At 42.0% G+C, this 456,519-nt stretch overlaps 1 protein-coding gene and 1 non-coding gene across 3 annotated transcripts; one reads left to right on the forward strand and one right to left on the reverse strand.

The window, feature by feature from the left end:
* The first annotated feature begins 55,985 nt into the window (after positions 1-55,985).
* On the forward strand, positions 55,986-436,629 carry DYNC1I1 (dynein cytoplasmic 1 intermediate chain 1). Of its 2 annotated transcripts, XM_052638333.1 has the most exons (17): positions 55,986-56,095; positions 105,502-105,618; positions 114,669-114,783; positions 117,512-117,602; positions 133,821-133,880; positions 158,139-158,254; positions 283,674-283,763; positions 291,315-291,477; positions 293,678-293,777; positions 303,122-303,247; positions 348,093-348,239; positions 352,650-352,763; positions 355,226-355,359; positions 359,817-359,961; positions 412,914-413,054; positions 417,171-417,296; positions 435,955-436,629. In XM_052638333.1, exons 2-17 carry the CDS (start codon positions 105,511-105,513, stop codon positions 436,063-436,065), a joined length of 1,887 nt encoding a protein of 628 aa, XP_052494293.1. In that variant the 5' UTR covers positions 55,986-56,095; positions 105,502-105,510; the 3' UTR covers positions 436,066-436,629. The 2 variants fall into 2 exon arrangements, with proteins under 2 accessions (XP_052494293.1, XP_052494294.1); XM_052638334.1 differs by lacking the exon at positions 133,821-133,880.
* On the reverse strand, positions 290,823-290,894 carry TRNAS-GGA (transfer RNA serine (anticodon GGA)). The gene has a single exon. It is a non-coding gene; the product is annotated as a tRNA-Ser (tRNA).
* Positions 436,630-456,519: the final 19,890 nt, after the last annotated feature.

Raw genomic sequence — 456,519 nt, forward strand, 5'->3', positions numbered from 1 at the left:
ATAATATGAATAAACCTATCAAGAGGTTAAATGAAGTATAGTACATCCATATGGTAGAACACTATAAAGATGCTTTTAAAAATTCTGGAATTTTTATTTTGACATGTTATATTTCTAAGATATGTTGTCTTGCCAATCAATTTTATGCTATCACTTCTATAAAAATGGAAGAATATATATTCATACATATGTAAATCTCTGGAAGGATATGCAAGAAACTACAGACTCATTACATATTTGAGAAACAGGCGTGGGAATTTAGCAGATGGGGGATAAGATTAGAAGGGAGAATTCTTTTTCCTGAATATCCCTTTATTCTTTTTATTTTGGAGTCATATAAATATATTACTTATTCAAAACTTTATAACTTCATTTTAAAGAAAATAATAACATCCTAACTAATTCAGAGGCCTGGTGTGCTGCGGTTCATGGGGTTGCCAAGAGTCGGACACAACTGAGTGTCTGAACTGAACTGAACTGACCTAATTCATCAAAACAAGGACATGTGTAGATTCTGGCACTAACCATTGACGATTTTCATTGACCTGTCAGACTTCCTCCACTTTCTAGAATTTCCAGTCTGTTGCAGTTCTGAAAGATGGGGGTTGTAGTGCCCCCAAAGAAACCTTCCTTGATTAAGGTCGCCCCTACAGGGCCAGAGAATCATGTTACTTTGTTCTCCCTTTAAAGGCCAAACAGTTTACAACAAGTGACCAAGGATTTCCCTTTGCTCTTGCTAGAAATGAAAGTTTTGATGATTACTGATGTAAACACTGCAAACAAAGCCACTTTATAGACAGCAGATGGAAATGCCAGTGATCTGAAGAAAGGAATATCCCTGGATTCTGACCTCTCCATGTCACTCATACCAAAAGTCCCTAACCTCTTCAAGCCCTAGTTTCCTCACTTGTGAAACACAGATAATATTACCCTCCTTACAAATGTGCTTCTTTTTACAGCTCATAGCTACTATCGGTCAGGGATGGCTAACTTCTGAAAAATTCTCAGGTCCCCCAAACTCACTTCAGTAGGAACTGAGCTTGACAAAAACCATAGCAAATAAAGAAAGGCTTTCTAGAGAAAAGAGTCAGAATGGCCAGAATACCTCATTCAGGCCATCTAAGACACAGTTTGGGTGGTGTTCTGTTATCACTATTGTGTCCCATTTTCTGCATTTAGGATGGAGTTTTTATCATAATTAGAGTGTTCTTTCTCTGTCAGAGAATAATCCGGGTATTCCTTGAGGGCGATTGATGTTAGGATTTACTATAAATTGCTATAATATTTTATGTATAGTAAATATAACTATTTGTTACAAATTACTATAATGCCTATACTTGGGAGAAGCCAAGCCTAGATCTGACCAACAGTGCATATCACTTAGTTATCCCGGACTTGACCACTAGATTGCCTTCCCCCAGAAAGAGAGTGAGTGGTTTTTAATTTTTCTGTACATAGGAGCATTTCTTAAGATGTATACATGGAAAGAAAGATGAGTATGGATGCTGTGTACGCATTGCAGTACTCATTCATTTCCTTGCGTATTATACAACTTTAGTTTTCCTCAAGAAGGTCATAACACTAATCTCTGAACCTTAACCCTAAACCTCAATCCACATAGTGGGAGCAACAGCCATCAGGTTGATGCTATCTTTGGCTCAAAACGAAAAATTTAACTCAGACCTGGACCATCCAAGCCCTATATCTTTACACCTCAAATATGAACATATAATCCAGTTCAGCTTAATGATAAGATGGTGTTGTCCAGAAATTTTTTCTCAACTTGGAGCTGTGAGGTTATAAGTATAGAAGTGCCGGGGGTCACCACAGGAAAGAAGCCCATCTCAGATAGAGAGAAGTCAGCAAACACCCTCTTCCAACAACACAGGAGACGGCTCTACACATGCTCATCACCAGATGGGCAACACCGAAATCGGATTGATTATATTCTTTGCAACCAAAGATGGAGAAGCTCTCTCTATACAGTCAGCAAAAACAGACCAGGAGCTGATTGTGGCTCAAATCATGACCTCCTTATTGAAAATTCAGACTGAAATTGAAGAAAATAGGGAAAACCACTAGACCATTCAGGTATGACCTAAACCAAATTGCTTGCTATTATACAGTGGAAGTGACACATAGATTCAAAGGATTAGATCTGATAGACAGAGTGCCTGAAGAACTATGCACAGAGGTTTGTGACGTTGTACAGGAGGTGATGATCAAAACCATCCCCAAGGAAAAGAAATGCAAAAAGGCAAAATGGCTGTCTGAGAAGGCTTTACAAATAGCTGAGAAAAGAAGAGAAATGAAAAGCAAAGGAGAAAAGGAAAGATACCTCCATCTGAATGCAGAGTTCCAAAGAATAGCAAGGAGAGATAAGAAAGCCTTCCTCAGTGATCAATGCAAACAAATAGAGAAAAACAATAGAATGGGAAAGACTAGAGATCTCTTCAAGATAATTAGAATACCAAAGGAATATTTCATGCAAAGATGGGCTCAATAAAGGACAGAAATGGTATGGACCTAACAGAAGCAGAAGATATTAAGAAGAGGTGGCAAGAATATACAGAAGAACTAAACAAAAAAAAATCTTCATGACCCAGATAACCACGATGGTATGATCACTCACCTAGAGCCAGACATCCTGGAAAGTGAAGTCAAGTGGGCCTTAGAAAGCATCACTACAAACAAAGCTAGTGGAGGTGATGGAATTCCAACTGAGGTATTTCAAATCCTGAAAGATGATGCTGTGAAAGTGCTGCACTCAATACGTCAGCAAATTTGAAAAACTCAGCAGTGGCCACAGGACTGAAAAAGTTTTCATTCCAATCCCAAAGAAAGGCAATGCCAGAGAATGTTCAAACTACTGCACAATTGCACTCATCTCACATGCTAGCAAAGTAATGCTCAAAATTCTCCAAGTGCGGCTTCAGCAATACATGAACTGAGAAATTCCAGATGTTCAAGCTGGATTTATAAAAGGCTGAGGAACCAGATATCAAATTACCAACACCCACTGAATTTGGAAAAAGCAAGAGAGTTCCAGAAAATATCTATTTCTGCTTTATTGACTATGCCAAAACTAACTTTTGACTCTGTGGATCACAACAAACTGTGGGAAATTCTTAAAGAGGTAGGAATACCACCTTACTTGTCTCCTGAGAAATCTGTATGCGATTAAAAAGCAACAGTTAAAACCAGACAGAACTTAAGGACTGTTTCAAAATTGGGAATGGAGTATGGCAAGGCTGTATATTGTCACCCTGCTTATTTAACTGTTATGCAGAGTATATCATGTGAAATGCCAGGCTGGATGAAGCAGAGGCTGGAATCAAGATTTGCAGGAAAAATATCAATAATTTCAGATATGCAGATGACACCACCCTGATGGCAGAAAGTGAAGAGGAACTAAAGAGCCTCTTGATGATGGTGAAAGAGGAGAGTGAAAAAGCTGGCTTAGAACTCAACATTCAGAAAATTAAGATCATGGCATCTGGTCCCATCACTTCATGGTAAGTAGATGGGGAAACGATGGAAATAGTGACAGACTTAATTTTCCTGGGCTCCAAAATCACTGCAGATGGTGACTGTAGTCATGAAATTAAAAGACACTTGCTCTTTGGAAGAAAAGCTATGACCAACCTAGACAGCATATTTAAAAGCAGAGACATTACTTTACTCACAAAGGTTGATCTAATCAAAGCTATGGTTTTTTTTACAGTAGTTATGTATGGATGTGAGAGTTGGACTGTGAAGAAAGCTGTGCACCGAAGAACTGATCCTTTTGAACTGTGGTGTTGGAGAAACTCTTGAGAGTTGTTTGGACTGCAAGGAGATCAAGCCAGTCAATCCTAAAGGAGATCAGTCTGAATATTCATTGGAAGGACTGACGCTGAAGCTGAAGCTCCAATACTTTGGCCACCTGATGCAAAGAACTGACTCATTGGAAAAGACCCTGATGCTGGGAAAGATTCAAGCCAGGAGGAGAAGGGGACGACACAGGATGAGCTGGTCCACCACCGACTCAATGGACATGAGTTTGAGCAAGCTCTGGGAGTTGGTGATGGACAGGAAATGCTGGCATGCTGCTGTCCATGGGGTCACAAAGAGTCGGACATGACTGACTGAACTGAATTGAGGGCAGAGAGTGAGAGATCTTGAAATTCAAGAACATCCATGTCCAGTTATGTGAATACAAATTTCTTCCTCTTGCTTCAGTTTCTACGAGTTGGGATTTCTAAACCTCACATTTTTCTAAAAGTGAAAAAAACTCAACTAAACACACAGGGTTTTCATCGATGAAAAATTGCTTAATTTCACTTGAAACAGAAGAAATACAACTGCACAAATATATCAGTTTTTACCTATCAGACCTGCAAATGTCCAATAACTGGATAATTCACTGTAATTGTCCAATTTATGGAGCAAGACTGTTAGTGGGAGTGCTAAAATGATACCATCAAGTGGAAGGTAATTTGGAAATGTTCACTGAAATTACAAATACATTTACCTTTTAACTCAACAATTTCACTTCTAGGATTTATTCTACAACTATTTTATACATTTACAGTGAAGAAGCTTTCATCCATTACTGCACTGTTCGTAACAGGAAAACATCAATATAAATGTCTATCAATAGGGTCTGGATAAATGAAAAATATGGTAAAATTATACAGGGGAATATATAAAGTTGTAAAAGAGTTTCCTTCTTGCTAATATGAACATATCTTCAACATACATTAAGAGAAGATTTTTAAGTGCTAATATTTGTATAATACATATATAAACAGAGAAGAAAGGAAATATATTTTCTTATTGGCTTGCATGTATATGGTTGTCTCAAGAAAAATAAAACTGTAGTTATCCATGAGGAAGGGGCAATGGAACATGGAATTTAAGGGATAAGATGGGGAAAGAGATTTTTTACATTGTGTACATTTTATTCCACTGTATTTAAATTTTTTTGGAACTACATAAACTCTTCACAAATATTTTCAGTGCATACTTTTTAGAAAGAAAGACACAATAACAACATAGCCGAGATCCAGAATTCTAAATTATATGTGAGATGCCAGTGCAAAATGTCAGTTGCATAAATATATATAAAGAGCAGTTTTCTTCCATCTTCTAGAATTTCAGCCTTAAAGAGATCCGTGCTACACAGTGGAAAAGAGATTGCCCATGGTGATGGTGGCACCTACAGGACACATCCAGAATTTTCCATTTCGGTTTTTCTTTTTTTGTTTATTCGGAGTCAATGGACGGGCCTGGATTGAGGTGGTGATTGATTTTTCCATTGGAGCTCCTGAACAAAAGCATGTAGCTAATCACTGGACATTCACTGTCAGATGCACCTGGATACTAATACTGTCCCTATCATTCACTGCGTAGCTCTAGGCAAAGAGCTATATCTTTCATATCTTTTTATATCTTTGAAAAGCATTGTTTCTTCACTTGTAAAATGTGGACGACTTGGACCTTGTCATGCTGTTGCTTACTAATATTTTAAGTGAATTTGTGCCACTTAAAGAGTGCTGCCCCCCAAAATGGTCTGTGATTGCTCAATGCTTCTGACAACCCCAGGCCTCTGAACTCGCAACCACAGGAGGTTAGATGCTAAATAAATGCAGCCCACAGGAGAAGAGATGAGGGTGCAGTTCTGGAGCCTCCCTGGCCAGCAAAGGAAGGGAGCCTGGAGAGAGGGAGGCAGAGAAAAGGGGAAGAGTGAGAGAGAGAAAGCAAGTGAGGGCGTTTGGACCCTTTGTATCCAGGCATCCTGGGACCTCTGAGTTTACCCCCAACTTTTCAGTTGTAAAGACAGTGAATTCCTTTCTCTAAAGCCAGATGGAGGGGCTTATGTTTTCGTTTTGCTTGTAACTGAAAGATCCCTAATCATTTCTAAGGCTGTCTATTGAAAGCTAATCAACCTCACTCCATTATAAATTTATGCATTTAAAATGAGATAGCGTTTCCATCTATTGCAATGACAAAATATAAAAGTTAAGTCGATCACATATTGTGTTGGTCAAACTGAGAGGAAGTATATTATTGTACTAGTGAGAATGTGAGTTTAATCTTCCCTAAAGCGGATAAAAGGCATATTTGTTAAACTGCAAATACATATATCCTTTGACCCAGTAATTATGCTATTGTGTAACTTGTCCCACAGATATATAGCCTCCCGCACAAAATGAGGCAGGGACAAGGTTATTCAGTGGAGCATTGTTTGGAAATGCAAACAATAGGAATCAAACTAAATGTTCCTCCAGGGAGAATCCGTTTCATCCACCCAGTGGAGGATGCGAAATCTCTTAAAAGGAATCAATTTCTTCAGGAACCGCTTATGAAAAGCACTCCATAATATATAGCTGTGTAAAAGAAAAAGAAAGCAAAGAAACAGGCAAATGAATGCGAATAACTGGCATTAAAAATGGATGGGGAGAAGAATGTGTTTCTATTTGGTTCCGTATATATTAAAATCTCTAGAAGAATAGACACAAAAAAGAATGCTACCATAAATGCTACATAGATGGATAAGGAGTTTATTTTCAAAGATTTTTTTTGTGCATTTAAATTTTTGAAACCTATAAAAGTACAAGCTATTAAAAAATGAGGTAAATAAAATTTTAGGAGAAAAGAACCCTAACTTATATGTTGGAGATAGAGAACTCTAAACCCATGAGCGGGGGTCCTTAGACTGCATTGTGCGTAGACTGGACTCCATCTTCTAGAATATCTGATTCTTTCCAGCCTTAAGAGATCAAGTTGCAGGGCTGGAAAGAAACATCCTGTGGTTAACAGTGCCACCTAGAGGACAAGCAGAATATTTCAGTTTGTTTTCTTTGTGCTTTTCTGGGATGAGGAGGGTGGGGAGGGAGGGAACGTCAGAATAAGCTGACCAGGGCACAGGGGAGCAGGGTGATTTTTCCCATTAGAGTTGCTAGTTATTGTGAGCCTAATTTTTCATATAAGCATATTGAAAGCTTAGACCTTAGGACTGGTTACAGATAGTGGCTCTCTCACTCACTGTTTGTTCCTCCCAGCGGCAGGGTTACAGGTAAAGGCACTTAATATCTCAGATCCACAGCATCTATTCTGTAAAACAAGAAATATGCTATACATATGTGTGTGTGTATATATATATATATATATATATATATACACACACATAGGGATTGGTGTTCCTCAGTTTACTCCTCAAAAACTAAATTTTTATAGTATCTGGAAATTGGGGCGGGGGAGCTTCCCTGGTGGTTCAGACAGTAAAATATTCACCTGCGATGCAGGAGACCCGGGTTCAATCCCTGGGTCGGGAAGATCCCCTGGAGAAGGGAATGGCAACCCACTCCAGTATTCTTGCCTGGAGAATCCCATGGACAGAGAAATTTGGTCAGCTACAGTCCATAGGGTTGCACAGAGTCGGACATGACCGAGTGACTAACACACATACATCCATGTATATATCACAGGCGAATGGCTCACAGTGTTTTTTACATTTATTTTATTGAAGTATAGTTGATTTGCAATATTGGGTTCGTTTTTTCTATACAGCAAAAGTGACTCGGTTATGCGCATCTTTTTTCCACACTCTTTTCTGTTCTGGTGTATTACAGGAATATACTTCCCTGTGCTATACAGGACCTTGTCGTTTATCTCCACTACCCTTAATAGTTTGTGTCTGTTAATCCCAAACCCTCAATCCATTGCCCCCATCCCCTTGCCGCCTTGGCAACATGAATCTGTCCTCTATATCCGTGAGTCTGTCTCTGTTTTGTAGAAACATTTACTTGTGTCATATTTTAGATCCCACCTACAAGTGATATCATATGCTGTTTGGCTTTCTCTGGCTTACTTCACTTAGTATGATAATCTCGAGGTCCATCCATGTTGCTGACTTACTTCATTCTTTTGTGTGCCTGAGTAGTATTCCGTGGTGTATCTATACCACATCCTCTTTATACAACATCTGTTGATGACATTTAGCTTGTTTCCTTGTCTCGGCTATTGTACATAGTGCTGCTATGAATGCAGAGGGGACATGTGTCTTTTTGGACTATAGTTTTTTTCTGGATATATGCTCAGGAGCCTCCCAATGTCTTAAGAGATATATTTTGCTAGAGAAACTTCAAATCTGGCAAACAGCAGCCTGTGATTATTTAATCTTTCAGTTGAGTTCAGTTCAGTCTCTCAGTCGTGTCTGACTCTTTGCAACCCCATGAATCAGCACGCCAGGCCTCCCTGTCCATCACCAACTCCCAGAGTTCACTCAAACTCATGTCCATCGAGTCGGTGATGCCATCCAGCCATCTCATCCTCTGTCATCCCCTTCTCCTCCTGCCCCCAATCCCTCCCAGCATCAGGGTCTTTTCCAATGAGTCAACTCATCACATCAGCTGGCCAAAGTATTGGAGTTTCAGCTTTAGCATCAGTCCTTCCAAAGAAATCCCAGGGCTGATCTCCTTCAGAATGGACTGGTTGGATCTCCTTGCAGTCCAAGGGACTCTCAAGAGTCTTCTCCAACACCACAGTTCAAAAGCATCAATTCTTTGGTGCTCAGCTTTCTTCACGGTCCAACTCTCACATCCATACATGACCACTGGAAAAACCATAGCCTTGACTAGACAGACCTTTATTGGAAAAGTAATGTCTCTGCTTTTTAATATGCTATCTAGGTTGTTCATAACTTTCCTTCCAAGGAGTAAGCGTCTTTTAATTTCATGGCTGCAATCACCATCTGCAGTGATTTTGGAGCCCCAGAAAATAAAGTCTGACACTGTTTCCACTGTTTCCCCATCTATTTCCCATGAAGTGATGGGACCAGGCAGTCCTAAATACATGAAATCCATTCTAAGAGGAAGAGAGCTGCTCATGAGAAGGGTCCTCCTTCTCCTCCCAATCTCCAGCTCACAGGGGCTAGGGAAATACAAGACAAAGGTGATGACTCCAGAGAGCAGAGCAGAGCAGAGCAGCCAGGTTGGCTAAGGCGCTCACTACTTCCAGGTCAGGGAAACCTTGCCCTCCTGTCCTGTGAGTGCCGGACCAGAGACCACTTCGGCCGTTTCCCTTACCGAATGGACATTCTGTTTCAATTCCCCTGTTCTTTCATGTGTGCCTTTCTGTTTTTTAGGAACCACAGATTGCTGGGCCAGGCGGAGCCCCATCAAGCCCTGACCAAGAAGACTGCACGTCACCTAGAAATCTTGACCTTGGAGCAGGAGCCACACGGGTCTCTGTGCTGTCTCCCTCTGGGAAGGGGGTGAGTGCAATTTTACAGCATGTAATTATGGCTTCATTAGAGCTACAGCATGGATATTTTTTAAGGTGTGTGTGTGTGAATAAAAAGTATGTGGATGTTGAGCTGTCAAGGGGTGGATGACAACACAGATATGCAGTGTTCCCCAGCCAGTGCCCAAGCATCCGTCTCCATATAACACTCTGACCTTTTACTGAACAGCCAGCATCCCCACTTCCCACCCAATCCATGTAGCTTGTGGGGGATTCGGGCTCTGTCACATGACTCAGTCCTGTCCAATCAGAGCACTGAATCAGAGCCTGTTAGAGAAGAGGCCCGGGACAGAAGGGAAGTGGAACAGAAAAGGAGGGGAAAGCAAGGGAGTCAGTGAGCAAGACAGAGAGGAAAAGAGAGAGAGAGAAATCACAGGCCTTGGGGACGTTGCCTTTGGATTAAGGCTCATCGGAAAAGCTACATCTACCTCCAGTATGGTTAGTCCAGAAAAAACAAACATCTTCTTGCTGAGGCCATGGGAGCTGGGCTTTCTATCACTTGCAATCAGAAAAAAATCAAACTCATTTAAATGGCTCTCAAACCAAAAGAAGCTCCAACTCACTTATAATAAAAACACAAAAAATAAAACTGAGGAACCTTTTTTTTTTCTCACTCTCAGATTGATTAGAAAAAATCCCAAACACATTGCGTTGGCCAAGCTGTGGGAAATAGACAATTTCATACATGGCTGGCGGGTGCATAAGCTGGTATGAGCCCTGTGGAGGGCAATTTGGAAATGTCAATAAACTTTGCAGATGCATGTATTCTCAATACTTTCATATATATTCACACACATGCAAAATGAAGTTATGCAAAGCTACTTATTTTAGCATTATTTTTATTGGATTTTTATTAAAATCCACATACATACTCATCACTAGAGACCTGAGTGGATAAATGTAGCTGCTTCCATGTTGTGAGAATATTTTGAGGATTAAAAAAAGAGAGAGAGAGGAAATTTTATGTGTTGATATAAAAGATTTCTAAGATATAGTGTTAATGTGTTAATGGAACGATCAAGATGGAGAAAAAAATTACAGTGTGCTATGCAAAATTTTAAAAAAGGTAGTTTAAAAATACATTTTCTTATATATGAATAAAACTTATTCTAGAAGTACAAAATATGCTGATAACTAGTAACTTTTGGTATGGATTTGATGAAACAGAAGTTTTTTTCCCCACTGTATTCTTTTGCACTTTTTTGTTTGCTTTTGAGCCATTATAAATATATTCCATCAGTTCAGTTCAGTTGCTCAGTCGGGTCCGACTCTGGGACCCCATGGACTTACCTGTTCAAAAATCAAACAAATTAAAAACAGAAAGAGTCCTAACTAGAGGACATACAGGAGCTACATACAAAACAACAGAAACATATTCTGGATGCTGGCACCGGGCTCCATAGATTAGATGCCGCTTCTTGTATCCTTCTAGAACGCTCGGAGTCCATGGTCCCCGCGGGATAGCCCTGCGGCAAAACTGGGAAGATATATTCTATGATGAGGGCGACACCTACAGGGCAAGCTGCGAACTTTTCTTCTGATTTTCGTTCTCACTGACAAATTTAGCAGGAAGTGCAGCGAGAATGAATTTCCCACTAGAGTTGCTAGATACAAAACTTTTGCTAATAATGATAGAGATATTACAAACAAAACTATTTTAATATAAGGTACACAGGGAAGCAGGATGAAAAAGAGGGATGACGGAAGGCTCCTCTGATTACAAAAAGCTGTATGGCTTCACGTTTCTGAGCAGTAGAATTCACACTTATGAAATGAGAATAATAATACTTACGTTACAGGGTTATTGCCCCCTAATGTTTTAAGCGAGATTCATAGCCAGGAAAACCTTAAGCCCAACAAAGAGTAGCTTGCCAGTGTTCAAGGTCCAAGGTCATTCCAGGCCCTCAAACCTACTCTTTCAGGAAATGAGATGCCAAACAAATGCAACCCATAGAAGGGGCACATCACCTAAGGTCACCACCTCAAACGGGGCCAGGGAAGATAAAGAGAAGAGAGACTTCCAGGGTGACGGCATTAAATGACTAATGAACTCACCTCACTAGGGCCAGGGATCTCAGCACGTGTTCCAAGTCAGGGCCCGCTGTGGGCAGTTCCCCACTCTCCTCTTTTTCCAAGGGAAGGTTTTACTTTGATTGTCATTATCTCTTCCTATAAGTGTATAATGAGAGTTATAGTTTTCATTTAATCATAATTTGCTGGACTGCGAGAAGCCACTTTAGGACTCGACCAGGAATAATACTCAAAACCTAGAGTTTCTGGGATGGCAAAGTAACTAGTTTGCTTATGAGCTTGGGGTTGTTCACCTCACCTCCTTCTAAGATGAGGATGTGCCGGGGGCCAGCGTGAGGAATCCTGCCCGTGACAAGGTCACGCGGAAGGAAGTCTGACAAAATGCAAGGACGTGTTCGGCTTCAGGGGTTCCCCCTGGAATTTCCTGAGCATCCACCCCCCAAGACCAGAGTCTGCCTGCTTTACTGTGTCCTGCTTTCCACCTACTCTTCTGTCATTAACAGGGGGCTGTCCCCCCACCACCTTTTTCTGGAAAAAATTAGAGCTTTTAGATAATAAATCTCCTGGGCACAATACGAGTGTTTCAACCTAAAAACCCCTCTGATGGCTTTCTAGCCTGCCTGCAGGACTCGTACAGCTGCGCATGTGATTGTTTGCGGCCCCGCAACGGCGGGAGACACAGGAAGCTTAAAACATCCTAGAAATGTAGAGGCTTCCGAGGAGTCAAAATCATTAGAATAGGACTGATTAAAGGTTTCATTTGTTGAGCCAATACTTGCTGCCAAATTTTCATATCTTTTATTTGTTGGTATAGTTGGTATATAGAAAAAACAAGTAGCAACATTAGATCTTTGAGTTAAGTACCTTCTTTGTTATAACCCACTGTGCCGTTGTTCTATAGAGATGTAACTTTAGTGCTTTAAGGAGATACAGATTAAAGAAAAACACTTCAGGGGAAACAAAATTAACATTCATTAAGGAAGAGAGCCAAAAAGTGTTAGCAAGCCTCTTGGCTAGAAGATGATGTAAATCACCTGAGACCTTTTGTATACAAAAAGATGCACAGAAAAAGAGTCTGGGCTGCTAACACTACATAATTTTGTATTACCCATTGATCTCTATGTATAATCAAAAGTATAAAAGGCCTTGAAGTACAATAGAGGAGGGGCCAATCATTGGAAGGGCTGGTTTCCCCCGTGTCTCCTCTTTAACTTCAGGCTGAATTCCCATCTGGGGTGTGGAGGCTCGCCATGTCTACTTACTTATCCCAGCTTCTAAGATCCGTAAGAGAGAGAGCCCAAGGTGGGGCACTCTCCGATATTCAAACGGGCGCCGGCCTAACGTAGACGGTGCAAGCTCCTTGTCTGGAACTTTATTGGCTTTCCATGTAAACCAAGTTATTCAGCCTCTTTTCTCCACTTAATTTTCCTACTACACTATTTCTTCATAATCTAATCTTATATTAATAAATAAATAAGTTTTTCCCTCGCCAACGCCGTCCCCGCTTCAAATCCCCTGGATCCACCGGGGCTGGACCCTGGCAAGGATGAGCACAGCTTTTATTGTGAGTAGCAGAGTTGCATGATTTCAATATGGGCGTCTTGGAAGATACACGCGTGGATAGAAGCGAGTATGGTCCTGTGACTCGGGCCTGGGCAAAGAAGCAGGACCTCTCTCTGTCTACAGTGATGGTTCAAGGACAGGCGTATAATAAAACTGGAATCAATGAGCATCAGACCTAGTCTTTTTGCTGAACTTGAAGCTTGAGGATGAAAACCTGGTGCTGCCTGGGGCCACTACGAGGAGACAGTCTCAGAAAAGAGCCAAGCAGATGGAAAATTCAGAGGGCCAGAGGCAGAGAGACTGAGAGAGAAAAGACGGGGGGCACAGAGGGAGAGGGAGGTCAGCCTTGATGATATCTTTTGAGTCCTTGCATCAAGACGTGTCTCTAGATATACCAACTCACTTTTCCTTTATGTGAATCTTATTTCTTCTCTGTTGCTTAAACCAGATTAAGTTGAGTTGAATACCACTTGAAACTGAGTGAGTTCTTAATGAACTTCTGTGAAAATGTTACATCCCTTCATTTTAAAAAGAAATGCAACAACTACACAGAGATACGCTTTTCACCTACCATATCGTCAAAAACACAAGCTTTTGATAGCACACGTTTGGACAAGCTATGGGATTAAAGTTATTCACATACAGGACCATATGTATACACATATATGTGTATATACTTGCGTGCATGCTAAATTGCTTCAGTCTTGTCTGACTCTTTGCCACTCTATGGACTGTAGCCTGGCAGTCTCCTCTGTCCCTGGGATTCTCCAGCCAGGAAAACTGGAGTGGGTTGCCACGCTCTCCTCCAGGGGATCTTCCCGACCCAGGATCCAACCTGGGTCACAAAGCAGATGGATCCTTTACTGCTGAACCACCAGAGAAGTCCAGATAGATAGATAGATAGATAGATAGATAGATAGATAGATAGAGATAGATAGATAGATATGTATGTATGTATATATGTATATATATATATCCTCTGGAGAACCCTAACTAATACATCATCCCTCTTAAAATGCTTCCTTCATCAAATTCTCTTCAGTTAAATCCCTTGAATATGCTACTTGTCTCCTGTGATAGACTTCACTGATACAGTAAGTGGTATAAAAAATGGCTCAAGGAAATCCTCCAGATGGGACTTCTGAGATTCCATTGCCAATACCTTTGATAAGCTCACAGATATCCTCTCCAAGGGGGAAGCAGGATAATAGTATCCCTGATATGGAGCAATATCATGGTCACCCAAGACAGCACTGTTGTGGGATGCAGTATAAGTGAATGGCGAGACAAGATCAAGCGACTAAAGTGCGTAATTGCTCTGGCAACAGTGGTGATTATAATCAGTGGCCTGGATGCTCCTGACAGCTTGGAGAGCTTACAAAAAAGGGAAAAATTTTTAAGCCTAGAGACTTGAAGCTTTAAGTTGTGGAACAGGAAGAGAATCAGAAAACGTCAATGGTGGCCTTAAAAAAATTATTTTCTAGAGGACACACACAACCAAAATTTAGGTCCAAAGACTAACTACAGGTGTAAGAGAGAAATAGTACTAGTCAAGTGTCCAATCTCTCTAGGTTATCATATGCCAGTTAAGGCACTAGTTAATGAGTGTGGGTGGGATTCTGAGACTTAAATAGGAATATGTGGAAAACTAGACATGAGACCGAGATTTTTGAACACTGAAATCTCCCCGAATCTTACTTGCCTGATTAAGCAGCCCAGCTCTTTCTGAAGGAATCTTGACTTTCCTTTCATAAGTTTCCGTTGTTGATTTAACTCAGGACAACCACCTCACAAGGGGAATCAGTTCTTCCCCCGCCCAGTCTTACCATCTCTTACTTACTTCTAGATCCATAGTGAGAGTTAAATGCCAGCACAGCCCAAAGAGAGAAGTGCAAAGCATTCTGCAGGAGGTATTGTAATAAATGTTAAATGTAGCTATAAGGCTTACCTGGTGGCTCAGTTGGTAAAGAATCCGCCCACAATGCAGGAGACTGCCTGCAATGCAGAAGACTTGGATTCAGTCCCTGGGTCAGGAATATCCCCTGGAGGAGGGCTTGGCAACCCACTCCAGTAGTCTTGCCTGGAGAATCCCATGGACAGAGATTAAAGTGAGGAGTGCCTGGAGGGCAACAGTCCATAGGGCCTCACAGAGTCGGACACAAACGAAGCAACTTAGCATGCACGCATGAATAAGAACTAGGCAGACGGGAGCAGGACTGAGAAGGAGACTGTTGCATACCTTTTTACACTTTCTGACCTTGGCTTCATGTAAAATATTCTCTTTCAAGAAAACAAGGAAAAATGCATGTTAGAGTTACAGAACTCTCAACACATGGGTAGGTTTACCAGCATGAACCATCAGTCACATAAATTGGCTTCTGTCTTCCAGAATTTCTCATCTATTGCAGCCCTGGGAAATAAGAGTTGACAAATAAGAAAGAGGTATTCTGTGGTTGGGCTTGTCTGGTAGCTCAGCTTGTAAAGAACCTGCCTGCAATGCAGGAGACCCCAGTTCGATTCCTGGGTGAGGAAGATGCCCTGGAGAAGGGATAGGCTACCCACTCCAGTATGCATGGGCTTCCCTTGTGGCTCAGACAATAAAGAACCCACCTGCAACGTGGGAGACCTGGGTTTGATCCCTCGGTTGGGAAAATTCCACTAGAGCAGGGCTTGGCAACCCACTCCAGTGTTCTTATCTGGAGAATCACATGGACAAGAGGAGCCTGTTGGGTTACAGTCCGTGGGGTCACCAAGAGTCAGACACGACATGACAAAACACAGCACATGCTATGGTTATGGTGGCACCCACAGGACAAACTGAGAATTTTGGTTTGTTGATTTCAGTTTTCCCTGAAAGGCATACATTGGAGAGAAGGAATTTTGAATCACCAGTGGAACAGCGAAACAGAAAATTTTAATAATAACCAATGGAATTATTCCAAAGACATACTTACACAGGTCACACCAGATGGGAAGTCAGAGTGATGAGATAAATATAGGTTGCAGAGCCTCATACACTTGGCTTCATATTTTCTCTGTGTTGCCTTCGGTACACGAACTGCAGCCTCTCTGAGCATGAGCTTCTTCACATATTTAGTTTCTTCACAAGCACAAACCTGCCCCCTTCTGCAGAGTTAAGTGTAATATTAGAAAGAGTGCATGTAATATGCTGACTGTAGGGCCCAGCACAGAGTTTTCAGTGGCCAGTGTATTCTTGCATTCTATTGATATATATCCTTCAGTATCATTGCACTCACAAGGCTGGTCTCCCTTTAAGGCTCACCATGTTTCAACCCACCCCCACCTTGATGCATATTCACCTTGTCTCAGCTTTCCATAAGCAAGCACATCACACCAAGCACAATTTAGCTTGCTTGAGCTTCTTAATATCAAACCCACATAGCCCCATCTCCTCACTGCTCCTGTACTCTTGATGTGGGGTCATTTTTTAAACTCTTGCTGTGTCTTTTTCATTTTTCAAGAAAAACACTACAAATTCAGAATCTGAGCCCCCAGGGAAGCCCATTTTATCTAGAAACTAGGACAGAATGGGCATAAAACACATTTATAAATTGTTGCTCAGATAAGCATAGATGAAATGAAGAGTAGATAGTTTTTAAGGCAAGACCCTCTCAGGAAATAATTACAATTATGGGGGAAACTAAAAGTGGGGCTTCCCATCAGATGACTCGGTTAGGTAAAGAATCCGCCTGCAATGCAGGAGCTGCGGGTTTGATCCCTGGGTTGGGAAGATCCCTTGGTAGAAAATGTCAACCCACCCCAGCATTCTTGCCTGAAAAATCCCATGCGCAGAGGAGCCTGGCAGGCTACAGTCCATGGTCGAACAACAACAATGAAAGTACAGGTGGGGTGTGATGATATCCCAGTTGAGATAAGCATGATTAGGACATAGTTATACCACTGGAAGAGATGGATATTACTGCAAACCAGAGTAGATTTAGGGAAATAGAAGGAAAGAAGCATATAAGAAATCTACTAGGAAAAAAGCAAGACAAAAGACAAGAATAGAAAGACACCCTCTCCCCCACACCTGCTGCACACTTTAGTATAGACATGGAAAGCATTATATCTACCTTATGTACAGGCAACCCCTGAGACAGAATAATAGACACAGAAGGACAAGTAGCTGTGATGCATTACCAAACCCAAGAGTCCCTACCATTCCAACAAGGAAGAGAAAGAATGAGCTATCACAGTCAAAGAGACCAGGGAAAAGCTCAGACCCAGGATAAAGAGCAAACCTAGAGCTCCAAACAAGATGCTTTGCATTGTTTTATCTTCCCAGATTAGACAGTTTTTTTCTGTATAATCTATTAATATGTCGCTGAACTAAAAATGCTAGGATTACTAGGTACAGGATGACAAATATCAACACTTTCAGGAAAAATGGCAAAGTATACATAAAGGCAAAGATAAGATTTAAAATCTTTGGAAGAGAGGCTTCTCTAGTGATCTAGGCTTCTCTGGTGTTCCAAGAATCTGCCTTGCAACGCAGGGGACACCAGTTTGATCCCTGGTCTGAGAAGATCCCATATGCTGCAGGGCAACAAAGCCCCTGGGTCACAACTACTGAGCTTGTGGTCTGGAGCCCAGGAGCTGCAACTTCTGAAGCCTGAGGGCCCCAGAGCCGTGCTCTGCAGTAAGAGGAGCCGCTGCAGGGGGAAGCCTGCACAGCCCAGCTAGAGAGTAGCCCCCTCTCACCACAGCTAGAGAAGAGCCCACGCGGCAATGAAGACCCAGCACAGGCAACAAACAAACAAATGCATAAAATGTTTGGAAGAAGCTGCTCAATAGGAGTTTGGTGAAATGAAACCTAAAATCAGCTAGTTGCCTTATTGGAATTTATGACTTACCCCTTAATACCAAACTCTGAATGAATCATTGGAACAGACGTAATTAAGAAATTACAAGATACTGGAGAAGATAGCATCAGTTTAGCTGTACATATAATTCTATTGGAGAGGCAAAATTGATACCATTGTCATTATTCACATTGAGCTGGGAAATGTTACATTTTTTTTCCTTTGGATCAAGTGTATTCTTGTAAGTTTCATAGAATTTATTCAGTGCTTTTAATGTGTGAAGTTTTTCTAAAAATTTGCCCATTTAATCTATGTTTTCAAATTCATTGACATAAAATTCTTGTCGAAGTGGCAGTAGTCACGGCATCTCAGTGGTTTCTTTTTGATAATGTTTTGAAAAACTTATAGACTCGTGAGAAGTTGCAAAAATAGTACAAAAAGGCCCTGTATACCCATCACCCAACTTCCCCCAGTAGTAACTTTGTACCATGTGAAAACTAAGAAATTAATATTGGCACAGTAATACTGACTAAATGTGGACCTATCTGGATTGCTTCACCCTTTACATGCACTGGTTTTTTTTTTCTGGGTGTGTGTAGTTCTATGAAATTTTATCACTTGTATAGACTCATGTGGCTGCTCTAACAATCAAGATATGGAATCATTCCATCATACAAAGGTCCCCCACTGTGCTACACTTTCATAATTACACCTCTTCCCTGCCTTCTGACAGTCACTCATCTATTCTCTGTCTCTATAATTTTATTTCAAAGTTGTATAAATGGAACTGCATTGTATGTGAAGTGAAGTAGCTCTGTCGTGTCCAACTCTTTGCAACCCCATGGACTATAGCTTACCAGGCTTCTCCATCCATGGGATTTTCCAGGCAAGAATACTGGAGTGGGTTGCCATGTCCTTCTCCAGGGGATCTTCCCGACCCAGGAATCAAACCCGGGTTTCCTGCATTGCAGGCAGATGCTTTACCCTCTGAGCCACCAGGGAAACCCTTGTATGTAGCCCTTACATACTGGTTTCTCTTTACTCGGCATGGTTGATGATATTGAACATCTCTTCATATGCTTCCTGCCTTCCCTGGTGGCTCAAAGGGTAAAGCGTCTGCCTGCAATGCAGGAAACCCGGGTTTGATTCCTGGGTCGGGAAGATCCCCTGGAGAAGGACATGGCAACCCACTCCAGTATTCTTGCTTGGAAAATCCCATGGATGGAGAAGCCTGGTAAGCTATAGTCCATGGGGTTGCAAAGAGTCGGACACGACTGAGCGACTTCACTTCCCTTCTTCATATGCTTATGTGCACCCATATACCATTTTTGGTTAAGTGTTTCAGACTGGATTTGGTGTTCTATTCTTTTGCTTTGCTAACTGCATTGTTTGTGTTTTTTTCTGGTAAACTCGGAGTTCTTTATATCTTTTGGATACAAGTCCTTTGTCAGATATGTGATATGCAAATATGCTTTCTCAGTCTGTGGCTTATCTTTCTAACCTCTTACCAGAGTTTTTCACAGAGCAAAAGTTTTTAATTTTGGTGAAGTCCACTTTATCAATTTTTCTTTTATGGATTATGCTTTTGGTGTTGTATTTAAGAACTCTTTACTTAGCCTTCAGTCACAAAGATATTTTCTAAAAGTGAAAAAGTGACAGTGAAGTCGCTCAATCGTGTCCGACTCTTTGCGACCCCATGGACTGTAGTCTATCAGGCTTCTCCATCCATGGCGTTTTCCAGGGAAGAGTGTTGAAGTGGATTGCCATTTCCTTCTCCAGGGGATCTTCCTGACCCAGGAATCGAACCCTGGTCTCCTGCATTGTAGGCAGACACTTTACCGTCTGAGCTACCAGGGAAGCCTGGTGGCTTTATTTTCTAAATGTTTTCCTTAAAAGCATTACAGTTTTACTTTTCACATGTAGGCTTATGTTTTATTTTGAGTTAATTTTTGCATGAGGCATCAGGTTTTCTTTCTATGAGGGGTAAATCGTTCCAGCATCATGTGTTAAAAACTCTGTTTTTCCTTCATCACATTGGTTTTTCACCTTCATCAGAAACCTGTTGGCCCTACTCATGAATGTCTATTTCTGTGTTCTCTATTTTGGCCCGCTAATCTATGCAGCTGCACTTCACTGGACTGGCCATGGGAGATAACCCACATCCAAGGTCAGAGAAACCCCAGTAAGACATTTGGCACTGGAGCGGCTGTGAGGAGATACCCCACATACAAGGGCAAAGGAGAAGCCCCAGCAAGATGGTAGGAGGGGTGAATTTGCGTTTAGAATCAAATCCCATTCCAGCCAGAGACGCTTAGAGGGCTCAAACAAACCGTGTGCACACCAGGACCCAGGGACCCCACAGAGACTGAGACAGAACTGTGTCTGAGCGTTTGCTGTGGAAGTACGGGTCAGTGGTGGTCTGTGCAGGGACAGGGGCCCTGGGTGCAGCAGACTTGGGTGTGGCATAAGCCCTCTTGGAGGAGGTCGCCGTTAACCGCACCATAGAGCTTCCAGAACTTACACAGGACTGAGAAATAGACTCTCGGAGGGCACAACAGAAACCTGAGCACCAGGACCCAGAAAAGGAGCAGTGGCCCCACAGGAGACTGCCCCGGACTTGCCTGTGGGTGTCCGGGAGTCTCCAGCGGGGGCGTGGGTCAGTGGTGGCCTGCTGCGGGGCTGGGGGCGCTGAGCTGCGGGGCTGGGAGCGCTGAGCTGCAGGGCTGGGGGCGCCGAGTGCAGCGGTACATGCAATGGATCTTTTGAGGGAGGTCACCTCTACCTTCATTGCCTCCATCACAGTTCGAGTGAGTGAGTGAGTGAAGTCGCTCCGTCGTGTCCAACTCTTTGTGACCCCGTGGACTGTAGCCCACCAGGCTCCTCCATCCATGGGATTCTCCAGGCAAGAATACTGGAGTGGGTTGCCATTTCCTTCTCCAGGGGATCTTCCCGACCCAGGGATAGAACCTAGGCCTCCCGCATTGAGACAGACGCTTTAACCTCTGAGCCACCAGGGAAGCCACCATAGTTTGGCCCCAGATAGATAGAAGGAAAGGAACATGGCTGTACCCAGCAACAGAAAATTGGATTAAAGGTTTACAGAACATGGCCCTGCCCATCAGAACAAGACCTAGTTTCCCCCTCAGTCAGTCTCTCCCACCAGGAAGCTTCCATAAGCCTCTTATCCTTCTCCATCAGCAGAAAGACTGAAAACCACAATCACAGAAAACTAACCAATCTGACCACATGGAACACAGCCTTGTCTAACTCAATGAAACTATGAGCCATGCCGTGTAGGGCCACCCAGATGGGCAGGTCATGGTGGAGAGTTCTGGCAGAATGTGGTCCACTGGAGAAGGGAATGGCAAAGCACTTCAGTATTCCTGCCTTGAGAACCCCATGAACAGTATGAAAAGGCAAAAAGATAGGACACAGAAAGATGAACTCCCCAGGTGGGTAATATGCTACTGGAGATCAGTGGAAAAATAACTCCAGAAAGAATGAAGAGACGGAGCCAAAGTAAAAACAACACCCAGTTGTGGATGTGACTAGTGATGGAAGCAATGTCTGATTGCTGTAAAGAGCAATATCGCATAGGAACCTGGGATGTCAGGTCCATGAATCAAGGCAAATTGGAAGTAGTCAAACAGGAGATGGCAAGGGTGAAAGTCAATATTTTAGGAGTCAGTGAATTAAAATGGACTGGAAAGGGTGAATTTAACTCTGATAACTATTATATCTACTACTGGGGGAAAGAATTCCTTAGAAGAAATGGAGTAGCCATCATGGTCAACAAAAGAATCTGAAATGCAGTACTTGCATGCAATCTCAAAATGACAGAATGACAGAATGATCTCTGTTCACTTCCAAGATGAAACATTCAATATGGCAGTAATCCAAGTCTGTGCCCCAACCAGTAATGCTGAAGAAACTGAAGTTAAAGAGTTCTATGAAGACCTACAAGATGTTCAAGGACTAACACCCAAAAAAAGATGTCCTTTTCATTATAGGGAACTGGAATGCAAAAGTAGGAAGTCAAGAAATACCTGGAGTAATAGGCACATTTTGCCTTGGAGTACAGAATGAAGCAGGCCAAAGGCTAATAGCGTTTTGCTAAGAGAACACACTGGGCATAGCAAACACACTCTTCCAACAACACAAGAGAAGACTCTACACATGGACATCACCAGATGGTTAACACCAAAATCAGATTGATTATATTCCTTGCAGCCAAAGATGGAGAAGCTCTATACCGTCAGCAAAAACAAGACCAGGAGCTGACTGTGGCTTGGATCATGAACTCCTTATTGCCAAATTCAGACTCAAATTGAAGAAAGTAGGGAAAACCACTAGACCATTCAAGTATGACCTAAGTCAAATTCCTAACGATTATACAGTGGAAGTGAGAAATAGATTTAAGGGACTAGATTTGATAGACAGAGTGCCTGATGAACAATGGGTGGAGGTTTGTGACATTGTACAGGAGACAAGGAGCAAGACCATCCCCAAGAAAAAGAAATGCTGCTGCTAAGTCCCTTCAGTCATGTCCGACTCTGTGCGACCCCATACAGGCTGTGCAGCCCAACAGGCTCCCCCGTCCCTGGGATTCTCCAGGCAAGAACACTGGAGTGGGTTGCCATTTCCTTCTCCAATGCATGAAAGTGAAAAGTGAAAGTGAATTCGCTCAGTCATGTCCGACTCTTCACAACCCCATGGACTGCAGCCTACCAGGCTCCTCCGTCCATGGGACTTTCCAGGCAAGAGTACTGGAGTGGGGTACCATCGAAAGAAATAGGAAAAGGCAAAATGGCAGTCTGAGGAGGCCTTACAAATAGCTGTGAAAAGAAGAGAAGTGAAAAGCAAAGGAGAAAAGGAAAGATATCCCTATTTGAATGCAGAGTTAAGAAAGAATAGCAAGGAGAGATAAGAAAGCCTTCCACAGTGATCAGTGCAAAGAAATAGAGGAAAACAATAGAACAGGAAAGTCTAGAGATCTCTTCAAGAAAATTAGAGATACCAAGGGAATATTTCATTCAAAAATGGGCTCAATAAAGGACAGAAACAGTATGGACCTAACAGAAGTAGAAGATATTAAGAAGAGGTGGCAAGAATACACAGAAGAACTGTACAAAAAAGATCTTCACAACCAAGATAATCACAATGGTATGATCACTCACCTAGAGCCAGACATCCTGGAATGTGAAGTCAAGTGAGCCTTAGGAAGCATCACTATGAACAAAGCTAGTGGAGGTGATGGAATTCCAGTGGAGCTATTTCAAATCCTAAAAGATGATTCTGTGAAAGTGCTGCACTCAATATACTAGCAAATTTGGAAAACTCAGCAGTGGCCACAGAACTGGAAAAGGTAAGTTTTCATTCCAATGCCAAAGAAAGGCAATGCCAAGAGTGCTCAAACTACCGCACAATTGCACTCATCTCACACGCTAGTAAAGTAATCCTCAAAATTCTCCAAGCCAGGCTTCAACAGTATGTGAACCATGAACTTCCAGACGTTCAAGCTTGTTTTAGAAAAGGCAGAGGAAACAATGATCAAATTGCCAACATCCGTTGCATCATCAGAAAAGCAAGAGACTTCCAGAAAAACATCCATTTCTGCTTTATTAACTATGCCAAAGCCTTTGACTGTGTGGATCACAATAAACTGTGGAAAATTCTGAAAGAGATGGGAATACCAGACCACCTGACCTGCCTCTTGCGAAATCTGTATGCAGGTCAGGAAGCAACAGTTAGGACTGGACATGGAACAACAGACTGGTTCCAAATTGGGAAAGGAGTACGTCAAGGCTGTATATTGTCTCCCTACTTATTCAACTTATATACAGAGTACATCATGAGAAACGCTGGGCTGGATGAAGCACAAGCTGGAATCAAGATTGCCAGGAGAAATATCAATAACCTCAGATATGCAGATGACACCATCCTTATGGCAGAAAGCGAAGAAGAACTAAAAAGCCTCTTGATGAAAGTGAAACAGGAGAGTGAAAAAGGTGGCTCAAAGCTCAACATTCAGAAAACTAAGATCATGGCATCCAGTCGGTCCCATCCCTTCATGGCAAATAGATGGGGAAACAGTGGAAACAGTGGCTGACTTTATTTTTCTGGGCTCCAAAATCACTGCAGTCATGAAATTAAAAGACGCTTACTCTTAGGGAAAAAAATTATGACCAATCTAGAGAGCATATTAAAAAGCAGAAACATTACTTTGCCAACAAAGGTCTGTCTCATCAAGGCTATGGTTTTTCCAGTAGACATGTATGGATGTTAAAGCTGGACTATAAACAAAGCTGAGCACAGAAGAATTGATGCTTTTGAACTGTGGTGTTGGAGAAGACTCATGAGAGTCCCTTAGACTGCAAGGAGATCCAACCAGTCCTTTCTAAAGGAAGTCAGTCCTACATATTCATTAGAATCTCCAATACTTGGCCACCTGATGCAAAGAGCTGACTCATTTGAAAAGACTCTGATGCTGGGCAAGATTGAAGGCGGGAGGAGAAGGGGACGACAGAGGATGAGATGGTTGGATGGCATCACTGACTCAATGGACATGAGTTTGAGTAAACTCAGGGAGTTGGTGATGGACAGGGAGGCCTGGCATGCTGCAGTCCATGGGGTCGCAAAGAGTTGGACACAGCTGCACAACTGAACTGAACTGAATCTAAGTGTTTATACTTCTATAAACCTGTCTTTATTACTGCAGTCATACAGTAAATCTTAAATCAAAGTATTCTTATTTCTCTAAATTTATTCTTCTTTTTCAAAAAAAGCTAACTCCAATTTATTTGCCTTTCCATGTGAATTTTATATTAACATGAATTAAAAATGGGAACCCAGTCCAGTATTCCTGCCTGAAGGATTCCTTGCCTGAAGTCTCCCAGAGGAGCCTGGTGGGCTACAGTCCATGGGGTCCCAAACAGTAGGACATGACTGAAGTGACTTACCACACACACATATCCACAAAAAGACTGTAACAATTTTTATATGAATTGCACCAAATCTGCAGATAAATTTAGGGATATAACTGATATCTTCACTACATTGAGCAAAGTGTTTCTCTTCATTTTACTGGCGGTTCTTTTATTTTATCAACATTTTGTACTTTGCCGCATATCAGAAGACTGTGCTCAGTTGTGTCCGACTCTTTGTGACCTCATGGACTGTAGCCCGCCAGACTCCTCTGTCTATGGGATTCTCCAGGTAAGAATACTGGAGTGGGTTGCCGTTTCCTACTCCAGGGGATCTTCTTGACCCAAGGATTGAACTGGGGTCTCCTGCACTGGCAGGCCGATTCTTCACCATGGTGCCACCTGGGAAGCCCTGCTTTGTAGCATAAGTCTTATAAGTCTTTTTGTGAGACTTGTGCCTGGTGTTTCATTTTTCTGTGAGATTGTATAGGTTTTGCATTTTTGATTTTGGTTTCCAATTTATTAATTCCCAACATATAGAAATATGATTGAGTTTTGGGTGTTGACCTTATATCCATCAGTTCAGTTCAGTTCAGTCGCTCGGTCGTGTCCGACTCTTTGAGACCCCATGAATCGCAGCACGCCAGGCCTCCCTGTCCATCACCAACTCCCGGAGTCCACCCAGACTCACGTCCATCGAGTCAGTTATGCCATCCAGCCACCTAGAGCCTACTAAACTCATTTCTATGTTGTGCTGTGCTAAGTCACTTCCGTCATGTCTGACTCTTCGTGACCCTATGGACTGTTGCCCACCAGGCTCCTCTGTCCGTGAAATTTTCCAGTCAAGAATACTAGAGTGGGTTGTCATTCCCTCCTCCAGGGGATTTTGCCAAGCCAAGGATGGAACCTGCGTCTCTTACGCCTTGTGCATTGGCAGGTGGGTTCCTTACCACTAGTACCACCTATAGAGTGTTTTTGGTTTTGTTTTTAATGTAGACTGGGATTCTAGAGAGTATGACCTGTGTGACAAATTCAACCCATTGTCAGGTTTGGAAATAAACTTTCATAAAAACATGCCAAGTTGTTTATGTATTGCTTATGACTGCTTTCAGGCTACAATAGCCAAGTTAAAAAGTTATGACAGAGCCCATATTGCCTATTTTCAACTTAAAACTTTTAACCTAACTACATATCATTATATTAATATTTAAAATGAGCTTCCTATTAATAGCATGTAGTTTAGTTATAGTTTTTATCCAATCTCTTACTGTGTTATCTAAGTATATATATATGACATTATCATTTTTCTTTCAATTGTCTAATATTAATAATTTTAAAGACTCATAGGAAGATTGATATTTTGTTTTATTTACCCATTTCATTGTTCTTTATTACTGATGTTCTCGGTTTTTTGTATTACTATTTTCTTCCTGTTGTAGCAATTTCTTTTCTTATTTTTTAATTGAAAGATAATTGCTTTACAGAATTTTCTTGTTTTCTGTCAAACATCAACATGAATCAGCTGTAGGTGTACATATGTCCGCTCCCTCTTGAACCTCCCTCCCGTCTCCCTCCCCTTCCCATCCCTCTAGGTTGATACAGAGCCCCTGTTTGAGTTTCCTGAGACATACAGCACATTCCCATTAGCTATCTATTTTACATATGGTAATTCTTTTAATAGAAATACTTGATTCCTTTCATCTGTATTTTAGAATCACAAACCTGGCATCTTCTAGTATTGCATTTAAATTTTTCCAGATAATCAAAATTTATACCCTTTTTAAAAAATTTAATTTGAGGCTAATTACTTTGCAATATTGTGGTGGTTTTGCCACACATTGACATGGATCAGCTATGGGTGTACATGTGTCTCCCCATCCTGAACCCCCTCCCACCTCCCTCCCCACCCCATCCTCTGGGCTGTCCCAGAGCACCGGCTTTGAGTGCCCTGCTTCAGGCATCGAACTTGCTCTGGTCATCTATTTTACATATGGTAATATACATGTTTCAATAGTAGTTCTTTTAGACTAGGTCTGCTGACAACAAATTCTTTTTTTTTTTTAATCCAAGAATGTCTCTATTTCACCTTTTATCTTGATAGGTATTTTTGCTAGATATAAAATTATGGGCTGATAGTTATTATCTTTTAGCAAAAGAATCAGGAAGAAACAAACAATTTGAACAGACTGATCACTAGTAGTGAAATTGAATTAGTCATAAAAATACTCCCAGTGTTGAGGAGGAGAGAGAACAACTTGAACTCTCATCATTGTTGGTGAGAATGCAAAATGCCATAACCACTCTGGAAAACATTTTGGTGGTGTCTTACAGAGTTTAATACCCTTATCACATAACCCAACAGTCCTGCCCCTACATTCACACAGAAATTAAGCATTGAATGTTTATAGTGTTTATTTATAATCACCCAAAGAGGAGGCCACCTAAATATCCTTCCACTGTGATTGCATAGCCAAATCATGTTATATCTCTGCAACAGGATCCTGTCTAGCAATGAAAATGAACAGACTCCTGACAAAATGATGTGAGCATTAAGCTAAATGAAAGACGCTAACTCAAAAATGACTATACTCCATGATTCCATTTGCATGACATTCAGGAAAAGATGAAACTCTGGAGGCAGAAAGATCAGTGGTTGCAGAGGCTGGAGGTGAGAAAGTAAGCTTGACCTGAAAGTGACAGGAGGGAATTGGAGGGGTTAATGAAACGGTTCTACGACTCGATTAAGGTGATGATTACAAGAGTGTAGGCCTTCATCACAATTCTTAGAACTACATACTAAAAATAGTGAATTTCACTTCACAGAAGTTAAGCCTTCATAAACTTACCTTTTTAAAAAAGTACACACAAAGAATTCTCTAGAGGCATTCCTCCATTCCCCCAACCTAGCAGCAAGTCTGAGACAGGCCAACTATTTCATGTTTTCCATCTGTGGAGTGACTTTGATTTTTCATTCACCCTTCCAACGAGAGTTTACCTCCTTGGGGTCCCAGCTTCATGCAGTGGGATCCTGTCTGAATTTTCATCTTCAGAAGTCCTGAAGGTTTGCTTCCTGCTCTGATGTCCTGTGAGGCCACTGGATAGAAAGCTGGAGGTCACCTTAGTTCTGAGATGCCCTGTAAGCAGGCTGTAGCCTCTGAATTCCTCACCTTCTCAGTTACCCTCTCTACTCCTTTGTGTCCTCTGAAATTTTCTGATACTTTCCTGCCTTCGTTTAAAGATTTTCAGCTTTCAACTTCAGGAAATTAACTCTCCTGAACTAAATATTTATTTTTACATAACTTATCTAGAATTTTTGGAGCTTTTTCCTAAGAAGTAATTTTTAAAAACTATTCTGCCGTTCAATCCCTGGGTTGGGAGGATCCCCTGGAGAAGGGAACAGCTACCCGCTCCAGTATTCTGGCCTGGAGAATGCTGTGGACTGCATAGGCCACACAGTCGCAAAGAGTTGGACACAACTGATTGACTTTCACTTTTTGATTTTGATTGAAATGCTAGTGGTAAAAAAAAAAAAAAAAAAACCCACCTGCCAATGCAGGAGATGTGAGAGACCCAGGTCCAGTCCTTAGGTAGGGAAGATCCCCTGGAGGAGGGCATGGCAACCTGCTCCAGTATTCCTGCCTGGAGAATCCCATGGACAGAGGAGCCTGCCGGGCCACAGTCCGTAAGATCACACAGAGACAGACACAACAGAAACAGCGTAGTGCACAGGCAGGGTGTATTTAGTCTGTGTAGTATAATATCAAACAGCTGGAGGCCGAAAACCAGGAGACAGGCATGCTAAACTTGGCTCTGCTTGTCACCAGCTAAGTGACCCCGGACAGTTTGCTCTTTTTGTGTCCCTTTTATTCCATTTAGAAACAAAGGAAATAAACTAAATGCTAAGTGCTCTGCACGTAAAAAGTATGTACTATAGAAAAACCGCTGGCCTGAAAATCTGGAGTCCTGAATTTTAGATTCGGCTCTGCCACCTTCTGCTTTTGGACATGTCACTTTTCTTCCTGAGTCTTTTCTTAATTTATGAAATGAAAGTTCCACAACATTGCAAACCAGCTATACTTTGATACACTGTGGAAAAAATCACAATATATAGTGTTGATTCGCTAAGTCACGTGAGACTTTTGGGACCCCATAACTGCGGCACATCAGGCTTCCCTGTCCTTCCCAGAATTTGCTCAAACTCAGTGCATTGAGTTGATGATGGCATCTAACCATCTCATCCTCTGTTGCCCCTCTCCTCCTGCCCTCAATCTCTCCCAGCATCAGGGTCTTTTCCAACGGGTTGGCTCTTCGCGTCAGATGGCCAAAGTGTTGGAGCTTCAGCATCAGTTTTTCCAATGAATATTCAGGATTGATTTCCTTTAGGGTTGACTGGTTTGGTCTCCTTGTAGTCCAAGGGACTCTCAAGAGTCTTCTCCAGCACCACAATTTGAAAGCATCAATTTTCGGCACTCAGCCTTCTTTATGGTCTAGCTTTCACAATGTACGATCTACATATACACAATTTTTATTTGCCAAGCATACCTCCATAAAGAATAAAATAAAATTTTAAATAAACTTAAAAAAATAAATTAAAAAAAACAATGAAAGGGATAATATTTACCTTACAGAATTATTATGAAAACAAAATTAGATATTATTTATAAAAATGATTGGCATATAAAAGTTGAGTAATAAGTCTTGGGAGGATCCAAGTATATGAAATTAAATGATCTCTAGATTCTTTTTGTGTTCTAAAAGTTTATGATATCAACCAAAGTCAGTTCTTTACATTAAAACAAAATTTTAAAGGTTTAGCTGCAGTTCTAATCTGAACTCGCTAGAGGGCTCTGTTGCCAAACAAATCAGCGTATATTTTGCTGTCGGTTGTGGAAGTTCAGAAACAAGTTCCTTTGTACTTCTGAGGCAACATCACTTGATTTCCTAATTATATCCATCTTTTCTTATTCAGGTTACTGAAGAAGAATCTTCTAATGCTCACCAGCAATTTTGTACTGGGAGTAGGTAAGATGCTGTCTCTAACCATAATACGATTGTTTAAAACGTGGATTTAATTCTCCCTCACTCCATTTCAAAAACCCTTAGCCCCAGATATCACCCTATTCTATTCTCTTCCAAGCTAAGCTTACTGGTCAAAATAAACAATCAAAGAAAAAATAGAGGGGTGGTGGAAGAAGGAAGAAAAGAAAGAAAAACAAAATTCTAAGGCAATGTTTTTCTTAAGCACTCTTCCCCGAAGAAGTTGTGCCCACAACACACACATGTGTTTAACGGAAACAAGCATTTCACAAAGCAGCAATTATCTTTAGAGAAGGAGATGCACTTTTATATTCTCTATTCTGTTCCCCCCTGTGCTTCTTAGTGGTGCCTTGCATGCATGCTCACTGGTTCAGTCGTTCTGACTCTGCGCCCCGCCCCCCACCAGGCTCCTCTGTCCGTGGCATTTTCCAGGCAAGAATACTGGAGTGAGCTGCCATTTCCTCAGGGGATCCGCCCGGCTGAGGCATCGAACCCGCGTCTCCTGTGTCTTCTCCACTGGCAGGCAAATTCTCTACACTGAGCCACCTGGGAAGCCTGAATGGTGCTTTGACACACTAGTTAATTTCTTGGACCACAAAGGAATGCCACCAGTAGTTTTAAAAAATCTCAAGAGTATGCAGAAACTAAAAAGAACTGGTTTGGGATGCTGTGCAATATGTACGAACTGACCTCAAAAGACTATGAAGTGACAAGTGAAAGTCACTCGGCACTACACTTGGCAAACAGTATGTGGTTCCATTTCTACAAAGAATGAGTATGCATGTATACTGATTTATTTAAAGAGGTTGGGTAGGGTGCTGTGCTGGACTGTGCCTTTTTTTTTCCAATCCAGGTTAGAGTTGTCTGTAAGGAACCTGGATAAGATTTGGAAAGCAAAAGTAAAACGGCAGCCAATCCTCGGAAGGTCACTGTGGTCAGATGTGGTGATGAACTGTGTGGGTCAAAGCTCCCTGTCCATCCGGTCTTTCTGCTCTCTGGCCCTGATGTCTAATACCAGCTCTGAGCTGTTCAGAAGGTGCTTGACCGTGGATCCACAGGGAGGAAGTTTTATGCAGAGAGAATAGCTTCCCATAGCCTCCTCCTAAGCACACTCTACTGGTTGGGGATGCCTGACTTCACTTTCTCTAAAGTTCCAGGGCTTGGCTTCCCCATCTCTGCTCCAGGCACCCTTCCAGACTTTCACTTCCTCACTTGCCACATTTTTGTTAGATTTAATTCCTGCAATGGGCTTCCCTGGTGGCGCAGTGGTAAAGAATCTGCCTGCCAGAGCAGGAGACGTAGGAGACACGGGTTTGATCCCTGGGTCAGGAAGATCCTGTGGAGGAGGAAATGGCAACCCACTCCAGGATTCTGGCCTGGAAAATTCCATGGACAGAGGAGGCTGGCGGGCTACAGTCCATGGGGTCACAATGAGTCAGACTCGACTGAGCACAGACACAGACCCACCTTGTTGACTTAGGATAAAGCCAGATCCATTCTTTGTCATAAAAGGTTGCTGACCTCTTTGTCCCCACTAAAAAATCTGAACAAAATGCCCACTAACTTACTTCAACCAAACTTTAGTTAGACTTCTCTCCTTCCCTGGAGCCCTGTAAGTTGGCGCCTCTCCCTGAGGTTAAGCCAGCATTGGAATGCGGATTGTTTGTGCTAAGTTGCTTCAGTTGTGTCTGACTTTTTGTGACTCCATGGACTGTAGCCCAGCAAGCTTCTCTGTCCGTGGGATTCTGCAGGCATGAATACTAGGGTGGCTTTCCATGCCCTTCTCGAGGGGATCTTCTCGACCCAGGGATCGAACCCGCATCTCCTAAGTCTTCCTGCATTGGCAGGCGGGCTCTTTACCACTAGCGCCACCTGGGAAGCCTGGAACATGGGATAATTCCTCCTTAATGACATCACCCGCGTAACTGGTCATCCCACCTGCTCATCTACTCCCCCAGCTCCTGTTCCTTCTGGCCTTGTTTACGCCTCCCGACACAATAGGCCGTCTTTCTCCCTGACCACTGAGATGCTCTTAGATCTTAGAGTCAGGAGCTCTTGTTCTCCCTATTGCAACATCTCTTTCTCGCTGTTGGAATAGTCTTTGAATTGTCTGCTTCCTGAAGTCCAATTTTTGTTTTTTTGATTTGACAGAAGTGTAAAGTGAGAGAGAGAGACATTGCTCTGAATAAGTCAGGAGTGCGGGAAGGAGGCACCGGCTGGGAGTTGCTGGGTTGGGGAAATCTTGGAGCCAGGACATGGGAGTCCTGAGGCCACATGCTACAAGGGGGAAGGCCCTGCTTGGGCTCCCGGTCACTGCTCAGGCGACTCTGCTGTGTGGCTCTGCAGTATAACCTCAAGAATCTTGTACTTAGTGTGACTGGAATCATTTGGAAGGTCATAAAGGCACTGCTTTGCAGCAAGCTGGGTATTTGGCTGAAGGATCTGATCCAGTGGACAGTGACTATTAACAATACCAATAGCTACTAGCTATCGAACACTTAGAGTGTGCCAGGAGCTGAACAGTGAACTTTACATACCTTATTTCAAATCCATACAACTCTGAAAATTGAGCCTCATTCTCCATATTTTGCACCTGAAAGAACCATGCGTCTGAGGCTGTTAAATGCCTTTGCTGGATGACAGCTGGTGAGTGGGGACTGACTTTCCTGGATTCCTTATATAAAAATGCCTTTGTTTGCAGTATTCCCACCGGCACTTATGCAAGCTTCTTTAACACTTTTGGGTGGGAAATCTACCATCACCCACCTTAAATCATGCCCCTGGTTAGTGCTCTTGTGCTCAGCAAAAATAAATAATTTGACAGATTCTCAGTTTCTCCTGCAGGTGTCACCCTTGACACCAGATAGGTGTTTGAGTTCTTAGACTTTCCCTCTCAGTATTGGAATTGATCAGAAATTTTTGAAGAAGACGAGAAACTGATCATATAATGTATGCAGCCTAGATTTCAGGATCATGACTCTCACCCGTAGATTTAGAGTTCCCCAGCTCCAATGGATTGGTTGTTCTCTCTTTTATATTTTCATTTTAAAGGTATTGCTTGTATTTGTGAATAGATAATAGGTTTGTAAGTTCTTAAACTGAAAAGTATAAAAATGTACAGTGAAAAATCTATCTCCCACCACTGTCACCCATCTGCCAAGTTTTTATGCCCCGGATAGAAAAACACCTATTATTAGCTTCTCGTTTATCTTCCTCACGTAATTTTACACATATGCAAACAAATACAAGTATATATTACTTTACCATATTGTTTTACACAAATATAAGCTGTTCTGTAACTTCTCCAGATTAATATATTGAATAAATCTTGTTCACTTTTAAACAACTATAGGATATTCCATTTAATGGCTGTATTATAATTTATTTAATAAATCCCCTATATTTTAGGCTGATTCAATCTTTTGTCATCTAATAATAATAGTATTAATAACAATAGCATTATTGTTGCTGTCATTATATTAATAGCAAACACTCAGGTCTGGCACTGTTTCCAACAGTTTACTTCTCTTAACCCATTTAAGCCAAACCACAGCATCTACAAATTGTGTTTTGATTATCATGTTATAGATGAAGAAACAGAAGGAAGGAAAGGTCGGATGATTGGCCTGAGATTTCCTAGGCAGCAAGTGATGGGTCCAGGATAGCACAGAAAAGGACAAAGGGGGGTCACCATACTTGGAGGGTTGGAGTCGTTGAGTCTACAGACGAGGGCAAGGCTGCAAAGCGGAAGCAAGGAAGAGCCAGCCACCACCACACGAGAGAGGTGGTGTTCCTGTATTCTGGAGGTTCTCAGCGCTCAGGACCAGCACACAGTCTGCACACAAGTGTGCACAGTTGTGCCAAAGCAGAGGAGGAAAATAAGAACCTTTCTCTTCGGATTCAAAGTGGCATCCTGGGGTTCGAAAAAGAAGAGCAAGAAACAAAAATGCCTCAGAAGCCTCAGGAAAATCTGTCTGACCTTATAACACATCAAAAACAGATACGGATGCTGGTGGAAAACGCCTGCCAGACCGCAGCAGCCGCTCTCACTAAGGACACCCGGCTCACATCGTTACCCCTGCCTTCTAGGCCATGCTGGGGCCTAAATGGTGTCGCTGTGCGACTCGGGTTTCTGCTCAGCTGTGTCCCACTATCCACTTTAAGGACTCTGGTGTCTATTGTGATGACTATCACAGTCTGTTCAGGCCACTGTAAGAAAAATACCGTAGACTGGCGGTTTCAACAATAAAGATTTATCTTTCACAGCTCTGGAGGCCGGAAAGTCAATGACAAGGGGCGGACAGTGTGGTGCTGGCGTGAGCTGGCCTCCTGGTTCACACACGCTTTCTTCTCGCCACCTACTCTTGTGATGGAAGAAGTGAGAGAGTTTCCGGAGGGGCCTTTTAAAGGACACTAATCCCACTCAGGAAGACCCGCACCCTCATGACCTAATCATTGCCTAAGGCTCCACCTGCTGATACCATCATGTTGGGGATTAGGATTTCAATGTGTGCATTTTGGAGGGACACAAGCATTCAGACCATAACCATGACCCTCCAAGCACCTTGAACCCTTGCCTTCTTGATGTCCCTTATGCCACCTAAGTGGGATTGCTGCTTGCACATATAGTGAGAAGTGAAAGCGTCAGCCACTCAGTCGTGTGCAGGCCCGTGGACTGTAGCCCACCAGGCTCCTCTGTCTATGGGATTCTCCAGGCAAGAATACTGGAGTGGGCTGCCATGCCCTCCTCCAGGAGATCTTCCCGACCCAGGGATTGAACCCAGGTCTCCTGTACTGCAGGACAGACTCTACCATCTGAGCCACCAGGGAAGCCCCTATAGTACCTTTGTATACAGTAGAATCACAGCTGGGTATATTGTAAACTGGGGGCCCAGAAAAAGAAAGCTGTTCCTCTTCTGCCCCTTTGGTCTTCATTTTTATGGGGTGAGCAGGAGAGCAACTTTGATACTGGCCACTTTATGTGTGCAGCCTGGCAGCTCCTTGACTTGAGGCTGCCCATTGTGCCTCACCAGTTCCTGCCCAGGAACTTTCTACTGATGCTGTGCTGCACACAGGTGGTGGGAAACTGCTGGCCCTTCACGCATGGATAACTCATAATTCACTATTATGAGATGAGAGTCGGTGGATAAAGGGTTCTTTCTTTCCCTAGGCATATAGTCCTGAGTTGCATTTTAGGTAGCAGACTGTATTCATTTTCTATTGCTGTTGAAACAAATTGCCACAAACTTAATGACTTAGAAAATCAAACTGATATTTGATTGAGAGTTACTCAATCGTGGCCAACTCTTTGCAACGCCACGGTCTGTAGCCCACCGGGCTCCTCTGTCCATGGGGCTCTCCAGGCAAGAATACTGGGGTGAATAGCCGATTCCTTCTCCAGGGGATCTTCCCGATCCAGTGAACCAACCTCGGTCTCCTGAACTGTAGGCAGATTCTTGACCATTCTGAGCCATCAGGGAAACCGTCTAGTGACTTCAGTTCAGTTCAGTTCAGTTCAGTCACTCAGTCGTGTCCGACTTTTTGCGACCCCATGAATCGCAGCACGCCAGGCCTCCCTGTCCATCACCAACTCCCAGAGTTCACTCAAACTCACATCCATCGAGTTGGTGACGCCATCCAGCCATCTCATCCTCTGTCGTCCCCTTCTCCTCCTGCCCCCAATCCCTCCCAGCATCAGAGTCTTTTCCAGTGAGTCAACTCTTCACATGAGGTGGCCAAAGTATTGGAGCTTCAGCTTCAACATCAGTCCTTCCAATGAATACTCAGGACTGATTTCCTTTAGGATGGACTGGTTGGATCTCCTTGCAGTCCAAGGGACTCTCAAGAGTCTTCTCCAACACCACAGTTCAAAAGCATCAATTCTTTGGTGCTCAGCTTTCTTCACAATCAACTCTCTTAAAATGACACAAATTTTGGTCTTGGTCTGTAAGTCACAAGCCTGATTTGGCTTCATGGGTTTCTCCATTCTGGATGCCACAAGACCAAAATCAAGGTATCTGCTGGTATAGGCTCTTTTCTGGCTGCTCTGAATGCATCTTTTTTTCTAGTTTTTCCTGCTTTATGACCATTAACTCTCATTCTAGCCCCCTGAATCGTACTCTCCAATAAAGTATTGGCATATAAGCCTTTTTCTCAGGCTCTGGTTTTTTTTTTTTTCTTTCTGGTAAACCAGGCTGACACAGATGCTATTCAGTGTTAGCCTCTTTTTGTTGCTAGCATAATCTCAGTAGCCATTCTGTATACCAGTGCTCCTAGTCACATAGGGGGTAGGTAGAGGTGGTGAAGCTGTGTAGGACCTTCAGACATTAGTTTAGTTTGTTTTGTCTTTGGCAGTTCTTTGGGGTCCAAAGAATGCTGGGAATTATTAAAGGTAACCCTGCAACCTAGGCGAAAAGGTATATGAATTTACAACAGGGCAACACAATAGGAAATATATTTTAGAAAAATCACCCTGAGATAGATGATTTAAGAGATCATATTTTTAAATTCTTAAAGATAGCAAAATCACGTCTTGTAGTCTTTTAGGTAGAGTTAATCATTGTAGTATGCATGGACTCTGGAGAAATGAGGATTTGGTAGGTATTGTCAACCCAACAGGGATTCCCAGGTGGTGCTAGTGGTAAAGAACCCGCCTGCCAATGCAGGAGATGTAAGAGACACAGGTTCAACCCCTGGGTCAGGAAGATCCCCTGGAGCAGAGAATGGTAACCCACTCTAGTATTCTTGCCTGGAAAATCCCATGGACAGAGGAGCCTGGTGGGCTATGGTCCATAGAGTCGCAGAGTCAGACATAGCTGAAGCGACTTAGCGCACATGCGTGCACAAAAGCTTAACCAACTAATTGTACTTTAAATTCAGAGAATCAGACTGACTGGCTGGCATCTGTGGTTTTATTGGAGTTTATTGTCAGATCCTCATGAATTCAGAGACTAATGAGAAGAGAAATATCGTGTCTGGTAGAACTTTCCAGTCTTAAGAGAGTGAGTCAATGTATTTCTAAGGCTCAACAACCTTTCTACAGGAAGAAGGGGATAGAAACTATTTGAAACTTCTGATGTTCTCAGAAGGACTTTGGAGGAGGCTGATTTTGTAGCCTTTTGAAGGAGGCAAGTTGGAACTGACCTCAATAAGCATTGATGCTATTGTAACTTTGTGATGTATAAGGAACACAATTCTTTCCCAATAGGGGATGAGCTCAGAGCCAGGGAACATTTGAGTTCAGAATATTGAGAGCCTCTGGATCCTTCAGTAACAGATGGGAAGAGGCCTGAGAGCAGCCATTCTGAGCATTTGTGTTATATATTGAATTTTCTCAACCCTAATAATATTTCATATTGATGCCAACTTAAAAGGCTTGAAGTGGTATTATAACAGCAATAACCTGAAGTGGAGAAATCCAAAGAATGAGCTAGGTTGATCCAGCCAGACAATTATGTTTGCTACCTTACTCATAAATTAAAATTCTTGGGTGTGAAGAAGTAGATGGCAGTTAACATTTAAGGTTTGTATGAATTGCAACACCTTTTATAGTATGGATGCATATCAAACCACTGCTAATGTCCTTGCCAATGCTAAATTGGGCATGAATGTGGATAGCAACGCTGGCAACTGAACTTTTGCTCTTATGACTGGTCAAGGTTGAGAAACAGAAATGGAGATGCTCTATTCCTCTGCGACAAGCCAGCCTTTGGGGGCTTCCCCTGCGGCTCAGTGGTAAAAAATACACCTATGATGCAGGAGACATGGGTCTGATCCCTGGGCTGGGAAGATCCCCTGGAGAAGGAGGTGGCACTCTACTCTAATATTCTCGCCTGGAGAATCCCATGGACAGAGGAGCCTTGTGGGCTACAGTCCATGGGGTCACAAGGAGTCAGACACGACTGAATTGACTTGGCATGCATGCCACCGTGAGGCTCAAATCTCTGATTCTCTCGCTATTGCCATTTGGGATGCTAAAACCTTGTGTCCTGAAGACTGTGCTATCTGTCATCAGCCACGAATTAAGTAACCTAAGACTTTGGCAGTCATCCCACATGACAGTGGAGGTCTGACCAAGAGGCCAGCAAAGAAATTCAAGGTGACAGAAAGTAGTGGAGTCTTTACATGGGAAAAGAATAAATCTTCTCTAAAGGCCAGAACCCAACTCTGGGAATGGCAGAAATGAACACTAATGAGGATTTCTAGAAGGTGCTGGAGTGCTTCATGAGTGGACTGTGGGTAGCCCTGATGCTTTCTCAGCAGTATCCCCTCAGGGTGCTTAGGAGATGCCTGGTGATTATACCTCTGGACTGTGGATAAACCGAAGAGAAAAGGAATACAACACTGTTACGTAGCTCACAGATTTGACAGGAAGTTAGGAACTTTGGCTCAGATAACAAGCAGGACTCAAGCCAGACTGGAAAGCAGACAGCGCATCCCAGGTTGGGCCCCAGGGTCCTGTGCAGTGCCTGAGCCCTCGCTGACTCCACTAGCATACATCACCTCCAATGTTCTATGTCTTCCTCTGCGTTCAAAATCCCGGGTAAGGAAGGAAACCTCTGATATTCTGTAATTTTCATAATGGGATGAAGTCTTTATCTCTTAAAATACTCATGTGTGGTGAGTTCTTTTTGTTTTAAACAATATGAATGGGGTTTAAGTGCTGGGCAAAGATCACTGGCAAATACCTATTCCCACCACCCCGGTGACTGCCCAATATCTCACATGCATTCTTCTTGTAACTGCACTTCACTGGAAAAGTTAGTGAAAGACTGGTGCTATTTCTCACTTACTGTTCAAAAAAAAATATAACATGTTTGCGCATCTATCAGAGCCTGGAAATTTTTTGGAGGGAAAGATTTTTATTAATGATTTAGTTTCTTTATCATCAGTCTACATTTTAGAAATTGTGAATATTTGACTATTATGGGACTATTTAGGTATCTATTTCTAGTGTAGATTTTAAGTGATATTTTCTAGAAATTTATCCATAGCATCTACATTCTCATATTTATGTGCATAAAATTGTTGATAATATCTTAATATCTTCATGAGATTCACCTTTTTCAGTACTGATATTCTTTATTTATGCATTCTGTCTTCTAGATTAGTATTGTTAGGTATTTATCAATATTCGACAAACTTTCTTTTGGTGATTTTTCAGTATCAGAGGTTTGTTGTTTACTTCATTATTTTCTACCTTATTTTATTATTATTTCCTCGTGCTTCCTTGGGTTTATTTTACAAGTTTTTATCTTAATTTCTTGAGACTTCTGGTGTTAGCTATGACACGTCAAGAGCCTGGAAGGCATTACTCTTATCCTTAATCAAGAAACAAGATGTAGAAGGCATGGGCCATACTAACACCCAACTTATCCTAATGGGCAATTATACTACCCACCAACCAACAGTAGCAAAAGATGCAATATTTTCAAGCGCAGGTGGAATTTACAAAGGTGGACCGTGTGCGGGACTTCCTTGGTGTCTGCAGTGGCTGAGACTCCACACTCTCAGTGCAGGGGGCCCTGGTTCAATCCCTGGTCAGGGAACCAGATCCCGTATGCTACAACTAAGACCCAGCTCAGTTCAGTCACTCAGTCGTGTCCGACTCTTTGCTACCCCATGGACTGCAGCACGCCAGGCCTCCCTGTCCATCACCAACTCCCAGAGTTTACTCAAACTCATGTCCATCGAGTGGGTGACGCCATCCAACCATCTCATCCTCTGTCATCCCTTTCTCCTCCCACCTTCAATCTTTCCCTGCACTGGGGTCTTTTGAGTCAGTACTTCGCATCAGGTGGCCAAAGTATTGGAGTTTCAGCTTTAGCATCTGTCCTTCCAGTGAATATTCAGGACTGATTTCCTTTAGGATGGACTGGTTGGATCTCTTTTCAGTCCAAGGGACTCTCAAGAGTCTCCTCCAACACCACAGTTCAAAAGCATCAATTCTTTGGTGCTCAGCTTTCTTTATAGTCCAACTCTCACATCCACACATGACTACTGGAAAAACCATAGCTTTGACTAGATGGACCTTTGTTGGCAAAGTAATATCTCTGCTCTTTAATATGCTGTGTCAGTTGGTCATAATTTTTCTTCCAAGGAGCAAGCATCTTTTAATTTCATGATAACTAAGACCCAGTGCCAAATAAATAAACATTTAAAAAAAAAAGCAGACAATATACTGGGTCACAAAACAAATCTCAATACATTTTTAAAGGACTGAAATATTTTAGACCATCTTCCAATGTATGGATTATGCCTTCATCATCCAAAAATAGTCTCAGAGTCCAAAAATCCAGAGTAACTCTTCATCCAGAAAGAGACAAACTCATAAGTATATTTCTTTGTTCATAAAAGCAATGCTATCAAGAAGCTAGTTTCCTTTAAATATTTTTAAAGTTGCATCAACTTTCCTTTAAACTCTGTTAATGCAAGAGAACAAAATAAATAATTTCACTCCTGTCCATAACTATAATAAATTAAAAGGAAATTCCAGGAGGCTTAGAGGATGCCTGTTGCTATAGGACTGTATAACAAATAGTTGGTCACCTAGGAAAAGTGCCAAGACCTCAAGTAGGCAAACCTGACTGCTAGCAGAGAGCCCTGGTATGATAGTAAACTAATCAGAATCCGTGTTATTAATATGAAGTAAAGGCTAAAGTGCAGTCTGTTACTTAGAAGCTTCTTACCCCTGAGGGAGATGATAGGGAAGATACCTGCCTCAGGACTCCTGACACCAACATCCAGGACTGAGTTAATAAACTCTCAGTGAGGCCACAGAGGAGCCCGTCACCTCTATGAGAAGTTAGAAGAGGAATGGTCAGGAGGAGCAACATGAAAGTGAAGTGGGGGCTGTGAACCATCAACCTTGGCTAAGGAGAGTAGAACTATCCCCCAGCAAGATGAGGCGGCCCCGCCTCTTCCACAGATCTGCATTTGGGACTGGTAAAATTTAAACTTGTTGGGCCTCATCAGTGTGATACAGAAAAGCACAAAGAAACAGGTGGTGCCTGCTGGAGATGGATGGGAAGTTCAGATTCTGAAACCGAGGATAAAGGACAACTCCCTGTAGGAAGTAAAAAGAAAGCTGCGGCTGCTGCTGCTAAGTCGCTTCAGTCGTGTCCGACTCTGTTGGACCCCATAGACGGCAGCCCACCAGGCTCCCCCATCCCTGGGATTCTCCAGGCAAGAACACTGGCGTGGGTTGCCATTTCCTTCTCCAGTGCATGAAAGCGAAAAGGGAAAGTGAAGTCACTCAGTCGTGTCCGACTCTTCGGGACCCCATGGACTGCCGCCTACCAGGCTCCTCCGCCCATGAGATTTTCCAGGCAAGAGTACTGGAGTGGATTGCCATTGCCTTCTCTGAAAAAGAAAGCTAGTCCAGACCTTATCTGACCTGGGATAAGCTGGGTATGCAACCCCTCCCTCACCTGTTTCTAGACCTTGTTGTTGTTGCTTAGTTGCTAAGTCAAGTCTGACTCTTTTGCGACCCCATGGACTGTAGCCCATCAGGCTCTGCTCTCCATGGCATTTCCTGGGCAAAAATACTGGAGTGGGTTGCCATTTCCTTCTCCAGGGGATCATCCCAGACCAGGGATCAAACACTCATCTCCTGCTGGATTCTTTACCACTGAGCCACATGGGAAGCCTCTAAATCTTGAATAAGGCCTAACCCAGAGAAACAGAGGGAAATTTTTTGAAAAGCAAAATCATGAACAAGAGTTATGCTAAGAAGAGGTTAGCGTGGCAGAATGAGTGGATTGAGTTTTGACATGCACTCCACCAGCAGTTCTTCACTCAGCCTCACCTCATCCAGAGTGGATCTGAAAGGAACCCAAATGATTGGCATTCTGCTTTGCTAAAGGAACCAGACTCTGGAAAAGGGTGTCAAAAGGGTAAGAATTACTACTTACTGATTGAGAGAGTACTGCTTATTGATTGGGAGAGTACAGAAGGAGTCATATTTTCTCTAAGGATCACTTGGGCTTGGGGATATGGGGAGCCCTGTCACCCTAGATTGTTGTTGTCCAGTTGCTTGGTCATGTCTGATTCTTTGCAACCCCATGGAGAGTAGCCCGCCAGGCTCCTCTCCGTTCATGAGATTCTCCAGGCAAGACCTAGAGTGGGCTGCTGTTTCCTTCCCCAGAGGATCTTTCCGACCCAGGGATTGAACCCACATCTCCAGCACTGTCAAGTGGATTCTTTACTGCTGAGCCATGAGGAAACTCCCTGTCAGCCTAGATAAGAGGTCACAAATACACAAAGTGACTGTGAAGACAAGTAGAGGAGAGTCAAGGAGCCAGTTCCAAATCCCCGTACTCATCTGGATTCACGTGGTGTTGAAAGATACAGCCCTAATCTGAAATGCAGAGTATTTCTTTACAAACTATGTGTGTGTTTGACAACCAAACAGCAAAGCTGTTTAATAACTGACTTCTACTTCCACTATTAAGGAAACTGTATTGGAGTAATTGCCAGATATCTGACAGCAGATACAAAATACACATACCCTTGAAAGTATATAAGATTGTCTGTTTATATACCTCCTGTATACGATATACAACCCTGGGAAAGACCAAAGGCAAAAGAAGAAGGGGGCAGTGGAGGATGAGATGGTTGGATGGCATCACTGACTCAGTGGACCTGCTGCTACTGCTGCTGCTGCTAAGTCACTTCAGCCGTGTCTGACTCTGTGCGACCCCACAGACGGCAGCCCACCAGGCTCCCCCGTCCCTGGGATTCTCTAGGCAAGAATACTGGAGCGGGTTGCCATTTCCTTCTCCAATGCATGAAAGTGAAAAGGGAAAGTGAAGTCACTCAGTCGTGCCCGACTCTAGCGACCCCATGGACCGCAGCCCACCAGGCTCCTCCGTCCATGGGATTTTCCAGGCAAGAGCACTGGAGTGGGGTGCCATGGACATGAGTTTAAGCCAATTCCGGGAGAGAGTGGAGGACAGAGGGGCCTGGTTTGCTGCAGTCTGTGGGGTCATGGAGAGTCAGACAGGACCTAGTGACAGAACAGCAACAGCAACACACCTCCTGTAGGCCTACATCTTACCCTGGGTATCATTATTTTTTCCAAAATAGTTATTTGATTCTATGTTTGCATATTTTAAAATATCCCATAGTAGAAATGTACCAAAGTCTAGAATTAGAAGTTAAGACGGTGTGACAGAGACAGCAGATTGTCCCCCTAACTCCAGTCTCCCTTCTGTATACAACAGACTTGGGGCTGGGCTCCAGGGACTTTAGAGACTACATTTCCCAGCTGCTCTTTTAGCTCAACGAGGTCACATGACTCAATTCTTGCCAGTGAAGTGTGTGTAGAGGTGACTTGTGTTGTTTCAACATCTGAGCCACAGGACAGTGGATTTGTAGGTCCCTTTCTCGCTTCCTGCAAGGTATACGCCGCTCACCCATGACTCAGCTTCCACTCGCTGATGAAGACCTGCTCTGATCAAAGCAACAGGAAGCAGAGAACCCGAGTCTCTGAGTGAGCACCTTGAGAGCTACCTACGGCTCTCAGCCTGGAGTGCTCTCTGCATATAGTGTGCTCTCTGGATTTAGTGTGAGATGAATACACCTCCATTGTCTTTATTGATTTATTTTTTTCTTTATTTTTCTTTACAATACTGTATTGGTTTTGGCATACATTGACATTAATCCACCACGGGTGTACATGAGCTGCCAAACATGAACCCCCTCGCACCTCCCACCCCACATCATCCCTCCGGATCATCCTCCATTGTCTTTAAATCACAGTACTTTGGAACCATTTGGTTTTACTGCCTCAGCCTGTGATCAAGCTTATAACACAGATTTTAATCAAATGTCGAGTACCTTGGCAGGTGAGAATTTCACTTCCCTCTGCTTTTGTATTTTGTAAATTAGTAACCTAAATGATCAACTATATAGTTTTTCTCAATTTAACAAAGACATGGCAGTTTGTTTTTAAAACAAAAAACTGAGTAGAGGTGATTAGCCCCTCTGTGAACCTTGAGAATAGTTCTTATCAAATCATAGAACCATCAAATTTTACAACTTGGGGGAGGGATAAATTAGGAACTTGGATTGATAGATACACACTAGTATATTTAAAGTAGATAAACAATAAGGTCCTATCGCATAGTAGACGGAATTCTCTTCTCTCTATATGTACAAATAGTTATAGATATATTCAATTATATATAATACTGAATCACTTTGCTATACACCAGAAACTAATACAACATTGTATATCAACTATACTTAAATTTTCTAAAAGATTATATAGCCTGGCCCTGGAAGTGAGAAAAGAAATATAGTGTCGTCAGTGAGGAAATGACCTGACCAAGATTTCAAAAATTTGCTCAACTATGTGTATTAGAGTGTCATTATCTTTCCATCTGCCCTTACCAGGGCATGTATGTGTCGGGGATACACAAACACTCTTGGAAAGGAAAGGCCCTCATATTTAAGAATCTTAAAGGGAAAGATCAAAAGTTTTCATAAAAACAAAGTCAAAGCTTATCACACCAGTGAAAACTGAGAAAAATAAGCGTAGAGTGAAGTGAAAAGTAGCCCTGTCCTAAGAATTCATATTTAATGGTTAATTTCCACTGCTTTTAGAGACTCTGAGCACCTTCTCCACTGCCTTTGCAAAGGCTAATCATTCATAACCAGCACTTTGCAATCTGCAGATATAAAATCGATATGCTTTTCTTCCTTCCCACTCACTGCTACAAAAGAGTCCATAAAAATCGTTTGCAAGGCTGACCATGTTTAGGATTCAGAGGAGGTTCCATGATTTTGTACACCATCATTGGCAGGAATAACAAACTTCACCATTGGTGCCTGATTAAAGCCTTCAGGGAGCCAGTGTGCAGCAAGGGGTGGAGTCAGGGGCGGGCAGGGTGACTGCACAAGGTGTTTAGATGTGGTCGTGGGAGGTCAGAGGCCCAGCTAGCCACAGCCCCTGACAGGCCGCCTCCGGGACAGGAGCAGGTGGCAGGGAGGAGATGCCTGGGAATCAGTGCAGGGGGGCCTCTGAGGGTGTGATTGTATTACTCTCCTCTGCTCATTTCACCCAGCCCCTCATATTTACTGTCTTGGATTTAACGGGCTAATTTATACCACCAGCTCCCTGAGTCCTGATTTCTATAGAGACAATTATAAGGATGTACGCGAATATGTATGTGTAATTCTAGGGTAGCTCGTAGAAACTCCCCTTCTGACATGGGATATTTTTCTTTTTCTTTTTTTCTCTCTTTTGTGTCTCTTGATATCGTTATGTTTTCTAATTGCCATTTTGTGTAGCTTTCTTCTTTTAACAGTAACAGCTGAACAGCTGCTTCGTCTTACCATCCCCCAACATCAGACATAGAGAAGTAAAAACAAGACAAAAACTGCATATCCACATAGAAATGAAAATCTCTAAGAACACAATTCTAGATAATAAAGAGTTCACAAGATTTAACAATAGAGCTCACTATAAGTGTGACATTTGCCTAATGCTTCATACATGTTAACTCACGTAATTCTCAGGGCTGAGATTAGGTACTATTCAGGAATAACAAACTTCACCATTGGTGCCTGATTAAAGCCTTCAGGGAGCCAGTGTGCAGCAAGGGGTGGAGTCAGGGGCAGGGAGGGTGACTGCACAAGGTGTTTAGATGTGGTCGTGGGAGGTCAGAGGCCCAGCTAGCCACAGCCCCTAACAGGTACTATTAATATCCTCATTTGACCGATGAAGAAACTGAGGCACAGAGAACTTTGGTAGCTTGTCCAAGGTCAAGGGAATATTTATCTGATTAGACACCCTGGCCCAAATCCTAATTTTAAGGAGTCTGTGTACAAAATCCAGGCATAGCAGTGCTAATTAAAGCCCCAAGTAAGATGCATGCAGACTGTATTGCCAGTGAAGCACTGGGTTCTAACATCAAACATCCTGATTTAGGGTCCTGGTTTTACTCTTTACCTGCTGTGAGAATTTGAGCAAGTTACTTAACCACTCTGAGCCTCAGTTTCCCCAAGTGTCATCCATGGGGATAATGATGATGAAATCTAACACATGGCGAAGAGCCTAGCACACAGTAGGAAGCTGTATCTCTGGTGCCCAGCACATAGTAAGTGCTTGGAAAATATTTGTTGAATGTCAGCTATCAGAATAGTGCTTGTTGACAAGAGGAGCAAATTGTGATTTATTAAAGCCAAGCCTGACTGCCTATTTAGTCTTTCAAAAACTGCCTCATTTGTCCAACATTTGAGGTATACGAATGGATCGTATCAATAAAGCAGAAAACCCACTGATACTGCTTTGATGATGATGTTTCAACCAATAAAAATGGTCTACCTTGCTTCCTTCTCCTGCCACAAATGGCATGCTCATTTATAGGATAGCCAAATGTTTAAAGAATAGTTGGCAACTTATGAATAATGATTACGGTACTGATTTCTTCAATTTTTTTTCCTCCTTAAATAATGTTCATCCATAAATGATGCCTGATAGAATATTTGTAGAACAAATATCTGTATCTGTTTTGAGGAAAATGGCTCAAAATGTAGATTCTGACCTTAGACATTGTGGTATGAGATGTTTATGTGGATTTCACATAGGAAAAAAAAAAAGGAAACCTAAAGAGCTGCGAAATTCAAAGGGCCACTAAAGATAGAAAGTGAAAATGTTAGTCACTCAGTCACATTCGACTCTTGGCAACCTCATGGACTGTAACCCACCAGGCTCCTCTGTCCATAGACTTCTCCAGGCAAAAATACTGGAGTGGCTTGCCATTTCCTTCTCCAGGGGATCTTCCCAACACAGGGATCGAACCCGGGTCTCCTGCACTGCAGGCAGATGCTTTACCATCTGCACTACTAGATAAGCCCAAAGGATATGGGAACATTTTTTAATGAACAAGCCAATTAGCATCGATCCAATACAAAAGTATTTGAAATTATAAGTGACAGTGTACTTTACCTTACACAAGGGCTAGTCTCAGAGTTTATTGACTCCCTGTCTCTATTTTTTCTTTTGTTTTCTTTACTTATGATTCTTTGAAACCTCTGCCAAATTTCCAACTTTTTGGCAAATCTTTCTGTCTCTCTTTTGCCCACTCCACCGTAGAGATGAAACATGAAATATATTCTTACTTGTTAGCTTTGTTGAACATAACTTGGATGCTTATTAATTTATTGACCTGAAATGTTTCAAAATGTTTTTCTTAAAATGCACATATTTATTTGTAATTGCAATTCTTTGACTGTAAAGAAAAACAGAAAGATTTTCAGACTCTTATAATGGCTAATCACCCCGCTTAACATGCTCTTATATGACATTATTCTTATTTGACAAGTTAGAATGTTATGAAACTATTTGAACAGTTCAGCAATTTATCTCCATCAACCTGAGCCTTTAGTGAGGCGGAAAGTTTGACTTAAAAATGATGATGTAATATTAAGAAAGTCAAGGTACCAAAAGACATACTATAGTTTTAGGCAGCTTATGATATTTTATCTTCTATCATTTTTAGTCCATATGGTAAGAATACCTTAATAAGAAAAAATATTTTGAAAAGAGACTATTAAATATAATTTCACTTTCAAAAGATTATAAGTTGAAGTTGAATTTTTATAATATTCTGAAAAAAATTTATTCACTACTGCTGTTGTTAAATACCTTCATGCAAAGTAAGAAAAGTAAAGCCGAAAAAATGACCCCAAGATCTAATGCCAAATGGACATACAGCTAACTTTTAAAAATATTTATGAATCATCCTTTATCAGCTTCAGGCTATTCAAAATTTGAACACACATGCACGTGTATTTGAATAATAGAGAGTTCACTTTAAAATATCAGTTTGGAAATCTTCCAAAACAGAAATGCTTCAAGTGAACCTTAAGATCTTGTTCTTATAGGAGAATGTAAAGGTTTTCAAATGTGTTAACTGTTTTCACATTAAAAACTTATTAAATGGGAGATGATGTCTTTCTTTTGCTGTCTTATATGCTAATTAAAGTTATATTTTTCTGTTAGGCTAGAAATCATCTGGCCAATAATGTGAATTATACTAGCCTCTGTTTTCAAACTGATCCTCTAAAACACAGAGGGCAAGGAAAGATCAAAGAAATAAGCCCCTCCAGACTGGCAGTGGTGGTTTTAATAAGTAAGGGAACTTAGATAGGGAGCTTGTCTTGGCGACTGCAAGACTGAGTAGACCTCCGCATCCATCAGGCAGAATCATTAAAGTCGGTACAGAGCCCTTAACTGGGTTCAGTCCCGTATTCAGTCCCAGTGGCCTCACCAATAGATTGCTCTCTCAAGGCTGTGGGAGCACTGAACAGAAGGTACATTCCAAGGAGAAGGGAGGAGGGAGGAACCTGCCATTGCCAGATTGCCTGGCTCCAGCTCTTGCATCAACAGGCAGTCATGCCCTCTCGATGACCTCCTCCAACACACCCTCTGCAAAGAATTTAATCTGAATACTTAAATGTAGGAGAGTAAGGACGGGAAGGTCACAAGGGCACCGCTGGTCACAGGACTCTGTCTTGTCATCCCTACCATATGGGACATCTCCCCGGAGGACAGACAAAGGCAGTGTATACTTTTAGTTCCAGGGAGGATGGTAGCATATCATTATAAAGTCCCTTGGGAAGGATTCCTTTATGACTCATTGCTTCTCAGTGGAGGCAGAGCATCACAAATAACCACCTGAGTGACAAGTGCTAGAAGTGTGTGCAGGAAGAGCAACACACGACAGTAAGTATTTATACAGGAAGTAAGAGCGCTCAGTCATTTTCATTCATCCTTGCTCCATCCTTAGCCTGACTCCATTTCTAGCAAAATGGCGTAGCACTTCTGTGTGCTGCTGCTGCTGCTGCTGCTAAGTCGCTTCAGTCGTGTCCGACTCTGTGCCACCCCAGAGACGGCAGCCCACCAGGCTCCCCCGACCCTGGGATTCTCCAGACAAGAACGCTGGAGTGGGTTGCCATTTCCTGCTCCAATGCATGAAAGTGAAAAGTGAAAGTGAAGTCGCTCAGTTGTGTCCGACTCTTTGCGACCCATGGACTGCAGCCCACCAGGCTCCTCCATCCATGGGATTTTCCAGGCAAGAGCACTGGAGTGGGGTGCCATTGCCTTCTCCGATCCACAGCTTATTGTTTCTAACGACTAAATTGTATATCGTAACCACTGCCTCAAGTGGTAAAGAATCCATCTGCCAATGCAGGAGATGTGGGTTTGATCCCTGGGTTGGGAAGATCGCCTGGGGAAGGAAATGGCAACCCACTGCAGTACTCTTGCCCGGGAAATCCCATGGACAGAGGAGCCAGGCGGGCTACAGTCCACGGGGTTGCAGGGAGTTGGACATGACTGAGGGCACACGCACACCTTGCAAATACCGCCAAGTGATAAGACTTGCAGTATCTCTAGGGAATTTCAAAAGGAAGAAGGTTATAACATAAGCCTTTATTGCTTTTAAGTGACTTAGTGCTGTTGCTAGCCTATCCTTGATATCTAACAGGCTTGGTGGAACACATGAAGCATATTCATCATAGAGCATTTAGAAAGTAAGCATCAACTCCAAGGAAAAAAATGCCTTAATCCTGTCACCCAGAATAGCCATTGTTAACCTTTTTGTGTAAACGTTCCATCTTTTTTCTATGCTTACCCACATAATAATAACAATGCTAATATTAATTTAGTGTTTACTTTGTGGTGATTACTAAATTCTTTATAATCATTATCTCATTCAATTCTTATTAAAATTTTAAGAGATGGGCACTCTTATGCCCATTTTACAGGTGGAGATGTTGAGGCTTAAAGAGTTTAAGCCATTTGCACAGAATCACACAGGTAGTGAGTGAATCATTTGCACTAGTTTTAACCCAGGTATGCCTGACTCCAGAGCCTGTGTTCTCGACTTCAATGTACTCTTTCTGAGTTATACATGCCTTTGATACTATAAAATTTCACTTTATAAGTTGTGCTTTATAATTCTTCTTAAAGTATAATGCTGTAATGAAGTAAGCATATGAAGGAAGAGTGAGAAATGTAATATACAAAATTTATATTTTGAAACACATAAAATATTTAGATTGCACTTCTCAAATAGTCAAATGACATTCGGAGTTGGCACATGAGAAATAACAAATAATGAAGCATCATAAAAAATGCTCAGATTTGCTGGTTAAAGGCACATATAGAGTATCGATGTATATTGATACATTGTAATTATTATGCATGTGTAATTATTTATTTTTTAAAAAATACAGATGACTCTTTTAGAGTGTTGGGAGATCTATTAGGATCAATCTTTGCAAGGAGCAATTACAAGAATTATGAAGACATGTTTCTAGGAAATAATCTAGCGAAGTAACTTACAAAAAAAGTGGTTTAATTTCTTTTGGTGAGGTAGGTTTATTTGATTCCTAGAAATAGAAATTTGAAATAACATGTAACGAGGCAGAACACAAGGATATAGATACTGATCACAGCTGGAAAAAAATGAAGATTTATATTTGGACACTGATGGAATGTGAGTTTAAAGTGAAAGAAATAATTTGTTTTATAACCACTGTATTTTTCCCTATACATTTAAATACTTAAAATGATTCTTTTGAGATCCAAAGACTTCTATTTTTGCTGTATAGATAGTTTCATGTTTGCATTTTATTATTGATCATGAAAAACATATTGTATGCATGTTGGCTTAGCATCATCCTCAAAAGAAAAGCTGATGGAAGGAAATGAAAGGAGAAAGGGTGGGGAATGGCCGGGGGGCAAAGACACGTGATGGCAAAGGTGAAGGCGGGAAATAAGGGTGATTATAACACAATTATATCACAAATATAGGCAATCATATAGTATAGAGTATAACCGGTGCTGTACTTGGAAGTTATTCACAAAGCATTTAGAGAAATCTGAAGCTATACAGCAGACACCTTTGAATTCATTTGTCCAAAATTGAAGGCAAATTTATGTTTGTATTTATTTGTTGCAGTCTTTGTACTTACTATATAAAAACATAGGCGATGTCCCTTAATGAAAAGTGTCCAGAAGAATAAAAAGTAGACGTTGGAATCCTTGACTTCCCCAGAAGTCACTCTTTAATTTCTAAGAAGCCTTCAAACACTAATAATGCACCTGTTTGGGGACATCTATTGTTATTTTCATTTGGCACAAACAGACCAACATCAATCATAGAAAAATACGATTTTCTATAGAAAATACTTAAAACATAGCCTACCTAAAAATACCTAACACATTTCCTACCGGCTATATATCCCATACAAAACTGTGTATAACATTGGGCAGTGCTTTAAATTAGTCTCCTCACAGATTTTTATTCTGAGCATGATGTAGAGCCCACGTCGTCCAAAACATTTTCAAGCATGTTTTTAGAGGGGGGTACTTTTCATTTTTAATAGCTGATTCTGGTGGCTCACCTTTCTTTTCTGTGCTTTTAGAGCCTTTGGACCACTGAGGTGAATATTCAGTTTATTTCTTGCAATGAAAATATAATTAACTGAGGAATAATTTCCAGAGGAGATTTTCTGGCAGACAAGAGGGCATATGGAGTAAAAAAGTTCTGCTGGAACCTGTGTCAAGAGGGGCCCTGCCTGCATTCAGCGCTAATGGATGACAGGTGCACAAACGCAAGTCTTGAAGGCTAGTCATGACCCCAGAGTCCGAGGGGTCCCTCAAGTCTGGTAATGTCAAGATTGAATATTGAAGTTAGAGAGCACAAAGCTCTACCTTTGGTATTTTTCATGAAGGCTGGATTAATTGTAGCAAACTATAACTAAGATTTACTGAACGTTTTTCCTGGTGAAGGAAATGGCAACCCACTCCAGTATTCTTGCATGGAAAATCCCATGAACAGAGAAGCCTGGCAGGCTATAGTCCATGGGTCACAAGAGCTGGACATGACTCAGCAGCTAAACAACAAAAATCACATGTTTAAGGACTGTATCAATTGCTTCACATGGATTAACTCATTGAAATATCATAGAAAGACAAGTAATATTATTGCCCCTTTTAGGCTTCTAGGAAACTTGGTTCTTAGAGGAGTCTAGTATTAATAACATGTGCAAATAGACAAAAACAGTAAATGGTAGACTTAAGTTCCACACCCAGTCTAATTCCAGAACAGGGGAGCTTAGCCACACTCCTATCTCTCTGGAGGCCCTAAAGCACCTCCGAGCAGCTATAGCAAATTAGCACTTTGCCCAGTATGGTGTGTGTGTGCCCATGTGTGTGCGTGTGTGTGTGTATTAGTCACTCAGTCGTGTCTGACTCTTTGCAAACCCATGGAGCCCACCATCCCCCTCTGTCAATGGAATTCTCCAGGCAAGAATAGTAGAGTGGGTTGCCATTCCCTTCTCCAGGAGATCTTCCCAACCCAGGTATCAAACCCAGGTCTCCTGCATTGCAGGCAGATTCTTTACCATTGTGATGGTCATTTAACCTGTTCTTAAGGACCTTCTTTCAAATTTTGAAGCAATAGCTAGATTAAGAAGTGAAACGGGTTAGTTTATGATTTGCAGGGAGTATGTAGGAAACACTCTGTACTTCCAGCACATTTTTTGGTAAACCTAGAGTGCTCTAAAAAAGTAAGATCTAGTAATACACTTAAGGTTTCTGCCTCTTTCTCTGCTGGTTTCCTAACCTCATTCTCAAGCGCATATCATCATATGTGAAAATGTGCACCTAACGAAACAAAGACACCCAGAACCTCTTTGACAAGACCTTCTACTTCGCAAGAATTCTCAACTGGAATGCATTTTCTCCTTCTCAGTCTCTCATGACAAGTGTCTTTAAACGTCCTGCTTTTCTTAGTGTGCCTGGTATTACAACCAATAGTGTCTTTTCTTTAGATTTTGAGTCTCTGGAATATAGAGACCATTTATTTCTTATTCATTTCTGATACCACACCCAATATCTGTATTATGCCTGAATACATGATAATAAAAATAATTACAACTGCTCTTTATTGAGGGTTTAATTTGTGCCAAGAATGTATTTCAAGTTATTCATGATGAATACCATCGACAAATTTAGGCCTTCTTAATGCTGGCCTGGGCTTCCTTGGTGGCTGAACGGTAAAGAACCCGCCTGCCAGTGCAGGAAACGTGGGTTTGATCCCTGAGTCAGGAAGATCTCCTGGAGAAGGAGATGGCAACCCAACTCTATCTCATGGATAGAGGAGGCTGGCGGGCTACCCTGCATGGGGTTGCAAAAAAAGTTAAACACGACTTTGTGACTAAACAACAATCCTGGCCTGGATTCTCACAATGAACTGCGGACTGGCTTCTTTAGCCTTTGTATGTTCCAGTGCCCTACACTTAGATGCCCTCAGATGATTCTTCCCAAGTGTCATTTCCTGCTCAGATATCTGTATCGGTGGCACTCCATTGTCTGCCCTTCAGCATCTCTTAAGGCCCAAAGCTGCTCCCCTAAGAATCTCTTATGCTCCAAAAAGCTGGCTCACTCAACGTTTGTTAAGTACACGTAAGTGCTTCCTCTTCTTTGGAGCTTTGTTTATGCCTGAAAATGTTCTCTGTTCTTCATTTATACTGTGAAACACTTTACCTATCATTTCAAACATTATCCATATTCATAATCCTAATTTCCTCCTACCATCTCCCTCACTCATACCAGTTGGGCTCTTATTTGAGTTCTAACACATTGTACTACTTTGGCCATTTCCTTATTATTTGACTTTAATTATCAATTTACATTGGGCTTCCCAGGTGGCATAATGGTAAAGAATCTGCCTGCCGATGCAGGAGACCCAAGGGATGCTGGGTTTGATCCCTGGGTTGGGAAGATCCTCTGGAGGAGGAAATGGCAACCCACTCCAGTATTCTTGCCTGGAAAATCCCATGAACAGAACAGCCTGTCAAGCTACAGTCCATGGGGTCGCAAAGAGTCAGACATGACTGAGCACCTAACACTTGACTGTTTTTTTCCACTTTCAACTGGATTTTAACCCTACTTGTGAATAGGGATTGCATTGTCCTCAATTTTGGACCATCTGAAACTTCTAACACAATGCTTTGCAATAGTGGACAGCTCAACAATCCTCATACTGGAAAGACAGTAACCCCAAGTGGGAATGTATAAGCTGTGATGTCAGGTGAACAAGGATTCCAATGTCAGGTCAATCACTCAGTAGCTGTGGAATCTGGGCAAGGTAGTTAACTTCTGAGACTCAAATTTGTTTTCAACAGGCATGGCATTGTATCTGGTACATAGTGTTATCGAAAAATTTTAAAGGAAAATATATGTTGAGTTTGACATTCATTCAATATCTAATACATGGCAGCAGCAAGTATTTGTTTCATAGAATTTTTCTCCTGGAATACCTTCAATTTTTTCTTACTAAAGATATTCTAACTCTCTCTTTTAGACATATTTGTGCTTGCAATAATTTTCAAAGAAGGCAAAAATTGGATTAAGGAAAGCTGTTTTATATATAGGTCTGATATTGTATTTACAATAAGATCTATATATATTTTGCAAATACTGTAGTACTTGTCAATTAAGTAAATTCATGAATATTTATTGGGCATCTGTTATTCATCAAACACTATTGTAGTGTTTGGGGATACTGCTGTGAATAAGATACAGTCCTAGCTCTCCAATCTCATTCTAATGTGTACAAAGACCCCACAGATATCTAAGAAACATGATGAAAAGCTTACGTTTAAAAATGGGGCCAAACCTGCATTGATTAGAATCCCAAACTCCATTTCTGAGTCTTAAAACTCATCTGTTATGGCAGCTTTGGGGGAGTCCGGCAGATGGAGGCCTGGCAGGCTGCGATTCATGGGGTCACAGAGTCGGACACAACTGAGCGACTGAACTGAACTGAAGAATGGTTACTCAGATACTTATTCATTTTTTTTCCTTTTTCCTGTGTTCTTTTTTTTTTTTTTTAATGAAGTATAGTTGATATATATTTGTTACTGAACCAAACTTGGGTTTGCTTGCCTGCTCACAACAGAGCCAACCGGTTGACACCTGGCTGTGATGGGGAAAGTGCAGCATTTATTCCAAGGCTCCATACAAGGAGTTGGGACAGCCAGTGCTCAAAAAGCCTGAAATCCACAATGGGGTCCAGCAGAGTATTCTTAAAGGCAAAGTGAGGGAGGCAAGCCCCAGGGTTGTGCACAATTCTCTGATTGGTTAATGGTGAGGTAACAGGGCGTGTCAGGGGTTATCCTTAGGTTTAGGGGTTGTCCTTAGGCTTCAGTAGGTTTGGGGAGCTTCATGCTCTCCATTTTTTGAATAGTTAACTAGTTAACATCTTTCACCTGGGGGTCTTTAGCCACTGTAAAAACAACTCAGGAAATGTGCATCTCAGAGGAGCTAAAGCAGAGAATATGAGTGAAGGGTCTGTCCCTGTTAAGGCCCCATTTGGTTCTGCTTGTTTACACATTATACGTTACAGGTGTACTATACAGTGATTTCACAATGTTTAAAGGCATTTGCTATATTCTCCGTGTTGTTTAGCTTATTTTATACATAATGGGTTCGATCCCTGGGTCGGGAAGATTCCCCGGGAGAAGGAAATGGCAACCCACTCCAGTATTCTTGCCTGGAGAATCCCACGGACGGAGAAGCCTAGTAGGTTACAGTCCACGGGGTCGCGAAGAGTCGGACACGGCTGAGCGACTTCACCTCACCTTCACCTCTTAACCTCCTACCCCTCCCACTGGTAACCACTGACTTATTCTCTGTATCTGTGATTCTGCTTCTTTTTTGTTATATTCAGTAGTTCCTTGTATTTTTTAAGATTCCAGATACAAGTGATTTGTCTTTATCTGACTTATTTCACTTAGCATATGCAGGGTATTTTGTTACCCAGAGTTTTGAAAGCTAGGACATTATGAAACAATGTTGCCAAGCCAAGCTGAATATGTGTTTCCTCTTCTGGGCAAAACTAAGACTAAATCTGTAAGTCTTAGGGTGTAGCAGATGGATCTGAGCTTTCTCTATTCCTATTTAAATAACCTAAAGTAGTTCTCAGGGAGTGAAAGTTGCTCCATGTTGGCTGGTGGACAGGAGCTCCCAAAACACCGACGCTCTTCGTTTGCAGCCTCGTAGGTGAGCCCTAGCGGTGGCCTAGGAGTCCCAGGTCCTTGGCCGCTCTGAGCCTCCGGCCGGAGCCAGCAGCTCCCCGCGGGCGCGGGTGCGAGGGCCCTCCGGAGGGAGGAGCGCGGAGGGCGTGGGCCGGGGCGGGGCGAGCCCCCGCCTGGGTGCGCGCGGGGAGCTGTCAGTGTCATGCTCGCGAGCGGGAGGAAGTGCCGGGTCCCCGAGGAGCGCGAGCCGAGAGCCGGCGCAGCGTGAGACAGCACATCCTGCGCGCGCCCGCCCGCCGCCCTCGGGAAACGCTCTGGCGCCGCCGCCGCCGCGCTCGCGAGCCCAGTGCCGCCGCCGCCCGCGTGCAGGTAAACGGGAGCGGGGCGGGGGGTGGTCGCGCTGCCCGGACCGCCGCCCCCGGGGGGCCTCGGCTTTCGCAGCCGCCCGGCAGCAGTGCGGCGCTGCAGCCGCAGCCGGACCTTGGCCTCGGCCCCCTCCCCGGGCTCCTGCGTGCTCCGCGGCGCCCGAAAGCGGCCAGAGCCTACCCCCACCCGTCCCCAAGCCCCGCGGCAGCCCCTGCTGCCGCTCTCCCGGCCGAGCCAGGAGGCGAGCGCGGAGCAGAAAGAGTGAGTCGTGGTGTCATCACCTTGTCGCCCACCTTATGCCCTGGGAGGGGCGTCCCGGGGCGCCCCGCCTCGGTTTTTCTCCCGGGGAGCTGACGGCTAGCAGCAGTGAAGCCTGCACCCCCCCGGGCATAAGCTGACGCACCAGCTGACGGGGAGGGGGAGGCCGCAGAGGGCGGGCGGGCGGGATGCTGTTTTGAGTACATTTTCAGCTGTCTGCAAAGCTCTTAGATGCTGTTGCTACCCGCCAAGTGGAAGGAAGCGAATGCACTTCCAGCAAGGCATTAATGAAACACTCGCGCAAGAAGGGGCCCGTTTCTCTCACGGCTGCACACACACAAAAAAGTGTGGCTGGGGGATATGTTTTCGTAAACACCTTTGCGGCCGCGTGGCTCTCCTTCCCCTGCTCCCACTCCCGCAGCGCTCTGGCCTTAACAATCCGTGCGTCGTCATCGCAAGGGCAGTGATCCTGGCGGCACTGATGGGAACTGAGAGTGCGGGAGTCTCATGACTTATAACAAGGGTGAACAGAAACCCGGGATCAGGACAGGAAATTACTTAGGAAATTAAAGAACTCAACCAAATACAGGAGATGGAATATATTCGTTATCCTGGACTCTCCCACATCTAGGTAAGGGGCAGAAGAAGTAGCCAGCCATTTTCTTGCCTGGAATGCCTTTCAAGTGGGCTGTAGACTTGCTGTAGTTAAGCGTTGTGTAAAATTGCTTCCAAATATTCCAGATGAGCAGCAAATATTACTAACATAAAGGCGTGGTAGCTGCAGAAGACAGCATATGGTTAATATTAACACAGATAAGGGTGATTGCTTATGTACACATTTTCATCATGGAAATTATAGAGAAGTACGTTGACAGTATTAGTAAATTTGAGCATTCAGTGCAAGTTGCAACCTGAGGGTACCAGTGGGAATGTGACTCGTAATTTCTCTGATTATTTAGAATGCCAAATTTTCACCAGAAGTTTTCTCATGGAAGAAAATGGACCCAAACTCTGCTCTTCTGACTATGCTTCTTAGTAAAATAAAATCATACACTCCTGTCACCGAGTGGTCATTTGTTCTCTTCATAGGGACCAACTTCCCAATGTTTCTTGAGGTTTGAGGATCCAGTGCTCCCAAGCCATTTCTTTTAAAAACCTTCCAGCACCATCACTGGTATTTTTAAATAACGTCCAGGCTTTCTTCAGCCGGGTCAGCTGTGGAGCAACTTCTTGGCTCAGGACATCTTCTCTATCTCTTCCTTGTCTGGGGTATCAGGCACTGATGCACCTGCTTGCTCCCCTTGGACCTCAAGGTTGCTGAGCTTCTGCTCCTCAGTTCCCTGGAGGCAGAGGGATGGCTCAGCCTCTCCCTACACCCCTCAGCCTCTCCCTACACCCAGCCTTTCCTCCTCTCCTGCTGGAAATTTGTCCTGAGGCTTTTCTGTGTTATTAAGAATAGTCTCCACTTGGGATATGGGCAGAGAAGATAAATGTAACCCACAGGAAAATGGAGCAGAGTTCTTACAGTAGTGGTCCCTGGCCCCTTGTTTGTAATGAACCGAGATGGTAAGAGGAAGTCACCAGGCGTTTCTGTCATCACGTTTTAGGTCTAAGAGTTGGCTCTATGAACTTTTTTCCCCACCCCTCCTACTTCTTCAAACACTCCTTCCAGAGTCTGCATTTAATAAATGAGCCTTTCTCTTGTGCTGAGTCAAGCAGTTCTTGGAGATAAAGCCTGGGTACTGCTCTGTTCACATTCAGAAAAACCACGTAGAACAGTCTGGTAAAATCCATGCCAAGTTTTTAAACCCAGCCATATCTCTTAGCACAGACAAGTGTGCGCAGGCTTCATCAACAATTACCTAAAAAAAAAAAAAAGAAAAAAGACTTTACTGGCAGTCCAGTGGTTAAGACTCCGTGCTTCCAATGCAGGGGGCCTTGGTTGGATCACTGGTTGCGAACAAGGATCCCACATGCTATGGGGCACAGCAAAAAAAAAACAACAACAAAACAACAAACCCAAGGGCCATTCACTCTCCCAGGTTGAGTGTATCACTTTGTTTCTTTCTGTTACTTATAGCATCAAATGTAAAGGTCACACACATGCATTGCAAACTTAAGTATATTCTTTCATCATCATAAGCATGTTTTTATTCATTCTTTCTTGTGCTTTGCCCCATCAAAGAAAACAAAAGTTGTTGATAATATTTTTATTTATAATAAAATAAAATAATACTGAGCATGTTAGCAGTGCTTAATACATTTCCTAAATGTGTTGCACTAAATGTGTATCACTAAATATATTTAGTGTATTTAGTAAATGTATTGAGTTAAATGTATTTCACTCCCAATATATTTATGAAAATGTATTGAGTACTTGACCAGGTATTGGATTTTAAACTACTCATGTATTAACATATTTAATCCTCACAAAAATCTGCTGAAGTAGATATTATTTGTAATTGTTTGACAAACAAGGAAACTAAGACACAAGGATGTCAAGTAACTTACTGAAAATTGCTCAGCTGAGAAATTGTAGAGCCAGGATTTGAACCTAGGCAGTCTGACTCTAGTCTTATAGAGGACAGTTTATACTGGTTAATTTTTATTATTGAAATCCAGCTCTTCTGTTATCTCATTTTAATCCCTATATTAATCTTATGAAGTAGAAATTATCTGTGTTTTACAGATGATAAAACTGAGTTAAGTAAGTTGATACACAGCAGAGGTAGGATTTAAATCACTTCTGTTTGACTCTAAAACCAGGACTTATCCATTTTAGCTAGCATTCTCTCTGAGAAATAAAAAAGTTGAGCTTGTCTGTTCTTTTGGGTTTGTTGCCCATTTTCCCTGTGAGCCATTGCTATTTCTTTTACGCCTTAAGTGTAGCCGTGTTTCTTTGCCAAGCGATTGGTATGCTTTTTTGCCAGGCAGATGATACGGCAAAACCAACGTGGGACCATAGCTCTTTTCACATCAGATATCGCCTTTGTTCTGTCTCCTTAATGAAATCAGCTAATTCCCCATAATACTTTATGGGTCTCAAATACCATATAAATAGTTGTTACCTTGATCAGAGATCCCTTTTCCTAGCAATGTTTGCGTCTTCTACATACCCTATAAAATGTGAGAGAATAGTTCTTTTGGGAACTTTGTTGGGACAGAGAACTTCTGGAGCTCACTTCTTTTGAGAATTAAGTAAGTCCTACTGTCATTTCTTTGAAATTTATAAACCATTGCCTGGGTCCACGTTAAGAAAAAGGAGTCCTCTTGCCTGGGAACTCTTCATTGGTACCCCAGACTTATTTCCTTTGCTTTTTCTCTGCAGGAACTCTGGCACCAGGCTGTCAGTGTGAAGTTTGCATTGTAACATAGACATCGCTGCCCGGGTGCCACGTGTTTATAAAGCATCTCCGAGTCTTTGTTTAGAGGAGGCTTCTGAAGCAGTCACCATGGAGGGCAGGCATATGAGAGTTTCCAGGTGGTCATTGAACCCAATATAATTGATGCAAAATTTTATGCATTTGTGCTAAAGGCAGTGTTCAGGAAAAGCGGGTATTTGTGACTAACAAGAGATTAAGAATTGCTGGTTCTGGTGCACTGTTTAGGAAGGGGGAGGAGTGGAGGCCGTTCTGCTGAAGTGTGTTGCAAACAAGGCAAAACTATCCTGTTGGAGCCAGCCAAGAAGGAATGTTCTTGGCCCTCAGGACATTGTTGGCATTTCACTACAGAGGCATGCCAGAGTGCCTGGTGCAGGGCGACACCCACTGATGCACGCTGCAACCACGAGAGGTCTCCAGGGTCTCTCGCACTGCTTGCCACTCACTCAGCACTTACCCTGCACGCTCACAGTTCATCGACTCTTCCCAACATTCCTGTAAGGCTGGCATTTCTATCTTCACTTGGCAAACAAGGAATTGGGTGACTAGAAACATTAAGCCACTCGATCAAGGCCACAGCAGGCCAGTTAGTAGAAAGACTGGATTTCAAATGTAGGTTATATTCCAAAGCCAGTTCATCCTCCTCCCAACATAGTTCATTGTTTCTCTATGTGGGATGCTAAGAAAGTACTGTTTACTGTAGCTTTTTACTGTGGCAGGACAGAGTTCCTCAAGAACACTCTCATATGCTGATAGGAAAAGCCTGAATGTGTTATTAGAGGGGAACAAGAGAATTGGACATTTCTCGACATGGCAGAGGATAAGCGCATTTCCTTGAGGTGTGCTCATACCCCACACGTTTGGTTCTCAATATGGTGTCTTGCTGAGCACCAAATGATTAACAGTCTCTGGCAAAGACAGCTCAGAGATTGGATTAGTTGATTTTTCCCAGGTAGCTGCAAGACTTTGCATCTGTGCTCCATCACTCAAGGTCTGTCTGACTCTTTGCAACGCTGTGGACTATGGCCCACCAGGCTCCTCTATCCATAGGGTTCTCCAGGCAAGAATACTGGACTGGGTGGCCTGTTTCTACTCCGGGGACTCTTTCAGAACCCACAGATGGAACCCGTGTCTCCTGAGTGTCTCCTGCATTGGCAGGTGGATTTGTTCCGGCTGAGCCACCTGGGAAGCCCAGCTGAAGACTTTATTTATTGCAAAAATGAACTTACTTCAAAGTTGAGTTTGAAGCAGTGCAGTGTTCTGGGGCTTGCATGATCTAGCTGCACCGTTGTGATCTGGAACCCTAACTGGGTACTTAATCCTGGGAAGACCTCTGCTCACCAGATGACCTACATGCCCTTGAATTTTCAGTTCCTATCAACCCTGCAGTCCTTCCCCATCGTTTCATTTTGGGGTACAGATCAGCTAATGCTGTTAGTGTGGTAAACATGTGAAAGCAGAAATTTATGTTAGGGTCAAGGGCATTCTTTTTATTTATTTGTTTATTTTTACCTTATCTGGCTGCACCAAGTCTCGGTTGTGGCACGAGAGAGTTCAACATTGAGAGAGTTGAACTGTAGCCCCTGGATCACCAGGGAGGTCCCCCAGTGGCATTCTTTATGATAAAAATGAGCTGCAGACACTGTAGAGGATGACTGCCTTTGATCAACAGGTTGTCTGGGGAACAGACACCACCAGTGTGCCTCGTTATGCTTCAGCCTTTTTTCTCTCCTATAACGTCTATAAAGGTTTTTAAAAATTTTACTGCTCCCCCACCTCCACACACTTTAGGTTGACATCTAACATTTTTATTATGTAAAGAATCACTGTGAATGTCATTTCCAGAATATTGTAAACCTTGACCTTTACAAATAAAATGATGACATCATTCTTTGAATCCCAAGTAAAATCCAAATGCTATTCCAACCTCTTTTAAAAAGTACCCGAAGAAGCTCTTCTACAGAAGCATGCTTTTATACCTTGTGGTCAAGCATCACAGTGAGCTTTGGGTTTCCTTTTTGCCTCATGATAATGGAGGTGGGAGACGAGACCTTGAATGACTCTTCAGCCGCAGAGGTGTTCTCTGGCTGGTCAGTGTTTGGAAAGCCTGCAGACAGAAGGTCGAGATCTGGAAATAACAATGTTATTAGCTCTCTCCTTTCCTGCACACTCTGTAGAAAGCCTCGTGGGTGCCAGGGCACATGATGCCAGTTTGGAGAGCACATATTTATTTAGCACAGGTGCTGTGTGTTACAGGTCACTGCGGGGCCAGTGCTGGGAGTCAGGTCCATGGGCTCTGTCCGTGTGGCTCAAACTCAAAGTGGCAGGGCTGGAAGGAACTGCAGAGCTGCTGTTCCCATCTCTTGCCCTTAGGCTGGTGACTGTGTGAATGGTTGTCTTTCCTTTATTGAGTGATTTATAGGAAGAGATCTGCCTTTTCCCCTGTGTTTATATTTTATTTTTTATATATTTTTTGATGTGGGCCATTTTTAGAGTCTTTATTGAATTTGTTACCATATTGCTTCTGTGTTATGCTTTGGTTTTTTTGGCCATGAAGCAGGTGGGATTTTAGCTCCACGACCATGAATGGAACCTGCACCCCCTCCACTGGAAGGTGACATCTTGACCCTGGACCACTAGGGACGTCCCTCCAGTGTGCTTTTGTAGATCAGTGGTTCTCAGCCAAGAATGACTGTCCTTCCCTGGGGACATTTGGGCAATTTGGTTTTCACCTTTGGTGAGAGAGGGTGGCTGCTGGCATCTGTAGTAGGGAGAGGTCAGGTTGGCTCCTGGCCAGCTTACAATGCACAGGACAGCCAAGCCTGAGAAGCCCTAGTTTAGATGCTCTGGTTTTCTGCTGAAATCTTCCCTGCCCTAAGCTAAGTTCATTTCTTTAGCCTTCTACCAGGGAAGAATATAACATCTAAGAGGCAGCATAAGGGAAGGAAAATAAGAAGCATGATATTCCATTGACTGCCTCTGAGAGCCTCAGTTTCTTCATCTGTGAAATGGGAATATCAATACCTGGCTTGCAAAATTATTGTAAGGCATGCAGATAATGAAAGAACTCGGTGCAATATGTGGCCCATTCTCAATGTATGGAGGATGCTTTTTGTTATTCAACAGCCATGATATCACTCTCTCGCCTTCTCTTTTCAGGGACTTGTGTGATCTTGTTCTGCTTTGAACCAAAGGTATGCTTTTTAAAAATGAAACATGCTATGTATCTGCCTCCTTCCATTTCTAGACTCTAGGCTCCCTGAGGCATCCTTTGTATCTTTCAGCAGAGGGTTTTTACACACAGTGGCTCTCAACAAGCTTATTGACCTGAAATATTAGCCAGAATAAATCCCACTTAATTTTCCTTTTATTATAAGATCTTATTCTTTCCCCTTGGATTATTTGTAATGTGTTTAGTAAAACATTCACTTCCTAAAATGTAGTTTCTATTGCACAGCTGGGCCCAGTATGAACATGGCCTCAAATTCTGGAAGCTTTACCTTCGTGAACCAGTATCACATTGAACATTTCTGCAGAGGGAACGGCAGCCTTGAGGGAGACAGCCTATCATTTTCTAAGTGACGGGTAGGGTGGTTTGAGCCTTGTGTTTTCCTTTGTGAGTCCTTTGGTCTGATCCTTTTGATCTGACTTTGATCTGACACTCTCCTCTGAGCAGAGCAGCCCTTTGGCTCCTTTCTGGTGAGAAAGGAGAAATCTTTATCCATTTGTCAGATTTCTATTTTATGTTAATATGTAGAGTGAAGCCAAGAGTAACACATGCATTTTAAATAGTGCTAATGAATAAATGATGGCACACTATGCTATATCCTTGGCCGCCATCAGTTTCTCTCATTGGGTATGGATTTTTCCACTCCAGCTTGAAATAGTACCTGTTTCTTTGTTTGACAAGCTGAAGATTTTAGTAATTGAAATGGAATGAAGTCCTCTCCTTTTGAAAGTAGTTTAGATCCTGTAAGGCACATATGGAAGCCTTTAAAAGTTGACCAAGTGTTTGAATGCTACAGTGGGCCCACGTGGAGGGGATGATCATAGTAGTCTGTTTTGGATTCAGCTTGTGGGATTTTTGGAGTTGGTGTTAGTAGGCAGTGGGTTTGAGTGGCTGAAAGGGTAGAAGGCCCTGTGGGGAATGTGTGTTTTGACAGTGTCCCCTTTTAAAAATGAAATGACTCTCCTGTTTCACCATCCACCCCATTAGTATCAGAAGAGCAACGCATTGTGGGAACTGATGAGTATTTTGTGGGAGAAAGAATAACAGAAAACTTCTCTGCTTGTTTCCTTAAAAAGTGTGACTTTGTTCACTTTCAGAAGGTGTAGGTTACCGAAAGAGGATCCTCTCTCTTTGAATGTTTTCAGACTCAGAGGAGAGTGAGAATCTATTTACTTTAGTTAAAATGCCAAACCAAATCTCCCAATGCAAATATGGACCACCCAGAGACATTGTAAAGGCCAGGTTTGGGGTTTTGAATACAGATTTCCCTGCTTTGTCTTTTAGGCTTTTTAATATTTTTCAAATACTGTCGAAAAGTAATTGGCACATCAAGCAAGGATGAAATCCCATATCTTTTGCCATGAACTTTAAAGGGGGGAATTGTACTCATTTCCCTTGAGAGCTCCTTGTTTCTTAAAATGAAGGAATATGAATTATTAAAATTTGAAGGCCACCAAGTTGAAGATTTTAAAGTAGATAGAAAAGTTGGGTTATAACACAGGTATAGGAGAGGAGGTCCTGTGAATAGTCAGCAGAAGCAGAGGCGCTACCGCAGGCCAAGGGGGGCTCATAATTTGAGCAGGTTTGGAGATATTAACCTTGAGGATCCGTTATTGATCTCAGCCACCTTGCCTGATGGTTGAGGGTGACAGGGACAGTGATAATTTCAAGTTTACAGGGTTTTGTTAAAGCTTTATATGATTTTCCCAGTGAAGTGGTTGCCGCAGTCAGTGATGATTGTGGAAGGTTCACCTCAAGTGGGAATACACTTCCCATCAGTCACCTGCAGTCTTGCTGCCAGACTCTTCCGTCCCAATGTCCTTACAATAGACAGCAGCCTGCTTCTGAGTCAGAAATCTTGATGGGCAGACGGTGGGGAACCCAGCATCCTGGGTTCCTGAGAGCCCTGACTGGTCATTGAATCGACAGCTGTTGTTTGCCCATCATGATTTCTCTGACTCAGAAACAGGCTGTTTTCTGTTGTCTTTGTCAGGATGGCAAAGTTTGCCAACAAGCAAGCTGCACAACAGGCCAGTATATCTGCGACGAGGCACTGAGGTAAGAAATATGACTTTATTTGGAAAGAACACTGACCAAGACGATGGCAGACTAATGTCTCAAAATAACCATCTCATCCAGGTCTGGATGCCAGGTTCTTTTATAGAACAGAGATGGAGGTGGGCGGGTGGTGAGAAAGCAACGTGAAAAGGCCGTTAATCTTGCAAAATCTCCTGGAATGGCAAGCCAGGGGAGGCAATGGATTAATTTCTTCCTTCCTATAGTCACCTATATGTGGACAGAGTCCTGTACAAAGGCTCCTTGGTTTAACATTTGGGCAGAGGGGCAGGATTCCCCCAGGCAGGTCATTATGTATGGACGCAGTATCCTTTTAGTGAACAAAAGCAATGGGAAGCAAAGGTTTAAGAAACAGATCCAACATGGAGTAAAGCTGTTCCCTGTAAGGAAGGCATCAACCTTGCAGCAGAAGTCTTCAGCCCATCCAAAAAACATACATACGGTAAGAATATATTGGTAACCCCCACTAAGTGGCAGTTGGATGAAGTCCAGCTGCAGGTATTCAGAGGGCTCAAAGGGTGAAGGTTTGAGGCCTCTGGGAACAAACATCGTTTTCCAGGTTTGGGGAGCTGGCAGGTCAGACATTGGTGGTGAACTGTTTTTGCGATTTTATAGAAGGCCTCTTACTGTCGGGGGAGTGTGTAATTTCCTTGGTTCTGTCTCGTCGCAACAAAAATATGAAGTGACGGACAGACCAGCGTTACAGCCCTCGGATGGGCCAGTGTTACAGCTCAGTTTCGTTTAGAAAATAAAGGAAAATACATCCTTGAGGTGTGAGGGAATGCCGACCCAAAAGATGTGAAGAGAAGAGAGGCCCTGGCCCAATTTTGGCTCCTCTTTTTATATGTTTTTTTTTTTTTTTCCTCCTCCTGGGCCTGCCCTATGTAAACTGGGCTAGCCAGGAGTGCTGTTTGTTTACCTAAAGTCCTCACTCTGGTCCTCGGACCTCCCTTTGTTCTATTTTCGCAAGCTTTTCCCTTCTTTGTCTTTTAGCCACTGCCATTTTGGACTCCTTTTTTCTATTCTAACTACCTAACACTATCAATGTTTATTTCCTGATTTGAGTCATTTTAATCACACCGCAGTGGATGAAGGAACGCAAAACCTGACAAATGGAGCTTGCTGGGGAGCCGGGAAGAACCAAGCACTGTCCTGGGTTCCCCAGTAGCCCTGACTGCTCATTGAATTGACAACCATTGTTTGAAGATCATGATTTCTCTGACTCAGAAGCAGGCTGTGGTCCAGTGGAACTTCCTTGGGGGTCCAGTGGTTAAAACTTTGCCTTCCCCATGGGGGTCCAGTGGTTAAAACTTCGCCTTCCAATGTAGGAGGAGGGGGTTTGATTCCTGGTCGCTAAGACCCCACATGCCTCATGGCCAAAAAGAGCAAAACATTAAAAAGAAGCGATATGGTAACAAATTCAATAAAGACTTTAAAAATGGTCCACATCAAAAAAAAAAAAAAAAAAAAAACACCTAAGAAGCAGGCAGTTGCCTGTTAATAGGGACATCAGGATGGCAAAAGTCTGGCAACAAGGGATCATGTTTTGCAGGAACAGAGTGGACTTCATCCACGTGACCCACAGCCTTTGTAGATTCTGTTGTTGCTGCCTTTTCATGGAAGTCAGCTAACGCAATCCCCTGACAACTCAGGTTCAGTCTTTTTAGTGTGAGCCTCAGTTTTTATGACAGCAGTTTCAACAGGTAAGGGAGTAGCAGCAAGAAGGTTTTTTTACCTGCTGTCTGTTTTTGCTGGGGTCCTGTTAGACTTAAAGGGCTTCCCTGGTGGCTCAAATGGTAAAGAGTCTGCCTGCAATGCAGAAGACCCAGGTTCGATCCCCGGGTAAGGAAGATCCCCTGGAGAAGGGAATGGCAATCCACTCCAGTATTCTTGTCTGGTGGCTCAGTCGGTAAAGCATCTTCCCTGGTGGCTCAGACGGTAAAGCGTCTGCTTGCAATGCAGGAGACCTGGGTTCGATTCCTGGGTCGGGAAGATCCCCTGGAGAAGGAAATGGCAATCCACTCTAGCACTCTTGCCTGGAAAATCCCAAGGACAGAGGAGCCTGATAGGCTACACCCCCATGGGGGTTGCAAAGAGTCGGACACGACTGAACAACTTCACTTATTCTTGTCTGGAGAATTTCATGGACAGAGGAGCCTGGCAGGTTACAGTCCATGGGGTCACAAAGAGTTGGACGTAATTGAGTCACTAAGACTGGTAGACAAAACAAAACAAAACAAAAAACCCTTAGCTTCCTTAACATTCCAATTATGCATGATCCCAAAGGCATACCAGCTTCCGGTATAAATCCCAACAATTTGTCCTTCTGGTAACTAGCATGCTCTTGGTCAGGGCGTGGAGCTCTGCTTGTTGGACTGATGTAGCTTATGGGAGACTTACCCTCTTAAAAATTCATATTGGGTAATGACAGCATAGCCAGCTTGGAAATTTCCTTTTTTGTTTAGTGTGACCCATCAACAGACAAATTTAGATCAGGATTAGTCAAAGGGGCACTTTGTGAATTAGGACACAGTGTCACAAAGGTCATGGGCTCACCGTCTTTGGTCAAGGGTAGTAACATAGCAGACTGTTTTGTTTGGGATGCAGACTTAGGTGCTGAAAGCAGAATCGTCTCATAGGAGGTTAGTATGTTTGCAGAGAAATGTGGAGTTACTTCAGAATTGAGAAGATTTTGGACAGTGTGTGGAGTTTGTAAGTAAATGTCATTTCCTAGGGCTTCCCAGGTGCCGCTAGCGGTAAAGAACCTGCCTGCCAGTGCAGGAGATGTAAGAGACATGGGTTCAATCCCTGGGTTGGGAAGTTTCCCTGGAGAAGGGCATGGCAGCCCACTCCAGAATTCTTGCCTGGAGAATCCCATGGACAGAGGAGCCTGGTGGGCTACAGTCCATGGGGTTGCAAACAGCTGGACATGACTAAGCGGCTTTCACTTCACTTCTGTACTTCTCATGTTCTTGCTTGAGCGTCCCCAGGGCTTGGCTATCTGTTTCATGTACAAATAAGGTGAAAGATTTTGAAGTTGGGTGGCCCTGGGGCAGGCGGTTCTTGCAGCACTTGGTTTAGTCTCATAAAGGCCTGCTCATGTTTATCTTCCCCAGGAGCTGGTTCAGTGATTGAGCTTTTAGTGAGTTCATAGAGTAGGAAAGCCAATAGAGGAAAAATTAGGAACGCATACTCTGCAATAACCAGCCAGGCCTATGGATGCACAAGGTTGTTGTTTCGATGTGGCTTAGGGAATTTGGGGATCAGCTTGGTGTTTTGGAGCTCACTGGATTCCTTCAGTGCTTAGATTATGACTTAAGTAATGAGTAGTGTCTGGAGATAATTATAATTTTTCCTTGGAGACTTTATGTCTTTGTTTAGCTAACTGTCATAGCAAATAAGTGGGATTCTTTATAGATGCCTCTTTGGTACCTGAAAATAGCAGAAGTTTGGCTATATTCTTAGTGTAGCAGGGTCAGTTTCCTGGGGAAATGGAGGGTACCTAAGTTTTGGTGGAGTATTTGGGAAAAATAAGAAGGGGTCTCACTGAACCCTCCAAGTTTGCCTGTCCCAGGTATATTGTTGTTTGTTCCAAGCGAATACAGTTGTTGATGTCCCAGCGTGCTGAAGACTGGACAGAGGTCCACAATTGTGAGCCATTTCGAGTCTGAGGACACTTGTGACAAAGGGTTTGGGGGTATGGAACAGCTGGGAAGTAGGGAATCTTGTTAATCTCAAGTCAAATTGCCATCCCCACCCATGGGGTTTCAGGACTGTTAAGACCAGGTGTTACGGGGGCTGGTACGGGGAATGGTTAGCCCCTGAGAGAACTGGTCTATTACTGGTATAAGACCCTGCATCATCTCAGGTTTTAATGGCTGTTGAGGCAGTTTAGGAAGAGATTTGGTTTCCTCTATGAAAATTTTATAGGTGCTGTACCTTTTATTTGTCCAGGGTCAATGTTAGAGGTAGCCCACAGATTTTCAGGCACCTTGATTAAGTTAGAGGTCTTTTGCTGGAATCCTTTCTCTTCTATATCAAGGACAGACTGTAAAGAACATCAAGGATCAGGTTCAGCTTGGTCTTAAAATTCTAAGGTGAGGTGTCCGCTAGAAGCAAAATATATTAGCCCTTTTAATTCAGGAAGGAGATCACTACCTGATAGTTAGACTGGAGCTGTGTTAGTTGCTCAGTCGTGTCTGACTCTTCGCGACCCCATGGACTATAGCCTCTGACTGTGGGACTCTCCAGGCAAAAATACTGGAGTTGGTTGCCGTCCCCTTCTCCAGGAAGTCTTCCTGACCCAGGGATCGAATCCGGGTCTCCCACATTGCAGACAGATTCTTCACCATTTCAGCCACCAGGGAAGCCTGGTAGATTGACTGGAGCTGTATCATGTAGCAAGCAAGGGAACTTTCTCAGGGAAAGGTCCCAGAGTCATTTGTCCTGCTTGTGGAAGAATGTTAATAGACACCCACCATGGGAACTTTTTTTTCACTCCAAGGCATGTGTTGTCCTATGACAGTGGGGTTTAAAGTAGAGACTGTAGCTCTGGTATCTATCACAAGTTGGCAAGGTTTCCCATTACTTTTGACATTTTTAAACTGCTTATTTAATTTTGGCTGTGCTGGGTCTTTGTTGTGGCACGCAGTCTTTTTCTAGTTGCAGCGCGTGGGCTTAGTTGCCCCAAGGCATGTGGGATCTCATTTCCCCAACCAGGGATCAAACCTGCATCCCCTGCATTGGAAGGTGGCTTCTTAACCACTGGACCACCAGGGAAGTCCCTCCATTAATTTTAATTTTAGTTTCCCCTTGGCTATTTAAAGCAATTACTGGTGGCAGCTTATCAGAGAATTCCTTGTGCTCCTGTCAACTCTTGGAGGGGCCCAAAAGAGGGCCCCCTTTAGGGGAAAGATAGGAGAGAATTTAAGTTGCTGTTGAAGAATTTTGATAGAATTTTTGAGAGCAATCTTTTTTCCAGTGCCCTGGTTGATTACAGTTGAGATGTGGACCCCTAGACCAGCCTTTTGATGACAGACTCTTGAGGAGGGTGCTCTGTGGGAGGCCCAGGTATTATTTTTGGTCACTCGTCTTGGACCTGTTGTAGTGTAAAGGCGAATAGTTGGGCAGACTTTTGTGCGCTGTCTTATTCCAAAGTCCTTTCAAAGTGCTCAGCATTGGTCATGAGTTCAGTCAAACCAGTGGCCTCCCATCCTGTTTTCTGCCTTTTTCAGTTTAGATCAGTCGCTCAGTCATATCCGACTTTTTGCGACCCTGTAGACTGCAGCACACCAGGCTTCCCTGTCCATCACCAACTCCCAGAACTTGCTCAGACTCATGTCTGTTGAGTCGGTGATGCCATCCAACCATCTCATCCTCTGTCATCCTCTCTTCCTCCTGCCTTCAGTCTTTCCCAGCCACAAGGTCTTTTCAATGAGTCAGTTCTTTGCATGAGGTGGCCAAAGTGTTGGAGTTTCAGATTTAGCATCAGTCCTTACAATGAATATTTAGGGCTGATTTCCTTTAGGATAGACTGGTTGGATCTTCTTGCTGTCCAAGCTCTTCTCCAACACCACAGTTCAGAAGCATCAATTCTTCAGCGCTCAGCTTTCTTTATAGTCCAACTCTCACATCCATACATGACTACTGGAAAACCCGTAGCTTTGACAAGACAGACCTTTGTCAGCAGAGTAATGTCTCTGCTTTTTAATATGTTGTCTAAGCAACAGCTAGAACCAGACATGGAATAATGGACTGCTTCCAAACTGGGGAAGGAGTACATCAGGGATGTATATTGTCACCCTGCTTATTTAACTTACATCCAGAGTACATCATGTGAAATGCCAGGCTGGATGAAGCACAAGCTGAAATCAAGATTGCCGGGAGAAATACCAATAACCTCAGATATGCAGATGACACCACTCTTATGGCAGAAAGTGAAGAGGAACTAAAGAGCCTCTTGATGAAAGTGAAAGAGGAGAGTGAAAAAGTTGGCTTAAAGCTCAACATTCAGGAAACGAAGATCATGGCATCCGGTCCCATCACTCCGTGGGAAATAGATGGGGAAACAATGGAAACAGTGAGAGACTTTCTTTCCTTGGGCTCCAAAATCACTGCAGGTAGTGACTACAGCCATGAAATTAAAAGATGCTTACTCTTTGGAAGGAAAGTTATGACCAACCTCAGTTCAGTTCAATTCATGGGGTCGCAAAGAGTCGGACACGACTGAGCGACTGAACTGAACTGAGGTTGGTCATAGCTTTCCTTCCAAGGAGTAAGCGTCTTTTAATTTCATGGCTGTAGTCACTACCTGCAGTGATTTTGGAGCCCAAGGAAAGAAAGTCTCTCACTGTTTCCATTGTTTCCCCATCTATTTCCCACGGAGTGATGGGACCGGATGCCATGATCTTCGTTTCCTGAATGTTGAACTTTAAGCCAACTTTTTCACTCTCCTCTTTCACTTTCATCAAGAGGCTCTTAGGCTCTTTAGTTCCTCTTCACTTTCTGCCATAAGAGTGGTGTCATCTGCATATCTGAGGTTATTGGTATTTCTCCCGGCAATCTTGATTTCAGCTTGTGCTTCATCCAGCCTGGCATTTCACATGATGTACTCTGGATGTAAGTTAAATAAGCAGGGTGACAATATACATCCCTGATGTACTCCTTCCCCAGTTTGGAAGCAGTCCATTATTCCATGTCTGGTTCTAGCTGTTGCTTCTTGATCTGCATACAGATTTCTCAGGAGGCAGATAAGGTGGTCTGGTATTCCCATCTCTTGAAGAATTGTCCACAGTTCGTTGTGATTTACCTTTTTTTCAATCCACTAATCTCAGGACATAATCCATTTACAAGTTGGGCAGTGAGAGCAGGTTTATTTATTGTGTGGAACCCAGGATACCTTAGGAAGAGAACTTCCAGACAAGTTTTAAAGTCAGGCGCAGTCAGCTACAGATTCATTTTTCTCTTGTTTGCATGTTTGACCAATCATCGTGGGCAAGGAAAACTCTAGGTATGGCTTTTAAGAGATCAGCTGCATTTTGCAAGCTTTTTCTGCTCCATAAGGGGACCATGTTAAAGAGGGAGGATCTGAAATATTGTCAGTAGGGTTCCACCATTCTGCTTCTTGCATCCTTTTTAGGCATCACCAGGTCCTACCAGCAGTTGCACGAGCTCATGAACATCTATCTGGCAGCCCTGGTCGTAGGTTCAAATGAGGACTTCAAATTCTTCAGAAAACTTTTGGTTCTCTTCCAGTTTTAGGAAATTCTTTACCTATGGTCTTTTAGTTTGGTCTTTGATCAAGGAGTGAAAAATAACCTGAGGAGGATCTCCAGCAGCTTTGGTGGGGTGATTTATTTTAAAAGGTAACTTCCCAGAGTGGAAAGTCGGGTCAGGTAGAGACTTGGAGAGCGTGAGTACTCAGGCAAGCAAGTTAGAGGGGAGCAGCGGGAGTTATGTCAGTCTTACTGTCTTGATTTAGGTACTTCTTGCATCTTTAATTTTTTATTAGCCTTTTGTAATGAATTTTTTAATGATGTTATTTTGGAATCTTGAAGCTTTTTGGAAGCTTTTGCATACTGATTGAAGTAGGTTTCCCATTCTGTTTGTTAATGTGGGAGCACTTGCTTTCAAATGTACTTCTTAAATGAACTGCTGCTGCTGCTGCTGCTGCTGCTGCTAAGTTGCTTCAGTCGTGTCCGACTCTGTGCGACCCCAGAGACGGCAGCCCACCAGGCTCCCCCGTCCCTGGGCTTCTCCCGGCAAGAACACTGGAGTGGGTTGCCATTTCCTTCTCCAACACAGTCTTGTCTAATTGGAATATTTCTTCTCGTGGCCATTGTGATTTTAGGTTGGTTTTGGTAAGATTTTGCAGGTTTTGGACGTGTATACGTTTCCCAGGACTAGATTCTTAGACATAATGAGCAGGTGTTGCCTAAAGATGGCCCACTCAGCTCTTTGGAACCTAAACATCCCATTTTTGTTTTAAGCTAGGCCTTAAATTTCTTGGAGCCAGATTAATACTTAAGAAGGATGTCCTGGCGGGCCAGAGATTGTGTGGTGTTTTATAAGGTACCTTGATGGATGAAAATTTGCTGGAGTTTGGTGGGTGACTTAGTGTCAGCCTAACCATCCTGCCACCAACGTATCTAGTATGGGAGTCTTAGAGATAGGTAGGAAGCCCTGCCTGACAGCTTTTATGATCTCAATCCAGGCTCACTAGTTTTGCAGCTTTTGGTTTCTGAGATTCCGTTAGGCGCAGCCTTGAACTACAAGCAAACATGTGCACGATAACACAGCAGCAGGACCAAAGACGTGTCTTGTGGACTGGCAATTCTTGGTGTGAAATTGGGGAGTGAACCAGCTGACCCCAACAGATGGGGACCGCAGACCAGGCTTCCAGTCAAACGAGGGACTGCAGAATGAATCACCAGCGGCTCCCGAAACGGAACTAGGGATTTTAGTCAGATAGGGAACTGTGGATTGAACCAAGGATAGGGACTTGTGTTCCGGATGGAACTGTCTCCCAGCCCAAGGTGAACCATGAAACCCTGGACTGGAAAGTCTGCTAGGTTGGGAGTTCTGCCCTAAGACAGCAGAGCTGAGAATTGAGAGGAACTTACCCCCAGAGATGATGAGAAACACAAGAGAGCTCGAAGGATTTGTGGCTCCCGTGCCTTGCTTCTCATCATCCCCACAGCTGTGAGAAGTCTCCTCTGCTTCTCCCTGCTGCCACCGAGATTGCTGAAAGACAGAATTCAGCTGAGTAAATTTTAAAAGATCGTATGGGCTTTATTCAACCATCCACGAATCTGGCTGCCCCCATTTACCTATCTAGGGCTTCCCAGGTATTTCTAGATTGACTAGTTTAAGTTTCTTCCCTGTGAGGGTTTGAAGCTGTAATTAAGTTGTTGTTCAGTTGCTGAGTCGAGTCAGATTCTTTTGCGACCCCATGGAGTGAAGCCTGCCAGGCTCCTCTGTCCATGAGATTTCCCAGGCAAGAATAGGGGAGTGGGTGGCCATTTCCTTCTCCTGGGGGAGCTTCCTGACCCAGGGGTTGAACCGGCATCTCCTGCGTTAGCAAGTGGATTCGTTCCCTCTGAGCCACGTGGGAAGCCCCAGCCCTTTGTGGTAGTGCTATTATTAAGCCAGTAATAAAGTTTGGTATCAAGTTTCGGTTTGGTGATGACATGGGCTTAGAACAATGACTCCATGTGGGGCCTGTTGTCTCTGTCTCTCCTTAACACCGGGTGGCTCAGACAGTAAAGAATCCACCACAAGACCCGAGTTTGACCCCTGGGTTGGGAAGACCCCCTGGAGGAGGAAATGGCAGCCCATTGTAGCCTGAGAATTGCAGAGACAGAAGAGCTTGGCAGGTTGCAGCCCTTGGGTTGCAAAGAGTCAGACACAACTGACTAACATTGTCAGGACCACTGTTACCTTCCTGAACAATGGGAAGGTTTGATCTGGGCAGCACACACAAGTGTTTTGTAAACTCTCTGGGGAAAATTCGGAATGAAAGTTGCTTTACCTAGGACACATGTTCTGGCAGTCATATGGTTAACAGTCATATTTAGTGTTTTCTTAGTCTTTACATGTGTTCCAAGAAAAATGTATTCATGACACTTGTTAAAGAAATGGTAAGGCAAGCTTTATTCAGGGGGGACTATGCATCATGGTAATATCAGGACCACTGCAATGGGGTTTTGCAAAGGGGAGAAAGATCATGCCCAGCTTTGAATACAACAAGGAAAAGTCGGAATTTATAGCCATGTAACAGTCAATCCTAAAGGAAATCAACCCTGAATATTAATTGGAAGGACTGATGCTGAAGCTGGAGCTCCAATACTTTGGCTTCCTTATGCGAAGAGCTGACTCAATGGAAAAGACCCTGATGCTGGGAAAGATTGAGGGCAAGAAGAGAATGGGGCAGCAGAGGATGAAATGGTTGGATGGCATCACTGACTCCATAGATAGGAATTTGAGCAAACTCCAGGAGATAGTGAAGGAAAGGGGAGCCTGGAACACTGTAGTTCATGGGATCGCAAAGAGTTAGTGACTGAACGACAGGAACAAGCAGAATAGGGGTCAGTGTATGGAAAATTACTAAAAGGAAACATCAGGATAATGGTAGGGATTCAAGCTAATCCTTAATAGGATTCTTGATAAAGGCAGGCCGAGGTGATCAGCTATCACTTGGGAGATGTGGGGCATAAGGAACCCAATCAGATATCAGTCAGGTATTGGTGAACAGCAACCCACTCCAGTACTCTTGCCTGGAAAATCCCATGGATGGAGGGGCCTGGTAGGCTGCAGTCCATGGGGTCACTAAGAGTTGGACACGACTGAGTGACTTCACTTTCATTTTTCACTTTCATGCATTGGAGAAGGAAATGGCAACCCACTCCAGTGTTCTTGCCTGGAGAACCCCAGGGACGGGGATCCTGGTGGGCTGCCATCTATGGGGTTGCACAGAGTCAGACATGACTGAAGCGACTTAGCAGCAGCAGCAGCATTAGTGATCAGAGCTGGAAGGTGGGACACTCTGGCCAAACTGACTTATCAGGACTGTTTCTAAAATTGGAGAACATGCCCATGGACAGGGCCTAGTTGAAAAACACTCAGAGGAACCCAACTAGGGTTTGGTCAAGGAGATCATCTTTGTGATACCCTTCTCAGAGGGCACTCCACTGCAGGCTTGGGTGGGGTGGTGAAGGATGGGTGCTGGAAGTTGCCAACAGCAAATTGAGAAAGGGGGAAAAGTAACCAGAATGTTGGATCACTGGAGTAGTGTTTAGGCTGAGGGAATGTATTGATCCGGTTAGGTTGCATCACCATTCAGTAGGAAATAACTCACAAACCTCAGCAGAGTAGCATGAGGAAAGATTTTTCTTACTCTCGTTACATGTCTAGTGGGGGTCAGTAAGGGGCTCTGTTGACCACATTCACTCAGAGACTGATACTGAGAGAGGTTTCATCTTGACGAATGTGCCCAGTCCCTAACGTGTCATTAGCAAAGTGGATTCATTGGCTCTGCTTGATGACAAATGGGCTGTTACACATAGTCCTGGAGGAGGGGAACAGGAGTGTTTATAATTAATCCAGATGACTGGAAGGGAGGGGCCTGCCTGAGTTCTGCCTACTCATGCTGCTAATCACGTTCCTAGGAAGCTCACTGAGACACAACCACACGTGTAGTGGTTTCAACATCCTACTTTAGGAACACGCGAAAGAATGCCCATTTAGACTATAAAGTGCATTTGAATGGTTTTAGCATCATCAGTAATAACAGGGTCCTGGAAATAGTGGGCTTTGAAATCCAGTTACTGATAATAAATAAAATATGTGTAGGGGTAGAGATGGTCTTCCTTCAGTAGTTTTTCAGTTGTGGTCAGGAATATCCTTTAGTCCTGATGGAGTGCCAACCATGACCCAGACTTGGTGCTTTGTGGGCACATGAAGATGAACAGGGTATAGACCCAAGGGACTGAGGTCTAATTAGAGGAAAGTAGCAAAGAGTCGGACACGACTGAAGCGCCTCAGTAGCAGCAGCAGCAGCAAAGTTTAATATCCATAACAAAGAGTTTTATGTTATCACGTGTGTGTGTGGTGTGCTCAGTCATGTCCAACTCTGCGACCCTTTGGACTGTAGCCCACCAGGTTCCTCTGCCCTTGGGATTCTCCGGGCAGAAATACTGGAATTGGTTGCTATTTCCTTCTCCAGGGATCTTCCCAACCTAGGGATCAAACCCAAGTCTCTTGCATATTATCACATGTATTACATGGTTATTGTATGAGGTAAAGGTGATAAATACCTAATAGAAGTATAGCAAAGTATAATGGGAGCTCAAACAAGGGAAGCTGTTAATAATTAAGTGAATAATCACTTCTTTTAATCAGGCAAAAGCAGTAGTAGTACTGTGTTACCTTCATTCTTCCTGTCTTGTTCTTGGGCTCAATTTGACCTCAAACTAATTGTAACAATGATCAATAGATAGTATAAGAGCATTACCTCTGGGGCCAGGATTCAGGTCTCAGTGTTACCACTTACTAGCTCCCTGACCTGGACAAGTTACTTTGTCTCCCTGTTCCTATTTTCATCACCTCTGCAGCAGAACTGATGATTATAGTACCCACTTCCTAGTGTTGCAGTGAGATTTGAACGAATACATCCTACTTAATTTTACAGGGTTTAAATGTTTCCCCTTGGATCGTTTTGGTGTCTTTAGTACAAACGCTGACTTCCTGAAGTGTGCCACTTGTTAAGTGTCTCGGCCCAACATGGATGCTTAATAATTCCTAGGATCCTGGAAGTCTTGCTCACCTTGAGCATTTCTTTCTGTGTCCAGTAGATCAGGGTGAGTACATTGTAAGGGCCAGACTGTCAGTTAGCATTTTCCTGGCCTGTGAGGCAGCCTTAGTCTAGAGATCTCTGGAATATCAAGGTGGCCTCTGTTCTGATCTTGGTTCAGGTCTGCTGAGGACACATTTCCAAGCCCTCACTGTGATTACCTGCACCTCTCCAAAATCATCTTAAATTCAACTCAAATGTGATACAAATCCACTGTGGCAAAGTCCTGGAGGTATTCTGCTTCTTTGAGTTGAAAAGTTAAAAGGTCTGTGTGTTTGGGAAGATCCCTGGAGAAGGGAATGACAACCCACTCCGATATCCTTGGCTGGAAAATTCCACGGACAGGGGAGCCTGGCAGGCTACAGTCTGTGGAGTTGCAAAGAATCAGACACGACTGAGCTTGATGAGCTAGAGGCTGGGTGTGATGGATGGGAGGCATGTGGCTCCTCTTGGCCAGTGCACATCCTGCCTCTCCTCTTCCCTTGCTGCTCCTTGAATACAAAGTGGATGAATTTGAGATGCTGCTGCAGAAAGCTTGTGGGCTGTGAGCAGGTGAAGGGGTGGGCATGGAGACCCTGTCTTCGGTAAATAGGTCTGAGGACACTTATCTATTGTAGCCTAAACTTCTAGGGAAAAAGGGGAGTTCATATCAATATAATGGAGAGAAACTTAAAAAAATGTATGTATTTATTTGGCTGTGTTGGGTCTTAGTTTTAGCCCATGGGCTTAGTTGCCCTGGGGCATGTGGGATCTTAGTTCCCTGGCCAGAGATCCACCCTGCGTCCCCTGCATGGCAAGGCAGATTCTTAGCCACTGGACCACCAGGTAAGCCCCCTGGAGAGAACCTTTGACTGATTCAAGCTCTCCAGAAAACTGGACTGGCTGCCAGTGAGTTCCTAGTGCCCAGGAGAATTTAAGCGTACCACCTCCAGGGCAGATTTTCTGTGAAGGGATTATTACATAATGAAACTCAGACCAGAGATTCCTCTACTGAGCTCTCCATTTTTTTTTTTTTTTTCTCCAAATTTACGAAGCTCTGATTTTGTACCTTTGATGGAGCCTGGCATCACTCTCCTCTCTGGCCAGGTGCTGCCATTCCCTTGGGGCATGTGTAAATAAGAAAACAGGTGCCAGACTGGAAAAATAAATATGACAATCTCTGTCTACTTCCTGTCCCACATAACTGTTCAAATTGTAACATTCGTCCATTCCTTGCTTCATTCCACAGACATTCCTTAAGCTCCTGCCAGACACTGGGAATGCTGTAGCAGTGTCAGGCCAGGTTGAAAGAAATTTAACAGCTTGTGACAACCGTTAAAAACAAACAAGCGATGCTCGCATCCGACTGCATTCCAAACTGCCCACACCATCATGCATCTGAGGGCTCAGTGTCTCATTTGTCCATTTGTTTGCTCTTTCAGTAATCTTCTTAATGTACCTTGAAGATGTTCAAAGTCTGAGCCATCCTGCCAACCGCAGAGGCTAGACTAATATGTCATTCCAAAGGCATATGCCAGAAAACCCCAACTACCTTATTCCCTTGGCAGCCTGAAGAATGGGAAACGACAAGATTTCCTGGGGACTAGTTTCCCCCTCCCCCCCCCCCCCCCCCATCGTATGCTGATCTTATGCAAAGCATGTATTACAAATGCTAAGGTACCTATTTCAGGAAATTTATTCCTCACTTTTTCATTGCATACAGCAGAGGTGTGATTATAAGGGAAGCGTTAATTCTCGTTTGCATTACTTAGCACATTTTTGTAGGGTGGATTGGTTTAACACGGAAATGTTTGATTTTTTTTTTCAAGACCCTCATGTCTTTTAAAAATGAATAGTTTCTTCAGAAGTGAGGAAGGACCAAAGGGCAGAAACAGTTGACCTGGGTCATGAACACTTGAGCGTTTTGTACCAAACACACACCTTTCCAGATGATGTCCCATCATACCGTGGCCACTCCCTTTTTTTTGAATTGGAGGAAAATTGCTTTACCATGCTGTGTTGGTTTCTGCCATGCAGCAACACGAATCAATCATGACTGTACATACATATGCATAGTTATGAAGTGTGTGTGTCTATATATCCCTTCCCCCTTGAGCCTCCCTCCCCAATCCCACCCCCTAGGTTGTCACAGAGCCTCAAGCTGAGCTCCCTGTGTGACACAGCAGCTTCCCACCAAGCTTTCTGTTTTACACATGGTAGTGTATGTGTGTGTCAGTGCTCCTCTCTCAGTTCGTCTCACCCTCTCCTTCCCCTGCTGTGCCCACAAGTTCGTTCTCCGTGTCTGCATCTCCATTCCTTCCCTGCAAATAGGTTCCTCAGTACTATTTTTCTAGACTCCATGTGTATGCGTTAATACACGATATCTTTCTCTTTCTGACTGACTTCACTCTGGATAACAGGCTCCAGGTTCATCCCCCTCATTACAACTGACTCAAAATTGTTCCTTTTTATGGCTGAGAAGTATTGCATCGCATATATGTACCATAACTTTATGCTTTCATCTGTCAATAGCTCCCTAGGTTGCTTCCTAGAAATCTGTTGATATCTCGGGTGAACACGTGTCTTTTCTCAGTTATGGTTTTCTCAGGTATGCGCCCAGTAGTGGGATTGCTGGGTTCTATGGTAGTCTTATTCCTGGCTTTTTAAGGAATCTCCACACTGTTCTCCATAGTAGCTGTATCAGTTGCCTCTTGTCATTCCACTAGCGCTCACTCTCCTTCCACGGGAAACACTTCCCCAGTTCCCAGGCAACCCACGCCTCCGTATCCTGCTCTCATGGCCCCTCCTTCAGGAAGCCCGTTGAGCGTGGGTTCCGCAACTCTGCTTTGTGCCTTGAACATTTATCACACACTTGCCCCACTCCTCCCTTGCCACGGAGCTAGCGTTTTTAGACCCTACCATGTTACAAGTGTTTTGAGACAGACTCTGTGTTTTTTTTTTTTCAGGTAATTTATTCATCCAACAAATATTTATGGATAGGTTTGTCTTATAATTCATTGTATAAATCATGACCCTGTGTTATGCCCAAGTCGCGAAATCTCCCAATGACCACCAGGGAGCCGATATCTGATGCAAAAGCAAGAGTTTTTGTTACCAAGCTTGAGCTGGGGCTCCCACCGATACCGACGCAGCAGCTATAGGGAGGAGCCCTGAGCTCTGGGTTACATTGCTTATATAGGGTATTATCGTGGGGGGGGGGGGGGGGGGGGGGGCGGGGATTCAAAAAAACGGGAGTCTCCGGGTCTGATTGGTCACCTTCTGGTGAAGGGTTAGGTCTTAAGTTCTGAATGGTTCTCCTTTCCCGGGCTTGACTCGAATTTCCCGGGCTGGCCAAGGGTTCTGATTGGTTCACAGGTGGTGGGGTGAGGTCGGGGGATTTCCAAAGGCTCTTTTCCCAGAACCTTACAAAATGGAGTAGCTTTGATTCTTCATTCCCCCCTTCTCTAGGATCCAGGACAGACCCAATCATGGGTCTGAGGTCAGCTCTATATTGTCTCCTGCTAAGGGGACCGTTGGTAGGGCCGCATATTGGGATCTGAGTACCATGAGCTGCACTGTGTTGATGCAGTTTTTAATGAAGGCCACTAGTTAGTTTAGTAAGCATGGCCTGAGGGTGAGTAGCAGTAACAAGATAATCAGGGGCCCCACCAAGGAGGATATGAGAGTTGTGAACCAGGGGGATGAGTTGAACCAGGATTCAAACCAATTTTGAGACATTTCTCTCTCTTTTTTTTTTTTTGACTCAGCCCTTCTCTTATCTTGGCCAGGGACTCCTTGACTACCCCTGAGTGATTCACATAAAAACAACGTTCTTCCCCTAACGCAGCACATAGGCCCTCTGAGAGACTTCATACTCAAGATACTTTTTGGGAATTGGGGCGGAGGTCTCTTTCTTCTGTAACTTCTTCCTGCTGTGCATGGGCGTAGGCCTGCCTAATAGAGCAGAAGTCTCTCCCTACCTGATCTAAGTTGGGGTTTTCCACATCTGAAACCAGCTTCTACCCTTGTAGTTGCAGCAATTTAGTTGGCCCCTCTCAGAGATGAAATAGACAAGGGCCAAACAGGAGACCTAACAGGATGGTCATCTCTGGTCCCCAGAAACAGAAGGCAACATTTAGGGTGAGGGTTGCAGGCTTTGTGACCCCTTCTGATGGGTTGGTGGTGAGGCAACAGAGCTGTGCTCCAGGAATCTGGTGTTCATTCTGAAGTTACCATCTTCCACGCGGGTGGGGGCTCAAAGACATTGTTATGCATATTTTTTTGAGTAGGAACCAGGACTCTGTCTGGAGGCTGTACCAACCTTTGATTGTTTCTGTTTTTGTATCCCCTCCCTTCCCTGATTAGCAATTGTTTGAATCCATGCTTTGGAATTCAGGGAAGGCCAAGGAGGCTGAACAAAGTCTATATCCTACAGATAAGAAATGGAGAACACAGAGCAGATCTGCACTCCAGAGCCCTACAGAGTCCTGCTCAGTTTTAATTTTAGGGAACTAGGCAACTGTGACTGTGATAACTTCCTGTCAAAATGGGGCATAGGACTGCCCCAGCTTGGAGTATAGACACTGAACTGGAAGTATTTCTGAGTTCCAAGTTTTAGATCTGAGTCTTGTATGATTAAAATCTTAATCTCATTTCTTTTTAGAAGAATAGGTCTGAAACCCAGTCTGGACCTGGCACTTCAGGGAAACTTGTAGCCATGTAGCCAGTTGCCTAGTTTTATAAAAAGTAAGGTTACTAGCTTCCAGCAGACATTGTTTTGAAGAGAAAATGGTGGCATCCAAGCCTGACACGACTCAGAAAACTCAAGTGTTTAGCAATACAAGGTCTAATCTGAAAGTACACCCATAGTATCACCTAGTTATTTCACAGGATATCTGAACCATAGCTACTCTATTTTGACTTTTAATTGTAAACTATTTTTTAATAGCCAAAGCAGATTTTACCGTTAATGACAGTGTTTTTCTAGATATGAGAAGATGCAAGAATTGGGACTCATAAAATCTTTTCCTGAAAAGATCTAAGTATCTGAAGGCCTGTTCTGCCAGTTTTTTCCCAGAGTACAGAGTGCCTCATTACTGATTTTCACCCTGAACTCCTTTTTCAGGGGCGTTGAAAGTCAGCAGTTGCAGCGGCCATGATTTAATCTTTGTAGATGCAGATGGTGAGCGTCAGTCTTCAGTTGGCAGAGCCCCTTTTTGCTCATAAACTTGACCATGATTATGAGGGGGGCACTTCATGACCATTTTATCCCATGGTGCTGAGAGTGACCATTCTCAGGTAAACAGGCCACTCAATGTGCTGTTACTGGACTAGGCCATGAAACAGTATCTAACATTCTCTGGACCACCTGTCTTACTAGCTTTTTGGTCCAGGAGAATATTCCCTCTTGTTGCTTCTTGCCATATCTAGAGTTACACTGTGACCATCATTGATCTCATACGGGACTATATATTATTCTATTAGAGGCCTCACACACAAACAGTGTAAGAAACAGCAATTTTGTAAAACAGGTGAAATACAAATAACATAGCCAGCAGTATTAGTAAAGTCCCAAGCAAGACTTATGTTAAGAACTTCCATTAGATGTAGGCCAGTTTATCTTCAGGTCATCTGACTTAGTCTGCCCTGTAGAATCTTTATCTTCCAGGGAAATTATATATTGGCACCATCTATAAGGAACATAGCCCAGTTTTCTAGTGTCACTAGACTGATTATCTTTAGTATGATTTAATTTTTTAAGTAAATTTTCTCAGGGCCAACCAGTTAGAGTCTGGTAGTAGAGAAATTTACCAAGGTAACCCAGAACTAGACACAGGTAATTGGCCACAAACCCAACAATTGGATTGATTTTGAAACTAGCATAGGATCAGGCCTATGACAGAAAAGCATTTGACTTATATGCAAAGGTCTAAGAAGTCGAGAAAACATAAATGATCATACGAATCAGGTCCCGCATCTCCGGGAAGCTGTCTGCCTCTGATGTCGTCGTCTTCTCATCCTGGTGTAGTGTAGTTTCTCCTGATAAAAAAAGTCCTTCCATCCATGTTGGAGACAGTGCCTTAAATTATGTCTTTTTCCAGTCCTGGTTGCAGGTCATGAGGCATCTGATCTTCATCCAAAGATAGATTACTGAGATAAGCTTCAGAAACAAACTTAGGGTGTTCTTCAAGAATTCAATTAAATTTTACATTAATATTACATAACAGCAAAGAACTATCTAAGAGATGAGTCTTACTAGATGCAGACCTCCATTAACAAACTGGTATTTAACATTTCGAAATATCTTTTTTTTCCTTAAAGTTACCCTTATTTTTATTAAATATAATCAAATTAAGGCTAGTTTGTTTGCAAAATAGGTCTGTTCTCACTGATTTTAGTCTGATTTCTATAACCATAATTGATTATAGGCTTTTTATTTTGCTGAAACATTTATAGAGTCTCAGATTGAACTTTTTTTTTTTTTTTTTTTAGGGCACATGCTTTTATTATAGTAAATGATGTATTCCTCTCAATAGGAATAGAAAAAGGGCTGGGAAACTCACACCAAAGGCTTATCACAGATTTTGCATAACAAATCTAGGTGAATTTTTCCCTTTTTAAGGTCTCAAAAATTTCTTGAGATTTTGTATCCATTAGAAAACCTTTCTAACTCATTTGATAAACTTACTGGAAACCTAAGAACTTTTAATTTTTGGAGGAGTCAGATAGAAAATATAATTGTTTTGTTTATAATGTTTAATTTTACCAAAGTATTGTCATAATTAGTTTGAGAGGAAGATTTCCGCTACTCCCTGAATACATAAGATTCAACCCCATAATTTTTCAGATAGAAACCATAAAAGTTATAAGCATATTCACTGGTTCATTTAGTCCTTTTGCTAACTTTTGTGAAGTCATCAGGTTTTCCATTAAAATACCAGGACATATCAGAATGTTAAAAACTCCATATAATTTTTAGGATATCTGTATTAGTAACTTTACCCTACATTATAATATGAGCAGATTTATTACTCATTTGATAATCTTTTTTTAATGTAATTTAACCAACCAAATAAACACAGTTTAATATCTCTCTTTGGGATGCTTCAGGGGCCCTCTGAAGCACCCCAAAGTTAGCTAGAAGCCAAAAGTGCTTCATAGAATGATTTAGGAAGTTTTGTCAACAAATATCAGAAAGGTTTCGAGCACTCAGTCAGATGGGACTATAGGTCACTGTGAAACAATAGCTATTCACTCAGCCAAAGTAACAATATGGGATTTCAGAAGCAAATACAGAACAGACCATTTAAGAGGCAAATGAACTTAAATCTATTGTCAAATGCAGTTCAACATCTGAAGAAGGTGTGTCCTTTTAAAGAGAAAAGCCAAATTCAAGTTTTTGCGCCAGCTTATTTTTAGTCATTAACAGTCCCAAATTTCTTTAGCTTCTTTGTAAGAGGAAACTAATGTTCAGTAATAAATGTTTCAAAATTTTACTCTGTTTGGAAATGAGCTAGCTAGTCAGTGAACTTCCATCACTTAGTTTAGCACAACCCAATTCAAGTTACCCCAATTTGGACAGACTATTTCAGACAGACATTCCTAAAGCATAATTATTCTTAATAGAGTTTATCTAAATGCTCATATCTCATTTACATTTTTAAGAAGGTTTTTTTACTTGAGGTAATTTTCTTGTTGACAAACTTGTAACAGATATAATATTTAACTCATATTAAACCTAGGTACAATGAAAATATTTTACTTAACGTTAAGTACTCTAAGACATGTCTATATTAAATAGGTCAACAAACATTAATATCAGGTATTTAACACTGAATATTTCCCAGTTCACATAAACCTGGAATTTATTGTTTAATTTAGAATTACTTGGTTTGTAAGCGCTTACCTTTTTTAAGCCAAATAAATAGAGATCATATACAAAAATATTACCAAGACATATTTAGACAGACACAGCATAAGATCTAGCTTTAAGTCTTTTTTTTTTTCTCAGTGTCAGGAGTTAGAGATGGTTTAGATAAGTGTTCCTGAGAGCCTGGTCTCAAGGCACAGGGAAAGAAAATCAAGTTTTAACAAAATGACGGCAGGTCTAAACCACATGGTTGCCAGACAAAGCAAAATTTCCTTTTCCAGGGGATCTTCTTGACCCAGGGATCGAACCCAGGTCTCCCATATTGCAGGCAGATGCTTTAACCTCGGCTCCACCAGAGAAGCCATTAAATACAAAAATACAGTCTCTCAGAAAACCTCCTATAGAGACACAGAACTTCAGATCCAAGTACTAACATCAAAGATTTCAAGGAAGGAAAGGAAGCCAGGTTGAAAAAGAAGGGAGAGGAGGCAGGAGAGGGGGGGCAAAAGGGGTGGCCTTACAGACGTCTCCTGCCACCTACAGATACCCAGGCATTACGGGACTTTTCCCTGGGCCTCCAGAGAAGGGAGGACTGGAACTCAGCCCTACCAGAAATCAGAACCAGAATTCAAGTTCTCTGCCAAGAGGAGGTGATCAGTCTCTAATCCTCAGCTCAGGCTGAGGGCCCTTCGACCAGATTTCTGCGTCCAGGACCGGGGGACTAGAAAAACAGGGAAGGATAGGAAGGGTTAAGGAGAGGAGACAGAGAGGGAAGGGGAGAGAGATCAATAAAGTCTCTTGTTCCTTACCGGTCGGGGCACTCTGGCCAGTTATCTGTGTCAGGAGGAGACCAGGGACAAAAGGGTCCCAGTTGCGGCCGCTGGGTCTGGTCCATTGGCAGGCAAGCTGGCCCCTGAGTACCCCGAGTGGTCAGGATGTCAGTCTCGGCGAAGAAGAGTCCCCGCCAGAGTAGCCATTTGTTGCAGGAAGAGGGACCCCTTCCAGGGCCCGAAACTGGGCTCTTGTCTAACACTCGGAAATGAATTGTCCGAGGAGACACATGTGCTGACAAAGGGAACTTGGTCAGGGTGTCCAATCCGTGGTCAGAAGATGATATCTCGGACTCGGTGTAAAGTTCCCAAGTCAGAGGTGCCTTCTGAGGGCCAGCCTACATGGAAGGTCGGCCATTCTGCGCTGCAAAAAGTGATTAATTTATTCCTTTTAACTTTTACACTGAGGTCATGAGCGCGCATCTTGACCTCCTTAAAATTATCAGTAACCAAGGATAGAGGTGTGGGGCTAGAATGGTGTTGCCCCATTGTTCCTGGATCAGTCAGATGTTGGTAAATTAACACAGACAATACGAACAGCCACACAAACAGAGAGACAGGAGAAATACACCTCCAGGAATCTGGAGGTAAAACCGAACGACGACGGCCTCCGGCCGTTCAGCGGGAGCGACCCGCTATCGTCTACAGAGAACGGGGGCATTCCGTCCCCCCACGCCGGGGTCGGGGACGTCTCCCAACGACCCCCACCGGTGACTCTCCGGCGCGTCCACCTGAGTCATATACCGGTCTCAGATACCAGGCCCTACCAGGAGTGAAAAGAAAGACAGAAAAAAGCTTACCGGCTGCAGCTGACTCTCCAGATCGGTCTTCCCGTGGAGCCGGTGGGAGATCCCGGAAGAGCGCCCAAATGTTATGCCCAAGTCGCGAAATCTCCCAGTGACCACCAGGGAGCCAATATCCCATGCAAAAGCAAGAGAGTTTTTATTACCAAGCTCGAGCTGGGGCTCCCACCTATACCGACGCAGCAGCTATAGGGAGGAGCCCTGAGCTCTGGGTTACATTGCTTATATAGGGTATTATCGTGGCGGTGGGGGGGGGGGGGGGTGGGATTCAAAAAAACGGGAGTCTCCGGGTCTGATTGGTCACCTTCTGGTGAAGGGTTAGGTGTTGAGTTCTGATTGGTTCTCCTTTCCCGGGCTTGACTCGAATTTCCCGGGCTGGCCAAGGGTTCTGATTGGTTCACAGGTGGTGGGGTGAGGTCAGGGGATTTCCAAAGGCTCTTTTCCCAGAACCTTACAAAATAGAGTAGCTTTGATTCTTCACCTGCCCCTTTTCTCTGAAAAGAAATAAAATTGAAAATAGGAAGAGTCAGAGGATGGCTAACGTATTTGAGTGCTTCATAAATTTATTCCAGACCCAGCTGTCACCGCAACAGCCAACGTCTCTCTCTCCAGGACTTTGGTTTGGACTAAGGAGGGACAGATCGTAAACAAGCATTCAAAAAGAGTGTTCCTGCTTATAGAAATCAAATATATTTATTATAGAAAAAGGTAAATTCATAACTGGTTTTCTTCCTTCTCGTATTAGTGTGATGGCAGTTAAGGAAAGTCAACTAACTGGTGGTTGGTGTCGTCACTCAGTCGTGTCCGACTCTCTGTGACCCCATGGACTGTAGGTAGCCTACCAGCCTCCTCCGTCCATGGGATTTCCCAGGCAAGAGCACTGGAGTGGGTTGCCATTTCCTTAAGCAAGTCTAAAATCTAAACTTCCTGGATAGGAGTCCTGCCTCTTCCAGTTGGCATACTAAACGAAGATTAAATGAGTTAACACGTGGAAAAGACTTACAGCACTGCCTGGCACATAGTGAGAGCTCGGTTAGGAGTATGTTACTTTCATTATTACTCGACAAGGGCACTGTATTAATAAATCCACTGAGAATCTGGAAATAAGACTGTTTTCACTGTTAACCTCTTATCAATACATTGAGAGATGGACAAATTGTCTCGAAAGCTAAGGGTAGTTTTCCAGGGCAAAAGGCTCTGTTTTAACTTTTCGCAGTAGATCAGTACAGCTAAAATATCAGTTGTGTGCTTTGTTAGCCATGAAGGTTTAGAGAAACGAGAGCTACGTGGTGGGTATTAGTATTACCTGTCCAAACACTCCCAGCAGGGAGAGTGTCAGCCTCACAGCTTAGCCCAGTGTTCCCCTCTGGGATTCCCACCCCCCCCCCCCCCCCCCCCGCCAGTTTTATTGAGAAATAATTGACATACATCACTGTTTAAGTTAAAAGTATACAGCATGATGTTTTGATTTACATATATTGTAAAATGATTGCAGTAGGTTTAGTTAACACCCATCATCTCATGGGTACAACAAAAAGAAAAAAAAAATAAATTTCTCCTTGTGAGGAGAGCTTTTAGGAGCTACTCACTTAGCAACTTTCCTGTATAGCAGTGTTAACCATACTGTGAGCAAACGCTGGGAGATAGTGGAGACCAGAGGAGCCTTGAGGGCTGCAGTCCATGGGGTCGCAGAGAGTCCGGCACAACTTAGAGACAGAATAACAAGTGTTGACCGAAGTTGTCATATTGTACGTTACACCCCCAACACTCACTTCCCTCATAACTGGGAGTCTTTTGGCCACTTTCCTCTTAATCGTTTGTGTAAGCCCCACAGCACCCAGAGCAGCACTTTGTACTTTATAGGACTTCAGTGAGTCCCAATAAGTTGTATTAACATAAAGATACATTTAGCGTTTTGTGGAGCCAACTACTTGGGCTTCCTGGCTCTTAACAAACTAGAAATTTCGGTTGAGCCGTGTGCTCCTCCGTCCTCTACAAATGTATGGGATCCTGCTCAGGTACCCAAGGGATCTCCCATCCCCTTTGATCTGGTAAATCACCCCCCTTCCTGCCCTCTGCCCTTGACTGACTTCCTGCAGAGGGTCACTGTGCAGCAGGGACTGGAGCCTGGAGAAACGTGCTCTGATCTGCCGAAGGAATTTGGGGTCAGATGACTGCGTGTGCACACGTGTGTGGGTGCACGCTCGTGTGCTGGGAACATGTGCAGGCAGCGCTGGTGGGCATTGCTCTGATCTGCACTCAGCTGTCATGTTGCAGCTGTGGGGACAGAGATGTAGTCAGGTCCAGCCAGAAACCAGCTAGGCAGACAGGTGAAAGTAAAGTCTGAATCTTAGTTTTGAAGGTTGAGATATTAGGTTGTTCGTATATAGCCAAAATTCTCTAGCAACTTAGTGGTGAGTTCACACAACCCAGTGCAAGTGTAAGTTACATATTAGTCTGCAAACATCAATGCCAACTTACTGACTTGCAGGGAGAAATCTAACTTCTTCTTATGGGCTCACTGTGCCCTTGCTTAGTTAGTATTCTGCAGTCTCCGGAGAACTTGGGTCCTCGGGCCCTTGGTCTCAAGAGGTCCGAACTGGGTGTGATTAGAACAGTGCTAGGCTGTGGGTATTAAAATTTTGTCCTGAAGGCTAAGTCCAGAGGTAACGTGGACATTGAAAAATCAAGTAGACGGTATAATTATGCAATACATTCAAAAGGACCAGGAAGGGAGGTAGAATCTAGGTGTGGCAATGATATGGCCATTAAGGGTACTTTTGAGAGGGAGGGTCAGGAGCAGACCTAGGAGAATTCCAAAGCCAGTGGAGCCTTGACCCTTCTTACGGAGAATGAGGGTGGGAGGAGAAGAAGCTCACTTAGGCAATTTTTGGAGCTGAATTTGTTCATTCATCTGTGCTCTGCTTAGTCACTCAGTCATGTCTGACTCTGGGGATTCTCCAGGCAAGATTACTGGAGTGGGTTGCCACGCCCTCCTCCAGGGGATCTTCCTGACCCAGGGATCAAACCCAGGTCTCCCGCATTGCAGGTGGATTCTTTGCCAACTGAACCACCAGGGAAGCCCCATTCATCTAATAGGTATTTATTGAATTTCTACAGCATCTGCTCTGTACCATTCACCATTCTAAGTATTGGTGGCACGTGAGTGAACAACACTGACAAGATCTTTGTCTTCATTGGTGCTAGGAGAAGGAGAAAACAATGAAATCTATTTAAATGTGTTATGGAATATGTTAAGTGGTAATATACATAATAAAAAAATAAAGCAGTGGGAAAGACTTGGGAATGCATGTGCTGCCGGGGTGGGGGTTGAGGGGCAAGTGGTTTGCTCTTTTAAATAGAGTGATGAGTTAAGAGCTCATGAGATGAACTTTGAACTCCGTTTTCAAGAAGCAGATGTTTCAGAATTTTAGAGGAAAACAGTGTATCAGGCAGAAGGAATAGTAGATGTAGAGTCCTCGAGGCAGGAGTGTAGGTGATGTGTTTGGAGAACAGCAGGGAAGCGTGCCTGAAGGTGAGATCAGAAAAGTGATGGGGCTGGATTGTGTCCGGTCACAGAAGCCAGGCAGGACTTGGGCCTCTCTAACTATGAGATGGAAGTTGGTGAAGAGCTCTATGCAGAGAAGTGACATGATTTGACTTGTGTTTTAATGAATTACTGTTGCAGCTGAGAACAGGCCCTGGGTAGACCCAGGGAGACTGTGAAGGAGGCTTTGGCAATAATATGATGGGAGATGATGGCAGGGGAGGTGGGGAAAAGCAGACAGGTTCTGGAAATGCTTGGAAGGTAGAGTCCAAATAATTTGCTAGTGAATCGGATGTAGGCTTTGACAGAAAGACAAAGCAGGGATGACTGCAAGAGTTTGGGTCTGATCTAACTGGAGGGCTGGAGTTGCCTCTACCTGGAGTGCAGCAGTTAAAGCTGGATGTACATGGAGGCAGAGCAGGGGGAGCAGTTGTCATAACCGGGGCTGCAGGGGAGCCACCTGGCGCGTCGTGGTGACCCTCCTAACAGGGGCACAGTACGTCAGCTGGTCAGGGCATCTGTCTCCTGGGACACGCCAGAGAAAACCTGAAAACTTCATACCGCATTTCCTGTCATTCGAGACTTCATTCTCCTTTCATCCTAGCAGGTTTCTGGTGGTTTACCGCTGATCTGGGCAGTGGTTTTCCTTTACCTTTGGTCAGTCCTGGCTTTGATGTTTTAGCACCGTGTGTCATGAACAGAGGAGCCTGGTGGGCTACAGCCCACAGGGTCTCGAAGAGTCGGACACTGAAATAGCTTAAGTATGCACACACCGTGTGTCATAGTTTTGACTTGGGAGATGCCCTGTCATGTAAGATAAGGTCTAGTTTAACTTCAGAAAGTGGTCATGCTCCATTCCCTTCATTTTCAAATTCTTGGAGACTACCTACCATTATCATCTCCCACACCCCTGAATGTTGTCACCCAAATCCAGGAAGTCACTTTTATGTCTCCACTCCGCTCCACCCAGAAACCGCTTTACTCTTACAAGGCGGTGATTGGGTGGCAGAGGTCTAACTGCAGTGATGTCCATTCAGGCAATGGCCAGGAATGGGGGCAGCCTACTAGGCAGTAAAGGAGATGGATGTGTTCATGGAAGTTCCTCCTTACTTTGAATATTTCGTTACTTCTTAGCAAGATCCTGAAAACACCCATATAATTCTTCCTCCACTTTAATTTTTTTCTGCCAAGATTGATTTTCTTCAGAAGCTCGTATATATAAGCCTGTCTCCTATTTTCACTCAAAGAGACAGATGGTTGAAACTGACTCTAGCTTACATTAAAAAAAAAAAAAGACATCTTGAATTTGAAAAATGCACATGGGTATCAGAAGGGGGTTAAGCCTTTAAGAACTGGTTGAGAAATCTGTTGTGAATCCTGCCTCATACCACTGAGTGATCCATTCACGTATAGCGTGCTGTGTGCGGGCAAAGCTGGGGGACTCTGCAGCCAAGCTTTTCAGATGGGTATTTGCTTTCTGAAAGGAATATAAAGGTTGTGCTGATGAGACAGATGGCAAACCTCCAGACCCTGGGCTCAGTCAGCATTTGCTCTGACATGGTCCCGCATTTCCGACAGTATCGATTTTCTGCACTCTTGAGGGCATACGAGGGTAACCGGAAAAGCCAGTTAATCTTTGTAAGTACATCCATCTTGATGCGTTTGTGCCCTGAAACATCCATGGGTTTATTCTGTTATCTTTCTCACTTTCTTTCTCTGGTGGAACTTAAATGTTGCTGAGCTTGCTTTGGCCATTCCGTGGTAATGCGTCCTCACCAGAGCCCTGCAAATGACTGCAGGTTACGTGTGCACCCATATATTAATCTCTTGGCCCTCAGGGTAGTCGGGGCCTGGGTCAGTCTCCTGTGGTAGCCAACAGCTTTCTCTGATCCCTCAGCACACTGTGCAAGTGTGACGTGTGTGTCATGCCGTGCGAAATGTTGGCTGAGAAAAGACAGAGGTAGAAACAAGTTTATGAATGAAAGTGTATTAATTCTACAATCGATGTAGCCCAGTATATTTGGATCTCACTTACCTGCAATCGACAATAGACAACGCTGTGTCTGTGTAACAATGAACGTGCTTGTGTCCAAAACCAAGTTCTGTGAAACCATAGTTGTCCTTCCCGTGTGCCGTGTGCCTCTTAGTTTTCATCTGTTAGTCACAGACATTGCTCCCTGTGACTACTAACGAACTTGATTTTGTTACATACTGGTGGTTTGCAACCCACGTTTAAAAAGCCTGTGTGTGAAACAGATAGCCAGTGGAAGTTTGCTGTATGACGCAGGGAGCTCAGACCTGGTGCCCTGTGACAACCTCGAGGGGTGGGATGGGGTGGCGGGTGGGAGGGAGGTTCAATAGGGAGGGGATATATTTATATATACATATAGCCATATATAACTATGGCTGATTCATGTTGATGTATGGCAGAAACCAACACAACACTGTAAAGAATGATCCTCCAGTTAAAAATAAATAAATTAAAATGTTCAGTAAAAAACGCTGTATGTATTACATGCAAAGGATAAACCACCTGGTCTTGAACTTGGTTGAATCCTTTGGTATTTCCTTACTGCCTACAGAGTTTAGATCTCGCTAAAGTATGGAATGGCACCCCACTCCAGTACTCTTGCCTGGAAAATCCCATGGATGGAGGACCCTGGTAGGCTACAGTCCATGGGGTCGCTAAGAGTCGGACACAACTGAGCGACTTCACTTTCACTTTTCACTTTCATGCATTGGAGAAGGAAATGGCAACCCACTCTAGTGTTCTTGCCTGGAGAATCCCAGGGACGGGGGAGCCTAGTGGGCTGCCGTCTACAGGGTAGCACAGAGTCAGACACGACTGAAGTGACTTTGCAGTAGCAGCAGTGGGCATAGGCAGTAATTAAGAGCGACTAGAACCTGGCTTTGAACCTTAGCCTTTCACAGGTCAAGTTGTTTGCTTTGATGTGAGGATAGAGTGTTACCTAGCAGAGTCCTTCTCAGTGTGAATTTCTCCATCATGATAACTTCAACCCAGATCAATGGTCCTTAAAATTACGTAGGCTTAATTACAAATTTGTAAGTGTTTTGTAGTTAATTTGGAAGGATATTGAATGAAGTGGTTTTAAGATAATACAGACGTATCCTAGTAACTTATATGTTTAGAAGATTAAAAACCAATTGACTTTGTGAGCATTCATATTGAGAAAAACCTATTTTTGACTTTATTGTTTAAGGATTAAAATTTTCCTTCCCTTATTTTTGTTAGTATGTCTTGATTTTACTTCCTTTAGTATGATGGTTTGAACTTGCTCTCATTTGTGAGTTGCAAGACTCTCTGGGTAGTTTGAATTTGCCTGCGTTCTCTATCAGAATAGAGTAGCCTTGTTAGGCAGCCCCGTTGGGCAGGGCTGTCTTAATTTAACGATGCTGCACAGAACATCTGGCCCCTTCATAGGAATGGGTAGTCAAGGACTCCGAGTCAAAGCTAAACTTAGTCATGTCTGAAGATTTGCTTGCTATCAGTTATTTTAAAGATCAGCCCCACAGGTTACCTGAGAGTCATTTATTTTTAGACACATTCATTTATCATCTTAGCAACTCAGAGTAAACAGCTTTGGGTACAATGGATGACTGTGTTTTAAAGCACTGATATTTTTACATCACTTCTAATGAGAAAGCCCAGCTATTGGCATGATGATTTATCCTCAAGGCCTTTTGGGCTTCTAGATTGCTGAAATTTTGGCTGAGATAAGCAATGGAGACTGTCAGTTATAAAGTGAATGGATTTTGCTAAATAATCCTTTTAGAGTCAAAAAACTGAGATTGAGATAAACAATGTAAACCAGGTGGGAAAGCATGATATCAGTGGGTATACATGATTTAGGAAAAGATAGTTGAGAGGATGAGGCAATGCTTGGATTGTTTGATGCACATGTGTCCTAATGGATGAAAAAAATCAATTCCTTCCCCCCACCCACAACCCCTGCTGCCCATGAGGAATAAAGATTTATTGCAGAAAAAGGAAGAACTTTTCTGAGTTGTATCATTGAAAAGCTTAGTGCAGCGGTCCACAAACTTTGGTACCAGGGACCAGTTTCATGGAAGACGATTTTTGCACGGCCTGGGAAGGGGTGGTTTGAGGATGCTTCACGTGAATTACACTTATTGTGCACTTTATTCCTACTATCATGACATCAGCTCCATCTCAGATCATCAGGCGTTAAATCCCAGAGGTTGAGGACCCCTGGCTTAGTGCACTCACCCACCCAAGGTACTGATGATTAGAAAACTCACGATAGTGAAATTGTGGAAAATTTCACGCTTCTATCTAATGATTATTTAGCAGTTCAAGGGACTTGTACTGAACATTCATTGCTGGGCACTAGAAGCACAGAGCAGAGTGGGCTGCAGTCCATGGGGTCTCGAAGAGTTGGACACGACTGAGCGACTTCACTTTCACTTCTCACTTTCATGCATTGGAGAAGGAAATGGCAACCCACTCCAGTGTTCTTGCCTGGAGAATCCCAGGGACGGGGGAGCCTGGTGGGCTGCTGTCTATGGGGTCGCACGGAGTCGGACACGACTGAAGCGACTTAGCAGCAGGAGAAGCACAGAGATAAATCAGATGTGGCCTCTCCTTCAGAGCAGCTGTCGATGCAACAGGAGAGCATCGTGTGAGGTGCACGTAGGTGGACCGCGTGGTCCGTGTTGCCGCCAGCCATGCGCATGCGCAGGGTGCCCGCAGGCCGCCAGAGGGATGCTTGTCCAGTGCTTGAGGCCATAGGAGGCCTTTCCGAAGGGGTGTGTGTGACAATTTCAGGGGCACAGCAGAGGGACTCAGCCATGGGTACACATGTATCCATTCTTCCCCAATCATTTACATAGTCTTATATAAAACACAGACTTTGCACTTGAGGCTTCTTTGTTTGGCTTCTTTGCTGATACCTGGTGTAGGCAGATGATCCACCTTTCCCATCTATTTGGGCCTGAGGTTAACTGTTTCAGCAGGAGTCTTTGTATAAGGCCTCACTCCATTCTTCATTCTAGTGTTCCTTCTAGTGGTCTTCTCCAGATGGCTTCCATCTCCTTTCTTCCAGTTCTACTTTCCAGCCCCTTTTCTGCCCTGAGTCTTTGAGACGCAGTACAAAAATACTGCTTTCCAGTTGTCCAAACTGGTCCATCTTTAGTTTTCTCTTCTTTCAAGGATGGTCCTTGAAATGCTCATTTCCTAAGGACTCTTGATATCGTCTGAGTGTTTCCCGAGAGAAGAGGCCCTAAAAACTGAATGAACGATTCCCTTAATTGAAGAGCCATTCCTTTCCCAAAGAGATGAAGCACGCTGAGTCTTCCTATGGGTAGAATGTACCACAGGCATCAGAAGTAACTTGAAAATTTCTGGAACTTTTTGGCCGAGATGACAATGGGTTTTGAGTCTTTTAAATTGAAGAGCTCTCATCTCTATTCTGTTAACTACATGAAAGGGCAGATCCCCTTTGGATTGATTTTTCTCTCTAGCATAATGGGCCTGTATGCTGAGTACTGGAGAACCTCTCCTGTTTAATGGGCTGCAATTGCCCATGCTCGAGTTACAGAGCAATTTGGGTAGCTCAGAATCTTCAAGTGGTGAAAGGAGGACTAGAGACAATATGCAGATATAATGATCTTAAGTATAGTTCATAAACCCAACAAGAGAGGTTCTAAAGGCATACTGCAGAAATATTACCTGATTTCCTAGTCAAGAACCAACACGATATGAATAAAATGAAGAGCCTTGAAAAATCAACAGAGATTTTTAACTGTTTGTGTGTACTAAGATATTTCCTCTCCAAACCTATAGTTCTCTATTGACATAAGTTCTCTATGTATTAATAGGTGAGACTCTTGCAGTGCCTGGGACTACCCAGTATTGGCTTGGAGACCTGGCTGGGAATTTCCGAGGCAAAGCCTTTCCGTGTCAGCTCGCTCATGCAGGTTATGTTTGCTGCCACCAGGCGGTGATAGAGAGTGATTGCAAGATTGGGCTGGGAGTAGACAGATCAGGATCTGCTGTGAGTGCCTTTGGTTTAAGAGCTTTCTTGTGACTGAGAGTGAAATCCTGAATAAGTAAACTGTGACAGGGAAGCATTACTTAATAAAAGTTTTCAAGAACAAAGGCATCTGGCGATTCCAGTTCTGACTTGTCCTCTTAATGGTGGTGCATTTAGATACATGCAGCTCAGTTTCCCTGTTTATGGGTAAAATATTGGATTATATAACTGTTAAAGTTCTTATGTTAAAAATAAGCAAGTGTAATTTGAATTGTTAAAACAGCAAAATTAAAAGAATAAAACCTTTTCACATAACAGAGAAGTCTATATTTTATTAATAACCATTTGCGGCTCAGATGGTAGAGAGTCTGCTTGAGTGCGGGAGACCTGTGTGATCCCTGGGTCAGGAAGATCCTCTGGGGAAGGAAATGGCAACCCACTCCAGTATACTTGCCTGGAAGAGCCGCGGATGGAGGAGCCTGGTGGGCTACCGTCCATGGGGCTGCAAAGAGCGGGACATGTTTAGGTTATTGCTATGAATTCGGCAGAATTTTAAGTAGATGGCTTTCTAGAATCAACTGCGTCTTATCAGAAGGAGGTTAAGGCAGACCGTGCTTTGAGGATCTCTGGGAATCCCAAGATGCATTCTGGTGTCCAGAAGGTCAACACCATTTTCATACTAACGCTGAAGTGTTACTTGTCTTTTTTAGTGTATTGACATTTGCAATGATGGTGTGAAATTAATGGTAGGTCAGACTTCAGGTAAGTTAGCATGAGCTGAGACAGGGCAGCAAATTCCTGGCAGTGCTGGCACAGCTCACTGCCACACACTTGCCGCTAAAAAGACAAGCAACTTCACTTAAGAATGTCCTTCATGAAGCAGAGAACGATGCTAGTTACATTAAATCTTCAACCTCGAGCACACATCTTTTCTGTGTGGCAGATGGGGACGTGAAAGGCACTCTGTTGCTTACCAAAGTTCCCTGGTTGTCTGGAAAAAAGGATTTGTGCAGTGTTTGAGTTTTGAGCTAAATGAGCTGCTTTTTTTTTTTTTTTTTTGCAAGAAACACTATTTTTACTTAAAACTACGATTCATAGACAAGCTATGGTTGTTTAGGCTTGGTTATGTGGCAGAACTTTTCTCAAAAATCAATGACATGAGCTTGTCACTTCAAGAACACGATTGACAATATTTGTTGCTCATGATAAAAATTTGAGCTTCAAGCAAAATTAGAGTTTTGGGAAACTTGTATCTGTCACTGTGAGCTGGACAGCTTTACCATCCACCTGTAAAGACCCTTCTGAAGACTTTGGTAGTGATGGTACCAAATGTGATTTTTGGATGCTGTATAATGAAATGTATCAGTATTTGAGAGAAGTCTGCATAATTTCTAAATAACCAGTGCATGATGTTATAAAATAATACATGGATAAAATAAATTTAGAGTTTAAAACAGAACAATGGATTTTAATGTAACAGAGTATAAAAAGTTCACTGATGGGTGTGGCTCATATTCAGATTGCAAATGAACTTTGGGAAGCTGCCATTTGTTGATTTTTGGTGCAATATCAAAGAATATCCAAAATTACTTCAAGAGGCTATTTAGGTACTCCTGTGTACTTTCCAGAATACACAGTTATGTGAGATCAGATTTTCTTCACAACCAAAATAGTGAATCACAACAGATTGAATGCACACAGAGTTGTAAGAATCCAGTTGACTTTTTTTAAGCTAGATATTAAAAAGAGAAGTGAGAATATAAAAGAAATACCCTCTTACAGTATTTTTTTGTCTTGGAAAGTATAGCTGTTTTTCCCTAAAAGTTTTACATTACGTAATAAAGCTTGGTGTTATTACAGAATTAATTATTAGATATTTAAAGTTTTGTCAGTTTTGATTTTTAACGTGGTTGATGTTAATAGGTGTAACCCACATAACAAAAGCTCTTTGAAGTCACTGATGATTTTTATAAGTCTCAAGGGATACTGAGACCAAACGCTTGAGAACTCATCTATAAGTAGACCAGATCTGGGCAACCCTCCCTCTATGAGATGGATCTTATTAAAATGTTTGTTTTCCTAGTATACTGATGGCTGTACAGTTTAGCATATAACCCTCCCACCTCTTTCACCAGCAGACTTCCTCCAAGATTTCTCTCACCCTGTTTTGTTGACAGTGGGGTATAGCTGTAAAAAGGGTTGTGGTTCCATTCAGCCCTTGGCCTCCCATCCAAGAGGAAGGAGATAGCTGCATTTCATAAGAAGTCAGGCCGGTGAATCGAGGTTGTAAAAGATCAGTTTCTTATGCGTACCAAGTGGCAGATGGAAAGTTCAATAGCTGATAGTGAAGAGCTGACAAGAGCAATTGTTTTCAGGCAGGAAAAGAGAATTTATTTCCAGGTAGTTTTTTTCAGTGAGTCTGGCAGCAGCTGGGCAATGATTTAAACCTCCTAGGATTCTGACTTTAAGCTTAAAAATACATTTGCATATGCCAGCATTAGAAATGGAATCTCAAACTGCTGCCAACTTAGACAACCAAAAGGAAATAGAGATCTAAACGGTTCAAAAGCTAAGCCTCGGGAGGTTCTGTTGCTTGGCAGCTGTGTAAACAGAGCTAGATCCTGTGCTTCTCTCTGAGATGCTCGGTTCTGAACAGGACCACACCATCTCGCGACCACATGGGCAGGAGTGGAAATGAAGGGGACGGGTCTCATTGTTGGGTTCAAGAAAAGTCGAACATTTTCCTTTCTGTATGCATGCGCGTGGAGTAAGAAAAGTGGCGGCGATGCGGGGGGAAATGACGTTGGTTTTCCCCTAACTGGGTGTCTATGTTTTTTTCTCTTGTCTTCTTCCGTTCTTCCTCTCTCCGTTCTTTCTTCCTTGAAACATAGGACTGGGAGACAGTTTTACGCCGAAGCAGCAGGAGTGACCCTCCCTGTCATCAACTTCTTAACCAGAGAAGGACATTTCTCCATGCACCCCTCTGTCCTTTGGGGGAAGTGGGTGAGACAGGACAGGGTGCCCACCTGGGACAGCTTGACATATAATCCCTATCTATGTTGGACAGAAAAAGCGAGAGGAATTTTACTAGTTAGATTAAGTGACCACAGTTAGTTGTGTAAAAAAATATTTTTCCTTCGAGTCACAGCTCTTTAACCACGTCTTCCGTTTTATAGTCCGTTTAGGTTGAGAAGCATACTATACGTTTAATGCATTTCTCACTGTAACGTTTTAATACTTATTTTTATTGAGGTGTAATTGGCATACATTATGTTAGTCTCAGGTGTACGACGTAGTGATTTGCTCTTTGTAGATACTGTGAAATGTGTATGGTTTCACAGTATGAAATTTTGTGATATTCGCCACAGTAAATCTAATTTAACATCTGTCACCATACCTAATTAACAGCAGTTTTTCCCTTGGGTTGAGAACTTTTAGGATCTCCTCTCTTAACAGCTTTAAAAGTGTTGTTAACCATAGTCACGGTGCTGCTCGTTACACCCCCGTGACTTATTTGTTTTCTCACTGGAAGTTTGTACCTTCACTCACTTCACTCACCCCTCACCCCCAGCTCTGGGAACCATCAGTCTGTTCTCTGTTTCTGTAAGCTTGATTTGGGCTCTCTCTCTCTCTTTTTTTTTGGTTAAAGTTTTAATTTTTTGTTTTGGCCACGCAGCATGGCTTATGGGCTCTTTAGTTCCCCATCCAGGGATTGAACCATGGCCCTCCAGCAGTGCGGATACTGAGTCCTAACCACTGCACCACCAGGGAATTCCTCCCGCTCCCAAGGTCTTTAGATTTAGATCATTTGCAGTGAACTTTGATGTTTTTAGTTATTGAATTAATGTAGAATTCATGATGGGGTAAAGAGTTTGCAGGGTAAAAAATAGTAATACTATTAATAATCGTAGAAAAAGAGGAGGAGTAGGAGGAAGAAGAGAAACAACTTTTCTTGCATGTTTAATATTTTGCCAGGCATAGTTTTAAGCTCTTATATTGATTCAGTTGTTTGAAAGGTAAGGATGGCAGTTTACTGAGCTGAAAGATGGGCGGAAACCCAAGTTGTGAGAACAGAGGTATCTGGGAGGCTGGATGGAGATGTCATAGTGAACCAAGGGGATAAAGGCTGAACCAGGAGACAAGAGAGAAATTGGAAGGAGGGAGTTGAAGTTTGAAAAAGTTACGGACCTTGGGAATTGGGGTATGGAATCCAGAGTGAAAACAGAGTAGCTGATCTGAACTTTGAGGTGTCTGTTGTCAGGTAGGAATAATTTGGCAGATGAGAAAAGAAATGCCAGAGACGAAGTGGAGTTACATCCAGTGATAGTAAAACTGGAGAACCTCCAGCAGACCAAGCGCTAAGACGCAGAGGTAGGAAGATGAATCGAGCAAATGCAAATGAGAGAATGTGGGCGAAAGGAATGGCACTGATGGAAAGCAGATGCAGAACATGGGCTCTGCTAGGAGGGGAGCTGGGTCGCATCCTAAACAGCCAACCCCGCGTGGGTAGAGCTGGGGAGGGGCTGCCGTGAGTGTTCCCAAGCCAGGATGGAGTTGTGCTGTGGTTGGCTGGTGGGTAGGAGCACAGGGGGATGATGAGACAAGAAGGAGACATACACCTTGGGGTGGGTTTGATTTTTCTGCTTGACTCCTTGCCCTTTGTAAGTGAAAGAAACTGGCTTTTCTATGTGTGTGAAGTAAGTGAGCAATGATTAGCAGCAGGTAGCTCTGACTCATTTTCTTAAACTGAAAGCGTCAAAATTGCCTTTGCAGTGTGACCTGCATTAGCCTCAGGAAGCTCTGGTGTCCCCTGTGCCTTGCTCCTCAGTTTGCTTTGTTTAATGTGCAGGGAGTTTTTAGTGGATGAGCCTGCAAGCCCCCCGGGGCAAGCCTGTGACGTTCAGTGCTGACACTGCGTTTCGTGCCACTATTTAAGCCGTTTCACTCTGTGTAAAGGTCCATTCATTACTGTGTACTTTCCAAAGCCTCAATGAGGTGTTCTCTTGAGATTTCGTATTCTTCCAACGGTCAGTGCTTAAGTGTCTAGTTTGGAATAGATCCAAAAATCGGTAAGTGGAAGGTATTCTGTCTCTGTCTTTTAACACTGTGCTTCTCCTGCCTTTAAAAGGTGAAGTGTTATTGGAAACATCGCTATGTGGTATAATAGTATGCCACATACTATACTGTAACAGTATACTATGTAGTATGTAGTATAATTCTTTCAAAATTCCCTTGGTGTTTTTGTCGTTATACTTTTTAAACATTGGCTTTGTGGCTGGTAACAGCAACTTAAATGACCACCATTATCAGACAGATTTATCAGTGTTAAGAAGACCTTAACACTTCTTACATAGAGAATACAGTTTACATCCCACTATTGAATCAAGTCCTTCTCAGGAAAATCGCAACAAATGCAGGATGCTCCTATTACATGGTTTGCGCCTTAAGGACCGTGATCTGTCCCTGAAGTCGTGCTGATACTTTTGACAGATTGGGAAAGGCAGAGAAAAGGGAATGTGGAGAGAGGGAAACAGGGTGTTTCTGAGACATTGCCACTGGCTGTTTTCAGCATAGGATGACACAGCTATTGCTTTAACAGTAGTTTTTCTGATAAGACATTTCATTTTTGACAGCAGAAAAGTAACAAAATCGTAAATCGCATTGGCCCCCTTTGGGGAAGAATATCTCTAAGTTCTCAGGTGGCTTGTGGCAGCAGGTTCTCATTTTCTCTTGCCAGGATTTTTGGTGTTGAAAATTATTGGCAAACAGTATTTTAGTGGTAACTGTTACTTTATCAGTTCTATGGCTTTTCTTGGGGGGAAAAAAAAAATCAGCTCTAACTGCTTGAGTCCATGTTCTTCCATGTCAGCTATCAGTTTGGAACCAGAAAGACCTTCTTCCTTAAGGCAGAATGTTTCCTGCCTCCTGGAGTCAAGCACTGCTTCGTGTCCTCAGGTTATATACCTGTCCTTCACTACCTCGTGGAGTTTGCTCAAACTCATGTCCACTGAGTCAGCGATGCCATCCAACCATCTCATCCTCTGCTGCCCTCTTCTTCTCCTGCCCTAAATCTTTCCCAGCATCCGGGTCTTTTCCAATGTGTGGGTTTTTCACATCAGATGGCCCAACTATTGGAGCTTCAGCATCAGTCCTTCTAATGAATAGTTAGGGTTGATTTCCTTTAGGATTGACTGATTTGATATCCTTGCTGTCCAAGGGACTCTCAAGAGTCTTCTCCAATACCACAATTTGAAAGCGTCAGTTCTTTGACCCTCAGCCTTCTTTATGGTCCAGCTCTCACATCCATACATGACTACTGGAGAAACCATAGCTTTGACTATACAGATCTTTGTTGGCAAAGTGATGTCCCTGCTTTTTAATATGCTGTCAAAGTTTGTCATAGATATTCTTTCAAGGAGCAAGCATCTTTTAATTTCAAGGGATAAGAATAGGCATAAGCAAATTTATATCCTGTTTTCATTTGTCACTTTTCTTTTTCATACACCTGTTGATTTCCCAACCCTTATTACACCTGTTTTTCTGTTTTTTTTCAGGTCTTTGCCGCTTGCCTCCACAGGTCTGTGCTTACTGACTAAAGTTTGTATCTCTTGACTTGAGTTCATCTGCTCCTCTCATGCACAGCCTGCTGGTTCTGCCCTCTGCAGGTCTTTGCAGATCTCTGTCTCCCCTTCCTGTGTTAGTCCTTGACCTCATTCCATGTCAAGTTCAAATTCCACTACTCAAAGCTCACCTCATCTCCTCCACCAGATCTGTGTCTTGTTCTGCATCCATTGGCGATCAGCAGAGTGAGGTTCAGAGTATGGACATGCTTAAACCGAGGTCCTTCTGTGTATGGACTTTAACTTGAACTCAGCAAACTCCAGGAGATAGTGAGGGACAGGGAGGCCTGGCCTACTGCAGTCCATGGGGCCTCAAAGAGTCAGACACGACTTAGCAACTGGACAATAACAACAAATGTATGGACTATACAGGGTTAGGTCTTGCTGAATCTCCTTTATCTGAATTGTGAAAAAGGCACTCGTAATAATATTGGTCTCCTTGGGTGGTTGTGAGTAAATGTGATAATACATGTAAAGTGTCTGGCCCTCAGTGATCGGTGCGCCAAGCTCTCAGGGAGCATTTCCAGCCACACTGCACGCTCACAGAGTTGAGATGTGCAGTCCCTGAAGGAAAGAATCTGGCTCTGCAGAGAATGCCTAGCACAGGTTAACTATTCAACGAGCATGTGTTGGAAATGGAGAGCATGGTTGTGAATAGCTGCTGCTGCTGCTGCTAAGTTGCTTCAGTTGTGTCGGTCGTGAATAGCAGAGATTGATTATCATGATGATGGTTGTTATTATTTCTGCAAATCTTTGCCATCATACTATAAGCAAAAATGTGTGTGGTAGGACAGGAGGAGCACAGTACACTCCCCAGGGTGTATTTCATCTGAACGTGCCTAAGGGTGACTGCAGATTCTTGATTACCTTCTAAAGACAGTGACAGGAAGTTCCAGGATTTTTCATTGTTTGTGCATTATATGTACATATAATACACACACACACATACATATAAAAATATATATATAAAGTTTATTTATTTAGTTTTGACTGTGTTGGACACTCTTGGCTGGGCTTCTCTTAAGTTGCTAGGAACGTGGGCTGCTCTCTAGCTGTTGTGGGCAGGCTTCTCGTTGGAGTGGCTTCTCTTGTTGCGGGGCACAGGCCCTTGGGCACGCAGGCTTCATTAGTCGCAGTGTGTGGGTTCTGTAGCTGCAGCTCTCCAGCGCTAGAGCACAGGCTCAGGAGCTGTGACACGACCAAGGTGCACCTGGGCCTGTGGGGTCTTCCCGGATCAGGGACTGACCCCGTGCCTCCTGCATTGGCAGGCAGATTCTTTACTGCTGAGCCACCAGGGAAGCCCCACTTTGTATCCTTTAGGGTGTTTTTTTTTCCATCCCTCGCTTTGTCATCTTCTTAGAGATACACTATGTGTGTATATATAGTGTGTGTATACATAGGTATATATGTGTCTGTATATATATACGTAGATACATACACACACACACCTATATTCATCATAGTTGCATACAAGTGGAATGCAAATGGATACTTGTGACATTTATCATTAGTGTTTTAAGAAATGTATTTTAGGAATTTGGGTCAGAGAAGGGTTCTTCATTTCTCAGTGCTTCCATTTTCTTAGTTTCCAATTGGGAGCAGAAAAGAGACAAATATAAATGATGGATAATTGGTGACAGTCTTCTCCAAATTCATTTTACTTGAAATGTCTGGCACCATCACCACTAGGATCATCCTCACCGTTAACATGAAAACTCTTGTTCAGATCAGTTTTCCCAAGAACTTGTCATAGTGTTATCTGCTAATTAATGTGCTCACAAACATTTTTTGCTGTGAAAAGGAAAAGTGCCAGAATAAGCAGAATTGTATTCAGTATGCAAATGAAAGTTTTATAGAAATAGGGTTGTATTGGAGATGAAATTAATTGTGACAGTTCAGGAGGAGTTTTACGGGAAAAGATAAACATGTTAGGTCCTCAGGGCTGTCTTCCCTGATGCATATAATATTAGGCAAAATGAAATCTCCATGTGCCCAAGCTTTGTGGAGGAATGTTTATTGAGTGCATAGAAATTTGAGCAAGGCATGTCTCTAAGAGTTTATGACAGCCCATTTTCTTTTCTCAGTGTGAGGATGAATTGGTCCATTATCATCTAAATTGGAAGTCATGATGATGGTTCTTCTTTGATTCTCTTGTTGTTTACTTGTTAAGAAACTTGTACAGGAAAATGTGTTATTCTGAATTAAGTTGCAATTATAGAATAGCCTATAATGTTGTATTTTTTCATATGTTTATGTGCACATGAAAAGGAAAGATTTTATATAGGGGGAGATCAGATCTAACTTATTTGATTTTTTAACAGAGGGTAAGGTATACAATCTGTTACTACCGAGAAGTTCTGTTTTCAAGTTTGATTGCCTTTTGAATGATTTCTGCAGTGATAATACAGAAAAGTTATTTGTGTATATTCACTTTTTTTCTTCTTTTGCTCCAAGGAAACCAACATGTCTGACAAAAGTGACTTAAAAGCTGAGCTAGAGCGCAAAAAACAGCGCTTAGCACAGATAAGAGAAGAGAAGAAACGGAAGGAAGAGGAGAGAAAAAAGAAAGAGGTAAGTCCTGGGTGCTGTGCTGTCATCAGGGAAAAGGAAAACCACTCAATTCCGAGGGGCTGGTCGAATGGATAAAGAGGACCCTGTGAAAGAATGCATTTGCAATACCTGCATAAAATGTGTAATATTTACATACTTAGAACAGTAAGCTCATTGCCATCTATTGTGCACTGCTCAGGCACCACATAAACAGTCAATAGCATTTGGTCCAGAGATCCCCAAACCCCAGGTTTACCCCAGACTTGAACAGAACCCTGAAAGTGATCCGCGATAGCTCTACTGTTAGAAGTTGCTTCTCCTCTCCAGGTCTCAGTTCCCTGTGCTTAACAGGGAAATAGCGTCCAGTAATGTCCAGTCATGAGGATTAAACAAATTGATCTTATAAAGCACTTGGCAATATCTGGGATATATTGTTGTTCAGTCGTGTCCGACTCTTTGCGACCCCAGGGACTGCAGCATGCCAGGCCTCCCTGTCCCTCAACATCTCCTGAAGTTTGCCCAAGTTCATGTCCACTGCATCGGTGATGCCATCCAGCCGTCTCAGCCTCTGACGTCTTCTTAGTAACTCTGTCCCAGTAACCTGGGTTGTAGTTACTATTTAATGAAAGTAGTGTTGAGCAAAGCCTTTAAAAAAAAAAAACTACCCAACCTGAACATTTTAGGAGGAAAATAGAAAATGATGCCAGTGGATTACCATTATTTCCTCAGTGTGTGTATTTTTCGGGGTAAATAAGTATGCTGGAGTTGGTAAAGGGAAAGCTGCATTTTTCTCCTTTGGTGAGGGAGTAGGTAGTCTAGGAGATACTGCTGTATGATACGTTACATCCAGAAGAGATCTCAGTGACCTTCCATTCAGGCCCCTCCTTATGCCAACAAAGCAACAGAAACCCAGAGGTCAAGTACAGCTTTTCTGCCTGTCAAACCTGGAATACAGAACTCTTTTTTTTTTTTAATTAAACCTTTAGACCATTTAATAAGCATGTTATAATAGAAAAGCCATCCTTTCTTTTTCTTAATTTCTTTCACTATTATTTCTAAAGAAATTGTGATGTATGTTCTTTTCCTCTTGTAAAATATTTTAAAAACTCCTTTATTGAAGTATAGTTGATTTATAATGTTTGCCAATCTCTGCTGTACAGCAAAGTGGCTCAGGTATACACAAACATACATTCTTTTTCATATTCTTTTTCATTGTGATTTATCACAGGATTTGCAATATAGTTCCCTGTGCTAATCATTAGGACCTTGTGGTCTATCCATTCTAAACGTAATCGTTTGCATCTACCAATCCCAAACTCCCAGTCCATTCCTCTCCCCGCCACTTGGCAGCTAAAAGTCGGATTTCTATGTCTGTGAATTTGTTTCTGTTTTGTAGACAGGTTCATTTGTGCAATATTTTAGATTTTACATGTAAGTGATATCATATGACATTTGTCTTTCTCCTTCTGACTGACTTCACTGCATGTGATCGTCTCGAGGCCCACACGTGTTGCTGCAAATGCCGTTATTTCACTCTTTTTAATGAGGGAGTAGTAGTCCATTGTATATATGGGTCACGTCATCTTTCTTCATTCATCTGTTGGTGGATGTTTAGGTTCTTCGCATGTCTTGGCTATTTGAGTAGCACCGCTCTGAACATAGGGGTGCATGCATCTTTTTGAATTATAGTTTTGCCCAGATATTTTCCCAGGAGTGGATTGCTGGGTCATGTGCTGAATTCTATTTGTAGTTTTCTGAGGAACCTCCATATTGTTTTCCATGGTGGCTACACCTGCTCACATTTCCACTGACAGTGTAGGAATGGAATCTGGGACTTTTAGTTCCCAGTTAAATGCCTTTCTGCTATATCATCTGACTTTCCTATTATCTCAATCCAACAAATAGTTTATTTTTAATTCTCTGATTTGTTGTGGTGGTGTAGAAATAGCCCACATCTTGTACAAAAACCAGATGCCACATATATTTTTGGTAGTTTTCTAAGAAGGAAGCTTTGTATAGTGTGGTATTGCTATGTGTATAGAAATCAGACCTGCTTCCCTATTTTTAAGGGAAAAAATAATGTATTTTGAAGACTTAGAAGCTAAGTGCTGTTTCACACTATAAGGCTGGGAGACCAAGGCAAAAAGATCTCTAACAATTATTTTCCAGCAAAGTAAAACATAATTGTGTCACCCTCTGACCTCCTGGCATCTTGCTTCTCTTGGTACCATTATGCTTTGATTGATGCCATAGTTTATTTGTCCTTGACAGTGAGCATAATGTTTTGCCTTTGGAGATCTCTGCTGTTATATATGCAGTCTTGAGTGAGGCAGAGGTGAGAATTGACAAGGAATGGCTATTCATTTCCATGTGAAGCCAAAAAAAGCATTAAGTTATTATGCTCCCTTTCCTTCAAATGTCAACACTTATTGTAGTTTTAAAGCACCTGTTATCCTTTACTAATAATCGGTTTCCTTTTAAACTGACATCCTAATATCCCACTTGAATTCCATAGAATTACCACAAAATGCCAAGTGATATGGGGAATCTGGCTCCAAATTATTCTGTCTGCTTCATCCTTGTCATTTCACACATCTGGGGGGAGGAAATTACAGGCAAACAAGACTGATGGAAACAGGCCACCCTTTCTGTTCCTATACCACATAACTTTGCCTGCTGGGGATTTAGCTTTTATTCAACCGACAGAGCCTTGGCGGGTTGGGGACAGCACATTGTTGGGGGTGGGGGTGATGGTGTGCAGAGCACCTGGGCTTGGGGCCTTCCTGGGCCTCCACCTCCTTTTGGGATTAAAGTTTTACACAGTCTTAGGCTCCTTGTTGCTAAACTGACAGGCTGGTTGAAACCTGACTGTGCTCCATGGTAGCTGCATATGTTTGTCACTCGGTCATGGCCAACTCTTGGCGACCCCACGGATTGTAGCCTGCCAGCCTCCTCTGTCCATTGGATTTTTCGGGCAAGAATTCTGGAGTGGGTTGCCATTTCCTCCTCCAGGGGATCTTCTCGACCCAGGAATTGAGCCTGCATCTCCTGTGTCTCCTGCATTGGCAAGTGGGTTCTTTACCTGCTGAGCCATCAGGGAGGTCCTATGGCAATGGAGTCCCAGTCTCCCCTCCCCATAGTTTCTGGTTTGAAGTATCTAAATAGGGTCAGATTTGGGGATCATTGAACTGTATCATCCTGAAGGTCTATCCTGGCTTTCAGCCCTGACCCTTCAAGTCCATCTCCCCTGCAAAAGATCTTTCCTTGGGTCAGATTGTGATGACTTGGTTTGTTCTGAGAGTCCAGTGTTATATTAACAAGACGCAGGCAGTAGAACTCTGGGCTAACACAGAGGCTTTCAAGCTTCACATGGCTGGGAAACCTGGTTCTGCCCTTTGCAGGATGGCCTTGAACGGGTCTGGCACCCCTCTGCACTTGGATTCCCCTCTGTAAAATGGAGAGGAGAGTGGGTCCTTCCTCGGAGTTCTGTGAGGATCCAAGGAGGTGGTGCAGGACTGTGAAGACACAGAGGATCTGCTTGGTAAGAAATGGCTGAAACTCTGCTCCTGAAATGGCCCTCACGCGGGGCCATTCATCAGCATCAATGCTGGGGACTCCATTTTTCAAAAATGCCCCATTGTCAGCAGAGTCTTCTAATCCAAGGCCCCTAGTTTCCTGGGATGACAGCATTCTGTAGTTGAAAGAAACCTGGAAGTCATCTCTTCTGATCTTTCTTTTTCACATGCTCTTGGGCCCTAGGGGCTGAGCCTCAGAAGTGATCTGACTTTATCTCCAGTCTCCCTATTCCAGCCAGTTGTCCAGATCAGAAACCTGGGGCCATGCTTTCAGCACCCCTTCTCCAGCTTCCACTGATCGGGGGTCCCAGACAGGCACAATGGCTCTCCCTGTTCCGTGTCATTTCCTTTCTCCCTAAATCCACATTCCAGCCAGCAAGGCTCGGCTTCTTACATCTCCCCCCCATGGGCCAGGCTCTCTCTTGACAGGAGTTCATGAATACTCTCTCCCCTTGGCTTCCGCTGCTCTGTTGACCACATGCCTTCCAGTTCTCAGCCTGGACGTCTCTTCCTCTCGAAAGCCTTCTCTAACCCTTCTTTAGCCTTTCTCTAACCCATGACCGAGTTAGTCATATGCCCTATCCCTGACCTTACCAAATTATTTAGCACCATTTACCTATTTTTTCCTCCTCACTGAGCACAAGCTTTGGGGGACAGGGTTCTATTTTTCATCATGGAGTCAATGTCCAGCACAGATCCTGCCACATAGTAGGTCTTCAATAGAGGGGCACTTCCCTGGTGGCTCAGACAGTAAAAGAATCTGCCTGCAATACAGGAGACCCAGGTTCGATTCCTGGGGAAGATCCCCTGGAGAAGGGAATGGCTACCCCTCCCAGTATTCTTGCCTGGAGAATTCCATGGAGAGAGGAGCCTGGCGGGCTATAGTCCATGGAGTTGCAAAGAGTTGGACACAACTGAGTGACTACCATTTTCACTTTTCATAGAACTAAGGAGTAAGTGAATGAATGAATAGCTGACCTAGGTAGAGCGGGTCTGAGATGCTGGTCACAGACATTCTTTCCAAGCATCTGCATTTTTTTTTCTGTGAATTTCCTTGGAAGCTTCAGATCCTGAGTCTGTGGGATGCTCCAGTTAAGGGTCGTTATCATTGACTCCTGAGTTTAAGATTTTCTAGTTTTTGTCTTGTTTGTAGAGAGAAATAGCCTTAAGCGTATGTTGGAGAAGGAAATGGCAATCCACTCCACTATTCTTGCCCGGAGAGTTCTGTGGACAGAGGAGCCTGGCAGGCTACAGTCCACGGGGTTGTGAAGAGTTGGACAGGACTGAAATGACTTAGCATGCATTAAGCTTATGTTTGTTTTCTTTCAGCTTTACTTAGGCTTATATTTTGAATAAAACATGTTTAGAATAAAAAGGAAACAAAGTGCTCTTTAATTGCTAATCTGAGTGTCAGTGTATTTGCCATGACTGAAAACTAGTGTGAACTGGGACCACCCAGGTTGATTGTCTCCGCAGACCCAGGAAACTGTGTTCATGTATAAAATTACCACTCTCTGTGCCTTTGGATGTCAACTGCTTTCTTGGTTGTGCTATTATGGATGCAATCTGATTTTTAAATAATTACAGTGGCCACCATTTAAGATGCAGAGCCAATTTCATGAAAAATTGGCTTTAAAGCAATGAGGTGTGCTTAATGAGGCCACCCTGATGTTTTGTCCTGTTCTTGGCCTTCTGCTGACTTGCCTCAAGGTCAGAGGAGATGGTTGGATGGCATCACTGACTCAAGGCACATAACTTGGGCAAACGCCAGGAGATAGTGAGGGACAGGAAAGCCTGGCATGCTGCAGTCCATGGGGTTGCAAAGAGTCGGACAAGACTCAGCGACTGAACAACGAACAACAACAGGATGGACAGGGGTTTTCTGACCTGTCCTTGTGTGTTAACAGCTCTGCAGCTGTCTTTGTAAAAATGACGAATCATTCAGCTGACAAATTTTCTTTCTTTGGGTCCCCTCTCTGGGTCTCAACTCACAAACAGAAATACCATTTGCTGGGAGAGACATGGAGCATATTTTAAATTACTAGTATGCAAAAACTCCTTATTGAGTCATTAAAATGTGTGAGGACTCTGTAGTATTTACATGGGAAATATCAGAGGTTTCATGATTAGGGCACTTGGTATAACTGTCTTGGATGAAGAAGCACATTGTTTACTTTAAGATGTTAATTGATAGCAGTTAGGAACTGGCTTTATTTCCAATAAGGCCCAGTTACCTAACCTTGCAATTTTGCTAGTCAACGTTGAGTGTCAGCGGCTTTCCTAAGTTTCTGTTGTGTCTAGATGGACGATTTATCCTTACTAATACGTGTTATCTGTCATTGCATTGTCTGTTTCGTTAAGAAATAAAAAAGGCAGAAGGCAGAGAATGAGTTGTGGAGGCGCCTTGTGTTGTGGGGGAGACACTTGGAGGTGGAGTTCTGCGTGCTGCTTTTGTACACTGTCTGGCAATGTGTGTTGACACGAGGTTTACTCTCTGGTATGTTTCTTGTTCTTGTTTAGTCGCTAAGTCATGTCCAACTCTTTTGCAACCCGAGGGACTATAGCCCACCAGGTTCCTCTGTCCATAGGCTTTCCCAGGCAGGAATACTGGTGTGGGTTGCCATTCCTTCTCCAGGGGATCTTCCCAACTCAGGGATCAAACCCATGTTTCCTGCTGGGCAGTCAGATTCTTTACCACTGAGCCTCCAGGAAAGCCCACTCTAATATGTTTCTTGAATGCTTAATGATGCATAGAATGAAAGAAAAAAACAAATTCTGTGCCTTTCTGCCTAGGGTATACATGACAGAAAGTTACAGATAATATGCCTTCAGTTGATTCAAAAGGAAAAGATTGGATGGCTCTTCGGTTTCACTCTGTATGAGCTTCATTAGAACCCATGTTCATTATCACTGGCACCCTGTTGTCCTTAAATAAATTTTTGCTGCAAGGATGAAGAAAGGCTCAATTTTTTTGTTGCTATTGCTAGAATATAGAAATGGCTTTGTTATGAGCGCTGGGTCACTGGGAGCTTAGATGATGCCTTCTCATGGTAGTGTGGTAAAGGAGCTTTCTGAATGGGGTGTAGCTGGTGGAAACTCTCCTGAATGGTGTATAATTCTTAGATTTGATATCTATAACATAACAGTTCCCAAAGGCAATCGTTTCATTCATTCAGCATTTTTAAACTGAGCGTCAACTGTGTGGCAAGCCTGGATCTAGATGTGAGGATATAGTTGTGAACGAAATAAACACATATCTATTCTCAGTGAAGTTGACAGTCCAGTCGGTTACGGCTTACCTCTTCACTGTAAAACCATGCTATGCCACTTTGGCTTCCTGAGATGAATTTTGCTTATCTTGTTTTCTTTTTTTTTTTTTAATGTATATTTCAGTAGTGACAGTGGTGATTCCCTTTTCTTTTATTGCCCCACTTTCCCTTCAGTCCTTCTTTTAAGTTTATGATAGGTGAACATTGACATAGATCATCACTCTGCAAGGTCCTTTTAAAAAATCTTAGTTCTGTCTTTGCCTCTGGGCTCCACAGGTGGTGCTAGTGGTAAAGAACCAGCCTGCCATTTCAGGAGACGTGAGATGTGGGTTTGATCCCTGAGTTGGGGAGATCCCCTGGAGGAGGGCATGGCAACCCTCTCCAGTATTCTTGCCGGGAGAATCCCATGGACAGAAGAGCCTGGTGGGCTATAAAGACCATAGCGTCGCAAAGACTTAGACACAGCTGAAGTGACTTAGCATGCACACATCTTTGGCTCTGTTGTCTGCATAAACTTTGGAACTTGCTAGTTAAAAGGTTAAAATTGGGAAAGAAAGTGAGCTTTCATATCTTCCGAGATTAAACTGCCATTTCAGAAATCTCATGGATTACATGAGAGAACCTGAATCTTCTACATCCTCATTAGCCCTTATTGATCCCCATCATGGCAGTTTTCCCTCTGATGACAGAGAGCCAACTCATTGGAGAAGACCCTGATGCTGGGAAAGATTGAGGGCAGGAGGAGAAGGGGGTAACAGAGGATGAGATGGATGGCATCACCAACTCAATGGACATGAGTTTGAACAAATTCTGGAAAATATGAAGGACAGGGAATCCTGGTGTGCTGCAGTTCATGGGTTTGCAAAGAGTCAGACATGACTTAGTGACTGAACAACAAAGACATCAAATACCTGAGTGTATTTTAAACCCGAGGTGAATAAAACAGAAGCACTGAGCCCCGCACTGTGTGCAAAGATGCATTTTGCTTACAGTCGGTGTGTAGGTTACCATCTGGGTGCAAGTCAAAGTTGCATGAACTCTTTCTGTTGTAGATGCCACGATGGAAATTATGCTTTACTGTTTTGAAATGTGCTTTGTACTCCTGAAAGAGGTAATGTGTCTGTGAGGGAGCCCAACTTGCCCCCGGAGAGGAAGGTGTGTCTGATAAGTGGATAATCGGCTTTTGGCAAACTCTGAGACAGTCTCACTCCTGGAAACTCACAAAGCCTTGTTGTGAAGTAGCTGTACATCAAATAGGATGTTATCGTGTTTCAGATGTGGGGCAAATGCCTTGTCTTAAGTAGTAATTGTGTTCTGAAAAAGAAAAGAAACCTGAGTATTTAATTCCCCCCCAGAATTCCACCGCCAACCTTCTTTAACCTGTATTTTGGCTTGCTGCTATTTTGACTTGTTGCTTTTCCTTTAACTTTCCCACCAAGCATTCTGTTTTCCTCATTTCAAAAAGACAAACTGGGCATCAGAAGCTCATACAAGGAGTGTCTTCCCCAAGAAAGCACTTGGGGAAAGAGTGTGTCTCTCCTGAATGACTTTTTGTTTTATATTTTTCCACGTGCATAATTTTCTCCTTTGAGTTAATATGTATAACAGAAAAGCCCATGAAAATCAGAATTATGTAACAATACTTAGATAAGTATTGTTCACATGCCTTAATAAGAATTTTAGCCTGGTTTATTGAAACCATGGTAAACTTAGAGTACTGATACAATCACGTATTTTACAGTTACAGATTTTCATAACTAATCTTACAGCCAGACACTAATAATTCCTTGTTTGCATAATCCCAAATGTGAGGCATGAATATTACAAATGCATACTCATCAAGAACTGATAATACGTCTTCCCAGAAGGGACACGGGTATCTAAATAACTAGACAGATTTGTTTTTTTTTTGTTTAAATCCACATCCAAGTTAGAAATATTTTGTCTTGATGGTTTCTTCTGAGACCAAGTGAGAAAAACTCTCCTAACATGTGATAGAGGCAGGAAAACGCCTTCAACCAGAAGAGAAAGTACTGGGTACTTATAGTAGTTATTAAATGGAGCAGTTACAATGTTACAATGTTTTTTCATCCTTTATACACATGTTTATATCTATTTAGGGCTTTTGCCTGGTCTCTGCTGCCATGCATTTACCATTTTCAGTTTCATTCAGAGGCATACATTTAGCTCGGTTATTCACCTTCTCACTGGCATCTACTTTTTGTAGGCTGACATGCAGCAGAAGAAAGAACCAGTTCCAGATGACTCTGACCTGGATCGCAAACGCCGAGAGACGGAGGCCCTGCTGCAGAGCATCGGGATCTCGCCAGAGCCCCCTCTAGGTACTTTAGAGTGCCTTGTGTTTTAATATAGCCTCAGATTTGACTCATGTAGGATAGACCATGTCCAGCGTTTACTATTCTGTTCCATCTCCTGTTTTTATGTTTTAAGAAATGCTTTGGCTTCTGGTTCAGGTGTATTTATTTTTGGAATTGAGGGGGCTGGAAGGAGGTAGGAGGACAGATTGTAGAGTGGTTAGCAATTGGCTGCTTACTGGCTGATGCTGCAGTCGACCTAATCCACTGCATTACTGTTAGAGTCTCTTATCCTTGTTAAATGAGTTACCACTGGTAAATACCAGAAATCGCAAGACGAAGGAAAAAAAACTTCATTGCTGAATCCCAGCCTCTCTCTGCCAACCTAAATACTGTGAATCTGGTTATGAATTTCATAACCACCCCAGGCACAGAGTTATTCTATGATGAAAATAGAATGCTCGGTGGGAAACTTAAAGGAAAACTTGAAATGGTGGCAGATTAGCAGCTAATTAACATGTTTAAATTTCTTTGACTCTGTTGTATATCTTGGTTTCATTGCTAATCAGCATCTCTACTGCAGCACCCTTCCTCCAACTCATTCATACCTAGTTACTTATCCATGATCTCATTTTATTCAGGGTTTGGATGTTGAACTATTTCTTTTATTTTTGTTGAAGGTGACTTGTACATAATATGTTTATTCTGTCACTATATATCACTCATGTGATAAGTTATTTTATTTTTCTTTATCTATTTGCTTTCCATACATTTCAGAGTAATTCCAGGGTGTCTGTAAAACTACGTTATATCCAATATAGTAAAAAAAAGCTTTAGAAATAATACATATAAATAAAGATAGTATCAGATCCCCTTTTATAAATCATTCATCTTTTAATTCCATCATTGGCTTTTATATTAACATAAATTTTCATTTATTTCCATAATTACTTAAATTAACAATAAAAATTATCCCATGAACAATAAAATGGCAAGTGTGTATATCAATACAAGTAAGTAAAAGGGCAAAATATAATAATCATATAAATTATTAAGTGTTTCTGGATATAATTCAGTACATACACACAAAACGAAAACACCATGAGAAAACATTTTATACTCAACCTCAGTGTGTATTAATAGTAAGTAAAATCATATGTCTAACAATGATATAATAAACCCCAATAAGACGTTGATTATTTTGTTAGTTTCTTTGTGGTATGGGAGATGTAACCCACAGGATATTTGAGTGATGGGTCTTCTGTGAGGAGCTGACAAACCTTTTTATTCCTTAGTTGACAAGTAATACATGTTAGACCCTTGGCAATTATATTTTTGCCTCAAAATAGGCTTTGAAGTTCTGCCGCAGTGTGAACACTGGTTAAACACAACCGTAGAAGATTTGTTTTCCCCTAACCTGCATAAAGCCAGCAATTAAACCTTAAGAGCAAAACAGTTTAAACATCCCTAAACCATGACCAAATTCTGAACTATCCCGTCATCCCTGCCAAAGGGCTCTGGCAAAAGTGGACCCCGTTTTCAACTTTTATCCGTCTCTCCGACTTACCCTCTGACTTATTGCAGAGAGTAATCAGTGAATTAATTGTAGAACCATGTGAAATTCCTAGTTTCTTGACAGATCTGCCATTGTGTTATAGGATTTGGGCAACATAGTTAAACCCTTTACCTTATTAAATAAATAAAAGGAAATTGCACATGATTGAAACCAAATGGGAATCTACACTATGTACTGAAGTTTCTTGCTGCCCATATGGCGTCTCTGGCATGAGTGATACTGAGATCCCGTTCTCATCTGGCCTGGAGCCACCTTGGCTATTTGGTGCAGCTTCTATCTGAAGGACATTTGGCTTGTATCTGAAAGATAGAGGGGAAAAAATCCACTTGCATTTCCTCTGATTTATTTTCTTTTATTACCCTTGTTTTTGAGAGTTCCAGCCTGCACTGACCTTGCTCTGTGAAGCTGTTTCTCCTGTCTTCAGAATGGCGGTTTGCTTACGTGTACACGGCAGTGCTTTCTAGAGCTGCCAGATGCAAAGAACACAATTCCCAAACACAGTAAACAGTGCAAGGGGATGAAACTATTAATTAAGTGTAAAAATAAAGCGGCCTGGCATCGTGCTTTGTTTTGAAAGAGATTTTTAAATTACCGGGTTCAACATTTGCCCTTTTCTCTATCTGTCGTTCAGTCTCTCATAGCAAATGCAGTTTATACTCCACAGACAATAGGCTTGCCTCCAAGTGCAGACATGCAGCAGGCTTTTCTGACTCCCTGTGACCCTCTAAAAGTCCTCAGAATCACTTATTTCATAATCATTTAAAGTTTTATAGACACCTCGTTTTATTTTGAATAGGTCACATCTATACTAACAAAATAAAGTGGAGGATTAGAATTATCTGGATAGTTCATGCTAGAGAGGGATTTGCCTTGAATTATCCAGGTAACTGTTTTGATTCTCCATTTTACTTTGTTAAGGTGGACATGGCCTTAGAATCCCTAAGTTAATTCTGTCTAAATTCATTTCAAATTTTGATTTCCGAAGTATGAAAAATTCACTGGACTCTTTTCCTTTTCTTTTCTTTCCTTTTTTTTTTTTTCCTTATCCCATCTCAATCTTTCCTGGCCATACAATCACTTTAATTTGAGCCCGTTTGTTTTGATTTATCTGACACTGCTCTTCCCCAGTGCAGCCGCTGCATTTTTTAACATGGGATACCTGTTATTTTCATTATTTAGTCCCAACCCCTATGTCTCCCTCCTCGAAATCAGTGAGCACTCCCAGTGAAGCTGGAAGCCAAGACTCAGGCGACCTGGGACCGTTAACAAGGTAAGAATTGTCCCTTCACCAAGGCCATGGTGGGATGTCAATATTACCTCCCTCCCTCCCCACCCCCCCAAAAAAAGCAAGAAACCAAAAGTCTGGAAACCCACACCATTCCGTTGCACATTGTTAACTGTGCGTTCCTCTTTACATATCAGTCATTTTTTTATGTTTACATTTATGGTGGCTTGCTATTTTTGGTGACGTAGGATTGACTTTGAACCCTCGAAGTGTAAAGTATCACTCTTGCGTGAATTAGGCTAATTTAACACCACGTGTCTTATTTGACAAACTCAAGCATATCCATTGGCTTCAGTTTAAAAGAAAGTAGGGAAGGACCAAAGACAAATGGAATATATATCTAGCTTCTCATTATTCTACCTTGGTTTTGGTTTCCATGAGAATCTTTGTGAGTGTAACACTGAGATATTCTAACCCTAAATTTACTTTTTCAAAAGTCTTGTTTATTTAGGAGAGTTGAGAAATTTGAGAGCTCGGCCCCCAAAGTGTTTTTATTATCATTATTAATTATTATAATCATCAGGATTAACTGCTTCATTTTTGTCAGTTGCCAAACTTTTATTACACTAGGTATATTCCAAGATTATGTAACTAACTTCTCAAGGCTGATATACACATTCTCTAATTTGACCACTGAGGGAACATCCAAAATGTAGCAATGTGATGAGAGAAAGGAGAAGGCTTATTAATATGCATGGGGTCATGGAAACTTTCTCAGTCCAGATGTCTTCAGCAGTATTCCCACATGTGGGTGCCCATAGGCAGGCGATAGAGATGAGTGGGGAGTGGGGCCTTTGGAAGCTTGTTAGCTAGCAGTCCCTTTATAAAGCTCAGATGGTCTCTTCACAGCTCTTGGGCTGGTTGAGCTCAAATGGGAACATGGACCCAATTTTTCCACACCTTTCAATTTTTCATGAGAAGCTAAGAATGCAAATATTTATGCAATGGTCTCATGGACATTAAATGTTAATGACTTTGTTAAAAGGAGTTGTGGGCTCGATTTGGCTCATGAGTTGGTGATGTCTCACCTCTCTCTGACTTTTGAAATAATCATAAAACATTTTAATAAAGTTTCAATAAAAGAAGCAATCATCCACAGGCCCAGCATTCTAGATCAGCCTTTGTCTTGTCAGGGTACCTTTCAGTCCTTATCTACCTGTTTGTATGTCTTGTTACTGTATTGCTCCTGGAGGAAGTGAAGTGAAAGTCGCTCAGTCATGTCCGACTCTTTGCGACCCTATGGACTTACATAGTCCACGGAATTCTCCAGGCCAGAATACTGGAGTGGGTAGCCTTTCCCTTCTCCAGGGGATCTTCCCAACCCAGGGACTGAACCCAGGTCTCCCACATTGCAGGTAGATTCTTGACCAGCTGAGCCACAAGGGAATTCCTGAAGGAGAGGTATATGATTTTGCATTTTTCTCTGTTCACTTAACACCTTATCATGAGCATTATCTTCTGATGGTCCGTTGTTTTCAGAAAAACCTCAGCAATTTTGGTAGAGAAAAACAGAAATGAGAATAGGGTTAGCCTGTGTTGTAGGATTTTTAGCTTTCTAAAGTCAATACATAAGACTAAAATGATTTCCCCAATACCTGTCTGTTCATGTGTTTCAGACTTGAGTGTTTTGTTTTCATAGGGTCTTTTGAAACAGGTTGGACACTGCTTTCAATTTGAGAAAAGTGAACATAGAGGCTTTTGTGGGCACCAGGCTGGATTGCGTTAGCAAATCGCCTTTGTGATTTGGAGTAGCACACGTCTTCCCGCATTTTTTGCTTTGAACACTTCAAAAGGTCTTTGAGGGTGGGGGAGGAAAAATAATAATAACACAGCATGTAAGATCTAACATTTATACAAGAGCTGGCACAATATAATCACATTCCTCAGGGGGGTCCATTGACCTATCATTAAGTTAATATATTTGCCTGTTTCTGCACAGCGATGGTATTGTGTCAGTGATGTGTAGTGTCGAGGGGTTCCATTGGCAGTTTTAAATACTATTACCAACTTCATAGTTGATTAGCCCTTTTGAAAACTTCTAGAGAAAGTTGACTGATGCTGTTAGCGCTCTGGGGACAGCAGCAGTTATTCTGTTAGAGGGAATGTCATTTCTTTCCCCTTCTTACATGATTTTTTTAACTTAACCACTTTGGAAGAGGTGCTATCTACTCCCACCTCACACAAACTCCAACTAGCTTCAGTTCTTTATAGAAACATTCTGGCAAGAGCAGGCAGCTGAAGTCAATGAGTATATCCCTTGCTAAGTGCAGGTTTCATAGGGATGCAAAGAAACTGGCTTTGAGGAAATGATTTTTCAGAAGAACTGAGCACAGAGTTGGCTTGAGAAGGCATTAGGAATAGCTTGGTAAACTGTGCCCTTGTTTTGAACTTAGGCACATTCCATGCAAATTTATGTTTTTGTTTCCATCAAGTATATATGCGAGTAAAATTTCAGAAGAATGTTATATTTCAGTTTTAAAAATTCTACTTGGAATGTCTTTTTCTGTAGAAGAAACATCTTTAAATGCAGTTACTGTTAACTCTAACACTTCATAAAACACGAGACTGAGAAAAGCACTTGGTAATTCCTAAGAATATAACTCTATAGCCATAAATTTGCATATTTGTGTAGAATTTGAACTTTTGGAAAAATGGAAAATCTTGCAGAAGATAACTTAGGAATCAAAGCAACACATCTGGTCCTGCCTAAAGGTGCACATAAATTCTTTCATTTGCCGGACTTTCAAACCAAAACTACAATTTTTTGCAGAGCCAGAATTAGCAAACATTTCTTATATAACCCCTGTAAGTGGTTAATTTGGAAATTGGCATACTTAATATGCCCTATTATAAAGAAAAGGTTAAATGGTGCTTTAAACATATAAAGTATAACAAAAATTTCTTTTATTGATTTTTAGGAGCAGTTAAGTAAATTTTCTAAACTGAGTGAATAGAGAGTAGATATATTTAACATTTTTTCAATTATACTAGTGTGATTTAATTTTTAAACTTATAGTATCATAATTTGTGTTCCAATTTCTGCTTCTGTAGTTACAGCCTGCTTCTCATTACAATTTACATTTGTGGTACTTTTCTCTTTCTCATAATTAGTTTTGGTAGAGTCAGTTAATCATTGCTTGTTTAAACATACTAAACAAAGAACAAGCTCTTGGGTTTCAAAAAATTAACCTATTAATAAAAAATTTGAAAGACTAGTTTTACATATAAATGTAGATGAAAAAAATCCTAAATACGTTATTCGTAGCTGGAATCCAATACAATATTAAAAGGATACAATGTTATGCTTAATTATGTTGGATTCAAAAATTCAAGGATATTTTAGTATAGAAAAATGTTACCTTTATTCAGCATATAAAAAGGTCAAAAAGGGAAAAGTAAATATTGCCATGTATACTGAAATGGTACTTGCAAAATGTAGACATCTAGTCTCATATTTTAAAACTTAGTAAACTAGGAATATAAATGTTTTTCTCAATATGATAAAGAATATTAATTTCAAAGCAAGAGCTTACATCTTTGATACATGAGAGTGAAGCATTAGCATTTTATAGCTCTTAAAGAATGATTTATGTTTGGTTGAAGACATGTTTTTCTTCCTCAGGAAGTGATAGGTTCCTTGCGAGAATGGAGTAAGGCATATTTGTGGTTGTGTCCGTATAATAGGTGTTAAACATTTATTGAAAGAATCAAGTATCATCCTACTTTTTACAGGGCATGGAGGCACAGAGAGAAGAAGAAATTTTCTCAGGTTCACACAGGGCATAGCTGCAATGCTAGGTTTGAACCTGGGCAGGTCGATACAAGTTTCCACAATCTATACCTCAGCCCTACATCATCGCTAACAGCAATTGCTATGTGCTACACAACCTACTCCATAAGGTAATCATGATTAAACAAATTAGTATCTGTAAAGCACCACGAAAGGAGTGTGACATGAATTAAGAATATGTGAGTTCCAGCTGTTAGGTTGATGGAGAAGTAATTCTGGTTTCAGACAATGAATTTTAAATCATTAGAACTAGGCGCAAGCACATTTTTATTAATCAAAATAGGAACCATTACAATCAATACCTTTTTGCCAATGAGAAATGTTTGTTTATTCCTGTAGCATAAAAACCCATGCTTCAGGATTCATGGAACTCTTGGAAAGCATTTTCTGCCTCCTGCTTGTTGTAGAAGCATTTTCTTTTCCTTTTTGTTTCAGATTTTATTTTATTTTACTTTACAATACTGTATTGGTTTTGCCATACATCAACATGAATCCGCCATGGGTGTACACGTGTTCCCAATCCTGAACCCCACCCCCCTCCTCTCTCCCCATACCATCTCTCTGGGTCATCCCAGTGCACCAGCCCCAAGCATCCTGTATCCTGCATTGAACCTAGACTGGCAATTTGTTTCTTATATGATATTATACATATTTCAATGCCATTCTCCCAAATCATCCCACCCTCTCCTTCTCCCACAGAGTCCAAAAGACTGTTCTATACATCTGTGTCTCTTTTGCTGTCTCGCATACAGGATTATCATTACCATCTTTCTAAATTCCATATATATGTGTTAGTATACTGTATTGGTGTTTTTCTTTCTGGCTTACTTCACTCTGTATAATCGGCTCCAGTTTCATCCACCTCATTAGAACTGATTCAAATGTATTCTTTTTAATGGCTGAGTACTACTCCATTGTGTATATGTACCACAGCTTTCTTATCCATTCATCTGTTGATGGACATCTAGGTTGCTTCCATGTCCTGGCTATTATAAACAGTGCTGTGATGAACATTGGGGTACACGTGTCTCTTTCAATTCTGGTTTCCTCGGTGTGTATGCCCAGCAGTGGGATTGTTGTGGAAGCATTTTGCCTGCAAATGGTTTTTGAGATGCTTGAAGCAGTGGTTGTTGGTTGGCGAGAGGTCAGGTGAATATGATGGATGAGGCAAAGCTTCGTAGCCCCATTCATTCAACTTTTGAAACTGGTTGTGCGATATGTGGTCAGGCATTGTCATGGAGAAAAATTGGGCCCTTTTTGTTGACCAGTACCAGCTGCAGGCATTGCAGTTTTCGGTGCATCTCATTGATTTGCTGAGCATACTTCTCAGATATAACGGTTTTGCTGGGATTTGTAGTGGTGGGCAGCAGACCACCAAACCGTGACCGTGACCTTGTTTTGGTCCAAGTTTGGTTTTCAAAAGTGCTTTGGAGCTTCTTCTTGGTCCAACCACTGAGCTGGACATCTGCAATTATAAAATCCACTTTTCATCACACATCACAGTCTGATTGAGAAATGGTTCATTGTTGTATAGAATAAGAGAACACAGCACTTCAACATGATGATTTTTTGATTCTCGGTCAGCTCATGAGGCACCCACTTATCCAGCTTTTTCACTTTTCCAATTTGCTTCAAATGCCTAATGACCATATAATGGTCGATGTGGAGTTCTTTGGCAGCTTCTTATGTAGTTTAAGAGGATCACCTTTGGTGATGGCTCTCAGTCGGTCATTGTCAACTCCCAGTGGCCATCCACTACGCTCTTCATCTTCAAGGCTGTCTTCTCCTTTGCCAGACTTCTTGAACCACCACTGCACTGTACGTTCATTAGTAGTTCCCAGGCTGAACGTGTTGCTGTTGCGAGTTGTGTCTGCCGCTTTATGACCCATTTTGAACTCAAATAAAAACATCGCTCAAATTTGCTTTTTGTCTAACACGATTTCTGTAAGTCTAAAATAAATGTAAAATACACAGTAGGTAATAAGTCATTAGCAAAAAAAATAAGGCAAGAAATGCTCATTGAAATGATATATAACATAACCATATTTATTAAAAGATGTATTCCAGTATCAAATGGCAAAGTTCAACAATGCAAAACCACAATTACTTTTGCACCAATCTAATATCACTGTTTGATTTACCTTAATCCTTAATTCCTAACCTTCAGATATTTGACCAGAAATGAATCTATTGAAGTGATAATAATTCAGCCCACATTTATTCTGATGTACATGGATGGCTTATAAGGGACTTTGCTTTAGGGATGTTCTCATGTTTGGCTGAGACTCCTTAGGCTTCCCAGTGACAAAGCTAAATTAGAGAACGCGTTGGCTTGTAGAAACTAGGAAAGTATTGACATCATAAAGTTTACTGCACACCAGGGCATAGGCTACACACTGTCCAAACCTTGATTTAAAAGGAATACTTTCAAATGATTTCAAAGATAAAATATGTCTCAATATGATAACATATTGTGCAACCTCTTACTACATAACCTCCTTAACAAGATAGAAGATGACTGATGTTTGAATTTTGTGACAAGTGGCTTGGGTGGATGGATACAGTAATTCGATTGATTTCTGTCTTCCTTTTGGACCATTTATGGCTTTAATACCATCACTAAGTTCTATCTTCCAATCAGTCAAGGACACTCAAGCACCCCCCATTTATTTTTAATAACCTCTTATTATTATAAAAATAATATCAGTTCATTTTATACAATTAGAAAAGATAAAGGAGCAAAAATAGAACAAATTATGTTCCTACGAAGAATATGCATTAGCATTCTTAATACCTTCGTGTATATTCTTTCACACAAGATGTATGTCATCATATATATCATAAATGATGTCATACTGTACAAACTGAAGAACTTGCTTTTCCATTTCAGTACATTTTCAACTTCTCTGCTATATATACCATCTTCAGATTCCCCCAGTTGCTCCAACATACTCCCATTATATTAAAATTGCCTTCCTTCCCAGCTGTCAATACCTATCAGCTAAAACCCTTATGTCCTTGATTTTCTGTAGAGAGGTGAAGCCTCTCCCAAGGGGACCTTAGATGCAGCAGAAACAGAAGTGTCTTCCGAAACCGTTAACAGGAGAACAGAAGTATGGAGTGAGTGGATTAGGGCTCTTTAGGGCTTCTAGCTTCATGTGCATACCAGACCAGAACTGAAACAATACAGTATTGTAAAATAAAGTAAAAAAAAAAAAAAAACTGAAACAGATGTCTGCAGATACTCTGCTGTTCAATTTGAACGGTAGGCTTCCATATAGTTCATATTGTTTTATATTGAAAAAATACTTTGGGTAAAATTCAGATATTTAATAAACCCTACCTTTCCCTGATCCATGTATTGCCTAGTGAACTCACAAATAAGGCAATTAGAAGAATTTATTCATGGTCAACTTGTACTGGCTGCACCCAGTCACCACTTTTTTCTCGTGATTTGAGGAGAGGAAAGTGTGTTCAGGGGCTCCGTGAGCTTAATGCCCAACACAAAATCCTCAGGACTTTCAATTTCATCCACACTTGGACTCCATTGGATTCTCTGGCACTCTATGAACCTCAACGGATTTTTACCTCTTTTTGGTGAAACCATCCCCATCTTTTAAGGTGCTCTGATAACTCAGAGGCTAAAGGCAAGATGTTAAGGAGGTTTTGGTAAAGGTGAAAAAGTACAATTCAATAATGCAAAACCTAGGGGGGAATTTAGTAAGACTATTAAGATTTTGTATGTACAAAATTCATTAAATTATCTTTATGTAAAGAGGAGTTGGCAGGATGCTTGCTACCAGCTAATTGGACTTCAGGGAGACTGAAAATCTCTGATTCGAGGCTATTTAAAAGTCAGTCTTTGCAAATTAAAATAAATTGTGTACTATAGGATTTTTTTTCTTTATGTAGCACATGGACTGACTAGTTAAAAATTGTTGCTATCTTGTCAGGCAGAGAGTTCTGTATATAACCATATGGTTATAGTAACAGGGTAAGCATCTATTTTTAGCAGAGTTGCTGAGCTTTCTTCCAGAGAGAGAACCTACTTGATAGCAGGTCCTTTATGGAAGATTTGGGGAAAACACATCCTTTTTTTCTGATGGGAAGTCTTGCATTTCTCTTTGAATCCAGCGCAGATGGACTTCCTGTGTGACTCAGAGTGGCCTGTGTCAGAGCTCCTTGTTAGGGCTTCGCTGTTGGCCAATGGAGGGAAGATTCTCACACAGTAAATTAAGAACAAGGCTTGGTATAAGTGTGTGGTGCACTGTTCCAGTTTTATTTCTGACATCAGGAAATCTTTATCATCATCACTGCCAGTCCAAAGTAAGGAAATCGTTGAGGCTGGAAAGCAAAACATTAACTCATTATTTAAATGTCATTCTTAATTAATTGACATCATATTAATGATTCTGACAGGCTGAGTGATATGATGGATATTGAAATGTCTTTGTTATTCAATGTATTCCTTTTGGAAATGGCACTTAGAGAAACAATTTGGGGATGACATTGACTGGAGATTTTCTGTTGGGCACTGTGCTCACATTGGTCCAAACTTTTCTTTATCAGTTTAGTGACTAGTGATTTGTTTGACATAGAAGACATGTGAAGCAAGAGTCCAGAAAAACTCTGGGACTCAGAGTACCCTGCCCTTGAACAATCTTTCTACCCTAGAGAGAAAAGAAGAAGGTAAAAAGTTGGGCTCCAATGTGGTTGCTTCAGGGACTAATAAAAGTTGATGAGCTCAGAATGAATAAAAGAAAAAACATTTTCTCCTTGCAATGAGAACTCTTAGATTTACTTTCTTAGCAACTTTCCCATATATTATACAACAGTGTCAGCTTTAGTTATCATGTTGTATATTACAGTCCTAGTACTTACTTATCTTGCAACCTGAAGTTTGCACCTTTTGACCACCTTCATCCAATTTCCCCATCCCTACCCTTTGCCTCTAGTAACAACAAGTCTGATCTCTTTTTCTATGAATTTGCTTGTTTTGGATTCTACATGTCATTGAGATTACATAGTTTTGTTTTTTTTCTAATTTATTTCACTTACCATAATGTCTTCAAGGTCCATTCATGTTGTCGCAAACAGTAGGATTTCCTCATTTTTTATGGTTGAATAATATTTAATTATATGTATGTGTGTGCACACCACAACTTTTCTATCCATTCATACATTGAGGTCAGCCTTTTCAAGATAAGCTTTCCTTCTTCAGTAAGGAAGTGAGTCTGAAAATTCTTCTGGAACCCTGTGATGGCATCATGCCACACAGACTGAGTTCTTCAGAAGTGGCTTGCAGACCTGAAGGAAATCAGGCAGACATGCCCTGATGTATGCTCTCATTTTTTTTACATAAAGAAAGTAAAAACTGTTTCTTAGGGAACCAACTTGCCCTCATACTTAATACCCATCCGCAGAAAATGCAAGTAAAGACCATTCATTTGTTCATTTGTTCATCACATTCATTCAATAAACAGTTAAGAATATATTGCACAACACAATAAATGCTAGACCTGCGAGGAATATAATGAAGGAATTCTTCTCTCTTCTAAAGATCCCACTTCCAGTAAATGACATATTTAATTTGAAGCCATCTGAGGATATGTTTCTATGTAATTATGGCTCTCAAATATTTGTACTCATAGAGGTGAGCAATGATGTAAAGCATTATTCCCAGATGCAGTTAATTTGTATATTCTTGTGGGACAAGTGCTTTTGATTCATTACCTAGAGTCTTGATATTAGGTACTTGGTAAATTTATTTATTGAGGTAGGGGTGTGTGGGTGTGTGTATATGTGTGTGCGTGTGCATACACACTTATGCACCTGCACAGTTTGCAGAAACCTGAATGGGATGGGTGCGGGGTGAGTGAAGAGATGAGGACCAAGTAAAAGCTGGGTAGTTCAAGGTTGCTGGGCTAGTTGCCAGAAGTGGCCTTTGCTCAAGGGGAGCTGTTGGCAGTGGTTAGAGCACTCAGATACAAAGCGAGGATTTCCTAGCAGAAACAAGGCAGAAACCAGTTACTGGGCTCAGGGCAGAAAGGCAGATGGGACTAACAGTGTGTTTGTCTTGATGCTGAGGCCCCTGGGCTTGGTAACAGTGCTGCTTATATCCTTCAGACCATCTGTACTTGGTTTTAAAGCTTGATGCCGGGCTACTATCGAGGTCAAGTGGATTGCAGGTAGGCAAAGAGAACTGTGAGATAAGGAGCGCAGTCCCATAGAGAGACAAGCTATTTGTGAAAGAGGTGATTGAGGACAAATATATTTAGAGAATAAGGCATTTGAGTTGGGTCTCACATAGTGGCTATGCTTTGGACAAGTAGAGATGGGAGAAAGGGCATTCAGATAATATCGAGGGAGATGTGGGAGAGAGGAGACGTGTGGGGTGTAGAATGTGTGTGAAGGAGACAGTATGAAAATACATCAGAGTCTGGGAGGCAGGTATGGCCTTGGAGGTATTTGAGATTCCTAGTCCTATATTTGAAGCCAGGAAAATATTGAATTTACCTGGCAACTTACTAAATATACAGATACCTAAGGCATAGATCTGAGTTGAGGTCTGGACCACTGCATTTTTGTAACACTTTCAAGATTTGAGGATGTGTTTGGGGGAGCCACTGATCAGATAAAAAGGACAGAAAATGTGAACGAGGATTGTGGTGCTGGAGAAGGAAAGAAGAGCCTGACGAGACAAGGAAAGGTTAAATGCTTTTGGTGTTACAGATGGATATGTCCAAAAAGCATGTGAAAAGGAGGAACTTTGAGTTCAAGGGTGATGAGGACTTCAGGGTTATCTTTTGCAGAAGATATGTGGGCATCTTGGAGATCATCGGTAGCTATAGAGGTGAGGGGAGAAGAAATTACTCTGGTTGGGGAATGCCTGTCTTTATGGGGATGGAAAGAATAAGGATCCTTCCAGAGGTATAACAAGAAGTGAAAAAGATGTGGTTTTTAGGGTCAGGAACACTAAAAGAAATAACATGCTTATGAAGGAGCCAATAGTCACCAGAATCATAGAGATCAAGTATGGGAAACAAGAATAAGCCATGGGATTTGATGGGTTAGTGGTCAGCATCTTCATCATCATCATTTTTGTTATTTACCACTTGTGCTGTTTTATTTCCATAGGGTGAGTTCCTGGGAGTGAAACGAGTTCCAGAGTAATTCTGTGTTTGTGATTCTTGCTCCATGCTACATGTTGCTTTCCCAAAGAACTGTACTAGTTTGAAATGCCACCAGCAGTAGAGGAGAGTGCCTCAGCCACATTGAATGTTAGCATTGCAAATGATGGTTCTTTTAAAAAAATTTTTTTGTTAGATTTTCTTTTTTAAATTAAATTTATTTATTTCTAAATGAAACAAAGATGAGTATTTTTAATGGTAAAAGGTACAATTCACTAAGAAGATAGACATCATAAACCATTAGGCACCTAACAATAAAGAAACAAAGATACAGGAAGCAAAATCAGAAGAAATATAAGGGAAAAGAAAAAAGTATATAATCACAGTGAGACATAGTAACATTTTTCTGAGAATATCAAGTGCAGAAAAATAAGAATAGGAGCATTTTAAATGATGTTATTAAAAATTTATATATGATAGATTTCTATTTATATTACTCTTATAGCCTATACAAATATATTTAAACTTTGTATTTCATATGCTGTTATTAGATGTCCATAGGACATTTAGAAAAAGTGGCCAAAAGATAAACATGACTAAATTTCAAAAAATATAATTCTTCTTTTTGTGATTCGGTTATACATATACACATATATTATCTTTGAAATTATTTTCCCATATAGGTTATTACACGATATTGGCTCTAGTTCCCTGTGCTAGACAGTAAATCCTTGTTGCTTGCTGCGTATCTATTTTTTTAAAATTAGAAATCTAGCATTCTGTTCATACTGAGTCAAACAAGTGGAATCAAAATGGCAAATGATAGTTCTTAATGACTGCCTTCCAGGTATTTATCAGACATCTCTCTCTTAAAACCAAAACAAACAAACAAAAAAAGAAGGTAAGAGCAAAGATGCTCTTTAAGGGAAAAATATTAAGACTGTCTACTCTGGAGTCTAAGCAAATGGGAAGAAGACTGAAAACTACCAACATGCTCCGAACAGGAAGGAATTAACCACTCATCAGGGAGTGTGGTTACACAACACAGACATCATATCTCTTACCCCTAAGTTATGCTTTCCGTGGAGGGCCAGGGATTGCTTTGCTTTGTTTGAATTTTTACTTCCTTCTATCTAATAAACTGAGCGAATAAGATTGGGCCAATGAAGAGAGACTTTTGTAGCCAGCTGAATAGTAAAAGGGTGTGATATAAACTTCTGTTTGTCTCTTAATGGGTTCACTGCTAGTTTGAATATTCTTTTTCTTTGTCATATTCTTTTCCTTTATAAGAAATTTTGAAAAACAGATTGTTCCGCAGATTATTAACTGTTATCTGGTAGGCCTTTTTAGATGAGATACCAGAGGCTACACTGTTCAACATGTTTAGTATCCAATAAGTGAGTGATTATTTACCGTGGTGTGGGAAGATTTTATATCTAGACGTTTGAAACAAGTTGGGAAATGTGACCTTAGAGTCTGTCCAGAACTGCCAATCCAACCATAGGGCCATGGAGCCACGATGGTGCCACATTAGGTTAGAAATCACTAGGTTATTCAATATCTGTGCAAGTAGCAGCTTCCTCATGAAAAAAATCCTCCTGTGGATCCTCAGAGAGTTAGCCTAAGAAATCAACCTACAGTTGATCAGAGCAGACAAATACAGCTCTTAAAAATGAGCAAACAAAACCAAGATGGTTTCCCAGCCAGGAACAATAGACAAAATCTAATTGACAGAATTAAAGATTACATTCAGCAAAACGGGTTCTATTGGTCATCCCAAGAAATTAGGGAAAGTGGAGGCTCTGGCAGCAGTGAGTGGTGGTCTAGTCCTGTTATAAAATGTGGACATGATGGGCATAGGCCAGGGAGAAGCTTTAATAGTTAAAAATTCATCTTCACTTGTTCTAATTCTAAAGACACTGCTAAAGTCTGACTTCCCAGGAAGTCAGTCTTCAAGGGAGAAGACTTCTTCAGGCTTGTATAATTAATTGGTCAGCCTGGCATTTGCTGTTCCTGTGACAGATTGGTGACTTGGCATCTAAAATATAACTTATCAGGTCTAGTAGTCTTACTTTAAGGGCGCAGCGTGTTCAGGTGAGTTGTAGGTAAATAATAGAACAGCTGTGACCACCTGGGAGCTGCCACATTCTTCCCTTGCCTGAGAAGAGTGAAAAAGGCCTCGAAATTGTCCCATCAGAAACCTGAGCGCAGAGGAGCTGATCCCAGCCCTTATGAGGAAATGCTTCTCACAGTCAGCCAGAGCCAGAGGCTACTCCTCTGTCTGTAATCAAGGAAGTATCCATAAAGATAAAAGGTTTGGACTCCAGAGATACATGAGCAGCAAGGGTGAATCACTGTAATGGATTCGGTCACTTCCATCATTTGAAAGGAAGTGATGGAACCAGTGTCCAGAGCCAGGAAGAGCTGCTTTCCTTGGGCAGAGAACGAGTGCACAGCAGCAGTTTTCACCCCGGCTGCACATGAGAGAGTTTCAAAAAAATCTGGATGCCTGGGTCCCACCCCAAACATTCTGATTTCATTGGTTTAAAAGTGGCCTGGGCCTTAGGCCAGCATGTGTGAATCACTTGTTTAGATGCTGATGTATTTGAGGATCAGTGATGCTTTCTGCCTGCCAACTAGTGGAAGCAATAGTCTAGCCTAGCTATTCTCTAAAGGTGGTTCTAGGATCAGCTGTGAGCGTTCCCTGGGAACTTGTTAATACTTTTAATACAGATTCTCAGCCCCACCCCAGAACTACTCAAATCAGAATTTCTGGGCTTGAGGATCAAGCACCTGTATTTTAACAGTCCCTCCCAGTCATTCTGATCCATGTCAGAGTTTGAAAACCACTGATCTAAGTCCAGACCTTACTACTTGAAGTGTGGTCCACAGCCCAGCAGCATCTACCCTGCTAGGAGCTATTAGAAATGCAGAATCTCAAGCCACCCCAGACCTACTAAATCAGGATGGGCATTTTAAACAATATTTCTAGGTGTCTGTGCATTAGAGTTTGAGAAACACTGGGCCTCCTTGGTGGCTCAGACAGTAAACTTTGAGAAGCATTGGTCTCAGAAACAGGGACCAATTAGTGTTCTCACCAGACTTTAGTTGTCATCTTTCAGTGCATTTAGGTCAGAGGACAAGAGCATAACCGGAACTTACCAGAGGAGCTTAGAAACTGTGTTCTGATACCTCTGCAGGAGGTGCTTAGGTGGGTTCCATTATATAGGTGGGGCGTTGTGTCAAAGAAACATTGGTAGTAGGTACAGTAGCTATTTCACTTTCACAGTAAATGTGGCCTAGTAAAAACAGCTTCTGTTGATCAAATACTTACTTTGTGCTGTATAGGTGTAATTGCATGCAATCCCTGTAGAAAACCAGAGAGAAACAATCCATCCATCTGTTCAACTATTGTTTTATTATACAAGCATGCACTGTGGGACAAATTGAGAAAGGAGCACTGACATATATATATACACTACCATATGTGAAATAGGCAGCTAAAGCGAAGCTGCTATATAACAGGAGCCCAGCCTGGCTCTCTGTGATGACCTGGAGGGGTAGCATGGGGGTGCAGGGCAGGAGAGAGCCTCCAGAGGGAGGGGATATAGAGAGAGAGTTATAACTGATTTGCATTGTTGTATGGCAGCTGTATTTGCATTGTTGTATGCCAATACAATGTTATAAAGCAATTATCCTGCAATTAAAAAATCAGGGAAAATAAACATGCATGCCAGGCATGGGCCTGGGCATATTCTTATAATTTAGGGATGTAGCTCTTCCTGCTATTTTGAGACTTAATTCCAGAGTTACACAGCAAACAGTCATAAATACACTGATGTATAATAAAGCCATAGGTAAAGATACCTTATGAAAAAAGTAAAGCAGGATAAGAGAACAAGATGAAGAGTGACGAGGAAGTGCTGCTTGCGGGAGGTGGTGAGAGAAGGAAAGCCTCTCTGGTCAGGGGACATTTGAACTGAGACAGAAATGAAGCAAAAGCATGAGCCACGTGGCTCTTTGGAGAAAAAACATCAAGGAGGACACAGTGGGGGAGAGGCCCTCCCTTCAAGGTGGATTGGGAAGAGAGCTGCAGGCCAGGTCATGAATTGTCGCATAAGCCATGGTAAATCCTTATGGACAAGGAAACTTGAGTGGGCTTCTTTAACTTCAAAACGCCCCCGGATGACCTGGGGCCTTATTAAACTGTAGTCCAGAGTCAATGAGTCTGGGTGAGATCTGAGGCTTGGCATTTCCAGCAAGTTCCCTGAGATGCTGATGCTCCTGGTCCATGAACTACTCTCAGAGTAAGCACGAGGGTGCAGGGGTTGAGAACTGAAGCAGCATGCCCAGTGTCACAGAGCTGGTTAATCACAAAGGCAAGATTTGAATCTCAGGTGCCTGACCCCAAAGTCCCTACTGTCCATTGGCTGCCTCCCAGGAACTTAAGCCTCACTCACTTGTTAACTATATACCACGCGGGAAATTTAAAGGGCGTACCCAAGAAAGGGCCTTGTGTGCACTCTGTTCATGGAAGAGCTCCTTTTATGTGGTGGAGAACTAACAAGGGAAGTTGATAACTGTTGGTAACCTTGGTAACCATTGATACTTTGTGCTAGCTCTTGTGAAGTACTTAGAAGACGTTAAGACATCCCTGGCATCTTTCGAGACGAATGATATTGCCATTGGTGACCATCTTGATGTAATACATAAGAAACACCAAAATACCCATGAGCCTCGAAATCTAATGCACTGTAATAGCAGTCACTGACCCAAGGAAGCCAGTTATTCTCCAGGCTCTGCACTCATGCCCTGCCTGGCCCAGCCTCCCGAGATGCTTCTACTCTGGCCCATTTGAACCCTTGCAGTTGGTCACCATCACTGCCTGGGGAATGCTTGCTGCTCCCTGGCTCTGGGGTACATACGAAGCAGTTTACATGCTCCAGTCAATCATGCTTCAGTATAGAACGAAACAACAATGAAAAGGGGGTGTGTGGGGGTGGATGAATATTTAGCTCTGGGTTTCCTTCCATGGAAACAACTGTAGCTTCCAGTATCAAGCAGTTGTTCCAGAGGAAGGGCGGCTTCTCGCTTTCTCGTGTCCCTTGATATTCACGGGGTCTCCCTGGCTCCTGGGGGTTGTGGGGGTGACAGAGTGGGGAGATGCCCTGTGTATGTATTGTATATGCTGTTGCCTTGATGAATGACATGGTTTGGTTTGGTTTGTTTCCCTCCCCTTTTGTTAATTCTCTGTGTTCTTTTTCCTTTGTGCTGCGCGATTAGGACCCTGCAGTGGGACACAGACCCCTCAGTGCTCCAGCTGCAGTCAGACTCAGAACTTGGGTATATGTCTGCTCTTTCGTTACTCCTTTTATTATTCCTTTGCTACGGTTGTGTTGAAAGGCCGGAGCCATCGTTGCTCTTGCTTTTTTCCCCTTTGTTGAATTTCCAGTTTGATAAAGTTTATTTCCTTCTGTCAGTTTGCCTTCTACAGTTATGCTTGGAAGAAAGTCTCTCTTTGTGGAAAACACCACAAAAAGATGGCTTTTGATCCCCCTCTTTTAATTCCTAGTATTGCAAAACAGCACTCCCCTGAATGAAAATTATAAGCATATCGCCATGCCTCTGCTTCAAGGTGGGGCGCACAAGTTCTGTAATGACAGATATGTTTAACTTGATCCTCGCCGTCTTCCCCTTGACTAACAAGTTACCTTAAGTTAATCTTTGTCTACAACCAGTATGAAAATGTTGTGTCTTGTTTGTTGCCTTTTCACTTGTTTGGGAACTCACAATTAGCATTTAATTTGAATCCAGTTTGAGGGTATAAAGATTCCTGTTAAAGAAAAAAATATGGTCTGTTGAATGCTTCAATATTAAGAAATCTCAAAATTATTTGATGATCGATACTGTCTTCTGCATGCTAAAGATCATTTTTTTTTTTCAGGTGGAAATGTATGTTAAAAGGTAGCTTCAGAATTGAGAATTCTTCCACAAGGAATAAAATGCACAGGCAATTCCTAGAAACGTGGTTTACTTCTATTCCAGGGTTAGAGTTAGCTATATTCATACATGAGATATTTCCAGTGGGGTGCTTGTCCTAGCTGTGCTCAAGCTTAGGAGCGCCGACTATGTGCTTCTTTTCAACTTGCTTTGGTGAATTCAGATCATCTTGAAATCAGCCATGGTAGGGGTGTTTGCACCACAGAAACTGACAAATGTTTCAAACCAGGGCTTATTCCCTTTCCCTCAAGCAAGTTATTGAACTTTTTTACCAACATGCCACTGGGTACCTCCATATGTGAGTAACAGATTTTATTCCAATATTTTGTAAAGCTATTACCTTTTATTTCTAAATATAACCTGATGAATCCTGATGTGGGCATTTATTTATTATTTATTTGAATTTCTGAGATTTCTGGGCTTGTATCTGTGGGTTTCTGTCAATTTTAGTACCTACTGTAGACATGTTAAGTTGAAGGGCTATCTTTATATTAGGTTAAATGCCATCTGCTGTGTCCCTTTATGTATGCAAAAGTTTTCTGCAGACTCTTAACACTGCTAAGCCAAAGAAATATCCTAACATTTTGGGTAACTGATAACACTTTTTTTAACAGTACTAAATTATTGCCTGTTGAGTTATATAGTTCACTGTATGTTTTATTTCCACTTGTATTATTTAAATAACAAAAAATATGGCTTAAATCAAGCAGAAAAAAGCAATGAATATATAGTATATTACTGTTCAGGGGACTTTCAGAGAGTAGTTCTTCAATATTTCATTGTGGTTTTTATAGAAAGGAAGCTAGAACTGGCAGAGACTTTGCCGTATGCACTTAACAGATTTTTTAGACAGATTGTGACATTGGTAAATTATATGTGCTGGTGTGGAACAGTTAGGAATTTTCCTATTTTTATCTGTTTTCCAGGCAAAAACTCAGTTAACTATACAGATGAAAAATAACCCTAGGGAGATGGCATGTCTGTGACTTCCACCTTGCCAGCCATATTTTATTTCAGAGTGGACACAGTGGGTCAGAGAAAAATGGGAAATGAGATTTTTTTGTGTGTGGTTTGTCTTAGAGTTTGGAAGGAATGTTCAAAGAATATTTGAGAGAGGAGGTTGTTTCAGTCATGTTACAATTTCAAATATTGATTTAATGAAATTTTCTGTCTCGTAAATAGTCCTTATGTGCAGGCAGTCTTCCTGCCACACATATTTTTATGAAGTGTTGTTTGTTGTTGTTTAGTTGCTAAGTTGTGTCAACCTCTTTTGTGACCCCATGGATTGTGTAGCCTGCACAGGCTCCTCTGTCCCTGGGATTTCTCAGACAAAAATACTGGAGTGGGGTGCAATTTCCTTCTCCAGGGATTCTTCCCGGCCCAGGGATTGAACCCACATCTCTCGCATCTCCTGCACGGGCAGGCGGATTCTTTACCACGGAACCACCAGGGAAGGGAAGCCCTTTCTGAAGTCTGTCTCAGGCAACAAGAGTTTTGTTGAGACAGGTTTAGTTCCTCTGCTTGGTCTTGCACATAGAGTTGACCATAACACATAACTGGCTCTGTCAGCTGATTTTTTTTTAATAGCTTTATTGAAGTATAATTAACATTGAAGAAATGACACGCATTTGTAGTATTTAAAATGACAGGTTTTAATGTATACACATTCGTGAAGTCGTCACTACAGTCAAGGTAATAAGCAGAGTCATCGTCCCTGAAGGTTTTCTCCCACCCCTTTTTCGTCTTCCCACCTGCTTCTCCCCGTCCCCCTAGACACCTGACCTGCTTCCCAGTCCCTTAGTTCACATCTCCGAGAATATCATTGCAAATGAAATCAGGCAGTAGGTGCTCTTTTGACTGACTTCTTTTACACAAAATTATCATCTGGAGACTCATTCATGCAGGCGTGTCTCAGTAATTCATTCCTTGCTTTTGCTGGCTGGTTTGTTGTGTGGATACATCGCAGTTCATTGATTCGGTCACTTCTGATGTGCATTTGGGTTGTTTCCATTACAAATGAAAATGCTGTGAACGTTTATGTACAGATATTTTTAGCCAATATACTTCCATTTCTTTTGCGTCAGTATCACCAAGTAGAATGGCTGAAGCATACAATGAATGTACATTTAAACTGCCAAACTGTTTTCAAAATAGTTTTGCCATAATACATTCTCACAAGTAGTGTAGGAGAGCCTCAGTTCCTCCACATTCTTCACAACACTTGGTTTTGACTTTTTGAAAAATTACTTTTTTAACCGTTATTAAAGAAATATGATGGTATCTCATTGTGGTTTTAGTTTGAATTTCCCCAATGACTAATGGTGCTAGGTTATCTCTTTGTGTGCATATTTGCTATTTGAATATCTTCTCTGATGAAATGTCTGCTTAAATTTTTTTGGACTTATTGTTTATGAATTGAGTTGTTGGTTTTCACATTACAGAGGTTTTATGTGTTTGGGATACAATCCTTTACCTGAAACATAATGTGTAAATATTTTCTCCCAGTTTGTCACTTGCCTTTTTCATTCTCTTAATAGTGTCTTTAAGAATGGAAACCTTTTTGATTTGACAAATTCCAGCTTTCAGCTTTGTTCTTTTATGAATCATGCTTTTTAGTGACATCAATTTGTAGTAATTGCTTAGATCGTTGGTAGAATGTAATTCACTTGTGAGATGATTTGAATTTGCAAGTTTATTTTGGGAAGTTTAAAATACAAATTTAATAACAAGCAGTAATGGAGCTATTGAGGTTATCTGTATATATATTTTTTTTTGAGTGAGCTTTGACAGTTTGTGATCTTTGAAGTAATATGCCCATTGTGTCTCTGTTGGCAAACGTGTTGGCCTAAAATTGTGTATACATTCCTTCATCATCCTTTAATTATTTGCAGACTTTGTAATTACCTCTCTCTTTCCTGATAATTGGCAACTTTTGTCTTGTGTTTTTCCTTCTGATAAGTATGGCTAGATGTTCATCAATTTTATTGATCTTCTCAAATAACCTGCATTTGGTTTCATTGATATTCCTTGTTTTTCTATCTTCCATTTGATTGATTTCTACTCTGATATTAATTATTGCTTCTCATTTGCTTAATTTGTATTTAATGTGCTTTGTTTAGTTCTTTAAGTGGAAGCAGAAGTCAGTGACTTGAGAATAATCGAGGTGTGTAGTGCTGTTTCTAATGTAGGGGTTAATGCTATTAAATGTCCCTTAAGCATTAACTTCGTGTCATCTTGCAGATTCTTACATAGTTGTCATTTTCATTTGGTTAAAAAGACTTTCGAATCTCTCTTTTTATTTCATCTTTAACTGATGAGTTGTTTCGAAGTGTGTTATTTAGATTCCACATATTTGGAGATTTTTCAGAGATGTTTCTGTTACTGATTTATAACTTATTTCTACTGCGGTTAGAGAACATACTTTGTGTATTATTTGTATATCATTTTAAACTTGTTGAGACTTATGACTCACTGTATAGTCTGTCTTAGTAAACAACCTGTGTGCCTTGAAAAGGGTGTGTATTCTGTTCTTATTGGGTAGAATATTCCAAATTTGTCAATTAGATCAAGTTGGATGATTATGATGTTCCAGTCTTTCATATCTTTTATGTCTATGGCTTCTAACAATTATTAGGAAAAGAGTGTTGATGTTTCCAACTACAATTTTGAGTTTTTCTGTTTCTCCTTGCAATACTATCAGTTTTTGTTTCATGTGTTTTGAAATTTTGTTATTAGGTACATAAGTGTTTGGGATTCTTATATCTTTTGATTAGTTGATGCATTTATCATTATGAAATGAACTTCTGTATCGCTAGTAATACATTTTGCTCTGAAAACTCCTTTGTCTGGCGTTAATAGGGCCACACTAGAGAGGAGCCTGGTGGGCTGCAGTCCATGGGGTCGCTGAGAGTCAGACACGACTGAGCGACTTCACTTTCCCTTCTCACTTTCATGCATTGGAGAAGGAAATGGCAGCCCACTCCAGTGTTCTTGGCTGGAGAATCCCAGGGACGGGGGAGCCTGATGGGCTGCCATCTATGGGGTCGCACAGAGTCGGACACGACTGAAGTGACTTAGCAGCAGCAGCAGCTTCCTTCTGACATGTGTTAACATGGTCTATCTTTTCTCATCCTTTTGCTTTTTTAACCTGTTTGTGCTTTACATTGAAAGTGCATCTTATATGCATCATATAATGGATCTTGCATTTTTAATCTGTTGTAATAATATCTGCCTTTTAGTTCAAGTATTTATATCATTGACATTTAATGTGATTATTGATATGGTTAGATTTAAATCACTGTGATATTAATATCTGTTCTCTATCCTCTATATTCTTCTTTCCTGATATTCTTTTGAGCTTTCTTTTGTATTGTTGCAATTTTTATGATTCTATTTTACTACTTCTTGATGTTAACCATATTTCTTCATGTTATTATTCTAGTGGTTGCTTTAGTGTTTATTTATTTATTTTTTTAATTTTTTTTTTAAATTTTTTTAAATTTTAAAATCTTTAATTCTTACATGCGTTCCCAAACATGAACCCCCCTCCCACCTCCCTCCCCATAACATCTCTCTGGGTCATCACCGTGCACCAGCCCCAAGCATGCTGTATCCTGCGTCAGACATAGACTGGCGATTCGATTCTTACATGATAGTATACATGTTAAAATGCAATTCTCCCAAATCATCCCACCCTCTCCCTCTCCCTCTGAGTCCAAAAGTCCATTATACACATCTGTGTCTTTTTTGCTGACTTGCATACAGGGTCGTCATTGCCATCTTTCTAAATTCCATATATATGTGTTAGTATACTGTATTGGTGTTTTTCTTTCTGGCTTACTTCACTCTGTATAATCGGCTCCAGTTTCATCCATCTCATCAGAACTGATTCAAATGAATTCTTTTTAATGGCTGAATAATACTCCATTGTGTATATGTACCACAGCTTGCTTATCCATTCATCTGTTGATGGACATCTAGGTTGTTTCCATGTCCTGGCTATTATAAACAGTGCTGCGATGAACATTGGGGTACACGTGTCTCTTTCAATTCTGGTTTCCTCGGTGTGTATGCCCAGCAGTGGGATTGCTGGGTCATAAGGTAGTTCTATTTGCAGTTTTTTAAGGAATCTCCACACTGTTCTCCATAGTGGCTGTACTAGTTTGCATTCCCACCAACAGTGTAGGAGGGTTCCCTTTTCTCCACACCCTCTCCAGCATTTATTGCTTGCAGATTTTTGGATCGCAACCATTCTGACTGGTGTGAAGTGGTACCTCATTGTGGTTTTGATTTGCATTTCTCTAATAATGAGTGATGTTGAGCATCTTTTCATGTGTTTGTTAGCCATCTGTATGTCTTCTTTGGAGAAATGTCTATTTAGTTCTTTGGCCCATTTTTTGATTGGGTCGTTTATTTTTCTGGAATTAAGCTGCATAAATTGCTTGTATATTTTTGAGATTAGTTGTTTGTCAGTTGTTTCATTTGCTATTATTTTCTCCCATTCAGAAGGCTGTCTTTTCACCTTGCTTATATTTTCCTTTGTTGTGCAGAAGCTTTTAATTTTAATTAGATCCCATTTGTTTATTTTTGCTTTTATTTCCAGAATTCTGGGAGGTGGATCATAGAGGATCCTGCTGTGATTTATGTCGGAGAGTGTTTTGCCTATGTTCTCCTCTAGGAGTTTTATAGTTTCTGGTCTTACATTTAGATCTTTAATCCATTTTGAGTTTATTTTTGTGTGCGGTGTTAGAAAGTGATCTAGTTTCATTCTTTTACAAGTGGTTGACCAGTTTTCCCAGCACCACTTGTTAAAGAGATTGTCTTTACTCCATTGTATATTCTTGCCTCCTTTGTCAAAGATAAGGTGTCCATATGTGTGTGGATTTATCTCTGGGCTTTCTATTTTGTTCCATTGATCTATATGTCTGTCTTTGTGCCAGTACCATACTGTCTTGATGACTGTGGCTTTGTAGTATAGCCCGAAGTCAGGCAAGTTGATTCCTCCAGTTCCATTCTTATTTCTCAAGATTGCTTTGGCAATTTGAGGTTTTTTGTATTTCCATACAAATCTTGAAATTATTTGTTCTAGTTCTGTGAAAAATATGGCTGGTAGCTTGATAGGGATTGCATTGGATTTGTAAATTGCTTTGGGTAGTCTACTCATTTTCACTATATTGATTCTTCCAATCCATGAACATGGTATATTTCTCCATCTATTAGTGTCCTCTTTGATTTCTTTCATCAGTGTTTTATAGTTTTCTATATATAGGTCTTTAGTTTCTTTAGGTAGATATTTTCCTAAGTATTTTATTCTTTTCATTGCAATGGTGAATGGAATTGTTTCCTTAATTTCTTTTTCTACTTTCTCATTATTAGTGTATAGGAATGCAAGGGATTTCTGTGTGTTGATTTTATATCCTGCAACTTTACTGGATTCATTGATTAGCTCTAGTAATGTTCTGGTGGAGTCTTTAGGGTTTTCTGTGTAGAGGATCATGTCATCTGCAAACAGTGAAAGTTTTACTTCTTCTTTTCCAATTTGGATTCCTTTTATTTCTTTTTCTGCTCTGATTGCTGTGGCCAAAACTTCCAGGACTATGTTGAATAGTAGCGGTGAAAGTGGGCACCCTTGTCTTGTTCCTGACTTTAGGGGAAATGCTTTCAACTTTTCACCATTGAGGATAATGTTTGCTGTGGGTTTGTCATATATAGCTTTTATTATGTTGAGGTATGTTCTTAAAAATTAGGGCAGAAATAAATGCAAAAGAAACAAAAGAGACCATAGCAAAAATCAACAAAGCCAAAAGCTGGTTCTTTGAAAGGATAAATAAAACTGACAAACCATTAGCCAGACTCATCAAGAAGCAAAGAGAGAAAAATCAAATCAATAAAATTAGAAATGAAAATGGAGTGATCACAACAGACAACACAGAAATACAAAGGATCATAAGAGACAACTATCAGCAGTTGTATGCCAATAAAATGGACAACGTGGAAGAAATGGACAAATTCTTAGAAAAGTACAATTTTCCAAAACTGAACCAGGAAGAAATAGAAAATCTTAACAGACCCATCACAAGCATGGAAATTGAAACTGTAATCAGAAATCTTCCAGCAAACAAAAGCCCAGGTCCAGACGGCTTCACAGCTGAATTCTACCAAAAATTTTGAGAAGAGCTAACACCTATCCTACTCAAACTCTTCCAGAAAATTGCAGAGGAAGGGAAACTTCCAAACTCATTCTATGAGGCCACCATCACCCTAATACCAAAACCTGACAAAGATGTCACAAAAAAAGAAAACTACAGGCCAATATCACTGATGAACATAGATGCAAAAATCCTCAACAAAATTCTAGCAATCAGAATCCAACAACACATTAAAAAGATCATACACCATGACCAAGTGGGCTTTATCCCAGGGATGCAAGGATTCTTCAATATCCGCAAATCAATCAATGTAATTCACCACATTAACAAATTGAAAAATAAAAACCATATGATTATCTCAATAGATGCTTTAGTGTTTATAATGTACATCTTTGGCTTATCTTATTGTGGTTTTGATATGCCATCATCTTCTTTTGTATTGTTGCAATTTTTATGATTCTATTTTACTACTTCTTGATGTTAACCATATTTCTTCATGTTATTATTTTAGTGGTAGCTTTAGTGTTTATAATGTACATCTTTGGCTTATCTTATTGTGGTTTTGATATGCCATCATCTGTTAGTTCTGGGTCAATTTCAATTGATTGACTTATCTCTACCGTATAGTTATGTTTTCCTTCTTGTTTGTATGTATGCCGATTTTTGATTAATATCAGACATTGTGACTATTGGCTGGATATTGGATATATTGGAATTCCTATAAATCTTGAGGTTTGTTCTGAGATACGGTCAGTTCCCTTGAAAACACTGTGATTCTTTCAAATCTTTTTATGGTTTGTTAGTTGGGACTGGAGCAGTGCTCAGTCTAGGACTAATTAATTTTGGTACTTAGGCAAGATTCTTACATGCATTCTATATAGCCTTGACGGTTTCCTGCCTGGGTGGCTGGAAAACGGAACATTTGTGTTCCTGTGTGCATGCCCAAAACTATTACCTCTAATTCCTCCAGGTAGTTTTTCCCTTGGCCTCAGGTAATTTCCTCATTAGTATCCTATGATCATAGGATACTAAGCTGAAACCTCGAGAGATCTTCCCTGCTGCACCACACATGGCCTTAAAGCTCTCGGTGCAGTAAACTTAGGGAGTATAGGACTTGTCTTATGTTTCTCTGCTCTTATGCGTCCCTTTCCTTCATTGCTTAACCTCTAGTATCTTGCAGACTGTTGTTTCATTCAAATTTCTGTCCTTTTTGGGAGTTGTTTCAGATGGAGGATAAATCTGTTTATCTTGACCAGAAGCACCAACGTTGTGGCACCTTTGTATGATGTTATATTAACTATGTGATCAGCAAAACAGGTCCCAGAATAGAGGAATAAGGGAGAAAAAAATAGCTTCAAGAAAATTGTGAATAAAGAAAAATTCTTTATTTTTTACCAAGTAACTGCTTATGAAAGTACCCCCAGTACTTAAATTTCTTAAACAATTATAATAATTATATAATATATTTATAAATATAATAAAGTATAATTATATAATATAATGAATATTATATTTTAATAATATAATTATATAAACATTATAATTTAATGTTTTAATGATATAAATTATTGTGATATAATATATAAAATATAATGAATACTATAAGTATAATAATTAAGTGAATTGAAGATGGTCAAAGTGAAAAATGAAATAATAGGATAAAAAGAGTAAGTTAAAAGATCATAGGATCTAAAAGTCTATGCTGACTGGCAGGTGAGTAAATGGATTGAAATTTGGACAACTTTGAGGAAGGATTGTATTTTAAATTTCTTTTTGTTGTCTTATGAAGGGACCTTAGGTCAGATTCCACCATGAGATTGCTGGTCTTTAGGGAGATGTGTTGAGTCAACATAAGGGGTGCAGTGGTGGGAGGGAGGCAGAGATTCTCAGTGAGGAGTAGAATCTGTGAGTAACAAGGGTGTTTTGTTGCCCTTTGCTCCAAATTGTTAGGCTTATGTATATACTTTGCCAACAAAGGTCCGTCTAGTCAAGGCTATGGTTTTTCCAGTGGTCATGTATGGATGCGAGAGTTGGACTGTGAAGAAAGCTGAGCGCCGAAGAATTGATGCTTTTGAACTGTGGTGTTGGAGAAGACTCTTGAGAGTCCCTTGGACTGCAAGGAGATCCAACCAGTCCATTCTGAAGGAGATCAGCGCTGGGATTTCTTTGGAGGGAATGGTGCTGAAGCTGAAACTCCAGTACTTTGGCCACCTCATGGGAAGAATTGACTCATTGGAAAAGACTGATGCTGGAAGGGATTGAGGGCAGGAGGAGAAGGGGATGACAGAGGATGAGATGGCTGGATGGCATCACTGACTCAATGGACGTGAGTCTGAGTGAACTCTGGGAGTTGGTGATGGACAGGGAGGCCTGGCGTGCTGCGATTCATGGGGTCGCAGAGTCGGACACGACTGAGTGACTGAACTATAACTATATAGAGGAATATTTAGTGGCTTCTGATTTTATTGAAGCCTCACAATTATATTTCCTTTATGTCTTAGTGTATTAAACCCTTAGTAGGATTTTTGAGATATTTGGAATCAAAGTGACAATGAGGAAAAACTGAGGCTGTGAAGGATCTGGTTGCTCCTTACCTCAAAGAGGAACTTAGAGAGCCCTTCAGTCCTTGGGAGACTTTGTTAGAAGGTGGTGACCTCTTCTCTCAACCTTCTCTTTTGCCTCTGTTTTCTGCTGAAAAAGAGAGTGAATATTACTCCTGAATCCACCAGGCACCATCTCAAACTTCTGTGGTGAAACAGAGTGATCCCTCTGTTAAGAACAGAATTTAAACCAGCTCTGTAAAGTCACCAAAAAAAACACATATCCTTCAAGATGGTGGGAGGTGTTTGAGAAGATCTCACCTGCCAGTTCTAGAGATCTTTTCATGTTTTAAAGTCATTTTTCATTTGCCTAGCAGAATAGTAATAACCTCATTAGCTTTTGATGAAGTACGCCTCTTTAGGCTTATTTTGTCAGCAATTATTTTGCATTATGTTAAAATCTCTGCTTTGAATTAATTTTTAAGGTTGCCCATGTGACAGTGCCTGGAATTTTCTTGAGAATGATACGAGTTGTATTCTTGGTCCAGCTGACAGTCTCTGCCTTTTCAGTAATACCTAATCATACTCTCTAGAGAAACTGGAATATGGAGCAGCAGCTTGGGAGAGGGGTGTGTGTGTCAAAAGGTAATAGTAAAATGCATTTCAGAATCTTTAAATATGCAGTGAATTCTGACCCATGAAAAACTTTGATAAATTGGTTTTTGACAGATCCAGTCAAAATTTTGGCACAAGAGAGGACAAAAGTACTTTGTTTGCGAAGTCCCCAAACATTGCTTGAGAAGTTGTTACCTGCTGGTCTTTGTTCTCTGTCCTCAAGAACCTCGAGTAAGCAATTATAGGATATTTTCTGTTCTGTGTTCACAAATGGATTTTCATAAAATAATATTCCTCTTTTATTCCATTTCAGAAAAATTAATATGGCCATTTGGGAAGGATGTATGCTTACCCTTTGGTACTCAGTGACTTGAAGATTTCTATAATTTTAATAGCTTTACATTACAACTTCTACAGAAGGTTGTTCATAAATATTAAGTCAATTAAAGGCCAAAATTTTTATGTCATTGTTGTCATTTATATGCAGTATTGGAGAGAACACATTTTCATACCTTCTGATCTTGTAATTCTAAACTTTCAATTTCCTTTATAAAGTGGCTACTTGATAGCACAGCTCCCACCAATATTGCCAAGCTCTGTATAACCATGACTACTGACTTTTTCCCATCCTGGGAATTTACAAGGTTTACTTGTGTGATGAAGTTGAAGGCAGACTGTTTAACTGTGCCTGTTGACTGAACCAGACTTGACATTTGCTTCTGTTGAGGAGAAATAATTTAGCTGCCAAGCCAATATCTCTGCACAGTAAGAAGCAAATATCATGGAAATGAAATAAATACTTCCTGGAATGATTTTTTGAATGTGAACATAGATAATGGCAACCGATCCTTCTTGAGGTAATCAGCAAAAGTCAACCATCAAGCTGCTTCTCAGCCCTGGGAGAAAAACACCCACTCTGAACACAGAGGGTGCATTGCGTGTGAGGGGGCCATGATGCTGGGGTCATTTCAGAAGGTGTGGTACCCCATCTCCACCTTCCCTCTGTGTGAAGTCCCATTCACGACTCTAGGAGCCAGTCCTGGAGACGTCACACACCTTATGACACCAGCATTCAGTGTTAGGAAAACAAGTTGACCTTCTGTCCTTTTAACAACTTCTTTCATATTTCATGCGCTTCTGTGCGCTTAGCTCTCTCGGCCCTTTTCTTGTCTGGATGCAGCATTTTCTCATGCGCCTCTAGGTGGGTGGTTGCCAGGACCACATTTTCTCCTTTTTCTTTTTTTCCATAGCTTTGGTCTTAAGCTTCATATAGCTGGAAAACTCCTCACTCGTAAACTCACCCACTGAGGTACTCATTTTTATCCCAAAGCAGATCTTTCTCTGGCTTCCCCAGTGTCTTCCAGTTACACTACTTACTTTCTTCCCATAAGGCATGAAGTCTTGACATAATCTCCAGTGTATTCCTTTTCTTTCACCCTCCGTACCGAGTGAACTGCCTTAATTCTTTTCCAGCATCACCCATTTACAGCCTTTCCTTCCTGTTCCCAGTGGCAGCAGCTCTCAGCGCTTTCTCATCCCCCTGGACCTTGTTTCCACATTGTCTACACTGCGGTTGCAGCTCCAGGAGTCCGGCCTCTGGCTGCCCCCCTTTCAATTAATGCTTCTTCTGGGTTCTCTAGTTCCTGAAGCCACCCATTGTCTGTTGGAAGGCCCTTTTTCAATCCCTCCTTTGCTTTACACTTAGCTTAATAGGGCTCCCCACCCCCCACCCCACATAGCCTGGTTGCTCATTTGTCAAAGAGGGAGATTCAGACTCGATTCTTCACATAGGTAGCGTGTGTGCTCAGCCCTATCTGACTCTTTGTGACCCTCTGGACTGTAGCCCGCCAGCCTCCTCTGTCTAGGGGGTTTCCCAGGCAAGAATACTGGAGTGGGTTGCCATTTCCTCCTCCAGGGCATCTTCCCGACCCAGGGGTTGAACCTGTGTCTCCTGTGGCTCCTGCATTGGCAGGCAGATTCCTGACCACTGCCCCACTTGGGAAGCCCTCTCCACAGAGTTGCTTCATTTGAAGTGTCGCCTTGAAGCTGTCACTTTTTTAGTAACTTTCAATGCTTCCTCATTGTCTACCATGTAAAGTTCAAGTTCTTTACCCTGAGATTTAAAGCCCTCAAATTATCTGGCCTTAGTGCTACTCTCTAAATTTATCTTCTGCTGCTACTCAACTAAGTCTTCTGTTCTGAAAACCTGGTCTCCCAGGCGTCAAATGTGAATTCAGTCTTTAGATCTTGTTCTAGGGATCTGCTCCCTAGAACACCACCTCATTCCCTTCTACCTGACAGTCTTACCGCTCCTTCAAGACGTACAGCAGGCCTTCAGTTCTCAGTGAAACTTGTTTCATTTACCCAAATGCATAGTAATCTGCCTGTTGCACTTTTCTGTCCCACTTATAATGTCAATCGCTCATGTTCCTTATTCTGTTACCTTTCATTCTTATTTGCTTTTTGTGGTGTTTGTTTAGTTTCCTTGTCCTCTGTATTGCAAGGAGAGGGCCTGGTTCTGTGCCTCAGAAATGGTGCGTGCTTGCTGATAATGATGTTGGCTTAAAGAGTTCCTGTGCCAGTTGTCAAGGACAGTGTAGGTGCCCACATACCATTTTTGGACAAAGCAGGAAGTGGCACCATTATCGCTTTTACTATCTTAAGGGCCTCTTCTTTGAGAAGCCTCAGGGAATTTTCTAAGCAGCACCAGGAGACTAAGTCACTGGCTGCACTGTTAGTGTCTGCTGGGGATGAAACTCTCACATGCAAACAAGCACGGATGAAAACCCAGCAGGGTTGAGTCTGGAACCAGTGTAGATGTTCTTTTATTCCCTGGCCTTGAGCTGCCTTGGCATCTGGCCAAATAGCTCCTTATCTCTGGGAACATCCACTTGATTTATTTGTCTGCTTGACTTCCAGGTTTCTTCCCTGCTCCACAGACTGCCCATCAGTACAATGACCCCTTTTATTTTCTGGCTGCTGAGTGCCGCACACTGGCTTCCGATCCAGGCTCCAGACTCTGCCACTTTATCTGCTGCCCACGCTCCTGCCACCAGCTTTAACCAGTATATCCTCAACTTTCTAATTTCCAGTCCCTGCACACTCTGAGACTGCTACTCGCAGGCCCGCTATAGAGAGTCTTTTGTGATTCACAGTTTGTAAAGTTTGAACTGTTGCTTAGATGCTTGGTATATTCTTACTGTGGCTTTTCTGTACCTTCACATAACCTTTTGTACTGTGACATTAAAAAAAAGTCTACTAACGTGAGTCTTGTCTACTCCCAGTATTGGTGATGGGTCAGAAACTGAATCATCAACTCTGATGTAAGTGCATCTTTGAGGATTAGCTGATAGCATCTGCAAAATTCCCACAGTAGGCTTCTTGCTTAATACTTGTAGCAGTGTGGAGCCAGATCTCTGATATTATCGTTTCCCTTTTGAGTCCAGTAGATAGTATGGTAATATCAGTGCAGTTTCCTTCACTTACCCTGAGTATGAAATGCAGGACATCAGGTTTGCTGCATCTGATTTACTTGGTCTGAAATAAGAGCATCAGAAAGAGTCGTATTGTATCTAACTGATTCAGGAGGAACTCGGTGATGCTAATGATAGGGATGGATGATGTGCTCAGTGTTCTGAAGGCGTTCATGATCCCTGGGAAGCTCTCAGGTGATGAAGTCCCTCCTCTTGAATCTTGTCCTCATATAGTCAGAGTTGGCCAGTGCTTGGGGCCCCTGGGCATCGACAAGGAGCAATATTCATGGCAAAGCCTTCCTCTGCTCCCCTGTACAATCTTGCCAGCGAGCTTTAAGAAAAATTAAGCCTGAGTCAACTGGATATCCACATGCAGAAGCATGAAGTTGAGCCCATACTTCACATATATGCAAAATTGATTCAAAACAGACCAGAGACCTAAATGTGAGAGCTAAAACTATACAACTCTTAGGAGAAAGTAGAGTTGTAAACCTTTGTGACCTTGGATTGGGCAGTGGTTTCTTAGCACTAGCAGCTAATGAGAAAAATAAATGAATTGAACGTCATTAAAATTTAAAACTTTTTTCTTCGAAAGGCATCATTAGGAAAGTGAAAAGGCAACCCACAGAATGGGATTAAATATTTACAACTAATATATCTGGCAAGGGCTTCCCAGGTGGTACAGTGGTAAAGAATCCATCTGCCAGTGCAGCAGGTGCAGAAGACATGGGTTCCATCCCTGGGTCAGGAAGATCCCCTGGAGGAGGAAATGGCAACCCACTCCAGTATTCTTGCCTTTAGAATCCCATGGACAGAGGAGCCTGACAGGCTACAGTCCATGGGGTCACAAAAGATTGGTCACACATCAGTCACTCAGCTGTGTCTGGCTCTGCGACCCCATGGACTGCAGCATGCCAGGCTTCCCTGGCCATCACCAACTCCCAGAGTTCACTAAAACCCACGTCCATTGAGTCAGTGATGCCATCCAACCATCTCATCCTCTGTCATCCCCTTCTCCCACCCTCAATTTTTCCCAGCATCTGGGTCTTTTCCAGTGAGTCAGTTCTTCACATCAGATGGCCAAAGTATTAGAGTTTCAGCTTCATCATCAGTCCTTCCAATGAATATTCAGGACTGATTTCCTTTAGGATGGACTAGTTGGATCTCCTTGCTGTCCAAGGTATTCTCAAGAGTCTTCTCCAACACCACAGTTCAAAAGCATCAGTTCTTTGGTGCTCAGCTTTCTTTATAGTCCAACTCGCACATCCATACATGGCTACTGGAAAAACCATAGCTTTGATTAGACGGACCTTTGTTGGCAAAGTAATGTCTCTGCTTTTTAATATGCTGTCTAGGTTAGTCATAACTTTTCTTCCAAGGAGCAAGCATCTTTTAATTTCATGGCTGCAGTCACCATCTGCAGTGATTTTGGAGTCCATAAAAATAAAGTCTGTTTCTGTTTCTACTCTTTCCCCATCTATTTTCCATGAATTGATGGGACCAGATGCCATGATCTTCGTTTCCTGAATGTTGAGTTTTAAGCCAACTTTTTCACTTTCCTCTTTCACTTTCATCAAGAGGCTCTTTAGTTCCTCTTCACTTTCTGCCATAAGGGTGGTATCATCTGCATATCTGAGGTTATTGATATTTCTCCCAGCAATCTTGATTCCAGCTTTTGCTTCCTCCATCCCAATGTTTCTCGTGATGTACTCTGCATATAAGTTAAATAAGCAGGGTGACAATATACAGCCTTGACGTACTCCTTTCCCAATTTGGAACCTGTCTGTTGTTCCATGTAGTTCTGACTGTTGCTTCCTGACCTGCATATAGGTTTCTCAAGAGGCAGGTCAGGTGGTCTGATATTCCCATCTCTTTCAGAATTTTCCACAGTTTGTTGTGATCCACACAGTCCAAGGCTTTGGCAGAGTCAGTAAAGCAGAAGTAGAAGTTACTCTGGAACTCTCTTGCTTTTTCTATGATCCAGCGAATGTTGACAATTTGACTGCTGGTTCCTCTGTCTTTTCTAAATCCAGCTTGAACATCTGGAAGTTCATGGTTCACATACTGTTGAAGCCTGGCTTGGAGAATTTTGAGCATTACTTTATTAGCATGTGAGATGAGTGCAGTTGTGCAATAGTCTGAGCAATATCCAGAATATATAAAAATCTTTTGCAACTCCACAATAAAAAGACAACCCAGTTTTAAAATGGGATAAGAATTTAAATAGGCATTTCTTGGAAGAAGACATATAGATGGTCAATAAGCACATGAAATGATGCTGAACATCATTATCCATCAGGGAAATTAAAATCAAAATTCCAGTGAGATACTATTTTACACAAACTAGGATGACTATAATGAAAAAGGCAGATAATAATAAAGTTGACAGGGGAATAGAGAAATTGGAATCTTTGTATACTGGTAATGAGAATGTAAAATGTATAACCACTTTGGAAAACAGTTTGGCAGTTCATCAACAATTTAGACACAGAATTACTATAAGTGAAAGTGTTAGTCATTCAGTCATGTTCGACTCTTTGGAATTATCATATAATGCAGCAATTCCATATATACCATATACATATACATACAATTCCATATACATACCAATTCAAAGAGAATTCATTTTCAAGGGAACTGAAACCATAAACTTACACAAACTCTTGTACATAAATGTTCATAGCAGCATAGTTAATAATAGAAATGGAAGCAACCCAGATGTCCACCAACTGATGAGTGGATTAAAATGAATGTGGTGTATCCATACAATGGGATATTGCTTATAAATAAAAAGGGATGACATTCTGATACATGAGATAGCGTTGTTATTGTTTCATTGCTCTTTCGTGCCTGACTGTCCGCGACCTCATGGACTGCAGCACACCAGGCTTCCCAGCCCTTCACTATCTCCCTGAGTTTGCTCAAACTCATGTCCATTGAATCAATGATGCCATCTAACCATATCCTCTGTCACCCTCTTCTCCTCCTCCCCTCAGTCTTTCCCAGCATCAGAGTCTTTTCCAGTGAGTCAGCTCTCTGCTTCAGGTGGCCACAGTATTGGAGCTTCATCATCAGTCCTTCCGATGAATATTCAGGGTTCATTTCCTTCAGGAATGACTGGTTGAATCTACATTAACCTACGTAAAAGAAGCGAGACACAGAAGGCTACATACTGTGATATTCCATTTATATGAAAGTAAACAGAAGTAGATCAGTGGTTTCCAGGGGCTGGAGGAGGGGAGATTCCTATATTTCAGTGAATACAAGATTTCTTTGGGAGGTAAGGAAAAGTCTATGCAAGTACACGTGAGGTTATATAAGTTTCTGAATATGCTAAAACCACTCAATTGTATACTTTAAAGGGGATATTTATAGTATGCAAATTTTATTTCAGTAAAAAAATTAAGATAGCCTTGATCTTAATTCTCTGATCAAAGAGCTGTGCTTTTTGATCCATGCCCCCACCACCCACATCTGTGTCATGTCAAAATAATTTTCCTATTTCATTCTTAGAGGCACCTCAACAGTAGTTTCTTGGAAATCTAATTTTTTTTTTTTTTTTTTTTTAGCACTCTACACTTTTAGCACAACACAACTGCTTCCATATTTTCAGGTCACAGATGCAGTGACTTCAGAAGCTGAAGTTCTCTTGTTCATGGCTTTGAACGGAATATAGGCCTTTTTAAAAACAGAGACAAAACCAAGATATCCCACTTTGGTAGATAACTCTGTGCTTTGCAAGTATTTCTTCTTTGGACTATTAAAAGTGACATTTAAAGTACTAACTGCATTTTTAAATATCAATAAGGTTTCTCTTAAAATCTCCTTCATGTTTGAAATGAGAGAAGAGCCACAGAGTTTATAGCTATGTGTATGTTTTTCATCCTTTTATTTGGAGTAAGTCTGCATAACTCCAACTTTCTTCTACTTTAGTAGACATCGTAGACCCTGATGAAGTCACACTTTGGGCTTCATCGTGCTTGGATAATGAAACTTTGCAAGTAGCTAGGAAAGTCATGCTATCCTTATGGTGGGTGGATAGGCAAAGACAAGGCAAGTGAACCAGAAAGGGAAATGGGAACAGTGGTTTAGGCAGGGGAGTCATTTTCCTCTTGTGATGCATACTGTCTAAGATAAGCAAGCATGCATGTTCGGGCATGTCCAACTCTTTGTGACCCTATGGACTGTAGGCCATTGGGCTCCACTGTCCATGGAATTTCCCAGGCAAGAATACTGGAGTGGGTTGCCATTTCCTCTTCCAGGGGATCTTCCTGACCCAGGGATCAAACCCACATCTCCTGCATTGTAGGCAGATTCTTTACCATTGAGCCACCTGAGGGCAAACGGACAAAGCTGGGTAGATTAAACTCTGCTAGTGGCGGACTGGAAATTTCAGCACCCTGAGCCTTGGCAGATAATCTTCTCAAACTTCAAACAGTTTCCATTTTTGTGCTTTATCAAGACCCGATTTTTTATTTTCTGAAGGAACATTTCAAGTTTGGTGCAGTATGGCTTTCCTCAGCCAGCTTGCTCAGCCAAGTCAACAGGACCGGGTAGAGAGGAAGTTTCCAGGGTTTGCAGTGGGGAGTTCAGCCCTCACCCAGGGAGATGTGGGCCCCATGTCACTTTAGGACCGGGCCAAGTCAGCGAGTAAGGGATCTGTGGTTGCGTTGCCCAGCGTCTCTGGGATCCCCTGCCTGATGTTTTAGTTTTAGATCTGGTGTAGACCCTTATGTTGATCTAGAGGGAGAGCAGTGAGTGGTCATGAAGAAAGGTCTCTCAGTTCCCTGCCCAGGAATTAAACCTGGGTAACCTGGGTAGAGGGGTTCCTTGGTGGCTCAGATGGTAAAGACTCTGCCTGGAATGTGGGAGACCTGGCTTCAATCCCTGAGTTGGGAAGGCACGGCCCTCCAGGATTCTTGCCTGGAGAATCCCCATGGACAGAGGAGCCTGGTCGACTGTAGTCCATAGGATTGGAAAAACGTGAACACAACTGAGCGTCTAAGCATGGCTGAACACAGCACAACGTGGATAGAAACCAAGAATCCTAGCCACTAAACCACCAGGAGCTAGAAGCTAGAGGCAAAGTGGCCCTGGCTCTTGCCCCTGTTTGAAAGCAAGAATGTTTCACGGGGGCAAAAACTAAAAGCAGGTACAACGTTTGTTACTAGAGACACAGCACAGTGTATGGGAGAGCTCACAGGAAAACAGTTTGTCTAACTCAGAAGCAGGGCAGAGACACACACTCAAGGCAAAGGGTGTGGGCATCTTCTCTAATGAGGAGGAGCGCAGTGAGACGCTAGGCAGACCACACGCCCAGGGGAGTAGCGGCATCCTGGGTAAGGAGCAGCACAGAGGCGACATAAATCACTCATACAGGACAGCCCTTCTGGGCCTTTATTTCCCTTTGGCCAATTATCTTGTTTCTTTCTTCACGCCTGACTGGTCCATGGATCCTCCCCAAGATGCATACACAACTTTTTGCTAAGATGGATCCCACTGCAGAGGCCTGAGGGTGCATGTCCACACTTCTTATGGGGTGGGGCCCTCTCCCTTTCTGACCCCCAAGAGGCCTTTCTTCCTGTGTGCAGACAGGGAAGTCTTCCTTGACCTCAGGAATGGGCCTCTTATCTCTTTGCTTTAGCAGAGCTCAGCTTTTACCACTAGCTTTGACCTTGGAGTGTCTGCATGAGGACAAAGTTTGCATTCTACTTCACTTGACAGATACCAGGGGTCTGGCCAGAGGCCCACTGGCTCCTGCCTCAGCATCGGGCCCTTCCTGCTTCGTGTGCTGCAGGCTCCTGTGTCTGACCCTCACCCTCTTACCCCCTCACTCATCGTTGCTCACCTTTGCCTGTCTCAGAGCACTTGACAAGCTTGGTCCGGAGATCCCATCCCTGTTCTGTCCTTTAAGATGGAGAGGCCCAAGGGAATCTGGAAACAATGAAGCTTCTGTGTCTACACTCTAACATTTCTGAATCAGTGCTGCTCAGGCTTTACTCAGAATCGTGATCACTGGCAGGGGTGGTGGGGTGACTGAAACACAGGCTGCTGGACCCTATAATTTAATAATAATGCCATGTCCACCACAGCATAGCTAATTGAATTCTAAGTTTTGCTTTTACATCATGCCTTCCTTCTCCTTTTTCTAGTCTCTTCTTCCTTCTTTCTTTCTCAAACATTTATTCCATGCCAGCTCTGTACCTGACATGGACCTAAGCTCCTGGGCAGTGAGATAAATTAGCCGGGGATAAATAAGAAAGTCTGCAGTCAAGTCAGACATGAAAAGAAGGTGCTGACAGGCAGCAGGGCTCTGGTGGAAGTGTGGGGGGCAAGGGCATTAGCTTTGCAGGAAGGGTGGAGGGACAGCACAAAGGTCTCCCAGAGCCCACATGCAACTTAGAGCCTAATTAGAAGGAAAGAAATTATAGTAGCATTAATTATACAATGTGGTTCCCCACCCCTCCTTTGCTGAGTAGTTTAATTTGCACCCAGGAATAAAAGAATTAGGGGCTGGTAAGACTTTGAACAACAGTAAGACATACAATGCACTGTATATGTAATTTTAAGGAAAATACTATATATTTCATCTTGTAGACATAGTTATATGATAATTTTGTCAGAGGATGGAATTGTAGAAGTATTTTAGGGAAGTTGAACGTCTCTATCACAGCGTTGCATGCACAGGTAGCTTTTGCATCAGTTGAGACATACGGACCCTAAGGCTGGCCCAGGAGAGACCCAGAGGTGGGGACACAGTTGAAGAACACGCCTAAGGGGAAGGTCTCTGCCACGGAAGGGTGCCACCTTCTGGCCAGATGTTCAGGAATGGCTAGAGCTGGGAACAGTTGTGTCATCCTCAGACCAATTCAAGCTGTTTTGAAAACAGAATTTTCATGGTAATGATACTTTTAGTTAGGAGAAAACCAAGTGGACTCTCTCAAGTAGCTAAGACCTACCCAAGTACCAATGAAAAGAAATGAAAGAGTGTGAGGCTTACGTTTTACTGTCAGAGACAATCTTCAAATCTTCTATTTTAGAAAATCAACTTAGAGCATTCATAAATCTGCATTCTCTGTTTTTTGAAATAGAAAGCATATTATAATCAGTCAGAAAAATAAAAGTAAAGCCACCTACTATGTAGGTGCAGGCACTGAATTAAGTACTTTACAAATATTAGCTTCATTTAATCTTCACAGTTATTCAATGATATGTACCCATTTTATAGATGAGAAACATGAGCCTTAGAGGGGTTTGTCACTTGTCCAGAGCTTTTATACTCCATTTGGCTGGTAAGTGACAAAGCAAGGATTTGAACCCAGTTTCTATCTGAACACGTGACTTAACAATTATGATATGCTGTGGATAATCCATGGCGGATTATCAAATTGCAGATCAGCTTCTTGGACAGAGCCTATGGCTGGTCACCCGACAAAGCAGGCCTACAGCTTTTGCTTGAATCTTATTAGCGAGATGCGCTGGAATTCCTGGCTGCAGGTATAAGTATCTCCTCTTGAATTTTGTGGGGACCTTTGAGCCTCACAGATGCCCGTGGAAGTCTAAACCCTAGGGTGACCTCTCCATGCCCGGTGGGACCCTGATTCAAAGGGATGGGGTTACACTGCCAGCCCATGTTTCCTTTCCATCTCTTTGCCTGAGATGAAGATGGACTTCTTGGGGGCCTCAGAAAGATGCTCTAGACTCCTAAACAGCAGGAGGGGCTTTGCCTCAAGCAGTCCTGGGGTGTCTAGTCTTGTTTTCTTCTTCAGATGCTTCAAGAAAGACCCATTTCAGGAAGAAAAGCACACTTCTCTGACCCAAGGAGGATTTAAAATAATACCTGAATTTCTTACTCTGAAACCTTGAGCCTTTTACCTTGCTTGGTAATTTTGCTTCTAGTATATTCTGTGTGTTCTGTGTGAGAAGGTTGCCAGGGAGTGCTGGGTCCCCAGCCTCACCCTCCTGCACACTATGTGGTCCAGACATCCGAGTGAGTGAGGCCACATGGCCGAGGCCTGTGTGGAGCTTAGTGGGGCTGCAAAGACGACCAGTAGGGCTTTTTCTCTAAACTAGCCTTTATTTGTATCTACTCTCTGCTCATCTTAGGTTTCACCTCAATTATTTTAGTGATTCATAAAAAAGAAGAAATTTGCGTTTCCTAGAGTGCTTGGGAAATTGTACGTGGAAATTCCTAGCTATGGTATGCATTTCCGTTCAGTTTATTATTACTATCTACTGAAAAAATACAGTGAATCTGTACCATTGCTAGTAGTAATTCAAAAATTAACACGAATAAGGTGTGCTTCTATTGATTCTAGAAAGCTAGGAAATATGGATTTTTGGCTAAATGGATATGTAGCCTTTCTTTCTCTATCAGAGAAACACACATATACTCTATTTCCTGGAAATGTTAAAGCAATATAGTAAAACATGTTCAATACTGATACTAAATCTATATATTAAAATAATATTTCAGAAACTATGTTAAAATATGAATGTGTGTAAATTTGTACGTATGTCTGTGTATATAATACATATCTGGCCTCTGCATTGTATGTAGTGGCACATATACATTGTCTGTAATAATCCTAGTACTAAGTGATGGTGATGTCTCCATTTTACAGATGAGGAAACTGAGGCATAGAGAGATTGGGTAACTTACGCAAGCTCACACACATAGCTGTCACGTGGTGGGATAGTCTGTGTGCTTAACTACGAGACTCTACTGCCCCCACGAGTAGATGTTTCCTGGGTGACGCAGGAGGCACTCTGGATTTGAGGGGTAACTCAGAACGGACCATTAAGAACCTCAGCTGGGAGTTTGACTTGGTGGCAAAAGCACTGGACCAGGGCTCAGACCAACATCATTTTAGCCCCGGTTCTGCCATTTATGAGTCGTATATGTCTGGGCATGTCTCCTCCTGACTCCGACTTTCCTCATCTATAAAACGGAGATGGTGGTAATATGCCCAGTCGCTTTGTAGAAGGGTCGTGAAGACAGCTGACATAGTGGATGTGAAAGACATCTGAAGACACTTGACGTGCTCCATACACATTCAGAAAGGATTTGCCACAGGCTCACAGCGCACTTGGCAATTCTAAACTAAAGCTGGACCATTCTTAGCCCAGTGCCCTTTTCACTCATCTGTGCCGTGTCAGCGTGCCTTTGAACAAATTCACGCACTGCTTTGTATTAGCTCCTTTTCTGGAGAGACAGGAGATGGTATGCTCCCCCTTGGAATATCATCCTCTCATTACTATCGTAGAGAATGTTTTCTCCACTCAGCAGTCCTCTCTTTTTCCTTCAGATTTGAGAAGTGTTAGTTTTCTTTTGTCCCTCTTGCCTAAGCAACTAGAACACTGTATTACAAATGAAAATTTCCTTTAACCGAGAAAAATCAGATTTGCTCAGAGTGGAAGGACAGCCTCGTTTGAAGTGGAGGAGATCCAGTTTTGCAGATAGAAAAGCTGAGGGTCAGTCTGAGGGGGCACTTAACACTACCCAGCAACACAGGGACAAAGTGGCCAAAACCAAGTGTCCGGACTTCCAGGCCAGGCCCAGTTCTACTTCATGACGCTGCTCCTTGCACTGAGAAGCTGTGGATGTTTGGGGTTTATTTATTTTATTTTATTTATTTTTTTATATAAATTTTTATTTTTACTTTATTTTACTTTATAATACTGTATTGGTTTTGCCATACATTGACATGAATCCACCACAGGTGTACATGGGGTTTATTTGTTTTAGATGTTTGTTTTATTCCTGATAGATCTTCTGCAAGGAATGCCTTCCGTCTCTAAGTGTTTGTACTTTGTTACTTCCAGACGGAGACTGCATAAGCTGGGCGTGTCGAAGATCACCCAAGTGGATTTCCTGCCCAGGGAGGTAGTGTCCTACTCCAAGGAGACCCAGACTCCTCTGGCCACACATCAGTCTGAAGGTGAGTGATGTCTTTTGTTTACTTTCCAGGTGATCTCTGGGGAAATGGCCAGGGAGCCCCATCATTCCTGTTGATCTTGTATCTTACTGTAAGACATCTTCACAGGACACAAATATAATGACACACCAAAAGCTGAAGTCTGGTTTTGGAAACAGTGGAGAGGAAACCCGGTGGTACTCCTCCAGGGGGATCGTGAACTTTCAAATGGGTCACTTAGGAAGATCACACTTTCTTAACACTATGTGAGTCTAGGGAACATCTCCAAGGAAAAATGTAATAGAAACTTCTCTGAATTTTATTGGTAAGAGTGTGCGTACGTTAGACTCATCATTTACAGGTATCAGCAAACTATAAACCCCACCAGCTCATCGAGGTAAAGCGTTGGGGAATCCAGCCACACCCAGTCCCGCTTTCTTGCTGTGTGGTAGAGTTGAGCCATTATGACCCACGTGGCCTAAAGTCTTGACTGTAATCTGGCACTTTTCTGAAAAACTTGGCTGACCCCTGACTTGCTTTGCCAATTCAGATGGCAACACACTAAGAGTTTCTTAACGCAGTTTAAAGACTTTCCATGCGAGCTCCGTGGAGGGGGGTGGGAATTGAACTCCCTGCCTCCTTTGTGCATTCCTGAAAATATCAGGTGGAAAATGTACATGCAAATCCCAGTACGTCATAAAAATACACTGATAAGAGAAGTCGAAGGTAATCAATGAAAATGCATCTTAGAAGTGAGTAATGACACCAAAGCGAAACTGCTCCAGAGCAGAAGCAGGAGATGTATACAGGTAAAACAGGATAAGTGACGGTTGCATTGACAGAGGGTCGCGCTGCTGCCACAGCTGAGCACATTCTCTCTTGTTATTTTACTGTCTGGTGCAGTAGAGACGATGTTAGCATTCTGAGTTCACTGTTGTTGTGTAGTCGATACAAAAGCCATGAAATTGAAAAATGATTTGCGTTGCCGGCTTTGTTTACAGCATGTATCCATCTGTGAACTTTGGTTTGTGCAAGTTACCGAGCTTTTTCAGTTTCGGTTCTCAACCCATAACGTGAATAGACAAGTGAAATCAGGTTCCTTGAAGGAGGGTGCTGCCTACACTACACGCCTTCTGAAAACCTGTCTTGGATAATGCCAGCTGGTGTGGTGAGGATTCTTTGGCTGAAGGGCCTCCATTTTTCAGGTGTGATGATGAAACGCATTTTAGAAGCTAACAAGTAGCACCCTCTGGTGGTGAAATGTTAAACCAACTATTTCAACGAACCTAAGAACTGTACATTAACGTGGCGGAAAATATGAAGTTGGGAAAGATTTTGGGAGTTCACCCAGTCTATCCCTGGGCCTCCAGGCAAATCAGCAAGATCATTAAAAACAACCTCGCCACCCAACCAAAACATTTGTTTGAGTTCATTTGCTGCCAGAGGTATTAGCAGAACTGTAGCCTGAGGTATGTTTATTTAGCTCAAAATTTGATCCATAACATAAAGTTCTACAATTGACATTGGAGAAGGAGTGAATTGTTTTTTGGAAATGTGTAGACTTTAGATATTGGAAATGGTACAGAAATATTTACAAGGGAAGATACATTAAGGATGAAAAGGCATCGACTCTAAACTTTTAAACTGGAACACATCAGAAGGAGGAGGCTGGGCTTTCCATTTTACGACTGCAGAGAGGGCTTGGGACCCTTCATTATGCTGTGGTCCAAGCAGCAGGAAAGAAAGAATGTATTCCTCTGCTCTTGGCAGAAGTTCTTTCTGTTTTGTTAACAAGGCTCATAGAGCTTTTTTATGGTGATGGGCATTTTGACGGTTCAAATTCCACAATGTAGATTTAAGCTCAAAGTGAGCTACTGTCCCTGTAGACAGTGAAGCAATCTCCGGCAGGTTTAGACGGGCAGAACTTGGGATTTGAGTTCAGCAGTGGTCCGCTCACCTCAGAGGATTCTCTGGCTACCTGAGTGGTCCAGCCCCTGGCTGACAGGGGAGCCCCACGACCCCCTCTCACCTGCAGTGTGAAGGGAGTGGACCAGAAGCAGAGTAGGAGGCTCTTCCACGTGGCTGGTTTGCGTTGACTTCCAGTGTGGGAGCTTGGGCCCTGGCACCAGTTTTCATGGCAACTGCAGCCGTTCAGAGTCAGGAAACAATGAACTGCTGAGTTTTATGACCCAGTGAGGCTCTTGGATGGATAAAATACTTAAAGCTGTGGTGCCCATGAGATCCATTTTAGCTCATTACTGCCGTGATGTATGAAGGAATGCTGATTATTTTTTAAGTCATTATGCGACTGGAAAATTTAACTATTTAAACCAGTGATCTCAGAGCGTTGATCTATTCTGCATCTAATGGAGTTCTTATGCATTCCGTTTTTGACGTGTTCTCATTTTACTCTTTAAAATGGAAGGGAAGGTACTGTGGACTTGCCCAGGCTTAAGCCTCTTTTCGCCACTATGTACTATAATGAATAGTCTCTTAATTTGTGATCGTAATGACCTGTTATGAGAAACAGTCCAGAGAATGATTTAAAGCAGAAAGATTTAGGAATGTTGTCTGCATGAACACTGGTTTTTCAATACAAGTTTAGATCTTCCCTCCCTGGTTAGGTCATTAGTTGCCGAGGAAGAAAGCTGAGAATAGGAAATGGTGATTTGGGGAGCAGGATATCTCTGTCCCCAAAACATTTTAGACACATGCTTTTTATTCCCGGGTAATAAGAAAGGGGGGAAAATGGTTCCCTTCCAAACTACAGCTGCTTTGTGTTATTAATATTAACCTCTCCCTTGATTGTCCGGGAGGTGTTGACGTTAGTTAGGGTGCCAGCCTTCTGTGTCTTTACTACAGCGGGAAAAGTGACTGGCCCACCCTAGGCACCCGACAGATGCTTTGAATGACAAGGATGAGGCCAGACATCTCAGAAATGCCAAGTTCTGTGGTGACCCCCAGGAGAAGGAGAACTTCTTAACTTGCGGGGAAAATGTAAGCCAATCTGGAGGGAGGAGGTGGAAACTTACATAAGCTGTTGATTGTTTGAAGAGTTCTTTGATCTTCCTTTTCTCTTTATCATATCTTATAAATGGGAACTCAGTGGCCCTGCATTGGCCACCTCCTCTCCCTTAATTTCCTTCTCATGCTTCCTTTCATATATCCAAGAGAGACCAAACCACTTGCATTTTCCAAGGTATCGTGTAGCCTCAGGCCTCCACACGGCCTGTGCATTCCATGCCTTGAATGCCATGGAATTCCTGTTTGCTTTCCTTTTGGACCACAAACAAGGGCCAGCTCTGTAGTAATTCTACTTCTGGTTGACATCTCTTCTTATACCTTGAGCATAGTCTGTCTTCCCCTTATCAAGCCATTCTTTAATTTATTTAAAAATATACTTTATTATTACTTAAATATCTTCCTTTTAGGTTTGATCTTCTTGAAGGCAAGGTGAATGTTCTCTTTTTTAAAAAAATTTTCATTGGAGTATAGTTGATTTGCAGTGTTGTGTTAGCTTGAGGTGTACCGCAGAGTAAATCAGTTATACATATACATATATCCACATATCCACTCTTTTTTAGATTCTTTTCTCATGTAGAATACAAAGTATTGAGTAGAGTTTCCTGTGGTATACAGTAGGTCCTCACTGGTTGTCTAGTTTGTATACGTTAGTAGTAGAAGTGGTCAATCCCAAACTTTGAGTTTATTCCTCAGCTCCCTTAACTTCGGTAACCATCAGTTTATTTTTGACATCTGTTACTTTATGTCTGTTTTGTAGATAACTTCATTTGTACCCATATATTTTTTTTTAAGATTCCACATATAAGCAGTATCATATGACATTTGTCTGTCTTTATCTGCCTGACTTTATTTAGTACGATCATCTCTAGGTCTGTCCACGTCGCTGCACATGGCACTGTTTTGTTCTTTTTATGGCTGAGTAATATTCTATTATATATATATACACCACATCTTCTTTATCCATTGCTGATGGACACTGAGAAGGCGTGTGTTCTTTACCTCCATGCCCAGGACAGCGCTTGGCACAAAGGGGCTCAACAGATATCAGTGGAAGAAACAAAGGATGAGATAATTCTAGAGGAATAAGAAAGAAGGGAAAATGCTCATTGTATTTTGGGGAGATTGGAGTATGATGCATGCGTTAAGGCTGCACTGGTTTTCGGGGGTTTCTCAGGAAAAGTCAAGAGAGTACAATTGTGCGAGGAGGGGAGTTCAGTGTTTCTATTTCCACCAGGCTTCTATTTCATTCTCCAGGCTGGTGCAGGTATTACTGCTGTAAGCATGACATAGTTGTCAGACCTGAAGAAGAAAACCACCGAGGCAGCCCGTCTTGGCCCAGGATAGAGCAGAGCAGTCGTCAAGTTTTTACTGTGCAGAGATGCTGTTTAAAGTACTTTGGATTTGGAACGGGTGTGTAGGAAGGTGGCTGAGGAAGGCTCTTGTTTCATCTTCGTACTTTGAAAAAATATATTTTCTTGGCTGTTTGAGGGTAATTTCTAGCTTGGCTTCCCATCCTCTCTGGCATATACTCAACAAAGATGCTTCAAGTATAGAGATATTTTCCCAGATTAAACTAGTCCAGCACTGTGCAATAAGAACATAATGAATCATTATGCATTTTAATAATGCTTTGTTTAATCTAGTATGTTAAAAAGTTATTCTAACATATAATCAACATAAAAATTATCAATGAGATATTATACATTCTTTTTTATATTAAATCTTCAGAATCTGGTTTGTATTTTATATAGCATATCCCGATTCAAACACTAACTTTTCCTTGGAAGTACTTGAACTGTAATAAAGCTTTCATAAAATTTACAGTTGAAAAAGTAGATTCCTATGCCACTGTTGTTCCAAACACATTTGGAAGCTGTTTAATAATGGGATCAAATGTTTAACTTTAAAGTTAAGTTATAAAATGCCGTTTTTCAGTTGCTTTAACCATACCTCACTGCTCAGTAGCCGCAGGGGGCTAGTGGCTCCTGAACTGGACAGCTCAGGCCTACCATGGTTCATCATGGTGCAGGTCGGGCTCTGAGACCTGCAGCCAGCCTGATCTCCGCTTCACTGTGGCCAGGCAGAGGGGCTGGGGTGAGGAGACCTCCCTGACTTGTGGAGAACTCCTCCAGGTTCATGATGACTCTGTAGATGCTCCTCCTTTTGGTGAGTTCAGCCGTATCCAAGAAAATGTTAGATGACTGGACAGGATTGAAGTTGTACCGGCGGCAGGCTAAGTCCTCAAGTAAGCCTCATCCTGTCATATTAGAGGCAGTTGTAGGAATCCGTCTCGGCTCTCCCTTCATGGTCCGTAGTTTGTTATTCAGTCGCTAAGTCATGTCCAACTCTTTGTGACCCCATGGACTGCAGCACACCAGGCTTCCCTGTCCTTCACCATCTCTCGGAGTTTGCTCAACATCAGGTCCAGTGAGTCGGTGATGCCATCTGACATTTTCATTTTCTGCTGCCCCCTTCTCCTTTTGTCTTCAATCTTTCCCAACTTCAGGGTCTTTTCCAATGAGTCAGCTCTTCGCATCAGGTGGCCCAAGTATTGGAACTTCAGCTTTAGCATCAGTCCTTCGAATGACTATTCAGGACTGATTTCCTTTAGGATGGACTGGTTGGATCTCCTTGCAGTCCAAGGGATTCTCAAAAGTCTTCTCCAGCACCACAGTTCAAAAGCATCAGTGCTTTAGTGCTCAGCCTTCTTTATGGTCCAGTCTCACATCTGTACATGACTACTGGATAAATCATAGCTTTGACTGTCTGGACCTTTGTCGGCAAAGTGATGTCTCTGCTTTTCAATACACTGACTAGGTATGTCATTATTTTCTTCCAAGGAGCAAGCATCTTTTAAATTTCATGGCTGCAGTCACCATCCACAGTGATTTTGAAGCCCAAGAAAATAAAATCTGCCATTGTTTCTATTTTTTCTCCATCTGTTTGCCATGAAGTGATAGAACCAGATACCATGATCTTAGTATTTTTTGAATGTTGAGTTTTAAGCCAGCCTTTTCACCCTCCTCTTTCACTTTCATCAAGAGACTCTTTAGTTCCCCTTGGCTTTGTGCCATAAGGGTAGTGTCCTGCATATCTGAAGTTATTGGTATTTCTCCTGTCAGTCTTTATTCCAGCTTGAGCTTCACGCAGCCCGGCATTTAGCATGATGTACTCTGCATACAACTTAAACAAGCAGGGTGGCAATATACAGCTATGTCCTACTCCTTTCCCAGTTTGGAACCAGTCTGTTGTTCCATGTCTGGTTCTAACTATTGCTTCTTGACCTGCATACAGTTTTCTCAGGAGGCAGGTAACTTGGTCTGGTATTCCCATCCCTTTAAGAATTTTCCACAGTTTGTTGTGATCCATGCAGTCAGTAATTTGGATGCTAGGATATTCAGTTCTTGTACCCTGTCTTCACGTTGCCCAAAGGACTACTGAAGACCACGTATGACCTCCTTGTTAGTTATCTACACGTCTGCTGCCCCCTGTCCTTCTTCATGAAGTAATGAGAGACCGGAACTAAGATTTGTGTTCTTCCCACTGTATAGCACAGGTAACTCTGCTCAGTGTTATGTGGCAGCCTGGATGGGAGGGGAGTTTGGGGGAGAATGGATATATGTGTATGTATGGCTGAGTCCCCTTGCTGTTCACCCAACACAACTATCAGAACATTGTTAACTGACTATACTTCAATACAAAATTAAAAATAAATGAATTTTTAAAAAATTGAATTACACACTGCAGAGTGTAGAATTCTAAGTCTTCCTACGTGTTGGTGGTCCCGAGAGCATAACTCTTTGATACGAAGTTGACAAGTAAAGACGTCTTCCAAAGAATCGAAGTGGAAATACTTCTTTGGAACCCAAAGTTTGAAATCGGACAGTTCTTATTTCCTAACTGAAGCCAGTCCTGAAACACCTGGAGGTGACCTGGGAGAAGATGGGGTATGGTGTGATAACCTTGGCTTCCAACTGGATCCCAGATTCCTGGACCTCAACACGCCTTCTCTGAACTTGCTGTTTAAAGAAGCACCATGTGTCTCATGACAAGCCACGGTGGCATCTGGATGCAAATTAAAACTTGCTAGTGAAGGTGGCACACGCTCATCTTATTTTTAGCTTCTGTTTTTTAGATAAGAACCGACACTCTTCCAGGGAGATGGTGACATCTGCCACATTTTGCTTCCTTAAAATATGCCTGCTCTTCCTCTTTTGACACTTGGTTGAAGTGTTAGTCCTCTCTCAGAACAAGCTGTAGAGGCTCCAGGCCCAATGCTAACAAGATTAGCAGTGGAAAGATTCTCTCCTGGGATATTATTTTTCTTTAGCACTGTTAATCTCATATCTGCTTGGGAAAACTCTTGAAAGACAAAAGAAAAGAAAGGAGCGGGGAGGGAATGCTATCTAAGGAACACAGACATCACAGACAATACTTTTTAGGTATTATTTATATCAAATAGACACATTTTTCTAGTTAAAATTGTTTTTGCTATCTCTCAACCACCTTTCCATCTATTGGTCAGGAGAGCACTCATGATTTAGTTTATTTGGTTTATATTAGACACTAAAATAGACATTGGATTGGCTTAGCTGCCAGTCAGTCTTTATATTCCAAAGGAGAAACCTCATGCTAAAAGGTAATTTATTTTTAAAAAGCACCCAGTGAGAGACCCAGAGATGGTACAGTCAAATAACAGTCAAACGAGCTCATTTATTCAGAATATTCCTCCCATTGAAAAACAGAAGGGCACCAAATAACAACTAAAAATGAAATCAGAAATGTAATGAAAAGACTAAATGCAGAGCAAGACTTGGTGCCGGCGGGCACTGTCTTATTTCCTATACCTCTGATGGAAGATGAGATGGTTGGATGACTCAATGGACATGAATTTGAGCAAACTCCAGTAGATGGTCAAGGACAGGGAAAGAAGTGCTACAGTGCATGGGGTCACAGAGAATGGGACGTGTCTTAGTGACTGAACAACAACAACTGTAATCTACAGCTCTGCAGAGAGGGGAGTCAATGAGAAAAATAGCCCTAGGGCATCCTGGGAACTTTAGGCTCAATATATGATCGTATTTTGGCCACAGTACTGTACTAAAAAACAAACAGTTATTTTTAAAAAGTGACTTATGTATTGGCTGCACTAGGTCTTCGTGGCTTTCTCTAGTTGCGGAGAGTGGGCTGCTTCTTGTGGTGGCTTCTCTTGTTGTGGAGAACAGGCTCTAGGTACCCGGGCTTCAGCGGTTGTAGCACGCAGGCTTTAGCTGCCCAACGCATGTGAAATCTTCCCGGACCAGGGATCAAACCCGTGTCCCCTGCATTGGCAGGTGGATTCTTAACCACTGACCCACCAGGGAAGTCTCAAATTGTTTGTGAATTTTATTTAAGCATGGGTGAATGAGTTAACCAACATATCACAGTCTCTAGACTATCAAGAGTTAATGTGCTTTGAAGATACATGGCATTCAGAAGTAAAAGATTTTGCATAAAATAAAAGCATTGTCCTTTTGAAGTTGTGATGGCTCCATCCCTTTAGTTTTTCATAAAACTGGAGGTATCTTCAGATCAGGAAGATAAGAAGCTTAACTAAAGCTAAGGACCTAGAAGCTCAAATTAACATGAAAGCAGCTGTGAGATTTTTTTTTTTCCCCTGACTCCAAGGCTTACACGTTCAGGTAGATTTTCTAAGCACATTTAACTAATATCTAAATTATAGACCTAATATCAAGTTAACATGTAATCATAGATCACTAATTGCTTCCCCCAAGTCCATTTACAAATCCTATTTTGTTGATCTCCAAGGCATCCCTTCTCAGAGGTTCTCATGAACCTGGTTACAGACACATCAGTTCTGTGTATCACTGATGCCTGCACAGTGCCTAATATTTGGTGTGGGAATGAATGGATGACCTCACCTAGCTAATAGAGTAACCCCAACTGTTTGTCTTTTGAGCTGGATGATGGAAGAAATAAAAGAGAGGTAGGTCTAAGGGTATGAGATGGGAGAAGTTGCCCCAGAATTTATAGTTTCAAATGCAAAAGAACTGTGGTTAATTTAAGCAGAAGAATTATACAAAAAAGATCTTCATGACCCAGATAACCACGATGGTGTGATCATTGACCTAGAGCCAGACATTCTGGAATGTGAAGTCAAGTGGGCCTTAGGAAACATCACTCTGAACAAAGCTAGTGGAGGCGATGGAATTTCAGATGAGCTATTTCAAATCCTAAAAGATGATGCTGCGCAAGTGCTACACTAAGTATGCCAGCAAATTTGGAAAACTCAGCAGTGGCCACAGGACTGGAAAAGGTCAGTTTTCATGCCAATCCCAAAGAAAGGCAATGCCAAGGGATGTTCAAACTACTGCACAATTGCACTCATTTCACATGCTAGTAAAGTAATGCTCAAAATTCTCCAAGCCAGGCTTCAGCAATATGTGAACCGTGAACTTCCAGATGTTCAAGCTGGTCTTAGAAAAGGTAGAGAAAACAGAGATCAAATTGCCAGTAATCCATTGGATCAGTGAAAAAGCAAGAGAATTCCAGAATAACTTCTACTTTTGCTTTACTGACTATGTCAAAGCCTTTGACCGTGTGGATCACAACAAACTGTGGAAAATTCTGAAAGAGTTGGGAATATCAGACCACCTTACCTGCCTCCTGAGAAATGTGTATGCAGGTCAAGAAGCAACAGTTAGAACCGGACATGGAATAACAGACTGGTCCCAAATCAGGAAAGGAATATGTCAAAGCTGTATATTGTCACCCTGCTTATTTAACTTATATGCAGAGTACATCATGTGGAATTCTGGGGTGGAAGAAGCACAAGCTAGAATCAAGATTGCCAGGAGAAATATCAATAACCTCATATATACAGATGACACCACCCTTATGGCAGAAGGTGAAGAGGAACTAAAAAGCCTCTTGATGAAAGTGAAAGAGGAGAGTGAAAAAGTTGGCTTAAAGCTCAACATTCAGGAAACTAAGATCATGGCATCTGGTCCCATCTCTTCATGGCAAATAGATGGGGAAACAATGGAAACAGTGATAGACTTTATTTTGTTGGGCTCCAAAATCAGTGCAGATGGTGACTGCAGCCATAAAATTAAAAGATGCTTGCTCCTTGGAAGAAAAGCTATGGCCAACCTAGACAGCATATTACTTTGCCAACAAAGGTCCATCTAGTCAAAGCTATAGTTTTTCCAATAGTCATGTGTGGATGTGAGAGTTGGACTATAAAGAAAGCTGAGTGCCGACGAATTGATGCTTTTGAACTGTGATGTTGGAGAAGACTCTTGAGAATCCCTTGGACTGCAATGAGATCCAACTAGTCCACCCTAGTGATCAGTCCTGAATATTCATTGGAACAACTGATGTTGAAGCTGAAACTCCCAATACTTTGGCCATCTGATGTGAAGAACTGACTCACTGGAAAAAGACCCTGATGCTGAGAAAGATTGAAGATGGGTGGAGAAGGGGCAACAGAGGATGAGATGGTTGGATGGCATCACCGACTCAATAGACATGAGTTTGAGTGAACTCTGGGAGTTAGTGATGGACAGGGAAGCCTGGCATGCTGCTGTCCATGGGGTCGCAGAGAGTCAGACACAACTGAGTGAATGAACGGAACTGAATTTAAGCAGTAAAAAGTTTGAGTAGAAGGATAATATGTAAGTCACAGAATCAACATGATGATTGAAAAGACAGACTCAGAAGGCTTCTCAGGCTGAGAAGCTAATTGTCAAGAAGATAACCAAAATTTAAAGTATAAAATATTTTCAATAAGTCTACCACCAGTGAACCTTGGAGAAGCATGCCAGGTAAGGGGAAAAATCCAGAATAAGCAGTTAGTCTAGTGAAAGCAAGTTGATTCCCCACTACACCACAGAAAAATGTGATCAACCTGGCTGGTTCTTCTTATGAGTTATGGTTCAATATTGGGAATTCTGATTGGTCTCTGGTTGGGCAGTAGCCGAGGCATCTTGAGTTAGGGCAACTGTGCCCTTGTATAGCCTTGATGTACATACTTATAGCTCTAGATACTTTATGAGTCCACTGAGCAAGTACTCATGCAGTGGACACAGAATAACCGGTGTTTAGAGATAGAATATATCAACTATTCCACCTTAGAAGCCTCCTTCTCAGTGCATAACTTTAAAAAATTTTTTACTGAAGTATAGTTGACCTGCAATGATGTATTAGTATCAAGTGTACAGCAAAGTGAGAGAGTTATATATATATACATATATCCACTGTTTTTTAGATTTCTTTTCCCATATAGGCCATTACAGAGTACGGAGCAGTGTTCCCTTTGCTCTATGGTAGATCCTTATTGGTTACACCGTGCATTTTGTATATACACATGCAACTTTTTTACAAAAATATATTGATTTATTTGGCTGTGTTGGGTTTTAGTTGCAGCATGTGAGATTTTTGTTGCAGCCCACGGGCTTCCCTAATTATGGCACACAGGCTTCTCTTTAGTTGTGTGTGTGTTTAGATGCCCTGTGGCGTGTGGGATCTTAGTTCCCAGACCGGGGATCGAACCTGCATCCCCTGCATTGGAAGGTGGACTCCTAAGCACTAGACCACAGGAAAATCCCCCCAGTGGGTAACTTTTGATTGTACATAAATATTCTGTCACTCTGGGTCTATGTTGAAAGGTCCCGCCGTATACCTCTTTCCTTAACCTTTTGCATTTGTATCCTCTAATTGTGACCTCTCAGTTATTGCTCATGGATTAGTTTTGGATAGAGCCCTTTCTCAAACAATCTATTCTTCCAACTAAAGTGGGCAACGAGATACGTGGATCAAAATTCTTTTCCAAGTGGGATTGTAGAGGTTTTTCCTCTGCACTAAACTTCAAGCCTACACCTAAATGGAGGTGTACTGTCAGCTGTCCACTTCTGGCTTTTGCCAGCCTACCACCGAGAAATTTCCAGAGTCCAGACTCAAAGGTTTTCAGACAGCTAGTCACAGGCCATTTCTCACTAGGCTGGGAGAGGAGTGAGAGTGCCGCAGGAGTAATGGCATGACAGGGTGGACAGCTGGCTCACGGAGACTGCTTCTACAACTCAGTATAGAGCGCCTGCTGATGAGCTGACAGTGGGAACCTGACTTTATGGCCAGATGGGTTCGACAACACTCCAGTTCATAATGCCTTGTCTATTTTCCACAGTCACCCGGTGTCTCTACGTGGGTCTACTTGTTGGGAACACTAATGCCTATCTCTCAAAAGGATAGTATTAACAACATAATGCAGAGCCTCTACTATAGCTCTAAGATCTAGGCATCTGTTTTGTGATTCCCTTTCAGAGCTCTTCTTTGTCTGCTTTTCCACAGACAGGTTGGGCATCATTGGAAATTTTGTTCCACAAAATTTCTAGGTATATAGCCATTAAAAGTAGACGCCTTTGGGGGCACCTGGTAAATGGGTTGAATAAAGTGCATGCAAAAATTTTGGATACGTTGCCTGCAAAGGCCAAAATGGCCTACCAAGCGTGACAACTGTTCGTATTACAGAAGGAAGATATTTGCCATAAGCACTGGCGCTTTTGACCACTAGCCTCGTAGAAGCTTTCCTGAAGTAGCCGGTCTCTATATTTTCAAATCCTTTGCTCCCACCCTTTAGCCTGCTTTGCACGAGTGCTCAGTTGCTTCACTTGTGTCTGACTTTTTCCGACCCTCTGGATTGTAGCCCACCCGGTTCCTCTGTCCATGGGATTCTCCAGGCAAGAATACTGGAGTGGGTAGCCATGCCCTCCTCCAGGGGATCTGCCCGACCCAGGGATCCAACCTTTGCCTCCTGCAACTCCTGCATTGCAGGTGGATTCTTTACCGCTGAGCCACCAGGGAAGCTCATCCTCTAGCCTACTTGTGTCTTATCAAAGCATTGAAAGTACCAATCCAGCTTACTCTCCAGGTCCTGCGAGCATGATGCCTTGTGTTCAGTGAGATTATCAAGGTCTGTAGATGAAGCCAGCTTTCTGGCTTAGGAAGATGAAGATGTAATAAAATAGAAGATGACGATGCAAAGAGAAAGGGGGCTTCTCTGGCTGTCAAGAAAAGGCTTGGTATAGAGTGTGGCTTGAGGGGGGTGCTTCCAGACCTCTATGTTCTCCACTATATTCAGGTTTCCATTATTTCCTCATCAGTACTGCCACTTTGATCTAAGTGACTTGGTAAGGCCGGAAGTTCAATGGGCTTTCTCCAGGCACCCACAGAATTTTACATTTGTATTGGATTTTGGCAGACATTTATGTAGAAAATTATCAAAACCAGAGAGATTCCCCAGGTCTATGCCTTGAGCTAAAATATAGAGATCTAAGCCTGTCATCTCGTCTTTAAGCCCTCCAGTCTCATTAGAAGCAGCCACCTCACCCTAGCATCCTTAAATTCTTCATGCTGTTCACACTCTTCAATTTCAATGACAGTTTGATCCCTTAAATCCTTCTTTTCAATGGACACTTCATTAAAGGTCCCCACAGAAGAAAAATTATCTAGTTATTTGTTATAGCTGACAGATTCCCATTCCTGAACTCTGAAGTTTCATATATTTTTAGGCCCTATTAGGACGAATAACCAGTACCGGTTTCCTGAGTGATTGTCTTCTGATACAAATTTCTGACCAGTCTGGGTCCATGGTTGTCACCAATAGAAAGTAACTGGTTAACTGAAACAGAAAAGGGGTTTGTTGGAGAGATGTGAGGTACTTGATAGAATGGGTTTTAACAGTTAGAAAATTAGATCAGAAACAGGAACAGGGAAGCCCTAACCCCTAGTGTGACTATATTTGAAAATACTGCTTTTAGGAGGTAATTAAGGGGGCTTCCCTGATAGCTCAGCTGGTAAAGAATCTGCCTGCAATGCAGGAGACCTGGGTTCGATCCCTGGGTTAGGAAGATCCTCTGGAGAAGGGAAAGGCTACCCACTCCAGTATTCTGGCCTGGGTTGCAAAGAGTCAGACGCAACTGAGTGACTTTCACTTAAGGCTATATGGAGCTTCCCTCGTGGCTCAGACGGTGAAGAATGTATAGTGCAGCAGACCCAGGTTTGATCCCTGGGTCAAGAAGGTTCCCTGGAGAAGGACATAGCTACTCGCTCCAGTGGTCTTGCCTGGAGAATCCCATGAACAGAGGAGCCTGGTGGGGCTACAGTCTATGGGGTCATAAAGAGCTGGACACGACTGGATGACTGACACTAACAAGGCTAAATGAGGCCATCAGGGTAAGAATCCGAATTTTATAGGATTGGGGCCTTATAATTGGAGGAAAGGAAGGAGGGAGATCCATTTCTTTCTTTCTCTCCATGTGTATGCACCAAGGAAGGCCCTGTGAGGACACGGGAATGAGGCTTCTGCAAGCCAAGAAAAGGGCTCTCATGAGAAACTCAACTGTCTAGTGACTTGATCTTGGACTTCCCAGTCTCTAGAACTGTGAGGAAATACATTTCTGTAGTTTAAGCCCCTGTGGCATCTTGCCGTGGCAGCCCAGCCGACCGTGACAGTGGCTAACAAGCAAGCTGACGCCACTGAACTTGGTCAGCTCGATAAGGCGACATGGGCCTCCTGGGCTTCCTGTCCTTGAGCACTCGCTGTTACGCTCAGGGTTTTAAACCCTATTAATTCCTGCCTTGAAAACCTCTACTTCTTCCTGCACCTTGATGGTGCTCCCTTGAGATTTATTTACTTATTAAATTTATTTATTTTATTGCACTGGGTCTTCGTTGCTGCGCAAGGCTTTCTCTAGTTGTGGCGAGCGGGGGCTCCTCTCTGGCTGCAGTGCACGGGCCTCTCATTGCCGTGGCTTCTCCTGTTGTGGAGCACAGACTCTAGGGTCTGCGGGCTCAGCAACTGTGGTTCACAGGCTTAGCTGTCCTGCAGCATGTGGAATTTTCCCGGATCAGTAATTGAATCCATGTCCCCTGCATGGACAGGCAGATTCTTACCCACTGGAAGGCCAATGCTCTGCCTTCTATTCAACCGCTGGCCTGGAAGTCCATCTCCAGCCCAAGCCATGTAGCCCCTTTATCCACCGCAGCAGACCCCGTGGCAGACTGCTCTATACTGAGTGCCCACGCCTCAGATGGTCTGATGGAGGCTTGGGAGCACTCACTGGTCCTCCCCTGCACTTTTGCCAGCCACTCTCAGCGAGGCCAGTTGTTGCTTTGTGGTGAAGAAGACCTGTTGTGTATTGGTCTCCTGCTGCTGTTGCTAAGTCACTTCAGTCGTGTCCGACTCTGTGTGACCCCATAGACGGCAGCCCACCAGGCTCCCCCATCCCTGGGATTCTCCAGGCAAGAACACTGGAGTGGGTTGCCATTGCCTTCTCCAATGCATGAAAGGGAAAAGTGAAAGTGAAGTTGCTCAGTCATGTCTGATCTTTAGCGACCCCATGGACTGCAGCCCACCAGGCTCCTCTGTCCATGGGATTTTCCAGGCAAGAGTACTGGAGTGGGTGCCATTGCCTTCTCCAATGCATGAAAGTGAAAGTGAAAGTGAAGTCGCTCAGTCATGTCTGATCTTTAGCCACCCCATGGACTGCAGCCCACCAGGCTCCTCTGTCCATGGGATTTTCCAGGCAAGAGTACTGGAGTGGGTGCCATTGCCTTCTCCAATGCATGAAAGTGAAAGTGAAAGTGAAGTCGCTCAGTCATGTCTGATCTTTAGCCACCCCATGGACTGCAGCCCACCAGGCTCCCCCATCCATGGGATTCTCCAGGCAAGAGTACTGGAGTGGGTGCCACTGCCTTCTCCCATTGGTCTCTTAGGTTCCCAAATAAACAGTGTGGTTCAAAGGTTCCTGTGCTCACCTGTCTTCTTGGTTTAATACTCCATTCCTCCTAATTCTTTTCCTCCAAAGTAGAAATCCAGATATATCTGAAGACGTTTCCCTTCTTCTCCCTAAATGTTCCTTTTCCTTGCCATTTACCTAAACTCCCACATTTAACTTCCCTCATAGATTGGGGGAAAGGAGGAGTGATCTATACTTTTTTTTTTTTTAATTCCAAATGGTAAGGAAAAGAAATTTGGAATGCTTTTTTCTCCCTCGGTTAATCCTGACTCTCATCTAACTGTGGGGTTCCAAAATCCAGTTTTTTTGAGGAGGGAGCTGAATGTTACCTTTTATTTTCATTCTTCTGCACCAGATTCTAAACTTTCTACTAGCAAATGAGTGCCGTAGGTAGACTGATTGAAGATTATAATGTTCAGAAGGAAAAATGAAAAAGCACAGTAATACTTAGAAAATATAACTCTCACTGCTTATCAAAATGAAGAGGACATTGTTTCTGCTCATCACTCTTTTTGCAAGGCACATATGTGATTTTTAGAAATTTAATTAATTTCTTTTCCCCACACCATGAGGCAAGTGGGATCTTAGCTCTCCAACTAGGGATTGAACCCGTGCCCTCTTCGGTGGAAGCGTGGAGTCTTAACCACTGGACTGCCAGGGAAGTCCTTGTTGATCACTTCTGATCAATGATAGAGTCAAGAAATACCGGGATTAAAGAACATTGTGGTGCTTAAGGAACCTTCGGTGCTTAACAAGCCTTTCATTCCCTGGAGAAATACAACTGATACGTTGACTAAGTTAAGAAGTATATAAGGTTCCCTTTCCAGCATGGCAACATGTGGTGCTCTGTGGCTCTGCTTCACAGTAAAATTAGTGAAAAAAATCATTAACCACCCCCCGCCAAAAAAAAAACAAGCTATTTAAAGCCTCTGGAAATGGTACCATGGGCATATAGCAAATGGACAGCAATAACAACAAAAGCACTTACTTTTTAAAAACTTATGAAAATGTGGTAAGAACAGGAAAGAGTGTGCAGTGTTTGAACCACAGCTCACTCTCTTCCTCCCTCTTCTCAGTTCATCTTGAAGCAAACCAGAGCTCAAGTGGGTGCAGAAGAGAACACAGAGCTGTCTCTTCTCCAGCTCCCAGTTGGAGGGCTACTGTATTTTCCCACCTGTTACAGAGCCTAAGTTTCAAGCAAGTGCAGGGGAGAGGTGGATATTCTCTTCTTTAACACCATCCTGACTTGAAAGGTAAGGGGACAGCATGGTAAAAATCCTGGGACCCTACGTCACCCTCCCTCCAGCTCATGCGTGAAGCAGAGGTTCCATTCAGAGAGAGGTGAGCCGCACAGAGCAGAGGCCATGGGAGGACCCCACTCTGCCAAGCACCTAGCCCCAAAAGTGCGGGTGTCGCTCAGAAGTATGCCCCTGTCCCCTCCCTCAGCTTCAGAGTCTCCACCCAGAGATTTTGCCCAGGGGAATAAGCAGGCCATAAAACAGCTCAGAATCTCTTCCCAAAGAAGCTGACTTCATTTGCCACAGACTGGGGGGTATTCAAAGCTAAGGACTTTCTCAAAACAGTAGAGGTTGTGAGTGAGTGAGTGCTCAGTTGCTTCAGTTGTGTCCGACTCTTTGTGACCCCCATGGACCTCTGTTCTTGAGATCCTCCGGGCAAGAATACTGGAGTGGATTGCCATGCCCTCTCCAGCGGATCTTCCCAGCCCAAGGATCGAACCTTTATCTAGGTGCATCTCCTGCCTTGCAGGTGGAATCTTTACCGCGGAGCCACTAGACGTTGTGCTGTGAAACAAATCAGAGGCAACTGGTAGATGGATGTGAGGTGTAAGCTAAGTCATGGCTGGCTAGTTACTAGACAGAACTAGGGAAGCAGAAGAAGAGCCTTCTTCTAAGCAGGGCCTTCTTGGGATCAGACAAACCTCAAAATCTGAACTCAAAGACTATTTCTTTAAAGGAGGCTGAGTTTCCTTGGATCAGTCTGTGGAGAGTTTGTGCCCCAGGGCATTGTTGACAACAGTGGCGCAATCAGCCAGCTATTAATGGAAGTTAATAGCTGGGTGTGTCAAGGACAGTGACAGTTAAAGTGACTGCAGAAGACTTGCTCTCCAGAGATGACTGTCCACATGCCCAAGGCTGCACCATCTGAGGACCAGTATCAGAGCCTTTATAACGTGAGGCGAGAGGAGAGAACGGACTTCACCAAAATAGCCCAGTCGCTAAACAAATAAGCAAATGACAATAACCAACATCTAGGGAAGGGAATGGCACCCCACTCCAGTACTCTTGCCTGGAAAATCCCATGGACGGAGGAGCCTGGTGGGCTGCAGTCCATGGGGTCGCACAGAGTCGGACACGACTGAGTGACTTCACTTTCACTTTTCACTTTCATGCATTGGAGAAGGAAATGGCAACCCACTCCAGCGTTCTTGCCTGGAGAATCCTAGGGATGGGGGAGCCTGGTGGGCTGGCGTCTATGGGGTCGCACAGAGTCAGACATAATTGACGCGACTTAGCAGCAGCAGCAGCAGGGAAGGGAAAGGCGATCAACCAGCTCCCAGAGTTGCTACCATGTATTATCTAAAATGGCCAGTTTCCAACAACAAGAAAATTTGAGGCTACAAAGAAGCTGGAGAGTCTGATAGGGAGAAAAGCAGGCGAAAGAAACTGCCTTGTGAGAGCAGATTAAAAACATCAGTATTTCATTAAGTGGAGAATATCAATTAAGAAGCAGAAATTTTTAAATAAGAAAAAAAGCCTAGAGGAGAGGAATTGGGGGGAGAAGGGAGACTTTTAAGGAAAGAGACATGTATATATATAATTATGACTGATTCATGTTTATGTATGGCATAGACCATCATAACATTATAAAGCAATTATCTGCCCATCTCCCCACCCCAACTCCCCCAAAAAATGGCAAATGTAAATTCTGGATTGGAAAGTACAAAAACTGAAAAGAAAGATTCATTAGAGGGCCCAACAGCAAAAATGAAAAATTAGGAGATCCTCAGAGGAATGTGAGATACCATTAGATGACTCAGCGTACATGCAGTGAGAGTGATAGGAGGAGAGGTGAGAGAGCAAGGAGTAGGAAAAATACTCCAAGAAGTAATTGTTGACCATGTGTAGATCTGTATAACAACAGCATTGAGAAGGGAAAGGAATAGAGCGATATAGGTATTCTATATTCCACTGAAATTGTCAGTGCAAATCTGAAGCAGGCTCTGATAAGATATATACGTTAAGCCCTCGCTGAGGGTTGGACACGACTGAGCGACTTCACTTTCACTTTTCACTTTCATGCATTGGAGAAGGAGATGGCAACCCACTCCAGTGTTCTTGCCTGGAGAATCCCAGGGACGGGGGAGCCTGGTGGGCTGCCGTCTCTGGGGTCACACAGAGTCGGACACGACTGAAGCGACTTAGCAGCAGCAGCAGCAGCAGCAGAGCAACCACTAAGGAAATCACTGAAAAAAAAAATCTAGTGAGAAAGTTATTTAAAATTAAGTTTTTCTCTTTTAAAATGTCCACTTAATGTAAAAGAAAGCTATAAAAGTATGATTTTTGTTGTTGTGTAGTCGCTAAGTCATGTCCGACTCTTTTGCAGCCCCATGGACTGCAATCCACCAGGCTCCTCTGTCCATGGAGTTCTCCAGGCAAGAATACTGGAGTGCGTTGCCATGCCCTCCTCCGGGGGATCTTCCTGACCCAGGGATTGAACCCACATCTCCTGCCTTGGCAGGCAGATCCTTTTACCACTGAGCCACCAGGGAAGCCCATAAAAGGATAATAGATGAGCAAAAAAAGACAGAAGACATACAGAAAACGAAACTAAAATGTCAGCTATAAATCCCACCATAGTATATGAGTGAGTGGTCAGGTGGGGATGGGTGTGGGCACTTTGATGAAACCGCACCTGCCAGATACGAACCCACGGGGGTCCTGAACAGAGGCAGATACTGGACAACCACATGTGATAGCAGAGTATCAGGCAAGCAAATTATAATCAGTATCAGTAGCAGTTCAGGCAAGCAAACTATAATCAAAGGAGAGAATGTAATGGCTTTCAAAGAGATGTCCCAGAGGGGACTGTAACACCAGGAGAATAACGTAGTTTGCAATAGAAAAAGGTCTGGGGAAAGTAGTGGGGGAAAAGATGGAGAAAAATCCTACCTAAGGTGGCAGAAAATATAGCATATGAAAGTAACATAGTGTCAAGAACCTCTGAAGGGAAGTAATCAGTTCTTTTAAAATGACAGTATGAGGTTATCCAAAATAGAAATGTATTTTATCTTGAGAGTCAACTGAAATCTGTTGGTAGTGACTAACTGGATAGCTGTATTGAGAAGGATTCTAAGGCTCCATTCTACCTCATCTCAAGTAAGGATGTCTTTCCTGAGCCTGAGATGAGAAGCAAGCATGCCTTTTGTTAGCAAAGTGAAACTGAAAGTCGCTCAGTCGTGTCTGACTCTTTGCGACCCCATGGACTAGGCCATGGAATTCTCCAGGCCAGAATACTGTAGTGGGTAGCCTTTCCCTTCTCTAGGAGATTTTTCGAACCCAGGGATCAAACCCAGGTCTCCTGCAATGCAGGCAGATTCTTTACCAGGTGAGCCACAGGGAAGTGAGGTTTAAATGATCCTGCTTAAAGCTCAACATTCAGAAAACGAAGATCATGGCATCTGGTCCATCACTTCATGGGAAATAGATGGGGAAACAGTGGAAACAGTGTCAGACTTTATTTTGGGGGGCTCCAAAATCACTGCAGATGGTGACTGCAGCCATGAAATTAAAAGACGCTTACTCCTTGGAAGAAAAGTTATGACCAACCTAGATAGCATATTCAAAAGCAGAGACATTACTTTACCAACAAAGGTCCGTCTAGTCAAGGCTATGGTTTTTCCAGCAGTCATGTATGGATGTGAGAGTTGGACTGTGAAGAAGGCTGAGCACCAAAGAATTGATGCTTTTGAACTGTGGTGTTGGAGAAGACTCTTGAGAGTCCCTTGGACTGCAAGGAGATCCAACCAATCCATTCTGAAGGAGATCAGCCCTGGGTTTTCTTTGGAGGGAATGATGCTAAAGCTGAAACTCCAGTACTTTGGCCACCTCATGCAAAGAGTTGACTCATTGGAAAAGACTCTGATTCTGGGAGGGATTGGGGGCAGGAGGAGAAGGGAACGACAGAGAATGAGATGGCTGGATGGCATCACTGACTTGATGGACGTGAGTCTGAGTGAACTCCAGGAGTTGGTGATGGACAGGCAGGCCTGGCGTGCTGAGATTCATGGGGTCACAAAGAGTCGGACACAACTGAGCAACTGAACTGAAACAAACTGAAGGAGTGTCAGGACTGGGGCAATGAGAATCTCAAAGTTGTTATTTATATTTTATTATATAAAGACTCCAGAAGAACTCTCTTGAGTACTTTGTTATTTAATGAAATTCTCCAATTTCCATTGTTTTCCTTTGCTAATTTTCTGTAGTGTATAGTAACTAACATTAAAACTCTTAAATGAAAAGGAGACATATTTAGGAGAAAGTGAGGAAGTGAAAAACAAAACAATTTCCAGGAAGAGGAACCGCAAAAGTAGAATAAGTGACTAAAAAAGCAGAAAGAGAAGCATGGTCAGCTTTTGTGGCATAAAAGAAGCAAGAAAGGTTAAACAAATAACTGGCCAAGGGCATGGAAGTGGCGGCAAGAGAGCTCCACGTGGTCCCCATACATTTTAGACACATTGAGGGATTTAGATCTGGGTCATTCCATTGAAGGCATTAGAAATGCAGCTGTATGACCTGGGCTTCATGGGGGAGGAGGTCGTGTATGAGAGAAATGCCTGCCTGTCCCTTCTTCTGGTTTCCAGGAAGAAAAAGCTTCCCTCAAAACTCCTGATTCTTGTTCCTTTCTTTTCTTCTCGTAATAGAGATAAAATTGTGGGCAGGTTGGCAGACAATGATTGGCCAACGTTTCTTGATTGGATGGAACTAATTTACCAGTGGTCCTTAGTGGTACTTAACACTTCTTCTTAAGTAAGAACTATTCCAGGGTCTAGAATCTGGGGGAAATGTGCAGCAAGTTACCACTTCCACAGGAAGTTGAAATGGAATGGATTGCTATTTCCTTCTCCAGGGGATCTTCCCAACCCAGGGGTGGAACCCAGGTCTTCTGCACTGCAGGCAGATTCTTTACTGACTGGGCTACCAGGGAAGCCCTTCCCAGTAGGTTACAATTGCTGATGTATCCTGTATCAGTACTAATGGTGACAGTTTGGCCTTTGCTAATTTTGTCTTGGATCTTATTTCTCAATGAATTCATAACTTGGGGCAGAAAAGAGTGGTGCTATTAATGTTAATCTGATCGTTCAAGACCTCAGCATCTTGGTGCATAACCTGGAAATCTAATCCAAGCCTCCCCACATGATACGTGAATTCCATCAACTGAGTGCATTTCCTGCCCACAGCTGATGTTTCCTTCAGTATGAAGCTCAGTTAGTGTAATACTCCTGGCCGCTTACACCCTTTCACTCACTCCACCATGCGCCCGAGCCTCTGCCGCAGAGGAGATACAGTGACTTGTTTCAAGCGAAGTCAGCATGCTTGTAGTGTACAAGTTACCTATCCCTTCGCTGTGCCTTCAGTCATATCCAGGTCACACCTAGCTGGGGAGGCCTGTCAGGTCTGGTCTTGCCTCTGAGTGGGTGGGTAATTCTGCCTAATTCAGGAAATCAGTAAGCTTTTCCACTCAGTCTTTATCATTGATGAAAGTATTACTTTGGCCTAGCTTCATTGTTATCTTTGCCTTATTTCCCATTTGGGTGCAATTTATTTCATCTTTTAAGAAGCTCAACAAGTATTAGGAAAATCGTGGCAAGATATCAGTTCTATAGAGATCAAAGTACTGAAAATATTAATAATATTAAGAACTCTAGGTCATTAGACAGAAAAAGAGTAACTGGTGTTAAGAGGACAGGTTTACGTTCTGACTGTGAGAAGAGGGCTCATTACAGAAGTGGGTGTCAAGGTCAGAGGGAATCAGTAATAAAATCAACTTAATGTTGGGCCCCAAACTCCTTTTATTCCTTCCTGTTTTTTTTTAAAGTTACTTTTAATTCGAAGATAATTGGTTTACAATATCATGTTGATTTCTGCTGTACAACCACGTGAGTCAGTCATAAGTATGCATATATCCCCTCCCTCCTGAGCCTGTCTCCCACACCTTCTAGGTTATCCCAGAGCACCAAGCTGGGTTCCCTGTGGTATATGTATAGCAGCTTCCCACTAGCTTTTTACACATGGTAGTGTATATACGTCAATGCCACTCTCTCAATTCATCCTCCTCTCTCCTTCCTCTGCTGCGTGCGCAGGTCTGTTCGCCACATCTGCATCGCTAGTCCTGCCCTGAAAATAGGTTCATCAATACCATTTTTCTAGATTCCATATATATAATATACGTTAATATATATTTGCTTTTCTCTTTCTGACTTACTTCACTGTATAACAGGCTCTAGGTTCATCTACCTTAGTTAAACTGACTCAAATTTGTTCCTTTTTGTGGCTGAATAGTATTCCATTGTATATATGTACCACAACTTTTTTTATCTGTTCATGTATTGATGGACATCTAAGTTGCTTCCATGTCCTAGCTATTGTAAATAGTGCTATTGTGAACATTGAAGGTACATGTGTCTTTTCGAATTATGATTTTCTCAGGGTATATGTCCAGTAGTGAGATTGCTGGGTATTATGGTAGTTTTAGTCCTAGTTTTTAAAGCAATCTCTATACTGTTCTCCATTGTGGCTGTATCAATTTACATTCATATCAATAGTGCAAGAAGGTTCCCTTTCCTCTACACTCTCTCCAGCATTTATTGGTTGTGTATTTTTTTGATGATGGCCATTCTGACTGTTGTGAAATGATACCTCATTGTAGTTTTGATTTGCATTCTCCTGTGAAAGTGAAGTTGTTCAGTCATGTTCGACTCTTTGCAACCCTATGGACTGTAGCCCACAAGGATCCTCCTTCCATGGGATTTTCCAGGCAAGAATACTGGAGTGGTTTCCATTTCCTTCTCCAGGGGATCTTCCTGACCCAAGGATCCAGCTCGCGTCTCCCACATTGCAGGCAGACTCTTTACCATCTGAGCCACCAGGGAGCTCTGGTGTGGACCAGTGTGGTAGGACTAAGTGTGCAAATTAGAAAGTGGCTTGTGAGGACAGGGATCCAGGGAGGTTGTTGTATCTGATGACTTGTTAAAAAAAAAAAAACAAACCAGACAACAACACACAAGCCTAATGACTACAATCACAGAGTCCTGATGTGGAATAGGATTTCCTGTAAAATCGTCAGGTTTGATAAGGGTTCAGATGATCGTGTTGCAGGAAAACATGTATCCGATAGAGAAGCTATCCTTTTCATAAAACAGGGTCATTTGGGGACTATGAGAGAATAGTCAGTCTCAAATAGTCAGTCTCATTTAACAGCCCCAAACTTGCAATGTGAAATTTGTTTCCTTGTGGTCAGTAGAGCAATTGGCTTTTCTCATTGTGAGTTTGATGTATTGAAGGCTCAGGATGTTGCTGATACTCTTTTCTTTCTTTCTGGTACTGGGAAGAAGGATTGAGCTGAAACCTCAAAGAAAGTGATGATAACTTTTACTCTTCTCTGGTTGTTCTCTAGGGTCATTTGGCAGGCCCTGGCAGCCCACTCATATTTCCCAATGAAATAAGCATCTGGAAGCAGGGAGATGGTCACGGCTGCATGGTATGCTCGATAATATTAGTTCAAGACAAGAGGCAAAGTATGATGAAATGGGTGTGACTATAGTGAAGTGTGTATGAGTGTGCGCTTCATTAACTGTTCACAGAGGGTCGGATCTGTTTTGTGCATCCCTGGTCTCATAACTCCCATTGGTTCCACACACACTCTGGCTGAGGGCCCCCTGCTTTGCATATGTTTTCCTCTCTTCATGGATACCATTTAAAATCTCCTTCCAATTCCTATTTTCTCCCTGGTAGTCTTTACCAACAGAATCATCACCCTTCTCTTGAACCACCATTTTGATTTGTTCAGACATCACAAAAGTCCTGTCTCCTTTCAGCCCTTTCTTTAAGAGGATGTTACAAAGATGAAATGAGAAAATGATGGCGCGATGGCTTTCCTTAAACTATTATTTCAATGACAGAGATTGATATTGCGGCTGGAGGTCTCAGGAAATATATCTGGGATACCAGTTTCCCCCTCCCAAAATGGGCCAGGACAGTGTTCTGGCCACAAACTGAGGGTTTCTTAATAACGACAAGTTTGAGGATGTGCCCATTTTCCCAAGAAAAAGAGGACACAGAGAGATTCCCTGTTTCTTAAACCACCTGAATAGAGAGTATGAGCAGCTGTTTCTTCTTGCCTCAGCCCAGGGCATAGCGGTAACCTCAGCAGTCACTTCGCAGGACTTAGTATTGTCCCAGGCATCTTCAGGTCCTCCAGACAAGCACTGATTTTGGCTACTGCGGGAATCCTTGGGTGGGCTGGTACTTATGCATCTTCTAGTCCCCATTACTGGAAGTGTCAGCCTAGGTAAATTCATGTCCATCTGGGTCCATTTTATCTTATTTTGCTTTAATGTAACCCAGATCTTGAGATCCAAATGCGATGTTGAGTATGAGTTTAGTGAGGTGTACGGTGAGACTTGCAAAGGAGGGCAAAAAAAATGTTCCTTGTCACTCTTCCAGAGATTGAGGAAATGGGACTTTCCCCCTCCCTCTCTATTTGGGTCATCTTTGGCTTGGCATATTTGGGTAAGAAAATGAAAGGTTTGCCTACATAGCTGAAACCTCTCGTCACATTATATCATCTGAAGCCTATTTGTACGTTGGGATCATTTTATTTGGTTTTGGTTAGACATTAAAGTGTTCTGTGGGCTCCTCTTTTATCAAGGCCTTCTGGCATTTGGAAAATTGAGTGATTTCATCCCCATCCGGGTTTCCTAGTGAAATCTTGTATTTTTACTCAAATTACTTGATCAATTAGTTATGTCAGTTGCCCAAAATGTGCCTTTTTATTAATAGCCCCTTTTATCAGCTCTTTGGAATTAGACATTGCAACCATGGTCTGCGGCTGGCAACATCTTGCAATAATTTATAAATATTACTTTAAAAAATAGCATCACAATTGCTCAATCGTGAACTTTCTGGATGTGTCCCTGAGTGAGAAATTGCGTTTGTATTATTATTAGTTCTGACAAACTGGATTAGGTCTTGGCTATTGTTAAGTAGTTCTATCTGCCCTCAAATCTACCGAGAGACACAGCCTTTCTAATGAGTTTAATTAAAAGTGCATGCAGCTTATAAAGTTGCCTGTAGCCAAGAAGGATGCCATTCTTCTTGACTGAATGGCATGTGCTCATGTGCCATTTCCGCTTATGTGTAATGACGTTTTATTTGGGATATTTGAAACTGCTTCATAGTAGCTCCAAGGTAGTTTCTGTAGAATGACATGGTGATGAAATACTAAAATTAAAAAAAAACCCTTTTGACTTAAGTGAGTCATGTTTGCACTAAACAATGTATGCATAAGTGTGTTAAATGTGTTTGTTGAAGCTGTGAGAGACATGGGTTGTGTTTCAACACTAGCAGTATGTTGGCAGTGAAAGATTTTTAAGAAATTCAAATCTGGCAACACTTTGAGAGATCTGCTATATGTATTATTCTTTGAAGTATAAAGAAGAATAGGTCATTATGGAATTTCCTCTTAAAGTCCAGTTCATTTGGCCAAGTGGTTCCAGTGATTCTCCTCTAACAAACAAGAACTGTTTATAAAGAAGGTTCTCAGCATCAATTTTAGACATAATATTAGAAGATTTTCAGTGATAGAACGTAATGTCTTTTTTTGTATATTTAATGTCTTCTTTTTAATATAAAGACATGTGCATTTTCTTAATATTTTTAAAGAATGAATTGTTAATAAAACTTTGAAGGAGGAATCAGTGAAGCCATCTGATTGAATAGACTCAAATTCTGCTTCTGGAAATTGATTTTTGATGGTGATGACAAGAGAACAGCAGGGAAGTAGCGCTCTTCTTGACCCATTTCCCCCCCATATTTAGTCTTTTAAAGTGGTAAAATACTACTAAGGAATGCAGTCTTTCATATCATCTCTATTACATCTATGACAATATTTTCATGATTCTATGGAACCCAGCAGGGGCAGCAGCTAGAGTTGCAGAGAGGAAGTGGTTCCATGACCATGAGAATCTCCGACTGTGATCTCTTGAGAAGCCAATTAAATTACAGTAGACATGGTAAAGAGAGGTTAGAAGGATAACAGACATAAAACCAGCTCGTAGGCTGTACACACACAGCACCATCTTCAGTTACTTCTCTGAGCCTCAGTTTCTTCCAGTAAAGAAAGAGTTTGTGCGGCCAGTCAAGCAGCACTGTTGGTCAGTTCACTAAAGTCAAGATAAGACAACCCTGAAAATGCCTTGAAGAAATGTACTTGCTTCCCAAAGGAAAGAGGCTACCTGGTCTGAGGCAGAGGGGCTCACAGGAAGAAGCTTAAAGCCAGGGATCCTCACAGGGATGTAGTAAATATCAAATGCAATTCATATAAAAATAAAATTCCATGCAAAATGCTTGCTACAGTAATTGCTATCAGTATTCATAAACCATAACTTAAGAATTATCGTTTGCACACATTCTGATTAAATGTCTTCATATCTCCGTGAAATGTTTTGCATTGATTCAGTATCACCAAATATCCCTTCCTTTCTAGACCCCCTTAATTTTCTCCAGAGCTAGAATGGCATATTATTTTAGAATTCTTATTTTTAGAATTCTTAGCTTTTCAAAACTAGAATCATTTTAGGTAGCCATGTCGCTTTCAAAAATGTCACTGAGTAATAGAAAGAAAGAAAGTAAAAAATATTTATTCTTTGCACTTCATTTTTTGTCCTGTAATTTTTATGAAAATACCATCTCCGAAGGAAGATGAACTAGCAGAAGTCATATGAATCCTGCTTTTAGGATTGTGTGTGTGTGTGTGTGTGTGTGTGCACACTTTCAGTCGCTCAGTCGTGTCTGACTCTTTGGGACCCCATGGACTGTAACCTGCGTGACTTTCTGTCCGTGGGATTCTCCAGGCAAGAATACTGGAGTGGGTTGCCATTTCCTTACCCAGGGGTTGAGGCGACATTAATTAATAATAGTGGCTATCATTAATTGAGCTCATGCTAAGTATGACATGCTATCCACATATTTTGTCTACGGTCCTCATTCCTCTGACAGACAGATTGCGTTATTCTACATTTTATAAGGAAACAAAGATTCAGAGAGCTTAACTCGAGGACAGATAACCAAGCCGAGATCCACACTCTGTACTTCCTGACTTTAAGCTTCTTCCTGTGAGCCCCTCTGCCTCAGCCCAGGTAGCCTCTTTCCTTTGGGAAGCAAGCGCATTTCTTTAAGACATTTTCAGGGTTGTCTTATCTTGACTTTAGTGAATTGACTAACAGTGCTGCTTGACTGACTGCACAAACTCTTGCCAAGGAGGTGAAGTTAAAAAAAAAAAAAAAAGGATGAGGAAACTCCAGACAGTTGAGGCACAACAGGGAAAAAAATTTACCTCAGTCTCATGGAACAACATATGGAAGAGAGCAGCAATAATCACAAAGAAACAAGTGGGAAACATGCCCGTCATGAGTGATGGTATTCTATTTCCATGGCAACTAGACATGGAAGATAGAGTCAGGCCCATTTCCTATTTACTCAGTCTGTCTGTGTTGAATATATATGACAGGGCAGCTTTCAACAAAACATAATTCAAAAAGACAGCCCTGATGATGCCACTCCCCTGATTAAAAACTTTCCATGACTTCTCGCTCCATGCAGAATGCCTTGTGAGCAAAGGGCCCCTCCAGAGTCTGACCCTCACCTATGTAGGCGGTCTCCACCCTCCACAATTCGGTCTCTATGTCCTGGTCCAGTGGTTGCTGACCCTGGTTGCATGTTACAGTCATGTGAGGAACTTTAAAAATATACACATGTTTGGGTTTTACCGCCAGGAATTCAGATTTAATTGGTCTTGGGTGGGGTCTTAAAATCTCTCTAGGTAATTAGAATTCTAGGTTGGGATTAAGGATCACTGCTGTAACCAAAGGAGATTCTGAGAACTATTGTAGTGTCCTAACTTTTTACCGAGGTTTTTCCCTTCTGAAATATCTTCTCTCTCCTCTTCCCTTCCACCTCCTTCTCTGACCAACTACATCTTTTAAATTCTCCCTTGAAGAATTTAATGCCTTGAAGCTTCTGACTCCCTTCTGCCCCCTTTAGTGGAATGACATCTCTCGTTTAAACTAGTTACAAAATGTCCTTGTGCCCCTATTATAGCATCTATATGCATGCTTAGTTGCTCAGTTGTGTCTGAATCCTTGCAACCCATTGGACTATAGCCCATCAGGGTCCTCTGTCCATGGGATTCTCCAGGCAAGAATACTGGACTGGGTAGCTATTCCTTTCTCCAACAGCATCTACATCCCCTATCAAAGTCTCACCCTTCTTCATGAGTAGAAACTAGGTTTTACTGATTTCTTTGGAAGTTTTAGTAAAAAAATTGAACACATGTATTTCAAATGTTATAAAAATTTTTACACAGATCCTTGGAGAGAAGAGTTAATATCATTCTCCCATTTCTAATGATGTCTGTAATTGAGTCCAAGATAGACATAAGGTATACCCCCCTGGTATGGTATTTAGAATGATGTGTGAGCCTGATGCATGCTTCTTGGGAAAGGTTCTTTGTTTTTAGTCTGAGTACTGAGGCATCCACCTATGGTCCATTGACTTGTTAAGAGCCAGTGTCCTAGAGAGTAAATCTTCCTGACACAGTGTTCAGTGATGACAGTTCCCTGTTGAGCAACATTTCATTTCTCTTTTTGCCATGCCCTAAAGCAGCAGTCCCCAACCTTTTTGACACCAGCAACCGGTTTTGTGGAAGACAGAGTTTCCACAGACCAGGATGGGGGGTAGTTTGGGGATGATTCAAGCATATTACGTTTATTGTGCACTTTATTTACATCAGCTATGCCTCAGATCATCAGGTGTGAGTTAGGTCCTGGAGACTGGGGACCCCTGCTCGAAATCTCTAGAATGTCCAACTCTGTTTAGGTTGAATGACTTCATGAAAATATCATTAGTCTAAAGACTAATAAAGCACAGCACCTATCATTTGGATGAGTAATTATTTTTTAAATAAAAAATAAAATCACATTAAAGGTGCTTTTGTTACTGGTCAGAGAATGTGTGAACTTTGAATTTGACTAGATGATGAAAGGATAGTGGTCCTTCCATTGTCCAGCAGCTACTCACAGGAGAAAAGTGCTCACAGTCATGTGTGAGTGGATATGTTTTTTTGTGTGTGTATTTTGCATGAATGTTCTGCCAAAATATAATTTTTCTTGGACAAAAATTGCCAAAGGCCTGGTTGTCTGCAAAAGGGATAAAATTCATTTCAGTGGGCCACCTCTGAGGTTCTTATGTTTCATATTTGCTGCTGAAATATTTAGGACTAAAACAACAACAATCAAAACATGACTTAGTAGCTGTTAGAAGTAATTTTTCTATCCCTGGGCACAAAACAGCTAGAAAAGCATCTGTCTTCTCAATTGAACTGATTCGTAATTCTAGAATGTAAGAGGAAAAAACTGGAAGGACCTCCACTTAAATCTGTAATTTTGGTAATTCTGAGGTAATATGATGTAAGGAATTTTGATCGGTGTTCAGTTCAGCATGGGAGATCTCCTTTCAAGGAATGAGAAATGCTTGGGAGAAGGAGCTGGAAGCAACTGCAATTGGAGATTGACCTGAATAAATAGAAACAGAATGCGAGAGACAGTCACTAGTCAATGTAGTAGGAATTAATAGGCTAAAGATACGGGTTAGCAATATATGTATATTCACATATATGTTTCTACATATACTTCAAAATAATGATCAGATATAAACAGTTACCTTAGCCATGTGAAATACTGATGCACCTTTCTAAGGCTAGCATTAAAGATTAGAATTTCTGGACTTCCCTGGTGGCACAGTGGATAAGAATCTGCCTGCCAGTGCAGGGGACTCAGGTTCAATCCCTGATCCAGGAAGATTCCGCATGCCACTGGGCAACTAAGTCCATGCGCCATAACTGCTGAGCCTTCAGTCTAGAGCTAGTGAGCCGCGACCACTGAGCCTGCGTGCTTCCTGTGAGCTCTAGGGCCCATGCGTTGCAAGTGCTGAGGCTGTGCTCTAGAGCCTCTGCACAGCAACTTCTGAAGCCCCTGCACCCTCGAGCCTGTGCTCCACAACAAGAGAAGCCATTGCGAAGAGAAGCCTGCGCACTGCAGTGAAGAGCAGCTCCTGCCGACTGCAGCTAGAGGAAAGTCCACACGAAGCAATGAAGGCCCAGGGCAGCCAAAAATAAATAAATAGAATTATTAAAAAAGTAAGGTAACCTTAAAAAAAAATAGACTTTCCATGACCCAGAATTAGCAGGTGATGATCACTGATTCACATTTTAGAAAGGTCTCTTTGCTTTATTAAAAAAAAAAAAAAAAAAACCTACCCCAGTCTTCCATTCAAAATGCCTCTTTGACATGTTTAAATTGCCATTCAGTTAATTTCAGTGGTTCTCAAACTTTATCCTGCATCAGAATTACCTACAGAATATATTAATACTCAGTCCCTCCCCGCTTCAGAATTTCTGATTCAGAGATTTGAGGGGTGTTCCTCAAATCTTGCATCTCTAACAAGTTCTCTGGTGAAGTTGATGCTGCTAGGTTGGGAACTTCTTGTTTATTAAAATTCCACCTGAACACAGCTTTAAGAAACAGATCCATAATGTAATAGAAGGTGCCCCTGCAAAGGATTTTTTTAGTGGGTGTTAGGGGCTAAATTGTATCACCCCCCAAATTCAGATGTTGAAGTCACCTAACCCCTAGAACCTCCGACTGTGGCTGTATTTATTGGAGATAGGGTCTCTAAAAAGGCAGTTAAGTTAAATGAGGTCATGGGGGTGACCCTAATTCAATATGACTTAGTGTCCATATAAGGATAAATTTGGTCACAGACACACACAGAAGGGGGAACATGTGAAGATACTAAGAGAAGATAGCCATCTGCATAGCAAGAAGAAAGACCATAAAAAAACTAATCCTGCTGACACCATAATCCTAGACTTCCAGCCTCCAGAACTGTGAGGAGGTACATTTCTGTTGTTTAAGCCACCCAGTCTGATATGGCATCTCTAGCAAGCTAACCCAGATGGTACATTTTGAAAAGGAATAGCTATCTATAAAGCTTACTTTACTGTTTAGTATTTGGTCTAAGGGAAAAAATCAAAGCCTGTAGTAAAGCAAGCAGAGAGAAATGTAGTTGTGAAAGTTCTTAAGTTTGTTTCACCTTTTCTTGCTGCTGCTGCTGCTAAGTCGCTTCAGTCGTGTCCGACTCTGTGCGACCCCATAGACAGCCGCCCACCAGGCTCCCCCATCCCTGGGATTCTCTAGGCAAGAACACTGGAGTGGGTTGCCATTTCCTTCTCCAATGCATGAAAGTGAAAAGGGAAAGTGAAGTCGCTCAGTCATGTCCGACTCTTTGCGACCCCATGGACTGCAGCCTACCAGGCTCCTCCGTCCATGGGATTTTCCAGGCAAGAGTGCTGGAGTGGGGTGCCATTGCCTTCTCCCAACTTTTCTTAGTTTCTTGATAATTCTTTATATATTTTGGCACAGTGGGTTATGGAAAGAGAGGGTTGAAAAGTAACTTCCTGGTTTTGGCTACTAAATACTAGCATGTTTTAGAATTCTCTCCTGGAAAGCTAATTTCCAAAGTAACTTACCTGTTTAAAAAATGAGTGTAATTTCCTTCCAATATTATTAGTTTCTGCTATATAAGGAAGTGGATCAACTAAGTCATCACAGAGCACCGAGATGAGCTCCTTGTGTTATTACATAGAGCAGCTTCCCACTAGCTATGTGTTTTACACATGGGAATGTATATATGTCAGTCTTGCTCTCCCAGTTTGTCGCTTCCCCTCCCGTGACCACATGTCTACTCTCTATGTCTGTATTTCCATTCTTGCCTTGCAAACAGGCTCATCTGTACCATTTCTCTAGATTCCATAATACCTGATATTTTTTTTCCTCTTTTTGACCAAAGTCCCGCACCTTTATTCATCCTTATGGGCTATAATATTAAAAAGTCAGATGAAAACTTTACCTATTACATGAAGATAATAGGAGAACCTATCTATAAGGAGAACTATATATAAGCGAGTGTGTTAATTAGCACCTGGAGAACGGACTTGCAACATAAGAAAGTGCTGTTCATTTCTCAGTCCTTTCCCCTGGTTTTATAATCAGAGGAAGGGTTGGGGAAGTGCATGATGTCCATTTAGGAGAAATGTCAGTGACACTGTATGAAAGCATCCTTTGGGTGTCAGACCATCGGATTTGTAAATGTCTAGTCCTTTAAGACTTTAGAATTGACAAATAGGAAATATGACTCCCAATGACTCACAGAAAGTTCAGTGTAATAAGAAATGTTGTCTGGGCTTTAGAGTCTCATGAATTGGCTTAGCTAAGAACGTGAGCCTACTCCTGTTTCTGTCCAGCGTCCATCATATCACTGGCGCTCCTTGAATGTCAGCTTCCGAGCATATAACGTTAGGTGTCAAAGACTGCTGATGGGGCAAACCCTAGAGAACCAGGAATTACCAAAGAACAGCACAGCCAGACGCAGAGAGTTTGTTTCTTTGACCTGCCAGAGTTAGTAGTGTCAACGGAGAATATAGTTCGCATAGACAGATGTCAAACAAAGCCAAGTGGCAGGAGCAGGAAACACAAATAAGAAATGGAACAGCAGCGTGCTGACTGGCTTGGGACTCAGAGAATTGGGTTTGGAATCTCTTGAAGCCGTCTGCCCTGGGGAAGGCTGAAATTAAGATTTTTGAAATGAAATGAAAATTTATTTGGTGCCTCTGTGGGTAACCATTTGCCAAACAAAATAGAATGTCTGATGAAGCCTGGGGTTTTGTCTCCTCTCCTGCACATGAAGAAATTTGTTCACTATTTAACATATCGGTGTGATACTAAACATTATCGCATGATATTGTAATTGCCTGCCTGTAATTGCCTCCCTCATCCATCCAGACCCAGCATCCTTGGAGATCCCAGATTTTTAACACTGCAAGCATAGGGTGTGCAAGGGTGTGTCTTCTTCTAAATCTGGTTAGTGACCATTTCTTTAGAGATTCTTCCAGGTAATAATAAGGTTCCCCAGGTAGAGCTAGTAGTAAAGAACCTGCCTGCCAATGTAGGAGATATAAGAGACGCGGGTTCGATTCCTGGGTGGGGAAGATCCCCTGGAGAGGGGCATGGCAACCCATTCCAGTATTCATGCGTGGAGAATTCCATGGACAGAGGAGCCTGGTGGGGCTATGGTCCATAGGGTTGCAAAGAGTCTGACATGACTGAAGAAACTTAGCATGTAGCAATGTAAGAGTCCTGACTTATTCTAGTTATGATCTAAGGGATTCATAATGAGATCAAGGCTGGCTGGCCCTGGAGATGGACTCAAAGTTGAGAGTCAGCTGGAGGGGGAGGCCAGAGACCATCTTTTCCACTCTCTAGTACGTGGGGCAGTGATTGGCGAGGGTCGCCAGCAGAAGGCATTAAGCCTCCCCAGTCTGTGAGGTCTTGGACACTGTGCTAATTATAGCAGAAGCTGGGCAGCCACAGAGAAACTAGGGCTGGCAAGAGTTCGCTATCCAGAGAGGGCTACTTTCTCCATAGTTATAGGCACAGCATATAACGGGATTTAGATGGGACTAGAACAGGAAGACCATTGGCCAAGAATTGCTCAGTGAAGTTGAACTGAAAGGCAGATCGTCATGGAGGAATGTTCCGAATTTGAGAACACCTTGTGGCAAAATATGAGGCAAACAGGTAAACTATACAGGGTTATTAGCATCAATAACTGAATGATATCATCAAATGTCTATTACATACTTCTTGTATGTCCACTCGTATACTCAGTATGAGTATTAATTAAAACATTAAGTTCAATGTTTCATTTAATCCTTACAGCAACCTTATGAGTTAAATACCATTATTATTTCCACTTTCAAATGAGAGAGCTGACAAAGAGAAAACAAGACAGTTGCCTGAAGTTACACAGCAGCTAAACACTTGAAACTGGGTTCCCACACAGCTCAGTCTGAATCAGAATCTCATACTTTCCCCACTAAATCATGTGGCCTGTAAACAAACACAGGAAAGGCCAGTGAGAAGTAAGAAAGCAAGCTGCTTATTATTTCATGGTGTTGCTACACGCGGTGGGAGCTACCAGCAGCCATAAGTTATTTATACCCACCCTCTAGGAGCCTAGAATGACAGTCCATGAGCTTTCTCATCAATTCTGTTTGTTCCATTTAGCCTCTTAACAAAAGCTAAAAAGTAAAAATTTCTTTGTTTGTATAAAACTGAAGGGATTATCTTTAAATTTTGAAAACTAGGCCCATGTCAAATGTTTGCAAATATTGCTGTGTGTACTGACTCTATTGGTATAACATACTGGGAATAATGAAATTACTCAGGAGTTGGATTTTTAAATATGCATTTGATGCCAATTGCTTCTAACTTGTAAGAACAAAGTGGAAAGTTTGTAACTTTTCCATGTTACCGATGGAGGTGAATACACCAGGACGTCATCAGTTAAAAAGGGAAGAATATGCCAGAATCCTTGAAATTTTAGGAAAGAAAGGGAAACCTTTAATTGGGTGAGGAAGAGGGGAATTTGAGTTATAACGTCTTCAGTGGGCCATTTATGAGCACACAGTCATTAACATCGACCCCCAGGTTCCTAAGCAGAAACAGGAAAGGCAACAAACCAGAGAAAGTTCTGAGCCCCCTTTGAACTTTCTAGAAATGCACTTTATAAATCCTAGGAAAACGAATTTGTGTTATAATTTGTCTAGAGTAACTGAGTTCAGACTCTTCTGAAGTTAGGTAGCGCCTGTTTGATATACTCTGTAGAAAACCTCATTCCACTCTCCCCCTGCAACCTGTATGGACCGTTCTGTGTTTACTTGCTCCTTGTTCATGATCTCTATATCCTTTCCCTATGATCTGGATTAAAAGTATTAAGACATACACTTAAAGGGAAAGGAGACCCAAATGGCAGAAAGGAAGACTCTAACCCTTTGTCATGAAATGAAATGAGTACTCATTATCCTTGGGTGTGAGTTAAGTAAGATTTTAATTAGCCGTGGACAGTTGTGACTTACCTGGCAGGCAGATCTGCTTTCTATGTGGAGGAACATATTTGTGTGTGTGTGTGTGTGTGTGTGTGTTTTTCTAAACACGTTCCAAGCCCTTACAGTTAAATTGATATTTTTTTCCCTCCTGTAATAATGATATGCTTTCAGTTGTGTGTCATTTTCTCTACCCTTGTAGAGAGATAACATGCAATTAGGCAGTGATGTCAGCCTGTAACATTTTGGTGTAAAATTTTGGCCACACCGAAATACCAGGCTCCTTAACAAAGCTGGCAGACATATCTTTTGGCAGCAGCTGCTCACCATGTGATTTAAAAGTTCCTGTCACTATAATTGATGTGTTTTTATTCTTTCCATTTCCTAAAGCCTGATCAGAATTAAAATTGCTGTTGGAATTTCCTGTCAAAGCAACCCATTTGTTCACTGAGCTCTGTTCTTTGATTGGACATCACCTTCAGCAACCGTCAGGTGGAGAATTGCCCTCTGCACCCAGGCTTGATGGCCGTGCACACATCTGCAGATGTACGCAGATTGTCTACCATGTGGTAAACTTGTCTTAATAAAACTCCACGTGCAAAATGTGGTTCGAATGTCAAACTAGGCCACCTGCTAGGGGCTCTGGGTTTTGTGTTAATACAGAGGAGCCTGGTGGGCTGCAGTCCATGGGGTTGCTAAGAGTCGAATGTGACTGAGCGACTTCACTTTCACTTTTCACTTTCATGCACTGGAGAAGGAAATGGCAACCCACTCCAGTGTTCTTGCCTGGAGAATCCCAGGGATGGGGGAGCCTGGTGGGCTGCCGTCTATGGGGTCGCACAGAGTCGGACACAGCTGAAGCGACTTAGCAGCAGCAGCAGCAGGATGTCACACAGAGTTTTCTACTGATGGTCTCACTGTTGAATCTGGATTCCTGTTCCAAGATTCTGTGGTGTTTCTGGTCTATACCTGGAATAGATAACATGATGGAAGTTTTGAGTTTTCCTGAGCCCTTTCCTCTGCCTTGGCTGAGCCTCCTAAGCTATTTACATTGAACATCCTGGGGTGATTGGATGTGGATGATGAGTGGTTCAATACTGTACCCTAGGAGGCACTTGTTCACAGATCTGTGGACCAAAACAGCTACAAAAATTCAGGATGTGGGTAAAACAGTAGGCAGTGGAAGGATCTGCATTGTGCTTTGTTCTTGTTTTGTTTTATACCCAAACAAAAACTCCAAAACTTTCTCCTTTTGCAAAGGAGAGAATCCTTGACTTGCTTCAGTCTGAGATTACACAGAATGAATTATTTACTTCAATTTATGAGTGTATCTTTTTTTTTTTAATGACTACTTTCAGACTAAGGCTGTTAAAGGGAAAAACTTGCATGAAATTGAAGAAGATGCCTTGAACAATTAAATAATTAAATTCAATTTAATTAATTAGATTCAATGCCTTGAACAATAAGGACTGTTTTTCTTATCCTGTTGATTAGGTTCTAAGATTCCTCCCTGGGAATGGGACTGTCTTTACAAAAATTATTCCTTATTGAAAACAATCTGGCTACAAATACACACTTCTTTTTTTGTCCGCAAGTAAAGGTAGGCTTTTAAATTCATGAATCTCCAAGCACTTTTAAAATATTTTACTTTCCAAGAATGTCAGCTCCACAGGTTGTTCATTGCTTATTCATATCACTTAGGACCGTGCCTTACAAATTATAGATACTCAGTTAATATTCATTACTTAAATGAATGAACTCCTTTGGACTTCTAAAGTATCAAAAGTGATGAAGAAGGGACCGTGTTGTTCCTGGAGGCACAGAGTTCACAAGCATAGTGACCATTTTCTGAAATAGAGCTACCAACCCTGCTGGTACATTAGAATCACAAAGAAAGCTTTGAAAATGAAAACTTGATGCCTGGATCCCTCCTTGGGCTATTAAATCAGAATCTTCTGTTGGTTACTCTTTGGCTAAAATGATGTGATTGTCTGATGTCAGCCTCTCTACATACCAGGCACCACCCTTGAGACTGTGTGTGTATTGTTTTGTTTTGTTTTGTTTTTGCCATACCCAGGGGGCATGTAGAACTCCCCTGACCAGGGATTGAACCCATGCCTTTGGCAGTGGAAGTGCAGAGTCTCAACCACTGGACCACCAGGGAGGTCCCCACCCTTGAGATTGAATCCTAGACTTATTCTACTCAAGACTACTGGATCTGATATGTTGGTCTCATCAAGCTAGAAATCATTCAGGATGTTTTTCATTTGTAAATCTGAAACTCTCAAACAAGACTTGAAAAATGAAGGTGGGAACAGCAGTTGGTGGAGAGAGCAAAACTTTTCCCTTAGGCTTATTGTGGGATGAAACAACAAATCAATTGAAAAATCACAGGGAAATTAGTCAAAGTGATAAAATGACATTAACAACATGAAGGATTAAAAGTCATAGGATCATCTCAATAGATACAAACAAAAGCACTTGACAAAATTAAATATCCGTCTATAATAAAAACTCTCAATAAAGTAGGTATAGAGGCAATGTACCTCAACATAATAAAATCCATATATGACAAACCTACATTATGTGATGTAGGTTTATCATCAAGCCAACATTGTACTCAGTGTGAAAAGCTGAAAGGTCTTCCTGTAAGATCAGAAACAAGGCAGGGATGTACATGCTTGTCATTTTTATTCAGCATGATATTGGAAGTCCTAGTCAGAGCAATTAGGCAAGGAAAAGGAATTAAAGGCATCTAATTGGAAAGGTAGTGAAATTGTCACTATGTTTTAGATGATGAGATATATATATATATAAACCCTAAAGACACCATTAAAAAAGACTTCATTAGTTAGAAATAACAAATTAATTCAGTAAAGTAGCAAGACACAAAATCTGTATAGAAAAACCTATTACATTTCTATGCACTAATAACAAACTATCAGAAAGAAGAAAATAATCCCATTTATCATTGCATTAAGAGATATAAAATACCTAGGGATAACTTTATCTAAGGATATGAAAAACCTGTATATTGAAAACTATAAGACATTATTGAAAGAAATTGAAGATGGACCTTGAGGGCATTATGCTAAGTGGAATAAGTCAGATGGAAAAAGACAAAACCATATGACCTCTCTTAAATATGGAATGTTTGTTGTTGTGTTTTTTTTTTTAAAAAGCAAGAAAACCAAGCTCACAGATACAGAGACTAGATTGATGATTGTCAAAGGTGGAGGTCAGGGGTTTGAATAAATAGGTGAAGGGGGGTCAAAGGTAAGAAGAGAAAAAGTATAGTTTCTCTTTTTTCCACAGAATTTATCTCCATCATAAAATGGCTTGATAGTATGCTATTTGGCTAGTGTACAATTTGTATTAAATGTCAACAAGAAAATCTTGTCACTCAGTTTTTCATTTTATGGCCTCATTAAATATTAATCACTTTTAAAACCTAACATCTAATAATCTGAACAAAAAAAAAATCACTCAACATTTAAAATGGCTAGCAAAAGAAGAACAAATGAAATCACTGGCTAAAAGTTAGATGGTAATATTACTGGGATGTGTTCTTGGTATCTGCTCCTGTTTACTATCATATGTAAGGCATCTCTCTCTTGATAATTCACTTCTGCAAGACTAGAAAACAAGTTTATTTTGGCATGCTTTTTTCCTGCTTTTGGAAAATTATATCTTAAGAAATACAAAGGTTATTCTTTAAATGCAGTGTAATACATTTCGATGTCTGCTATCTAGAAATATGGAATAAAAATCATGTACACACAAAAGGAAATCAGGGTAAGGATACGCTGACACGTGGAGTGTGTACGGAACCACTGCTTCCACCTGAGGTCTTCAGGGTGTTAAAATATTCAGGACAAAGGGAAGAAAGATTACATCACTAGTTTTTTTTTTTTTCCTTAGAGCAAATTTTCAGTACTCTATTTTTTCTACGACTGTCCCTGAGATATTTCCAATTCCTCATTATTATCTGACCTCTGTATCTCTCTCACTGTCTTATCCCTGCAAGTCCCTGATTTAGAGCAGTTGGCAGAAGTAGCAAGTAGAGGATATACTCATCACCGTGGTAAGAGCTCATCTGCATTATATACACAGGGTCTGTCTGTCTCACAGAGTACATGACCTAGAATGCACACTGCATTTCTATTGCCTTCTCTGGACGCAACCTTGGGAAGTCCATCTACAGAGGGTGTCTGAGGCTGCATGGATTGGGAGGGTCATTCTACTTCATTTCCGGTAGTACTCCATAGCCTGGGCTCAGCACACCCCTGGAAAGGAATCCTAGTTTGTGTTTTCTTCAAATTTCCCTTCCCCTTTAATTCTTGTTTCCTTCTGATGACATTCTGCTCTTCCTTGCCACAAACCCTTGCAGAACAGTCCATACAAGAATTCTGCCTCCTTCTTGGCTAGGGTAGAAGGCTCTTTGGAAACCACAAAGCCGCATCTCCAGGGAAGAGTAGCTTTATTAATATAATAATCACCATCATCGTGGACCAGTTACAGTACACACATTGCTTTAGAAAGCAAAATAAGGACAACCTGGGGTTTGCTGGAGGCGCTGCCCTTGAGGTTAGACATGTACAGTTAAATTTGAAGTCAAGTTGAGGTCACTGCTAAGGAGATTTGGAGTTGGAGGTCTGTGTGGAAAATGGTTGCCTCGGGGAAGCTATTCACTTACCAATAAAACTCATTTTGAATGATATCAGAGCAGGAAAATTTAAGGGTTTTAATCCAAAAACAGACTTGGACTTTTCTTGAAGTCTTGGTTTTATTTGGAAAGGAGGTTCTATGGTATTTAATCTTTGCCATCCATCCTCTATTTCTTAAAGAAATCCTAGTAAAAATTGAATGAGAAGTTTTATTGGGAAGATACACACCATATATCTTCCATAGGAATTTCGTTGTAAACATCTAGGTAATGAGCTATACGTTGTTAAAAGAATGTCAGTTTTTACTTTACTCCGAGTCCCCTGGTGGCTCAGATGGTAAAGAATCTGCCCGAAATGTGGGAGACCTGGGTTCAATCCCTGGGTCAGGAAGTGGAGAAGGGAATGGCTACCCACTCCAGTATTCTTGCCTGGAGAATCCCATGGACAGACGACCCTGATGGGCTACAGTCTATGGGATACAACTGAGTGACTAACACACTTATCTGGGTTCCTTCAGACAGAGTGTATTGTATTCCCCGTTTTAAATTGGTATTTAATTTTTAATGTTAAGTCTTTAATTTCCTCTTTGGCTGTTTCTTGGAGGTAGAGGAACCGGGGGGGAAATGTGACAGACAAACCTGGCACCCTCTCTTTTTAAGCGACCACATCAGCTTGGATGCAAATGACTGGTATCAGAAGAGCCAGGCTGTGTGTTGGAGCCTTCAGGAAAGGCAGACTGCTGACACGGCAGCAGCTCCATTTCTAGCTGATTTTAGGCCCAGATAACTATCCCTTTCAGCTGAAGCGATGCTCGGCAGTAATTGACCAATACCCAGTTGGGTTGGAGCAGAGTTCTTTTGGAACCTGTTCAGACCAGCTCTGGCTGCCTGTGGGGTGCTGGGCCAAGAGCAGACTAGGTTTCTGGAGCCTGAGCTATTACACAGGCTGTAGCCAGAGGGATGGGAGTTCTCTCAGTGTTTAATAGGGTGTATTGTTGCATCTGTTGGCCGTTTAATTGATCTTTTAAAAGAAGAATTAATAACAAATGAATGAGAGTTATACCATACAGTCTACAGGCTGGAGCAGGATGAATACTAAACATCACTTCTAAAAACCTGTAAGTTCATCAGGTCGTTTCATTTTGAGAATAGTTTGTAATCTTTTCCAGGCAGCCCCCACCCCTCATCAAGCAGTTGCCCTTGAAATATTTTCATTAAGTTGCCATTATATGGACCTCATGTGTGCGTACATCACTTCAGTCGAGTCCGACTCTTTGCAACCCTATGGACTGTAGCCCGCCAGGCTCCTCTGTCCATGGGATTCTCCAGGCAAGAATACTGGAGTGGGTTGCCATCTCCTCCTCCAGGGCATCTTCCCGAGGCGGGGATGGAAGCCCAGCCTCTCACGGCTCCTGCATTGGCAGGTGGGTTCTTCACCACTAGCGCCACCTGTTGGACCGAACCCACGTCTCCTGAACTGCAGCCGATTCTTGACCATTGAGCCTTGCGGAATCCCCATGAAACTCAAAGTGTTGGTCGCTCCACTCTTTGCGATCCCATAGACAATAGCCCACCAGGCTTCTCTGTCCATGGAATTCTCCAGGCATGAATACTGGAGTAGGTAGCCATGCCCTTCTCCAGGGATCTTCCTGACCCAGGAAAGCTGGCTTTAACTGACAGAAAATGCCCTTTTGAAGACATTCCATTCTCTGCAACAGAGTTGCTTACTACTAGTGCTTATTGATGGAAGTTATGGAATCTAGAGGAGGGAATGAATGAAGCCTTGCATGGTTAGATGAGGGCTACCATCTGCTCCAAGGCTGGTTTAACACCTGCATGCTTTGGGGTAAAAGACCAGTCATTTCTTCACTCTAAAGTTATATGAGAAATTACTGCTATACATATTTGGCCTCAGCGAACAATGGGAACTGATTTCTCTGGTGGGCCTTTAGAACAGTAAGCAGTGAGATCCCAGATTGATGCTCCATGTCTTGTGGACCAGTGTATAAAATGCCCAGCTTCTCCAAGTCCCCACAAGCTGCCAGATGGTTTGTTTAGAATAAGCAGTGCAATCTTTGGTTTCTCTAGCTGCTGTCTACAAATATTGGTATTTGAGAATGGCCCTAAAGTGACCGAAGAAAGTTGGTGAAATTCAGGTGGCTACCTTTTACCCTTCCCCCCCAAAATAGTTGTGTTGAGATTATGAGGCCGGGGAATAATGGCAGGCCGGCTTCTTGTTCTCTCACCGAGTATTTTTCTGCCATTGAGAAGAACTTACATAGTTAGCATGTAGAAAAATACATGGAATATTAAACTAAAATATGTCTGTCTAGGGATCCATTTAGTTCCCCCCAAATAGCTCCTTTCTTTGTGAAGTTTGGTATGTTTACATATATTTTAAATGCCCCATTTGCTACACTGGTTTTAGCTTCTTGTTAGCATCACTTCTTGTTAGCCTGATGTTCTACAGCACAAGGCAGCTGGAGAAATGAAACATGTGTTGAAGAATTTATGCAGTGTCCTTAGTTGCTTTCATTAAGAGAACCAAGACTAATAAGTGCATATTATAAGTTTGGTGTGTTAAGCAGTATGTTATGGCCATGCTTGACAGGCATCTTGTTTACATTCATATTATATATTGGGGAAACCATTGTGTTTCAAGAAACATGGCATTTTTAAAGTAATATTTATGCCATGGCTCCATGCAGGAAAAACTTAGTCCTCGAAAAACATGATATGTTTTAAATCCACTTGTCTCCTCCTCCTGAGGAAATAGTCCACGGGCTTTCTCTCCCCAAAGTAGGTAGTTTAACATGCTCTTTATTCAGGCTGTTAGGAAGTCCTGCCAAGGAAAAGCTCATCTGCATGGCCTCAGTTTATTCAAACAATGGACCATCTCATTTCAGTCTTGTTGAGTTCACATACGGAAATTTTACTCCTCCGTTCCTCTATGCAGAACAGTATGAAAACTGTCTTTCTAGTTGGTTCAGTGTTTTTGTTTATTAAAAAGCACTGACTGTCTCCGGCCTGACTGAGGGACCTTCATTCATGTCACGAGCATCATGAAGTTGTTAACAAACATGAGGTACCCCAGGGGCTCAGCCCCTCTTGTAGGGCACAAAATTAAAGTAGTCCACAGCCATATCTTGCTAGCAAGTCTTCTTTGCTCTCTTTGCCCCCACTGGGAGGAAACTCGAAGGGTGGAACAATCTAATTAATAGTTAGTGTTTTGGTAGTAAGTCTGTTGAAGATGAGAAAGGAAAATATATCTACATTTTCCCATTTTCACACTTCCTGAGCTTTGTTCAGGCTCTGTCTTTCCAAAGTGCTTAGCCCTGTTGTACCTTGTACTTCAAACCTGCATGGGAAACTTCATTTCAAAAATGAGGGGCCTTGCAGATTCGGAAGCATTCCAGTCTACCCCCAGCAGAGAGTGCCAAGGCTAGTTCTGCCAGGTTCTCCCTGGAAGGTCTAGCTCATGCCAGGGTCTGGAACCCAGATGGAGTGGAGATGAAGAAAAGATAGCGAACTATGATAAAAGCTGGGACCATATACAAGGAGGCCGCTATAGGAGAGACTTAAAAGTTTAAAGTGGGACGGAGGAGCCTGGTGGGCTGCCATCTATGGGGTTGCACAGAGTTGGACACGACTGAAGTGACTTAGCAGCAGCAGCCCATGGAAGACTGGCTCTCTTGTGGATGTTCTGTTGGAATAAGAATTGATACAATATCATTTTATTCCTACCACAATTCACAGTTTCTCAAGTGTTTCCCTTTTCCAGACCTTGCTAAGTGTTTTGTATCCTTTATTTGGTTTTATCTTTGCAACAACCCTGTGAGGTAAGGCTGAACACTCCTCTTTGACAAATAAGGCTTAGTGAGGTTACCCAGCTTGTCCAAGGGCACAATCTCAATAATAACAGAGGCAGAATTTGAATCCCTCTTTGTTTGACTCCAAAGAATGGGACTATGCATCCTTGGCAAAGGGCAGTTGGTTGAATGCCCGAATGCAAGGCAATAGTGGGTGCTCCTGTGGGCGAGTTTGGCTTAGGGCAGAAAGCAATGGGGGCTTCCCTGGTAGCTCGGCGGGTAAAGAAACCGCCTGCAAGGCGGGAGACCTGGATTCTATCCCTGGGTTGTGAAGATCCCCTGGAGGAGGGCATGGCAGTCCACTCCAGTATTCTTGCCTGGAGAATCCCATGGACAGAGGAGCCTGGCAGGCTGTAGTCTATGGGGTTGCAAAGAGTTGGACACGACTGAGGAAGTAAGCAATCACTGCACACAGGAAGCAATGGTCAGGTTGCCCAGAGACAAAGGCAGTTGGAGAGTGGTAGCAGCAGCATTCTGAGGATGTGTTCATAGATCGGCAGCGTTTGTGGCTAGAATAAACGATTTTGAATCCAGTTTTGCCTTGCTGTTTGGAGACATAGATACTATTTGGCTCACAAGTGAGTTTATTTGGCTCCTTATTTTAAGGTACATATATAGGACTTAGGCTGTGAGTGTCTATAATAGTATAGTGTCATCAACATCACAGAATCCACATTGCATTCCTTTCAAAGTCCTGCTAACAGGGACCTGAACAAAGGAGCCAGATGTCAGGTTCTGGATCCCCCAGTCCTCTTTCCTTGGAAGATGAAGGCAGCAGGGCTTAATGGCAATTGCTGGATGGACTGCTGGATAGAGGAGGAAGTTATGTTTCAAGAATATACAACAATGAGTAATAAGTGTTTTGCCCAGGAGAGGGGGTATTTTACAAAAAGTAATGACAAATATCCAGCATTGAGAAATTGTTGTTCAGTGGCCAGTTCAGTTCAGTCGCTCAGTCGTGTCCGACTCTTTCAGACCCCATGAATCGCAGCACGCCAGGCCTCCCTGTCCCTCACCATCTCCCGGAGTTTACCCAAACTCATGTCCATTGAGTTGGTGATGCCATCCAGCCATCTCATCCTCTGTCGTCCCCTTCTCCTCCTGCCCCCAATCCCTCCCAGCATCAGTCTTTTCCAATGAGTCAACTCTTCGCATCAGCTGGCCAAAGTATTGGAGCTTCAGCGTCAGCATCTGTCTTTCCAATGAACACCCAGGACTGATCTCCTTTAGAATGGACTAGTTGGATCTCCTTGCAGTCCAAGGAACTCTCGAGTCTTCTCCAGCACCACAGTTCAAAAGCATCAATTCTTCTGCGCTCAGCTATCTTCACAGTCCAACTCTCACATCCATACATGACCACTGCAAAAACCATAGCCTTGACTAGACAGACCTTTGTTGGCAAAGTAATGTCTCTGCTTTTTAATATGCTATCTAGGTTGTTCATAACTTTCCTTCCAAGGAGTAAGCGTCTTTTAATTTCATGGCTGCAGTCACCATCTGCAGTGATTTTAGAGCCCAAGTTCAGTGGTTCAGTGGCCAAGACATGTCCAATTCTCTGTGACCCCATGAACTGCAGCATGCCAGGCTTCCCTGTCCTTCACTACCTCCCTGAGTTTGCTGAAACTCATGTACATTGAGTCAGTGATGCCATTGAACAGAGGATGAGACATCTGTTGTCCCCCGCTCCTCTTGCCCTCAATCTTTCCCAGCATCAGGGTCTTTTCCAATGAGTCAGTTCTTTGCATCAGGTGACCAAAGTTATCAGAGCTTCAGCTTCAGCATCAGTCCTTTCAATGAATATTCAGGACTGATTTCCTTTAGGATTAACTGGTGTAACCTCCTTGCAGTCAGTCCAAGGGACTCTCAAGAGTCTTCTCCATCACATTTAGAAAGCATTAATTCTTCAGTGTTCATCCTTCTTTATGGTCCAACTGTCACATTCAGACATGACTACTGGAAAAAACATAGCTTTGACTAAACAGACCTTTGTCGGTAAGGTGATGTCTCTTTTTTAATAGACTATCTAGGTTTGTTGAAGCTTTTCTTCTAAGAAGCTTTCATGGCTGCAGCCACCATCCACAGTGATTTTGGAGCCCAAGGAAACAAAGACTGTCACTGTTTCCATTTTCCTCTCATCTGTTTGCCATGAAGTGTTGGGACTGGATGCCATGATCTTAGTTTTTTGAATGTTGAGTTTTAAACCAGCTTTTTCACTCTGCTTTTTCACCTTCATCCAGAGGCTCTTTAGTTCCTCTTTGCTTGATTAGATTATAATAAAAATGGTAGGAGACTGAAAGATGAAGAGATGCATAATCAGTCAATGACAGGCACAGACACATTATTTTTGGATTTAAAAGTTGATTAAATCTAACTAGATTTAGATTCAGGAATATGTATTTTGTATACAGAAGAATGCAATGTGATCTTGAATTTTTGGAAAATCACTTTCTTGAGATCCTGAATCCCTGAAAAGACTTTTAAAATCATATATTATAAAAAGTATTTCAGTCCAAAAAAGGAGCTATCTGCCTAAACCTGTTGAAGCTTTCCATTTTAATCCCTTGGCATGATATTTCCACATTTATTTCCCCAGCACTTTTTGTCACATTAGTGTCCAGTTCAATAACTTTCTGAACATTGAAATTTCCTATTGTGTTTGACAAGCTAAAATTTCTTATCATTGAAATCAACACTTTTTGTGAGCTAGTTTCAACCTACGTTTCAAGGCTCATTTCTACAGTTTCCCTATAAAAGTAAATAAAACAAATAGGTCAGTTTATTGTTTTGACCTTTGTTTAAAATGCTGTTTTCACTTATAACACCTCCTCTGTTTTCTTTACGTAGCAGATTGACAACTGGGAGTGTAACATTGATGGCCTAAGCTTATAAACCATAGCAGGCAGCAAACAAGGTGTAAGTTGGCTCGGAAAGTAGCTGAAACTACAAATAGCAGTCATCTCGAGAGGGGCTGAAGTAAAGGGGTCCGTGTGTTGCATGTGGAGAAACGCTAGGACAGATCTTGGTCCACTGGGTCAGAGATTGGGATGGAATAAATCAGCACCTTGGATAGCTCCCGGGACCACAAATCTGAGTGCTGATAGGATGCTAAAATTTGAGTTGTAGACCTACTCAGCTGCAGGCCCTTTTTCTTACAGAAGCCACTCTCTTTTTCTCCCAAGCTTACCAACTATAGATTTGGAGATTCTTTCTAGTATTGGCTCATCTTCTGGTCTGACTTGTGCCTTACTCATTCACATGGGCTTCTGATCATTTAAGAGTTACCTTCCTCTTCATTGCCTGAGTCATTCTCTGGGGACTTTTTCTTGGGAGCAGATCCTGATAAGCCCCCTTGTGTCTAAGCATTTTCCTTTTTATGGACGACATTTCGTTATCCTGCCAGCATTGTTCATCAGTTAAAATTTTGCCCATCTTTGGAGGTTAAGCGCAATCTCACCTTTGCTTTGACTTCTCCACTGACCAAAAAACCCCATGGAGAGAGAAGCCTGGGGGGCTACAGTGCGCGGGGTCACAAAGAGTCGGATGTGACTTAGCAACTAAATTGCAACAACTCCGCTGACCAGTGCAATATGAAAGGAACTCTTCTTCATCTGACCAGATCATTTCGTAGTTTGCAATACTCATTTCAATATTAATATATTATCTTTTATAAACTTTTAATTTTCCTATGTTAATCTGCTTATAGCTTCCTCTCCTTCCTTGAGCTATAGTTTCTACATTTGTAAGTGGGAAAATTACATATAATAACCAGGAAAATTAAGTGAGAAGTAGACACTTGATCACTTGATACAGAGTAAGAAGCTCAATTCTTTTGATGCCTTTTCCTTTTTTTTTTTCTTCTCACACAGATGTAGCTATTCTGTTTTTACTCAAAAGTTCCTGATGGTTTTAAAAGTACTTCCTTTATAGATTTTCCACCATGTGCTGACAATGGGTCTTTGATCATGGTGAAGGATTTATCTTCTGGTGATACGTCTTTCTTGTTGTTAGGTTGCTTAGTTGTGTCCAAGTCTTTTGCAACCTCATGGTCTGTAGTCCACCAAGCTCCTCTGTTGATGGGATTTCCCAGGCAACAATACTAGAGTGGCTTGCCATTTCTTCCTTCAGATGATATTCCCAACCCAGGGATTGAACCCGGGTCTCCTACGTTGGCAGGTGGATTCTTTACCACTGAACCACCACTTCTACTTTTTCCTAAAATGGGCTTTTTTCTTCAGTATAAAACTGAGAGTTAGCGTTGCTATGCTGCTGCTGCTGCTGCTGCTGCTGCTAAGTCACTTCAGTCGTGTCCAACTCTGTGCGACCCCATAGACAGCAGCCCACCAGGCTCCGCCATCCCTAGGATTCTCCAGGCAAGAACACTGGAGTGGGTTGCCATTTGCTTCTCCAATGCATTAAAGTGAAAGTGAAAGTGAAGTCTCTCAGTCGTGTCTGACTCCTGGCGACCCCGTGAACTGCAGCCCACCAGGCTCCTTCGTCCATGAGATTTTCCAGGCAAGAGTACTGGAGTGGGTTGCCATTGCCTTCTCCATGTTCTTACATGTTGCTATAGTCAACAGACCTTTAAGCTTTGTGCTTATGTTTTTGGGGAGCAGGGTAACATTGATCTTTTTTGGAAATCAGGGTAAAATCAATTTGTTCAATTTGTTCTTGCTTCCTTTATTTCTAGAGAGTCACCTTATCAGGCCCCTAATAGAGCACAGTCCACTAGATATCCAAGAAAATAGGATGCCTGCAGCAAACCCAGAGCCCTTAACATACGCAGGGGGCAGTGTTTCCATGCCTTGCAAGGGGCTGATTCTCAGAGGCTACTAAGAGGGGGCGGGTGGGAGGAAGTCTCAGTGGAATAAGCCTGAATATTTATGAAAGAAAACCAAAGCATTTTAGCTGGGCTTCCATTCCTTTAAACAATACCAGTCACAGAAATGTGGTTTCATAGTCATTTAAAATACAGTTTACAGAGGAATTAAGCTAAATCACTTAAGCTCTCTGAGCAGCTGGGCTCCCCAGCTTCCTTGCTGAAATCTGCTTGCTGAGCATCTCCTTTGAAATCTGCAGCTCCATCAGAGACAGGGCTGTTGATCTCTGAGCTACTTGCTTTATCTTGTCCAGTCTTCTCAGGTAATGCAAGAACCGTGGAAAATATTTGGATAGAAGCACATATTCTTGCCCCGTGTCTTAGTGTTTTAAGGGACGCTATTCGCACGAGGTTGAGTGAGGATCTGATAATGAGTTAAGGTCGTGCACTTCATATCGTGAGTGCTTACGTAAGCCCTCAGGTGACTCCCAGAATGGCTCCATGCATTTTGAGAAGACATGTCAGGGCTTTCTGCCTTCCACGAGAGTAAGCAGGCACTCAGAACCTTCCACCGTTTGCCTGCCTGACTCCCCCTTCATCCCCGTGTGTGAGCCCTTGGCTCCAGCTAGCCTGTTCTCTTCACTCAAGTCGACATGAATTCCTTTTCCTGTGCCTGAGGTCTTGCTATTCCCTGTTCCTCAAATGCTTTTCCATCTGTTTTATAGTTTTTCCCAATGCTGCTCCTTCTGTCGCTCAAAGCCCAAGACCTATCTCCTCACATGGATTTCCTGGCCTCCTCGAGTCCAGGTTCACGTCCCTATTCTCCGGCTTTCACTATGACTGTGTCAGTTTGGTCCTTGTTCTGTGAATTCTTAACTAGAGTGTAGTCTACTTGAGGAAAAATGTGTCTTACTTGACTTTTTGCCCTAGGAAGTGTTTTATATATTCAGCATTCAGCAAATATGGTTTAACAGGATTATCAGATGGAGAATTAGAAAATCGCAGGGGAATTGATTCAGTTTTTTAAAAAACAAGATATGCTTAGCATGAAGAGTAAAACAAGGAATGAAAACAGTCTTGAAAAATAGGCAAGTGAAAACGTTCAACTAAATGTGATATGGAGTTATTTGACCATTTGCCACATTAAATGTGATATGGAGATTTTTGTAGTGGTTGCATATACTTTACTTTCTATAATTTATATGTTAATTAATACAAAATAGTGTTAGGTCAATTCAGTTAAATAGTCTATGAGGGTTTTGTTTAAGAAAGAAAATCACTAAACGTTCTCCAGCCTTGTTAAAGCAGTCACCTGCAGGATGAGGATGTTTATGAAACTCTTCTGAAGCTTTAGTATGAATGTATGTGCTTCTGTGTATAGTTTCATAAAACAATAAAAGTGTTTGTTTATTGGACTCTTGTGGAGAACTCTAGTTCGGCAAGTAAGTAATTTTTCTACATTTCAGCCTAAAAGCAAGCATTTAGCACCCAAATAATGATCTATAAGTAGATTTGGCATCTACTACGTGAAAGTGTGAAGTTGCTCAGTCATGTCTGACTCTTTGCGACCCCAGGGACTGTAGCCCACCAGGCTCCTCTACTCATGTGGTTTTCTAGGCAAGAATACTGGAGTGGGGTTGCCATTCCCTTCTCCTGGGGGATCTTCCCGACCCAGGGATCAAGCCTGGGTCTCCTACAGTGCAGGTGGATTCTTTACCATCTGAGCCACTAGGAAAGCCCAGCATCTACTATATTATAACCTTAAATATCTAATATTTTAAAACATTAGCAGGCACTGCCAATGAGATAATTGAAAGAGTTTGGGGGGAAATAGTGTAGGCTTTTGTGTCTGAAACCAATTGAAAAAAAAACACAAAACTGACCTGTGGTGTTCCTACAGAAGGAAGTAATATGGCAAATGGTCAAATAACTCCTCAACTCCGATGTTTCTAGCAATTTTCCAGCTGATCCGAAGGATTTAGGCCAGTGACTTGGCCTCTTTCAGGAAGTGAAAGATTTGCTCTAGCACCCAAATACAAGAAGAGATACTTGAGGGTTCTTCAGCAGCCCCAGAATCTAGGATTCCTGGGTGTGAATCTGCTGTCTGTCTTTTAAAGAATCTGCTTTCTGCAGGGGACACCCAGTGAGCAGTGCTGGAAAACTAGCATTCTGCATTAGCCGGAGAATGTACCTTGTTAAATGTGACCTTGACCTTTGAAGGAAGGCAGAAGCCTAGTTTTAAGACAAGACTGCATTACAAGGCAGGGAGTAGGGGTTGAAGGAAGGTCGATGGGACTGCAAGGGCAAAATGAAACAGCAGGGCTCAGCTCTTCAGTGTCTGTACTGGGGCTATTCCTGGAAGAGAAAGAAAGGGGATGATGCAAAGAAGGATCAAATGCCCGAGAGACTTGAGATAAAAACAGTTCTCAGTGAAAGGGGAAGAATGGCAGGACACAGGTTCGTGAGGAGGGGGGGGACAAAACCACACAGTGAGCCCACCCAAAAACTGCAGGCCCGTGGGGTGGGGCACTTGAGTTCTAAATATATTCACTTGAATTTTCTAGCAGGATGAGGACGTTTTCCAGCCAGGTCGTTGGCTGTAAGAACCTCACTGTTGCAGATTACATGGAAGACAAAGACCTGTTCAGATTCGGTTGGTTACTGATTTAATTGTTGTTGTTGTTGTTACTGTTTAGTCACTAATTGTGTCCGACTCTCTGTGAGCCCATGGACTGTGGTCTGCACAGGCTCCTCTGCCCGTGGGATTCTCCAGGCAAGAATCCTGGAGTGGGTTGCCCTGCCCTCCTCCAGGGGACCTTCCCAACCCAGGGACTGAAGCCGCATATCCTGTGTTGGCAGGTGGATTCTTTGCCGCCGAGCCACTGGAGAAGCCCGTTCACGTATGCGTAACGTTTATTGAGCTGCTTCTGTGTGCCTCCCTGTGCAGGAGCTGGGGGCCTCGGGGTGGATAACACTGACACACTCACATTTTCTGTTCTCCTGGAATGGGCAGGAATTTGGACGCTGAACCATTCTGGATGCTGAACAAAAGAGGAAGGAGAAAGACCAGGAACTGGGAGAAGCAGAGGTGCAGCTTTGTATAAATATAAATAAGTCACAGTACTCTCTCATCTAACCTTGACCCCCAACCCCGGCCCATGCTTCTAGTTGCCTTGAAATCAAACGTCAGCTCCTTACCTGGTCCTTCAAGGCCTGCAGTATCTCAGAGGCCTTGAATCATCTCTCCCTTGCTCACCACCACCCATCTTCACTGGCGTCTGCTCTGTTCCTCTGGACGCGCCAAGCTTTTGACCTGATTCAGCGCACCCGACATGCCCTTTCTCCAGCTCGTGTTCATCCTTAGTCAGGTCTTGTCAGGACAGGTGATCTCGCCCAAGTGTTGGGTAGAGCTGGGGCTCAGCCACCAGCTAGATTTATGGGAACAGATTCAGAAGACAAAGCGGGAAACCAAGACTGGATAGGCCCACCGTTGTCAAAAATCGGGTCGGGGCCGGGGTCTTGAAGCTGGGGAAATCTCACAGGTTAGAAGTTTGAACTTGTCAGTGACCAAGGCAAAGAGAACTGAAGCCAGAAGTGAAACAGGAAAGAACACTCTGAAGAGAATTTGCGTGAGCACCAGAATGGGTGAGAAATGGCTACCCACTCCAGTACTCTTGCCTGGAGAATCCCGTGGACCGAGGGGCCTGGAGGGCTACAGTCCATGGGGTCACAAAGAGTCGGACACAGCTCAGCACGCAGCATGGCCTGGAGGCCTGGTTAGAACCAGTTTGCTGGGGTTAGCTTTGACTTTCCCTCAAGATGCCATGTGGCGTGGATGTTGCTGGCCTAGGGATCTCTCTTGGAGAACCAGTGGTCTAAAGAGAGAGAGAGAAGGTACCCCTAAGAGAAATTAGAAAATGTATGTGTATAGCTAACGTGTCTGGGCCTCTGAAACCAGTAACAGTCATCTGTAAGGAAGCCTTAGAGGTTTTAAAGGGTAGCCCGCATCTCTAGGACAAATTCCATGAACTGGTAATCCAAGCTATTTTTAAGGCTTCTCATGTAGCACTTAGCATTTGAAAATCCTGATGTGGAGTGAGGAGAAGAAAGGCAGTTTTAGATTGGAAGCGTGACTGGTTTTGCTCTGTACCCCATAGCGTGGACACATTTGCCTATGGGTGATGCTGATTCTGTCCTGTTCAGGCTGTGCCACTCATGGGGCTCAGGTTGGGAAGTGGATCTTCCCTCTTCTTGGGAAGAGGTCATGGGGCTTCCCTAGTGGCTCAGGGGTAAAGATCCACCTGCTAATTCAGGAGATGTGGGTTCGACCCCTGATTCAGGAAGATCCCCTGGAAAAGGAAAGGGCAACCCACTTTAGTATGTTTGCCTGGAGAATGCCATGGATGGAGGAGCCTGGTGAGCCCATGGGTAACAAAGAGTCAGACACGACTTAGCAACTGAACAGCAACCAAGAGGGTGTCGTAATGAGACTAGTCTTGTTTTGGTCTTGTGAATGTTCTTCCACCAGAGGGGTCTCCCTCGAGGCAGGTCTCCACCCGATGGAACTGTGCTTACCAGGTACGCATCTTTCCCCGCACCCTCTCCCCGCCCTCCGCTGGGCCGGTGTGGGGCGAGGGGGTCAGCTAGCTTTGGAGGCTGGAGCAGGAGAGACGGCCTTTGTCTGTGTCCTGACTTGCATTAGCACCAGCCCTGATCAGAGGCTAACATCCCACAGATGTTGCCCTTCCTCTGCCTTTGGATCGGCTTCCAAAAAGTGGGAGGATCATCCTGAGGGCAGGAGATGTGTGGAGCACGGACTCAGTTGGACTTCCTGTGGGTTAATGTTGTGGCCGTGGCTTGGTTTCACGCATCCTTGGAAATAGCTACTCCCCCGTGTTCACGAAATGGGAACCAACTTTTGCCAAGTGGAAGAGAGGCCATTTCCTTTGACTCAAGCTGTATTCCCATTAACAAAGACAGTCTATTAATATGTTTATATGGACCTTTTCATTTGGTTTTGTTCCCCTGGGGCGAGCTAGCGTCTCTGTCGTGATTTGCATCTCTGTTTAGAAGTCGGAGCCCACTCATCCTGAGTGGGAAAAGCGGATGTTGGTATGGTTGTATATTCAGGTTCCTAGACCGATATTGCTTGTGAGTTCTTTTTAAGTTGAACCTTGACTTTTATTTTGTAAACTGACCTTTGCCTCCAAGATAGGCAGTTATGATGTGAAAACTTGAAAGGGAGGGAATTCAGTTACTGAGAAATCTTCATAAAGGATGCCGAGGGTCTTCCCAGGTGGCGCAGTGGTAAAGAATCCTGCCCATGCAGGAGGTTCAGGAGACATGGGTTTGATCCCTGGGTGGGGAAGATCCCCAGAGGAGAGCCTGGCGACCCACTGCAATATTCTTGTCTGGGAAACCCCATAGATAGAGGAGCCTGGTGGGCTATAGTTCATGGGGTCTCAGAAGAGTCAGACATGACTGAGACAATGTAACAAATGGATGCCAGGCATGGCCAAGGTGCAGAATTAAGGAAACACTGTCCTAGCCAGTCTTCGGGGTAATGAGTTTGCCTTTCACTCTCTTCACTAGTAAAGGGATGGTTTATTAGTTCAGTGTGCTTCCTGAAATTTCTCACATCAGAGCAACAATATCTGTGTGGTACGCTTGGGTAGAGGGAGATGGTACTCCCATTTTCATCCCAGACTGCAGAGGTCAGTAGCCCCCAACACACCAGTGAGTCACACATTAGCCTACAAGCTCTGATCTTGGGTGAAACCGTACATTGTATCCACGTGCCAGCCTTTCAGCTCTGACTATGTCAGGGCCCAAACTATAGATATCAGCCAAGGCAGCCCTGCATTGATAGGTAGTAAGGCTGATAGAAGCAGCTGACCTGTCACTCCTGGAAAAAAAAAACAAACAAATCAAAGCACATTTCATCTTGTGGGTGCCATGCACCATTTTTCATTTCTTTAACCCACCAGGAAGCACTGAGCCAGCTCTAGCAACTGGATAAGACGGGGCTGCAGTTTTTGCTCATGGTGTTATTATATCCTTTCATGAGAACTTACCTGGTTATTTATTTTATTCTACTGCTTTTTAGTTCTTTTTATAAGCCACTTGAAATCCTTCTTGTGGGTTGTGGAGGAAAGAGGGAGCAAATAATAGGGAAGAAAAACACTCAAAACACACGTCTTGCCCATATTGGGTCATTTGTATCATTTTTGTATGCAGACAGAATATTTTCACCCATGAATAAAATTGGCAACCAAATATGGTGTTAGTCATAATATAAAATCGTGTTCATTTTTAAATGTGATGATCAGTCTGCAAGATGAGAATAGTTACCCTTTTGAAAACAGCATATGGTCAAATTAGTTAATGTTGGACAAGCATTTCTAAATGAAGATACCTTACAATTTATGAGCGGCCCTGTTGGTGTGCAATGTGAGAATGAAGTTGGCCTGTGAGGATTTGGCATTTGCAGTAATTCCTCTTTTCCTTAAATTCCTTGTGAGATCTATTGCCTGTTCTCTCCTCTGGTGCTGGCGGTGTTTCCCTGAGGCACATGGTTTTGTAGCCAACAGCAGTCTTGCTCAAGCATCCAGAAGTCTGGTGATCATGCCTTTGAAGGGAAGCCCAGCAAAGAAAATCACCCATGCACTTCTTTTAAAGTAAACGCACTTGTTTTCTTTTTCATCAAAATGAGATTTTTGATTCAAGGGAACATCTTATAGCATTTCGTTTTCTACTTCTTCACTTTCCAAGATACACTGACCCCGAAATAAGTGATCTCACTTATATCCTAAATGAGACAAGTGAGTGGATTGTGTTCTGTCATTTCCTTCCAAGTTAGTTAGATAGTTAAGCTCCTAATTCAGAAAGCATGAGATTCTGGTGCAGTCACAAAGAGCACACACACATAATCATAATAGAGAACAGAATAGCAGCTGTCATTGATTGAACACTCACACCAGAAGCCTAACACAGGTATCTCTATTACAAAGATGCTGACGGTTGTTTACAGATCAGGCATCAGAGAATCAGAAAGGTTTAACTCCCATGCACGGTCACAGAGCTATAAAGAGTTGCAGGGCTGGAATTTGAACCTAGGTATATCTCCAAAGCTTCCCAGGTGGCTCAGTGGTAAAGAACCCACCTGCCAATTCAGGAGATGCGAGAGATGCAGGTTTAATCCCTGGATTGAGAAGATCCCCTGGAGAAGGATATGGTTACCCACTCCGCTATTCTTGGCTGGGAAATCCCATGGACAAAAGAGCCTGGTGGGCTACAGTCCACGGGGTCGCAAAATAGTTGGACGTGACGGAGAGACTAAATACAACAAACGTATCTCCAGAGCTTTTATTTTTCTATTTAATTTGTATTTTAACAACCCTGATTATTAATGAGTAACAGAATAGCAGTTAATAATAACTGTTAATAATAACTTAATAACAGTATTATTTCTATACACTTATGAAAAAGCTACTTTTGTAACTATTTATTGATCACTAGGGGCTTCCCTGATAGCTCAATTGATAAAGAATCTCGCTGCAATGCAGGCGACCCCGGTTCAATTCCTGGGCCGGGAAGATCTGCTGGAGAAGGGATAGGCTACCCACTCCAGTATTCTTGGGGTTCCCTTATGGCTCAGCTGGTAATTGCTCAGCTCCTGCAATGCAGGAGACCTGGGTTCAATCCCTGGGTTGGGAAGATCCCTGGAGAAGGGAAAGGCTACCCACTCCAGAGAATTCCATGGACTGTATACTAAGAGGAGCCACATTCCAGAGGAGCTGGATTATACCGAATGATCCTTTTATTCCCTGGTGACTGAAATTCTATGAACCGATCTGCTTGAGAAACTTTCAAAATATTCAGTGTGTATTCTTGGGTGCCTGCTGTCTACCAGGCTCTGGCAGCTCGTGGTCTAGTAAGATCGGAACATTCATAGAATAGAATTCCTTTTTGTCAATGAAATCAGAAGTGTTTACTTCTAAAGGCAGTAAAATTAGACAAGATAAATCCCATGAACAGAGTCAGAATGTTTTTACTTGTCTGCTCTCCAATTAGGTTAGAATATGTTATTGCTCCAAGTTGCCGTGATGTGTCAGTAAAAAGGACACCCCCTGCTCCAGCTCACAGGCAGAGAAACAAACCACGCTTGGTAGCCTGTTCATTAGTGTGTGTTCAGGAACAGAAGCAAGCTCACCAAAATGAAGGGAGAGTGACTTGCCTTAGAGTAAGTAGCCAGTCATCCCCACTCTAGGAATCTGTGGGCTTGGAACCTTTGAGAACTAATCTGTCTCAGGGATTATACGCTCAGTACTACAGCGTTGTCTCGGAACTGCCTAACGAAGAACACTTAAAAGTCATACTCGTCCCCATATTTTAAATATTTATTTAAAAAGAAGCAAGCCACAGATGGAAATGCTTCTAACTAAAAATTATCTTCCTCAAGTATAAAAACATTTCTCAAAATCGAATATTTCCCATATAAAGTCAGTTAGCTGTGGGCTTTGGGACTTTATTTCTATTGCCAATAAAAGCTTCTGATTGCCCAAAGCTTTTCTTTGCCTTAAATTTGAAACTGGAGTATGTAAGCAGAGCTTAAATACGAGGAGGAAAAAAAAGCTGGCTTAAATTATGTGAATTTCAGAAATATCACTCTGTGTTTATTTGTACAGTTTCCTCTAAAGGGGGAACTTTGTTTAATATTTGAATCTGTTTATTTGTAGAAACGATAGAATAATCAGTAGACATTTGTGTTCTATTTGAAATATGTTATCTGTTTTTCTTTTCTAAGAGTCTACTTTTCCTGTGTCTTACGGTAGAGTATTTAATACTTGAACGTTTAGAAACAGCTACGATTTCACAATTACCTTCAACATGCAAGTATCAATCGTTTTCCAAGACTTGTCTCTCTTCTGTGAACCTTTTCCTCTTCTCCTAAACCCAGTTTTTACGGCTTTGCCCCGTTTTAGATCCTGCACGCTACAGAAAATAACCAGCAGAGGGCGCCGCTGGCTTACTTTTTAAAGAAAACTGCAGGCTGGCTGTTTTCAGTACTCTTAAAAACATACATGGAAATTATTTTTCTTCGGTCAGAGCAATCAGAATTGCTCTAAGACTGTCTTAGAGTTGTCAAACTTGTTTTTTCGTGTCTTCTGCTGTCTCATCTCCCCCAAAGCATTAGTAAAACTGGGCAATTTGTTTCTCTCACTCATCTATGGAGCCCTTTGCTGACCCACACGGCAAGGATGAGCGCAGGGCGACCGGTGTGATTATCTAATTTTTCCATCAGCTCCAGGTGCTTATGTGAACGTTCTATTCATAGAGAGCCAAAAGAAGGGGAAAATAAAAACCTGTTTACACTTTCACTTTCCAACTAGCCTTGCCAATTATCCCCTGACCTGGTACAATGACAAGGAAATAATCCGTGCACCTTGGCCATCGTGGGGTGTGGACTGGGGGAGGCGAGGGCGGTCAGAGGCTTGGTGGGGAGAAGTCCGTGGGAGGGGAGCAGGATCTTAGAGACTCCGAGTTAGTGTTTCTTCTGCGGGCGCCCCTTCTGCACTCTGTCCACGCTCCGAAGTGATCTGGGACAGGACCTTTCCACCACCTCCATCCTTTGAGATGAACTGACAGCCCCTCAGTATTTTATAAACTGCTGTGCAAACACAGTTTCAAGTCAAAAGTTCTAGCCAACTCTCGCCTTAGTCCTCTTCCAAAGAAAACGCTCTACCTAAGCTTTTCCGACCGAGAAATCATAGAACCTCCCACACTGATGTGGGGACCTTCTGTAGAACCTCCTCTGGCCCCAGCCACTCGGGAACTTGAACAAGTTGAGGCGTCGTGGTGAAACAGGAATTCTCACACTGCCCTGGTAAACCCCTCTGCTGTGTCCACCTTCACGGTGCGCATCGGCGAGTGTCCAAACACCCTGATAAAGTTCTCGGTGAACCCGAACTCTCCTTAATGTGGTTTTCCTTCGCCATGTGGGCGCTGGGACGCACTGTCCTTCATAGCTGGTAGGTGCCACTTTTGGCTGGCCCCGTGTCGGCCAGCCTTCCACAGGATGAAAAATGTCTTCCATTAGCTAATGGCTGTGTTCTCCGAGAAGCATCCTGGCCCGGGGCTGTGGGAGAGCATCAATCGAGTCTCTTAGATGAGGCCTCGGAGGACCAAGGGAAATTTGTATAATCCTGAACTGTAAACATGGGACCAGTGGTTGAGGTTTTGGATTTGCACAACATTTAAAAATGTCTATTTGCGTATCTAAAGTAAACCTTTATTTTAAAGAGAAGCTGAGGCCCAAGAGCCTCTCTGGGTGGCCTTCAGAAGGTCAATTGACCTTTCTGCCTCCATTTCCCTTTCTTCAAATCAAGAAGAAAAAAAAAAACACAAAAAAACCCCCTTACTTTTCTCTTCTGCAGGAGAATCAATCTAAATTAATTCCCAGGGAGCGGTCATTAGACTAATTTAGTTTTCACCAGCTAGATTTTCTTTGTGCCTCTGCATACCTAATAGATCATGGTACATATCCTCTGCCTTCAGTCTACGAGTCCCCAGTGCTAGCTCCCTGGTGTTCCTTTTTGCCTGTGGGCTTGTAGTTTTCCTTTCCGTTATTTCCTTTCTTGGCATCCTCTTCTCTCACCCACTGACCAGGAAGACAGGCTGGGGCATTCTCCCCCTTCCTGGTGGAGACGAAACAGCTTCAGGTTCGTGAGGGAAGTGATGAAGGTGCGGATGCAGAAAGGCAGGAGCAGATGTGTGGGTCTGTCTTGTAGCAGTTGCCTTTTTTTTTTTTTTTTTTTTTTGTCGTGGTTTGTTGCTGTTGGCACCTTTAAAAGTAGTCAGGCTGAAAAAATTCTTTAGGAAAAAGAAGGAACTGACTTCCTAGAGGTGAAGCGAAGGTTTCTGAGGCCTTGGGGGACGTTTATGTAGCAGTTTTCTCTACGCTCCTGCACATTGCTTATTTGAAATTCTTTATTGTCAGGACAAAGTTTTTGTTTGCCATCTCACCATTCTCATTTTTTTTTTCCTTTAAGCAAATATCATAGATATTTTCATCTGGGGGACAAGCCAAGAATTCCTTGAGTTCAGGCCTTTTCCATCTCAACAGGCAATGTACCAGAATTTAAATCTTGTGAGATCTTCTTAAAGAGACTGCTCTGAGAAACTTTTTACTCTAACCTTCAAAGACCAAAATGGTGGGACCCTGAGAAAGCTGTTACTCCTGCGTGGTGCAGGCAACCCAGAAATATTCATGAAATGAAAATTTAATTATACCAGGTTGATTTTTTTTCTCAGTCATAAAACTTAGAATTTCATGATATATTCTTATATGTTTATATAAGGCCATACATTCTTATTTAGTTAGCAATTAATCCTACCAAAATATCTAAATGATATTTTCTACAAGTTACACCATCCCAAAGAAGTAAAATAAAATCCAGACTAGGAATTTGATTACTGACCCAGTGTCATTGACCTGGAGTTTTTCCCCCAAAGAAAGGGAAAGAGCTAGTTCTGGGTTGTCTAGTTAGAAATAGGTAGCCCATGGTAATTTCGGCTCTAAATGTGATGTGATTTCCTTTCTGTTTTTATAAATATAAGGCATTTTTATAAAACTGTTCTTATAAATATAAAAATTAATTTCCACAAATATAGGGTTAATTAGGCTTTATATTCATATGTCTGGTTTCATATTGGTAAACATTTGACAGCTTCTTTGCATAGCCAACACTTCATAGGAAAACATGTAAAACAAAGTAAAGGAAAAAATTATGACAGCTACTAGAAAAGCTGCAATGGCCCATTGTCTTCATTCTGAGGAATAACTGGGCTCCAGGCAAGAGTCTGATAGTCCACCACCTAGGGAACAAACTCTACCTAATGACCTCTTCGTGTGAGCCTTTGGTAGCAAGGTTAAGAATCTGGGTTTGACATTTAAGACAGTGCAAAATCAATATGAAAACTGGCATGTTCTTCTCTTATATAATTTGGGGAAAAGCACTAAGTGAGAACGGGGAAGATGTAGTTATGTTTTTAACAAGAAATACTTAGGAGCAACCTTTAGGAATGGAAAGAGCTCTCAGTGGTCAAAGCTTCCTGGAAAAATTTGAGCAACAACTGAAAAAAAATAATAATAAATCAATGGATTGGATTGGATTCATAACTCCAAGTTGAGTATTAGATTATAACTCAAAGTATAAGATAGGTATTCACAAATCCATAATGATATAAATAAATGATGGAATAACTAATTAGCATAGACAAGTCTCTCATACAAAAGGACCCCAAATAATTTATGTAGATCCTACATTTTCAGGGAAGTAGATTGTAGCTCCTCACTCATTGTGGGTTACCTTGAACTTCCTTCCAAGGAGTAAACTGTGGAAGGTGCATGGTGGGGTGGGTGGAATATCCCAACACCGACAGTGATGATCATATGGATAGCATGTACCCTAATTGTGGTAACATGGGATGGTCACTATAGACCATGTTTCTGCAGGCTTCCTCACCCAAACACAGTAATCCCGAGGTGGTATTGTTGTTCCGTCCCTCGGTCGTGTCCGACTCTGCAGCTCCATGAACTGCAGCGTGCCAGGCTTCCCTGTCCTTCACCATCTCCTGGGGTTTGCTCAAACTCATGTCCATAAAGTAGTGAATCCTGGCGTAAAGTCCCGAGGTAATCATGAGAAAAACTCCAGACAGCTTCCGCATCCTCCCAAATACCAGATCAGTATTTCCCAAAACTTTCAAGGTTATTAAAAAGAAGGAAAGTCTGTGAAACTATCATGGTCTGACGGATCCTAAGGAGACCAATGTACATTACTGATGACTAAATGTAACACAGTCTCCTGGATAGCGTCCTGGGGCAGAAAAGGTTGTTCTTGGTAAAAAAAACTAAGGAAATCTGAGTAAAGGATAGATGCAGGATAACAGTAATGTATCAAGATTAGTTGATTAGTTGTGATAACTGACACACCGATATAAGAAGTTAAGCGTAGGAGAGACTACATGAGGAGTATATAAGAAGGCTAAACTATCTCTGTAACTTTTCTGTAAAACCAAAACTATTCTAAAATGTAAAGTTTTTTTAATAATCCTTATTTTGACATTTTAGCCCTACATCACAATGTAATTATTTTCCTAACTCTTGGTTGATTTTTTTTAAATTAATCAATTTTAATTGGAGGCTAATTACTTTACAATATTACAGTACAATATTGGCCACATATTGCCTTGAATCAGCCACGGGTGCACACGTGTCCCCCGATCCTGAACACCCCCTCCCACCTCCTTCCCCACGCCATCCCTCTGGGTTGTCCCAGAACACCAGCTTTGAGTGCCCTGCTTCATGCATCGAACTTGCACTGGTGATCTGTTTCACACATGGTAGTATCCATGTTTCAATGCTATTCTCTCGAATCATCCCACCCCTGCCTTCTCCCACAGAGTCCAAAAGTCTGTTCTTTATATCTGTGTCTCTTTTGCTGACTTGCATATAGGCTTGTCGTTACTGTCTTTCTAAATTCCATACATATGCATTAATGTACTGTATTGGTGTTTCTCTTTCTGACTTCCTTCACTCTGTGTAATAGGTTCCAGCTTCATCCACCTCATTAGAACGAACTCAAATGTGCTCTTTTTTATAGCTGAGTAATATTCCATTGCGTATATGTACCAGAAGTTCCTTATCCATTCATCCTCCAGGAGACATCTAGGTTGTTTCCATGTCCTGGCTCTTATAAACAGTGCTGCGATGAACATTGGGGTACACGTGTCTCTTTCCATTCTGGTTTCCTCAGTGTGTCTGCCCAGCAGTGGGATTGCTGGGTCATATGGCAGTTCTATTTCCAGTTTTTTAAGGAATCTCCAAACTGTTCTCCATAGTGGCTGTACTGGTTTGCATTCCCACCAACAGTGTAAGAGGGTTCCCTTTTCTCCACACCCTCTCCAGCATTTATTGTTTGTAGCTTGGTTGATTTTTAAGAGATGACTTTAAATTGGGTAAAAGAAAACACATTCTCCAAGCTTTACTACTTTATGTATTTATAATTGTTAAAGGTGCCGTTTGTGGAGCTGTGAACATCATAATTGCCTTTGCTTATAAATAGACCCAATATTCTACTTCTGAAAAGCTTTTATTAAGGACCCCACATAGGAGGAAGTCTGCTCCCCATAGTTAGGACCACCATAAACACCAAAGGGGGAGGGAATTCTGAGTAACTTAGTGGTAAGGAGCCACTTTTGCCTTCAGTCAAGAGTTAGATAATTTTCAGTGGATGGCTTAGAAATAATAATAATCAAACAGTCTCTCTCATTCTCTGTGCACCATCTCGGCTATTCTGATAGCTACCTTCAAAAACTCAAGTTTATTATAGTCTTTATCAAAACTGCACTGTATTTTCTTATATTAAGAAGTACAGTGTTTTTAAAGGAGAGTAAAGTGTGTTCTTTTCTGAGATGAAGCAATGAATTTTTCATCTGTGCATTGCAACTGTTCATAAGATATAGGATTTATCATGGATATTGATAAACCTGTCAAACAATCTGGAGGCTTTATTACGTCAAAATTATAAGTAGCATGTGATTGTAACTGCAGAGCATTCAGATATATTACAGATCTCTGAACAGGCCATGTGTCTGCAGGACAAAGAGGGTTTTCTGGGAGAGCTCTTTGCTGTGGTCCAGGGGCCCCCTTTCACATCCATTATTTTCTTTGTATTTGGAAGCTCCTGCCTTTAACTTTTTTTTAAATTTAGTGTTCAGCAGCAGTCCGGGACAAGTGTTTCTGCCTACAGGAAGAAACACATGGTCTGGGTTTCATCCTCAAAAATCTTGGGCTTCCTGGTTGTCCTCTTGTCTTCAGGCACCTTAGTCATCTTCCAAAATGAGATCTCAGTAACAGAATGAACAGCAGGTTCAGAAGTGTGTTGAGTGACCAGCGCGCACGCAGGCGGCCACAGAGCTGACGATGGACGCGTCGCCTTCGGTCACTAAAGCCAGCCTGTTGCAGCATGGTTATGAGCACTGTGATCTCACGGTTCCCTTCCCTTTAACCCGGCCAACCCGTGCTGCCTTGTTCTTTGAAGGAATAGTTTAGTCGTTTTGAAAGAGCCAGGCTCGTGAGCAAGTGCTGTGCAATTACTGCGTATTGTATGTAGCCTTGAGATGAAATAATGTCCCAGTAGATTTTACTTCATGTTTTAAACACACACAGTCATTTAAATTCTTAACTAGAACACACTTGAATTTTCTCCTGTTTAATCATTAAAAAGGCAAAACTTAATTTCATCAAGTGCAATCAAAGAATTTTTCGCAGTAGCAATTAAAAAATATGAAACAGGAATTTCAGTGGCACAAAATTGAACAGCTGCTATGTCATATTTTTAATCTTCATTCAAATCAAACGGCAGATCAAATTTTTCTTCAGGATTTTTTTCTTTTCTTTTTTTCCCATATCAGACGGTCGAAGGGTAGTTTCAGGGATTCCAAAGCCCCCTTAAACATGCTCCAAAAAAACCCCCAAAAACAACAGCAACAAAAACATGCTCCAGTCTATTTGGAAATGTATTTCAAATGTTTCTCCAAAGTGAGTAATCTTTATTGCTATAAGAGACAGAGGCAAAGCTCTTTGGAGAAGAACCGATCAGTTAGCTTGCTTTGGCATACGAGAGAACTTCCAAGTCTACTGAGCTGTTTAACTAAGGAAACCAAAACCTATCTTGCCTGGCCTGTCGTTTGTACTGGACTCCATGTGTGGCCTTTACAACACGAGAAAGAGCCGCACATGAAGTTCAGGCCCTTCTCACCGCTTCCCATTTCCGTGCTGGGGGAGAGGGGCTATTTTTGGGATATGCAGACTTCCCTACACTTTTATGTGTAAGACTGCGAGCTGGGACATATGTAGCCGATAGATATATAATTAACCAGATGGTTTGTTTTTCACTCCATGCACGAACATGTTCCCTTCAGTTTTCCTCCTTGATTTCTAGGTGTGGAAAAGCAACACCCAGCTAAGCCAGGACTCCAGGTTTTAAAAATGTTTAAGTACCTAGCAAAAGTGGAGCTGTTTAATTATTTTATCATTTTAAAAGCCTTCTTCGTTTCCCTGTATATATATATATATTTGCCCCCCCCCCCCCCCCAACTGCTGCTGCTGCTGCTGCTAAGTCACTTCAGTCGTGTCGGACTCTGTGCTACCCCATAGACGGCAGCTCCTCTGTCCCTGGGATTCTCCAGGCAAGAACACTGGAGTGGGTTGCCATTTCCTCTCCAATCCTAAAAGTGAAAAGTGAAAGTGAAGTCGCTCAGCCGCGTCCGACTCTTTGCGACCCCATGGACTGCAGCCCACCAGGCTCCTCTGTCCACGGGATTTTCCAGGCAAGAGTGCTGGAGTGGGGTGCCAATGCCTTCTCCCTAGACGATAAGAATTGAGTTATCGTGTTGTGAGGTTGTTATGTCTGAAGAGTCGTATTTGAGTTTCTTATTTCTTCTCATCACACCTCTCTCCTGGCTATCATAGCAGACTTCTCTTAAAGTTTGTCAGCCTCTTGGCTTCAGAGTTTTAATTTCTTCAGGGGCCTTTGATTGTCACACCTTTTTTCTTGATTGAAGGGAGGGGGTTTAGGAGGCAATTGTTCAGTTGCTTAGCTGTTCCTACACTAAGCAGGACTATACATAATGTGACTTAAGGGGAGATCTGTGTTTGGGTCAAGACCTCACCTCACCAGTTTTTAAAAACTAGTTAACTGAATAATAAGGGAATTGCTTTATTTGAGACTTGGGTAGAATTTATTTGACTAAAATTAAATAGGATAAGAACTCTAAGTTATTCAGTATGAAAATCAGATGACTCCTAGGACACTGCTTATCAAGGAATCTGAAAAATTTGCTGATAATAATTTTATTTTTTAAAAAATGAGATCCCCCACATTGACATTGTAAATAGTCAGTGTACCCAGAGGAAGTAAAATGTTGGAAGAAAGCCAGTGACAAAGTACTTGTGTTTTGTTTATTTTGCCATCTATGCCTCATAACGTTTCTTGTGATGCTTAATGAGACAGTGTAAACCTTGCTTTGTAAACAGAAAAGGACTATCCACTTGTAAAGTGTTATTATTATTACTAAATTATAGGTTGTGTTATATGGAAGAAGACTGTGCCTGAAGAATCATTTTTGTGGGATAACAACATTTTATAGCTTATTTGCAAAAAGTTCTCTACACAGTTGAAACAATGGCATGCCATTATGGGGAAGCCGTTTAAACTCTCTCATATCTGTTCACCATTTTTGAAATTGCCTTGAACAAAATGCACACATTTGGAAATTGCATAACTTCCCTGTAGAAATGCATCTGAGTGAAGGGGGAGATTATAATGAAGTATTACTAATATATTTTAAAAATGCAGGCAGTGCATGACAGTTCTGTATAGGAATTTAATGTTGGCATGAGAGCTACTGGGAATTGGCACCGGAATAGCATGGAAAAAATTTTATATGTTCCTCCTCTTAACAGTCTTCACATTGGGCACCACTTCACAGCTATGTTTCCCAAGGGAAAATAAGAGAAACTCATTGGTTTGCATTTTAAGGCTACTATTGAGAAAAAATCCCCCCCTGGCACGCAGTGTTATCAATGGGGTCTCAAAGAGTCGGACATGACTGAGTAGCTGAGGTGACTGACTGACTGACATACAGACATTGAATGGGTGATTTCCATTGAATGGGTGATTTCCATTGAATGGGTGATTTCCAGAGCGTCTCCCCCAGTTCCTTGGCATTGCTGTGCTTATGTAGGGAGATCACGGTCGGAAGTCAGTCTTCTGTGTTTTGGGTCTTTTGATTGTCCTTATATTGCTTTCAGTGGAGAAGGCAATGGCACCCCACTCCAGTACTGTTGCCTGGAAAATCCCATGGACAGAGGAGCCTGGTGGGCTGCAGTCCATGGGGTCGCCAAGAGTCGGACACGACTGAGCAACTTCCCTTTCACTTTTCATTTGCATGCATTGGAGAAGGAAATGGGAGCCCACTCCAGTGTTCTTGCCTGGAGAATCCCAGGGACGGGGGAGCCTGGTGGGCTGCCGTCTATGGGGTTGCACAGAGTCGGACATGACTGAAGTGACTTAGCATATTGCTTTCGGAGTCCTGATCCACAGTTTAATCTCCAGATCCATGTTCCTTCTGATACAGGAGCCGCTTAGGCATGTTGCGCTACTGAACACGGCAAGTCCAGATTGAGGCGCACTGTATGTATAAAATTGGAGGAGGCAATGGCACCCCACTCCAGTACTCTTGCCTGGAAAAATCCCATGGGCGGAGGAGCCTGGTGGGCTGCAGTCTGTGGGATCGCGAAGAGTCAGACACGACTGAGCAACTTCCCTTTCCCTTTTCACTTTTATGCATTGGAGAAGGAAATGGCAACCCACTCCAGTGTTCTTGCCTGGAGAATCCCAGGGACGGGGAAGCCTGGTGGGCTGCCGTCTATGGGGTCCCACAGAGTCGGACACACCTGAAGCAGCTTAGCAGCAGCAGCAGCAGCAGTATGTATAAAATATACACTGGGTTTTGAAGACTTGGAGTGAGAAAAGTGGAAACTACCCCAATAATTTTTAAATTGATTTTATATTGAAATTATAATATGTATTTGGTTAAATATAATATATTATTAAGATTGATCTCATCTTTTGTTTTTTAATTTTTTATTTGTTTTCTTAAATTGGAGCATAATGGCCTTACCATGTTATGTGAGTTTCTGCTGTATAGCAACAAACCTTTTGTTCTTAATTAATTTTTTTTAATTTAAAAAAATTTTTATCAGGAAAACTTAAAATTACATCTGTGGCTCACGGTATATTTCTGTTGGATAGTGCTAGATCAGGGAGTAACATCATTTTTCTGCTTTTGATGAGAATGGAGAAAGAAGAAACATATTAGGTCAGATATTAGAAAAAATGGTGTTCATTATACTTCAGCTCATTTTGATGGAAGACTTAATTTTAATTTTAACAAGGTATTTAACCCAATGACTCAAAAATATTATCGTTGCAACTTGTAGCCAGTGTTAGGAAGTTACTGATGAAATACTTTAGTGTAGTAAGTGTTTGAAATGGGGTCTTTTTTTAAATTAAAATATGTTTTTAATTGGAGGGTCATTGCTTTACGATACTCTGTTGGTTTCTGCCTTACACCACCAGGGATCAGCTGTAGGTATACGTATGTCCCTGCCCTCCTGAGCCTCCCTCCCACCTCCCACCGCATCGCACCCCTCTAGGTTGCCACAGAGCCCTGGGTTGAGCCCCCTGCATTGCATAGCAAATCCCGACTGGCTGTCTGTCTTACATATGGTGGCACATGTTTTCACACTACTCTCGATTCATCCCACCCTCTCTCCTTCCCACACTGTAGCTGATTCTAACGCAGCCCTAGCCAAACCCGTGTGACCACTGCAGAAGCTTATCCATCACCAAGGAACAGCCCTTCGATCTCACAGCTAGAGTGCCATCAGCTTAGACTTTGACAGCTGAAAATCTCCAACCTCATGCCTGGTGGCTTAAGGTTTCTCTTGCTATTCACACAAAATGTCTTTGCTTGTCAAAGACGGATCGCTTTAGTGCCCCATCCCCTCTTTCTGAACACGTTCATTACCATTAAGATATTCCGGGTGGCTGCTATGGTTCATGTAAGTGGGGACAAGAACTTGCCAATATGTTATCAATGTCTTGAGCATCAAAACACATGTTTGGATTTTCACCGGAGTGAAAATTGGTATCTAATCACCCCCTTTCCACCTCCCTTTTGATGAAAATCATCAGAATGTGAGGTGAAAGGAATCTAATGGTTTGTCTGAATATTTTTCCCAGCCCTGTTGGAAATGACTGAGGCATTGGTTCTTGAGCGTTTCCTCTGAGAAAGCAATTCCAAAGGTTGGTGTCAACTTACAGCTTAGTAATGGACTAATACACATTATCCTGTATGCAACTCTAAATTATAGCCTGCCAGCTGTGACTCTGGAAGCTCAGGATAGATTCCTTCCCAAGATTCTAAACTGAAATGGCTTTGAATGTTGTGGGCATGAGTCTGTCTAACCCTTCTAAAGGCAACATGAATGTTGTAAGATTTCTATTGATTTTTAACATTCAGGTCTCAGGAAAATAGAAAATAGCCAAAATTTGACAGGCACTTTACAAAATGATCTGATCTTTTGTAGATGCTGAGCAAGAGCTGTGTTCCAAGAAACATTTGTGCTTAAACTTGGAACAAACTTCCCTGTTTCTTCTTGTGCTCGTTGTATTATTAAATTGAATTGAATTCAAATTCAAATTATTGGATTTGAAGTCTGCATTGGATATTCTTTTATCTTCTTTAGCTTGTTTAATTATTTAAATATGTACGACTTTGCACTCACAAAAAGATAGTACAAATTTCCAATTAAGTTATTTAATGTTTAACTCGATGGATAAATTGAAAAAATCTAAATTTAAACAGGAAGCCATATTGCACATATTTAATGTCAAAGGTAATTCCCAAGGGTATGGTTGAAGAGACTCTGGCATTACTGCAGGATTTAAAGTTGTCACAATATTGCTGAAAGGCAGCTTGCTAATACTTATCATTATGAGCTTTAAAACAATGTACAAACTGAGCAATTTTATTTCTAGGAATTACTCCTGTGGGAAGTAATCAAGACTGAGAGAAAAGGTTTAACTAAATTACAAGAATTCTTATGGCAGCATTATTTAAAATCTGGGGAAAGGGCATATGGATGTTCTTGGTACTACCTTTATTTTTGTAACTTACATGCTCATTTGAAATAATTTTTCAATGAAAAGATTTTTTAAAAGTCAGCTTTCATATAAGAGGTCACAGAGGGTAGTTATCTTTATTTACTGTCTTCTGAAGACCAGAACTGATGTCAACTGCTTTTTTTTTTTTTTTTTTTTTTGGTCAACTGCTTTTTAAATTTCCTGATTGCAAAGTTAAAAACCTAGAAATATTTATTACTTGGGAGCTATATACATTAAGATGCCTCTATACAGTGAAACATTCTTCAGCTGTTAAAAATGACAGCTTATGATAAAGCGAAGAAAAAAATAAAACAGGTTACAAAAACATATGTGAATGTGATTTGATACTGATAAAATCATATCTATTTTATGCGCATGAAGAGGGAAAGCTAAAAGGATTATAGCAAAATGTTAAGGGTAGTTAGCTCTGGATGTTAGAATGGTGAGGGTGTTGTAAGAATCTATTTATTCCTTCTGTTTGAGCAGATGCAACAACTTTGCATCATGAACAGTTTTCTTTTTAAATATTTATTATTTGTTTGTTTGGTGACGTCTTAATTTCAGCTTGGAACTAAGTTGGTCTTAGTTCCAGCGTGCAGGGTCTTTGTTGTGGCGTGAGGGTATCTCTCGAGTTGTGCGTGTGCTAAGCTGTCCATCAGGGATCGAACCCATGTCCCCTGCATTGCACGGGGAATTCTTAACCACCAGACCACCAGGGAAGTCCCTGGTCATGGACAGCTTTCTGAAACTCTTTCTGAGGGAATTCAAGTTTTCCTCCTCTATATATATATGGTTAAAAGAATAAAAGGTACCTAAAATTGTAATAAGGATGAAACACGGGTGAGGAATATAAGAAATTACATTGTGATTCAAACCAACGTGTCTGTCTAGTAGTTGTTTCAATAGCCACCTAATAGACCTTGGTCTTTTATGATCATAAAGATCCACCCACCCCCTCCTGACACTCTTTCAGTATAGATTCTGCTGCTGCTGCTGCTGCTAAGTCACCTCAGTTGTGTCCGACTCTGTGCGACCCCGTAGACGGCAGCCCACCAGGCTCCCCCGTCCCTGGGATTCTCCAGGCAACTACTTGACATCATTACCTTGTCAAACTACTTTTCATTGACTGCTCAGTGCAGAGCCAGAAATGGACTATGCTGTTCAAACTACTCCTTTGATTTGTTATGGTGCTTTGTAATTGTAATCTGTCCTCTTCTTTGCTCAAAACATAAGACAATACTATGAAATTTGTGTAAAACTATTTCCATAAATTCACCTCATGAGCAAAGACAGTTGTGGTTTGGTAGTTCTGTGTAAAGGTTATTATTATATGTGAATCTTCCTAGGCTAAGAAGCAAAAATGAATTCATTTTTTGAATGACATCGTAGAAGTCTTAAAACATCTAATGCAAATTAACTCTGCAGCCATTTATATTAGTACACACACACACACATATATGCCTAGCAGTTCATCCGATAGATATTTGCTCTGTCTTCAAGAAGCTGACAGTCCAGTATAGCAGGTTAAATGGCCACACAGTTCTAGGCAGGACATGATAACAGTCTCATGAAAAGGAAATCTAAGTACTAAAGAAGTATCATAGCAGGAGAGAGAAATGTTAGGAACAGGGTCATGGCAGAGGTAGGATTTATGTTGGGCTGGAAGGACATTATTGGGTAACTGGTAAAATTGAAAATGAAGGCTAGAGTCATTTAAAATCGTATATCAATGTTCAGTGTATTGAATTTGATAACTGTTATGTGGCATGTGCAAGTATATCCCTTCAATTAGGAAATAGACAAGTAGCAGAGGAGAGACAGCACAAAGGTTTAAGTAAATGACATAAAACATTAACAGAAGATGAAATCTGAAAGTGCATATAGATGTTCTTTGTACTGTTTTTATTTTTGTAATATATCCGCTCATTTGCAGTCATTTCCCAATAAAAAGTTTTCAAAAGCCAGCTTTCAGATAAGAGGCAGCAGAGGATAGCCGTCCTTATTTACTGCCTTCTGAAGCCCATCGCTGATGCCAGCTGCCTTTTTATTTCCCCAAGTGTGGTTCATTCTCGTTATTTGTTGACTTCACCAAACCACCGCATAATTTCACCCAACCCAGGATGGAGGGCAGCGGCGTCTGTTTTATGGAACCGAGTCCTGAAATAGCAGGCGGGCTGTGTCTGGGGAGGGGTGGGAGCCACCCACCCAGCCACATTTGGCTCCTTTGAGCAGTTTGCTATCAGACCCTTCCTTGTGGAAAAAACAACCAGGACAAAGAAAGTGGAGAGTCTGGCTTAGAAAACAAAGCCTGCTGCCTCCCATTTGAACGCTGCCTTGCCTCCTCCCTTGGGATAGCACATGTTTCTTTAACGACATCCCGCACAAGACTTCAGCTCCGGCTCTGTCATCAAGGCTAAATTGGCGCTTCGGCAAAAGCATGCCGAGTCCTCATCTCTGGTCTCCAGATTACCTCCTCCAGGTAATTTCTCCGTGTGGCTCAGACCCAAGCTCTTCATGTATTTCACAGCTTCAAGCCACTTCTATTCAAGAACACATATTCCAGGGAGCTACAGATATTAAGAATCCCTCAGCAAGGGATAAAGTGCTTCCCTGGTGGCTCAGACGGTAAAGAATTCGCCTGCAGTGCAGGAGACCTGGGTTCTATCCCTGGTTTGGGAAGATCCCCTGGAGGAGAGCATGGCAACCCACTCCAGTATTCTTGCCTGGAGAATTCCCTGGACAGAGGAGCCTGATGAGCTACAGCCCATAGGGTTGCAAAGAATCGAACACGGCTGAGCAACTAACACTTTCACATTGGGGATGAGGACAGTGGGAGTGCAAATGTTCCCAGAAAAGCAGTCAGCCCCGTTGCAGCTTGAGGATGGACAGGAGCGGCGGCCAGACAGAGGTGTGTCCAGCCCCTGTCTTCTCCTGCTCCAGGAAGCAGAAACACTGAAGTTGATGCTCTTATTCAAGCTGGGAAAGATGAAAAGAGAGGGAGTGAAGGAACGGAGTCATCCACCAGTCTCTCCTGGTCCCTGCAGCTCCAGGGTGGTCACTTGGTCACTGGGGAAGCTGTGGTCCTGACTGATGGGTTTGCAGCTGTCTTGCACAGCCCGCAAGGAGAGAGCAGGTGTGTGACATCTGAGGCTGGTGCCCATGCAAGGACCTTCATGGAGCAGACAGACCTCAAGGGTGACACCCACTGGGTTCCAGCAGTGGCTCTGCTGCTTCCAGGCTGTATGGCCCTGGGCAGTTAGGGAGCCTCACTAAGCCCCAGTTTTGGCATCTGTGAAATGGAGATACTGATAGTCCCCAGCTCCTAGACTTGGTGTGAGAATTCTATGCATATCAAGTATGAGGCATGGTGGTTATTGCCATTGTTGCTGGGCTTGTCATGAGTGTTAGTGTTTACAGCCTGGCTCTGTCCTTTCTCTGTCCCTTCCTTTCCCAGACTTCCTGGCGTTGCATTGTTTAGTCACTCATCTCCGAATCTTTGCAACTCCATGGACTGCAGCACGCCAGGCTTCCCTATCCTTCACTATCTCCTGGAGTTTGCTCAAACTCATGTCCACTGACCAGTGATGCCATCCAACCACCTCATCCTCTGTTGTCCCCTTCTCCTGCTGCCCTCAATCTTTCCCAGCATTAGGATCTTTTCAAATGAGTCAGCTCTTCTCATCAGTGGCCAAAGTATTGGAGTTTCAGCTTCAGCATCCGTCCTTCCAATGAATATTCAGGGTTGATTTCTTTCAGGATTGACTGGTTTGATCTCTTTGCAGTCCAAGGGACTCTCAAGGGTCTTCTCCAGCATCACAGTTGAAAAGCATCAATTCTTTCGCACTCAGCCTTCATGGTTCAGCTCTCACATCCATACAGGACCACTGGATAAACCTTAGCTTTGACTATACACAGCTTTTTTGGAAAACTGATGTTCCCTAAACACTATCTAGGTTTGTCATAGCTTTTCTTTCAAGGAACAAACATCTTTTAATTTCATGGCTGCAGTCACCATCCACAGTGATTTTGGAGCCCGGGAAAATAAGGTCTGTCACTGTTTCCATTTTTTCCCATCTGTTTGCCATAAAGTGATGGGACTGGATGCCACAATCTTAGTTTTCCAAATGTTGAATTTTAATCCAGCTTGTCCACTCTTCTCTCCTGTTTCATAGTTGACTTGCTTGTCTTTAGAGAGATTGCTCCTTTGAAGATGAGAATCTTGCAATTGGATATGAGTAAAGTGCTCCTTGAAAAACTGTGAATTACTCAGTGAATACATAAAGATGAGCACTCTGGGTGGGTGATTGTCATTTTTTCACACGATGTATATCCTTCTCTTTCACCATTGTCCCAGGCCCTGAGCTCCGGTGATACCCAAGCCAAGAATGTCCTTGCCCTTTGCTTGGTGCAGAATGAACTCATAAGTCAAGGCTTGGCCCAGTGTCACCTTCTCTGGATGCCCTTCCCCTTCACCTTGAGAGCAGAGGACGTCACTCCCGTAGTGCCCTTCTCCCAACTCTTCAATAGCCTGGTCATACACAATAATACGTTATTTTTCTCTTTCTTTCTTTTTGGCGGTACTGGATCTATGGTTTTGTCTGTTTGTCCTTTCTTTCTTTCTTTTTGGCTCTGCTGGGTCTTCGCACAGGCTCTGTCTACTTGCGCCGAGTGGGGCTACTCTTTCAGTGTGATCCCCGGGCTTCCCGTTGTGGTGGCGTCTCTTGTTGTGGAGCACAGACTCTGGGTGTGCGGCCTCAGCTGGTGTGGTGCATAGGCTTGTTAGTTGCAGCTCACGGACTCTGGAGCACAGACCCAGTAGTTATGGTGCCTGGGCTTAGCTATTCCGCAGCATGTGGGATCTTCCCCGGTCAGGGGTTGAGCCTGTGTCCCCGTCATTGGCAGGCAGATTTGTATCCATTGTGCCACCAGGGAAGTCTGACACAAGAATATGGTTTTGGTTTTTAACTTTGTCTCCCCTACTTGACCCTGCATTTCTGGGGGATAAAGATTATTTATCCTAATTGCAATATATGCTTCTTAGTGCCTGTTGAGTTGGGATTGTTTGTTGTTGTTGTTATAAATTTTTTGAAAGCAGAATACCATAGAGAATAATACTCATATTAGGGGTTTAAAAGTTTGATAGTTTTACAAGGTGAGCATACCCAGGCAGCCAACCTCTAGGTGAAATATTAGGACAACTGTGTGTACTAAGTCCCTTCAGTTGTGTCCAATTCTTTGCCACCCTATGGACTGTAGCCCACCAGGCTCCTCTGTCCACGGGATTCTCCAGGCAAGAATACTGGAGTGGGTTGCCATTTCCTTCTGCAGGGGATCTTCCCAACCCAGGGATCGAACCCTCATCTCCTAGGTCTCCTGCACTGGCAAGTGGGTTCCTTACCACTGTCACCGTCTGTCCAGAGGCAATTAGGAGAAACCTGGAAGTTCACCTTCAGCCTCTACTCCCCAGAGGGTAACTAGTAATCCAGTCCCACTTTCCAACGGCATAAATTAGTGTTGCCTGTTAATGAACTTTCTGAAAATGTAATCATATGGTACAGTCATGGCTGGTGTCTTTTGTTTCACGTTATGTTTGAGATCTGTTCACACTGTCTTGTTTGGTTATAGTTCACTTACTTTCACAGCTATGTAGTATTCTGTGTAAAAGTACCATTTCTGCATTCTATAGCTGAAGTTTCACTGGAAAGTAACTATCTTGTGAACTAAATCAAATACTAGTACCTACCTCTTTAGAAACATTTCCCAGTGGAAGGGGTGGCAGAACAGAAGATTGAATCCAGGAATGCCAGAAAGGCAGCCCTGATTTCTCACCCTGTAAAAAGAGCAGTGACAAAGGGTTCCCGATTTCCTGAGCTGGCAAGGTCTTTTAGAATCAGGACACCTCGGTTTCCCAGTCTGTGAGTTCTTTTTATGTTCTAGCTGATTGCAAAACTGGTGAAAGTCACATAGAGCACTTTGGGGGCAGAATGGCATTCGTAGAATTCTGTTTTGGTATTAAATATTGACATACAAGTATATGGTTAAATGTGTTCTACTAATGATGGCGGGGCCTTAAGTGTAATTACTTGTCAATTTAACTTGCTGTTGGTGTCTTTATTCACAACATGCTGAAAAGGTATTTGAAGGATTTCATTAGCAGTCTTACAAGTCGTTTGTCAATAAATGATGAAAAGTTTTGGCTGTTTATATTTCGACGTTATCGTTTTAATGGGCAACTGTCTATATGCCATCCACCACAGAAATGCCGTTTCCTTTTTATTTTTTAAGGAAGTGCCTAAGGTGGAGGGAGGTCTGGTTGCTATGGATATCTGAAATTTAATGTTTACATTTAGGAGGTAAGCTGAAACTTTCACTATTTGGTCTCCACCTGAGTGGCATTCACATATAGAAATTACAAGATTGTTATTGGCTATCTCGAGCTCGAGGATGTGGCCGAGTACTGGCAGTTAATTAAAATGTGGCTAGCTTTCAATATCAGAATTATGCAGCCTGTTTTTGTAGGATGTCCCTGAAGTCTTCACTCCCCTGCAATGTGTTTTTGATGTAAAAAAAATATTTGAAAAGGAAACATAACACAGGGCAGCTTGTCCTCATTTACTGCGGAGGCTGGTTGCTCCCTGAGCTCTCCTCAGTGGGACTCTGCCCCAGTGGTCTCTGTCCTTCAGTTCTGCTGGCTCTGGGCTGCCAAGCTTTATAGTTTTTTTAACTTTTGATTTTGTATGGGGGTGTAACCAGTCAATCCTAAAGAAAACCGACCCTGAATATTCATTGGAAGGATTGATGCCGAAGCGCCAATACTGCGGCCACCTGATGCAAAGAGCTGACTCCTTAGAAAAGACCCTGATGCTGGGAAAGACCAAGGTCAGGAGGAGAAGGGGGTGACAGAGGATGAAATGGTTGGATGGCATCATGATTCAGTGGACAGGAATTTGAGCAGACTGCAGGAGATTGTGAAGGACAGGCATGCTGCAGTCCATGGGGTCACAAAGAGTTGGACACGACAGTGACTGGACAGCAGCGTAACTGACTAGCAATGCCGTGGTAGTCTCAGGCCAATACTAAGGGGCTCAGCCATGCATGCACATGTATCCATTCCCCCCCAGACTCCCCTCCCGTCCAGGCTGCCACATAACATTGAGCAGAATTCCATGTGCCGTACAGTAGGTCCTTGTTGGTTAATCCATTTTAAATAAAGCTGTATGCACATGTCCATCCCAAACTCCCTAACTATCCCTTCCCTCCATCCCTCCCCACTGGGCTGCCATACTTTAAATGTACCCTAGAGAGCTGATAAGCGAGCAAAACCTTGGCAGGAAGATGACTTCATGGGATGTTTATAGGGAAGATCTTAGAAAAACTTGTCCGATCAGAGTATTGATACTTTAAGTGGTGGGTGAAGTATTTTCTATTCTTTTAATTACTTTTCTTTTTTTTTCACATTCTGTAAAAATTAATTTTTAAATGTGATAAGTAAAATTACCTATTTTGCTATACTTGCATTTTCTTAATTATCAATAAAGTTGGGCTGGCTTATGTTTAAAGACATTTGAAGTTATACTGTGAATTGCTAATCCATATGGTTTTTCTACTTTTACATTGTTTCTTTAACCTTTTCTTACTAATCAAAGTTCTTGGTTTGAAACTGTTCTTAGTTTCATTTGTTGAAAGTATATTCTCATCTCTTTTTTATGTTCACTTTTTTATTTTTTGCATTTGGTAAAGCCAAATCTACTAGTCTATATCTTCCTAGAGTTTAGTTTTTGCATCATATCTAAAACATTTTTAATGAGCTATTTTTAATGGGTTAAAATATGTACCTGTGTTTGCTTTCACTGTTTTCATAGCTGTATTTTTACAAATCTAAATCTTTTACACTTCTGAGATTTATTTTCAAAAGAGAAGTGAAATTAGAGGTTTGATATTGCCATTCCTTTTAAAATTCTTTTAAATTTTTTAATTATAGAAGTATTCATGTATACATTCTCAAAGTAGAATCAGAATCTAACAATGCAGAGAGAGGAAAAAAAAAATCCCCTTGACTGATTATCTGTTCTGGTTTCCTTTCAGTAGATAATGCTTTAATCAGTTAGTATATATAGTGCTAGATCAGGAGTGAGCAAACTATAGCTCACGGGCCCATCCAGCTGCCTGCCTGTTTTTGTAAATAAAGTTTTATTGAAACACAGTCAGCCACATTTGTTTACATATTATCACTCATTGCTTTCACACTATAATAGCCAAGTCATGCATTTGTAGCAGAGACCATGTGACCCACGAAGCCCAATTGCCCCATACAGAGTTTACTGACCCCTATGCTAGATATTTTTTCTTAATAATTTTATGTAATTAGAGTAATATGAATTTTATATGCAGTGTTTATATATACATATTTTGTTTATTTTTACAGAGATGATGTCACATAGTACATTTGTTCTATTCCTCACATTTTTTCGTTTAACAGTTTACTGTCGTGATTGGTCCTCCATATCAAGGCATGATGCTTTGACTCATAGTGTTTATTTACCTGTTGCATATTGCCATGGTGGGATGGAGTTAAACTGATTTTATCATCCTTTATTGGTGAACATGTAGCTTGCTTTCAGTTTTTAATGTTAAAAATAATGCAGCAATAAAACCTGGCAAAAAAAATCGTTATTTTTTTCAACCTGTATTAGAAAACCATATAGCATGGTGGCATATTTTTACAGCAGAGAAGTTGCATGATAATCATGGCTAATATAAAAGAAAGGGAGGGGTGTGAATTAACTTGATCAGGGACTTAAAACATGAGAGGAGGTAGTACTTAGGACTGATGTTTTATGCTTCCCATTGCTTGGCAGTGCCTACTCTGGGATAAGGCCTAAGTAGAATTGAAAGTCTTTTTACTGAAAGACATAATAAGGAAGGGATAGTCAGGAAATTTGGGAAGGTCATCTCTTACTGTGTTTATACGACACTCCTGTATTCAAAGTGGATAACCAACAAGACCTATGCGCATGGACCTGTAGCTCCACTCAACGTTATGTGGCAGCCTGGATAGGAGGGGAGTTTGGGGAGAATGGAGACATGTATGTGTAACAGCTGAGTCCCTTCACTGTTCACCTGTAACTACCACAACATTACTAACTGTCTATACCCCAATGCAAAATAAAAAGCTTGAAGTTTTTATTAAACTTAATTAAACTTATTAAAAAAAGAAGGTATTGGAAGTATCCTTAAGTGAGGTGTTTGTAAGTTTGCCCTCACTTGAACTGTAGCCTGAGAAAATGTCAAGATTACAGTGCATGTCTTAGAAATAGAAAACCATTAAGGATAAAATGAGCCCTTTCAGTTTTTAGATGAGGACACTGAGCCTCTCAAAGGGTAAATGATATATTCAAGATTGTAGTAATAGGTTTCGATCATGACTTAGCCTGTCCACTGACTCCACCTCCAGTGGCCTAGAATTGAAATATCTGATTTTCGTAACTCAGGAGGAATAAGACTTATAGTAGCACATCATTGGTAAGTTTTATACTTGGTCAGGATATTTGTATTTGTAGGATTTTCATATACAGGACTTAAGAATAATAGTTCATATGAGAGTAGTTCTGTTTCTGATAAAATGTTAGTTGTCATCCCTTCAGCCATCACAACAAAAAAAGAATCCAAACTGATCCGTGGCCTAAGCTGTTTGGATGTTCTTGTTCCTGACAAGGTCAGGCCATTTGTTCAGGTACATTAAAGTCTCATTGGAAAAGAAATAGACGTCTTTAGCTGAAGTCATTTTAGGCACATTGATGTGACTCAAAGGATTAATCCAGTACAGAAACATAACATTTTCTGGACTTGTAAGGAAATCTTTGCCTCTAGTAAAGCAAAAATAAACTGGTGCTCATGTGAATCAACATTTTTGACAGCTTAGAAATGACACCAGCATTTGATAAAACCTGCATTTGCACAAAGAAGCATCTTTTAAGCATATTACAGTTTGTGTGCACAGTAGACACACCATTTGAATCCTTACTCTTACAGGGGTGACATGAAACTGCACTAAAGGTAGTGAAATATTGGTTTTTTTGTTTGTTTTCGTTTTATTTTTCCTTCTAGTTTTATTGAGATATAATTGACATAGAGCACTGTATAAGTTTAAGGTGTATAACATAATGATACAACTCACATGCATCATGAAATGTTGACCACAGTTAAGTTTGTGAATATCCGTCATCTCGTACAGATGTAAAGTAAGACAAAAACTAAAAAAAAAAAAGTATATTTAAAAAAATGTCTACGTGTTCAGTTATATATATAACTGAATCACTTGTCTGGTGGAAATCAACACAACATTGTGAATCAACTATACTTCAATACGATAAATTTAAAATGTTTTTAATAAAGAAAACGTACTGAATTATGAGGGGGACATCATCACAAATGCCAGTTTTCTGTAGTCATCAATTTTTCACCCCTTTGTTCTAACAGTTTATTATTTTAAAATATTTTTTTCCTCGCAATGAAAAGCATTAGGATTTCCTCTCTTAACACCTTTACTGCCTTACTGTACAACATACAGCAGTGTTCATTATATTTATCATGTTGCTCCTTACTCCCCTGGTACTTATTTATCTTACAACTGGAAGTTTGTATGTTTCAGCTGCCTTCATCCAATTCCCTGCCCCTCCCCTTTGGTAAACCACAAATTTGATCCCTTCTTCTAGGAGCTTGTTTGTTTGTTTTGAAGTTTAGCTGACCTGCAATACTGTGTTAGTTCCCGTTAACACAACATAGTGTTTCAGTGTTTCTACGCTTTCCGGAATGGTCACCACAATAAGTCTAGTTACCATCTGTCACCATACAAAAGTGGTACATGCTGTTGACTATATTTTGCACACTGTGCATTTCATACCCATGAAGCATTTACTTGATAACTGGAAATTTGTACCTTGCAATCTCCTTCATCTGTTTATCTCATCTTCCCACCCCGTCTCCCCTCTGGCGACCACCTGTTTGCTCTCTGTATCTGTGACTGTTTCTGTTTTGTTATGTTTGTTCATTTGCTTTGTTTTTTAGATTTCACATATAAGTGAAGTCATGCAGCGTGTGTCTTCAATTTTTTTCTCTTAGCAAACATATGTTTTTTTTTTAAACCTCACATAATAAAATTGGGCAAATATTTAATGTTGATGAGACTCTCACCTTTAAGTTTCTCTGGCTGTGGCCTCTCATGGCCTTTTCTCCAGCACTATTCTTAGCTAGATTTATTTTGAGCCTGGTAGTAGTAAAAGAAGTAATGTGAAATGCTCAGCACTTAGAACCACGTATTTCTTCATTCACAAGTTGTCTGAGGGTCACCATTGGTGCCAGTGAAAGGTTTGCCTTGAAAACTAACACAATCTATTTTCTTTACAGTAGAACACAAGAGATTTTCACCACTGATAATTGTCTTCTTTAAATTGCCAGTAGTAATTGCCTGCTTGTCTTGGAATAGAGAAAAAGGGAAATGACTCGAGCAAACTTTGCTATTTGGTGTCTGGGTTTAGAAACCAGGTGGAGACAGAGAAAACAGACCGAAAACAACCAACTGCGGTCAGCCTCGGCAGCGGGAAGACATGAGACAGTGTTGGACATCTTGTCAGATTCATAGATGGCCACTAAGTATTTCTAGAGTTCCTGTAAAGTACATTATTAGGTATTAAGGGGCACATATTAAATTACAGACAAGAGCGTTGTTTCCTAAATTATAGGCCTTACTAGGAAAAGCAAGGCAAACAAACCATAATCAACATCCAAGAAGGAATTTCTTCCTAGCAGGGTGAGGAGCAAGACTCGTAAGGCTTCTATTACTTAAAACTGTGGCTGAACATATACAATAATGAAACAGTTAATCCACAAATAAAATCGTTTGATAAATAGTTCTCTTTCTTATGCACACAATTATGTTGTTGTTTTGGCTACATGTAGGCAGAGAATGAAGGCAACCATTCATAGAATAAACCAAAGTTATAGAATAAAATACTGAAACCATAGAATGAAGAACCCCCCAGAACTGGAAGGGACTTTAAGGTCACCAAGGCAAATGCCAATATCATCAAAAATATTATCCACTTGGTGGATTTTACTTGTAAATTTTTAAAATCCCAGCCTGACTTCCCCTTGCCTCTGCTTGAATTCTAAAGCCACCACCACACACTGTCCCTTGAGAATACACACCCTTTTTAATGTTAGCATAAGAAAAATATAAGAAGGTAAGTATAAACGAAACTACAATTAAAAAAAAAAAACCACATAGCATCTCAAAGTTAAAAAACAGTGAAGCTTTTTGTCTGTTTGCTTTATAAAAAAAAATCTTAGCTGAAGTATACCAAAGATAATATATTCCTCCTCCCTGTTAAAGGAGCTAATCAAATGTGACCACATATACTCCAAATTTGCCACCATGCGTTTCTCCAGTTACTAATAGGTAAGCAAAACGTTAAAGTCAATAATGGTGTCTGTGCAACAAAAATAGTTATTATAAGGAACTATAGTTAAGGATAAACTAATGAAATAAATGTGTCTGTTGCATAAAATAAGGAACCTAACAGAATTCAAGCATACACATAGCTGATATACTGAGAAAGAAAAGGAAATGGTTTGGACACTATCATGCCAAAATGGTAGCTAAGTTGTTAGCAAAATTGTTTCCCTGGACTTAGCATCAATAGTAGTCACAAATAGCTACAAGCTAAACAGTTCTTCTTAAAAAGAAGATCCTGGAATGTTCATAGACTCTGGGAAGTTGGCATGAAGATCGTGCCCAGGTTTAGAGAGACAACCACAGAAGGATGGGTTTTCATCTGTAGCTGGTTTTTGGGTTAAATGAGGTGTGTTTAAAAAACACCCAAAGCAAAGGCAAAAACAAATAGAAAAAAATAATCTGGAGGGCAAAGATATGCAAGCAACAGAAGAAAACTACCAAAAAAGAGTGCTATTATTAAAAGATTCTGAGCAATAAGAGATGCTCTTACACTCAAAATAAGAGTGTGATGTGAGAAAAGCACAGAGAATAAGAAATTTAGTTTCATAAGTGAAAAATCTGACATAGCCCGAATATGAAACACTCGAGAAGAATGAGAATGCTGATTAAAAGTGAATGCTATTTTTTAAAAGGTATGTGTATGGGATGGGGGGATGCAAAGATTGAGGAATTGGGCTTTATTAGGTTAAAAGATTCTAAAAAGGCACAACAACCAAATTCAGCGTGTGAACTTTACTGAATCCTGGTTCCAAAAGAAGGCAGCTATGAAAGATATTTGAGGGACAGCTAAAGACATGTACATATAGATAGGGTGTGAGATGATTTGGGATAGTATTATTAATTTTCTTGGTGTGGTAATGGTATTATGGTTAATAGGAAAATGTGCTAGTTTTATGAGATGCCTATGGAAGTAATTAGGAATGAGGTATCATCATATCTGAAACATTCTAAATGGCTCAACAAAATATTAGAACAAAAATACACAAAATTTTTATCACATTTTACTTTTTCTTTATGTTGGCAATCCATTTGTCCTTAGAACAAATGGAAAATATGGGAAAACCAGAAAAGAGCATTTGCTTGTAACCGTAATTACCAATCATCCCAGGACTGCTAACATGTTGGTGTGGCATGTGTGTGTGATATGTTTAGTGTGTATTATACACTAATATGCTTCCCTAGTGGCTTAGTCAGTAAAGAATCCACCTGCAGTGCAGGAGACCCGGGTTCAGTCCCTGGGTTGGGAAGATTCCCTGGAGAAGGGAATGGCTACCCACTCCAGTATTCTTGCCTGGAGAATTCCATAGACAGAGGAGCCTGGAGGACTACAGTCCATAGGGTCGCAAAGAACATGAGTTAGTGACTAAACCACTGCCGTCACCACTGATACATTTATAATACATATATGCCGTGACACATCCTTTTCTTTTAGTAATGTAAATGTACTGTCTTTTCACATTAAAAACATTGACCATAGAACATCATTTTGGTGGATGGATATAACATTGCATTACATGCATGAACTGTGGTTTATCGTTTCCATCTGCTCTAGCGAAAGGAGTTTTACTTGTCAGCACCCAGGTACCCCTCTTCTTCCTGGGGCTTTCTTTACGTGTGCTTAACTTGGACCACTTCTGAAGTCCCTCTTGGTGAGATATTAACAGTCTGTTATGTTTTCTTATCACGTGTGCTGTCAATGACATTTTCCTCTCATTTATGTTAACCTAGAAGGGCAGACAACATTTTTATCTTGATGGGTAAATGTTACACATAACAAATTGGCTGCGTGTCTTTGCTTACTGCTACTTAATTTAGCAGGCTAATCTGATAAGCTACCTATTTCTCAAATTCTAACAACATTCATGGTGGTGGGGAACTTGATAAAGTTTCTGAGTCTCCAAAGACAGAAACTGATGGCTTGTGGCTACGTTGCATTTTAGCTAATGCAATAAAGGATTGCTTTTCATAGTGAAAAGATAAAGACTGGGGGGAAAGGGGGTGGTTAGCGTATTAGGGAAAATGCAGAATAATCATATATGACAATGTATGGCTTTGGAACGTAGAATAGTTTTATTGTGGTATGCTCATTTTAAATAAGGTCACTTGGCATCAAATAGACTCAGCTTCAAATAATGACTCTGCTACTTTTTAACCTTGGTCAAGTTACAGTTCTCGCTGCCCAGTTTTCTCATCTGTAATAGGGATCGTGAGGTATGTATGGAAATCTCATAGATCTGTTTTAAAGATTTAATGAGTCTGTATTAAAAGGTCTTTGTAAACTATAAAGTGCTGGTGGGTGATGGGGGAGATGTGGGTTGTGTCAGTAGCAGTAATAGCAAGAAGTAGTAGCCTCGGTAATAATAGTTGGAGGAGAAATATTAGTAATGGGTAATCTTACTGAGATAGTTATATTTTAACACAAGTTCCTTGTGGATAAAAGTCAGATCTTAATCAGATGCATGTATGATAGTGTCCTTCCACTGTAAATAACTTGTACATGTTTGGAAGCAGAGCAGGGACAAGGTATTGCTCACAAAATTTTATAATGAAAATTAATGTTTACTCTATATTTTATGATCTCTGGAAAGGATTTATTTTATTATAGAATACATAGCAGTTTAGTAATAAAGTCTTCTAAATAAAGTATTTCTATTAAATTTAAAACATTTTTGCTCCCTACTCAAGATTCCTCATGTTGCAAAAACTGTTTCTTTAAATTCATATTTGTTTTCCTTGAGTCTTAATTATAAAGGAGAAAATGTACTCCTTTAGAAGTAAGTGTTCTGAAAGAGCCATGTGTTAAGATTAGCTATCTCACATAGTAAATTCACTTCAGAATACACTTATTTTTTCTTCATTTTAACAGGTACTTTGGGGAAATACCATATTTCCAAAGCATTAAGTTAGCACCATTCTTTTTCTTAACATTATGCATTGAGTATTCTGTAGCCCAAGAGACACATAATACATGAGAAGTGAACACATTTGTTTACAGTGAAGGATGTATAGATGTGAGAGTTGGACCATAAAGGTGGCTGAGTGCCAAACAATTGATGTTTTGAACTGTGGTGCTGAAGAAGACTCTTGAGAGTCCCTTGGACTGCAAGGAACTCAAACGAGTCCATCCTAAAGGAAATCAACCCTGAATATTCATTGGCAGAATTGATGCTGAAGCTGAAGCTCCAATACTTTGACCAGCTGATGCAAAGAGCTGACTCACTGAGAAAGAATCTGGTGCTGGGAAAGATTGAAGGCAAAAGGAAACTGGGGAGGCAGAGGACAAGATGATTAGATGGTATCACCAACTCAGTGGAAATGAGTTTGAGCAAACTTCAGGAGATAGCGAAGGACAGGGAAGCCTGACGTGCTGCAGTCCATGTGGTCCCAAAAATTCAGGCACGACTTACCAGCTGAGCAGCAACAGTGGGGTAGATGTTTGCTGTGTTATTTTTAGTGAAGAGTTAGTGGGGTGCATGTTTAAAAAAGCACCAGCACATCAAAATATAGAAATATCTAAGGCACAGAAATATATTCTTCTACCACTAGAATTATTTCATTTTAAATTAGAGTGTTAGGAAAAGCACATAAGCATGACAATATGAAATGCTGAAATATACATGTAGATAGATAATAACTAACCTTGTAAAATTCCACCTCTTTCACAAAATCAGCCCTGTATAAAAAGATGTGGTTCTTATCACTTGTGATCTTCTATAAGTTCAATATATTCCTCTCTCTATATATATATAGGTGTATATATATCTTGTATATATTGAATATATACCTCATTCACAGATTATAGGGACACTATTTGAAAGTAAATTGTCACAGAGCAGAAAGAGTCTTGGTCCATGCCGCTTATAGTTCATTCATTGATTAACTTATTCAATAAATATTTAATCAGTATTAATGTTTACCCTGAGCCAGACCCTATTTTAGGTGCCAAGGACACTCTAGTGAATATGGCAGGCACAGTCCTTGCCCTCAAGGAGCTTACATCTTGGTTGGAGGGAAGGGGAGAATTTCAACAACTAGATTAAAACAAGTAGATACAGAATACATCAGATGATGGTGAGTGTTATAGAGAAGAAAGAGCAGAATAAAGGAAATAGAGATAGAGAAAGCCACATGGAAGGAGGCTGCTTTTTTGTATATGATTGATTGCAAAAACACATCATTGCTCTGCTGAAGTTAGAACAGAAACAAGGAGGTGGGAAGAAAGACAGCCCCGGATTGCTGGAGGGAGTGATGCAAAGCAGAGGTGATGCAAAGGCCAGGTGAAGGCAGCAATTTTAGAATTTTTGAAGGACAGCCCAAGTTAACTAACTTCTCAGTGTTGTGGTTTCCTCTGTGATCAAAGTGGAAATAACCATACAGTGAAGGGTGGTTCATGAGGATGAAATGAAATTAGTGTGTGCTCTAAGTCCAGCACAGAATGAGTGCTCTGTCAATTTTCCATGCCTTCTTTTGTAAATGTCTGTTCACACTGATGGATGTGCTTGTCTGCATCATTATAGTCTGTCTTCCTTGACACTCACGTGTCTTTAAGTGTCTTTAAAACACTAAGGCCAAAATCGTTGCCAAATTTGTACTACAGAAAACACCAAGGCAACTCTGTTATACAGTAAAGATATCTCTGAACCACTTCATGAAGACAGGCTTCACTTGTCTTTCTCAAACCCTAACTCCCTTAGCCCACCCCAGAGCCTCTGCTGAGATCTTCTCCTGTACGTGGCACGGTTTGAGGGAAACTATGATCAAGATAGTTGGATACTCTAGATAGATAGATATGCTCAAGATGGTTGGATGGCATCACTGACTCGATGGACATGAGTTTGAGCAAGCTCTGGGAGTTGGTGATGGGCAGGGAGGCCTGGAATGCTGCAGTCCATGGGGTTGCAAAGAGTCGGACGTGACTGAGCGACTGAACTGAACTGATGCTCAAGATAACTCCAGACCAGCTCCTATCATCCATCCCTAGGAAACTCATGCCTCCATAAAGGGGGTGGACCACATTCTCCATCCCATACTCCTTTAATTCTTGATCTTACTCTCCAGTTTCTTCTTTTCCAATTTAGGCAGGCACAGAAACTAAGGCAGCTGAAATGTTCTATATAAAAGAGGAGAAGAAATTTAGGGCCAGAATGGAGGTTTACACCTGAGAGGCAGAGAAGAGAGAAAAGAACACAGAAAAATAATTCTCCAAGCATTATGACAGAGTGGCTGAGAAGCTTTTAGAATAGAAGAGATCAGAAAGCAACTCTAAGTGGCTTACATTGCTGCATTATAAATTCTTTTCATCTCCTCAAGCCTTCAATAAAATCTTCTCCAAGACAGGTCCCTTTATATGGCCTCTTTGGGGCTGCTGTTCTTTAGTTGCTAAGTCATGTGCTACTTTTTTTCGACCCCATGGACTATAGCCCACCAGACTCCTCTATCCATGGAATTCTCCAGCAAGAATACTAGAGTGGGTTGCCATGCCCTTCTCCAAGGAATCTTCCCAACCCAGGGATTGAACCTGCATCTCCTGCATTGGCAGGCACTGACCCACCAGGGGAGCCCTTCTTTTGGGTTAAAGAAAAGGATGAGTTCCATTTGAGGTTCAACATCAGGGCAGAAATAAATGAAAAGCCCTGATATAGGGGGAGTAAGGATTCTGCAGAGGCAGGCAGCTGGGACCAGAGATGACCATCCCTTCATACTGCAGAAATTCTCAAAAGTCTCTCAAGGGCATTGAGAGTTTCAAGCCAATGTGTGTGCTAAGCGTCTTCAGTCGTGTCGAACTCTTTGCGGCCGTATGGACTGTAGCCCGCCAGGCTCCTCTGTCCATAGCTATTCTCCAGGCAAGAACACTGGAGTGGGTTGCCATGCCCTTCTCCAGGGGATCTTCCCAACCCAGGGATCAAACCCACATCTCTTCTGTCTCCTGCGTTGGCAGGCGGGGTCTTCACCACTGGCACCACCCGGGAAGCCCATCAAACCACTAGCATCCTGATCTTTAGGAACAGGGCAATCTATTGACAAGCACATCTGCCTGACGCTTGCATCGGGCAGCATTCTAACAGACTGATCTCTCGGGATGCTAACCTGAAAGTCAGGCTGAAACCAAAGATCTGAAAGGGCCTTTGGGCCGGCCAGATGATGGATTCAACAGAGGAGAGGTGTCATGCTTGTCAGTGTCCTTAGATGGGCCGGTGCTTCTGTCATTCCGCATATTCTCAAGCTACATTGCTGAGGTCCCAAGGCCACACTCAGAAGTGGCTCGGGGGGCTGGCTTTATTAACTTCAGAAGTTCACTGGCTTGGTCTTAAGTCAACACCTTTGATTTCTTAGAAATGAAAAGGGATGAGTTTGGGGCAGCTGCCTTGGTCGATATGTGTCCAGGGCTGTACATCAGACAGGTGTCATATTAAAGCTGACATTTATTGAGTATCTGGTGTGAGGAAGGCTTGTGCCGGGGTTTAACCTGGATTAACTCATCTAGTTCTCATAAGAGCTCTTTGAGGTAAGTACTGTTCTTGGTTTTCCTGAATGAGGAGGCATAATTTGATCCACATATAGGTTTTAGGGGGGCTTCCCTGGTTGGTGGCTCAGATGGCAAAGAATCTGCCTGCAGTGCAGGAGACCTGGGTTCAATCCCTGGGTCGGGAAGATCCCCTGGAGGAGGGCATGGCAACCCACTCCAGTACTCTTGCCTGGAGAATCCCATGGACGGAGGAGCCTGGTGGGCTACAGTCCATGGGGTCACAGACAGTCCGACACAACTGAGTGACTAATATTGACACTGACTGACAGGTTTTGGGAAACCGGCACACCTCGAATAAAGAAGAGAGCTAAGGGAGAATTTTGTGAGGAGATTGGGAATTGAAGAAGCAGCCAATTCGGGAACTGTTTTTTCTGTTTTTAATCGAAGTATAGTTGATTTGTAGTAATATATTAGATTCAGATATAGAGCGTAGTGATTCAGTATTTTTGCAGGGTATACTTCATTATAGGTTATTATAAGATAATGGCTATAATTCCCTGTGTTGTTGTTGCTCAGACTAAGTCGTGTCCAGCTGTTTGTAACCTCTGGCAAGGCTTCTCTGTCCTCCACTACCTCCCAGAGTTTGCTCAAACTCATGTCCATTGAGTCGGTGGTGCTACCTAACCATCTCATCCTCTGCCGATCCCTTCTCCTCCCGCCTTCTATCTTTTCCAGCATCAGGGTCTTTTCCAATGAGTTGGCTCTTCACATCAGATGACTGAAGTATTGGAGCTTCAGCATCAGCCCTCGCAATGAATATTCAGGGTTGATTTCCTTTAGGATTGACTGGTTTGATCTCCTTGCAGTCCAAGGGACTCTCAAGAGTCTTCTTCAGCACCACAATTGGAAAGCACCAATTCTTTGGCACTCAGCTTCTTCTGTGGTCCGACTCCCACATCTGTACATGACTGCTGGAAAAACCATAGCTTTGACTGTACAGACCTTTGTCATCAAAGTGATGTCTTTGCTTTTTAATATGCTGCCTAGGTTGGTCATAGCTTTCCTTCCAAGGAGTAAGTGTCTTCTAATTTCATGGCTTCAGTCACGTGCTGTACGGTAAATCCTTGTTACTTATCTGTTTTATATATAGTAGTTTATATCTGTGAATCCCATACTCCTATTTGTACCTCCTGCCTCCCCTTTGGTAACCACAGTTTGTTTTCTATATCTGTGAATCTGTTTCTGTTTTGTGTATATGTTCATTTGTGTTATTTTTTAGATTCCACATATAAGTGATAAAATAGTTTTTGTCTTTCTCTGTCTGACTTATTTCACCCAGCATAATGTTCTCTAGGTCCATCCATGTTGCTGTAAATGGTCGTATTTCATTCTTTTTCATGGCTGAGTAATAGTCCAGTTTAGCTATCTACCTATCTATCTATATATATATATATATACACACACACAGGTAATATATATATACACATATATAGCTATATATAAACACACACATATAGATACCACATCTTTTTAAAATTTTGAATTCATTTTTTTTAATTTTTAAAAGTAGGTCATTGGTTATGTATAATATTTTAAATATAGCAGTATATACATGCCAATCCAAAACTCCCAGTCTATCTCTCCTCTCACCCTTTCCCCATGGTAAGCATAAGATCCATCTCTTAAGTTTGTAAGTCTGTTTCTGTTTTGTAATTACGTTCAGTTGCATCATTTTCTAAAATTCCACATATAATGTTATATGATATTCGTCTTTCTCTACCTGACTTATTACTTCACTTAGCATGATGCTCTCCAGCGCCATTCATGTTGCTCCAAATGGCATTACTTTGCTCTGTTTTCTGATTGAGTCATGTTCCCTTGCATGTATGTCCTGCATCTTCTTTGTCCATTCATCTGTCAGTGGACATTTAGATTGCTTCTGTGTCTTGGCTATCGTAAGCAGCACGGCAGTGAACATTGTGGTGCGTGTCTCCTCTTGAACCAAGTTTTGGAGCTTGGGTCCGCCCATGGGTGGAACCACTGAATCATATAGTAGCTTTAGTTTTAGTTTCTTAAGGAACCTCCATGCTCTTCTCCATACTGGTTGAACCAATTTCATTGGGAAGGTTCCAATAGTTAGTGTGGGAGGGTTCCCTTTTCTCCACACCCATTCCAGCATTTATTCTTTGTAGTCAGAAAGATGGGCATTCCGACTGGTGTGAGATGCTATCACATTGTAGTTTTTATTTGCATTTCGGTAATAATCAGCATTGTTGAACATCTTTTCATGTGCCTCTTGGCCATCTGTATGTCTTCTTTGGATAAATGTCTCTTTAGGTCTTCTGCCCTTTTTTAGGGGGTGGGGGTTGTTTGTTTTTTTGATATTGAACCACATGAGTTGTTTTTAAATTTTGGAGATGAATCCCCTGTTGGTCACATCATTTGCACATATTTTCTCCCATTGTTTAATAGCAGATAGCTGTTAACTTTATACAGATGCTAATGTCTGCATCAGGCTGATAGGATGATGATGTAATTTCATTTACATCTGTCAAATGTTTTTTTTTGGATCACAAAGTTTCCCAATTTGTGTTCTTCTCAGGTCCTAGGTCTTCCTCTGTCTTTGCAAGCCCACTCTGCATGGGAAGGTTTGTAGCCCATTGCAGGCAAGAATGGGGCACGATGATGAAAGGCGGGAGCAACTTGGACTTTCGGGAGAAATAAACAAGGTTTAAATTTGTGCAAAGATCAGCTTGAGGTGAACCAAAAGGAGAATAGGGTCAGGGTAAAAGAATTTTGTGTTTGTATGTGTGCTTAAGGCATGAAATGTGGCTCTGGAGTTCCATGGCAGGGTCTGGTCTTCTAGTGAGCATGTAACTCTTCTTTGGAATTTATACATCCACTCGTGCAAGTGCACTAGTCCTTAGAACAACTAACGACCCATTACTGCCCTGGACAGGCCTGGACTGTGCCTGGGCTGCCCTGGATGTTGGCTCTCAGTGGTCATTAACTGAAGCCTGGCTCACAAGAGTGGCTGGTTTTTAATGAGGAATTGCTTTCCTGCAAGAAACATTCTTAAGTTTTGTTGGAAAAGGGAAAAGTAAATCCCAGGGGATTGTTAGAACTGGCAGTGGAGGCCTGTTCACTAGCCTGACTGGATTTCCTTTAAACACCAAGGTGAAAGTCAGTCAGCATGGAGCTCTCACCAGTGAGGATTTAGTAAGTTTTTGTTCTTGTTCTAAGCCAGTGCCAGGAACTATAATTAGCAGGTAAGTGTAAGAGACAGAGATGTATTTTTTTCCTGTTGATTTAAATACCCTTCTCTTTACAAAACCCACATCCATCCTTACCAAAGTGGACCTGCATAGTGGAAGTCCAAATGGACAGAAGTCTTCTGGAAATTCATATACAGTGGGTTTGTTAGTTTGCTTTTGGCCTGGGAATAAATAAACGGCCTTGGACTGGTTTGCCATTAATCTCTCATCTTTCTTTTTTTCTTTTCCTAGTTATCTTAACTACAGAATACTTTACTGGCATGTTAGAAATCCTTGATTTTTAGATATATTCATTTTTAATTCTTTCCTTTTTTTCTCTCCCTTGGCAAATCTTTATCACACTCTTAGACAACTTGCGGTTTCTTTCATAGAGAGGTGTCCCCTTAAAGGAAATGGGGTAAATGGTTTAGTGGAAAATGGAAGGAACCTATGAGGCTTTTATATATCTAAAAGGACGCTTATTAAAAGAGCATGAGGGGCATATAATGATAAACACTAGTTATCCTTCCAATATGAAGATGTTGCTCCTTAACCTTTTTCAGGTGTTTTGAAGGTTTTGCTTTGGTTCGTTTGGAGTTTTTTTAATTTTAATTTTTCAAATTATGAAAATATGATAACACACTTAGAGGAGACTTGGAAAACACAGAACAAACTTACATATAGTTCCACTATATATTACAGTTATTTTTTAAGTAGATAAATTAAGATTTTTCATTGAAGTTTCAATATCAAAATCTCAAAAATTAGTAGAATAAATATACAGAGAATTAGAAGGATGTAGTAGACCTGAAAATCACTGTGAACCAGTTCAGCATAATTAATATTTATACAATTTTCACACAACAGTAGGATACAAATTATATTCAAGTTCCCATAGACTGTTTGGATTTTTTGATGTTTGGTTTTGTTTGTCTCCCTACTTGTTGTTTCCATTAACATGAATGGATTTGCATTAACTCATCCATATCTGACTCTTTTGACCAAAAAAAAATATAATTTCATCTGGGGAAAATCAATGAAAAAGCTTATTGATGTACCTGTTGAATATGTGCCATTGAATCTTATATAAATAAGTAGCTTGTGTTGCAGAAGATATTAAGAAGAGGTGGCAAGAATACACAGAACTATGCAAAAAAGGTCTTCACGACCCAGATCATCACAATGGTGTGATCACTCAACTAGAGCCAGACATCCTGGAATGCAAAGTCAAGTGGGCCTTAGGAAGCATCACTACGAACAAAGCTAGTGGAGGTGATGAAATTCCAGTTGAGCTGTTTCAAATCCTAAAAGATGATGTGTGAAAGTGCTGCACTCAATATGCTAGCAAATTTGGAAAACTCAGCAGTGGCCACAGGACTGGAAAAGGTCAGGTTTCATTCCAATCCCAAAGAAAGGCAATGCCAAAGAATGCTCAAACTGCACAATTATATTCATCTCACATGCTAGCAAAGTAATGCTCAAAATTCTCCAAGCCAGGCTTCAACAGTACATGGACCATGAACTTCCAGATGTTCAAGCTGGATTTAGAAAAGGCAGAGGAACCAGAGATCAAATTGCCAACATCCGTTGGATCATTGAAAAAGCAAGAGAGTTTCAGAAAACATCTACTTCTGCTTTATTGACTATGTCAAAGCCTTTCCCTGTGTGTATCACAACAAACTTGGAAAATTCTTCAAGAGGTGGGAATACCAGACCACTTGACCTTTCTCCTGAGAAATCTATGTGCAGGTCAGGAAGCAACAGTTAGAACTGGACATGGAACAACAGACTAGTTCCAAATAGGAAAAGGAGTATGTCAAGACTGTATATTGTCACCCTGCTTATTTAACTTCTCTGCAGAGTACATCATGAGAAATCCTGGACTGGATGAAGCACAAACTGGAATCAGGACCAGTGAATATCAATGACCTCAGATGTGCAGATGACACCACCCTTATGGCAGAAAGCGAAGAAGAACTAAAGAGCCTCTTGATGAAAGTGAAAGAAGAGAGTGAAGAAGTTGGCTTAAAATTCAACATTCAGAAAACTAAGATCATGGCATCTGGTCCCATAACTTCATGGGAAATAGATGGGGAAACAGTGGAAACAGTGTCAGACTTTATTTTGGGGGGCTCCAAAATCACTGCAGATGGTGATTGCAGCCATGAAATTAAAAGATGCTTACTCCTTGGAAGAAAAGTTATGACCAATCTACATAGCATATTAAAAAGCAGAGACATAGTAATGTTAGTATTGCCAGCAAAGGTCTGTCTAGTCAAGGCTATGGTTTTGCCAGCAGTCATGTATGGATGTGAGAGTTGGACTATAAAGAAAGCTGAATGCCAAAGAATTGATGCTTTTGAACTGTGGTGTTGGAAAAGACTCTTGGGAGTCCCTTGGACAGCAAGGAGATCCAACCAGTCCATCCTAAAGGAAATCAGTCCTGAGTTCATTGACAGGACTGATGCTGAAGCTGAAACTCCAATACTTTGGCCACCTGATGCAAAGAACTGACTCATTTGAAAAGACCCTGATGCTGGGAAAGATTGAAGGTAGGAGGAAAGGGGATGACAGAGAATGAGATGGTTGGATGGCATCACCGACTGGATGGACATGAGTTTGAGTAAACTCTGGGAGTTGGTGATGGACAGGGAGGCCTGCTGTGCTGCAGTTCATGGAGTTGCAAAGAATTGGACACGACTGAGTGACTGAACTGAACTGAACTGAGCGTATGTTGCCAGTAAGAAATGATGAGCCACAAGTTTTCTTTGTCATTGTCCAGTTCTCACTGCAGAGTTTGGCAAAACTGAGTTCAGAATCAGAATCAACAAGTCAGATTCAGAACAAGAGACAAGTGAAGGATAAAGGAGCAAGACTGTGGTCAGTTGGGAAGGTTACAAATGCAACCATGCTCATTAAACAGAAGCGAAAATCAGGACCAAGTTCAGCCTAGAAACATCGACAAAAGCAAATTAGTAAAATGCCCAACAGGAAAGATCATAACAATTAAGCCAATATAGGATAATTATGATATAATAAAGATTCAAATCACCTCTACTTCAGGGTATGTGAAGAATTCTTTACCTGTTGCAAAGCATCACTGTTTTTTCTAGTCTTTCTCTCCCTCAGACTTGTCTCATAACTCTTCAAAATAAAATGGTCCGTGGAACTAAGAATGAACGGGGTTGAATAAAATAGTTCAGTGATTTTTGGTGACAATGATTATACCTTTTAAAGTTTTCATAACTAGCACTTTACTGTTATCATTATTTTCCGCTCAGTAGACAGCACCAGTTCCAGAAGTTTCGTGATATAATTGAAATTGATGTTTGTGTTTGTTTTTTTTTTTTGCTAAGCAGCATATTTGATATTTCTTCAATGAGGTTCCAGCTGTCCTCCCAGCACTCACTCCCAAAATCTGTGGTGAAGAAAACATGACTTCACTCCATCTCATCCCTACAGCAGCCTTGGCTTTCCTCTTCACAAAATTGTTAAGACTTTAAAGGTCATGGGCAGTATTTACAAAGGCTAAGATGTAGCATGGGAGAGGCAGTGATGCTTGTGTTCTCATAGTTATGATAAAACATGGAGTATTCTAACTGAGGATCAGATCTTCCCAGGTGGTACAGTAGTAAAGAACCCGCCTGTCAATGCAGGAGACTCGAGTTCAATCCCTGGGTTGTGAAGATCCCTTGGAGAAGGAAATGTCAACCCACTCCAGTATTCTTGCCTGGAGAATTCCCTAGACAGAGGAGCCTAATGGGCTTCAGTCCGCGGGGTCACAAAGAGTCGGACATGAGTGAGCAGCTGAACACACACAACTGAGGATCAATATGGGATCCTCTGAATTTTGCTTTTGCAAGTTTGCTTGGAACCTAAGGATTGTTTTTCTTTTTTCTCCTTTTCCTCACTACCAACACTTGTCTGTTACAGATTCAAACAATGCATTCAAGAAAACCTTTTTATTAGAGGTTAATTTTAACATACCCTTTCTTATGGAGAAGGAAATGGCAACCCACTCCAGTACCCTTGCCTGGAAAATCCGATGGACGGAGAAGCCTGGTAGGCTACAGTCCACGGGGTCACAAAGAGTCGGACACAACTGAGTGACCTCACTTCACTTTCTTATGGCACAGTCCTAAGCTCACGCTTTACTTGCTTTCCAAATGGCTCCAGCTCCCACAATGAGAAGGGAGCTATTGCCGTGCCAGGGCAGCACGGCCATCTCTTTTCGAGTGGGAGGACAGCACGCTGGCACAGCAGGCTTCCTCTGTGTTGTGGATTCCTGCTGCAAAGAGCTACCCCTCGGAGGGCTTCCTCATGTAGGTGCTTCCACATTTCTCACCTTGGAGACTGCCCAGCGTGGAGGTCGGGAAGGACCCGCCCTGACACTTCTCGTCTAAGTTTGTTTCTCTGTGGTTCTCCACAGCCTCCTGGACCGTGTTCCTTTCAGTCTCCCTCAGAATCATTTATGTTTCATTATTTGCAGATGAGAAAAAAAATTAAAAAAGCAAATTGACAAACACGGAAGGATCTCATTATTTCATAAGGCTTTGGTCGCCTATTTGATTCTGCAAAGTGTGCTCTGCGCTCCAGCTGAATGAGTCTCTGATCCTAGGGTGTAAGAATCTTTCTTACTGTTTCCTCCCTCCGTTTCTTATTTCCTTGCATTCCCCATTTCCCTCTTTCCTTGTCTCCTTTCCATCTCCCCCAATCTAGTGGCTTTAAGGCCAATTTGCCCCCAGATCGCCCACTTCTGTTCTTTTCCTCGTGATGGAATCTCTTCCTCCTTCTGACTCTCAGGTTTGTTCCCAATCGCTGTTAATGCGTTTATCACTTCTGACATAAGGTGGTAGATTTTTTTAGCTTATATTTTCCTCCCCTTTGCAACTCCCTTCCTTCACTAATGGCGGAGAGTGACAACTAGTGATTAGAGGAGTCTTGAAAATGCCACCAGGAACTCAGCAACCGAGGTGCCTCATCAAGACAAAGACGTGCGTTCAAGCCTGGATCCCCAGATGTCCCCTCCTCCACCCCTTTTATCCCCAGTTTACTGGCAAAACCTGAGTAACCTCTTTCTACTGCCTGACCTGAAGGTTCTAGCTGAAAACCTTCTGAAGCCCAGGGGTGTCCACACCCTGCTCAGGGCTTTTATACTCTCCTCCCCCAAGCAGCCTGTTGGGAAGCAAATACTCCGTTATTTCTCTACCAGGCACAAAACCTTTTTGTGTAAATGGGGCTATAAAATTTGTGCGTGCTCAGTCACTCAGTTGTGTCTGACTCCTTGCGACTCCATGGGCTGCAGCCCGCCAGGGATTCTCCAGGCAAGAATGCTGGAGTGGATTGCCATGCCCTCCTCCAGGGGATCTTCCCAACCCAGGGATCCAGCCCTCCTCTCCTGTGTCTCTTGCATTGGCAGGCAGATTCTTTACCACTCACACCATCTGGGAAGCCCTCTAAAATTTGTAGGTGCTACATAATAAACTTTAAAGAAAAAAACAAACATTTTGGTATATTTCCACTTTGCAAGCCTGTTTCCTCTTTCCTTGCCTTCCTTCTGGGTCCTTCTTTCAGTCATCATGCTGCCCTTCCTGTCTTCTTTTCTTCTTTTTTGGGCCTTGCTGAGGTGTGTAGCTGAGTTCAGAGCACAAGCTTAGGGAATGATTGATCACATCAGACCTTCAGGGTCTGCTTGTCCAGCAGAGCTCAGCTTAAAGCCAGGCCACAAAACTGCTGTGGTCTCCATGGGACAGAATTGTATTGATCACAACAGCCACTGGCATTTGTTAAATACTATTTATGAATTATGGTGGTTGGCCCATGCCTTAACAAGTTCATGCGTTCATTCTGCAGATATTTGCATTTACCTTGTACCCAGCTTTTCTAGCTTTGAGGACAGTACAGATAACAAAACAGACAAATGTACCCTCATACAGATCTCACAGATCTCAAAATGTTAGAACACATCTTCATAATCTCTTGCGCAATAGCAGTTTTTACAAGTGACTTCCCAGGTGGCGCAGTGGTTAAGAATCCTGCCAACCCAAGAGACACAGGAGATGCAGGTTCGATCCCTGGGTTGGGAAGATCCCCTGGAGAAGGAAATGGCAACCCACTTCATTATCCTTGCCTGGAAAATCCCATGGACAGAGGAGCCTGGCAGGCTACAGTCTGTGAAGTCACAAAGAGTCGAACAGGACTTTGTAACTGAACAACAACATTATCTCCTGTAGGCTTCCTGGGCAGCTTAGTGATAAAGAATCCATCTGCCAGTGCAGGAGACGCACGTTCGATCCCTGGGTCGGGAAGATCCCCTGGAGAAGAAAATAGCAACCGCCTCTGGTATTCTTACCTGGCAAATCCTATGGAGAAAGGAGCCTGGTGGGCTGCAGTCCATGGAGTTGCAAAAGAGTGGGACATGACTGGCTGACTGAGCATGCACATGCACTAACGTCTCCTAGAAATAAAATCCCCAAAGTTTTAATGAACTAAAGTGAAATACTTTGTTCTCTTTCTATGTTAGTGGAACAGCTTCTTGCAGGATGTGTTTTACTTTCTCTTTCTCTCCTTCCCCCTTTCCCTTGCTCCTACTAAAAAAAAAGGGGGGGGGGGGCAAAAAAAAGAAAGAAAAGAGAAGCATGTTTGGGTTTTCCCCACCTGGTTATGGTTAGTTCTTTATTTTAAAATCGCTTTCAAAACAGATCAGACATTACACTGTTAAAAACAATTTTCACTGTCGGCATTGAATATCATACTGCGCTTGTAGTAATAACTGATAGATATCTAGAATAATCTTCAAGAGGACTGAGACTCTAAAGAACTGTCAATCACAGAGTTTAACTTTAAACACAGATGATTTGAATTCGTATTAGCAGCATGAGGAAGCCAAGAAGATGGAGTAGTGCTGGTTGGAGAAAAGATGATAGGATTACCTCTGCAGTTTGCCTTTCTTGCTGGTTGTTTGAGCCACTAAATCAAGGCAAAGTTTATGAAAAGCCTGTGGCTGGGGTCTCCTACTCTTTATTCCTGCTGAGATTTTCCTATTATAAATCTGCTGTCAGAAATAAGTGCTTTACTTGTGACTTAATTCTACGCAGGCTCAAACACCTAGGTTCAACACTTAGGCCAGGCAGCCTTCACTGTCTCGAGAGCAGCAGAGATCTCATTAATTTGAGCTGCTGCAAAGAAAAGGGGTTCACATGCTCTGTGGTCACCATTCCCTTCTCTGGCAATCGCGCTGTGGATGCTGAAAGAAAACATGAGCTCCAAGGCGCCCATCGGCCCAGGACCTTGAGGGCTAGCATGGAGCTGCCGTTTAGGGAGTGTCAGGGTGTGTGGATCCCAGAGTATTATCCTCCTAGAGGGAAGCAGTTCCTCTCTTTTAAGATTTTTCGTGCCACCTCTTTTTAAAAAATCTGTCATTTAAAAACATGTCTGTTCCTATCATCCTTAGCTAATAGGCTGTCCAGTCTGGGAGCCATGTGAGGCTATTCAAATTGTAAGTAATTAAAATCAAATACAACTTTAAATCTGGTTCCTGCATGTGTATGAACCTCACTTGAGTGCCTGATTGCCACGTGGGGCTCAGGGCTACTGCCTTGAACAGCACAAGAAAGACATTCCCACGGTCACAGAAATCTCTGTGGCTGGAGCTGGTGCAGAGATTGTAAACTATCTCTTGGTCTTTGATCACTCAGCACATTTATGCTGATCAGACTTAAAAGGTATAGGCAGTATGAGCTGGATACTAAAATTTCAACATGTTTTCATCTTAGATATTCTGATTTTGTATCTTCCTGTTAAAGATTCACAGAAATTACTTTCTTGGCTGTCTTAAGTGTCTTTGGATATCTATATATTAGCACCTTGTAACATATGCTTCCCAGAGGATCTAGTTTACAAGCTGTTGGTTATCAGCAGGAAAGAAATTGAGAGGATGAATTTAGACATTTTTGTATGGATTCAGCTTCAGTGTGACATCCAGTCATTCATACTGATTATGTTTTATGAAAAGATTGGTCTGACACAGAATGGAAAATTTTAAAACTGGCCCTTTACTGCACGGAGTTAAGGACCAAAGACGTAAGAAAAGTTTCACCTTTGGAAACACAGTCCACCTAAGAATTCCAGACAGGACCAGCTAAAATTAAGGGGACAAAAGCTCAATTCAGAGTAAAAAAAAAAAATCTGTATATTAAATGTATAATTATTTGGCATGACTGTGAACATGATCTACGGCAGTCTCCTCATTCACTCTGTAGTGTGTAGTAAGGATGTTAGTGCTCAGCGCTCTTCTCGATAAATTTTGGCTCCACTTTTCATATAACCTTGTCTATCTCAGGGAGCTTTGGCCAGAGTGAGGGGAATGAGTACCCGTTATTGAGAGTACTGTGGTGCTTGTTTATTACACTTGACCAGCTTGGGAAGATTTGTGCTTTAGCTGATAACAGTCACTACTCTTTGAAAAGTATTACAGTATTTGATTGAAAACTGAGATACGTGACTGTATCTCAGCACAGTGGAGTCATTTCTATATGATGAGAGCTGATACCTTATAACAGGAGAATTCTTAGCCTTGTCCCAGTTCCACCCCTGGGCGCCTGGTCATGTTTCAGTGCACTCAGATCAAGTACCAGAGTCCACATGGTACAAGCATGTTGAGTTGCTCAGTAAATAATATATAGTATTAAGTGCTTATTTGCTAGCTTCCCTGACTAAACTCTGAGCTTTCCGAGGAAAAGAGCTGTATTCAGCCACCTTGATCTTCCTTGACTTGCATAGTAGATGCTCAATAAGAGTAGGCATTTAATTGGCTACTGGAACTACAAGATTCTACTAAAACACGCATATTTAGTGACCAAGTCGGTCCTCTGGTTCATTCAGAAAGTGAAAGTGTTAGTCGCTCAGTTGGGTCTGACTCTTTGTGACCTCATGGATTGTAGCCCACCAGCTCCTCTGTCCATGGAATTCTCCAGGCAAAAATACTGGAGTGGGTTGCAAACCCTCCTCCAGGGGATCTTCCCAACCCAGGGATCAAAGCCAGGTGTCCTGCGTTGCAGGCAGATTCTTTACCATGTGAGCCTCAGACGATACCAAATTACTAGCCTTTCCTTTGCTTCATCTAGTTGTTCTGTAGTCCTAAATGTGTTGAGTTTAAGCTCCATCTAGGTCGCTGACTTGTTACATAATCAGAAAACCTTTATTGTGGGTTATTACTATTCCTTCCTGGGGGAGGGCATCGCAGTCCACTCCGGTATTCCTGCCTGGAGAATCCCATGGACAAAGGGGCCTGGTGGGCTATGGTCCACTGGGTCACAAAGAGTTGGACATGACTGAAGTAATAGTGGAAAAAAAAAAAGAAAATGTTACTCACTCAGTCGTGTCTGACTCTTTGTGACCCCATAGACTGTAGTCCGCCAGGCCCCTCTGTCCATAGGATTCTCTAGGCAAGAATACTGGAGTGGGTTGCCATGCCCTTCTCCAGGGGATCTTCCCCACCCAGAGATCAAACCCAAGTCTCCGGCATCTGCTGCATTGCACGCGGATTCTCTACTGTCTGAGCCACCAGGAAGCCTTTCCTTAACTTTAAAATGATAATATAGGTTTGCATTAGAGGCAATATAATGAACAAATTATTGTAAATACTATGAGAAAAGGTTGAAACATTTATTACATGAAATGTTTGCCTCCAGAAGTTTAGCCAGCATTCATGAGTCCTTTTTGTAAAACTTTCGCATGTCAGAGGAAGTTGGGAGTTGCTGCTTAGATTTTCAGAATTGGTGGCAACTTCCTAAAGCCTTGCTCCTGGAATATGAATCTCAGGGCAGTCTGTTTGCCCTACCCCCACTCTTTTATTTCTCTGTTGTACGGAAGTGCCCCTAAAGTCAGTACTCCTTCCCAAATGAATAAATTGCTAAGCTGTTTATTGCCTGCTGCTGCTTTACTCACTGATTCGGGATTTTAGAGTTTTTTCATCAGAAGCTCCCACCTTTGGGAGCTCAGGTCTCATCTGAGAGTTCTTGAGTAGGGACCCTGTCAACCCAAGGAAGGAGGAAGCTGAAACCCTGCAAACCTGCAGGTCTTCTCTCTGCCCACTAGCTTGCATGAGCTACAGGTGTCAGAATGGGGAAATGACTTGCAACCTGAAGCTTTCATCTGGGTGCCACAGTCAAGAGCTGGAGGCTCATTTGAGAAACAAAAGGTTTTTGCTGATCATGGAATTTACAGGAAAGGACACTCATGGGAGTAGGCTCTGAAAGAAGTGAAGCTCTCCTCAAGAGCGTTCAGCTCATCCTTCTGGCCTTGGTCTTTAAGCCACGTTCACACCCACATCAAATATCGCTACACATGAGAGCTTCTACCGGGAGAAAGAAGTATAGGCTGAGTGTTAACCCACTTCATCACAATTGCGGACAGATATCTTCAAAGAGAGAGTGGATCTGGATACCATAAACCAGAGTTTTTTGGCCTGGACACCACTGGCATTTTGGATGGATTTAGTCTTGGCTGTGGGAGGCTGTCCTATGCATTGTGGAATGTTTAGGCCAGGGCCTCTGTTTAGTGGGTTCCAGCAGCAACTGCCCTCAGATGCGACAGCAGCCAAAAACATCTCCAGACATTGTCAGATGTCCCCAGGGGCAGGGGGTGGGGGGCAAAGACACCCTGGATTCAGAACCGCTGCCATATAGAGAGTCTCATAGGATTCCGTATGTGCCATTTCTTAGTAACTTTCTTCTACAAGTCTCTGGGAAAATGATTAAGGAATGTATACATTATGTCATAACCAGAAAGTTTGCATAAGCCCTCACTTGTACGAGACACAGTTGAGTTCTAACCAAAGCAAGCAAACTCTTTTCTCTAGACATAAGTTTTCTAAGCTGATCAAATAACAAGTCTTCCCTTGTAGAGAATCTGAAGATAAATCATATTCTAAATACATGGGTAGAGATTAATATTGACTCTGTCCTAAAATGTACCCTCAAGAACTTGGCTGTTAATATAGAAATCTGTATTGGGGATCTACAGTGTGCCAGGTGTTTGACCAAGCACTGGCAATCAGAGGCAAATAAAACATGATTACCCTCCTTTAGGAGTTTAGAGCATAGTTGAGGCAGATATACACTCATCAGTTACCAATAATACATGGCTAAGTTGCTCTACACGGAGAAGCAGCAGCTACATCAGAGAATTATTCTAGAGGAGGTGAAGTTGCAGCTGTGCTTTGAAGGATGGATAGGAGTTAACTGGAAGAAGTAGTGAGCACGGACACCCTCAGAGAAGGAGCAATGCCTGCGAAGATTCAGAGGGATGAAGCCACACAATGGGGAGAACTGTGAGAGGCTCTGAATGCCTAAGCTAGGGAATCCTATGGGACAGGGATACAGGAGGAAGTGAGAGAATCCAAACCACATCCTGCAGGACTTTGGGTGCTGAACTTGAAGCCGTGGCTGAAGATGTACGAGCAGAATTTCAGCAGGGATGGGATAGTTAGGAGGCAGCGGGAGTAATTTGGGAGCAAATTAAGTGGGACTGAAATCAAGGCATGGCAGTGAGGTAAGGAGGAGGAGGAGCTAGGGGATCATTCAGAGATTAAGAAGGCCATATCTACCAACTGATTGAAGGTAGGAGCTTGACATAGAAGCCACATTTCTGATGGAGCCCATGCTTCTAGCTGAGGTGACTCAGTGGCTTGTTCTCAATCCTGAAGATAAGAGAATCCAAGAAGATGGTAAGTTTGAAGGAGAGAACCATGAGACTGCATGATGAGGTGGAGCACTCCTCGAGTTCTGAAATGAAATTCAACCTGGTTTACATCCCAGCTGTTATTTACCAACTGCATGAACTTGCTCCCACTCACTTAACTTCTCTAGCCTTGGCTTCCTCCCGTTGTTAAAGGAGGGCTAATAATAATACTTACTTGGTAGGTTATTATAAGGTTGAAATGAGATGACTGTTAGGGAGAACCGTGCCTAGCCCTGAAAAATGTCCATTAACATGAGCGACAATGTGCAGAGTGTCCCTTGGGAGTTCTGCAGCCTAGCATCCCAGGGTCCAGGCAGCCTGACAGCTTGTCACCATTCCTATATGCTGTCCCGTGGGGCTGGAGCATGTAGGTGCAGTGGTTAGAATACAGCCTGCTCGAGAGGGGTGGTGAGATATAAGGACGGTAAACTACTCAAGGGTTAAATCACGAGAGATGGTATACACCAGACTAGGAGATTTGGCATTTCTCTGTGTGAGGAATGAGGAAGTACTGGGGTTTTTAGGCAAGGAGATGTGTGTCAGGATTCACATTCCATAATCACTTCAACAGCCAGCGGCTTGGAAGGTCTGAAGTAAGGCCATAGGGAGAGGGTGGTGGAAATGTTCCCATCAGCCTTCCTTATTCCTGTCTCCCTCCTAAGGGCTTAGAAAACTCAGTTTGCCAGCTTGATTGACTTGCTTCAATGTAAAGGGGAATGAAACAGTGATAGTAACTTGAGGAGCTACAAGCATGTCAGCTTGGAGCAAAACTATCCTTTTTCTTAGTTTTTCCTATGGCTACAGATAACGTGGGGCCAGAAGGTTTTACTTTGCCTTAAAAGGCCAGCACTCGACACCACAAAGCTAGGAAGGAAGTGCCTTTGCAAATTGATAGGAGCAGCCAAGCCTGTGGGACCACAGTCGGCCCCGCTCCAGATCCTAAACCCTATTCAACACCGTCTAGACCTGTCTGAATGATTTGGTCTAATTAGCCTGTCCTCTAAAGAATCTTCGAATTTTAATGGTGTGCTTGCAGACTGCCCTCTGCCAAGCGTGGACTCTAGGAGTGAGGGTTTGATGGCCCACGTTGGCTTGGCCGGAAGCCACGGGGTGCTTTGATGACTTTGTGGAATTTAATGATTTCATTCCGAAAGAAAAATTGGGATTAGAGGAGGGGAGTAAATCCATGAGGTGGCCACCTTGACAGGTGAAGCTCGCTGAGAGCATGTCACCTATTCTACTGCCAAAACACCTTGCTCCTTCAAGTCTGGTTGGAGCTGGGCTTTTCTCTGTCTCTGGGACAGTCTTGCTGCCACAACGTGAGGTGCGGGGAGAGCACTGGAGTGAGAGCTGTCAGGTCTGAGTTCTAATCGGAGCTCTGCGGCTAGCTGGCTGTGTGAACCTGGGGAGGCTTCAGCTCCATGGACGGCCGTAGTGCACCCGTTAGATGAGCCTAACCTAGATCATTGGGGAGGGAGGAGAAAGAAGGGGAAAAGGAAGAGGAGGAAAGAAGAAATTTCTGCTTACCTGGTTTTTTATCTCGTTTTCTGAGCATCCTGCCATGTGGTTTACCCATATCATCCTCAAATCTCACAATATTCCCACAGCTGTCTTTATGGGTCTTTTCAGCTGTATGCGTTTGAGTCTGAGTTTATGTGAAAGCTCTAGGAGTAAAATGGAATGGCAGAAGATGGAGGCAAAAATAGGAGGTGATGTTTTAAAACCTTGAGGCCACCTCAGCAGTGTCCAAGGACAGGAGTAGGGATTGTCATGTGCTGTGGAAAAATGGATTTCACTGGAATACCATGCTGAAATCATGGCAGTTATGATTTTGGTTCTTTCTCCTTGGTTGGTCCACCTGATGACTGGATTAAAGCTAGGGTTGAAGCTGACGCATGTGCATTGCATGGCTCCCATCTAATACTTATTTTAAATTGAATTCTTTCCCTGTTCTGTCTGCTCCATCAAAACTCACAGCCTTAGCTTAGCTTCCAAGCTGTCTATCACAAAGTGTCCCGCCTGGCCATCATTCTTGTCACGCACTCCCTTGTCACATGGTTCTTCTTCCCTTACCCTTGAATGTGCATTCATCCTCTCCTGACTTTACACCTTCCTTCATCCTGTACCTGGACTGACTTAACACCCAAGAGAGGAGTCCCTTTTATGGGCCAAACACTGGACAGAGAGCTGGGAGTACAAAGAGAATGTAATTTAATGCCCCCACGGTATTTGTTCTCTTTTGTCAGTTGCCCGTCCTATCTGACTCTTTGCAACCCCGTGGACTTGCGCCCTTAAAGAGGGAAGTGTAAGTTGCAGTGGGAGCCCAGAACACCTAAGCAAAATAATACAGACGCTGACACTCTCTTCCCTCTCACCTGTCCATACTCTCCCATGTCGTCATATTCTCACCTGTCCTTCAAAGCCGAGCCTGCAGTAAGCACTGACTCAGTCTAAATGCTTAATGATCCATAGCTTATAGGCACACTCTACTGTCAACAGGACTTAGAACTTTGATAGCTTGAACCCGTATTTTCTGATCTATTGTCTGAACTTATTGTTTAGTCACTCAGACTCTTTGGCGACCTCATGGACTGTAGCCCACCAGGTTCCTCTGTCCATGGGCTTTTCCAGGCAAGAATACTAGAGTGGGCTGCCATTTCTTTCTCCAGGGGATCTTCCCAATCCAGGGATTGAAGCCACGTCTCCTGAATTCGCAAGTGCATTCTTTTTCTGCTGAGTCACCTGGGAAGCCCCGTTGTTTGAACTTCTCACCTGCAAATTCTGCCACAACCCAACAATAGTTGTCTCTGTGGATCTTCTCTGCAGAGAAGAAACAAAGGTTTGTTTCTGTGATGAGGATGTCTCCCTTTTCTTTTCTGGAAGAGCTCCCTTCCAGATGGAATGTCCCTTTTCTGTTACATAACCTTCTTCCTACTTTGCACATTTTTGTGGCTGAGTAGGCCACTGGGCATCAAAAAGCTGTAATTATTACTACAAATTATCCTGCCTTACTAACTAACACTTAATGGCATTTTATCAGTGACAAAGCATCTCTGTCTCCGTTATATTGTTGTTTCAGACAACAACTTTGTTATGTAAGTAGCACAGAAATTAGGATCCCTGCTTTATGGACGAGAAAATAAATCTTCAAGGACCTAACCTATCTTTCTCATTTTTCAGGGTTCAGTTATGTCCAACTCTTTGCAACCCCATGGGCAGTAGCCTGCCAGGCTCTTCTGTCTATGGGATTTTCCAGGCAAGATTCTGGAGTGGGTTGCCATTTCCTCCTCCAAGGAAGCTTCCCGACCCAGGGATTGAACTTGTGTCTCTTTCATCTTCTGCACTGGGAAGCGGGTTTACCACAAGTGCCATATTATGTAACAAATGGTTGTGAATAAGACCATGTTTTCCCTATGCTATCTCTGGGGGGGAAAAGTAGGTAATTTATATGCTGCAAATTTTCTGATGGGAAAACTGTTCTCTTGAGTCATGTCACTGGCTAAGTACCCAAGGATCCTTAAAAAGTCTCTTTTGACATGAATTAAAGCAACAAGGATTCACAATGCTTCTTCTCAGCAGAGCTGTGTGACTCAAATAGCAAATGTGTATGACCCTGCTTAGCTAGGTATTTATCCTGGTGTTTAAGGTTTTTCCATTCCTTCCTCTACTGAACTGCGTGCCACTGCCATCTTTCCATTGTTTTGTACTCGTCCATGCCCTCTCCTCTTCTTGGAATGATACTCTGCATTCCCATCTCTGTGTCCCTCTAAAGATCTCTCCACTCCTCAAGACCCACCTGAAAGTAAACTCCTTGAAAAAACCTGCCTCCCTTCCCTCTGTCCCTATTCATCCTCTCCCTTAAGAAGTTAACGTTACCCCTTGGGGATTCCCTGGAACAGATATCCAAGCATTCTGCCTTCCAATATAGATATTTACATACAGTTGCTATTTCTCTACCCAGATGCCAAGCTCTTGAGGTGAAGCATCTCTGTTGATTCATTTCTGTGGCCTCATACAATGGAGCTGATGCATTGCACATGGTAGTTTCTCAAGAACATGTGCCCAAGGAGTAGAAGCTTGCTATTTAAAGGAGACAATTAGGTTGGGTAAAGATACCCAGCTGAAACTGAAATAGCTGAGACCAGGCAAAAGAGAAAGAAAAAAAAAACAAAAAACCAGGACTGCATACTCTAACCACTGGACTCCAGTTCCCTTTGGGATGGGACAATAATGGTTATCACTTTTGTTATCACAGTTCGATTCTCACACTCACACGGAGCCTTTGAAGTGAAATCTCTCCTAGTACCACTGAGGTGGTTCTGTTTGAAGGGATATTCAGTAGAAAATTATGAAGTCTCTGGTGAAATGCTGCTCAGTTCAGTCTCTAGAGATTCAGATTCTTTTGACCAACTTGATGTTTCAACAGCTTGAAAAATGAAGGAATGAACCGTGTCTGTCTAGACTGACCAGAAAGTAAAAACAAGGGGGCACTTTGAAATCTGTGAATCTGACCACAACTGAGAGTTGTACTTAGTCCAAGTAACTGGAAAAATCAGTTTCTTGGATTAGACAAATGCTTCCCTTAAGACTCTCAAACTGCTTGCTTTCTTCTTTCATAATTAATAGAAAATTATTGCATTGACAGACAAGGGACTTCATATTTGAGCCAATGGGAAAACTTGACGTTGAAACCAGGGGAAATGATTTAGCCCCAAATAGAGCTGTTAATGCCAGGATAAAAGCAAACAAATGTGCTAATGATCTTCCCTGAGAATTGGACCGTGATGAATTTTGATGTATTTCCAGATGGAAAATAGATCAGTTCTCTCTGGGCTGGGGGTGGACACCAGAAAGAGAAAATGCTGAAATGGAAGTTCAGCAGAAAGCACTCATTTTCATTTTCTGGAGAATCAAAGTGCTAAAGAGATAGAAAAATCCCATTTGAAGGAACCAGACCTGTGGGCTTGTGAGCATCCATGACAAGGTGGAGGAGGTGAGCCTCTGATTCTGCAGCAGAGACTGCCATCATTCTGGGGGTTAAGGAATTGCATGTGTGCTGGTTGCAAGATGCAAGGCCTCCTTGCTGTCCTGTGGTGCGTTCAGTCATCTCATCATCCAACAAGTATTCACTGCCCACCTGCCACATACCCTGCTATTTTCTAGGTGATTTGGGTAGAGCAGGGAAGAGACAGTCTCTGATGCTGTAGAATTTCCATTCTAAGTGGCAGGAGGCAGACCATACATACATACATACATGCATACATGCATTAAATCAGATGCTTATCAGTGCTATGAAGTATATGTTGGAGAAGGGGAGGGCTCCCCACTCCGTTATTCTTGCCTGGAGAATCCCATGGACAGAGGAGCCTGGAGGGCTACAGTCCACGCAGTCACAAAGGAGTCGGACTTGACTGAGTGGTTAACACCGACAGCAATGAACTATATGTATGGCTGGGACACTTTGCGGTGTATCTGAAACTGTCACGACATTGTTAATAGGCTATACTCCAATATAAAATAATAAAAAGTTTTTTAAAAAATCAAAGTAAGGGGAAAGCAAGCATCGTGTGCCAGTACGGAATGGGCTGAGGCATGTCGCCATGTTGTATAGGTTGCATCGGGAAGACCTCGCAGACAAGCTGACATTTGAACAGGGACTCAAAAAAGTCATGAGAAAGACACATGACTGTTTGGATAATGGGTATTCCAGGCAGAGGGGACAGCAGATGGAAAAGCCATGAGACGTGAGAGTTCTTGGCAAGATCAAGAAAAGCTAAGTAGCTAGCTCAACTGAAGCAGGGTTGGCAAAGGGCAGAGGAACCCACGCGGTACGAGATGGAGCAAGGCGCATCCTGTATTCCTGGCCTCGTGCTGGAGGAGACGAGTTGGTTCAAGTAGACCTCCTGGAAGTAGGTGGGAATGCTTCTGAAACTACAGGCAGATTGTGAAGCAGCCACTCACTGGGCTGAAACTATACTGAAGCAGGGCTTGGCACAGGAAACTGGGTCCTGTGTAAGTGAATATGGGGGGCAACTTCGTTTTCAGCTGTGCTCCAACACAGCTTTGCCCCTTCCACGACCTGTGTCTCCACTGACTATGCTTGTTCTTGCCTCCAAACCCGTTGAGACATCTCCATTCTTCCTGCTTAGCTCAGGGAGCTGGAGACAGTGTGGACACAGATGAAACAGAGTGGAATTTGGTGCCTCGGAAACTTGGGTTCAGAAACCTGCCTTATAATTTACTAGCTGTCTGACTTGGAGAAAATTATTTAACCTCTTTAGTATCTTAGTTTCCTCAGCAATAGTAATAAAAATGTTCTTTAAGTATCTTAAGCCTTGAAAGAATCATCATTAACCAAGGAGAGCAACTCTGTAATGAGTGGATGAGAAAACCGAGGCACAAGGGGTTCAGTAAGTGGCCCATGGTTACTACTAGATGATGGAATCAGAATTTGAACTTGAGTGGCATGGCAACAGGACTTGTGCACTTAACCCCATACTGCTGCTGCTGCTAAGTCGCTTTAGTCGCGTCCGACTCTGTGCGACCCCATAGACTGCAGCCCACCAGGCTCCCCCGTCCCTGGGATTCTCCAAGCAAGAACACTGGAGTGGGTTGCCATTTGCTTCTCCAATGCATGCAAGTGAAAAGTGAAAGTGAAGTCACTCAGTCGTGTCTGACTCTTAGCAACCTCATGGACTGCAGCCTACCAGGCTCCTCCATCCATGGGATTCTCCAGGCAAGAGTACTGGAGTGGGGTGCCATTGCCTTCTCCCAACCCCATACTACCTTGCAGCTAATGTCCTTGCTAAAAGAGATCATGTACAGAAAATGCAGAATAACTGCAAAGAGTACAGAGTACTTAGTCAGTATCAGGAGTTATTAGCTCCTGATCATTCATACTTTTCTGGTTGCCAGTGACAGAGAAACCACCCCCAAATTACTGAAGCCAAACGAACATTTGTTTGCTATTAACAAATATAAGTCTAGACTCTAGATTCCCCTGGGGCATGCTGACTTCAGTTACTACTCAATTTAGGTTTCAAACCGTTAGTTACCACTCTCGGCCATGCTCTTTCTTTCTTGATTCTTTTTCAAGTTCCGTATAGGGAGCCAGAACAGCTTCGGTTCCATGTTGGGTATGACACCCAATCCAGTGAAGGAGAAGCACCCACTTCCCTGGTGGTTAGAGCAACCACGTGTCCTGTTTTGGCGAGAACAGTCGCATAGTCCAGTGTAAGAGAGGAGCCCACTGCCCTGCGGCAGGGGTGCCCACCCATCCTCGACTGTCCAGACTCCCCTCATCCTTATCTGCCATATCTCCCTTCACCATATCACGCTTAAATGTTCGCTGCACCTCCATTTCTTCTTGAGAAGTATCCCAATTTGGACAGTAGATTTTACAGTCACTCTACTGATAGTCGAGAGGGAAATACAGAGCTTTCATGTCATTGGTCACTGCTTCAGATACAAAGTTTCCCCTTGAATCTTAAGAAGGATTTGCTTAGCTGAGAGTGGGGAGGGATGGGTCCGCCAAGGAAGAATAGAAAGGCTGTTGGTCAAAGACTTGATGTGGTGGATTCTGGGTGGTCAAAGTCAAAAATATCTGTCACAGGTCCCTTTTCTTCCTTTACAAAGTTTGGTATGATTTAGTAGCAAGTTGAGAGAGTTTAGGGGTTTGCAAAACATGAGTTTGAATTTTGGCTCCATTCTTCCTCTAGTGCTGATCTTATTGATCACCTTCCTTTCAAAACCTTGTGTGTAGCAGGGGCCCCCAGCCTCTGGCATCTAATGCCTAATGATCAATTATTATTACTGCTGTGTAGTAGCAGTATAATAGAAATAGACTGCATAATAAAAGTAATGCTCTTGAATCATCCTGAAACCATCCCCCATCTCAGTTTGTGGAAAAATTGCCTTCCATGAAACCAGTCCCAGATGCCAAAAAGGTTAAAAACCGCTGAGCTAGAGGGAACTAATTATGTCTGCCTTAGCGAGTTGTTGGGCGGATTAAACAGGCTAATGAAATAAAACCCTTACCACGAAGCTTAACATATATGATTCAATAAATGGAGAGCTATTGTTTTTCTGTGATGCCTAGCACACACCTGAGCACACATTAGGTAGTGAGCATTTACCTGGTGACCAGGACACAAAACACAATAAAGGACCGGGACCCTCAGAGTGAGTGTAGGGAGTCTCTGGGTAAGTTCAGAGAAGAGATGCTGGCAATGATGACAAGACCTAGCGATCAAGGAAAGGAACCTTAAAATCGGAAATTGAATGAAGAGTTTTGTGATCCAGCTAAAACATTGGAGAAGCCACTGAGAAAATATGCTTTTCAGAACCCTGGGGGAAATGACATTCTTAACTTTTAAAACAATCAAGAACATTTTCCTAACACCCATATTGGGACAAATAAATGTGAATAGTTAATGTATCCCAGTCCCAAGAAGTTCAGAATTTTGGATGGGGAAGAAAGCTCAGAAACGCACAGGGATGTACTCTACCTAAAACAGTACATAAAATTTGTTATTGTTGTTCAGTTGCTAAGTCTCTTTATGACCCCATGAACTGTAGCATACCAGGCTCCTCTGTCCTTCACTGTCTTCCAGAGTTTGTTAAAATTCATGTCTATTGAGTTGGTGATGCCATCCAACCATCTCATCCTCTGTCGTCCCCTTCTCCTTCTGCCCTCAATCTTTCCCAGCATCGGGGTCTTTTCCAGTGAGTTGGCTCCTCTCATCAGGTGGCCAAAGTATTAGAGCTTCAGCTTTAGCATCAGTCCTTCCAGTGAATATTCAGAGTTGACTTCCTGAATAAAATAGAGAATGATAAATGTCCTACTTTAAAACACGATAGTTCTTTGACTGGTTAAAGAAAATTGTTAAGACAGTCTCAACTCAAGTGCTGTGAAGGGTTAAATGAGGAAGACATCCCTTCTAACAAGGGTCAACAGGAAGGATTTGGGGAGCTGGGGTCATTTGAATCAGATCTTGAAGTATAGCTGGATTTTACATGCAGGGAAGATACAAAGGTATTCAAAGCCTTGAACATTCCAGACAAAACTCTGCCCTTGTGTTTTTGCTTCTTCTACCTAGAATGCCTTCCCCAGCTACCACGGAGCTTGTTCCTTGAGTCTTCTTGTCAAATGCCACCTCTCAGTAAGGACCTCCCTAGCTACCTGTGTGCAAAATTGTGATACTCACCACTTGGCCTGCATTGCTGTCCTCTTTAGTGCTCGCAACTCTGTAACCTACTTTAGGCTTTCCTTGTTTATCTTGTTTTCTGTCCCTGCCTCTGGAATGCACGCTTAATGAAGGCAGGATGTCCCACCTGTTCTGCTCACTGCTGTACGTCTGGCGCCTGAGATAGTGCCTGACACATGTTAGGTGCTCGTATTTCGTAAGAAGGAAGGAAGGGAGGGAGAGAGTCTGGCTGAGGGAGCCACGGGAACTGAAGGACAGATGGACGGTGGTGGTTTGTACAGTGTTGCAGGGTCAGTGACAGAAGTGTGTGCGTGGATGGGGGTGAGAGGGGCTGAGCGTGGTGGAGGTAGGTCAGCAGGAAACAGGTGGTTTTAGAGCCAGAAGTCTTCAAGTCTTCTTACCTAGAAGACTTGGAGACGAGGCCGAGGAATCCAGCTTGTATTCTGCATGGCACGGGGACTCTCAAAAGCTGGTGGCAAGGGCAGGCATTGAGAGCAGCTAGAGTTAAGAATGCCAGCGAGGAGACCCTGACGGTAAGCCACATAGTGGCCTTTCCCAGAGAGAAGGAGGTGGACAAGTAGAGAGGACTGAGGGAGCGGTGCGAGTGAAGGGGATACGAAGAGGCAGAATTCGCCATTTGATCCTATTAACAAAAAGACTGCAGAAACAGACTCACGGACACAGAGAGCAGACTTGTGGTTGCCAAGGGGGTGCGGAGGGGTCAGGGAGGGCTGGACTGTGAATTTGGGGTTAGTGGGTACAAGCGATCACATATAGAATGGATGGACAGCAACGTGCTCCTGCACAGGGAACTATATTCCATGTCCTGGGGTAAACTGGAATGGAAAAGAATATGGAAAAGAAGGCACGTATATGTGCAACTGAGTCACTTCACCTGGTATACAGCAGAAATTAACTCAGCATTGGAAATCAAGTATACTTCAATTAAAAACAAAAAACACCTCCCCCCCAAAAAAGCACGAAAACAAGATGAATGCTAGAGAACATGACGACTTCTGCATGCAGGCGTGGACGTGACAACTGCTTTGACAGCAAATGTCACCATTTTTTCCTTACAGTTCCTTTACAAGCAAAATAATGTTTCTAAATGGCATCTACATGTTTTACTCTGTCTTCACTAGTTAACGCAGTAACCATTTTAATACCTGGAGGCCTTGGGGTCTACTTTTTCTGGGACGTATCTGTGGTTGCTGCTGAAAGTTAGATATGATGACATTTCTGTCCTTGCAGCCTCAGTTTTCTTTTCCACAAGCCATGCTCCTGTTAAGAGGAAGCACAGGTTTGCACGTTAGAAGAAGTGATAGAGGAAACCAAGGGAAGGGCATGGGATTGTCTAGAATCAAAAGTGGGCTGCAAAAGGGCTGTGAGTCTGGAAAAGAAAGCTAGGAGTCCCTTCTCCCCTTCCAAGAAGCTGAGAATTGCATTTTCCAGTGTTTTGAATTATTGCCCAGAATGTGTGTGTGTGTGCGCGTGTGTGTGTGTGTGCGCGTGCGCGCCCGTGCACGCACCCCTATACAAATAAAACTGCCGAGAATAGACATAGAGCCTGTGCCCTGGGCGAGTCAAGGAGGCTGTGTTCACACAGAGTACAATGGCAGTGCTTTTTCTGGAGTTGTGCAATGAATGCTTCAGCTACCAAGACTCCAGAACAGAGGACTGTTTTGAGGGGTGGCTTGGCTCTTTCAAAATCTCTCTCCCTCCCAAGTCCTGCAAGAACTGCAGGTTGCCATTAGCGATTAATTCACTGGGGTGACCATTCTCTCGTCTGTTAGTATGAATTAGCTCATCCAGTTGATCATGGCTGAAGACTCCATGACTTCCTGTGGAAGCTTAGGAGATGAGGGCCTGAAAAGTATAAAAGAATCAAGAGAGGAAAGATGGGGGTGGTTTCTGGCAACAAATTGCATGTACAGATGAATCAAGGACTCTTCTGTTCTGAATAGTGCTGGAGAATTCAGTTGAAGTTAGCTAGTCATGAGCCTTCAACACTGAGCTCGTCTAGGAAATAGAAAGCCATTGATGGTTTTTAAAGAGGAAAATGTATGGAAATAGAGATCAATCAAGTTTTCCCAGCCCCAAACATCAAATGCTGAGGTTATCCCTGGGCTCCAGCCTGGACAGCTCTAGAAGGGAAGTCTCCTCCTGGTCTCTGACCTTGTATGCAAGCTGACTAATCCATGTCCACTCAATTCAGCCCATATTTGCTGCACCCATTTCATGTATTAGCACAGTTATAGGTTTCAGAAACAGCTGCTAAAAAGTACTCTTCTCTGGCTTCCTCTCTCGCTTTAAATATTTTCCTTCATTTCCTCCCATTTGCAAGGCCTTGTGTGACATTCCATCAGGAAGTAAACTTTCCAAGTACTGTCATGTTAGAGGCTTAGGAGAGAACTGATGTGGCCTAGAGTGTTAACAGGAGTGCTCTGTATGATGAGAAATGTATGTTTTCTTTGCTCTGGCCAGATTTTTCTAGACCAGAAAGCGAAGGTTTTTTAAATATTAGCATGTAGTATATTTAACAAAGTGCTTACTGAAAATCCCACAAAATATGTCTTTGCTGCATATTTTGAAAGCACCGAGGCGCTCACCTTGGTTTGTGTAAGCATTCAGCGGTGCATTTATACTTTATCTTGGCTGCCGTGATACGTATCAGGAGGTGGCTCTCTTTGGACTCCCGGTGAAGTTGGCAAACCATCCACAAAGCCGGTCCAAGGATAGGGTGACTTGAGTGAGTTCTGTACGAGAGCCCTCACTGTCTGCTGTGCAAACACATCTGTGCATTCACAGTTCAGCTCATCACGCCTGTTGGCGGTCAACCGTCCCCAGCCAAGTTCTCATCATCTGCTGCTTGGATTAGGGCTATAGCTTACCTTCTGACTGTCTCCCTCATCCCAGGCTCTCCCACTCCCTTCCAGCTCCATACTACCTCTGTATTCTTAAATAAAATGAGGCCTTGTCTCTTGCATTTTTAAATGCCTCCAGATTCTCTGCAGGGTCGGGTGGCAGCAACAATTTTCATCAAGGGTCAGGCCACCCCTTAGGTGTATCAGAATATGCATAAAGAGCTGGCCAAGAAGGAGAGGAGTGAGGTTTCAAAAGCCATATTTGGCATTTCCAGTGTCTTGGATTCCTTTTGAAAATTTAAACAATACTTTTGGGTTAAATGAGATGTATATTTATCCACATGGAGAAGGAAATGGCAACCCACTCCATTTTTCTCACCTGGGAACTCCCATGGACAGAGGAGCCTGGTGGGCTACAGTCCATGGGGTCAGAGGATTTGGACACGACTCAGCGCTGAAACAATAACAGATGTTTATTCAAAAGGGGGATACTGATCTCCAGAAAGAAGTCCAAACCTGTTCTGTCATTTAAGGAGCTACATGATGTTGTTTGTACTAGCTTTCCTGAACCATCACCCATCTTGCTTTTGCTAGTGTTTGTACTTGACATCGATGGTACTATCAAGAGTAGGTCTTTGAGGGACTTTTCTTCTGGTTGTGGAGATACATGCAGAACTCTGGTTTCTTGGCTGTGTTATCATGGAGATCCCAGGGAGAGCAATGGACGGTGTCCATAGGTCTGCATGGGACGAGGTGTTAAAGCTCTGGAGTTGCAGCATGAAGAATTAGTAGTAATCACCTCCTGGACACTGGAGGGAAGTCTGAGACTGGTAGAAAGGAAAAATGTGTAGTGCTTTTGAGGCATGTACCTACTGGGGTTTTGGGTGATTGTGCGTTGCTCAGAGTACAGGTTGAGTTGGAAGAAATAAGAAGTTGTGGGGTTTTATGCTGCAGTGTATAGGGAACTAGAGAATATTTTTGGTGGGGGAAAGGATACATAGATGTATTTAAAAAAAAAATAAAAATGAAACTACTAGAAACACAGAGTAAGACTTGTCGTTTTAGAGAGACCAGTCAAAATACTACTATAATACTGCAGGTGAGAGATGGTAATGGCCTGGATCGAGGCAGTGCAGAAAAGACAGAGGCAGATTTAGGACAGATTTTTGAGGAAGGATTGAACAAATGTAGAGACCCCTTGTTACAACCTCTGCTGGAAGAGTTCAAGTGAGTACTGTGATTTCTAATTGTGAACCCATATGTGAAAGGTGTGCAGTTGCTCGGGGGAATGGAGAATGTAGTCAAAGGAGCTCTCAGCAGAAGGTGGGGGTTCTGCTTGGAATATGTGGAGTGTGAACACGTTGGGGGACACTCCCGTTGAAATGTACAACACAGAATCTGGAGTCTAGAGGGGATACCTTGGCAGCAGATACCCATTCATGAGTGATGATGGAAGTGAAATGTGAAAATGTTAGCTGCTCAGTCCTGTCTGACTCTTTCTGACTCCGTGGACTGTAGCCCACCAGCCTCCTCTGTCCATGGGATTCTCCAGGCAAGAATACTGGAGTAGGTAGCCATTCCCTTCTGCAGGAATCTTCCCGACCCAGGGATTAAACCTGGGTCTCCTGCATTGCAGGCGGATTCTTTACCATCTGAGCCACCAGTAAAGACAAATGTAAATATTATCCAGAGTGACATCTGACATGAGAAACGATTAGGCCAAAGACAGAACTGCAAAGAATATCTTCATTAAGGTAAATTATTGTTAATAAATAAATTTTAATTTGAGAGATTAACTCTGGTTTTCTATAGAACATGTAAAATACGTTATAAAAAGAATCCCTATCTGAAATGGCTATACATAGAATTGTATAAAAGTGGCTAGGGCATTTGATATTAAGTTAAGGGCAATACATCTAAAGCACAAAAAAACAGGGACTTCCCTGGGGGTCCAGTGGTTAACCTCCATGCTTCCACTGCAGGGGGGTATGGGTTCAATCCCTGGTCAGGGAACTAAGATCCTGCATGCCCTGTGGTGTGGCCAAGAAAAAGAAGTAAAACACACAAAAAATAAACAAACGAAGAAAGACCCGTTTTTTTTTATCTCTCAAAGCCTTTTCACCAACAGTAACATGGTAGTACGTTTGATTTAGAATTGATTCTATGTTCTTGCCATCATCCCTTTTATCTTTTGGAAGCTAGTGTTCTATTCATTTCTACGCCACGAATTATTGAATCAATTCCAACATTCACAATTTTTCACATTAGAATTGATGCTGTGTTACAGTTTAATTAGCAGAGATCAGTTTTCTTAGCAGTACATGACTTTGGCCTGTTCGATTCGAAGTCCTACGGTAATTGCTTTGTATGTCCCCCTTTCGGCAGCAGCAGAGTGCCCTTTGGAGTCAAGAAGGATGGAGTGAAATGGCCCACTATGCTCCCTCCTGTCTGTCTCCCCCTGACCAGACTTAGCCGTCTTCCATGAAGCCGCAGACCCTTTGTGAAAAGCCAGGAACAGGGCATCAAGGACTCAGGAGAGGCACTCAGAACCTCTTATCCTGGGGTTTTGCAGGTCCTGAGAGAGCTGAGGAAAGCAAGAACCCACTGACCTCATAAAACACAAGCCCTCTTCACAGAGGGCTGCCCGTGTCACTCCGGGTTCTGGTTGCAAGCAGCAGGCACTGAATCCAGGGGGATTTATTGGAAGAAAATCTGGTGCTGACATCACTTCTAGTAAGATTTATTGGAAGGAAAGCTGGTGCTCACAGAATCAACAGGAGGCAAAGGAACAGGCTTGGGAAAGGGGCAAGACCAAGGGAACCCAGACCGTGGATTTCTGGAGCAGTCTGGCCAGGATGTCAGACCCGGCTGGCTGCATGTTGCCCCTCATTATCCTCGGTGTCCTCTTGGCTTTGCTTCTTGGCCCCAAAGACAAAGGCCCAGTTAGGAGCATTCGGTCTGACTGCCCAGATCCTGCCTGTATGCTGGTCACCAGGAAATGGAGAGCAGGAAATGTCTCTCTGGGGCTGCAGGATGAGAAAGTAGGGTCGCAGCAAGTCACCAATGCAGCAGTGCTACCAGGAAAGCGCCCCCCCACAACCCCCAGACAGAAAAGGGTCTTGGTGTTGTATTACCAACAATAACAAACGGCTCCCTACACTTCTGTCCCAAAGTCTCAGATTTGTGAGGTCATCAGAAAGTTAAAGTGTTAGTCACTCAGTTGTGTCCAACTCTTTGCGACTCCCCTGTCCATGGGATTCTCCAGGCAAGAGTACTGGAGTGGGTAGCCATTCCCTTCTGTAGGACTCTTCCTGACCCAGGGATTGAACCCAGGTCTCCTGCATTGCAGGCGGGTTCTTTACCATCTGAGCCACCAGGGAAGGCCATCAGAGCAGCTCAACAGTCAGACAGCTGTTGCATATTCAGGTTGGTGACACTGGCTTCCTTCTTCACCACCAAGTGGAGGAAACTTACCTTTCCGGAGCTCATATACAGGGTCAGGCCCTGGACTAAGTGTGTTATGTGCAGTTTCGGTGAACGTGCAAATTACTTGTGTTTAGACCTCAAGAATATCTTAAGGAAGGAGGACAGTAGGTACCAAGCTTTTTTCCAACTACAGAGAAAGAAAGCAACAACTAACTGCAGAGGGTAGAATTTAGGTGCTGAATAAAATAATGTCTAAAAGATGCCATTGTTTGAAATTAGCCTCTTAGACTGACAGGTAATTAACTTCTGCCAGTAGTTTAATTTCTCGCCTGTACCTGGCACAGGAGACCGTACATGTGTGGTAATTTCCCGCCCCCCCCCCCCCCCCCCCAATCACAGAGGAAATGTAGCCGGGTATGAACTCGTGGCACGACTCGTATATCAGTAGTCCATAGCAGTTCTACATAGATCCTTTTCTTTAAAGTTATTTAACTGTTTTGAAAATGGTTTCAACAGAAGTAATTCCAAGCGCACCAGAAAGGAAACCAGAATCTTAAAGAAAAATATACTCTCTTTGCTGAGCAAGGCAAACATATCAGTATGCAGAGAGACAAGCCCATCTCTTATGTTTTATTTCCTTAATAAATCCACCAAAATCCACTTACTTTCTGTCTTTAAAAAGCTGATAGACAAAGAGTTCTGTGGCCATTAAAAATTAATGCCTACAACTGGTTTGTAACCACTTTAAAACAGTACTGGTTTTTAAAATATTTTTATTTCTCTTTTATTTACCGTATCTCATTTTGGGACTTTACACATATTATAAACACAGTAAATATTTGTCGGGGATTTTTAAAAACTCATTGAAAACATTCTCTGGGGAAGTGTTTTCTATTTAAAGACTTAGATAACCTGCTATTTTCCCACCTACCCCACAAATAAACTAACACACGTCTATTACAAACCTATCCCTCTTTATAGCCAGGCCCTTACAGAATAATATATTTCCAAAAAGCTCTAAGTGGCCACTTTCTGTCATGATGTTTCTTTTTAATTCTTTCAGGAGTCAGTGTTTAAAAATCCTTGTGTCTGCAAAAGATAGGAGCTTGATGTTGTTTAAAGCTGTCTAGCGCAAAGTCATTTGATGAAACTGACTTCATTTTAAGAACTAAAAAAGTGAATGTAAAGACTAGGTGGCTCTCCAAAATTAAGTCAAAAGACTTGCTTTTGCTTTGCTTTTTAAAACCTCTTTAAATAATGTGAAAAAAAAATCCACCCATAAAACAGCATTGCTTTCAAAAAGAAATAATAATAATAATTTTCTTCTTAATGAAAAAACAAATTCGGTGATTCTAATAAACGCACAATTGTTTTTCTATATTCAGTGGAACTAAGACTAAAGTAATTTAGAATTTGAGCTGTTCTCCCCTTTGGGTCTATGGAGGGAGGTGGAAGAACCTATTGGTTATTGGTTTTACTTCCCTGAAATCTTTACTTCTCAGTCCTGGACACCTTTAAGTTTTTGCTCAGTGGCCTTTCTTGAGCACGTTGTTTAAAAATTCGCCTCCTCCTCCCCTGATCAGCACGCCCAGTGCCCCTTCCCAGCGTTCTCTGTCTCTGTCCTAGTTTCCTGACTCAGTGTATGTTTTGTTTATTTATTTGCTGTCAGCTTCTTTCTGCTCATTCATGGAAGCACCGTGGCGTGAGCACAGATTTTGGCGGGGGGGGGGGGGGGGTCCCTGTCCTGTGCCTGGTACATGACACACTGTGAGTGCTCCCTAAATGTTTGCTGACATACAAGCTTAGGCAACGCTTGTTTGTAGATTTCTCTGTATGGATATTTGCAGCTCTCTTGGTGGTTTAAAAAGCAATTTCACATTAATAATTTTATCTGTGTATTCTTGATAAATTTGTGTTTTAAGAAAAGGTTATTATCCCAATTCAGCAAATGACGGAAAGGGCCTCAGAGAGTTCCTATGAATTATGCTAAGTGAGGGGCTAGCAAGTGGTAGACTCCAGCCTCAGACTCAGACTGATTACGTGCCTTGAAATGCCCCTACCATCCAGGTTGTGAATCTGTCTGAAGGAATACAGCAAGGCCTGTAGTAAGTATTGCTGGATCAGGTCTCAGGAGAGTGGATTCCACAGAGTAAGTAAGAATACAGTGTGGATGGATAACATGGGTTGGGAAGATACCCTGGAGGAGGAAATGGCAACCCACTCCAGTATTCTTGCCTGGAGAATCCCATGGACAGAGGAGCCTGGCAGGCTACAGTCCATAGGGTCCCAAAGAGTTGGACACAGCTAAGCAAGTTCCACCCTCATAGTCTTGATATACATGCCCTGTGTGCTGTGTGTGGTGACCTCTGGAAACTGAAAGAGCTCTCCACCTCAAGAGCCTCCACACACCCCTGCTTGCACTGCAGCTGAGCAGCACACCTGCACTTCAGGCATCTCTCCATGACATTTCTGTTTCATGACAGCTGTGGGTAGGGAGGCACTGCCCTTAATGTTTAAAGATCAGAGACCCCGTTACACACAGAACCAGGTAGAACATGAAGCCTGACATGGTTGGAAGATTTGGGGGGGAAATTACTCTGTCTCCTCATCTATTAAATTAGGTTGGTGGTACCAAGTTCCGACATATAAATTACATGATGCAAGTAAAGCATTCATCACTGCTTTAGGTGTGATTATTGTGCAAATAAATGCGGGAAAAGTGGAAACAGTGTCCGATTTCATATTTTTGGGCTCCAAAATCAATGCAGACGGTGACAGCAGCCACGGAATTAAAAATGCTTGCTCCTTGAAAGAAAAGCTATGATAAACCTAGACAGAGTATTAAAAAGCAGAGACATCACTTTGCTGGCAAAGGTCCATACAGTCAAAGCTATGGTTTTTCCCGTAGTCATGTATGGATGTGAGACTTGGACCATGAAGAAGGCCAAGTGCTGAAGAATTGATGCTTTTGAAATGTGGTGTCGGAGAAGACTCTTGAGAGTCCCTTGGACTGCAAGGAGATCAAATCAGTCCATCCTAAAGGAAATCAATCCTGAATATTCATTGGAAGAACTGATGCTGAAGCTAAAGCTCCAATACTTCAGCCACCTGATGCAGAAAGCTGACTCATTGGAAAAGACCCTGATACTGGAGGGCAAGAGGAGAAGGGGACAACAGAGGATGAGATGGTTGGATAGCCTCACTGACTCAGTGGACATGAGTTTGAACAAACTCAGGGGGATGGTGAAGGACAGGGAAGCCTACTGTGCTGCAGTCCATGGGGTCACAAAGAGTCAGACAGGACTTATCGACTGAACAACCACAATTGTGTGTCTCATTATCTCTTCTACTAGATTATAAAACCATAGAAGTTAAGGCATGTCACTGGCTGTATTAGTTTGCTAGGGCTGCCATAACAATGTCCCATAAACTGAGCAGTTTAAACAGTAAAAATGGAAAGTCTCACAGTTGTAGAAGCTAGAATTTCAAGATCAAGGTGTTGGCCAGTTGGTTCTGATGGCTGTGAGGGAGAATCTGTTCTGTGTCTCTGTGGTTTGCTGGCCGACTTTGGCACGTCTCGGCTTGCAGAGGCAGCCCTCTAGTCTTCGCCTTCATCCTCAATGACGTTCTCCCTGTGTGTCAATCTGTGTTTGAATCTCCCCTCGTTTATGAAGACACTGGTCGTGCTGGGTCCAGTGCCCTCACTGCTCTGGCACAACCTCATCTTAACTAATATACCTGCACGGACACTAATTCCAAATAAGATCAACATTCTGAAGTTCTGGAGGTTTGGAAGTCAACATATAAATTTGGGGAGGGGGACACAATTCCACCCATAACGTGGGATTTGGCACCTTCATATCTGTCGTATTTTACTTGTATTTAGTAAGTTCCAGGGAGTGGCTCTGGGACCCACTGGACTTGATAAAAGTCTCTAGAAGGTTCAGAGGTAGAGCTGCTTCCCAGCTTATTGGTCTTTTGAAAACTGCCTCTCCATCCAAGGTTTACCAGAAGAGAAACTTCCTTCCTCCTAGCACCTCCTTGGGCTTTGTGTTTGATCTTTGGCTCAAGAAAATATAACATGTCAAGTTGAATATTTTGCTCAGGACTTTCCAAGCTGGTTTTTAACAGACAGGTAGCCATAATATCTTTACATATAAAGATTTAGGTGTGTTATTTATAGTTTAACATGTCTAAATATCTGGGTAACTCAGTGTACTTATCAAAATTTTAAGTGAATGTCTTTGTCTCACAGGTATGTGTTAGTAATAATGTATTAATAATAAATGTGTTAATGTGTTAATAATAAATGACAGTTTTCCTCAAAGGCATCTTACTTTCTTTCTGATATGTGTATAGTGTGATTATAAAGTAATGAGGTTGGTTCCACAGTCTACACACATGCATATAGATTGCTGTATTCTATTGAAAATTTTCATGAGATATTTCCAGTATCTAAATTGTAATACTGTACTTCACACATCCATATTTTTAAAATGGATATTCCCTCCACAAATCACTTGCTTAATACAGCAGAACTTTTGGAGTTGATTTTCAGGCTACATTTGTTTGGGCATTTAAACGTGCATTATATAATACATTCTCTAAATGGTTGGAGCTGAAAGTTTGAGTTGTTATAAATATCAGGATTTGTTGTCATGGAAATGGGACTCTCTACAGAGCTCTGAATGTATAGAAAGTCTGCAAATATTTGTTGAGTGACTGAATGTATGAATGAGTGAGGGGGTGTGGAGGAAGTGAAGGCATTTCTTTTAAATTCCACTTGAACCAATGGAATCAGTAACCTGTGGTGAATATGATACTGAAGAGTGAAGGTAATATATTTAAAAAATACAGAAGCAAGTTTTAATTGTTTATATTGTCTTATTCCTGTAAGTTGGACTTTGTCATGATGCTTTGTCTTGTCCCCCCACCCTCTACCCTGTGACTGATGGTTTCAAGCACTCTGCAATGGAAGGGATCTCCAAGAAAGGCAGTTTTAGGGGGAAGAGACACAAGGGATGCACATTTGCATAGGGCAGGAAGGGCACTGGAACATCTGGTGGTGGTGGCTGACTGGTACCATTTGTTAGCACTCATTAAATTCACATTAATGCACGAGTTGCTCTGAATGTGTAAATGCCATTTCAGGTCAGTTGTTTTCTCCCAGGTCAATGGCAATGACTTTGGGAGGCCCTATCCTGGTTGTTTCCTTGCCAATGGCATTTGACCTGGGGTCAGACCTGTATTTAACCCTTTCGTGTAGGTCAAAACCAAATCAACAGGGTGAGGATGAAACTGGAAATGAGTGGTCTGTACAGCAGGTGTCCCCTGCAGAGAATGTGCCGCAGGTGGAAACAGTTTAAGATCTGTTCCTGGCCCATCTCCGAAGACGCTTCAGAGGTCAAAGACGCAATTCCAAGACATCCCGTGTGGCGGGGGATCTGGGGATAGATGGAGCAGGTGCTGACTTGGAGCGGTTTCTCAGCAGCACGGTGGGAGGACTTTCAAAGAGACCCCTTCTGGAGATAATGTATCCATATATTCATGAGCACATATCTCGGGCATCCATCGTGGACTGATTTACTTAGAAGTTGCCCCGAATGATTAGAACTTTACCCTCTGCCCCTACCTCCCACCAGCAACCGGAGATTTTGATTGGAAGGCAAGAATATAATGCATTTTTCTCTTTCTTTGTTCTAGAGGATGAGGACGATGAGGAAATGGTGGAACCTAAAGGGGGCCAGGATTCAGAACAGGAAAATGAAGACAAAAAGCAGGAGGTGAAGGAAGGTACAGTGTGGGAGAGAAATCGAGTCATTGTTTTATTGTTTTTGTTTTTGTAACCAACGTAAGGGGGTATAGAGGTAAGTAAAAAATTTAATATATGCCTCCAGAATGGAAGGTTTTCTGGGATTGTTCAGTACATTACATGTAGCAATATAAACTGAGTTCCTTTAGTTTTTGACTGACAGAAACAAATAAAATACAGGTCATCCACAATTCCAGCAACAAGTCCAGTTCCTTTAAAATTCCTGTAAAAGTATTACTAAATAGCAGTAAAACAAGATACTTGTTATCAATTGACATGTTACCTAGTTGACTCCATCCTATGTTCCCAATGATAACAGGAAGGGAAAGAAGCAGATATAATTATTTTGTCAGCAAATTCTGAGGTTTATGCTTGTGCGCTATAGAGAAACATTAACCATGATCATCACTATGGTGCATGTGAGCTAAGTCGCTTCAGTTGTGTCTGACTCTGTGCGACCCTGTGGACTGTAGCCCGCCAGGCTCCTCTGTCCATGGGATTCTCCAGGCAAGAATACTGGAGTGGGCTGCCATGCCCTCCTCCAGGGTATTTCCTGACCCAGGGATGGAACCAGCATCTCTTCCATCTCCTGCGTTGGCGGGCAGACTCTTTACCACTAGCGCCACCTGGGAAGCCCAATCATCACTACTGACTGTGCTATGAATGTCTTCTCCATGCTCTGCCCAGATCAGGAGCAGCCTCTATTTGCTCCAGGATAACAACGACTAATATTTAGTAAGGGCTTACTAGGTGTTTGACTGTGTCCTTAACACTCCAAAGGTATTATGCACCCTTTGCAACACCCTTTTGAAGCAATATAAACTGGGTTCCCTATTGTCTCTATCTTATAGAGAGAAATAGGAAAAGAGAGGTTTAAAAGCAGAATTAAAGATTTTAAAATTAAAAAAAAAAAAAAAAAAGCATACCCTGTATACATAATGTATAGGTACCAAGCCTCTGCTTAGAGCTGACGCCAAAGCCTATACACCTCCCCATGGTGCCCTCCTCCCGTAATAGTCCTGGGTTTCAAAACACAAGAAAGCGGGAATGTAAAAAGAATAGAAAGGCGTAGGCCAGAAATACTATAGCTGATGTCCTTAAAAATCTAATTTTGTGTGCTTTTGGAGATTTCCAGCCTAAGGAGGAAAAGAGAATTTGAGATTGTCATTCTTACTGAGAAGTGAAGTATCTGTGAGGGTGGACTCTTGCATATTTCCTGTTAAGTGTCCCAGGCTTAGAGCAACAAAAGTCTAATTAGAAGCTCAGTTTATTTTATTTTTACATTTATTTATTTTTAATTGATGATTGCTTTACTGTATTGGTTTGCTTTCTGTCATACATCAATTTTTAAATTTTCCATTTGCCTGTGACTCTGGCACACATGGTCATCCCCAGGGACTTTGTAAGAGTGGGTATGTACTGGCCATGTGGACTCACCTCACCCTGCCCAGGCATGAGTGAGGTGTCTCTTTACTGCCAAATTCTAGGGTGTGGCTGTAGATAGGTAGTAGATTCAGCATCTTTAAGAGTGGCATTCACAGAAGGCCCAAGTTACTTTTTCTGAGAGATTGTAAAAGGATCTGACTGAAGCAATTTCACATTTAAACTCCTGCTAAGAATGTGGGGAGGCTTCCCTGGTGGCTCAGATGGTAAAGAATCTGCCTGCAATGTGGGAGGCCTGGATTTGGTCCTTGAGCTGGGAAGATCCCCTGGAGAAGAGAATACCCACTCTAGTTCCTTGCTTGGAGAATCCCATGGACAAGAAGCTACAGTCCATGGGTCTCAAAGAGCTGGACATGATTGAGTGACCAACACTTTCACTTTCAAGAACATGTGTATATATTTAAGCTGGTGAATAGAATATCATTAACACAGGTGTAGCAAGAGACAAAATAAGTCCGAGTTTACTAAAATACTATTTTTTTTACCAAAATATCCTTAAGATGTACTGAGTGATAAGGAGCCAGGGTATATTTTGTGTGTCTTGGCACAGATTCCCTCCTGCCCCCCAACCCCAATCTCCAAATTGTCTTCTCTGGCAAAGCACTGCAACCTCCTTCTTAAGTTCTGAGCAAAAACGCCCTCCAGTTTTAACTGTTACTCATGCTTCATGGAATTGATTAAAGTCCTGTTCAAAGTCCAAAAGAAGTTTGAAAGTACATTTCCTGTTACTGCCATGCGTGCGTCTTAGTCTCTATTAATGGCTTTTCTGCACATTAGCACATGATGGGTTAAAAGCATGTTTATGCTGGCATCAAACTCTTGCTGGCTTTTTTTCTTTTTTTTTTTTAAAGCAAGATAGTATTTTGCAAACTTTTAAAAGAGTCTCTAGCAGATACGATCATGGCGCCATTCACACAGCTGCGTGGTAGGCAGGGCTGTGTCAGCACTTCCATAGGAACCCTGAATTTCAGGGATTTATTACTTAGCCATAAACATTTGCTCTGGGCTGAAACTTGACATACACGGTTTTAAACCAGGGAACATATTTTTGAGAAATCTGGCCTTTTTTAGAATTTAAAAAAGAGTGCTGAGGGGAAGATGGGGAAAAAAAAAATCTGTGCTCACTAGCTTTTGACATTTTTGCCCATGTGACATCAAAATGCATTAAACAGTAAAGAAATGTAGGTTCAATTTATTAATCTTCCCACTTTTTTTTTTTTTTCACACACAAAAGAGTTGGGAAAAGCAGCAAGTACCTTTTAGCTTTTAATCAAATTTTAGGAAATTTCTGTATGTGAGTGTCCTAGTATTTTCATGTTTAGAAATTTAAAACAACAGAATCAGAAACTTAGCTCTTGTAATTGCACATTAACTCATAAACCTCACATTAACGTCAGAGAAGGGCATCATTCTTTATTCAGTTTGGTTTTTCTTACTCTTATTTTTGAACTGATTTCACTGTAAAATTCTCCAAGAACCACTGTGCCTACTTAATCTGATTTAATATTTCAGTTATGTGGGTTTACTTACTTATTTTTTAACCTTTTGGATATATTTTTTGAAAACTATTTAAAAGATGTAATTTCTACATTGAAGTTTAAAGCTACCTCATTGAAAAAAGCATTTCTGAAATGGAGATTTTGAAAATTACTTTTGACCTAAAATGAGGTTGTATAATATTCAATATAAATTGTGGATTTCACTATGGATTTTACATTTTTACAGGGAACAAAAAACCCAGGAACTCTAGACATCAAAAGATATAGTGTATAGTAAAGAGAGTAAATAAAAAAGAAACTGAAAAAATGCACATTCAGGTCACTAAGAAAACTCAAGAAAGCATAGCAGATAGGATAGGATCACTATGAGAAACACATAAAAAAAGTATTGTCTTATACAAAACCAAGACAAATTAGTATTTTAGTAATAAAAAGAATAAAAAATAGACCCTAAAAAAAATTCATACTAAAGTTTAATTTTTCAGGCTATGAATTCATAGAAATTGGGCAGTTTTCTAAACTTTGAATTTTATGACTCTAGGGCTTTGTTTTCATACTTCTTATTCAAGCTGAATGTAACTGTTCGGGTAAAGTTCGGTAAGTTTGAAATCGGTCCTGTTATTTGGATTATATGAAAGTAATAACCACGTCTTCTGCTTTTCCTGAAGAATCTTTATTTCTTACGAAAGATCACTCTAAATGCATAAAATATTGCCAGCTCTTGGCAGAAATAGTCCATGTTGCAAAAACAAACAACAAAACCTGCTATAATAGCACTTTCTGCTTAACTTGTAAGAAAAAATCAAACATTGCTGTTGTCCTTGTTTTTCTCTGGCATGCCTGTGGCTATTAATTCCCATCTTTTCATGCAGTGAAGATGTTGAAAACAATTCTTTAGGTTCCAGGGATAGGGGAAAACTGAAGAAACGGAAACTTCAGGGAGAATTTGAGGTCTATCCTAGAGTCAGACTGTTATGGTTCAAGTTGTTTATGCTTATATTTTAAATTTTGTGGACTCCATTAATACACTGATTTTCTTCTCGTGAAATACAGCGTCTGGAGAGGTTTTATCTCCTGAATACTGATATTGGTTATGGTTCCTGGATAGTCCATTCTGTTTTCATTACCTTGTAATAAAACATCAGTTTAAAGATTCTTAAATATGAGAGGTTTGGGGTCTTATCAAGCATAACTATGGCTCTATTTAACTCCTAAGTTGAATATTGTTTATGACTTTTAAAAAGTACTCATCTGTTATTTTGTGCTAACAAATCATGTCATTTGATCTCTGTTAGACATCAAAGCTTAATATAAAATATGTTCTTTGTTTTGGTTCTGTAGCAATTTAGTTTCAACCCAAATATTGTATTGTCAAACATAATATGTGGAGAGGCTCCTGCTTCACTTACCTGAACTTGGCTTCTGCAAATACACTTTGATCAGCCGTTTAGGTTTCTTTTAGAGAAGAAGGTGTAGGTCTTTAAAGCTGAGATCAAAATGACAATAAACTACAGGGGAAAAAATTACAGAAAATTACACAGGAACTATTTTTTATTCAAAGTAATGGACCTGCAAGGAAAGATACAGGTGGAATAAAAGTAACTCAAAAAGATAGGCAGAATAGAATAGATATTTTTAAAATATAAAAATAGGAATAAAAGGGAAAAAATTCCTATTTCTCTGAGTAATTTCAAGTGTGTTTCAAGTCATTCATCAGCAGTGACTAAAGTCAAATGAAGCTTTTTAAAATAAAACATTCTTCTTGACCTTGTAGTATTCTAGTTTAGTGATGCTTATTTATGTAGCAGTAGTGACCAGAGATTGAAGGCAAAAGGAGAAGAGGGCAGCAGAGTATGAGATGGTTGGATGGCATCACCGACTCAATGGACATGAACTTGGGCAGACTCTGGGAGATAGTGAGGGGCAGGGAGGCTTGGTGTGCTAGTGTCCATGGCGTTGCAAAGAGTTGGACATGACTGAGCGACTGAACAACAACAACTGATTATTGAATGCTCAACTATTTGCTGAGCTTCCCCAGTGGCTCAGTGGTAAAGAATTCACCAGCAGTGCAGGAGATGCAGGAGACGCAGGTTCGACCCCTGGGTCAGGAAGATCCCCTGGAGGAGGGCATGGCAACCCACTCCAGTATTCTTGCCTGGAGAATCCCTTGAACAGAAGAGCCTGGCGGGCTACAGTCCATAGGGTCGCAAAGAGTTGGACACGACTGAAGCAGCTTCGAATGCATACAACTATTTGCTAGTGTGTTTATTTTTAACTCTTAAAGCAGACTTGAAGTTTGGGTATCATTGCCTCATTTTATAGATAACACTGCTGCTTAGAGAGCTTTTATTGATTGAAGAATCCAAGTTAGCAAATGGCATAGTAGCTCTCGGATTCCAGGTCGATTTTATAGAGTTCTGGTTATTTATGGTTTACACACAGCCTACCTCCCTATTTCTCAAACCAGTGTCTGTGTAGCGTTTCTCAGCAGATGTTGATGGAGGTTCTTATAGAGTCCCAGTGTACACAGGCGTATTTGGGACTCTGGAGATTTCAGCAACAAAGAAATCCCTCTGCCTCTTAGAATCGCTGGGGTGAACTGTATTTGGAGATTACCTTCTGCTTAGGGGATGAATCATGTTTTTGTTATAACATCACCTGGAGAGCATTTTATAAGGTGTGAGCCAACTACGTCATGATCATTCAAGTTTCTTGTTCAAGTACAGACTTTGGGAGTCTGTCTAGACCCTCTTTCATTTTGATTTGGGGCAAAGGAGGGCCGGCCAGAATGGGGGAGACATTCTGAACATTACAGGTTTGAGACCTACTTCCATGGCTCTGCAAGAAGACTTCCCTGCACCTTCTTTTATTTCTCTTATCCAGTGGGTCACCAGCTCTAATAAACTGTACAAGAATCTGCTCTCTTTCAGTCCTTACTTTCACTGGTTAAGTTTAAACCCCCATTGTTTCTTTTCTGAACTATTACCATATATTCCCAATTGGTCTCCCCATTTTTTCTCAGGGAATAACTTATGTTGGAGTGTACTAAATTAACAGTGTTGTATTACTTTCAGGTGTACAGCAGAGTGATTCCTTTATACATATACATGTATCTATTCTTGTTCAGACTTTTTGCCCATTTAGGTTGTTCCATAATATTGAGCATAGCGCCCTGTGCTATACAGTAGGTCCTTGTTCAAGGCAGTGGCTTCAAGATACCATTAATCAAGTCAAATAACTCTTCCATAAAACCTTATGCTGCAGGTGACTGCACCTAAATGATTCCTCTGATCATGTAGCCAGGTGGACATTGGTCCTAGTTATGGGGATGGTTGTGGAAGTGTTTGGGAAAGGCTGTGGGTGAGTGATTCCACCGAGGGACCTTTAATGCACTGCCCTCCTCCTGAAGTTTAAATTTCAGGAGCTTCTGATCCTACTAGAAGAATAATCAATCAAACACTTATTGAAGTCTCTCTGCACGGAAGTTGAAATGGAGTTCCTGAAGAGCCACAATGGTTCAGCTGACAGTTTCTGCCCTTAGGGATTTCTCATTCTGGAGGAGTTCCTAACGCTTCGTTTATAGGTTTATGTAAACTTTGCTACTGAAGGAACAGTTTCTCTAACCTAATCCTGACTCCGAGGTGAGCTGACTTTCAGACACTGTGACATATTGCTAGTTATTTAGTCTCTCTTGGCCTCATTTTGTATCTTCAGATTTAGTTTTATATGATTAATCATGCTGGAAAGTAAGGCATAAAAACAATTGTGAGGTATCTTATAGCATTTATTTGTTTCATGTGTTTGTTTAAAAGCAGAAGATATCTTGGGTAAAGGTGGGTTTGCAAGGACATGCTTTAGTTTTTGAGGGGAATTTATATAACAGTCTATCAACCTTATCAAGCAATTATGTCAAATAAAGTGAATTTATCAGTAGAAAGAGGCAAGGTGCTATCTGAATCGTATTATGAAAGTGAAGTTACTCAGTTGTGTCCAACTCTTTGTGACCCCATGGACTGTAGCCTACCAGGCTCCTCCCTCCATGGGATTCTCCAGGCAAGAGTACTGGAGCGGGTTGCCATTTTCCCTCTCCAGGGGATCTTCCCGACCCAGGGATCGAACCTGGGTCTCCAGCATTCCAGGCAGACGCTTTAACCTCTGAGCTACCAGGGAAGTGTATTATAGATAGTTCTTAATTATTTGGTAAGTGCAGCTTAACCATAGCTTTACAACCTAATATACATGGTTTTACAGATTTCTCTACTATATACTATTTGAGCTGTTTTTCAAGTTCAGTTCAAAAGAAAGTAACATTCAGAACTGATTATTAAAACACACAATCATCTTCATTTGTAATATTTGTTCAACTCTTATGACATCTTTTTGTAAAGCTGGCAATGAAGACATCTGCAAAAAACCTTTGGTGTGAATTTAAGAGTAATTTAGAATTAATGTTAACAATGGCTTATTTTACTGTGTCCTATTTCTCTTTTGATAAACAATGTCTTTCAAGAGTTGGACTCCTCTTGAAATGTTTTAATTATCCTTTTTGTTTTTTTTTTCTTGCTCAACAATCTCTTTCACATAAAAAAGCTCCCCCAAGGGAGCTGACAGAGGAAGAAAAACAGCAGATCCTTCACTCAGAGGAGTTCCTCATCTTTTTTGATCGGACAATACGGGTAATTGAGAGAGCCCTGGCAGAAGACTCCGATATCTTCTTTGACTACAGTGGTCGAGAATTGGAGGAAAAAGACGGGTTAGTTTCTTGTGTGCAGTTAAAAAAAAATACTGTGATAAGTTATCTGTTGCTTCTGAACTCATTTATGTTTTGAGTAGGCAAGTTGCAAGCCTGACAAATCAGAAGAGACTGAAATTCCAGAGCTGATCTTGCTGAACAGCGCTGGCTAAGGGCTTTGGTTATGATTTCTGGCTTAGAGTTTCCCTGTAATTATCATGTGCTTCGGTGAAATGCTTTTGAACTTGATATCTGGGGGACAGTCCAGGTGATCGGGACTGGTAGAGTCATGTACATTGTCCTCTGGGAAAACATCCTTATAAGCAGTAAGAGGAGATTTACGTTATATCCAGGAGGTCTAGTTTTGATGTCTAAGCAAGCAGGAAGCTGAGGAAAATAAACATGAGATCCAGGAGAACCTTAACTGATGTGCAAGGCAACAAACAGAGACTGGCAACTTTTTCCTCGCTTGATACCGTAAGCTTATGTATATATGCCTTTTAGGAAACACATGTGCAAGCATATATTTACAGATTTAAGAAAACCTGTCTATAAAACTATGGCCCCAAGCAACTTGCCCTGTGACTTCCGCAAGTGTATCATCCACCATCTTCACGTAGATAATAGGAGACACTGTATGAGCTTCGTAAAGAGACAGAACTGGTGTTTAGCCACCAATTTCTCTTGGCCAGGAACAATATGAAAAGATGAGATCACCTGTCGTTTTCATCAGACCTGACATTTTACTACTTCTAAAATTCAAATACATTGTCAAAGGCCAACCTGTCGTCACTGAAGATGCTCAGGGCCATGTAAACAGGTTCGGAAGGGAGTTCTGAAAATGTTCGTAACTGTTGATAGTATTGATAGACTATATCAAAGAGACAGTAGTTTGAATATACATGTTATATTTGTTTAATTTTAAAAAGCCATTACTCTCTGGCTCACTTAATATTCTGCATCCTGTTTCCCTCTGGGTGCCTGGCACAGTATTATCTTGGGTGTATGTACCTCTTGGGGCTTCCCAGGTGGCGCTAGTGGTGAAGAACCCGCCTGCCGATGCAGGAGATGCAAAAGACGTGGGTTTGATCCCTGGGTTGGGAAGATCCCCTGGAGGAGGAAACGGCAACCTACTCCAGTATTCTTGCCTGGGGAATCCCGTCGACAGAGGAGCCTGGCGGGCCACAGCAGTGGGGTTGCAGAGAGTCAGACACGACTGAGTGACTGACACTATCCTTACTTGTCTGAGTTTGCAGTGGTGGAGCTGAGGGAGAGTTAGCTAGGGGAGAAAAAGTCATAATAAGTTAGCTCTGTGGAACCCAAATACCTAGCCAGAGATCAAGTCACCCAATCGGACAAGTGGTGCAGGGTGCAAGGCCATAGAACAGAAGAAAGAACAGAAAATAAGGTGAGTGGGGAGGAATTCCTGAACTGAGGCCCGAGGAGTCTAGATAGCTTTTTATGTGGATCCAGTAACTGCTGACACAGACCCAACTTAAGTATGACCCAACTTAAACACGCAGTCTTGTGGAGCAAAGGTATGATCACTGCAGAGTTCTTCAGAGGATGGTCTGTGGCCAGTTGAATATCAGCCAAAAAAAAAAATCAACACTGGCCAAAATGTAATCCTCCCCCACCAGGATGCTATTTTGGTCTATGTTAAGTATCTACAAGGTTTGGTGAATCCCTCACCCTGCCCACCCCCCAGCAGGCCTGTCTCGCTGTGCAACTTTTCACTTGCTATTGCACAAGGAGGCAGCCCGCTACAGTAAACCAGAAATTGTAGGTAAAGTGAAACATGCGTACACTTCTGGTCTAAGGCCAGATAAGTTGACACTGATATCAAAGAACCTCCCAGTGTGCTTGTGCTTTCTTGAAAGCTGGGAGATTTCTTATAAACGCTGCTCCAAGGCAGAAAGTTTTAGGGGGAAGAGAATGCTTTAGAACTGGTCAGGATGGGAACCTGAAACAAATTTGACATTTCACACCAGGCTTGGAACAACAGGTGGAAACCTTATCTGGGCCAGGTAAGAGAGAACTTTGCATGAAGGAGACCGCCTTTAGTGGTCATTTGTGATCAGCGTTTGCTCTCTAAATTGATGCTTTGGCTTCAGAGTATTGTGTGTCATGCTCTTGCCATTTTGTTCTTTCAATATGAGCAGTAGAGATGGAATCCCATTTTGAGGTATCTTATTTGTCTTTGATCTTTAAACCCTCCTAGGGACGTCCAGGCTGGAGCCAACCTTTCTTTCAATCGTCAGTTCTACGATGAGCATTGGTCCAAGCATCGAGTCGTCACTTGTATGGACTGGTCTCTCCAGGTAAGAATTGTTGTTGGGTCGGGACAAACTGGACTTGTGTTCTCATGGCATTTGTATTACAAAAAATAAGAGAGAATTGCCTCGCTACTTTGGATGTGTTCACTGACCCACAGTTTTCTTGTATGCTTATGGTTTCCTTTCTCATTTTGCTGAAGTTTCAGTTTAAATTTGCACTCTGCTATTCATATCCATTGAGTACTTACTCTATGCCAGGTACCAGCCCAGGAGCCAGGCCATTCTTTCCATGAAACCACTCACTAAGGTCGCCAGTGCTTTGTCAAATCCTGTGGGTATGTTTAAGCCTTCATCTACCCTGACCTCTCTTTGTCACCCAGCTTTGTTGACTCTCAAACCTCTAAAAATATTCTCCTTCCACTGATTTCTACAACTCGACTCTCTTCTAGTTCTTGAACTCCTCTAAGACTTATTTTTTCTTCTTCTACCCCTGTGATCCTCCTGATCATGCTCTCATTCTCTCTTCTGGACATGCTGTCTGTGGGAAGGGATCTCTTCCACTGCTGTTGATTCAGTCATCACATGGGCAGCCTTTTTCTATCCCCGCCCAAAATCCCTCCTGAATTCCACTTTACACCCCAGAGAGACGGATCCATTCAGGTGTCCCATAGAATGGCAGATTCATCACTAACTCATTATTTCCACACATCTAAAGTCCTTTTTTGCCTATTCTAAACCCTGACTATTTACTGGAAGGATTGATGCTGAAGCTAAAGCTCTAATGCTTTGGCCACTTGATACAAAGAGCTGACTCATTGGAAAAGACCCTGGTGCTGGGAAAGATTGAGGGCAGGAGGATAAGGGGGTGACAGAGGCTGAGATGGTTGGATGGCATCACCAGCTCAACGGACATCAGTTTAGGAGGTAGTGTAGGACAGGGAGGCCTGGCATGCTGAAGTTCATGGGGTCACAAAGCATCAGACATAACTTAGCAACTGAGCAAAAACAACAATTCTGTGTTCAAGCCATCACAACATACTCAGAGGCCTAAAAAAACCTTTCATCACTAACATTAAAAACTTCCTGTCCTTTATCTCCCAGACTTACTCGGTCACGAGGACTGTCCATTTCTCTACTCCTATATTCCTTATCTTACACCTGTCGTATTGCTCATCTTCTCATGGTCTTTCTACACCCAAACTTGTCCACCTATCGTTTTCTATCTAGACACCTAGCCAAATAATCTTTCTAAAATACGGATCTGATCACTTTACTCCCTGGATTAAAACTCCCTGTTGCCTGTAAGAGAAAAAAAAAAAAAAAAGGCAAACTAAACTCCCTAGTGTAGCATTCCTAATGAAAGCACTCAACTCCCTAGTGTAACGTTCCTAGGGAAAGCAGGCAGATTTACCAAAAGCCAGTTTGCTGAATGGCCAACTCACTTACTGTGTCATTTACCCAGCAGTGAGAAGTTACATAATGCACATCGAGGCACACAGCTGAACTGCGGCGAGGGCAGAATATGAACTCCGGTGATCTAACTCACGAGCCTGTGCTCTGGGTGGTCATGCCGTGTTCCCTCCTGTAATGATAATGATATAACAGCAATGAGGGAGCTAGGGACGATGGATACTGGGCACTTATACACAGCACATCTTCTTCCTTTTAATCTGTGCTTTTATTGGGAACAGTAATCATGGCTAGCTTCTTTCTCTTTTTTCCCATTGTGGCTTCACTGGGTCTTCACTGTGGTGCCTGGGCTTGTCTAGTTACAATGCTCAGGCTTCTTGTTGCAGAGCATGGGCGCAGGCTCAGTAGTTGAGGCACACAGGCGTCTTGAGTTACAACACGTGGGCTTAGTTGCTCCCAGGCACAAGGGATCTTAGTGCTCCAACCAGGGATTGAACCCACATCCCCTGTATCGGAAGGCAGATTCTCAGCCACTGAATCACCAGGAAAGTCCCCATGGCTAGCTTTTAATTTGTGCTTCTTATATGCTAGGCACTGCGCCAGCTACTCCGAAGGCATTATTTTATTTCACCCTCGTAACATCAAGCTTCCTGGGTGGCGCTGGAGGTAAAGAACCTGCCTGTCAATGCAGGAGACTTAAGAGATGCAGATTTGATCCCTGGGTCAGGAAGATTCCCTGGAGGAGGGCACGGCAACCCACTCCAGTATTCTTGCCTGAGGATTCCCAGGGACAGATAAGCCTGGCGGGCTGAGAAGTCAGACAAGAGGTTCTAAGTGCTGAATGATGTAGGGCTGATAGCAGGTGCTTTTAGGGTTCAGTGAGATCGGAGTCTGTGCCTCTGTTGGACAGGGCGTCTTAGAAGACTAGGATTAGAGAAAGGGAGGGGGGAAGAGAGTGTTCCCGGCAGAGCAGTGAAGCGGATGATGTGAAGAGCCCCATGTGATCGTGCTGGGGAACAGAACACTGAAGAGGAATGTAATCCCCCGCAACCAGACTGTCAACAGCCACAAAGTGGGCGAGTGTTCTCTCCTCTTGAATCTCCCCTTACATCCGAACAAGAGAGCACGCGGGGCACAGTTGTGCAGAGGCTGATGCAGGCAGGGGTGTACCCAGCCACTTCCTGCCAGCCGGCGCATGGGTGGTCTGTAAGCATGCTTGGTTGTGTGTGTAGAAATCAGATCCAAGGTGGAGGAAACACTTAGTGCGGCTCATTCACTTGTTCACAGTCTGGAGATTACACAGGAACCTTATCTGACACATTGCTCAAGGGCAGCTTTTACTGAGTCCCTGGGTCTGCTGATAACGCTCCTGGAGGAGGTGGTGGGACCCTCGCAGGTAGGGCTGGTCCCCACCTGGCCTCGGCATGGGGTAGACATCTACCTGTTGCCCACAGGGAGATGCATCTCCACACAGGATCTTGTGTATTGTTCGTGTTGCTGAAAGTGAAACTGGAAAGGGCAGAAGTTCTGCCATAGAGACTCTATATTTGTTTTCCCCCATTTTTGTGTAATCTGTCATCTGCAGTGTGGGGAAGGGGTTTGCAGTTCTGAAGACTGCATTTTATATGAAGCATAAGAAAAAGGAATGAGAATCCTTAGTTCCAGGGTAGCATTGACATATATACACTCCGATGTATGCAATAGGTAGCTAGCAGGAAGCTGCTGTATAAGACAGGGAGCTCAGCTCCAGGATCTGCGAGGATAAAGGGGTGGGTTGGGGTTGGAAGGGAGGCTCTAGAAGGAAGGGCTAAATGTATACATATGACTGATTCATGTTCTTGTATGGCAGAAACCAACACAACATTGTAAAGCAATTATCCTCCAATTAAAAATAAATTTTAAAAAAGGATAATAAAGAAATTTGATGAACACAACACCGAAGAACCCCTAGTTCCTACATCCTAACAATTTAGTGGAGTTCAAAGGACCAAGTTTACATACTTATGGGATGAAGAGACTTTCTGAGTAAATCTATGTGGAATCCCGTGATGTTCAGAAAGAGGAAAAGGACAGAGGCATAGTTTTCGAGTCCAGTAGAGACGTGTGTACTTACGAGTGCAACAGAATGGCAAGGGTGGGGGAGGAAGAAACCATAAGATTCCTCATAGCTTCGCTTTGAGCTCCTGGATCAAAGGTCTCCTTGGTCTTCTTCCTAAACAAGAACACTTTGCCTTGGCAATATCTGCAAAATAGCCCCCAGTCATTATCTCCTGAAGGACATTGGGGCACTTGGCGAGTTATGTCAACTTTGCTGTTCATCAAATATTGTTTAACAGAGGGAGTCAATAATACTGTCCGCATTCAACATGACAGATTTGGCAGTTGTATACAAAACCAGATTTATGATCTTTCTCCCACCCTGTGTATTCTTCTCACGTGTGATTTGCATCCTCTCACCTTGGAGTCATTCAGGATACAAACACAAGTCATCTTTTTTATTGAAGTATAGTTGATTTGCAATGTTGTGTTACTTTCTGATGTACAGCAAAGTTATACATATATGTGTGTGTTCTTTATTCTGTTATTTTTCGTTGTGGTTTATCACAGGATATTGAACACAGATCCCTGTGCTATACAGTAGGACTTCATTGTTTATCCATTTTATACATAATAGCTTACATCTGCTAGCACCAACTTCCATCTATTCCTCCCCCACTTCCCCTTCAACCATGCCCCCCTTCAAGTAATCTTTGATAGCTCATTTAATTGCCAAACCCAGTCAAATTTATGGTAGCAAAAAGACCCCCACTGTCACCAATTCAAATCTACTTACATGTGGAATCGATCCCTACTGTATGTCATGCCATCTTCTTCTTGCTTGTATCAGGAAATAGCTTCCTATCTGGTCTTCCTGCCTCAGTTCTCTACACTGTTGAATCATTAAGTACTTTTTCCAGGTTACTATTTGTAATGATTACCTGTTTGCTCTCAGTGTCACCTTGAGCAAGTCACCTGACTTCTCTTGGCTTAAGTTTTCTCATTCCCCAAATAGTCATCAAACCTCACTCCCATGCTTATTGTGAGTATTAAATGAATTAATGTACTTTAAAAGCTTAGACTTTAATAAAGTGTCTAGTATAGTAAAAGTGCTCAATAAAGGTGGCATAGTAGTGAAAGTAGTGGTCTAATTAGAAATATTAGCAATTGCAGAGGATGACTCCCAGCATAAAGTCTAAAATCATTAGCCTGTATTCAGTGACTTCTGTGAGAATGTCTTGAAGCATCTCCAGCCCTTTAATCTTTTTCATCTCTTCGCCTAACTTGCCTCCCAGCCAGATGCTATAACCTCACTGTTTTCTGAATGTGTTCTCTATTGCATTAGTTCAGAAAAATTTACCCCTGGCTACCTTCAGCAAAGAGGGAAGTTTATTCTAGTCACTCGAGTATTCAGGGAATCCACGGAAAAGACAAAGAACTGGGACTCAGGAGTATAAATCTGGGCAGCTTGAGAGGCTTCACCAATAGAATGCTGTCATTACTTGACTCATTTGCAACCCAGGGAGTCTGTGTCTCATTTCAAAATTTACAGTGACCAAGGTAGAGAATATGATTGCCCGAGCTGGGATGAATGAATTATCCCTGGGGAGTTTGACATGTGTATATTGAGGTAGTTTCCAAGGATTGGGAGAATTATTGTGAACCAGGCCGATGCCCAAGAGAAATCTCCGGCATCAGTATTTGTACCCTTGTCTATACTCTTATATCTCTGCTCTCCTAATCACTTTCCCTTGTGACAGGGCCCAGTCAATCTCATTTCTTCTCAGAAGTCCTTTTCAATATCTCTCCCTGGCATACCACATTCCAGCTGAAGTGGCTCTTTTATCCTCTGGGCTTTGATAGAACTCCTTTCCTATCTCCATCGTAGCATGTCCTGCTTTTCTATTTGTGTTGCAGTTTTCCATACACATGGCTCACCTCCTCCTACTAAATGGTGAGTGCCTATAAAGCAAAGCATGTTACTGTTGATATTCTCGTCCTGCGTTTTGTTTAATGTTTTCTTATCGTGGTAAAAGTCACATAATATAAAACATACTATTTTACCCATATTTAACTTACAGTTCAGTGGTGCTAAACACATTCACATTGTTGTACAGCTCTCACCATCATCCACCTCCTGAATTTTTCACCTTCCTAAACTGAAATTCTGTCTCCATTAAACACTAAGTCCCTATTCCCCCTCCCCACGCCCCACCCCCTGAAATCTACCAGTGTGCTTTCTGTCTTGTCCCACATTTTACTTATTGAACTGAGTGCCTTACATAGGTTTCCCTGGTGAAAGAATCTGCCTGCAATGCAGGAGACCCGGGTTCAGTCCCTGGATCGGGAAGATCCCCTGGAGGAGGAAATGGCAACCCACTCCAGTGTCCTTGCCTGGAGAGTCCCATGGACAGAGGAGCCTGGTGGGTTACAGTCCACGAGGTTGCAAAGAGTTGGACACGACTGAGTGACTAATATGCTTTAGTGCCTTACACACGCTTGGGGGCCACTTGAGGCATGCCACGGTGTAAGAGACGTGGTCTTGAAACAAACAGGCTTCAAGCAGGATCTCACTTTGTCATTTAATAGCAACTTAACTTGGAACAAATTCCTCACCCGGTTTCTTACCTGGGGTGCTTTCTCTGTAGAAATGGGAAAACCCGTTGCTTACTTTAGACAACTGCAAGAATCAAGTGAGTGAACATGTCAGCCAGCCCCTTGTTGGATGCATAATGACACTTAAAGCATGTTGGTTCCTTCCTTGCTAGTAAACGTCAGGTTTTATTTTTTTATAAGAACAAACAGCTTGAGAGCAGATCGGGCAATTTCCGAGTAAAATTCCCCTAGGTTAATTATTAGATAATTCAGCCCTGTGAATAATCACAAACTTCCCAGGAGTTGATATTCTCGTTAAAATAATAATTTTAATATTTCAATAATCATGCAGAGAATGACTACTTTTTTTGTTGGAAAATAAGAAAATATTGATTAGTCATGTTCAAACAGACATACTAGAGGAGACTTTGAAATCATAAACACTTTCATGACTTGAGAGTTAATCAGTATCTTTAGGCCTTTTGATCCCAGTTATAGAAATTACACCAATAGCATTTCACTGGTGTTTGAAAAAAACTCTCCCTGTTTTATAAAGGGGTTTTAAGCCCAATAATTTAAGATTTTTTTTTAAAGTGGGAGCCAGCGATGAGACCCAGATGTGAAGCTGTGGGATATTATTCCAGACACATCTGGCTGCTCATTGGCCACTGTGGTAGTGGTGTTGATGTTTATAGAGTTGCCTTTTCCCATGTGACCTAGTTAAACTTCAGATGGACAGTCTGGAGACTTCTGTGTTTATCTGGATGTTAGTTTCTTTGAGTGGGCTTTGAATCAAAGGCCTTTCTTAATAGGCCTTTGATTCATCCGCTGAGGAGTGTTTTCTAATAAAGAATGATTACTTCCCCTGGCGGCCACATACATGCGTCTCATTGCAGGCTTATACTTCCTCTGCACCAACTGGTAAGTTGTAACTCTCTGCAGCTTTCTTAAGCTGGGGGGAGTTCAAAGAATGAATAAAACACATAGAAGACTCAGGCTTAATTATTTTTGATAGGAAAAAAAGAAGCTGATGTTCAAATTTTTACTGAGAAACTTATGTTAAATATATACAGTATAGTGAATAAGAAGGAAAAAACTAAACTACCCGTGAGCAAAAGTGGTATGATCTGCTATAATCCTGATAGTCCTGATAGTATATTTAATGGGGCTGCCGTATGGAAATCCCGGGTAGGAATGACGTTTTCATACAATGTACTCTAACTCATAAATACTTGCCATGAGATTCAACCTGTTTATTTCTAACGTTCAACGCAGAGTTCATGTATGGTGAGTAGGTATTTCTACTTGCTGTAGAGTCCTCTTAGTGATTTTACTACTTGAGTTTCTTTCACTTGAGCTTCTAATTGTTGGCATTATTTAACAACAAAGGATTAAAGATAGGATCTTGCTGCTGAGCGCAGAGTCACTAACATAAAAAAGAGTATTTGTAATTCAGTAGATTTTGGCACAAGTTTATCGTGCTAGGACTTACTAGGCCTGGATTCAGAGGTCAATAAAACCAAGTCCCTACACTTAAAAAGCTTACAATCTAGTCATGGACATAGACCGGGAAAAGCCATAATACAATTTGACACGTGCCTTAATAGGGGGACATACGTAATGCTAAGGGGGCTGATGAGAGGCAATGAGGGGTGGTGAATGATTGGGTAGGATTAGGTCTGGAGGACTTGACGCCTACATGGAGTCTTAACAAATAAGTTAATAATGTAACCAACACAGGAGAGGCTTTTCAGTGAGAGTGAGTGTCAACTCATAGTACAGAGGCTGTACCTATGAACCTCAGAACTAGCCCAGTGAGGCTGGGTCATGGGTCGGGATTGGGAGGAAAGCGGGTAGGTTGTAACAGATTAGGCAAAGAAAGTAGAAGCTAACAGATCGTGTGAGCTCAGTTGCTCAGTCATGTCCAACTCCTTGCAACCCCATGGACTGTAGCCCCCCAGGCTCCTCTGTCCATGGGATTTTTCCAGGCAAGAATACTGGAGTCGGTTGCCATTTCCTCCTCCAAGAACAGATCATGAAAGATCCTAAATGACCTAGATTTTATCTTGAAAGTAATGATGAGCCATTAAGCTTTTCTAAGCAGAGAAATGACTTAGCCAGATACATGTTTTGTAAAGTCATATTGACAAAGGATGGAGATTGGAGTAGGTGAGCGCGGGGCCTGGCAAGCCTAGAAGCAGAAAGTCATTTAAAATGCTGTTGTCTTCATCCAGACAAGAAATTCATTTAGGAGGCTCTGACCTTAAGGATAGAAAGAAGCATACATTTGAAAGGTCTTGAGGAAGTTCTGAAGCAGCATGTAGAGAAGAAAGAGGGAGGGGTAAAAATGAACATGGAGTGTCTGGCCCAGACAGTCAGTACAAAGTCCTAATGAGAGGAATGTTGAAACAGCTTTTTGTAGAAGGCAACAAGCTCACTTTCCTGTGCATTGCATCTGATGTGTCTATGTACAGCCTTGAGAAATCTCCAGTAGCTGTAAAATACGCATCTTAGAAATCAAGCCCAGAGATAAATATTTGAACATTGTCAGTATATGAACGCTAATTAAAGCTATTGGATGAGATCACCAGGGAAGAATGTGTAAACAGACACCAACAAGAGGACAGAAAACAGCCCCAGCCCCCCATAGGTAGTAGAAGGAACTGTAGAGGCTAAAAACAGTGGTTCAGAAGAGTGGGAGAGAAAGGTGTGATGGAAGCCAGCATAGGAGAGAGGAGGAAGCCGCCCAAACGTCAGATACCGCAGAGGTTCAGCAGTGTGTGTACTTCGATGGTTACTATGACAAGCACATGTGGAATGTTGCGGGTAGAAACCAGATTCAGTGGGCTGAGACACGAAGTTGGGACTAAGTATGTGCTGTGCTGTGCTTATAATTGCTCAGTCGTGTCCAACTCTTTATGATCCCATCAACTGTAGATCAGGCTCCTCTGTCCATGGGATTCTCCAGGTCAAGAATACTGGAGTGGGTTGCCATGCCCTCCTCCAGGGGATCTTCCTAACCCAGGGATCGAACCCACGTCTCCCGCATTGCAGGCAGATTCTTTACCATCTGAGCCCCCAGGGAAGCCCTAGTATACTGGAGTGGGTAACCTATCCCTTCTCCAGGGGATCTTCCTGACCTTGGAATCAAACCAGTGTCTCCTGCATTGCAGGCAGATTTTTTTTTATCAGCTGAGCTACCAGGGAAGCTCTGGTATTAAGTCTGCCACAGCTTAAAAAGCAAGTACCATTTCAAGTGTGTAATATAGCATGCGTCTGTTGCAATAAGAATCTTTCCCTTGTGTTGTCATCTTGGCATAACCCATCCTGTGACTTCTTCCATTTAGTACCCTGAGCTGATGGTCGCTTCCTACAACAACAACGAAGATGCTCCCCATGAACCAGATGGAGTAGCCTTGGTTTGGAACATGAAGTTTAAGAAAACCACACCAGAGTACGTCTTCCACTGTCAGGTAGGAGTCAGCACTGCAAAAATAACTGACATCTCCCGTGAGGCCAAATATAGCTCGTGCGGCCTTGCATCTGTTTCATGTGGAGAGGCAGCACAGAGCTTAAAAACGGAATTGTTGACAATTTTGGAAAATTCCCCCACAGTAACCTAATGTTTTGGGAAAGTGGCCACCCTCTCCAAACAGTTAGGAAGCCTGGTTGGAGACTGTGTGTCATTTTCTTTCTATTTAAAACAGCGCCATGAGGACGAGTTTATAAAGGCCTCGCACTTAGGAAGAAATCCGGGTGTACCACTTCCTCTGCTTAGCAGGAACATATGTCCGCCCACCCACGTGGACATCCGCAGAGCAATAGCATTTCAAGTTCCCTCCTCGCTCTGAAACGCAGTTCAATGCGATTTCGCCAGTTTTAAGTTGACAGGCACCATCTTACTTCACAGATAATAACACTTTGGTAGCCAATTTAGGGGAAGGTTTATCACCCTCTTTTTTTGAATTGTTGAGAAATAGAGATACTGTTTCTGGATTGCAACTAGTTTGGGATGTTTTACTGCTTGTGTCTGCTGACACATTGGTCCACTCCTCCATCTGACACAACACAGGCTGGAAGTCTGTAACAACTGCCCTGTTGCCACGGCTCTGCTGAAATAATAGGCCTTGGTAGTGGCCAGTATACCAACCCCTGTATTAATGCCCCTCTCCTATGATTATGCACAGGAAAATGCAAACAAACATTCTAGCTCAAAGTTTCAGCTCCTCAGATATAATTCAGAGGTCCTGAGTGACGGATTACTCGGAAAACAAATACATCAGTTGAAGAGACTGGGTAAACTTGTTGATATTTGAAAGCTTAGTGCCATTTTATATCTAAGAGCTGAGTATCGTTTTGAACTAAAATATGTTTAGACTTTAGAACATTATCAGATATAATTTGAGGAACAAGGACTGCTGGAACAAAGGTCCTAGCTTCAACCTGATTGAGTAACCTCTAACTCTGACCATGTTTTTCTAATTTGCTATCATAAAAACAACAAGAAGTCCTGGTCTGCATAGTAAATAACCTTTATTTTTTGAACCTTTGAAATGAGAACAGTTTTTTCTTTCTTTCTTTCTTTTTAAGATTATCAAATTTGTCAGTCTGATATGCTCTTTCTGTAAACATAGAAGCACAGAATCCTAATTTTATTCAGTTTAAAGAGTTTTGCTGAATTACCGAGCAAATACTAAAAGGATTATGGGATAAACAGAAGCACATTAAAAAAAAAAAAAAAAAAACAGCGCCATTTGAAGTATTTTGAATAGTGTATAAATCATATACTGAATTTTTTTAACTTTAAGAAGTGACACACTATGTTGTTTTGGTCAGTGTACAAAATGTTTATCATCATCAAAAAAATGTTTATTATTATATTAACTAGCGGTGGGTTGCCTGTGACAATAACAGTTTGAGAATGTGCTTAACATTCACAACATTGCATGGTAACAGGTCAGTAGGAACTAATAAGTTGAGTGAAGACACAAATTCCAGAAGGTTTGGGAATTAACTAGAATTTACAAATTTTCAAATTGTGTTTTCTGACGCATTGACTGAGAAGAACATCCTTTCTTTTCGTCTCCTGCTATCTTTGGGATCATTTATGAAAAGCTTCACCAGAATGCCTTTAACCTTATTTTTACTTGCTTTTTAAATGCTCCAATGTACGTGTTCTAGAAGATATGCTCTTGATTTTTTTTCAAGTCAGAAGTGCTCTTCATATCCTACCAAAAGATACTAAGATATCTCTGTATCCCCCAAATTCCTACTACTATCTTCACTTCATCTGGTGACCAGAAGCTGGCGGGGGGAATTTCTTGCTTTTGCTCCCTATTTGAGAAATTTCGTACCCAACTCCCTGCCCCTTCTTACCACGCCCCGCCCCGCCCCCCCCCCCCACACTTATTCCCTCTGGCTCACTCATTGCTGGGGTCTGCTTCTGAGGTGGTCAGAAGAGCAAGAGTTTTTCCAGGAGGGGATTCACCCGTGTTGAACGTGACGCAGTGTGCCCTGGAGAGTACCATCTCTGTTGGGATAGTGGCCCATCTTGCCACAGTTGATCTCGATGAAGTTTCAGTCACCACCAAGTAAGTAACAGTGGTTGCGGAAGTGCTGTGATCCTGAGTGTGGCTGAGCTGTTGGGAGACCAACGCAGGGTTAACTTGGACACCCAGGGAGGGTGCGCATGACTTGGGGGGTGGAGGTGAGGTGGAGGGAAGGAGTAACAGGACGGTTTGGTTGCCGTGACGTAGCCATGGTAGTTCAGGGGGAATTTGGAGTGGCCACAGGACTAAAACTAGTGACGTGTAGAAGTGTTAGCCGCTCAGTTGTGTCTGATGCTTTGCAACCCCAGGGACTGTAGCCCCTCGGGCTCTTCTGTCCATAATTCTCCAGGCTAGAATATTGGAGTGGGTAGCCATTCCCTTCTCCATGGGATCTTCCCAACCCAGGGATGAGACATGAGAGAAACCAAACCGTCCACTCACTGACCTCTCACTCTTTGTTACGCCCCTTCAAATCATTAGTAGAGCTTATTTATTGCAGCTGGTCCTCTCTAGATACACTCTCACTGAAATTGGGTAGGTTGAACTTGTTTCCACATTCTCCTGTGATGTTCTAATAGTTTCAAAATTAGTTTGCTTAATAAGAAAGGGGGCTGAGGGTAGGGAGGAGCTGCGAGTGCCTTATGATTGTACTTTTATCAGTTTGGACTAATTGCATTAGCTGGCCATTTCTTGCTGATCTCTGCCGATTCTCCGTGTTTTTGGCAAGTCTATGTAGATGCAAACAAATCCTTTGATTCAGAAAAACATCATCTGGGGCACTAGAAAACAAATGCACAAGATACAGACAGCGGTTCAGTGTTCCTTTGCGAAGACTGACAGGCTTTTATCCTAAATGGTAAAAAGATTGCAGGAGGAAGGCTCCTTTCTCTCTGAAAATAGCAAAGCCAAATACCCTCTACTTTCGTGGGCAGTCTTCTGTCTTTACTAAACTGAATTTTTAGTATGGGCTCTGGTTCTGCGTTTTCTATTTTCATTTCAGTAAGAGCCATCCGTACTTGGAAGACATCAGTGGACTCTGCGTGGAAGTCAGTCACTGGTCCCCGCCACACCGTCTGGCAGCGCTCCTGCCGTCTTCTGTAGTGGCTTCCCCACACTGTCATTAGATCATGCGTCTGACCACCCTGCATTGCTTACCCTGGTGTGGTCTTTCTCTTTTAAAACAGAATGAGTAGAATCAGAAATACATATCTTAGAATTAGCTGCATTGAGGAAAGTGGAAAAGCTATATTGAGAGGCTTGGCTTTGTCAGAGGTTTTTATTTTTACTTTTATTTTTTTTTCCCGATTTGGTTTCTTTGTCCTTGGCATTCTCTTCTTATTATCTGACAATGACCTGAAATTGACATAGACCCAAATCGCTCCTGATTTGGGGGTTGGAGCGGGGGAAGCAGAATGTGAAGTGGGGTTCATACCAACTAACCTCATTTGTGCCCGTGTTTAAAATCCTCAGCTGACTTTTTCTGCGTCTTCTCTTCTCATTAAGGTTCTATAAAGATTACAGATTGAGATTGCAGTGACAGCTTTAGCCATTCAGCATCTGGTTCTGCATGAGGTTCTCCCAGGCTGCAGACCTCCCCAGGAGGAGTGATGGGATTGTGGGCTGCTGGTGGGGGCAGTGGACACAGTGGGCATGCAGCTCTGTTCCTGGCTGACCACACTGCCGAGTGACCACGGGGTAGTTGGTGAGGCATTGTCGTCACGTCATAGAGAGGAGACTTCCTCCAACTCTGGTGGAGCTGTGAGGTTTATTGCAATAAACTTGATTTCTTCTCCCATCAACTTTCGTCCCTTCCCTAGTCCAGACTGTGGCATGTAATCTAAATAACAAAACAGCTATAGACACAAAGATATGCATTAATTTAAAATTTCCCAAGGTATGTTATGACCAGAAAAGTGTTAGAATTTGACTTACAGATTCTTTTTTTAATTAAGGGAGGGTAACTTCCTTATGGCCGCACTGATTTTTTTTTTTTAAGTCATTTTCTAAGCTTTTCAACGTGGAAAGTAGTTGTTGCTCGGTTGTTGTTCTTTAGTCGCTAAGTCGTGTCTGACTCTTTTGTGACCTCATGGACTGTAGCTTTCCAGGCTCCTCTGTCCGTGGGATTGCCCAGGCAAGAATACTGCAGTGGGTTGCCATTCCTCCTTCAGGAGATCTTCCTAACCCAGGGCTGGAACCTGCATCTCCTGCATTAGCAAGCGGATTCTTTACCACTGAGCCACCAGGGAAGGAAGCCCTGTTACTCTGTAGAGGTCAGAAAAGAGAAGGGATGAATGAAGAGAAAACAACTATATCCCAATAAATTTGGAAAAAAAAAAAAAGTTTGACAACTAGGTTATATATTCAATATGAATTCCTGGGCTGACAAAGTGAGGGCACATATTAGGTGCTTAGTGACTGGCGAATGAACTCCATGGATAAGGACGGGCCGACGAATGTAAGACCCAGTTTTCAAAGGCAATGCAGGATGGAGAGACCCCAAAGAGCAAACCAGCATCATTGCTTGTATAGATTGTGAGATGCATTTTGAGGTACATAATTGTGGGTAATTAAGGAATTCAGGTGATACAAAGATAGAATTAAACTTTTACACAAAAGATTCAGGTTATAAGGATCAGACAAGAACAGCAGCAGCACAGCAGTGCTATTTTGTGTCTTTAGGAAAAAGCACACGGTGATAACTCAGTTGGTTAGAATCTGCCTGCAATGCAGGAGACCCCGGTTCAATTGGTGGGTCAGGAAGATCCACTGGGGAAGGGATAGGCTACCCACTCCAGTATTCTTGGGCTTCCCTGGTGGTTCAGCTGGTAAAGAATCTGACTGCAATGCTGGAGATCTGAGTTCGATCCCTAGGTTGGGAAGATCCCCTGGAGAAGGGAAAGGCTACTCACTGCAGTATTCTGGCCTGGAGAATTCCATGGACTGCATGGAGTTGCAAAGAGTCAGATGTGACTGAGTGACTTTCACTTCACTTTCACACGGGAATTTACATGTACTTGCTGAAATGAAATGCAGACCCTTGGAAACTCTTCTTTTATGCCAATTGAGTAAGACTGGTCCGACGAGAGAGGCTTGAGCTAGACACTGACTCATTAACTCAAACAGCAGGGACTTTTCTTTTTCTGTTTCAACCCAGGAAGCTGGCAGCAGAGAAACTGCCTTGCCAGCGTTCATTCTTTATCTGCCTGCTTTCTAGAATCTTCGCTAAAAATTAACATAAGAAGCAAAACTGGTCATTAGGATACATCTAGGGAGATTAGTTATCGGCAGGATTATAACAAATAGATAGTATCAGGGGCAATTCTTCATCTGAAAATAGCATTGAAGGGGCTGTATACCTGACAAGTGGCCAAGCGAGCTATTATTACATGCAAGGGATGCTGTAAAAGACAGCCCATCTTTGAACAACTTATTTTTAAATTGTTTCGTCTTGCCATGTCATGTTGCAAGTGATCAAGCTGACATTCAGTGTTATTACAAAGCTACCTAAGATTTATTAATGTTTGCTCTGCCCCATTGATGTGCACACAGGTTGGAGGCAGAGAACTCAGTGTTGAAGATTTTACTCAGTCCCCTAAATGCCCTTCTCTCTTCTTGCCATGTGCTGTGCTAAAACGGTCTGAACTGGGCTTTCTGCAGTTGTGCTTCATCAAGGAATTGCCCAGGAATCATTGGTGCTGTGCAGTGAGCTCCAGGAAACAGCATGAGTGAGGCTTCCAGCCTGTAACTCTGCTTGTCTTCCGCACCCTGCCCCCTGGCCATTCACTGAGGTCCCAAGAGCCTGGTCTAATGGAAATGAGTGTTATCAGGGGTCTGGCTTGAATGCCAATGGACATCTGTTTACCTCTTAGGATTATTGTGAGGATAAAAGAGATAATATGGAGAAGGAAATGGCAACCCACTCCAGTATTCTTGCCTGGAGAATCCCATGGACAAGAGAAGCCTGGCGGGCTACAGTCTACACGATCGCAAAGAGTTGAACATGACCGAGCACTGAACACAGTGTGTCCAGGCTGTCATAACAATGTATCACAGACTGGGTGGCTTAAAAAGCAGAAAACAATTTTCTCACAGTTCTGGAGCGGGTAAGTTCAAGATCAAGGTGCCAGCTGTTGTGGTTTCTGGTGAGGACTCTCCCTGACTTACAGGTGACTGCCTTTTAGGTCTGTCCTCATGTAGAGAGAGAGTGTGAGTGAGCTTTTCTCATATTTTAATACCATGATGAGGGCCTCCCCTTTATGACCTCATTTAAACCTAATTACCTCCCAAAGCACCCGTCTCCAGATAACATCACTCTGAGTTTTAGGACTCCAGCATATGACTTTGAGGAGAACATAATCCCATAGTAATAGGGGAACATGCTTTGAAGAGACAGAAGCATTCTCTTTAAATTTGGTTGTTTCTCTGTTACTGCTTGATAGTCCATCTCATTTAAGGACGCTTAAACTTTGGTGTTCTTATTTTCCTTACTTGAGTATTTTACAAAGAAATCTCACCTTACGTATTCATCCATTCACTCATTCCTTTATTCATACACTTACAGGGTACCCACTATGGCAACAATAGGCTAGAGCTGAGAAGAGGCCATCCCCTCCCGACGAGAAGTCTTCAGTTGGCCCCAGTCCCCACCCATGCCCTAATTCCCATCACCTGGCCATCTCCTCTCATTAGACCCCCATGTGTGCTTTTTATATACAAGAGCCAAGTGAAGAGGAAACCTGAGCAGTTACAAAGTTCTACCTTCCCAGCCATTTAAACTTGTTTCATGACTAAATGATGAGATATTTACTGAGTCCTAGGAGACAGTTGGGGCTTCCCAGGTGGCTCAGTGGGTAAAGAAACTACCTACAATGCAGGAGATGCCAGAGATATGGGTTCGATTCCTGAGTTGGGAAGATCCCCTAGAGGCGGGCATGGCAACCCACTCCAGCATTCTTGCCTGGAGAATCCCATGGACAGAGGAGCCTGGTAGGCTACAGTCCATAGGTTGCAAAGAGATATGACTGAAGCAACTGAGCACAGTACAGGAAACAGTTGGGGCTTCCCTGGAGGTTCAGCGGTAAAGAATCTGCCTGCAATGCAGGAGACCTGAGTTTGATCCCTGGGTCGGGAAGATCCCCTGGAAGAGGGCATGGCAACTCACTCTAGTACTGTTGCCTAAAGAATCCCATGGACAGAGGAGCCTGGCAGGCTGCAGTCCATAGGGCTGCAAAGAGTCGGATACAACTGAACAACTGAGCATGCACGGGACGGGCAGGAGGCAGTATGTAGAAAGCATTCACTGTTAGGCACCAGTGTCAGTTATTTACTATGCAGGACTGAAATTATAAGTATGTAACAATCTGTACAGTACTGTCCAGAGAGCATGGATTAGGGCCCCCTTTGTGTTAGGCATCTCACCTGTAGGTGCTGAATGGGGGAGGTCATGACTGAAGGGTGCAAGAGGGAGGGTGCAGGGGTCCAGTAGCAGGGGAGCACTGGGAGGATGTGGGGAAAAGCATTTTTCTAACAAGTACAAAGTCATCTCAGTGTTTTGGTAACTGGTACTATTGTGTTATGACCAACCCAGATAGCATATTGAAAAGCAGAGACATTACTTTGCCAACAAAGATCCATCTAGTCAAGGCTATGGTTTTTCCAGTGGTCATGTATGGATGTGAGAGTTGGACTGTGAAGAAGGCTGAGTGCCGAAGAATTGATGCTTTTGAACTGTGGTGTTGGAGAAGACTCCTGAGAGTCCTTGGACTGCAAGGAGATCCAACCAGTCCATTCTGAAGGAGATCAGCCCTGGGGTTTCTTTGGAAGGACTGATGCTTGAAACTCCAGTACTTTGGCCACCTCATGCAAAGAGTTGACTCATTGGAAAAGACTCTGCTGCTGGGAGGGATTGGGGGCAGGAGGAGAAGGGGACGACCGAGGATGAGATGGCTGGATGGCATCACTGACTCAATGGACGTGAGTCTGAGTGAACTCCGGGAGTTGGTGATGGACAGGGAGGCCTGGCGTGCTGCGATTCATGGGGTCGCAAAGAGTCGGACACGACTGAGCGACTGAACTGACTGACTGAACTGACCGTTGTGTTGCGACACGTGTCTGCAGTAGGATCCCTGCTGGTCTGCTTCCCCCATATACAGATAGGTACAGATGCCTCGGTTTTCATGGCTCAGTTACTCACACGGATTGTCTCAGGCACAGGCTTCATAAGAGTACCCACTGGTCTCTTCTATAGTTCGTGTGTGTGTGCAGTCGTGTCCAGTTCTTTGCAACCCCATGGCCTGTATCCCTCCAGGCTCCTCTGTCCGTGGGATTCTCCAGGCAAGAATGTTGGAGTAGGTTGCCATTCCCTCCTCCAGGGGATCTTCCCAACCTAGGAATCAAACCTGTGTCTCCTGCATTGGCAAGCAGGTTCTTTACCACTAGTAAAGAAGCCCACCGTAGCTCACGTGGCTGCATTGAATTCCGTAGAGATGCGCTGGCCCTTTGCCATGCTGAGCTCACTCTGTAGACCCTGGAGCGAGAGTAAAGACCATGAGGCTGACCCATGTTCTACTTTCATCTGAGACCAGATTAGCATCTCTGTTAGGAGCTGTGTCTCCTAAAGGCTTGGGCTCCAATCCCCCTAGTTGGGGCATCCGTTCTCTGAAATCTCAGATTGTGCTTTTCCTTTATCCTACAGTATTTTAATATAGGCAGAAGCAGGTTGAAATTCTACCAGGTGGTCTCAAAGGAAAGAGAGGTCTCAGAGAGGCACCCCTCTCCCTCAGAGGTGTGGGGGTGGAGGATCTCACTGCAGGAAAGGAAACAGCAGCCAGAGATGGACTGTGGTGAGGCTCCAGACCATGTTAGTGCCCCACCCCACCCCCCGCAAGGGTGTTCTGGGCTGCAACCACCTCTGAGGCGGGGCCTCTGCATTGCTTTGGCGTCTTTATGTTCTAAACACAGCCTCAGTCTGGACTTCAGCCCATCTGTTTCTAAAGAATAGACATCTTCCCCCTTGATGAGCTTCAGGGAAACCTTCCAGTTTGTGTATGTCTTTAGGTTGCCTCATACTATTGGATGAAAGGGATGTAATACGTACAGGTACAGTCAGATTTCCCAGGAGTCCCATCTTTATTAAAATTTATTTTGGGCAGTGGCTCCTAGAAAAATGGGGGATCTGTCCATTTTTCATATTAAGTTTTGAGCTTGTCTAAAAGCATTATTATCAAAGAATTTGTGGAAGGAGAATGAGCCTCCTTACTTGCAGGGAAATTTTTTAATTATTTACTCGGCTGTGCTGGGTCTTTGTTGCTGTATGGGCTGCTCTCTAGTCGCGGTACGCAGACTTCTCATTGCAATGGCTTCTCTTGTTGCAGACCACAGGCGCTAGAGGGATTTCAGTAGTTGCAGCTCCTGGGCTCTTGAGCTCAGGCTCAGTAGCTGTGGTACACGGGCTTAGTTGCTCCACAGCATTGGGATCCTCCGAGATCAGGGATAGAACCCATGTCTCCTATATTGACAGGCGGATTCTTGACCTTTGAACCACCAGGGAAGCCCCGGGAAAGTTCTTTTAGCCTTTGTTGTGACAAGTGGTCCACGGTTTGCTTTTAGCATGCTCATATCTGATTTTGTTTTTATTTATACTTTTTAAATATATTCACTGGTAGCCAAAGAATTAAACAAGATGTTGCTTTCTTAGGCAAAGATTTAGCTTAGTTGATTTTTTAGTTATGATCACCTCTTAAATGTACTGAGTTCATATGTTACATCTACAAATCATTATTGCCATAATCACTTTATACTTTTGATAGTTGCTGCTCTTTAAAGTTGATATATTTTCTTCTTTTAATTTGTTTAAAAAGTATTTCCAGTATCTATGTACAGAGAGGTGTGTTTCTTAACATAATGTTGAGTAGTTAAAATCAGTTTTATCCTCTGTAAACAACAGAGACCTGTATTTCTTGAAGTTTGTTGTAAATATGATCTTCTGAAAAGAGAAAGAGATGAGCAAAAGTGTACCCAAGTGCCTGCATGCACACACCCAAGACTCTCAAATCCTAGTCAAAAGCTATATTTCAGAAAAGAGAATTACAGTAATGTTGATGGCTTGCCAAAACCTCAAGCAGTGACAGAATCCACAGAGTGTCCTGGAAGGGTTGCCTCTGCAAAGCCATGCCTCTCCAGATGGTTTGGATTAGAGATGTTTAAAAACACATGGCGGCATTAGTTTGGTTTAGAATTCAGAGTTAATTTGGTAGATAAAATAATGCAAATTTGAAACCCTAGCCTGTGTATCAGAAAAATCATCAAATCTTATGATTGCTCTTAGGGGAGGTTGGCATGTGATGTGTTGATTTTTTAAATGATCTAATTGAAATAATAAAATTAAGCAAGAAGGGATTTTAAAAAGGGATCGAAAATACAAGAGTCTAAGTAAAAACTTTCTTCTCTGCAGAATATTTATTCTTTTAAGCTGTCATATCCAATCAATTTGTATGGGATTCGACAGCCAATTGTCATTTCCTGAGATAAACTACGTAGAGTGGTTGTGTTACAGACGCAGCATGGGGAGGGAAAAATGGAAAAAGTAATTCTGGAGCATGATCGAAGAGGGGCCAAAATGTGCTTAGAGCTCAGAAAGCGTGGCCAGAATCCCCTCACCTCGCTAACAATAGCAGATAGGCAGCTTTCCCTTTGGCTTATTCAGCTTTTCTCCCTGAACTTGTTGTTCAGTCACTAAGTCATGTTCGACCCTTCATGATCTCATGGACCGCAGCAGGCCAGGTCCCCCTGTCCTCCACTGTCGCCTGGAGTTTGCTCAAACTCGTGTCCATTGAGTCAGTGATTCTGTCCAACCCCCTCATCCTCTGCCACCCACTTCTCCTGTTGTCTCAGTCTTTCCCAGCATCAGGGTCTTTTCTGATGAGTCGGCTCTGCATCAGTTGGCCAAAACGTTGGAGCTTCAGCCCCTGTCCTTCCAGTGAATATCTTTCTGAAGGAAAGTGCTCTTGGTCTACATTTTAGTGAAGTATTTTGCCATGTGTGTGGTTCATAATCTCAGTGGGGCTCTGTGTGAACGGTGAGGTCTTTGTTCTCTGCCACGAGAAGTAGAACACTTACCCCAGGGCCCCAGAAAGCTCTGTTGCTAAAAGCCCAGCTCCTACTGTCCCCTTCCATATGTCTAAAATCAAAAGTGTTCCACCCTCTGATCCCACAGCGGCACAGCTGGCCAATGATTCTTGGAAGAGAACTTCTATGTGGGAATAGTATTCACTGAATGATGTCTATTATTGTGTACGCTACCTGCAGCACAAATGAAAGCATTCAGCTGTGTTAAAATTGCCACTAGAAGAATGTTCGTCCAAGAGCTCAAAGCCTTTCAGAAAATACAGGACAAAGATGCTACAAAACTGGAGCCTGAAGGTTTGGAACAACAGCTGATGGGCTTCTAAGGGCTTGCCTCTTGAAAGAGGCACAGCGTTTCACTCCCCCAGAAGGGAACACATTTTGAGCATTTTCTCAGTGTAAAAATTAGAATTGCAGCTCTTAAGGTCTGGAAAGAGCTCCACAATCAAAGCAAATGTGCTCCTTTAGCCACAAAGTATACACACGTACAGGAATGTGAGGGAGCGTGGTCAGGTACTGTGAGCAGAGCTTTTGTGGGCTCATGGAGATTTCCATAATTAATTTACTTTTAGCAGCAGAGGCATTGTATTAGCCAAACTTAACTACTGATCCAGAGTTCTACATCCACACCCACTTAATATTTGTAACCAGGGATTGTATTTTCATTTCATCGTCTAATCATTTTTTTAAAAATAAATGGAAAGGCAAACCCCACCTAAGTCCAATTACCATTCTAAGATAGACTAACCATGTTCTGCTGTGTTGTGCGGGGAAAGGATTGTTTTTTGCTTTTCATTTTGTTTTTTGGGTGTTTGTTTCTCATATGAAAGTTGCTCAGTCGTGTCTGACTCTTTGAGACCCCGTGGACTGTAGCCCACCAGGCTCCTCTGTCCATGGGATTCTCCAGACGAGAATACTGGAGTGGGTTGCCAGTTCCTTCTCCAGGGTGTCTTCCTGACCCAGGTATCTAACCCAGGTCTCTTGCATTGCAGATAGATTCTTCATCTGAGCCACCAAGGAAGCTCTTTATTTCTCATATGAATTAATATTTTTTCCATAGGACCTATTCATATATAGAACTGTAGAACCTCAGGGTTTGAAGAAACCTTCATGGTTTTCCAGACCGGCTGCCTTTTCGATGCCTGAATTCTCTTGAATGGTTCCCTTTTCCCCTGCCCAGTCATTGTCTTGCCTTGTCAAACATAGCTCATGCTCCTGTCCAGGGCAAACCACCCCCTCTCTGGCCAGTTCTGCAGCAGAATAATATTCCATCCTAAAGGACTGCTCATCACAGACAGAATCACCTTGGAATGTCAAAGGGAGCAAGCCCCAGAGTAGGGCAGCACCTTTGGGTTGCTTTGGGAGTAGGAAGGTACAATGCTGTCTGCCCTCCCCCACCCCTCTCATGTGTCTTTCCATCTTCATCCTCACCTGCTTCCTTTCACATCATGTCGTCAAAGGCATCAACAACATGTGTCAACCCACTGTCACTGAAACTCTTGAAAAGACTTCCCTTGGAGGAAGGTGCTTAGGGAGGTGCTGCCTGTTCCCCGCCAACCTGCTTGTACCTATGCTCTGCACCCCCGCTCCTGCCAAGCCACACTTTTGAGCGATGCCCTCTGCCTGTTTCCTGGCATTTTCTTTAATGTCCTTGGTCACATTGTGAGGTGAGGACTTGCTAAATTTCAGAACTGGGTTTCACCTGACTTTCCACTTTAAATAATGAAAGTTGCAGAGACAGGCTGAACACAAAACTCCTGCCTTTGGAGCATTACAGTGTGTTCTCCCCTTTGTATGAGGGACCTTTGAGCCAAGTTCTATAAAACATCACCAACTTGGAGAAAGAGGAATCTTCATATATATATGTGTGTGTGTGTGTCAGGTCCTCTGATATAACATCTGCTGATATGGGGCATTGTTAGTCTTGGTGTTAATGTATTTTCATTTCTGTATGTGATAGCCTGAACTAGTAAACAAACATCGGGGGCCTGACTTCTTTGATGAAGAGTTAAGAAGTTTCTGTTGTTTGTGTATGATGGTTTATAAATGGGCATTTATGAAATCCTTGAGGGACTTAGAAACTATTCCCCCACACTATTTATTTATTAGCAAGGATTATTTTCACTGAATAAAGGGAAACCAGTCAGCCTCTATTAGTCTGTAATAATATCACAGCTAGCTAGGTAGGTCTCGTGTTCTAGGAATAATGTCAAAATAAATGGGAAAGGAGTCCCTTGACCTTCGCAGACCCATATTATTTCAAAACCAAGTTAACAGTATTTCCCTCAAAACGCTTATGAATAAGTTGTCCATATCATGGAAACTTCTCCAGAGAGACCCAAGACTATTGAATCCTTCCTATCAGTGGAATGAATTCAACCCATAAATACTTTATATCACTGCTGTCACCTTCAAAACTCCTCTAAAGCAAGGAAGGATATAAATGAACAAATAAATCATATATTGCTATTCTATGTAGTTCCCCCTGAAACCCAAGAAAGTAAAAAGTGAAAGTGAAGTCGCTCAGTCATGTCCGACTTTGGGACCCCATGGACCGCAGCCTACCAGGCTCTTCCATCCATGGGATTTTCCAGGCAAGAGTACTGGAGTGGGTTGCCATTGCCTTCTCTGATAGGTGTGACTAGTTCATATCAATAATGTTTGGGAGCATAATTCTGAGACAGCAGAGACCTTCAAACTACAGTACATTGGGAAGAATGAAAGTGCAGAAATAGGGCAACTCTTTGTATATTTATCTATAGAATAAATTTGCCACACCCCTTGATTGATGGCAGGTCAGCTGTTAAGCATCTTACCAGCATATTTTTTTTAAAAGACCAGTGGATTTTTGCCTAGTTCACTTGCATCAAAGTAGGAAAGATGACACCTTGGAAAATAGGCAGTGTCAGTTAAAACAGTTTGGTATAAAAGCTCAGTAAGACCTGTATTTGAATTTTTTATTCCCAAAGCCTGATTACTTGGAGCCTGAATTGTGTTCCCTCTCTCTCTCTGGCAGTGAGCCTGAGGGGCCATGATCCATCTCACTAGTTGATCTGGTTCAGTGATCACCTGTGTTTCAACAGTGAAGTCAGACCAAGAGGACAGGCAGCTTGCTGGGCTGCTCAGATTCATATCCACTCCAGCCGCTCTATTTATTATTCCACTAGGGAATGCTTTGCCCTTGAAGGCTGATCCGATGAGGGTGGGATGACAGGCAGCAGGTATGCCATGAACAACAAACCCATATTCTTAACATATGTTTAATTTGAGTAACTCTCCTCCTTTAAAATACCTCTTGATTTTAAATCCACATCCTGATTTGCCCACTCTTGTTACCATTTTCTGCTGCATGTTCTGAATTAATCCTTTGAGGTGGTCATTCCCCGGAAAGAAAAAAGGAAAATGAGAACAGAGATGCAAAGTTGGGAATGTGAATGAAAGAGAATGGGAGAAGGCAGAGGGAAGGGGATCATTAAGTAGAATCTGTTTTCATGAGCTAGGCTTTCTTTGAGCTGTAGAAAGCAGGGGATGCAGAGAAAGAAGAGAAATACGAGGAAAGGCACTCGAAAGGTTATCCGTTAATATTCCTACTGAAGAATGGAAATCTTTTTTTTTTTTTTGCAATGGAGCTCAGTTTACAAAGATTATTTTCATTCTCCATTGTACTTCATCTCAAAGAATTGATATAATCTAAGAAGTGGTTAAAATTATTAAAATAGTTTCCATAGCAGAAAATTAAATGATTTTACTAACTGTCAAAGTCAGTGTTTAAACTGAGATAATTTGAATTTTATTTTATATAGTGATCATGTCACTGGGATGTCTAAACATTCTTTGTAAAAGTAATAATCCCTGATTCTGATTTTTCATCAACAGAAAACTGAATAAAGGTTAGAAATATTAGCCAGCAATGGCTGTTATTTGTAAAATCTACAGAGAAGGCTGGTTTCTATTGAGGAATTCTGAGTTAAAATACATTCCTCACCTGGGAATTATTAACCCTTTAAGAAGCCTTTCTGCTTTTTTCTCAGGTCTGTTTTCCGCTCAGAGGAACATGAAACTTACATACTCGATTTAGAATATTTTAAAGTGCAATGACAATGTTCTATGCTATTAAATATATTATAAAGTGTCAGTATGTTACATTGCTTGATGTTACCAAATTCATTTTCCCTATATCTGTGTTTTAATTCATCTATCTACCTACCTATCGAATCCAGGTTTTCCTAGGCCACACCAGACTGGTTATATGAGGTCTTGTTTACAGTATAAACTATATTCCTATAATTCTTATCCCATCTGTGATTTAAGATTTCTTGAGTTCTTCAGAGTCTCCCATTTTTTCCTGGAAGCTTCTAGAGGAGGTTGCAAGCCTGTGTATAAATAAGGTTGCAAGGACTGCCTGTGACACCACAGGCAGCTTGCTGGAACTCCAGTGCTGAGGTCCCACTGCCTTCGCCTACACCCTGACCCCATCAGACCCCTCAGGGATGTCCTCACACTCTCCAAAGTGAGCTTAACAACCACGTGCAGGTTTATGGCTGCAGCTGAGCTCCAGAGCCCCGAAGAGCCCAGTGACTTCTAGAACCAAAGCCAATCAGGTCAGGGCATGTTCCACGAAGAAGGAGATGGACTGATTATCTCCCCAAAGTGTGTATTCTTTGTGTCAAAGAATCCTAAATAAGGTAAGCTTGTACCCCATGGAGTCTCCAGACTTCCTTATGCAGAGTCTTTACGTTTTACCAGTGACACCTTCATGCCAGGTAGCTCTGGTGGACCCGTCCTGTTAGTCTGCTATTCGTGGCATAACTACCCAAATGGTGAACGCTGCTTAGGTTCAAACCTGCCTACCTGCTTGACTTGCTTTCGAGTTTGAAACGCAGTCATCTTTACTTCAGTGCTGGGGCAGTCTGCATTTTTATCCAGAACAATTCAGTAGACACTTAGCACGCCTAGCGCCACATTCAGTGCCAAGGCCACAAGGGTAAGTATGGTCTGTGCCCTGCCTGTGAGGAGCTGATTGCTCTTCTCCTGGGTCACCAGCAAGAAGGTGTGATCTGAGGTCTTCACAATCTATAGAACTGAAATAATTGGTGCCTACTTGACTCCAAACACCACCCCCCACCCCAACCCCCAATGCTGTCACCCGACTTAAGGCTTAGTGTGAAAGGTTGCAAGTGGAGCGGTGCTAGGGATGGTTAGGGTAGTTTGTGGAAAAGGCCTCTGGAAATCTGAGCTGGCTCGCCCGAGGAGGGAGGCGACCTCACATGAAGAATACCTACCTCCTACCTCAGGATCCTGCAAATGGTTTGGGGATGGTTGGTGAACCACAGGTATTCCTAAGGCTGGTTCCTATTAGACGGGCAAAGCTAGAAGCCTCGCTTTTCCTCATCCTTGCTGAGGAATGAAACCAATAAAGTCAGTTACTATTTAGACAAGTGAGTGAGGGCTGTTCTTTTGGGAGAGAATGTTCCTGGGGAGGGATTGACCAATAGAGGCCACTGAAGGGCTTTTGGGGGGCTGGGGAGGACACAGCTAGAGAGGAGTGCAAGTCAGGCACAATCAGTGGCAACTCTGTTAACATCATTAAGCTAAGTCTACCTAAATCAAAATCACAAGGAAAACCTTGCCTTTGCATATATATGTATTTTGCATATAAGCATGTATTTTGCAAGTATATGTATTTTGCATACATATATATGTATATCAATTCCACAAATTAAACATGCAGTTCAAAATCTGGAACAATGACTCTCTACACAGGACTGAATTCTATAGAAGAAAAATTTCTAAGAGAAGTTTGTATTGCCAGATGCTTGGCATCCTGTAGTGAAAACATTTTGAATGTGTTTTAAAATAGTCTTCCAGATGTGTGACAACTTGTAGCTAGCTATATAGCCATTGTGTACATTTTGGAAGAAGGGATATGTGTGTGTGTGCAAAACTGAGGTAGTTTATTCAAATTATGCAGGAAAATGAAACTCTTTTATTGCCTTCTTGGTCTGATTGCCTTGAAAAAAACTAGTTTGATTTTTTTACTTGGAACTTTCTGACCAATTTTCTTCAACTCTGCAGTTGACTTGGCTAATATAGACGCAGACAGAACCTTCCACAGTACCTTGTATATACCATGTGAAAGGCATTATTGCTACCAAGCTGTAACACTTTCTGACTCTTGTTCGGTCATTGAGTTGTGTTCAACTCTTTGTGACCCTATGAACTGCAGCACATCAGGCTTCCCTGTCCTTCACCATCTTCCAGAGCTTGCTTCGGGGATGCCATCCAACCATCTCGTCCTCTGTTGTCCCCTTCTTCTCCTGCCTTCAATCTTTCTCTGCATCAGGGTCTTTTCTAATGAGTCAGCTCTTCGCATCAGGTATCCAAAGTATTGGAGCTACAGCTTCAGCATCAGTCCTTTCAATTAATATTCAGGATTGATTTCCATTAGTACTGACTGGTTTGATCTCCTTGCAATCCAAGGGACTCTCAAGAGTTTTCTCCAACACCACAGTTCAAAAGTATCAATTCTTTGGTACTCAGCCTTCTTTATGATCCAACTCTCACATCCATACATAACTACTGGAAACACCGTAGTTTTGACTACAGGGACCTTTGTTGGCAAAGTAATGTCCTTGCTTTTTAATAGGCTTTCTAGGTTTATCATAGCTCTTCTTCCAAGGAGAAAGTGTCTTTTAATCTCATGGCTGCAGTCACCATCTGCAGTGATTTTGGAAACCAAGTAAATAAAGTCTGTGATTGTTTCCGTTGTTTTCCCATCTATTTGCCATGAGGTGATGGGACTGGATGCCATGATCTTAGTTTTTTAAATGTTGAGTTTAAAGCCAACTTTTTCACTCTCCTCTTTTACCTTCCTCAAGAGGCTCTCTAGTTTCGCTTTGCTTTCTGCTATAAGGGTAGGGTCATCTGCACATCCAAGGTTATTGATATTTCTCCCAGCAGTCTTGATTCCAGCTTGTGCTTTATCCAGCCCAGCATTTTGTATGATGTACACTCCTGCTGCTGCACTGCATATAAGTTAAATGAGCAGTGTGTCAGTATACAGCCTTGATGTACTCCTTTTCCATTTGAAACCAGTCCATTTTTCCATGTCTTGTTGTAACTGTTTCTTCTTAACCTGCATACAAGTTTCACAGGAGGCAGGTCAGGTGGTCTGGTATTCCCATCTCTCTCAGAATTTTCCACAGTTTATTGTGATCCACACAGCCAAAGGCTTTAGCATAGTCAATGAAGCAGAAATAGATGTTTTTCTGGAACTCTCTTGCTTTTTTGATGAACCGGTGGATGTTGGAAATTTGATCCCTGGTTCCTATGCCTTTTCTAAAACCAGCTTGAACATCTGGAAGTTCATGGTTCATGTACTGCTGAAGCCTGGCTTGGAGAATTTTGAGCATTACTTTGCTAGCATGTGAGGTGAGTGCAATTGTGCAGTAGTTTGAACATTCTTTGGCATTGCCCTTCTTTGGGATTGGAATGAAAACTGACCTTTTCCAGTCCTGTGGCCACTGCTGAGTTTTCCATATTTGCTGGTATATTGAGTGTAGCACTTTCACAGCATCATCTTTTAGGATTTGAAATAGCTCATCTGAAATTTAGGATTTGAAATAGCTCACCTCCACTAGCTTTGTTCGTAGTGGTGCTTCCTAAGGCCCACTTGACTTCACATTCCAGGATGTCTGGCTCTAGGTGAGTGATCACACCATCGTGATTATCTGGGTCATGAAGATCTTTTTTGTACAGTTTTTCTGTGTATTCTTTCCACCTCTTCTTAATATCGTCTGCTTCTGTTAGGTCCATACCATTTCTGTCCTTTATTGTGCCCATCTTTGCATGAAATGTTCCCTTGGTATCTCTCATTTTCTTGAAGAGATCTCTAATCTTTTCCATTCTATTGTTTTTCTCTATTTCTTTGCATTGATAGCTGAGGAAGGCTTTCTTATCTCTTCTTTCTATTCTTTGGAACTCTACATTCAGATGGGTATATCTTTCCTTTTCTCCTTTGCCTTTCACTTCTCTTCTTTTCTCAGCTAATTGTAAGGCCTTCTCAGACAACCGTTTTTGCTTTTCATTTTCTTGGGGATAGTTTTGGTCACCACATCCTGTACAGTGTTACAAATCTCCATCCATATTTCTTCAGGCACTCTGTCTATCAGATCTAATGCCTTGAATTTATTTGTCACTTCCACTGTATAATTGCAAGGAATTTGATTTAGGTCCTACCTGAATTGTCTAGTGGTTTTCTCTACTTTCTTCAACTTAAGTCTAAATTTGGCAGGGAGCTCATGATCTGAGTCATAGTCAGCTCCCAGTCTTGCTTTGCTGACTGTATAGAGCTTCTCTATCTTTGGTTGCAAAAAATATAATCAATCTGATTTTGGTATTGACCATCTGGTGATGTCCATGTGTAGAGTTGTCTCTTGTGTTGTTGGAAGAGGATGTTTGCTATGACCAGTGCATTCTCTTGGCAAAACAGCCTTTGCCCTGCCTCATTTTGTTCTCCAAGGCCAAACTTACCTGTTAATCCCGGTATCTCTTGACTTCCTACTTTTGCATTCCCATCCACTATGATGAAAAGGACATCTTTTTTTGGTATTAGTTCTAGATCTTGTAGGTCTTCGTAGAACTGTTCAGCTTCAGCTTCTTCAGCGTTACTGGTTGGGGCATAGACTTGGATTACTGTGATATTGAATGGTTTGCCTTGGAAACTAACAGAGATCATTCTGTCATTTTTGCACCCAAGTACTGCATTTTGGCGGAGAAGGCAATGGCACCCCACTCCAGTACTCTTGCCTGGAAAATCCCACGGATAGAGCCTGGTCGGCTGCAGTCCATGGGGTTGCTAAGAGTCGGACATGACTAAGCGACTTCATTTTCACTTTCATGCATTGGAGAAGGAAGTGGCAACCCACTCCAGTGTTGTTGCCTGGAGAATCCCAGGGACTGGGGCCTGGTGGACTGCCGTCTCTGGGGTCGCACAGAGTCAGACATGACTGAAGTGGCTTAGTAGCAGCAGCAACTACATTTTGGACTCTTTTGTTGACTCTGAGGGTGTTCTCCATTTGCTCTAAGGGATTCTTGCCCACAGTAGTAGATAAAATGGTCATCTGAATTAAATTCGCCTATTCCAGTCCATTTTAGTTCACTGATTCCTAAAATGTCAGTGTTCACTCTTGCCATCTCCTGTTTGACTACTTCCAGTTTACCTTGATTCATGGACGTAACATCCCAGGTTCCTATGCAATATTGTTCTTTACAACATTGGACTTTACTTTTACCATGAGACACGTCCACAACCGGGCATTGTTTCCACTTTGGCTCAGCCACTTTATTCCTTTTGGAACTTTTTCTCCACCCTTCTCCAGTAGCATATTGGGCACCTACTGACCTGGGGAGCTCATCTTTCAGTGTCGTATCTTTTTGCCTTTTCATACTGTTCATTGGAGTTCTCAAGGCAAGAATGCTGAAGTGGTTTGCCTTTCCTTCTCCAGTGGGCCATGTTTTGTCAGAACTCTCCACCTTACCCATCTGTCTTGGGTGGCCCTACACAGCATGGCTCGTCGTTTCATTGAGTTAGACAAGGCTGTGATCCATGTGATCAATTTGGTTAGTTTTCTGTGATTGTGGTTTTCATTTTATCTGCCCTCTCTGATGGATGAGGATAAGAGGCTTGTGGAAGTTTCCTAACAAGAGGGACTGGCTGTAGGGAAAACTGGGCCTTGCTCTGGTGGGCGTGGCCATGATGAGTAAATCTTTAATCCAGTTTTCTCCTGATGGGGGATGCTGTGTTCCCTCCCTCCCCTCCTATGGTTGGGGGTAATGGTGGTAATGGGAACATCCTTCAAAAGGACCTATGCCAGCATGCTGGGCTCCCAGGACTGTTGTAGCCAGTGCCCCTGACCCTGCAGTAGGCCACTGTCAACCCATGCCTCCACCAGTGACTCCTGGACACTCACAGGCAAGTCTGGGTCGGTCTGTTATGGGGTCACTGCTCCTTTCTCCTGGGTCCTGGTGTGCACAAGGTTTTCTTGTGCCCTTTAAGAGTCTGTTCCCCAGTCCTGTGGAAGCTCTGTAATCAAATCCCACTGGCCTTCAAAATCAAATTCCCTGGGGTTTCTCAGTCCCTTTGCTGGATCCCCAGGTTTGAAAGTTGTTGTGGATCCTAGAACTTTTACGAAAGTGCAAGAACTTCTTTGGTGTAATTGCTCTGCAGTCTGTGGGTCATCTGCTCAGCAGCTCTGTAGTGGAGCTGATGGCGGGCCCCCTCCAGAAGGACTTCTGCCGCACTCCATGCCTCCCGGGTCTGCTGCAGCCAGAGCCCCTGTCGCTGTGGCAGACCACCGCTGACCCGTGCCTCCGCAGTAGACGCTGAAGCACTCAGAGGCGAGTCTGGCTCAGTCTCTTGAGGGGTGGCTGCTCCTTTCCCTTGGACCTGGTGCACACAAGATTTCTGACTCCAGAAACAGCTGTTTAGAAATTCAACTTTATTTTGTGCTTGTCTTCTTCATAGTAAATATATGTTTACCTATATACACACACATATATAAAATTTCCTAGTTTCTTTGCATTTTAAAACTTGTGTTTAAGAATATGGAGTTAAAGAAGGAAAAGAAAATACAGTAGAGACTGGTTTCCTTTGAACTAGATTTTCCTGCAGAAATTCCCATTCTTCAGTGAGAGCTATGTGCTGTGTTAAACCTGTCTCAGGAGATCTAGATGTGCAAACACACACGCTTGCTCAGTCGCTCAGTCATGTCTGACTCTCTGCGGCCCCACGGGCTGTGGCTCCTCTGCCCATGGGATTCTCCAGGCAAGATTACTGAAGTGGACCGCCGTTTCCTACTCCAGGGAATCTTCCCCACCCAGGGACCAAACCCACATCTCTTATGTCCCCTGCATTGGCAGGCAGATTCTTTACCACTGTGTCACCTGGGAAGCCCCATGCAAACAGCAAGTGCTAAATATTTAATGACCTACTGAAATTGCAGGAGAAATTGCTCAAGAGAATTTGCATCTTGTGAGTCTTGCACAATTATTTCCTCTGGGCCAGAGAGAGACATTTTGTTTGTACTTAAGACAACCCATAAGTAAATCTGTGGACTTCATCTTTCATATAGTTTGATATCTTTTCCATGTTTAAAAGAAGAGAATGCATGGGTATCAGATTCTGAAGTGCAGTTTCACATGTCAATCTAGTTCTCAATACTTATCTATCAACATACTTATGTACAATATTTTATTTCCAATTATTCTCAATTACTCGGTAATATCAGTTATATATAATCCATGGATAGAACTGGATATTGGGAGATACTGAGTTGTCACCCCTTTATTAATGCTGCAATTAAGTAAAAAATGAGGGTTTCTGTAATTGTTTTGACTAAGAACTAGTAGAAGTTTGTCCAAGTGATATAGATGAACAGGTATAAAATATCAATTACTTCAAAACAACAGAAATACTTCAAAATGAAAATTTGTAATTGTCCATTATGAAGTTCCTATAGATTACCTGCCAAAATCACCATGAAACTTTACCTGCATTGGTGGGAGGAGGGTTAGGTGACACTTGGGGGTAGATTATTATCATATTTTATAATGCCATGGGGACAAATTTGAAAAAGTTTTGACAGATGGTATCTGAATCTTGATGTGATGTTTGGTAACACCTCTAATGTGAGACCAGCTCTTTGATCATGACTTAGATTTGAAGGATTCATTTTGGAGGGAAAGATATGTAACATCCTCAGGGTGTTGTTAATAACAGAGCTTGAGTTTTTCCTAGTAGAATTCCAGTATGCTGTGTGCATCTTTATTCCTGCCTGAAGATCACCACCTCTTCTTTTTGTTGGTTGATCTGTCTGAAATGGTAATTGGGGAAAGGAGTTTAGTATGAAATGGGATGCAAGGGAAGTAAAAAGTCTATATCTTTGTCTCTGTGTGACAGTGAGCAATTCATTTAATTTGGTTGGGAAAAATCTGTCACAGAAGATTGTATTCTGTCTACTAGGTGAAAGAGATTAAGATTGAACCAGAGTGCATTTTTAAAGCCAAAACAGGGTGAAGTGCACTTGAACTTGAATGAGTATGAAGGTTGTGTGTCTAGGAGGGATCAGAAATGTCCAGTGTATCTGTGACTATGACTTTGGCTACTGACAAGCCATGGAAATAAGTTAACCTTATAAATAATGTAAAATGGTCACTTACCATTTTCTCAAAATATTTATAAATTGATCAACTATTTATTGAACACTGTGGTAGGCAAAATAATGCCCATCTACTAATACCAGGAAACTCAGTGTCTTACTTCACATGGCAAAGGAGACTCTGCAGATGTTCTAAATGAAGGATCTTGAGAAGGGGAGATTATCCTGGATTATCTGGATGTGCCCAGTATAATCACAGAGGTCCTTGTAAATGAAAGAGGGAGGCAGGAGAGTCAGACTTAGAAGGAAATGTGATGATGGAAGCAGAATCAAAGTGATGAGACGTGAGCAAGACTCAACCAGCCATTGCTGCTTTGAAGATGCAAGGTGGCCATGAGCCAAAGAATGAGAAGCTGGAAAGATGGCAAAGAAATGGATTCTCCCCTCGAGCCTCTAGAAAGGAATGCACCTCTGCCCTCCCCATCAGTTTTAGTCCTAACCTCCAGAACTCTCAGGTAATGAGTGTGTATTGTTCTAAGATGCTCCGCATAGGGTAATCTGTTACAGCAGCAATGAGACACAAATACAGGGACCTCCTAGGCCTCAGACGTGTCTTAGGCACAAAGCACAGCGTACAGAAGAGAGAAGCTCAAGCCCTGTGAGTGAGGCTCACAGGTCCAACGTGACCATTTTATTTTCCCTGTGAAAAAGTGAAGCTTGGTAGAATTGACATGATTTTCTCAAAAAAATCGTTCTCAATTACCAGTCCATGGATCTTTACATAGCAACACCTGTATCCTATGACTAGAAGAAACCAATCCCATCCTGCTTCTCCCACCCAAGTTGTGTGTCTTTCCCCAAAGGCTCCTGTCCTCTGACCAGCACAACAACCCATCTAACCCCAGTCTGACCTTTTATTTGTGAAGGACCTTCTCTAGACTATCAGCTCTGCTTTTGCCTCCTGAGGAGCTGAGAGGACCGAAGTCATGAAATGGAAAGAAGGTGATCTATTCTCTAGGGCAATGGTTGTTGACCTAAATGGGGAAACTACATCCCAAAGGAGTCGAGTAACACAACTAACACTCACAGACTCAGCCAGAACTTGAGTTTCCTGACCCCCTTTTCAGTCTCAGCCCATTTTCCTTACAGATCAAACTCTAGAGTGCCTTGATCCTGCTGGTTTTTTAGAATCTGAATCTAGTCTATTTCGCTAACCTCCTTCCTGGCCCACGGTGTGGATTTCGGAAGGAGACTAAGGTGGAAAGAAACCCTTTAGAAGTGAGGGGAGCTATGTTAGCTCTCTTGCTATAGGATTTGGCGGGTCTCACTGTTGGCGTCATGTTCAAGTGTGGGACTTGATTTAATAGAGATGGCCAACAACTGTGGATCTAATCAAATGGGGCCAGAAGCACATAACTTCCAGCGTAAGAAGCGTTCTCAAGTTTTGGAGTGGTGCGACAGGGATAAGGCGAGAAGCATTCAAAGGGAGCTGGAAAATCAGGCTTAGAAATCTTGTTTTTCAGGTCTGTTATAGTCACTTTGTGAAGTACTGCAGACAATTCATTATAATTTATCACACTGATACTCTTAGATTGGATGAAGCCCAAATACAACCGAGTTCGATGCAGATTAAATTACTTCTTCCTTAAAAGGAGGGTGGTCTCACCAGGGCAGGATGGAGTTCATTAGCAGCCCGAGAAGCTTTCCTTAACTCTTCATTATCTGGTTTCATATTGTTCCTGCTTCCCCAGGACCATAGGGCACTTCTCCTTTTTCAGCTCTTAGAAGAGTACGCTGGGTACCGTGTGATCTCTGAGCCACCAATTCCTAAGGTAAAATACTCACCGTCACAAGTCCGTAAGCAAAAGTCAGATTACCATGAGAACTGCTCCTATTCATTACATAAAATCATTTGTTTTCCTTTTTAGGGAAAAGGAGAAAAAATATTGTCCTTGTGTGTGAGGTTGTTTTGTTGTTTTTTTTTTTTGTCCTTGTGTATTTTTATTTACACACTCCATTGTGATAATTGACTGATGTACACATTGAGTGTACTATGACGTATGTGTTCGAGAAGTATGGTCACATTTCTTTTAGCTAGCCAGCACTGTCACCCATAGAATTGAGTGAAGGACAAGGTTCAGACAGAATTCTATTGACAGAAGGCCTTGAATGTGCCTCCTGATTCTTTTTCCAGAACTGAGAACTTCAAACTCCATGTAAACGGCCTTTAATTTGTGCATTCTATCTAAGTCTTGTGAAATAGGGTTTTTGCCTGAGGGACAAAAAAGAAATCTCTGAAGTGCTATAAATTTAATCATTTGATCCCAAAGGAATTTTTATTCATACATCTTTGTTTGTCTCTGAGCTTGTTTATTATTTGTGCTTCTTTGAAAAACTAGCTCAGGTTGAACAGTTGGGAATTTGATACCCATTTATCCGTTAGTCTTCCAAGTATACATAAATGTTATGTTAAGAGGATTTATCTCCACTTAGAAATGGACTACCAGGACAGATTTGTCCCCTTCCACACTACTCACTCTCAGTCTTTGGGTCTCTAGTTAAACATCAAAGAATCTTCGGTGGAAAAAGCATTGGTATAGAATGTGGGGGATGGGTGAGACTTGGGATTGGATGACAATCACAGAAATTCAGTTTACCCTTGTCTCTTGCGTTGATCTTTTAGCAAGCACTTAAACTGAGGTTTTTTTCATCCTTTTCAGTACTTCAAAGTAGCAGTTTATCAGTAGAACCAGCAAGCTAGACACAGTCCTAAGAGGTCATCTGGTTCATCTCCGTGCCTTAGGCACAGGCATACCTAAGTAATTCCAGGCAGATAAACAGAGACAAAGAAGCTTCTTGGCTGTAGAACCCCACTTCCCATTTGCTCCCCTGAGATCTATACTCACCATCTAGTTTTAATGTGAGAAAGCACCTCTTCCTGCCAAACTCTTTTACTTTCTTGCTAAATTTAGAATAATCCTACTGATTTCATGCACCATCACCATTGGCAGAAAAAGCACCACAGTAACTCAAAAAACTCATGTCAAAAGCCTGCACGGAGTGGAACACTTTAGGTTTTTATTTTTCTTTTCTTTAATAGTCCCCCTATAATTTCTAGCCTAAGTGGCTTGGTAATGATCTAATGTGGGAGGTCCCATGACTCTTTGGGTGAAGTCCCCAAATACAGGTTTATTTTATCAGCAGGGGGTTGTCAGGTGACACATGGAGACTGCACTTTCTTCCTCATTTTTGGACCTCCTCTGGCACAAAATCTGAACCCTACGAATTCAGAAAGAAATGGCCCACAAAGCACGACATAGATTTATCATGCAATTGTTTTTACACCTTCTTGCCAATACAATCCTTAGAGGAGGAAATGGCAACCCACTCCAGTATTCTCACCTGATACATCCCATGGACGGAGGAGCCTGGTGGGCTGCAGTCCATGGGGTCACAAAGAGGTGGACACGACTGAGCACGCATGTACCTCCCATGTGTGCACACACATTTCTCTCTTTACTCAGCCAGTACGATAGTTCTGAATCTGGTTGGCCTATTTATTGTTTGTTTGTTTGGGGGAAAAAGCCTGCTAAATGAATTCTGTTGAATTTTATAGCTGAAAGCCACTATTGTCTTTTTTATGTAGCCGAGGAAGAATTCATAGACCAAGAAGCTCTTTTTACAAATTTTTTGCATGACTTACACTATCAAGGAGGGAGTAGGGGGCAAGGAGTGGCGGGGGTCGGGGGGGGCCTCCCATTTTCCTGAATGCTGTTTGCCCCCTTTGAAAGGATTTGGTACTTTTCTAATAGAAAATAAATTTAATTTGCGGCTACACTCTTAAGTAAGATGGCTTGATGGTAAAAAGTGGAGCAGCCCCAGCCTTGGATTTAGAGGAGTCGTGTGGCTGAATCCCTTAGCCTCGCTTTCATGTGGTTGGATGAACCATTCTCAGAAACCCTAAGCATTTTTGGAGATGCTAAACTGGAGACATTCACAATTCTTCCCTCCCTTTTTGCAATTAATCCTTCATGTTTTAACAAGCACTGAAGCTAATGCTGCCTGCACTCCTTTCCTGTCAAATTGGAACTCGTTTTCTTCTCTCTCGAATAATCTGTTCTCTCTAGTTCATACTCATATAAATCAAAGGGGTAGATGTCAACACATGCCATATCCAAATATCAATTTCCTTTTTTTAATTAGGCAGGATTTAGACATTTGATTTGAAGAAAGCTCCTGCTTTTTAACTTATAAAACAACCCATATATTCACCTCTTCCTATTTTCTTTTGTCCCTTTTATAAAGCAAAATTGTGCTTTCAGCCTACACCACACCCCTGTTCTAGTTTAGGCAGAACAACCTGGGTTTCATATTTCCCAAAAAGGAGACCCTAAATGGTTAGTAAATGATGGAAAGTCTAGACTGAAGAAGCTTCTTTGACCTGAACACGTTTCATTGAGCATTATTGTCAGAGATGATGGCCTATCCTCACCTTGCTTTATTTACAGGAGAGATTTGGAATAACCAAATTTATAAAAATTGAATGTGAGTGTGGGAGTGTTATAAACCCCTTTCACCAAATGATCTCAAATTATCAAATTTTGTTGTTGTTCAGATGTTTCCTAAGACCAAGAACATCTATGTCTAGGGCTAATTACAAGGAAAAAAAAATCAAACCCGAATTGACGGGCATGCTAGGGAAATACCTGACTGCCAGTACTCCTCAAAAAAGTTAAGATTATAAAAAACAAGGGAGGTCTCACAGACTTAGAAAATGAACTTACAGTTGCTGAGGGGAAAGGACAGATAGGAAGTTTGATATAACACATGGAAGGAACTCTGCTAAATGTTATGTGGCAGCTTAGATGGGTGTGGGATTTGGAGAAGAATGGTGCTGCTGCTGCTGCTGCTGCAAAGTTGCTTCAGTTGTGTCCGACTCTGTGCTCCCCCATCCCTGGGATTCTCCAGGCAACAACACTGGAGTGGGGTGCCATTTCCTTCTCCAATTCGCATGAAAGTGAAAGTGAAGTCGCTCAGTTGTGTCCGACTCTTCGCGACCCCATGGACTGCAGCCCACCAGGCTCCTCCGCCCATGGGATTTTCCAGGCAAGAGTACTGGAGTGGGTACACCTCAATACAAAATAAAAAGTTCAAAAAAACAAAAACAAGGGAAGTCTGAGAAACTGCCCCTTCCTAGACACAGCTATATATGTAATGTGGTGTCCTAAATGGGACTCTGGAACAAGGAAAGGACATTGGGTAAAAATGAAAAACTTGTGGGTAAAGTTTGGCCTTTAGTGAAGTGAAGTGAAGGTCGTTCAGTCGTGTCCAACTCTTTGCGACCCCATGGGTTGTCCCTGGAATTCTCCAGGCCAGAATACTAGAGTGGGTTGCCTTTCCCTTCTCCATGGAATCTTCCCAACCTGGGAATCGAACCCAGGTCTCCTGGCCTTCAGTAATATTGTTCAAATATTGGATCAAAGACCCTGATGCTGGGAAAGACTGAGGGCGGGAGGAGAATGGGATGACAGAGATGAGATGGTTCCATGGCATCATGACTCAAGGGACATGAGTTTGAACAAACTGAGGGAGATGGTGAAGGATGGGAAAGCCTGGCACGCTGCAGTCCGTGGGGTCACAGAGACACGAGTGAGCGACTGAACACAACAAATTGGTTCATTAGTTGTGACAAATGTACTCGTACTAATGTAGCGATAGGAAAGAGGCTAACATTAGGGGAAACAGCATGGAGGTGCATGGGAACTGTACCATCTTCAGAACTTTTCTGCAAATCTAAAACTACTATAAAAACTTTACTAAAAACTAAGAAGAGTAATTGTTGTGCTCATTTCTCTGCAGAACTCTTCACTTGCTGTGAGGATTGACAAAGGAGCGAGAAACACTACCTTTTACAAAGTTCCTGTGGGAAACAAACTGCTTTTAAGAACAAGGAAGGAGAAATTTCCTAGTTGTTCTGTGGTGTAACACATAGGTTGTACCTAGCTTGGCTCCTGGCACTAGGCAGGCTTCCAGTGCCCCTGTGTGGTTCACAGTCTGAAGCAGTTACTTTCTACGAGCAGCTTTGTATTTTAAAGAGCTTGTTACCAAGACTGTCCATCTTACGGTTGGGGAACTTTCAGCTGGAACGTACGCACACACAAATTGTATGGGTGGCGAGGACTCATTTTCACCTTGAATTTTTGGTACATTTCTTGGTCAGAAAAATCCTTTTTTTATTAAAGTACAGTTAATTTACAATGTTTAAGTGCTACTTTACAGCAAAGTGACTTAGTTATACATATATGTTCTTTTTCATTATGGTTTGTCACAAGGTTCTGAATATAGTTCCCTGTGCCATACAAGAGGGCCTTGTTGTTTATCCATCCTACATATAATAGTCTGCATACTATTAATCCCAAACTCCCAGTCCTTGCCTCTCCCAACCCTCTTGGCAACCTCTGTAAGTCTGTTTTCGTTTCATAGATATGTTCCTTTGTGTCGTATTTTAGATTCCGCATATGAGTGATATCATATGGTATTTGTCCTTCTTTACTGACTTACTATGATCGTCTCTAGGTCCAGCCATGTCGCTGCAAATATCATTATTCTTTTAAGTGGCTAAGTGATATTCCGTTGCGGACGGATATAGATAGAGATATAGGTATCTATGTATGTGCATGCCACATTTTCTTTATCCATTCATCTGTCAATGGACATTTAGTTGTTTCCAGTTTTCCTATGGCAACTCTTATTTTTAGGTTTTTTGAGGAACTTCCATACTGTTCTCCATAATGGCTGTACCAGTTTACATTCCTACCAGCAGTGTAAGAGGGTTCCCTTTTCTCCTCACTCTCACCAGCATTTATTATTTGTGGACTTTTAATATGGTATGTATCTTGCAGTTTAAGACTCTTTAAGAGACTCTTCAGTTATAGGTAAGGCTGAAATATACCGCAAAATTTCCACTAATCATTGTTTTTGAACTTCTTCCTTAACACAGGCCACCCTTTTATTTCTCTTTATTTAATTTTTAAATTTTTTTATTAAGTGAAAGATTCTTTAAAATCTATAGTGCTTCACGATTTTTAGAAGTTTCACACAGATGATTATATAGGATCCCATAATAACCCTCTTTTCTCCTACCTGTTATTACCCTCTCTCCATTGGTAACCATCTGTTTGTTCTCTGTACCTGAGAGTCTGCTTCTTTTTTGTTTTATTCACCAGTTTGTTGTATTTTTTAGATTTGACATGTAAGTGAGACAGTATCTGCCTTTCTCTGACTTACTTTCACTTAGCATAATCCTTATCTTTCGTTTCTTTCATTTTACTCAAGATGATCCCAGTTCCTAATGAACTTCACATTTAAAGAATGTATGCATGTTTCATATTTCTTGAGTTCAGAAGAATTTTCCCCGGGTTCCTGCATCTGTGTCTCTGAGTAGGAGGTCTCTCTTGTTCGTTAAAGCACTTGGGGGCACTCTCCCCTTTTCACAAGAGCTAATAACAGTTCACATAATTATGTAGGGGGATGGACACTCATTTAAGAATAACTGGTTGTACTGAAGTGGCATTTTTTATTTGGCTGCACAGTGACATTGTGTGGTCAGTCGCTCAGTCATGTCCAACTCTTTGCGACCCCATGGACTGTAGCCCGCCAGACTCCTCTGTCCATGGGATTCTTCAGGCAAGAATGCTGGAGTGGGTAGCCACTCCTTTCTCCAGGGGATCTTCCCCACCCAGGGATCGAACCCACCTCTCTTGTGTCTCCTGCATTGGCAAATGAAGTCTTTACCACTAGCACCACCTGCCTGGTGTCAAGAGAAAAACAAAGCATTTCTTCCCAAAGCTGTGACAGTAAGTGCAGAACTTGTCATTAGTGACCCAGTTGGTTTCCAGCTGCTAGCTGACTTCCATGAAATGATTAATTGGTCTCAGTCAGTTCTCAGCAGGAAGGAACCACCTCATGGTAAATAGCACCGCCACTGGTGCTAATTAGTTCTGTTGTCACCTGTCAAAACTGGTAGACTAGGAGTTGTTGAGTCAGGTGGTCGATTCCTACGGTGGAACCAGAAGTCCAACTGGAACGGGGTTGGAGGCTCCACGCCAGAGCCATTTTAGCAGTGAGGAAGCCCCAAAGCCTTCTCTGACCTGTTAGGATGCGTGAGGTGTTCTCTGATCATGAGTCCCACAGCATGAAGTCAGAAGGCGGGAGATTGTCATCCCAAAGAGAAAATGTACCTGCATTCACCTGATGCAAGGTTTCACAGTATGTTGACTTCTAAATCAGCCAAGCCACAGTTCAAATCTGGGCTATGCAGCTTACTCTTCATTTGATCTTAAGCTTATGACTTGACTTGCCTGAGTCAGCATTTTCTGATTTGGCAGGGGGGTGGGGGCTGGGGGTGGGTGGTGGGAGGGGGGTAGGGGGAAGGCAAAATTGCCCATCTGATAGTACTGATATAGAGATGTATACAGTATGTTTGGTACTTAGTAGATGCTCAAAAAATTTGGAATACCCCTACAAGTAAATAATCATGAATCATGTAATCCAGCGTGGCAGTGATAATGTTCATTGTTGATGTTGTTTAGTTGCTAAGTTGTGCCTGACTCTCTGTGACCCCATGGACTGTAGCCCACCAGGCTCCTCTTTCATAGGATTTCCCAGGCAGTAATACTGGAGTGGTTGCCATTTCCTTCTTTGGGGATCTTCCAGACCCAGAGATCAAACCCACATCTCTTACGCCTTCTGCATTAGAAGGTATAGTCTTTATTGCTGAGCACCAGGGAAGCCTAATAATGTTCATTAGCGACCCCTCCAATAATAAACAAGAAAACCCTTGGGTTCAGTGTCAGCTTGGAGCATGATGCTGAAAGGAACCTGGGACCTAAACCTTCCCTAGCCCTCTTGTTGATCACTTTCTAGGAGCCTCCTTAGAAGGGGAGTGGAAGCAAGGAGAGATGCAAACACGAGCAAGTCAAATTGAAGGAAATTGAGTAATGGTACTTTGGCAGAAGAACTTTTATTGTATCATATGTGTCTCAGTTGGCCAGGTTATGCAAATAGGCGCATGACCCCATGACTGGAAACATTCCAGGCATGGCCTACATCGATGCAACGGGAGATTCATCCCACAGTGACTAATGGCCCTGCTTGACTAATTCATTGCTTTCAGGGTTTCCAAATTTCTCGGTGATGGAAAGAACAGACCTCCCAGCCTCTTCAGTTTCTGATCCAGTAGATCCAGCCTGGGACCCTGAAACCTGTGCTTTTAATTAACTCTCTAAATATTTATTCAGATAAGTTCAAGAACCGTTGATTTAAAACGGTACTGTTCACTTGACTGCACGTAGGGATTTCCTGAGGAATTTTAAAAAATCTTGATGCCTGGGTCTTACCCCCAGAAATTCTGAATGACTTGGTATCATATGTGACTTGAGCACTGGGGAATTTTAAAAAGGTCCTCAGATGATGCTAAGGTACAGGCAAGTTTGGAGTAACACTAACTTAGAAAATAGCTTGAGGGGTCCATGCACCTGCAAATGATGAATAACAATAATCAGATGTGAAGTCACATCACAGATAAAAAAGTCCTAGCTCAATTCAAAGTGTGAAGTACAGTAACATTTTAAAAAAAAATCCTATTGCAGCAAACTTGCTGGAAGCAGTGTGAAAATCATCCTGTTGCCCTAGAATTTTATTGTGTTCAGAAATTCTTGCCCTGAAGGGACTGCTAAGTATGATTTAGAGCCTGAATTCTCCTAAATCAGCAGGGTTGCAATATAGTGTGCATGAATAATAATGTGGCATGAATCCAGTTGTGGCTTTTACTGTGGAGTTATCTCTGGTGCTAACAGTTCACTGTTTCCTCTTCCTCCTCTTCCTCATTACCCAATGTCAATAAATGGCAGAATTTGGAATTGCCATCAACAACAGGAGCTATAACCAAGCATGAAGATATGTTACACCAGAGACAGTGTCCCAGGAAGGAGGGGAGGGTTGTCAGAATAAGGACCCCAGAGAGTTAAAAATGTAACCAAAGTGCAGTAAAAACTTCTAGGAGATAGTTTCTCAACCTATATTGTCAAGGCAGGACCAAGCATTATTATCAGAACTGTTTAGGAAAGAGTTGTTGAGCCAGAATGAAAACTCGGCTGGACCACTGGTTTTCTCTGGAAATTGGTTCAAATCACAAAGTAGTCATTTCTAACTCTCTATGGGGGCATATTGTTTATCGTCTTTAAACTGCATTACTTAATCTTTTTCGATTATGAGAATTAAAATTAAATTTAAATCTTTTTCAATTCTCTCTGGGAAGAGAGCCAAAGAAAATGCCCTGTTTCTAGGCAGGGCAAGAACTATCATGCTCCTACCATGAACTGAAAATGTGGCTTAGGACGGAACTTAACTTCAGTTAGGATGGTTACTATAAAAATAAAACAAACAGGAAAGCAGAAAATAAGTATCAGTAAGGATGGAGAAATTGGAAGCTTTGTACATTACAGTTAAGAATGTAAAGTGGTACAGCTACTATAGAAAACAGGATGACAGTTCCTCACAAAATTAAAACTTTTTTTCGTCTTAATACTTTTTTATTACAATATCCAAAAAACTGAGTATGCAGTTTAGGAGGCCTCAAGACCCCTTCCTCAACTGTAGGTATGTGCCATCTTAAGACTATGTTGGAACTATAAAGGAGTTCGGATGTAAAGAGAAAAGAAAAGGCCATTTCTTCATAAACATCCTGTGTCTCTTACTACCAATCACATATTCTTTTGTAAACCCTGAAAAATTTTCCTTGTAAAGCAAATATTATATAGATATATAGTGTGTGTGTGAGTGAAGTGTGTGTGAAGTGTGGGTCTCTCCCCTCCCCAAAGATCACTTGTCTTCCTTAATCATCTGCATTACTATCAACAAATGGCTACAGGTACATATGACTTAGAAAATTAAATCCAGCAACCCAATGGAAGAGACCCTGATGCTGGGAAGGATTGAAGGCACAAGAAGAGGGTGCGAGGAGATAAGATGGTTTGATAGCATCACCGACTCAATGGACATGAGTTTGAGCAAACCCTGGGAGATGCTGAAGGACAGGGAAGCCTGATGTGCTGCAGACCATGGGGTCACAAAGAGTTGGACACGACTTAGTGACTGAACATACACATGATCCAGCAATTCCACTTACATGTATATACCCAAAGGAATTGAAAGCAGTGTCTTGAAAAGATATTTGTACACCCATATTTATAGTACCGTTTTCCATGATAGCCAAAAAAGTGGAAGCTACCCAAGGATCTATTGACAGATGAACGGAAAAACAAAGTGTGCTAGTTGCATATAATGGAACATTATTCAGACTTAAAAAAGAAAGAAATTTTGATATATGCCACAGCGTGGATGCACTAATACTTGTAATGTTACATGGGTGTAATAACACCTTTAGGGCATATGCTAAGTTGAAATAAAGTAATCACAAAAAGACAAATACCTGTATGATTCCATTTATATGCGATTCCTAGAATAGATTCATAGAAAGTAGCTCCTGATTGCAAAGGACTGAGAGAAGGGTGGGAATGGGGACCTCATGTTTAATAGACAGGAGTTTGAGTTTGGGAAGATGAAAATATTCTGACGATGGATGATGGTGATGGCTACGTGACAATGTGAATGTATTTAATATCCCTGAATGATATACTTACAGATGGTTAATAAGTTTACATTATGTATATTTCCCCACAATTTTTTAAACTAAATAATTTTCCACTGTGCAAAAAAAAAAAAAAAGGCTTAGAGAATGTTCATGACTAGTAGATACCAGAGCAGGAAGTCAGCTCTGGAGACAGCCCTCCTTTTCCACTTCCAGGACCTCATGGGGAGCAGAAACTGAAGAAGCTCTTCACAGGCAAGAAAAGAGAATGATTATTTGAGGAAAGAGTGGTCAAAATAGTCCAGGCAGTTGTCCTGAAAATAAGAAATACGGTTGTTAAAGCTCACAGGATTGGAACCATGTCAGCACACCACCTTTTTCGTAGTTGTTGGAAGGGTTTTAATTATGGATTCAATTTTATTTTTAATTTTTATTTTCTTTTAAAATTATAGTCAATTTACAGTGTTCTTCCAACCTCAGCTGTACAGCAAAGTGACTCAGTTTTACAAGTATATACAGTATTTTTAAAGTATTCTTTTCTGTTGTGGTTTGTACCAAGATATTGAATATAGTTCCCTGTCGTATACAGTGAGACGTTGTTGTTTATCCACTCTAAATGTCACAGTTTACATCTACCAACCCCAGACTCCCAGCCCATCCCTCCCCCTCTCTCCCCCTTTTCAACCACAAGTCTGTTCTCTGTGAATTTGTTTCTGTTTTGTAGACAGGTTCACTTGTGCCATAGTTTAGATTCTACACATAAGTGATATTTTTAAAAATTTCTAATTAAGTTTTTTAATTAAAAATTTAAAAAATTTAAAAGTGAGATATAATTCATGCAACATAAAATTCACGATTGTACAGTATAAAATTCAATGTTGTATATTCAGAGTTGTGTAAGCATCACTATTGTCTAACTCCAGAATATTTTTATCATCCCCCGCCCCCACAAAATACACCCAGACCCATTAGTAGTCATTCCCCATTCTCCCCTCATCCCTATTTCAAAGCACACACTAAGCTACCTTCTGCCTCTATGGATTTGCCTATTCTGGACATTTCATATGGAAGAATCATACAACATGTGACCTTTTGTGAGTTCCTTCACTTAGCATCTTTTTAAGGTTCGTTCATGTTATACCACATATCAGTACTTCCTTCATGTTTATTGAATAATATTGTGTTGTATAGATTCACCACCTGTTGTTTATATATTCCTCAATTGGTGGGCATTTGTGTTGTTTCCACTTTTTGGCTATTACCGATAATGCTGTGATGAACATTTGTATACAATTTGAGTACTTATGTGTTTTCAGTTATCTTGGATATAAACCTAGGAGTGGAATTGCCGGGTTAGATGTTAACTCTATGTTTATTGGTTTCAGGAACTGCCAAACTGTTTCCCTCATTTTACATTCCTACCAGCATTGTCTTGAGTGTTGCAGTTTCTCCATAGCCTCACCAAGAATTACCATTTTCCTTTGTTTGTTTGTTTTTTTCCCCTAGATTTATTGAGGTATAATTGACATGTAAACATTTAAAAATTTTAGCTATCCTAGTGGGTGTGAAGTGGCATCTCACTGTGGCTTGCACACTCACTTTTGTGTACTCAGCACACAGCCTAGGTCTAGGGACACACAGTACTGAGAGGCACAAAAATTCCAAGGGATTCAAAGAAAAGTCATTGGAATATTGTTGTTGTTCAGTCACTCAGTCGTGCCCAACTCCTTGCAACCCCACGGACTGCAGCATGTCAGGCTTCCTTATCCTTCACTGTCTCCCAGAGTTTACCCAAACTCATGTCCATTGAGTCGGTGATGCCATCTAACCATCTCATCCTCTGTCGCCCCTCTCTCCTCCTGCCCTCAATCTTTTCCAGCATCAGGGTCTTTTCCAATGAATCAGCTCTTCACATCAGGTGACCAGAGTATTGGAGCTTAAGCACCAGTCCTTCCAATGAATATTCAGGTTTGATTTCCGTTAGGATTGATTGGAATGAATGGTTTCTAATCTCCCAGAAATCAGATTTTAGAATCAGCTGCTTTTCTTTTTTTTAAAAAAATACAAACTGAGTCAGGAAGTAGCAAGCAAGCTAATTCAACTTTTGCTCCCAGATACCCCATTACTAATGGGGTGATGACTTTCAGTAGGTGGTTCCTTTGAGAGTTGAGAAGAATGACATGTGTGCTGTAGGACAGCAACTTAGGCATAGGAAAAGAGAGCTCTGAAGAAAGAAAGACCCTTTCCCTTCATCTCAAAATTACATGCCCAACTCATGACTCATGTCTTGGTTTTCCACCTTCACACCTTCTCCGTTGTCAGATGCCCGGTGCTGCATGATTGCCTGGAAGAGGTGTTTTCGGCAGCAATGATCTCCGATTACATTTGTTTCCATTAACAAGAGAAATGTCTTTGAGGGTTTCTTAGGTACTTTCAGAAATATAGACTAGCTCAGGAGTAGCCAGCAACATCTGATCTGTCTGCCTCACAAGCCTCTGACAGCTAAGCGTTTGCTTTTAGGCGAGTGAAATGTCAGTCGCCATTAAACAGCATATGGCAACAATATGGCCATTCCCTCTCCAGGACCAGCTTCTCCCCAGAAGAGATGGTACTTGAAATAAGAGATGCTTTTCAATACAGGGCCCCTGCCCCTCCTGGCCAGGCACGATAGCTGGGGAGTGGGCAGAGTGCTACACACGAAAGGACCCAGGCAACCAGATCACATGTGAAGCCATGGGGCCTGCCGCCCAACCAGTGGTGACCAAAGGCTGTTTGCCCTGGGTATCTGGGTCTGTAGTTAAGAGAAAGTGCCATCCTTAAGCTGGCCTGGATTAACTCTGTGAAATAGAAAACAGCCCCCACAGCCACTTAGGGGTTGGGGCCGACTGGAATTGAATGCACTTGGTGTGCAGTGTGAGGAGGGAGGTATGGTGAATGGAGCCCCTACCCCACTCCTCTCTGGGCAGTTCCCTTGGCGAATGGGGTAAAATAGGCTGCTTTGTCTCTGAACAGAAGACGAGGGTGTGGAACCCTGCTGTAGTGGGTCAGCTCACGTGCAAGTGGCCATGTGGCGATACGAAGAGGGCTGCCTTTGCACCAGGCGGCCTGTGCAAGATTAGAAAATAAACGGGCTCCTCAGGAGCCTGAGTGACCACATCTGTGGAAGATACCAGAAATTGTCCATAGAGATAGCCTGACCCTCATAGTCCTAAAATCTGGTTTGTCTTTGTTTGGGGGAACTATGGCATGTAAATAGTCAAAATGAGATGCTCAACCTGTTGGAAATAGTGGTTCCTCGTGTAATGATGTCTCTATGTTACTTGTATTGGAATACAGTCAGTCAGGCTTACCAGTTTTACATGAAGCTTTTAACGTGCGCATGTGCGTGCTAGGTTGCTTCGGTCGTGTCTGACTCCCTGTGACCCCATGGACTGTAGCCTGCCAGGCTCCTCTGCCCATGGGGATTCTCCAGGCAAGAGTACTGGAGTGGGTTGCCATGCCGTCCGCCAGGGGATCTTCCTGACTTGGGTCGAACTTGCGACTCTTAATGTCTCCTGGACTGGCAAGCAGATTCTTTACCACTAGCTTTACCACTACCACTAACTTTACCACCTAGGAGCTTATATTTCTGGGACCCTGATTTGACCATTAAACTGGCCACATCAGTGAAATCACTAGCCTTGTAAAAATAAGAATTCAACTGTAGTGTTGGGAAAATTTTATTAGATGGTTAGCAATTGTCCCCAAATTAGCATCATCTTTATCATTATTTTTCCACTTACATAAACTCCTTGATTTGAATGTTTAAAGGCTGTATGTTATTTCTTAAAATAATTCCAAGGCTCTAATATTTTAAAGAATAAAATGAAATAAGTAAAAAGTTAAAAACCGCAAAAATATCTATATAGATATGTATTCTTATAGAGCCAAGAACACCAAGGTTAGGGAAGCTTCTTGTTTCCAATGTGTTTGTCAAAATTGTAATAATCATATAGTGCTTTATTATGACACTGAATAAGTGAACGAATACAAATTTTAAATGCCTTGGAAAGTGATGAAATTTTTAAAATAGCATTAATGTTATTAATGTTTTTCATAGACTATGTCTTCAGGAAATGTGCTGTTAAAAATGAGAACAACAAAAAGCCACGTGTTTTAGTAGCGTCAATCACTTTTTCTGGAATGCTTTTTAACTCTTTACCCAGTCGATGTAACTGACAGGATGATCTCATCCTTTGCTCTTTATGCTGACAGTCAATAAATTGCATGACAGTTGGCAACAATGACTAGCTGTAAGAACAGCACAAGGTTGCAGGCGTTTTTCTAAGACATTGTTTGGGGTTTAATGCAGACTTTGCAGATTAGAAGAGGAGCTGTCTCTATCAGGGCTGTAACTGGGGGGCTCTTTTCCCTTTCAACCTAAACATTTGGATGAAAAATAAAAAATTCAGTCAGTCAACCAAATGTTTGCTACCATTATGTCAAACATCAGGCTACTTTGAAACATCGCAAGAAATGACTGAATTCTAAACTTCACATCCAGATAATTGTGATCATATTGCCTTAGAGTTTCCATATGAATGTCAAACGTGGCACACCCTGGAGGTCTCCTTTTAGCATTTATACATAATCTGTAATGGGCCTCCCTGGTGGCTCAGTGGTAAAGAACCCGCCTTTAGGAGAGGTGGGTTTGATCCCTGGGTCATCCTTTGCTTTTTATGCTGACAGTCAATAAATTTAGGAAGATCCTTGGAGAAGGAAATGACAGTCCACTCCAGTGTTCTTGCCTGGGAAATCCAATGGACAGAGAGGAGCCTAGTGGACTACAGTCCATGGGGCGGCGAAAGAGTCAGATACAACTGAGCAACTAAGCAACAACAACATAGTCAGTCTATAGTGCATAGAATATTTTCCATAGTTAACATACTAAGCTTAGAAATTAAGTGAAATTGATAAAGCACATAACTACTCCATCATTTCAAACCTTCCAAATAAAAAATGAAAAGTATGTCTACTCATTTTTCCTCATGGAGGTATTGTAAAGATTCAGTTCAGCTCAGTTCAGTTGCTCAGTTGTGTCAGACACTTGGCAACCCCATGGACTGCAGCACACCAGGCCTCCCTGTCCATCACCAACTCTCAGAGCCTACGCAAACTCGTGTCCATTGAGTCGGTGATGCCATCCAACCATCTCATCCTCTGTTGTCCCCTTCTCCTCCTGCCCTCAATCTTTCCCAGCATCAGAGTCTTTTCCAGTGAGTCAGCTCTTGGTATCAGGTGGCCAAAGTATTGGAGTTTCAACATCAGTCCTTCCAATGAACACCCAGGACTGATCTCCTTTAGAATGGACTGGTTGGATCTCCTTGCAGTCCAAGGGACTCTCAAGAGTCTTCTCCAAAACCATAGTTCAAAAGCATCAATTCTTCTGTGCTCAGCTTTCTTTATAGTCCAACTCTCACATCCATACATGACTACTGGAAAAACCATAGCCTTGACTAGACAGACCTTTGTTGGCAAAGTAATGTCTCTGCTTTACAATTTGCTGTCTAGGTTGGTCATAACTTTCTTTCCAAGGAGTAAGCGTCTTTTAATTTCATGGCTGTGGTCACCATCTGATTTTTAAGCCCCCCAAAATAAAGTCAGCCACTGTTTCCACTGTTTCCCCATCTATTTGCCATGAAGTGATGGGACTGGATGCCATGATCTTAGTTTTCTGAATGTTGAGCTTTAAGCCAACTTTTCACTCTCTTCTTTCACTTTTGTCAAGAGGTTCTTTAGTTCTTCTTCACTTTCTGCCATAAGGGTGGTGTCATCTGCATATCTGAGGTTATTGGTATTTCCCCCGGCAGTCTTGATTCCAGCTTGTGCTTCATCCAGCCCAGCATTTCTCATGATATACTCTGCATATAAGTTAAATAAGCAAGGTGACAGTACACAGCCTTGACATACTCCTTTTCCTATTTGGAACCAGTCTGTTGTTCCATGTCCTGTTCTAACTGTTGCTTCCTGGCCTGCATACAGATTTCTCAAGAGGCAAGTCAGGTGGTCTGGTATTCCCATCTCTTTCAGAATTTTCCACAGTTTATTGTGATCGACACAATCAAACGCTTTGGCATAGTCAATAAAGCAGAAATAGATGTTTTTCTGGAATTCTTTTGCTTTTTCGATGATCCAGCGGATGTTGGCAATTTGATCTCTGGTTCCTCTGCCTTTTCTAAAACCAGCTTGAACATCTGGAAGTTCATGGTTCACATATTGCTGAAGGCTGGCTTGGAAAATTTTGAGCATTACTTTACTAGCATGTGAGATGAGTCCAATTGTGTGGTAGTTTGAGCATTCTTTGGCATTGCCTTTCTTTGGGATTCGAATGAAAACTGATCTTTTCCAGTCCTGTGGCCACTGCTGAGTTTTCCAAATTTGCTGGCATATTGAGTGCAGCACTTTCACAGCATCATCTTTTAGGATTTGAAATAGCTCAACTGGAATTCCATCACCTCCACTAGCTTTGTTCGTAGTGATGCTTTCTAAGGCCCACTTGACTTCACATTGCAGGATGTCTGGCTCTAGGTGAGTGATCACACCATCATGATTTTCTGGGTCGTGAAGATCTTTTTTGTACAGTTCTTCTGTGTATACTTGCCACCTCTTCTTAATATCTTCTGCTTCTGTTAGGTCCATACCATTTCTGTCCTTTACTGAGCCCATCTTGTAAAGATTGGTTTACAGCAAAACAAAGTAGACTCTAATGGCAGAACTCTGATGCTCCAAAGTACTGTTATTCTTTTTTTTTAATGTTAATTTGACTTATTTTAAAAACTGAAGTATAATTGATTTAGTGTTGTGTTAGTGTCTGGTGTACAGCAAGTGATTCAGTTATACATGAATATATGTGTGCATGATCAGTCATGTCCGACTCTTTGTGACCCTGTGGACTGTAGCCCACCAGAGTCTTCTGTCCATGGGATTCTCCAGGCAAGAAAACTGGAGTGGGTTGCCATTTCCTACCCCACCCAGGGGATCTTCCCGACCCAGGGATTGAACCTGCGTCTCTTCTGTTCCCTGAACTGGCAGGCAGATTCTTTACCACTGAGCCACCTGGGAAGCCCACATGTATATTTATGCCTTTCATACTCTTTTCCATTATGATTTATGACAGGATATTGAATATAGTTCCCTGGGCTATAGAGTAGGACATTGTTGTTCATTTTATACACAGTAGTTTGCATCTGCTAATGCCAAACTCCTTATTTATGCCTCCGTCCACCCCTTTCCCCTTTGGTAACCATACGTTTGTTTTCTGTGTCTGTGAGTCTGTTTCTGTTTCATAATAATTTGCCTTTTTATCAAGTGTAAAGAGTATTCTGAATTGGAGATGGCTGGCTTTTGTGACATTGCCAGTTTTCTTGAAATGTGATGTAGTTAGGGCTTAGCACTGTGTGCTGAATGAATGAATGAAGAGGACACACTAATGAATGGAGAAGTACGGCTTAGAATTCTCATCTTGTGGGGTTGCATTCTGGTTGATCACCAACTATGTGTTTCTGTTTTGTAAAAATATCTGTACTGTTTATTTTTCTCTAGCTTAGTTTGTTAACAGCCTGCAAGGTTTGGAGCAGTATTTTCTGGGATTTAAGTGAAACATGGAAGCAATCAAGTGGTTTAATTCTGGATTTTTCAAATTTAATGACATTCCTTTATCTGTATTGATGGGAGCTTTAGTAAATTCAATTGTTGATACCACCTGGATAATTTTAAGTCTTTCAGAAGTTTTAAACAAAATGTCTCCAACATAGCTCAGGCAACATAAGAATTTCATCAATTGAAAACTAAGAATCATTTTGGTGGGATGTGTAAAACAAGAAGCTGACCAGCATTATTTTCTTTTTCTTTAATTCGGTACCATTATTGAGAGTTATTCTTGAACTTTATGAAAACCAGATTGGGGCACCGGCATGTTCTCCATCGACCTGCGTTCAAGAAATTGGAACCGAAAATCACTCAAACTGGGAAAACGTGACATTGAAAAATAGTCTACATTCTTCTACTTCAGAGACTCTGAGACTCTTTCTAAGCCTGCGGCTGATACTAGATCTGATATATTTTTTTAATGGACAGTGATCTTCTCAGTCAGAAAGAGGTCGTCATTTCTTTTTCTGCCATTTCTTCACTTTACTGGCTTATCTGGTACAACCATTGGTCCTCTCTGTCTCTCTCTCTCTTATTTTTTTTGTGTGCAGAAAGCTGTGACTTCTCACTGTTGCCCACAGAAAACAATCCAAACAGTACCTGCCATTCAAGCTTCTCTCTTGCCTGACCCCTCAGCCACGTTTCCCACTCCCCGCATCTTCCACACAGGCTCCTGCTCAGCCAAACCAGACTGGCTGTTCCCCGGCCTTGCTGCCTCCAGTCTTCTCCATTACCCCATCTCTTGGGGGTTGCTGTTGCTTTTCCTCTCTACTTGCTGAACATTCCATATTTACAGCAAGAGTGGTACATTCCCTTTCATGAGGTCTTTCTAACTCTCCCACCCTTTTCACTCCCCTCTTTTTGCCCCCACTCCTAGCTAAAGCAAGCCTTCCTCACCACTCCCTTCAAACCCACACACACGTACGTATGATCTGTTCATGGCCCCTGTTGCCTTCAGGACTGCAGCTTGTGTGTGCAAGTCGTGACCTGCATAAGCATCTCAAACCCAAGGGACAGTGAGGACAAAAATCCACCTTCCTCTCCACTTGCCAAGGCACGTACCTGCCCACATGACCACATAGTGCGGAGAATCACCTTTTTTTTAAAACTCCATACAAAGGCGTGAACTCACATGGAGGCACAGGCAGCAGTAGGTTTCTCACACACATGCTTTTTAATTCCCTTTCCTAGGGCCCAGGTTTGTCAAGGGCAGTGACTCCCTTTGTATTCCCATCATGTTGGTTCAGTGCCTTCCTTACACATGATCATCCATTGAGTTTAGTTGAAAGGATGAAACATATTTATTAAAAACAAGCCCTTGTGTGTGTAAATGCAACCGTGTAAAGCAAAACAGGAATCCTTACGGACTTCTCCGCAAATGTGGCACAGCCAAGTTGTCTGATTTTCAAATGTCTCATGGCTCTGTCTCAGCTAAGTAATTTCCTATAAAATGTAGTGCCCAGTAGTCTTTTGTGGCACTTTAGAAACCACATTCGTGATGCTCTGACAGGCCATGGCAGAGTTGGATGAAAATCCATTTTTGGCTGTTTGTTAAAATAGGCAAAGAATAACATCAAGAATTGTCTGAAGTGGGCAGGATGAAGGTCAGGAGAATACCCATGGGAGTTGAGGGAATTTGGGGAGGAACCAGTTGGATCAGTCTGAGGTCAGTTCACTTCCTAGAAGTCTACATTAAGCCAAAAAAAAAAAAAAAGAACCCCGTCTCAAAGTCCTCAAAGGCTTGCCAACACTGTACAGTGATGAGGACATGCCCCCAAAGTAAAGAACTGCTTTGTGAAGACTTCAGTGGAGAATTAATATTCATTCTGTTGCTGTTGTATTGATAAATGGGAAATTTCCACAAACCAAGCTTTACAGACCACAGAGCGGTGATGTACATGAGATGGGTCTGGCGCCTATTTGATGACATGGCCAGGACTTCAGATTTCAAGCTTCAAGGAGTAAACATTGGTCAGCCTCTCCTGGGAAAGTCTGTGTCCGTTACGTGATGTTCTACTCACTCTGTGCTGAACAGTTGCTTTGTGATTTCCAGGAGGTGCCGAGTTAATGTGACTAGCGGTTTCCTCTTCAGAATAAAATAAGCCTCCTGAGACCATTTCACAGCATATCTTTCTCCACTTTCCCTCCACAGTCCTCCGTGATGTCTGTCTGCTTTGCTCGTTTCCACCCCAACTTGGTGGTTGGGGGGACTTACTCGGGCCAGATCGTCCTGTGGGATAATCGCAGTCATCGGAGGACGCCTGTCCAGCGGACGCCCTTGTCTGCGGCTGCACACACGGTACGTCCAGTTCTCATCACATCCCAATCAGCCATCCAAGCCCTGAAAGAGGGCGTAACTGACAGAGGTACTTTGGTTGTCAGTGACTCCAGCCTGGAAGTATCTGATTTATAGTGATCACATCCTGACTAAAGGAAAGCCAAGTGGGCAGTAGATGGAGGAAGCCCTGGGTCTACAGGCATCTCTTAGTAATCTACAAGTTTGAACACACAGTGGAGAAGGAGGTGGCACCCACTCCAGTATTCCTGCCTGGAGAATCCCACGGATGGAGGAGCCTGGTGGGCTCCAGTCCGTGAGGTCGCCAAGAGTTGGACACGACTGAGCAACTAACTTTCACTTTTTTAACACACAGAAAGGATCTCTTTGGGGGTCCCCAAAGCAACCAGGGAGGATAGCTTAAAACTAAAAAAAGGACCGAGAAAGGAAGAGGCCTCTGTGGAATTGTTTTTCCAAAGAAACTCTTCACATGTATATTATAAGGTGGAAACCCATATTTTCTTTTTTAAAAAAGTTATTTATTTTTAATCGAAGGATAATTGCTTCACAATATCGTGTTGGTTTCTGCCGTACATCAGCATGCATCGGCCATAGGTATATCTGTCCCCTCCCTCTTGAGCCTCCCTCCCTCCTCCCACCCCATCCCACCGCTCTAGGTTGTCACAGAGCCCTGGTTCGAGCTCCCCGAGTCATATAGCAGATTCCCACTATATGTTTCACATGGTAGTGTATATGTTTCCATCCTACTCTCTCCATATTTCCAAACAGACTGTGAAGAGTAAGCATTTTCTCTTTAGAGATGGCATATGGGACTTTGGCCAACAGGCTGTTTCCATTTGTGATTCGGGGAGTGCTGTGGCTTTAAATTCTGGAATGCATGGTGTAAGTCTCAACAGTAACGTCTACAGTGACAATATAATCCATAGGGTTAAAAGTCAACATCTCAAAACCATTACCCATAATTTAGCAGAAGAGGTTCAGTGTAGTGTTCGTAAGACAACTACTCTGCCGTTTCCTTTAAGAGAATGACAGGTGTGTTTAGCAATTGTCAGGAGCAATGAGAAGACAGGCATGTCTCCATCAATCTCTTCTACCCTGACATTCAGGGGAACTGATGTCCTTTCTCCGAAATGCCCAAATTATCCCCAAGGGTACAGGTCTACTATTGTTTCAATTTCCTTAATGTGGTTGCCTCATTTGTTTCATCTGCTGCCCTTAAAACCATCTAGCTTTGAAAAAGGACTGCCAGTTGCTTTAGCCGAGACCACGAAGAGGAAAATTCGCCCTCTCTTGCAAGATCGACAATGGGAAATGACAAATACCGAGTCAGCCTTAATTCTGATTGACTCGGACCTAAGACACACGCAGGTGAAACTAGTTCTTGGGAATCTTAGAAAATTGCTCTTGCCTACCCCACTTGTTCAAACTAATAACAGAAAATTGTGACGCAGGAGGAGACAGGCTTGATGCAGGTGTTTGCTCAAGAAGCATGAAGCCACTTCTTGGCTCTGTGTGCCTATCTGGTGTGTTTGTGAGCATACCTTCTGAAATTTCAAAAGTCATAAATCCAACTATTAGAACATTCAGCACGAAGCTTTTGGGGAGGATCCAAAAGCTCTTCCAAAGTGTTCATCTGTCTTTTTCAAGCAACTTATGATGTGATCATCACAACAAAAATGCTATTATCAAACAGTGACATTATCTCTGTTATCACACAGTTACTTCTGTTAGAAAAGAACCACTCTTTTCTCTTTTGCTGTGTTCTGCTGAATCCACGGCTCAAAGGGCTCAGTTAATTTTGTGACTGTCTTTCAACCTCCACTAATGCCTGGCAGATTGGTACCAGGATCAAAAGTGGTTAAGGAAAAAGAGGCCCACCACAGATTACTAACTAATTTCCTTTCACACCCACCACACATATGCATTTGGGACAGCAGGAAGTCCTAATTAAAGCAAAAGCCTTCTGCCACACAGCAAGTTTATTCCTAAAATAAATAAAAATAATCTGGCCCCTATACTGGAAAAATGAGCTGCACTGTTGCTTTTTTCTTTGCATTGGGTAGAGTGATGTGTGTGTCTGTCTGTCTGTCTGTCTGTGTATAAGTAGGCATGCCCATGTGCCTGCTTCTGTTCTAGTTTTGGTGTTGTTTTTTTTTTTTGCATCTCTCTGTTTTCTTTTAAGCTGAGCTCTATTACTCTTGAAATCACAGGCCAGTAGTACTGATTAAAGCCAGGGAGGGGCTCCCACACACATTCCTTCTCGGGGCATTTGCTCTATACCTCCTTCTGGAAGCTTTCTTTTCCTACTACACCCACCCGTCGGGGTCCTGACCCATTAGGGTTCTGGTGATTTGTGTTGATGCTCCACGGTTAAAAGAAACCCCCGCGGGACTCTTCCTGAAAAACACTAGGCGGATTGGGGGCTTGTAACAATGTTTGGAGCTTGCTTTCTCATCCTCAGTGTTACCGTCTGCCATTTTCAAGCAAATTACCGTCTGCCATTTTCAAGCGAGAACCTGTCTCATCCATTCTTTCATTTGTTTGCACATAGAGCTCAGAATGCCACATGACTCACGCTTGAGTTTCATACACCAGAGACTTGGGAGAAAGCATTGTCCACCAATCAGTCTCTCGATAGTCAGAGACCTGATCAGGAGAATATTTCACTTCACATCTCTGCTGTGCTTTCCACTATCCAGACCCACTGAGGCTGATTTCTTTGAAGGTTTATGTAGGAAGACGGTGTGAAAAACACACAGGGACTTGGTTGTCTCTCTATCCAGCATGGGTAAATGAGGTGATGCAATTTCTGAAGAAGCAAGTGTAAATCTTAGTAGACATTTGTACAGGCATATTTCTTTTATCACATGAGGAGTGACAGCTCAGTGCTCCCATTCTCTATATCCTGTGAGTCAGAGTATAGGTAGACAGTTGTGTTTCGTTCTCAGAACTTCACTGGCAGGAGAACTCACACAAAATATAGCAAAACAGAAGACAGTGACCAGGATGGGGAGGGTATTGAAAACCAGATACTCAGACCAGTTGAAGGAACTGGTGATGATTAGTCTGAGAAAGACAAGACTGGGGTGGGGGGTGGGGGGGGAAGGGGGTTATACAAGAACAATCCGTTAGTATTATGTTGGACTTGATGAATATAATGTCAGAAGGTGCTTCACTAAAGATACCTCCTTGAGATTTCTTTATTCCCATTGGTAGAAGGCAGGATTGCCCAAGAATTAGTGCTGAAATTGGCTAAGAAAGGTGTTTCAGCAGAGTTTGGACCACGTCTTGGGAGAGGCAGATGAATAGCTGCGCTTGATGATTATTACAGTTCCTTCTGACCAGGAGTTTATATGATAATAATAGTTGGGGAATCATCCTTCATATGATATCAACTTTCCAATATTAGAGATTGTTTCATCGTTTTTTTGGCTAGGTCTTATGGACAGTAACTCATCAAGAGAAAGACTGTCAGCTGTTTGCACAGAGAAGCATCAGCTAAGTTGTGGTTTGGCCACTGAAGGCTAAGCTGCCTGAAATCTAACCCAAATTACTGCTAGGTTCTGCTTATGCTAACCTTCCATTTAGTATTTAATGTGCAGCTGCAAATGATTTGAGCCTACCATTTAGGACTCTACCAAGTAGAATAACCTTCTTGAGTTATGACAAAAGGTTAGAGCATCTTGCTTATGATTTCTGGGATGTTTAAGTGACCTTTCTCAAGACCCTGGCCAAATGTAAGCCTCCATCCTACCCTAGCAATATTTTGGGAAAAAAAAAAAAAAAAAAACACACAACGACTATCATTACCCTATCCTAGATGTTGTAGTGAAAAAAGAACCTAATTTTATCTCACTAGGTTCCTTGTACCAATAATTTCCACTACCAGTATCTCTCCTTCAAATCAAAAGAGGCTGATGAGTATTAACCACTTTTTTTTATAAAGAATGTTAACAAATGTTTGGTGCTGTGGCTGTGATGCACTAAACTTGAGATTTAGTAACACTCCTTCCAAAAGTCAGTCATTCTACCCTTCTGAGGACTGTCCGTTTCCATCCCTCATGGTGAGCTTAAAAGCCAGACTCCATGCTGGAGGCTCATGTAAGTCACGCGCATTCACCTGTGTCCCTTTTGTCCCACCAGTCCTCGCTGGCTCCCGCTTGCTTCAGCTCCATTGCACTGCCTCTGACCGAGCAAGGTGAAGCTTTCTGAGTATTTCCACTACTCCGTGGTGCTGCCAGAGCTTTGAAAAATAAATCAGGTTCCAGTCAAAAGTGGCCAGTGACCCGAGGCTTCCATTATTGTAGGACTGTGTCACTTTTTCATCCCTGTTTCAGAGTAGTGTGTTTGACACTCAGATGTAAGCATTCCTCTTAGATCAGCGTCTGATTCTCCATGTTTATGTTTCCGCAGCATCCCGTGTACTGTGTAAACGTTGTTGGGACCCAAAATGCTCATAACCTCATCACCGTCTCCACCGATGGCAAAATGTGTTCCTGGAGCCTGGACATGCTCTCCACTCCACAGGTGGGTTTGTTTTCCCCTACACATAAGAGCATCCTGGTTAAAAGAGATACCTCCCTAATGGAATGGAGTTCCTAAAAGCCAAACCCTCACATCCTATAGGAGCTCAAATCAGTGGGTGCACTTGAAAGAGTGGGGCCTGTTTTCGGCAGCCTTCTCTGGAAGCCAAAACCCATTTCCTTTACCGCACATCATGTAATTACTGTAATACGTTAATCCTTAGGTCAGTTTCAAGTGAAAATGAAATAATCCATTTTAAAGCATAGTAATTATGGAAGTTGGCTGCGGTAGGAATCCTGCTTACCCTACAGCATTGTTAAACAAATGCAGAGCGATCCCTGATGGGTGCTTGCCTTGGAGAAAAAGGTATCCCAGCGAAACAGAAATCCAAGCCCTTGCTCACATCTGTAGCCTAGACAACCGCCTCGTGTGTTTGAAGAATTTGCCCAGCCATCTGTTTTCTCCTCTGGAATGTTTGTTAGGGTGGCTGCTGCCATTCCTTGCTCAACAAGCGAGAAGTTGAAAATGAAGAAGTTCCAAGGTCTCCAAACTGCTCCTGATGACAGTAATGGGAGGCAAATGAAGGAGCAGACGTGGAAGAGACCATGGGGGGAGACAACTCAGTGCAGCTTTCAGAATATACGTGTGCACACACACACAGAAGACAACGCATACACACGCAAACGCGCAAATAGCCACGTCTTTCCACTTTCCTTTGTGGGGAATAAAGTACTTCACTGTCCACCAGCTAAAAACAGAGCACGGTTTCCTGTCGTAGCCATTGACAATGTGAGGAAACATCAAGAAAACTGTATAAGATAACTAGGAGATAATTCTCCATGTTAACATTCCTTTCCCCTTTCCTGAACTAACAATGCTAGAATGTCTCCATCAGAAGTTTAAAAGATACTGGAAATTTCAGGAGACGTAAGGAAATGTGGAAACCAAGAAGAACCTCCCCAAAGTCTCCACGAAACAGAGATGTAGAGAACAGCAAAACAAATGTCCCCTTCATCATTTTAGTGTGGCGGGAGGAGCTCCGAAGTTCCTTACCGTTTAAGTTCCTCTGCTTTTGCTGATCTTTACCATTTATACAAGTTTAGGGAGTTGTGTGTGGGTATTTTACAGCTTTGTCTTAAATTTCTCAGCAATATGTTGTTTTCTTTTAAAAGCCCTGGAGATTACAAACAGATATGAGTAAACCCTCTAATCAGGAATTTTTAATTGCCCATTTTGATGATTAAATGTGTGTGTGTGTGTGTGTGTGTGTGTGTGTGTTTAGGTTACAGCCCCTCGCAGGGGGAGCTGCGGGGTCGTTTTCATTAGTTTTAGGATGCCAGCGGACGCCTGTCTCTGGCCAGAGGTGGAAGCATTTCGGTGGTATGGCTGTGGGTGGCAGGCAGACCAGGGGGCAGAAGACATTTGCCCTGCTCCCTCTCTGTCCCAGGTGGGTGCCCACGAGGCCGTGCCCTCCGTCTGCTAATTTTGGCAATGGCACGGTTTGTGTTACTGCCGTCACAGCATCCGCTCACTCAGGCACTCCCCGCGTCTGGGTCTCGCAGACGGCGAGCTTGTCACATGACCACGTGGTCTGCATGTTCCAGACTGCTAGCATGTGCTTCCGATTTATAGACTCCGTGGCCGCGAGGCCTCGGTTTATTTGTTTGCATAAAAGAGACTAAACTTCCAAATATAATGACATGGTCCCTCAGAATTTTTTTTTTAATTACTTTAGGTGTACCAAGCAGGCTTTTGGGTGTAAATAACCAGAAATATTCAAGAATGTTAGTTACATCTAACTACTCTGCACTGTCCTTAAACTCAATTCAGCAGATTGTCTTTTAAAATACACTGGAATTCCTGATTCTGAAAATCATTTTAGATAAAATAAAGACCCTCATTACTATTTTAAAAACCAACTTGAACATTGTTTTTTGCAGACTTAACCGTCTACACACCCAATGTCTGCCCTTCATGAATTCGAGTCCCTATTGAAATCTGGTTCTTATGACCTGAGTGACAACTCTCGGTTTTAGCCCACGGAGGACACACAAATGTGCTCCGTACATCTGATATTAATACATGTGTATTCTCACGAACAATTGATTTTGAAAATGTTTGTAAATACAAGGGTATTGTGTGTTTTATTAAAGCCTGGGGCTGACAAGTGTAACCATTACAGTATTATCTTTAGTTTCTGCACCATTAGTTTCAAAATTCTCACCTGTCATCTCTGCCTGACTTCAGAAGCAACAGCACACGCTGATGAAATCCAGCCGCTGAAACCAGAGATACACAGAAGCTTGAATGTCAGGGGCAGTAAAGCGTGGTTTCTGGCACAGCCGGGGTCTTTTGTAACGCTGTGTGAAAAGCAAACAGACGATTTAGTCAAATGATTTTTCCGTGCTATCTTTGGCATGGCAAGGAGTTGACAGAGGAAATGTAACCACGCCGTGTTTTGGTAGGAGAGCATGGAGCTGGTGTACAATAAGTCCAAGCCTGTGGCCGTTACTGGAATGGCTTTCCCAACGGGAGACGTCAATAACTTCGTGGTTGGCAGCGAGGAGGGTACAGTCTACACGGCCTGTCGTCATGGAAGGTGAGTTTCTGTTTTCTTACCCATGACGTGTTCTTCATTTCCGACAGTCTGTTATCGATTGCTGGTTTGTAACACCTTGCATTATGAGAAAGGCATTTCTGAAGAAATGCAAATCACAGCCTCAAGTCTTCACTGTTTTATAGCATCCGTCTGCTCTGGTGATTAGCCATTTGTAAGCCTTTGATGGTTCACATTGCCTGGAGGAAAAAAGCCCTAACTTTTTAGCATATCAGAGACGATTCTTGACTGCCCTTTCCGCATGCCCCTCCCCAGCTTCAGCCTTCAGGCTCCAGCCACGCACCCAGCCCCACATTGCTGATCCCACTGCATATCTGTGAGTTTGTACATCCAGTTTCTCCTGCTGCATCTGGTATTTCTCTCTTCTTGGCCTGATCAATCTCCCCTGCCCTTATCCTTCAAGAGCCAGCACAAAGGTCTTTCCACGAGCCTCTCCTGACTTCCTTGGAGGAAGGAAATCATTTCCTCCTTTATGTTTCCATAGAATTTTCATCCCCTTTATTCATGTGTTCATTTAAGGGCTATTTCCTGAGAACCTACCTTTTGTCCCGCACCATCACTTTATAGAGAATGCAGTCAGGAACAAAACAGACCTGGAGTTTATATTCTGGTTGAGGGTGACTGACAGTAAAATAGTAAGTAAATCTGTGGTTTGAGAAGATGAGTACTTGGAGAAAATTAAAGTAGAATCAATGGGATAGGAGTACAAGCTGTCAGATGGATTTGTTTTTTACTTATTTTTATATCACTTCTGCGTTAGCATTCATCACATTTTTAACTATTCAGCCATCTGCCCTTTTTTTTTTTTTTCTGAACTATTTCCATCTCATTATTGATTTCCTGCTTGGTTCTGGGAACATAGTAAGTGAGGAGTTAAAAATCTATATAAGGAAAACAGAATGAAAATAAATGCATAATATAGAGCGCGCCTTAGGGCCCTTCCTCCCAATCAGAGGCCAAAATAGTAAGAGATACACGAGGTAGAATGAAGATTCAGAATGAAGAGAGGCGATACAAACTCTGTCTTGATTGAGAGACTGGCAAATACTACTAGGAAAATCTCAGGAAAGAAGTGGAATCCAGTAATTTGGACTAGATTATAAAATTACACACAATATTTAACGAATGGACTCATATTTTGAAAGTTTCACTGTGTTCACCTTGGTGCGTTTTTTCCCTTTCGCTTGAGAAGTTCTAATTCAATTTGATTTTGCATCTCTTGCACTCATCACAGGCTTTTTAGGTTGCATGAGGAACCAGGAATTGTTTCAAGTCCTTACTCTAGTGTGTTTGTGATTCGTCGAAGGCCCAGGTGTATGACTCTCCCATTCACACAATACAAGCTATGAAGCTCCTGCTTTGCTGCCCACAGAAACCAGCAGTATTTTCCCTCCTCACATGAGTAAAAGATGACTGGGAAGATGTTCCTTATAATTCCATGCCCAGCAGTCTTACTTCATAGAGTTGTTCTGTCAGTCGTGTCTGACGCTTTGTGCCCCCATGGACTGTAACCTGCCGTACTCCTCTGTCTGTGGAATTCTCCAGATAAGAATACTGGAGTGGATAGCCATGTCCTCCTCCAGGGGATCTTCCCGACCCAGAGATAGAACCCAGGTATCCTACATTGCAGGTAGACTGTTTACCTAGTCTGAGCCACCAAGGAAGCCCCCTCCTCCTTCTTTAGTACTGGCTATAACTACGCATCAAAGTTTTCCAAAAGCAGAGAAAGATCTGATCAAGTTGTTCATTCTTGGAAATGTTCGCTGCACAACTACTCTCAGCAAAGGGCATTGTTAGACCTTGCCAGGCATGCAAACATCATTTAAGCCTGTTCCTATCTCCAAGAAACTGATGATGGTGGGAAAGGTAAACACATAAACACCTGCAAGGCAGGTGGAATGTTGTAAATGGAAGGAGAGAAGCACAGAATGCACTGTGGACCAAACAAAGGTTCACAGGTTTATCTACATATTTATTAGAATCGGCAGGACACAGGTTCAGTTCCCTTAACCCAGGCCCTTAGTTATCTGTGAGGGCTCCAGAACATGTTCAGTGATAACTTTTCAGATTTTTTTTTTTTTTTAATTCTATAATGTAAGTAACCATTTTCATGATGAATGTTTTTGCTCTGTGGCTCTTTTCCTTTTCAAGCACAATCAGAAGATGCACTGTTCAAAAGAAGGGGACCTAAGGGGCTTCCCAGGTGGCACTAGTGGTAAAGAACCTGCCTGCTGATGACGTAAGAGATGTGGGGCCAATCCCTGGGTTGGGAAGATCCCCTGGAGAAGGGCATGGCAACGCACTCCAGTATTCTTGCCTGGAGAATCCCATGGACAGGGGAGCCTGGCAGGCTACAGCCCATGGGGTCTCAAAGAATCAGATACGACTGAAGCGACTTAGCATGCACGCAAAGTACAAACCACAAGTCATTTTCCAACAAACTTGATTTTGCTTTTTACATTGGTCCATCCATCTGAAATATAAGACACAGATCTTAGTAAAGTTATAAAGTCACAGGCGTTTGGCTTCATAGTAATCTTAAATGGGTCATATAGGGCTACAGAGGTGAGGTGTGAAATTTCTGTTTTTCACCTAACATGGAAAAGGTGCAAATCCACTTCCATAAATCAAATAAGGTCCTCGTTTTGCACCCTATAAACCCTTTCAGGATGCTGTTAAGGGCGAGCGGAATCTCACTTGGGGCCACTTCAAAGATCAGTTCCTCGAGTTCTCTAGAACAAATGTAAATGATCACATGTAGAACTGCTGTTGGCAGTTTTACCAGGCATAATTTTTGAGTGCTTGTTACACTACAGCACTTGGCTAGTGATTTCAAATTTTGCTCAACACACTGACATTTACTGGTGGCCCAGAAGTTCACATGCTTTGATAACTTAGTTCATTTTCACTCTTTGCGATGTAATATTTAGAAGCCACAATCCCTTTGTATTTGTCATATTTATAACCTTGTGTATACTTGTGTATACTTACTTTGTATAACCAAAATACAGCATTTTGATGTATTTTCTAATTGGGTGTTATTGCATGCAGACTGTTGTATAATAATGGGTGATAGAAATAATCCCAGCTTAGTTAAAGAAATGACATATGTCTGTGGATAACTTTCAAACTGTGTATCACCATTTCTCAAATGGGCTTTTCTTGGGGAGAAAGGCAGGAGTTTGTCTCTTCTTCTGCTGTTTTGTTCAACAAGTGTTTATTGGACACTTACTACACTATGCAACAAGGAAAACAAGGCACCACCCTTACGGAGTTTACATTTAGTGGATTTGTAAATTACTCTCCTCCTTTCAGTGAAAACATAGTTTCCTCTGTATTACATTTAAGTTATTTTGCCTATGATTTTTGTGACAACAAGGGTTTCCACCAAGTTTTACATTTTCAGGAGTGTCAACCTAATTTAAGAAATTTTCTTGAGGGACTTCCCTGGAGGTCCAGTAGTTAAGGCTTTGTCTTCCAATGCAAGGGGTGTGGGTTTGATCCCCGGTGGAGGAGCTAGGTTCTCAAATGCCTGGTGACCAAAAAACCAAAACAGAAAAAAACACAGAAGCAATGTTGTAACCAATTCAATAAACACTTTAAAAATGGCCCACATCAAAAATAATAATAATAAACTTTAAAGAAAAAACATTTTGTTGAAAGGATAAATACATGTACTCAAGGATATGTGAAGTTTTATAGCCAAAGTGAAAGTGAAGTTGCTCAGTCGTGTCTGACTCTTTGCAACCCCATGGGCTGTAGCCTACCAGGCTCCTCCGTCCATAGAATCTTCCAAGCAAGAGTACTGGAGTGAGTTGCCATTTCCTTCTCCAGGAGATCTTCCCGATCCAGGGATCTAACCCAGGTCTTAAGTCTTCTCTAAAAGGAGTTAAAATGGAAGTTGTGCCAAATGTCATCACAAGACATTATAACTATAAAAGCTCTGGGATCTGAGTATATAGTTGTCCCCTGGTATCTGAATCCATGGGGAGTTGGTTCCAGGAGCCCTTGCAGGTACCAAAATCTAAGGATGTTCAAGTCCCATCTAAAAATGGCACGGCATAGCTGCGCCTCCATATCACAGGCATCAGTGGATGTGGATGGTTGACTGTGTGTGTTTTCCATCGAAGTATCAATAGCTTCATCAGCAGTGATGGGCTTTGACATACTCCTAAAAAGGATTAAGTCGATGTTCAATTCTGAAGATTAAAAAGATGTTATTGCGCCATGTTGTTTTAAATCACTGAGAGCAGGCTAGCATTTATTTCTCTCGACGTAACTGTGACAGTGAGTTTCAAGTCTGGTGGTTTATGGCTGTGCTAAATTATGGAGAAGCAACCATGCAGAGACAAACTTGTTTTGTTTTGTTTTTTTCCTTAAAAGCAGTCACTGATTTGTGAAGGTCACTGAAACTCTTGTCTTGTGTGGTCTTCATGCAGCAAAGCCGGCATCGGGGAAGTCTTTGAAGGCCACCAAGGGCCAGTGACAGGAATTAACTGCCACATGGCAGTGGGCCCAATCGACTTCTCACACCTGTTTGTCACATCGTCATTTGACTGGACCGTCAAACTGTGGACTACAAAGGTGAGCACACCTTGATTTCCTTTCCCAGGTTGCACCTAGGCAAGAGGACAGTGTTGTCCCCTGCAAGGAATTGTGGGGAGCCTGAAGTCTCTTCTAGGATACCTGACATTGGGAATTCATACAACTTTCTGGCGAACCCAACCTGCATGTGAGCTAGTTAAGGCTCACTTTCTCAGTCCATTTAATTTAACATATATAAGTAATATATGTTACTGGAGAATACTCTCATTGTAAAAATTCAGACAATGCAAATAATGATAAAAACAAGTCCTTCTTCACCAACACTAAGCCTGCCCATGGCATCCCCTTCATTGACTTTGATCCTAGCCTTCTCCCCAGACGTGTACCCCCTGTTATCACTTCAGTTTTGAGTATCCAGAGCTTTGCAGTGGTTATGTACATCTGTTTCTATGGAAATACAGGACTTGAGATGGGTTTCTTGGTTTTGGAGGTTCGGGTTTTAGGGACTTCCTGAGTTTTGGTGGTTTTCAAATGAGTAAATGGCACTGTCTTATTTGCACTTTAAAAATATATTTATTTATTTATGACTGTGCTGGTCTTTATTGCTCTGCATGGGCTTTCTCTGATTGCTGTGAGTGGGGACTACTCTTCACTGAGGTACTCTGGCTTCATATCTCGGTGTCTTCTCTGCGGCAGAGCACAGTCTCTAGGCACGTGGGCTTCAGTCGCTGCGGCGCATGCGCCCTAGAGCGCAGGCTCAGTAGTATGGCGAATGGGCTCACGTGCTCCAGGGCATGTAGGATCTTCCTGGATGAGGGATCGAACGAGGATCAGCTGCACTGGCCGGCAGATTCTTATCCACTGTGCCACCAGGGTAGTCCTCTAATTTGTACTTTTAAAGGTAATTCTGATCATGTTTGGGAGCAAGAAGAACTAGGAAAGGCCACCTACAAGAAAGGTGCAGGAGTCCAGGGAAGAAATAACAGTGGCTTAGATCAGGAATTTGAAATGGAGAAGAATAGATGGGTTCAAGAATCATTTATGAGGAAAAAGTCACAGAATTTGGCAATTGATTTGATTCAAGGAAGGTGAGAGAGGGAGAGTCAGCAGAAAAGAGCCCCGGTTTAAGATTGGGGCAGCTGGAGATCTGGGGTGCCATTCATTGTGCTGAGCAATGCCCAAAGAAGGGCGTGATGGTAAGGGGCAACACACAGGTTGGGTTTATGGTGCCTGGGAGGCACAGTTCACAGCCTTCACTGCGCAGTTTGAGAATTGGGACAGAAGAAGAGGGAGCGTTTGGGACTGCAGGAATGGACTTAATTGCAACAAGAATAACAATGATTATTAAGTCCAAGGAGTGGGTCATAAAAGAAATGCTGAAACACAATGCAGAGAAAGAAAATATTTAGGAAATAGGAGTTGTGGAAGTAGAAAAGAAGATTAAAAATTAACAACCCAAGAAATGGGAAAAAATAGAATTGTTTGCAAATGGGGCTTCCAGGATGTTAATGAAAAGAGACCATGTCAAGAGGACAGAGTTGCCTCTTAACTGGGTGAAAAACAACCACACTTAGAAATTCACACTAAAACCAAGTTGAGAAACGTTTTTTCAACTGTGAGATTGATATAAATCCAGAAGATAGCATTCTCTGTGGTGAGACTAAAAGAAAACAACCATTCTCCTACAATGTCATTGGACATACAAATGGTACAACACTAGGGAGGGGAATTTGGCAATATCTAAAAATAATGAATACATATTTGCTCATTGGTAGAGCATTTCCCACTTCTAGGATTCTAATGCCAAAGATATACTAGCAATAAATGAGAAAAAGACTTACGCAGAGAGATTTCTTGATAGAGAAGGACTACCTTTAATCACAGAACACTGGGAAAAACCCGAAAGCCCATCAGTAGGACACTGAACAAATCAAAAGTATGGCATGTCCACGTGAGGGAGTACTATTCAGGCATAGAAAGAAATGAAGATGTTCTCGTACTCTTATGAAGTGATCTCTAGGATATATTTTTTAAATGAGAAGAGCAAGGTGGAGAAACATGTAAACAGTTTGTTGTCATCATTTATTATTTACTTAGACTTTTTTAAATTTAATTTTGGTTTTATGGTTGATTTGCAATGTTGTGTTAAGTTTAGGAGTCCAGCAAAGTGATTCAGTTCCTTTTCAGGTTGTTTTTCCATTTAGTTTATTATAGGATACTGAGTAGAGCTCCCTGGGCTATACAGTAGTGTGTGCGAGTCAGTCTCAATCTCCTGATGTATCCCTCCCCCACTTTTCCCCTTTGGTAACCATAAGTTGGCTTTTGAAGTCTGTGAGTCTGTTTCTGTATTGTAAATAGGTCCATGTGTATCATTGTTTTAGATTCCACATACAAGTGATATCATATGATGTTTGTATTTCTGTCTGATTACTTCGCTTAGTGTAATAATCTCTAGGTGTGCAGCAAATGGTATTATTCTTTGTTATGACTGAGTACTATTCCATTATGTATTATGTACTGCATCCTCTTTATCCACTCCCTGTGGACATTTACATTGCTTCTATGTTTCAGCTATTGTAAATAGTACTGCAGCGAACATTAGGGTACATGTATCTTTAAAAAAAATTTTTTTTTGGAATATTGTTGATTTACAATGTTGTGTTAGTTTCAGATGCACAGCAAAGTGAGTCAGTTATTCATACACATATAGCCATACTATTTTTTAGATTATTTTCCCATGTAGGTCATTGCAGAGTATTGAGTATAGTTCCCTGTGCTGAACAGTAGATTCTTATTATTATCTATTTTATATATAGTAGTTATAGTAGTAATGTATTTATATCTATATTACACATGTAACATTACATATATATGTAATATAGATATAATGTGACATATATATATGCAGATCCCAACCTCCCAGTTTATCCCTCCCCTGCTTATGCCCTCTGAGTGAACTCCGGGAGATGGTGATGGACAGGGAGGCCTGGCGTGCTGCGAGTCGGACAGAGAGTCGGACACGACTGAGCGACTGAACTGAACTGAACTGAACTGAACTTATGCCCTGGTAACTATAAGTTTGTGTTCTACATCTCTGACTCTACTTCTGTTTCGTAAAAAGTTCATTTTACCCCCTTCCTTTTTTAGATTCCACGTGTTAGTGACATGTGACATTTGTCTCTCTGTGTCTGACTTACTTCACTCAGTACGGCAGTATCTAAGTCCGTCCATGTTGCTGCCAATGGCATTTCACTCTTTTTTATTGCTAGTAATATTGTTGTATATATGTACCACATCTTCCTTATCCATTCCTCCGTTGATGGACCTTTAGGTTGCCTCCATGTCTTGCCTATTATAAACAGTGCTGTTTATAAACATGGGGTGTATGTATCTTTTCTAATTATGGTTTTGTTCCAATATATGCCCGAGTGGCATTGCTGGATCATATGGTGACTCTATTTTTAGCTGTTTAAGAAACCCCCATACTGCGCTTTATAATGGTTGTACCAATTTACATCCCACCAATAGCATAGGAGAGTTCCCTTTTCTCCAAACCCTCTCCAGCATTTATTGTTTGTAGTCTTTTTGATGATAGCCATTCTGACTAGCGTGAGGTGGTATGTCATTGTAGTTTTGATTTGCATTTCTCTATGGGAGGGATTGAGGGCAGGAGGAGAAGGGGACGACAGAGGATGAGATGGCTGGATGGCATCACTGACTCGATGGACGTGAGTCTGAGTGAACTCCGGGAGTTAGTGATGGACAGGGAGGCCTGGCATGCTGCAATTCATGGGGTCGCAAAGAATCGGACAATACTGAGTGACTGGACTGAACTGAAGGGTTAGCAATGTTGAGCATCTTTTCATATGCTTTCGGGACATCTGTTTATCTTCTTGGGAAAAATGTCTCTTTATATCTTCAGCCCATTTCTTGATTGGGTTGTTTGTTTGTTTTTATTCTGAGCTGCGTGAGCTATTTATATATTTGGAGGATTAATCCCCTGTTGATTGCATCATTTGCAAATATTTTCTTCCATTCTGTGGATTGTCTTTTGGTTTTGTTTATAGTTTCCTTTGTGGTGCAAAAGCTTTTAAGTTTAATTTGGTCCCACTAGTTTATTTTTGGTTTTATTTTCATTACTCTTAGAAGTGGATCCAAAAAGATATTGCTGTGATTTATGTCAATGTTCTGCCTATGTTTTCCTCTGAGGGGAGCTTATTTTGTGTATGGTGTTAAAGAATTTCTAATTTCATTCTTTTACATGTAGTGGACATGTAGTCAACTTTATTCAACAACACTAATTGAAGAAACTGCCTTTTCTCCATTGTGTATTCTTGCCTCGTTTGTCAAAGATAAGGTGCCCATAGGTGCATGGGTTTATCTCCAGGCTTTCTGTCTTGTTCCATTGATCTATATTTTTGTTTTTATACCAATTTCATACTGTTTTGATGACTGTGGCTTTGTAGTATAGTATGAAGTCAGGGAGCCTGCTTCCTCCAGCTCCATTTTTCTTTCTCAGGTTTACTTTGGCTATTCAGGGTCTTGTGTGTTTCCATACAAATTAAAAATTTTTTTTTGTCTAGTTCTATGAAAAATACCATTGGTAATTTAATAGGAATTGCATTGAACCTGTAAATTGCCTTCAGTAGTATATTCATTTTGACAAGTTTGATTCTTCTAATTCAAGAACATGGTATATCTTTCCATCTGTTTGTATCATCTTTGATTTCTTTCATCAACCTCTTATAGTTTTCAAAGTACAGGTCTTTTTCTCCTTATGTAGATTTGTTCCTGGGTATTTTATCCTTTTTGGTGCAGTGGTAAATGGGATTGTTGCCTTAATTTCTCCTGGTGATCTTTTGTTGTTAGTGTGTAGAAATGCATGAGATTTCTGTGTATTAAAGTTGTGTATCCTGCAACTTTACCAAGTTCAGTGATGAGTTTTAGTAGTTTTCTGGTAGCATCTTTAGGATTTTCTTTTTTTAATGAATTTATTTAATTGGAGGCTAGTTACTTCATAATATTGTGGTGGTTTTTGCCATACGTGGACATGAATCAGCCACAGGTGTATGTGTCCCTCATCCTGAACTTTATGTAGTATCATGTCATCTGCAAACAGTGACAGTTTTACTACTTTCTTCAGTAGTAAATGAATGCTTTTTATTACTTTTTCTCCCCTGATTGCTGTGATTAGAGCTTCCAAACCTATGTTGAATAAAAGTGGCAAGAGTGGACATTCTTGTCTTGTTCCTGGTCCAAAGTAAATGCTTTCAGCATTTCCTCATAGAGTGTGGTGTTAGCTGTGGGTTTGTCATATATGGCTTTTATTATGTTGACATAGGTTCCTTCTATGTGCACCGTTTAGAGAGTTTTTTATCATAAGTGGATGCTGAATTTTGTCAAAAGTTTTTTTTCTGCATCTGTTGAGATGATCACATGGTTTTTATTCTTCAGTTTGTTAGTGTGATGCATCACACTGATTTGTAGATATTGAGAAATTCTTGCATCCCTAGATAAATCCTACTTGATCAAAGTGTATGATCCTTTTAATGTAGGAATTATGTTTGCTAGTATTGTGTTGAGGATTTTTGCACCTAAGTCCATCAGTGATATTGGCCTGCAGTTTTCTTTTTTTTATGATATTTTTGTCTGGTTTTGGTGTCAGGGTGCTATTTCATAGAATTAGTCTGGGAGCATTCCTTCCTCTGCAATTTTTTTGGAATAGTTTCAGAAGTATAGGTGTTACCTCTTCTCTAACTGTGGCTTTCCCCAGTGGCTCAGTGGTGAAAAATCTTGCATGCAGTGCAGGAGACACTGCATTGAGACACAGGTTAGATCCTTGGGCCAGGAAGATCCCTTGGAGGAGAAAATGGTAACCCACTCCAGTATTCGCTGGAAGAATCCTATGGACAGAGGAGCCTGGTGGACTTTAGCCCATGGGGTCACAAAGAGTCGGACATGACTGAGCATGCATGCACACACTTCTCTCAGTGTTTGATAGAATTTTCCTATGAAGCCATTTGGTCCTGGACTTGTGTTTGTTGGGAGTTTTTAATTCATAGTTTCACTTTCAGTGCTTGTGATTGTTCTGTTAATATTTTCTGTGTCTTCCTGGTTCAGTATTTGTAGATTGTATCTTTCTAAGAATTTGTCCATTTTTTCTAGGTTGTCCATTTTATTGGCATAGAGTTGCTTGTAGTAGGATTTTATGATCATTTACATTTCTGTGATGTCAGTTGTAACTTCTCCTTTTTTATTTCTAGTGGTATTAATTTGAGCCCTCTTTTTCTTGATGAGTCTAGCTAAAGACCTATCAATTTTGTTTCTCTTTTCAGAGAACCAACTTTTACTTTCACTGAGTTTTTTTCTATTGTTTTCTTTATTTCATTTATTTCTGTTCTGATCTTTGATTTCTTTCCTTATACGAGCTTTGTGCTTTATTTATTCTTTTTCTAGTGGCTTTGGGTGTAAGGTTTGGCTGTTTATTTGGGATTTCCTCATTGATTTCTTCAGTGATCCATTAGTTGGTTAGTAGCATGTTGCTTAGCCTCCATGTGTTTGTGGCTTTTACAGCTTTTTTTTCTTATAGTTGATTTCTAATGTCATATCATTCCTGTCAGAAAAGATGTTTGATATGTTTTCATTTTTTTACACTTATCAAGGCTTGCTTTATGGCCCAGCATGTGATCTGTCCCAGAGAAAGTTTCACATGCACTTGAGAAGAATGTGTATTCTGCTGCTTTCGGATGGAATGCTCTATAAATATCAGTTAAGTCCAGCTGGTCTGATGTTTCATTTAAGGCTTGTGTTTCCTTATTAGTTTTCCGTCTGGATGATCTGTCCATTGTTGTAAGCGGGGTGTTAAAGTCCCCCACTATTACCGTGTTACTGTCTATTATCCCTTTAGTGTCTATTGGTGCTTGTCTTAAGTACTGAGGTGCTTCTGTGTTGGGTGCATAAATACTTACAATTGTTATGTCTTATTGGACTGATCCCTTGATCACCATGTAGTGTCCTTCCTTGTCTCTTGTAATAGTCTGTTCTGAAGTCTATATTGTCTGTTACGGTATTTGATTTCCATTTGCTTGGAATATCTTTTTCCATCCCCTTAGTTTCAGTCTGTATGTGTTCCTAGGTCTGAAGTGAGTCTCTTGTAGACAGCGTATATACTGGTTTTGTTTTTGTATCTATTCAAGCAAGTCTGTGTCTTTTGATTGGAGCATTTCATTCATTTTCATTAAAAGTAAGTATTGATATATATGAGTTAATTTCACCCATTCCAGTCCACTTTAGTTCGCTGATTCCTAGAATGTCGACGTTCACCCTTGCCATCTCTTGTTTGACCACTTCCAATTTGCCTTGATTCATGGACCTGACATTCCAGGTTCCTATGCAATATTGCTCTTTACAGCATCGGATCTTGCTTCTATCACCAGTCACATCCACAACTGGGTATTGTTTTTGCTTTGGCTCCATCCCTTCGTTCTTTCTGGAGTTATTTCTCTGCTGATCTCCAGTAGCATATTGGGCACCTAATGACCTGGGGAGTTCCTCTTTTGGTGTCCTATCATATTGCCTTTTCATACTGTTCATGGGGTTCTCAAGGCAAGAATACTGAAGTGGCTTGCCATTCCCTTCTCCAGTGGACCGTGTTCTGTCAGACCTCTCCACCATGACCCGCCCGTCTTGGGTTGCCCCGCAGGCATGGCTTGGTTTCATTAAGTTAGACAAGGCTGTGGTCCTAGTGTGATTACATTGACTAGTTTTCTGTGAGTATGGTTTCAGTGTGTCTGCCCTCTGATGCCCTCTTGCAACACTTACTATCTTACTTGGGTTTCTCTTACCTTGGACGTGGGAGTATCTCTTCACGGCTGCAGCAAAGCACAGCCGCTGCTCCTTACCTTGGATGAGGGTTATCTCCTTACCGCCACCGTTCCTGACCTTCAAAGTGGGATAGCTCCTCTAGGCCCTCCTGTGCCTGCTCAGCCACCGCTCCTCGGGGTGCTCCTCCCGGCTGTGGGCCCTGGCCTCGGGCGCGTGGGTGGCTCCTTCCAGCTGCTGTCCCTAGCCTCGGGCTCGGGGTGGCTCCTCAGGGTCACTGCCCCTGGCCTCGGGCGCGAGGCGGCTCCTCCCAGCTGCCGCCCCTGACCTTGGACGCAGGGTATCTCCTCTCGGCCGCTGCCCCTGACCTCCGACACAGGGTAGCTCCTCTCAGCCGCGCTTAGTGCGCTGGCTCTCGCAGCCGCCCGTGCTTCTACTACTGTGGGCAGGAATCCCTCAGAAGAAATGGAGTAGGCATCATGGTCAACAAAAGAGTCCGAAATGCAGTACTTGGATGCAGTCTCAAAAATGACAGAATGATCTCTGTTCGTCTCCAAAGCAAACCATTCAATATCACAGTTATCCAAGTCTATGCCCCAACCAGTAATGCTGAAGAAGCTGAAGTTGAAGTTTTATGAAGACCTACAAGACCTTTTAGAACTAACACCCCAAAAAGATGTCCTTTTCATTGTAGGGGACTGGAATGCAAAAGTAGGAAGTCAAGAAACACCTGGAGTAACAGGCACATTTGGCCTTGGAATGCAGAATGAAGCAGGGCAAAGACTAATAGAGTTTTGCCAAGAAAATGCACTGGTCATAGCAAACACCCTCTTCCAACAACACAAGAGAAGACTCTACACATGGACATCACCAGATGGTCAACACCGAAATCAGATTGATTATATTCTATGCAGCCAAAGATGGAGAAGCTGTATACAGTCAGCAAAAACAAGACCAGGAGCTGAATGTGGCTTAGATCATGAACTCCTTATTACCAAATTCAGACTTAAATTGAAGAAAGTAGGGAAAACCGCTAGACCATTCAGGTATGACCTAAATCAAATCCCTTATGATTATACAGTGGATGTGAGAAATAGATTTAAGGGCCTAGATCTGATAGATAGAGTGCCTGATGAACTATGGAAGGAAGTTTGTGACATTGCACAGGAGACAGGGATCAAGACCATCCCCATGGAAAAGAAATGCAAAAAAGCAAAATGGCTGTCTGGAGAGACCTTACAAATAGCTGTGAAGAGAAGAGAGGCAAAAAGCAAAGGAGAAAAGGAAAGATATAAGCATCTGAATGCAGAGTTCCAAAGAATAGCAAGAAGAGATAAGAAAGCCTTCTTCAGCGATCATTGCAAAGAAATAGAGAAAACAACAGACTGGGAAAGACTAGAGATCTCTTCAAGAAAATTAGAGATACCAAGGGAACATTTCATGCAAAGATGGGCTCGATAAAGGACAGAAATGGTCTGGACCTAACAGAAGCAGAAGATATTAAGAAGAGGTGGCAAGAATACACGGAAGAACTGTACAAAAAAGATCTTCACGACCCAGATAATCGTGATGATGTCATCACTAATCTAGAACCAGACATCTTGGAGTCAAGTGGGCCTTAGAAAGCATCACTGCGAACAAAGCTAGTGGAGGTGATGGAATTCCAATTGAGCTGTTTCAAATCCTGAAAGATGATGCTGTGAAAGTGCTGCACTCAATATGCCAGCAAATTTGGAAAACTCAGCAGTGGCCACAGGACTGGAAAAGGTCAGTTTCCATTCCAATTCCAAAGAAAGGCAATGCCAAAGAATGTTCAAACTACCGCACAATTGCACTCATCTCACATGCTAGTAAAGTAATGCTCAAAATTCTCCAAGCCAGTCTTCAGCAATATATGAATCATGAACTCCCTGACATTCAAGCTGGTTTTAGAAAAGGCAGAGGCACCAGAGATCAAATTGCCAACATCCGCTGGATCATGGAAAAAGCAAGAGAGTTCCAGAAAAACATCTATTTCTGCTTTATTGACTATGCCAAAGCCTTTGACTGTGTGGATCACAATAAACTGTGGAAAATTCTGAAAGAGATGGGAATACCAGACCACCTGACCTGCCTCTTGCGAAATTTGTATGCAGGCCAGGAAGCACTGTTAGAACTGGACATAGAACAACAGACTGGTTCCAAATAGGAAAAGGAGTACGTCAAGTCTGTATATTGTCACCCTGCTTATTTAACTTCTATGCAGAGTACATCATGAGAAACACTGGGCTGGAAGAAGCACAAGGTGGAATCAAGATTGCCGGGAGAAATATCAATAACCTCAGATATGCAGATGACACCACCCTTATGGCAGAAAGTGAAGAGGAGCTAAAAAGCCTCTTGATGAAAGTGAAAGAGGAGAGTGAAAAAGTTGGTTTAAAGCTCAACATTCAGAAAACGAAGATCATGGCATCCGGTCCCATCACTTCATGGCAAATAGATGGGGAAACAGTAGAAACAGTGTCAGACTTTATTTTTTGGGGCCCCAGAATCACTGCAGATGGTGACTGCAGCCATGAAATTAAAAGATGCTTACTCTTTGGAAGAAAAGTTATGACCAACCTAGATAGCATATTCAAAAGCAGAGACATTACTTTGCCGACTAAGGTCTGTCTAGTCAAGGCTGTGGTTTTTCCAGTGGTCATGTATGGATGTGAGAGTTGGACTGTGAAGAAGGCTGAGCACTGAAGAATTGATGCTTTTGAACTGTGGTGTTGGAGAAGACTCTTGAGAATCCCTTGGACTGCAAGGAGATCCAACCAGTCCATTCTAAAGGAGATCAGCCCTAGGATTTCTTTGGAAGGAATGATGCTGAAGCTGAAACTCCAGTAATTTGGCCACCTCATGCAAAGAGCTTACTCATTGGAAAAGACTCTGATGCTGGGAGGGATTAGGGGCAGGAGGAGAAGGGGACGACAGAGGATGAGATGGCTGGATGGCATCACTGACTCGATGGACGTGAGTCTGAGTGAATTCCGGGAGATGGTGATGAACAGGGAGGCCTGGCATGCTGTGATTCATGGGGTCGCAAAGAGTTGGACACAACTGAGCAACTGAACTGAACTGAACTGATTGATATATATGTTTCTATTTGCATTTTCTTAAATGTTTTGGGTTTGTTTTTGTAGGTCTTTTTTCTTTCTTTCCTCTTTTGTTCTCTTTTGTGATTTGATGAGTATCTTGAGTACTGTGTTTGGATTGCTTTTTTTATTGTTTATGTATATATCTATTGTACATTTTTGGCTTGTGGTTACCATAAGGTTTTGATATAGCAATCTGTATGTATCCAAGGTTGTTTTATGTCCAGTCAGTTCAGTTCAGTCACTCAGTCGTGTCCGAATCTTTGTGACCTTGTGAATCACAGCACGCCAGGCCTCCCTGTCCATCACCAACTCCCAGAGTTCACTCAAACTCATGTCCATCGAGTCAGTGATGCCATCCAACCATCTCATCCTCTATTGTCCCCTTCTCCTCCTGCCCCCAATCCCTCCCAGCATCATGGTCTTTTCTAATGAGTCATCTCTTCGCATGAGGTGGCCAAAGTATTGGAGTTTCAGCTTCAGCATCAGTCCCTCCAATGAATACCCGAGACTGATCTCCTTTAGGATGGACTGGTTGGATCTTTTTGCAGTCCAAGGGATTCTCAAGAGTCTTCTCCAACACCACAGTTCACTGGTCTCTTAATTTCAAATGCATTTCAAACATCCCACATTTGTATTCTCCTCTTCTCATGATTGCTGGTTTTGTATATTTGTGTGTGAATGATTTCCTTCTTTTATTGTATATTTACTCTAACCAGTGAACTTTTCTGTTAGGAATTTTCTTCTTTCTAGTTGCGGCTTTTTCTTTTCCTCCTAGAGAAGCTCTTTTTGCACTTGTTACAAAGCTGGTCCAGTGGTGCTAGATTCTCTTACCTTTTGCTTGTCTGTAAAGCTGTTGATTTCTCCATCAGATCAGAATGAGAGCCTCGTTAGGTAGAGTATTCTTGGTTGTAGGTTCTTCCCTTTTAGCACTTGTAATATGTCATGTCCCTCCCTTCTGGCCTGCAGAGTTTCTGCTGATAAATCAGCTGATAATCTTATGGGAGTTCCTTTGTATGTTATTTGTTGCTTTTAATATTTGTTTCCTTGTCTTTAATTTTTGTCAGTTTGAGTACTATTTTTCTCAGCATGTTTCCCCGCATGGGCCTCTCTGCAGTGTCTGGATTTGGGTGCCTATTTCTTTTGTGTTAGGAAAGTTTTCAGCTATTATCTCCTCAAATATTTTCTCAGATACTTTCCTCCCTTTTCCTTTTGGGTCCCCTATAATGCACACATCAGTACATTTAATGTTGCCTCAGAGGTCTCTTAGATGTTGTCATTTCTTTTAGTTCTTTTTTCTTGATTCTGTTCTGTAGCAGTGATTTCCTCAGTGTGTTCTCCAGGTCACTTATTTGCTCCGCCTCATTTATTCTGCGATTATGCCTTCTAGTGTTATTGTATTGTCCTCCTCTGTTTGTTCTTTAAAGCGCCTGTTGCTGTCGTTCAGTCACTAAGTCATGTCCAGTTCTTTGCACCCCATGGCCTGCAGCACAGCAGGCTTCCCCATCCTTCACTATCTTCTGGAGTTTGCTCAAACTCGTGTCCATTGAGTAGGTTATGCTATGTAAGCATCTCAACACCTGCCACCCCTTTCTCTTCTTGCCCTCTATCTTTCCCAGCATCAGGGTCTTTTCCAATGAGTTGGCTCTTTGCATCAGGTGGCCAAAGTATTGGAGCTTAAGCTTCAGCATCAGTCCTTGCAATGAATATTCAGAGTTGGTTTCCTTTAGGATTCACAGATTTGATCTCCTTGCAGTCCAAGGGACTCTCAAGAGTCTTCTGCAGCACCACAGTTGGAAGCATCAGTTCTGTGCCTCTTTATCGAACATTTCTTCTATCCTCTTGGTCTGTGTCTCCAGTCTGTTTCCAGTATCTTGGACCATCTTTACTACCGTTACTCTGAATTCTTTTTCAGGAAATTGCGCATCTCCACTTTACTTAATTGTTCTTTATTTTCTTCCTTCGTCTGCAGCATGTTTCTCTGCTGTCTCATTTTACCTAACTTTCCGTATTTGTGGTCTCTGTTTCTCAGCCTTTAGGGTTGTAGTTCTTCTTGCTTCTGATGTTTCTCACCTCCCTTGTGGGTGAGCTTGGTTTAGGGGCCTGTGCAGGCTTCCTGGTGGGCGGGGCTGGTGCCTGCTCAGGAGGTGGAGCTGAGTCTTATGCCTCTGTGGGTAGGACCATGTCAAAGAGTGTGTTTGTAGGTGGCTGCTGGCGCAGATGGCTTTGGGCAGCCTGTCTGCTCATGGGTGGTACTGTGTTCTCACTCTGTTGGTTGTTTGGCCTGCGGCTTGCCGGCACTGCAACCTGTGGGCTGTTGAGTGCGGCCAGTTCTTGGCGCCAAAATGGTGACCTCTGGGAGAGCTCACACAGATGAATGTTCCCTGGATCCTCTGCCACCAGTGTCACTTCCTCTTCAGTGAGCCACAGCTGACTTCTGCCTCCCCAGTAAATCCTCCAGGACCCATAGGTAGGTCTGGCCTAGGCTTCTGTGGAGTCACTGGTTTGTCCAGGTTTTCTGGTGCACATGGAATCTTGTGTGTGCCCTTCAAGAGTGGAGTCTCTGCTTGCCCCAGTTCCTCTCTTGTACTCGAGGCCTGCTGGCCTTCAAGGTCAAATGCTCTGGGAGCTCCTAGTCTCGGTTCCAGACCCCCAGACTGGGGAGAATGACATGGGGCTCAGAACTCTCATTCCTATGGGAGAACCACTGCAATGTAATTGTTTTCCAGCCAGTGGTAAAAAATCTGTTTGTCAATGCAGGAGACATAAGAGACGTGGGTTCAGTACCTGGGTTGGGAAGATCCTCTGGAGGAAGGCATGGCAGTCTAGTCCAGTACTCTTGCCTGGAGAATCCTGTGGATAGGGGAGCCTGGCAGGCTATGGTCCATAGGATCACAAGGAGTTGAACATGAGTGAAGCAACTTAGCACACACTTGCTACATATGGAGTTTGATCATATTGTGAAAGCACACCTCCTACCATCTGTCTTTGGGTGTAGAATATCTCTTTTGGTAAGTTCAAGTCTTTTTCGTTGATAGTTGTTCAGCAGCCAATTGTGATTCTGGTGTTTTCATGAGAGGAGTTGAGCTCAAGTTCTTCTACACTTGAGTCCTACTCTGCCTTCTTGTCTCATCTCCTAAATTAAATGTCTACTTAAACATTTTTAAAAGTTTGAAAGATGAACCACACGTACAAAGATTATTATTTATAGAGAGGCTGACGGCTTAAAGGAACAGCCATTCTTCCTTGAATATACCTTGGTAGTACATTTGGCTTGAGAACCATGTAAATATTATTTTACATAGTAATAAATTTCACAGTTGGTTCCTTTACATTGAAGTAACATGAAATCAACTTTAGTGTGGTTCAAATTGAAGGCAAAACCTTACAGTATGGGACAATTCTAAATGACTTTAAAACCCTGTATATATATTCCAGAAAAGATACATTTTAAGGATAAAAAGACTCCCCCCCCCCACCAAAAAAATAAATCGTTTAACTACTTCCGGTATTCATATTGCTGATGGTTTCTTTGTTTCTGTCTCTGATACTGTTGCATTTGTATCTTGATGTTGATGGCTGTGAGGTTGAGGTCATTGAGAATTCATATTATTAGCAGGGTTGAAAGAAGACACAAGTACAGAAAGTTAAGTAAAAACTGTTGTAATCCTGAGTTTGAGTTGGAGGTATCAATAAATACTCATGGTGTTTCTTACCTTTAAATCTAAAAGAATACATATCCACATGTCTGTCTACCAAAATGGTTTACAAACAATGATCAATCCAGTGTCAGTGACTCCTCTGGTGTCCATATCGTGCTTTCTAAATGCCAGTGGCTCTAAAAAAAAACCCAGAGATCCTTGAAGAAATTAATGATTCTAGATCTGCAGCAGGAAATGTATAAAATGAGTCTGAAGTATTTCATCATAATAGAAAGTAAGGATGCTAACAGGTGCTACAGATTTCTTGTTTACGAGTTTGGAAAACAAGCTGAATACGCTTCTGCTGTCTTTAAGAGTAATAGGCTGAGATCATAATGATACTGAAAAATGAAACAAACCCATTAATTATCTTTGGGGAATATTAAGGAAACCACTTTATTATTTTAAAAACTAATAGCTAAAGGAAAAAATCAGTCATTTATTCTGAAAGAATCAAAAGTTTATTTTGTCTTTTCTATATGATTTGTACTTCAGGGTTACTATATACTTGATAAGAGTAGTGTTTCTTTATGGTAAAAAGAAATGATAAGATTTGAATATTATCACTTTGCAACCTCTAATGATCTAAGCAATGATTATTGCTGATAACATCTTAAAAATAGAAACCACCTTCGTAATTATGGGAGTATATAATACCACTTTTGAAGTACGTTTGTCCCCCAGATTGAATCTGAATCTTATCCATCTACCAGATCTCTGAATTTAGAGGCAGTAGGAGGTACAGATGCAAAATGTTAAATAATACCACAGGGATGCAATCAGCCAAATCCAGACTGTGGGGAAATCTATAGGAAAACTAATCTCATTTCAGCAACAAAAATCAAAATAGTTTTTTAAGGGGAAAAAAAAATGGAAGGTGGAAGTTATATGTCAAAACAAAATAGAACAAAACAAATTTGAGACATTTCAGCCAATCTCGAGATATGGATCCTATATAGATCTTGATACAAGAAAACAACCCATTACAAAATTAGAAAGCTATTAGGGAAATATGAATGTTGACTGAATATTTGTTGTAATCATGAATTGTTAGCTTAGGTGTCATAATGCCATTGTGATCACTTTAAGTGGTTTGACCTTTTAGAGATGCACGCATACATATTTATAGAAGAAGTCATATGATATCAGGGATTTGTTTAAAGATAATCTGTTGGGAAGGGGACAGCTTGTGAATGTTGATGAATAGGATTAGTCGTATATTGATAAATATAGAAGTTGGATATTGGTATGACCTTATTTCTAAATTTTTGAAATTTTCTATAATAGGAGAGTCAAAAGGCAACAGAGGAGGGAGTAATCAACAGTAATAAGTACTTTAGAGAAGTAATATCAAGACGACTATATATCCTTTGTATCTAATAACTCCACTGGTGTGCATGACAAGTAGAGTCCCAGTGAAGTACATTGAGAGTGGAACATAGATAACAGTGGATTAATAAGTGCATGGAAAACAGAAAGTGCTGCAGAAAAATCAAGAAGCTTGGCTATGAGGAGAGGAAGATGAGACGTGAAGAATGCGTTTTTCTTCTTTTTTTTCTATTTTCTTTCTTTCTTTCTTTTTTTTTTTTTTTGAAGATTTCAGAGGCTCTTGAGGATATTGCTATTGTGGAAGAGTCAGTAAAGAAAATGAGTAGAAAAAGCTGATAAGCGTAAGGCAGAGAAAGGCCTGAAAGTGTTGGAGTGAATGTGATGCACAGCATAGGCAGGGGTGAATTTAAAATTTGATCAGGTGACAAATTTGATCTGTTGTTGTAACAGAACAAGATGGGGGCAAATATATGTAAGTGTGCAGGTTTGGTGAATGAAAGCAAAGAGAACTCTTTCTTGGTCCTATTTTCTCTGTGAGGTCGGAGATGAAATATTCTGCTGAGTGGGAAGTGGAGGTGCTGAGGGGAGCAGGTTTCAGCTGGTCACGGAAGAGAACAGAAAGGACTGATTAGGGAAGCAAAGAGGGGACTTGGGCAGTGTGGAGGACCAAGTGGGTGGGAGACCAGGGTGTTTCAGTGGCGTCAGTCTTCAGGGCTGACTTCCTCCGAGAGAACTCGGCCCCACAAATACGGACATGGGTGAGATACTCAGTTAGATGGAGCCTGGGCTGGAGCTTTGACAGGGCTGCTGGAAGGACAACAGCACATAGGGCTTGGAAATGCGGGCAGGACAGTGTTTGATGTTAGACCAAGCTGGAGCAGAAAGGAAATGAAAGGAGAAATTCCCTGTAAGAAGTCCCTATAATATCAAAGAACATTATGAAGAGAATGGTTGGGTGAGAGAATTAGTAAATTTTTAGAAATTGATACTTTTGAACTGTGATGTTGGAGAAGACTCTTGAGAGCCCCTTGGATTGCAAAGAGACCAAACCCGTCAATCCTAAAGGAAACCAGTCCTGATTATTCATTGGAGGGACTGATGCTGAAGCTCCAAAACTTTGGCCACCTGATGCGAAGAACTGACTCACTGGGAAAGACCCTGATGCTGGGAAAGATTGAAGGCAGGAGGAGAAGGGGGTGACAGAGGATGAGATGGTTGGATGGCATCACTGACTCAGTAGACTTGAGTTTGAGCAAGCTCTGGGAGTTGGTGATGGACAGGGAAGCCTGGCGTGCTGCAGTCCATGGAATCACAAAGAGACACACCTGAGCAACTGAACTGAAATGAATAGAAAGTGGGATGTTTGGATATAGCATTTCACAATTAAATTACAAGTGATTTAGAAAAAAAAGGTCTAGGATGTGGTCATATCTGTAGCTGCAGACCAGTGAAGTTGAAGTTCACTGGAAATGATGTAGTCACGGAAACGAAAGATCAAGTCCTAGTGTGCTGTGGGCTTTGAAATGAGCCAGGATAATAAATGGCAAGACAGGCTTAGAAAAGAAGACAGTGATCCCAGTGCTAAAGTCTTTAATGAATTAGGAAGAGGGATCAAAAGAGGTAAAGGATGACTCAGACAAGTGGCCTGAGCTTGAAAGAAGGCAGGGCTTTTTTTCTGGACGGCTGAAGAGCCCTGGAACCGCCCTGGTAAGCAAGGAAGAAGCGGAGTGTATCACTCTTCTGAAATAGAATACTCCATGGTGAATATAGCAGGGGAAGTGGTGAGCTCATGAGGCCAGCAGTCTAGGGAGCTTTCAGTGAGAAAGCTGAGAATGGAGGCGCAGGAGTTTACCGTGGAATGGGAGACACGAAGGGCACGGGAACAACATGTGGAAAGGAGGGGGAGCAGTGAGTGGTTGGTTCAGGTGAAGCCAATGCTAATAGCGATCTCGAGAAAATGCAGAGACCACTGGAATAAGGAGGAAAGATGCAAGGGGTGAATTCCAAACAGGATGCTAATTTTTACAGACTCCGGTGAGGATAGCATGGAAGGAGAAAAAAGCACATTACACTGCCCTCCCCCTACCAAGTTTCATCTTTAAACCGCAGTCCAGGAAGGTTTCCCATTGAAGCAGAAACGTTGTTGGAGAAGTTTACCTGGTAGACCGCGGACCAGGTTGCCTTCTTGTCAGCTGAATCAACAAATGAGCAGCCATGTCCACCTAAATCACTGAAAGCAGGGATCCTGTTCGGAAAGGACATGCAATGAGGCTGGAAAGATAGGTGTATGCTTGATCGTCTAGATTTATTTTTATTTTATGAACAGTGAATCAAAATTTAATTTTATGAATGAATAAGTCATTTTACATATGAATCAAAATTTAATTTTAGGGAATTTTCCAAGGAAGGTGATTTGCAGGGATGGGGGAGGTGGAGCTAACACTTACTGGGGTTGTACTGTGTGCCAGGCATTGTGCTAAATGTGTTACATACATTAGTCCATTAAGTCCTCACGGAGTTATGCGTGGGTAGTGTTCTCCCATTTTACAGAAGAAATAGACATAGGAGAGTTTAAATATTTTGCCTGATGTGCTCAGTGGAAAAGTGGGGAAACTGGGAGTTGAACATAGATTTGTGTGACCGCCCCCAAAGCCATGCTCTTTTCTACACCCACGTACTAAGTCTAGAGCCAGGATATCCAGTTACAAGGCCAGTTAGATCATTCCTGTGAGAGGCAGATTGTTAGCAGAGGCAGAAGCAGTGAGCTCGTGCAGGAGAACCCACGTCTGAGAAAGTAAAGCACGTGTGGTGACCAACTGACTTGAGAAGAGGGGACAGTGCCTGTTCTGGTATTTGTCCCTTAAGCATCTGAGTGAAAGAACAGCGGTGCTAGCAGCTGGGACAGGAAGTAGGAGAGGAGCAGCAAGCTTCTACTTGGGGTAGAAAATTAGCATTCTGTGGCATGCTCCTCCTGAGGTGCCTGAAATTTCTCAAAAGTAATTGCAAAAACAGCAACTCAGAGGCCAAGAATGGAGTTAAAACTGCAGCTATGATGTGCACGCATACTCAGTCACTAAGTCGTGTCCAATTCTGTGCGAGCCCATACTGTAGCCTGCCAGGCTCCTCTGTCCATGGGATTATCCTGGCAAGAAAACTGGGGTGGGTTGCCATTTTCTCCTCCAGGGGATCTTCCTGACCCAGGGAACGAACCCACATCTCCTGGTGCTTCTGCATTGCAGGCAAATTCTGTAGCCGCTGAGCCAGCTGGGAAGCCCATAGCTATGACAGTGATCAACATATAGTTAGCCATTTCTTCCAAGGGAGAAAATTCTGAATAGAACAGGAATTGAAGATGACAAAGGTACAGCCTTAGAGTTGCTGATGCTGCAGGGTGAGGAGGACAGAGATCAAAAAGGCTAAGAGGAGGGTGGCATGGAGCTCAGTGAGCAATTTCAGCAGAGCCCTGGGGACAGATTGCAGGTGGTTGCAAAATGAGGAGGGAAAAGAAGTGGACCAAAAATATAGTCTGTTCTCCCAGCCATTAGGCTGCAAACTGAAGGGGATCCAGTGAGGCCGGCAGGAAAGGCCGAGTCAAGGAAGGATTTGGTCTTTGTACTTTCTGAGGGATTTGAGCAATTTGTGGTCTGAAGAGAAGGAACCAGTGAAGCATAGGTCAACAGAGGATGGTTTGAAAAACTGATAAAGATGATGTCAGGTGCCCGTATAGGATTGGGTTAGGGAGACAACGGGACACCACAAAGACTAGAGGAAAGGCTTATGGGTGAATTTAGGTGATGGCAGGAGAGGGGGAAGCAGAGAATGATGGAAGGTCCCTATTTTCCAGTGAAGTCAGAGGCACTTTCACCTTCTAACAGTGGTGGGAACTGGGATGTGGCAGGGAGAGAGGGAGTTTAGATCAGGTCCTGTGAGAGATGGCAGGGAGCCTTGACTCCTGAGGATATCTGAACTTCACCAATCTGAGGGCCAGCTGGCATTAAATATCAGAGATTCATTTCAGTTTTACAAGGATGCTAAAATTGTTGGCAAGTTGTCATTGGTGAATTTCTATTGTCGTTCAGTCGCATCTGACTCTGTGACCCCATGGACTGCAGTGTGCCAGGTTTCTCTGTTCTTCACTGTGTCCTGGAGTTTGTTCAGACTCATGTCCATTGAGTCTGTGATGCCATCCAACCATCTCATCCTCTGTTGTCCCCTTCTCCTCCTGCCTTCAATCTTTCCCAGCATCAGGGTCTTTTCCAATGAGTCGGCTCTTTGCATCAGGTGGCCAGAGAATTGGAGATTCAGCTTCAGCATCAGTCCTTCCAATGAATATTCAAGGTTGATTTTCTTTAGGATGGACTGGTTGGATCTCCTGGCAGTCCAAGGGTCTCTCAAGAGTCTTCTCCAGCACTATAGTTCAAAAGTATCAATTCTTTGGCACTCAGCCCTCTTTATGGTCCAACTCTCACATCTGTACATGACTACTATGGAAACCATAGTTTTGACTATATGGACCTTTGTTGGCAAAGTGATGACTCTGCTTTTTATATGCTATCTAGGTTTGCCATAGCTTTTCTTCCAAGAAAAAATGTCTTTTAACATCCATAGTGACTTTAGGGCCCAGGAAAATAAAGTCTGTCACTGTTTCCACTGTTTCCCCATCTATTTGCCATGAAGTGATGGGTCCAGATGCCATGATCTTCGTTTTTTGAATGTTGAGTTTTACACTAACGTTTTCACTCTCCTCTTTCACCTTCATCAAGAGGCTCTTTAGCTCCTCTTTTCTTTCTGCCATTAGTCGTATCATCTGCATATCTGAGGTTATTGATATTTCTCCCAGCAGTCTTGATTCCAGCTTGAGCTTCATCCAGCCTGGCACTTCTCATGGTGTACTCTTCCACAGAAGATGAATCTCTTAGGTGGTCCTTAGAAACCTCCTGAGTCTGACATTCAGAACTGTCCAAAACCTATCCCCAACTTACCATAGCAGGTTGACAAATTCAGGAGTGGAAGATATACCACTTTTCTACATTTCTAAACAAAGGATTCTCAAAGTGCAGCCCCTTAATCAGCAAAATCTAAGACTTAATAGAAATTCAAATTCTTTGGGCCAGAACTTTGCATCAAAGGCTCTGGGAGTGAGGCCTGGCAATCTGAATTGTGATAAACCCTCCAAGAGATGCTGATGCTGCTAAAATTTGAAGAGCTGTGCTCTAAACCACTGTAAAGTTCTGTTTCAAATTCTCTGTTCTTCCGATCTGGGTTAGGTAAGTTCAGTTATTTTCAGGAGGCTCTCCTTTCTCCTCATCCTGTTAGGGACTAGAGAGCTAGTTCAGGATTCAGGCAGGAGAATGAAAACCAGTGTCCCACTCTCCAGCCAGGTTTCATGATATAATTAGTACCCTACTTGTTCTCCCTAGAGGTTTGTACTGTGAATATATTTAAAACCGCAAATTAATCATAGCCTTTTGTGGTGACGTACTGAAACAATGGTTATGCTTGATACTCTTGACAACATGGGCTAGAGTCTTTCTCATCTTTGTGATCTTAACACACATAGAATTTACAAGAAATGGTAGAAACATCTCCTAAAATTACTAGTCACTTTTGCAAGACTGTGCCTGAACATAACCTTCTTTATCCTAATAAAAAGAGAAAAGTGAAAATACATTGTTTTGAAAATTCTGGAAAGCAAGGCTTTTTTAAAAATTTCTTGTTGACAATGACCATTTTCAGATAGGTGCAAAGCAGAAAAAAATAAGATGAATAATTATTCTTTGAGGCTTCTCTGGTGGCTCAGATGTTAAAGAATCTGCCTTCAGTGTGGGAGACCTGGCTCGGATCCCTGGGTCAGGAGGATCCCTTGGAGAAGCAAATGGCTACCCACTCCAGTACTCTTGCCTGGATAATCCCATGGACAGAGGAGCCTGGCGGGCTACAGTCCATGGGGTCACAAAGAGTCAGACACGACTAAGCAACTAACGCTAACTTCTTTAGCTCCTTCTGATAATAATGGTTACCTTGATAATCTTTAAACTCATTGGATAACTTGGAATCCTTTAATGATTTAACAAAAATAAAGAAGGTTATGGTCAAGACTTTTTTCAATTATGAGTTAGTGATACACTAAGATGCTTAAGTTATCTTACTCTATTTGACTGCTGTAACAAAACATCACAGGCTAGGTGGCTTATAAACCACAGAAATATACTTCTTGCAGTTCTGGAAGCTGGAAAGGTCAAGGTTAAGGTACCAGCCTGGTCACATTTCAGTGAGGAGCCCTTCCTGGTTCATAGCCAATGTCCTCACTGGTGGAGGGGCCCAGGGAGCTCTGTGGAATTCTCTTTAGAAGGCGCTAACCCCATTTACAAGAACTCCACCCTCATGACCTAAACGTCTCCAAAGGCCCCACCTCCTAATACCATCATGTTTGAGGATTAGAATTTCAATGTAGGAATTTCAGGAGGATACATTCAGATTGCAAATTAAATAATGTAAAGAAAAATCCTGAAGTCATATTTTTAAAGTGGCTTCAGTATAATACTGTGTGCATAAAAATAAGTATAGCTCATAAAGATAACAAAAAAGAAACAATAGGTTTAAAGGAAAACCAAACAACAGAAAAATTTGCCAAGACAAACATGCATTTTGTACATTACATTGACGGAGAATTTGCATTTCTCACACAAAGATAATATTAGCAAAGAAAAATCTGTATTCCAAGGAAAAATGTGATGCTGGAATTAGCACCCTGAGAGAAATGAATCTAATTTTGAAGCCTGTAGCAAAGTCCATACCAATTCACTTTGCATAAGTAATGTGATTGCCCAAGAGACAATAGCACTTCCCACACTTTTAGAAAGAAAGAAGCTATGATTTTGAAGATCAAGACTAAAAAATAAAATTGCTCTACACCCAATTTTAGAAATATTATAGTTAAATTAAAAAGTGTATTTGGAGGAAAATGCAGTCATTGTCAACTCTGTGATTTGAGAAACTAATACTCCCATCAACTTGACATGATTTTAGTTAAATTTTGAGGAAAAGCTAAAGAGAGAACATAATATGGTATATGGCATATTTTTGGAGTTTGGGTCTTCTAAAGAGTCATTTAGCTCACAAACAGCAGATAGACACATTGCTTACAGAATCTTGAAATGTTTAAATGATTCTTTCTGATTTCATTAGCTTAGTTGACTTATGAAGAAAATAAGTAGAGTTTGTCTTTGAACAACATGGGGGTGAGGAGCACTCACTACTGTCAGTTGAAATTCTGAGTACTGCTTTCTCTGCCTCAAAAAAAGTGGACTGGGGGTGGAATTTCTGATAAATGACTCATCTAAGGGCAGCAAGCTGAAAGTTTGGATAGTTAGGGCTCAAACCCTAGTTCCTTGATTCCAGATATTGTGATCTCTAATCAAACAGAAACTTTCCTCTACACTTAGTTAGTTTAAAGATCTATAAAATGAAAATACAGGTGCGATGTTTATTGAAAAAAATCCATGTATACATGTACCCACGGAGGTCAAGCGTGTGTTTAAGGGTCAGCTGTAATTGCATGTTAGTGATGCAAGCATTGAGGAGTTTTTGGTGTTTGGCTTTGGGATATGGTGGTTGTTGGTCAGAAATTTAAGGCAATATAATTAAAGATTTTTTTTTTTAAAGAATAGGAATACATGCATTTTCAGTAGTGAGAGGAGCCTTGTGTATCACCTTAATTATCAGTGTTTTTAACCCCTTGTAAGAGAGGTAAAGGAAATGAATTATATGACCCTTGCCTCAGTTGATGGCACCCCACGCCAATACTCTTGCCTGGAAAATCCCATGGGCAGAGAAGCCTGGTAGGCTGCAGTCCATGGGGTTGCAAAGAGTCGGGCACGACTGGGCGAGTTCACTTTCCTTTCAGTTGATGAAGAGTAGGCATACAGCCATGCATAGTAGGTGGCCTTTTTTCTGGCCGGTTACCACATAGGCAGTATATGGAAGAGTCCAAATGAAAGGTAGAACAAACAGCCAGGCGTGTCCCCGCCGGGGTGTGGGGCAGGGCATGGGAGGCACAGGTCCTCTGCTCTCCCTGTGGAGGACGGTCATAGCATCATCCATCCCTTTTCTCTCTGTGCCTGACATCTCCTTCCCTCCAATTTATGGGGGGTGGGGGGGTGGAAAAGGCAAAACAGGAACACCTGCCTTGGACCTTGCTGCTCCTTTCCAATCCTGTTTCTCTTCTGCCTATTTTTTTTTTTTTTTTTTTTTTTTACCAAACTGAAGTTTTACCTCCTACAGTCTATCTTTATCCCCGCGATCACCACCAAGCCTGCTCCTTCCAAATGCCCCAACCTCCTTGCTGGTTCCAAGGTCACTTTGCTTTTTCATTTCCTCTCATGACTTTGCTGTTTCAATAACGTTGATTCGTCCCTTGGATCATTCTTGTTTAAATATATCGACGAGGTTGTTTTTAAGAGAACAGTAAAAGGCTGCATATTTAAAAGTCTATCTTTGATGACCCTTTAAACAATAAAGCATTGTGGGAATAAATTCTGTTTGAGTACCAACTCTTACCTTTTACTGTATCTTAGCACATTAAATTTCCCATCCATCAGGAAATGTTGGAATGGATGCTGAGACATAAAATATGAGCTCTTGGCTGAATTAAAACATTCATTATTCCACTCAACTTTTCTGTTTGCTGAGGTTTGGGATAATTTTTTTCCTGTGCTGTAGTTTAGTTTAGTGGCTAGACAAGTTATGAGTCTTTGGACTTTTTATCACTGCATGCAGTTTGGAAAGTTTCAGTGGATTCCAGTTAAATATTGGGTTAACATTTATTTTGGTCCTGGTACAGCTTCACAAGGTTCTTGATCCTGTTTGTGTATTCGCCAGGTCAGTTGTTTCCTTTAGACCTCAAAGGACTCAGATTTCTTCCACTTGTATTGATATGATAATATTCTCGAAATCCTTTCTGCACTGGAACTTTTGGTCCCTAAAATGCAGCGCCTTTATGCTGACTGGTCTGGTGTATGGCCTGACTTAACCCACATGTCAGTACGTTGGTATTTGATGTGTATCCTGGACAGCACCCTGGGGTGCACTCATCCAAAAACCTTTCAGGACACATGTTTGATTGATGGGAGTCACTGACTTCCTCCAGGTGTATCTGTCTTGTATTGACATGGTATAATTTGTGTTAGCAGTTAACATACATCTCAGTCCCCTAAGCTTTTAACAAAGCAGTGAATCTGACAATGAAATTTTCTAAGTGACTGAAGGGTGAGGACTTTGCTGAAATTTGAAAGATAATCTTCAATTTTCAAGCAACGCTGTGAGATCAATAACTATTACCTATTTCATATTTATGAATACATCCTCTGCCAGGGTTAAAATGTAAAATGACTGTCTTAGCTGATTTTCCCCACTCTTAGCTACTAGAAAGGAATCATCATCTCAATTTTTCATGAATAAAAGAAGTTGGAAAAAATTTGTTTCTTAGGGAAAACATTGGTTATTACCTTTAAAATAGATTTGTTAAAAATGATTAGGTATTGTGATAAATGTTAAGAGTAGCTAAAGGGCTTCCCTGCTGGCTCAGTTGGTAAAGAATCCGCCTACAATGCAGGAGACTGCTTGCGATGCTGAAGACCCAGATTCAGTCCCTGGGTTGGGAAGATCCCCTGGAGTAGGAAATGGCTACCCATCCCAGTATTCTTGCCTGGACAATCCCATGCACGGAAGAACCTGGTGGACCACACAGTCCATGGGGTCAAGAAGAACTGAACACGACTTAGTGACTAAACCACAGCAATTATAGATAATGCGGTAATAAAAACAGCGTGGTCTTAGTCACTGAATCTCATTATCATGTGCAGAATTTCTGCCCTTTCCCTATAATAGTAATAATAAGACTGAGAGCTCTTTGAGTGTAGACCCACCATGTTATTCTGTATATTTTCCCCAGTACCTGGCATAGTGCTTGGCACCTGGTAGGCACATAATAAATCACTGGATTAATACATGGGTGAATAAGTCCTGGGTCATTTAAAGATGTACATTAAAGAGACACTGTAGCAAATATTTAGTTAGCAGTGGTTTTGAGTAGTAAAATTTGTAACCATAATTTAGAAATATCATTATTAGAAAACTGAGGTTAAGCTTTAAAAATCCTATTAGGAAATATTTAAGAAACTATAATTTGGGGGAAGAAAATCTAAGGCAACCATCCAGGGATCGAGGGCCTCCTGATATTTTTCTTACAAAGTAGGTGATAAGAATTCCTATTCGTTTGCAAGAAGGATCCAAAGAGAGGGCCAACCAGAGTGTGTCCTTAACCACCCCTTTCATTCAAAAGGGTATTTGATCAAGTGATTAAAGGAGGACTTTCCCTAACAAGTCTGAAGGTGGCCCCTTGGTCCACTGTTACATACAGTATTGCTCTTTCTAAAGATACCTCTGGGAAAGTCTGACTCTTGTAGGAAGTGATTCTCTCCAGAGGAAGGGGACTCAACTCTTCTCTAAGCCATAGTTTATAAGAAAAAATTCCTAACTCAGACTAAAACAGTGGAGAGGGGATAGAGAAAGAAATATGCTAAAGAAGCTTCTCATAGTAGGTGACATTCAAGGTGAGGCTCTGGAGAAAGGGAAAGGAATTCAAGCAAAAGGAACAGCGGTTTCAAACTCAGAACCATGGGCCAGTTGGCACTCCAGCTGTGTGATTTTAGGAAAGGCCCTTACCCTCTTTGTGTGCAGTGTATTCAGCTATACAATGGGGATGAAGATACGACCTATCTCATAGGGTGCTTGTGAAGGTTAAATGATTTAGTGTATATATAAAGCTCTTAGAACAGTGCCAGGCCAGGGTAAACACCATGAAAGAAGTAGAAATCCTTTTATTGCCATTAAACGGTGTTCCTGTTGCTATTGTTGTTGTTTGGATGTGGAAGTAGAGTTGAGCTGGAGCAATGCGCTCAAGGTGACAGGAAGGGAATAACAAACGGGAGACTCTTGAGGCCAAAAGGGACGATGGAAGGCAGTCTGTGAGGCCTTGCGATGATGACAAAGTGAAGTCTCTCAGTCATGTCCAGCTCTTTGTGACCCCGTGGACTGTAGCCTACCAGGCTTCTCCATCCATGCGGTTTTCCAGGCAAGAACACTGGAGTGGGTTGCCATTTCCTCCTGCAGGGGATCTTCCCCACCCAGGGATCAAACCTGCATCTCCCACGTTGCAGGCAGATCCTTTAACCTCTGAGTCACCAAGGAAGCCAGAGGTGACAAGGGCAATGGCTTATGATTAAGCGGGGCCTTACACCTCAGGCTTGGGGTACTGAGTGAGCCTGGGCACTGAAGACATCTCACCTTCCCCCCAGGATTTTGAACCACACGGTCAGCCTAATGTTCTGCGTCTACTGCTGCTGAAGATTACCAGCCATACTTGTGTTCCACAGCAACCCCTGGATTCAGCATAGTGATCCCTCTTCTCTCAACACCAGCTGGTTGAATTATTAATGAACACTCTCACAGTTCTACCACATTAAATAGTAGCATCTTTTAATTTATTGTTTTATTGGAGGATAATTGCCTGACAGTGTTGTATTGGTTTCTGCCAGACATCAATATCAATCAGCCACAGGTATATTTATGTTTCCTGGTGGCCCAGACAGTAAAGAATCACTCCAGCAGTGGAGGAGACCTGGGTTCCATCCCTGGGTCAGGAAGATCCCCTGGAGAAGGGAATGGCAACCCGCTCCAGTATTTTTGCCTAGAAAATTCCATGGACATAGGAGCCTTGTGGGCTACAGTCCATGGGGTCGCAAAGAGCCGTTCCCGACTTGAGTGACTCAGCACGCACACCCAGCTCCCTCTTGAACTTCCCTTCCACGCCCATCCCACCCCACCCCTCTGGGTTGTCACAGAGCACCCGGTTTAGCTCCCTATGTTATACAGCAGTATCCTACTGGCTGTCGGTTTTACACATGGTAATATATATGTTTCCATGCAATAGTAGCAGCTTGATTAACCAGAATGTTTATTTTTGCAACCCTTCATGGGACTCCCCTCCCAGCTCACTCCTACACTAAAATATTCAGATGAAGCCCTGTTATGATGATAAAGACTACAGTGGTAATAATAATCATCGTAATAACAAATTACATTCAACCGAACACTCCCGTGTGACTGGCTTTGTGCTAGTGATATCTTGTAATGTTAAGATTACTTTGGTAAATATTCTGCCACAGGCCCCCCCGTCCTGAGGGGCTTGTTACAGAATCGTCTCATCTGACCTTTCTGCTGGTTTCGTGTCTACTTGTTCATCTGTTGTATCTTCAATTGGACTTTTAAAAATCAACTTCTAATTGTTTTTAAATTTTTGAGCCAATATATATTAGTCTTTCTTATCCTTCTTAGCTCCAAAAAATCTGTCACTGTCCCTTCTAATCCTCGCCCAGAGCACTATAGTTTTTTTTTTTTTTTTTTTTAATACCAGTCCCCTACCCCTCATCAAGTCCTGACTTCTACCAGGGGATTTAAATATGGCAAGCCTAGAAAACTGATAATACTCTCATTTGTCTTAGATCTAAAGGAAACACATGGAAGGGTTTTTTTTCTTAGTATGTTCTAAAATCAATTACTTTCACAGTTTCTAGATTGTTTCTTGAACTTGTTTGACTATTTAGGACGTATTGATATGCTTTTTTTTTTTTCAAAGTAGGGTATCACTTTGATGATCTTTATCCTGCTTCTCATATATGTTATTTGCCAGGATTACACAAAATATGAGTAGAATTTGACCATTAGGACAAATTACTATTACATCAACTTGGGACAGTAAAAATTGAGAGATTGTTCTCATTCTCCCCGTACTTTGTAAAGAATAAATAAAAGTTTTGTAGAGGAAAAATAAATATAATGTTTGAAAATGCTCCTTTTTCCTTCCAAAGTGGAGTAATAGGCCCTCCCATAAATTCTGGGGAAGCGACCTCAGTGTTTACTACTGGAAGCTCACCAGTGCTGTGTACGTTTCTGGAGAGGAATGTTGTGGAATTGGCCGTAAGAGTGAAATAGTTTTCTCTCCTGCCCCCTGCTCGCTGGGTTGAACTACACCCAAGTCAAAAGCAAGAAGTCTCTTAGAAGTTGTCCGTTTCCCTCTCACTTAAGACCTTCCGTAATGATTAAAAACGTAGCTTTTAAACCAGATTTCCCCTTTACCACTCTGCCAGGCCCAGCTGCATTAAGAGCTGTAAAGGGTGCCCCCATCCAGGAGGGTTATGTTTGAACCTCTTGGCGTCTGCCCACCTATGAAACCTAACTTATGCCTGATTGGTTTGCTTTTTCTCTCCCTCAGTCGTCCTCCTTTAACAAGATTTAGTTAATGAACTGAGTTTTGCTAGTCCTTTGCTATTAAGACCAATTTTTTTCAATATAGCAATCCATGGGCCATCAAAATGAAATGTGTGTGTCTTTATGTCTGTGAGTGTGTGAGTGATACTGTTTATTCTTATTACAGTATTTCATGTTTATCTAGATCTATAATGAATTAGAGCAGGCACACACCTCACTAAGAATGCCTTCTCCAGTCTGGAGTCTGTTTGAAAACAGTTTCTCAAGAGTAGAGAATGACTACTTCTTCTTTAGCAAGTTTGTGACAAAATTACTACCAATTTCTCTGAGGTTGGTCCCTCCTCATACTTAGCTCCCTACATAATCCTCTTAGATAATCTTCCTAAAATAAAATATATCACAATATATAACAATGTTTGTATTCTGTGGGAATCTTAACAGATGTTTTTTTTTTAAGCCAGGAGAAGAGGTTGGTGATTTAAAAGCAATACAGAAAGAGTTAAAGTGAACAAGTATTTTTACCCGAGAGGCCTTTTAAACTTATTCTTCAGGAATGGGCTGATTTATGCCATGCAGAAGTCCCCAAACTCATCTGGATATGGAACTCATTTTCACCCAGACACACAGGAGAACAGACTTGGAACATACTCTTGGAAACTCTGACAGACATCGCTCCACTTGCTCTCCTAATCTCTTCGGACACCTCAACCTGCATTTCATGGTTTTCCACTCTCTTGGACAAGCATGTGCCTATTAGTCCCACAAGTCCTAAATGCAGTCTTTCCAATATGCGCTTTCCAATAGTAATGTTAAACAAGCAAACAAAAGAATCAGTAAGGGTTCAGTGAGGGTAAAGATGACGTTGCAGTTTAGGCACTCAGTCATGGCCGACTCTGCATCCCCAGGGACTATGGCCTGCCAGGCTCCTCTGTCCATGGGATTTCCCAGACAAGGATAAGGTGCTCAGTGAACCTTAATTTCTACACAGGAGAGGAGAGAGAGACTTAAAGGAAGAATTAAGTGTCCAGAAATAGTATTTAGAGATGGAGGCGTGACAGGTGCTGAAAGCCGTGCATAGAGATTTCCATGAAGATAGGTATGGTGCCAGCACTATTGGAATAGTGATTGAATAAATATACCACTTATCTTCTTATAAACAGCTTTTGTGTCCTTTATGGAATCGAAGTCCGTGGGTGGGAAACAAGAAAGAAGAGCAACAAGGAAATATGGCTTAAGTCAGAGAAGTCGACCCACTGTGTGATTCCCTAATATTACAGTGAAGAGAACCACTGTGTGAAGAGGAGTGATTTAGACATTCTGTTAGTTCCATAGTTTCCACCTCACATTGATTGTAACTGAGTCAGTTAGAAATCAGAGCATTTTTTAAAAGTCTGTGAAGTCTGTAACATTTTGGACTGTCCACCTATTTTTATTTGCCATATAGTATGGATGTGACCAACGGACTGGTTCCAAACAGGAAAAGGAGTATGTCAAGGCTGTGTCTTGTCACCCTGCTTATTTAACTTATATGCAGAGTACATCATGAGAAACGCTGGGCTGGAAGAAACACAAGCTGGAATCAAGATTTCCAGGAGAAATATCAATAACCTCAGATATGCAGATGACACCACCTTTATGGCAGAAAGTGAAGAGGAACTAAAAAGCCTCTTGATGAAAGTGAAAGAGAAGAGCGAAAAAGTTGGCTTAAAGCTCAACATTCAGAAAACTAAGATCATGACATTCGGTCCCATCACTTCATGGCAAATAGATGGGGAAACAGTGGAAATGTGGCTGACTTTATTTTGGGGGGCTCCAAAATCACTGCAGATGGTGATTGCAGCCATGAAATTAAAAGACGCTTACTCCTTGGAAGGAAAGTTGTGACCAACTTATTAGACAGCATATTGAAAAGCAGAGACATTAGTTTGCCAACAAAGATCCATCTAGTCAAGACTGTGGTTTTTCCTGTAGTCATGTATGGATGTGAGAGTTGGACTGTGAAGAAGGCTGAGCGCCGAAGAATTGATGCTTTTGAACTGTGGTGTTGGAGAAGACTCTTGAGAGTCCCTTGGACTGCAAGGAGATCCAACCAGTCCATTCTGAAGGAGATCAGCCCTGGGTGTTGTTTGGAAGGAATGATACTGAAGCTGAAACTCCAGTACTTTGGCCACCTCATGAGAAGAGTTGACTCATTGGAAAAGACTCTGATTCTGGGAGGGATTAGGGGCAGGAGGAGAAGGGGACGACCGAGATTGAGATGGCTGGATGGCATCACTGACTCGATGGACCTGAGTCTGAGTAAACTCCAGGAGCTGGTGATGGACAGGGAGGCCTGGCGTGCTGTGATTCATGGGGTCGCAAAGAGTCGGACACAACTGAGCAATTGAACTGAACTGAACTGAACTGGACTGAATGAACTCAAATGCTGGAATTACTTGCAGTTTTCTCTTGTTTAATGAGGCATCACTCTATTGTCATAAAAATATTTTTTAAATCATTTTAGTTGGCACCAAAAAACTCAGCACTTTAATATAATGTCAATGTCTTCATTTGTTGTTTCCCTCTTTGTACTGAGCCATGAACTTCCTGAGGTCAGTGGCTATGGTTCATATCAATTCTATATTCCCCACAGCTTTCAGTCAGAACAATAAATGGTTAATGTATAATATAGGCTGATTATCTTACTGACACTTTTATTGACTGTATAAATTAAATTAAGCTGTTAGCAGTTATGGGCTACCCTGGTTGCTCAGAGAGAAAACAATCTGCCTACAATGAGGGAGACCCAGCTTCAATCCCTGGGTTGGGACGATCCCTTGGAGAAGGGAATGGCAACCCACTCCAGTATTCTTGCCTGGAGAATTTCATGGACAGAGGAGCCTGATGGGCTACAGTTCACGGGGTCGCAAAGAGTTGGACACGTGGCAAGTCAGACAAGTGATTAACACACACAGCAGTTGTGTAGCTGATTAATGATAGGATAAACTCTGAAGCTGTATATTCACTACAAATTTGTTTTAATCCACTCTACCCCGAACTGGACCTGCGAGGACACCTCTGCCCTCTCTTTATTTATTTGGCCTGTGCTGGGTCTTCGTTGCTGACAGGCTTTTTCTGTAGCTGCGGTGCACGGGGCCTTCTGCCCACTTGCAGTCCTCAGGCTTCCCGTTGACACGGCTTCTCTTGTTGCACAGCACAAGCCCTAGGTGCATGGGCCTCAGTGGTTGCAGCTCGTGGGCTCTAAACACAGGCTCAGTGGTTGCGGTGCACAGGATGAGCTGCTCCACCGCACGTGGGATTTTCCCGGACCAAGGATTGAACCTGTGTCTCCCACACTGGCAGATGGATTCTTTACCACTGAGCCACCAGGGAACCCCACTGTGTCCACTGATATCTTTGATTACTACATTATCCACTTATTACCTTTTTTCTACTCCTTTTTTTTTTCCTTCTGTCCAACCAGTTGTATAAACATATAAACTTATGAATGTTTACATATCAACCTACATGGTATCATTGCAACACATGCAGGAATGTAATAACTGTAGGTTGTTTTTTCATCTTCACGCAAAGTCTGCAGCTCAGCATCCACTCTTCGTGTTTCAGTGTCTGTGGATCTGTACAAGCACAACATGTAGCCACAATTATGACATCATACCGAGTAGTCCACTGCCCTAAACTTACCTCACTGTTCATCCCTCCCTCCTCCCAGCTCTTGGCGCCCACTGATCTCTTCCCGTCACCATAGTTTTGCCTTCTCCAGAGTGTCCTATACCCGGAATCATAATGTGCAGCCTTCCAGAGTAGCTTCTTTCACTTGGTAATATGCATTTAAGGTTCCTCTGAGTCTTTTCATGGTTTGAGAGCTCATTTTTTCTTATCGATGAATAACATCGCCTCAGTATAATATAGTTCACTAGTTCATCAGGACATCTTGCTTGGTTCCAAGTTCTGGCAGTTATGAATAAACCTGCTGGAAGTTTTCATATACCAATTTTTGTGTGAGCCTTAGTTTTCACTTCCTTCAGGTGAATACCAATGAGTATCATTGGTGGATCGTTTGGTTAGAGTATGTTTAATTTTGTAAGAAACTGCCAAACTGTCTTCACACGTGGCTGCACCATCTTGCATTCCCATCAGCAGTGAATGAGAGACTCTAGAGGCCCCCATCCCTCCCACTAAGAATTAAATCTGCAGCCCTCCAGGACTGTCTGACAAAATGTGCTCTAACAGAAAATGTTTAGGGCAGTGAAACTACTCTGTATGACGCCACAGTGGTGGATACATGTCATCATACATTTATCACAACCCATAGATTGCACTGTGGCAGATGGTGAAGGACAGGGAAGTCTGATGAGCTGGAGTCTATGGGGTTGCAGAGTCGGACACAACTTAGTGACTGAAACAACAACAGATTGCACAACACCAGGAGGGAACACTAAGATAAACTATACACTTTGAGTGACAGTGGTGCTTCAGTGTAGAGTCATCGGTTGTAACAAATGCACCATTCTGTGTGCGTGCGTGTGCGTGCTCAGTCATGTCCGACTCTTTGTGACCCCATGGACTGTAGCCTTCCAGGCTCCATCCATGGGATTTCCCAGGCAAGAATACTGGAGTGAGTTGCCATTTCTTTCTCCAGGGGATCTTCCTAGGGATTCAACCTGCATCTCCTGCACTGGCAGGCAGATTCTTTACTACTGTGCCCCCTGGGAAGCCCGCTACTCTGTGGGGAAGGTTAATAATGGAGGGGGCCTGCAGAGCAGGAGTGCATGGCAACTCTTTGTACCTTCCTGTCAGTTTTTTTTGTGAATCTAATACTGCTCTAATAAAGTTAAAAACAAAACAAAAACAAAAAAATCTTGCTCTCTAGAAAACCAAACACTTCAGGGATAAAGTAAAGATATATTTTTAAAATTAATTTTTATAGATATATAGTTGGTTACAATGTTGTGTTTGTGCTGTACAGCAAAGTGAAACATTTTGTGTGTGTGTGTATGTGTGTGTGTATTCACTCATTTTTAGATTTTTTCCCACGTAGGCCATTGCAGAATACTGAGTGAAGTTCCCTGTGTATACAGTAGGTTCTTATCCGTTATCTCTTTTATATATAGTTGTAGGTTTATGGGGCTTCCCTGGTGGCTCAGTGGTAAAGAATCTGTCTGCAATGCAGGAGACCTGGGTTTGACCCCTGCGTTGGGAAGATCCCCTGGAGGAGGGTAGGGCAATCCAGTCCAGTGTTCTTGCCCGGAGAATTCCGTGGACAGAGGAGCCTGGTGGGCTGCCGTGCATAGGGTTGCACAGTAAGACATGACTGGGTGGCTCAGCAGCAGTATGTTTACGCCACTCCCAGTCTCCCGGTTAGTCTCTCCCCCTACCCTTTTCCCTCTTGGTAGCTTTAGGTTTATTTTCTACATCTGTAACTCTGTTTCTGTTTTGTAAATAGGCTCATGTTAACCACTTTTTTAGATTCCACATACAGGTGAAATCATGACACTTGTCTTTCTCTGTCTGACCTACTTCACTCAGTACGACAGTCTCAGGGTCCATCCTTGTTGCGCCATGTGGCATTATTTATTTTTATGGCCGTGTAAAGTTATGACCAACCTAGATAGCGTATTCAAAAGCAGAGATGTTACTTTCCCGACTAAGGTCCATCTAGTCAAGGCTATGGTTTTCCCAGTGGTCATGTATGGATGTGAGAGTTGGACTGTGAAGAAGGCTGAGCGCTAAAGAATTGATGCTTTTGAACTGTGGTGTTGGAGAAGACTCTTGAGAGTCCCTTGGACTGCAAGGAGATCCATCCAGTCCATTCTGAAGGAGATCAGTCCTGGGATTTCTTTGGAGGGAATGATGCTGAAGCTGAAACTCCAGTACTTTGGCCACCTCATGCAAAGAGCTGACTCATTGGAAAAGACTCTGACACTGGGAGGGATTTGGAGCAGGAGGAAAAGGGGACAACAGAGGATGAGATGGCTGGATGGCATCACGGACTCGATGAACGTGAGTCTGAGTGAACTCCGGGAGTTGGTGACAGACAGGGAGGTCTGGCGAGCTGCGATTCATGGGGTTGCAAAGAATCGGACACGACTGAGCGACTGAACTGAACTGAATAGTCCATATATTATGTACCACGTCTTCTTATCCATTTCTCCTCTGATGGACATGGAGGTAGCTTCCACGTCCTGGCTATTGTAAAGAGTGCTGCCATGAACATTGGGGTGCACATGTCTTTTCAAATTCTACCCAGTTTCCTCTGGATGTATATCTAGAGGGATTGGTGGGTCATATGGCAACTCCCCTTTTAGTTTTTTAAGGAAACTCTATAGTGACTCTACCAATTTACCTTTCTGCCAAGTGTTGGAGGATTCCCTTTTCTTCACACCCTCTCTAGCATTTATTTGTAGATTTTTTGATGATGTCCATTCTGACTGGGGTAAACTGATACTTTACAGTGGTTTTTATTTGCATTTCTCTAAAAATTAGTGACATTGAGCATCTTTTCATGTGCCTCTTGGACATCTGTATGTCTTCTTTGAAGAAATGTGTGTTTAGATCTTCTGCCCACTTTTTGAGGAGAAGGCAATGGGCACCCCACTCCAGTACTCTTGCCTGGAAAATCCCATGGACGGAGGAGCCTGGAAGGCTGCAGTCCATGGGGTCGCTAAGAGTCAGACATGACTGAGCAACTTCACTTTCACCTTTCACTTTCACACACTGGAGAAGGAAATGGCAACCCACTCCAGTGTTCTTGCCTAGAGAATCCCAGGGATGGAGGAGCCTGGTGGGCTGCCGTCTCTGGGGTCGCGCAGTGTCGGATACGACTGAAGTGACTTAGCAGCAGCAGCCCACTTTTTGACTGGGTTGCTTTTTTTTTTTGGATAATGAGTTGCATGGGCTATTTGTATATTTTGCAAATTAATCACTTGTCTGTCACTTCATGTGCAAATATTTTCTCCCATTCTATGAGGTGTCTTTTCCTTGTGTTGATGGTTTCCTTTGCTGTACAAAAGCTTTTCTATCTAACCAGGTCCCATTTGTTTATTTTTGTTTTTATTTTTTCTAGGAGGTAGATCCAAAAAGATTGCTGCAGTCTGTGTCAGAGAGTATTCATCCTGTGTGTTTCCTTAGAGCTTGATAGTGTCCAGTCTTACCTTTAGGTTTTTTACCCATTTCAAGTGCTATCTCCTGGGGTTTGCTCAGATTTATGTTCCATTGAGTCAGTGATGCCATCCAACCATCTCATCCTCTGTCGCCCCCTTCTCCTCCTGCCCTCCGTCTTTCCCAGCATCAGGGTCTTTTCCAGTGAGCGGGCTCTTCGCATCAGGTGGCCAAAGTATTGCAGCTTCAGCTTGAGCATCAGGCCGTCCAGTGAATATTCAGGGTTGATTTCCTTTAGGATGGACTGATTCCTAGCACCGTTTATTAAAGAAAGATATATTTAAATATAACCATACAAGACTCATGACAGCCGCAGACAGAGCACCTAAGAAGACAGAAAACAAAGCTGGGGGCCTGGGAGGAGGAGACGTCGGGTAGCGGGTGTAGGGGTCCGAGAGGGGATCGCTCAGGTCAGCAAGCCTTCATAGGGATCTCAAGATTGGTTTACCAGGAGGAGAGAGAATCCTTTTTTTCTTAAGTGGTAGGAAGCAGCAGTGTGAACACAAGCTTGAAGGCCAGAAGGGATCCAGTGTGCAGAGGGGATTGTGATTGCAGCCAACTGGCTAGAGCAGAGGGTTTTGATTAGGGGGTGAGGAGTTGAGGGGGGGGGTGGTGCGTTTGGAACACGTGGTCCATTTCAGCGCTGATCTGTCCCAGGGGGATCAGATGGTGGTATTCATATCCCGGGACTGTCTTGCTGGAGCTCTGGCTCTGGCTGTGTGGCGTGGAGGTACTTTCTCAATGTAGCTATTTGTACCGAGCCTGTCACTAGCTCGGCAGGAGGTAAAAATCACTTGACAGTCTCTCCTGGCTCTCACCCATCCAAAGCCTGAGAGAGTGGGGGTGTCAGAGTGGGTGGGCGCCAGGGAGAGGGCATGCTTAAGAGCTAAGCATTCAGTGAAGGAGAGTAACGGGCACTGAGAGGCTTGCCCACAGGCCAGAGCCACCCGTGCCAGGCAGACGGGCCCCCACCGTGGGGCCCCTGTGCCTACACGCTCCCCATGGTTGGCCTTTCACTTTCACCATATTTGGTTCTATATGGAAATCTCTCTCGCACTCTTTCTCGATCTCATTTTCTGCATGCACACACACACATACACATAATTATTACCAAAAAATCACTTTAGAATTTAAGCTCTCAGCTATAAGATTCTTCTTCTGAACAAAAAGCTACAAGTGAGTGCATTTCTGTTTGTTTCGAATTACAGGAACCACTCACCACTTGCAGTGCCTATTAAACCCATTCGACTTCTAAAGGCAAGAACGATAACATTTTGGATTTCATTTTTGTTTGTCCTCTGAGAGTCTTGAGTTTGGGCCAAAAACCCAGGCCCTGGATGAATGTGCTTCAGACCTCACTTTTTGTCACGAGGCCAAGTGGACTTGGGAGAGAGGGTGGAGCTGTCTGTTCAGACATGATTCTTAGTTTTGCCCTTTGCCTCTGGAGCCAGGGCCCTGGCCCACATCCAGCCGCACGATGGGAAGATTATGATATTTTCTAGGTAATTTTAAGGAGCACAAACCCAAAGTAAAATCAGGTGGTTTCAAGCCTGCACTGAATTTTTCGTGTTAAGGATTTGTCCTGATTTGGGTTTTCAGCAGAGCTGTATTTTGAATGATGAAGGGAGCTGTATTCTTCTGGAGACAGGCATGTTTTGGTTGTTTGCTGATGACCTCTGGTTTTGCTTATGGGGAGTTTTGTTAACAAATGGAAGTGTAGCAGAATAAAACACTCTCTTCCATACTTGCTTTTTCCCCCACTTCCTTTTTCTCCTCTATTTAAACAAAGGAACCCTTGCAATAAACTGTCAAAACCAGGCTATAGATATTAGTTATTGTAGCATCATTAATACTGTGTAAAAATAAATTAGTCACTTTGGCAATCAAACACATTCTTGTGATCTGCCGTCGGTGCTTTTAAACAGAGCCTTCCCTTTGCCGTTTGATAGATGCTATTGTTAAGAAAAGGGGCTGTGGAGATGTATTCAAAATTCTTTGAAAAATTTTCAGCCTCAGGAACCCATTATGCAGGGGTTAGCCTTTAAAGGAGACTGATAATGAGTGTGCTTCCCAGATGGCTCGGTGGTAAAGAATCCTCCTGCCGACGCAGGAGACATAGGAGATGCATGTTCGATTCCTTGGTCGGGAAGATCGCCTGGAGTAGGAGGTGGCAACCCGCTCCAGTATTCTTGCCTGGAAAATTCCAGGAACAGAGGAGCCTGGCAGGCTACAGTCCATGGGGTCTCAAGGAGGTGGACAGGACTGAGCACACAGAGGAGCCTGGCAGGAGCCCGCCTGCCCTGGAATCGAAAGGTTAACAACCCAGGAGAGGAGGGCTCTGCTTGGGGACCCTAGTTGGGCTGGCTACCCTGCCGGCTTGCCTTCTCACCCCATCCCTACCTCACCCTCCAACTACCTTGTCTAAAAGAAAGAGACCTCAAGATGGAGCCTGCAGAGGGTCACAAGACTAAACCAAATTACACTTAACTCAAGCACAGAAGGCTTCATTTCGGGGAGAGGGTGGTGGAATTAGCTCTGTATTTGGGCAAAAGAAACTGAATCAGACGGAACAGTCATTTCTGGTTCCCGTTCAGTTGGGTCCCTGCAATGGTTTGGCACCTTGGTATTGAGGTTGCATAGAGTTTTCCAGTCTCCATCCTCCCTTGTCCCAGTGGCCTCAGACACATACCAGAACTACTGGTGTGATATAAGAAAGTTGAAAATTAAAAGGAGGCTCTGCTGTCCTTGTGTCTTCCCGTGGGAGACACAGGCTGGGCCTGCCATCGTTGACTGAGTGTTAAGTCCACACACAGTGTACTGTTCTGCGCTCTTGGGAGAAATTCCATAAATTCAGAATTTCAGAGAGTATGTGTGGCCATGTGGGTGTGCACTGGAAGCCAAGGAGAAAAGAGAGCCTTCTCTTTTCCTTTGAGAGCTGCATCAGTTTGCTGGAGTCGCCATCACAAAGTATCAGAGATGGGATGGTTATAACAACAGAAATTTATTTCCTCGCAGTTCTGGAGACTGGAAGTACAAGATCAAGGTATTGATAGGGTTGTCTTCTGGGACCTCACTCCTTGGCTTGTGAATGGCCATATTACCCCTGTGTCTTCCCCCCGTGCCTGTCTGTATCCAAATCTCCCCTTATAAGGACACCAGTCACATTGGATTAAAGCCTCCCATTATCTCATTTAACCTTAATCACCTTTCTGGAGGCTATATCCAAATAGTCACTTTCTGAGGTGCTGAGGGTTAAAACTTCAACAGTGACTTTTGGGGCCAACACAGTTTACCCTATGATAAAAGCTAAGGATTGAGCCTTGGTTATGGACAAACAGCTTAACAATAATGAGCTTCTCCTGATGTTCTTACACACCCACACCCACACACAGACACACACACACACACGCACACCCACACTCCTAGTGCCTAAAGGGCCCTAATCCCTCCAAGGCTGGCTCCCAGGGGCAGCAGAGCCTTGAAGGACCCACGGTTGGTGAGGGAAAGTTGCAGGAATAGTCAATGCATTATAGCTCCTGTGAGAAGTAAGTTTGTTTGCTTGGGGTGGGGGGAACAGTGTTGCTTCCTACAGGACTTTAATTCATTTAATTCCTGATTTTGGCATTTGTGAATGGGATTTTGCATAACAATCATGGACTTACATTAATAGCTTCATCTTTAAACGCCTGACTTTATAGCATAGAAATTTCTTCCACAGTATAGAAGTAACATCAGTAGTTGTCTCTGCAGTTTTTTTAAAATTTATTTTTATTGGCGTGCAGTTGATTTGACAGTGTTGTGTTTTTGCCGTATATCACAGTGGATCAGTTACAGATATAGCCACGCTTTTTTAGATTCTGTTCCCAAGTAGGTCATTAGAGTGTACTGAGTAGAGGTCCCTATGCTGGGCTGTGGCTCCTTGTTAGTTATCTATTTTATATAGTAGGGTGTACATATAAATCCCAGTCTCCCAATCGATTCTTCCCCTCACTTTCCCCCTTGGTAACCATAAGTTGGTTTCCTACATCTATGACTCTTTCTGTTTATAAATAAGTTCATTTGTACCACTTTTTAAGATTCCATATATAAGCGATATTATCATAAGATATTTTTCTCTCTGTGTTTGACTTAACATTACTCAGCATGACAGTCTCCAGATCCATCCATGCTGCTGCACATGGCATTATTTTGTTTTCATGGCTGAAAAATATTCCATTGTGTATGTGTGAACACACGCCCCTGCCCCCGTATCCTCTTTATCCATTCCTCTGTTGATGAACTTTCCAGGTTGCTTCCATGTCTTGGCTATCATAAATAGTGCGGCAAAGAACACTGGAGTGTGTGTATCCTTTCTCTAATAGTTTTCTGCAGATCTGTGCCCAGGAGTGAGATTGTTGGATCATACGGTAGCTCTGTAGAGAAGTAAGTTTGTTGACGCTGAATCCAAAGACCCATCTCATCATTATTACTGTGTTCAGATTACATTTACTGGTGGGGGATTTCTAGTCCCTGTGTGGTACTGATTTCAATTCAGGATCCTTTACCATCCATACAGCATTCTCTTGTTTCTAGGTATCTCTCTTCTTCTCCAAACAAGCAAACATAAGAATATGTGAATGTAAAAATATTTCATGAAAAATTATGTTAATCTCCCTCTCAGTCAATCTCTCTCTCTTTCTCTTCCTCTCTCCCACTGCCCCCCAACACACACCAGTAGAACTGTATGTTTTAAAAAGAATCTCAGGTACATAGTAATGTTTTAAGTCCATGGATTACTTTTGTTTGTGTCCACTGAGATAAAATTCGTCAGACGTTTAATTCCCAATACCCTGTTCTTGTGATACACAGGAAGTACCTGACTAGGTTCCCTACCGTCCCAGCCTACTTTTCATATCACCTTCCTCCAAAAACAGTCCCTTGTGTTTGCTTTGGTGCCCGTTCTGTACAAGCGTGCTGACCCCTTTGCCATGATGGGGTGCTCTTCATCAGAGATAATATTTAAGGGAGCAGAGTGAAGGGAAGGGTTTGAACCAAAGTGGCATGCTTGAATAAGAGTCTTAGGAGGATGCTGAATCAAGAACCCATCAGGAGAAGCAGAGGTTCAGCCCCAGGGAGACCAAGAAAGAATCCAGAGCCCAAAGAATCAGGGGAAAGTTCAAGGCTCTGCTCAGAGGTGTCAGAAAAAGCTGGGACGGCACCCAGATGTTACCTGCGCCAACACTTTCAGTGCATCTTCTCTGCCTCCTGTTTGCCAGGCTTACTGCCAAGTATGAGATATAGAGCTCCATAAGAAATTGTCTGACATGTCAAGGATGGTACATCAAAGTGGCAAGTGGGCGGACTTATGGAATGAGGGGAAGCAGCCCTAGACGCAAACACTAGCAACACTAGGGTCCTCTTAGAGATCTTGGAGACACTCTGGCCACCTGATGCGAAGAGCCGACTCATTGGAAAAGACCCTGATGCTGGGAAAGACTGAAGGCAGGAGGAGAACGGGACGGCAGAGGATGAGACGGCGGGATGGCCAACTCGATGGACACGAGTTTGAGCAAGCTCTGGGAGTTGGTGATGGACAGGGAGGCCTGACGTGCTGCAGCCCATGGGGTTGCAAAAGACTGAGTGACTGAACTGAACTGAGAGAGAGGTGGTTTGTGATTGGATGGCTTTAACTATCACAAGCATGTCCAAAAATTTGGGTTAGCTTGCCAAACCAATCACAGAGCCTATGTGCCTGCAGTCCAACCGCAGCCACATTTCCCAGCCGCTCCTTGACCAGCCGTCGTTAGCTTTTAGACGCTTCCCTCTGCAAGATTGCTGGTGAACCCCCGCACTGTTGCACGTGATGGCTCCTTTTTAGTCCTCATCTGGCATCATACTGTCTGTCTAGGACTCATTCCTGCAGCCCTCTCTCCTCTTCCTCAGCATCTCTTGTGAAAGATTCTTTGCCATGGACTTCAAGCTTGTCCCCTCTTTCAGTTTCAGACCTACATTTTGACTGCCAGCTTAACCTGAGTGTCATCTCCAGAGACTCAAATGCACCATGTTTAATATATAAATCAGATCTTCCAGCCCCACTGTGCAGCTGCTTCTGTTTTCTGCAGTAGAAAAGCTGAAAACTCCCACATGAGTGTTAGACGTCTCTGAACCAATGCCCTGTACATTTATCACTACACGTTTAATAAAGGAGTAGCTTATTGCATTAAAAAAACAGTCTTAGCTCTATACCTAAGACCATTCATAATACATCTTTACCCCCGACTCCATCCAAACAAAAATGATTTCCTATTATTCCATAGGACAAATCCTCAGATTCCACAGCCTGTCCCCACGTCTCACCTTCCATCTGGGAATTCCATGCTGATGTTCACAGCCAAGTCTTTTCATGTTGTGATTCTCCCCCCACCAACCGCCTGGCTTCCTTACCATCTATCAAAGTCTGTGCATCTTTCTAGGCGGGTCCCATCACCTGTCCCAGATAATACCTTCCTTGACCACATCAGACTAAAGGTAACCACCAAAACGCCATCTCCCCAATCTCCGAATTCCTCTGGCACCTAACATCTGTACCACAGAGTTTAGCACCTGGCTACCTACTTGTTCGCTTTCCTTGGTATAAACAAACCAGAAAGCCAGTCTCTTTTCCAGAGATTCACAGACATGGTAAATTCCTCCTTGAGTTTTCCCCAAGAACGTGTCTTTGAGGACATTCTTATATATTTTTTTCTTTCTTCAGATGGGGAAATCTGCATACCTCCTTGTGACATAATGGGTTTTGCCCTTTGTATTAGTTATCAGGAAATATAGAGCTGATTCGCTACCAGACTGTGATAATCAGTTTATCTCGGGATCCTACTATTAGCTCTCTGTTCACCTGCCTCTGTTGTGTGTTTATTCTTACTTTTGCGATCTGTTTAACTTGTAAGACAACAATATGAGAAAATGGGCTCCCAAGGAAACAATTTTCTCTTATTACTTCATAATTTTCACTTTCCTATCTGGACTCCAAGTCCTTCTGAACAGTCACATCTTGTCTTTCTATTGATTTCCCGAAGTAGGAAGAATATGGTAAGTCCTCAGTAAGTCATTGTTGAGGAATTAATACTTTCGAAGAGCTTAAGTGAAATAATGTATTTCGTTAAGGTGAGTGAGGTTATTTTAAACTCCGAAGGAAACATCTCCTTAAAAATTACATAATTCTAGCAGAGGGCCCTGAAGCATATCTATTTCTGCTAGTGTTTTGTTAAAATGTTTAAAGCATCAGAAGAAAAATAATGAAAATCAAAAGTTAAAGGTTACAGTAACTTGAGCATAACCCTTGACACAGGGAAGATGATGAACAAAATCAATAGTTTGCAGCCATTAACACTTTCTGGATGAAAGTGCATTTTTCCCATTAACACTTTCTGGATGAAAGTGCATTTTCCCCACAACCCCAAAGCCCTGCGGGCTGCCTCTGTAATAAACATGTAATAAACATGAGTCAGGTGGTATCTGACTTATTCTTTCTTCATTTATCCTCATTTTCACCCCTTCTTCCCCTCCCTTCCTAACATAAGGTGGCAAACATTAAAATCAGCTTTCTAGAAAACTACCTATGCCAGTCATCAAATTCTTTTCTTCCCTTTTTTGGGGCGGAGGGAGAAGGAGGAGGTTCCGTTTTTTAAGCTCACTCAGGGAGGATACTTGAACTGTGAAAGAAACCACAAGAATGTAATCATCAAGTCACAGCCAGACCTAGCCTGTGTTTCTGCTTCCCGTCCATTTACCCCTGAACCCCCCGCCCCCCCAAACAGTCACCCACCAACACATACCTGTTAAATATTTATACAGGCATGTGTGAATAATCCGTAGAAGTACAAACACTTTTGAGACTTAAAATTCGCCCTGCTGACTTGTCTTTATCCCTGTGCAAGCAAGGCTTGCTGAATCCTTTCTTTTTTAACGAGAGCAGAAACGTTTGCCCTTTCATTTCAGTGATATGCCGGAGGGGTTGCCTTCCTCATCCTTCTCCTTCTAAGTGCTAATGTTTGAAGAGAGAATGAGAATGATAAATAACAGATACAACTATGTACATAATCCATGCTTAGTCGCTCAGTCTGTCCAACTCTTTGTGAGCCCATGGACTGTAATAGCCCAGCAGGCTCCTTTGTCCATGGGATTTTCCAGGTAAGAATACTGGAGTGGGTTGCCATTTCCTCCTCCAGGGGATCTTCCTGACTCAGGGATTGACCCATATCTCCTGTGTCTCCTGCATTGCAGGCAGATTCTTTACCCACTAAACCATCTGGGAAACCCACATAATTATGAAATTCAAAGATACCTCCATCTCCACCTCCTAGTCTAACCTGCATGTTATGTCTAATGTTGGAAGATAAATTAAAACTCCTCATTATCCCCCAAAGTAGCTGTGTTTGGATCAAACCAGGATAGGTCCATCTACAACAGCCTCATGTGACCTCTCAGCCTTGCAAATTGTCCAGGGTTCATCATTAATACTAGGTTATTTTCTCATGCCCATCTCCAATGTCCTGAATCACCTCATCTCATGCTTAGCTGGTGTTTCCAGTTTGAACAGACGTTAATTTCAACTTGGCTTGGGCAAAATAAAATAGGTCATCAAATCAATAAAGAGGGTAAGCAGGAAGCGTATCAATGTATTCTCTCTCTAAACTGAATGTTTTGAACTTTTGCTGCGTGGGATTCTCTGCGCCAGTTAGAATAAATACACAGTTTTCACCATTAAAATAAATAAAATTGTCAGCTATCCCACTCTTACATATAATATTTTTAAAAAATACATTGCATTTAACACCAGGAGATGCAGGGGTGCAGACCCAGAAAAAAAACTTACCTTGACCCTTTGAAAATGTGCCGTTCTTATGTATGTATGTGTGCTGTGCTAAGACACTTCAGTCATGTCTGACTCTTCGTGACTCTATGGACTGTAACCCACCAGGTTCCTCTATCCATGGGATTCTCCAGGCAAGAATACTGGAGTGGGTTGCCATTTCCTTCTCCAGGGGATCTTTCCTACCCAGGGATTGAACCTTCATCTCTTGCGAATGGCAGACAGACTCTTTACCACTGTTCCACCTGGGAACTCCATCTAGGCTTATACCTTTATCTTTTTAAATCTCTAAGAATTATGTATTTCTAAATTTATATATTTATATTTTTGCGTGCATGCTAAGCTGCTTTGGTTGTATCCAACTCTTTGTAACCCTATGGACTGTAGCCCACCAGATTGCTCTGTCCATGGGATTCTCCAGGCAAGAATACTGCAGTGGGTTGCCATGCCTTCCTCCAGGGGATTTTCCTGACCCAGGAATCAATTCTACACCTCTTATGTCTCCTGTGTTGGCAGGTGGGTTCATTACCAGTAGCACCTCCTGGGAAGCCCACTTTTCTACATATATATGTGTATTTTATAAATATATATACAAATATACATTACATATAAATTTATTTACAATGGGGAGAGAGTTTGTAAGCCAGACGCTAGAGTTGGATGGAGGTGGACAGTTTAGACCAGAGTGGAGATGTTCTACCCCTGAATCTACCCACTAACAAAATGCAGTTGTGTGATTTAACCCTAAATAGTAACAGAGACCTGGAGAAGGCAATGGCAACCCACTCCAGCACTCTTGCCTGGCAAATCCCATGGATGGAGGAGCCTGGAAGGCTGCAGTCCATGGGGTCGCTGAGAGTCGAACATGATTGAGCGACTTCCCTTTCACTTTTCACTTTCATGCATTGGAGAGGGAGATGGCAACCCACTCCAGCGTTCTTGCCTGGAGAATCCCAGGGATGGGGGAGCCTGGTGGGCTGCCAGCTATGGGGTCGCGCAGAGTCGGACACGACTGAAGCGACTTAGCAGCAGCAGTAACAGAGAAATATGCAAAGCTATCCTTGCTTGTCTTTCTAACTGTTAAAGGTATGGCTACAACCACACTTCTGGCTGCGCAGGTCCAGTCCGAGGTCATCCCTGTCCACCACCATGTCCTAAACATCAGTCTTCACCCATCCCCTCCTCCCTCCTAACACAGTCTCTCATCAGCCTGAACATTGGCGGTAAAATGAATGTTTCTTTAACCAGCATCGTGTTTGGTGTGAAACCACTCAACCTTGGAGGAAATAGAGTCGGGGCAGCAGTAACCAGGGAGGGTCTCTCTTTAAACTGGCTTGCCTCCTTCTGCAGTCACAGAGTCTGTATCAGAGAGAAGCCAGCAGTCCAGAGAAAGACCACCCGAATGGTGCCAACAAGCCAGCCATCAGTTGACCCTCCCTGCTCTGCCTCTTTCCCATCAGGAGGCAGAACTTATCCAAAGCGCCCTAGCAGCTAAGATGAACCCAAATAGTTCAGTTCAGGAGGGCACCCCAGCTTGAGTGTTTTCACAGTAATTCTCTACAGGCTTCACTAAAATGCCTTTAGGCGAACCCTTTGGTGCAGCTGATGTGCATAAAAATCGTGCCCGTGCAGGGAGAAATATACTCCTTTATGAACGAGGGAGGCAAAGCTTGTAGGTTTTTTTCCTGTAACTTTAAACACTCAAATACTAGTCAAAACCTGTGAATATGTATACATTCTTTTATATGGATAATTATGCTCTTTATTGGTGGCGCCTCCTGGATTAGAAGGATTTTTCATGCAAATAAGCAGGAGAGGAAGGTAGTGTAACAAAAAACACCTTTTATGTGGCTTATTCAGCAGAACTTCTACATTTATACAGAGGCAAAGGCTTTATTCCTGGATTTCTAGAGCCTTCTTTCTAATTATTTTCTAATAACTAATTCAAATTAAAGTCCTCAGATGTACTTTTGGTTGAGGCAACCAAACAATAAACAGACTCCCTGTGTTTAACTCTGTTAAGAATAGCGCAGCCAAAGTGTTTATGCCTGATTTTGAATCTCTCACCATGATAGAAGCAGGTAGAGGTAGGATTTGGGTATCAGGAGTATTGTTACAATAAGAGCCACACAAATTAAGATAAATACAGGCTACTTTGTGCTTCAGGAGGACCCAGCATGTAGTTTGCAAATAATGTTTTCCATTTGGTTCAACAGCACCAAACTTCCCAACACCTTTTTTTGGGCCGACAGTGTTGGTTTTTTGGTTTGGTTTGTGAGTTTGGATTTGTTTGTATAAGGACTTTCTTTTTATGGTAGAGGCATCCATTTTTGTGAGCTTCAAGTTTGGGGGTCCTTTAGTTTTTTTTTTTTTTAAGTGATATTGTGGTCTCACATTTTTAATGTTTCCTGGAAGAACTGGCTGGCTATTTAATTACTTCACCAGAACCCACATGACAATTTTTGAAGGACATTTTCTTATTACTTGTTGTTTAGTATTATGGTGATGATGATTTTTTTCCCCAACAAGATACAGTTTTCAAGGTAAGATTCCATTTGTTTCCTTGTATTTCAGAATAAAAATACAGAAATGCTACTGTTAGTTGTCCACCCCCATCCGACCAACCCATATAATACCCTTTTCCCTACTCCCCGCCCTTCCAAAGAAAGGTTCATGGTTTGGGTCAACATTTCTAAGTTGGCTTTGAAAGCTAATCATTTACAGGCAGATGCAACCTCTAGAACCACAGTGTTTGGAGGTGTTCGGAGGCATTTTAGCACAAAATATTCCTTTTCATCAGCCTTCAAAAAACTAAAGCCCATTGGGACGCCTTGAGCTGTCTGATAAGAGGAAAATAAATCATATAGAGGAAAATAAACACTATATTTCCTGGATGTGACTTTGGTACATTTCTGACATCAGAAATAGAAATTCACCTCTCATGAAATCATTTTATACTTAACTGATTGGAAAAATGTCCAGCTCTCCTCATTGTCAGAAGTGTACTTATAAAATCAAAGCTCAATCTAGAGATCAAGTCTTTATTGTAAAACGTTGATGGATGTTGTAACTGTTCATTTTTGAACAGAATTCACTACCTGCCTCTTGTATGTAAATTTAGTATTTTTTATCCCTTCTCCAACTGGTCAAATAAATCTTTTATTACTTTTATTATTTCATTTTTTTCACTGAAAACTACCTTCATATATCTTTGTGTATTTTGATGAAATATGAACTCAAAGTAAAAAAAAATTGCTGAGATATAAATTCCACAGAACATCAAGGAAGATGGCTTTAATTATAATATGTAGTTTTGAATAACTCGTTGTTAAACTTTCACATGCTTTATTCCATTCAGCTCTTACCACAGAACAGTTATAGAATCACAAAGCCAGTGGGAACCCTTGAGGTCAGTTTCTCCAGATGAAAATAAACTAAGATCCGAGGATGCTAAGTTGAAATTTCCCGAGGTCTGTAGTTTTTGCACTTTCTCTTACTTCCTTTTCCGTTCCATCCTCCTCGTTTTATCCCCATCTATCAGATAATATAATTCAACTGGAGTCCTTCACGCAAGGTTGTATAGGCATTGAGTGAATTTGAACCCGGATCTTTGCTTTCAGCATTATTTTATTCTCCTCTCTAATGCATGGCCTGCTTTAATCTCTGCTGGCTAAAAGGCCGTTTCCACCCTTTTTCTTAGTTTGCTGGAGAGAGAGATTTCTGTTAGCGTCACAAGATGCCAAGGGTCCCTGAAATTGTATGGGGAGCAGCCTTGGGATTATTAATAACTGATTCAGGAAATGAAATGTTCTGACTGTGATATTTTTAACTCTTCCTAAAAGTTACATAAGGTGTGCTTAGTAAGTATGGGTTGAATTGAATGGGATAGCAGCCAGGACTGGTAACAGATTTCTCTTTCTGTGAAGACTGGAGACCTTCACTGTGTTTCATAGAGGATCCCCCACGGTTCCAGCAAACAGAAAATGGACTTAACAGCTAGAAAAACCAAAGAACCAACTCCAGTGTCGCCACGTACAACCTCGGGAAAGCTACTGACTTTCCTGAACTGTCATTTTATTTTCTGTAAATATTGTCTACCTTTCAGAGATTTAATGTGAATTAAATTAGGCAATATGTATATAGAGTCAGGCACACGCAAACACCCAGTAATATACCCTGCCCTGCCCTTCAAGCCTGTCTGGGAGGTGACTGGTAGCCTACTTCTCCACTTCGAGAATCAGGGCATTAAAATCATGCTGATCCGTGTCTGGATATTTTAGCATTTGGGGGGCACAGCCCTGGAAACTTGTCTGGTTGTTACAGCTTTATTTCATTGGCGTGCGTCACACATACTGTGGGCTGCGTTACAAGGCAGTTTTCCTTTTTCTTTTCTTTTTTCTAACAGGCCACCAATACCAAGCAGGGCATCAGAAAAAGAGAATACACAAGTGAAGGGGTTTTTGCCTAGTGAAATTTGATTGTCTTGAGAAACACTTTCTATGGTACACACAGTGGAATGATATTTACTTTACTAAGTGGCCTAGTATTTTGCAGAGTAAATATCTAAGATCATCAAGCTTCTGTAGCTTTAATACATACAAATGATGTTACAAGTTCCTCCTCAAAAATCATTGGTCAAATTTGCCCCTACACTTTCCACCTTTTCAAAACTTGTAGTGTTTTAAAACTGGTGCTAATGCAATAGCAAGCTATAACAACTTTGTGTATACAAGCATCTATGTTTCAGAATTCAAAACCAGAATCTTTAGGCCCTAATGCTTTTGATGTTTTATATGAAAGTGCTAGTATTTCATGATATATATGTAAATTAGGAAATGTTTTATATTAAGTGTTTGAGACAAATTTTCAGAGAGGTTTTCAGCTTACCTTTTGAGTCCCAAATAAGATAGAATGAAAGCTCCTTTATTGAAAAAAAACTGCGCTTAATATTTGGAATAGCAGTGCTTACTATTATAAGAGTGGCATTAGCCTGTGCCTGTGGTGTCTGCTGATCTAATCTTGGGAACTAGTGGTTCACGGATGGTGGTTCCCTTGGTACCTTGCTAATGCCTTCAATCCTGACCAAGGCTTCTTCATCCTGTAAATTTATCAAGGTTAAAACAAATCCTTTGAAAATATAAATCCTCTCCCTTGCCCCAAACGTGCACAATCTGTAATTTAGAATTACTTGCATAGTGACTTTTAGAATGAAAGATTCAGTCTTGGAGGTAGGAGGTAATAAGGGAATATTAGCATTTCAGTACAAGACGATTTAATACGAGAAAATTGGTTTTTGGTCGGATGAAACTAAAAGTTATTTCCAGATGTTTAAAAGGTAAAATATCCAAGATATACTACAGTTTTGACGAAGTTTCTTAAAAAAAAAAAAAAGCCACCAAAAGAGAAAAGGAAAGAAACACTAGAGATTAGCAATGTAATTTGAGAGAATTAACATATCAAATAATATCAGCTTCTTAGAAAATGCCTGGATGGTTTTAAAGCTGGATGGTTTTCTAATTGAGCAAAGCAAGGACTGTAGATTAGTTATATATTTATTGAATGTCTGTGTTCATCTGTGTCTATACCTCTATATACTCAGTTATCCTATCAGCTGGGTTATTAATAAAGGGTCCTGAGAACTGGCTTTTTAAAGCATGTGTAAATCTTTTCTACTCTTTGATTTTAAGAAAAATGTGTTACTCATATTCTCTAACAAATAGTGACTGGCTAGCTATAAAGTCAAGAATTTGGGACGAATAATCTTCTACTAAGAGAATTTAATACTCAGAAGCGATCAGTGAAGGACCACCTACTTTATCTACCCTGGCTTTTTTTTTATATTAATTAAAAAAAGATGATGTTTTCATACTATTTTAAGGCATCACTGGATATTCAGATTCTCTGGAGAAGGAAGTTTGAATCATCTAGTCCAAGCAGTGAGAGAGGATGGAAAAAGCCGCATCAATAGCAAACAGGCAAATAATCTTAGGTCCAAACTAGAGTGCAGATATGGGATAGAACAGATATGTTGGCATAAGGGTTGTAATGTAGAGGAGTAAAATACAAAGCTGTAAAGCTAATGTCCATTTAATTCTTTTTGCGAGTAGCAGTTACATGTTTTTTTAGCTACTTCTTAAATTAAAAATAAGACCACACACACTACCCACCCTACACACGCAATGTCTCACCTAAAATCTTCTGTTGCTTTAATAGTCTTATAACTATATTCACGTCTCAGCAATGCCAAAGCAAGATAATTCATGGAAGGAGACATCACTTAGTCACTACCTTAAATTTTTGCATTAGGTTCAGGCTATGGGAGTTTTATTGTCTTCTTACAGATTTTTTCCCCACTTTGAGTTCAGCATATGGATTTTGGGCTTTTTATTTTCTCTCACAAAACATCTTGGGAATTTGCTCAGATATTTGGTGCTGATTCGCCACAGATAGGTTCTTTGAACATTTTCTGGAGAAAGGATTTGCTTGTTCATATTGTGTTATCATTTTTTGGTCTTATTACTCTGGCCTGTACAGGCATTCGACTGTGCCCATGAAGAGGGTACAGACAGCTGACTGGATGAAGACACTGGGGAAAAAAACTCCCATTGTTTAGATTTCTGTCAGAGGATATAAGAATACTTAATTTCTTTTATCTCTAGGGCTTTCATTATCATTTAAATTTCATTTTACATTAATTGATCAGGGATTAGTAAAGCCATTATGCAGAAATTAGAATAAGACAAGCCAGATGGAATGAATAATTCATGAAGTCCAATTACGTTTTATTTCTGGTGTACTTTCATACTTGCCTCTGACTTCTGTGCTATTTTGATGTGACAATATTCGCTGGAAATCAGGAGTGCCATTTTAATTTATTGTATCCCTCTGGAGGGGAAGCTTTTGTATGCAGTAGGGGTGTGTTAATGCATTTTCCCCCAAAACACCGATTTTCAGGGCTCTTAGAAATATTGGGTGAGCTAGAAAATGTGATTCGCCTTCCACGGAGGTTGAGGGACAGTGCATTGAGCCTCACCAGTACACCTGATTTGGGTGAACTGATCCTAGATAGAGAGACCAGAGTCTCAGAACCGCGAGATGTTTCACGTGCCCGAAGAGCTAACGATCCCTTTAAAATACGTGACCCCATTCCCGCGCAAAGGAACCATTCAAGTATAAATCTGGCCCCGGAGTCGGATTGGAAGCAGAGCTGCAGCCACGGAAAACGGCCGCTAGGTGGCAGGCGTTGCCTTCCGTGCTAAGGGTTCTGGGTCACCGCGATTGCCCGGGCTTCCAGAGCCTTCCCCCGCGGGTCTGACCCCGGCGAGCAGAGCGCGCCTGGGTTCGGCCCCCAGCAGCTCGCATCGCGTAGCCCGACGAGCACCCCGAGTGCCCGGGCCGCCCGTTCACCTGTGTGGAATGTCTCCCCCCACTGTGTCCGAAGCCGCCTCCCCGCCCGCCCCAGCCCCCAGCCCCTTGAGTCCCTCCCCGCCCCCCACCCCCGGTATTTATTTATGCCAGGGGACAGTTCTAGTAACTTTAAAGCTGCGGTTCACCTTCCCGAGGACTTTCATCTCGGGAAGTTTTATGACACTTTGTGAATGTGCAAAGTTTTTAATTAGGCTCGCTAGACAGCCCGAGGCAGCGGCAGCGCCACAGAGTCTTCACGGTCTCTCTGCTTTACAGCACAACAAGCCGCTCTACTCCTTTGAAGACAATGCCGACTATGTGTACGATGTCATGTGGTCGCCCGTGCACCCCGCGCTCTTTGCCTGCGTGGACGGGATGGGGCGCTTGGACCTCTGGAACCTCAACAATGACACCGAGGTGAGCGCAGGCGCCGGACCCGGCGGGCTGGGAGGGGGGCGCCGGCGGCTTCTCTCCGTCTCCCCCTCTCTCAGAACCGGCCTTTTTTTGGACAGACCCTCTAATTGCAGCTGTGCTGCCCGACCCCCCCATTCTCCGCTGCTCTGCAGGGAATTGGCAGATGCATTTGGCCCCAAATCATTTAATCTCACTTCATCCCTAAAACCGTGGCAGAATCCTGGACAATTGACGACCCTTCTTTGCAAAGAGCAAAACCATACGTGTTCACGCCTTTCACTGCGGGAAAGGACACTGGGGCATATTTGAGAGTGGTGTTGAAATAACTATGGGCAAACACTTGGAAAAGTAAGCTTTTGTGGACTCTGACTTGAGATTGGGCTTTTTTAAAGGGCTGTTTGCCAGTGTTTGCTGTTTGCACGATTTCTGTTTTAAATCCGTAAAAGATGATTCTCTGGACTGTTGATGTTTAGATCTAATGTTCATTTAATTTTTAGAAGGTAAATAATCCTTGTCTAAGAGACTGAATCACCACTTTTGTAATAGTTTCTATCTCTGAACATGTATATTAAATTCAGTAATTAAAAAAATATTTTAACATGTCACATTTGGAGTACTTCACAAGTGAAATTTTTTTTCAAAAGGCAATCACAGGGAAATAGTCTTTTTAAAAATCATGCTGTATATATTCATGTTTTTAAAATTATGTCACATGGCTTATTCCTTTTTTCCACTCTCAAAATTATCGAGGTGCTGATTTTCAGGTACTAGAGTTTGGGATTGAGTTTAAAAAGAAACATGAATATTAAAGGTCCTTCAGTTTAATACAATAAAATGGTCTGGTCATCAGCTGGTCCGTGATTTAGGGTAGCTCTCCATAGATAAGAGTGGACAGGTAAGAAGAACAAGTGCTGAAAACTAGGTGTCAAGTGGAGAACAAGGCGGAGGTCTTTTGAAGTGTTCTGAACAGGAAACAGCTCAGCCTTTTTAATTAGGAAGCCTACAGCTGGGGGATGTGAAGAGAACCGGGCTGCCCTGATATTTTTGGGGGAGGGGCAGAGAAATATCCTTCAGGTGTTATTACTGAGTCACTGTATCATACAAGATTATATGCACCTAAAACCACTGCCAAATAGTTGTCTTTTACAGATCTTTCCATTTGACTCTGTTTTTGATTTTTCCTTTTGGCTACCAGAACTGCATGACAAGGACAAGAGTTATGTAATGAAGTGTCCTTGGAAATGCAGGGCAGCAGTACTCATTTCAGACTTTGAAACATTTATAACATTATTGCCTTTCATGGAAAGGTGCCTACTACTTGACAATGTAATGGTTTCCCAAAGTCTTTCATCACCATTGATTAAAATCATATTGTTTCTCTTTGGTAGAATAAACTCATTCACTGTAAACAACCCAAAAAGCACAGTTTTCAGTTTGACTTAGGAAACAACCCACCCCCCACCACACACACACACACACACAATTAGAAATCAGATTTACTAGAAGTGAGTTCAGGTGATACTCAACTATTAATATGGTGCAGTGGCGTGTCCTACCAACTCCTTAGTAATTCCTCTGTAACTCTTTTTGTTTAGTTTTGGTTTTTTTATCTGCTCTTTAGGTAAAATGAAATAATATCTCAGCATTGCCAAATGTGATATTTTTTTTTCTCCCTTCCCTCTCTCTAGGTATCAAGAGACAACCACATAAGTCTTTTATAGCTAAGCATTTTAAGAAATCATTACTAGGCATGCAAATCGTTTAGTTTTGCGGTAAATGTAGTTCTGCTTTTGCAATAATAGTAGATACATTGAGCCTGATTCAGATCCAGTTATAAACTGAACACTTTTTAAAACCCTCAAATCACTTTCGTCTTCTGTCAAGTTGAACAAGATTTTTCAAATATTTGTCCGATTAGAAATTAGATTTGTTTTAAAAAAAAAACCAAAAAACCTGAAACTTCAGTGCTTCCTTGTCGGTGTTCGAAATACAGTGCTTTTTAAACCAACTTATTCCAAGTACTCCTATGCAAGGACAGTTTTTACATTCACCTACTTCACTGTTACTGATCTCTACACAGTGTGGTAAATTATGTGTATATATTCTGTGTTTGCAATTAAAATGATTAAAAACTGTGAAAATATCTAAGAAACTGAAATACAAGAGTAAGAGACAGTTATGCGTTATTTTCATTATAGATTCAGTGACTTTTGAAAACTCATTACTTGTCAAATTAATGAAATATTTTTGTCATTTTCTTCATACATTTCATAATTCTTTTAGTATGTGTTATAGACTGCCAGTTTCTATTTTTTTACCCCCACCATTTATGGTATCTATGAAAAGAAGATATTTTTAAATGGTTAAAATAGAAATTGTTCCAGTTTGCTACATTACTTAATTCTAAATAAATATATAAAATTCTTTAATATGTTTTAGGCATAATTTAAAATGTATCCAAAAATCAGTTTATTTCGAGTGATCTTTTGTCATATTTATATTAAGATTAAATACTTTTTATTCAATTTTTGAGATTGTTCAGAGATAAAATCTGATATTAACCAGCATTAGGAAAAGTGGGAGCCTTATGATCTCCCTAAATTATGGAGTTAAAAATTTTAACTCTGAAAACTATCTAGCTGATTCCCAGATTTGTTTTCTGAGTAGCACACTAATGATTGACAGAATTATGGCCTATTGCAATTCATATTGGTTTGGCCTTTGAAAAGTCTGGTTAAAAATTCAGTCTATAGCACTGCACAGCAGGTCCCTTTATTGTAGAAATTGTGTATTAAAAAAAAAATGAGCTGGGGACTTTTGTTTTACATTTTTGCTATCAATTGACATACCGTGATTTAAGCAGGTAAAAGAATTTTTATTGATTTCAAGATTAAATTTAAACATAGATTCTTACATATGATGGAGTTTTTATTGCTATTTTAAAGATAGGTGTTGGGTCAATAATCTCATATAAACAGATGGTTTCAATTCCCTTAATAACAGAACGCCGGGGGCCGGGGGGTGGGGTGGGGAGGGCAGAGGCGCAGGCCAGGTCGTGTTTCCACCCTAAGAAGTCATGTGTATTAGACACAGGTCTTGAAACAGTGGCATGAGATGATGTTGGTGGCCCTCTTTTCACTATATATTTTTTTCCTTTTTGTTTTAACATTTACCTTTTTTAATGGGCTGTTGTCCTTTCCTATTCAACATTCTTGTAGAAAGCTCAGAGAGCCGATCTTTCTATCAGTTGTAAACTCCCAAACTTCCAGATGCGAGTTTACACAACTCGTGATGAAAGAGGGGTAGACCCACTAAAATTCTTTTTTCCAAACAGTAAGGTTCTTACAACAAATACTGTGGGTTCCATCTCAGCACCTCCAGTTCACTTTAATAATGATTAATATTTGCAATTATCAATGTTGTCAGATTTCAGGTGCTTATTAAAGGAGGTGTAAGGCCTTTTCTACAAGTGCGTGCTCCACTCTGTCAGGATATCGTCCTGAGGACATTTTCAGAGTTAGCCCTTCCTGCACCTTGGTACTGCTGGGAGGAAGGAAAACAGGGTGGAGAGAGGAGAAGCAGGAGAACTTGAGGTTTTGAACTTTTTCTTCTGAGCATCCCTTCCATGATGAGGTTTCAAGGGATCAATACATTTTTTTCCCCTGAAGACACTTAGTAATATGACTTATTTTTCACCGTACACCCCATCCTCGCCTTTTATAGTATCCTTAATCTTGGTAAATCCTGAAGTCTCCCTCCTCTCCGTTAATCCATAAATCAGGACCCAATCAAGAAGTCTCACATTTAGTTGCCGTGTGGTGTTGTCTGTGCACCGTGCATAATCCGCAGAAATATTTATGTCACTCGCTGCCCACTGACTATGGCAAAAGACTCCCTCTCTGTTCCTTTTTTGTTGAAGTGTCTCTCCTCTCTACCTCTTAATTCAGTGGAGCATATGATTTAAGAACAATGAATCCTTTACCAACTGCCCAAGAGACGAATGTTACTTCATGCACACGCAGGCCGCGGTGACTCATCCAGTTAAATGTAGCATTGTCGATTCGTATATTTCAATTCATATTCAGAGGTTCTTGGTTTCTCTTGTAACCCCTTTGGCAGGTTCCAACAGCAAGTGTGGCCATTGAGGGGGCATCTGCCCTGAACCGTGCTCGTTGGGCTCACGGTGGCAAGGAAGTTGCCGTTGGGGACTCGGAAGGCCGTATTTGGATCTACGACGTCGGAGAGGTACATGTTACTCAGTTTGGGTGTTTTGATTTAGTGTTTCGGTGTTCAGGCTGCTGCTTTTTTTTTTTTGGCTTGTGTATCTGGTTTAAATACCTAGTGAAATTTTTGGCAGCACCTTGTGGGCCGTGAGAGCCCTCTTGAGTACATTTGCAGATTTCCATTGACTTCAGTGGGAGTTTGGGGAGACTTCCTTGGGGCCTATAGGACCCGTTAGTTAATGATCAGGCTACTTTCTGAGTGCTGTAGAATTCCCAGCTGTCCTGTGATAAAGCATGGTCCTCTCTCGACCTGCACTCCCACCTACCCCACTCCCCTGCCAATTTCATGAGAATGAAAAGGTTGCCAAATTCATCATGCTAACATTGAATTTGGAATTTGTTGTTTATTTTGAGAAGTCAAGCTTTAGTTGGTGTGTTCAATTAAAAGGTATATACTATTACTCTTCAATTAAAAGTAGCCAATTAAATAGCTGAGGTGAGTCAGAACTTTGTACCGCTTTCGTGATATTCAAAGTTGTTATATGCAGTGTATACTTCTCTGGTTTATCTTGTTATATGATTTATAAAATACTTCTGAATATTATGGCACATATCAGAAGAACTACATATTTGATTTCAGATAAATCTTGAATATCCATACTACACTTAATTATTAAATTACAGAACAATTTTATGGAAGCATATCTGTTTGTTTTTGCTCTGTGAGAAAGTGTTGACAAAAATCTTCATTTCTGATGGGGTGAAAGAAGTTTTTTCTTCAAGACAAACAAAATATTGAACTTTCAAGCCAAACAAAATAAGCATGTGTAAATTGTGTCAGTGTAATGTGAATCTAACATTTGCATTCCGGGGGGGATATACACCACATTTCTAGGCGTAGCATCCTACGCCTCAGAAGTGTGCTTTGAGTGCCTGGTGGGTGGGCAGAGTTGATCACACCGAGAAGGCTTCTTTATGTTTTCATCAATGAGCTTTCTACGATTTTGGCAGTCCTAGATGGTTTGTTCTACAGTGGAACTTTGGTGATGCTATATGGCAGAGTTGGTTGTGTTGAAACAAGCTGGATGGTGTTTGTGTGTGTACGTGTTTTTATATAGAGACAGAAACTGAATGACTTCAGAGATGGGAGTTTTCTGCTTGGAGATGTACCCCTCTAAGTAAAATAGCTGAAGAATCTCTCCGTTTCACTCCATACTGTTTCATTAGACTCCCCCTTAACGACTCCACAAGCTGAGTCATTCCAACAGTGACAAAGGCTCTGTTAATATTCATCCCCAGTGGTGAGAAGGAAATGGTCTGGTGACTACTGACGTAGCTTGGAATCTTTGAGAAAGAGAATACCCTTCGGAACTGAAAATATTGCCAATACATTCTAAAGCCAAAATATTGCCAGTATTTCCTTCAGTGAATAGCTTAGTCAGTGCATCTTTTGCATGGTCTTCATCAAAACAAAACTAAGCAGCAAGAACATGTATTCTACACCGGTTCATTTGTTTAAAAAGTTTGAGAGGTAGAAAAGAAGGGAAATATTAAGAAACAAAAAAGTTTCTCTCTTTTCTTTGTTTATAACGGGTATAATAGCAGCAGAGAAAACAGATGTGCTCAGAGATGAAATGGTAGAAATAGATGAAATTTTAAAACTCCCTTCTCTACCTCCTTGCTTATTATACATAACATTCCTTAACTCTTTTAGAGTATATACAACATTACTTTATCCAAAAGCACTGAAAAGTATCATAGTTCGACAATCTGGTTTATTTAAAGTAAGGCATTTTGAAAAACCTGCATGTTGACCACACATACTTCATATATAAACATAATTCATATATACATGTAATACACATTCACACGCACCACCTTTAGGCAATAAGAAAATACAGCATAACATGTATACGGAATTTACTGCAATAAGTTATAATATAGCCATGGGACAGAATTACTTGACTGACTCATAATTTGGGAATATATTTGATTTTGTAAGTTGCTTTGACTGATATGTGGCTGCTAAAACGTCTTCCTATGTTGCTGTCATCATTTCTAAATTGTATAGTGTTGTTGTACTCATATTTCCTCTATCGTACTAGCAGGTCAGGCTGGTTTTCATTTTGGTATTATTGTCCTTGCTTTTCTAAGTGATATTACAGGCTATAGGAATGTCTGCAACTCCAGGCCAGTCTCACCTATTGTCTGGAGTCCAGACAGGCTATAGAAAAATCTCTGTGACATATAATAGGCCCAACTATTTGTAGGGTTGTTTATCCCTACAAATTCACTACCAGGAAAAAAAGGGTTATACAATTTTTTGAGAGAAGCTAATATTATAATCTTCTAGCCCTTTTCTGAGGGACCAAACATCAGGATAGGCGTATATATTTGAACAGTTCCTTCTTTATTGTTTGATCCTATAAAAAGTCATCTATAGCTCAGAAAAACTCAGACTTTACAACATAATTTTGCTGAAAGTATATATTTTCCTGAGTATTTTTATAACATATTTACAAATTTATCTCATGTATTTTGGGGGAGAAATAAAGGGGTACTTTTCTGTCCTAATACCCTGTTCTAAGTTTCTGAAGACCAGCTCTGTAGAGTTCCATGTACTGAAGGTAAAGATGACTTTCCAGCAGCTAAGTTTAGCTGAAGCCCACTTGGGAGAGATGGTAGATCATTGGAGATACTGCCTTGACGGTAATTACTGTTGTCTCGTTCACCAATCTGGAACTGACGGAGCGTAACTGTCCTTAAATGCTGTTGTGTTGTGTTGTGTTAGTCACTTCCAACTCTCTGCAGCCCCGTGGACTGTAGCCCGCCAGGCTCCTCTGTCCTTGGGATTCCCCAGGCAAGAATACTGGAGTGGGTTGCCATTCCCTTCTCCAGAGGATCTTCCCAACCCAGGGATCGAACCCCAGTCTTCCACATTGCAGGCGGATTCTTTACCGTCTGAGCCACCAGGGACGCCCCTTAGAAGAGAAGGGCACCCTGTAAACAGCACCCCGCCAGCCTTTGTAATCACCTATACTGTGGAAAGCCAGACAGAGTGCCTTTACAGCAACCTGGCCCATCTGGAATTCAAGGTCAAATCCAATACCGGTGCACGGCTGACAAAGGAGAAGGGTTTGGAGCAGGAAGTGACTTTCAAAGGAAAAAAATTTAGAGGAAGAGAAAAAGGATGTCATTGAGGATCAGACTGCCCGGAAACTGTGCTCCCATTATCTGTATTTAAAATTGGTCCTCCAGTCCCCATTAAAACAAAACCCATCACCAGGGTCACACTGGCCTTTGGATAGAAAACCTGGCCTGTGGAACCTTCTAGGAAGAAGATGAAACGCTTTCAGGTAAGCCTTATAATACACTCTGGATATGAAAGTTAATGGTAGTTTTGAGAAGACAGTTTGTTGATCCATTTTCTTGGACCTCAGTACTTCAGATGGGTGTCTTGTCAGCCAGAGAACATCTCACACTCGTTCTCCCGTGGTGTTCTTGACCGAATCTTCTGTTAGGCTGTGGAGAAAGGAGACGAGAGCAGCAGGCTCTCTCTCACTAAGGTCCTGTTTTAGAGCAAGGCCGGCTTCACCTGCGCTGTCGTCTCGCAGGGCCCCATGCAGAGGAGCCCTGCTGCTGCTGCTAAGTCGCGTCAGTCGCGTCCGAGCCTGTGCGACCCCTTAGACAGCAGCCCACCAGGCTCCGCTGTCCCTGGGATTCTCCAGGCAAGAGTACTGGAGTGGGTTGCCATTGCCTTCTCCAGTGCATGAAAGTGAAAAGTGGAAGGGAAGTCGCTCAGTCGTGCCCGACTCTTGGCGACCCCATGGCCTGCAGCCCACCAGGCTCCTCCCTCCATGAGGTTTTCCAGGCAAGAGTGCTGGACTGGGGTGCCACTGCCTTCTCCGAGAGGTGCCCTGAGCTTGGTTTAAAGCTCTGCTGTCACCGTCCTGCAGTTGTTCAGACATTTTCCAGCAAGATGCCTCATGTTGCCAGGTTGCACTGGGTCCCTCAGACTCTGTATTCAGTCTGGTCCAGGAGAGTATTGCTTTCAGTACCCTCACAATACAAATCAGAAATGAACAGTTCTGGTCTTGACGAAGACCATTAGGGAAGAGAAATCTTTAGAGAGGTGGTTAAACGTCGTACCTGCTGTATGATGTTATTATTACCTATTCTTTGCACGCACATGTGCGTGCTCAGTCGGGTCCAACTCTGCAGCCCCAAGGACCATGGCCTGGTAGGCTCCTCTGTCCATGGGATTCTCCAGGCAAGAATAATGCAGGGGTTGCCATTTCCTTCTCGAGGGCATCGTCCCAACACAGGGATTGAACCCGTGTCTCCTGCGTTGGCAGGTGGATATTTTTACCACTGTGCCACCCGAGAAGCCCAGTATTGATATTACCTATTCCTTAGGACTATTTTAAAATGTTGGATGAGAAGAGCAATGTTTCCACTTCTCAGTGTCATGATATTTGGGTATTTGGTGGATATTCTAGTTCCCCTCCCCACAACCCTCTTTTGATCACATAATTTTAACTGAGAGTGTAGTAAAGTTTTAGGGAGAGAGCACTATGATACCCACCTTCAGGTGGAGTTGAGGGACAGCCTTTCTCTGGCCCCTGAAAGGAGACTTCTGTGACTCCTGGTGGAGACAGCGCCATTCAACCCAGGTCGCTGTGCCTTCCTGTGGGACCTGACATTCACCAGAGGGCACTGCAGAAAGGGACTTGGTGTCACCAGTCATAACCACCACCTGCCTCATCCCCTGTCCCAGCCACGGTGCAGCTGCTGCAGGGAGTCCCAGCACAGTGCCCCCATGATCGTGCCCACCTCTGTTATGTACAGTTACCCTCCGTGACTTTAAAGATGATGGCAGAGAGCAGTGGCTCGGATCCAGATTTACTGATGCAATTTATTATGAACTTCTGAAGGGGTAAACAGGGGATTCTGTGTGTGCTCACTGAAATCACCAGATTGAGTCTGTCCGTCCATTTTTTTTTTTCCTGTTACATTTAAATGGCAAAGGCATGAGTAACATCTCAAAGCCTTTGAGTAAGGAGGTAAAATATAAAACGCAGTGTTTTCAGGTAGGCCACATGATGCTTTGTTTATACAGCATGTTTTTGGTTGTTTGATTTTGGCATTGTATCTGGAAAATATACTGTACACATTTATTTTCACAGATAGGGGTCTGTTTTCTTTGCAGAGCAGGTGCTTACCTCCTATTAGCATAAATGGAAGTTATATGAATTCTATGAAAGAGAAGACCCCTTTTATTATTTGGCTATAATTTTTATTCTATTCATGCATCTCAGAAGTTACTTAAATAGACAGTGGTTGCATGTACCCCTTAAAATTCAAAGATCTAAATTTTAAAATGAGCCCAGCACTTTAATAAGTTTGCAAGATTTTGCTCCCCAAACTATGGGACACCATCTGTTCTGGAGCTGTGTGAGCCCATTCAATTAATTGAAAGATGAGTAAGATAACAAGTCATAAATTAGCTACAAATATAACCTGAAAATGTTGCGTGTATTCTTCTTCAGACCTGTTAATCATTGTTGGATTTTTCAAAAATGATGTGCGAACACACATATTCTTAAGAATTAAAAATAAGAATTACTCACGGCCAAGGCTCTTTACCAAATAGCAAGGTTTTCTATATATAGAGAGAGAAAGTTGATTTTAACAGCACATGGGCCAGTGAGTGTAGAATTATTCACGTGTCCTGATGATTGATAACCAGCCTCGCTACCTGTCTTTCTTGCCGATGTGTTTTACAGAAAGCCCGTTGCCACTGTTAATGCTTCAGTGCAGTCACACAGATGCAGCTGTCATAAATATCCCCTAACAACTATGTTTGCTGCTTATCTGAATTAGTCAGAATGCTGTTTGCAGGCCCAGTTGTGAAAGAAGCAGTTTATCTTCTACCTCCTATTTATTTCTTTTTCCATTAACCTCTTCTAGGAAAGATTTTGTTTTCAGTTGGGATAAATATGCGTAAGTTTCAAATCCCTGATTATATTCCTACAGTAGTCAAACGATGAAATTCCAAAATCATTTCGGCTGAAAGTAGAGTTGGAAAAATAAAACGGCAGCTGAAAAACTGTAATTTGGGAGATGAGGAAGTCTTATTGCCCTGGCTCTCTCTACTTAGCATCCTGTTCACTCATTATCTAAGGGAATGTGTATTAATCTTTACATTTTAACCCTGAGCTCTGGCACCATTTCGTGTGCCTTGTTTGCTGTGACTCTTGGGGGCCGAAAGAAAGGCAGTCATCTTATACAAATTGTAATAAATGCAGTAAATTTGACATTTGTCAATATGTTAAAAAGGGCCTTAAAAAATCTTGGAAGGGAAAAAGGAGAATATGAGATTAAATGCAGTCGCTAAAGCATGGTTTTAAATGTTCATCTGAATCTATTTTAAAGCTACAATGAAAAATTGGAATGAAAATTCTACATGGAATCCCAGTAGGAAAAATGACCTATGCAAGATACTTTAGAATGATGGTCAAGGTGTAATGTACAAGGACTATAAAAAGTGCCTCCAGCCGTTCTCACCGACAGCTAGAGTAAGAAGAAAAAGATTCCGTGAGCCATTTTCCTTGTACTTTAAATCGCTGATCAGCATAGTAGCAGCTGATAAACTGGAAATATTGGGAGTTAAAAGAGTGTTTGAGCGATGCAAAATAAATAATACACGTATGGTTTTTAAGTGGATTACACTGAGGCAATAATTGTTCGCTTCATGGAATGACTTCACGTTTTCCAGTAGGACAGGGCCTACATCCCTTTTCCACAGGAATTTATGCCCTGAATATAAATAATCCCCCTCTGTGGGGAAGGCTGGCATGCAGAACACAAAATACGAAGTTAAACTGAAATTTGGGGGTTGATTCAAATGAGAGTTCCTTAATGAAAAAGAACTGCACTTGAAATCAGTCGATTTAATTATTGTGCTTTATGAAAGCCATTATCCTCTGCCGATGACGAGCCCGATAGCGTGGCTAAGTTCTGGCAGTATCCAGGAGGGGAGGGGAGGGCAGAGCTAGGCTCAGCTTACCAGAGTCCAGTTATAATTGCCCCGAACACTTGTGTTTCTCATTAAATGAGTGTGGCCATAGGTTTCTGGACTCTAGAAAGTCTTTTAAGTGCTAGCTTATTCTTCCGTGGGTTAAACAGTGTTTTTTCCTTCGCTAATGCTAAACACTTCTGGTTTTTCCCTCCATGGAAAAGACTTATGTGATGCCCAAATCCAGATAAAAACTGAAAATCCAGATACTTAGTGTTTTTAACCTGAATGTTTACTATCATAGCCACAAACCTGTGCAGTTAAGTAAAAAGCACAAAGGCATATTTGTATGGACAGATTCGGGGTGCTAATAAATATAATTACATAAAATAAGCTACTTTGAAATAATATATTAGTTCATTTCCTTGTCATAATAAATTATATGTATTTGAAATAGTCATCTGGTTAAAATATATGATTATAATTTTAGTGTTAACGTGATTTTTTTCTAGAAAAAGTATGTTAAAAAGAAAGTGCTATTTCAATTAATGTTATAATTATTCATCTTATAGTAAATGTAGTAGCAGTGGGTCTATTTTGATAATTACATATGTTAAAGACCATGATTAAACTAATTATTATATAAATAGTGTGCTTATTCAGGTAGCATTACTTTATAAATTTTCAAGCCACTTTTTTTTCTGAATTGATAAGAAAATACTTATGACTTTTATATATTACGGAGTAGTTGACTAAATGAAAAGAAAACCCTAATATCTAATTTTATAAAAACCAAATTAATGTGTGCATAGTAATTTGCAATATTAATGAGATTAATATATTCCCATTTTGGTGATAAATGGTCTTTGAATATAAACCTTCTGAAACAAGTATTAGTTTGTATAATTAATCATCTTTATGATTCTTCTGTGGTTTCAAACTGTCATCTTCAATAGCAGTTTGGATTCTGAGGCAGTCATTAATTATAGTGTTAATTTTTTTTTAATGTCTAACAAAATTGTGTTTAGTTTTAGAATTTCAAAACTGCTAAATTTTATCTTGAAACATTACTGCCTAGAACAGTAGCCTCAAATCACGGCTTGGACCAGCCAAGCATGAAGCTGCTCCAATCATATGAGTCTAGATTAACACTAGCCTGTACAGAAATGAAGAGTTATTTGTTTCTTCTGTGAGTATGTGTGTTCCTATTGGTATATCTGAAATAGAATGTGAAATCAAATATCTGCCTATACATGTTCATGCATAAATATTTATATGCCACGTAGGCTGGACGTGCAAAGTGAGGAGGTGAATGGATCATTGTATTCCACTTTCACGAAAGGTTTGCGTGATTTCTGAGACTGTCAGCTATCAGAACATCTTTTCCATTTCAAAACATGAATTATTTATCGTTTGGGGCATATCAGAGCTTAACACTGCAGGAGCAGTTTTGCATTCTTACTTTTTAGGCTGGCAGATAAAACTGATCAGTGGGCCCGGAATTCTCTCTGATCTTCCTCCTCATGGTCGGCCAGTACTTTTGCAACATTTAGACAGAACCTTTAATCAGTCTGGCAGCCCTCCTCTGGTTAATCACATGCCTCACTAGAGTTTTTCTGATCTTTAGAGTGCACATCTACAGGTACACAGATACTTACCCATTGTCGTCTATTTGAACAGGCCTAGAACAGTGCCTGGCACATACAGGCACTCAGTAGTAATAAACAGGTGAATGAATGTTTCACAGGTGAAGGTTAAGAAAAAGCTTACTTGTGTGAAGTGTTCAGACGGCAGCCTCCAACTTGTCTATAGATTGATGGCCAGGAAAAAATAACTATATTTGCATGGGAAAAGGTATGTAGAACATAAACTTAGAAAAGAGGGCTTGTTCTTCCTCTCCGATCTCTATTCCAGTTACTCTTCTCTCCTTTGCTTTGAAAAGTGAGCGGTTGGTCACTAGCCATAATGAAAGCCTAACAGTTGACTCAGATAGTTGTTAAACCACTGGAAAAATGCGTCTTTTTCATTATGCTTTTTTTGGACACTATAGATATGGTAAATCATGAACTGCATTATACAAATACCTCTTTTATGCCCAAACATTCAGTAGGAGGGAATGACATTTCTTTTATTACCTTGGTAAATGTTTTTAAGGTGTTTAGCAATAAGCCTTCGTTTTTGTCAAAACTGCTTAGATGCAGTGGTTGCTAGGAATTTACCAGAGAAACTATAGTTAATAATATCAGAAAGAGAAAGGATATATGTTTAGTCAGCTAGTCTGACAGGTCAGTTTGAGCAGTGTGTGTGCTCTCATTCCCCCGTCATCTTGATCTTTTGTGTTATGGAAAAATAGTGGTAATGAAGTTTAAAAAGTTTATTTTCCATTATTGCCCATCAGTCAAATGTCTTTAGCATTTTTTTCCATCTTTTGAACAGAGAAATAGATGGTTCAAAATAATAGAAAAAGAATGCTTAAGACATTTCTACAGAAGAGGGTGACAAGATTTTAATACTGATGTGAGCAAGGTCATCTTTAAGCCTTAGTGAATTAACTCTTTTTCAGCTGTGTGATTTTTTTTTTTCTTCTTCTCAGGTAAAAACTTTAGAATTTTGTCATGGATCCCATGATGCTAAATTTTAACATGAAGAGTATTTCTAAATGTTCATTTTTTTTAAAGAACAGTGTTTAAAATGATTTCCTTTGACATTTGCTGGCTTATTGAAATTGATATAGGTCCATATTTGTTACTGTTTACTTTGGACTTTTATGTCCTTCCTTTATATCTTTCCTTAATTGGGTGGTAATGGATTTTTTAAAAGTATTGTTCTAACAAACATGCTATAAAAGTCATTTAAAGATTCTAGGAAGAGAACTTTAGCAGAAAGGTCTCAAGCTTCATGGGTGACTGAAGGTTCCCTTAGATGGGATTTTTAGATAAAAGAAATTCTTTCTTAACCAAAAAATAGTCATATGTCATCAGACACCCATGGGGTAGCATGCTGCTAAATTTCACAGAGATTTTAACCACTGACTGGTAATAGCAGATGCTACAGAATGGAGACCAATGTAACTCCTACTTTCTGGGCTTCTCTGAAACTGCTGTAAATACTTAGTTACCACACAGTATGCACTCCGGTATATTTGTGTGCTCTCTACACTGCGTTCTGGCTTGGAATTTTGGTTCGTGGTTTCATCCATTGTTACCAGTGATGGTAGACTCTCCAGAGAGTTAAATACAGTGGAGCTTGGTCGTTCCATTCCGACAGCTGTTTCGTTGCTTATTACCTCCCACTTTGCTTCCATCTGTGTGTGTGGCAAAGGGGATTGTCCTAAAAAATATAGGCTTCCTCTGAACACAAATGTGTGTTTGTACACCAGTTAGTCCCCAGTCTCCTGAACTGGGGTGACATTAATTATCGTACTTTAAAAAAAGCTTTTAGAGCTTAGAAGGGTTTAGCAGTTCTATAGAAATCCATGTTCATCTCCAGAGTTTCTGTAAATGCATTAACAAACAAACAAAAAAATCAATGCTTATTAAAGTGAAAAGGTAATTTGTAAGATATCATTTTTAAAGAAAACTTTCATTTTTAGGTTAATACAGGAGCTGAATTGTCATGTATTTTGGAATCCATGGTTCACATAATCAGGCTTTTTTTTTTTAATGACTCCATTTAATTGAAAGATTACAAAGATGCTGATGAACCACGTACTTATGGAATATTCATCCTGAAACCTGGGGTCCTATTCATTTTGTTTGGTTTCTTAGATACATTAAGCATTATAAACTGAAATCACGGAACACTTTTTGTCTTAATTATCCATGCTTTTTTTTTTAAAAAGTAACCTACTTTTATACTAAGCAAGGCCTGAGATATATTTTTACCATAAAAAATATAGCATTGGGCTGGTAGGAGTTATGCAGATAATGCAGCTATCTAAAATCAGCTGCTAGGTACTATAAACCCTTTAAAATTACTAACAAATGAGGGAGGCTTGACTGAGGACTGTTCAAAATGGTTAGCCACGTGCTTATAAAAAGGGACACATGAATGATATTTGTGTGTTTAACCCTGGTTATAAAAAGTCATTTGATTTTTATAAGAGCATGTTCAGTGGTTACAAGGCCTTACGACTTGAGCTAAAAATGTAGAATCCCACTATAGAAAGTGCCATAAAAAGGAAATAGCTTGATAAAACTGTACTGGTCATATGTGAAAAAGATGCATGTGTGTGTATGTATATGTTTACAAGGAATAATTATACTTTAAATTTAATTTTTTTAATTAACAACGCATCCTCTGATTTTTCTTATGATCTGAAAGAACCCTTTCCCCACACCCAGTTCGTAAACCATAGCTATTATTACATGTGTGACTGTCTAGGAAGTGATTTGTGTGGGCTTTTAAGAAAGCAAATGTGATAAAATCTAAAAATATGCAGCTCTATATAGGTGAATGGAAGGAAATGGAAGAAAGAAAAAAGGAAGCAACAGCAATTGGAGGAGAGGGAATTAACATCGAGAAGGAAAAATATAGGGCAAACAACCTTTAGTCATGGTTTGTAATGTCCAGACATTGAGCTTAAGCTCTTTATATGTGGGGGAAGGTCTTATTTAATATTCACAGTGGCCCTGGGAGTTGGTGGGCAGAATTCCTTTCTCGCAAATGAGGAAGGAAAGATCTGAGATGCTAGAGACATAAATTTCCTAAGGACACACAGCAAATTATTGGCAGAGCTGTGAAAGAAATCATACCTGGATGATGTCTGAGGTTGAAAAATGTCCCTCCTGGCTCCATTCTCAAAATCGAGTTATTATGCAATCTGTGGCAGTGGTTAGCTTAGAGAGTTACCTGGGGGTGAGGCAGGGCAGGATTGGGGGGGTGCCCATTCCACTGTGGGAGGAGGGCAGACCTGTGATGGCCTTGGAACTGGTGGGGTGGAGGGGAAGCATGAACGGGATAGATTTTCGTGCATCTCCCCCACAACTTTTGCTGTTTATTTCTGACCCGTGCATCTTTCAGGAACCTCAGAAAGTTAAAAAGAATATTTAGACTCTCTTACCAGGTGACTGAGAACACATGAGCTGCCTGCCCTTCTGCCATGATGCGCTGGCATTTATTCCCTGCAGGGGTGAGGCTTCCGATTGCCCCACGCTGACCTGGGGCAAGTTACGTGGTCTTGAGCAAATCACTGAGCTCCCCGTCCTTCCATTTCCTACCTGTTAGAGGCCTGTTCCTTAAAGTCCTCATGCAGCAGACATTCGAAAGAATTCTTAAGGAAAACAGAACCACAAAAATAATATAGAATTGATATGTATGCCACTTGATATATTAATGTATCATTTTTAGGAATATGTTCAATCTGAGTGTGCAAAGAAAAGGAATGCCTGGCTATTCTGTGTTGAGCTCATGGCTCTTCATTAGATTACCTTTCTCATCCTCTCCGCATCTCTGCTGATGCATGGGTCAGATGCCAGTATCTCCATTACAGGGGAGGCAACGAGAGGTTAGGTGCCTGACCACGGCCACTAAGCAAGCTGAGAGCAGGACATAAGCTTCCTGTGCAAATCTAAGGTTCGTGTCACCTCCTCCGTAAGGCCAAATTGCTACTTCAGAAACTACCTTTGGCCTTAGTTCCCTCAGCTGTAAATATATGGTCATATCCTATAAAAGGCATTTACTCTTAGAGCGAAGATTTTGTTATTTCAGGAATCAGTGCCCTGAGTGCTTTTGGCATAAAAATGCTTTATACATTTAGCGAAAAGCTAGAAAACAGCCATATAGTTGTGGGGGAGTGGGGGTGGACTAGATATTGGTGAACCCTGAATATGAAAAAAGCAGTAGGAAAATCTGAGTCATCTCTGACCTAGGTTGTGGACTTTGGCAGATGAATCTGAAGGCAGAAAATGTTTCCAGATCCACTTTGATTCAGTACAATACTGCTCAATTTTTACAACCTCTTTTTTATGGTATCCTTTGATATAACTAGGCTATTTGCTTCCCAGTTCTCATGTTTAATTGAAATTACTCATCACTAATAGAAACTTATGAATATTTTTCCTATCAGAAATGTCAATTGTTTGAAAATTATTCTAAACTACCGTTTTCCGGTGGGGGGTGCAATCTATAGTGATGGTCTAGATTTAGCCTTTAATGCCTTGATAGAGCCTTGAAGAGATGCTGAAACCATGTTATTAACATGCCATTTGCTTCCTCACTATTTGCATGACACACAGCACATCCCAGAGAATGTTGCGGTTGTCACTGTAAGAAGGTAAATTTTCAAGTACTTCACTTTCTGAATGTCAGTGAAGTTTAAAAAAAAAAACAACTATGCCAGTATTCCCATATTTTGACCTAAGAAAACACGGTAATTAATATGCATTTTCTTCATATGCCAGAATGATTAACCATTGTATCTTCAGTCCTACTCTAGTGTCTGGCGTGTAGTTGGTACTCAGTCCATGCTGAAATCATTATTAAAAAAGACATATATGCTAGCGAGAAGGGCATGACAGCAATCTTTTTCTTTGACTAAGAAACATGACAGAGATTTTTCACTTACTTGATGATTAAGGTATTACTGGATTAAAAGTCTCCTAGAGAAAGTTTCAAATGCATTTGTGCTCAGGAGAAGAGTTAGGAGCTGCCAAGGGTAAGAAGGACACAATTCTGTCCAGACAGATGCTATTTAAAATGAAAAGAGTGGTGGTCTTGTTTGTTAGGACACTTGTTTGGTCTTACCTACAAGTATTAAAATGGCAGAAATTATTAACTTTGGGTGTGGATACAACCTGTGAATACACATTCACACATTCAAGCTAAGATTATACTTAAAGTGCTTCCTGATAGTGATATTTAATTCTAAAAATGGGGCAGTATGCAGCCCACCTTCTAAATCTAACGTTACGATGATGTTGTTTTTATTGTCAGCTAGATGAAAAAGTGTAATAAAACGAGGTAGATAAATTTAAGTTTCTAGAAGCAATTTTGTTTTCATCCTGTGCTAATCAAGCAAAGCAAACTAACATTTCTAGTGAGGAAAATGTTTGGCAAAATAATCAAAAGAAAGAAAACGTCTACTATTTTCCCAACCTAAGTGAAACTTTCACAGATTAAAAAAGACAGCGAGTTTTGTTAGAATATGGTGAAACATTTTATGTGGGTGAATCTGCATTTTTAAGGACTGTTATTTCCACCACTATGGAAAAAAGTCAAATGCAAGTTCTATGGTAGGGTATATTTTTATCAAAAACTTTTAAATTTGCTAACACTCATTTTTAAATAAACAGAAATCTGTTACATTTCTATATACTGAAATATTGGAAGAAGAAAGTAAAAAAAAAAAAAAAAATCACATTTAAAATCACATCAAAAGTACCTACCAAGAATTTCCTGGCAGTCCAGTGGTTATGACTGCACTTTCATAATCCCAGGTTGTTGAACTAAGATCCTGCAAGCTATGCAGTGCAGCCCCCCCAAAAAAATTATATATAAATAAAACATATTTATATATAAAATACCTAGGCATAAACTTAACAAAGGAGGTGAAAGATCTATATACTGAAACCTATAAAATATTGATAAAGGAAACTGAAGATGATTCAAAGAAATGGAAAGATATCCTATGCCCTTGGGTTAGAAGATTTAATATTGCTAAAATGGCCATACTACCCAAAGCGATCTACAGATTTAATACAGTCCCTATCAAAACACCCATGACATTTTTCACAGAACTAGAACGGATAATTCTAAAATTTATATGGGAATCTCAAAAGACCTAGAATTGTCAAGCAAAACTGAGGGAAAACAAAGCAGAGACATACCTTTCAGACTTCAGGCTATACCGCAAAGCTACAGTAAGCAAAACAGCAGATAGTATTGGCCCAAAAATAGACATAGGTCAGTGGAACAGAAGAGCAAGCCTAGAAATAAACCCACACATCTACTGTCAATCTATAACAAAGGCAGTAAGAATAATCAATGGAGAAAAGATGGTCTCTTCAACAAAAGCTGGACAGCGTGTACATCAATGAAATCAGAATATTCCCTCATACCATATAAAAAATAAATCCAAAATAGTTTAAAGAATTAAATATATGACACCATAAAACTCCTAGAAGAGAACAGAGGCAAAACATTTTCTGACACAAATCGCAGTAATATTTTCTTAGATCAGTCCCCCAAGGCAGTAGAAATAAAAATAAACAAATGGGACCTAATGAGACTTAAACTTCTGCACAGAAAGGAATGGGAGAAAATATTTACAAATGCTGTGACTGAGAGAGGTGTAACAGCCAAAATATACAAACAGCTCATATAACTTAGTATCCAAAAAAAAAAAAATCAAAAAATGGGATTTTTCCCCAAAGAAGACAGACAGATGGCCATATAGGCACATTGAAAAAGTGCTCAACATCACTAATTATTAGAAAAATGCAAATCAAACCACAACTAGATATTATCATTTCACAATGTTCAGAATGGGCATCAAAGAGTAAAAATAAAAGCCGAAGAGGGTGTGGAAAAAAAGGGAACCCTCCAACAAAGTTGGTGGGAATGTAAATTGGTGTGGAAACTATGGGAAACAGTATAGCGTTTCCTTAAAAACCAAAACTAAAAATAGTTACCATATGATCTAGCAGTCTCACTCCTGGGTGTATATCTGGAAAAGACAAAACTCTAATTGAAAAAGATACATGCACCCCAGTGTTCATAGCAGCACTATTAACAGTAGCCAAGACAAGGAAGCAATGTAAATGTTCACTGACAAATGAATGGATAAAGAAAAAAAATGGTATAGATATATAATGGAATATAAAGTGAGAGTGAAGTCGCTCAGTCGTGTCCGACTCTCTGCAAAGTCCATGGAATTCTCCAGGCCAGAATATAACTTAGCTATAAAAAAGAATGAAATAATGCCGTTTGTAGCAACATGATGGACCAAGAGATTATGATGCTAAGTGAAGTAAGCCAGACAAATATAATATTGCATAATGTGGGAATCTAAAAAATGACAGAAATAAATGTATATACAAAACAGAAACAGACTCAGACATAGAAAACGAAGTTATCAAAAGGGAAGATAAGGGGGAAGAGGGATATATTAGAAGTATGGTATTCACAGATAGAAATTACTATATATAAAAATAATTAAGCAACAAAAATTGATTGACTAACATGGACAACTATATTCTATACTTTGTAGTAACAGAAAATGGAAAAAAGTCCGAAAAAAATAATCACTTTGCTGCACAACTACAACTAGCACAATTTTTAACTATGCCTCAATTTTTAAAAAAAACTCAAAATTTTGGTGAAACCTACTTAATAAATTTAATGCTTTATTATTAGAAATATTAGAATTACTAGTTTGATTTCTTAAAGGAAAAGGACCTCTGAAAAATTCATTTTTAAGAAATTACATGTGCAACTTCAGATGTCATAAATGATACTCAGTTCTGTCCCATACTGTATCTGGTTGCAAAGTCAACCCTTCATGTTTCATAGTGTTTATTAGAGTTGTTTCTTAACAGTCTTGCCATGACCACCTCATGAAACTATGTAAACACATGGACCTGGGGTTTTTTTTTTAGGATATATTTTCTATACATTGCTCTCAATAAAACATTACATATAGCATCATACAGTAACTCAAATTTGTGCCATTTTAACTAATGATAAATGTAGTTTTATGTTTAGGAGTCAAACCCCTAGACTGTATCACTTTCATTAGTGAGACCTGCTTTCTTCCAATATTTAGTGTTATATGAAGTTATGAGGTATTTCAGATTTAGCTTGATTCTCACCTTCTATGAGACAAATTCATAAGTATGGTATCATGACTGGCTTTTGTCTCTTCCTGAGCTTTTTGTTCTGTGCTTCATTGGGGTGGAGGGTGCTTGGTCAGGAGTTGGAGAAGAGAGAGAGGAGACCTATGCTTTCATATAAATGTGGTGTAACCCATTTCTGCTTATGCTTTTTGTTAGCTCTTTCATATAATTTATTTTGAAGACTTCATTTCCCCAGTGCAGTATTTTCTAAAATTGAAGAGGAAAATGAAGAATAGTGGAACACAGGAAAAGAACCCAAAGTAGAGAAAATGACCTGAGCAAAGAGGTAACAGTGCCACTCGAGACTATTGTGAGCTTGTGTCACTGTGCGAACGGGAACGTGGATTCATTGCAGTAACTAGGTGAAGTATTTCACCATTCAGAACTCACTCATATGACTAAGCCAAAGTTCTCGTTAGCATTGCATTTCTCAAAATAACAAATAAGAAGGTAAGAAGTGCCCCCCAAGAAAAGTTGTTTAAGAAAACAAGCACCTGTATATCATTTGCAGAATTATATCCTTGAAACCACCTGAGGACCAGAACACACACTGAAGGATGTACTTTGCAGGGTGATGGTACGACTCTTTAAAAAGTTGTCTTGGATAGATCGTATCTGAGAATACCAGCCCCTGTAATAAAAATGTAAAGTTCTAAAAGTTTGGCTTTATACAGCAAGAAAGTTTTCAGCTGTAAAAGTGATCTCAGAGTTCAGATTTGCTTATTTTTGAAAATGTACACTGATTGGGATGAATGTGTTATTGATGTTTATGACATCTGTAGACGGATTACATCTTGTAGGGCAATCCTCTGAGTAAATGGCTCTACAGTCGAAATAAATTTTATTCTATATGAAAATCATTTGGACTTCATCTTGATCCTGTTTCTCATCTTCAAATAACTCTGTTTTATTCCAAACACTTGCATGGTACCTAAACAGTTCATCTTTGGATGCCATGGAGAGAAATCATTACCCTTCAACTCAGCTCACAAAAATTCATGCATCCGATTTGTGTCAGATGGGATTAATTTTTCTGCTTACTCAATTGTGCGCAGGAGAAGATACATATAGGATTATAAGTCCCTGTTTTTGCCGAGTTAGTATTAGAATACTGGCTAAGGATATAAATACCAGATGACATTGGCACGGATATTGGCAAGCTGGGCAACTTTGGCAAGATGAGTTGATCTTTTGGTGCCTCAATTGACCTTCTTCTGCAAATACTCTGATTATCCAACATAGGATTGCTGTGAGGAAAGAGGAGAATACATGTCAAGTACTTAGAGCAGAACTTTTGGTAAATGTTACTATTATTATTATTCATCGGCATCATCATATAGGACCTTGCTAGAAAAGCCAAAGCATCTTATTACAGTAGTAAGATTTCCTTGTATATATAAACTATACTTTTGTCATATATACTGGCATGTTAGCAACATCTTTTTAAAAAGGATCAACAGCATTGACTTAGACAATACCACCGTCATTTCAAAGTCCTAATGATACAGTTTTTATTTGTCACGTTCCCTGTAGTTCTGGTCATCTTACTGCAAGTGCTTTAATGCGGCTACTGTATTAACTGTGTAGTTTACAGAAGCTTTTTAATGTTTTACGAATCGCACACAGGATTGTGCTTCTGAGAGTGACAGTATTCTTTTAAAATTATCAGTTTAAGAGCAGCATTTCAGAGCTCTGATTCAAGGAAGAATATCTGATTTCCTTTGCATTCCACGGGAATCACCTGTTTCAAGAGGAACGGTCATGCAGGCTTCAAGGCTTTCGGTGTAAAAGATAGCTTGTTGACCATTTTCCGTTCGTTTGCTTTGCAGCTTGCAGTTCCCCACAATGACGAGTGGACCCGATTTGCCAGGACCCTCGTGGAGATCCGTGCTAACAGAGCTGACAGCGAGGAGGAGGGCACCGTTGAGTTATCTGCCTAGTGGACGTGAGCCGTCCCCACCTAGACCTTGTCCCCACCTAGACCTTCTAGAGCTCAGCATCTGCAGTCAAGTCAGCTTGTATTCATGTTCATTCAGTATCAGTATTGCCTGGCCTTTTGAGGGCCATGTTGTGCCAGCTTTGCTCCAAGTATTCCAAATGTAGCCCACCATACTGTCCACTGACCTGAAATTCACCAGAGCATTTCTGTCTTTATATTTCTGTCTCAAAAATGGGGGAAGGGGGGTGGGAGCCTTTCTGGGTTGAGTTGTCTTTTAACTACTTAGTAGCTGTATTTAATAGCTGGAAACCTCTGGTTAAATTTGTGCTTACACACACTCCTGGCATAGTCCTATTAAATCCATATGAAGCCAGATATGATTAGGTACAGATGTGGTGTGCTTCATGCTATGGTACAGGGCCAAAGACTTGCGATGTGGTGTTTTACACGGTGACTCACATTATGAATGGATTTACTAGAAGAACATTGCTGCTCCTTATTTATTGTGGTGTGCTGCATGGAACATATTTATTTGAAAGCATTAAAATAAACGATCCTAGAGCATGTGCCTAATGAGAGGACTGTATCGTCTCTCTGTTGCTGTTGAGGTTACGTTAAGTTCCAAATAACAATTACAGTATGCCGGTTCCACTGAGGACAAGAAATCTTTAGAGGTTTGTTGGCAGTGAACGGAATGAATTTTAATGCCTATTATTTCTAGGTACTTTAACAATATTTCAAATATAGCTGATCATTGATACTTGTCATTCAAACTAACCCAGTCTGACAAAAGTCTATGGTTCCTAAATATGACACCAGTATTGCCAGTAAAATGTTCCAAACCAGGTCTGCACCAGTGTAGATAAACCCTTTGCTTAGGAAAAGCCTGATTAAAATTCTGCTGTGGCCAGGGGGTAAGAGAGATACATTAGAGCCATGTTAAAGATTGATAATGAATTTACAGGCAGCCAACCTGGCTGGACTTAAACCAAGGCTCTGGTTTTATTTTTATGAAGGAACGTGTGTGGTGTTTCTGGAAAGCTCTTTCTTGTCTCCTTCTCCGGAACCACTCTTTACCCAAAGAATATCTTAAGCATTGGAGTAAGAACAGGTTAAGATGAACCTATACCGAATGCTCCACATTTCATTGGTTTTTAATTTATACCAGAAAATTATGTATACTACTATTGGACTAGGAAAGATGTCTATAAACAACTTTATGGGATTTTTTTTTTTCAAAAAGTCATTTCATGCTTAAGAGAGAATTAAATAGTGGTTGAGTCATGAAAATTATTTGAAGAGAGGCTTTTGGTGTTTTAGGAAGAGAATTTCCACGGTGCTTCGTTGGTAGGGATTCCTTGAACTGTGAGACTTCTTGTACTTTTGAAATAATTACTTTTTCTCTTAAGTGTCATATGGTAGGTATATCAATATTAAACTTCTTTATAAATATATATTAAGTTTTTAAAGATAAAATGAGTGTCTAAAATAGGTTTAAAAACAGTCCACAGTCCAATGAGACAAAAGACCTGTACTCTGAAAACTGTAAGATCCTGATGGAAGAAATTGAAGGCACAAACAGATGGAAAGATATACTGACAACCATGTTTCTGGACTGGAAGAACCAATATTGACCATATTGGTTCTTTCAATCAATATATAACCACTCAAAATGATTATACCACCCAAGGCAATTTACAGATTTAATGCAATCCTTGTCAAATTACCAATGGCATTTTCCATAGAACAAAAAATTTTTTAATTTGTATGGAAACACAAAAGACCCCAAATAGCCAAAAGAATCTTGACAAAGAAAAACAGAACTGGAGAGATCAGACTCCCTGACTTCACACTATACTACAAAGCTACATTCATCCAAACAGTATGGTACAGGCACAAAAACAGAAATACAGATCAATGCAACAGCATAGAAAGCCCAGAAATAAACTCATGCATCTCTCATCAATTAATCTATGACAAAGGAGGCAAGAATATACAATAGAGAAAAGACAGTCTCATTAATAAGCAATGTTGGGAAAACTGGACAGTCACATGTGCAAGAATGAAATCAGAGCACTCCCTAAGGCTGTACACAGAAACTCAGAATGGATTAAAGATCTAAATGTAAGGCTGGATACTATAAAACTCTTAAGAGAAAAACATCATAGGCAGAACACTGACATAAATTGCAGCAGTATCTTTTTTTTTTTAATCCAGCTACTATTATAATGAAAATAAAAATAGACAAATGAGAACTAACTGAACTTAAAAGCAAAAGCTCTAAACAGACATTTCTCCAAAGAAGACATATAGATGGTCAAAAATCAATAATCAACATCATTAATTAAGAGAAATGAAAATCATTTCAAAACTGAAAACAACAGTGGGGTATGAGGTATCACATCACGCAGGATGGCCATCGTCAAAAACTCCGCAAACAATAAATGCTCAAAAGGGTGCAGGGTGCATGTAAATTGGTCCAGCCAGTAGGGAGAACAGTGTGCAGGTGCCTTAAAAAACTAACAGTAGACTTACCACACGATGTAGCAATCCTACTCCTGGGCATATATCCAGAGAAAATCATGATTTGAAAAGATACACTCACCTCAATGTTCATTGCAACACTATTTACAATAGCCAGGACATGGACGCAGCCTAGATGTCCTCAGCGGAGGAATGCATACAGATGTGGTGCATGGTTATGTGTGGAATCTAAAAAGCATTTTTAAAAAAGCATTTAAACTTACCTACAAAACAGTTACAGATGTAGAAAACAAACGTATGGTCACCAGAGGGTAAGGTGGGGGGAGAGAGAAACTGGGAGGTTGGGATTGACATATACACACTATAAAATGTTACACACACACACACACACACACACACACACACACACACACACTGTATACAAATAGTTCATTGCAGCACTATAATAGCCAAGACATGAAGTAACCTAAATGTCCATCAACAGAAGATGAAGTATACAGGTACAACAGAATATTACTCACCTATTAAAAAGAATGAAATAATGCCCATAGTAGCAAAATGGATGGACCTAGAGATTATTATACCAAATGAAGCAAGTCTGACAGAGAAAGACACATATCATATGCTCTCTCTCTCATATGTAGGGTCTAATTTTAAAAAACTATACAATGACACTTACAGAAACAGACTTATAGATACGGAAAACAAACCTCAAGTTACCAAAGGGGAAACATGGATGAGGGAGGAATAAATCGGGAGCTTGGGATGAACACATATACACTACTGTATGTAATATAGATAACCAATAATAACCAATAAGGACCTACTGTCTAACACAGCACTCTACCCAATATTCTGTGATAACATGAGAAAAGAATCTGAAAAAGGATGAATACATTTATAACTGAATCACTTGGCTATACACCTGAAACACAGCATTGTAAATCATCTATAATAAAGTTTTTTTAAAAAGCAATGTAATGAAAAGTACCGGGGAAAAAAGGTGCTCAAACAGAAGCCAAAGGACCTTGGAACAAATCAGTAACCCATGAGTTGCTACAGACAATTGTCTGAATGAGTCAGTGTGTCAGGACTATGAACACTTCAAAGGCCAGTTATTTGTCGTAGGCACATGAAGAACTGTGAGAGCTTACGTGCGTGTATGGCTTCCCAGTGGTAGAGAACCCCCTGCCGATGCAGGAGATGCAGGTTCAGTCCCTGAGTTGGGAAGATCCCCTGGAGAAGGGAATGGTTACCCACTCCAGTATTCTTGCTTGGAGAATCCCATGGACAGAGGAGCCCAGTGGGCTACAGTCCATGGGGTTAGAAAGAGTGGGACACGCCTGAGCGTGCACACATATGCATGTATATCCCACCACAGTATGGTCTCCAAGGGTTTCCCACTTCTTGTGTGACAGTGTCCCACGAAGAATCTGGGACGTGTAATGACAATATGGGGGAGTACGGGGGAAGTGATACTATGCGGAGTTCAGAACAAGGTTATAAGAAGACACAGAGATTCCTTCTGCGTTTCTTGGCACACTCACTCTTCATTCCCAAGCCATTTTGCAACTTACCCTGTCCCCCCGAGGCTGTTCAAAGGCCTAAGCTCACCATTGGGGGGCCATGTGGATACATGGAGAGGGAGATCCAGCCAGCCCACAGCCAGTCAGGTTATCCCAGAGGAGGTCCCAGATGGAATGTGGGAGTCATGAAAATCTGCCTTCAAGATCTTTTGTTGCAGAGAGTGTAACTGACAGCTCCAGCTGTGTTGCTCTGAAATCCTCCAGTATGTTTGGGCAAGGCTGTGCTCCCCACAGGCTGCTCCCAGCCAAGACTGAGCGTAGCAGGTATAGGGAGGCAGGCCTGTTGCTGGATGCAGGCGTTCTCAGAGATGTGAGTGGCTCGAGGACGCCCTGTCAGCACTGCTAAGACTTTCTTGGAGTTAGCCTGAGTCTAATCTTCCTTCTTGCCCCCTCTCTGTCTTGGGGTCTGACTCACATCACTTTCTGCTGGCTCTCCCAGCTCTCCTGGCTGGGCACATGTGAGTCCTGCTAAGGGAGTGAAGGCACTATGCACTGGAAGGGTTACAAGAATTAGCATGTGCCGTTAGGGCTGGGGAGCAGCCTGGGGTCAGATTCCAAGGAGTCTGATTATGGGGCCAGCACGTAGGACTGGGTAGATAAGAACTTACTGACTTTCAGACGCTCTTCTGGGATACGTGATTTTATACTCTGGCAAGGACCCCAGGGCGTAGGTTGGCTGTTACAGTGGCTCTTTAGAAGCATGGAAAGGCCGTAGCCTATACTTGGTGAAAATGTTGGAGTTGCCCTGACTGATGGTACAGATAGGAATAAAGAGACTGAGGGAATTGGAGGGCTAGAGTGAGCGCATTACATAAGGCTAGACGACACATCCAGCAATTAAGGTGTCCAAGAGCACCTAGAGCGCACACCCTTCCTCAAAACCACTGGTGATGAGCTAGGGAGAGAGGCATCAGCATCTCTCGGAATTTGGGTCGAGGCCGGCTAGAGCTGATGGAAGGAGGGACAGTCACAGAGCAGGGCTTTTTAATATCTTTGGGAAACCTTGAAATGATGAGATCTCAAAGTAACAGTGGCTAGATGGTGGCAGTTTACCACAGTAGCCAGAGAGTCATATTTACCTTAAAGGTCTATGGAAAAGACCCTGATGCTGGGAAAGATCGAGGGCAAGAAGAGAGAAGAGGGCAACAGAGGATGAGATGGTTGGGTAGCATCACCGACTCAATGGACATGACTTTGAGCAAACTCCCAGAGACAGTGAAGAACAGGGGAGCCTGGCATGCTGCAGTCCATGGGGTCGCAGAGTTGGACACAATTTAGTGACTGAACCACTACAAAGGGTCCCACTACTCTTTTTCACTGAGTTTGTCCTTATATGATACCACACTGTTTTGGGACTTACCTAGTGGTCCAGTGGCTAAGACTCCACGCTCCCAATGCATGGGGCTCAGGTTTGATGCCTGGTCAGGGAACTAGATCCCAAATGCTGGAACTCAAGAACTTGCATGCTGCAGTGAAGACTGAAGATCCTGCATATTGCAACTAATATCCTGTACAGCCAAATAAATAAATAAACTCATTGTCTTGACTGCTACAGCTTTCACTGAGTCTTGAAATCAGGTAGTATGTACTTCAACTTATGCACTGTGAAAAATTGTTTTATTAGTTTTTCTAGGCCTTTTGTGTCTCTACATGAATTTTAGAATCACTATAAAATTCACAAGAAAACCATATTGTTTGGATTTCTATTGGGATTTCATTAATCCCTATATATATATATATATAGTAATATATATAAATTTGAGAGAGTGGATATCTTAATTTAAAATGTTCTAATATGTGAACAAGGTGTATCTTCCCATTTAGTAACCTCCTAGTTTTCAGAATTAAAATTTAATTTTATATATCAACCTTGTATTTTGCAACCTTGCTAAATACACTTACTAACTTCTAGTAGATTCTGTAATCCTGTTGGCGATTATGTATATAGTCATGCTCTCTGAGAATAATGAAGACTTTACCTCTTTCTTTCCAATGTTATTATTTTTGCCTTATAGCACTAGCGCAGACTTTCAGCTCTATGTTGTATTGAAGAAATGAGAGCAGAAGCCCTTATCTTTTTTAATCTTAGTATCAAAGAGACTGAGGGCAGGAGGAGAAAGGAGCAACAGGATGAGATGGTTGGATAGTGTCATTGACTGAATGGACATGAGTTTGAGAACGTTCAGGGACATAGTGAAGGACAGGGAAGCCTGGTGTGCTGCAGTCCATAGCGTTGCAAAGAGTCAGACATGACTTAGCAACTGAACAACAAAACAAATCAGAGTGCTAATGTTTCACTTTTATCACATGAAGGAAATTCAATTTTATTTTTAGATTGTTAAGAACCTTTATCATGAGCAGATATGGAATTTTTTCATATGCTTCTGTTCTGCATCCATTGATACGGTCATTTTTTTCCCCCCACTTATTCTGCTAATGTAGTGAATCACCCTGAGTTGTTACTTTGAATACTAATCCAACCTCGCCATCCTGGGATAAACCTCCTTTGGTCAAATGTATTATCCTTTTAATTTTGTTTCATTCTGCTTGCTAATAATTTTTAAAGGATTTTCCCATAATTGTTCCTTAGGGACACTGGTCTGTAATTTTCTATTCTTGGGCTGTCTTTGTCAGGGCTTAGGAACCATGATTATGCTCATATAATGAGCTGAGAAGTGTTCCGGTCTCCTCTATTTTGTGACAGAGTGTAATATTTGTATTATTTCTTCCATTACTGTTTGGTAGAATTCACTAGTGAAACCATCTAGCCCCAGTTTTATTTGTGGGAAGGTTTTTGGTAATAAATTATTTATTTAATAGAATAGGGCTATTCAGATGTTCTTTTTTTTTTGGTTCTATTTTGGTAAGTTGTAGTTTTCAAGAAATGTGTGCATTTCATCTAATTTGTCAAAAGTATTAACATAAAGTTGCTCATGGAATTCTCCTTATTAGCTTTTCACGAATGTAAAGTCATAACGATGTCTCCTTTTTAATTCTTGATGTGTTGGTAATTTGCCTTTTTAAAAACAGTCTTGCCAGTTATCAGTATTATTCATTGTTCAAAGCACCAGCTTTTACAGTTGCTAATTTTCTCCACTTATTTAGAGTTGCTGATTGTCCACTTATTCTTCTATTTTGGATTGAATATGGTCTCCTTTTCTCTTATTTCCTAAAGTAAAAGCTTAAATCACTGGTTGTAAAACACTTCTTTTCGTCTAATTTAGGCCTTTAAAGTTGTAAAAATCCCTCTAAGTACTGCCTTTACTGTGTTCCACAAATTTTTGATATGTTATGCTTTCATTATCATTCTGTTCAAAATATTTTCTAATTTCCGTTGTGGTGTTATTTGACTCATGACCTTTTTTTAGAAGCATGTTTAATTTCCAAATATTTGGAAAACTTTCCAGGTATCTTTATTTTCATTTCTAGTTTGATTCTGCTTAGTAAGAAAACATACAGAGTAAGAAATACTACTCTGTATTTCCAAGTCCTTTGAAATTTATTAAGATTTATTTTATGGCCTAGGATATGGCCTAGCTTGGTCAATGTTCCACGTGCACTTAAAAAAAAAGTGAATTCTTCGTATGTTGAGTATGTGGTCCTAAAAATGCAAAATAGATTAAACTGGCTAAGAGTATTGTTTCCATATTCTATAACTTACTGATTAACCAAGAAGGAGATATTAAAATATCCACTTATGGCTGATTTTTTTCTATTTGTCTTTTAGTTCTCTCCATTTTTATTTTTGCATTTTGAAGCTCTGTTACTAGACACACATTAAGTTTATTGTATCTTCTTGATAAACTGATTGTTTTATTATGAGATCTCCCTTTGATGTTTCATTTCAACCTGAAGGGCTCCCTTTAGCATTTGTTGTAGGGCAGGTCTGCCAGGAAAAACTCTCAGCTTTTGCTTATTTGGGAATGTCTTACTTTCTCCTTTATCTCTAAGGAATAATTTTGTCAGAAGTTGAATTTTTCATTGACAATTTTTTTTTTTTCTCAGCAGTTGCATATCTTATCTCACAGCCTTTTGGGCTGTGTGTTTCCAGATAGGGTATCAGACGCTAATCTTTCTTAGGAGCCCATGCCTATGATAAGTTGCTTGTAACTTTCAAGTTTCCTTCATCAGCTTTGGCTTTGACAGTTTGATTATGATGCATTTAGGTGTGAGCCTTGTTAAGTTTTGCTACTTGAATTTCATGGAACTTTTGAATGGATAGATTGTTTTTCATCACATTTGGGGGAAATTTTAGCCATTATTTCTTCGTGTGTTCTTTCTGCTCTTTGTCTCCTGCTGGAATTCTCATTGTGTGTATGTTGGCATGTATGATGGTGTCCCGCAGGTCTTTGTTAAATTTTCTCTCATTTTTCCTTTCTGTTCTTCAGACTGCATAATTTCAATTGATTCTTCATGTTTTCTTATTCCTTCTTCTGTCTGTTGAAATCTGCTACTGAGCTCCTGTAGTAAAATGTTCAGGCTTCCCAGGTGGCGCTAGTGGTAAAGAATGCCTCTGCCAATGAAGGAAACAGAGATGCAGGTTCTTTCCCTGAGTCGGGACGATATGCTGGAGGAGGGCATGGCAACCCCAGTATTGTCTGGAGAAGCCCATGGACAGAGAAGCCTGGCGGGCTACAGTCCCTAGGATCGCAAAAAGTCAGACATCATCACAAGTGACTGAGCGAGCACACAGTGAAATCTCCACTTGTTATTGTGCTTTTTGCCTCCAAAGTTTCTACTTGGCCTTTTATAATGTCTATTGACATCTTCTATTTGGTGAGACACCACTTGCATACTCCCCTTTAGTTATTTAGACATTTTAGTTGTTCAGTTGCTAAATTGAGTGTATTCATAATAGTTCATTTAAGGTCTATGTCTAGAAAAATCCAATATCTGGGCTTCCTCGGACAGAGTTTCTATTGACTTCTTTTTGTTCCTTGTACACATGCAATACATTATTTTCTTTGCATGTGTATTTTTAGTGGTGAACATACACATGCAAAGAATTACACTTAATATTGTAATATATACAGTCATTATAATATTATAACATACAACTCTGGAAATCAGATTTTCTTCCCTCTCCTTCAATTGGAAACACTGGCCTTCTCTTCCTGTTTATACAGGGCCTCAGTGTCAGCAGGAGGTGAGATCTTCCGGCCTTCTCACATCTTTTCTGAGCATGTGCACAATTCTGAGTACGTGTGTGTTTCTTTCCAGATTCCCAGGGGTCTGTCAGAATTATTCACAGCCCTCAAGAGATCTCCTCCCCTAGCCTGTCCTCTCAAATTTTTGATTAGTCTGTTGTTTGCCTTAACTGTTATTTATTACCTCAGCCAGCAGCAACTAAGATATTAGCTGTGAATGCTTTTGACAAATGCCCCCCGCCCCCCAGGAAGCAACTTTAGCATTACACCAGTTCCAAGGTAGGTGCAATAGAGACAAGTATTTTGCCTACCAGAGAGGAACCAGATAGGTCAGAACAAATAATTAGAATTCTTTGTGAATGAAGTACTTTCTGCTTCCTGTAGTACCAGGAATGTGAGCTATTATTTTCAGAGCTACTGCTGGACTAGAGAGGGCAGATGGGACTAGGGTAAATTAAAATGACTCACAGTTCATGATTCTTTCAGAGAATCAATACTGTTCTTCAGTCAGTGTCCCCTTAGTTGCTACAAGTCTTTGGTTAATTTCCAGAATCTAAGAACAAGAGTTGATTTTGACAGTTTCAGCCTGTTCTTTATTGCTTTTATGGATTGGCTGATGTCATTCCCACTCTTTTAATCTGTTCAAGACTTAATATTTGGAGTATGTTTCTTGTAAACATCTTAAAGTTGGGTCCATTTCTCTTTTTTAATCCAGTCTAATAATCTTGGCCTTTTAATTATAGGATTTAGTCCATGTACAGTTAATGTACTTTGGGGCATGATTGATTTTTTATTTTGTATTAGTAATTGTTTTTAGGTCCCATTCATTGTTCTTACATTCTTCCCCTTCTGCCTTCTTTTTGAGGGATCAAATAATTCTTAATACTGTCTTACATTTAATCTAGTGACCTTCATTATTTTTAATAATTTCACAAGACTGCAGTATGCATGTTTAATAACAGACTACCTTCAAATGATGGAGAAGGAAATGGCAACCCACTCCAGTATCCTTGCCTGAAAAACCCCATGGATAGAGGAGACTGACAGGCTACAGTCCATGGGGTTGTAAGAGTCGGACTCAACTTAGCGACTAAACCACCACCATCACCACCTTCCAATGATGTTATGCCCCTTCGCGCACACACACACGCAACAGAACAATCCATTTACCTTCTCTCTCTCCTTTGTTCCCTTCTCATGTATTTTACTTCTGTACTTACTGTAAGTCCCGCAATACACTAATATCTGTGCTTCAGTGAATAGTCTTTTATGAATTAAAAGTATTTATAAAGATGATTTTTAAAGATTTTAAAAACTATTACCTTCCATTTTTTCTTTTCTGATTCTCTTCATTTCTTTCTGGAAATCTGGGCTTTCCATTTACTATCATCTCTCTTCAGCCAATAACATTTTTTTTGGCATATCCAGTAGTGAGATTATACAAGAGAATAATTTCTCCAGTTTCTGAGTGTATAAATATGCCTTTATTTTCTCTTCATGTATGACGCATTTTTTTTTTTTTTTGGATATACAATTCCACTTTGACAGTGTTTTCTTCATTAAGAATGTTTTCTAGAATTTTGTCTTATCTGAAATATTTTTGCCTAAGCAAAGGTCATAGAGATTTTCTCTTACATTTTCTTATGAATATTTATAGTTTTAACTCATATGTATGTGCATGATTCATCTTTAATTAATGGCCAGAGAATATAATCTGTATGATTTCAATTCTCTCCAGTTTATTGAGACTTGTTTTATGGCCTATATTAATGTTGGTAAAATTTACTGTAAACTTAAGAATGTATATTCTGCTGTTGTTGAGTGTTCTACAAATAGGAATAAGGTCAATTATTTGATAAATTTGTTCAAGTTTTCTATATACTATAGATTTCTGCCTATTATATCAAGAGAAGTATTTTGAAAATTCAAAGTACGATTGTGTATTTCTGCTATTTCTTACGTTTTGTTAGTTTTTGTTTCATGCATCTGAAGCACTGTTACAAGGTACATATACATTTAGGATTCTGTGTCTCTGTGATAAATTGACACCTTTATCAGTATGAAATGTCCCCCTTTAGCCTTACTACTAGTTCTCTTTCTAAAATATACTTTGGCTGATATCAATATAGCCTACTACACCTTTTTAAAAATTTGTGATTATATAGTTTATCTTTTACTGTCAAGTTACTTTCCATCTATCTGTTTTTATATTGAGCTTCTTTAGATAGTATATATATAGTTGGACCTTGTTTCCCTGCCCCCTCCCTTTAATTTCTTCCTTTTAACTGGGGGTTAGGGAGTTAGGCTATTTGCATTTAATGCAATTATAAATATGTGCTAAGTCACTTTAGTCATGTCTGACTCTGCAATCCTATGGACTGTAGCCCTCCAGGCGCCTCTGTCCATGGGATTCTCCAAGCAAGAATACTGGAGTGGGTTGCCATTCCCTTCTCCAAGGGATCTTTCCAACCCAGAGATCGAACCTGGATCTCTTACGTCTCCTGCACTGGCGGGTGGGTTCCTTACCACTAGTGCCACCTGGGAAGCCGAGTCAAATCTACCATCTTGCTCTTTTTTATCTTTTCTGTGTTATTTGCATTTTTTAAAGGTTTCCACTAATGTCTTATTAGCTAAATCTGTTTAGCTTTCATTTTTCAGTGTACTCTAGGGGTTTACACGGAGAAGGCAATGGCACCCCACTCCAGTACTCTTGCCTGGAAAAATCCCATGGACGGGGGAGCCTGGTGGGCTGCAGTCCATGGGGTCGCAAAGAGTAGAACACGACTGAGCGACTTCACTTTCACTTTTCACTTTCATGCATTGGAGACGGAAATGGCAACCCACTCCAGTGTTCTCGCCTGGAGAATCCCAGGGACGGGGGAGCCTGGTGGGCTGCCGTCTATGGGGTCGCACAGAGTCGGACACAACTGAAGTGACTTAGCAGCAGCAGCAGCAGCAGCAGGGGTTTACAACATCTTTTACTTACTGCACTTTACCTTCAGATAATAGTATATTACTTCATGTATAGTAGTATAAGCACTTTTCTGACAGTGTATTGTCATTTTCTTCTTTTTTGTGCTGTTACTGTGCATTTTACTGGTATGGAAGCTATAAACTGGGGGCCTCCCTGGTGGCTCAGTGGTAACGAACCCTCCTGCTAGTGCAGGAGATGTGGGTTTGATCCCTGCACTGGGAAGATCCCCCGGAGAAGGAAATGGCAACCCACTCCAGTATTCCTGCCTGGGAAATCCCATGAACAGAGGAGCCTGGTGGGCTGCAGTCCATGGGGTCAAAAAGGAGTCATATACAACTTAGTTACTTAGCAAGAACAACATGCTATAAACCTCACAATACATCATCATTAATTTGCTTTAAAGAGTGAGTTATCTTTTAAGGAAATTTTTTAAAAATGTAAGTATTCATTTATTTTCAGTTCTGAAACTCTTCATTAGTTTGTCTAGATACAAAATTTCCATCTGGTATCACTTGTGTTCTGCCTGATGACCCATCATGAACATCTTTAAGGGGCTTCTCTGGTGGCTCAGATGGTAAAGAATCCACCTGCAGTGTGGGAGACCTGGGTTCAATCCCTGGCTCAGAAAGATCCACTGGAGAAAGGACAGGCTACGCACTCGAGTATTCCAGCCTGAAGAATTCCATGGACTGTCTCCTTCAGTGCAATTACAACAACACTCTGAATTCTCTTAGTTTTTGCCTGTCTTATTTTGCCTTTGTTTTTAACAGATATTTTCACTGGGTATAGATTTCTTAGTTAGCCTTATATTTTCAGCACCTTAAAGATGTTACTCTGTTGTTGTCTGCCTTAAATTGTTTCCAAGTAGAAATGTTCTCTTATTATCATCTTTCCTTATAGGTTATAGGAACTTTTCCTGTCGCTGCTTTTAAGATTTTTCTTTTTATCATTCATTAGTTTTCATCATTTTCATTATGATATATCTCTCTGTAGACTTCTTTCTTTACATTTGTTTTGCTTGGGGTACAATGAGCCACATGGGATTTGTGAGCATATAATCTTAAGCTTAGAAATATTTGAATACTATTTTTTAAATATTTTTTTCTGGAACCCCTTTTGCTGTGCCTTCAAGCTCACTGATCCTCACTTATATAATGTCTTAACATAGTCAGACATTCCATTCATCTTCCATTGGAGGCATTGTAATTTTTGTTCTACCTTTCATATCATCCATTTCTCTCCATATAATGTCCATGTTTACCCCTCCCTTAACTTTATGTATTACCTATGGTAGCTGTCTTACTGGCCTTGCTGCTGGTTCTAACATTTGTCATTCCTAGGTCTGTTACTGTTGGTTGACTCTTCCTTTTTTATGGCTTACATTGATATTTTCCTTACTATTATGGGTGACAGTTTTTTAAATTAGATTTCTTATTGTGAGCTGTGGGCTTTTCTTAATACTGTTTGAAATAGTATCAAATTGTGTTCTGACAAGGAGTTAGATTACTTGGAATCAGACCTTTGTGAAGTCTGCTTTTAAGTTTTGTTAAGGGCAGAGCAGCCTTTATCATAATTCTTATTTAGCACTATTAAGACACTTTTTCTAAGGATTCTACCTGATGTTCTATGTATTATGGAGGAAATTTCTACTCCAGTTGGTGGGAAAACAAACTCTTTCTCCTCTGTGAGCTCCAGAATTTTTCTGCTTCTTCCTTTCCAGTGTCTTTCCCAAGCCTGGTATAGTTTCCTCCCAGGACTCAAAGATTGGGGAACTCTCTGTAAAACTCCAGAGCTGTCTCTCAGATCAGCTCACTCCTGTTTGCTTACTTGGTGTGTCTTAAAATTCTAGCTATCCTAGCTTCCCTGATTTCTGACCCACATCTTTTCAACTGGGGAGAAGGTCGGGCCCTGTCTGGGTTCTCCTTCCCTGCACACTGGCTGGAGACTGCCTCCAGGCAGAAAGCTGGTGCAACAGTAGGCTTCACGTTTTTGTCTCCTTTCCCTCAGAGGTCACAGATCTATTTTGCCTCATATCCAATGTCTTAAAACTACCACATAATGTGTTTTGCCCAGTTTTCTAGTTTTCTCTCCTAGTCTGTCATGGCCAGAAGCAGAACTCTCCCAAAGGTACAATTTTTAAGGTAGAAAAAAAGTAAACTAGAGTTTACTGTCTATAGAAAGTAAAGCATTTATTAATTACTTCAGGGCTCCAATGATAATTATTTCGTAATTTATCTTTGAAAGTGAAAGTCACTCAGTTGTGTCTGACTCTTTGCAACTGCATGGAGTATACAAGTCCATGGAATTCTCCAGGCCAGAGTACTGCAGTGGGTAACTGTTCCCTTCTCCAGGGGATCTTTACAACCCAGGGATTGAACCCAAGTCTCCCGCATTGCAGGTGGATTCTTTACCAGCTGAGCCACAAGGGAAGCCCAAGAATACTAGAGTGGGGAGCCTATCTCTTCTTCATCAGACCTTCCCGACCAAGGAATCAAACTGGGGTCTCCTGCACTGGGCAGGAGATTCTTTACCAACTGAGTTATCAGGGAAGCCCCCCAAATATGGAATGCTTCACGAATTTGCATGTCATAGCTTTAATAGAGATAGTAGTTATCCTTTATAACCAACTCATTTCAAATGCCTTAATAATTTGCAATAACTTAGCCAGATATGTATGGTTAGAATGGTAAGTTATTAAGCCAATCAAGACACTTTCTAAATGGAGTAAGAGGAAGAAATGTCACAATAATTTCAAGTCCCCAAAAGACCCAGAAATAATGGTTTTTCTCTTTTACTTTCAGACAGGCAAACTGTTTTTAAAAAGAAAGAAATCACTTACTTAATGAGTAGTGGTCACAGGTAACTTGAAGTTCCAGGTCAAATGTGAACTGCTTCCTCAGTTCAGAAGGTGAAATACACATTTCATAACGAGACTGGACAAAGGCTGAGATTAAAAGTGTGGAGAAGTATCTGCTTTCACTGTAATAAAATTCAGACATCAGCAATCACTTCACTTCTGTCTTCAGAAGCAAAAAGACCTGTTTCAATTTCTGTCCTCCCCAGTTTTTCCTTTTTCTGATGTGATGTTACTCTAACAGAGTGTAAGCCTTTTATAACACTGGAGCTGGCCCTAATGAAGAGGTCATCAGAGAAAGCAACCTCTTACATGGAGTAGCTAACTCTTCATAAATTTTCAAATTGATTAAGCATATTCCATACTTAGAACTTACATTGGAAATTCTGCTTCAAAACGAAAATTCACATTTTGAGATCTATCACTCCTCTGAAAAAGGAACATGACATTTTAATACACAAATACATATATATGTATTTATAGAAATACATATGTTTGTGTATGTGTATACACACACACACACACACACACACACACACACATATATCTTTGCCCAGGAAGAAAATTCCACAAGTTTTTGGTGTGGGTTAGTCAGTAATTTGCTTTCATTTATATAAGAATGGGAGAGAGGGTGGCAAAGTGCAGTGGTAGATATCCTCCTTTAAGTTTAGGGACAGCAGGTAACTTGTTGGGAATAGAGCAAGACTTTTCCACCATTAGGGGTGATGGAGATTTTATGTCCAAAAGTAATTTCGACAAATCCCACATTCTGTAAACTGTCTCCATTCCCTCCAGACACACTTTGAGGCCAAGTACCCATAGATATTTACTTTTAAGTTGCTTTTCCATTATTTCCAACTTTTGTTGAAGAATGGCATATTCTAATTATAGTAGTGATTTTTAAGATGGTCCAGTTCAGTTCACGTCATATCATGTTGCACTGTAACAGTTTGTAAATTTATCTCTGCTTTTTCCACATTACCTTCCAATTTTAAACCCATGGGGCAAATGCTTCAAGTGTACCTTAATCCTCTCTTTACTGACTTTACTAGGCTGTAAAATAGTTTAAGATGAACCTCAAAAGGCTTGTCAGGATTCACCTGGTCCTCAAGCTCTGGAATTGTCTTGAGATAGCAAACGTACTTAACAACGGTAAATAATCTGAGGTCACCCTTCCTTTCGGCTCTGAGCTAGGAATGATACATCTGATACTGAGAACTGGAGAGAGTAAGAAATTCTGGGCATAGGCGATCACATGAACTCCCTCTGCTGGGTTGTGAAATGCTCATATAGAAAGAACAGGGCCTTGGGCTGCCATCAGACCTGGATTCAAATTTTAGCATCCTTATTTGCTAGCTGGGACCATGAGCAAGATATTTAACCTCTCTGAGTCTTGGTTTCCTCATTTGTCACATGGGGTAAAATAGTATCTAATTAAGGGATGTGGGAAGGGTTTCATGGGATCATGCCTAGCGTGTAATACTCATATTTAATGAGTTCTGACTGGCTGAAGAACTCCAGGCTGGGGCAGGATTACTTGTCCCCCTCTCATTTGAAAGTAGCCCAGTAACACACCAGAGCAAGAGCTTGGCTAAGTAGCAAGGGATGGAGGAGGGGGTGATGAAAGTTAAGGAGCCTGTTGTAATCAGTCATCTTTCATTAACCTGAATTCCCCTTTCCCCATTCTGTGCGTCAGACGAATCGCATATACAGTGTGCTTGCCTGAGTCTGTTCCGAGAGCTTGAGTCTGTTTTAAAATCTCCTTAAGAACTGCTCACAGCAAAATCAAGCATCTTCCAAGGAGCAGGAGCCCAGCCCAGCCCAGAAGAATCAACTCGGCGGTGGGCACCGGAGCCCCGGTGGCCAGACCAGTGTGCAAGGGGTGTGTCTGGGCCCTTGAAGGAGCAAACCTCAGACAGGCACAATTAGTGTGTCTTCTTAACTCCTTCTAAAGTTATTCGAGGGGACTGTGGTTTTGCCTTGAGCAAAACCCCCCTTAGCCAGCCGGGAATCTAAAAACAAACAACATTATTTTATTAGGTTACCCCAGCAGATGAAAGCAGAGTGTTCCATTTGGACTCTTTTTGGAGTCAATTAATGCATTAGCTAAAAACAAACCGTTCTGAAAGAGAGCCCCTGTTGTCTTCAGCAACTTCTAAAGGAAAACTTGCCTCTGTGCTCCTACAGATGTCAGGCAGCGAAGAGCAGAGGAGTTCTAAGTCATTAACATTCATTGATAAGAAAAGCTGTTTTAATGCTAATGTACTCATGTGCCTAATGGTACAAGCCTAATGTACCACTAACCTCAAAAGGATGATTTTTTAAATCTTTATTTTTAACCATGACCAGGAAATTTAAAGATCATATAGTTTACATGAAAGTTCCTGACTCAGAGTAACCAGCTAATTAAAACCAATTTACATAGCTGTAGTTGCTTTAATAAAAGATGTACTTACGACTTCTAAAGTAAATGAACAATATATTAGAATAGAGTTGTTTTACATTATGGTTTTAACTCCAGCCATTAAAAACACTACTGAAAAGGCCTATAAAGTGGGAAAATGATAGAGATTACTAATTGGAAAAAAAATTATCAAAACCCATTCATCCATCTATCTGTTCATCCGTCCATCCAAATGAAAAGAGCCTACTCAAAGTTCCAGGCACTATGGAACTAGCATCACAAGCACAGTTCTCATGGAGCCCAATCTGGGCTTTCAGGTTAAAGACTTCCACTGTTTTAAAGAAACAAGTGACAATGCTCTTTTCTGCCTCAGATCTTAAAACGTGCACCCCCATGCCCGCCCCCCCCCACCCCCCCATCGCCATGGTCCTTATATCATGGAAAACAGAACTCTTTGGTGAGGGTTGGGTTGTTCCCAGAAGGTAAAACAAAGGCACCTCCCTCCCTGCCCCCACAAGGGGCTTCCCTGGTGGCTCAGATAGTAAACAACCTGCCTCCAATGCAGGAAACCGGGGTTCGGTCCCTGGGTCAGGAAGATCCCCAGGAGAAGGGAATGGCTACCCACTGCAGTACTCTAGCCTGGAGAATCCCATAGACAGAGGAGCCTGGCGGGCTGCAGTCCATGGAGTCGCAAAGAATCGGACACAACTGCCTGACTAACACTTTGAGGGCAGTACCATTTGTGAAAAGAACATTTCCCTGCTCTCACCAGGGAATGTCTTTTAAAAAATCTTTGGAAAAATCCCCATCCTGAAAGGGTTTGATGACCCTGAAATGAAAATGGGATTTCACTCAGTGGCAAAGATACAAATTCATCCCCACAAGAATGGCTTCTGTGGTAAAAGGCACATGATGATTCTTAGGGTTTAGCTACAAGGTTGCTAAATGGGGCTAACAAGACACCAAATTCCATTACCTGGAGATTTCCCTGTCTCTACCTGAAGAATTCCAGCGTGCCTTGCGGAATACCTAGTCCGGGGGGAGGCTGCAAAGTTTCAAGCACAATTTGTTCCCAGTTTTTATCCCCTGCTTACTGAGTTATGTGCTGTTAAACATTTCCAGAAGACTGTCAAAATGTAAGCATCCTGAGGTTTACATCGGCCACACCATTAAACAACATATAAGCAACAAAATTTTAAACATTGTTTTCCAGCAATGGTAAATATTTTCACTAAGTAAAAACTGAAGCTTGAAATGCAATAAGCATTTTAAATGACTCCTTTCTGTGCCAGGATTCTTATGTTCCCCTGTGCAACCCTGGCTGCTTGGGATTAAGGCAACCCCAGGGAGCACGGCGAATGGTTGTGGGTTATGAGGTGTAGCATGAGCTTGGCGACAGCGTGCCACCCAGCCTCAAGAAACCCAGCCACGGCTGGAACCCAAGAATCAGCGTGTTCATTCTGTGGTCAGCTCCACATTTTTTCCCCTCCTAGAAAAAAAAGTTGCTACACAAAAGTCAGGCCTCTTCCCCGCTCCCCCTAAGCAATCAGGAGTGGACAGGGGCAGAGGGAGAGACTCCAGGGCCGGCGGGGCAGGGGGAGGTTGGCCCCCTTGAGTGGGCGTTGCTCAGCTTTCAGTCCCTTGGCGAGGAGGAGGAACAGAGCCACTGCAGAAACGGCGGCCACAGTGCTGCTGAGTATTGTGCTGTCACTTCAGGAAGAAGGAAAACCCAGAACAAATTTGACGTGGTTTTCACCGCACGGTGATTGCAGTCCTATTCAAGGATGTCACAGTCACACCACCCACTGAGCACAGCTCAGATGGAAATGGGGCCTCCTGCGTGTCTTCAGTCACTGCCTACCCTGGAACAGACTAAGCCAAGGATTTTAAAGAAACACGGCCGCGTGGGCCTATCTCCTTGGCTTCCTGGTACCTCTCTGCTTTCTCCTTCACTAAAGAGAATCATCCTCAGCTCCAGGTAGGACTAAGGGAAGCCAAGATGCTCTCCCACCAGATGCAACACCTCCTGAAGAAGCAAGCAGGAGGGCTTCCCTGGTGGTCCCATGGCTAAGGCTCTGAGCTTCCAATGCAGGGGGCCCAGGTTCGATCCCTGGTCAGGGAACTAGATCCCACATGCTGTGACTAAGACCCCAGAGCAGTCAAATAAGCAAACATTAAAACAGCAGCAAGCAGGGCGATGCACTCTCTTGAGATCTGGGTCAGTATTTATACCTGGAAAATCTGATCTTCCATAAAATTTCAAGCAGTTGAAGAAAAGAAAGGCAGGGAGGCAGGGTTTACACTCAGGACTTTTCTCCACATTCAAAATAACAAAGCTTGAGCGCTGTGTTACTGTTACACCACCTAAATTCTTGTGACTGGTCTTGGAGATTAAAATATAAATGTTGCTTGTCACACTGAGCAAGGGACTGGGGGAAGGGGGCAAGCTCAGGGAGACGGAGGGGATTCTCTCTGGTGTTTGCCAAACCAAAACCATGAGGGAGCCATGTATATATATGTCCTATTTCTGGTGAGAATAACAAAGCTTTTGTTCACTGAAAAAAAACCCCAAAAAACAATGACAACAAAGCAGGCTCACAGATAGTTTCTACACTTTCCCATTTTGAACAGTAACTCTGAATGTCAACCTGCTGACCTACAGCAAGACAGAAACTGAAAAATGGCTCTCTTCTGGAGGCAAATTTTGGAGACACAGGAAGTTCAAACTCAGCTGACAATAAGTAACTTGGGAGCACAACTGCAGCCTTAGGAGCGCCCGAAAGTCTGTTCAAGACTAACACCTTTCCCCTGGTCATTACAGTGTGGGTCAAATATGTGCAACCTGGACTACAGGCTGCACACAGTGTCCCCTGGTTCTGGTATGAGGAAGAGTCAGAGAAGATTAGAAGGCACCATAGCCATTTTGTGCGAGTTTTCATGCCCAACCTCCAGTGAAACTCGATATTAATTCTCACAGTAAGAAACTGCAGAGAGCACTGAGGATGT

This window comes from Budorcas taxicolor, chromosome 4 (genome assembly GCF_023091745.1).
Source record: "Budorcas taxicolor isolate Tak-1 chromosome 4, Takin1.1, whole genome shotgun sequence".
Classification (NCBI taxonomy): Eukaryota; Metazoa; Chordata; class Mammalia; order Artiodactyla; family Bovidae; genus Budorcas; species Budorcas taxicolor.

Bases quoted from the DNA above. Each gene is read 5' to 3' on its own strand.
- DYNC1I1 (XM_052638333.1), top strand. From the start codon at position 105,511: ATGTCTGACAAAAGTGACTTAAAAGCTGAGCTAGAGCGCAAAAAACAG. The intron at 158,255-283,673 runs GTGAGTGATGTC...TCTTTGTTCTAG, and splicing joins GGCCACACATCAGTCTGAAG to AGGATGAGGACGATGAGGAA. The intron at 293,778-303,121 runs GTAAGAATTGTT...TCTTCCATTTAG, and splicing joins GTATGGACTGGTCTCTCCAG to TACCCTGAGCTGATGGTCGC.